The 470,204-nt window shown below is 42.7% G+C and overlaps 13 protein-coding genes across 22 annotated transcripts in view; 6 read left to right on the top strand and 7 right to left on the bottom strand.

Moving 5' to 3' along the window:
* Positions 1-7,478, bottom strand: part of PDE6B (phosphodiesterase 6B) — a gene marked incomplete at both ends in the record, with an annotated part of 18,462 nt that extends 10,984 nt beyond the window's left edge. The window contains 7 exons of the mRNA XM_084305579.1: positions 199-220; positions 393-457; positions 547-621; positions 1,635-1,775; positions 4,045-4,134; positions 4,471-4,623; positions 7,068-7,478. Coding sequence (XP_084161705.1) covers positions 199-220; positions 393-457; positions 547-621; positions 1,635-1,775; positions 4,045-4,134; positions 4,471-4,623; positions 7,068-7,478 — 957 coding nt within the window. The remainder of the gene's footprint in view (positions 1-198; positions 221-392; positions 458-546; positions 622-1,634; positions 1,776-4,044; positions 4,135-4,470; positions 4,624-7,067) is intronic.
* Positions 7,479-23,577: 16,099 nt separating this feature from the next.
* On the top strand, positions 23,578-27,288 carry LOC311221513 (purpurin; the record flags this gene model as incomplete). Its single annotated transcript, XM_084305577.1, has 4 exons — positions 23,578-23,694; positions 24,991-25,127; positions 26,586-26,698; positions 26,963-27,288. The coding sequence occupies 4 exons, from the start codon at positions 23,578-23,580 to the stop codon at positions 27,286-27,288; spliced, it is 693 nt and encodes a 230-aa protein (XP_084161703.1).
* A 6,113-nt stretch (positions 27,289-33,401) lies between these two features.
* IDUA (alpha-L-iduronidase) lies at positions 33,402-80,869 on the bottom strand. The gene is made up of 14 exons (XM_084304726.1): positions 80,746-80,869; positions 77,788-77,928; positions 45,007-45,089; positions 44,256-44,363; positions 43,482-43,577; positions 42,701-42,903; positions 42,110-42,289; positions 40,320-40,536; positions 39,516-39,731; positions 38,793-38,914; positions 37,433-37,558; positions 36,745-36,821; positions 35,885-35,985; positions 33,402-33,683 (listed from the first exon to the last, which is right to left on the bottom strand). The coding sequence occupies exons 1-14, from the start codon at positions 80,865-80,867 to the stop codon at positions 33,583-33,585; spliced, it is 1,893 nt and encodes a 630-aa protein (XP_084160852.1). The 5' UTR covers positions 80,868-80,869; the 3' UTR covers positions 33,402-33,582.
* SLC26A1 (solute carrier family 26 member 1) lies at positions 59,601-70,381 on the top strand (the record flags this gene model as incomplete). The annotated part of the gene is given in 4 exon segments (XM_084304725.1): positions 59,601-59,661; positions 59,664-59,689; positions 67,446-68,093; positions 68,861-70,381. Coding segments are annotated over 4 exon segments (2,256 nt in total).
* Positions 80,870-97,913: 17,044 nt separating the features above from the next.
* On the top strand, positions 97,914-106,955 carry CHRNA6 (cholinergic receptor nicotinic alpha 6 subunit; the record flags this gene model as incomplete). The annotated part of the gene is made up of 6 exons (XM_084305700.1): positions 97,914-97,992; positions 99,593-99,732; positions 101,483-101,527; positions 102,603-102,712; positions 102,834-103,821; positions 106,833-106,955. 6 exons carry the CDS (start codon positions 97,914-97,916, stop codon positions 106,953-106,955), a joined length of 1,485 nt encoding a protein of 494 aa, XP_084161826.1.
* A 4,665-nt stretch (positions 106,956-111,620) lies between these two features.
* CHRNB3 (cholinergic receptor nicotinic beta 3 subunit) lies at positions 111,621-119,865 on the bottom strand (the record flags this gene model as incomplete). Its single annotated transcript, XM_084304842.1, has 6 exons — positions 111,621-111,755; positions 112,803-113,685; positions 113,885-113,994; positions 117,248-117,292; positions 117,850-118,001; positions 119,823-119,865. 6 exons carry the CDS (start codon positions 119,863-119,865, stop codon positions 111,621-111,623), a joined length of 1,368 nt encoding a protein of 455 aa, XP_084160968.1.
* Positions 119,866-130,336: 10,471 nt separating this feature from the next.
* THAP1 (THAP domain containing 1) lies at positions 130,337-138,723 on the bottom strand. Of its 3 annotated transcripts, XR_014619286.1 has the most exons (5): positions 138,574-138,723; positions 138,183-138,378; positions 133,815-134,777; positions 132,111-132,260; positions 130,337-130,540 (listed from the first exon to the last, which is right to left on the bottom strand). XR_014619286.1 is itself a non-coding variant. In XM_084304678.1 (3 exons), the coding sequence occupies exons 1-3, from the start codon at positions 138,642-138,644 to the stop codon at positions 134,310-134,312; spliced, it is 735 nt and encodes a 244-aa protein (XP_084160804.1). In that variant the 5' UTR covers positions 138,645-138,723; the 3' UTR covers positions 132,699-134,309. The 3 variants fall into 3 exon arrangements, 1 of the variants encoding a protein (XP_084160804.1); XR_014619287.1 differs by lacking the exon at positions 132,111-132,260; XM_084304678.1 differs by lacking the exons at positions 130,337-130,540; positions 132,111-132,260 and having other exon boundaries at positions 132,699-134,777.
* Positions 138,724-141,814: 3,091 nt separating this feature from the next.
* LOC311221512 (transcription factor Jun-like) lies at positions 141,815-143,720 on the top strand. The gene is made up of 2 exons (XM_084305576.1): positions 141,815-142,161; positions 142,264-143,720. The coding sequence occupies exons 1-2, from the start codon at positions 141,860-141,862 to the stop codon at positions 143,243-143,245; spliced, it is 1,284 nt and encodes a 427-aa protein (XP_084161702.1). The 5' UTR covers positions 141,815-141,859; the 3' UTR covers positions 143,246-143,720.
* A 23,515-nt stretch (positions 143,721-167,235) lies between these two features.
* Positions 167,236-192,117, bottom strand: RNF170 (ring finger protein 170). 6 transcript variants are annotated; one of them, XM_084304681.1, is made up of 9 exons: positions 192,021-192,075; positions 191,057-191,113; positions 183,338-183,407; positions 181,769-181,912; positions 177,184-177,259; positions 175,970-176,081; positions 174,902-174,975; positions 172,509-172,613; positions 167,236-170,862 (listed from the first exon to the last, which is right to left on the bottom strand). In XM_084304681.1, exons 4-9 carry the CDS (start codon positions 181,903-181,905, stop codon positions 170,593-170,595), a joined length of 774 nt encoding a protein of 257 aa, XP_084160807.1. In that variant the 5' UTR covers positions 181,906-181,912; positions 183,338-183,407; positions 191,057-191,113; positions 192,021-192,075; the 3' UTR covers positions 167,236-170,592. The 6 variants fall into 6 exon arrangements, with proteins under 6 accessions (XP_084160807.1, XP_084160811.1, XP_084160809.1 ...); XM_084304685.1 differs by having other exon boundaries at positions 181,831-181,912; XM_084304683.1 differs by having other exon boundaries at positions 175,970-176,078; positions 181,831-181,912.
* A 161-nt stretch (positions 192,118-192,278) lies between these two features.
* Positions 192,279-286,618, top strand: HOOK3 (hook microtubule tethering protein 3). 2 transcript variants are annotated; one of them, XM_084305373.1, is made up of 23 exons: positions 192,279-192,411; positions 207,140-207,225; positions 215,616-215,688; positions 224,312-224,362; positions 227,977-228,109; positions 230,243-230,310; positions 237,512-237,574; positions 238,633-238,716; positions 239,968-240,131; positions 240,730-240,870; positions 244,057-244,258; positions 247,674-247,784; positions 250,645-250,732; positions 251,336-251,405; positions 253,032-253,172; positions 255,193-255,280; positions 260,474-260,508; positions 261,327-261,409; positions 263,439-263,539; positions 273,616-273,720; positions 273,832-273,903; positions 275,439-275,575; positions 284,107-286,618. In XM_084305373.1, exons 1-23 carry the CDS (start codon positions 192,355-192,357, stop codon positions 284,120-284,122), a joined length of 2,169 nt encoding a protein of 722 aa, XP_084161499.1. In that variant the 5' UTR covers positions 192,279-192,354; the 3' UTR covers positions 284,123-286,618. The 2 variants fall into 2 exon arrangements, with proteins under 2 accessions (XP_084161499.1, XP_084161500.1); XM_084305374.1 differs by lacking the exon at positions 284,107-286,618 and having other exon boundaries at positions 275,439-279,903.
* A 2,898-nt stretch (positions 286,619-289,516) lies between these two features.
* Positions 289,517-338,050, bottom strand: KCMF1 (potassium channel modulatory factor 1). 2 transcript variants are annotated; one of them, XM_084305428.1, is made up of 8 exons: positions 337,620-338,024; positions 329,548-329,649; positions 313,337-313,504; positions 304,320-304,459; positions 299,767-299,868; positions 296,340-296,514; positions 293,201-293,483; positions 289,517-291,705 (listed from the first exon to the last, which is right to left on the bottom strand). In XM_084305428.1, exons 3-8 carry the CDS (start codon positions 313,365-313,367, stop codon positions 291,444-291,446), a joined length of 993 nt encoding a protein of 330 aa, XP_084161554.1. In that variant the 5' UTR covers positions 313,368-313,504; positions 329,548-329,649; positions 337,620-338,024; the 3' UTR covers positions 289,517-291,443. The 2 variants fall into 2 exon arrangements, with proteins under 2 accessions (XP_084161554.1, XP_084161553.1); XM_084305427.1 differs by lacking the exon at positions 329,548-329,649 and having other exon boundaries at positions 337,620-338,050.
* A 17,986-nt stretch (positions 338,051-356,036) lies between these two features.
* On the bottom strand, positions 356,037-367,383 carry FNTA (farnesyltransferase, CAAX box, subunit alpha). Its single transcript, XM_084304643.1, has 9 exons — positions 367,244-367,383; positions 366,858-366,943; positions 366,127-366,241; positions 365,165-365,269; positions 362,425-362,551; positions 361,849-361,997; positions 359,049-359,111; positions 358,358-358,529; positions 356,037-356,901 (listed from the first exon to the last, which is right to left on the bottom strand). Exons 1-9 carry the CDS (start codon positions 367,369-367,371, stop codon positions 356,800-356,802), a joined length of 1,047 nt encoding a protein of 348 aa, XP_084160769.1. The 5' UTR covers positions 367,372-367,383; the 3' UTR covers positions 356,037-356,799.
* Positions 367,384-374,874: 7,491 nt separating this feature from the next.
* Positions 374,875-384,383, top strand: FUT10 (fucosyltransferase 10; the record flags this gene model as incomplete). The annotated part of the gene is made up of 4 exons (XM_084305751.1): positions 374,875-374,955; positions 377,451-377,733; positions 381,524-382,359; positions 384,159-384,383. The coding sequence occupies 4 exons, from the start codon at positions 374,875-374,877 to the stop codon at positions 384,381-384,383; spliced, it is 1,425 nt and encodes a 474-aa protein (XP_084161877.1).
* Between the last annotated feature and the right edge of the window lie 85,821 nt (positions 384,384-470,204).

Below are 470,204 nucleotides of genomic sequence, written 5' to 3'. Positions count from 1 at the left end.
TGCCTCAACACCAGGGCAAGCTGCATGGACTCAGCCACTGACACAGGGAAGGCACCATGGAGTAGTTATGATTTGACTTGGCATGGAGAATAGCAAAACTGCAGGTAGTCAAATCAGTTAATTCCTGGGTATAAAGAGTTCTTTTTTTTTTTTTTTCTCAGTGATTCTTGGAGACTAACTTACAAGTCAGGATCCCACTGCCCTAGAAGAAATCTCTGTCCTACAAAATGTAAGACAAAGCACCAGCTTACGATCTGGCTTCTTATTCAGTCTTCAGTTGGTTCTTTGCATACCTCCTTATGAACGTCTTTAAACAAGGGACAACCCTCGATTTAGCTGCACCCTGTCAGTACCAAGCACACACAAACAGTAGCAGTAGGCCAGACACTTACGGGATGACTTTAATGTCTTCTTTTCCATGTAATATATAATCAATGACTTTGTAAAAGACTATTTCCTAGAAGTAAAAAGAAGATCACTGTTAAAATAAGAGGTGAGACAATCAGCCAGACAAGAGAGACTTCAAGAAAGCTGGTCATCACTTACTCTGCCATCTGGAGTGCGAGGTCCTGAGTAGGGAGGAACTTCGCCCAGCAGCACTGGCCACAGATCAAAAAATTCCTGTGTTTCAGATGAAAGAAGTATATTTAGAGTGGAAAAATGCATTCTGCATCAAACCTCAAAGTAACTGCTGCTCTACCATGCTGGTTTTGGTGCTCCATAAACAAGGCATGAAACAACATGGCTAGATCAATATTGGTTGCAGCATAATGGTGCATCCAAATCAGGAAGTGTCAGGTGCATTATAAGGCTGTATGTAGCTATATACTGCTTATACACATAACTCCACTTCATTCAGTGAACAGCAAGAGCTGTACTCAGAGCAAGCAGCTATTTCAGTATTTCCCATGTTCTTATTTTTCCAGAGCGTGGCTATAGGGGTGACTTGCTACCTTGCTAAAGTGAAAGAGCATTTTTTTTTCTTAGGCTGCATTATAAAGCTTACAAAAGAGTCTTTACTACACTAACAATCTTTTAATATGTCTCTTCATAAGACCAAGTGCTATAATGGCTCTGTCAATGTGGTGGAGATCAAAGTCAATGGTAGCCTTAACTAGCCTGACCATAGTGTAAAGCAGGGCTCCTATGAAAAAATTCTGTGTAACCCCCACATAAAGCTTGTCAATCAGTTTGCAAGCAATCAGACCAAATCAGAGTGGCAGAATTAACTCAGCTTTTTGTAAGTGTGCATTGTCATGAAGCCAAATTTCTGCTAAAAGCCTGGATTATATGTGTATGGATAAATCCTCGAAGAGGATGGCTTCAGTGCTCCACAGGCTTCTCACTATATTTCTGGCATCCACAGACTTGGTAAGACTGTGTGTGTGCTTAAGGCTTTGACCAGGATTGTTGTTCAATGGTCATACATCTTTGCCCCTCCTCTGTCTTCCCAGTCTCTAACTCCTTAGGCAGTCCAGTGATAAGCTCTTTCCTCTCCCTCTCTTTTCTTTATCCCAGTCTTTCCCAGTCTTATCCCAGACTTTGGCTGCCCCAATAAACCTTATCCTTACAAATCACCCATCAGTGGATAGCAGCAAGGCAGAAAGACAAACAATTCATAGGTGAGCACTTACCTTCTGCTTGGTCATGTCCAGGAGGCCTACAGAGTACCTGTCACAGTTCAGGTACGCTCTCACTGTGTAGAAAGCCTTGTGGAACTGCCTCTCAATATCTGTCAGTTCCTCAAAAACCTTATTAGCTGACCACAACAGCACCTGCAGGACAAAAACCAAATGTAAGCATAGCCTCCCCTTGAAACCTGGACTTCCCAAATGTGTCTGTAATAACAAGGAAACTTTGGGGTTTTTTTTTAGACTACTTTTCCTGAAAAGTGCAATAGCAATATGTATGGCAAAATGTAAAAGTGTTGCTTATTCTCACTGGGAATTACTAAGGAAGCATGCAGTCTGAGGAATGGTCATGCCATCATGGAGCACTATGTTAAAGTCCAATCTTGCACTGGTAGTGGTACCAAAAGAAAATTGGACTGCCTCACCTATTTTTATTTTTTTAATCAATAAGTAAAATCTTGCATCCAAACATAGCTAACACTAAGGTTGCAAAGGCTGGAGTTGGAAATACCTGAATGAGCACTTTCCTTGAAGCCTTGGCAGAGCTGTCCTGTGTGTGCATCAGCCTATGACCCACTTTCCCGTGCTCTGCTGCGTGGTCTTAAAAAAGCTGTTGCTAAGACTACTATTTAATTTGTAAAAATGGAGGTTATGCAGTGAATTCGGCAGATATTTCTGGTAGAAAAAGGAGGATCTTCGTGGGCCTAAGGGAGAACTTCATCATCACTGAAATGGTAATGCCTAGCTTAACTGGTGCCTGCATGCCTGCTGAGACTGGACTAGATGAGAGCCCAGGAGACAGCAGTGGCAGCACTTCAAAATGCTTGGGACATGAGGCACTATCACATGGCCATAGGCAGGAAAAGTGTGCATCACTGAGTCACTGGGGGCTAGTGGATATTTTTCTCAATTCTGACCTGCATTGGTCTCTGTTTCTAATCCATGAGATAGGAAAAATCTACCATCCTTTTAGAGTCTGACATGCTGCTAAATGCCACCAGCCTTTCAGCATCCCATAGATAGGATAGTGTTGTTGTTATGCAAATCATTAGTGGAAAATTATTTTTTAATGGCTTATTTTTGCTGTTTTACAGTGTGCAACAAAAAAGGATCAAACCCACCAACACAGTGAGAAGGACTGTAAGAAACACCTGAAGAAAGGCCAGATCATGGAACAATGTAAAGAAGTCTAGCAAAAATGTTATGTGGTTTTCTAATAAGATTCTTATTGCGCCTGCACCATCAGCCTGAATTGTCTTTGCACAAGCCATTTTACTTACAGTATGTCTGAGGTTTTGTGGTTGAGACCTTGCAATGTTGTAATCCTAGACTATTTTCAAAAATGTCATTTTTGTTGAAACTTTTCAACATTTTGTCTGTACTTAGTCTGTATTTAGATACTCCTGGGTTCAAGTCCAGAGCAGAACACCCTGCAGGAGGTATTAGATCTTTGGGTATCTACTCTGCCTTCTAGCACCTTCCTTGCCTCCTCCAGTCCTTCTCAACTTCTACTGCATTACTGCTAAGCCCACAGAAGGAATAAACCTTAGCTAATTCTACCTTATTCTGATTACTCAGCATTGCTAGATGGCTCTAGCACCTGATCATTATTCATAGTTTTAGGAATGCTGAAAGAATTAGACAGAGAACAAGAGATGATGAATTGTTAAATGTAGGTGCTGAAAAAAGCTTCAGAAATAAACTCTCATTCTGCATCCATTTGCTGAAATAGACATTCATCCCCCATAGGAGGCCTCACTGGTGAAAAAATGACTGCCATGAAGTGTAATCTCAATTGCACGTCCTCTTCAATGACAACCTTTTGTCTGCTGCAGAAAGTGATTGCATGGATTCACATCCATCCCAACAAAATTCAAGAGTTCTTTCACAAAGCAAATCATGGAAATGAATCATGGCTGAACTGGTTCCTTTCAAAATACCATAAGTCCATAATTTATATTAATTTCTACCAAAGGAGACAAAGAGAACAGTCATGTGAGAATCGTTTTACTGCCACTAAGAAGGAATTCTAAAGTGTGTGGTTTTTTGTTTTTTAATAAACAGAGAAGGAAAAAATACTGCATTCTTAATTGTTTTTGAGGTTCTTTCAGTGTTGATGTCTGAAGTGGCTAAATGCATCAGGAGTATTTCATAGACTGAACTCAACAAAACCTCTGTAGCTCAGTCCTGCTGAAGGTGGTGCCACTGCTTCAACTCCTGAAGTTTTGCCAAGAGCAGCAGGCAGAGAAATTAATGAGGGACTCTAAGGAAGGGGCAGTATCTGAAAGCCTTTGTGGACAACTTCTTTCTGCTCTTCAGGCACAGATCTCTGAAGCAGATCAGCTTCATTTTTGAAACCAGAAAAACTGGGTTTGACTTTGAGATACAGCCCAATCTGCTTTTTCAGTCTTACCTGGCCTCTTCGAGTCTCACAATTGTGAAGGTAACTCAAGTGATAAATTTTCAAGTTTAAGGATGCAAAATTCAGGTACTTCAGGAAAAGCTGTAAAGGCAAACAATGAGATTGAGTCAAATGCAGTAGCAGCCTCGTGTATACTGGATTTCATAACACCACTATAGCTACGTCACGGTAATTCCCCTGGATAAATGCTTTGCTTTGCACCACTGTGAGATAAGGCTTATCCCACAGTAATTTCCCTGAAAGATTTCTGAGATAAGCATCCTCATAATAAGCCTCATCTGTTACAGGGTTCCTGTAGGGAAATTTGCACCCATGGTGCTTCAGTAAAGCGGACATCCCTAGTGTTAAGAGGAGCAATCCATGTTATATAGCAAAAGCAACAACTGCTTGATAGAAACTGAGCTACTGACCACTTACTGTTTCATCAGAGCTGGTGAAGTGTGGGCCGTTCAGCTTATTAAGAGCCAAAATGACAGCAACTAGATCTTTGCCGTTCAAGATCGGTGTTGCAAGGATGCTTTTTGTAGTGTAGTCGGTGAGCTCATCAACAAATGGACTGAACTGGGCACACTGTTCAAAGGAGAATTTACAAATTAAGCACTTAACACAACGTCTGTAGTCTTAAAGCCAAACCAAAGCACAGCCTAGAGAAGCTGCCTAGAGAAAGCTTTGTTCAAACAGTTACTGAAGAAGATAAATGAATTAGAAAATTGGACAACATACAGGTGATAAAGCTAGTACAAAGACAAACTGGCTGTAGCTTTTGATTACACATGCACTTTTTCACTTTTTGCAAAGATCTTGCTGATCAAGAGCTTTAATGTGTTGGACTTTGCCATGAGGAGTCTTTGCTAACCATCCTCAGATGACTGATATCCTGTACTGAACCTCCTGCCTCCTTTCCTCCAACACTGAATTGACACTGCGAGGTGCATATAACCAGTTTCTATGCTGTGCTGCATAGCCAGTTTTTAAACCAGTGCTTTCTAGTACAGGCATGATGAACACATACCCCTTCTCAATTTTCTTCTGCTTCACCCTGGCCCCTGAAACTGCTGCTGGTTTGCAGGCTCCGTGGAGCTATCTAGCCATTGGTTCTGTTGAAAAATATTTTCCAGAGAATTCCCTCCCCTGTTGGTGTGAGCACCGTTAGCCTTAGTCTTACATGTACAGCACCTAGCTGTTACTTCACCTCTTCTTCATGCAGCAGCAGACGTGAGAAACCGACCTATCAACACTGTATGTGATGGTGGTTTATGGCTGATATTGGAAAGCAGAGAAAAAAAAATGTGGTAGTGACCGTAGCATGAACCATGATGGTGCTGGGCCTTTGTTCATGGGATGGAAGGCAGGTTATCCCAGGGATACACAACTGGCACAAGCGACACATGGTTTCTGGCACTCTCTTCTTGCCCCAGGTCGGGGCTGCAAGGTGCATGGTTTGGATGCCCAGAGAGGGCTGCCCTTGAGGGAATCACCATTCAAACCACAAGGAGAGTGCTAGATCATGCTGTAGGAGCAGCATAAAGGGAACTCAACCACTAGTTGCTTAAAATGTCGTTTTCCCCCTCATGCCAAAAGAAAATGAAGCTCAGAAAGGGTAATGTGGGGAAGGCAGATAGCCCAATGTCCCACACAGTGCCTTATTGACATCCTCTTCCTCACCTGCTGACAGGGAGTGCAGAGATGGCCTTGCTGACCCAAGATCATCTCCCTGTTCTGCTGAACATCTTGTCGGCTACATTTCCTTTTATTTGAAGAAGAAAAAGCCCAGAAATTTGACTCCTTAGACCACATTAGGGAGGCTGCACCTGAGAGAATAATCACTCCCTAGTGCCCCTTCTCCCCATATATCCCCCACTGTTGGCCTTCACTGCCAAGTAGGGCAGACCAAGCATTTAATTATCTGTGTTTCCTTAAGAAGAATTGATGTTAAGAATAGCGGCACCTGAAAGAACTAGAGTTGGAGTGCAGCACTTGGCTGGCAGCTCTGAAATCCTTCCTTATTCTCAGAGAAATGCCTGAAGAGAGAGACTTAAACCTTCCAAGTTATACACTGATGCAAATTTTGCAAAAGAATGTTTACAAAACCAAAATCAATATCTTAGCATGTTCCATGGAGGGCAACAAAGATATTGCTGAAGCTTTTGGATATGCTCATCCTGAGCAACAAACGGATGGATAAACAGATGGTCTCTTTGTAACTAGCAAACAATAGATTGAGTAATCCCAAATGCCATATTTGGGTCACATGGATTTTAGTTTTATACCTATGATTAGAACAAGCGGATTGTAATTGCTGCCATTCAGATTTACATGATTCAAAGTATAAGTATGAGGGGTAAATACTGTCATGAAAGCATAAGAATAAAACATAAAACTTCTGTGGATCCCTCCTGGTATTGCAGTGTGCAGCATCTACTGAAAGAGTGTTTTTTAGTCTAAGTATACCTCTTGAAGACCAGCCATACTCAGGTTGCAGTTAACTCACCTGCTCCAAGGTCCACACCCTTTGCTTCATAAAAATGCTTCTAAAGGTCCTTGGCCCAAACGGCACCAGACAACAAGCACTTACAAATGTCATGAGTGTTGGAAACCCCTTTATGGACCCATTGTAAAGGGTTTCTCTCTGACTGTTACTCATGGAAGGAAGATAAATGTGTGTGGAAAATTCTAGGTGTGTTCGGTACAGATCTGACTACCTCACTCTCTCTTCTCCGCTGCACTCGAAGTGATTTATTTATTTTAATGAGATAGGTAAGGTGTGACAGAGCACATGTTTGCAGGCATTAATGTCCAATGTAGTTGAATGTGCTTAGCTTCACCTTGCTCCATAAGTGAGATTGGAAGCAACTTACACACTGTCTACTGGTGCTTCGGTTTCCACTATAGAGCAATTACAATGCAAGAGTTTTGACCAAGCACCAAGGTTCCCTGCTATCTCTTGACCCCTTAGAACAAGTAATCGTGCAAGCATTTTGTCTACAGAGTGAATGAATAAATGCCAGACCTACCTCGCTGACATCCTTGATATTCATGGTTTTCTTGGTTTGTGCAACATAGCCCACAATGCCTAAGTCCAACGGATAGACTATCTCGCAGTCTGGGGAGACCAGGCATTCCTCCAGCGTGCTTCCCTCTTGGATGTTGAAAAGCCTCGTTGCCAATTCTGGTGTGCCGTTTCTCTGCCTGTACATGAAGAGACTACAGCGGTCAGCATGAATAAGGGACCTGATTCTTCTCAGGGTCTTGAAAACAACTTTCTCCATGTTGATGCTTTCTTGCATGTCTTGGATCAACTCAAAAAGTATATCACTTTCATTGTCATCCCAGGACTCTGTTTTCACTTTCTTCTCAAAGTACTGCTTGGCAAAAGCAGGGTTTCCATCAAGAAACTTTTCCACGTCGTCTTCACTAATGCTCATTGTGAATGTCCTGGATCTTGTAACACGTAGTAGTCCAAGGATGTGATCTATGTGAGGAGCACTCTTATCTCTGATCTAGTTCCTAAATTTTCATAATAGAAGATGATGCTTCTCGAACGACCAGGGATAAGGTAGCACTGCAAAGAGAGACTGTCATCAGGAAGGTATTCCTTTATACTGCCGGAGGTGAGTCTGTGGGAGGACAGATCTTCTCAACCAAACAGATTAGATGACCTCTACAAAAGCTTTGGGTCAACTTTCTTCTTCTTAATCTAAATGCAAACAAAAACTGAGTATTCACAATATCTTAAAGCACTATCCCTTCTCTTGATAAGCAGAAAACTTACAGAAACAATTATATTGAGGTTGCAGCAACAGAGAAGAGCTGCATCTCCTAACATTGAAATAAGCTCTTTAAAGTCTAATTAAATATATACTGCTTGGACCTAATCCTAGGCTAACAAGGTGAGCATCTTATTATTTCTGCTCTCCCAGCTTCTCTAAGAAACATCTCTCATTGAATGTTAAACACGTCAATCTTTAAAGCTTAATGAAGTTATTGGTAGAGTACGGCAACTATAAATTATGTTTACTAGTCATTAATGAGACTAAAAAGAATGGGTATTTCCATGCAGATAAGATAAGGATACATGCACACTCCAGTTGTTCATGTAGACTTGATGTCAGATCTGTGGAGCTTTTTTGATGGGAAATGAACAGCATTTCTGTTCATGAGGGAAGTGGATAACATCTTCTCATTGGTTAAAATGGGAGAAGCTCTCTGAATGGCCTTCCGTGCACGGTTTTGGAAGGGGCACTTAAATTTTCCACTATGAATAATTTACCTGCCTTGGAAAATACAAAACCCAGTTCTGGCTTAACATAATCTCAGTGCTGATGTTGACAGGGTTAATTCTACCCAGGCCATCTTGTTTGTCTTCCTGATTTTCCTACCCTACCACTGCCTTAAGACCTGTACCATGCATTCTGCCCATTCCTGCACTCAGCTGTATCTCCCTGCCATCTTTTGGGGGAAGAAATACAGAAATACTCCAAGATTAGAGGCAGTGTCTTAGAGGGAATAGATGCAGCCCATTACCAAGGTGGACAGAAATGTGTATAATAGCTGTCTTGTGGGTAAACAGGACACCTCTTTACTGCTTTGGTAGACAGAACATGGACAAAGCACTTAGGATGCCCTTAAGAAAGTTTTGGGCCAGCTTTTCTCCTGGAACTGAGGCTTTGAAGTGACTGATAGCACGCAAAGACTTCACAGGTATAATCTACAGACACTCTTGGTCAAGATTAGCAAAGGAGGCAGTCCAGGATCTTGAGTGTCTGCTAGTAGGATATTGTGCTGAATGATGTGACTAACAAGCAATATCAAAACTGAAAAGCTGTCTAATGCCAGAGAAGAGTTGGCTGCACTTTGTGCCCCTAGATGTGGTAGAGATTTGCCTGTCCCACTATGCATTTCTTTCTTCTTCAGCTCTCCATGCAAGCTGTGCTTCCTGTGTGCAACAAAAAGTACATGCTGGCCTTTCGAGATTTCGGCTTCCTGCATTCTGACCACAGGCAGTTGTGTTCCACCACCAGATAGGAGGCACACAAGCTGACCTCTTCATTTAACTGCATTGAAAACACAAGATACCTTCAAGAGTGTAGGTTTGGGCAGATAGTTCCCTGAATCCCTTAAATTGCAGGCTAGAATTTTCACCTTTATTGAGCAGGCCATGCCATAACTCTTGCTTGTGTGAGAGGTTTTCCTATGCACAATGCAGTCAGATGTTCTTGTTGAGCCAGGCCACAATCAGCCACAGATCTCCCTGAGCTGATCTCGTCCCAGCAGTAGCAGTGGGCCTTAAAAACCTCTACAGATGCAGGGTGGTGGACCAGCATCCCTGGGGTTCATCTAGCTGTGGGAACTTCTCCAGTCATGCAAGGTCTGGATGCAGTAGTATGAAGCACATCCTGCACAAAAAAGCACGATGGTCAGAACAAAAACAGTGAGATAATTCTGCTCTTTTAAGGCTTTCTCTTTTGCATGTTTATCCACTGCTGTAAAGGTTATTCTGTATTTTTACAGGTGCTGTAAGGCACCAGTCCTGAATGCTTCAGCCAAGGCTTTTGAGGCAAATATCACAGAAGCCACTACTCTACAGGGAAATTGAAAAAATGCGCCAGGGTCTTCATCTGTGGGGAACAGGGAGAATCATCATCCTAAATTCTCCATTTTACTGGAAGATAGCCAAAGCTCACCTGCACAAGGAGAAAAGGTCCAGGCTGCCTGCCCAGATGAATATTGGCACTACTGCCAAGAGTGCACAGCAGCCCAGATGTGACTGTGGGTGCCTAGAAAGAGGGTGACAGGAGAAGGAGCAGAGGCAGCAATACTAGAAATGCATATGCATGTGGGCCTGGAGCTTGGGAAGAGGACAGATGTGGAGGACCTTATCTCCCATCAGCAGCAAGGACAGATTAGCTAGGTGATGATCAGTATCTCTCCACCTCTGAAAGGGGAAGTTATCACCTTCCCACAGAGGTGTGCAAACAGAAGTGTAGGAGAAGGTGGTTAACAGAAAAATCCTTTCAGAAGATTACAGGCAAAAGAGTGGATACTGGAATCAAGATCTAAAAATATTTATAATCTAATATTTTTTTTGCATTTCCTCTTTCAGTTCCTGGATTACTGGAAAGGCAGTAAATTGTTGCATCAGCTGGTTGAACATCTTAGACACCTTTATGCTAGCATGGCAGAGATTTGCTGCAGTAGTTCACACAGCCAGGGCATTAAAATAGAATTGTTTCTCCAGAAGACTGTTGAATTAGGTAGTGTATCCCAGGGGCACACGTTGCCTTCAATGACCACATTCTACAGAGGGACAAGGACCACCTCAGCACTAGCATGGTGGGGGTCTGCTCCAGATCTCCAAAATGGAAGAGGATGGAGTCTTGTTGCAAGCAACAAGCACAGGACCCTGTAGCAATGGGAAATTTTAATTGCATTACATCTGCAGGGAATGCAAGAGGTTGTAGTCTGTCCAATAAGATCTTCCATGTTACAGCAGTTCTCTGGTTACAGAGGGTGGCAGAAGGAGCAGAAGGGTGTTTTCTTTTAACTGGAGTCAAGGGGAAAAACTATCAAAGAACTTGAAGGTGGGGGGTAGTTAAAGAGAGCAAGACCATGAAGTGAGAGTTTGAAATTGGAGAAATAGGCCATTTTGCTAATCTTGTTAGAAAGAGCATATTACCACATGGTAAGAGTTAATCTTAAGAGATGTGTATAAAAATACCATGAATCAGTAAAAAAATGGAAAGCCAGAAAGGCCAGGATGCAAAATTAGATGAAATAAGGAACATGAAGGACAAAATGAGCATTTTCAGTTACCATACTGGAAAGAGTAGGAATATCAAGGACAGTATTGAAGGACTGAAGTGTTTAGAGGGCTACATGAAATAACCTCTGAGCTGTCAATGTTGTTCTGTTAATTTATGTAGTCTTAATAAAACTGAAAAAAAAAATAAAAAAAGAGTTTGAGAGTCTTCCATTAGCATGCTTTAATATAACTCTCAGAAAATACAGGGAAAAAAAAATGTTGTTGTAAATAACTAGATGAGATAAGTAGTATTCAGTGTGGTTTTGTTAAGAGCAAACTGTTCAACCAGCATAAATTTCTGTACACCACAGTAAGAAGTCTAAAAGTAACAAGTTTCATAGCTCTTGGCTTCAGGAAATGAAACACGAAATAGTCTGTCTTAAGGTGAAGGCTTTGATGAAATACTTAAAAGGTAGTGACAAATCTCTTTGGAAGAAGAGAAGTAATTGCTAGCAGCTCACTAGCAATGAAATGTAAAAACTCGTTCAGGAGGATTCTCTGCAAAGGTTGTCCTACTGTAGAGAATCTCAGTATTTCCACTGATGGGTGGAAAAATGCATATTAAATTAGCATATATGCCATGGTCAATGTGATTGAGTACCATCTTTTAAATAAATTACAAACAGGTGTGGACTACAACCCACAGAGGATGCATGTAAAGCCTTGCTTATGTGGAACAGTCACCTGTTGAATTCAGGGTGGGCAGTGAGCCACTATCTGAGCTTATCACAGGCTGAATACCTGTGAACACTGATGTGCAGAAGGGGATATGCATCTATTAGAAGGAAACTTCTGTTGTGTAACACAGTTTACCAGCTTGTACAAAATAGGTAAGTCACCTGGAAGACTGGGAAAATGTGACCTCTAAGTAAAGACTGAGGTTTGTCATGTCTCTTTTGAGTCATCTCTTTTTTTTTTTTTTTTTTTTTAAACAAAACAGTGTATGTATAAATGTATAAAAGACTACTGCCAAGAAAGAAGAAAAAGCCTGTTCTTCATGGTCATGAAGGACAGGAGAAGCTATCAGATCTGCACGGGAATGGCTTCCACAACAGTGGGAATAGGGAAACACTGAAAGAGATGACTCCCATCTTCTCTTAGATACCTCCAGAAATAGAGATGCCATTCTTTTCCTAATAAACGTGCCACAAGTGATGCACACAAAATGACGCCAGCTTGCTGGAAGAGGTATGGACAAACAACTTCTTATAGGTGGAGGGAATCCCATTTTCCTGAGGGCCCAACCTTCCTTCTCCACAGCCTTTTAGGACAGTTAGGAGTGAGGAAACAATTCTCCGTGCATGAGGAAAAACTTCCTTGCAGCAGTGAAAGTCTGCCATATGGGAGTAATTTTTGTGATTATTCATGATGAAAGCCAGAATCATCCTTCTGCCTTTCAAGGCCTCCACCCAAATATCAACCTGAGCCCTCCCAGCATTCTGTAAAACACCAGCTTTGTTTCATCCCATACCAACAGGGAAGGGAAAGGACAGTGTAAAATCGCACACAGTCCATTTGGGATGCTGGTGTTCCAGAGGAATGAAGCTTCCTATCACCTGGATTTTGAGGATGGTCTGAAGTTAAGTGTAGCTCTGTGGCCTGACAATTTTCCTAACCCAGTGGGCCTTCCTTTTCCCAGCAGGTCCTTTGTGGAAGGAATGTTTTTTTGGGAGCTAACAGCCACTTTCCTGAATTGTTTCAATGCCCAAGAAACAGGCTGTACATCAGGTATCTCAGCACAGATCTATGCAACTGGGGTGTGTGTTCAGGATGCCCTGTGTTTGAACAGAAGGCCTTTTGAGATTGGTACCATATGGTGTTTTCCATGCTTCATTTTTTATGCATAGGCTGACATAACCAGGTTTAGTGGCTGTTTTAAGGGGTATACAAATCATTGTATGCACTTTTGGGTTTTGATTTGGGAGCTGAAAAATTGCAAATGGGGAAACTGCTTGTATTGAATCAAAGTTGACACTCTTTTGGATCTCAACCTGGCAAACTCCTGCACTTTTCTCAGTACAAAACGTTCTGTTCAGTGCAAGATAAATGTTTTTGTTTTGAAACATTTATAAGAAAACCAAACAGTATCCAACAGTGACACTCCAGGCTCCAAACACAGAATATTCAAGTTCTTTCCTCCAACTGCAGGTCTGGAAACTACACAAAGCGATAAGATTTTTAGTGGGAACACACAAAGGTCCCGAAGTACTTAAGTTTATAGCCACAGAAGAGGAGAAACTGAGGTAGCATTGATTAAGCCAAGCCAGAGCTGCCATGTAAAAGAAACCAGGTAGGGTTGGCAGGTGGGAATCTAAATCATCAGTGCAAAGGGGTGCCAAAGCAACCTCCTTGGAGGAGCATGGATGGATGGACCCAGAATTCAAAGCATGGTTCAAAGGCTGCATGCGTTCTTGAGGCCTTCAGGGAAACCTATGTGGCACCGTGGCTGGCATAACAATGATAATTGAGGTGGATGCAGCCTAAGCTTGCATCTGGGTAATGCTGTTTGATTGGGCTTAGGCAGACAATGGAGGATTTTGGAGGAGGATGAGGCTGCTATTTTAGGAAACTTGCACTAGGCTCTCACAGCATAATAATATCTGAGCACGTGTGGTTGCACACATTTGTTTTTAATAGCTTTAAAACTGAATTGCAGCGTCGGCATAACACCTCCGCCTTGTTGGGTGTTGGTGGATGTCCTTTGCTAGAAACCCCAAACATTTAAGCTGCCTTGAGGGCTTGGCCAGTAGCTGGGAAAATGAAGTGGAGTAAAATTTTATTCCCTTGGAATAAAATCCCTCCCTGTTGAACAACTTGTATCTCGGACTCTTGATGGGAAGCTCCAGTTGTGAAGGAAAGCAATCCAGCAGGCATGATGCGAAGCATACTGCTGTTAGGGACATTTGTGGGACTGTGTCCAAAGCAGATGGAGCTGATAGTACCCATAAAGCAAGAAAGGGTGATGGCAGAAGCTGGGGATGATGGATCTGAAGACGCTTGTGCCCCTCCTTCATGGGAACAGTGTTTTTCTCCTAACCAAGAGCCTGCGGGGCGGGGAGCTGCGGGTGGCTAATTTGATTAGCCATTATCCTTTCAGGATGCTGTATTGACAGCTACACTCAAACCTTTCAGGCTCACTCATCCGTCGGCATAACGAGATTGCAGCTTATCTGATTTACCAAGTAATATTCTCATGCCACCTGCTTGTGTCCAAGAATAAGCCTTCCTGCCTCGGGCTCGGCCAGCCCGCTGAGGGTGACGGCTACGTCCCTCGTCCCTCGTCCCTCGTCCCTCGCCCCTCGCCCCTCGCCCCTCTGGCACCAGGACCTGCTCCTCGGCCCACAGCCCCCCAGTCCCCCAGCCCCACGAGGGGATGGCGACCAAAACCTCCTGCCCAGAAGCCTCCCCCTGGCTCCTCCCGGTCCCCCCCGGCACCTTTAGATGGCAGTGCAGCACAGCCCTGCGAGGCCTGCTGGGCCCCGGGGACGCCCAGCCCAAAACAAGGTAAAACACGGCAAAATACAAAACTAAAAAAGCAACAATAAGCCAGAGTCAGACAAAGAAACCTCTCTAAGTGCAGAATCTTGCAAAGTTTTAAAATGAATGGCAGTATTTATTCATTTTTTTTTCCATGGTAATTGCCTAGTGTTACGAGGGATGTTATGTCGGAGACACTTCACTCAGAGGGAAAAACCCCGTGCAAGAGGCTGGCCCTTGCACTGACCAGCACTCCAGGTCATGTTCTGGGATTTCAAAACTTTTCCTTACACTCCAGCACATAAGTCACTTTGGGATTTAGCAGCTCTGGATGATATTTTTTTTTGAGAGAGACCTTTGAGTAAAGGCATCTTTGCTACGCCAGAATACTGGTGTCCAAGCCTTGAGTAAGTCAGTCCACCAAATATCTCATGGAGACGTGACTTCTTGTCTTTGTCCTCCTTGTATCCATCACAAACATGCAGAGATTCCCTTCCTCTTAATTTTAAGGTAAGATGGCTCAGTTAAAAAATAAAGTAAAAAATAATTAAAAAAAAAATAAATATTATTGCAGTATAGCAAAGGTGGTAATTTTCTTCAATGAGACTACATGGGTCTATTATTTTTCAATTGACTAATTTTATCCAAAGCTCTTGGAACAAATCACTGAAACTTAGATAAGACTATTACTTACTTGGTCAAATGTCCTGTGAAGCTGAAGAACAAGAGAGATCATTAAACTCTTTGCAAGTTCTATCATGTGCCTTTTTTTTTTTTTTTTTTTTTGTGCAGCCACTTTCTCCAAATCCTCCTTGTATGAAATTAGGGAAAATGCAATGTTAGAACACACAAAACATTAAGAAGGAACACCAATGTCATGACGAAGGGCACAGAGAGTCTAAGAAAAACTCAGTTTTTGCAGATGTCTGGAGAAGAAGAGGGTAGCATCTCAGATGAGTGAAATGATTGGTGAAAGCATGGCCACAGTAGAAAGAAAAGGCAGAAGATAGGACTGCCTAGCAGAGAAGATGTGGAGAAGTGATTCTAAATTCAAGGGTGAAGAAAGAACAAAGAAGATGACAAAGTAACAAGGAAGAAAAAATGGGCTAGTGAACCCATAAAAATGGGGGAAACGACCAGGGACTGAAACTTAAGAAGCTATATGTATAGCACAGAGAACATGGTGATTAAAAAGAGTGTTAAAAAGCCCGGAGGGCCACGGGTAAAAGCTATCAGAAAATGGCCCACCATGCTTCTGGCATCACCTGTTCAGAGAAATCCCTGGGCCTGTCACCGGCAGAGATCTGGGGGATGAAGGTGATTGCTGCATGCCGATAAGGCTGTCAGGAAGAGGAAAATCAAGGCTGCAGGGGTCCCCCAGGGAATGTTTCAGAGTTTGCTTTTGGCTGCTCAGATGGCAGCAGGTGATGCCATGTAACTCTCACCACAACAGTCCCAGGACAACTATACCAGGCTGGGGAGATGCTCAGGGAATTATATGTTCCAGTGAATTTAGAAAGAGGCTGATGGCATACTGAGATAATGAAGATGGCAGCAGCTCAGGGACAGGCCTTTCCAGGATAATATGATGTGTTGGGCACTGGCCTGCACTCACAGAAAGTGGCTTCACTTTCACTTCACCCCCTACTCCTTCTCTCCTTGCAGCCAAGGAATGTTTAATGTTTGCTTCTCTGCAGGCTGAGGAATGCTTTACATTTGCTTCCTGCAGCAGAGGTTGATGCAGTGATAATAACAGTATTTTGAGCGGGCACTTGTAACCATTTCTTTGAAGCTATTCATGCGATTTCCACAGTTTCCTTCTTGTTGCTCAGTCTGAAGTGGACATAAACATGGTCTTCAGGTCAAATGCATTCAAGCTGCAAGTTTACAGAGTTGGTAACATGTTGGGACCCTGAGAGTTGGCTGGAACCTTCAGACCTCTCTGTAAAATAAATCAACCTGTTACTTTAGTGCCCCCAGCTGACAAGAAGCATGCCAAGGTGAGAATGTTGAAGTTTCCTACCCATGAAAGATTTACTCTAACTCAGTTCTCGCAGATTCAAAGAAAATCATCTGCTTACATTATAAAACAAAACAAACAAACAAAAAAGAACCCCCTCCATAAAAACAGTGTTAGTTTAATCATCTTTGATAGCTTAGGAAAACAAAAAGAGAACAAAAAACCCCACCACAATTATTTTCCTTTTTCCAAAGCAATATAATGTAGGCCACCCTTTCCTCCCACAGAGAAAGCAGAGAGAGGAAGCTGAAATGCAGGTGTATGTGAAAGCCTTTGACTTATTCTCCAGCTCTGTGACTCACTAAGCCTCATGTTCATGTGCTGCCCTTTCCTTGTAGCACAGAGAAGTCCTCTGACCTAAACCTTTCCTCCTTAGTCTGCTTCTACCTTCTGTTGCAGATGGAAACTGTGTCCTTTAATACTTACTAAGGCCAGGTGCCTGACTAATGGTCTTTGGCCGCATGCACATAGAGATTCCCGTGGCTTTGGTAATTTGTGCTTCTGGTTTTAGCTTTTAAATCCATCTTCAGGGCTGGCATGGACATCCTGTCTTATCCAGAACTGCTCAAGCTCTGTGCCAGCAGTATGTCTTTTGTAAAGCACCTTCAGATGCATGCCATGTAAGGAGCTGTAAATACCCTGTTGGAATAATCTGGAGGCAGCACTTGCTGTCTGCAGCATTTTAATGTTCTACCCTTAGACTGTGCTTTACAGTAGCTTAGAGCCCATAGATTTATTCCTGATTTTTTGGTGTTAAGCTTCTTCCATTCAGAAACTAAACCTAAAATGCTACACGCACATTTTGTACCTTCAAGGACGTTCGCATGCTTTCTATGCCTCTTATCTTCAGCAAGCATCCTGGGAATAACTCCAGGGATTAAACAAGCTCCAGTCTGTCACCCAACAGTGCATTGATGTGGCATGCACTATCTGCATCAAGGAGACAACCTATTTCCTCCTGCCTCCCCCCAGGAAAAGAAAAACATCAGGCCATTAACATACCCTAAGACTGTCTTCAAGTGCAAAGACTTTAGGCCCAGACAGCTTAATTCCCCTTCTGTTTGCAGATGCCATCCTCCTCATCCACCCTGAAAGTGCAGTGCTGTAGTGGGTGCCCTCCGTGATCCAGGAGCTGGGGCAGTGACATAAAAATACAAATGTTGTGGCTTTAAACAGGTGCTACAACTGAAATGGATAAATCTGCCAACATATGCAAATAGCCCAGTTCAGTAGCAGTAAATGTAGACATACTATGGTGAAAAGAAAGCGTAGTAGCAAATGGTAGATATAATATAAAATAAAATAAAAGTAATAAAATACGTATCAACTTTATCTGATGGTCAAAAAGTGTCTTTTTCATCGAGTTTTTGCTCTGGGCTTGGATGGTCTCTTGGTTCCGAGCAGCAAGAGGCCATGAGGGGAACTGTCATGACTTGGAATGGAATCCAGCAGCTTTATTGATCAAGCTGCTACCATCTTCCACACAGCTGTGAAGAAAACAGGTGATGGCACGAAAACTGATCTGCTCCTTTGGTCAGCAGATCCCTGCATATTCACATCCCAGTTCAGGAGAGATTTAGCCACCTCTGTATTCACTCTGTGCTGCCAAGGCTGAGGGGCTTGGGACAGAGGCAGTAACCTTTTTGACAGAGGCCAAGCCCTCCACATTGTCCCTGATGAAACCACCAGTGAGACTGTGCTCTTAAAGCTTGAGAAAATGTAAAGTGAGAAAAGTCCAACCAGGCCTGTTGCAGCAAGGCAGTGCAATTAGAGGGACGAACTCTAATGATTATGTTGAATACAACACCAACTGCAATGCAGCCTTGGAAAGTGAGCAGACAAGCATTTGGGTCTCATCTGCCTGCTGGCTGCAGGTCTAAGAGAAATGGCCCCTCTAAGGTCACAAGAAGTTTGCACTAGCTGCAAGGAAAAAGCAAATGTCCCTGCGTGGCTTTGAAATTCAAGTTACACCTTTTTGGTTAGTGGTGTGCAAGGAATGGTGGTGGGGCATAATGCCTTCCCTTCATCCCTTGCAGCCCAGGGATGCAGAGCAAGGGGGACAGGCAGGACGGAGGAGGACAGCCCCAGGGCCAAGCACCCATCGCAGCAGGGGAGCTGAGACTCCTTGGCTCCTCTGTGCCCTCTGTTCTTGCTTGCCAGCTGGGGGGATGTGTGATTCTGTCTCTGCCTGGGCTGTGTCATGTGCAGAGCAGCAAACAAGCCCCTGGTCTATAAACTACCAGTCAACATGTTTAGCAAGAATTCCATTATCATACTTCAGAAGGGGAAAAGGTACCTTTCAGTTTATGTCATTTAAAGCAGCGAGGTATTTAAATGGCGCCTTAAGAGTCATAAGGCAGTGATTTATGCTGCCTTTTTTATCTAACAATGCAACACACCCAAGAACCTTACCCTTGAATCACAGAGGAACAAACTTCAAGTGATTTTCCCGTCATTGATATTGCACCGCTGTCTTTGTAGGAAAAGATCAGCATTTCTGAGCAGAAGTCACGGAAACCGAGAAGTCCCCAGCCAATGGCCTCTGCGTGTTCTGCTGCCACAGGGAAGCCTCGTTTCTCCTGCCTGGGTGAGGCAGCAGGGCAGGCTATCGCTGCCCTCTCAGGGCTTGGCAGACCTGGGGTGGGGATATGGGTGCAGACAAGAGGTGTGTGACACCCCAGCAGGAAGCCCCGAATCTGTATCAACACGAACGGGAGCTGAAGCTACAGCAGGAAATCCTCACGCCTTGCAGGACAATGGCCACTACTGACTCTGTCAAAGGCAACTCAAAATGCACCTGCATAAAGCTGTTCTCCAGCATGTTGGTAAACAAGCCCACAACTCGATTGCCTGCTGGACAGCAGGAAACTTAAGGCCTGATGCAGGAGGCTATTTAGAGATCTCAGGCTGTGCCATCGGCTGCTGAGCTAGCACATGTTGCTAAATCTGAGCCAGCAGTGCAATTGCAGTAATTCGCAGAGCAGTTTACCCAATGCTTATTCCAATAATAAGGTATAAGAAGGGGGGCTGCTAGGGATAGGAAAACCCAAACTGCTGCTTCTGTATTTCATAGGATAGGGCAGAAGATGACAGTAATCATCTCACCTGCACTCCAGTTTTACTGCAGGCATTTCAATCTACTGTCAACTCTTGGGCTGAGTCCAGTAGACTGGACATGTGTTTTCTTTTGCCTAAGCACCTCTTACATGAAAAATCAGTCAAACAAACAAACAGATAGTTTTGGTGAGCAGGTCTGGAATAGTCTCTTGGATATTTTTACTGGTAACCAGACCCTCCAGAGTACCTCTGTCTTTATAAGATCCTTCTCATGTTATATCAGATTTAACAGTCCTGGGAGTATACTTAGATGTCTTTCCCCTCTTTTATTTTATTTTTTTTTTCCTATGCCCAGCATGAACTACCATAATACTGTAAAAATGAAGTTTAGTTTGATTTTGTTTCCTTCTTTCTCCAAACAGCAAATAATGGAGTGACAGATGTTATAGTCACCAACCAAAATCTTGTGCTGTGATTAGCTATTATTAGCATGTCTATAATCTCCAGGGGATTAAGTGGTCACCTAAGCATGGCTTCAAGTGTCACCTATGTCTCACAGGGACATAAACTAATCTGTTTTGTTGGAAACAGATGAAGTGATAAGTGTTTTAAAGCCCTTCTAATTTACAGAAAACGCTGTAGTTCATTCCCTCTCAACTCACCACTTCGGGGTGGACAAGAACAGTTCTGCGCTCAGATGTTTCAGGGTAAATTCCTCAGAAAAGCTGGTGGGCACCCAACTTAAAGCAGTCAGGAACCTACTCCTCCTGTCACTCTGTAAGTGGCCAAGCATTTCAAGCACTCTCTCGATTTTCCTTCCACTCCTAAATGCAGCAAGCGCTGCTGGTGAACAAGATGCGAAGACAAGGAGCGTGTCCCAGGGAAACTGAGGCTGGGCAGCATGGCGTGTGCACGAGGCCGCAGGTAACAAGCTGTGCCTGAATTAAGAGAGCTGGTTACCTTCACACTTGGTGCTGGAGGCTGCCAGCCCTGCGCAATCCCTCCAGGGACCCTGCTGATCCCCGGGGCACAGTGCATATGGCGAGCGGACAGCTGCAGCTGAAGGATTAGCCCGGCAAATGGCCATTTGGCATCTCTCTAGAAAAACAGGCCAAGGGTCCAGGCAGGACAAGGTGGATCCACATTGCCCAGGTCATGCTGCAGCAGCTGGGCATGTGTCATCTCCCCACATCTCCAGGTCCCGGTGGCCCTGGATAAGCCCAGACACAAACAACCGAAGGGAGAAAAAGGGACCATCGCTCATAAAGCTGACCACCCCCAAGTGCTCCATCAGCTCTCCCCTTCCCACCAGTGCTGAGGAGCAAAGCCCTGTCCTGCTCCTCACCCAGGATCAGGTTTTGGGTACCCACCAGCCTCCAGAGGGTCACTCCCCTGTCAACTTGCCCAGGATGCCTTTGAGGCAATTTCAGCACCACTGTGTTCTGCTTCACAGCTCACCACACGGCCTCCCGATCTCATTTTCAGGAGACAATACCTTTGTCACTATTCTGTGGGAAGGGCAATTGCCTGTAATGACAGGAAATTCTGCAGACAGTATTTTGGTAGCTCCTGCAGACATTTTATTGGCAGCTGCCAATACCCTGCATGTGCATATCTGGTGCAGGGATCAAATACAGACCTGGTTGGTGGTGTTTGGAGATGTGAAGGCGATGTCCCACCAACTGCTTCTGCACAAGGTCTTCACCACCCAAGGGTGTACTCCTAGCCATGGAGTACTCCTCTGCTTTCTTTCCCTACCATATCACTGGCTATGATTGGCTCCAAAGCCAGTTTTTGTTTAATCCAGTCTCTTTTTTTTAACAAAAACAAAAAGCAAGCTTCTGCTTTTTTATGTACGATGTGCTTGTGAAGGGTCCACATGCAAAGCAGCCTCTGAAAGATAATTTCATTCTGCGCATTTGGAGAAACAAGGCACACACCCACCAGACGGCAGATGCAAAATATCATTGTCTCCATCTAAGGTGGAAGTGGAAGCTGCACAAAGGCCAGAACAAAGTTTCCCCTGGCAGCAAGCTGGCACTGCCTTTCCCACATAATGGGCAACCCTTAACAAGTTGTCTGAACTACAGTCATCCCCAGTGAGGATATCCAAGGCTTCGTGGCACCCATCAGCCCAGTGGGAGAAGTAGCCACCAGTGATGGCAACTCCTAAGTGAGTGTCTGAAGTTTTCAATCTCTGTCCAGGTGACCCTGGGTAGGAAGAGTACGTGGAGAGCCTGTGCAGTTGGGGAAATTTTCTGATGGTTTTGGGAAATTGAAAGAATGGCAGGCAGTGTTTACTAACATTTTTTTTTCCTAGCCTAGCCATTTCTGCATTCTTTATTTTATTTTATTTTATTTTATTTTATTTTATTTTATTTTATTTTATTTTATTTTATTTTATTTTATTTTATTTTATTTTATTTTATTTTATTTTATTTTATTTTATTATTCTACTTCTATTCTATTCTATTCATTTTTTATTATTTTTCCTTTTGTTCCTTATTGCATCCCCATGGAAATCAACTTGAAAGAGCATCATGGGAAGGAGAGGGCTGTAACATTTATGTCATTTATGTAACTGGAAATGTTGGCAAGTTGGAAAGAATGTGTATAAAGATGTTTCACTGCACAGATGTACTGGGCATTCCAAGGCTTTGGTAAGAATATGAAGGCAAAAATCTTTATTTTTGCACTCCTTATGTTTGTTTGTTTGTTTTTGTCTTTTTTTTTTTTTTTTTTTTTTTTTTTTTCAGCAGATAATGCATAGTATCTGTCTAGCAGGGATCACCTTCATTTGATGATGCAGATATTGGAAGTGCTAATGATCTATCTGCCCTGTGGAAGCAGTTAAACATGAACACATGCCTCTGCAGATGGGCATGTATGGTCCATGAGTTTCCAATTAGTGCTCTGTGCTTATTCTCCCGACACGTGTAAGAAGCAGAAAGACTTCAATGAGACAAAGGTGCGGTACAATCACATCAGCAAAGTTATTAGCTTTCTGGGCAGCTTTTTTCCATTATGTAAAAGCTGTGTTTGTATTAGTATAGCAGTCAGACCCACCAGTGTGAGGATTACAGCTGGTTTTTACATAATGGATTATCCAGATTAAGCGTTTTATTCAGGCACACGAGCAAAAATAACCAATTAGTGACTTTGCAGATTAATTATTTAAAGGCAGCTGGAGGGCAATTGACACAAAACTCTCCTGCTGACTGCAGCCCAAAGACTGGTGCAGAGTAGTCTCGGGGATCTCCAGCATCTCTACCTGACAGGTATGTCTCTCTTCAGCAGAGGTGGGCCAGATTAGCATCTCTTGTGGTAGCAAGGTGTAGCTCGTGTGGCAGCAGCTGGGAACAGAGTAGCTGCTTGGGTGGTTGGAAGTCTTGAGTTGGTAGCTCAGCTTGGATGTTGAAGACAAGATTCAGGTAACTGTGTTTTATTTTTTGCATCAGAAAAGGTACTCAGGGTCAAGTACTCTGCAAGAGTGTATATGCTCTTTCTTCCCAAAGGCTGGGAGAAAAAAATATGCTGGGGTAAGAATGAAAATAGAATACCCTGGGATGTGAATACAACCATAGCCATCTGGTGGCTGTCCTGCAATGGCAGATCAAGCATCCAGAAACTGAGTATTATTTGTTATGTTTGTAGAGAAAATTGGGTAAGGTTAAATAATACTAAGATGTATTTTGCTACGAGAAGCTTGATGTAGTGACAAGAGCCGATCATAAACACAGCTTTGCTAGTTTCTCAGTGACATGGGCACTCACTATGAAACAGCATCCTTCCAACCTATCCTATGCTATGCCAGCACATCAAAACATTATTATTGTTCTCAATATAAAAAATCAACAAATTTCAAATTTCTTTCAATTCCTAACAACCTTACCCAGTGTCTGGCTTGATTCATAATATAAAAATGTCATAATCTGCTGTGCTACTACTGTCAAGCAAAATTTTATTGCAAAGTAATTGCTGCAAAAGCTCAGATTTGTCTGGAGTCAGGCTCCACAATGACCAAGCTCCTCAGGCAGAAGGTAGTACTCTACTCAGTGTGGAAGGAAACTAGTTGTAAAACGTGGAGAATGTATCTGTAGGCACAGCATTAACTATCCACATTTACTGCATGAAATAAAACTCTGGATGTTTGCTTTTGTCTTGCAGAATGAAATACGCGCAGTATGTTTTCCTGGCATCGATCCTCTCCACCATCGAATATAGCCTAGCTCAGACCTGCGCAGTGGAGTCTTTCGCTGTGAAGGACAATTTTGATCCAAAAAGGGTAATTTTGGTTACTTCATCTAGTACATAGAGTATATGTGAAGAAATTTCACTATATAAACTGGTTTTACAAGTCATGGGTTATGTTAATCTAAAGGGGTTCCTCACCAAGAAGTTAACTTCTTTTGCATGCTGTGTCTCAAGCATTGCTTTTACAGTTTGCTCATCTTGCTACTGATTTACCTTCTGAGCACTGTGGTAAAACTGGCCTCACAGGTCAGGGATGTCACACTATTAGACATAATCTTCTGCTAGCTGAAATTCAGGAGAGATCTTGGTTTTGAGCAGTCACAGGGATGAAACAGTTTAGATCCCTATCAGAGACAAAGCCCAGACGGGTACCATGGGGGAGTTGCGTCCACTGCAGGCCATTCTTGGGAGTCGCAGCAAGCTGAAAATTTGGCTGGCTGGGTATCCTGTGCACAGGACTTTTGTTTTAAACACAACCACATCTGGAGAGGGTTTTTAAAAAATTCAGTTCTTCTGAGGGCTTTGTATTTAGGAATTGCGCATGCTATTCCAGACCTCAGCATGTAACTTGCCAAATTTTGGTACTTTTACTGAAGAGTCAAACTTAACACAGCTAATTTCTGCTTTCCCCAGTATTTCTACTCATAATATTAGCTCTTGAGGGCATTCATGCCTGTCACTGACCTATTTATATATTCTTTTCATTTTACTAGGTATTGCTTTTATATTTTCAGGGAACCTTTTTTTTTTTTTTTTTTTTTTCCCCTGGGAATTTTCTTCTTAATCTCATTTCATTCCCTCCCAGCTGCTAGTGTCCCCAGTACATCCTTTCCTCTTCATAGTGCATGTATTTTCTGCTTCACTGGGTAGACCCTTTGAACTGTCAGAGATCAGCTTTGGCCCCTGGCAGCCACCAGAGTGGCTCAAGTAGGATGTAGCTAATGTCCATGGCTGCATTTTAGTGTCATCGTTGGCATCTTCCATGGAAAAGCCAGGGTTTGAATGGGAACAGAGAACTGGCCCGGCTCACAGCAGGCGTTTCAGGGTGGGAGAAGCTTTCAGAGTTGGGTTGCTGTGACAGGCTTGTCTCAAGTGATAGAAGAAGTGGATACTGAAATGCAGAGCTGCTAGATCCATTCCTTAGGGCACAGAGGCAAGGGTTTACCACACCACAGAGCAGGACCTGTATGGGACATACCTACCCAAACTCAGACTTTCTCCATAGGCCAGGCAATGGGTAGTTAGAAGGGCACAGTGTTTACAGAAATGCTTTTTTGCTAATCTTGCTGTGGTGGCTAAGCCAGATAGTAATAACCTTCCACTTTAGTATGCAGGGAAATGGTATGCCCTGGCCAAGAAGGATCCAGAAGGCCTTTTCCTCCAGGACAACATCTCTGCTGAATACACCGTTGAGGAAGATGGCACAATGACAGCTTCTTCCAAGGGCCGAGTGAAGCTTTTTGGGTGAGCTTTCTTTACTTTCAGCTCTAGCAGCTGTCATGAGGTACGAGAGGTGGGGATAAGTGCACAACATGACTGGGTTATCTTTGTCAAAAAGGAACGCTCAGTCAACTTTTGAGGTTATACTTTTGAGTCTGGGCTGGTTCTCACCCTGCTTCTGGTCTGGGTCCATCACAAAACTACTGCGTAACTGCCAGTTGAATTATAAAGTAAAATCTTGAATACGGAGCAGTTAGGTAAGTAAATTGCATCTGAGCAAAGAGCTAGCAAATACTGCAGGTGGATAAGTGCACCACAGCTTTGATTTCACTGAGAGGTTCAGGGGATGGAAATGAGCAAGATTAAGCATTGCTCTTGCAGAGTTTTCAACACAGTTTTGTATGGACTTCTGAGGAAAACACTCAGTTGACTCTTGAATACCTCTGCAATTCCTGAACAGACAGATGGAAGGAAGCTTAAGAGTTTCATTTGTCAGTTATAGTTTCTATAAGGGATTACAGCATGCAACGGGATTAAATAGCTTTCTGGGTATGGAAAAGACAATCTGGAGTCTCCAACAGGCTAGCGCTACTTCTGTTCTGCATTAACAACCAAAAACTGCCTAGCTGCATGAATAATAGGGGTATGAATAATATGTGGCTGCAAACCTTAGTTTTATTTTATGAGCACAGCACTCCAGGATATTTGAGGCAGGGAAACATATATTTGATATTGGGGTGGGACAATTCCTGAAAGGACTCTTCAGGGACCAGGTGGGATCTCAAGGCTGCCAGATATTTATTTTAAAGGCAGGGCAAAAAGGAAGTATGTCGCTTGTTAGACAGCAAATGAAGATCCTCCCATTGCTTCACAAACCCAGGTAACACTTGCCATACCATGCAGGGGTGATATTCCGAGCAAGTGCAAACAAGATTCATTAGAGGAAACAAAAAGACCGGCTCTTCAGGAAGGTACAGGGTCCTCATAGCCTGTGTGAAGGCTTTTGACTGGTTTGGACAGCAGAGAGGCTGCACTTGTTTCTGTGTATATACCAGGCACCCCTGTGCTGATAGAAGGAGGATTGGGTAAGGAGGGATCCTCCACCATGTTCCCTAAGGAGCCCCGAAGCAGATCAGCTCATTCTGCAAGCTGCTGCCAACAGGGAGTCAAAAGACATCCATCATCCTACTCGGTGGCTGTCTGCTTGTGCAAAAACGGGTGGTTGGAAGCCTGCTGGGCTGCAGCAGGGTCCCAGTCTGGCCCCAGACACATCGTGGTGGCACTGCAGAGGGGAGGGGAGGCGGGAGCAAGACACTGGCACTGGTGGGATCAAACCCACTCTGCACTTCATGACAAGCAGTGACTTTGCATTAACAACATGCCTAGGCTGTTGTGCTGAGCCTGTCCTGCTGCTTGCCCAGTCCCTGGTGGGGTGCACCCCGCTGGTGGGTTTTGCCTTCATTCTCCCCGGTCTCGTTGCAGGTTCTGGGTGATCTGTGCTGACATGGCCGCTCAGTACACCGTGCCGGACCCAACCACTCCAGCAAAAATGTACATGACATACCAGGGCCTGGCGAGCTACCTGTCCAGCGGCGGTGAGTGACCTCCTCCTGCCTCCTCCCTGGGCTGGCTTGAAGCTAATTGCTGCCTGCACCTGTGTGTTTCAGCACACGAGCAGGAAAAATATTTGAGCTCAGAGTGCACCCGGGCAAGAAACTTAAAGGGATTTAAAGGGGGTGGCTCTGGATATGTGGGGAGGCTGCCCCTGCCCTGTGACAAACTGAGGCCCCTCTGCTGGATGGCCCACACCACCTTTGGTCTGTTTTGCCCACGGTGACACACATTCTCTGGTGTTTCAGGGGACAACTACTGGGTGATTGACACCGACTATGACAACTACGCCATCACCTATGCCTGCCGCAGCCTGAAGGAGGATGGCTCCTGTGACGATGGCTACTCCCTGATCTTCTCCCGCAACCCCCGTGGCCTGCCCCCTGCCATCCAGCGCATTGTGCGCCAGAAGCAGGAGGAGATCTGCATGTCTGGCCAGTTCCAGCCTGTGCTTCAGTCAGGTACCTCGAGCTGCTCCGCACACGCACTGAAATGCCCTCACGGGCAGCTTGTAGGGGAGGTGACTGCATCTGCTGTAAATGCAGCAGAACCGCAGCAGGCCAAGTTATGTTAATTTGACTTTTAACCTTGTATCTACATCTAATAAGAAAATAGCTGCAAAAAGCCAAGCCTGTGGCAAGGAGAGAGCCTGTTCTGCAGCCTTAATTTCCCCCCCTGTAGGAATCCTGTGTGCTGATGCTGGCACATTACCAAAGGAAGATCAGCTCTTTGTTTTACTAACAGATAGGTTGGGGTGCAACAGCTGGACTTGGACATGTTTGGCTTGGCCACCCAAATAACAGCATCTTACTTCAGGTGTGCTGTCCAAATAGCAGAGATCAGGGGCTGTGAGCAGCAGTTCTGGTTCTGTCTGCTGGCGGTAGAAGTCAGCACTTGCTGCACATACATGCAAACAAAGCATGCCTAGAGCCTATTTTGAGGACACTTTTTTTTTTTCTGGAGCTGTGGAAGCTCATCTTCTAGCTCATCTGCTGTTCCTGATGTAGCAGATAAGTTTCCAGAGCTATGCTGGAGGCAGGAATGTCTCTACTCGTTGGCAGCTTAGCACCCACACCATTTGCACTCACAAGGCCTTGCCTGGATAAACCCAAGCCACGCCAAAAATTCATGGCCATCTTGGATTGGCAAAGGCTGGGATGACAGGCACAGAATAACACAATTTATCCTAATCTTTTACTATAAATCAGCAGTACCCTAGGAATGTGGTAGCTAGTTTCACCTAAGACAAAAAGGACTTTACAGCACTTTGCGAATTTACGTACATGGACTGAAGTTTCCTTTTCTTTCTTTGCAGGGGCCTGCTAAAAGCACTCTTCTGATTCTATCCTTAAGCACAGAAACCAGACCCCTTGGTCTTGAAGTTGCCACTCAGCTAATTAAATAAATTCTAGTGTGTTTTTCCGAAAAACACATGAAAATATTGGGGATTTCGTAAACTCTGTGCAATAACAGTATTGGTGTCTGAATTTTCAAGTGGCATTTGTCAATAAATGTTTTTTAAAAACCTGCCTGTGTAGCTGCTTTCTGTTGCATGCTGGTGGGGAGCAGGAGGAGCAGGGCTGGCCCCCTGGAAGGAGAGCCAGAAGCCAAGGGTGGCCCCAGTGCAGCCCGGGCAGCGTCCCTGCCCTGCACCATGCACACAGCAACACAGCAGCTGTGGGGTTCACCTCAGAAGCCCACCCAGTGCGTGAGGGCAGTGAGGCTCAGGGTAGGGCTTGGGGCAGCGCTGAGGCATGCCCACAATGTGGCTCCAGCCAGAAGCAGGACTGGAGGATGGTTAGAGGCAGAGCTATCGGCAATGAGGCTCCCCAGGGGCCTGGGCCTGGGCTCAGCTGAGCTGAAGTGGGCTTGTGGCCCTTGGGCACAGGGTACCTGGGTGGAGGTCCCAAATGAGGGACCTTGTGGGTGCCCACAGGGCCATCACATACATCATACCTCTTCCAACAACATTTCCATCCAGATTGTGAAGAAATTCTCTTATCATCACCTCTGCAGTGAGACTGACAAGTGATCCTTGCTGCCTGGTAATGTCTTAGGGTTACTTGTGGTACACCTGAATACTCTTTGAGCACTTCTTATTAGACCCTGACTCTAGAACGCAATAAAACAAAATGTTCCTTTCAGCAGCGCCGGGTCATTGCTTTAAATGAGCAGCTACTAAATGGCAGAAACTGTAATTTCCTAATCTAGTCTCCAGTACCTGAGAGGTACAGAACTGAAGTATGTAGCACTGGCAGGCTTTGTGGTAAGAATTTAATAGGTAGAGGGAACCAAAAGAATAACATCTAGAGAGCTCCTTGTGGAAAAAGGGTAACCTGAGTCAGCATTTTTGACAAAGAGTTTCCACAACTTGTAGTACAATCAAATTTACTCTGAATATTTCCTATGAATAAAACTGACAGACCAGAACACACCTAACACCATGCTGAACCCTGCAGCTTGCCAGCGACACGAGGACAGAGGGAATACAAAACTGGGCAGCCCCAGCTCTTGAAGCCTTCTTAAGGTACAAGTTAAAATGTTTATATTGAATGAAGAGCTGCAGAACAGCTTCTGCAACACGTAAGATCTTATCTGCAGCAACCAAGGACTATCCACTGTATCCGTTGGAAGCATATAAAACACTAACTAAAGACTTCCCCAAGGACAGATATGTTATCCTCAGGTTGCTGGGAGGTCTCTCAAGCTTGCTTTTCCCAGGCAGTACTCCTAAGCTTGTCAGCTAGCAGAAAAACTATGGGATAGAAGTGTTCCTCACTCTTCGGGTATAGAATAGCTATCTTGAAGGGAAGCAAGATGTTGAACTACCACATAAAGCTAAGGACAGAAGCAGAGGAGCAGCACACAATGCAAAAGGAAAACCACACAGATTGAGACTATCAAGTGTCGAAAGAGTATTAGCCTGTTGTGCTGAACTAAGTGCAAGGTTGGTGAATCGATTGAGTGTTCACCACTTGCCCACCTCATCCTGTGAGGAAGTATTGGGGTTGAGTTCTGTGAACTTTGGACTTGTATCACAGCTGATTAGACAACACCAGCCCCTAGATGAAAGAGCCTGACCTTTGGCCAAGACATTCAGACCAAAACTACCAGTCCTAGGGGAGTGGGATTTTAATTGTCTGCAGTTATAGCAGCTGTTTGACCGAGGCAGATGGGAGTTACAGTAAGCCCAACCCAGATGCAGGACCAAGCACATCCTCAGTGTGCTAGGTATAGTCAGTCCATAAATTAGGCAGTGAAATCCCTCCTCTGTCACACGAGATTGTGCCTCCACAGATGCAGAAAGATAGTGGTGATTCTAGAAGTTGTAAGCATGCATATAGGTCCCAAGTCATACTTCCCATTCTGCACAGACTTTCTACTAACAAGAGAAAAGAAAAAGCTGTTTACGAATGAAAAGAGCTGTTGTTTTGTCCTCAGAAAGTCCTTTGGTGCTGGCAGAAAGGCTATGACTGTGCAACAGCAGGAGGAACACTGCAAGGATCTTGTCCTTCACATGCCAGTGCACCTCCTCCCAGCAAGGACACTGCAAGTCCTGAGATCTGATGCTAGGGTATCACGCTGTGTTAGACCAGTTTTCCTTTGGGCTTAAATAAGTGTCCCAAGCTGTGATAACTGAGGCACTCTGTGCATTTAACGTCCTACTTCAGCCTTGAAACTTTTTATGGCCACACTCCCTTCATGCTTCATTTCTACATAGGGCTGGAACTTGCACCAGTCAGGCTCTTATACCTTGAGAACCGAGGCTTTAATTCACATGATTAAGTGGTCGACATAAGAGTTCTGAGCAGTTTCCAGAACACAATGATCACATCCTGTTTTTACAGGATTCATGTCAAAGATTAAAAACTGGTCTTACTGTGTAGCACAAAACATGGTAACATGTCCAATATATACACAACAAAATATCCCTCTAAAAGTGTTTTCCCTTTGTATTCATTTTAACAAATACTTGCAAAACAATCTCAAAAGCTTTTGTTTGTTGAAAAGCAGACAAACAATCTAATTTTGCAGTTGCAGTTTGTGTTTCTTGTATTGGTTGGTCAGCAAGAGACATACCTAAGCGCTCTGCAGTCTTGCCTTTGTTCTGGTTGTACAGAACCACCAAACACGTGTTACTTCCACTTACTGCTAGGCACATCCAACACTTCTAAAAGCTGAATGTGTGAGGGGGAGCTGATTGCTGCCCCAGTAAAGGAGAAGATGGCAGAGTTGAAGGATTAAGCAAACAATGTTGAAAGCTCCCTGAGACAGAATCAGTTGACGGATGGTTATAGAAAACTCAAGTTTCAAGTACTAGGTAGGATATTTTGTAGACCTTATATTACAAAAAAGACCAGAGAGGCCCAAATCTTCTATACGTTATTGGCTGGAAACAATCACCAGCTTAGAAATACCAAATTCTCTCTTCTGATGCAGATTTTTAGACTTGCTCATTGCTTAAAGTAGTAAATTCATATCAAAGCAGCAAAGAAGAAAATGTAAATAAATCATGCTGAATATTAAAATCATGTTTCTGAACAGTCAGTGCACTATTTTTGGTCAGCTCTGTTTTCCATGCACGTTTGCCATTGCCAGCAAAATACTTGAAAAAGCACTGTGGCATCCACCTTTTGGCTGATGCTTAACGTAGAAACCCTAGAAGCAGGAGCTATTGACAGATTTTCAAAGCGGCTGGACTGCATCCTAAGAGACTAGTTTTTATTTGCATCTAGAATATGCTTAGGTACGCCCTTGCAGATAAAATTTCTTCAAGTAGTGCATGGTCCTTGGTTTGAAAACTATTGCTATATTCTGCTAACCAGTGTGGGAAGATTGTGAAGCAGAAGACTACACAAATATGACATCCTAACAGGGTTAACTGTCCTCGCAAGCTTCTGTATCCTCCCCGACTTCAGATGCACTTAAATCTCTTACAGACCAATACTTGATTATTTCTAAGGGTTGTTTTCTGTGTAGTTCCTCTTCATACTGGAAAAACAGTATGTCTTAACTGCTGCATTTATTTTGCTGTATTTCCTGATTTATCACTTAGATGTAGTTATAACAACTTTAAAATAAATGTTTACTATCTTCATCTAGGTGGAATTTCTCACTAACTCTTTGAAACTGGGAAAGTTATCAGTTACGCTCTGATGTCCTCTTTCTGTGCTATACAAACCTTTACAGGTAAGGAGTTTGCAGATTAGTATGTGACAATCACGCCTTAGTAAAACTTCAATGAGGCAAGAAATATTTCATCTGATTTCTGAAACCAGGTGCATCTTTATGGCTAACTTTCAATATAAGCACATGATCAAGTAACTAGGAAGTAAGGAGATATGAAGCTTCATCTGACACACACCAACTTTTTCTATATGTTTCTTTTCTGTGCTGTGTGAAGCCATTCAAAATAGTTTAGCTCTCTCCTACTGTGCAAACCTATTTTTTTGTCTGTGACCTGAATGTTTCATCAAATATGCAGGCTTTGTTGTTATGCTGGTTAGGTGGCTGATGTCAGCAAAGAGAGCAGTAGGGGAGTTGTTTGTGTGACAAAGTTGCTCCTCTTATGGAAAACACTCCAGCTGTTTTCACTGGCATTATCCTTCCTTCTACAAGCATTTTAAAGGCACGGTTCAAACTGCGCCAGTTGTGAAGCAGGATGAATAAAAAAACATCCCTGCAACTTCAGGGAACTTTGCTGTTACATAAAGTGTTTGGCATTTGCAAGGACAGCCAGAGGTGTTCTGTAGCTCATCTGAGGCAGTGACACACTTGTGCACATGCTTCAAGAAACATAGAAACTCAAACTGTTCTTGATTAGTTTCCCAGCTGGTAGTAGTTAAATGCAAGCATGTGCTGGGGTGTAATATGAAAACACAAAGGGCACTAACTAGAATTTTAACTTTCCTGGCCATCCAAAGCCAAGCCTCAGCTCCCTTACAGTCTAAGCATGAAACTCCAGGAAAGAAGCATGTTGGGGAGAAATGTTGCCTGAAGGGCTATAGAAAGCTCGGCTAGGTGATAGCAAGAGAGATTTTGAGGGCTAGAGCCTTCACCATTAAAAGGCAGTGGCTGACAGGCTTGTACAACCACACAGGCCTCCACAGTGTGACTGAGTGACTTGGACAAAAGCACAGAGTGTAAGAGGCAATCTGGTTTGGAGACTAGAGCTTCTTGTGTCTCCTTCTGCTGGTGTGATGGGAATAGCTCTGGAATTCAAGTAACCACCACAAATGCAAAAACAGCTGCATGGAAATCCCTCTGTGAGAGGGTGAAGAACCTCATACACCTGAAGACAGGGGAAGTGCTCTGAAATAATACACCGGACTATCTATGATTAACTGGTGGGGAAAAAGCGACCCTCCACTTCATGATTGGGATGTGGCTGTCTGGTTGCTTTGTGCCCTTCCATCAGTCTGTTATATCAAGGCAGCAAGGCAGCTGAAACAGGCAGTTCACTCTCAGACAAGTCCTCCTTGTGCCTTTGCTGCCATCCTCTCTCATACAGCACAGTGATGATACAGCTCCTGCAGCAGTTTAAGGCTTAACAAATCTTAGATTGTCCTGGGCATTAGCTCAGTGAAAAATAGAGAATAACAAAAATTTATTTCCATAATTCCTAGTTAGAAAACCAAATCCCCATCCTATAATTGTTCAAGCTGGGTTGTCAGTTGTGACTGTCTGATAATGCTGACTTTGAAGAGTTAACGGGGGCAGTTGCTTCCAACTTGCATTCCCAACTTGCTTCATCAGGTCCTTTCAATACTCCCTCCTAAGCTTGGGAGGAGTTTACTTTTTCTGGGGAGTTGTCATCTGCAGGGAGCATACACCACTCGGTCAACAAACCAGGCACCACTCTTCAGAGTCACTTGAGAGCTTCAACATACTCCACAGGAACGGAGGACAGGCCAGCCTTCCCCCAGTAGTCAATGGCACGCACTCTGTAAAAGCCGGAGACTGAGCTTCCTGCAAATGAAAAGGTTAGAAATGGTCACTGTGAAAGGCTGACACCAGTGGTGCTTGGAGGGTGTCTGTAAAATGTAGGTGTGTGGAATGGCGCGGAGAAGCAGTGAATTCAGTCCTGCACCCTACGTAAGTGTGTCTGTACCTGCCTAACTAAAAATGATTATAAATTCCTCAGGGCCAAACACTAGCCCCCTTTTTTTTTTTTTCCTTTTCATTTGCACCATGTACCTCCTTGTCTTCTTATTTGGATTTGTGAGTAGTGGATTGCTTTCCCAGCATTTCCTTTGGAAGGAGGCTAGGACATATCTACTAATTTCCTTTTTTCCGACTCACTTGAATTCTGCCTATTATTCTGCCTTTGTGACAGGTTATATGCAGACAGGATCAACAAAGAAGCAGAACAAGAAGTATGCAGGCTGACTGAAAACCCTCTGCTCCGGTGGCAGGACGACTTACTCCAAAGGTATGTGAGTTGCTGTTCTGCAGCTCTCCTGGTTTTCATCCATGATCCAGTTCGAAGAACACAGCCTTCACTAGCAGACACTTTAACTTCACAAACGATATAAATGTTTGTTGTTGGTTTTGTTTTTCTTTTTTTCCTAATCTATTTACTTGACTTTTAGGTGTGATTTAGTATTTTATGTTTTCTTTTTTTAAAGGAAAAAAAGAAGGCTAGGAATAATGAGTAAGAAATATGTACGTAGCAATAATGGTTGCAGAGATGGGGGACTTTTTCAAGAACTCCTTCTTTTTGATGTTTGAAACAAGCAAGTAAATCTGGTAGGTTTCCCAGATGGGCAGCACTAGATGATAATGAATTCTAATCTCGGAGATTTTCCTTGGCCATGATTTACAGTTCCTGGCTACTTGTGCAGCCTTTATGTTGCAATAATAGCTCTGAATTTTATTCTGTGCCCACTGCTAAAGCCTTTCTCAGGCTAAGATGCGCTTGTGTTTCTGGAAGAAGCTTCTCTGAATTGCAACTTATTAGTATCACTTTGAGGTAAGGTCTGTCAGTGTTTCACACAGCTCTGATCAGTGCTTATTAGTATTTCTTGTTTGGCAGAATCACATTAAAAATTAGACCACTTACGGTTAAAAAACCCAAACAAACAAATGAGATAACAACAAAGAAAACATTACAGCCTTCTTTCAGCCTTCTTCATCTGGGTACGTCTGCATTACATGTAGGCTGTACTTGAGGAGATACGACCACAGTCATGAGGAGTAGCTTTGCCTGCTGACAAAGATGAACCTTACTTCCCCTTAATGTGAAACCTCTAAAACTTAGGCAGCTAGTCAGGTCTAAAAAGAAAGCTCTAGGAAACAGCAAAGAGAGGATTCTCTCCTTGGTTAGGTGTTCAGACAGCTAAAACAAACTGTCCTACAGAAGGACCTCTTCTGTTTTTACAAACTGGGGGCTTCAGTGGCTTAAGCCTGTCAAACCGTAAACAGGTATAAGAACAGGAACAGATGACCAGGAGGAGTGCAGATGTGCAAGCTTCTGCTGCTGCAGCTCAGAGCATGATAAATGTATGACAGTCAACCCCTGCAAGAAAGGTGGATGTGACCTCATACTTGCTTGTGTGTTGCCAAGGCTGGTAGTTAAACACCTCAAGCCTCAAGTGGTACTAAGCAAATGTTACCAAGGCTGCTTGCTCCTACCACCCTACACGAAGAGCACTGTACAAACTGTATTTGCCACACTCTCAGGCTAACTCATGACCAATATCCATGGGACTGAGCCCAAACCTCAGCATTGTCTTGCTTTGAGTGAACTACCAAAAGTACAATGCCAGGATCAGCACAATGCCAAGCTCTGATCATGTGGAGCAATTTTTTTTGTTCTCATTTTTGCATGCCTCTGCACCAGTAACAGCAGAGACAAAGGAGCTGCTTTGCCTCCCAGGGAGCTTGCAAAGGCCCTTGTCTGGGTGACTTTGGTTTCTGTGACAAGAATTTACTTGTAGCAATGTTTATAATAATGTCCTCATGACTATTTTTCAATAAATGCTTGTCCTTGAGAATACGGATTTCACAAAGAATGTGGTCCTAAAAGAAGGGACATGCTCTTATTTGTGATGGGAATGTATGTCACTAGCAAGTTATGTGTTTTCAGTAGTTACTAAGTGGAGTTTCACACATTTATCAATGGAGTAATTAACATGAGAAATTATGTGGTATGTGTGTTTTGGCCTTACCTGGACTGTAGACCCAGAGAGTGAATATTGTGTCTTTGGCATTAATCCGCCGGTAGGCTTTTCCATCTGGTGAGAACTGCACTTCAAATGTCTTTATACATCTAGAAAAGAAAACCAGATGAGCTGGTAAACACAACTGATAGTGCAGCGAATTATCAAATCTTAATCTCAGAGACATAATAACAAATGCCAAAAATAGGAAATATTCAGTTGACTCACTGCTATAAAATGCAGGATGGCATGAATTGTGTATTTTAGGAGGAATCACAGCTCCAACAGGCCACAGAAGAAAATCCAGCCTGACTTGCAATATGGGGTACTTGTGGCATCATAAACTGGTAAGCATTTTTCACTCCCAGACCAGAGGTTATCAAAGATGAAGTCTGACTTGAAAAGAAGCTCTATCAGTGCTTCATGAGGAACTCTGGGTGTATATTGGACCGCTTTGGATAGTTCAGCTACGGAAAGTTTCTATTCCAGTATAGCTTGCTGGAGCAAGGAACTGGAGGTTTTCTCTTCCAACCTATAGACTTATGGATAATTCTACCTAAGCACCTGTTAGTAAAACAGTTTTTGTCATGAATCTTCCTGTGTGCTATGCTGAAGGAAAGTCCCTCAAAAATGTCATTGGATGCTGGTGAGCAGCATGCAGATCCTCTTGCTCAGACAATAAATTTGTCAGAATTACTTCCTGTAAATACATGGGGGTTATACAGTTCATTTTGCCATGCAAATGTACTGTAGCATCTCTCAAGGAGCAAGTAGTCATTAATGAGTAAACTTGTTTCACTCTGAAGGACTGGTGGCAACTTAGCGAGTCATGTGTTGGTTATACCCATTGTATTTTAAAAGGCACTTACTTTGAATTTACACAACCATCGTCCCACAACACAACAACCTGTCCTTTTGTGAGAGGGATGAAACGAACACCAGTCACCTGTCCAAAGACAAATGCCCATATCAGAAAGCTGTACAAACCAATCAGTAAGGCTAGATGTTCTGCCCTCATCCCACCTTACTGAGATTTTCCTTTGATTCTTTCCATTGAGACTTGGATTAAAAAACAAAATTTCTACCTCTGCAGCTTTGTAGACTACAAGTCTCCAACCTCTAGACCTTGCAGAAGACCTTCAGAGGCTCTGTGCACCACTATGAGCATAGTTATCTTGGGACTGAACACGCAGATACAGATACCTAACCTAGGACAGGCATGAATTCACTTCATTTTTAGCTATGAATTATTAACTGGAGAGCTGTCGTCAAGCCTGGTAGCACATGACATAATTTTAAAGCAGAGACTGTATTGCCGCATTATTATTTTCCTACCATTGGTAAACGTGCTTTTATCTCAGTGATGGCTCCTATCACTTGCTGTGGAATGCTTTATCTTGAATTATGCCTCGGATAGCCTTCTTATCAAAGGAAATAACTGTTTATTTACTACGTGTACTGTGGTACTTTTAATAAATAATAGGCCCAAATGCTTAATGAGATTTGAAGAAGGAAGCAGTTTCTAATTTGGCACGTCTGTTGGTAGAACTCACATACTTGATCAGGTACAGAACTGGGTCTTGCACAGATGTGGATGAGAAAGACTGAGGGAACGGGGAAGTCTTGCTTCAGCGTCAGGATGCCACCTTCAGGAAAAGCGAAGGGGCCTGTTGCCACTGGGTCCTGTGGATTCAAAGACAGGACTTGTGAATAATCTTCCATCATTACATTACAGAATGCAATATCTAACTGTTACATCAGTGTAAAATGACTGTGCATTTACTTAGGGGCTATAAAAAAATTCTGGTAGAGTTGTAAATATTTGCTGATACATGGTTTATAACCATCAAAGTTCTTCAACCTAGCAGACTTTTCTATTTTGGCTGTATTCCAACCCTTCACAAAACACACAGCTTACGTCCATCCCACAAAATACTAGGCCACAGTGCCCTTTAGCTGCAGTCTGCTGGTTTAAGTAACCTCTCAGGCATGCCTTTCAGGCTCTCAGGTCTTTACAAACTGCCCCACCTCTTTGCTGTAGATCTCCAGTGTGCACTGAAAGTTATTGCTAGCTGCAACAGCCACTCAGATGAGGTTTCACAAGACGGCCAAAAGGATCTAAAGCCTTTTTGCTGTCTTGCCAAAGGAAGACCTGATGGCTCCTATAGGATCCCATAGGCCTAAGCAATAGAGGTTTATAGTGATTGGGAAGAGAAGACACAGTACTACTGTACACCAAAGTCAGAAGGCAATTACTGTCTGTGAGCACTGAGTTGGTAAAGGTGTTCGCCTTTATTTTAACCCATGGGTCCGAATGCTATGAGAGAACGAGCTAAAATTACCTGCCACTCACATATTCTCATACACAGTGAGTAATCTGGGCATGGCTTTTCTCAGTGAGGGGGGACACCTAAGAACTTATTCCTCAGTCCCCTCTGGGGTGAAATCGCAATTGGTGAGGACAAGGGGAAACTGCAGGCCTCCCCAGGAGCCCCTGAGAGGCACAACGAGGAGAGGCCAAGCGTCTCCTGAACTAGCACTGGGTAGTTTCCACCTCAAGGGGCTGTTTGTTTTCTGTTATTATTGAGGGGTTTTCCTTTCAACTATCTGCTGAGGCAGTGTGATCCTCCTGTAATGCATGCAGGTCCATGGGACTTATTTGGGGCCACTAGCAGAGAAGACAGTGATCTACATTTGGTCGCTTGCATTAACATGAATGCAAAGCTACCAATTGTCTGTGAGATACACTTCTCTGCATGGCTGCAAGTCCATTTCCAAATGCATAGGAGAAACACATGACAGTGGACTAAGGAAAAACATTTGACTACCTGACCTGATGCCTTGTCTCTTTATCTGTAATTAACCAATTAACAACCACTTTGGCCATACAACACTTCAAGCAAATACACAGTCATACCTCAGCATCCCTGATTTGCTGGAACTGCTCTGGGGAGGGAAAGTCAGGGCTTCCTAGTTCCTTCCACTTCAGGTAGGGATTGGTTTGGTTGTTATCCAGGTAATACGTCATATACACTGGCTCTTCAGGAACACAAATGAAAGAAAGTAAACCCTCCATTTGGATTTAAATACCAACAAGGATAAATGTAGCAGAAGGTGTTGACATTGACATTCGCAAAAGTGATTTCAGCACTCTGGATCCTGGCTTCCAGTGGAAAGTCATGAGGTCAGGGCTAGCACTCTTACAAGGCTCTACAACCCAACCTATAGTTTCCAAGTTCAAATTTTAAGTTATTATTTCCACATCCAGAATTGAAGCCCATTTAATTTTGCAGAGGTGCTACATGCATTTGTTGGACAACTGCATCAATTGTGTACTAGTGTGGTCATGTTGGCTACCTTGGAGTGATCTTGGTAAGGGAATTTTTTGCCTGGCATTACCCAGCTAAGACGAATAGCTTTCTGAAAAGGCAGCATTTGCAGCTGTTGTTAAAGACAGGGGCAAAGTAGAAAGAGCTTTTCCTACAAGAACACCATAGAAAAAAATGGGAGTGCCCAAAAGATGAGTGAGAAAGTTAGCAAATGAAACTCTTGCCAGGAAAATAAACTCATCAGAAGTTTTTCAGCACATGTTCTGCCTTCATAATCAATTATGTGAACTGCCTACATGGTGTTTGCTTACCTCTAAGTTTGGGGAAGTGGGTGGCATTCACTGTGACAGTGCTGATATTGGATGAAGTCCTGTTATCTTCACTTGAATAAATCAGTAGGGTAGCTTGCCAACTGTCTGAGGGCTGCAGCTCACTTGGGGTGTGCACAGATGCCAGGACACCAACCGTGTCATTTTCAGTGCTTTTGCCTTCACTGCTCTTTACTTCTGCAAAGATTTGCTTTTCTCCTTTGAAAAAATGTGACAACTCTGTAAGCATAACTGCTAGTCTGTCCAACTTCTGATATAAAAAGGGTCAAAATATAAGGATATATAAGCTGAGTGCCTATAGCTTTTTTATCAGGTGTAGCATCAGTCAGGATTATGGGTGGATTTTATTACTGCAGAGCATGCACATACTACAGCAGGTCTTATGCTTAGCAGTTCAGCTAACAAAGTCTACATATGTAACAGTGAGTTAGGATCTTCCTTTAGTAGGCTGCATGTGTCTTACAGCTGTAGGGATTTATTAAAGTCATTTACAGCCTGAAATGATGGCACATGAGGAAGTACCAGTCAACTAAAAAGAGTGGTTGGCATGCAGAATTTGTAAACAAAGCAGTAGATTAAATCAAAGAGATGACAGGCTGTCAGGAAGATTCTCCTGAGCTATTAATTTCTCGGAGGAAACGAGAGTTCATTTTTCTAACAACCACAGCTGGGTAGGAGAAATCTGGCATTTGTCAGGAGTGAGGTGGCTGACCTAATCTCTGTCATGCGAGAAGCTCCTAGGTAGATGAAGTTACTGATGTGCTCTCTCCTCGGTGATTACCATACCTAGCAGTGCCAGCAAGCCCATGACAGTCAGCACTGGTTTCCGCACCATCTGGACATGAGGTGGCTTCGTATTGTTCATCTGGAAACGTGCTGTCAGAGTCCGCTGTGTGAAGTAGTGCGGGTAGTAGCTCAGGAAGGCATTGTCATTACTCAGCAGTGTGTAGTTGATGGTGTTGTTGGCTTTGGCAATAAGCAGGTTTTGATGCTGGATGATTACCTAAAAAATCGTGGAGAAAATGGAACTTCATCATGGAAAAAAATCCAAAGAAAACACGGTACCTTTATTTATTTTTTATTTTTAATCTTTATGGCATATTAGAAAGAGCTGTCACTCTGTCATTTAGGAAAGTATGAAGAACAAAACTGTTCTTCACACCTCTTGAAGAAACTATTTTTAGATAATATATTAATCACTGGAAAATTTGAAGTATCCACACAGTTTAGGCAATAAAAATTCTCTGAAATGACTACCACTGGTAGTTTGCAAAAATTATTAATATGTTTCCTTGGTGACTGAACTACAAATGATATTCCTCTGTTTTGAATATTGGATTAGCAAACTGTATTTATTAGCTGAAATAAATGTAAATACTCCATATGTGGAGTTACTTTGTACCCATTAGACTGCCTATAAATTGGTCCCGGATTCCATTCCTCAACGAGGAGTGTTATCCTTTTAGTGCTAACAAGGAATACATTCTCTCTCAGTATTGCACTGGTTACTGAGCTGTTCTTCAAAAAGCCAGAGTTTACTGGATTGTGCCTAGATATCAGAATCAAACACTACTTCAGAAAGCTGACAACAGAGAAGGTCTCATAATTGTGACCCTGAAGAACGTACATTTAACAACACTGGGCTCCAGCTCCTATCTACCGAAGTGTTAATTTTTTGTTGGATTGGTCTTTTTTATCCCCTCATAACACCATGTCACTATAAACACTGCTGTTTCTCTCACAAACTCCCTGCAATGCAGCCAGTGACTTGCTGCTCTGGAGAAGAATCCTTCTGAATTGCAGCCTAAAGGAGCTAGAAGCCTTTGTCCACAGGCACAGCTGACAACATGCATCCCATTCCTGGGTGACATACATGCTCCCACGTTTGGGAATTACTGCTTTGCACAGGAGTGTTTGGACTCTGGATGCTGTATAAAGTAGTGACTCACAAAACAGGCATGCAGTGGGAACTGTTGCTTTGTAGGGGAAAGACCTGAGCTTGCTCAGGGACCACACTACTGTTCCTGCAAGGGCAGGAAAGCTGAGCATTCTCTTCGCCTTCTGCTTTTCTGATCAGGAGCAGTATTGGCAGTAATTAATATGACCATATGTAGAGAATCATTATCCAAAGACAAAGAATGGGCTTATGCTTAGAGCTCAATGGACTTCATAATTATACCTGATGTCCCTTGACAAGATAAACTTGTGAAGAGGCTGGGAAGTAATCCCACAGAAGTGAGGTGACAGCTTGGAGAGAGAATGTGTGGGTATAGTCTTATCAGGGGGATTTAACTGGGAAATTGTATACACTATCCAACACATTCTCCAACACATGGATGGCTAGTTATCAGGTTTTTTTTTAGGGCAGATGAAGAAAATTAATACAAAGTAAGTAAAGCTACTGTTAAACTGTTCAGGGAAACACCGTCTGTATTTATTAGGCTCTCTATTTTATTTCTGTTATTCTGAGTAGTCAGAATAAGAAAAAATAAAAATTGACTGTAAGTTTACTTTTGCAACTGCATTAACACTTTAGGAGACCCAAATGTGACAAGACTGTCAATGAACAAAGTTACCTTTACAACCATAGCTGCATATGTCACATCAGCTCGCCACGGCTGTGGGATGGACCATCCGACCAGAGGATCTGCTTCATCATTGTATATGGGAACAGAAGCAAATTTTGGAAACAACTTCTGAATCTGTTCAACTGTTTCCACTTCTTGGTCCAAGATGTAGAGAGAACGCCCACCTCCCTGCAAAAATATTTCATGTCTGCTTAATAAAAGCGAGCAAATGGTAGTAGAGACACGACACAGAGTCCTAAATACATTATGAGAACATGTTAATAGAGCTCCTGAGGAGCTTGAGGACTAGACAGTATTAGAATCTTACACCTCATCCACTACAGTATGTACTGATTGTATGAGCTCCTCCTAAAACATAAGATGTAGAGGAGCTGAATCCCTGTGGGCATTAGGCATGGGCCTTAGAGTTGAAGTCTTGCAACTGACCATATTCTTCAAAGTTTCTTTAGAATAGGCAGCTAGTTATGATTCCTGATATAGGTTGCACACTCACCTAGGAATCAATGTCGTAAATCAGAATAAAATGTAAGTTGGACTACACTGATTAAAAATAGCTTTAAATTGAAGTCATGGACCAACCTTCTTATGAAGAGAGATGTAGTCCAGTCTTACACCAGTCTCCCCTGTGAAGAAGTTGGTTCCATTGTAGCAATGACACAGAAGATTCCAGCATATGGGTGACTTGGGAAAGGGGTGGAAGGAATCTCCAGGCCCTCCAAATTTTAGTAGAGGACTGGCTGCTCTTAATCCTTCTGAGCAGGCATCATAATAGTTGAGGAACCCTGAAGTCCAAGCAGATACATGTATCAACAATAATAACTCAAAATAGAATCTTGGTCAAAAACTGGGGGGGAGATATTATATCTTTCTATTATTGCATTTATTGGCAGGACCTCACAAGCTGAGTCTACTCTTTCCAAGGCACTGGCAACATGAGAAGACACGAAAACCTCTGCTGCATTCACAAGGTTCTTTCAAAGGTCTTGTGAGGACAGGTTCCCAAATCATGCATCTATCAGTGAATGGTTTTCCTCTTACTCCACCCTCCATCCTGCTACCTCTAGTAAACTACTTTATAGTGTTTTATAACCAATGAACAGGACTTAACAGTGTAACTCCTCTTCTGTTTTCCCTGTTCTGCTAGCTCTGTGTTGCACTGATGCTCAAGCAGGGAACAGAGTAATTATTGTAGTAAGTAATATGACCTGAGCAAAAAAGATTAGATACACCTTTCACACTCCTTAGCTCTCCTATCTACCTTATTTCTTTTCCAGCATCTCTCCTTTCTTACTGTTTCCCACCCAACACACACACACACTTCTCCCTTACTACACTAGTAAGTACTCCAAAATATGCTTACCTTCCACTGTCATAGTCACATTGTCAAAGTCATGGTGGTCTGGTTCATTCCAAGTTTCAAAATTCCATTTAGCAACATGCACCAATCCGTATCTGTCTGTGTGAGAGGCCTCATTTATCAGTGAGTTGAGTGCATGTACAGACAATCCTATCAGTTAGACATGTGCTACACATGAGGTTACACCACCTTGTTATACTGCACTGGAGTGTAAATTAACTGTTTTTAATAATCCGGAAAATGCAATTTTGGTGATTTCAAAACGATACTTCATTTTGGATGGAGCAATGTTTGAAAAAGATGACAGGACCACCAACACAGAACTGCAGTGAGGTGATGTGAATAATAGCTTTGTGGGGAGGGCACCCGGCCTAAATGAGACTCAGGCTAAGGCTTCTGCTTTGTTGGAAATATTTGGAGCTGTCATGTGGGATGCATTCAGGTTATCATGCCCTAATGCCAGCTGGTGGTTTACAACCACAATAACATAAAGAAGTTAAAACTCAGTCCCGAGAGGAAGGCTAAATGTGCTGCCCAGAACACACTGCACATTCAGGCTGTTGGACATGGAATAGCAAAATGGGGCAATTGTCCCATTGGCTATTCTGGCATGGGTCTTTTCCTGTTTTGTGCTGAAATCCAGTGTCATGACATTGAACACAACCCATAAAATTTTCTGAGGTAGTTAGAAAGGATCACAACAGAATAAGTAATAGGACTTGCTTGTTTGTTTTTGTTTTGTTCTGGTTTGGTTTGGTTTGTTTTTTTGAAACTTACCTATGTATCTCCTGGCCAGAAGTGTAATTAAATTTCTCCATCTTACTGCCTGCTCTTTATCTTCAAAATTTAAAAAATATCCTGATGGATTTCCCATCAATTCAAATCCTAAAATAGACACAAAAAAATAGATTTATTTATTTATTTATTTATTGTGAACGATAATCCCTTTTGATTACCTAAGGGGTTTTTGCATTATCTGAAGCAAACGTGTTAGTGAAGAAACACAGATAACAAGCAGCATTGTTTAGTGGACTTTCTTTCCTGTTTCTACATGTCCCCACTGGGAATATTTCAGATTTGAGGTTGCTCACTCTTGTTACTTGTTGATGACAATAGTAATCAATAATAATAGTTACAATCACAACCTGAAGGCACAGGGTGAACACCAAACACTGCAGAAATACAGGGCAGGCTATACTTTGAGGACCTGCTTCTCTGGCCCCTTTGAGGCACAAAGCTAATGGGTACAAAACTCTCTCCTCTTCAAGAAATCTAATTTTCCAGTTGACACATCTCAGATTATTGTTGCAAGCAATGTAAAAGAATTTGTGTTGTCTTAAGTGCCCTAATAATACTTTTCTTACACTGTTTACATTTACGTGGACATGAGGTAAATGCAAGCAGTAAAAAAAATGAATTCGGATCAAAATCAGCTTTGGCAAAGTTCACTAAGAGTGGTTCTATCTGATGATTGCACAATATGGTCAAACAGATGTGGCTAGCAGTGAGGAGACGGAGCTGCTCTTACCTGGAATTAACTTATTTTCCCACAGGAGATCCATAAGGTTATCCAAGGCAGTAAAATTGTAGTGAAGTTTCTCATTCATCACTCTGAAGAATACAGGTGATAAAATGGTCCAATGTAAATATTGCAGCATTTGTTTGCAGACAAGCCAGATGTGTGCCTTATTTTGGCTCTCAAAATTTACATATAACTAGGTTTCTTGCAACTGCACCCACATGTTCTTGCTCTAAAGGTTGTTCACCATAAGCAAGCCATTTTTCTTGTCCAACACACGCTCTTTTCCTATTCCAGCAGCAGCAATAGAAGTCATAGAATGAGGTTGCTTGTTGGGTTTTGAGTGTTTTACAGTGTCTTAGGCTCTCTGTACTCCTCCCAAAGCAAAACTTACTGAGACTGTTATTACCGACTGATAGGCCAGCTGGTTTCCATCTCGTCTCATATGCAGTCTTTCTTAATGCTCTTTTATTTGTAATATACAATAGACTTTCCTTAAAAGTGCTCATGGGTTGAAAAACCGCTGAGAAAATGCCTTTCACAGAACGGTGAATTTATACACACAATTGTAATTTGCTTGTAATTTTTACTTTATTGTTGGCATTCACTTAATATTTCTTCTGTACTTCTGGGATCTCTGGCTGCAATGATTTGTATTTCCAACTTGCATCTGTATTTAGAAGTGTCAGTATTCTGTCAGCCACATTTAAATATCTGAATTTTCCATATCTGAATAACCCAACGCAAGATACTCTATGATTCTATGAATTCAAAGACTTAGTAAAAGCCCCACGATGCATTCCTTTGTTTCAGAAATTCTTGCAGGATTGCAAAATTCATCAGTGCAAAATTTGGGCATGCAACTGCATGGGAACACCGGAGGTCTTTTACCCAGGGGCTGAGAAATGCAATTTGCAATGATCTATGATACGTTTGAAGATACACTTTAAATTCCTGAAAGATTTTTCTATCATGGCACCCACTGAAAACAAATATAATGTGACATGTAGGTTGTGTACGGTTTGCCCAAACTTCTGAGCGTGTAGCCTGATTTAACTGAAATCTGACAGGGCAGAAGAGGTCTTGCAGTATGAAGTACCAACAAGGAATTCAGAATTAACTGATGTTGACAGTATTCTGTTAAGGTAACTTACTGCCATTTGGCACAAGCCACAGCTTTGGGCTGGTGTCCAAATTCTGCTTCTGAATGCCCTGAGCAAAAGGTTTTGTAAGCACCCTTGGAGACTAAGCGCAGCCCTAGTATGACCCTTAGCCAAGATGTTTAGGGTCTTGCCATTATCTGTCAGAGCTGATTTCTCCATCCTTGCCGGAGAAACCTAATTTCCCTGGTCCACTGCAGCCTGAGCTCTGCCTCTGCTGCCTTAACCACTCTGTCCTAGGCACCCTGCCTCTGCTTGGGTTGTACAAATGAACTGCAGGCACAATGCCCTGGGTATGATAGAAGGGGGAGAGACAATCAGACACAGGGATTTTACCTGATCAGAGCTAGCAAGGCATGCTGGCCACAAAGAGTAGGAAGCGGGAGCAGTACAGTCAAGAGAAGATCTCTTAATCACTGCTGGATGCTGTGTAGAGATTCACAAACTCGTTTCTTTCCATGCCCTTAACAGGGAAGAAGGGATGTGAGCCACTTTGACAGAGGGTTCTTCCTCTGTCCTCTCTTGACAAGAGAAAGTTTCAGTTAAGAAACTGTAGGAGTAATCTTGAAGTTCTCAGAGAAGGGCTGACAGAATTGCCTAGCCAATAAAGAAGGGAACTGTGCGATGTAAAGATGAAAACGTGCCATCAGCATCTCTGACTGTGATTTAGAGAGCAAAACAGAACAGGCAGAACAAGTGTAATCCAAGCCATATTAGTGAGTACCAACCCCATCTGTGGCATAACCATGCACACACTTCTAGTCCCAGCATGGCCACACGCTCACCAAAGACCTGAAGCTGGCTTATCTCTTTCAAAGCATGTTCTTCCACCATGACAGACATCGTCATGCCTGCGGCCACTGACAGGCTTGCAGCTCCTGCCAAAGTCAAACAATGCAGATGTGAAAGAAGAAAATGTCAGATTTACTGTCGTACCCATATGAGCATTTCAGAAGTTACTGTTGAACTAAAGAATGGCTGTTTGGAACAAGCCTTTTTTCTTTTTTGGCTTAGACAGACATTTAAAAAACAACAACAAAAAAAAGTCTGTCAGTCCTATTCCAAAGTTCAAAGACAAATATTTTGTTGCAAAATGTAGTTCTGCTCCCTCAGATCCATTAACTATTTCCAGTTATACCCTGTGTTCTATTGAAATATTTGCTTACTTGCACACTTACAGTCAGTGAGCACACGAATGATTAACTCTACTGTCTTGTAAAAAACTTAATAAAGCCATTCAAATAATAGCAAAGGAACAAACGTCGTTCTGACTCCAGTCTAAGGGCTACACAGTACTACGTGAAAATACACGTGTAAACAAGGCCTTCTGTCCTATGCAAGTACACTCAAGGTCCCAGCAAATCTACATTTTTTCTGTTGTGTCCACTAAGTAAAATATTTAAAACAGAATGCCATTGCCAGCCATGACAGAGGTGGCAGTACGTTATTTGCTGTGCTACGTGTGTAGGTGTGTAGATCGTACTTCCTTTGGCTGATCTGCCACTTTATGAGAATATTTTATTGCTTGCAGATGGATTAGTAAGTATCCTGCTATTAAAAAGATATGCAAGTTACAACCTTTTTCTATTTCAATACCTGAAATAATTTTTGTCAGAAAAAAATACATTAGAGGCGCTGCTTTGACATAGCACCAGTCATCAGACCAGGTGTTTGAATAGCTGCATGAAATAATGTTTTCTGGGCTTTTTATGGGTTTGTATAACCAATTTATCTCCAACTTCAAGAACATAAAATGACTACTTGACTGATATGATTGCCACTTTCACAGACCTTGTTCTTACCCTTTATAATGTTACTTTTCCAATGTGAAGTGGATGTTTTTTTAATGACCTATACGTGATCACTAGAATTCGGGTTGCAGGGCTGCATGTCATGAGGTGTCTGTAGGCAGTGCTGACTGCCACTTGTGAGGCACAGCAGGGAGCTTGTAAGCTGGTATTAAATCCGGACTTTCTGCATGGTGAATACCGGCTCAAGTGTCAGGCTGTTACCACACAAGACAGCAAATATAATTTCAAGACACTGATGACAAGATCAAAACTGATCAACACAGCTGTAAGAAACAACTGCAAGAAGGCATTTGATTTGACTTGCAAACCTTCACCAATGTGCAACCTCTTGTCTTGCTTCCTTCCTTCCTGATCTCTCTGCTCCTAAGTCATGGTTTCTAGACAGCCCTTGCTCTATTTATGAACAGGCAGAAGTATGTGTGCTCATCATTTCAGCTGAACGCTTGCCAGACTGGGATTGCTCACGGTTTGCTGTTGGCTACTTCTGATGTGGAGCAGCAATCTCTGCCCTGTCTGTGCCTGGCTTTCAGAAGTTCCTCTCCTGTGCTTTTCAGGGAGACTTGCCAGGTAAGCCCTTCCTTTTCTTCAGCCACAAGCAGGAACTGCAGTTAAGCATTTGTACTGACATCCTGGCAGCAATGTTGCTGTAAGTCCCAGGCCTGAGGCTGCTGTACTCCAGAGCCTGCTCCTGCTGGTGAAGCTTCTTTCCAGCCTTTGCCATGGTCATGGTTCCAGGTCCATTTGTATGTGTTTCTCTTGAGTGTCTCATGTCACAGCTGTGCTGTGCACATGAAGAGCAGTGATGAGTAAGGAGGGGGGCCTGCTTACTGCCACAAAGTCTCACGATTTTCTTTTTCGGAAAGATGGCTTGCTTCGTGGGCCATCCTTTGCTGAGTCAAAGGTTACCAGCGGCCACTGTTAACAGCTTTCTGCAGCCTTTCCACATACTGGAGGAAGGGGGGGAATTATTAAGGGGTCAGCACCTTAGTTCACATGAAGATCTGCTTCAGCTAGCACAGCTGTGAATTCTGCTCCTTAGCCTGTGGCTGTGGTGCCCCTCCTGTGCTCAGCAGGTTGCATCTGCCTCTCGTCTGACCTGGGCTGATCCCATCCAGGGATATAGTAGCACACTCTAAAAAAATAGCGCACACACAGACATTGGACCAAATATCTTATCTACAGAGAAGAAAGCAAGAAAAACATAGGCAGGGAGTGTTTCTGTTCCAGGTAATCTTCAGTCAAGTATTGAATCTCTGATAACACGTCAAGGTAACTTTATCAAACTTTGATGTAGTGAACAAAATTCCCTGGAAAAGGAAACACTGGCTGACCCCCATCAGTAGACCACAGCCCTGTTTAGGAATTCAAAGGTAGCGTGTGGGGTGACCATCAGCAGAGGTCTTCTGCTGAGGAGAGCCTTGTCTAGCCTAGAATCGATGTGACCAGGGAGTATCAATACATCAGAGCGGGGCCTTTCTCATCCAGATATCCTCACTCAGCTCGTGTAGCCTCCCTTAGCACTCCTCATGGACACAGTTACCACACAAGTCAGAAGCTAACGTAGCTCAACTTCTTTTCACCAGTGTCTGAGAACAGCCACAGGGCCGGGTATGCCTGCTGCTTCCATGCAACCTCTCTCCCAGCAGATCAGCCGTGGTGGCTGGCTGCTTACACCCTCACTGGGTGCTCCTCAGGGGAAAGACTGCTGGCCAAGTGGTGAATGCAGATGAAAAACAGGGACAGAAAACTGGCACAAGGTGTTGGCAGAGGTGTGGCACAAATGACAGCTTAACAGTAAACATAATTTTTCCACAAGGTTCTGTTTGACCTCAGAAAAGAAAGGTGCATGCCATGAGGGAGCCACCTAGAAAAGCTCCTAATCCATGGGAGGCTTTCTGCATCTTGTTTAGAGATAACTGAGGGTGAAGCCTGGGCATACTAGGCACCATGGTGTGGTGTCACCTGAGATCATGCTACATACCCGTATTCATCTGATGATGAATGATTTAGCTGGGTGCCAGACCATCATGTGGCCTGGTACGCTGGTTCATGCAGGCATACACTTTGGCCACGGTGCCAGGATGTGGCCTTTGGCTAGGTGACACAGCATGGTAATTAATTGCCACCTCTCAAGTATAACCAACTGCTTTTTTTTAGGTGGCTAGCATAAGGAGTACCCTTAGATACAGTGTGCCAAGGAATTGCTTTCTGCCTTTCCAATGTTCCTGATGCCATTTTAAGAGACCGTGTATTTTCAGAACAGAATTAATGTGCATGACAAGCAAAGTGTCCCTATAACCTTGAGTCTTGCTTTCTGCAGATGAAAGGAGAACTGATCCTAAGGAATATTCACTGGAAAGGTGTAGGCACAGTCACTGATAAACTCTGTCAGTTCAACCTTTTGCTGCTACCAGCTTCTCCAGCAGGAACAGTCTTACTCCTTCAGCCAGGAAAGCAGTCTGTGAAGTGACAGTGAGTCACATAAGCTGAGGGCACAGCATCTTCAAGATGAAGGTCAAGAGTTCTGGACAGACTATGTCAGCGAGTTTATCTTTTTCCAGGAAGGCAGCTTGCTCCCCTCCAAGTCCTTCTTAGAGCACAAAATAATCCTGCTTCCTTGTTTTTCACTTGACTTTTGGCAGCTATGAGGAGTGAAATGGAGACGGTTTAAAGTTCAGGCTGTTACAAAGACCTTGTTTGCTCCAAAACCACCAACTGTCTACTTGAGATCCTTGTTCTGCTGAGTACTTTAAAACCTTCTGACCTTAGAAGCAGGTCCTACGGGGCTGTGAGTAGTATGGAAATGATACCCCAGAGTATATGAAGGGCAGGGTATTTCATTAGCATTCACCTTTCCAGAGGCTGCCTTCTCAGCAGTTATTGCTCCAGGTTTCATCAACATCAACCAAAAAAACTACTAAATTGATACCTCAGGTTTAAGCACAAGATTATTAATGAATAACTACGAAATCAGTAGGCTCCTGGGTTATTAATAAACAACACTCCCCTTCTGAACCCAGTGAGAAGCTGACAGTATGGTACTCATTCACATCAGAGCTGCTTCTACCATGCTCTTGCTCCACTTGCTCTAGCTTTTTACGGCCACCACAGGTATGGTAGTTGGCCGTCTTCTGTGAAGTGTGTATCCTAAAATGACCCTTTGCAGATTCACAAATGCTGTTTTTTCATCCCTAGTAGTCCCTATGCAAAACAACCTGTGCTTTTCACAGGCTTTACAGACCAAAAAGCCTCGTTTAGGCAATTTTTCAGAGCTGCAAGACCAAATATTACTAAATAATAATAATATTACCAGCTAAAGAACTGGCATGTTTTACCCCTTCCAGCTTTATTTGTTAGCATTAATACCTCTTTTCGTTTGCTTCTCAGCGATATCGTTTCTGCAAACAGGGACTGAAAATCTGCCTGCTTTGGTTAAGGCACAGCTTCTGCAGAGAGGCAGAACGCCAGAGACTTCAGCACACGCCGTGCCTCTCTCTGAGGGCAGAACTGGGCCTGTGCTGAGCGTAATTCACTCACCCTGTGGAGTGAATGAGTCAGCCCAGCAGTAAGGGGAGGGAGGATGCGCTGCCAAACTACACAGCCAGGCAGCATCCAGCCCTTGCTGATGTCACAGCCTGTCACAGTTAATCCATCCACACAACCAACCAGCACGATACATGCACAAAATGAAGGACGGGTATGAATCTTTGTATTTTAGGAACAAACTGGCTTCATACATGCAAAACACAACATTTGCTAATTACTGGAAATCACGATCTCTTCTACAATCCAGCCAGGAGCTGTGCATTCAGCTGCGTCTTTTTACTTTTAAATGACATCAAAATTGAAATTCATTTTTGATTGAATTCATTCAAATTGAATTTCATTTACAGAGCATCCTAATTAATTTCTTTCCTCTTTGAAATCAGCATCATTCGATGTTTACCTTGCAAAGCAACTCACAGAATTATTGCTGTGATCTGGCTAAATCTCACTTGCACAGAAGTGCAAGCAAACAATGAATGCTCTCAAGCTGCTGTTAATTGTGGCCTATGATTTTCCATTTCTTACTCAGCCTGCTTTTGTGAGCACAGTCTCAGTCCTTCCTTCAGCAATGTGCGTGTTGGTTAGGGGGGAAGAGAGAGAGGCAGACAAAGCATCAGCAGCTTCCTGTGCCAAGGTGAGTTAGCTTGCTAGGAAAATATTGTTAGTCTGTTGTGTCTGTACCCCCCCACCTCCCTCCTTTTAAAACAAATGTAAGATATAAAAAGAAAAACAGGCTACGAAAGTGTAGAAATTTAGGCAACAGTGAAAGATTTTTTGGTATCTGGCCTCTCCAGACATGTGAACATACCCTATCGGACTACCTAGGCATGGGTAATTTGGGATGTCGTGAGATCTTATTGTGATCTCTTGTTGAGATTTGCTGAGCATACTTTCATTTGTGAAGGGAATTAATCAAATAACGATACGCAGAATCCAGTAGCAGGAATTGATTTTTGGCTGATGCTTGACTACTAATTTAAAGGCACTTTGATCAGTAGGCTCAGCCACTTTGTAAACTGGGCTGCGAGAGCAGACCCTCCCTTCTGACCGGTTTTGATGTGTGGAAGTGATTTGCTCCTGCATAACACATGACTACAAGTGAAATGTTTGCTGCAGTTTTATACTGTCATTGCTGATGCCACTATAAATAAGCAAAATTTTGGAGAGCTGGGTAGGGAGACTAAATCCATAATGAATGTTAAAGGACGACTTTGCAAATGCACAAAACAAGAAAAAAAAAAAAAAAAAAAAAGAGGAATGATGACCAAGTGCTAAAACTAGTTTGAGCCAAGCATGTAACTCCTTTTGGCATTGCCTGGGAAAGCTGTCACTGAACTTTTCATTCCAAGTGGCAGCTGACTGTTCTCTGTACGTATCCAGCACTCTAACTCAAGCACTCGGTGTGATAATGCATCTTCATTGTAGGGAGTCTCCATGGCACATATCTGACTTACTGGTTTAATTACACGGTACTGTTCTTGTTAATTCCTCATTTTCACATCTTTATTTTCTGTTTGAGCTCCTTCTATTATTCTGCCTGTTAGCTTTATGTGCAAACATAGTCCAAAAGTGCGCGAATCCAACTGCACAGGACCTGGCTTATTTACTGTTGTGTGGTAGCACAACAAGGTGTCAGAATGATTGCACTCCCTGCTGCCAAATACGCAGTGAGAACTAAACTCAACAATGCTCTACACAGTCTGCTCTGTAAATCTGACAAGCACTCAGGCTGCTCAGAGGCTGGACTCATATGCTGCAGCTGGATCTGAAGTTTTGGACTAACACAGCGTGCTGCATTTACCAGGTCTTCGGCTCTGGCCACCCTATGGTTCTCAAAACTTGTTTTCACTTGGTGATATTTGCAGGGAGGAACCTGTAATGGGAGAGCTAGCAAACAGCCAAAGAAAAGCAAAAACATGCATGTCACACTGAAGGTGTGAAGATACTCCGCTAGCCTTCTCAGCTGATGGACTTTTCTAGTGTCCAGCTGAAGTACAGATGGAAAGTGGTGTTTGACTAAGCCCAGATGGATCTTTTTGCAGGACAGGTGTGCTTTCAGGTGTGTCTTTCTATGTCAATCCTTTTCTGCCCTTGTCTGTATGTCTGACTTAAATATATCACTTACATGCAAAATACAAAATGGAAGGAATCTTCACTAAATGATTCTGAGTTCATTTCCGTATTAAATGATGATGGTGAAAAGGCACAGTAAGTATGTCATCCACTGTCTTGCTCTTATTTTTTCAGAGTTTTTGTGATGAGAGTTTTCTGAATACTTCAGAACTGTCAAATAAGCACTATAACCCAAACTGGAAAGAGCGGCTCTTTAAATGGCAGGTGTGTCACCTCCTGGCTCTTGAATGCAAAAATGTCTTACAGTTAAGCAGATAAAACCAATCAATTGAATTTATAGGCAGTTTTCAATGAAATACAAACCTATAGCTCTCTGCAAACTTGAGCTGATAATTCTATTCTGAACCTGGTTTTGGCACTACAATTTAGGTTCATGATATATGATTGAATATGGCAGCAAAAGTTCTTCCACTCCATAGTCTTCTTTAGTTCATGTATATCCCTTCCTTCTTCTTTCTTTCCCCACCCCAAACAACTTCCACTACTACGGAAAATCTCTCCCTTTTCAATTTAAAAGTAAATTATCTCGTGCACTTATGAAACATTAAAATTTAGCTTGCATTGCACTAAGAAGTACTGTATTCCCTTTGCACATAGAAAAAAAGGTTTTGAATATCCAGTTAAGATTGCACATGAATGCAAGGAACAGTCGAAGAAGCTTCAGTGTTCCTCATAGACTATCTTTGCTATAGTAAATTTCCCCCAAAGATTTGCAAGTAACACTACTAAAGTTCATTTTGAACTGATGAATAAGCAGGCTTCAGGTCCACAGTTCTGTCTGCTTAGGGATGAAAATGTCAAAAGAACGGGACACCATAGGACAAAGCTACTAACTCTGACTACTGTGAGCCCTCTGATTACTGAAATTCAGTAATGACAGCGTCCAGTCTGGGGTACATCTTTTTTATAGGAGAGATTTCATTGCTTTAGAGAAGCTGAATCCTTGGAAAGGCTGCAATTTTTTTTGTTGTTCTCAATGGAACTAACAAAATCTTTGAAAGTAATTTTCAGACATTAAGGCAGACTCTTGACAATCATTACTAAGGATAGCAATTCTGGGAACCTGCTGAACAAAAAACAACACTTTTTTTTTTTTTTTTACTAGACAGACAAGCTCAGGCATTTTATGCTTAAGGGTACCTGAAGGTATGTAAATTCCTCTTAGACATAAGATTTATTAGTCAAGCCCCCTCCATGATGACGTATATTAATGAAAATCTTTTTTCAGTGGACACATCTATGTTAATTACCATGGACAGCTCACCACTGTGCATGTATAAGGGACACTACCTTACCTTAATTCCATTTAACACATCACTGTCTTTTTTTTTTTTAATTATTTTTTACATCAAGTAAGTATAGAGAACACCTGAAAATGTTAAAGTCATGACTGTACTTCCGTTCAGTCTCCATGCAGTGCAACTGGCTCTATTAAAACAGAATAGCAGAGATGAGTAAGAAGGTAGAGATTAACGGCCCCTGTACTTTAATGATTTTAAGCTTATCTTCTTCTACCTGTAATTACACTCATGGGACAAAGATTTTTTCCAGTGCTACTATTTATTTATGTTATCTCACTGTAAACACCACTGGAGTAATATAATTGGACAGACTCAATCTATATTATGACAGAATTTCTATTCTACTCCTTTAGAAAGCTGTGCTCCTGAGGAACTGTGCTACTGTGTGCTGATAAGAAATCTGTTGTGGAGCTACCACAGCTACTTCGTGCCTTCGGTAAGTGCTATGCAATTGGTTCTATGCTTGTAGTATGAAGAATGCATATTAAAGGGTGGTCTTACTCATTTTTATATAGATACAAGTTTGCAATGATTTTTTCCTGATCTCAGAATTTCTCCTGCCAGCAGGGACTACAGAAAATTAAAAAACAAAATCAAGAAAACTAACTAATAACATCTTTCCACTCGCATATACATGGAATTTTCAGCGGTATTGGAGACTTGCCACAGCTAGAGAAGGAGTGTTAGGAGTAGCATGTAAGGGCTTTTAAAAGAGCTGAAAAAAACATACTTGTGCTTTTCCCAGGTGATGCTGGCAGGAATATGAAGGAAGGGTTAGTGATTTTCTTTTAACAAACTCTATGCTGTTGGAAGGGTTTAGGCAGTGGTCCTTGTATTTTTCCTCTGGTGGACACGTTGTAGGCTTGGTGGCTTTCCCAACACTGGTGCAAGACCTGAAACTCATCCTGGTATACTGGCAATTACGGGTGTTGCATGTGAGTAGAGGAAGAGGGTGGAAGCTAATAGAGAGATGTAGAAGGGTTTTCTACACGTTGTTCTGAACTTAACTCCTGTTATGTGTTCGTCAAAGACTCCACCTGTTTTTGACATTATTGTTCCATTCACCTGTTTCTCCCTAATTCTGCTTTTTTAGAGCACTGGAATATCAAAATTATAACTTTGGAAGTGTTGGAAGGCACTGATGAGGACTTTGCAGCAAATGCTTGTTTTTAGTGCTCTCATCTTTCATATAAAATTGCTACCAAATGCCTACAGCTACTTTGACTGATTTCCAGGCCTAATTTTGAATGTTATACTACATTCTTTAACCCTGAACTGTGAGGAGAACATTCTTGGCATTTTATTGTATTTACCATTGATCATAGTCTGAAGACAAAACTTGATGCTGTTATTCTTGAATGCTCAGGGGATCTGTAGTCTATCCTTCACCGAGATGTTTCAGTGCTACATTTAAATGTTCTTTGCTTTGATTGCTGTTGGGCCACCAGGGGAGCTCACAGACAGTATCTGCAGATCCAGGCACTTTGCAAATGTTTGTAGTTCCATCAGTAAATCCTGGCCCCTGCTACTGTTTCTCTTCAGACATTAAAACCAACATAACTCATGATACTTCATATTACATCCATGGACCTACAAACAAATTACTTTGTTTTTTTAGCTAACTACATTTGTATGTGTATTCAAAATGCACTCAGTACTAGATTATCATTTGAATGTGGCATGATTTTCTGAAAAACTAAAATAGTTATTATATGCTATGACTTAAAAAGCTCAAGGAAGTGTTCAAATTAAAGCTCTTTAGAGAAATGCTTCCTATTTCGAAGCAGTGAAATATAATTTCAACCTCACACCAGTCCAAACACGTCACTTCCTTCCAAAATTACAAGTTTAAAACACTGGTTTGGAAAAAAATGCAGGAAAAAAAAAAAAACAAAACAAAAACACACCACCACAACAGACATTAATTCATCACAGTGCAGTGGGAAGTCTTCCTTTCTGCTTTTCTGATTTAAGCAGTTTCCTTCACTCAGCTGAGCCATTCCTGTGACGGTACTGTTAATGTATAGTTTCTGAACACAACTGTTCAGTTTCCTTGTGCATTCTGGATGACACGACTGACCATGGAGTACACCAAGTCTCTTTTTCTTAGCAGCTGTCCTTGCAGTATTCAGCGAGTTTAAGTGCTGTTTTAAATTATATCTGGAGAAAAAAGGGCTATGTCTGGAACATATAACCATTCTGAAGGTCAGCAAACAGACACGACTTTAGCCAGGTTCGTTTCAGTGCCAGGACAAGAGGCAGTGGGCACACACTGGAGCACAGGAGGTTCCCTCTGAACACCAGGAAGCACTTCTGTGCTGTGCAGGTGCTGAGCACTGGCACAGGTTGCCCAAAGAGATTGTGGACTCTACTTGGAGATCTTCAAAAGCTGCCTGGACGTGGTCCTGGGCAGAAGGCTCTAGGTGGCCAGGCTTACACAGGGAAGTTGGAGCACGTGACCTCCAGAGGTCCCTTCCAACTTCAGCTGTTCTGTGAAAACTAAAAAGTGTTTGGCTAAGCAGCACAAGACATCCAAATGAGGAAAACAGTTCCAATATAAGGGAGCTGAATGAGTTCTGCAGTCCTAACACCATCCTGATAACAATCAGTAGACTAAATGGCAAACTAGACAACTTCAAAAAACACTAAGAACCCAACTTAGCCCCAAAAGGTGCATTTGGTCTCGTGTTTCTATCTCAGCTTTTAGAAAAACTAACCTAAAGTAAATTGAAGCAGCACTGAGTTGCTTTGTGGATTGCAACAACCCTAATGAAGGAAAATAAATAATTCTCCATCATATTAAAATCGGAATCACAAATTGGAATACTTAGTAATATGTTTCCATAAATTGTTCTTTTCAAAACACGATTGAAAGAACTGTTTAGGCACATCGCCTGACCAGGTGAGCACCATGGTATAAAGGTAAATTGTATACTAATTAGGGTCCCAAGGGCATTTTAATTCATACAGATATTAATTAGGCTTAAGGGTTTTGTTTGTTTGTTTGTTTTTTCTTAATTCACTGAATTTATCAACTTCAAGCACGCAAAAAGAAGAACAAGGTTATTTCATTTGCACTATGTACTTCTGAGAATTTTATGTTATTGATTTTAGCCCAATAAACAAGCACTTGTAAGATTCCCTATATGAGTAATTTAACAGTTAATTATGCTTTTACATATACAATTAGGTAACCAGATATGAATTGTATGTAACAGTGCTGTGAATTTTCCGAAACATTCTTCTTTCCTCACGTAAATGTGCCAAAAAAGCCAAATGTATTTTATCTCTGTATAACTTTTTTTTTTCCTGAGTGCCATCAGGTAGATTTTGCTTTTAGCCTTTCACTGTTCTTAATCCAGTTAATATTAGACACCTGTACATAAGCAAAAAAAAGTAAGTCAGGCCTACAGGATAGCTGGGGAGGGACTCTTCATCATGGTGTGCAGTGATAAGAAAAGGGATAAAGACTTTAACTTAAAAGTGGGTAGATTTAGATTACATTTTAGGTGGAAATTCTTTACTCAGAGAGTGGTGAGGCACTGGAACAGGTTGCTCAGAGAAGCTTTGTTCCCTTCTCTTGTTGGAGTTGTGACTTCCCATTTCCTTCATTTTAGTATTTCCTTTTCACTCTTAAAGAACAGCAAACAACTTCTTGTGCTGGGATAAAATACTTTTTTTTGGAATCTGGCCTTCTGTAGACATATTTGTGCATTGCACCTCTGCAACCACTTCCTCTTCTGGCAGGGAAAGAAAAAGTATTTTTGCCTGTATGGCAACACAACCTTTTCCAGGTCTTGCACCTCCCGTCTCAGATTCTTACTGCATGCAAACGTTCCTGTTCTGTCTTGGCTGTGAAACGTACACATCTCCTTGTCCTTTAGCTTTTAGCCCAAGACAATTTGCCTGATAAGAATTCTGGGAATTCAGTGGCCCAGAACAAGATCAGAAACTGAATGCAAGTTCCTGTGAGTCATGGCCTTTTGCCCAGCCTGTTAAGCTACACTGCCTAGTAACCATTAAATATTAATTATCACCTTTGTTGGGAGATGCATAATTATTGGTCATTTGGATAGGTCTCCACCAACATAGAGCTAAGGTAGGAGGGGGGACTTGGTCATTTATATACCTTACAAAGAATGAGCAGGAAGACAGTCTATGTCCCACTGACCCGGCTACATTTTACAGTCTTTACACAGAAATAACAGAGATCTTGTGATCTGAAAGCGCTGACATGTAGGAATGGAACTCTGACCTCCAGCAGTCCTGTCCCCTGCAAAGAACAGAAGAGCACTTACTCCAGCCCGTGAAATGCACAAATCTTAGGCAAGACTGCAGTTCAATTCTTGCACCACAAATACGTAAAATTAAAGGTAATGCTATATAGGGAGATATAAAACAGAGCAAATCTCATATAAAAAACAGTTTCAAAGGTCAAAGATGTGCTGTCCTGAACTAAGCATAATTTTTGGATCAGCATTAGTTAATTAATAATCTTATGTATTATTTAAACTCACATAGTCAGTGAGTGCTGCATATATATCCAAGTTTTCAGAGAAGTACAAGTGACAACACACTACCAAGCAGAGAGCTTAAGATTCTCTAACTACCAATTCTTCCCTTGAAGAATACCTAGTTAATTATTATCATTTATGCAAATAGAGCAAAGCCAGACTGACGACTTTCATTCATTCGAACATGCAAAAACAGAGGTGAACATTCCTGTCACAAAGCTATCCAGGTAAGAGATTTGCCTCCCCTCCCACACCTCTGAACTCAGGATTTGTTTGTTCTTTGCCTGTTTGCCTGTGGCACCTTTGAAAGGTGCCAAACTGCCTCTTTCCAGTTATTTTCCAACAACTGGTGTTGTTTTGCAAGTTTCGCCTTTATTTTGTGCTTCAAAAATTTTGCTTAGAAGGTTGCTACTGGGCCGAAGTTTTTAAAACATGTAGTCTGCAACTGCAGCAAAAGTAATCTTTCCTACTAACCTGGTCTTAGAGTTTAAGATAAGGCATTTGGCTTGTTTTTATCTGTACTTATGAAGTACTACATGAGGTTTATCTGTTTCTCAGTGTTATTATTAAAACTGAACATTTTCAAAGTGATTAAATATGAGAGAGAGAGACAAAAAGTATTGTCCTTATTGCTTGTACTAAACCTGAGATATCAGGGAAAGTATCAGGGGAAAAAACAAAACAAAACAAAACAAAAAACAAGAATGATATACCTATTTATTTTTTCTAGAACAGTTTTAAGTGGCATCACAGCCATGGAACAGGCATCCAGCAAAAGCACAGGGCAGCAAAACACAGTTTACTGTTTAGCATTGAGACTGATGACTAAGGTCTTGGAGAGCTGTCTTGAAAGACATTTTAAAAAAGCAGACTTTCACCTTGTACCAGCAACCTTTCCAAGGCAAGAAGCCTGATTTTTAGGAATGTTCTTTGGTCCTGCAGAAAATGTGTCTTTGGCGGTCATGCCCTAAGACCCTCCAGAGAAAATAACATAGTCTTGCCTTCAAGTGCCTGCCTGTGTGTTGACCAGCATGTTCTGGAACCTCTGAGCAAAAATAGTCCCCAGAGAACTACCTGATCATTTATTTACATGGTCTGATCATTCCCACAGTGATCTGATGGGCCTTCCTTAACAACAGCTGCTGGCTGAATGTATGATTTCTCTTTCAGCCTGCCTATATCACCTCTGGGACTGTTACCTGCCAGTGGCAGTCTTCTTATTCACTGGGACACTGGACTGAGAATCCTCTGGGGAAACACAAATTGAATCAAAGACAATCATGAATGTATTTGAAAATGAGCTTAACTTGCCTTGGAAATATTAGTTTTACAGCTAGAAGTAAAAGTTGTGGTTGAGATTTTGGTTAGAAATACATGACTCTAAAAGACTGATTGACTCTCAGAATAACTCCTTAGCATGAGCAGCATTAGTCTGTTAGACTAACACTATTAGACAAATACTCTGACTTCCCTGACTTACACAGCTCAGTAAACTGTAATAAATTTTCCTCTTCAATTTCAGATGAGCATAAAGTTGAAAAAAAAAAAAAAAAAGGAAAATGCTTTTAAGCTACATTATTTTGCCCAGATAATCAAAATAAACTGAGCTCATCTAGTTTCACCTGATTTTCCTCAAAAGCACTCCAACATTCTGTCTACAGCCTGAAAGCTTGCTAGGTCAGTGCTTAAATAAATGGATTTGGTTGCTGGAACCTTGCTTAAGTTTGCTTCCAGGTACATTTGGCTCCTGGCGATCTAAAGCTGAAAGCATAATTGCTTATGCAAGACAGAGAAACATTCATTTCACCTTTTCTATTTTGTTGCTTGATCCTTTCTAAAACTCACTGCATTGACATTTCCAAGTAATTCTGCACAGTAAGATTGATAAATCAAAGCAAAGTAGTATTATACTATAAGCAACTCAGGTTTTTTTTCTTCAGACTACTCAAGTCCTGCAGACTAATCGTCTTCACCACATCAATTCAAATCTATCTGAAGAACCAATTTCTGGCTTAGGCTTTTGTGTCACCATAAAGAGTCAGAATGCACTGAGGAAGAGCTTCTGGGTATTTTCCTTTGAAAAAAGTCTGGTTTGCATGCATAGCACTCCTCTCTATTTTGAATCTATGCACAGTAAATGAGCCTATTAGATTTTTTTTTTCAAAAATGTGTTAATGCTTAAAAGCAGAACAGTAATGTAGTCAGAGCCATTAGAGATCAAGAGAGGCTTCTTACAGGCAGAAAAGGTTGCTGATATGAAAGGCAAGTAAGTAACATGAACAGTTTAGCTCAACACCCACAGGTGTTTTAAATCAAATGCTCAGCTTAACTGAGGTGTCTCATTTTTTTTGTGATTTGTGCAACAAAAATTTAATGAAATTTTAGATCATAAACGCAAACCTTGCTCCACCCACATTACTTTTTAGCTGACTTTTCGTAATTCAAACACTGAAAAAACTTCAAGCACTTGGCTCAAACTGTATAAAGGGTTCCATCCCACCTTACACTTGCAATCACTATTACGGCAAGACAAGAGTGATGCTAGCACAGAGCTGTGATACACAGTCTGATTTCTGTCCCCAAAATAGCATTTCTGAGATCTCCTTAGCATAAAAAGGCAGGCTTATCCTACTTTTCCCTCTTATGCTTTTCAGATACAAAGCTTCAGATTTTTTGACGGAGGCAAAAGGATGCATCAGGACACATTTTTTTTTTTTTTTTTTTGTTTTGTGCTGTTCTGCAGAAAACAACTCAGCCAGGAAGAATAGTTACATGTGTCCCAGCAGGGACTGCCTGTTGGGGAATCTGCCAAGAGAATTCCCATTGAACATGTTGTGATGAATGTTTTCTCCCATGGAGAGAGCTTTTGTCAGTTCTATGGTATGGTGAAAAGACAGGAAGAAAGGTGGGACTAAGGCCAGCTGGAAAATTGGTAGTTTGTCTGGCTTGAATAGTTCCTTGCTTTCTGTCACTATTTCTGCAGATGAAACAAGTCATTGAAATTAACCTGATCAAATAAATGGTTAAGGGCTCAAACTGAGAAAAATATGCTTTCTACTCATATGCTCATGGACAATGTGAAAAAACTTAGCCTTTAATGTTCCAAACATCAAAATGCAATTAAAAATAACCCAGACTACTTCTCATTGTAATGATATGGATGGCACATTTGTGTGTACATGTAGCTTTCACCATGATTAAACAGTTGAGGATGTCCCAGTATCAAAGTCAAATACTGTATGGTAGACATGTTCTGTGCTATATGTTGCTTCATCTGTGTGTTCCTACTAAGAACAGATCTTTTAGCAAGTGATGGGAAACCTTCATTTGAATAAATGGCAAATACTGTGCTCTGTAAAGTTCTGAGGTATGAGGGGAAGCTGGAAATGTGTTATCCCTGTTCCTACATGCCAATGAGCATGGGCAGAGGTGAAAATGGGTCAGCTTGGCAAAACAGTAGAGAAATCTGTTCAATGACAGCCTGAGGGTTCCTGAATACTGCCTGTGTGCTACCACTGTGGCAGGACAGCATGGTATATCAGCACCAGAATCACCAGGACAGAGTCTACTCATGTGCACGAGAAAAGGCAGATTTGCTCTTCACTCTCCTGTCTTTGGAGGTGGCAAGAGCATTGGAAGCTCCAAGCTCCCTGCCAGGCTGCACAAAGGTATGGGTGATAGCACAGAGCCACAGTGGAATTTTCCTTCATTTCCTTCTGGTGAAACAACTAAATTATTACTGAGCTACAGGCAACACAGTATAAAAATTCTTGGTTTACTCAGCTGAAAAATGTTTTGCTGGGAACAACGTCCCCTCTATTATTTACCGTGGATTTATTATGTTGTTCTAAAACGTCAATTAAGCTGTAAACATTGACAGTACCTGCCAAAAATGGAAACCAATAATATCTCATTGTAGAGCTGAGTACTTTACAGCTAGCATGCTCATTTGTCATAGAATTTGGAAAATGTATCTAGAAGAAGAAATTGTTATTTACAAGAAGGAAGCCCTTATTTTTCGGAGGAAAAAAAAAATGAAGAAAAGGACCTCCTGTCAGCATTTGTCTGTGTTTTACCTTGAGCACATTCTTCCATCAGAAAGGGTTTTTGACCTTTGGCTAAAATGCATCAAAACTGCTGAAAATATACATATGTTATCAAATTAGCTTTTTTCTTAGCTTTTACGACAACTACCATTCTGATTATGCAGCAGCCCAGATACCATACGCATTATGCTGTACAGCCCAGACATATTACAAAATTATCACTCATACACAAGATCTCTTAACAGATTTCCTAGAGAAATTATATTATTATATATTAAAAATTACTATCAACCCTCAGGATCAAGCTGCACAGATTATGCATATGCATTATTATTATTTTAATACAAATTTATTTGTAAGTAAATTGCTTGAATTTAGAGAAAGGCAGGCAGCATCTGTACAATTAAATATCTAAGCCTATAGTAGAGAAGCCAATTAAATCTTTTTTTTGTGTAGCCTATCAAAAGCAACCATTGGATATTGAACCGCCCACTAGCTTGTAACTATGTAAAACAAGGCCACTACATTTATTTCTTGGCTGTCTGAATTCATTTGGCTGTAAAGAAGTAGGTGGCATTTGAATAGGACTTGCTGTCCTCAAGTACAAGCCTCTCATTCTCTGAGCTAATTTAGGTAAGACAGGAAATGTTTGTTTTTTGCATCTTAAAAAAATGAGCATCTTTATTACAGTTTCTAGCATATAGTATTTGGTAAGCTTTAATCATATGCTCTGAAGGTTTTTTTTTGGTTCTGTAACTTCTTTCTTTTCTCTCACCTTTGCATTCCAACAGAGGCTAGATCCAACCTATTTGTGGTCCAGGCACGTCTTGCCTAGCATAACTCTCAGTACATTAGAGTCCAAAGTAAGTTTGACAATACAAGTAAAAATAGCCATCAATCTTTCTAAATAATTACATTAAAATTATAATTAGCTTTCCTTTATGAGTGAAAGAAACTGTAACAAAGAAATGTACACAGTGGGAGTTAAAAAACATTTAATGTAATTGGGATGGATAGGAATCTACTAATATTTTAAAATATATTTACACTACTAGGCAGGTCATTAAAAGTTTGGACAATCAGTCCACACATCTCCAACAAGAATCTCTTCTCTGCCTTTTACTGTATTATGATTTACATACCTGAAACATTTAAGCACTCTGTTTCAAGCTGAAGTTAAACTCTGGATGGCCTCAGAAATTACATTATGTCATTTGAAATAATACTTGAGACATTTTTGAAGATTTTTGCAGTAGCTACATATACATAGTTAATAATTGCTTTCAATTTGCTGACAGAAGGGATCTGTTAACATCTAGAAAAAAAGTTCATAAGCAGGATAGACAACCTAAGGAGACAGAAAATACTTTATAATGAGCTTCTTCCTTTAGGGGTGCCCATCACATTACACACTTACAGACTGTTGGCAATGTATTCCTTTGTTTATCAATCATATTCCTAGTTGGGCTCATAAGCTTACTGAGCTTTCTCACTACACTTTAGCTGAATGTTACCAACCACAAATACATTTAAATATTCTTCCTAAGAACAACAACAAAAAAGTATGAAGTTTACCCAGGGAAAGATGACTCACATCACTGTAGTCTAAACTTAATTGTTAACATCATTAAAATATATCAAAAGAATACTGTGCCAGTGAGTGACTTCAAGTTTGAGGAAACTGAAGAGTATGGCTTCTGTCTCTAGATGCTGAAGGAGTTAAAAAACAGCTTCAGCTTTTGGGCTAACACAAGCTTTGACATCTTATTGTAATGTCATACCTGGCATCAAAAAGCTTTGTCATCATAGCTATTCAGTAAGTTTTTCCACCAGCTCTCTTAACTGAGACACAACTTGCACCACAGAAGAACTTGTCAAACCTCAAACTTATGCTTTTGCTGGTAGCAGCTTTACAGGTTATTGTCTATATTGGTGGTTTTGTTTCATGATTTTTTTCACACTCTCTTCACAACCATGCCAGCAAAGATTCTGAACGGGGGTCAAGTCTGAAAATACGTTAATTAGAGTCGTCAAAAAGATAAGATTTATATTATCAAAAATAAAAGCATTTCCATTTTCACTTCTGCAGAACTTAGAGGACTTCCACTTCACTGTGATGTGCAGGTGAATTCTGTTACCTGGACATGTTAATCGAGAGCTTTTAATAGCAGTGATGGTGTATCTGGAATTCCAAAGACACAAGAAAAGCAAAATTTTTAGGGGGATGAAATATTTTGCAAAAAGCAGAAGTGCTTTTCAGCAGGAACCCTTCTTTGTTAAAATGAGACAAAACATCTAATACTTGCACAACTTAGGTACTGGAATAAGGTGCTTTTGAAAAACCTAAACAGCGCTAATTCACACTTTGATTTGCTTAGTTAACTCTGACAATCAGGCTCGAAAAGTTATTCATTTCACTAAGTAACTGCAGTCGATTCTTTGCTTCTTTTATTATTAAGTCAAAATACTGAAAATATTTTGGAATACCAGACTGGCCAAGGGCTCTAGCAATGGTGTTAGAATAGTGTTGCAGAGACCCTGGCTGTTTATTGTAATGTGAGAGGCTGGGCCTGGGAAGTTCTTCCTTCCTAGATTCTGCGTATTGTTCACAGCATCGCAAACTCTCTTCTTCCAGGTCAATACGAGGCATTCCTTATCTACCTGTACTAATATATATGCATCCACTTTTGACAATCTTCTCTCTTTCCACTGTGAACCAGATGATAAGACTTGCCACTTGGCATAGTATTTTTGACATTTTCCACCTTCCTGCTCCTTTCTGTATTTTTAAAGTGTTTAAGGTGGGGCATTTTTATGTGACATTGTTTGGCCTCTCAGTCACATCCCTCCCTACCCCCAAATGACATATGAAAGCACTAAGCTAACTTCAACTTAATGTGACAATCAAGCAAAAATGCAGCAATCTGAGTTAGCTGAAAACAGTTGTGTTCAGAAGGACAACAGATACCCAAAAGCACCTCCATCTGGAGAAGACAAATTTTCCCATCCTTTATGTATCAGCAAATGAAATGCAGGAGACCCATAGGAAAAAAAAAAAAAAAAAAAACAAAACAAAAAACAGTTCTGCAGCTCACAGAGTGAAGTACTTGGTATATGTTATTTCCTGGAGAGCAAAGCCAGGAAAACTATGATCTTAAAACCTGAAAATAGTAACGTGTAGCGCTCTTCTGAGATGGTGACAGACTTCATCATGCAGCATGGTCCACAGGTTGCCAAAGCAGTATTTCTAAGGAGCTGTTTGTTAATTAATGAGGCTGCATATCAAAGCTGCCTACAATTCAACATGTTTATGTTACATAGCAATTAATAACATAAGGCACAACTTCTAACCATCAGTGGTTTGTGCATATGTTTTTTGCCTAAGACTAAGGATTAATGCTGCCTAGGAAACTGCTTTACGAGTTCTACTACCAAAATCCATCTCCTGTGCACTGAGGACATCTGCAGTGGCATACCACTATATCACACATGAATTCCACATCAGTGCCTACAGAAATGCTATTAAAAAGACCATAGCCTACCTCATTACAGTATGTTTTACTATATGCTTGTTTCACTCCATCAAGTGCTGCCTCTGATGACAGAAACCTCTATAATGCAGCATCTGGAAGAGCTGTTGTACAACAAGATAACTATTTTAACTCCTCTTTCCCTTGGTAAAACAAAATTGGATTCGATCTAAGGCAAACTTAAGGGTTTACAGGAAAGGACTCAATTTGCAGATTTCTTATGTGTTATGTGCCTGGTCACTGTAGTCCTGTGTTGGGATGATGCCTCCTTAAATGCTTCCTGAAAACGTGACAAACTCATCATTACGCATCTGTGCTAAAAACAAACAAACAAACAAAAAATAAGCAAACAACAAAAAAAACACTTCACAAGTTGCAACCTAATGGGTATTGTTTTCACACTGCAGGAACAGATACGTGAAGTAAACACTGGGACAATGGAAAGACCACTTGAGGCTACCAGGATGGAAAAAAACACTTCCTGCTTTCTCATGGAAAGAAAGACTCGTGTGAAGACCAGTAGGAAAGAGATTGTGCTAGCCAAGCTGAGGAAGAGCTGCTCCTGCTCTCCAAGGAAACTGAAGAACTTCGTCATGGACTTCCTTCCAGTTTTACGATGGCTCCCCAAGTACCAGTGCAAAGAGTACATCTGGGGGGACGTTATGTCTGGGTTAGTGATTGGGATCATCCTGGTGCCCCAAGCAATTGCGTACTCACTCCTGGCCGGTCTGAAGCCCATTTACAGCCTTTACACATCATTCTTTGCCAACATCATCTATTTCTTGATGGGCACATCCCGTCATGTCTCCGTGGGCATTTTCAGCCTGATAAGCCTAATGGTAGGACAAGTTGTGGACCGAGAACTTATCCTGGCTGGGTTCGACTTGAATGATGATGCCCCACCAGTCTTGGGTGACGGCTCCCTGCAGAGTGACGGCCAGCCCAACACAACTGCCTTCAACCTGACCGCGGTGGGGATGAGTGCCGCATGCGGCAAGGAGTGCTACGCCATCGGCATTGCCACAGCCCTGACGTTTGTGGCTGGAGTCTACCAGGTAAGTGGGTGCTGACATCCAGAGGCAAGGTACGGAAGTCCTAAAGCTCTCTTGCATGACCTAGGCTTTGGTTTGACTCTCCTTCGATGAGAGATACAGCATCATGTCCTTCAAATGATCTTGAACTGTCTTCTCCAGGAAGCCTAACTGAGTAACCAGCTCACAGAAAACATGACACAGGCAGTTTAGTAGCTAAAAGCAAGTACAAGTGAAACAACAGTCTTCTGCAAGTCTGATAACACTGTCTCAACACTCTACTGGCTCTTGGCCATGAATCCAAAACAGATCTCATCATGAGGGAAGTTCTGAGGTAACTGTGTACTTCAGCAATGAAGAAATAAAGGAACTAGAATAGAGGTCTTAGCTGTTGTCATTCAAGTCCTGTTCATAAAGCAATGGCTGTAAATTGTAATTGTAATTGCTGCTAGCCAGGAGAAAAAGAAAATTCATATTAACAGAGGCACTTCTGGATCCACTGCTCTTTTGCATGGGAAATAAAATTGAGACAAGTCACTTTAGCAGAGTTCTTTCAGACCAACAATGAAGTTAGGGAACTCCTCATTCATCTCCTGGGTTTGCACACAGAACAGCAAAAGGAATCATATTTTATAAGTAGACTGGAAACATCGAAGGGTAGTTCCTGTTTTAAGATTCAAGCAGCCAAGTGCTATCTCCCTCCAGCTACTTAACTCCCATCTGTAAATAATTGTTTGCAGTACCACTTACAGTTTACCTCTTTTTTTTTTTTTTTCCCCATGTTTCTCCAGGTTCTAATGGGAGTCTTTCGTCTGGGCTTTGTATCTATGTACCTGTCTGAGTCTGTGCTAGATGGCTTTGCAACTGGTGCCTCCCTGACCATTTTAACAGCTCAAGTGAAATATTTGATCGGAATAAAAATCCCACGTAGCCAGGGGCATGGCATGCTTGTAATTACTTGGATTAATATTTTCCGGAACATTTCTCAGGCTAACATTTGCGATGTCATCACAAGTGCCATTTGCATTGTAGTGCTGGTCGCTGCTAAAGAACTGGGAGATCGGTACAAGCATAAGCTGAAGTTCCCTCTGCCCACAGAGCTTGTGGTTATTGTTGTGGCAACGCTGGTGTCACACTACGGAAACTTAAATGAAGTTTATGGATCCAGTGTTTCTGGAGCTATTCCAACGGGATTTATCGCCCCCGAGGTCCCACGTTTCAACTTAATGCTCCGTGTTGCTGTAGATGCTTTACCTCTCGCTGTGGTCAGCTTTGTCTTCACCGTCTCCCTTTCTGAAATGTGTGCAAAGAAATACGCTTACACCATCCGGGCCAACCAGGAGATGTTCGCCGTGGGGTTCTGCAACATCATCCCTTCTTTCTTCCACTCTTTCGCAACTAGCGCGGCTCTGGCGAAAACACTTGTCAAGACATCTACCGGCTGCCAGACTCAGGTCTCCGGGGTGATCAGTGCCATGGTGGTTTTGCTGGTGCTGCTCTTCTTGGCACCTCTCTTCTACTCCTTGCAGAAGTGTGTCCTGGCTTGCATCATCATTGTCAGCCTCCGAGGAGCCCTGAGGAAATTCCGCGATGTGCCGGCACGGTACCACGCGAACAAGGTGGACACGGTGGTTTGGGTGGTGACTATGGCTGCCTCTGCCTTGATCAGCACAGAAGTTGGGCTGCTGGTTGGTATTGTCTTCTCCATGATTTGCATCATTGTTCGGACACAGCGGCCACGGACAGCCCTGCTCGGTCAAATCCAAGACACCAGCTTCTACGAGGATGACTTGGAGTATGAAAACCTCTCCTCCATTCCAAAGGTCAAAATATTCAGATTTGAGGCACCACTTTACTACGCAAACAGGAACTATTTCCTAAAGTCTCTGTACAGACTGACTGGCTTAGACCCTAACCTAGAAGTGGCTAGAAGGAAGAAATATGAGAAGAAGGAAAAGCAGCATGTGAAAAAGGAAGATCACACAACTGCTAATGGACTGGGCGGCGGAGACACCACTCTGCAGCTAGTTCCTAAGCAAATCGATTTCCATACTCTTATTGTAGATTGCTCTTGCATCTCATTTTTGGACACCACTGGAGTTAATACTCTAAAGGAAATTCTGAAAGACTACAAGGAGTTAAACATTTCTGTTCTTCTGGCTTGCTGCAATCCCGCAGTGATAGACTCTCTGAAAAGAGGAGGCTACTTTGGGAAAGATTGTGGAAGCATGCAGGAAATGCTCTTCTACAGCATACACAACGCCGTGCAGTTTGCACAAGACCAAAAGCTTGCAGAAGATTGTTCTGTTTAATCCCGTGTTTCCCCTGATGATACACTTCAAAAGTGACAGATGGGGAGGGGCAGTTTGCAATAGTTAAATTATCAGACATGCTGTGGTCCGTGTACAGCAACGGGCCTACAAATCATTTTTTCCTGAAGAGTTCTGTGGTTTGCTAGACGCTACATAGAACAGTCATTGGGGATATTGTCCAGGACCAGGCTGGAACAGATTGGATTACTATCTGCATCTTCACTTCAGCATGCAGGTGATGTGAAGGTGCTGTGAAGTCAATCTTCAGGGCACCTTGGGACTGATTTCCTCCCTTTGTCCTCACCGTGTGTGACCAAATGTATGTACCATGAGACCGTTGTGCTGGGAAGTCTGGACAGTGCCAGCTGCCTCTCCCAGTGGCTAATGGCTGGGTTTATTAAGAGGGATGAGCCATCTTCAAAAAAATGCAATGAATCTATCATCTTGGACACATAACAATGTACGTGGCTTGCAAGGCCCTGCCTCTTCACTCATTCCAGACATGCTCTGATGCAACTCCTACTGTTTGCATACAAATAACATCTATAAAATATTGTGGGATGTGTTATGTCTCTTCTCGTCGCTTTGCTTGCACGGGCTTAATGACACAACCTGCCACACGAGAAGAAACCATGATTCACCACAAATTCCTCTCAAAACCATCTCCTCCAAAACAAACTCCTGGAGTCATCTGTATTATTAATTTCAGTGTGGGGTAATTAGTTACTAAAAGTTTTGATACCTTTAATAATGCAGAAAAAAAAAAACACATGACCCTGATGAACAATTTTGTTGTTACTAGTAAAACAGGATAAATGTGATTAATAAAACAGAATGGCTTTGACTGACAATCATAGGGTTGCTGTAGTAGTAGCACCATCCTGTCAAAATGTGTTGCCTCTGTTGGGTAGACTTAACTCTAATACAAGGATGCATTAAGAATCACTGAATATAAACCCCAGTACTGTGCCACAGCATGACGTTCCCACTACAACTGCCTGTATGGGTACAAGAGAAGGAGAACAAAACAGAAGAGGGTAGGGTGGGAAGGTAAGTCTGATCTGCCAAGGAGGGGAGCGATGCATCGCACAAAAATGATCACACACAAAAAAATGATCACACAAAAAAAGCTTGTCTTCTCTGATGCAATGCTAATGAAGTTTTACAGTAGCACACCTGGGCCAAGTGAAGTGAACAATGCTTTGCAAGCTGTGTATCCCCATACGCTAGAAAAACCTTGCCACTGTTTGTACATAATACACTTTTCTTTTCTCCCTACCATGTTAGTCTTTGATTAGAGGTCCAATAACCCATGTTTTACTGAAATGGGTTACTTTTTAATAATAATTTGCATTAACAGCTGTTCGTTCTGCATTGTGTCAAATGATACCCTTGGAGTCAGTTTTCTTGTTTTATATACATGCTCTCTCCACAAATATGCACACACCTAGATTTTGACTGCATCACTGTTGGTACTTAGTATTCTAGCATATGGCATTGGCAGAACACCCTCTCTTACATCTAAGCTCATAATTACCTGCATAAAAGTTAGGTCAGGTGCCCTAACGCATGGAAGGAAACTGTCACAGCTGTGCCTTGTACACTTAGCAGACTCTAGGAATGAGTTCTATATATGCTGAAGCCATTTCTCTGCTGTGTCATTTAAAAAAAATTGCTGAGCCAACGCATCATGTGACTTGCTTATTTCAACTTTTCGGGTCACTGAGTGAAAGAACGCTCAAACTGAGATTCTCCAGGTGCCCCAGAGCCTTTCTGGCTCTCAGGAACAAATATTTCATTAAAGGAAAAGCAATGCATTCCCAAAAGACAAAATAAAAAATGTCTTCACAGGGATTGAGAACAGCACAGAATTTGGTAGGTGACTCAACGCTGACATTCTTATGTGCTCATAACAAAACTGCGTATCAGCTGCACAGTTAGCACTGCCAGACCAGTAAAACCTGACAGAAATGCCTATCGAGAGATTACAGGATTGACCACTGGCAGTGTTTTGATGCCATAAAACAATTTAATTACCTAATTCTTTAAAGTGCTGACTTGGTATGACAAGCTTATTTCTGTCATAAAAGCAAATGAGCAGAGCCCAAGGACAAAGTGCTGCTTTTTGTCTGTTTTTCTTTGTAACAATTCTTTGATCAGGGAGTATCCCTTCTAAAGTCTTGCCAGGACCTCACATGGGGAAGTGGGTTCACAGGAATTACTGTAAACAATTAGTATCAATACAGACACTCTTAGGCTGCTGTGACAAAGCATCCAGTGCTGGAAGTCAACTTAAATTGTTTCAGTCCAAAACCCTTTTATCTTTATGGGTCAAACTACCAACTAGGAACAAAAGGAAAAAATACCTTTAACTCTAGATTAATCTTAAAAAAATATATATTAATAATAAAAAAAGAGCAACTCCTAAGGAAGGTGTATCCTTGCAACAGTCTTTGGAGAAAAATGAACAGAAGTTTTCCTTGCAGTCTTTCTTACCCATCAGACTGAGAAATTTAGTCAAGAGTCTCTTTTTTATCCTACTTATTGTAGGAAAAAAAACACTAAAGCAGAGAAACTATTCAATGTGTAACAGAGGGGATGAGCTTTCAGTCTTTTGCTAGGAGGAACCTACCAACCATGAGAAACCAAAAGAACCACTGTCTGTTTCAGTTTCGTTGACAGATCTGGCTCACAATCAAGTTGTGTTGGACAACATCAAACACAGCAGGGAAACAGCTTTCAGCCTTCTGATGTAGGGACACTGGGAGGTTGTGAACTATTTCTGAGTATGCAGAAGGTAAGTAAAAACGTATACCTTTTTTTCTGGCAGGTTAATGTTTGCTATACTACGTTACACCAAGATTATGTGTATGATGACTGAAAATGTTATGAACTGCTGATTCTCTTCTCTCCTGTTGTACCAGGAATTATGTACTGGGACTTGGAGAGGAGCTGGGGATAGTCTTGTAATTCCAAATAGGTTAATGTTAATTTTGAAATAAAATTGTTATATGTCTATTAGAAAACATTATATCCATTGTGTACATTAACTATATTTTTTGTCCACTGTGGTGCCTTGCATACATAATGTATCCAAAAAATTTTAGTACTGCTACACAACAATAAAAAAGGGACCTTAACTTGGGGACAGTCTGGGTCCCATGGAGCTGGGCATAGAGTTGGGAGCGTTTACCTTAAGCTCTCCTGTTGATGAGTGCAGGATGGCCAGACTATGTGGCCACCAAAATAGCTACATTTATTGACACTGGTAAATAACAACATTGGAATTGTCCAGTCCATGGAAGAAACCCTGGGTTCCCCATTACCCTGAATCCTGTGTGGCATGACCTGGAGACAAATGTGTGCTTTTGGTTGGAAAATAAAACTAGCAGTTCTTTGAAAACAGCCTGGCTCGTGGTATCCTTTCACGGGTGGTAAAGTAACAGGATAACGTGCAATAAAGTGGAAGATAAGAGGCAGGCCTGGTGTCCTAGAAAAGGGTTAAAATACAGGGATGCATTCAGTATCGAGTCATTTATTATTAGAAGGCATAATGAGGAAGATGATTACAGAAGTGAAAAAGGAAAAAGTAGAAGTCTTCTAAGTGGACACATCTACTTTTGGGGAGGAACATTTTAGGCACCTTTTTGCAGTACCACTGGGAAGAAAAGCAACGCCTGTTACTGGCAGCCTTCCACAGTGGTGACACCTCCCAGCCCACTGTTTTCCATACGGAAGGTACTTCAGTCAGGTCCCTACCATCATCTTTCAGTAAGTCCTCTCTATTCACCAACCTCACAACATAATACAGCTTTGCTGTCAGTGGGTTCTTACTCAAAACCTCTCTACATCCTTCTGGAAGTCAATGGTTCAGAAAAAGAACTGCACATGCACTGAATCGAGCATCAACACAGAACTCGTCCCGACCAAACCTATGTACACCCTAATACCTAGGAAGAAAACCTCTCCTGTTCCTAATGCACACTCTGAAACCCACTACTGCTCTGCTCACATCCCTTTTTTCAGAGTCTGAGCTTTCCTTCATCTTGTTGCTTTTCCACGCTTATGACTGGTAAATTCTCATTTTCCCGTGCGAGGTACAGGAGATGTAATAGTGACATGGGTTGTCATGATAAATATGGCCAGCTTAGCAACAGCCTAAGGCTGAAATTTAAGAACTATCATTGCTTTGAATGTCGTTGTTTTTTTGTTGGTGGTTTTTGTTTTGCTTTGTTTTGTTTTTCCCCACAGTTTGTATTTCCTCCTAGACCAATCAATCCTGTTCTAGGCGCCTTCCCCTACCACCCCACCTGCCTCATTCCCCCCAGGGACATAAAATCATAGAAAAATATTATGGCTTGGGCTGGAATGAACCTTAAAGAACGTTTAACACAACCCAGCCATGGCCCGGGACATCTTTCACTACACCAAGCTGCTCAGAGCCATGTACTCCAACCTGACTTTGAACACTTCCAATGCAAGTGAACTACAGTTCCATTACTCCTTGTCCCATCACTACAATCCCCAACAAGGAGTCCCTTCTGTAAGCCCCTGTTAGGTACTGGAAGGCTGCTGTAAGGTCTGCCCAGAGCCTTCTCTTCTCCAGGCTGAATGACCCCAGCTCTCTCAGCCTTTCTTCACAGGAGAGGTGCTCCAGTCCTCAGGTCAGCCTTGTAGCCCTCCTCTGGACATAATCTAACGGAGCTACATCCTTCTTGCGCTGGAGGCCCCAGGGCCTGGCTGCACCCCCAGAGGTGGGGTCTCACAAGAGCAGAACAGAGAAGGACAATCCCCTCCCTCGACCTGCTGGCCGTGCTTCTTTTGATGCAGCCCAGAATAAAGTTGGAATTCTGGGCTGCAAGTGCACGCTGACAGCTCATGTTGAGCTCATTGTACACCAGTGCCCCCCGGTCCTCCTCAGGGCTGCTCTCAATCCATTCATCACCCAGTCTGTACTGTTCCTGGTGATTGCCCCAGCCCAGGTGCAGCACCTAGTGCTTGGCCTTGCTGAACTTCATGAGGCTCCCACATAAGCCCACTTCTCAAACCTGTCGAGATCCATCTGGATGGCATCCTTTCCCTCTAGTGTATCAACTGCACAACTCCACTTGATGTCCTTCTCACACCTGATGAAGGTGCACTCGGTCTGTGCCATTAAGAAAGGTATTAAATAGTATCAGTCCTCGCCTGAAAGGTATTAAATAGTATCAGTCCTCGCCTGGACCCCTGACAGACACTGCTTACTACAGGTTTCCACTCGGTCATTGAGCCATTGACTGTAACTCTTTGGATAGAGTCATCCATCAGTTCCTTACCATCTGGCTGTCCACTCATCAAAACCACCTCTATCCAATTTAAAGATCAGAATGTTGTGGGAGACCATAGAGACCATACTGAAGGCCTTACAGAAATCCAGGCAGTTGACATCAGTAGGTCTTCCCTTGTCCACTCAAACTGCCATTCCACCATTGAAGACCACTAGATTAGTCAGGCATGAATTGTCCTTAATGAAGCCATGTTGGCTGTCCCTGTTCACCTCTGTTTCTTTCATGAATTTCAATGTAACATCCAGGAGGATCTATGTTCCATGATCTTACTTGGTCAATAAGTTCCAGCATCCTCATTACCCTTTTCAAAAATGTGTGTGATACTCCCTTCTCTACAGCCAATGGGGACTTTTCCAGACTGCCACGACTTTTCAAATACGATGGGGCAACTTAGCAACTACATCAGCCAGTTCCCTCCGGGCCCTGAAAAGCATCAGGTGCCGCAAACTTGTCTCTGTTCAGGTTTATCAGGTGGCCTCAAACCTGATCTTCGCTTACAAAGGGAGGGACTTCATTCCCCCAGTCCCTGGCTTGGGGTTCCAGGACTTGAGAGATTTGGGAAGAGTGACTGTCAGTGAAAAGTAATGCAAAAAATTGTCAAGGACCTCAGCCTTCTCCACCTTGGTTGTCACTACTTCTCCTGCCTTATTTATCATGGTGGGTGACACATTTTCATTAGTGTTCCCTTTCTGAGCAATGTATTGATATGAGTTAAACGGGACTTGAAAAACAAGGAATTCCAATATTGTCCTCTTAATGGTACTACATATTTGTCTGCCCTTGAATTAGAAATTCTATTTTGTATATGAATCCTTTAGAAGGTGGGTAGTGAACTGGTATGAAAAGCCACAATGTTTTAGCTGTCTTTACCTGCCACTAGATGCAGTGCATAGGTAGGTTGAGGAGATACATGTAAAAAGAAATTCCCAAGGGGAAGGACACTAGAAGTAGTAATAACATAGTGGCAGCTTTTATTTGGAACTCTCAAAAAATCAGGTTTGTTTTAATCTTTGTGGGACTTTTTTGCTGTCTCCCAAACTAAAGGACAGAAATGTAAGCTACTTTCCTAGCACTGTTGATAGAATGGCTAATTGCTAGCCAATAACACACTTCTCAACAAAAGCCTTGCTCAGGACAGCATTGCCACTTGAAGTGCTTTGGTAAGGAATGCACTGAATTTACGTTTATCATCATATTCTGCTCTGTTCCCAGCTTTCCCCAAAAGATATAGCCACCTGTAAAGGGAGTGTTAACACTGTGACCTGAATATTAAAACCAGAGTTACAGCCAGAGGGAGCTCTAGGTACATATGCAGAGCCAGGCTGTAGACTGAAACTGTGCTCTGAAAGTCTGGCTTCTCCCAGTTCCTCCTCTCAGTACTGAGTAGCTGAAGGTGTTACTGTGCTAACACCAGACTCTGAAGGAACGGCAGTGATAAACCTAGTGTGTCCTGAAGACAGCAGGAGTAACCGTTGACTGAAATCTGGCTGAGTTCCCTCCATAATACTAGGCATAAATGTCCTGGCTGCAAAGCAGAAAACTTCCTTGCTTAAAGAAGCACTGGGGGCTCCTCTAGAGTCCTGTTTTCAAGTCTGTGCCAAGCAGGATTTTAGAAAGGATGAATGCAGATAAGAAATACTGTCCTATAACCTTAAAGTGTGTAATGGTCGATGACACACACTTCTGCTGGCCTGAGGCCTCCCTGGAGGTCATGTCACAGCTGAGAATCAAGCCCCTGTGGGCTTGGAATGGCTGCAGTGGAGATGTGGAATGATTGCAGCGTGTCACCTGAGGTGGTCTTGGTAAAGCCTGAAGAGTGCACCCACAGGGCTCTTAGATAAAAAGAAGCCTCAATCTGCTCCTTAACCAGTTGTTAGGATGCAAAGCATGAAAGCTAGCCTTCCTTCATCTCATACACTCCCAAATTGATTCCCCTCGACTGGCCGTTACCTGGCTTCCAGGAAAGCAAAAACTTACCCAGCGTGCAGTTACCCTATGATATCTACCAGTGTGAGCACGCCTTGGGCACTTAATGAGACAAGTGTTTTTCTTGAATTTTGACATTAATTGTTTGCTTACCCGACAGCAACCAATTCCAGTAACCAGTGAATTCGAACTTGTTCAATGCCGCCATGAGGAACAGAAGAAATGTATGCCAGGTTCAGCTCTTGATCTTTGCTCAGGTCAAAGAGATCAGCACGGCTGTGAGGTAAAGGAGGGCTTTGGGAAAAGAAGGACAGAGAAGAGGAAACGTATTACAAAATCAGCTAGCAGTTCCATTGCATATCCAGAGGTTAGAAGCAGAATTATACTTTCCAAGCCTCTACATTCTTCAGCAATGCTCAGTCCACCTCTAAGAGTAAGGGAGCACTGGAGCATGTGGCTTGTTTCTATACTTAATGCTGCAAGCTGTTTAACTTGCTCAGGGATGGTCAGCAATGACGATGTTAACAAGACTTCACTGTCTACCTACTCCACCAAAAGTCTCCTGGGAACATGGAAATTCTGAGTGTTAAAGTGTTTGTATTAAAAGAAAGATAAAATAATTATCCCCAAAGTCTGGTAAAATACTTGTATACATCTTCACATAGCAAGGAGAGATGGCTTGTGCTCTAATATATCGTTCACAGGTAGTTACTCACTTATACAGTTATGCACTAATATAGTTTATGCTTTGCATACTGTGGTATCTCCTCTGATGGGCAGGTCACACAAGAGGTCCAAACTTACTACTGCTTCCACGCTAACACACAGGTCTTCTAAGTTCAAGTTTCTGCTCTTCAGCAATAAGCTTTACTCTTTTCTGCTGGAACAAAACATATAGTCTGCAAGGGATTCTGAAATGTAATTACTCAGCTGCTGTCACTGGCAGTAGATACTGGTAGATCTTTGCAGCTCTGTGATGACTTTAACCATGCTAGGAAGTTATACTGCCATCTCCTCCTCTATCCCTCTCTACATGTTCATCCCTGCTCCAGCAAGGACCCCAATGAAACAGTTTGCTACTGTACACCCGTCTGTGCCCCAAAGGGGGAAAAGCCTGACCCCACCTGGAAACGGATTTGTCACATCTTTTTTCCTAGCTAAGACAGTATCCATCAATCACCCCATTCCTGCATCCTCATTTGAAAGTGTAAGTCCTAACATGCACTACATCCTTGTAGTGCTTCATACAAATCAGCCAGCACAAGTGAGCCCCACTGGGCAACCTCCCTAGCATACAAGGCACTTAAAAATTATTTCCTTGGGATTGCTGCAAGTCACACAAGACTGAGAAATTACTGATTTCACTCTTACTAAAAATGCTCCAGCCATTTTGGTAGTTTCGATTGTTCCAGTGGATAAGGACAATGTTAACCACTGGATTTTGAAGCAGTGCCTTATGAGTCCACTATGATTCAAACTTGGACCAATGCACTGTTTCAGTGGCAAACTAGACAGAAATCAAGGCATAAAGCACTCACATGCTGTGTCCATGCTGAATAAGCATGCTGAAATTCATGCCCTGCTGGAGAGAAACCCCAGAACCACGACAAGATAGCACAGAATGCTGGAAAAAAGTGGGTTTTTATTACTGCTGGTAGCAGTATCTGTCCTTTCCTCTTCTGAGTTCGGGAATCTCAAGCCTTGCAGTCTCTCAGGTTTTAGTGTCTGCTGCTCCCCAAGCTGCACATGTGACCAGCTCTCTGAAACTGTGATGCAGAAAGAAGCTTTAACAGTTGGGCCCCAGTTCTGTCACGGTGGGATCTTTCAAGGGAGCTGGGATCCTACAGCCAGAGAACTACCATGTTTGGACCACGTGTTACGCTATAATTGAATAGCTGCTGACCAGCGGGCCTCTGCTTCTGCTGCTCAGCATCCTCTGTGACATCTTTCTCCCTCTTGTAGTCCGATGAAATTTCATTAATGCAATGAAAAGCATGGATGTTTCTTGGACTGAAGTTTAAATGAGAAAAACATACTATTTAAGGCAGTATTTCATGAATGTTTCTTAACCTTGCAAGAAGAAATTAAAGACACAAGTGAAAGAGCAAAAGAAAAAAAGTGCAGAAAGCCCTAATATTTGTCTTCACCAGAATGTATTTCAATTAATGCAATCTATGTGCTTTTAGGGCATGCTGTGTTTCTTCTCTAATATTTTTTTTCAAATTTTTCTAATATTTTTTTTCAAATTTTCTCAGAGTTCCTTCATGGGCTGTATTAAAAAAAATTCTGTCCTAAGCACATGCTGCTGATTTCACCCCTGCTGTGACTTTTTATCCTTCACCTATTAATTAATCCACTGTATGGCTGAGTGAAGGGGGTCATAATTAGCTTAAAATAAGATAACAACACAGCAGAGGAACATTCTGTCTCTTGACTTGCAGCCTGCTAGAAACCTTCATGCTTCCGGAGGGCAGCTCAGGCTCGCTTGGTTGAGCCAGACAGGACTTTCTGAGAGGCAAAGCAGTGTCGGGAGGAGTGGTGGGGCTGGGATTTGTCCACAGCTCCTGCCCAGTCCCCCAACCGCGGTGACCTGGCCTCGCTGAGCACATTGGGGTGATGGTCCACACTGAAAATGCCTTGCAGGGAGAGTAAAATCCTAGAGCTGTCAGGCGATGAAGCTTTGTCGGGTCCTGTTTAGGGGCTGTGACAGTGTAAGGGCTGAAAAGGAGGGGTGTAAGCTCAGGGTATCACTGCGTGTGCCTTTTCGGGGGCAGGAGGAAGGACTTTAAGTGTTGGAGGGGCCCTGAAACACAGGCGCAGGACAGAGAGGGGCTGTCGAGTGGCCCCATTTGGCAACATCCCGCTTACTTTAACTGGCCCCACGTCCAGCTCTGCCCATGTTAACACACTCCAGGCTAAACCACAACCCCCAGCACACCGCCGGGCCCTTCACCCCACAGCAGCAAGCCCGGAGAAGCCCGGACCCCTCCATCACACCCCGGGGCACGCCGCCCTTCAGGCGGGCTGCTGGACAGCGGCTCCCACCCTTGCTGCTTGGTTGCCCGCCGCCGTGCACAGCCCCCTGCCCTGAGAGGACCATGGCAGGCTTACCAAAAACCCGTGCTCCGCCAAAAGTGCTGCAGGGGCCGCCCGGCTCGCCCGACATCCACCGACACCATGTAGGCGGCGGAGCCCGCGCCGAGGTGCACGATGAGCCAGGGCAGCAGCCGCATGGCGGCACGGGGGGCCGGGGCGAGCCAAATCGAGCCGAAACGAGTCAAATCGAGCCGAAACGAGCCAAATCGAGCCGAAATGAGCCAAATCGAGTCAAGCTCAGGGCACAACACCAGCAGCCACACCGCCACCGGCGCCCTTTATAAACGCAGCACGGACGCGACGCCGGGCGCCCGCCCCCGGCGGCCGTGTGAGGCGCCGGCTGTGGTGTCACCGCTTCGGCGGGCGGGGCCGGGGTCTTTTGGGTCGAAACGGCGGTGTTTGAGACCTCACAACTTGTGTTTTTTGTTTGTGTTGTCGTTGTTGTTGTAGTTCTGCCGGCTGTGAGGCGCTTCCCTCAAGTGGTGGCGCGTCCCGCTGCGCTTACCCCTGTGTGCCCCAGGAGGGGAGCGCACCCCCACGCCGCCACCACATGCGATAGACCTTCAGAAAAACGAACAAACTAGCATGATTGAAACCGTGTCACTTTTTATTTTCAACCGAAGCTTATTCAGTGATCTCAGTGTGGCGAGGAGCTTTTGAAGCGCTTAGTAGGCAGCCTAGGTCAAAGTTATAAATGCTTATTTCTCGTGACGTGCGTCAGGACGGGGTCTGCCATGGAGGTGGGGCTCTCTTCCCTAAGGATCTCTGTCACAAATTGTTCAGGAATCTCATCAGATTTTGTGAACTGGAAGAAAAATGAGGGGAGTTGGGCCTCCTTTTCACATCCCAAAATACTGAGGGAGTTTCCCATGCTGTGTTTATTACTTCTGTTGAATTGGATGGGTGGGGTGCTCCAGTCACATTGCCAACAGAGGCGTTGGATTTTGTCAGGTTGCCAACAGGGGTGTTGGATTTGGGATTCCTATGTTTACAGCTTCATTTGTTTCCTGGGACCTTCAATCACCTTGGGACTCACTGTGAGCTTGCAAGGTGCACGAGGGCTGCCAGCGCTTCTGGCAACAGCACTACATCCCCGAGGGATCTGCATGGGAACACTTGTCTCTTCCAAACTCTGCCTCCCGAGGGGACCCAAGGAAGGTGGAAGGTGTTAAATGAGCAGTGGTAGGAGGAACTGACGAGCTGGGGGCCAGTGGAAATCAGCACCCAGAGCTGGGGCAGTAGCTGTCCTTTGGATGCATGCTGCTGCCTGGGCTTGAGTGAGGACTGCAAGCAGTTTGCCACCTGGAAAGGGCGGTCCATCCTGGCTTCCCTTCCAGTGGGACAGGCAGGAGGAGATGAATAGCTGACTACCAAATGTCATCCTGTGGTTTGTGGGTGAGTTAATGGTGACCCTGCACCTTGGTGCCTCAGAGCATGGAGAACACATTGCAGTGCAGGCACGCATACCAGCACCATCAGCACCTAGCTGCTGCTGCTGCAATGGGATGGAAGTTACCCCTTGCAGAGGAGTCAAAAGCTTGTCAGTTTAGCTCTCAACCAGAGACCTGCCAGCAAATTTCATTGAAAATTTACAAGGGAGAATCCCTGTGAACCACATGGTTTCCTACTATAGTCTGACGAGTCTGGCACGAGGAAGGTTTGAGCCCTGCAGACCATCTTGACTTTCCCCGATTCACTTTCAAAGCAAAGCTGTTTTATTTCAGTTTGGCTGAAAAGTCAAAATCTACTCTGGAAGACTAGGTGCCAAACATAAACTATGATTTGTCCAGGAAACCTTGGCCCTCTTCAGACACAACGACAGGTATGGTGTAAAACATACCAAAACACCACAGAGCCAGGGATGCAGAGAGCAGCATGAGGCTAGCATGGAATGGATAGCTGAGGACATTGTCAGAGAAGTTGCAAGGGTAAACAGTCTGGAGGGCTGTGTTGACATTTTAAAAAAGTATCTGTCAGAGCTCAGGGAAGGGAAAGACTCTTCACTGGGAGTCTGTCTCCCTTGTTCTGAACCACTTCCCCAAGGGATGCTCCCTGCTCAATGCACATCAGACCAAAAGCTGGGGCATAGAAGTTAAGAAAAAATTATTGTCAAAGGAGAGACAGTCAGTGAAGTGGAGGTTTCTCAGCATTGGCCCTGTGTTTATTTTCTTTTGCCTGAGAAACCAATCAACAAGATTTTCCAAGGTTCGTATCCTGAAGAGCTGCAACTCCCAGCAGAAAATCTTTCCTGCTACCAACAGCTGCCCTTGTAAATCGTTGTACTTTTTCTTTGCAGGAAGAAACTGCAGCAAAAAGATTCACCTCTTCCCTGTGATGGAACCTGATATACCTCTGTTCTCAGAACATCTGCAGAGATGCTGCAGAGGGAACAGCTGGGGCCAAATGGTTTGCTTTCTCAAAACCAGGGTAGCCAACATGTCCATGGAGGCATTTGCAGGCTGAATGTCAGGCTACGCTGGTCACATCCAGTGGCCTTGTCTACAACACTCCCAGGTATCTTCTGCCAGGGGCAGAGCAAATGCTAGGGTTATAAGAGGTAACCTCCAGGAAAACGTTTCCCAGGCATATTTTATTCAAGGCTGACCACCTACGCCCAGCTTGCTATGGGCATGATTCTGGAGATGGTCAGTCAGAGCCCTGATAATGACCTTAGCCAAAGAGAAACTCCTCTACTGCTTTTGGCTTTCTGCTCATCCAAGGGCCAGGAGAGTGGGAGGTCCCCAGCAGGAGGTTTTCTGTGGGGAGTTTTACCTGGGAGATTTCCCATTTCTGACACTCCCAGCAAAAGGGTGCTGGATGCTTTGCAGCAGCCTCCTCCTGTGTTCATGCACAGACTGGGAGCTTCCTGTCCTGAGGCAATTCCCGAGGAGGCACACAAGTATAGGAAATGGTGGGAGAATGGAAGGAAGTAGCAAGAGAACAACCAGTAAGTGGAAGCTGGCCGTTCCCAGCCAGAGTGCCAGCTGCCTGGAAAGCAGAAATTCATCCATCCAGTGTCTCAGGCAGATGAGAGATGTGAGAGCCTGTTACTCCAGACCTGAGTCACTCCCTACTGTGAAAACCATTTGGTCCCAGCTGCTCTCCCTGCAGCATCCCTGCAGATGTTTTGAGAACAGAGGCACATCAGACTCCTTCACGGGGAGCAGTTGATTCTTCCTGCTGCATTAGCTTTCTCTGTCAGGAGGCATCTGGGCACCACAGGGGAAAGCTGTCAGTGCACGGAAAATTTGTTTATGAGGCTTTTCAGTTCAGATGTCTCCTGTACCTTCAGTACTTGTTAAAATTCTAAACTTGGCCTAAAAGAAAATCCCTAGAAAAGCCCATATTGCTTTCTGACACAGCCACCTAATCATGGCACAAGGCAGGAACAAGAATGTTTTGCTACAAAATATGGAACCTATATCCTAAAAAATCATCCAGAGCATTAGTTCTGCTTTTGGCTCACAGAGAAAGTGATGGACAGATATCTGTGGATATTTTCCATAATAACAAAGCACTAGTAAGGGTGAGGCATTCACCTTAAGACAGCCTTTGCTTTTTGGATCACTTCTTATTCCCACACGGTGGCAGCTGGTTTTTGGGCAGATGGACTCAGCTGACTCAAGGATTTGCACGGGTTGATCAGTCACAGAGGAGAGAACATGCTGCTTTACCCCTCTGGGTGTGCTGGGATGTACCATGACCTCCCTGAGGTTTCCAGTTTTTCAGTGTCTACTTCTTTCCTCATGCCAAACCATCATTATTTTTTCCCAACTTCCAATTTTTTCCCAGCTTGGTCTAAAAATACCATTCTGACAAGTTTGGGAAGTGTTTAATGACTTTTGCAATTGACTTTCTGAACTTTATAGGTAAGCTACAGACCCTTTGCAACATGAGGAATTTAATAGCCGGTACGTGGTTACACAGCACAGTCTTGAGAAGATGCAAACTGCCAGACTCTGAAGAAAATACTTCTTAGCCCTGCACAAGTGCTTTCCTTCTCATTGCTTAGTTCACCTAAGATGTGATTGGGAATCTTGCTCTGCATGATTCAACAAATTTAACAAGTTTTGTGTGTTTGCTTGCAATTCTAGAGGCATCCATGTGCATAGCTCTATAATCCCAAAGCTGCATACATTGAAGTGCAACAGCCTGACCAGTCCTGTCCACCACCTCAGAATCGAGGAGCAGGGCAGACCATAAAGCAGGAGATGTGGTCAGCCCAGAATCCCAGTCCTCAGGCAAATTCACGGTGATAGGGCAGGTCTGAGGCCAAGGTGGGAAATCAGTCCACAGATCAGGGCTCAGATCAACAAGGTCCATGTCTAGATGTTGGTACAGCTGTGGTTGAGACCAGCACTTCTGCAAGATCACTGGGGTGAGGATTGAAGGACCCGAGCTCCTGGCCCTGCAGTGGTGCTCAAGGCCCATGGTGTGGTGGTTTAACACCACAGGCAGCTAGCACCACACGGCCAGTCCCTCGATCCACCCCAGCAGGATGGGAGAGAGAACTGGAAAGGTAAAAGTGCAAGAACTTGTGGGCTGAGATAAGCTGAAAAGTCCCTGGCTCTGTGCAAGCACTGCTCTGCAACAACTGAAACACCGGAGTGTTATCAACACTGCTTTCATGACAAACCCAGAACATAGCCCCAAAACAGCTGCTCTGAAGGGAATTAACTCTGTCCCAGACAACACCAGGACACATGGGCAGGATTTGTAGGATCTGAGGAGGCTGCTCAGGGCCATTAAGGTGTATTTTTCTCCATCCACCACGCTATTGGATGTGCAAAAATTTGTCTGTCCAAAGCAGATAGAGGCCACGTGTCTTCAGCTCTGGTGGGCTTCCAGTTCCTCCCAATTGTACAAGATTCATGTCAGCTTCTGCTTTGCCGCTGGCCCAGGAGTTAATACTTATTATTCTTCATATATCTGTTCTTAGTGGGTCACAGTGATTGTAAAACAGATTTCAACAGACGGGAATTTTTTTTTTTTTGCAAGTTATAATGAGTACTGTCTGCGTTTGGTCTGACAGGAACTTATGGAAATCTGTGATGCTGATTGCATTAATCCTAATGATGGTTCATGGCTTGAACTTCAGGTTGCAATTAGATGCCAGTCAAAGTATCAATTAAAATTGGAGACAAACATCAAAAATGGAAAGACACGGGATTTCCACATTCCCACTTGCTCGCTCCATGGGACATGTGTTGTAACTGATATTTGGCTAGGTTGCAGAGAGGCAAAGGCAATAACAAATCATGAAGTCCTCCAGAAAAAAAAAAAAAAAAAAAAAAAATCACAACGGCTGCTCTCTGAGTCCTTTGAAAAGCTATCGTTGGCTCATTTTCTCAGAACAAGTCAACCCAACTGCACTCGATTAAAACCACACCTCCATTAGGAAGCCATCTGCCACTTTGACACCGAGTATAGCCTTAATTTCCATACTAGACATGGTGTGGCTATCACATGAGCTCATGAAACAACCCTTCAGGATCTCTTCCAGTCAGGAACCATTTCAATAACTGGGAGCGTACGTACTCCCCCAGCACTGTGCTCCTGAAGTAGGGGCATTGTGCCACTGCCCCTCCCAAAAATTGGAGTAAAGAAGCTTTTTACCAATGTGTGAGCTTCTCAGCTGCACGTACATGTATGTATTGCTTGTCATCAGCCAAGAAACCAAAGTTAAGAAATAGATGCTCTGGCTTTCGTCCAGCTTTTGCCACAGCAAACCTATAGTTTACCTCTAATCTCTTTTATCTCCTCTAATCTTTTTTATATGCATCTTGTATAAGCCCTAATTAATACTTAATTCCTTAGCAAAGTCTTCCATTAAGGATCCACTTTATTTCTGGGAGGCATAGGGCCGTCACAACTAACATGTATCATTTTTTTGACAGTTTTATGGTTCAGCTGGAACAATTTGCAGAGCTGTCCATCAGCATCTTCCCTGCAGCTTCACAGCCCTTCTATTTTAATCGTGAACCGCAGAACAAAGCAGAGTAACAGGCCCTTAAGTCATACTTAAAAGCTAAAGGAATAAAGTTCAGAAGAGACACTGGAAATACTTTACTTAATGATTTATTAATTTGTTTTGCTTTGTTTTGCAAGGCTTAGTGCTAGTGTGTTAGAGGAAGACCTGTGCTTTAGAGACATCTCAGCAGCATTTTCGTGTCCTGAGCTCCTAGTTCTCCTCTGCAAGTACTAGCACTGACCATTTCTCCTCTGGAATGGAGTAGGGGGTGACAAAAGCCAGAAGGCTTTTAGAGAGACTGCCTTTTTGCAGTCTCTGAGTGTCTGGGCATCATCTGGTGGAGCAAGAACTGGGGAGGATGGAAGATGTCACCAGTCTGAACAATTATGTAGCCCTGCGAGCCTTCAAACTAGCAACAAGTCAGTGCTCTCACCCTTCCACAGCGGGTGTGCAGAACAACCCCTAGCTATCTGTGAAACTGCCGTGCCTCTTCTCCGTGTTCTCCGAAGGTCTCCCTACTGCTTGCAAATTGTTCTCAAGCATGTCCTGGCTGAGGTTCAGAACTGACCTTGAATCTTGACAGATTTACCTGTGGTCAGAGTTGTACACCGGCCATCGCTAAATCAGGCAGTAAGTTAACGGTGACAATTTGCAGTAACTTTTCCATCCCATTGCCATTCCAAGTGGTTGTGTGGGATACTCATGCTCTGGCCAGCATTTCATACAGCCTCCCAAGGAAGCCCATCCTTCTTCTAAAGAACAATGACCAGTCCCAGGGCACCAGCCCCTTGCCAGCTGCCCCACCACTTTATACAGGGCTCCCTAGAGTCTTTTTTTTATTGTCAGGAGGAACCTGTCAAATCACAGGGTGAACTATGGACAGAAAAGCTTGTGATTTGCACCTCAGACTTCACCCTTAGCCTGCTCCTGAATGAGAGAAACAAGTCCTGGAAAGAGTATGTCTATACTGGTATCCAGACTAAAGCAGGATGGACTTGTGGACTGTGCTGTTCTGTTGCTTGAGATATTGTTGCTGCCCTTGCCCATGGGTTATCAGTCCAGTGGAGAAGGTGTAGGTTACATTTGTGATTCATGGGCAAACTTCTCAGGCAAAGTTTTCCCATTTATACGGTGCTGGAATGGATGTGCTCAAGTTAACCAGATGCTTATTTTCAGGGAACTGAACTCTCAAAGCAATACATGTTAAAACAGGCAAAAACTGAAATTCAGAGAATATATTAAAACGGAATGCAAGGTCATCCAACTTCAGGGATTTGCAGATGTATCGCCTTGATTAATAAAAATGGATACGCACGCACACAAACAGACAGATACACCAGGCAAGTCAGTTCTCAAATTCTTGTCATTCAGAGGTTGCTGTCTGCAAAGAGATCTCCTTGGAGTGGCGACGTCCTGTATCACCATTTTTTGGCATGGTATCTTCACGTGTGACATTTTTGCTGCTCCCAGATTTCTGTGTTTGTTTATAAGGTTCCCCTGAGCATCCTCTTCTCCAGGCTGAGCAGTCCCAGCTCTCTCAGGGCTCCTCCCAGGAGACAAGTTGCAATCCCTTCGTCATCCTGGCCCTTCACTGGACTCCCTCTGTAACTCCTTGTCTCTGGTGTAGCCTCACCAGTGCTGAAGGGGGAGGAAGGATCGTGTGCCTTAACCTGCAGGCAATACTTTGCCTAATGCAGCCCAGGATGCCTTCTCTGTGGCAAGGGCACACTGCTGGCTCAAGTTCAACTCGGTGTCCACCAGGAGCCCTGTGTCCTTTTCTGTGAAGCTGCAGTACACTCCCAAATTAACAAATTTGTTTTCAAGAGAAATTACTTTGAAAAACCACAAATTTGGATACTTGAAAAATGTCTTCTTGCCGTACAGGTGGCCGAGAAAAATGAGGTGTCTTTGCAGAAAAAGTGTCTTGTCTTTCCATTGCTGCCCTCCTCCAAACTTTGACCTTTCAAGGCTTCCAGCCAGCTGCAGACTCGGGGGTGCTGTTGGCAGAGCGAGCAGCGTTTCACTTCCAGCAGATGCTCGCTGTCACTGCTGCTGGCGTCCCGTAGGCCTGCTCAGGGAATTTCACCCCTTGCTCTTCCCTGTCACACTGCAGCTCAGTGACGGTGTAAATGTGTTGGGCAGGCACCGACACTTGTCCTGCCGCTGCAGACTTTGGCCATGGCACCAACCTGCTGTGATACCCGTTGGATCACTTCTAGCTCTTCATTATGCTTTCCCTGAACCTTTGCGTTTGTGGCCCTAAAGATTCACTGCTGAATTTTCACCCCTGAAGCCAAAGGGGGTGGTGACCTGACGATTTATATTTGCCTTCTCCACCGCTTTTGTTTCAAAACTGCTGCAACCTCGGTAGCACGTGTGAATGACAGCTGAACTCTGCCTGCCCTGCTCTGCATATCCTGGCTCAACACCCGCGTCAGCCTCGAGTGTGACTGCGTGTTTATATTCTTCCCTGTGCAGTTAATGTGGGGTGATTTAAGGTGCTCTTAATAATGTGCTAGCGGATCCTCTGCCAGAAAGCAAATACAGAATTTGCAGCACTTCAGAACCCACCTGTATTTAACAGCTGCCAATTTTTAGTTATTCATACGGATGAGCCATGAGCTCAAACACAATGTATGAACAATATTATAATTACAGTGCCTTAAGGCATGTGGCACAGAAAGCTAGCATATGACCTTCTGCACATCCTCTAGAGACCTGCAGAGTAATTGCCATGTTTTTCCTCATTTCTGTCACCTACTGTTTTCTCCTTGAAGAGAACAAAATTGATCCCATCATTTCTGTAATTCCGCCTCAATCATTATCAGTCTGAGCATCATACTTGTTACTGCATCCCATCTTCCTCCACTGATGACAGAGCAAGCTTTGAGCTAGATACCTTATTTCTGGACAGCTAGAGTTGGATGGAATTAATCTCCCACTAAGAAATTTTCCTACTTTTGCATGAAACAAACGTAGTAATCTCCTAGTTCTTCTTAAACCTAAGACCATGTTGCAAAGGCTGTGACATGGCAACTGATCACCAAACACTCCTGTCAAATCCCAAATTTATGCACAGAACTCAGAGCCTGTCCCCTCCAGATACTGCCTTGCTCGGTTAATAGTCAATGGCAACATTCATGTGACTAAAACAGGTGTTTTGTAATTATTTTTTTTACTTCTTCACAATGTTCATTATAAGGTTGCTGTTATTCTCCTTCTTCCGTTCCAAATGCTCCTTCAAAATACAACAAAGAAGATGTTTTTTGTTTTGTTTTGTTTTGAGTTGTGTTGTTTTTCTCACCATAATGACATTAGGCTTTCTCCTTACACTTTTTGGCCAGAGGCACCAGAGGTATTGATGGCTCTGCCTGTCCTAGAAATGTCTGAACTCATAAGGTTCACAAAGCCATGCAATAAATGAAGTGTACAAATCTCTGCATCTGTCGGACAGTCATTTAACAAAAATAAAGCATTACTAAGAAAAGAAGAAAGTAAGTCAACTTTACTGACGGCCTTCATTCTTCTGTTACAAACACAAAGGTATCCATAAGGGAGATGGACAAGCCCACCAACCCACCAAAAGCAAGATCCTGGCACATGGCTCTTTTTCACCAATTTGTGCTCTCGGTTACAGAGTTACTGTTTTCTTAGTTAGGATTGCTTTTCACGTAACAGAAGATAGATTTTTGTTTTGTTTTCTGCATTACCCAAATATTCAGATCTCAATTTGTCATCCACTAATACGGGAATGGGCAGCTCATCTCCCTTGGCAGATCTGAAGTGCTCTCCCTCCAGATGCAAACTTAAGATAGCCTTGGAAGTTTAAAAAAATAACACAACTCAGACATCCCAAAGTCACCATGTGTTTCAGGATCACTGAAGCTCTGATCACTTACATTGCAGTGTCTTTGTTCTTTGCCCCGCCGCAGATGGTGATTGATTTAAATTCTGTCAGTCCCACAGCTGTCTTTCTCAGTACACTTTGTTCGAGAGCCAGCAATTAAGTAATGACTGAAGTGGATTAAAAATAATTTCAGCTGAAGTCTGGGTTTTTGGCCAAGTGGCCTTGTGTGCAGAAGGGTGGTACCATTTCCTAGGGGTAAACAAAGTCCTCTCCCTGCCCTCCATATAAATCAACCTAAAATTGAAATATTTCACCAAGTAGATGCATCATGATGAGATTTCATGGGAGATGTCACCAGGCTGCTTGCTCTCCTGATGTATGTCACCACGGCCTCTCCACTAGACTACTAGACTACTCCACCTCACCTAGAGGCTTGTTAGGTTTGGCTCAATATTTCTTTTCCTCATTTTGAGCAGTTGGTTGCTTTTTGTTTGGTTGGTTGGTTGTTGTTATTTGTTTGTTTATTTTGTTTTTCTAAACCAAAAAGGAAATAATTACATCTCATAAAAAATATGCATGATTTCTTCTGACAAACTGTAGAAATGACTCAGGAAAATAGCTCTGGGCTATTCGAAACAACACTGCTAAATCATGTTGACACAATCTGACTACCAGCTCCATGGTGCTAACTCAGTGCAGGCTCAGTTTCAGTGAAATTATGATTGTGAATATGCCTTATCATGAAGAAAGTATCCCTTTATGGTTTACTGTTTGATATTTATTGACTTCCTTGATTGTTCAGTGCCTTGACTGTTCCAGGTTTTACTGTCACCAAGGAGATCTTTGTCCTCCCATGCCTTACCTCTCCTATGCCAGTCTTCATATTGCCTCCTCTGAAGCTGGGCTGTCTCTCAGAGCGTTTGTGCAAACCTCATGCAAAGTGGGCCATTTTGACACTGAAATCTTTGGCTGCCTTTGCAATTACAGGACCATGCCTTTACTGCCCACTCACTTTAAGAAACTGTGGAAGCTTTTGGTGATAAGTTGGGAAAATGGATAAAAAGAGAAATATCAGATTTTCTCAGACCAGAACCTTTTTATTATCACATTTGGTATTCCAGAATGAGGGTATGGTCTTTAGGAAAAGAAAGGGGAAAAAAAAAAAAAAAAAGTTAAAAAAATACCATTAATACTTACTAAGTAGAAAGAATCGAATCTACTCCAAAAAAGCAGCATGGATAGTCCTAAACAAGATACTTTCTGGAAGAGCCACAGAGCTCAGACACTGAAAAGTGGCATAGACACTGAAGTTTACTTAACCTTCCCAGCTACTTGACTTCTTTTAACAAAGATGAAAGACTGGAGTTTAACAGTTTTTTACATTTTTCCTTGGCTACTTTCAATTCCTTTGCACTGAATATGGTAAATTCCCACCAACATTTTTGAAGGCGTCTTAAATATATTAAGTCCATACAAAATACTGCAACACCAATCCTGTTTCCAGAAGGACATCCTTCTCTGTCTTCAGGAGACCCATTTCACAAGTGCAAAGACCTCAATGCAGTGTCCATAAAAACAACCCTGGGGGATGCTATGAACTTCAACATTTTCAGCACCTGTGAGAGTGTTTCAGATACCAGGTGGAGGTGCTATAGGTATTTTTAAAGGGGGGTTGGCTAGGTTTTGTTACCAGTGAAATCAGATAGGTGAATGGCAGAGTTTCTGCTGATGTAGATTTTAATAAAATCATAGAATTACAGAATAACCTGAGTTGGAAGGGGCCCACAAGGATCATCAAGTCCTGGCTCAACATAGGACCACCCAAAAATCAGACCTGAGAGTCTGAGAGTGTTGCCCAAAATACTGCTTAACTCCAGCAGGCTCAGTGCTGTGCCCACTGCCCTGGGGAGCCTGTCCCAGTGCCTGACCACCCTCTGGGTGCAGACCCTTTCCCTAACCCCCAGCCTGACCCTCCCCTGTCCCAGCTCCATGCCATTCCCTCGGGTCCTGTCGCTGTCCCCAGAGAGCAGAGCTCAGTGCCTGCCCCTCCGCTCCCCTCGTGAGGAATTTTCACCCTATGTATTTACAGGTTATCATCATCATTAAGGCTTTCCTCCAACATCAGGAAGATACAAGGCATTATTCAAGCATCAGACATGGCAAAAAAAAAAAAAAATCCCTCACTTAGCTTCTTTTCAGGTTCTGTCTTCTGACAAAAAAAATAGTTGCTGAGGAATGTCAAGATGCCTGGTCTAGATGTGGCACCTTTCTGAGGTTTCTATCCCACGTGTCATCTGTTGATGAGACATGACTGGATACAGAGCTTATTGTCATGTAGTCAAGCATTTGTTCTTGCTACTATATGTGGTAGGCAGAAGGTGTCCAGGAGATACATGTGTGTTGAGAAGATTTGTCCTGCATCTCCCTCTCTCTTCTGCTTGTCCAAGTGTTTGGCTTTTTTTCTGCTGCAGATGTTGAGAAAAAAAAAAAAAAAAAAAAAAAGAGAGAGAGAGAGAGAGGAGAGAGAGAGAGAGAGAGAGAAAATTCATTACTCCTCCAGTTCACTGGCCAGACCATTTGGACCATTTCCTTTGTGATATCTGTGAACATTTTTCAATTATTAGTATTTTTTCATCCTAACCCATTTAATGGTTCTTCCCCCACCTCCCCACCCCAAGTTTCCAGCCATGAAGTTCCCCATAGATTTTAGCATTTCCTTTGGAACACACCCATGAATTTCCAAAAACACCTGCCAAATTTGAATTTTCAGTCCACTAGAACATGGCCACAGAGGAATTATTCAGCCAGCATACGAGTGTATTCGTGACTTGTCCCTCTGTCGTGTGAATGGGGGATACCCCTACATTCACTGAATCCAGCATCGTTTCAAGATGTGATTCCACAGCGTCCCTTTCAGTGATTCCATTTACACTTCTGCTTGTTTTCCCCCTTTACTTGTGAGATGTTAATGTCTTAGCAGTTAGATGTTGGCTGTTCTAGCACCCCTGGAGACACTATAAATGTCAATACAGAATTATGTGGCTTCTAAGAGATCCTACTCAAGCTTGTGTAGTCTTTACATTATTGATGTTATCACAACAAAGCACATAAATAAATTATTGTCTACTGGTTTACCTCCATTATATCCCTTCAGAGTTGCTTCAAAATATGTCTTGATTTCTATTTTGGGATTAGGAAGCTATGACAAAGAGGTCAAAAGAAGGTACAGAAACATCCAAGCCACCAGTCGCCCTAATGTAAAAGGCACAAAAGAAAGGTATTTATATTAGTGAAGTGTAGAGTTAGGTATTTTGCATGTTGAAACACATTCCCAGGATGTTTTCTTATTGTAGGAATGCTGGAAAAGCCAAACAGAGATGATTAGTTTGGGTTTTAGTTTCCTTGAATTGGATCGGGTTTTATCAGCCTATTATAACTCTCCATTAAATTACAAGAAGGATTGGTCCAAGTTCAAGGTCACTGAAGCTAAAAGAAGTAACTCTGTTTGACTCCCTATGTACAAGGGAAGGCACTTTGAGGAAGTTGCCAGCAGTGATGCTTTAATTTTAAAAAGATGCATCTTTGTGTTACACTCTGGTGCTGCATCGCTTCAGCAGGCAGCGTCATGGGAGCAGGCATCTCCATTAACGTCCTCTCCTGTTCAGTGTGCAATAGCTGCCTGGCTATCGGATTTTACAGATGGGGAAGATGCTGACAGATATTACAGCTCAGCCTCTTTAACCCAGAAGAAGAAGGAAGAGAGGAACATATCACAGAGCAAACTGCTGACGTGAAGGAATTCTACACTCAACGTTTGTAGAAGGCCTGGTCAATGCGAGCTGCATGGCCTCTTCCCACCCATCATTTAAATCACTCAAAATAAATGATCTTAAGGCTTGGAACACCTCACGTGCACACAGTAGCCCCCAGATTTCCACCCTCTTTAATGCCCCACACCTCCTGCACAGTGCAAGCCACTAGCCAGTGCCTGATGGATCAGAGAGCAGACGCTGCTGGCTCAAGAGGTCCCAGGGGAGGACAGAGGCCACAGCCCTGGGCTCACACAAGGCTTTGCTGCATGGAGTTTAGGAGGGGGAGGATCCAGCTGTGTGAATGCACTGCTGAGAGTGGCACTTGGCAAGCTGGGCTGTGCTAACGCTTAGACAAAGGGTAGTGACCTGGAAGTGCTTCTCGGACAGCCAGATGTCCGGCAGTGAGGCAATGAAAACTGGATTCTCCTGAAAAAATGCATTATAAGCTTGGTTTATTGCAGTGATATGCAGGAGTCAAACAAAACAGGGAACCCTGACTGCACTCAGCACTGTACGAGCACAGGTTAACAGCGATCCTCTGCTCTGATGAGGCTGTACTCTGTACAGAGAAGGCAGGTACAGCATGGGAAATGTCAGATATCAGGGGTACAGAGGAAAAGAAGGGATGACTAGAAAGACAGAGGTTGTAGCAGACATAAAAGGAGGAAAAAGAGAATAAGAACAAGTAACAGGAACAAAAAGAACAAGAGAAGAGGGGGGAGACTTACTATGCTCCTCTCTCTCCCCTATTTTTCACATCACCTCTTGCTCCCCTGGTGGTTTCTTCATGAGGAAAAGAGGCATGAAGATGGACAGGTAGAGAAGGGAGGAGAAAAAAATTGAACAGAGGAAAGCAAATGCCTAAAAAACATTAAAAAAAAAAAAGTTTAAGAAAAGTAAAAAAAAAAAAAAAAAAAAAAGGCATTTGGCAAGCAGTCAGCAGGGCTGGGAGGTGAATTCCCACACTCAGGAGACAGTCAGTGCATGGCTGACCCACTCTGGAAAAATGTGTTTGTCACAGGCCACGTGCAGGTGAGCCTGTTGCATTTTCAAAGCCTACAAAAAATTCAGATATGGATCTCCAGCAGTGAATTACTTGGTAACAGAGAGGGGGAAAAATCAGTTTTTCAAACCCTGGGCTGGCTCAAAAAGCCAGTATCTGTCACTGAAGTTGCCAATAGCACCAGGGGATGAGCCTTCAGCCAGAACTACAGGGCACAGAGACAAACCTCCAAGTGGGTCCTGATGTTTTTTTCACAGCCAATTCTGTTGGATTCAGTGAGGTACCTTCCTTCACAGCAATGATTCACCCAGCTGCCTTCCCTGCCCGTGACTGAGGCCGTACCTCAGCAGGTCCCTCTGGCCTCTTCATCTGGGTGCTTCATCAGTGGATCGTCACAGCCCAGTCTGATCTCCTTTCCGTTCAGCCTCCCCTGAGGGGCAGGCATGGTGCTCCTGTCTGCTCACTGGATGATCAGTGTCACCCAGTTCTCTGGCTTGCCAGTTACTTGGAAGAACAGCAAGTTTTGGAAACGCCAAAATATATGAATTTGGGGTCAGTTTGTTTTCACCATGCACTGGACTCAGCTGGAGTGCACGTGCCGTGATGCAGTACAGCCACTAGCAGGTGTCGATGGGCAGCACAAATTCAGGAGGAAATACGAGATTCCTTGGATAATGGGAATGGCAAGGTTATGGACCTGGGCTGTTGATACCTTTCTAACAAACTTTGCAACTCGGGAGAACCAGACACAAAATAAAACACTTTTCACAGTTCTCACATTTTATTTTCTCGGAGAGCGTCGGAAAGATGGAAATTTTCAGGAAAAAATCTTTATGCTGAAACACATACTTGCATCTTTAAACCACTTTTAAGAATAATTCACATCTACCTTCAGCTTGCAAATGCTTCATAGCCATGCCTTGTTTCCTATCCTTACTTACAACCACGTTTATTTTGCTGTTGGTTTCGAGGGGGCAGGATGGCTCACAGCCACCAAAACACTGCCGTGGTGTGATTCTTTTCTTCCCTCGGCTCCCTGCCAAGGAGTGGCTCAGCTCGGGGTTCCCTCGGTCACCAACAGGATCCACAGACTCCAGTAAGCTCTGGGGTGAGGGATGTCAGCAGCCCTCCAAGGCTGACTTTTCATCTTTCAAAATTTGCCATGGGCAACTTTGTCCACTTCAAATATCATCTCTTTTCAGACAGCTCATTCCTAAGTCTCTTTCATCCATGCAGATGTCTTATTTTCTAACCATGTTTTAGAAACTTCAGTAGCAAGGAAGGAGATTTCTCACCCTGGGCTTCAGCATTGCCTCTGTGTTCTGCTTTTTGCTTTTATGGCTTTCCTTTCCTCTCCCCTCCACACTTCAACAACGTAACTGCCTGGAGATCAGCAGCATTTCTGCTTCGATCAAAGCTTTCATCCAGCCACTCAGACATGTTCATGCTGTACGGAGCTCACATAAAGGAGAATCCCTGTCCCAGCTGCTTTCTGTGAGGCTGGATGGCACCAGGAAACCTGCGGTGCCCTTCACCCCTCCACAGATAAGCAGGACACTCAGTTTCTCAGGCTTTTTTTCCTACTCACCAGACATTCCTGCTGCTACGACATACATACTGAGAGTCTGAGCAGTGAACATGCATTGATCTTTACAGGATCAGGATCTGCATTTTTGTTTTTAAACTCCTATTAATAAGAGTAACTTATTAGCTCTGCCCCAGTGACCCTAGTCTGTCTGATACACCTGTGGCAGCACCTGGTGTTTGCCCTTGATTCGACTGCTCTGCCTCCACACTAGCAAGATGCTGGCTCAGGAATCACTGCACGCACACACATCCCAAAATCATAGGAAAATAGGTGCTGTGAGCTGGCCTGTCTGTCAGGAAAGAACTTTGCATGCCTAGTTGTTCCTGTCAGAAGGCAATAATAAATCTGTTTTTCTTAGATTTATTCACCCAGAATAGTCTCAGGTAATTCTCTCACATGATGCTCTTCTGATTTCAAGGCTCAGGTGTTTTCTGGTAGAGGTGTGCATCCACTTCTCCTGCTGCAGAATTGCAATAAAGCGAAATTGTTTCATCTCTTTGTATTCCAGCAGACTCACTCAGGTGAGCACCACACAGCAGTCCAAGCAGCTGCTTTTGGATGGGGGTTTTTTGAAGCAGCACGTGGAGGGATGGATGGGTTCCCCCACACACACTCCACAAGACACGGCTGCCCTGCATCTCCCCTTCCCTCCCTCGCCTGCACTCTCACACATTCCCCCAGAGGCAAGGGTGCGGGTGACTGGAGATGTGAAAGTCACCTGATAGGATGCTCCGGCTCCCCTCTCTGCACAGCAAAAGCTCTCCTGCCTGCTGATAGTAGAAGCAACTCTGCCAGGCTTTGCTCTGCTTACCAGACTGCAGAGTCTGCTGCAAATGCAAAACTGAAATCCATCATTGCACCACGTACTTACCATCCAAGGGGCTCCTGTGTCTTCTCGCTGTCTGTTTCTGGGTTTCTCCAGACCTTTCTTCTCAAAAGCAAGGTCTGCTCTGCTTCCAGCAATGCATCCCGAGAGGTGGCTGTCTCGGTGGTATCCTGCTTTTGGTGTGTGGGCATTCATGGTCACATCCTTGATTAAAGGTAGGTTGTCTCTGATGCTAGTCTCTAAAATATTTTCTAGTCACTGTCTCTTGTTTCTGTTTCCCTGGAATCAATTCAATTTAAAGCTTCTGCCAGCTATTCCTGTCTTGAAACCTGTAACATTTTATTTTATATTTTAACAGAGCTAAAGCAACCTTAGTCTTCATGTGTAAAACTCTTCATTTTAGTCTGATAACTAACAGAGAAACTGTTTCTAACAAAGAAAAAAAAATGAGTTCTTGTATTTTTGCTTGATGCTTGAATTTTGCCATTGTTTAAATAAGGCAAGTTAAATGTTTGCATGTTCTGTATGCACACATTCAATAGCAAAAACTCAATATATTTTGTTCTCTGTTGTTTGTGATCTGTTGCTGAATGTGCTGGGGTGATTTCTATGCACAGATCTCACGGACTTTCAGCAGGATTTCTGCTTTTAAGTCACGACACCTTTTCAGAAAGTTTCACCAAGAGAGAGACCAAGACCTTTGTGAATTAACAGTGTTTGCACTAGCAGGGCACAAGGCATTGTCTTAAAGCAACATCAACAGAATGGGGATCTGCTACCAAACTATAAAAGTGAAAGGCCTAAATACTTGTCTGTTTCTGGTGTTTTATTTTAAAGCTTGTGTCTGCTAAGAAGCCAGTTGGAAAATTTCAAAGGAAACATGATTTTGGGCTTGGTGGCTTTAGTCGTGATATTATGTTCGAAAACTCACTTTCCCACGGTAGGGTACTTCTCGTCACATTGCACTGCATGGAGATGAGGTCTGAAAAGGAAATTGAAATTCCCTTTTTGAAAGACACAATGCACAACATAAAAACAAACAAATTCTGCAGACATTCATATATCTTCTCTAGAAGTTGCAAAAAGGATGGAACAAAACATCAAGTCATAGAAGTTTTAGTACAATTTTCTTTCATAAATGAAAGTCATCAATAACAGGCATTTCAGCTTTTAACTGTGATAAACCCCTGAATCTGAGCTTGCTTTGTATTACCTTAGAGGCAGAAATGTCCTCTTCCAAAACAAAGGAAATAGTGGCCTGAGCATGAAAACAGTGCTGTATGTTTAGTCTAAGCACCTTCCCGCAGGACATCCGTTGAGTTACAGGCCCCTGTGTCCTATTTTGGATTGCAGGTGCTAAGTTATAGCAGTGTGTTGAAACAGCAAAATCACTGAAGAAAAGTCATTTTCTGAGCTGGTGTTGGCAGAGCTCACACTATTTAATCTTTCCATTTACAATTAAACCTTTTGTCTTGAGCATTAGGAAAATAGCTATATCAGATTTGGGGTGTAGCAGATTTCATACACCTCCTTCCTGCTAAGCCATCCAGCCTGTCCTGTACTGATTGACATTACAGTTTTAATCTGCTTCTTCCCAAAGAACAGTTCTGTATTACAAAATTCCTGTTTTGTTTTGTTTTGTTTTCTCACAGAACTAAAGAGCTGGACTTCCTTCAGAGCAGAAGGAAGCTTCTGTGTCTTGATACACAGGGGTGTGCACAGGAACCAGAAATAAAGCATGGAGTAGCATGTTATTTAACATCCTTTCCTCATCCTTACCTCTGAAGTACCTGTTCTTTGTCTTTATGAACCCAGATACCGCAGCCTGCGAATCAGAGGAACGCCTATTTCATAAACTCTTCACCCACTACAACCAGTTCATCAGGCCGGTGGAAAACGTGTCTGATCCTGTCACAGTGCATTTCGAGCTGGCCATTACCCAGCTTACAAATGTGGTAAGTCTGACTGCAGCGTGCTGCTGAGATTTGGACACGAATGCCAAACACACAAAGTGCTAAACAGCAGACATCGTTGTAGTAGTTGCACCTCCAGCTCTGTTAGCTGACGTTATCAGCTGTGCATATGCGTGCATGATGAGACATTTGCCATTCTGTCAGCCGAGTCACTTCAATTCCTCAAACAAGCTGTTCAAACTGTACAGATTGGCTCCTTCTCTCTGCCATGTCAAATCCCTCTGCTCGAGGCAGCAGCCGCTGGCATCTGCAGCAGCCGTGCCAAATGTTCAGGACCACTGCACAGAGCCAGCCCACTCCAGAGACACCCGGTTGTGTCCGTGCTGTGTAACGAGCAGCCCAGTTCTCCCGTGGGTCTGTGTCTTTTCCTAGTCATCCTGAGAGACAAAATCTTATTTTTTGCATGCTTTTTTTTTAAAAATTTTTATTCAGTTTGGTTGGTTCAAAATAACATAAGGGATGTGCAAGCTACTGGTTTGGAGCATGGAGCTGGGTATGTGTTGTGTGATCTGGGGTGCACCATATAGCAAGCAAGTCCTGGCCCTGTTTCATCCATGCCCCCCCTCTGTGGGGTAAATCATCCAAATGATGAACTCAGAGGCTGAGTTTGAATTCTGGGGGTTCTTGAGTCCATAATGATGTGACAGACAAGCAGTGAGGAGCAGCCAGGGTGACAGAGCTAAGGTATCTTGAGAGTATAAATGCAGGCATTGAAAGTTGGTGGAGGCAGCTCTCACCTGTGGAAATTCCTTGGTGCAATTACTTTGTTTCAGTGTTGTAGGTCACTTGACGGGTTTCAATAAATAAATAAATAAATGGAAGATCATAAGTAAACTATTTTTATTTTTTTTCAAGAGTCATGATTTTTTGGTCCTTAATCTTCTGTATTCAGGGCTGAAAATTCTCAGCATTTTCTTCACCCTTTGTTTTGTAAATGTCTTAGAAGTTTTAATGCTGCATGTTTAATTATTAAGAACTACTCAAAGCAGTATTCTCACAGATACTTTCTTTACAAATGCCACCCTCCATTCATATATTTATGTAATCTGAGTTTTTCAAACTACCTTTAGGCTGAAGACTTCTTAGAACTGGATCCATTTTTTTTTTATATATATTTGTGCCTCTTGCAGCTCTTTCATTATTCATTGCTGATTGGTGATAGCAGAGAGTGACCGTAATCACAAGTTTTCAGTGCAAAAATGGCTGAACTGCAGGTTTGGTTCATCTGCTCTAGCAGCTTGCATAGAAATGCAAGAACTGCACCACAGATGTCATTTTCCTTGAATTTTGACCAGTACTGTGCTATGTAAACAGAGCATTTTGAAAACTGAATCCAACAAAACACATGGACACCAGCACACCCTTTCTCCCCTGACACTAACAGGGTTAATTGAAAGATTTCTGTCTTCCATGTACTCAGGCCCCAGGCACACTGGTGTAGGTCTTTGTATGCCACACAGATGTGTGGCATAATTTTTCAGTAAGGCCTTAAAAATTATTCAGTAGAGCTGCAGATGTCTGTGTACAATAGGTAATTCCCCTGAAATCAGCCTAGCTCTGCATATTTATCTTTCACAAACCCCCTAGAAGTAGCCTATGATCCTCCTGAGAGTCACAGGTATCAGTTAATGTGGAATTCTTGTTTCCATTTTCATCAGAATAAGTTGTGGCCATCTCAGCATACGGTAAGTGATTTGTGAGTGAAGATGTGCATGTCTGTATTTCTTTCTAGGATGAAGTCAATCAGATTATGGAAACCAATTTGTGGCTTAGACACGTAAGTGATTGCATTTTATTTCTTATGTACTTTGCATTAATGTGATGAAACGTGTGTTACCTTGTCAGATCTACAGAACAAGAGCTTGTTTTGTAGTAAGTATTTAAAGGTAGAAACAAGAAGTTACATTAACTAAACTCACATTTGAAAAAGTGATTTCTTTGTTCTTATTCCCAAGAAGTTGCATCTCCAGCTTTCATGTCTGCTGTGTTCCTCCAACTTCATTATTATTGGTTCATCCAAGAAATTTAGCTGAATTTGAGCTGGATTTAATAACTTTAAGGAGTGATTAAATATGAGCCTCTGCAATCCTAGGTCATATCCATATTCAAGGCTCCAACCAAAACATTTTTTGAGCAAAAGCTACATGCCTCCTTTTCTCCCGTTGTTTTTAGTACTCATACATAAACAAAGATCCTTAAAGAAATTAAATTGCTGAGAGAAATGAGCCATCTTCCACCAAAAGCAGCTTCCTTCAGCACCTGGTTGTGGTCCACACAAAGTTTTCTGGAAAAGCTCCTGTAATTACAACCAAGACCTTCAGGGCAGACTGGGAGAACATGGAGCGTGGCCCAGTGATACGGCGCTAGGTAGCAATGAAAGCGAGCTGTTGGGCGTCCCTATGGTAATTCACTGCCCCTCTAGAGCCAGTGACATCCCCTGGCCATGGCTACCTGTCCGTGTGTGTATGCAGCTCCCTTCTCACCCAGATGCTGGTCTCCTTTAGTCTTCAGGCTCCACTCTAGTAAGAGCAGCAGCAAGGCCTGAGTTTCCTGTTTGTGCTTGGGAGGTAACAACATTGCTGCATGTGGATGTGGAAAGCCAGAGGAGAGATCTCAGCTTGTCAGCAGCTGATAGCTACTGATTTCCCAGCTCCTCACAGAGAAGGAGATAGCAGACAGCACTCACCGATGTCCAGTGTTTCTCCAATTCATGGACTTGCTGTCTTTTCAGATCTTCTGCACATGCTTTTCTTTCAGTCCTTATCATGTCCTGTCACTTATGAGGAAGATCTGTGAGGCAGATATTTGCTGATAGCAGAAGGTTTTAAAATCCTTTTCCTTTCTTCTTTTAGATTTGGAATGACTACAAATTGCGATGGGATCCCAAAGAATACGATGGAATTGAATTTGTTCGGGTACCCGCAGATAAAATTTGGAAACCAGATATTGTCTTGTACAATAAGTATGATGAACAATTTTCCATTTTACCCTTTCACTAAAAAGTAGTATTTTGCAGTATCCGTGAAAGACATTATTTTTCTTTCATGGTTCTTTTCTTTTCTTTTCCTCATTTGTCTTTCTAGTGCTGTGGGGGATTTTCAAGTTGAAGGCAAGACCAAGGCCCTCCTTCGCTATGATGGAATGATCACCTGGACCCCACCAGCTATTTTTAAAAGCTCCTGTCCTATGGATATTACCTTTTTCCCATTTGATCATCAGAACTGTTCACTGAAATTTGGCTCGTGGACCTATGACAAAGCCAAAATTGATCTTCTGATCATTGGTTCCAAAGTAGATATGAATGACTTCTGGGAAAATAGTGAATGGGAAATAGTTGATGCTTCTGGCTACAAACATGACATCAAATACAACTGTTGTGAAGAGATCTACACAGACATAACATATTCTTTTTATATTCGAAGGCTGCCAATGTTTTACACCATAAACCTGATCATTCCCTGTCTCTTCATCTCATTCCTTACAGTGCTGGTTTTTTACCTGCCATCTGACTGTGGTGAGAAGGTGACTCTTTGTATCTCTGTGCTGCTTTCCTTGACTGTCTTTTTACTGGTGATCACAGAAACTATCCCATCCACCTCTTTAGTAATACCCCTCGTAGGTGAATATTTGCTCTTCACTATGATATTTGTGACCCTATCAATTGTCATCACCGTGTTTGTCCTGAATATACATTACAGAACTCCAACCACACACACAATGCCCAGATGGGTAAAAAACATCTTTCTTAGCCTGCTCCCCAAAGTGTTGTTGATGCAGCGGCCTCTGGAACAGCAGAAAAAAAGCATCTCCAGAAAGACCAAGAAAGGATCAGCCAGTACCTCGGGCAAATCAAAGCACAGCAAACACAAAGATAGCAAACTACACAAGGAGCAGCAGTGCTGTCACTGTGATAAAGCGGCTGAACTCACTACCACCAAAAGAAGACGACTGAGCCACCAGTCGTTGAAGTGGATGGCAGAGTACACGGAGTACTCCCCAGAAGTGAAGGACGTCATTAGCAGCGTTCAGTTCATCGCAGAGAACATGAGGTCCCAAAATGAAACCAAAGAGGTAAGGGAGGTTGTCACCGAGGCGGGTGCGAGGCCACACTTGCAGCATCCCACAATAAAACAGCAAGTGAGGGCAGAAAATTGTGATGCAGGGAGACCAGCTCAAGGGTAGCAGAGTTGTTGTGTCTAGAGAAGAAAATCTGGGGACCTGTGAATTGGTCAAAGTTTGCTACAGAAAGGGGAGGAGCCAAATAACCCACTGTGGATGGAACAAGAAAAAATACTTCAGCTGTTCCTCCTCTGTCTATGGTGGATAATTCAAGCAGCAAGGCAGTTTTAGGTTAGACGCGTGGACAACTTTCTGGGTAAGAAGAGTCACTGCTGTGGGGGTCATGAGGAACGAGTTTTGATCCGCAGGGGTTCAGGCAGAGTTGATTTTGCCATGGGGCAGGAGACAGATCAGGTGAGGTTTTTCAAAGTGCCTTCCAGCCCTACTTCTGTAATTCCTCAGAAGGAACTGCCCTTCTGGGGCTCGTGAACTCTGCAGCCCTGGTGAGCAGTGACACCTCTTTTCTGTGTTAGCAAGGGAACAAATACATTTGGGAACTGCTTTTTGAACACCAGGGCTTGTCTAGCTGCACAGAGTTTTGTTTTGTTTTGTTTTTCTGGAAAAGGACTGTTCACAGCTAGCGGTATATTTGGTAGATATTGCTTTCAGAATGCTGTTGCCAACACTTAGTTTCAGTCTTCTCTTCTCTTCTCTTCTCTTCTCTTCTCTTCTCTTCTCTTCTCTTCTCTTCTCTTCTCTTCTCTTCTCTTCTCTTCTCTTCTCTTCTCTTCTCTTCTCTTCTCTTCTCTTCTCTTCTCTTCTCTTCTCTTCTCTTCTCTTCTCTTCTCTTCTCTTCTCTTCTCTTCTCTTTTTCTTCCTTATGATTTGACTAATTGTGGCTTCAGCGATGTGGTATTTCCAGCCATGGCATGGCAGCCACATTGTGAAATAAAAGTTTGGCTTGGGGGGAAGACAGATGAATAAAAGAAGGCATCAGATGAATAAGGCCAGACCTTATAAATAAATAAATAAATAAATAAAAAGGAGAGGGGATTTAAAAAGAAAAAATAGATTTGGCATTTGAACTAATGCATTAGCTTGTGTGAGGTTATAAATCTTTCATCCTGCCTGGGATTACTGTCATAGAAAGTGATGCACATTGGAATCTTAAAAATCCAGGGCCAATTCCTCAGGTGTAAACACGCAACTAAAAGCAGCTCCAAGAAAGACTGTCATGCACACACCCACCAAGGCCTCACGAGGAATAAAAATTCCCCAACACTTCAAGATGTTTTTTTGAAGAGTTTTGAACCGAATGAAACATTTACCTTTGATCTGTCATTAAATTCTTGCATTTGCTTTTGAAGCTTTTGGATGCTATGTGAAGGCAAAATCCATTTCAAAATGAAATACTGCTGTTATTTCTGTCCTATAGAACAACACTGATATTTTGTGAAAAAAATTATTCACACACATTCTTTCTATAAAAGTCTTTGTTGGAAATCAGTACAAATTTATGCAACTTCAATGCAACCCAAAAAAATCATTTTTTCCCCCTTGAAAAATGTCCAGAAAAGGTTTCATCTGAAAACGAATAACTTTGAATAATGTGTTAATGTTAAGGCCTGATGACTGAACTCATGGGTGAGCCCAAAGCAAAAGACAGGAGTTGGTCAGCACAGAGGAAGGCAGTGACTGAACTGAGCTTTGCTTAGTGCCTGTACCCTATACCCCAAATATTTTGCTAGACCCCAACATTTCAGCCCTGTTTTCAGTGCCACAGCAGCATAAAATATACCCACGCACTGCATTCAGCTGCTTTCTTTGAGGCATTCCGAATAAGAGGAGACTTTGTGTGAAGGAGTCCAACTAACATGCCACTTCGATTGTACAGCTCCCGATAAGTCTTTCACTGCCAGTTATGCTGATTTGCGTTTTGCAAACCTCTTCTGCCACATGCAATTGTACTCTTAGTCTGGCGTGTGCGTCAGCAGCTCTGTAGCTTACCTTTCAAAGCATGCTAAGGATCAGAAGAAGGATTATTAATATGGGAAAAATCCTCTTTTTATTAAAAAAAAAAAAATGGAGAGGGGGTGGTTGTTGTCAGGTAAGCACTGAGGAAGTGATTCTGCAGGCTGCTTCTGCTTCATCCAGAAACACGAAGCCATATGGGTGCTATTGTGCACGTCCTGTATAAATAAAAGCCCTTTAAAAATTGTGACAACCTTTACAGCATCAGGAGTTCTTGCCGTGTTTTCTTTCACAAAAAGTAAAGCAGCAGCCTTTTGGAGGAAAACACCAAGAAGTTGGGAAAGTGGAAGACCCCTCAGCAGAGAACCCTTAGCCACTCGCTAGTTTTGTATGAGTGAAGGCTCTTCTGAAGTGGTCCTCACACACAGGTACAGATCACAGGGCAGCAACTTCACTGAGTGTGGCTGTAGGGTGTCTCTCTCAGAGAGATACAAAAATCACTCTGGCTTGCATAGCAGGTGACACTGCTGTGCTCAGTCAGGGCGCTTGCTTTGCTGAAGTCCATTTGTCCCCTTTGACAAGTCATTTGAGACTAACTGGAGTGAGAGGGGGGCAAATCAGGCCAGAACAGCAAATTGTCTCTCATGTGGGCCATCAGGCCACAGAGGATCCTCTGGCAAGATGCAGCTGTGGTGATTCAGCCTGCTGTGATATCAGCTCACTCTGAACCCACCAAGTGACCAGGTCCTATTTGCCATCTCAGTCACAGCCACGGCTTGCCAACAGACCTGAAGACTTAGAAATAATCAGTAGGCTAGGACAGTGTTTGATGTTCTCAGCCAAAATTGGTAAATATGGATAGCAAATCAGCCCCTCTAAAGACACTGCAACAACCATAAACACCACAAGCAATGTTCTTGCCTGTATGTATGTCCTTCCCCATGTACAAAAGCACAAGGGGCATTTCTACCAAATAACGTCAATTCAAAATTTTATATTACATGTAGTTTATCTTTTTTCCTTTTTTTTTTTTTTTTTTTTTTCTATTACAGGTGGAAGATGATTGGAAATACGTGGCTATGGTGATAGACAGAGTATTTCTCTGGGTGTTTATAATCCTTTGTGTGTTTGGGACTGCCGGGCTCTTTATCCAGCCACTAATAGCAGATACATAACTTGATCCAGTGCATTTTATCCACTTTTGTTCTTACTTCATTTTCAGTCCAGAACTGTCCCAAAATTTCCCTCCACTCACATCACTCCTGTGCTCAGCCCCTTCTCAGCACCCAGCCCCAGCGGGGAGGAGAGCAGCAAAGAGACCTTTGTGCAAGCACCAACCCGAAGCAGAATGAGAAAAGGGCTGGAAACGGGAGATGACCATGTGGTCTTGCTAAGGCAGAAAGGCTGGGGTTTTTGGAGTTTCTGCCTGTATTTCTCAGCAAGACCAGCAGTGGGAATTGCACTGAGGACCACAGAAGCAGAGTGAAGTTATTGAGTTTCTCCCTTGGCCTTGGTGCAGGGGGGCATCAGGACAGCTCAGGCACTTCTGAGCGCATCACCCAAAGAGTAATGGCTCTGCCTGGCTTTGCTGCTCTCTCACAATTCTTCCTCAGCACTGACTTAATTTGTGTTTCCTCTGTATTTCTTCCCTTGTACAACACCCAGTGTCCAGCATGGCGCTTAGATGAGATACCACAGCTGTACTGACGGCACAGATGCTCTTCATTGTGTCACTGTGACAGGGCAGACAAAAGTCCAAATAAAAGTACAATCAAATATATGTTGTTTACAGAGTAATGCATCCACATTTGAAACCTACGTGTCGCTAAGATTATTGAAAACTAGTTCATCTGCTGCTTACCTTCATAAGTGACCAAGGTCCCCTTTATTTCCTGGTACTGAATACCAAATCCCGTGGTGAGCACCAGCAGGATTCACAAGCCACATTTCTTACAGCAGCCCAGCAGTAGTCCCAGTCCACAGGGTCTGCTGTGAAAACTCGTGCTTGCTCAGGTTCAGACATAAGCCCTCTAGGGAAGCATTTGTCCCCTGGTAGCTACTCGTCGCAGACAGAAATGGCTTAACAGCATTGGTTTGATCTGGATTTCTAAAACCCAGGACCAACTTGGATTACACACACCGTATCAGGAGGTTAGCTGTCATGAGACCTGTGCAAAAATAGGCAATTTGGTCCAAGTGGCTCTGCAGCAGATTTCCCTTTGCCAGCTCCTCACGGGTCAGTCTCGTGTGGGTGATCCTGTTTTGCAGCTCCAGGGACACTTCTCTGGGGCTGGGGTTTCTCCTGTGTAACCAGGTACCAGTCCCAGTGCGCTTCATCCTGAAGCACTGTGTAGCTGTGCACTTGATGTGGTTCCTAAATTACGTGGATAATTTACCCTTGGGTCCCTTCTCTGTTTTGATCCCTGCTGGTTGTGCACAGGAGGATTCTTCTCTAAGAGGCACCATTCCCATCCAAGTCAATGGGACTGAAATGCACGGTGGAGGTAATGGTGCAATGACAGGAATATAACTGTCTCAGTCCAATATTTGAAATATGCCAGGTCACTTTTTTCTAGAAGAAAAACATTTTATTTTTTTTCTGTGAACCCACTGCATGTTGCACAATTATGTAGTGGCTGACAGGTGTATGAACAACCACACTTTATTTTATTGGCCAGTCATTTACATATCACTCCTGGAACACGCTCTCATGAAAAATTTGTTTGTTTTTTTTTAAAGCCCACTTCTGTACAATGTGTTTAGATGTGCTACCAAATGCTTTGCTGTACTGATCCCTAATCAGCAAGGGGAGAAGGGGAAAGAAAGGGACTTTGAAGAGGAAAGCTGCATTCTGAGCATGAAAGCTTCTTTCCTGCAGGAAAGACATCTGCCTTCCAGCATTCGCTGCTGCAACCTATGACCATACAGGCAATTAAAATAAGATGTGTGAAGGTGAACTGCATTGATGTCTCAGGCATGGCAGCTTGCACTCCATAGCCAGCAAGCTGACCTTAGTGAAATCCCTGCCTTTCGGTCAAGGCATAATCGCTCAGCTCCCCAACCCCTGTTAGGAGTCCCCCTAACACACCTGACTCCTCCTGTTGCCTCATCAGCTGAGTACTACACATTCACAAACTACTCAATGCTTATTACTACACCATCTATGTACAATTTTATTTGACCAATCTTTAATTTCTCCTTTTCCTTTTTTTTTTTTTTTTCCTTTCTTCTCTCATGACCAGAAGGCCTGTGATTTTTTTTTTTGTTTGTTTGTTTTTTACTGATTTTGCACTGCTTGTCTTGTTTTTCTTAGCTGTCTTCCTTATTCTGGGGCAGTGGGACCTTCTCCTTATCTGCTTAACATACTCCCCACTGGCATGCCACTGCTATACCCACACAACCACTTCTGAATATGCAAGATTAGTGGAATTTTCCACTGCAAAAACACAACTTCATTTCTCGCACCTGACAGTGCTCACATCTGGGAATTTGCCTTTGAAAGCACTGTGAAAAGCACTTTGAAAGCAGTGCTGAGTCCCCACAAATCACCTTCTGTGTATCCAGATGTCACACTTTGAGGCAGCGATAAGGCAGAGGGTTGGTTTTGCTTTTAAGGTTTTAAATTTGGAATGTTGTCATGCACAGGCAGGAGCACAGGGAGCAGAAGGAGGGAACCCGTCAGAGGTTCCTGCCTGCCCAAATGTCCTCCCCGGTTGTATTTTTAGTGGGACACACTGAATGCATTTGTGGGCCAGAGAGAAAAAGATTCAGGGAAGCTCAGAAACAATCAGCACGAGGAATAATGAACAGTGGAGCTACAAACGTAGCAGTCCCAGGGGCATGCTAGGAGGACCAGAGGACAAGCTCCTGTCCAGGAAAGGATGCCATGGCCAACAGGCAACCCCTTGGTGGCAATAATCAGAGGGAAACCCGTCATTAACTGACGGCAGGAATCTATAAATACAGGAAAGAAGAGTTTCCTGGCAGTTTTCCAAGGGGTATTTCCCAGTACTGGCCAGGGGAACAAAGCAACCTGAACAATGCAAAGAGAGAAGAGCACCTGCTAATAAACCCAATGTGTAAGATTTTTATGCCAGTGTCCACATTAAGACATCTCTCTGCATATGCTAAACCAAATGGGTTTGTCCTAGGTTCTTGCAATGTAATAATCAACTCTGAACGCTTCCCCCTCAAACACACACACAAGTAAAATTCACAACTACTTTTCAAGAACATGCAAAATCCCGTATTGGAATAGATTTGAGACAAGGCTTTTCTGAAGTGGGCTGAAAACTAGAACTAGCAACAAAAACAACAACAACAAGGAATAAGAAAGATCAGCATCAATATATAAGCATTCTCACCCCAGGAATCATTTACTGAACACAGCTTTATTAATGATGTTTGCACATGTAATCAAGGCTTTCTGCAGTGACAAAACAAGCTGGGATGATTTGAGCTCACAGAGGTCTGGTGAGCACATGTAATCCAAGCACGAGAATATCCTTGTATATTTTTAGCACCTTCTAACCTCCACCCTTAGAGAGAAAGTTTCAGGGCCAGCTAAAGCTTTAGCAAGACTCACATTCATATTCTTGAGAAACAAATCTCCAAACCCCTTGTTAGCCTTGAAAACACCTGCAAGTTCTGAGAGGGATTTTCTAAAGGACTCTACGATGGCACAGCTCTACCCCAGGGAAAGTGGTGAGAGCCTCACATGTGCGTTTTCTGTCATGTGTTATTTACACTTTAGAGAGCTGTTTCTAATAAAGCAGAAGAATCCCTTTTAAATGCTTCAGAGGAATGAAATTCTGAAGCGGCTGAGAAACATGGACAAGCCAACACCCAAAGATGTACCTTTCTGGTACCCTCCCCACCCCACAGCTCTCAGGAGAAACTCCGCTTCTGCACCAGCCACAAGCTTCATTTGCCACAAATGATCATGCAGTGACAAAGATCCTCTCCAACAAAATTATTTAGGAAGATCACTGTTGCCATGTGGAGTAGCACGGTCACTTTTCTCTATGTGATATGCTTCTGATGATCTGCCACTTCCAGTCCTGTGAACCTGCAGGTGCAGGAATCATAGTTTCCAAATGTGAAGCATGGGGAAAATCATTACTTGTTCAGCCCTTTGGAATATTAGAGAGCATCGGAAAAAATGTGAATACTTAAACTTAATGCTTAAATTCCTTACGGCCAAGAGGAGAGAAAAAGTGTGCATGGCTGGTGGCAAGTGGGCAGAGCTGTAAGTTTTCCCAGGGTTGAGCTGATCCTGAAGCAAGGTAGGGCCACAGTGTCAAGGTCTTGAATATCCCATCTAAAAGGTACTTATAGTTTTTATAATACACATGCTTTGTGATTGCCACTTCCAACATGTACAGGAGGCAATCCGTAGGGACTTTGTGGTTTTAACTTGGAAATGTAGATAGACTGAGTACTGACTAGTGTTCCTACAATAATTTTATGAAGTCATATTTTAACTGGAACAACTGCCTGTGAAGCATAGTTGTGCCAGAAGCGCTATTTTCAATTCTAACTAATATTCTTGGCTCATGATTATAACATAACCAAGCTACTACTAAAATGCTTATAACCCAGTTCTGCAACACCGATTCACTTTAGTACCCAGCTGCTCACCAAGCCCTTCTCTGATCTCAGCCAAGACTGTAGCCATTACAGCTGCATGAAGATAGAAAGCATCAGTCAGTGCCTGTTACCATCACCTTCTCTCTCTCTTGCCTTTGCTTCCCAGAGACCAATCCTCTACACCAGAGACCAAGCCCAAAGGCACCACCATCCCGTGGCATTGTGCCGGTATGCTAGCATGGGAGCATTTTCTACAGAGTGTTGTTCAGCCACATCTGTAACGCAGGGGTAAAGATGAGAACTGAACCTGTCACTGACGCCACCAGAAACAACCACAGGAAGATCCGATCTAGGACTTGAGCTACAAATTTCCAGTCCTGGACAACCTGTGGAGGAGAGAGGGAGAAGAAACAGAAACAGCAATGAGCCTGGTACTTTGTTGTTACTGCTACATGTATTTCAGTTCCAAAAATCTGGCTTTTAAAACCAGAATTTTGTGGTGCTCCATAGCCTGAAGGCAACATGGATCTCCTTTTCATTACCCATACCTGCCAGCCACTCAAACACCAAAGCATTTCTGTAGTATTAGCACACAATAATCAGACTTCTTTCAGGCTGTGCAAAAGCTTTTAGCTAAGTGCACAGATAAAAGCTTACAGGCTCAAGCTTGAAGATGGCTTTATAATGAATTAGGTTTCTTTTAACAGAACTGCATTTCCCTTGGCGAGCAAGGACTTGGCTGTAGCAAAGCACTTTGATTCGGATGTTGCTTCCAGGACAAGTGGTCCCGTTGGCTTGTGTTTGCTTAAGTGCTCTGCTGGCTCAGGCTGCGTGCATTCAGGAGGGAGATTCTGCATTGTGAGTACTGGCACAACCCCACATAAATGGAAGAGCTATTTATAAAAGCAATTCAGGGGAGGGCTGTTTTGGTTTGTTTTTTTTAATGATTTAAGCCTCAAAGAGAAGACGTCGGTCATGGACAAGATACACTCACATATTGCATGTTTGATTAACTGTTAATCTCCCTGCTGAAGTCATCAATACTGTTTGAACAAAGCCCAGGCTTTTGCTAGGAGGGTGCTAACAGGAGTTGTTCTCTGTTCATATGCCGCTGGGTGCATTGCTTGTATGTCCTACACTTGCATGAGGTGCAATGTTCATTCACGCATTTTTCAGAAAAAAAACAGACAGGAATCCTTCCAGGACAGGTTGCTGTGGCCTCGTGTCTGGGAAAAGCAAGGATTCCCACAGCAAAAAACAGGTCTCCTCAAAGCAATGTATTTCCCCAGAAACGATGTGGGAAAGCTCCCAGGACGTGCCTCAGATGAATGCAGGAGAAAGAGGCAAGCAGAAAGGCATGCAGAAAAGAAAAGGCCTTGGAAGTCACTGCTGTCAAGGGAGCTGTGACCCCTCATTGCCCTCCCTTCACCTACCTGCCTGATGAAGTGCTCCTTTTTAACGTGCCTGGAAATGTACCGAATGGAATCGGCTGCCTTCTCCAGAAAGGCAATAACCATCTTCTCTCCATCTTTTGCTTGCCTGTGTTTCTGCTTCCCCGGCAGCTTTGATTTCAAGGTGGCTTCCTTCTCCTCGGTGTCCGAGAAGGAGTAACGATCCACGTGGCCCTTCATGCAGAGCAGCCGAGGCAGCTTCTGGAGGAAGAGCCTTTTAACCCAGGGAGCCATGGGGTGGTAGGTCGCCGAGGAGCGGTGGTGGACGTTGATAACAAAGACGGTGACAATGATGGAGAGAGTGACAAAAATCATGATGAAGAGCAGATACTCACCAATCAGAGGGATGACTTTGGAGGAAGAAGGGATTATTTCCTCAATCACTAAAAGGAAAACAGTGAGGGAGACCAGAACTGAAGTAGACAAGGAAAGCTTTTCTCCTTCATCTGAAGGCAGGTAAAACACCAGGACAGTTAGAAAAGACAGCCCCAGGCAAGGGATTATTAAGAAAAGAGTGTAAAAGAGTGGAAGGCGTCTCAGCACAAAGGAGTAAGTGACAAACGGGTAGGAGTACAGCCCATCCTTCCTGTTGCCTTTCATACCTTTGGCATTTAAGATCTCCCACTCCCCATTATCAAAGAAGTCTTTCCTGTCTACATTTTCGTCCACTAGAATCAAGTCCACCATGCTGCCATCGTACGTCCAGGACCCAAACTTCATGGAGCAGTTCTGCCTGTCGAAGGGGAAGAAGGTCACATCCATTGTGCAGGAGCTCTTGTAACTGGCTGGGGGTGTCCAGGTCACCACTCCGTTGTACTTCACTATGGCTTTGGTCATCAGGGAGCCTTCAAAACGCCCGTCAGCACTGGGGAGGTGGACAGGAAGAAACAGCACCAAGTTCAGGACTGTGTTTGCCCCAGTCCTACCTCCTCACAGCTCCACGCAAGGAAAGCCAACATGCATATAAAGAACCATCTTTATAACAGCACATGCAAGCTCCATGGTAGCTGACAAGCCTTGCCCATGCTCTAGCCTAAGCCTGGAGCAAGCAGCACGCTACTCACTTTTCAAACAAAACAATGTCAGGAAGCCACAGAGACTCAGAGGGGACACGGATGGCAGTGATCCCGCCGTACTCCTCTGGATTCCAGGAGAGCTTGTGGTCAATCCATTCCTGCAAGGAGACAGAAGACTCCTCTGCCCACCCAGACCCAACTCCCCCATTCCTCCTCCCACCACCTCTCTTGGGGGTCTGTATTGTCCAGCACTATGGGCAGAGCTTGGCATAACACTGATCAGATGCAGGAAGGATGCTGTGCAGGCATGGCAGGGAGACATTAATCCTCATGAGCCACAGGTGGGCTCTGTCAACACGTGCCTCTCCACACAGCCTCCAGGTGAGCACTCCTGGAGAGCACTGATGGTTTTCCCATTGATATTTCATGGTATTGGCCAGGGGAACAAAGCAACTTGAGCCATTCTGTACTGCAAGGGGAGAAAAGCAGCTGGTAATAAGGTCAAGTGTAAGATTTTTATACTGGTGTCTGTGTTAAGACATTTATCTGTATCAGCTAGATTACATGGTCCCTTCCAACCATTTCATCAAAACAAGTCAAAACAAAAAACTGCATGCTGTTGCAGGAAAAAAAAAAAAAAATGCAATAATCTTTTAAAGCATTTGGTTACAATCTTGAAGAGATTTGTTTTATTTTGCTAAAAAAAAAAAAAAAAAAAAAAAAAAAAAAAAAGTAAAAGCAAGGAGAACTTGTGTTTTGTTTTGTTTTGTTTCTCAGCTGGGAAGAGCCCAGCAAAGTGGCTCCAGCAACCTGGAGATTTCCACTGAAAATCAGCTCTCTGATTCCTGTCCATGATGGGGTTTTTCAGTTGCTCACTAGAACAGCAGCAAGGGGGAGTGAGAGCTGTAGGCTGTGGTCAATACCATGAAGCAGGGGATAAAACACTTTCGATTAAGCTCCAGCACTAAGTGCTTCCCAGGGATTTGGGGGCCTTCTCAGGGCAATTTCCTCTGTGAGTTAAGGACAAGCCAAAAAGCAGTATTCTCTCCTTCTCCTCCTTCCATACTTCTCCCCTCCCACTTCCTCAGCTCCACATGCCTTTCGCAGCCATACCCAGGCACACGTGTTATTGCAGCCCTTCGCAGCAACCCAGAGCCTCAGCGGAGACCCAGGTGTAGCAAGAGCAAGTTTTTATCTCCTCCAGGAGCAAGGAGGGAGCAGGGACCAAGGTCATGGGCATATGGTTGGTAGATCCTTCCTAAAATTTGGCACAAAGCACAGGCCAACGAGGCTGTTGCCCAGGGTGGCACCCTGGCAGGACAAATGGCCCTGCTACCTGCACCAGAAGAGATGAACCCACCACTCTCTGAGCTGCCCAAAAGGCTGGGGTCAGCCGTCAGGCTCAGCCCTCCATCCCAATTCCTCCTGCTGCTGAAGGAGGGGTGGGAGCTGGTCAGGTGTGGAAATAGAGGAGAGGGCCTTCAGTGCTCTTACCCTCAGCAGCAGGGACCACTTTTAGCATTAATTTTCCCCTTTTAATGAGGATTTGCAGATGTTACCAGCAGCCTGGGCTGTCAGATGGGCACAGATTCACGTGTACACTGGCCACCTCCTGCAATACGTGCAAGGGGGCTTGGGCTGGAAATGTGCCTGCTGTGCAAGGGGATAGCCAGGGCTGGCAGCAGTAGCCACGGCAGCTAGCTTACAGCAGAGGCGAACACCCTGTGAGCCACCTGGAAACAATCATCCCTCTGGAATCAAAGAGGAGCTGCCCCTTGGCCTGGGTTATCTGTGCATCTGCAGCCCTCCTCCCTCCCCCCCTGCCCTGCATTGATTTGTCTCCAAGCTAAAGTGCTCTTTCATGTCTGCAAGGCAGATGGTTGCGTGTCTCCTTACTAGAGCAGAAAATAGACTGCGTGCAGACTTTGAAGCTGAACAGTTTAAAATGGGTATCTCCCCACGGGCTATGCTGACATGAACTGTAGCACCAGATGCAAAAGGGCTTTTTCCTCTCCTCCCCCTGCCTTCCAAACTGCTCCAGATCCTCTACTGCTCTCTGCTCCCACCAGCTTTGCCTAACTCCAGCTCCTGGGCTGTCACACAGGCACTTAGCCACAGCAAACAGATCAAGAAACACTGGACCCATACTCTTGATTCTTGCTATTACTTTCTACAATCTCAGATACATCCCAGCAACTACTAAAAGCTCCTTTGCACTCTTTATGTCTGCCTGGATGCACAGCATCAGGTTCCACCATCTTCAGAAGCTGTTTTTTGGGGGGGGGGGGAAAGAAAAAAAAAAAAAAAAAAAAAAAAGGAAAAATACAAGCAGAAAAAAAAAAAGCCAAACTCATGCAGAGAAATGATGACTGGGATTCCCTCTCCACCTCACACCCAAAGTGAGGAGCAGACTTCCCTGAGCTCCCCACCGCTGCAGAACCAGAAGCTCTGAGTCATTAGAAAATTCCAGTTTGTTTGAGTGTTCTTTCACTTTTCCCAACCCAAAAGAGAAAAATACTTTAATTCTGCTTAGCTTAAGGCATCTCTTCCCAGCTGCTATTTTTGCACTTTCTAATAATCCCCGGAGCACTGGATTGCATGTGGAAACAGTTCACACCAAGTCTGCAGGAAGGCACAGCTCCCAGAAGAGGACACCCGGGTCAGGCCACAGGTATGTAGGGCTCAGCCTGTTATACGGGGGGCACCTGCACGTGTGAAAGCCAGTGTCCATGTCTCACTTATTTTCTGCTCCCTTTGCCTTTCATTTGGGCCTCGATGGGGTACTGCTTCTCCATCGCTGAGGGAGATTGCCATTTTTGTGTGTACAGCACCTGGGCTCCTGCGCTGCCCCAAAACTTGCACTCACTGCAGGGCTACGGGTACCAGGCTGAGGACACAAACTCTGCTGCACTTCTCCACCAGCCCAGCAGCCTGGGAACTGTTCCCCCGGCATCATTTTGAGCGAGGCTTGGGTTTTATGTCCTCTCCCTAGGATCAGTTGACACATTTATAGGGCTTACATGTCTGAGAGACTTAAAATAATTGTCACAAGGTCAATAAACTGGTGCCCTGTAATCCAAACCAAACTCATGTCTGAGACAAGATAGTCCCTCAGGGCACGGGCAGCATCCCAGGGACAGTGACTGCTGTACCAGGAGATGTTTCTTCCCTGAAATACAGCTGGCTTGAGCCCGCAGCTGGGGTGCAGGCCACTGAAAGAAGGTACCCCATTTCCTGAAGGCTCACTGCCTGCCTCCATGCCCCTTTAAGCACTTGATGAAGGGAGAGGAGAACTCAAGGCAGGGTTATGGGGCTCTGTACTTGTCATGGACAGCGTGGTAGGCTGGGGTGGCCCTCATCCTTGTGCAGCCCTGCAGCCAAGGGTGGGAGGCCTGCCGTGGTCCGATTTACCTGCTTCAGCCACACGTTGGTTGTCATCAGCTGATTCTTCTCATCCTAGGGCGACAGAAGGTAGAGAGGACAGCAATACCAAAGCAGCCAGGGGAAATGTCCCATATCCATGATGTCTCAGCCCCCTATGGAGGAGGGTGCCGAGGAGCTGAGAGGCAGCAGGGCTTGGACAGTGAGAGAGGCCAGGCTGGCGTCCCAGCAGCATTTGGGCAGGCAGGAGCCAAAATGTGATCCTGCACGGGCAAATAAAGCCCGAAAGGAGAGGGCAGGGGATGTGGACAGCAGCCTGGGTGATAGGATTTGTCCTGGATAGGCCTTGCCTGGAGCGAGCAGTGCCCAGCCAACCCCACAGTTCCTCACCCCCGTCCTACACCTCATTAGCTTGAGAGTGTAGGCACCAGGGACAGACTTTGAGGAACATCTGATGCAAGGAGGCCTTAGTCTTGGGGAGCAGTGGGCAGGAAAGGAAGGGCCTTCAGCTTCACTGCAAATAAAACAAGTCCTGGGGTTCCCATCCCTACCCCCTCCATGACACGAGGCAACCAGCCAGCTGGGCCTCCCCAGAAGAAGCAAGGCTTTACCAAGCCCGCCACAACACTTACCACATCCACGAGCTGCGATATCTTTAGCCCAAAGAGGACTTTGATGGTGTCGTTGGAGTTTTGCACGGGGCGGACCCATTTCTGATAGCCTTGAAATAAGTGCCTGAGGAGCGCATCCTCATTCTCAGCCACCGAACTGAAGGCAGACACACCTGGAAGAAAGAGGGGACATCTTGGGGCCTGGACACGGGCCCTTGGCAGAGCCAGGGGGCAAGGGCAAAATAGAGCTGTGATGAGTTTGCACCAGGTTTATGTTTTCTGTGGTGTTTTGCCATGAGTTGGCATACCTTCCCAGTCCTGTTTGCTATTCCTTAGGAGATCCGCAGGCTAAGAGCATCAGGTGCCCTCATTCACTCTTCAGTAGTAAAAACAGCGTCTGATTAATGCCACCCCTATTTTTTTTTTTTCTGATACCTGCAGTATAGCAGAGCCAGGGAGCCACAGGGGAAAGCTGGTCACTGTGGGGACATTCCTGGCTTGTAGCTAGGAACAGCAGCAATAACCTGTGGGCATTTCAGAGCTATGGGGCTTCGTTTGCACTTGCTTGGGAGCCCAGCTGTTTTCAGCAGAACCCAGTGCAAAGGTAAGAGGCAATGAGCATAAACCCCTCCTGAGGCTAGCCAAGGGACAGCAGAAAATTACTGAAAGAGACGAGTTTGCCCAGCTGTGGCGTGGAAGGCAGCAGCACTAGGGGAGAGCAACAAAAGGAGCTGGCTTGGAGGCAGAAGGAGCTGGGTGACACATGCAGGGCCAGGCCTGCCCACCTCACCTCACAGTCCCCATGGCAAAAAAAGGAGCTGCTGCCAGAGCCCTGTGCCAGCACTGCTGTGCCACCAGCTACAGGGGACCTTGCACATCCCTGCCCTGCTCCCACCTCACTCCCCACCACCAGTGCCCTGCCAGTCCCACCAGGAGCAAGGACCCTGTGCTCCCATCACCATCCTGCAGGCACTGGGATTTCGGCTCCTTCCCAGTTGAGGGGGAGCATGGAAGAGCCCTGCAGGGGGTGCAGCTGAAGGGCCAAAACACAGCGAGCAGCAAGCACCAGAGGTGGAGCAGCCCTAAGGGGAACAAGCCCTGTGGCCCCTCCAGAGGGACAGACAGAGGCAAGTGTTCCTGAGAAGCACCAAGGAGAAGGAAGGCAGAAGGAACAAGATCAGTGCTCTTATAAGACAGCCTCAGTACTTGCAGGGTGATGGTTTAAAAGCAGAAGTTTTTAATGGGAAGGAAGATTTATCAGGGTAAAAAATAGCCTAGCATCTCCTTTGATCATACTTCGTCTGGTGATTAAGTTAAATAAAGATGCAGAGCAAACACTGAACCGAGTAATTTTGCCTTTGGAAAAACAGACACAGACTGTAGGCCAGATGTATCCCTGAATTTATCACATTAAGTATAGAGAGGGTAAAAGTTTTGGAGCTCCCTGGCAGGTTGCCATGAGCACTAAAAAAAAAAAAAAAAGGAAAAAAAAAAAAAGCACCATTGCCACAAGTCCCCTTTCTCACTGCCACGCATGCCAGGAGCAGCTCCCCTCAAGTGCAGGAGCAGGGAGGGATGGATAGGGATGCTGCCAATAAAAACATGCAAGCCCCCTGAGAAATGTTGTCAGGACACTTAGGACTCCGTGCTCTCACCTGGGGCATTTAAGCGTTTCTCCCGATGAAGGAGATCTGCCCCTGAACCTGCTCCAGCAGTGAGAGCTGAGCTTTGGTTCTTTGGTTAACTTCCCAGTGACCACCCTGTCACACCATAAATCTTAAAACCCCATTGCCAAACTGGCTGAGGCTGCAGTGCAAAGTCAGCAGCTGGTACAACCCTCTCTTGCTAGCCTGGCAGCACTGAGAAGGGGATCAGGAGAAACCAGCGTCTGCCTCATCACAGCAAGCAGCAGCTAACTGGCTGGAAGAAAAAAAAAAATCTTAAAAATCTGCATTTTGTCTTGGAAGAATAATTAAAAAAAAAATCACACTTACCTGAGTGGGTCAAACACAGCACACAGAGCATCAGGCAAAGCATGGGCACCACCGTGGCTTTTCCTTTAAGTATGGTCCTTTGTTTTCATAGGCAAATCAGTCTCATCCTAGTCAGTGGCTAAAACAATCTGGTTAAAACCCACAGCGGACAATTGAGCCCGCAAGGCAAGCGGGCACCTTTTGAGCTTCATCTTGCATCATTATGACGCTCCGTAAAGCACACTTCATTGATTTTCGGTCAGCTGTCACGTCCCGTAAGCCCGAAACGGGTCCCTGGGTCCTAAGCTCTGACTTGATGTGTTCGGGGAAGTATTTGGGTGGCTACAGCCCCTGGCGTCTAGGAGTAAAAGCTAGGCAATGTTTTCAAGGAGGAGAAAAGCATTTTGTTACACTGCCAGTTACAGCTGGGGGAAAAATACAACCAAAACCAGGCTACGGATCAGCCCCAAAGATAGATCACATGCCTGCAAGATTGTCTGTTTGCTCCAGCTGTATCTGCTGATCTGATAAAACAGGCAAAATCCCTAAAGACCTATCCTAGCTTATTCATTTTTCGAATTATAATTTTAATACAGTTTTACAGCTTAAAAAGTAGATTTTAGGGGGAAGGGGACAGCACAGAAACACTTTCAGCTGAAGGGCACGTGAGTGTGTGTCCACACGTGATGTGTGCGGCAAAGGCAGCGACACCTTGGGCTGAGCTTCCTCCAGGAGCCACAAATCTCCAATATCAGATGGGATGCAGGCTCTTCTCCTCCTGCCCCCAATCACTTCTCCACCAAGGGCATCAGGATCTTCAGCCGCACAAAAGCTCTGGTTTTCTTCCCAAAGTAAAGTCACCGCACCATCTCTGCCTACAGAGGAGCCTTTTCCCTGACATTTTCAAGTTCAAGGGAGAATGTTGCAAACTTCAGTCTGCACCCAGACATAAATCTCTGCTTTGATTCTCCCTCTCTCTGTGCTGGCACAGTTTCCCTACGTGCCTGCCACAAACAAAACCGAGGCTGTTTTTATATCCTTAGAGATTATTCTCATGCTCTAATGCATATTTGCAACCTAGAGGAACTTTTGCTTGCTGCTTTTTATATGGGAAGCCTCCTGTTTCAGCAGCACCCGGCCCCAGATTTTGGTACTGTCATAAGTTATTCGATTCAGATTTGCCTCAGCTGAGATCCTCACAAAGGACTGATAATGGGCAGCTGTAGCCTTATCAGATTATTCAGCTTTCTCTGATGAAAAAGATGTCATGTCAGTGTGGTTCAAAGTCACGTTGCTGCCAGCAGCAACTTCTCGTGTCTCGCCACCTGACTCGTGATGCCAGGGGCTTGCCTCTGACCCTGTGGCAGCTTGGTGGCTTTGCCCTTTCCACCTTCACAGTCCTCAGGGGAAACCTGCAAGCACTGTGTTAGCACCATGGCTTTGCTAGTTTTGCCTTGTGGGGCTGGGGGAGCAGCTGCTATCCTGGCTGCCTTTCCTCACCCTGAATGCAGAAAGCGTCCCAAAAACAGCAGCACTATTGAGGGACTCTGTCCCTGCTGCTGTTGCCAGCAGACTGCTCAGCCTAGCAGTGAGACCCAGACCTGCTGCAAGTCCTCAGCTGAGGTGTGTTCATCTAGCCACAGCGCACTGCAAGGAGGCATCTTCTCACGCTGACTTCAAGGGAACAGAGGGTGTTCGGCTGGAAGGGGGCAGGCAGACAACACCAAAACCCACCCTAAAGTTGAGAATGTGCAAAATGTTTTTATCCTGCCCAGTGCAACTCTTTCTGTGACACAACTCTCCCTTAGGAACTTACTGTGCAGGCTGCCCAGTGCCAGAGGGTCCATCTCACCAAGGGGGCAGCGAAGCGTGGGAGGCAGCCCCCCGCAGGCGACGCACCAATTTCGGGGTGAAACTCGCACCGTCTGCCTTCAGCACCTGCCTTTGCTCTTCCACGGGCGTCGGGGGATCGCTGTGTGACAGCAGGCTCCCCCCCGAGGATTCACGATGCCCTCCCCTGCTGCTCACCCTTCTCCTCCTCCTCCTCCTCCCTTTCCCCTCAGGGCACCGCTCCGCAGCGTCCCCGCTTCTCCCCCGCGGCGCCCCCTCACCGCCGCCGCTTTCCTCCGTATTTTGGGGAAAATAATTTCCTTTCCCCTCTCCCTGCCCGTTCCCCTCCGGTTCAGGCGTTTTCCTGCCTCCCTCCCGTGCGGCCGCAGCTCCGCTCCCCGGCAGGAGGAGGCAGCGCAGCCGTCGGGCGCAGGTCCCGGGGGGTCCTGGGGGGTCCCCAGGGGTCCCGAGGGGTTTTGGGGATCCCAGAGGGGTCGTGGCTCGGCTGCCCGGCCCCACTGCGTGCTGTGGGATTCGCTGTGCAAATCCCCGTGTGCTGTGAGCCCGTGCCGGGGGCCACCAGCACGGCACCCCCCCTCCCCTCTCCAGCTCCATCAGGCTGTGCGGGTGCAGGATGAGGTTTTATGGAAGGTATTTCAGTCCCGGGTCTCCTCAGCGCTTCCCTGTCGTGGCCAGCTGCCTCCTGCCTCCGCTCCCACCACGTGCAGGTGGATGTGGATGTGCGAAGGCTGTGATGCCCCGTGCCTGTGCACGGTGTACAGCCCGCACAGCCGGCCTCTGCCCGCGTCCCGCGCAGAGCCTTCCACCGTCCCGCTGGGGCTGGACACGCGGAGGGACATCGAGGAGCTCCAGGAGGCTGGTGGGCTCCTCACCACTGCACGCACATCAACGTTTCTTATAGATGGCCCTTTGCCTCCTGCCTTAGTCGCTTTGCTTTCCTTTTTCATCTCCAGGCGTACAGTGAAGCCTCGTTCGGGGCAGGGCGCCGTATCTTGGGGCTTTGGGGACGATTCCTGCGTGGCGGTGATGCTGCGTATCTCTGACACGTGGTGCTCTTCACAGCTGTTTGTTCTGAGCTGGTAGCTGTAAACCAAGACCTGGCCCTGCTCTGCTGTTTTCGCAGCTTGTCTCTCCGTTTTATCCAGCTCTTCTGGGCTTTGATGCTCTCTCCTTGCAGCCCAAGTGCTATCTGCAGCATCCTGGACTTGCTGTTCAGCTGTCAAGGCTGGGAAGACTTCACAGGCAGGTAAACTGTTACCTAGGACCAGAACACTGCTTGGCATGGGAGAAAATGCTGGCTTACAGACAGCTGCTCTGGGAATAACAACAGTGCCAGGGTCGTGTGTGTCCCTGCACGGAGCTGTTGGCCCCTCGTGTCCCGTGGACGTTCCCGATGCCTGGGAGCCCTCACCAAGGAACATGTAGCACTCCAAGGCTCCAGACGCCCCAGGGAGAGACACCACCCTCTCTTCTTCTGTCCTTGTCTGATCTAACGCCAGCTTTTCATCCCCAAAGCAATCATAAAACCCAAGGGGCAACTCCTGCCGCGTCCGGTAGCCTCGGTAAGCTGCCTGAATCTTGACAGCAGCTTTGTGCATTTCATCCAGCTCTCTCCGGACTCGATAGCCTCGCCATGCAGCCTGAATGATGGTAGCCTGCTGAGCCTGTTTTCGGAGCTGCTGCCATGCTGTGCTTTGCTGTGTCTGGTGGGGCAGGCTGGGAGGTTCTCCTGAAGATACCACACTGAAATAAGATATTTGGTCAGAAATTACGAAGTTCTGCCTGAGATGAAGGTGGCTAGGTCCACGGGCTCTGCTCCCGCCTGCATTTGAGGGCCCTTGCTTGTCATGATCTTCTCCTGGGCTAACAGAGATGGTTGCTTTGAAGATCCACATATGCACACAAGATTCACACGAGGATTCCTCTTTTTAGCTTTAGAGGTGTTATTTTGATACAGTCAGATGGTAATTCCCTGGTTGCCTAAAATATGAAACTGCAACATATCATCTAGAAATGCTGGAATTGCTAGGAGGCTCGTTTTCCTCGGTCTCTTGCTTTATTACACTACTGGATGTTGTTTTTCTGGTGCTTGTGGCTTTTTTCTTGATGTTTCATTAAAAAGACATACAACTGCTGTTGTGCATTTTCCTCTCTTGCTCCATGCTTCTTGCTACCTGCTTGGATTACAAAAAGATCCTTATTTCCATGGTTCACAAGGTCTCCATCACACGCATTTTCAGCACGTGTATTAGAATTTGCATCTACGTCCAAAAAAAAAAAAAAAAAAGATACATATTCTATCTCATTTGCAAGCACACAATAGCCTTATCAAATTGTGTTTCATGAACATAGTCCTCAGAGTCAAATTTTTGTACGATGGGTTGCTCTACCATCCAGAGTTTCAATAAAACATTTTGTTCTCTCTCTCTCTCTTTTTTTTTTTTTTTATATATATATATATATTTAAAGCTAATATTTTCACAGAAAATGCAACAAAACACCTCAGCATCGAACATTTCAGCCACATTCAGTGGCTGAAACTCAGGGACTGAGAAACGCAGTTCCTTAACATGTGCCAGGGAGCTGCCAGACAGATGTCTGTGTCTTCACCATTAGCCTTCGGGAAGGGGAGGGGAGGGGAGGGGAGGGGAGGGGAGGGGAGGGGAGGGGAGGGGAGGGGAGGGGAGGGGAGGGGAGGGGAGGGGAGGGGAGGGGAGGGGAGGGGAGGGGAGGGGAGGGGAGGGGAGGGGAGGGGAGGGGAGGGGAGGGGAGGGGAGGGGAGGGGAGGGGAGGGGAGGGGAGGGGAGGGGAGGGGAGGGGAGGGGAGGGGAGGGGAGGGGAGGGAAGGGAAGGGAAGGGAAGGGAAGGGAAGGGAAGGGAAGGGAAGGGAAGGGAAGGGAAGGGAAGGGAAGGGAAGGGAAGGGAAGGGAAGGGAAGGGAAGGGAAGGGAAGGGAAGGGAAGGGAAGGGAAGGGAAGGGAAGGGAAGGGAAGGGAGGAACCTATTTCTCATGACCCCTGACATGAGAAGAGCTTCAAAGAAACTCTTCTGAAGAGCTGCAAAGGGAAAGCAAGCCTGCCCTACTTAGAAACACTCCATCTCCAAACAGTGGCCAGGCCCACTTAAGTTAGGATCCAGGCCATTTAGTCCTCCTGTGAGCAAGACACGTCATGTTTGAGATATGGTATCTTTTGCATGGTATTTGATGGCTTCAGCTCTCATCCAGGAAGAAAAAGGTCTGGACTCTAGGTTGGACTCTAGCCTGGACTCACACTTTGTAGGCCACGGCACACCAAGAGCAAAGTTCTCCTACTTGTTGAAGCTCAGCTACTTTACAGTCAAAAATCTTAGAAAGTGGGAATTTCCTCATAGCAGTCAGGAGTCCCACGTGAAAGGGGACAGGTCCTATAAAGTGCATGCATTTCTGATTGAATCACCCCTGGTTAAAGAGGAGAAACTCTTCTGGTAGCATCCAAACAGCAGACAAGGCCTCATCTCTGTCACAGCGGTTACCCCAAACCAGGACCACAGAGTCAGAGTGTCCCTGGGAAACAGTACTGGGGGAGTTTGTGAGCGGTTCTGCTTTTAATACATCCCTCTGACTTCCTTCTGTCATCCCCAGGTCCCGTCACAGCAGGGCTCACTTCAGCCCAATGCAATTCTGAAGTCTACCCGATGGTTTGAAAGGGGCTGTGAGACTTTTTCCCTGCTGTGTTGAGTCCATATGAGATGGATTAATGTCAAACAATTCATAAGGAATAATATTTATTCTTTCCAGTGATTTCTTAAGGTTAAATGGAAACGCTTACAGGTAAGAACCAAAGAGAGAAGATAGACAGGACCATCATTTTGAACAGCTGCATCATATTTGGGGCTTGCATTTTATCTGGTTCAGGCACAGGCACTGTCAGGTTTCTAACTGAGAATGTTAAATGCAGATCCTGAAGCCAGTTTTCTTACAGAGTAATGTCTAGGGTTTCCTACCTGTGCTAATTCACCACTCAAAGCTGTTAATCCCAGTTCAAAAGGAGACGTCCCCATGTGCCTGAAATTCAGCACTGTCTACAGCAAGGCGTTTGCTCTTTACGTTAGAGTTTTTCCCAGTCATACTCATGAATATTTACAAACAAAAGCCAGTTAGACCCCTGAGTGGCACAGATGAAAAGCCAAATTTTCAACGACTTTTATATTTTTTCTATAATTTTCACAACAGAATTCTAATAGTATTGAGTACAGAAGAAATAAAGGCCTTGGCCACATAGGCATAATAGACTGCTATCTACAGCAGGACTGCTCCAAGTCACACAATTGACCTGGGAGCATGTTAATGCTTTGTGTGAAACATGATTGTAAGCAGAGCATTGGGTTACAGACACCTTCACAATTCCTGGATGAAGCCAGAGTACGTTTTTCACGTAATTTGCAGAATTTAATTTTGAAGTAATGTATAATCCTGACAGAAGAGGCGTGAAGGTAATGCTAGCTCGTAGCGCGATGTTCTGTAATTATTTAGTGCCATATGTAACCAATGGATATATCTGAAAACTGCATCAGTTAATTGAATAGTGTGAGGAATTAAAATAGAAAAATTAGAAGTTCAGAGACCCCAAAAGCTTTCACTACTGGATAACATATCTGGTACCTGTCGTTTACTTTGCTTCTGACAAGCCAAACGGGCTGCATACAAACACCAAATGTTTACAGTTGCACCTCACTTGAAAGCGTAATCTTACCTTCTTGCAAAGGATGTAAAAGCTGTATTTGCCCCTGCTGCCACAGCAGAATAACTTTTTTTTTTTCTTTTTTTTTTTTTTTTTTCCCAGAGCAGTTTTAATGGCAAGCCTGTGACCATGCAGAGGAGTTAACCTCATTAAAGACGTGGTTTTCAATGCCTAGCTCCACCCGACAGCAAGCCAGGCTGCTTGGAGCGGTGGCTGCCCGAGCTGGGAGCACAGACCACCAGCTCGTGTGCATTTTCAGGAGGGGACATGGCCAAAGTGCTCTGCAGGCTGCCCCTGCTGTGCAGGAAGAGGGCCAGCTCTCTGAAGGAAGGCTGGTAAGTGCGGGGCCAGGCCCCCGGGTGACAGGAGCAGGTGCCAGCAGACAACTTACCATGGCTCTTGGAGGGCTTGCAGAGCACAAGCCACTGACCTGAACTCTGCAAAGGCCACTAATCGCCTTTCAACCACCTCAGGGCCTAACCACACAAACCAGGCTGCTGTCACCAGGGTCCTACAGCACGTTATCACCCACATTTGCCCTCAGTGGGGTGTCTCCTCACACTTGCTTTCAGTGCAGCGTGCCTGACTTTTCAGTCAGCCAGCAGAGAGGCTCCAGGAGGCCTCCTCAGCGAGCCCACAGACCACGACACGCTAGCTCCGGAGGCTTCAGACCACCGACAGAACAGAAAGGAGCTAACCTAAGGTTGCATCAGCCCGCCACCGGTGGCACTTCAGGGTTTTGTTCCTCTGTGGGTAGCGGGGATGACCATCGGGCTGTGAATGTTGTCAGACACCTTACTTGCTGAGGGTGACCATCTTCTCCCCAGCCGGGCGGGTGTTGGTTTGTTGTGGCCTCGCCGCAGCGCTGTCCCCTTGTGACATCATGGGCAAACGCCTGCTTTTCAGGGGACAGCTGGGGCCACGCGTGGCTTTGTGACTCTGGAGGTGGAGAAAGGCGCTGCTGCTTCTCGCTGCAGACAGAGGTGCTGCCCCGCTGCTCCCTCGTCGACACGGGGCCAATGAGAAGAGGCACGGTGGGTTTTCCAGTGACGCTGATGAGAAAAGCCAAGGTGGACTTTCCAGTGATACTGACGGGAAAAACCATGGTGGACTTTCCAGTGATACTGATACGAAAAACCATGCTGGGCTTTCCAATGACACAATTTTCAACGATACAGAGAAGAAATCCTGGCCCCACGGGATTCAGCAAGGTTTTCCCCAAACTCTTTGGTCAGGCTTTCAGCACTGCTGCATAGGCAGGGCTTTCTCTGTAGGTTTCTGCGTGAGGAAAGTTATGCCAGTGGTGAACACGTTGCCCAGAAAGCTCTCGGCTCCTCTGAGAATCAGGGGGTGTACCTGAGCTCACTGCTCCACCTATCCTAAATGAGCATTTCTCTTTGCAAACCCAGCAGTCACATACAGGAATCAAAAGCCAAAGCAGAGTAGAAGTAAACAGGTATGTTAGCTCAGCTTGAAAGGCAGGAGAGTGAAATCTATCACAACAAATAAGCCTCCTCATCCCTAAACCCAAAGCAGTCTTCATCTGAGACATGCTTTTTCTACCAGTGCTGTTTGCAACAGTGCTTTGCATTTTCATCTCTCTGGCACATTTTGTAGTATGCAACAGTAAGAGTTACCAGCACGTAGTAAGAGGTTACTGTCTCACGTCCTGAATATCTTAGTGCTGAGCTGCTGAGGGCTGCTTAACTTCTGACAGTATTAATTGAACAACCCAGATGGACCTTAACTTAGGAATACAAGGAGAGCAATACCACGGGGGTGCAAGCCAAGGCAGACAAGAAAAAGATGGTGAAAATAACATCCACAACAAGAAAAATGGTTCTGACCTGTTAATAGAGAGATCTTTTAGTGGGGAGAGAGCTCTTACTTCTACAGTCGTATCACACAGATGGTGTTTTCTGCAGACAGCGTGATCACAAGGCTTTGTAGTGACTGTGCTGTGAGACAGGAGCAAGGCCACTGCCACCTACTGCTTGTGTAAGCCAGTGATTTCTCCCGTGGCCCAGAGCAAAAGGTGTTGACAGAGGCTGGTTTTGATTTGGTGTCACCAGGAAATTTAATTTTGTCAACAGATGGCAGTATCAAAGGAAGATAACTCCAGTGATACTACACTTGTGGTTTGTGTGTGTGTGTTTTTAAGAGGTTACTTACAAATATCTGAAGTTCCTCAAGGTGAAATGTCCACATGTGCTTTTGCTTTGGGGGATAAACGTGTCCTATTATCCACAACCATTAGATTTCCCTGGGGTAGTACCTGTAGAGTAGGATCTGCCCATTTTCCCAACATGCTGAACACATAAATAAACTCTGAGCAATTTCAGTCCCTTGTCAGTCAAAGAAAACTAATAGATTTTCTCCTCTGGACTCAAAAAGTAAGAACTGAATGTATAGATGGCAGAATTTCAGGTTCTTGAAAAATAAATTGATTTTCAGACCTCTGACATGACACCACAGATAGATCTCTCTTTATTTGGAAATGACTCCTGGAGGGAGGGAGAGAAAAAGGGAGAGAAAGAAGGCTGTCAAATCGAGTATCTTGAAGCTTCCCTTTCTGATTGGCAGGTGTTATTGTAGTTATTAGCAGAAACCTGAAATGCAGGCAGAAATCTTGGGATTTTTCAAGCCCAGTAAAAGGTCACTTCCTCTTTAACCAAAAAAAAAAAAAAAAAAAAAAAAAAAAAAAAAAGTCACCTCTGAAAATTCTTTCCTTTCCGAGCAGGTCCAGACTGTAAAGCACCTAAAGCCTGCAAATTCTTTCTGCAGAAGACGTGTGAGGACAGTCCTGAGAAGAGATGGGGGTGGGAGGTGAGGGGTGACTGAATAGCAAACTGCTGCAGATAAGGTTCAGAGGAGATGAGTAAGAACAATGAACACAGGGAAGAATGTAAAGAAGAACCACCAACTTTCATAAGAAAAGCTGAAAATATCTCAACACAAAGGGAACCGGATGGTAACCTTTGCTTTAGATATACAGCTGTACTACTGGGTTGTCAAACTGCATAAGCAGCCTTCATGTAAGAACTAAAGAACTCATGATACGCACTTTGAAGAGAGCAGCTGGTCTAAGCTACCTTTCACACATGTACTTCGTCCTGGAGATTAGGGACACCTGGCATTGTGATGGCGAGCATATAGAAAGCAGTAATGGAAATCACATTTATGTTGTGATTCCACCATATACAGCCGCTATACTGTGCTAGTGTCTTGATGTCAGCATATTGCCATAGCATTCTAAGTCCTAAAGACTAAGTCTAAGTCCTGTGTAATGTCAAGTATCTTCAAATAAATAAGCATGGTATGAAACTTTATACCCTTCTTGTTTGGAACATCTGGAAGAACCTGGCCAGAGAGTATTGGTCTCTGACAGGAGGGCCAGAAGTGAGTCCAAGGTGAAAGAGGAAACCACTGCTGGAGGCAAGACCTCCTTTTTCTGGATTACCCGTCACCGGTCACTGGACTGAAGCTTTCCCAACAGGAAATCACATATCTTTCACAGGCTCAAACACTGAAGATTTGATTCATCTGTAGGTCGCTAGTACAGTCATAGACCTTGAAATTTTAATAGCCACATCCACTGAAGCCTGAAAGGAATTTAGAAGCTTGCCTACTCCATTCAAGCCCCTCTCTGAATTAAAACTGTAGAGACTAGCCTAACTGCAAGACTTTTTCATAGGTCCAATTTAACTAGACCCAATTTAAGATGCAGATGACTATCACTTTTTCAGAGGTCCAAACGTGAGCCCAGGCTTTACAGGTCTTTCCTCCCTGTACAGTGTGAGGAGGCAGCTACAGGAGAAATAATAGATCATTTTGAGCTACAGACAATAAAAGCCTTGATACTCAATGTTAAATGAATCAACAGGGGCAGGAGTGTGGAGAGATTTAATTATGACAATATAATATGTCTATTCACAGGAGAAGTCCTTGAAAATTACCTTCTGAATATCCGCTTTAAATGTTTCCTTTGACTTCTTCAGAAGATTGAAGATGACTTTCTTTCGTAAGCTGCTCCTAGAATTACATGGTGTATCAAACAATTTTGCTACACATTTTTTCCCACACACACTTTTAAACTCCTTTGATCTGTGTCAAGGCTTTCTGTCCGATTTGAGCAATAAAATGCTGTGGTTAGTTCAAAAGGAGATCCCTGTAAGAAGAGACAATTTCTGTTGAAAATATCAGACAGGCACAAAAGGAAAACTGTAATAGTGATTACTATCAGGATCTCTCTTGAATCATGTATCTATTCTGTTTTGCTGTCTCTCATTTACCAATCAGATCTTATCGTGGCTAAGGTATGGCAAATAAACTGCTGTGTTTAACACAGCAGGGGGTAACATTCCTAAACTTGCGGTTGTGACACAGCACGAGCATCAGTGTTCTTGGGCAGATTGTATTTTAGTTGTTAAAATCAGGCAGCAGCTCAAAAGACCCCTTTCCATCCTGCCAGAGACAGACAAAGGTGTGAGCCGCCAGGAGACAGAATAGCCTATAGACTAAAAACCTACAACAGATCTCAGGAAAGGAACCAAAAAGGCTGACTACGAGTAACTGCCTTGCTCCAAAGACGCATGGGATAGGAGCAGTCCTTTGAAATGGATTTAGAAACTGGAGTTGCAGTTTTAGTTTTACCCAAGGAGCTACTTGGCTTTCCTTCTTCCTACATTCAGACTGGGATTTCTTTTGTATTTTATTCAGCTGTACAACTTCAAAATTCGTATCAGGCACTCTGCCTAGGTTTACCCTACATAGTGCTGAAAGCAAATGAAATCTCAGCACGACAGAAGTTTTTAAGACCATTCTAATGACAACAGAGACAAAGCAGTGATGGGAAGTAGAGGAGAAAGAAACTCAGCAATGAAGGATTCCCTCAGTGTGAGGAGCAATAACCCAACCATTCTCTTACTCCCCCCCCTACCTCCCTTAAAACACAGGGTCCACACAGCATTCTACAATAGGCTGCCGAATAACCCAATTACACAGGGAAATATCATACTTTAAAAAGGAGAAAAATTTAAGTGCTACATACAGCTCAGACAGACTCTACTAGAATAAATTGGGGCACATGGAGGGAAGCACGTAAGCAGGCACTTCTCTTTTCAGAAGCAGCGCTGATGTTCTGCCTGTCGTAACATCAGTCCATGTCAAGAGATCTCTCTGTCCAGATTTTAAGGATGGGACAATTCCGACAACTGCCAGCAAACCTCCTCAGGTTGTTTCCTTTACAGAACAGTCTTCAGCAGAATGCAGCCACAGGCATTTAAACAATTATTAGCTATTTCACCTGCAGTTGGACAGACACCACTCACAAAAGCCTTTGACATCTTACATTCTCACTTCTTCTTTTTAACTCCAAATTGTATTTTTCGGAGATGCTAACGAAACTGCTGCTATATGCAGATAGCAGTTGTGGCCAATACATACAGGAAGTGACACAGTACCTTTGCACAGCTGATTGTGTGAACACAGTAAATCACACTAAAAAAAGAAGGAAAAAAAAAAAAAAAAAAAAAAGAAGGAACTTTGCTAACAATTAGAGATTGCAGCAGAATGACAGGTGGAGAAAGATCAGCTGCTGAAAGTCAATTGGTTGTTTTAGTGCCAGCTGTTTTTACACTTCATAGCTCTGTGGTATTGACAGCCCGCAACACACCTAGCCCTAGCAGCACTGCACCTTGTAGAGGAAACAAGAATCTCTCAGTATGCCTCACTCTTACCTTACTAGCTACTTCTTTTGCTGTGTTGCTTTTCTGAAGGGTTATAAAAGAAAACACTTGCAGAAAGTGTTTTCTGCCACAATGACACGGTTCCCAGAGTGTGAATTTGTTGGAGATGGGAATCCTTGGCTGGGGTGGAAGGAAGCAAAGCTGAAAGTTAAGAGCAAGATGTCACTTTTACATTTGCAAAAGTAGTTGCCACAAGGTAAGGGCTCATTGCAGCCAGAGGAGAGGACTTCTCCCCGTCCCCTGCTTCTGGCCCTGCCCTTGTGTCAGAAGCGGCATTTTGCAGACAAAATGGAAACAATTCACTACGTGGCCACAACTGCCAACTGTATAGCAACACTTCTTTAAGCTTCTTTTCCTTGTCAATTTTTGAATTTGTGCTTTTTCAGTTTTAAATATAAGAAGTAACAGCAAAGACTCAGAAACACCACCAAAAAAAAAATTAAAATTAAAAAATTAAAATAAGCATCTAAACAAGGAAACTGCTCTATAAAAAGACAGAAAATGTAAAGATAGATTTGGCAAAGTCCTGGGAACAGAGGAGAGAGAGCAGTTAAAAATCTAACACACCATTTGCTTTTTTATTTTTAATCAGGAATAATAAATGTACACAAAAGGATGCATCAGCAATTTTTGTTCATTTTAAGTATATGAAATGGCAGGGAAAGTAGATACACAGCGTGAGTGAGGTCAGAAGTATCAAGACTGGTTCTAAACATTTCAGAATGTCATGCTAACAGAATATTAAGGGAAGTTTTTTAAGCCATCATGAACAAGGCTTGATTAACACCGGAGCTAGATTTCACACTACACACAGGTTTGAGATGGATGGAGAAGAGTCATTCCCCTCATGTCTATTATGTCAGGGAATTTCAGCTGTGAAGGCTACAATAACGTTAGCATGATGTCATTCTCTGATTTTGAATGAGTTTGTTGACTAAACAAATTATTGGACAGTAAGTGCAAACTGCTGCACTGAATGTTAAATTCATTTTTAGAAAGGCTCTTAATAAGGCTGAAGGAGAGGCAGCAGCATTTGAGATATTAAAAACCAGTCTAGCACCAAGCAATTCTTGAAGTCTAATTCCATATCTGCCCAGTGGTGGATGCCTTCTGGGGAAGGAGAAAAAAAAAAAAAAAGAAAGAAAGAAAAAGAAGGGGAAAAAGAAAACTAGAGTATGCTGTAATTAAAGCAGAAAGAGTCCAGCACCCCAGACAAGGAAAAACAAATTTCTTCATTTCATGAAGCTACAAACGTATTTGAGATGCAAGCTAAGACCAAAACTTTCGAAGTCGAGGACAACATTCCACCCGTGACAGTGCTTATGGGAGTGGCATACTCCAGCATGCTGGGGACGACTGAGTATTGTTAGGGCACTTTTGGAAAGCAGTCACCCTAAACAGGATACCGCCTTCTTGATCCTGCCAGCAATCTGGTAATATGCACATTCAGTGCAGTACTGTGTTTCAGCAGGGCTTGTAAGTACCCTCAGAACAAAATCCTCTACAGCTCCAGTTAGCTACGCTAAGGAAATATCCCCTTCTCTCTCACACACGCATTGGTATATGCTACTCCAAAAGAAAAGGCTCATTTACAAACCTCACCAAAAGGGATCCAGGAATTAAGACTTTTTGCAGTGCTTTGAAGGCATAACAAGCTGAGGTTGGAAGTTTCCCAGGCTGAAATATGTAACTTACCTTTTTCTACACAAGGCAGCGCTTGCACGTATTCTGAGCTGGCCTAATTCCGCTCCTCCTGAAACCAAAGAAAACTACTTCCTGGGGATCACCTAAGCCAATATTAAATGCCTTGACAAAGTTTTGCGCCAAGTGTACGACAACCTCAATTTCACTCTCAGTTCCCATCCCGTGTAAGCATAAGACAGCCATTGTTAAAAATAAAAAATAAAAATTGTACAGATTTTAAGTGCATTTTAACCCTGCATCCTTTCCTTTTGTAAAGCAGTTCAGATTTCATAAACTAAATGCATATTCTAATCCTGAGATGCTTGCATTTTCCGTATATTAAAAACATATCGAACTGAAGTGAAAATGAAGAAAAAAAAATGTGGTGTCCTCCCTATAACATTTACTGGGTTAGAATTCTGGAGAGTCTCACACAGAATTAGAGAGCATTTAGTTTTTAAACTAAACGTCCTGGCCTAGCAGAGTGAAAGCTGACGTTCATGACTGTTAGGCAGGTACTTCTACAACTTCAAAATAGTCATTGGGCAGAATCACATAGCCTTTTCCTGACAGTATGTCTTTTTCCTTCTGAAACTGAACAATCTCCCTCAGTTTTTCAATTTGTCTTTCCTGACGCCGGCATCGCTGTTGCGCAGTCTTGAGCTTCTTTCGCAGTTTTTCAACTTGCTCCTCCAGCTGCTGAATTCTTTTTCGCTGATGAACTGTATCCTCTACGGTATAATTGTGATCACAAAAAACTGCAAGATTGCTAGGGGTCTGCAGAGGAGGCATCAATAATCCAATACTTGGATCTACAAATCTGGCATCTATTTGAGCTAAATGGAAGGAAGGAGTTGATGGAGAGGGCAGTAACACAGAAGCTGCTGGTGGTGGTGGCGGTGGTGGTGGCGGCGGAGGTGGTGGTGGTGGTGGAGGCGGTAGTGGATCTTCTGGCTGTTCTGGAAATTCTTCAGGCTAAAAAAAAAAAAAAAGAAAAGAAAAGTACATTTGCATGCTTAACACTGTTTACAACGCAATTCCATTACTCCTGCTCCAGTATAATACCAACAACCATGACTGAAGTTAACTATAAGAACTCCAAGGCCTACATTTTCAAAACTGGCCAACAGTTCCAGGCCCGTTTTTGTATGGCTTCTGAACTGGAGGTGTTTTAAGCAGCACAGTTTCCAACACTCTTTTAAGCTCAAGTCCTTGATGTCTCAAACAAGTCAGAAACTGGAGAACCTATAAACCACCATCACTTTTGAAGGCTTAGCTCAAATACGTATCTAGGATTAGCTGAGAATGCAGGATGTAGTTCCATGAAATGGAGCTCAGCTGACCTGGTAACTCATCACGGCCATCCCACTCCCCTTCGCCCCCCTTCTTTCTACTGTACCTTACCATAACGTACTTTGAACTTGCCCGCTAATTTAGACAGGAGCAGAGCAGAAGTGGATAACCTTCTGTTGAAGTAAAATAAGAATTATCTCACTGAGGGAGGTTGATAAGCTGGCAGAGCAGAGAAGGTTGACACAGCAAGACCTGCCTCTTAACAGCTGGAGAAGGCTGTATCGCTGTTTTGGTACTGCAGCACATGGGCTTGGTTTCAAGAGATATAACGAGCCAAAACAAACAGCTCTTCAAGCAAAGCAGCTCTCCCAGCTCTGCTACTTACCCTTAGCTAAAACAGCCATTTGCTAAGATGACAGGAAGCTACTCACTCTCCCACCATGGCTACAGGAAAGCTCTGTCCTTTACTGAAGTCAGAGCCATGCAATGAGAGGTATGGGCTACACCTGAGCTGGTATACAGGCAGAGGGAGAGTAGGAGCATGGCTGGCAGACTGGACAGAGAAGGGAGAAGCACAGCTCTCCCTCCTGGCAGCAGCAGAACAGCAGATGAGCTCAACCCCACAGGAAACTGCAGTCTTTATCGTGCTGCTCTTGATAGGCACACTTGCATGGTTCACAACAGCACAGACCTCTCACTGCTTGAACAGAGGACAGAGCAGAGAAATCAGATTCTTTCTGCCCCAAAGGAACATATTTTAATTCACAAATGCTTCTGTGCACACAATGATTAAAAAAGAACTGTTCAAACAGAACAGCCAGAATATTACTGGTTTAAAAAAAAAAAAAAAAAGTTCTCAGTGAAAGAGGCACCGAAACCAATTTTGTAACTACCTATCTCCAACATTATTACTACAAATAAAAGCACAAAGACCAAAGGCATTCACAATGTTCAGTATTAGAGCCACTGTCCATCCCCCTCATCAGACTGTGAGATCCACGTCATTAAGTTCCTTGACTTAACATAAAAAACAGCACTCGAAAGGGGGGCTAGGGAGAGCTAATATACATGTTATTCTGGTACAAACCACATACAGTACATGGCAGAAAGGAACTGAGAAGGCAGTCTTGCATTTGGTATTGAAGGGAAGTTTCATTAGTGCTCAGGTACTACCGATCACTTTAAAGTACAAAACCAGCCTACTGTCAGTTTAATTTCTCAATTAAAAGAAACTGCTGCTACCGGTGTGCCTATCTAATTCACATACCTGCATTCTAAAAAGCTTGACCCTGTCAACAATCACTTTCAAACTTCTCTGCTAAGAAACTTACAGGTCAAACACAGAATCACAGAGTCATCTAGGTTGGAAGAGACCTCCAAGATCACCCAGTCCAGCCTCTGACCTAACACTAACAGTCCTCCACTAAACCATATCACTGAGCTCTACATCTAAACGTCTTTTGAAGACTTCCAGGGATGGTGACTCCACCACTTCCCAGGGCAGCCCATTCCAATGCCTCACAACCCTTTCGGTAAAGAAGTTCTTCCTAACATCCAACCTAAACCTCCCCTGGTGCAACTTCAGCCCATTCCCCCTCGTCCTGTTGCCAGGCACCTCGATGTCCTTCTTATAGCAAGGGGCCCAGAACTGAACACAGTACTCGAGGTGCGGCCTCACCAGAGCCGAGTACAGGGGGACGGTCACCTCCCTAGCCCTGCTGGTCACACTGTTCCTGATACAAGCCAGGATGCCGTTGGCCTTCTTGGCCACCTGAGCACACTGCTGGCTCATATTCAGCCGACTATCCACCATCACTCCCAGGTCCTTCTCTGCCTGGCAGCTCTCCAACCATTCCTCTCCCAGCCTGTAGCTCTGCTTGGGGTTATTGCGCCCCAGGTGCAGGACCTGGCACTTGGCCTTGTTGAACACATAACATGCAGAGAGAAATTCACCCCTGTTGGAAGCACAAACAAAAGAAATCGCATTGTTGCCAGACAGCTGAATCCACAGAGGCATCTACCTGCAGTTCATACAGCACGTGCTATCTTTATAAATATGTCATTATTGTCACAACATGCAGCAGAGAACTGATCGTTCATATCGCTGGCATGTCACAAGTGAATTATAATCAATTCTCATAGCCAATAAATGGTTCTCCAAAGGAAAAAAAAAATACATAAACTATTTCAAACTTCATAATGAAGCAGATAAAAAGCTGTATTTCAAAAACAGTGTGAATTCAATTCCAAAGAACAGCAAACACTAGTAGTATCCTTCTCTGATACTATGTAATGTCCTGAAGGGAAGTGACAGGTCACTGAAAGTTGCTGTGAGACAAACAGAAATCCCACTACACCCTTCTCTGCAATTAAAAGGCATCCCTTTGTGCTTTCGTAGAGCCAGACACCATAATGAAATGGAGAATGTGGCTCACCATTAACCCTGGTGCACAGATGGTATTTTCGTAGGTTACCCTGTATACCCATTCGGCTTTCAGACTGCAGGAAGCTTTGCAAACAAGTGACGGCGAGAACATGTTATTCAGATTACAGGGAAGAGGAGCACAACAGAACTTAGTACAGCTGTGTGTACCTGGAACTTGTCTGTCTTTCTATATACCTTGCGCTTACGTTCTCTCACCTATTTTCCACTTGTCACTTTCCAGATACGTTCCCTTTTCATTTCTGCAATAAATCCAGCGTTACACACAAACACATCAACAACAAAAAAAATCAAACAAGCACAACCCCGGTTTTTATTTAAGCAGCTCATCCCTTGGCGGTCTTTCAGCCCTAGACCTATCATGTCCATTCTCTCCTTCCTCTGCCGCAGAGCGGGAAGAAACCTGCTACGTGGTGTCCTTTATGGAAACCAACCTCGTGGCTTTCAGCTTGCATTTATTACGCCTGCAAGGGAGAAAGGATAATTGATTTGCAGCTATGGCCAACTGCAGCTGAAGTTTGGGGACAGAAGTTGAGGCTTGCATCGGAGAGCAAAGCACGGCTTACAGGTGTCACCGAGGGCTCTGTGAGACCCCCTGAGCACCACGAGCACCTCGTGGCACCCCGCGGCAGCCCCGGCGTTACCTTCTCGTTGGGCTCGGTGTAGCAGAATATGGTGGGCACGGCGTTCTCCTTCAGCAGCTTGTTGTTGCACTCCCTCTTGAAGCAGTCGGGCGTGAAGTGCTCGGAGCAGATGCTGCTGTACTTGGTGGGCTTGAAGTTCTTCCTCTTCACGGCCGCCTCCCACTTCTTGCACAGGTCCGGCCTCGTCAGGGGGAACCTGCGGGCGGCGAAGGGGCGCCATCAGACCGGCCTCCCTCAGGGGCTCCCAGCCCCCCCCTCCATTTTCTGTCAGGACCCCCCCCCCCCTCCCCCCCCCACCAACGGCCGCCGGCGACCGTTGCGCCCCGCCCCGCCCCGCCCCTCGCGTCGCGTCAGGAGGCCCCGCCCCGCCCCGCCCCGCCCCGCTCCTCACTTGTGGAAGGAGATGGGCTTCTCTTTGTCGTATCGGTTCCGGCAGCGGTAGGCGGAACACGACTGCACCATCCTGCCGCCCCCGCCGCCCCGCCGCGGGGCGAGGAGGGGCCCGCGGCCGCCGGCAGCTCAGCTCAGCGCCGCGCCGCCATCCTGCCCACCCCCCCCCCCTCCCCTACCCCCTCCGAGAGGGACGGCGACGGGACGCGGCCTCTCCCGACTCCAAGATGGCGGCGCCAGCTTCAGCGCAACTCTCGCGGTGGCTCCGCGCGCCGCCCTCGCCCATTGGGCGCGCGGCGCGGCGGGGCGGGGCTTGGCCGGCGGGGCCTCCAATCGGAAGGCTGCGTCCGAGCGAGGCCCCGCCCCCCTTCCCCTCCCTTAGCGCCACCCCCGCTGTCCCCTCAGACGGCGCCCGGCCGCCACAGCTGGGCAGCGCCGGGCGGGGCGCGATAGCGACCGCGATACGAGAGGGAGCGCGATAGGGAGCGGGGCCGCGATAGCGACCCGGGCCGGGATAGGGACGGGGCCGTGGGACTCCCCCTGCGGGTCCGGGGTCCGGCGGTGGCTCCCAGCGGCTGCCCGGCGGCGCGAAGGCGCTCAGAGCACCATCAGGCGGCCGGCCTCGGTGCGAAAATACACGGGTATCTGCGTGTAAACACACAATAATGTGTATATAACGTGCAAAGCACACGTATAAAACACACACAAATACAAAATGCACACAAAAAACGAAAATAAACATTGTTACATCCATAGCAGCTCTGTTGCCTTCACTGAAGCTTGTCCCGCAGGTCCCCAACACCAGCCAGTGTCAGGCACCAACCTGAATAAATCACTGTGTTAAAAAAAAAAAAAAAAAAGAAAAGTGATTTTAAGTTTTTCTGAAGCAGCTGCTGTGCCTGTGTGGGCTCCCTGCTGACCCTGACAAACCCGACGCCCCGTTGCTGTGGCAGTGGGTGCTGCCTGTGTCACCTCACCTGTGTGCCCAGAGCAGGGCTGTGAGGGGCCTGGGGCACATGCCCTGTGAGGGGCGGCTGAGGGAGCTGGGGCTGTTTGGGCTGGGGAAGGGGAGGCTCAGGGGAGGCCTCAGGGGAGGTTCAGGTTGGCAGTGAGGAGACATTTCTGCTCAGACAGAGCAGTCAGGCACTGGGACGGGTTGCCCAGGGAGGTGGTGGAGTCACTGTCCCTGGGGGTGTTCAAGGCAAGGTTGGACGTGGTGCTTGGGGACAGGGTTTAGTGGTGACACTGGTGGTAGGGGATGGTTGGGCCAGGTGATCTGAAGGTCTTTCCCAACTGTATCTATTCTATGATAACTCTGGTGGTGGCCTCAAGCCCACGTGGACCTCTCCAGCCTCTTCTCTGCCCTCCAGCCTCTGGGAGGTCATTTTCTCCCTGTCGGCCTCCCCTCAGCACCGTCCCCACACGGGGAGGCAGGAAGGCTGCGTGAGCTGGGGCAGGAGGCTGAGGCCCCTGTGCCACGAGGCAGGGGAGCACACAGACACGTGCACCATCCTCCTCCTCTCCAGGTGAGAGGTTCTTGCCTGGTGGTTTTCCTCCTCACCGTGGTCCTTCCATCTCCCTTTTCTGGAGACAAAACACAGTCTGGGTGAGCAGCAACGACCAGCGAGGTGCTGATCTGCAGCAGGGGGCCCAGCATCACTGTCACGGTCCTGTGGCGTCTGCGCCAGGCGGGCGCTTGAGAGCAGGAGCCAGCCGGCACGCCCAGGCAAGGCAAGGTGACAGGATGGGTGCAAGGTCCACCCTGCGAGTCCTGCAGGAGATGGTTCCAGAAACTGGAAGGGAAACCGAGCCCCAGCGCAGGTCCAAGGCCTCCCCGGAGGTGTGGCTGGAGCAGGGAGCAGCTGCAGCACAGCCGGGCCCGGAGCGACGGCCTCAGTGCAGGCTCGGTGCCCCAAGGTAGGTGAGCCAAGGCCACGAAGGCGTTGGTGCACTTGGACTCCTGCCCCTTACGGCCCCGAAGTGGTGTGTCTGGGGCAAAGTCCTTCCTCGCCTGCTATCAGCGTCTTTGCCCCACGTCTGCGTCAGCACGAGCTCGGCCGGGATCATGCTAGCATCCCGAGCAGCAGGGATTTCCAAAGGACTGGGTGGGAAACGCTTCCCTCATCCCGTAAGAATCTCAGAGGCTTGGAGAGGGGCAGCGGGGAACTGGCTCAGATGGAGGCAGCAAACAGCCCCCAAACCGGAAAGCGGAACCTGCGCATTTCAGTCGTGTTAACAAGACGCTTAACACCTTTCAAAACCCATCTCTAAAGGTTTTTCTCCTTCTTTCCTCTTTTCCTTTTTACTCTTTCCTTTTTTTTTTCTCCTTTCCTTTCCTTTCCTTTCCTTTCCTTTCCTTTCCTTTCCTTTCCTTTCCTTTCCTTTCCTTTCCTTTCCTTTCCTTTCCTTTCCTTTCCTTTCCTTTCCTTTCTCTCTTCTCTTCTCTCTCATTTTTCCCTTTTCTTTCCTTTTCTTTTCTTCTCTTTTCATTTTTCTCTTTTCTTTTCCTTTCTTTTCTTCTCTTCTCCATTTTTTTTCTTCTTTTTCATTTTTCTTCTTTTTCATTTTCTTTTATTTTCTTCTCTTCTCTTTTCATTTTCTTTTATTTTCTTCTCTTTTCATTTTTCTTCTATTTTTCATTTTCTTTTCTTCTCTTTTCATTGTTTTATTTTCTTCGCTTTTTCATTTTTCTTTTTTCTTTTCTTCTCTTTTCTTTTCTTTTCTTTTCTTTTCTTTTCTTTTCTTTTCTTTTCTTTTCTTTTCTTTTCTTTTCTTTTCTTTTCTTTTCTTTTCCTTTTTCTTTTCTCTTTCTTCTTTCTTTTTTCTTTTCCTTTATTTTCCTTTTTTTCTTTTTTTTTTTTTTAATTTTCTCTTTTTCCTCTCCTCTCCTCTCCTCTCCTCTCCTCTCCTCTCCTCTCCTCTCCTCTCCTCTCCTCTCCTCTCCTCTCCTCTCCTCTCCTCTCCTCTCCTCTCCTCTCCTCTCCTCTCCTCTCCTCTCCTCTCCTCTCCTCTCCTCTCCTCTCCTCTCCCCTCCTCTCCCCTCCCTCTTTTCCTTTTCCATTTCTCCCCTCCCCTCCGGGCGGGGGCCGAGCCGCAGCAGTGCGGGTTCCGTCCCCCCGAGGCGGGGCGTGCGGCCGGCGGCGCCGTGCGGCGGCTCAGTCCCCGCCGCCAGCCGAGGCCGCAGGGCGGGCAGGGCAGGGGCAGGGACCGGGACCGGGACCGGGGCAGGGCGGGGAGGAGGCACGGAGCGGAGCCCGGCCCGGCCCGGCCCGGCGGCGCCCGGCAGCATGAGCGGCGGTCGGAGCGGGCGCGCCGCCGTGAAGATGGAGGCGCCCTTCTACCCCGAGGAGGGGCTGGAGCTGCTGCCCGACTTCGTGCCGCTGCCGGGCTTCGCCTCCGCCGCCGCCGCCGGACCCGAAGCCGCCGCCGCCGCCGCAGCAGCGGCAGCCGCAGCAGCGGCAGCAGCCGCCGCCGGGGGCCCGAAGCTGCTGCTGGGCAGCGCCAAGAAGCCGCCCGCCGCCCCCTCGCCGCTGCCGGGGCCCTTCGCGCTGCGCCCGCCCGGCAGCGCCCGAGGCAGCGCCGCGGCCCTGCGCCTGCTGCCGCCCGCCGCCGCCCCGCCGCCGCCGCCTCCTCCTCCTCCTCCTCCTCCTGCTGCTCCGGGCTCCGCGGCCGGCCCCGGGGCTGCGGGGAGCCGCGGGGGCCCGGAGGCCGCGCTGGGCTCTGCGGCGGAGCTGCCGCTGCTGAAGCTGCCGCCGGCCGCCGACCTGGAGCAGCTGCTGATCCAGGGCGGCGCGGGGATGGCGCCCGGCAGCCCGGGGCCGGCGGCGGCGGGGGGAGCGGCGGCCGGGGCAGGCTCCTCAGCGTCAGCGGGGACGTTCCTCTACCGCCAGCCCGTCACCCAGGAGCAGGAGGGCTTCGCCGACGGCTTCGTCAAGGCGCTGGCCGACCTGCACAAGCAGAACCAGCTGCTGGCCGCCCCGCCGCTCTCCCCGCCGGGGCCCTGCTGCCCGGGGGCTCGCCCGGGGGCTGCTGCTGCTGCGGGCACCGCCGCCGAGCCGCCGGCTGTCTACACCAACCTCAGCAGCTTCAACCCTGCCGGGCCGCTCAGCCCCTCCGGCAGCGCCTACCCCGCTGCCTCGGCAGCCCCTCCGCCTCCTCCTCCTCCTCCGCCTCCTCCTCCGCTGCCCTTCGGGGCGGCGGGGCTGGGCGGCGGGCGGCTGCCGCCGTCGCGGGCGCTGGAGGAACCGCAGACTGTGCCCGAGGTGCCCGCGGGCGAGGGAGGAGGTGCTGCGGGTGCTGCGGGTGCCGCCGGTGGTGCCGGTGCTGGTGGCAGCGCCCCGACGCCGCCGTCGCTGTCGCCGCTGGACGCCGAGAGCCAGGAGCGGCTGAAGGCGGAGCGCAAGCGGCTGCGGAACCGCATCGCCGCCTCCAAGTGCCGCCGCCGCAAGCTGGAGCGCATCGCCCGGCTGGAGGAGAAGGTGAAGGCGCTGAAAGGGCAGAACGCCGAGCTGGCCGCCACCGCCAACCTGCTGCGGGCACAGGTCACCCAGCTGCAGGGACGGGTCCGCAGCCACCTCTCCTCCGGCTGCCACATCAACGCCGCCGCCGCTGCGCCGCCCCGGGAGCCGCCCGCGGAGCCGCCCGCAGCCCCGGAGAGCAGCGGAGCCTGCTGAGCGACCCTTGAAACCCCCCTACACCCGCTGCACGGGGTGCTCCGGGAGCCCCCCTGCATCCTTTCGGAGCCCCCCCCCCCCCGGGCCTGGGGGGCTGGGGGTGTGTGTGTGTGTGGGAGCAGGGTCAGGTGTTTGTTGAGTGAAGTGCTTGAGGTCTGTGGAGATTTCGGAAGATTAAGGTAATTCCTGTTTACAGAAAGACTGAGCTTTTATTTTTCACGTGGGGATAAAAAAAATATATATATATATATATAAATATATATATGTTTCCTAATACACCATACCTTAGGAAGTGTATAGCGATGGATAAGCTTTTCACAGTTTGGAGAAAACAAAACAACCGAAAACAACAACAACAACAACAACAAAAAAGAACCCAGAATCGTACCCTTTGGAAAAGATGTGCGTGTGTATATATATATATTTAAAACACAACAACATGGCTATGTATATTTTCCTGGTATCGATAAATAATTATTTTTTTTTTAAATACCGTCTTTCTCTAGAGCTTTAATTTGCCACTGAGAGCTAAGGCAGCCGGGTGGGCGCTCTCACCCTTGAACGGCTGCGGGTCTAAAGTCGAACCCTGGAGGGAGGAGAATGGTTTTGTTGTAAATCTTAGGCGGGACGAGATGTATTGCCGACTGAGTCGTGTGGAAATACTTTTCTAAACTGTTAGCTCCATATTTCTCGTGCCAGTGCAAATCTGGGGCATTGATAGTTATTTATTGAAACTTGAACACTTTTGGACGTTGCCTAGACCTTATTTTTATAGATAACACGTTAGTGGTGAAAACAGTTACCTTGGCAAGAAGAGCTTTACTTACTCTTTTTCTTTCACTGTGTACATTCCAGTAGTGTTTGCTCTTTGCGTAGTATAGTAACGATCCCGTGCTATACAGAAAAGGGCTCAGATTTGGGGCGGATTCGCTACGAGAACGGTAATTCCATTGTATTCTGTTTGAATAAATCACAGAAATACTACGGAGAAGGAGATTTATTTTTTGGTAGAAACCTGTATGCATTTCTTCTCGGTCTGCTTTGTTCTAAAGAAACTTTTTTTCCTGCAATACGCTGGAGGCTGAAAGAGCCAGTGCTAGAATATGAAGTGAATTTCTGGCTGGGAAGAACTGACGTGCTTTATTTCTTTGTCAAGATTTTACTAGCCGAAGAGAGCAGCACAGGAACTTTTTGGTTTTTGTGTGTGTGTTGTTTTTTTGTTTTTTTTTTTTTTTGTGTTTTTTTCCCTCCCTCTGGTCAATTAGACATAATCCTCAATAAGTTCTCTGAAAGCTGTAGATCCCTCGCTCGGTCCTGCTGCCTGCCTTGCTTCTGTGGCTCCCTCCCGCGTGGCTTTGAGCATCCCTCCCCGCCCGTGCAGCGCTGCTGAGCCCTGTGGATGGTGCAGAGGGAACGGTCTGTCGGAGCGTGAAGGTCACCCGCCGAGAGCACAGCTCCTCCTGAGCAGATCCGGCTGCAGCTGGGACAAGACGTGAGGCTGGTGAAAGCAGGGGGCTGCGTGGGGAAGCACAGGGGCTCGGGCATCCTCAGGTGTGTCCCGGCCATGGCTCGGCTCTGTTGCACCTTTCTGCAGCCGCTGGACGTCCGCCTCGCTTCTCCTGGAAGGCTGTGCTCCGTGCTTGGAAATCCAAGAAGAGAGCCTGGGATGGACTCGTCATTATTTTATTTTATTTTATTTTTTCTATCTTTATTTTTGTGCTCTCGTTAGTGACAGGCGAGCGCTGCTGTCTGTTGGAAAGGTTCAGCCGTGGTGGTCCTGCCCCTCCAGCTCGCTGCCACCCCTGCACACCTGGAGGCCGGGGCGCTGGAGCCGAGATGCGCCGAGGAGGTTTCTTTTCTTAATGCATATGCAAATCAGGTAGAAGCCATATTAATCATTCTGTAACTGTTTTAATCACGTCACCGGAGCCTGTTTTGGGGGGTTTTAAATGGTCGAGTGTCACGGTACCTTCTGCTGGCTGGTAGAGCTGCTTTAGAAATGCTTGGTGAACAGGGACAAAATAATTCTGATCTTAGCGTGGGTTTGAAGAGTTCTTGAAGGCATCCTGATAGCAGTGCCTGCTGCATAACGACCGGGTACAAAGCAGTTTTTACTATGTGGCAGACATCACCTGTCTGCAAAGTTGCTGCAAGACTGGAGAAACTGATAAAGACTTTTTTTTTTTTTTTTTTTTGGCCACCCTTGATGTGCTTTCCCTGGTGGGAGAGGCAATGCCACCTGGGGAAATCCGCTGATGCGAGGTGCTTGTCTTTACTGCACGTGTAGCGAGTATAACTTTTTTTTTAAAGAATCTCGGAAAATACATGAAAATTACAAGTATGGGCAGCGCAGTTTCAGTTCTTGTGCTTGAGGATGAGTCTGGGGCTAGGTAAAGACCCTGTGGCAGGACAGGGGGCAGGCTGTGCTTGTTCTTTGCTCTTTGGTCAGAGCAGGTTAGCGATGCCCAGGGAGGCGTGGGTGAACCCTAAAACACAGCAGCCCCTGCTGTCTCCCTTCCTGACCCCGGGCAGCGTGTCGCTGTCAAAGCCAGCGAGTGCCACGCGTTGCCTCTCAGCTTTCAGCATGAGCAGCCCTCTCAAAGATCCCGCCTGCAAACTTTTTTTTAATAGCCTGCTTTACGCCCCGGCTGGCACGTGTTGGGCGATGGAAGTGCTGACAGTCCGGCCCTGTTAAACTGGTGGCTGACAGGAGGCTGCTGCTGGGGCTGCCTGCTCCACCCGGCCCTCTGCCAGGCTGGGGATGTGACCAAAAACTGAGAATAGTGTTTTCTTAATTCTTTTTTTTTTTTTTTTTCCCTACTGATTTTGCAAGAGGTTGGTGATCCCCAGCAGGTGGACAAATGGACAGCCTGAACACCTAGCGGTTTAAAGCAATAGAGCAAGGCTCAGGAGTGCTTGCTTTCTGCAGCTGCCAGGCGTCGTTGCTTCAGGTTTTCACTTCTTCAATTACTGTCCTCTAAAATGTATCAGTACTCTGACTGTCACCTTGTAGTGTCCCTATCTTTAATTATGTCTTCTTTAGGTTGTACTTTTTTATTTTCTTTAATTCAGTTCATTGCAGCGTTTTTCTTTTCCGTATCCTTGAACTTCTGTTTTGATATTCAGCCTGAAATTTTCATCACTGTGAAATGCTAAAAGTGTGATGCCGGGTAAAATTTTTCCAGTCTGCTTGTTTGGTTTGGATCAATATAGCTCATCTTCAGTAAGTGCAGGTGTGTAGGGTGTGTAAGAGTCACTGTAAAAAATCAGTTCAAGTTCAGTTGGACCCTCAGAGCTCTTCTTTTTAGTATTGTTCTCCATCCTTCAAATCTAGACCATGTTTTGCTATGCTTGTGTGTGTCCCTACAAAGACTCTCATAGTGCAGGCTACTCTCATGCCCTTCTGATCTGGTTTTGTGTTTCAGGTATGAACCTGTGACAAATGAGCATTCCTCTTTGTTTCCTTGCCCCAGGTGTAGCCTCTGCTCTGGGGACTGTGCGGTCCCCTCCTTTATCTGTCCTGGTTGTTGGGATGTTGCTGCTGTGTGCATTTGGCACGCTGCTCGTCAGCAGACTTTGAAGATGCTTGATGTGTTGGTCTGGATTTGAGTTGCCTTTCTGTTGAGGTGCTACGGCAAAATGGCTTGATCCATAAATGACTTTTGTTTCCTTGAATCGTTAGCAGATCCCTTCTGTCTTGGTGAATAGGAGTATCTGTGGTTAGGGGAGTGTTCACCCTTCCTGGGGCAGAGGCTTGGGGCAGCTGCCACCGGCACTGCGCCTGATTTATGTCCATGTGGGGGACGTGCCCTGCTGCCGCCACATCAAGCAACGCCATCACTAGGAGTTGATGGATTTGCTCCCTCCCTGGCGTCCGTCGGTGTCTCGAGCTGCCCAGGCAGGTCTGTGTGGTTGGTGAGTGGTTCTGACAGCTCCCACCACGGCTCGGGGGAATCAACCCGGCAGGCCTGGGGAGCAAAATCCCCAAAGACGAGTGCTTCACATGCCCCGAGAGGTGTGGGCCTGTGGTAGTGCCGCATCCCCGTTACTGACTGGGCTGAGTCTCGTGGTAGTGGCAATTTTCTCATGAGCCTCTGGTCTCAAATACCTCTAGGAATTTGGGCTCCTCGCCGCACATCATAAATCACTGTTGAATTTCATGCACTCTCGAAGAACAAAGAGTGGCCATACAGCAGTCCTCTGTCATCTGGGTTTGCGTTCGTGTCATGACTGAGACAAGTCATGAGATGCCTGCCCTGTTGTTTTATTCCTGTAGTTGTCCAGCTCGGCATGTCCATCTGACTTCTGAGAAAGGAGCAGTCGCCCAAAGTTAAGCCTCAAGGCGATCTGCAGGAGTTTGAAGTGGAATTATAAATACCTGTTGTTGCATAGCGCTCTTCTGTGGCGTTTGAAGTGTGGAGGCACAGCAACCCGAATTGCTCGTAGCGCTGAAAATAGTGGCTTGCCTGCTGCAGTGTGAGTCTGAACAGCCTGAGTCCTGCAACGTCGTAGGGAACCTTTCTCTGTATCCAAAATTAATATACGAGAAGAAATTCATCTGCTTGTAACATAAGTCAATCTTCAATGTGCTTTTGTCGTCCTTCTGGATTTTAAGCAGAAAAAGCAATGATTTACTTTTTTGTTGTTGTTGTTTATTCTTGTGCAGCTGTAACTGCTGCTGACCAGCTTTTGTTCCTTCCCTACTTGATTCTCTAACTTTCTATGTTTAGCAAGGACAGAAAGTGGAATGTGACATCTCTGCGTACGCGCTTGACTTGTACAAAACCACTTCCATTTCCCAAGTAATTTATTTGCTATTTTACTGTAACTGGGAGAGCGCTGGGAGATTCCTCGGCTGTTCTGCCCCTCTCTGCTCACTTCCTCTGGTCAGCGTTTTGTGCAGTGACTGCGTGCATTCCAGCACAGGTGGATGGTAACATCTGTCACGGCCCTGCTTTTTAAAACACTTCTCTGCATCAGCAGAAAAAGCCTTGAACAGGGAGGCTTCACTGCGCATAACAGTCCTGCATGTGGCTACTGATCTTTTGAAAGCCATAATTGCTTGCTGTGGTGCTGCATCAGGATTTACTCTACCTGGTTCCATAGGAGAGATGTAAGATTCTGGATTTTGTCAAAGGAACATTTCTTATAAACCTTATAAAATCTTGGCACGCGTGGCGAAACTGTACTGAGAAGGTGCTGATTAATTAAGTCTGAATTTAGGAAGATTTAGGCCACTGTGGTGTGTTATGGTAGATGAGAGGTCTTGTTAGTTCTCAGTTACTCCTGCCCGCTTATTTCCAAGGTCTCTCTTTCCCCGGGCTGCTGATGAAAAGGCTTGCAGCTGTTTATGCGGTGACACCTCTCTCTTCACGGTGCCTGTTAGTAACTCAGAGGTGACTTCTGCATGGAGTGGCCGCGTGTGACAACCTAAATGTGGGCTTCATTAAAATTCGGTGCGCTGTGGAGAGCCTGCTGTGGCCTGCATGCTGCTAAAGGTATAAAATCCTCTACATCTAAAATTTACAGCGAGGGCATCTCTCCAAGACGCCACCCCGTTGACTGGCAGCGTGCATTGATCCCCACTGCTTGCTTCAGGCTGGCAGCACCGTTCCTCAGCTCTGGCATGCCAGAAGGCTTGCTCTCCTTATCAGCGCCGTTGCAGACTGGATCTGGGATTGGAAGTTCACACAGTCCACTGCACGTGTGGCCATCTTCTGGCTGTTTCCAAATGCAGATTTCTTTTGAGTAGTCTTGTAAAAGTGTGTCACCAATGTGAGAGTGCTGCATGAAAGCGTCTTGTGTCTCCAGTAGATGTGAGCCCTTACGCTGGGGTCCTGCTCTCTGTGGTGTCCTCCCAGCTCCAATAGCAGCACTCATCGTGGTATGCCATGAGGCACCATCATTTTCATTGCAGGGGCCGAGTTCTCCCAGAAGAAAACTAAGTCACAGCAACGCGTGTGATCGCAAGGGGATTTTTTAGATTGCCAGTCAAACTGGAGGGACTGTCAAATCCTGCCATGTTAAATTAATGCCAAAAGATCACCTACTTTTAAAGTCACATTTAGTCGTACTGCGATCTGAAGTGCTGCAGCTCGTGTGTAGTGATTTACTGCAAAGTGAAGGGAAGGTTGCTATACATAATGATTTAAGGGGTTTGGCCATGAATAATTACCTGCCTGCCGTTTGCTTTTGTGCCTGTCGAAAGGTCTGTGTCTGTGTTGTGGCTAGCTGTACACTGAACTTTTCTGTGGATTCTCTACTGGCAAGAAAGATGGTCCAAAATACTGCCAAGAATCCTATGTGCTGGCTAAGTACCTTTTCTGGAGAAATTATGATTTCTGGAGGAAGGCTTTGGAGTGATGGTGGACTATGGATGTGACCAGTTCTCTGTGCTCCAGTGCGCTGCTAGGTTCTGATATTTCGTGAACTACTGAGAAGACTTAACTTCTACTGCCACTTATTGGTTTAAAAACGAGTTCAGAGTGGAATAGGTCCAATAGGTCTTTACAAAGATCAACACTGATCTTTGTAAAAATCATAACCAGGAGCTTGCATGTTGTAGAAGTGTTTGGTAACATTTTTCTGTCCTCTCCAGAAAGCTTCCTGCCACCTCAAGGGGTGCACAGCCCTTCAGCCTGACACAGGGGGTTGGCTTTTAAGGATGAACAGTCTATTTAAAAAAAAACAAAACAACAAAAAAAAAACTTATACAGATAGCCTTGTGGCTCATGCTGAGCCTTTCAAAGGATAGCGTGTTGCGCTTCACAGCCTTTTTCCTCTCCTCTGTTTCATAAACCACCAGGTTTTCTTGCAGTGCTGGACACGAGCAGCATGGTGGCACAGAGTAAAGTTAATGGGCTGCTCAGGAGAGCGTGTTTAGGATATCCTCCCTTTCTTCCCTGGAAACTTGAAATGACACTGATAGAAAACTTGCCTCTCTGAATGAACGGAGTCGACAGCTGAACTCTTGTTCTTTTTCCAGTTTTTACCATTCTGTGTATTAATATCCATCAAAGAAAGGTGCATTGTAGAGAAACGGTGGGAAGACACTGACTTCCAGAGAGTTAAACTCATCTTGTTATATATAGCATGTCACATAGGCCTTAGGGACCTAGGACACCTACTCTACTTACAGTCTGCAAGGTGACACCTTCAGCAGGGCAGGGCTTCCTAGCATGCTGCCCAAGTGTCAGAACGTCACCAGTTCAGACCATTTTGTGCCAGTTACTGACGTGGTATTGTAACTCCCTGTGGTGTTTTAAAGCCCTGCGCACACTGTGGCTGAAATCACAGCGCAGGCTGGTGTATCTGTGGTGTATTTGTGGTGTGCAGTGCGATGTCACGCTCCCAGCAGGCCAATAGTATGTAATACCAAGTACATTTTTTATCCTGTTCCCCATGGTAATAATTAGAGATGTTAGCTGTAGAAAGCAAGGAATCCAGGGAAGGAATAAAAGTTAAGTACGAGAGATTATTTAATGTTGATATTCATTGTATGTTGAAGTGGGGGAGAATTAATATTGCTCTTCAGGATGCTTTTCATCTTGTTTTGTTTTAATATTACTGCTTAAGTGTCTTCTAAACTCGTCTTCTCTGGAAACCGTGCCCCTCCCTGTTTTGCCCAATGAGTGGTAATTTCACACTTACCCTTATTTATTTAAAGCCATGGTAACCACCATACTGAAATGTCATCAAGTAAAGTCCAGGTCTGAATGCTGGCTGATGATGCAAAGGTCTGCTCTCTAATAAAATGAGGCTCACGAAGGACAAGTTCCAAAAGGCAGCTACGCCCTGGCTTCAAGCATTTGCTCTAATTTCAAGGCTTTCCCATGTGGTGTTGCTCAATATGTAGCAAAACAAGTTCTTGCGAGTCCCTTGAGCATTCCTCTCTATGTAACAGATTAGATATTCACGCTTCATTAATTTCTGTCCTCTGTCGTACCCCCCCCCCAAAAAAAAAAAAAAAAAGTAGAACAAAAAAGCCAACACGAGCAAGCCTTAGCGAGTTGTTTTGCTTTGTGACGATGTACAGTTTATTGAGACACCTGGCACAGTGCTGGCACTGTGCTCTCTGTAAACACTGATTTACACGTGCAGTTTTGCTTTGGTTGCAGTAGGGGACAAAGAGAAGGGAATAAGTGTTGCAATGTAAGTGTTGTGCAATTCCTGGCTTTCAAACTGAAAATGATGAGCAAGCCTGCATAGGCCTCTCGCCCACCGAAATCTGGCTGCTGCTGCTTACCACACCCACTCGTCTTAATTAGGAATGGGTCTACGGGCTTTTTAAGGTCAAAAGGAGTGATGTGTAGAGACATTAAGAGAAGGCAGTATCAGGGCTTTTCTGCTGCGAAAGCAAGGAGCAGGCCTGCTGGTCCTTGAAACAAGCTCATCTGCTAGATTACCTCCAGTTTATGCTGTCTGAAGGTAACCCTTAAGATCCCCGTGCAGGTTCTTACCAGCTGGATCTCTCTTTCTGAACAAGTCTTGCTGGTGGAGTAGCTCTGCAGCTTCCTTGTTTTTCAGTATGGGGACTTGGAGGTCATTCCTTCCAGGGCAGTTTCTCTTTTTTTTTTCTGGAGCCACTTGTCTGAGGCTTGTTTCTTCTTTCTGCAATTTCTGCCTAGGCTGAAAACGTGTTTGAGGTGTCGGAGACCACAAATGTGCCCTTGCAGTTGTGGTGCTCATGGTGGCCCATCCTGTATCACTCCAAACAGATCCCTGTAAGAAAGGAGCAGCTCTGGACAGGTGCAGGCTAGGAAAGCAGAAATACATCCTTCTTTGAGCAATGTGCTTTCAAGACCACTTGGCTTCACCAGTTGTCTAGAGACCTTCCATCAGCTTGGGTGGTGGAACCCAGCTTTGAGAGCTCCCGGTGTTTTCTGACGTCTGGTCCCTGCTGAATGCCTGTGGTGTAGAAAATGCTTAATGCTGCACAGTGCCCTGAGCCTTGCAATATTGCCAGCTGGGGTGGCTGCTGGGGTCACTCGTCCCCCGTGGCCATCCCTTGCATGATCAGCAGACCCCGGGGATCTCTTGAAAAGGAGAAGCAGCCCCTCCCTGCCGGTTAGCCACCAGCACCCCCAAGCTCCGTTTCTGTCCGAAAGGAGAAGTGTGAGCAAACTGCCACTTCCTACAGCGCTGAAATCCAAACTGGTCCTTCCGAGGCCCTGGGGCAGGGCACTGCAGCTCCCTCACTTGTCCAGGAGAGCTATTCAAAAACGAAAGGTGGAGACAGAGCAGCTCAGATTTTGCCTCCGCTCTTGCAGCACCTTATGTGCAGATAGTCGGTGGGTGGCTGCCTGCCCACGTGCTTCGCCAGGTTTTTATGAGTTGGTTTTATGTGCACCTTCGTATTCTGCCTTATTAAATTAACTGGCACAGAGGAACCCTCTGAGGAGCCCTTCCAAAAATCTCTGCTTCAGGAAGAACTTCTGATAATTAACAGTATTTGAATAGGTGAAAAATAAATGCAAAAACCTGCTTTGTATGGATTCAGAAATACTTCTGCTTTTTTCTTTCTTTTTTTTTTTTTTTTTTTAACTGATTATTTTGGGGAACTCTTCAAACGGGTGTGCTGGCCAGCATATTGCGTGCAGACTAGGCAATAGCAGTGAAACAAAATTCAGTAGCTACTGACTGGCTGGATTTGGTCAGGAGAGGTTTATCAAGGACACCTCTGACAGCTTTTTTTCTTGGTGTGGTGATTACTTTTTTTACATAAACGGAAGCTACAGGGCTTAATAATATACTACAACTGAGGATTATGTCCATTGTATTTTTTTACGTTACTTAAACAAACTATGTAGAACTATAGTCAAAATGCTTATTTCTGAGACAAAGTGGACAATATTTGGTTGGCAACTTGCACTTGATTAAATGTAAAACATTTTCTTAATTTAGTGATGTGTTTAGGAGAATACTGTAACTTGCTGAATATACAACGGTGATAACTGTGTTTACAATAACTTTCCAATTCCTACTGTTCCGCAGTGGCCAACTTGTTTAAGAATTAAAAGTTAAGGCGTACTGCAACTGGTAATCTTGGAAAAATTAATGCAATCCTGCTACCACTAAATACTGTGGGGTGGATACCATGGATATAAACGGCAGCAGAATTGTATTCCAAGTCTCTGTCTTAAGTGCTTATGACTAAAAGGCGACTTGCCTTGTGCTCATTTGTGTATTCCTGTGTGTAGTACATCAGTTATGAATCTGTTAATGGTTGATTTGTAACACTAGAACCTTTATGGGGATCACAATGGGATTTTTGTTTGTTTGTTTTTGTTTGTTTCTGATCAGAGACTTAGACATTTTGGAATGTATAACATTTATCCTTGTGCTGGAATTGTTTACATGCAAAAAGGTATTTATGATTTTTTGCAAACTGCAATGTGCAATTTTGTACACGTGTTTTAAACTAAAGAGTTTATAAGGAAGATATTGTATGTACAATACTTGGACATGAGTATTATTTCTTTGATATAAATATCTAGAGGAAAATTAAAGTTGCTTTATATTCATATTTTTGGCTGTTTATTTTTTTTTCATTATTTCAGCAGGAACTTTGAAAGCCGTCTTAAGGCATAATTCTCGCTTTGATGGAAAATCAAAGAGCTGGTCCATCTAGGCTTTTTCTGCAGTGCCTTTTTATCATGCTTAATGTGCTGCTCCTTTCAACTCTATCAGCGTTTTGAAGTACAAGGAAGGAAGGATTTCTTGTGGTAAAAAAAATAAAATGCTGCTCTTTAGGACAACTTCCCTTTTCAATAGTGCAGACGCAGCTCAGAAAGTGAGCTTTTAAAAAGAGAGGCAGAGAAGAGAAAGCCCCACTGCTGTGACGTCAGATCCCAGGCCACTCTCTGGAGAAAAGAGCAGTGTCACAGCAGAATGAGGGGTGGTAGGAGCTTGCTCTGAAACCACATCTGCAACAAATCTGTTGAACAAGGCAGCACTTTTTTTTTTTTTTCTTCTTTTTTTTCCTCTCTCGTGACCATTCTTATGCCTGTAACTACATTTTGACATATTCCCACGGGAGGGCTGCTCGGCAAACACTGCTGCATGATAGAAACACCCCAGAGGTTCCGCTTGAGAACTCGGCTGCTCCGGGAGGGCAGCCCTGCCTCCCGGATCTGTCTTCCCAGCTGAGTTACTCGGGGAACCACGCAGTGCCAAGCCTGAGCAGGAATGCTCGGAGGATGCCAAGCTCAAGCAAAAGCTGAGAAGCTCAGCAGTGGCCGCGGAGGTCAGGACACCAGCCCATGATATAGCTGGATCCCGGCTACCTCTGCAGAGGGGCAGGGGACAGAAGCTGGTGTGCAAAAAGTTAGAGGGGGGGGGAGGGAAAAGAAAAAAAAAAAAAGAAGCTGCAAGCATTGTCATTCAAGCTGTTGTACATAGCCACTTAGGTTTTATGGCCACATAATCTGTCTGGTGGGGGATTACTGTGACTTCTAAATGGGAACCATGCCTCCTTCAGCACACCAGGAGTTATTTAATGCATTTTAATCTTTGTGTTGTGCATGGCTGCAGACTGTATTTCACACGTGCTAGCCAGACCACTCTGTACAGATTTCCACTCCACTTCAATACAGATTTCTTCCTGAGAGAGTCCATAGTACTCTTGCAACATCCTTGATGCTTTCTGAATAAGATACAGAGGGGGAGAGCAACAAGCAGGTGAGAGTCCTGAGTGCTTTGAAAGATGTTTGAGGGTACTGTTTATAATTTTGGATGACAGTTTGAGCTATAGAGCCCACTTACACAGAGGTATGTCTTTAAGTATAGTATAGGAACCAAGCTACTTGTTTGCACTAAGCGCTCAGTTTGGGCCTGGAGTGTCTCACAGAGGTGCGCTCAGAATCAGAAGAGCTCAGCGAGGAAAGAGCTTCATCTGGTTGCACTCTGTTATCTGATGGGCATGGAGTAAAAGCTGGGTGCTTCGCATTACTTGCATGCTAACCTGCAGCATCATGTTAAATTTTATTTTGCCTCTGACGGCCCTTTTCCCTTCACCTTCTGTCACCAGAGACCTTGCAAGACTTCCAAAAGCAGTATCCTGTGGTGGTAACTCAACCCACCACCAGACTTAGTGGTGCTGCCTGTGTCCTAGACCAAATTTCTTCCTCAGTCAGAGCAACTCAGGTTGTGATGTACGCCCTTCAGGTGGATCTGGCAATTGCATCAGTTGCCAGAAATCAAACGGCAAATAATAATGAAATAATGAAAAAAAAAAGCGGGGGACCTCTCTCAGTGCTCCTGGTGTGGGCTGATTGCTCCCTGCTTCACCTTCAGATGCATGAGACAACCGCCCCTCGGCTGAATTACGATCATTTTCCAAAGTTTCCCCTTCTTTGGTGTGACATAGCGAAGTGCAAGATATGACACAGAAGTTGCGTTGGGTTTCCCCCCACCAACAGTAAATGAGATCAAGAAGTGCAAATGGCAAACCCTCAGCACATTTGGACAGATGTCTCACCATCCGAGCCACCCTGACACGTCTGAAATTCCTGCTTCCCTCACTTTTGCTCTCAGATGCCAGCTCGGTCTGGCCCTGGGAGGGTTTTGGCTCAGGGAGGTGGTCAGGGGGTGGCTGCTCCCCCACAGCGACCTGCAAGTCAGGCAGGCATGAGGGCCAGATTCCTGAGGGTACAGGTTACAGGGGCCAGCTGCAGCTCTTGGGGTGCCTCTCATGTCCTGTGGTTTGGCTGTGGGAGCTAACACACACACACCCTTCCAATGGTTCTGTTTTGGAAGGTATCCAAAACCTGGGGTCAGCTTCCCCCAGACCTGCTCTGTGGTGACAAGTGACTCCTCCTCCGCTCCAGCCTGGTGTCTCCTCAGAGAAACCACCACCACTCTCGCTCTGAAGGAGCTGCCCTGCACTGCCTGAGCTATGCCAGCCTGGGAGCAAGCCTCCAGCTTTTGCTTGGCTTATTGGTTGTTCTTTTGTACCAAGCAAGGCATTTCCCTTTGGGGCCCAGCAGAGCAGTCTGTCTGCTAGTAAATTTCCAGTACCCGCAGTAAACACCTGACACAAGTCCACCTGATGCTCTGCAAGCCTTGAGGCTTTACACACAAACAGAAACTCTTCGCCTCCCTCTCCACCCCTTTTCCCACCCTTTCTCCTTGCTGCATCTCCCCTTGAGGCCCTGTGTTTTACTAACCCCAGCGCTTTTTACTAACCCCAGCGCTTTTTTTTACCCCTCAGCCCTGCAGCACTCTGAGCCCAGCCGCAAGGATGGGAGCGCTCAGCTCCACATTTTTCATATAGTCATAGAATGGTTTGTGTTGGAAGGGACCTTAAAGACTATTTAATTCTGCCTCCCTGCCAGGGGCAGAGACACCTCCCATTAGATCAGGTTGCTCAAAACTCCATCCAGCCTGGCCTTGAACACTTCTGACTTTCACCTGTCGATTCGCAACAAAAAGTGGAAATTTTCCATTCAGTGGATTAGCAAAGGGGCTGACAGCTGTGTTTGCAGAGGAGAGACACAGCGCATCATGCCAGCACTGTGAGCATGCAGGTTCAGTGCTTCCTTGCTGCCCCGTGCTGGGTAAGACCTGGGTACAGCCGCAGCAAGAATGTTGCCCTAAAAGCTAGGAGGGCTTTGCAGGTTTGGCTCTCGGCTCCAAGTTGCTCCTAGACAGCACTTCTGGCAAGGTTCATGCTCAGCATGATTCAAAGGGGGAGAAAATAAAGGAAGATCCTGGAGAGAGAATTACACAAAAAAAGAGAGCAATATAAATGCTTAAGCATAAAATAAGTAAATAAATAAATAGCATTAGGAGTCTTGTAACACGAAACTTGTCACTATTCCCCAAAACACACATTAGAAAATTGGCAACCTCCAGACAAATAACAATACATAACAAAGGTGCCAGATTACCTCTACTGCCTTTCCCTGCTCTCCAGAGTTCGCAACTGGGGATTAAACACAAGTTGCTGGAGGGGAGGTCTCCCAGTTTGCCTCCTCACTGAAGGTTTTTGGGGAGAGTCGGGTCTCTCCGTGTGCTGGCCATCAGGGCTGATCTCATGACATCAAGAGCTCTCCCTCTTCACCTTCACCTTCTCTCTGTCACAGTGCAGATGTTCGTAGTGGTGGGTTGGCAAAATAGTTCCTCACTGACTACTCCAAAATCTGTTTCCAGACAGTTTGATAGCGTGCCCTGTGGGTTAGGTCACTTGAACACCTTTAACCCCAGCATACCCTTAGGATCACCTCATGCTGTCAAATGTCACTGAGGCCCCACTGATCACTCTTTCTGGGGGTGTCAAGGGACACTCTCACCTGTGGGTCATGGGCTGGGAGCAGCCAGGTGGGCTCCCCGGCGCAGGCTCCTGGGGATGCCTTGTGGGGAGAACTTCCCCAGCACTTGCCCTTTGCTCCTTTCAGTTTCTTCGGATGAGGCACAGGGTGGGTGTGACTCATTGCTGCTTTCGGGAAGTGGCAGGGGCTCACGGCTGTGCTGCTCGTCATCAGCATCCTCCCCGATAAGGCTGCGCTGGCTGCAAGACTCCAGGTGGGCTTGGCAAGCCGGGCATCTCTGGGCTGTCTCTTCCTCCTTGCCTGCCAGCAAGGCACATGCACGGGAGGGTGGGATGAGGAAGCCTGTGCCCCTGCAATATCATGTATGTTCGAGCACCTCGGCGTATACGGATGGGGAGAGTGCGATGTTGACGGCGCTGAAGTAAGAACCTGGGCAAACAGCAGTGAGGTAGCGTCTGGGACCGCAGAGCAAATATTTGCCTGCAAAGCACTTCGGCAGATAACTGAGAGGCAGCCAGCATGGGGCGGAGGTGTCCGGAGGAGACAAGGCGCTGCTTGTTTGCTCAGCAGTGCAGAGGACGGGAATGCAAAGCCCGGGTGACCCTGGCCTCTCAGGCAGTGGCAGAAGGTGAAAGACAGGAGTTGGGAGGGCACGTGTGCCCAAACGCCCTCCCCGCACTGTTCAGGGATGAGAAGCTACAGCCAGGCAGCAGCAGGAGTCCCCAGGAAGGGTGGCTTCCCCCTGCAGACCTCCACCAGACTGCAAGTGGTGCCTGCTGCCACTGGGACGTGGTGGGCCTGGTCTCCAGCCATAGCCTGCCCTTGGTTGCAGGCCCTGTGTATAAATATCGCTGGCAGACAGCAGCAGTCACGTCAGGAGAGAATGAGGTGGGATAGAAGATCTTCCACTTGCACCCTGCACTGCTCTCAATGACCATTAGGAACTTGTGGAGGGAGAGGTCGCTCTGGGACCTTACCTCCTCGCTCAATATTTCTCACAGAAATGCCACAGATTTTTTTAGAAGCTTTTGGAGACGGAACAAACTCCTGACTTCTTCAAGAAGAAGTTAACCGTGCACCATGTGGAACAGCCTGTCCTTGGGCTGACTTTCAGGCCTATCCTCTGCCAACATCATGAGGTGCCCTCAGGCCTTGTGCTGCGGGGGGCTGGGAGAGGTGCTTCCCTGTGCACATCTCCCATTCTAGTCCTGGTTTCACAGAATCACAGAAGCATTAAGGCTGGAAAAGCCCTCTAAGATCACCTGGTCCAACCATGCCCCTACCACCACTGTCACCCACTAACCCATGTCCCCAAGCACCACGTCCAACCTTTCCTTAAACACCCCCAGGGACGGTGACTCCACCACCTCCCTGGGCAACCCGTCCCAATGCCTGACTAAATGATGATGTTCCTTAGACCTCTGCCATTTCTCCTCTGCTCTGGGTGTTAAGAACCTTACTGTCTTTGCTGTGTCCTCATACGCAGCTGTTCCAGTCATCCTGCTCCTCAGCCTCCTTCCTGGTTCCCTGCAGCCATTTGCAGGTGTGGAGACCAGAGCTACACGGAGGGCTTGTGGTGCAGACACACCAGGGGCTTATGTTAACAGCAATATTTTTGGTTCTTTATTTCATTCCTTGTACTTCTTGACCTTTGATTTCCAGTCCTGACCCCTCCTGAGCACACCAAGCCATTCTTGGCACCTCCTGGGTCTCTTTGTGAGTGGGATCTGTCACTATGCCACCACAGCAAGGGTTGCTTGAGCCCTATGCACACTACATGTATACTGCATTCACCAAAGCTGGGTTTCATCTCCCACTTGATTGCCCAGCTACTTTGACATTGAGGGAGCCTTGTGCTGTCATCAAGTAAAAAGATAGCTTGCTAGGCACCTGGCTGCCAAGTAAACCTTGGAAGTGTAAGTAAGGGAGCAAGGCCTGTGAGTTTTCAGACTCTGAAACAAGTGTGTAAAGGGTATGCCTTACCTCATCCCCAACTTAGCCACCACTGCAACTTGTCAAAAAAGCAGAGAGGAAGGACTGATATGCAGAAATCTACCCTGTCCAATCTTGCCTGAGTTGTTTTCATTTTGAGGCAGCCTTTGGAGCAGGTTATGCCTTCGGAAAGTCAAAGGCTGCTCCAAAGCCTGGCTTGCAGTTCAGCACCCGATGCTTTTTCTGGGGAATGCTGACTTTCCCCATGGCAGATGGAGCACTCATGTGACACTCTGTACACTATGTATCATCTATTTACATCTTTTTTTACATTAGCAACAGATGGCTTGGCATAATTATTTTTTTTTTTGAATTAAGGGTAAAATACATCTAAAACTTCACACATTTTCTGGAGCCTATGTTTTTTACTTTTACAGCACCGGTGCTAAGGTCTTCATCAAAAGGACGTCCCTTACCCGTCCATTAAATTCCTTGAAGAGGTGTCACACTAAAGATGCAGGGAGAGGGTACAACAGTAAGTAAGCAGAAACTCTCTCCATTGTGCAAGGGAGACAGGAAAAGGCAGCACCAAAGCAAGAAAGACGAAAGTGAGAAGAAACAGACTTAAGGGCAGTAATAAGAGAGCAGGGGAAGAAGAGAAGCAATAGTGCTGACGAACACTATCCTCAAAAGCTGATCTGACTCAGGTCCTTCAAAAGCTTGAGACTACTTTATAAATACAAAACTTACCAAAGCATGAGTTCAACAGTTGGTTTTTGTCTTGTTCCTCTTTTGGTATACAGGGCTGTAGGAACTGGTTCCTTGCTATCAAATTTTCTCTGGAAAAATGAGGTTTGAAGAGGGGGAGGAGGGTTAATGTAAACCAGGACTTCTACATGCTCACATGACTCCCAAAGTTGGGGGTGTAAGTGAGCTGCCAGCTTGGTTTGACCATCAGCAGTGCTGATGCTGTCAGAAGAAAAGAAGAGGAGCTATACATGATAGACCAAGAGCAGCCAAGGTACTGAAATATCCTTATCAGACTACATTTGCCTTGAAAGCAAAAGGGCTTTGAACAATTAGGGAGGAAAAAAAATCACCATAGTTGCCATGTGGAAACATGATACTTTTGCACACAGTCCAGCCTTGCACGTGGACAATATGAAAAGCTGCTGCCATCTGTTGGGAGGTGGCTGGGGCATGGTGGGAGAGGGCTGCCAGAGCAGGACTTGAGAATCCAGTTGGGACACAAAGGATTTAACCTCCATCCTCACTGCAAAGGACCATATCCAAGGGAAAGGAGCTCTCCATGGGGTATCATACCTGCTCACAATCTCAGCAGGGCTGTAGTACTATGACTAGGCAAGGTCCTAGCATGCCTTGTGTCGATGGGCTAATAGGAATGAGTACAGAGCAGTTTGGGATGGAAGATCATTTTGATTATATGAAACATCTCACAAGGGAAGGGCCATGCAGGGAACACCAAGATCTGCAGACAGAGTTCAGGGCAAAGGCTGCGGGACCTCTCGGTGGCCAATAGGCCAATGGTGCACTGCATTTATGAATAGGTCTGTCCCAGCTTGGGCACGTACATCTTTTGGCTGAGATACCACTCTTTGGCTAGATTTTGCTAGATTATTTTGACCCATGGACCTTCAATGCAGAAAATCAGATGATGCGCCTACTGTTTCTTGCTTGATGTTTCTTAGCAAGCAAACATGGTATGGTGGGTGGATGCAAAGCTAGTTTACATTTTTACGCTAGTTTTACTCCTCTGTAAATCCTACTCAGTAATGACTAATCCCCAAGTTGATTCCCCTTTCCCATTCGGATTATTTTATTTTCACTAGGTTTTGATACTTAATACAGTTTAACCATTTAGAGTCTACCTGTTACGATTTTTCAAGTGCTATAAGGCTGGCTCTAGGGTAGTACCCTAATATTGCTTACTTGTACTAGTGAATACCAGGATTGTGATAAAAACAAAGACAATGGAAATAATAAGACACCAACCCTCTAGAAAAAAAAAAGCAGAAATACTTGAAGGAAAATGCACAGAAAAAGCAGATTGTGAAAGAAAATATGGCAAATGCCTACGAGCATTTGAGCAAGTAACCAAGGACAGAGGAGCCCACCTATTCTGGGTTTATTCATGAATCTTCCCATAACAGCAGGGGCAGCTTGGGCCCTGCAGCCTCTGCTTAACAGCTCTCATTTTTTCCAGGAACAGTGCTACGCAGGACTCATCGTGCTGCACTGAAGCCAGGAGGATGCCAGCAAGGCAAAAAGCTACGCTACTTTGTGGAGAGTTGTGCAACTAATTCCTGCTGGGCTTAGGTCAGTCTGCAGAAGCTCAAAAATGGCTGTCAGTCCCCTGGGTACTGTGGGGTACACTCACCAACACTGGGACAAGTTGCCCCGGCTGCATCTGCACCCTGCCTTTGCTTTTGGCTGCCTCACAGTCCTCATGGGATCACCACAGGCCCCTGCTAGGACCTGATCTCACCGCCCTTTGCAAGGAAGCGTGCCTCAGTCAGGGCTGTTCTTTCGGGCATTTTCTGGTGGGTTGGTGCTACCCTGCCTCCCTTTCTCCTCCAAAGGGTAAGGATCTACCCACTTCCTTCTCACTTTCCTTGGCAATGAAGCCCCTGTAGTGCAATCTCCTGGCTTATGGGGAAGTGTTTCAGCTACTCCCTATGTCCTTCTGCCCCCAAATCTACCACGGCATCTGCAATGCCCCCAGCAAGTCAGTGAGGGGCTCAGCAGGGTACAGCAGCCCAAAACAGAGCACGAGGTAGTGCAGATCTACTCTTTGGGGCCCATGTGGCTACTTCTGCTGGTGAGCTAACATCTACGCTTACTGCAATCACTTCATTCTTCTGAGCAAGATGAAATAAATCAATAGCAAAGACCCGAAGCCAAGAAAGGGTTTGCCTAGCAGGACAGAAGGGGAAGTTCATGGGATTTCCAGAGAAACAGCTTCGGTGACACCATGTTGGCAGTCCTTGTGGTTTTAATCATGTGACTTATATGCCAATTTTATATATATATTTTTTATCTATTCTGGAGCTCTTGTAGTTGTATTACTGAGTTCTCCTTCTTTCATTTTCTTATACAGAAATTTATTTATTTAGTTAGTTAGTTAGTTAGTTGTTGGAGGGAGCTGTGAACAAAATGATGAGAACAAAAACCCCAGGGGCTCAAACTACCTGTATGCAAATAAAGGGTGACACCACAGAGCTTATTTTCAAAGCAATGCCTTGCTTTTCTTCAATAAAAGAAAGTTGCACCCAACAGCCTCAGTGACAGAGGAAACCAATCTTTCCAGACATGACTGAAACTTTTTGCAATAGCTCCTCGGTGCGTGGGCTCTACTGCAGCCTCCCAGGTGTGAATACAGCCCTGGCTGACAGCAGGTCCACTTCAGTGCCATGCCTCTGTTTTTTTCTTTGGTTTCAGTCATCAGACAAAGGGTATTGCTGAGAAACCTAAACCAAAAGTCTGCTGGGCTTCAGGTCCTTCATCCTTCACAGGGAAAGGCAGGAGATGAAGGGTGCCCAGCCCTGTGAGCAGGGAGGAGACAGAAGAACGGGGCTGCCCGTAGCTGTCTTCTTCCCGTTGCTGCAGCTGACCTTTTAACGAGACACGTTTCTCACCTTCCTTGCCGATGCATGACATGTTGAGGGGTAGGCAGGAAGGTACGTCTGGGGATAAGGCGCTGAGTATTGTGAGATAGGAGCGAGTGATTCATCAAAATTTGCTTTGTGATATTTACTGTGCACCACAGTAAGAAAGTGGGAGGGGAGAGATACAAAAATGTGCAAAAGAAGAGAAAAATGACCCTAAAACAACTTCCGTTTGTTTTGTTGGATTCTGAAGACTCTAGAGAGGATGAAAACATCAGCTTGACTTAAACCAGCTCACTCATGAGGCATAGTTTAATAGCTGGTTGGAGTCAGCTTGCATTAAACAGAATCCCATGAATTTCTGTGATGATCCCAGGCACGAAGGCAACAGCAGCAGCAGGTAACAGAGCCCCTGGCACCTAGGGGCTGAGACGGTGGGGAAGGCAAGAAAGATCTGAGTGTGACCTCGTGCTTTAGAGAGCAGCAACACATCCCAGGGGAGGATGGGAAGCGTCTCTCTCACAAAGGTGGTTTACTCATAGGTGCTTGCTCCGCATAAAATGTGTTTTATAAAAGGTTGTTTTCATGTTCTGCTGCCTCCCTGTTTTGATATTAGAAGAAGTAAGTTTCCAAAATGAAGGCAGAAATAAGGGGTACAGGGAAAAATATTCTTGACTGTGAAGCACAACATATGCTAGTGTGGAGCTGAACAGCTTTCCATGTAACATATTCTAGCCAACTCATTCGCAACACCTGATATACCCATGGCTCCTCATTAGTTACCTGCCAACAATGAGCAATTGACTTAATATTATCAATTGTGTTCCTTTCCCCTCTCCTTCCCTCCCACCAATTAAGCATCTGTTAGTCATGAGAACTAATCCTCTTCTTGGAAAATAATGGGACAAACAATGAGTTTTTTGTAATAAAATTGAATATTATTGTAAGTAGTCATTAAGGTGTCCTGAAATAAGGTGGAGCCACATTGTTACCTCAGGGCTTTTAAGCACTGCAGTTTAGCAAAGCTCCTAGGTAAAGGCATGCTGGTCAGGCCTGCTGGCTGTTGTGTACAGATGAGGCTTGTTAGAAACACAAGATAGACTTGGTCAGATCAGGACTTCTCTTGTCCCATGTCTATTAAGGCCCAGAGCCAGCTACCTTGAAAACAAACAAACTTTTTTTATTCATCTACCTCTTCCTAAGGCAGGGCTAGCAGTACAGATGCCAGTCTCAACCAACATGAATCTGAATTTGCCTTTAGAAGCCTCCCAGCAGAGTTCCCACCATTGTCCCAGACAATATCCTCTGCTGGTTCACCTAAGCAAGTTTGTTTTTCTAATCTAAGCCTAATTTGGTACAATTCAAGCTCAATGCCACTTTCTCTAGTCATACCAGATGTATAGAATAGCATTTCTTTTTAACATACTTAAAGACAGTTCTCTTGTCATCCTCAGTCTACTTTATAGACAAAACACCAGTCTCTTCAATCTGTCTTCACTGTTGCGTTTTCTAGACTTTTTGTAATTAATGTGCTTTTTACCTAGTATTACATAATGAAAGAACTACAAGATATCTACTTGTCCTCATAGAGGGCTATAAAGTAAAAATAACAGTAGATCACAAAATTATATTTATTTATTTTTTAGGCCCTTTTCCTCTTCACCCCAACCTTTGTCATCTCGCTGTCCTTTGATTTAGTCCACCCAACAGCGAGGCCCTAACTCTTGTCGTACGAGTTGCAGTGGAAGTTCCCAAGGCAAAATCTGAGATTACCGAGACACGAAGAAAACCGAGCTATGACTGACAGACTCTGTGTGTGGATGCTGACGAGACAGACATCCTATGTAGCGCATTAGCTCCCTAGATCTCAAAGGAACAGGGATGGGAGTGTGACTTTGTGCTCTGTCCCCTCAGAGCAAATGCCCATGTGGCTTCTGGGGTTGGTGACTAGCAGGCTGGTGGTTGGTAGCAGAAAACCTGCCTACAACTGCAGCTGAATTATAGCTTCAGCTCTCCTAAAAGAGCCATCTACTGTGACAGCCTTGTCCGGGGAACACTCATCTTCAGCCGAGCCTCCCACAAGCAAATGTAAATGCAACAGACAAAAGGACAAGTGTGTACCATCAAATTTTCAAGTTTATTTAATGGCTTTTTACCAGATACATAATTAAATGTGTTTCCATAAACACCATGTTTCCATAAACATGGAACCGTGTACCAAAACAAGCTAAAAAGTTTATCACAGAGTTTACCTTCGGCAAGTTTGCAGATGACACGAAACCGGGGGCAGTGCCAGATACACCAGGGGGCTGTGCTTCCATCAGGAGGAACCTCGAGGGGCTTCAAAAGTGGGCTGGCAGGAACCTCGTGCAGTTCAGCAAGAAGTGCGAAGTCTTGCCCTTGGGGAGGAACAGCTCCAGGCACCATGTATGAGGTGAGCCGTTCCCTTCTGTGCTACGTGGGTGACTGAGCACTGGCACAGGTTGCCCAGAGAGGTGGTGGAGTTTCCCTCCTTGGAGATGGTTCTGGGTAACCTGCTCTGGGTGTCCCTGCTTGGGCAGGGGGTTGGACCAGATGGCCTCCTGTAGTGGGTTTAGGTGGCAAGGTTTTGGTAGCAGAGGGCTAAAGGGGGTGGTTTCTGTGAAAAGAATCCAGGAGAAAGGAGTGAGGTAGTGTAAGGGAAGCAGCCCTGCAGCCCCCAGGGGAGTGCTGCAGGAGGGCAGGAGGTGCTGCAGGCAGGCAGCAGCAGTTCCCCTGTGGGCTGTGCAGGGAGAGGCCCCTGGTGGAGCAGGCTGTCCCCCTGCAGCCCATGGGTCCCACATGGAGCAGATCTCCACGCTGCAGCCCCCCCATGGGTGGAGGAGCCCCTGGTGGAGCAGGTGGATGTGGCCTGGAGGAGGCTGCGGCCCATGGAGAGCCCCCGCAGGAGCAGGCCCCGGGCCGGAGCTGCAGCCCGTGGAGAGGAGCCCACGCAGGAGCAGGGGGTCTGGGGGGAGCTGCTGCCCACCCGTGGGGGACCCGTGCTGGAGCAGTTTGCTCCTGGGGGATGGACCCCGTGGTATGGAGCCGTGTGGGAGCAGTGCTGAGGAGCTGCTGCCTGGGGGCAGCCCCCGCAGGCTCAGTTGGGGAAGGACGGCATCCATGGGAGGGACCCCACGGGGAGCAGGGGCAGAGAGGGACTGGACTGTGAGGGAGCCACAAAGATGAAGCGCCAGGGACTGACCACAGCCACAATTCTCCATTCCCCTGCACTGCTTGGGGGGAGGAGGTGGAAGAAAGATGCGGGAGGGGTGTTTTTGTTTTCTTTCCTTTGTTTCTCACTTCACTAGCTTGTTATTAGTAGGCAATAAATTTTACCATCCCCCTACTCTGTTTTGCCTGTCACAGGAACTGGTGACTTTATCTCAGCCCTTGAGCCCTTTGCATCATGTTTTCTCTGCCTTTCTGTTTGAGGAGCAGGAGTGAGTGGTTGTGGTGGAGCTCAGCTGCCCTCCTGAGTAAAACCACCACACCTCCAGAAGTCCCTTCCGCCCTCAACCGTTCTTTGATTCTGCAAGCCCAGAAGACCTTGGCCCAACTTGACCTTGGGCTTCCCAGCTAAGACTTGCAGGTAAGTTCTTAGCAGAACAATAGCCAGGGGCCATTCATGACATGAATCATGAAAAGCATGGGATTGCAGCACATGCTGTTCACATCCAGTTTTTCTTTGTCCCACAATGGCTGTCATCTTTCCCTTAAACCTACAGAGATCATTTTCTATTTGCTTTGATTTAGCTTACCACCTAGATTCTGTCTGCCTGCTTTATGCTTGTGTTTGCCTGGAGCACTGACATACGAATGTGCTAAATAATTGTCTGTACTGGTTTGGCATCCTGAAAGCTCAGTGCCTACGGATCTGAAGGCACTACTTGGACTGTTCAGGGAAAAGATATTTACTGTACCAATATAATTTTGGGACTAAAATCTCAGATTGTAATTCTCATAATGGAAATAATAAAGATGAAAAGCATTGAGTTACTGCCTGTGGACAGGATGCCCAGACGTAAGAATCACTCAAGACTGGAGCAGAACTATTTTAGACTTGTGGAGGGGGAAAAGGAGGAATAAAAAAGTTCCCATCCAGAAAGCCAACAAAGTAAATCACAAGAATCTCTCACTTTAATAGCAATTTATTATCGTTAAAAGTAACAACAAGTAGGTTTAAATCCTTTTGTTTTAAAAATCTACACAGGTCACTGTTACAGTTCTATGAAATCCATGGCAAAATTGCATCCCCAAATTACACCATTTTGCCTCATCTTCATAGGCGTCCATGGTGTGTGTCACAAACAACATAGAAACAGACTGCTTTGTACAGCGCTTGTGATAAGGGTTATCATTAGGCCTCGAGATGCTACAAGTTATTCTGTAAAAACTATAAAGTATAACTTTACTTTTCCTCTTTGTTAATATTGCTGAAACAATCAAATATTTCACAGGTTTTGGTGAAGCCATAAGAATCTAAGAACTGTCTTTCCCCCTTCCCCCCCCCGTATTGCTTCTCTTCTGCTGAAGGCTTCCTCTTCCCCCCCTTTAGTGATATGGCTGCCCCATTCCACGTGGCGAAACTGCAGCAATGTTTGCAGTTGCTCCCCAGACAGCATTTCTTTCACATTCTGAAGCTAGTGCTCAGGTCTAGCACTTACCTTGAACGTTGCTAACAGAATAACTTGGCAGTAGGTAGTTAAGGAATACTAAATGCTCATGTATTTATCTCCAGCTTCGTGGGAGCTCTGCAGCTTCAGATAAGCTCAAGATATTAGCATTACTCAAGACAGCTAACTTAGAGCTAATTCAGATTTGCCTGAAGGAGCAGCAGCCAGACACTGCCGGACAGCTGCACCTGCACATTGCAGCTGCTCAAAAGAAAGCCTGAACAACTCATAATACTGTTCATCAGTGCTTTGAAGGAGCAAAAAGAAACCCAAAAAAGTCTCCACATGCAAGCACACATGGTGGTGAAAAGGCAGGATGGTCTTAATTCTGTCAAGCATTTACTGTGCTGAATTAAAGCTTACAGTCTTACTCAATATTCAAAAGTAAGCTGAGGCCTCCGAGTGAAATCCTGCTGGCTAGCAGAAACGTGGTGAACAGAACACAGGTAAACTTTACATAGTTACTCACATGTGGCTTGTACATGATTTCAGATACAACAGAAGATCTGTTCTTTGGGAACAGACTCCTTAGAAGGGCTTTTCTGCATTAACTTCTTCACAGTATCATGTGGAATTTGGGAGCTCAATGAAAAATCACTAAGCAGTTTCTACACCAACTCTACATCTAGAGAGTCATGGGGAAAAGTATACCCACAATCACAGGATAAACGCATGTAGGAGGTACTAGATCACCAGATTTTATGAACAGAGTCCAGTTATCCTACAATAGCAGAACACACAGTTCTCTAAGCAGACCCACAAGCTACACTCTAGGCGAAAAAGGAGGTGTTACATTTACTCGATTATAAATACTTTTTTGGAGTTTGCTCTCGGCTGGATCTCTTGGAAAAACAAACAAACAAACCATGCTTAAAGCAAAACTGCAAAATTCTGTTTATTCTAAATCACTACCTTGCTTCATAAATGTCTAACAGCTTATGAATATCCCACACTTACTCAATAATACCTTAAAGACTTAACTGAGGTAGCCACTACACCATCACCATACGTTAACAATACCAAAAAAGAGTTAAGCTCAACTAATGTGCTCAAGAATGGCTGGTTTGCCAGAAACAACAGTATTTGCTAATGAAAACATCGTTTCTGCCCTGCTCTTCTCCTCCTCACCCTTCTTTCACTTCCTGTTTCTCTTCTTGCCCATCTTTAACACACATAGCAACAAGGAAAAATTTAGCCTTCCAGTTCATTTGGAAAACATTGCTGGACTTTCAATAGCAAATTTCCTAATGAGGAATCAGTGGATTTACTTGCAAATTAATGTAATTTCAAACGCAGAGGGACAATCTCCAGCACCAACCATAGAACGACACATCAGGTGCCAGGTACATCATCTTCCTGAACATGCCTAGGTACTAGAAGCTGTGGAAAGATGCCGACATGGGCAAAACACACAAGTGGTGGAAAGGTCCCTTTCATTTTAAGTCTCATCCAATACAATGTAAACATGCAAAGAATGTTTAATTCTTTAATTCTGTCTAATCGATGTCTTTCAAGTACTCAGGAAGTTAAAGTAAAATGGCAATTACCTTTCCTCAAACTAAAAGTACATAGATATGGAATATTCTTGAGCTTTCTAGTGGCATTCCCTTACATAAGTACTTTCAGATGAATTCTGTAGCTATGATAGTCTATATTGAAATCCAACAGAAAAAGAATCAACTTGTAGGATAATTAATACTCTGGTAGGTTTGAAAACATTTCCAGATGTTAAATTTTTTTTGGTGGTCCCTATTCACAGATCTTTTTCAAGTTAATTCAGAATACCCTCTGCCCACATACAAGTCAACCAGCCAATTAAACAAGAAATCCTCAAGTGAAAATCAAACACCCCCACATCTAAGTTCTTTAATATTAGTGTTGCAAATATACAATCAGGTAAAGTTCTGTAAACATCCAGTTCTGACTTCTTTTCTTTGATCACTTTCTAAAATTCGAGGGTTCTTTCTATTGGCTAGATTCTTGAATGCAGTTATAGGGATGCAAATGTCCAATACAGATATACTGCGTTGACCTGAAGTGGCACAAAAATGCCACTTCCAAGATATGTAACCCACCAAATAAACAAGCTGAAGAGCAAAACCATGCTCCCATTGAAACACAGAGCACTAGCCAGTTTGGTGTGCATAATATTGGTTTCTCCATGTAGATCATCTGGTGTGTGCCTATTACGAAATATAAAAATAAAATTGTACGAATTGCATGCAACCGTACATAGTGCAGCTTAAGCAATACTGAGGTGTTCTCCTTGTTTTTGTGAAGCAAGTGGACAGCAGCAACCTGCAGGTTGATACCTGTAATGCGGTCCTTGGGTTTCTTCTTTCACAGAGATATAACAAGCTACTTTGATTTTAAAAAATTCTAGCCCACAACGGTGAGACATTAAACAATTTAGTCATGGTAACTGTCCTCTGAAGAATTTCTGGAATTTCTTTATACATGTCTAAAGTACCCAAATGTATTTTTTCTTAGAAGTTCTTTGCCAGAGCTCCCTTTTCACAAATCACACCCCAAAAGAGGTGTTTTCTGCTTTGACTACATACAATTGTTCATTAGATATAAGCGGATGAAGGTAGTTTATTACATTATAAAACTAACCTCATCGTTATGAAGCTTTTGTAATACACAAAGATTCCAGTTAAGCATCACCACATACTAATTGTTCATATTTGTATAAGATGATCAACTAGAAGCCATGACATTGCAGTTACTGAAGCTGTGCACAGGCACCTCACTATTCTGTACTTATAGTCCTCTTTTTAAAACATTCCACAAACACCTGTGCATCTGGGAGGTTTTCATCCATTTCATCTATTCAGCCGCTGTGTTACCACTTCTCGGTACATGATGGAGATGTATATCAGCAGGAGAAAAATGACAAAGAAATCATCCAAGAACCCCAGGATTCCAAAGAGGGCTTCAGGAAGAAAATCCAGAGGTGACGCCAGGTAGAGCAAAGCTCCAAGCAAGCAGAGAAATATTCTGATGCGAAACATCCAGAAGAGGCCCCCAACAGAAAACATCTCCCTGAATGCATGCCGCAGTAAAGTGGGCAGATCCATAATTCTTTCCATAATCTATGAGGAAACAAAACAAAGGTTAATATTTTGCTTTAGCTACAGGTCCATGCTAAATATGTCTTTTTTTCGGTATGAAGTTTCTATTACTACATTACAGCTTTGGTATCTCTTCATTTATAATAATGAAAATAAAATAACAGTAAGATAACACTCTCCGGATTTAATTTTGCTAGGTAAGAAGTTAGTTTTAGAATATATATGTTTTCAGGCAACAGTCAAACTGTATAACTCTATACAGTAAAATGTACACTTGCCTTACCACAAAGTACTTTATTATCTATTAAGAAAGGAAAGCAGTGACTATTAGAGGAAAACAAAATATGGAGAAATTATGAAACAGCAAACAGGGTAATTGGAATGATACATTGATCAGAAGGGAAGAGAACTAGGCATTCCTCAAAATAAAAGAAATAATAGCTAAATTAGAATACATAGAATTTATTCAGAAACACATTGTATGCCTTTCCTATGGCATAGGAGGTATGCCTCTCCTATGGCATAAAACCAGTGATTCTCATACATCACCAAGGACCAAACTTTAAAGTAAAATAAAGAACCTTTAAATGAATCCATCCCTGACTTCTTCATTTTTTTTCTTTTCATTTTTTTGACTATGATTCTGTCATCTTGAGGGACTGATCAGCAGAAAATATTCAAGTGTTCGTTGTGAGGCTTGGGGAGGGATGACCTTTGAATTTTACTTTATATTTTTAGGTACTGATTCCATTTCCACTGTACACAGAGCCATGACATTAAAAGGACTTATAATCAAGGCTGAAAAAATCCTCTAGAAAGGAATGCTGTATGTGGTTAAAGCACAACACTGTGTATAAGTCAAAAACAAATTATCTAATTCAGGTTAGGGCTTTAGTGCAGACGTCCGGGATGACCCTGGACAGTTACTGAGGAACAGACGCAGAGCCCAGAGAGGTCCACTGGAGCCTAAAATGTAGTTTCAATCTATTCTGGATAAAAAGCATTACTGCTTTGTGCTTTTGAACATTAAAAAAAAAAAAAAAAAATGTTTTGCTACTACATACAAATCCAATGAACAGCTGAAAACAAACTGTATCAGAGTTACTGGTATTCATGTACATGCATTTCACTTTCCAAATCAGGCCGTGCACACAGAATAAAGGTGTACGAGGTTCATTTTTTAAAGTTCATAGAACTTCAACCATTTTAGCTATTCATCAAAAAAATCCTGTTTTCTTCACTGAGAGGGCAGAATAAAGACTGTAATATAGTCTAGCAGGAAAAAATTCCAAAACATCATACAGCTTGAAATCTGAAGAAGAAAGGCAGAGTAGAACTTCAGCTTCTTCAAATCAATTTAAAGAAATTAATCAAGTGAGTATTCTTTCCTGCAACTCACTTATTTCATTAAGTATTAAGAAAAGGGAACTCAAGATTATTAGCAGTTCTCACTCACAACAGAAATAGTAGTTTCCATATAGCAATTACAAATATATTTCAAGCTTGTGGGCTTGTATTATCCATAAAAGCACAAGTTTCCTAAAAAAAATCCTGCAGTCCTATACATCACAAATAAAAAATTCACATTCCATGCAAAAAAGTCACCAAAAATGCTGTTCATCTCCCCTGAAATCACTGACGTCCACCCAAATTTACCCCAAACTTACAGATCTAGGTTGTCCTGAGAATCTCCGATTGTAATCATTAACATCTTGCAATACTTGGGTTGCATCCTGCTGATCTTCACCGAAGAGTGGTAAAAACAATGTTACCTAGGCACAGCAGGGATTTTAGAACATGTGCAATTAAACACAGATATTGTCAATTATAAATGAGTCAACAGTGATGTTCAGTTAACTATATAGAACAAACTTTGTTTTAGTTGAATATCTAGTAGCAAAATAAAATGAAAAATATTAATATTTAATATGTGGATACTGCTTCTAAGTTTCAACAAATGTATTGCTTAAAACTATTTGAAGAATATCAATCCATTTTTTTTTAAGTTTGCAAAAAATGAGCAACAACAAACAACCCACCTTATAAGAGTAGCTTACAGCAAATTTTTCTCAACACCTAAATCTTTTATGTTTTATAAGTGATTTGGAGAATAAAGTTAATTTCACAAATTAACCTAGTTTTGTTTCTTAAACTCAGAATCAAGTAGAGCATTCTCTGCCAGCTTTAGAAGGATGTTGCATTTCAGCAAACAAACAACAAAATTCATGCTTCTTGTTACGGGCAGTTGTAAGAAGACCAAAGAGAGTAATAGAAGATAGTGGAAAAAGATAATAGCCTTCAGCTCTCTGGTAAGTACTGAGAATTCCCTTATGTTCTTGGGTTAATTATCATGCAAACAGAAACATATGTGAAGTCATATTCAAATATATTTTATCTTTCTGCATAGGACTTTCTGGAAACCTAAGTCTTGCATTTGGAAATATGTTTAGTTATAAAATGCATATTATCAGAGCAAGCAGAAAAAGTCTTTATTTAAATTGTAACTATTTTTGGAAGTTCCTTCTGTACCTGCCCAATAAATATACATCTTCTAAGCTTCCAAAACCAGTGTATAGCTCCAATGGCTGTTACTTCCTAACCCCATTTTAAATTAAATAGAAAAAAAATAGAAAAATCAACATTCAGAAAGAAGTTCCCCTCCTTTCTCCCAAGCACAAAACCAATACTCTGTAAGTTGTATGTTGAGCAATATTTATTTCTGAGCTAATACTAGATTTAAAATGAAGCATTTATTACATTTCATGTCTAGATGTAGAAGCTTACAAAACAGAGCTTCTTTAAGCTTTCTCATATTAACTTGTCTTTACCTGTGGAATGCTTCAAGAGACTGGACTTTGAAAAGCTTTTCAGAGCATAAGGCAAGGGAGGATCCTGTAGGAGTTTTTACAGCAGTCACACTTGGCAAATAACAGCACAAGCAGATCTATATTCAACTTCTAGCCCTGCCACAAACCTTCTGCGTGACTCATGTCGTTCATGTATATACACTTCCATTCCCTGTTCAAGTGAGACCTCACTTTTCTTACCTCACAGGGGGTGAGAATGAATGCATAATCATGCAAGCAGTTCTACCCAATGTACTTATTACTCAGAGGAAGATAGAAGACCATCCATCTCCAGAGAAACATTAAAAAGCACTTAAAAACATCTTATTTTCCTTTTTTCCATCTTTCTCACCCTTATTGTCTGCCCCTCTCTCTCCTCACTGGCTGTTGTCTAAACCAATTCATTCTCCCTCTAGCCATACATATTTTTCTTTCCTTCATCTCTCCTATGGTCACTTGACGAGCTGATACACAGAATCAAAACAGGATTATAATGTATGGGCAAGGGGGTGAAGTATGTTAGTAACTTCCAATGAATTATATAACTCTGTAATTTTACTACTGTTAAAACACAGATGTACTTTTGTTAAAACAGACTGTGAGGCTCAGATTGAATGTTAATGAATTGCAAGGACATATTTCAAACTAACAATGTAAGTAAATTGTGTAGGAAGGAAGTAATATGCTTGCTCTATAAAGCTCAAATTAATAAAAACTAAAAATAGGAACAGAATAAGAAATTGACATGGATAGTTTTTGTTTTGGTTTGTTTTTCTGGCAGGGAGAACAGATGTACTTCTTAGAAACCAGTCATATTTTGACTACTGGCAGTCTTCCAGAACAGCCAGGTCTTTCAGATTCAAGTTCTAGTTAAGAAGTTGTATAACATCACAACTAGGAAGCAGGGAAGAACTATAGTTAAGGTCTCATGATTTTCTCTTTTCATATACTCCTTTACAGAAAAACGGCTGAGTTATCAGTGCTGTTCACTTAAATTTGAGTTGCAGGAACAGTCTTTATTTTTTTGATTTATCTGGCAAAGCAAAACACTTAAGAAACAATGTCCACCATCTACGTCTCACATATCCATATTCTTTCAGCTTCTCAGATTCCCTCTTCTGTCACTCTTACTACCGCAGTTCACACGTAACACTTTTTTGGTAAACTGTACCAGATGGCCAAACCATCGGGTCCACAATTACTTGAGTTATTACCGTTTGTCTGCAGATTGGACAACGGATTGCACCAAGCCACGATCCATACCTCCAGTATGCAATAATGCAGGAACCTGACAAAAATAAGTTACGGATGTTGACACTTCTGATCTGAAACAATTATTGTATGAAACAATAAGCTAAACACCAAGCAAAACAACAAAGATGTGTATTTTTGTATATGGCACTCATCAAAGATACCAAGAACCATATTCAGCATGATTAATGAGAAAAATCCTGAACAGGTTCACATGCATTATTAATTTTAAGAAATTATTTCCTAAAATGACAGAAAACTTCTTAATCATTAACGGAAGAAACAAATAATTACTATTTTTTCCCAATTTAAAATTCGTAAGTGACAAAATATCAAGACGTAAAATTTATCCTGAAAACCTGGCTTTATCATCAGAGTTTCAGTGTATGAAAATCTCGCTCTCCTTACTGTTTTCCACATTTATAACTTTTGTCTTTTAAATGACCGGGCATGGTAAGCATGATATATTCTGTAACAGTAGACAACTGCAGTGAAAGAAGCCTACTGGGAAAGTGAAGGAGGGGAAGCAAAATGATCACAGTGATCATAGAACACTGATAATATATATTTACAAATTTGATCAGCCGGGCCTCAAAGAAAAGAAAATATTGTAAGCTAGTAGCAACTCTAGGACTTCTAAGAAAAACAAAATACCTCTGTAATAATGAAAACACCAAGCAGATTTTTTTTGTTCTTTCTAAACCAGCTTTTTATATGGTACATTTCCAAGTGTATTTCAGCCTTTTCTGTTTTTCACTAACAGGAAGTAAATGATACTCTCTGTCCATAATATATTTAAATTAAATGCATTTCAAGCCTGATACCACAGAAGAAAATCCAGCATATTCTGAGAGTGACTATTTATTAACATTCATTTTTTCAACAAATTATATAGAAAATTATTTCTAATGAACTTATAGATAAGCAGTTAAAATCTAGCAAAGCTTTGCACTAGGGTAACAGTACTATTGCCAGAAGTTTGTATTTCTGTTCTGGTTTTATCTATGGGGTTTGGGGTTTCTCTTTCTTACCACAGAAAAGATGTCCACAGTTTGTTTCTATAGGAAATGTAGCTTGTTGCAAACAGACTGGACAAGACATATCTGTATAGAAGCGATGTCTATCACCAGCAGAGGCATCCTGCTGGGACAGAAGAGAAATGGAAAACATTAAAGATCCTATTTCTTATGAGAGAAGTCTGCTGAACTTAAGTACATAAATAAATATATATGTTACCAGAAGTCAAATACTCGAATTCAAAACTATGTGAAATAAAACAAATTAAAAAAAAAAATAAATGCAAAAGTTATTTCACCAAGCAACTTTATTTTTATTTTTTTTTAGTGACAAGCACATTATTTTCCCCTAATCTAAGTATGTGCTTCAATCCAATTAAAGACCACAAAAGAAGAGCCTCCCCAATCCTTCACATTAAGTAGGATCCCTTATATCAGACACACTGAAGCATGAGTAACACCTTAGATCTAGACTTTTACTTTATTATTCTAAATAGCTCTGTCTCAAACCAGGTGCCTGAACTGTATTGCTTACCAACTGCACTATCTAGGGTTCCCAAGCCCAAACAGCGACATCAGTTTGTTTATTTCACTGTGGTGAAATGTGTTTTCCTCCCCATTTCACCACGTTTTTCCTCCACATAAATAAGCATTCTGGTCACAAATCTGTCATTATTTCAAGCACTACTATGATTAAAGACTCTTCTGAACAATCTCCAAAAAGCATGGGTTCTCTCATTCAAGGGCTGGGACTCAAAAATTATTGCTAACATGGCCTAAACATTAGATTCTCTCCTACATGTCAGAATTGGGTGCAATTCCTGTTGCCCAGCTCCAGCTGTTGTGCCATTGTTCTGCTACACAGTTTATCAGTTTAAACATCTAACCCCTGTCCTGTGGCAGCAAGCTGTTCTCCAGATTCCTTTTCCTTTACCACTAAGTTCCCAGGAACATTGCAGGAAGCACACAACACAATCTAACATACTCCACCTTGTGGCAAAAGCTGGTTTGAAAAAAGAACCAGTCAAATCTTCAATTGTAATGACTTGATTTATCCATTAAAAAACAAAACCCTACATCACTTCATTCTTAGATAAATTTTAAGGATGCCTCTGAACATGAAGTAAGGTCCTGAAACTTTCAACACTAGCTTCTTCCAGACCTTCAAAAGAGAAGTCTACACTACCCCAAACCAGATAGGTGAACGATTTCAACACTTAGCAAAGTACCTGTTCAGTTTGAAGCTGCTGTCGAAGAGCTCTTACTAGCTCTTGATTTTCTGGGTGTATGTTCTGATGTTCGTTTCTGTGAGAGGAAATATAAGCAGTAAGAAAAAACTGAACACTGTGAAGCAACACTGAAAAATAATTGAATGGAAAACAATGAAACTTGAAAAAAGGAGGAAAAAACCACTCTTTCCTGCTATAAAGAATTTTAAAGGAAGTACACAAAAAATTAAGGAAACGGTACATTTAGTGTAGATCCTAAAATTACTCTGGCCACTTAAAGCTCCACAGCAACAAAATTTTTCAAATAAAGGCTCCATAAACAATCACTAAACCATATGAAAACTCAATTTTGACATGAAAAAAAAATCAAGCCATTAACCTGCAAAAAAGTCAAGCTGCTTTAAAGATATATTCATCATGTAGAAAAAGTTTTATTTTTTCTCTCCATTCCAGTTTTTATGTTGTTGTTTCACTTACAATTTCTTTTTCCCCCACTCACTACATGAGCTATCATCGAATTGAAAAATCCTTGCAATTTCAGATTTATCTGCTATATGAAAGATTAATCCACAAGATTTACATAAGAAGGGGTAGGCAAACTCTTAGCTTTAGAATGTTGACTTTATGTAACTATCAGCAGCTTGGATATAAAAAGAAATCACTGCAGACTCTACTGGCAAGAAAACTACAGGTTAGAAACACCAAGATAAAAAGGAATCAGAGGGAAGGGACTCACTGAAGAAAGGAGGCTGGATATATTAAGAATTCAAAAACACAATGGGAACAGGATTGGAATTAGAAATTATGCTGACAACATTACGAGATGTTGAATTACAATAAATATGAGTCAACAACACGTTCAGAACTGCAAATTCCTGTGTTTTATTTATTCATATGGATTTAACTGGTGATAAATTCTGCTCAGCACTGTTGAAATCTCAGCTGGATTCTGTCTTCCATTTTGAGCTAAATGCATAAAAACATGTAGAGAAATTGGAGGAATTCAGAAGAGAATTATAAGAACTACTGCCCACATAGTTCAAGCATTAGAAAAAGATTGAAGAACTGGGAGTCTGTATAGAAGACTGCTTATGGAGAGAAGTGGGGACAGGATAAGTCTTTCGATCTATAAATACGAGCAATTATTTTCCACAGTTATCCAAGGTTGGTGAAAAAACATTTCTAACTACTACACGTACAAGGCCAGAAAGCTTTACCTCAGGGCACTGTGACCTATCTTTGACTAAAAGTTAAATTGCAGAACAGGTTACTCTGATTTAGGGATGATCTAGGCAGGCTGAACCTGTGTCAGAATTAAATGGATGACTTTTTAAGACATTTTCTGGCTGCGGATCTATTTATGTAACTTCCTCAGTGGCTCCAGGCACATCTGCAATATTTTCCTTCGTTTGATGTGAGCAATCACAATACTGCATGCTGCTGTCTTTAATGTTTTGTCTTCTTCATTCTTTTTTCAAAGAGGAACAGAGAAAACCCATATTTTCATGCTACTAACAACCTGATTATCTGCAAAAAGTATGTTTATTTAGCAGTTAAGTGGCTGACATATGAAACTTATATGATGAGAAGCTTACATTAAAAACTTTATTGTTCTCCCCTGGTTCTCCACAAATCACATCTTGTGGAAGTTGTCTGTGGTGCAAGTTATATGTTTAACAGTATTTTCCTGTTTAGACTCTATAAATTAGCGTGCTTTGCACCTTCACTTTGCCAGAACTTTGATATATATTGAAATTCAATGCAAATCACACACAAGTGGAAGGTGTGAATTATAAGCCAGTTTATCCCGAGTCCTTTATAAACAACTAATTGCAAATTTCTTACCAGATTGTTATCTAAAAAAAGTAGACAAAGTTACCAGGGCAATACTGGCATATCATCCTTATGCAAATATTACACATACGTGACTTTAGTCTGGTACCACACATTATGCTCAACATATGAGAGTGTTTGTAGAGGTACAGTGTCTGCTACCTATGCATAAGATGGTTCAGAAGCAGAATGCTACACAATGTCCAGGAAGAGGCAGGCATAGTTCAAGACCTATCCCATTCACAGCTTCTGTTGTGCAGTTAGTGTGAGTAAGTAAGTTAGAATAAATGAGAAACAGTATAGTGCTTTGTAATTAAAGGCTTTTTTAATATTTTTTTCTGGCCAAACACAAGCCAAGCCAAAAAAAAAAAGTTTAGTAAGCACTTTTCCTCATTTCTGAGTGTTAGCACTCTGTAACTTGAGGAAAGAAATCCCATGAGGTGGCAAGATTTTACTATGCCTCATAAAGGACCACACCAACCTATCACTACCAGGAGAGGTAATGGTACCTACTCAATCAGTATGTGCTCTCATGTAGGCAAAGTGAAGGCCAGCACCTATGCAGACTGGAGTATCACTGCACAGTGATTGACATTGTTCTTTTTCCAAGGACTAAGATCTGACTTCTGCTGACAATACTTATTTAGGTTTATAAACAAACCTCAAGTTGGAACAGGAAAAAAGAGACAAAAAAAAAAATCTAAAACTACAGATTCATAAACATGGGTTTGATAATTCACGTAGGACATGCAGGGAGTCTCTGATACAAAACATTGGAGGGTCAGACTCTTTTTAACATGTTTCATAAACTAAAGTTTCACAATCTCATTTGTAATGTGGTAATCTACTTATTTTTTGAAAGATGATGAAAAAAACTGACTGCATTTTATCAAAATGTACAACCCAGAGACATTAAACAAAATGTCCTAAAGAAATACTGAATTGGTATCTCACTGAACTAAACACCTGCAACTTGATATATATGTTAGTTACCATTAATAGATTTCAACACCAAAAGCTCAGAGACCTTCAGCTCATGCCCTGATGTGATGCCTCACTGCATTTTCCCTGCTACAAAAAAGTAGAGCAACCATATCCCTCAGCAGTTCTTTTCATATTCCATTTTTCTCCCCTCCATGTTTATCTGCTTTTTCTCCCCTGCCTCTTGTTCAATGCTAAGTATTACCGTTCTTTTGTACTGTACAGATTTTCCATTGTACTGTACAGATTTTGATGGCAACAATACAAAAGAGGTATGGGGAAAATGCTGCTTAATACAGACAATTTTCAAAGGTTCCAGAAGGCACAGTGGGTATCTAAGAAGATGCTGGTAAGACCTTCAGGAGTCAGTCATACTGTGTGAAAATAAGCTGTTTCTAGACTTCTGAACTATGAAAACTTTGTGTTCAAGTTTGTTTGCCATTCCAGAAAATAAACTGTCAAGGCATGTAACAAGATCCACAGATCTTGTTACAGCTCATTCCACTGCACTGGTAAGATCCAGCTAGCCATTTTCTCCTCCCTCAAGTAACTCTTCATCATCAATGTATCATCTCCCTGAATGCCCGTCCTGAGTAAGCCCCCACCGATCTTGCTCACCGCTGACCCTCCTTGCTCTACTCACTTTTTTTTTTTTTAATGTTAACTTACTTGCCATTATGAAGTTCAAAAACAAAATGTTTAGTATTTAACTAAATGCTTCAAATTCAAGTCACATGTGCTATAAAAAGTAAACATAAGGGATAATGACAGCACAAGGGGGCAGAGAAAAGGCAGCTGAGGGAAGAGAGGAGTCCTGAAGTCATCTGAATAACTGAAACAGGCTTGGCAAGAAAATCACTTTGATGTGCATTCAATCCTCTGAGGTTCCCGTGCTATCTCTTTGGTGGTGAACAGTAGCACTGCCTTGCACTTCAACCAGGCTTTTCCAGTCCCGGTGTCTTTCATGGCCTGCTCTCAAACACACCCTGCCCCACTAATACTTCTTACAAGGACACATTCTCCTCGGTAAGCTTCATAATGCTGATGCATCATTAAAATTTAGTTCTCTCAGATATTAAAACTGCTTCTGTATTCAGAAGTCCACAGAAGTGTTAAAAACAAACAAACAAAGAAACAAAAAAACAACAAACATACAACAAAACAACAAAAAAGCCATGGTGAAGCTCAGATTTATTCTCCCAAAAACACATAGGCTAAAATATTTGTTAGCTTGCAAGAAAAAACATTGGAACTACAAATAAGCTTTTATTAATTGACCTTTAAAATTCTTTAATTTTGAACTTAGCATTTTCCTTTATGGATAGCATATTAAAGTCCATTGTTTTTCAAATATACTCATTTATAAATTTTATAAATAAATCAGTCTGCTCTTTTTTTTTTTTTTTCTTTGCTTCAGCTAGCAAGCACATTGGAGGATTCCATTTAATCTTATTTGTGGAGTCATTATTGATAAATCTTCACTCAGCAACCAAATATGACACAACAGCCATACACACTGTGAATTCAGTCATTTTCAGTCTTCGGAAAGGATGAATGTATGGAAATTTTACTTTACTTTTGAGAAACGCATCATTTAACTCTAACTGTGAATTAAATTATGAACTCAGGCAGTTAGTTAAATAGAGGAAGTGATCAAACAATCATTTCCTTAACATCACAAAACAAGCTTTGTATATGCAACAATCAGTTGAGAAAGTTAGAATTTGACAAACTCAAGTACGTTGATTAATTCCCATCAACATATTCTCACCTTAAAAGCGTATATACCAGAGCAGCAATGAAAGTGAAACTGAGCACAACTGCCACCAGTACCTGGTCACTTATTCCTTCTATGACTGAATCATTATCTAGCTTCAAACTCTGAACTTCTGCCTGGTGACTGGCCATCACAGCTCTAAAATGTAAAAAGAAATATATATGTATACATGTATATAGAGAGACATACACACACATACATTTTAAACAGTTACAAATAATATGTATATGTATCTATTCATATGAACAATCAATTCTTGAAGCAAAAGATTACTCATTGCTGGGAGAAAAACGGTGAAAAAGAGGAAACAGATGCATTTTACCAAACAGCTTGCTGCAGAGGACTACAAAACATTTGTCTTGCACAGTAGCAATGACTGCATTGTGCTACAAGGTTTTCTTTTTTAAAACAACAACAACAACAAATCAGTCAGATCCTTTACCTGAAAATCTTTACCAGACATCTTGCTTAGGGACAGGACACCCTGATGCGTTTGACATATTCTAAGGATAGTCCATTTATAAAAGTATGACTCAACATTATCAAGGCTTTTTGTTATTATGTAACACATCATTGCTGCTAGGCTAAAACAATGTACATTTTAGAAACCTAATTTACTGCCCTTACCTACATGAATAAAGAAACAAGAATATTTGCATCACAGCTTGTTTTAGAGTGTTAAATGGCCATTTGGAAGCACATAAACTATCTGACGTATTTCGTATTTTATCTGCCTCTCCTATGGTTTCAGCTGGAAATATGGGCAAAGCTTGAAAGAAAAATAGTACTTTCAAGCTTCCCTAGTTAGACTTATTTGGTTTATATTCATTTCACATATACAAAACTCAGAATGACTTGCCAACACTAATGTTCATTAACCTACAGCTGAAGACACGGAAAATAAAATAGTCTGCAACATGCTGCTAAATCACTCCTGTTGCAATCAGGAAGTGAAATGAACTACAGCTGTGAATATTATGAAACCAGGGAAGTGAAACTAAGTCTAGGAAAAGGTAAAAAACCAAAAAAGTCATATTGAAGATGTGTCCATACACACTGGAACTATTTTTCATACAGATTTGACATAAAAGCTCAGCAGCATTTTACAAAGTCAGGGAAGACTGGTATCATTTACTTTACTTCCTACTCCAGTGTGGGTGCTTTAAGCTTGCAAACTTTCATCAGTGTCTTTTCCTAGTTCATAGCTTGTATGTGATTTTTGAATTTGAACCCTGCTGTCTAGCAAGCATCACTACAAAAGACATTGTCTGGTCCTGAATTAATTGCAAAAATGAAAGGGAACACAAGTCATGGGGATTTTAGAACCTAACTGTAATGCACTACCCTGGCAAGATTTCAACACACTGGTCTACTGATAACAGAAAAATGTCATCTTTTCCATAAGATGACTACTCTCACTCTCCAGATCTGTTCTTGTAGGAGTTGTAGAGCTTTTTCCAAGCTTTGTTACATTTGTGGCAGCCACCTCTGCAGCAGCAAGGCAAGAGAAGCTAGTATATTCTAACATTACTATAAAAGGGGTAAGTGGGTATAATTAAGTACCATAATAGCAGAGAAACATGGAGCATGAAGGGTAGACTCCTTTCATTGTTCTTATATTTTTGGACTTCCACTGCGAAAAAACAAAATGAAATAATGAAGCATATATGAAGTGGAACATAAACCAAGTTACCTAACCTGCGTCTCAACCTGAACTGAGACTATTATTCCTGTAACTATAGTCATAATTTTTGCTAATGACAGCTTTTCACCCGCAGCAGTGTCATAATCTAACTACTGAAATGTTGATTAATATTTAGAAAGAATAAGTTTTCCTAAAGGTAGAACAACTATGACTCATCAAGAGCCATGTTTGAAATAGGTCAATATTGACCCAGATTTCATACATACTAATGAATAAATGGCTGTATCTTTGTGGAAAGGTCTTATGCAGGATCGTGACTCCTACGCACAAGGAGCTACAGCATTTCTCTGTGTGGCTACTTACACAATTAGATTGCTATAGATAAAGCTGTGAGGCTAACGTGTTGTGAATGTCTTCTGATCGCCCATTCCTTGCTGTTGAGGGTCTGGACTTCTAGGCATACTGTCATGCCTCAGCTCAGCATTCCCAAACTGTACACTTTATTTCTTTTAAATATTCACTCTTGAAGAAGCATCTCTCTCTTACTATACACCATTCTGGGATACCCATTTTCCACAACTGTGTCTCAGGCAGAGTGCTGTTATTTTAATGTTTTCTCTCCTTAAGTACCATCATCACTGCAGTAACCTTCACTGTTACACTGTCATTTCTGGGTTGACCACTCCATATACTTCCAGACGTAAATGGCAAGGAACTGGTATGCCATAATTTCGCCCTACAAAAGCTCTGTCAGAATAGACCAACACACTAACAACACCACATTTTGTTAAGCACTACTCATTTTTTCAGAAATACATGCTGTGTTTGAGAGACATACAGATGCTCTGATTGCCCAGCACCTTTGGAAGGTAAGTGTTTCTCTCTCTGACACCTGAAAGGCTTCCTGTATCAGTGCTTGCTTCATGTACTCTGAATCTGACAAATATGAATTGTCAGTATCACACAAAATGAAAGGAATTTTCCTGAACAGCCTCCAAGGCTTCCACTCTAGAGCTCCCTCTCCTTCTCTTCATGCTCCTTGCAACAACATCTTTAATCCTTATCTGTTTATCATCACACTGGCTACATCTTCATTTCTGCTCGTGCACTTTTACTGAAATACCTAACTGTGGTGCCAGGGTTAGCAGGGGGAAATGAATATGGAACAGAGATTCTCACTTTCTCTTCCTGACCACACACAATCCAATTATTATCTACTTCGGATGCTCACTTATCACATATGACTTTCCCAATGACCATTTTAACACCAACTTACTGCCCAACAGGAATTCCTGCACAATTTTGCTTTGCTACATAAAAGGCCGCTCCTCAAAACACATTGTCTTCACTAATGTATCACTACTGTCAAGATATATAGGGGGAAGTGGAACCTCTGCCTCCTAAGTCTCTCCCCCTGCTGCTTCTATTACTAAATTACAGGAGTGCTGCAATGTCTGGCTACAGGCTCTTCAGAAGGGACAGACAGCATGAAGGGGTGGTGGTGTGGCTCTCTGTATCAGAGAGAGTTTTGATGTCGTGGAACTTGAGGCTGGGAATGATAGGGTTGAGTCCCTATGGGTTAGGATCAGCAGGAAGGCCAACAAGACAAGCATCCTGGTGGGGGTCTGTTATAGACCGCCGAGCCAGGATGAGGAGACGGATGAGGAGTTCTGCAGGCAGCTGACAGAAGTTGCAAAATCACCGGTGCTTGTTCTCATGGGGGACTTCAACTTCCCTGACATATCCTGGAAGCACAACACAGCCCAGAGAAAGCAGTCTAGGAGGTTTCTGGAGAGCGTGGAAGGTGCTTCCTGACGCAGCTGGTTAGTGAGCCTACCAGGGGTGGTGCCCCGCTAGACCTTCTCTTCACAAACAGAGAAGGACGGGTGGGAGATGTGATTGTCGGGAGCTGTCTTGGGCAGAGTCACCACGAAATGGTGGAGTTCTCTGTTCTTGGTGAAGTCAGGAGGGGGATCAGTAAAACCACAATCTTGGACTACAGCAGGGCTGCCTTTGAGCTGCTGAGGACACTGGTTGGCAGAGTCCCTTGGGAGGCGGTTCTGAAGGGCAGAGGGGTCCAGGAAGGCTGGGCGCTCCTCGAGAAGGAAATCTTAATGGCTCAGGAGCGGTCTGTCCCCACGTGCCCAAAGACGAGCCGGCAGGGAAGAAGACCCCTGGCTGAGCAGAGTTGTGGCTTGAGCTTAGGAGAAAAAAGAGGGTTTGTAATCTTTGGAAAAGAGGGCGGGCCATGCAGGAGGACTATAAGGATGTTGCAAGGCTCTGCAGGGACAAAATTAGAAAGGCCAAAGCTCATCTGGAGCTCAAACTGGCTACTGCCGTTAAAGACAACAAATGTTTTTATGAATACATCAGCACAAAAAGGAGGACTAAGGAGAATCTCCAGCCTTTACTGGATGCAGGGGGAAACTTAGTTACAAGAGATGAGGAAAAGGCTGAGGTGCTTAATGCCTTCACTGCCTCAGTCTTTAGTGGCAACAGCAGTCGTTCTCTGGATACCCAGCACCCTGAGTTGGTGGAATCACAGAATCACAGAATTGTCTAGGTTGGAAGAGACCTCAAGATCATCGAGTCCAACTTTTGACCTAACACTAACCAGTCCTCCACGAAACCATATCACTAAGCTCTACATCTCAACGTCTTTTAAAGACCTCCAGAGATGGTGACTCCACCTGCCTTTCATAAACCCACGCTGACTGGGCCTGATCGCCTGCTTGCCCTGCAAGTGCTGCGTGGTGACTCTCAGGAGGATCTGCTCCATGAGCTTCCCTGGCACTGAGGTCAAACTGACAGGCCTGTAGTTCCCCAGGTCTGCCCTCCGGCCCTTCTTGTAGCTGGGCATCATGTTTGCTACCCGCCAGTCAACTGGGACCTCCCCCGATCGCCAGGACTGCTGATAAATGATGGATAGTGGCTTGGCCAGCTCCTCTGCCAGTTCTCTCAGTACCCTTGGGTGGATCCCATCCGGCCCCATCGACTTGTGCACATCCAAGTGCCGTAGCAGGTGGCCAAACACCTCCTGATGGATTATGAGGGCCACATCCTGCTCTACATCCCCTTCCTATAGCTCTCTACAGGTACCTTAAAGGAGGCTGTAGCAAGGTGGGGGTTGGTCTGTTCTCCCTTGTACCTGGCAACAGGACAAGGGGGAACAGGCTAAAGTTGTGCCAGGGGAGGTTTAGGTTGGATATTAGGAAGAACTTCTTTACCGAAAGGGTAGTTAGGCATTGGAACGGGCTGCCCAGGGAAGTGGTGGAGTCACCATCCCTGCAGGTCTTTAAAAGACGTTGAGATGTAGAGCTTAGGGATATGGTTTAGTGGAGGACTGGTTAGTGTTAGGTCAGAGGTTGGATTGGGTGATCTTGGAGCTCTCTTCCAACCTAGACGATTCTGTGATTCTGTGTGATTCTGTAAATTCTAGAGATGGGCTATTAATGTTTAGGGGTCATGTTCATGTTTTAAGTTACTTTCTGCCTCTGGACAGCAAATGAGTGCTGTGCACATTCCCCTCATTACCTCTAGCACTTGTTCTGAATCAGACCACTGCACAAGAGGGCTGACACAAATCGTGTAGACTAAGAAATATAAAGAGAAGCTTTTCAGTTCAAAAGATCAATACATGCTTTCTCTGATGAGTCATTTAAGCCTCAGTAGACACAGCAACGATCTCCTCCTACTTTATCTCTGTGTGAGCATGTAATAAAACAAACAACAATGACTCCAAGGAGAACACTGCTGAAATACACAATGTGAAAACTGTCTGACTGAAGGAGGAAGGAATTTTCTGATCTCAAGCCTGTTTACAACATTTTCCAACAAAATGCACAGAACTGCAAGCTTGCAGTTCACGTTTCTTTGAGTGCAACCACAACAGCCCACCACTACATCTGTAGTGGTTTGTATGCATGATAGACTAGCCAAGGCCTAATATAGCTGCTAAAGAGTCTTGCATTCCAGAGAGTAGGTCTAGAAGCAGTGGTCTTTCAGTCAGCACAATTAATAAGCAAGCTATAGGAGACTTATTCTGAAACGACATAATGAAGTTATCTTTTGTGACAACCAGTGCTGATGAGGACTAGCGACTAAAGTTCACAAGGAAGACTTCTATAAGAAAAAACTCTACCTATCTCTCCCAAAATAATATACACTAGTAAGTTGATGCCATATAATAGCAACTTGATGTAATTTGCATTTAATTATTTTCTTCAACCTGTTTACTTTGATCCATTACATTTGTCTGGTTGTGCAAAAATAACTGTATTTCCTCAGCCTGTTCAGATCAGTCTTCGAGACCACAGGCTCTTCAGGCATTAAATAAAGTTGTTCATTCTTCTCTATAGATTTATGCTACTTTTTTTTTCCTTTCAATAATTACAAAGGTTTGAAAATTTCCATGCTGTGTCTCTGTTCTTTTATACAATAAGTTAGTTCTTGTCTATTCTAGCTTTCTATGAAAACTGTCACGTTAATAGAATGACTTCAGTTAAAACAGGCAGTAATAAGAAATAAATTCAATTTTAAGAATTGACCTTTGCTTACACGTGGAATTATTTTCCTCTTTTTAACCATTTAGCAGTGAGGTAGCTTTCTTACAAGAGAGCATAACCCCACCTTGTCTTCCAATTAAAGGAAGAAAAACAAACATTAAATTAAACAATTGAAGAAAAACAAACATCTAACATCTAGTATCATCTAACATTTCTAACAATTCCAATCCCATTAAAATTGGATGGTATATAATCAATTTCAAAATGACAAAAGTACAGGTTGCAAAGTTTAAAAATCCAACAAAAACGCTTGGCCTGGACATCAGGAAGAGGTTCTTCTCTGAGAGGGTGGTCGCACACTGGAACAGGCTCCTCAGTGAAGCAGTCATTGCACCAAGCCTGCCTGAATTTAAGAAGCGATTGGACTGTGCACTTAGTCACATGGTCTAAACTTCTGGGTAGACCTGTGCGGTTCCAGGAGTTGGACTTGATGATCCTTATGGGTCCCTTCCAACTCGGGATATTCTATGATTTTCCTACATTCAATGCTACAACAGTAACAAAACAAACAACAAAATTTTCAGCTCAACTTTAAACTAGTGGCACTTACTTGAAGTAAAATACTGGGACTGCCTAGTAAGGAAAGAAAGATGAGTAGTTATTCCTCTCTTCCACTTGGCTTAGCTAAATTACAGCTGGACTTTGCAGCACAGTGCTTAGATGGGGATCAGATTTATCTGCATCAGGATTCTTTATGGTTACAGGATGTAAACAACCTGAAATAGACTCATCTGGCCACAGAATGCTACAAAGTAGAAAGGAATGAAACTTTGTAAAATCATGCCATTTTGTTTGTAAAAAAACATTTCAGACTACCCACCTGCACATAAAATCACCTTGCTTGTCCTGTGTTTTGATGAGACTGATTACAGACAGAAAGCAACGCTAATTTACAAACATTTCAAATAAGAACCTGCAGGCCTTGAAAGGTACATTTCCTCCCACCTGATGGTTAAGTATGAACAATACATGCAATTTTATGCAAAAGAAGCAAAATCATGAAGAACAACATTGCAATTATGGTGGTAACTTTTATTCTTGGAAACACATACAGATAATACTGAAATGTGGGGGCACAAAGACCCATAATAGTGTGGATGTATTACCTCTTTTTTTTTTTTTTTTAAAGATTTGAAAAGTATTTTGAAGGCTTTTTTGTACTATATACAGCACAGTTAGAGCAATACCTACACTACGGTTTGCAAACAAATGAGAAACAGTCCTATGTCTGCCACAGTATATTGCATACTTTTTGTGAGCTAACCAAAATCAGAATATCCCCATAGATTTTCTGTAGGAATTGTATTTTCCAAGTTCAACATGGAAGTACCTAATATACTCCCCAAAAGACACAGGACCCACTACCAAAGGAATATGCTAACGTAGAGAACCGAGAGGCTCTCTTCATCTCTGAGAAGTAAACAATGAGATAACACACAGGCAATACTGCTGTGAAATACTGATTAGTAACCACGAGCAACGTTGACTTTGAGAGCAGGGTACAATTTGCTCAGCATCTGAAAAATATGTTGGGTAACAACATGCCCCTTCAGGGATGGGCTGGGAGTGAACTGAGTAAGAACAACTGTTCTACTTCATTTCTATTTCTGCTATTTTCTTCTTGTTGCAGTACTGACAACCACCCTTGTCAGTTCATTTATAAAATGAAGACACTGGTAGTGCCCACCACCGTCAGAACCTGCAATATCGATTGGCTGTTTTCTTTTAGTAGTAGAACCATTATTCCCTTTTTCCTTGCAAATGCTTCTTGCTTTAGAGAGAATGTGTATTCTGCAGGATATGCTAATTCCTAACTAGTAAAATACTACCATGAAACACAGGCTTATAAAATGGAATTCTTGTAAAGTACAGGTTATTCCTGTGATTCTAATTTCTGTTAAGTCTCCAGAATTTTCCTCCACTGTAAGAGGAACTAAAACCAAATAAATTGACTTCATTTGTATCACCAGATTTCCAATAAGTGACCTGCTTTAATAACAAAATCAATGTTTAATAGTTTAGAAGTAGTAAAATGGAGCATATTTATTCTGAAACCTCCCCCCCATGCATATTAGCTTGTATTGAAATCTTTAAAGCATGACTTTAGCTCTTTTGGTTTCACTGAAGAGAAAAACAGACACAAGGTCCCCAAAATAAAGACAAATTAATAATTGCTAAGTAACAATTGAGAACTTCATGGTAGTAGTAGTTCCTGGACATTGTCTGTAGTCGAGAACAGGACTTTTCTAATGGATTTGATCCACCAAGCTGGATCCTATAGTTATTTTCACTCTCTTTCATGCCGGATCGAAGGGTATGGCTACATTGCATTCAGGAAGTGTAATGACAGCATGTATTACACATGTCCAATGAATGTCAGCGAACATACAAATAGTATTGAAAGTACTTTAAAGTTAGTATACTGAAGCTGGACTTTTTCAAAGTCCAGCAGTGGACGTATAAAGTGTTTGAAAACAGAAATTACGTAATGATGGTGGGTGTACTCAGAAAAAGCTGTTTTGATGACACCGGATTTATCACCTTTCCACTTTTGTGAACGCACTCCTATTTGCAAAAAGCAAAGAATAATCTCTAGTACTAAGTATCTCCGTAAGCTTCAAAAATCAGGAGGAGACAAACCAAAAGGCACAAATACTAAGGCAAATAAAAAATAAAAGAAAAGCGACATACAAATTGACAAGATATATTGTGAGAAGGTTAAAACAAACTCAGGAATATTTTAGTAGGACTTCATGCAGCCTGTTAATACTGCATTATTATGGGTTAGCAGCTACTTTGGAGTCATGACTCTGCTTAGCTGGTACAGCAAAATTATAGCCCAACTCAACTGTATTGTGTTTAGTTATGCTTTCATTGTCGACCACCAGTACTTAAAGAACTACGCTGAATACATTTACATGCGTACATAGTCATTGCAAAAGAGAAAGAGAAAACTTAAACTGTCTTGATAAATTTAGTTTAACGCCAAAATAGCAGACAGGGCAATTTCAGGAGGGGAATAACATGCATTTCTTCATTATACATTAAGAATTGCCCAACCAGGGCACTTGCCTGATGAAGCAGGTCTCTGCAAGGCTGGTGGTCAGCAGCGCCTGTGGCACATCTTCCCTAATAAAAAAAAAAAAAATAGGTATTTTGCTTTTCCTGCTGGAAGCCCACCTTGCAAGTTAAAGATGCAAATTCCGTACAGGAATATACTCCCAACAGAGCCTCCAAACATTTTCGTCTGAGCCTGAAACTGTGCAGCACTCCTACTTGGAGTATCTGTCTGGATGACGCACGACCTGTGTCAAACAGTCCCAAACCACGTCTGGAACTTGTGCACCAGGCTAAAACAGACAGAAAGGTATGGAGCTCTGAGAAACACAGGGGGTTCAGTTGGGTTGACGTGCGGATGGGAACTCAAGGAAGAGCCTGTGGGTGCCTTCAGTTGGACAACTAAGTTTCCTGGACGAGAAAGGAAGGAATGGTGCTTAATTATAACGTGTTACTGAAATATGGTATTTCAAATAAGGCTGGAATGTTTTTTTTTCTTCTTCTTTTTTTTTTTTTTTAAACTTTAAATTGTTTGAAAGTGCCCAGGCATACTTCATGGTTGAAAGCAGTGCTTCTGCAGGCAACCTCACACCCCCAGCAGCACGACAGAGAGCGTCAGCCTGCCTGCTTGCGTCAGCGACACACAAAACCGAAGTCGCATGTCGCGACAGCTGACAAACCGGGGCGGCACATCGTGGGGGGGGGAGGGTCACAGCCGTGCAACACCGCTCGCCCCCACCTCCCAGAGCCCAAACCCCAAGGGGCAGACGCGGAGGATGCCAAAATCCCGTCACGCGGAGCCCGCTGCGGGCCGTGCCGAGCCGCGGGCCCGCCGCCGAGGGCTGGGCCGTGCCCCCCAGCCCGGCCTGCCGCCGCCGAGCCCCTCTCCGCGCTGCTCTCCCCCCCTTTTCTCCCCCCTCAGGGACCGGCACCCTCCGCCCCCACCGCCCCGTCCCGCCCCGTCCCCTCACGGCGCTACCTCAGCTCCCGCCGCTCGCCAACGGCCGCCAACGGCCGCCAACGGCTGCCCCGCCCCGCCCCGCCCCCTCGCGGCGCGCCGCGGCCCGGGCCCGTCTGGGCTCGGAGGGGGGGGGGGGGGGGGGTGCGCGGTGCGCATGCGCAGAGGGCGCCTCTCCCTCCCTCCTCCCCCTGCCCTCCCCGTCAGGCGGCTCTGACGTGTCTGCGCCGCGGCGCGGCCCGGCCCGGCCCGGGACAGGAGCGCACAGGGCGGGGCGGGAGGGCTGAAGGAGGGAGGGGGTCGCCGCCGCTGCCGCCGCCGCCGCCGTTGGAACCGACCCCTGCCGCGCCCCGCCATGTTCAACGTGGAGAGCCTGGAGCGGGCGGAGCTGGGCGAGAGCCTCCTCACCTGGGTGAGTGCCCCCGCGGCGCGGCGCCGAGCCCCGGCGGAGCCGCCCGTCCGCTGCTCTGCTCTGCTCTGCTCTTCCCCTCGGCTCCCCCCCACCCCTCCGCCATCTCCTCCGCCCCCGTCCCCAGCCGGGCGCTGCGGGGAACAAAGGGCCCGGCGCGGCCTCCGGGCAGCCCTGCCTCGCCCACACCGCCCCCGGGGCTCGGGGTGCCCGGCGGTGGGGATGGGCGGGGGGGGGGGGCGAGCAGGTGGCCCAGGAAGTACGGCAGCAGCATGAATAGGTGTGTATAGGGCGTAAATGTATGTGTGTGTATATATAAAACAGCATAAAGGTGCATATATACAGCATAAAGGTACATATATACAGCATAAAGGCATATAAAGCAGCATAAAGGTGTATAAAAGAGGATAAAGATACATATATACAGCATAAAGGTGTATAAAAGAGGATAAAGGTACATATATACAGCATAAAGGTGTATAAAAGAGGATAAAGGTACATATAAAGCAGCATAAAGGTGTATAAAAGAGGATAAAGGTACATATAAAGCAGCATAAAGGTGTATAAAAGAGGATAAAGGTACATATATACAGCATAAATATATGTGTGTATATATATAAAACAGCATAAAGATATATAAAATAGCATAAATATATATATACACACCTTTATGCTGTATAGATATATATATGGTTTAGTGGAGGGCTGGTTAGTGTTAGGCCAGAGGTTGGACTCGATGATCTTGAGGTCTCTTCCAACCTAGACGATTCTGTGATTCTGTGATATATACAGCATAAAGACACATAAAACAGCATAAAGGTTTATGTGTTTATATATATATATATGTATACATAAAACAGCATAAAGGTGTATATATACAGCATAAAGATACATACACACACACAGAGCATAAATATATATATGTATGTATACACACACACACAGAGCCCTGGCCGCGCTGCAGCGTTACGCAGGTCAGAAGGAACAGCTAAACTCCTCTTCTGTTTCCTTCCTTCGCGTCCCTGCCAGCCTTTGTGCTTGCACCGTGGCTGGCCCCTCGTCCTGCTGCAGGCTTCCCGTGCTTCGCTCTCGCAGGCGCTGGAGGTGGAAAGACCTGGAAGTGGTGGTCTTTACGGGAGGTGGCTGTGGCTGCGAGTCCCAGCCAGGGAAGGGCTCAGAGCAAGGGGAAGGAGGTTGGCTTGCTGGGGGTGATGAAGGAAGATCCGCCGATGCGTGTTGCTAGTTTATCTGTGTGTTTTGAGCTGTTCTAGATGTGCTCCGCTGGTGCTCCCTGTCAGTAAAGCAGCCATGCTCCTGGGAGAAGCGTAAGCGTAAATGCGTGCCTAGCAAACGGTCACATTCCCAACACCTCCTGAACTCCCCAGGTTCCCGAGTCGCCAGCAAACCAGGTCTTTCCTTTGAGCATGAGGCTGCTGTGCAGAAACACGTGAGCTGCTGCAGAATTTTCAGTCAAAGAGGTTGAATTTTCTCTTGTATGGTATTGGTCTATGGTGATTTGGACTGTTGATCCTACCCCTTATCTAGACAAAATAATTAGACTTCAGAGTGTTTTGGAAGGCGTAGCATCTCTAGAAATCTGTGTCAAGTCTGAAAAGACTTTAAAACAAAAAACATTCAAATTTGAAGTTATGTAAATACGCCGTTCAAATTTCGTCTTTAGGTGCAATTACTTCTAAAATCTTGTAATGCTAAGCTATTGGCTAGCTAGCAAGGGAAAGCACAAAATGCAGAGAGACAAGGCAGCGGCTGCTTCCCTCCTCCCCAAAAGAATTCTTTGTGCAACCAAATATGGTACCAAGCAGTGGTTCGTGTGTGTTTTGAAAGCTTGTCTTGTCAACTTCTGCACATGTTCAGACCTAGTGGGAGCTGGATTATTTACTTTGGTAGAAAGTAAAGCAAGAGTCACCAGCCCTTGTCTGTGGAGACCAGGAGGACAAGTATACTGATGCAAAGTCTGTGCCACATTAGTAAAAACTAATACTGATTTTTCTTGTGTTATGGTAAAAGCCTGTGAAAACTCCTAGCAATTTCTTTTTCTGTGCTACGTTTGATATTGCCACTTAACAAATCAATTGCCTCAATTGCAAAACTTCATTGTTACCCTTGAAGATAATTTGCACTTCCTTTAAAATCTAAGCCATTGAAAACAAAATTACCTTGGGGCAGAAAACTGCCCTGAAAATGTAGATATTTCTCTCTCTAACCTTTCCATTTGTATTAGTACAGTGGGGAAAAAAAAGGTCTTGTGGAGTTGACCATCTATAGGGGTTATTACTCAGCCTTATGGCCATATGACGTATTTGCGCAGTAGTTAGCATTTATTGTCTTTGGCCCTGAAATTGCATCTATCCAGTGAAGTCTATGGTAATGGTCCATGCAGATCCCTTTATATTTCCACCCTTTCTGCCCCATTAAATACTGGGATATTCAAGAAACTTAACTGCTGACTTTTTGGTGAACAGAAACATCAGTAAATACTTCTGAAAAAGCACTGGAATTAGTCAGCACATTTCTTAAAGGAGCGTATGGGGTTGTGGTATTTTTTGGTAATTTCAGTATTTTTGTATGAATGCGACATTTTAATTGGTTCTGTTTAAAAAAAAAAAAAAAAAAAAAAAAGAAGAAATAGTTTCACTTTCTTCCAAGACAGGCAAAGCTTGCAGAAAGGAAGAAAAAGCGATGAAATGTTTAGCCCTCAGTGAAACTAGCTGTATAAACAAGGACTTTTTTTTTGCCTGGCCTTTCTCTCAAGTCCCACAATGATTCTTGGGAAACCGCTCATTTAGATGGGAAAATAGATCTGTCTTAATTACCATTTACGCGCTGGGTCTTTTCCATTGTGCCAGGGAAGTTGTCTGTTCTTAAGAACTGGTTTAACCTCCCAGATTGCTTGCTTCACATTCACATAGAAGTACTTGAACTGGTTTGTCTATGTTTTAAGTAGAGCAGATAAGGCTTTCCACAGGTCTGAGAACCTGTTCAGCCTAAACTGGATGTTTGCTGGCACGGACACAGGTGAGGTGAAACTGCTCCTCCTGCTGCCAACCTGTGATTTTAAAGATTGGGGATGTCCTTCGCGTCTTTCACCTTGTGTGTCTGAGATTCCTGTTGTGGTTTCTCTAAGCTAGACCAAACTGCTTACCTGTAAATATGTTTAGGTTTATTCTTTAATATTTCACTCCCAACCCCTTTTTGAGTTGCAGCCTAGCTGGGCATGTAATTCTCAGACTTCTAGCTCTTTGAGAGCTTTGCCAGGTGTGTGCATGAATATTTTTGTTCAGAATTTTAAGGCAGGAGAGGTTTTGCTTCCTTCCATTTCAGCAGGTGACTGTGATGATCCTTTGATGCAGCCAGGGCAGTAGCAACTAGGGTGAAGCCGAGCGAAGGACTGGGTCCCAACTGCTGGTATCTCAAAGTTGGTATTTATACTTCAGCAGTTTTTGCAGCCTGCTGTAATTGCAGAACTGTTACCCTACCAAAAATCTCCCAGAAGCCTCTTCTGAGACTATTCTAGGCACTGTGGTGTAGTTATCCAGGCAGTGCTGCAGCCAAAGCAGTCTAGAAAAATGTGGCTGTGAGGTAAAGCTGCAATGATTTTAAAATTGCTTCAGCATATCTAATACAGATTCACACCATCTTTTCTAGTCAAAACTTGTGACAGGTCCTCATGAGAACACCTGGATTGTTTTGCTTTCTGTGTAGTCCTGGGAGTGCTGTTCACTCCGATGCATCACTGAGTCATGTCTTAAAATACAAGGAGCTGTCAAACATGCATGTGGCAGTTGCACTGTAATATGCCTGTAGCTGAGATCAGTGATGGGTACAGGTTTTTTGCTGCAGAATCTGGTAAGTTTTCTTAAACACAGAGCTACGGTCCGATACTGCAAAGATTGCTTAGCATCGGTACGTAAACAGCACGACTCCCCAAAGAGGTCATTGCTGGGCAGCTACAAGTAGCAGGTTGCTGTAAAAGTATCATGAACTTTCTTTCCTTCAGGATGGTAAGTAACTCTTATTTGGCCATACGCTGCTTCCACCAAGTTGCCAGCTTGCCTGCTTTCCTTCTCTTCTCAAGGCCAAATATATATGCTAGCAAATATATATATGCTATCTATATGCTGGTAGACATGTTAAAACCTTATAATAAGTATGAATTTTGTATATACTGTACAAGGCCACTGTTTTTGTTTCCTATATTTTAAAAACACGTCTGCCCAGTTACGTGGCATCACTTCTTTGACCTTTCTCCTTTTTGGCTGAACAATCCTCCCAGTACAGCGTATCTCTGTCTTCTGCGTGTTGCCTTTTCCCCAGCTGGAAGAGTTTGCCTGTGCTGGTTGGAAATTTAGACACCATGTAAACAAGTGCAGAAACAGATTTTGCTTCTTCAGGAAGGCTGCTGGTAAACGCTGTTGAGGCCTCCTTTTCAGAGAGGATCAAAGCTGCCAGAATTTGCTAGTGAAACTCTGTTTTCCCTTCCTGTTCAATTATCCCCTTTTTTTATACTATGCTCTCCTTGATCCTTGTGCATCTATGCTTTTAAGTACTCATCTGATTTCTTATGGATGCAAAGATCGCTGGAAACAAGTTGGGCCTGTTTAAACTCTCTTTCAACCCTTGATGATTGACCACGAAGCTGTAGGGTTTAATTTTCTTCTGATGATATCATCGCATCAGCATCACTTACCTGTTGAAGAAAAACCGTCATAGTACATGAGTGGTTGATTATTCTGGTGGTGACAGCAGATCAGGAAAATAGTGAGGTTTGGAGATGTGACTGTTTGGGCAGAGGATGGAAACACTGAGCTTGCCTGGCCAGCGTTTGTGGAGCACAGGCCGAGGCATCTGGCAGATCACAGCCCCTCTATCTGCTGCAGCAGACCAGTAGGTCGGGCTGCCTTTCTTTCTTCTGATGACCTCTCACGAAGATGTCAAAGAGTGTGTTGTTGCACTCTTTTAGGTGTGGTTGTCTGAGAGGCTGATGTTCTGAGCGTATGGTTTACAGTGTTTGAAGGCTCTGGGGTATCTGGCACTGCTGCTGGGTGATAGGGATTTCTTGGCCTGTTGTTAAGAGATCAAGGAGGGGCAGAACAACTTCCCTTAGAGACTGCTGACAACTGATACACAGCTGATAATGTGTGAATATCATAATTAAAGATGATAAAATACATTTTGCATGTGTTACTTTTTTCCTCTTCAGTCTCAAATGTGTCAACAACAGGAAGACAGGGTAAACACAGAATCTGGTAACTGCAGACATTCTTCATGCGTGCATTTTAACCGTGTTAGGTTCTGGTTCTTCATGGCCTTGTCACAAATTCTGCTTTTTTTTCAATTCGTTCCTTTCTGAAGAGCTATTGTATAGTGGTGGCACATTCATAACAATCAGTGGTTCTCTGGAAGGAAAAAAAAACAAACACAAAACACAGCGTTTTGGTGTGATTCAGTATGTGCTCAGTTTCAGTTCTGCCCCCTCACTTTTCCAGGGGGATTGCGAGATGCTGCTAGGAGAAGAAGCAGGTTTTTCTGCAGAGAACCGTGAACCTTGAGCAGTACAAAGGAAACAACTGTTAGCTTGTTAATCCTGAAGTGGGAGGTGAGGAGAGGAGCTAGTTTCCATCTTTTTGAAATAGTTAAACGGTTAATTGGTGAATATTCAAACTGGGAGTTTGGCACAATTGTCATTGTCTTTATTCCGAGACTGTTTTAAGGCTCTTGAACTGGATGATGAATATTCTGAGGCTGTGTTCTTCCTGAACCATCAAAAGTCTTTTCTGTGATGTGTTTGATGTTGGTAGAGCAACTGCAGATAGAAATTGTGGAGCAGGGGAGAGGGAAAAAAGGGGGCCCAAGACTCAACTGCACTTATTGCTGCCTGTGTTTTTGGGTGAGCTGAGGCACTGTGACAGTTCAGAGAGCCTTAACCAGCTTTGGTTTTCTTCCAACTTCAAAGTTCAGGTTTGCTTAAGCAATTTAATTCACAAGTCCAGTTCATGAATTAAAAACAGCGAAAAAAGTTTGGCCATACAACAGCTTACACGAGCACAAGGTTAAGGCAAGAATGCGTGGCTGGAAGCACGGGGAAGAGGGTAGCAGTGTCCTTTTTGTGGCTTCTGTTGCCAGCAGCCTGGCGGGTCCTGCCACACAGGGAAGGGGATTAACTCCTTCCCCAACCTGCTGGTGATGGCTTTCTGCCATGCAGAGCGTGCACGTGCTGTTCTCTTGGCTGCCTTGCTTTGCCATATGTGACATGCATTCCCGTGAGTTCCCTAGTGCTTCTTGCTCATAACAATGAACACAAGATAACATGGAAAGGAAGAGGAGGGCTTTGATGGAGAGAAAAGCTCTCTAAGGTTGGGGGATCTAGCATTACACTCCTGCAAGTGGCAGGCAACAGCTTCTGAATGGATACAGAGCTGGAGTTTGAATGAGCTAGCTCAGGCGTGCAGGAAATGGTTTTGGGGTGCTGAGTGTAGTGGAGCAGGTATTGCACAAGTGGATGCATTATAAAGCTGATGATAATATGCTTCAGCCCTGAAATTGGTAGGACTTTTTCACATCATTTAGCTGCAAGATTATTTCCAGTGCTTGGTGTCCTCTGTAGAAGTCCTGTTGGCTGTTCAGAGCTACATTTCTCAGGGTGGCTAAGTTTAGGCACCTCAGCTAGATACCAACTGTGCATCCATACCGTGCGTGAGAGGCATTAGAAGATCTGGGAAATTAATTTCATTGATTCCAGAGCTGCAAAGTATTAAATAGGCCTTTCTTCTGTTCTGGGGTTGCATAAGACAATCCTTTGTCTTATTACTTTGTTTGCCATGGTATCAAGGTATCCACAGTTTCATTTCAGGGTAGAAATGAGCACCAATATGTTTATGTTTAGCTGCAACAGATTATGGTTGTTTTATCAATTTTAGTGCCCCTTTGGTGCTCAAAAGAAAATAAACAAGCAACAGGACTTCCACACTGAGAAGTGTTTTAGCTGATTTTATTGTGTGGACAACACTGAAGGATGGCAGCTTGTTCCACAGTGACTGTGGTCTTTCTTGAGGGATCATGGAACTGGCGCAACCTCTGACAATACTCGTTACGCATACCTAAACAATCTCCGTGAAGTCCAGGGGACAGTTTGCTGAAATAAAGATCCTAAAAATGGAAGAGACTTGAACTGTGAGATATGCCAATTTTAGTGGTGTGCTATACATCTGTGTTACCAGCTGTAGAATCTGTTAAGTCTGAAATTTTATCGTGATGAAAACTTACAGCAATCTCTTTCTGAATCCCATCTTTTAGGTGCTAAGTCACTCTTGTGATCCTGTGAAGACTGTGTGTTTCCACACTGATCAGAAAGCCTGTGCAGATGATATTTCAGTCCAGCTTGGTACTGTTGAATTCATCCTCTGTGCCTTTGGAGGAGAGCTTTTTATTCCACTTGTCAACAGAGACAGCACTTTTCATTTAAATTATAGCTGCAAGAAGGTGGAGTTGCGGGCTTTAAATAGGTATTCTTCTTTCCTTGTATTTTGCAAAGGGAAAGCTGTCATCTATGTTCATCTATTTTTTTAAATAATACTAGAAATGTGTATAAATCTGGACTCCTAGTATGCTAAGTTCTTTTGTCTACCATTGTCCAGGAAGCTAAAGGACTTTGCCTTGCTGCCTGTGCTTTATCTTAGGGATCAATTCGAGCATTTTTGCCTGGTGCTATTCAGGTCTCTAGTAGTCTATCAGTCTTCATATAAGACAAAAGGAATTTTGTCTTTTGCTCACGGAACATTCTGCTTTTAGAGAACAGTTTCATTTTCCTTCTTTCATTAATCTTAAGATACCACCATTCTATGGCATGCATCATCACACAGGCTTCTTCTATAAGTTAGAGTGCTAAATACAGAAGGTATCCTGTGCTTCCTGTGCTTGGTTGTTAATGCTGTATCACTGTTACCAACTCAAGGTAGTACAGATGTGAGCCTTTACCCTGTTTGTCAGAAGAAACTGGTGGCTGGACTCCTATAAGCCTTGCCATTTATATTTTTCCATGAGAAGGTGTTTCTAGTTTTGAGGCACTTTTTTTTTTTTTTTTTTGAGTTGATAAGGTTCATTGGTGCTCGGTGGAGTGTGAATGTGTGTATCCTATAAATTTGAGTGTGTCATGGTCATGTTCTGGCAGTTCAGCACTTACTAACCTAATAGGTTGTATTTTGTGAAAATAATAAAAAGCATAAATGGTGAAGTACTTCTTTACTACTTTTAAGGAAAATATGATTAAGTTGGTGGAAGCTCAGGAAAAATGTTGATTTAGTGTACAATGCTAGACCTTCATGCTAGGTCTTGTATTTTAGTTTTATCATCACAAATGCTCTCTAGTATTCTTTTTTTTATTTTTTTTTTATTTTTTTTATTATTTTTTTTATCAGCTAGCATGTTTGGCTTTGAGCTGAAAGCAGGGATAGGTTCCTTTTCTCCCTGGGAGTTCATAGATCAGTTTTTCTTCTTGTGCATGTTTCTGAAATGGTTAAACCAAACATCATTCAGACCTGAGTTTCTGTTCATTGTGTCTTAATAATGTGTCAGACTTGAATGTTTGAGTTCACAGTATTTTAATGTCAGTGGCAATATAGCGCAGTAAGAACTGTTTCTTGATATTATGGCTCACCCATCTCACAGTGCTTTAGTAAGTTAGCTTTAGTCAGGGTATCTCACCTACTTTTTGCACTGTCCCCTTCCCCCCCGCCTCCCCCCCCAAAAAAAAATAGTTTCTGTGGAAAATGTAAGCTGCGTAGGGAGCATTTTTGGTGAGTTCTTTCAAAGCTTTGACATCTGACTTGTTCAAGTATTAGGCATCCAAAACTGTACATATGAGAAGTGATATAATAAAAATAATATTCATCTCCCTGGAAGAATCTTAATTCTGGCCAGTGTACGGGGTTTACATGGCAAGGTTTTGCTAGCAGGGGGCTGCTGAGCCCAGCAGCTGCCCCATGTCAGCTACAAAAGGGCCCTGCTGCTGGCCAGAGCTGAGCCAGTAAGTGATGTTGTTTGCACCTCTGTGAGAGCAGATTTAAGAAAGGGGGGAAAAAAATGCTAGGCAACAGCAGCTGGGAGAGAAGAGTGAGAAATGAGAGAGCTATATCCCTGCAGCCCCCAGGTGAGTGCCGCAGGAGGTGCTGCAGGCAGGCAGCAGCAGTTCCCCTGCGGGCTGTGCAGGGAGAGGCCCCTGGTGGAGCAGGCTGTCCCCCTGCAGCCCATGGGTCCCACATGGAGCAGATCTCCACGCTGCAGCCCCCCCATGGGTGGAGGAGCCCCCGGTGGAGCAGGTGGATGTGGCCTGGAGGAGGCTGCGGCCCATGGAGAGCCCCCGCAGGAGCAGGCCCCGGGCCGGAGCTGCAGCCCGTGGAGAGGAGCCCACGTAGGAGCAGGGGCAGAGAGGGACCGAGAAGGAGTGGTGGAGACGAAGTGTCAGGGGCTGGTTTCAGCCCCCATTCTGAAGGGATAAGGTAGAGGAGGGTGGATGGAGGGAAGGTGTTTTTTGCTTTTAGTTCTTACTGTTCTAGTCTGCTAGTGATAGGCAATAAATTATATTAACCTCCCCATGCTGAGTCTCATTTTGCTCTGGTAGTGATTGTTGAAGAATCTTCCTGTCTTTATCTCAAGCCATGAGCTTTTCATCATGGTTTCTCCCCCTGTTCATCTGAGGTGGGGAGGTGGGAGAGCTGTGTGGTGGAGCTTGCCATCAGTGTGAAATTATAACAGCCAGGACTGTAAAGACCTCATCATTTTATTGTTTAGCTATTTGATTGCCTAACGTAAAGTTGGTCTGCAATTAACTCTTTGAGATTTTAGTAAGTAGAGTTCAACAACGTAATAATCACTAAAAACATACCAAAATCTAAATCTGTGAATAAAACTGCTGCTTGTCTGAGCAGTCTGCATAAAGCAGACAAGGCTCTTCTATCTTGGAAAGCAAGAAAAGTTAGTAGTGTATGGCAGAAGATAGCAGTGCTGCCAACTGGCTGGAGAAAAAAGGGTGAATGAAGAAACCTTGCTGAGGTGCTCCTGAAGCACTGTACCAAGTTACAGGATAGGAATCCCGTTCCCCTTCTGACAGGTATGGCTCAGTACAAAAATTTGGAATTTGAGGAACAGCTTCCTGTATCAGGTAATTAGCTTACCGTCCTGAGAAATATTGATGGTCTGTTTTTCTCCAAGCATCGAGGCTGAGTGAAATGTGTTTTAGTGGGGTACTTGCAGAACTCACTGATAGCACTGGGTGAATGTGTGGGGAAAGAAATACGCAGCCCTCCTCCAATTACTCTTGGTACTGGCTTGTGGAGATCTGTATCCCTGCCACTGAGATGGGTTCTTGTCTTCCTCTTGCTCATTTTAGTCACTTTTTCCATCTTAGTTGTGTGCTTTGTTTCATTTGTGGTGATAGAGCACTGATGTAGGCTGTATAGTGCAGCTAGTTGTAATCTTGCATAGGCAGTTCCAAAAACATAGTTGTTAATGGATAAATAGTTCTCAAGCAGTATTGGAGGGTACTGTGCTCTGAAAAATAACTATATGGAAACTGGGGATTACCTTTTGTTGCCTTTATGTGTAAGGTAACCAGTGTTTTTGTGAGCTAAGAACCTCTGATACAGATTTCAGGTATTATTACAGAAGAATACATGACAGATTTATTGTGCAGATGTACCAGCAATAAAAAACAAGCTATGGATAGACTGTGCAAAGAACAGGTCTTTCATTAACTCTAGCCTTGAGAAGTGAAGGGTCCTAGAGAGCTTTTTTTGTCTTTTTGTTTGATTTGGTTTGTTTGTCCTGTGTTCATCTTCTTCCTGCTTCATGAGGTGCTGGATATCCCATCACAAAGTTTATCCTGGTCTTCAGCTAGTGTATTTGAGAATAGAGTGTTTGTTCAGTTCTCTGACTTTCATGTAAGATTATTTTTTCATGAAACACGTTTCTCCCTCCTATCCCTGGTAGCTAACAAATCCTGACTAGCTATGTGTGTAATGTGGAACTGCAACTCAGATCATACAGTGTCCTGAGTTCCTGCAGCAATTATTTACTCCCCAGTTACAGACCCCTTTGCACTGAAACATTCACCTGCTACTCTTTTTCAGTTTTGTATAAAAATTGACAGCACATGCTCATGGCCTAGTGAATTGGTGCCCTGGTTTAATATTTTTACCAAGGAAATAAAACAACTACCATGTAACAAGAGAAAAGGCTTATGGAAAATGTGAAGGCCTTGCTGGGGCAGCAGCTGTGATACAAGTGGTGTTTTTCTGTTTGGTTGGTTTTGTTCATTTGTATTTATTTTTTTTGTTTGTTTGTTTGTTTTCCCCTTATCTGTCTTGGCAGTTAGTTCACCTAGTTTGTCAAGGTTCCTTAATAGTGGTACAAGATGTGCGAGGGGAAAAAAAAAAGGATCGTAATAGGGAGTGGGAATGAATTTACAGCTTTGGGGAGTAAGAAATGAGGGCAGTATTGCAAACACTCGAGAAGAAGGAACAGTTCCAGCAGGCTGAGAGAGAAGTCTTCCAGGGGAAACACATTACAATGCACAGGAAGGGCAGTGCGTCAACATCCATTGCTGAATAGCTCTTTAGAGGCACACAAAAAATTACTTGGTTCTCTCTCTCTCTGCAGTTGGACCCCGCTTCAGCATTGCCGCATTCTTGTCATTCTTCTCCCTTCTGGAAAATGGATTCTGCTGCTTCTTAAGAGTGCCTCAGCTTTTTGCAGAACGATCTGAGAAAGGACTAGGAGTTTAAATTTGACACAAGTGTTTAAATTTTGTGTAGTTTTGGAGGGAAGAAAATACGTTCCTTTCATGTATCTGAAGGATATGAAAAAGATATAGGGCTTTTTAGAGCCAAATACAGGCTTTGTAGTATAAATTTGACACCTGAGTTGAAATATTATGCAGTGTATTCCTTTCCTATGCAAGCAAAATACAAAATTAAAATGTATGTGAAGAACTAAGTTTGGAAATTATTTTCAAATTTGCTTTCTCTTCTGTGTCATCTAATAAAAAAGCATTATTGTCCTCAGTTCCAGTCATGCATGTGTGAGCGTGGAATAAAGAGTTCGGACTGGAAATCTGAGCCGTTCTGCTCCTCACTGACAGTTTTGACCTTTTCTTACTTATAAAGTATGATGATAAAATTAGTTACAAAACTGCAGAGATTATGCACCTTGTTGTTCTGTCTCTTAGAAATAGGCTTGGCAACCTCCCTTCTTGGCTCAGTGTGGTACCATCTCTTACCTACACTCCTTATTTAGTCAAGGAGGTATTTCATGTCAAGATGCAAAATTAATTTCAAGAAACTAAATTCATTTGCAGTACTTGTAAAGTACTGACCACCTTAATGTCAGTATTTCTTATTTGAAAATAGTGTTTTACTTTGTCTAGTTTCAAAAAAAAAAAAAAAAAAAGCAGTAAACTTCTTAGGTTAATTTTTCATTTGGCAATTGTGCAGCAGACTAAGGATTGAAATTTTGGTAATTTAAAGGAATAGTATAGAAAACTTGGAACAAGTTTACATATTTATGCTTGAAATTTTTACCCTTATAGCATCTTGAACTTCGTCAAGTATAATCATCCACACAGTCATTACAACCTCCTTCACTGGAGCAAAAGTGTCATTTCCTATTTTAAATTATATGTGGATTTGGGCACAGAATTGGCTCTGTGTTGCTTTGATAGTGTTGACATAATTCAGAGACTATAGGTAAGCTGAAGTTTTTGGCAAAATAGCAGTTTGATTTTATATCCTATTGTGTGGTGTTTTTCATGTTGCCTTTTTTTTTTTTTCCAACCCACCCACCATGATTTTTGCCTCATGTCTAGTTCATCTATTAGGGCTTCTGGATTCTCTGGAGGAGAAGTGACAAAATGTGTACCTCAAACCAAGCTACATAAAAATTGACTTAGTCTGTTTTGGATGCCATACTGTAGATTTTGTTCTTGTCCTTTTGGACCATGTGCATCATTCATGACTTTTCACAGGTAGCTGCTTAGCCTGGTCACTGAACATGTTCCAAAAGTTCACTGGTTTTGGCCCTTGATGGACATGATTGCTGCTTTTTTCCTAATGAAATGTTGGTTTTTTTTTCCTTCCTGAGCAAAGGGAAGAAAGGAACACACACTGAGGGGCTCCTTCTCCAAATTAATTTTAAATGGCAATGTTGCTAAAGTGCTTATTTTATGTTATGAGAATCTGGATATTGTGCTTTTGATTTTTGAGAGCTTTCTCCACAAAAAAAAAAAAAAAGGTCATACATTATTTCTTGTAATGTGAATTGCAGTGTATTGTAAGATATGTATTCAGAGGGCATTTATTGGGAAATGGCTTGTACCAACATTAGCATTTCAAGTACCACTGAAGTGGGAAGGTTGTACAACGTGTTCAGGAAAAAATGGTTGGTATACCTAATGCTTATGTAGCCTGAAGTTGCAAGCTGTCTTGTAGGCTTTCTTATCTCTGACACATGCAAGTAGTGCTTCCTACAAAGAAGCCCAGGCTTCCCTGGAAGGAGAATAAAAGCAGAGAGCACTAAGCAGATATTCTCGAAATGTCATGTCACCAAAACCATTTCCAGAAAATCCATCTGCATCCCCAAAAATTAATGTTCATGTAAAGTAAACGATCAGGTAACTTAGACCAGTTGAAAAGACTGTGCTGAAGCGATGTCTTTTCCACATCAATGGAGAAAGGGAGAAAAGAGCTTTCCCTGGCATTTTTGTACACTTTTTGCTGCTGTGGTGGGGGGAGGGTTTGCAGATAGCCTGTAGGCTGTATGCATGTAAATGGAGCAGAAGAATAGAAACCATACAGAAATTAAGTGTATCTATGAGTGGGTTTTTTTGTTAAGAGATTGCTCTTGCTTCTGCATAATTCCTCACTTCTAGAATAATACACAGCATCCTTACAAAATTAGATTTGTCTCAGTAAGTGTGTTCAGTGCACAGTCTGTAGGGGCAATTTGTTATGAACTAGCTCATCTTTAGGCGTAAGTAATTCTGTCATCAAACAGCTCGGTCATAATGGCCTTGCCATTCCCCTTTTATGCTTCTGAATAACAGCACTTCTGTATCATTGCTTCCATCTGAAGATCAGAGGCTTCTCATGATATGGACTATAATGCCTGTCACTGTGTTAATTAAGTGCACTGAAATAATTAGAACGCTAGTACTCTATGGACCTGCCAGGGCTTGGCAGCATTGTGCTTTGCTCCTTTATCTGATATTAGGAGCAGTTAAGTTTGGAGTATGTGTGTCTGTCTGAATTTGGTCTTGTGGTTGTGGAGAACCTGGGAGAATTTCGTGTAATTAGGGTTACTTTTAAAATATGAGATTCTTATGTATGTTCATTGGGAGGAAGTACTTGAATATATGCTCCAGAAGGACTTAAAGGGGGGACAGTCCAAGTAAAATGCTGTGGGAAAAATGCCTTTTGGGGACTGTCCTGTTGTCAAGCAATATTTACAGCATTTGTGCTTACAAAAACAAAGATGCTAAGCCATGTCAGTAGTTCATTTCTTTAATTGTGATTAAACCTAAAGTTTCACACTTTAATATATACACCAAATGTCTTGAGTTTACTCTGCCTGTTTGCTCTTCGGTAGCTTTTTTTTTTTTATTAGTTTTAAAAATTCCTTGACATTGAAGTGAAAGAACATAACTTTTTTTGTTCTCCCTCAGATCCAGACGTTCAATGTTGAGGCACCATGCCAGACTGTGGAAGATTTAACGAATGGGGTTGTGATGGCGCAGGTTCTTCAGAAAATGTAAGAAATAATTTATCTAATTATTTAAATACACACGGTTTTATTTTCTACATAAATTTAACTGGTATGAATGTATTTTAGTTCAGACATGGCTGGTATTTCATAAGGACCTGTCTATTCCTATTTTTAGATAGTAGTTTAACCTGGAACATGTCTAATACGCTTTTTTTGTTAATTTTCAAATAACTATCTTAAGGGCAAAGGAAAATATATTAAGTTTTCTTTGAGGAAGGTATTTATTCAATTCTAATCTTACTGGAAAGTAAATTGGGTTAAAGGTAAGCTTGCAAGTTCAAAACACTTGTTTTTGTAAAAGTTGGAAGCAGTGCAAGGTAATGTATTGACTCTAATCCTTGCTTGAAAAGCAGCGTACTGGTAATGTTAGAGTCAGTGTCAAGCAGTAAAACTTCAGTGATAAACTGAATAAAACTGTCAATTTGGTTGTTTGCAGAGATTCTGTATTCTCAGGAGTAAGTGGAAAAAATAATAGTCGTTGCACTAGATAATGGTTTTGTTTTCTTGAACTGTAAGGTCACAGAGGATAAAACGTGTTAGTTCAGCATCTTGGTGTAATGTAGGATGTGTTGGGGGACTACAGGTAAGAATCTAAAGCGTAGCAATCTATATCCAGATTTACTTATTTTCACAGAAACACAACTTTTTATTGCTGATCAGAAGCTTTAGCAGCACTTACCAAAGACAATAGTCCAAATTGAGTATGTCAGTCCTACAGACTTTTTTTTGTCATTCAAAAATATACGTTTTATTTCCTTCAAATGTTAAGATGCTGTGGTGGTTTCAGTCAAATGGACAACTAAACTCCACCACAACCATTCTCTCACTCCCCCCCCCCCCCTCAAAGAGGGAGGGTAGGAGAAAATATGATGGAGAAAAAAAAGGTTTATGAGTTAAGGATAATTTAATTATGGGGAAAAGAAAAAAAAGCGAAGGCTTTGTGGGAGCAAACAGAGGAAACAATTATTCTCTGCTTCCAATCAGCAAGTGAGGTTTGTCTATGTCTTGGGAAGCAGAGCCTCAATCTGCGTCGTGGTTGTTCAGGAGGACAGATGAGAGCCCCCCTTGGGTTACATCAAAGAGTCTGGAACAGGCAAAGTTGGAAGGCATCTCTGCAGTGCCTGGACCAGCCCTGCTTCTTGAAGCAGCATCTGCCAGAGGAGGCTGCCCAGGACTGTGTCTAGTTAGGGATTTGAGTGTGCTGAAGGATGGAGTCTCCACAGGTTCCCTGTGCAACCTGTGTAAGTGTCCAGTTGTCCTCACAGTGAGAACAGTAACAATAGCAACAAAATAAAAAAAAAACTCCTTTTAAATAGGAATTACTGTCTTTCACTGCCTCTTGTCTGTTTGCTGGATGCCACTGAGAAGGTTCAGGTTCCTTCTTTATACCCTCACATCAAGTATTTATATACAGGATTGATGAGATTCCATTGACCGTTCTTTTCTTGAGGCTAAACAGATCCAGCTCACTCAGCTTCACCTCCCATGACGGATGCTTCAGTCCTTTAATCATCTTAATGGCTCTTTGCTGAGCTTTCCTCTGTGTCCCTGTCTCTTACTGGTGAGCCCAGAAACAAGGTTTCGGATGTGGCCTCACACTGTGGTTTAGCCTGGCAGGCAGCTGAACGCCACAGAGCTGTTTGCTCACCCCTCCACCCTCACCCAGTGTGAATAGGGGAGAGGACTGAAACGTGCAAGAACTTGTGGGTTGAGATAAGGACAGTTTATTAAGAAAGAGAACAAAAAAGGAGAGAAGGAAAAGGTGGGAAAGAAAAAGCAATAACAACAAAGAGAAGAAACAAATGCACAATGCAGTTGCTCACCACTGCTGACCAATGTCATAGCTAGTCCCCATGCAAAGGCAGATCATTGGGCTAAATCCCCCCACTCCTTCCAAACACTCCTTCCAGTCTTGTGTTGTCTGAAAACTTGCACGCTGTTCCATCATCTAGGTCCCTATTAAAGATGTTAGACAGGGCTGACCCTTGCGTGTGCTGCTAGTGGAGTGGCCTCCAACAGGGATTCATGCTTATAACCATTAAAGGCTGGCTGTTCAGCCACTTTGCAGCCCACCTGACTTGCCACTTACCTATCACATGCTTTGTTAGCTTGTCTATGATCAAAGTGTCCTGATCAGATGGTCTGTAGCAGGCACGTATAGCAACATCACCTATGGTTGTCTGCCTGGTCATGCTAACCCATAAGCTTTCAGCTGGCTCATCATCCATCCCAAAGCAGAGCACATGCATTCCTGCTGCTCTGTCACATTAAAGGCATCCCCCCCTCGTTGCCTTCCAAACCTGTTCTTCCTAACGAGCCTGTTTCTATCCATGGCAGCAGTCTAGTAGTGTGAGCTACCCTACTGTGTCCCCATGATCCCAATGAGACTGTGGCCTTGTAATTTTCCTGTTTCCTCCTATTTGTTTTCAATGCTGCATGTATTAGGCACTTCACATTGGCAGACAGTCAAGCTGATTCCCAAGAACAAGTTTGAGTGCTTTCACTGTAATTATTCTCTGTAGACACTTTATTATTCGTGTGATTGGAGTGACCTGCATTAGATGACAGGTCAGTCAGGAGGTGGGGAGGGCCTCCATCCATTGCAGCAGGGGGTTGCACCTGCTAATTAGTGCTTCTCACATCCCTCTGGTGCTGCTTTGTGGGCAACGTGTACAGGACTAGTTAATGGTCAAAAGACAAATTTACTGCCTAGACTGGAGAGAAAAAATGTCTTAAACTACATTATCCTTATTCCATTGAGAAGAATAAGCTGGTGCTTCTGTGCAGCATGATCCATGAAATTCAGGTGTTTTTCAGCATAGCTGCTCCCCACCTTCCACCACCTTTAGGGTTCTCCAGTAATGTGTACACATAAAGGGGAGAGAATTTTGGCAAGTTTTATAGGAAATGTGCTGATGTATCCAAAAATTAATGTTTGAAAAGTGATTGAAATAGCAGATTAACGCACCCAGTGAGAATTCCTCCCCAGAGTTCTCAGGGAATGAAGATGATGCAGGTGGTGAAGAACACAAACTGAATGAGGCAGAGCATTGACAAAAATTGAGGGGTGTTGTTCTTGTCCAGTCCTGTGGTTATATTTCCATAGGAGAGTAAGGATAGCTTTTCTTTTTAAAAAAAAGTTCTAAAGTTTGAGGGTCTAAACTCACTATTCTTTCTATTTTTCAAACTCTACCTTCATGGGAAGTTTCCATTGGAACTTGTCATGGCAGGCAGTAGTGAAAACATGACAAAATAAAGTCACTAGTTTATGATAAGGAAGAGTTTCAGGGAATAATATTAATAATAATAATAAACTACCCATACCTTGGGTCATTTCTTTAGAAGAAGCCAGCAGTTCCTTCCATTCTGAAGTAAGTTTTTTCTTAATATTTTTATGCTGAAAGTGGTATCCCATGTTTGGAAGTAAGGACCATTGAGCAGAAATGCCAACATACATAGCAGATTTTTTTTTTTTTTTGTAATAAAACTGCTGGAAGACGCTGTGAGAAGAAAAGGATACAGAGAGGCAATTATACCTTCAGAAGCTTTTCAGAAATGTAGCGTGTGATAACATATGGCAGAAATTTGAATTATGTGAGCACGAGCAAGCATTTTACTTACAGATTTGGGTTTTAATAAACAGGTTGTGGTTTAAAAAGCACAACAAAACAGTGAAAGACATAATTCTTTTTATCATAAAGCCTTTATTGTTGAATTTCAGGTTAAAGTGTAATTGAATGGAGTTCTCCAGTGCTAATAACTTTCTTCTAAGAAATACATTCAGCCTATGGTTTAGCCTATATTTATTGTATTATTCCTTAATATTTACTGTTTATTTGAGTTCAGATAGGAAAGTTACTGTTCCCTCTGATTCAAATTGTACAGTAAGATAAGGTAAGTAAAGATTAGAAGCAGAAGTGGGTGTTCAAGTTGTCTGAGTAGGCTGTCTGGCTAAAACCATGTTGCTTATGCTGTTCCAAGCAGATAGAAGTGCCATAGCTGGCTTCCAGATTGCATCATCTTTTTTGGGTGGATTTTTGCATTTACCACTAATATTGCTCATCTGTTTCTTACTGTCCACTGGTATCCCCAGAAAAGCAAAAGCATATTTCTCTGTTTTATACTACAGTTTAAAATTTTCCTTTCATCTCTCTCTGGAGACTGTTCAGTACCAGGTGTTCCTCTTCTTTTAGTTCTTTCTTTTTCAGTCATTTGGGCCTTGGTAGATATGGAAGATGGTATTTGTTTTCATTTGCCATCTGAGCATTGTGCCCCCCTTAATGAATTATTCATTTATAATATTATACATTGCAGCATGCTGTGTATGTTTTGACACATGCAGAAAGCAAGAGCCATGCTTTTATGTCTCCCTAGTGGAGAGATCTCTTTGTAAACAGACATCTCCTAAAGCAGCTTACTGTACCACTGTTAAAATGAGTAATAATCATGTGTTATACTACATGTTCAGTGGGTTGGTTTTCTTTTCTTCAGAAGAATATTTCTGTCTCTTGGCATCTATGATTTGGAGAGATGATTGCTTAAATAAAGGAAAATTTGCATACAAAATAAGATGGATGTGGTATAAATGAGAGCTGCTGAAAGCAACATCACATGAAGTGATACACCATTGACAACAGGATAAGTATCTTGTGCTCCGAAGAAAAGTCCCAATTACCTGCAGTGCTATTCAGAGACTAGGCAGCAATCAACTGATACGCAGATGCTTTTATAACCTTGAAAGTTATCAAGTGCAAGAGATTCCCCAACTTTGAATATAGGCTGAGGAACTTCATCACTTCAGAATGCTGAGTTCAAGCAAGTCATCTCAAAGTATTGATTATGCTCCAGTCAGTTTTCTGCTGACCTTGTTTAGTGCAGTACTTCTTCAAAATGAAGTGGAAGGTTTTGTAACCACAGCTGTTCCGCTCTCAACCACACATTTTTCATATTTGCTTGGGTGATGCTTTTTCAAACATTACTCCAAGAGATGACAGCATCTTTCCTAGTGACATGGACAAAGGGAGTTCGAGAGCTCTGAGAATGTGGTTGAGTCGTGATTCCCAAAAATGTAGTAGAGGGAAACTTGTCTGCAGCAAGGGCTGTGAATGAACTAGTACAGCTTTTGGAGGAGGGTCTGGAAGCTCTTTTCAAATGTATTTCTAGAAATTCTGGTGGAAAGCTTTTGATTTGAGATGATTCATCCCATTGGCTCAACATGGAGAGAAACCATTACTGTTAATGTAAATTCTGAACCTTAGTAAGGATTTTGAGAACAGAAATTAAATTAACCCAGTGCATTAGTAATGATTCTGAGGTGACTTTTAAATGAGGAAAAGGGTGATCATTCTGGATTTGCTTGGTGTTGATGCCCACCTTGGTGCTTTTCTGCTTATATTACTGGCAAAATGCTTTTTGCAACATTCTACTAGTTATTGTATAAACACATTGAGATGCCCTAAAGAGAGCTGTTGCTACTGTTCTAACCACTGCTGTGTGTTAATGATGTACATGTGGAGTGGCTGGCTTACTGGGTGCTGGACCCTGGATACTTCGGTGAGACTTGTATACTTAAAAGAAAAAAAACAGTGAAGTCTGTGGAAAATGAGTGCCATACTTAGTTTAGGTTTAACTTTCAGCAATTTTCTTTAAGTTTGTCTGATGATCTGTATAAAGGTGCACGTAGCCCAGGACTTCTATCAAGAAAGTGAGGGGGCATTTTCTGTTCCATGTGTTACAGTGAATGCAGTAGTACCTGGGAAAAGTTTCTTATGTGCTATCGGAGTACAAGCATCCAGAGTGGAATTACTTGGAGCTAAACCTGAAATCTTCTATTTCTTCCTCAGTTGATGCCCTTATTGTTGAAATGGGATATGCAGCATTAGCCTGCCAGTCGGTCCAGACTTCTGCTTGTGGACAGTTCCTTATGCTTAGTTATTTACAATCAAAATGGTAAATCAAGAGTTGTTACATTGATGGCACTGCAGCCTTGAAGTAGCTGAAGATGTTCATGACCAACTGCAATCTTTAAATTAAGATACGGTCCTTAAGAAAGTCCTGATGGTCTTTTTGTTTTTTTGTTTTTTTTTTTTTTTTGCTGGGGAGGCACAGATAACTAGTTCTACCTGCTTTCTCACAGAGCTGGGTAAACACTTGGTGAGCAAGTCTGTGAGACACCAGTCTTGGTGACACAAGCCTGTGAGCAAGGCTCACTTGTGTTTGGCAGAGTGCCCCATCCAGAAGATAGATACCAGGCTGCTTTCTCAACTCCAGACTTCAAACAGAAGCAGTTCAAGTGGGTCTCCTTGTTTCCAACTAACAGGTGGGGTTTTTTTCACTGTTCTCCAGATGATTTTGTTCAGATTGGTTGGAAGTTAGGCATACCAAGACCTTCTGCAAGGAGAGACAGTTATTGAATATAAAAACTGAATGTGAACTTTTCATCTGTAGTTGATCTTGTATGTTCTGGAATCAATTTCTGGCTCAGATTTACCTGCCTCTGAGAGCAGAAGCCATTTGACAGCTATTTAGAAAAAGTCCATTTCAAAACCAGTTAAAACTCTGGATAAGATGTTGCTTTTTCTGTTTCACGCTTCAAGATTTTGTCATCTGTGCTAGAACTGCGCTGTTTTTGAATGGGAGCAATTTGGAGTCATCAGCTTAACTAGTAATTAAAGCTGTTCTTCCAGCTATATGTTTGCGGATGCCATGTCAGAGGAAAAGAAATATGCCATAATCTTCGCCAGTGTCTGTAACAGAATGTGTAAAAATAACAGTTAAAATGTTTCACCAGAGAAATGTTGCTGTTTATGATCTCTCTCCCCTCCTGTGTGTTACATCATGGGCTGCTTGCAGGCATTGGAACATTGTGGGGAAGATATCGTGGGGGAAATGGAATACAGGAGGGATAATGCATCAGGAAAACATGTGGGTACAAAGAATATGCCCTACTATAAGTACTGATACAGTTGCCAGCTTGCAACATATATGACTGCAGAGATACCATGTTAATCTCCAGAAATATTCATGATTTCTTTTAGCTTTTCCCAAAAGATTTCATGCAATCTTACCTCCTTTTTTTTTTCTTTTTTTTTCTTTTTTTTTCTTTTTTTTTCTTTTTTTTTTCTTTTTTTTTCTTTTTTTTTTCTTTTTTTTTTCTTTTTTTTTTCTTTTTTTTTTCTTTTTTTTTTCCGAAAAGGAAGGGTTCAGTTCACAACTCTACAATCTTCAAAGGATACAGCAGTAAATCTAATAGTACGTGATAGCAAATGCAGCAGTATACTTCTAGAAATTAGAGTACTTCCTGTGAAACTCTAACGGGGCCTACCACGCTGACTCAAGAGCCTTATGTTTATAAAAAGTTTTTCTTCCCTGACTATATTAACTTTTGTTTCATCTGAAATATGGGCCTTTCCTTATATTGTGTTGTCATTTTCCTTTAAAACTGACTAGTTACAGTGCATTCCCTCTCTACTTCTGAGGATACCATTGAAGTTCTGTATGGTAGAGGAGAGATTTTACTTAAGTATATAGTAGAAAACATTAGCTTTTAGGTGATCAAAGAACTGATGGCAGGAGAGTCTTATGAGTTGTGTTTAACAAACAACCAAAGGAAGGCGCCTGTGAGGAAAAAAAGGAGATAAGAATTTTAGGGAAATAAAGGCATACTGTACAAAAAGTTGGTGTTTTTATTCTGTCCTTACCTTGATTGCCTTGTCAATAGTGCAGAAGATAGGAAAAAACGTTAAGGAAGGGTGTTCACAAAAAGATGTGTCAAAGATTACTGTGAAAAGAGATTTGCAGAACCTGATAGTGTTATAATATTTAGTTATCACTAACCTGATAGTGTTATAATATTGTGTTCTCAGTAGAAAACACTTAGCTGCACTTAGGCTTTTTGATCGTTCTCATTATATAGAGATAATATATGTTTTTCAGTCTCAAGCTTCCCATTTAGTAGGGGAATATTTGCAATCAGTGTATAGCAGTATGAGTCCACAACATGTGAAAAAGTAATAAGCTTTTGTAACACTTTCAAGTAATGCAAACATACTGCTCCAGCAACAACTGATAACTTACAAGAATTTATAGAGGAAGGAAAACTGACAAAATACGTTCCAAGTACAGCAGCTTCTTCAAAAGTATTAGCTACTCATGGCACACAAATGAAGCTGTGCTGTGAACAGGGTGCAAGGGCTTAAAGAAGTGGGTAGTAATGGGATTCTGAACTACTGTGTACTGGCCAAATATAGAACAAAGATGTAGTCATTTAAGCAGCCTCAGCTAGAGATAGGGGCTTAATCACACTAACATATCTTAGTTTCTGGAATCAGTTTTTAACGAATGCTCTTTTTTTTTTTTTTTCTTTTCTATTTCAGAGATCCAGCTTACTTTGATGAAAACTGGCTAAACAGGATCAAAACAGAAGTAGGAGATAATTGGAGGCTAAAGGTATTGGACTTATTTGCTTCTCTGCAGACCTGTGTTTCTGTTCTTAATACAATGTCGCATTTAAATATTAGCATATTTCTAGATTAAGACGTTGCTTTATAGTGCACTAAGTTGAATTCAAGACAGTTTTTAATTACACTTGCTTGTTTTTTGTTGTTATAGTCCTGCATTGTTTAGCGAAGAAAACCCATTTTGAGTTTTAAATGGGTTTCAACAATTTAAAAGAAAAATATTAAAATAAACATCATGCTTAAACTACCATTTGAAAAACAAAGAAATGTGAATAAAACATCTTTTGTTTTTAATGCAAAGTGTGAAATTATGCTTTCATACAGAGAAAAAAAAAGCTTCAACAAACAACTGTGTAATAATAGCAGACTAATAGCCAGTTTATTTAAATAAAAATGGTAAAATGTTGTTTCATTTTACTTTGCCAGCTCTGCACAGCTAGTGAGTTTTAGGAGAGGAAGTGATGTTTTTTCTGTGTTGTTTGTACTCAGCATGTTTTTAACCACAGCCTATTTGCTGGGTCATTTATGTCACTTGGTATTCTAGTACTTTCTCTGCAGATCTTAAAGGCAATAGAATTTATGCTGGTGCAGCCACGGAGCATTTTGGTTTGTAAAACCTGAAGAACACAATTTCATATGCAGATACTAGGGTAGTTTCTGACCAGAGAATGATACATGTACCTTTCTGAATTGCTGTTTCCAGCCTGGTTTCTTTCTGATGATTTTCATTAGATAATATTCCATAAACACATTCTGTTCTGGCTCCCCAAAACTTTTCTAAACATCTGTGGAAGGGCTACAACTATGGAAAAACTCTAGTGTATACCATCGTATCAATGTTGCTGACTCAAGAGGGGGTAGGCACAGTCAAGGGCTACCTGAGGCAAGGACAGAGCGTGTTGATGTTACATATGTTGTCAGCAGATCTGTCAGCACGGTATGTACAAGTCTGAACTGTCTAGAACAGCTTGTCTAATAGTCTTACCAGCAAAATGTGGGAACATTGTTGAGGATATATCAATCGGCTGCTAAAGAAAAGATACGGTTCCTAAAAAATAAAAAAAACCTGCTGGTAGTAGAGCAGTTAATTTAATTTTTTTTTTTTTCAAAGAAGCTTATGAAATTGCAAATGAACAGCCAGATGCAAGGTTTCTTTTTTCCCTAAAATAATATTGTGGCTTTTTTCCTAAGGAATATTGAAGTCTTGGTTGTTAAATTATAAGAACAACAGTCTGACAACTGCTTATTATAAAAGCATTTTAATTAATTAAAAATGGAGCAGCAACTTCTGTAAGTCGTATGGAGCTTGAGGAATATTTTTTTTTCCTGTCTCTCCTGCCAGTGTGGCAAATTCTAAGGCTTAACAGGTGTGAATAAAACAGAAAGACTGAGCAATCTAGTAACTTCATTATGTGATTGAAGTCTGGAAAAACATCAACTCAAATTTCAATTTCTCGCTGATGTCATTCCTTTTTATTTTTCACATTTTCATGTAAATAAGAACTAAAGACTGGTGTTTTGTTCTTGTTTAAAAACAAGTGCATATTACAGCTTTTGGTGTATGTTTTTGTATGCCCCTTCCTTTAAAAGTCACAAATGTGGTATTTTTACTCCTATTCTTTAACCATGAAAGTAGCCTTCTACTATGCCAGCTCCAGCTGTTCTTCTTGTGTACATAAACGCCATTAGTAGTTTAGTTGTTCAACTGTTCATCCATCAATCAGTTATTCATAGTCTTGCTCATAGGAGCGTTTTCAATCTGTGCACTTATTTTGGTTTGTCACTGGATTATAAATGTAGGCAACATAGTCATGTGTGTCTCCTTAATATGATTTCCCTTAATATTTTAAGAAGCACCATGAGAAACTATAATTAGGTTAGTTTGGTACCTCACAAGTCATAATAATGAGCTGAAGAAAATTCTTGTTGCTAAACATGGTTGCTCTTTACCTCCAATATCGTGTAGTACAATAGTCACTACTTGTGCAAGCTCTCTGTATTATGAAGCACATAAAGAAACAAGTCTAATAGGGGAAGTAGGTTTAAAACAAAGAAAACATAATGTGCCTGTAATTCTTTGTGAAGCAGTGGTTCAGAGAGATGTATCAGGCCCTCCTAACCACTATTGAGAGAGTTATTCAGAAAATGATGCACTGCATCATTGGATACTGTCCTCTGTGGTATATAAACAAGAATATATGGCTGAGCTTTCATTAATTTTCTTGTGTAGCAGTTCATGAAACTTAGTTTACTTTTGATACCTGCAGAAATACTATCTTATTAAAAGTATTTTTCCCATTGCTGTACCAGTTTAAAACGAAAGTAAAAATTCACACGGGTGTTGTTATACTCTTGGTTTTGGGGCAGGTTGTCTGACATTAGAGATTGAGCAATGAACAGGATAGAAAAAGGGAAATGTTAGAGCTCTGGGGACTTGCAGAGTAGGAAGTGGTCAGCTAGCATTCTGTTTATTAAAACAGACCAGATCTGTTTGCCTACTGCGTTTAATACAGAAACATTTTGTTACTTACTTGGAGTTAAAATTTCTGGGGCACAGCATATATCAGCATGCTTCACAGTCAGTTTTTTCTGTTGTGCAACAAAACCCACCATTTCTCTCTCCTGGCCTAACAGCAATTATATGTTATGGTTTGAGAAAAAATATAAAAGCACAGACATCTATTTCCTGGTATAAAAATGAACACTTAAAAATTGTTGGGGTTTAAACTGTGTACACACTAGTGTTTCATGCTGAAGATGACATTCTGAAGGCAAAAGAGCCTTCACTGAAACTGGAAAATGGTGTGGAAAATAAGATTATTGCCAAAATATTGCAGGAATGAAATTCCCTAATCAAGAAACAAGAATAGTTCCATATTGAGTAGTCCAGGAATATCAGTACCAAAAGCTTAAGCAGTTAATCACTTGCTACACACATCATTTATTTTATCCGTGTGTGTAGCAGCAAGCTGTGTTTGTTCCATTCCTGAATAGCACATTTAAACAGCATGTGCCACTAGATTTTCCCCAACAAGTACTGTTTGAATGCTTTCTGTTTGATGGAATATTGCAGGGTGGACTAATTAATGAAATTAGAGTACAGACTATTTAGTGTTGTAATCCAAGTGAACAAACGTTCTTCGTGAGGATTAATTTTGACTCTAGCAGTAGTACAGTTATGCTCACACTGATTTATTCCAGTACAGTCTGGGTTGACTTAGGAACCTAGTTTTCTGTGTATGGCATCATCCTTCTGCTACTTTCATATTCTTTGCAGAGAAGGGAACACTTATTCATGAAAAGCCTTTTAGAGTTTGAGGGTTGTTTTTTTTTTTTTTTTTTTTTTTTTTTCCTGATAAAGATAGAAGCCTATCCTGTGAATGTTCTTCTACAAGCAAAAAGTGGAGATCAGGCATTTTTATTAGCCAGCATGTATTTCTGTCAAAAAAGATACTTAGCAGCTGATACATTTAATTCTTTTCTTTTGTATATCCTTAGTTCCTAAGTCAGCAATGTCTCTGAATATAAGTTTAATGTGGGAATACTGTTTGTTCGGAGCCACCTTTTAATGATTTTTTTTTTTTCCATTTAACTCGAGGATGTGTCTGTATGTGTTCTTCCTGGTATTTCTTTTTGCAGAAGACAGGTTGGAGGGGGATAACTCCAAAGCTAGTAGTACAGCCTCTCTCTAGGCCCCATTTATAATAGTGAAGAGACAGAATGCAGTTCAGAGCAGAAACCTAATGTAATGGGAACTACGCATACACAGTCTTTTTTTTTTTTTTTTTAATTTGTGTACTCTTCTTGACTGCACTTAAATTAGTCATATACCTGAAGCTGAATGAGTAAGAGTTTTCTCATCACTGCAAGCCTGTCCTAGCAACACTTCCAGAGGTTATAAGGTTGTTAATTATAACCTGTAGGAAGGAAAATAGGTCTATGCATAATTACCCAGGAAAGATACTGTAGAATAACATTTCAACATTGGGGTTCCCGTTTAGACAGCTGAGTACCTGAAATGTACAAGGATAAGTTAATTTACACAGGGTATTCAGTACAAGCAGGATTTCAATCATGCATATGATAAAAGGGTAAATGGAAAAATGAGAAGTGTCTGTTTGACAGCCATTTGACTGGCTGTCAAAATGTTAGAGTGAACAAGTGGTTACATAACCCCTGGTCCCTTTTTGTCAGTCACCACAAGCTGAAGAGCATTTCTGCTGTCCATTACATTAGGCTTTCCTTTTGTTGCTCTGGTATATTCATAAAGAGAGCAATCTAGACAAACTATTCTTACAGACCCTCAATATGGAATTGGTGTTTGAGCTGCAATTAAATAAAAATAGAGATTTCATATGACGGGTGAGAAAAAAATTCAGAGCAGCCCCAACCCCCCCCCCCCCTGCATTAAGGTTTACTGTGCCAGATCATGTGTTGTCTTCAATAACCCAAGCCAAATCATATCTGCTTTCATTCTAGTCCGTTTATCAGGTTAATGCTCTAGAGTAAGGGTCAGTCTAATTACATAGTGTGTGCTAACTATGTAGAATCTTAGAATCAGTATAGAAATATAGAATCATTATATCAATATCGAAAAGACCTTTAATAATATCGTTACAGAAAAGACCTTTAATATCATCTAGACAAACATTTAACCTTGTACTGCCAAGTCCACTACTAAACCATGCTACTAAGATCTACATCTACATGTTTCCTGAAGACCTCCAGGGATGCTGCCTCAACCACCTCCCTGGGCAGCCTATCCCAATGCCACACAGCCCTTTCAGTAAAGAAATTTCTTTCAGTGAAGAAATTTCTCCTAATATCCAACCTAAATCTCCTCTGGTGCAATTTGAGGCCATTTACCCTTGTCACTTGGTGCTTGGGAGAAGAGCCAGATCCCAATGTTGATACAACATCCTTTAAGGTGATTGTAGAGAGCAATAAGGTTTCCCCTGAGCCTTTTCTCCACGTGAAACACCCCCAGCTCCCTCAGCCGCTCCTCGTAGGACTTGTTCTCCAGGCCCCTCACCAGCTTCGTCGCCCTTCTCTGCACCCGCTCAAGCACCTCCATGTCCTTCTTGTAGTGAGGGACCCAAAACTGAACAGAGTACTCGAGGTGCGGCCTCACCAGAGCCGAGTACAGGGGGACGATCACCTCCCTAGCCCTGCTGGTCACACTGTTTCTTATGCAAGCCAGGATGCTGTTGGCCTTCTTGGCCACCTGGGCACGCTGCTGGCTCATATTCAGCTGACTATCCACCATCACTCCCAGGTCCTTCTCTGCCTGGCAGCTCTCCAACCACTCATCTCCCAGCCTGTAGCTCTGCTTGGGGTTATTGCGCCCCAGCTGCAGGACCCAGCACTTGGCCTTGTTGAACTTCATGCAGTTGGCCTCAGCCCATCGGTCCAGCCTATCCAGATCCTCCTGCAGAGCCTTCCTGCCCTCGAGCAGATCAAAACTCATGTCTAACTTGGTGCAAACTTATTGAGGGTGCACTTGATCCCCTCATCCACATCATTGATAAAGATATTGAAAAGAAATGACCCCAGTACTGAGCCCTGGGGGATGCCACTAGTGACTGGCCTCCAACTGGATTTAACTCCGTTCACCGCAACTCTGAAGAAGGGGAGAATGATGGATGGAAAAGATACTGAAAATGAATTGAGATGATGTTGAAAATGAATAGAGATTCATCTAGAAACAATCAATTGTGAGTTGTAAGTGCTTTAGCAGTGTAATAAAGTGTAGTTGTTACTATTTTTTTAGTAGGTTTCATGTCTTTTCCAAGTGGTTATGGATGTGCAGAAAGGATTATGAAAGGGGTTAGGAGGGTAGTATATGTGCTATGTATAGAAAAGGAAGAGGTCAGGTTGCTGGTACAACCAAATAGGGATCCCATGTGCTCATGGGCTTATCTCCAAAGGATTATAGAGCACTTTCTAGTCATGATCCACATTGGAAATTGTATCTGTTTTGTTCTGCCATTGCATGACTTAATGGTCTTTGTTAACTGGTTGTAGTGTTGTTTTTTTTTTCCATGTGCTTAAGAAAAAGACAAAAACATCTGATAAACCATCACCTGCTGTGGTTTAGAATTAACAATTTCCTGTGCTTTTCTCTGTTACATCTGTTGTTCATTTTCATTCATCTCTATTTGAAGTCTTCCTTGTAAGAGTTCATGCTATGACCTGGAAAATGGTAATGGGTCCTCTGAGCTGAATCGCAAAACAGACAACATTTGTGGTAATTTCCCATGATGATTCTCTGCCACTGGCAGTAGAACCATCTAAGTGTATTCACTGCACACTAGTGAAAGAGAACTCCCCTAGTAATAGTGAAGGTCGTTGTTAAGTTTAAGGCAGTCTATAAATATGCTGCTTTAGCTTTATAATTGTCTGATTGTGCTCTGAATACAAAGATGGTGCAGTTAACTCCTGAAGGCAAGTTATCCCAGTACTGCTGATTGACAATGGTTGACAAAAAAAAAAAAAAAGTAGGACCTCAAAGACAAGATTATTTCAGTTTATTTGCTGTTTTCTTTTTCTGAAGATGCTGTCCTATATGGTATTTTTCTTGACAGATTTTGATCAATACTGATTATGTTCAAGCATCTCAGCTCTAAGTTCTATGAAAGTTACGTGGAGGAAGATAACTCTTTGTTTTTAAGGGATTTTAATTCAAACAATGCTCACAAGGAAAGGGGAAAAAACAGGTATTTTCTAGGCTAGTACATTCTATTTTGTTTCTCATTTCTGGGATTATGTTCAAGTTCAAGGTTCCTCACAATGTTCTCATCGGTAAACTGGACTTAAATTCTACAGCATGGCCCTTGGGTTTCTGCAGCAGATGCAGGTAAATTACAAGCTGGAAGATTTTAATGAATCAATTATGAAAATTACATTCCAATCAGTGCAGTATTTGTTATGGTGATTTGATATAAAAATCAAATGATTTATATTCCTTTAAAATCTTAAATCTGTTGCAGACTTCGGTTATGATCATTCATAGCCCTTGAAAGATGGTGGTGATTGCTTTTGGGCGGACAGCTAGGATGTTATTGTAGATTTTAGAGATGCATTAAGTGTTAACATCTGTAGCCTGTTCCTTTGTTGAGTTTCCTCCAGAAAAAGAACTGCATTTTTCTTTCATCACTTCATTTTGTCTGCTGACTGTTGGAGTGTTGAGTCTGTCATTGGGCTTCAATCATGCCTCCAAACTGCTTTCTGCAATGTTTTCTTAGGCCTTTTGGAAGGTAGGTGGATTCTGTCCACTGCCAGAAGTTCCTTATTGGATATTTTCACAATAATAAAAAATACATGTACATACGTAACTGGCAGTTTTAAGGCGGCTGGGATTTGAGAGTTTTGTTTTGATTTTTTTTTTCCCCTCCCTCCATTATAGTGTCATGATTTGCCACTTTGGCTACTATTGTCAGCAACATCAGTTTACAAATCCTAGTTTGAATCCTAATTCTTACCCTACTTGTGTCTAAGATAAGACGAATAGAACTGGGAAGTGATTACTCAGTTCTCTAACCATCCTCTCATTTCTGCTTAGTCTTTATAGAACCCGTTTATGGACTTCCTGTCATAGGAGACAAACACACTGCTTCTGTTATCTAAATTTCTTGCTTATGTAGATTGTTGGGATTCTATATCAGTTGGTGGGAATCCGTCACAGTTATTTTCAAAAAAGATGTCTTTTCTAAGCGTCACCTATGAGATCCATTGGCCATTTTATTTATTTTTTGCACAGTTTCTATCTTAGAGACTTGTTCTAAGTTGTGGGTAGTATGGTTTGTGTTTTTTGTTGTTGTTTTGTTTTGCCAGAAAGGGAGCTGAAGAGCTGTGGTACAGATCCTGTACAGCAGGAGACACGTAGCTGATGTCATTGATTATAAAAGTGGAACAAAAACTATCTTTGTTTGGCACGGAAGGCATTGCTAAGAAATGCAAATTTTGCCTTGGCACTGTAAGACAGACATTTGATTATGAAGAACTGGGTTAGGGGGGATCAAACAAAAATGGAAAAACAGGAGGATTAATTAGTGAGAATGCTAGTAAGTTAGCCTTAAATAGGTTTGGTATAAAGGATGATATCAAGCAGTAGCTGGTTTTGGTTTGGAAGAAAAGGTTTACTTCTACAAACTGTAAATCACTAGCATACTTTATGACAAGAAGGAAGAAAAAGAATGTTTCGACTTACAGATAAAAACACATATATATACATATATATAATATATATACACTAAAATTCCTAAATATATATATATATATAATGTATATATACACACACACTAAGATAAACTTGATGCTTTAGAGTCTGATCTAGAGGCCTTCTGAGAACATGTGCTGATCTTCATAAACTTAAATGGGTTATGTGAATTCATAAAGACATGAGATCAGGTCTAGCAGTCTGATCACAAGGGACTGTTATATACTTTCCATAATTCTAATTTAAACTATTTAAACAGAAATTCTCATCATGCAAATTGATGCAACTGTATGATTCTTTAATGTGATTCTTCTGTGATTGCCTGCTTTATGATCATGTTTTTGAAATTTATTCTTTGCATTTATTGTATTTCCTTCCTCTTCTTGTCAAATAGGTAAGCAACCTGAAGAAAATCTTAAAAGGGATACTGGATTACAACCATGAGGTATGAATATTTTAAAGTAATCTACATTTATGTTCTTTTTGTAAATATCTTAGTTAACCTATTTAATGGAAGTTATATTGTACTGATTCATTGACTTCTGAATTTTCTTCAAAAATGTTTGACTCAGGGTGTTTCATGACCTGTTTTCAGGTGTTAGCCTGCTCTAAAACTTCTTACCTGCATTATCAAACACTCTAAGAGCTTTTAGAGGAATATGACATGCAAATCCTGTCATACAAGCAGATGTCTTTGCTGACTATGTTCTGATGATGGCCTTAAACAGTACCTCTGTTCAGCATTTCTCTTCTGTTCCAACTAAAAACTGCATCTTTTTTTTCCCCCCTTTTCTTTGAAGAGAGTAAGGAAAGAGAATTTCTGTCATCTCCTTACATTACGTGTTTTTAATCAATCGCTTTAATCCTGAGATGCTAGTCTGCACATGGTGTTCTCTGTTATGAAACTTAGAAAGTAACCACTCTGGAGAAGAAACAAAATAGTATTTTTCAGTGGTGAATTTTCTGTTGAAATTTGCTTTTAGCTTCAGTGATGTTTTGAAGCAAATTGACTAGTACAGACTGCAGCACAAAATCCATAACTTGTACATTCTGGACATTGCTTGTCCCTCAAAAAACAAACGAAGTATTAGCTTCTTGGAAATACTTCTTTGAGAAAGGTATTTGTTAATAAATGTAAGTTTTTTAAAAAGAAACATTTTCTGAATAAAAGTGTTATGCTCAGAAGTTCAGATTCAGTAAGTGGCCAGATGTCCAAGCTGAAATTAATTTTGAAAATTGATGGTGACCTTGGTTGGCCATCAGGCTGCTCGCTCACTCTTTCTCTTCAGCAGGACGGCAGAGAAAATACAATGAAAAAATATAGATTGAGATAAGGAGAGATCATTCACCAATTATAATCACAATCAAAACAGGCTCTATTTAGCTAAAATTAATCTAATTTATTACCAGTAATAACAGAGCAGAGCAGTGAGAATTAAAAAGAAACTAAAACCAACTTCCTTACACCCTCCCGTCTTCCTGGGCTCAACTTCAGATTCGGCTTGTCCGTCATCTTCCCCAAGTGGCACAGGGGCACAGGGAGGGGATGGAGGTTGTGGTCAGTGCATGAGGATTTGTTTCTGCTACTCCTTCCTCCTCCTTCCTCTGCATCATCTTGGGTCTGGCATGCACAGTCTCACAAACTGCTCCAGCACATGCTTCCCATGAGCTGCAATTCTTCAAGAAGTGCTACAGCACAGGTCCATACAGTCCTTCAGAAAGAAAGCTGGTTCATATCAGACCATTTTTGGAAATAAATAAATTTGTTACAGAAAATTAATATCACTATGACAAAAGCAATGCCAGCTTCTTTTTGGATAGTTGGAATTTATGATGATTAAGTTTCTAGTGTGAAAACTTCACTGCTTCGATAAGCCTGCAGGTTTTGACCTGATTAAGTACGCAAATTTATACGTTTAACTTTATTTGGTTTGGTTTCTTTTCTTTTTCTGCTGATGCGATGCTTGTAATGATATTGGGGATTATCTGGATTCTACTATGAATCCTGGTTATGTTTCTCTTGAGCCTGATTTCCCCCTCCTAGCAGTCGTCTTCTATATTCACATCTATATTGCAAAGAATTTTACCGAATTAGCATAATGATACTTCAAAGATTTTCAGCTAATTTTTCTGATTTAAAAAAAATTAAATATTCATACCATATCCAGTAGGACAGTCTTTCAATAGCTATCATAAATTGCTGTCTTTGTCAGTTATAGAAAGGAAGAACAAGAAGTTAAAAGTACTTATTTATAGCTTGCATGCTTTCTGATGCCCCAGTAATTTTGCTGCAGAACTCTGCTGCTCTAGAATTTAAGCTTCTATTCCTTTTGTAAAACAATTTTTACAGTATTTTTACAGTATTTTTATATTTATTTGGGAAAAAAAGGAAAAATGCCCATTTTCATCTCATGATATTTATTCCAGAATTCATTTTTATGTTTATTTCATTGTTTTTCTTATTGCATTATAATTGTATCTCATGTTTATTGCAGAATTCTCTATTTTCATCTTTACTTGCTTGGTTCCTTTATAATGTCTGCTGATACACCTCTTCAGCTTTTTCTCAACAGAAATTATACTGTCCTTAAGTATAAAGCAGTTATACTATTATTAATATTAATCTGGCACTGAATTTGAAAGAAATTGCAGAAATACAGGCCAATATGTAAACACATTATCAGACTTATATCATTCAAAGAATATTGTGTTTTACTGTGTTATCACAGTCCATATACAATGGTAATATTTTCTGTTGTGCTTAATGCATTCATAGAATTGTTTTCTCACCAGAAGGACCTAAAGGAAGTCTTTTCATACAAGATTATATCAGAGTTCTTTACAGTATACAAAGATTTCAGTTGCATTGGTTCTCACTCTTTGAGGAGGTTGTTAATAAATAATAAAACAACCACACACACAAAGAAACCCAGAAAAAAACGACCCCCAAAAATACAAAATAAGAACAAACCCAACCACAACTCCCTAGCCCTGGGAAACTTTTTAATGGCTTGATTTCTGTGTGGTCTTCATATATATCTGTTGCATGTTTTTTGTAAATACCTTTACTTGCTTTTCTGTTTTTCTCGGGTATTAAATCAAAAGGAGCATTCGGCAAACAAATGACTGATCCCCTTGGTAGTCATTGTTTCTTTATTGCACTCTGCTTAAGAGATGACAGTTTCTTTTTATCTGCAATTAATGTGTCAGAGATGTGTTTAATTCCACATTTCATATTCATATTTTCAACCCCCTGAAAGTTCTTGGAGAACAATCTAAGAGAATTGTTTAATTTCTTCTACTGACAATCATTAATGTAAATCCTTCTTAATTATAAATCAGATTACATTAATTATAAGTCACATGTTTTCTTTTTTCTGTTTTTCAGTATTTTTTTTATTTCTGTGTGTGGGCTGCTTAATTATATATTGTACTACTACCTTAAATTCTTTTCCATTAAACTATTTTTTTTTTAGCTCTGGGAATTGCTAAATATGCTTGAATTTTCTGGAAGTGTGAGGTCAAGTGATCAAGTGTTTTACAGTCTTACATTTGTCATCCATCAGTGCTAGACACATGTTTTGTAAAAGTGAAATATCTTAATTTCTGCGTTTCCAGTGGTATGAAATATAAGACCTGTACATAATATTTTATGCTAGCTAAAATGTTTTTAGGTATTAGACTTTTTTAATGGAAAGCTTTGTTGAAAAAAAAAGTTACCCGCATGCTGTTGATCATGTTTGAGCCTGCCTTTGTTACCTTTCTTATCTGGAAAAAAATCTTACTAAACTAAGTTTGAAATGACTAGCTTCTTACTTACTGGGACGGGTTTGTGTTTCACCAAATACAAGTTGTACCAAAGAATATGGATGACTTACCTCTTGGAGGTCTGTATATAAAATGGTGTTAGACATTTTTGTTTGCTTTAAAGTTGGATTGAAAACCGTACTAAAGTGAAAAGTGAGCACTTGTTGACTTCAGATCATGTTTGTCTGTCGAAATTTGTGGACCTGTGTATACATAGTGATACAGACATGTATGTACTGGGTCTTTATGCAGATTCTGGGACAACAGATTAATGACTTCACGCTTCCTGATGTTAACCTGATTGGAGAGCACGCTGATGCTGCAGAACTTGGAAGAATGCTTCAGCTTATTTTGGGATGCGCTGTGAATTGTGAACAGAAGCAAGGTATTTCATTTTGAAAGCACGTATGCTTCAAGACAGTGAATGAAAATCCAGCTTACTGTGTAATCACTTAGGGGAAAATGATATTTCTCAGGTTGCCATTAGAGACAAGTAAGTATCGTTTTTATAAGTGATAACGTTATTTTGTCCTACAGATAAGAACTACTGTTTCCCTAGTTTTGCACTCTTGAATTGTGGAACTGGTTTTGCTATCAACATACGTAGTTTCAATTTTTGTTTGCTGAGCTAAAAGGGAATTCCAAAAAGGAAAATTCTGGGGCCCATGCTTTCACCATTTATGAGGTAGCTCTGGGTAGTTAGGGATCAAAAAATACGAATGGTTTTAGGAATGCATTCCGGTCACCTTCTTATTGCATGACAGAGAGCAATCACTATGACTGGAAGCTGTTTTGAGATATGTTTCATGTGATCTGGGATGCTGTAGTTTCTAAGAGTTTTTGATGAGATTGGCAAATAGGAGTAATGACTGCTGGTGACCATGGCCTTCTCAGCAGGTGCTGAAGACTAAGCATCAAGGACATCCAAAATGGCACTTAGGGCCCTTGTTAGGCAATCGAATCCCATATCAGCAGTCACTGAAAGACAATTCTGATTCTCTTGACTCCTGTGGTATCAACTGTCTATCTGACATGCACGGTTAAAATAGGGACCCTTACATTTTTCCTGCAGATGCTGCAGAGGATGTAGTGGACAGTGGAGACACTAGTTAGTGTCCCAGATCTCTTGCTCTAAACCACCTATATCCTTGGGTGTTGCTGTGTGTCTTATTGTTAGCCAATTACCTTAAATTACACTTATTTCAAGCCATGTTATGATAACAAAGCAACCACAATTTATTCTTAATACATAAAGCAGGGAACATAGAAACATAGTTACACAGGTGGATAAATAAAATGATGTTTATTTATTTACGTTGAAGTTGCATTGAAGATCTGTCTCTTTGTGATCTCACTTGTTGCAGTTTCCTTTCTGGCAAAATGGCAGCTAATCTTTCAGACCTTTTGTCTTCCTCTTGCATATTGCATCTTAGCTTTTTAAACTAATTGACCTGTTCTAGTTTTCTCAGGTGTCTAAATTACTTTTATCTCTTACTATGAAATTGCTTTTATACTTTCCTTGATCAGGAGACAGTCTGGCTAACCTATTAATTAAAGTAGAGGTGATTTTCTTCCACAAGTGCATAAATAACTCCTTTATTAGACCATCTGTCTTTTCTGTCTTATGTAAGATTCTTTCTTCCTTTTGGTGATAATTTGGCATCTTCAAGTGAGAAGTATATCTTATTCCAGTATTTCTTTTAATGTTCAGACTGATAGAGTAAGAGCATAAATAATCAAAATATCTGAGCAGTCTAGTTATGTGTTTTGAATGAAATTTGGCATTACATGATTAATCAGTTTGAGGTGACTGATCCCCAACATCTTCCTCTTTGGCAAAGGATGTAGGTGGCATGTAAAGGTGATCATCTCTGACTGGACACCATACGATACTGGGCAAATTACAAATCCCTCGCTTTGTCTAAACATCAGAGTTTGTCATTCTAACCATTGTCTCTTTTTGCAAAAATACTTACAGAGTAGCTCACGTGGACTTACAGGTGAGCGAGGGTAAAGTGGAGGGAATTTAGTTGTGATATAGCGTAAAAATTAAAACGGAAACTAAGAACAGGTATGGAAATGACTTGAAATGAGGATGTTGTAGAAAGGACATGAATCTTAAATTCACAGAAAAGAACAGTCTCTCCTTGGACTGTGTACTTGTGTAGCCTGAATAGTTTGGTAACAAAGTTTTAAAAAAAAAAAAGAAAAAAAAAAAAAGAGGATAGGTAGAATTTATACGTAAATTTCAGAATTTACATCTTTAAAGAGTTGCAAGAAGGAAAAAAAAAGATGATAATCATTTACTTTTTTTCAGTGTTGCAGTGTTCCAGTGCACCTGGATTTACATCTGATCAGATTTTGTGATAAAGTCTTGTGTATTTTTTTGAGGTGGGACTTAATTGGCAGTTATGCATTTCTATGTCATCTGTGATACCTAGTCAGTTTGTGGGAAGGATACAGCTTCTGACCTCATGTTTTGTGTGTAACATTCCAGAATGCTCTTTTTTTTTTCCAGAGTACATTCAGACCATAATGATGATGGAAGAGTCGGTTCAACATGTTGTCATGACAGCTATTCAGGAGGTATGCTGGAGTACCCACAGTGTGCAGAAGTTCAGCTTTTCACTGAATATGTTTTCACAAACATATTCAAAGTTGGAAAAATCAGTTAAAAGTAAATAAAATAAGGGTAGAATAGGTTTTGCCATTTTGCATTGGAAAATATCATCTAATTTTTCCTCAGAGACACAAAGCAGTAAAGTTTGCTTTATGTCATGGAACTCCACTTGAATGTCCCACTTTTCTTTAAATCTAGAAGATTGAAACTTCTAGATGTTTTTGATACTGGGTTCCCTTTCCTATACCTTTCCTACCCTGTGTGTCCTGAAGTACACTAGACTGCTTCTGTATGGGTTACAAATATGATAGAATTTCATCAAAATTTGTACCTTGTAATCATAGAACTGCATGAACTAAAGGAGTTAATGTTTTCTTTACTGGACAAGAAAGAGAAATTTATAGCAGAGTATTCTTTTGTCAGTTGTAGTGTTATGAATAAGGTAGTGAAGGTATTTGTGATAAATACTTTTTTACGTGTTGGCAAGTATACCACTGTGTATTTTGTAAGTGCTGTTCAGTAGTAGGAAACTTGATTTGCTTCTGAGACTGCAGTGGTTATGGTGGTTAGCCTAAAGAGTTTCTTTATGTAGTGAAGGATGTCATGGTCATCTATCAGTGCTGAATTGCATCAAAAATACAGATAGGCACATCAGAGAAGTAAAGTAAACCGGTGTGTTGATTACTACTGCTAAGATGCTGCTCAATGACTTCTAATGTGGCCAAAGTGCCCAGAAGAGATGTGCCGATTAGTCTTTACAGATGCAGTCTTTACTGCCTGGAAGGCAAGTAAGGAAAGCAGGAAATCATTGGTAATAACCTTTCATCTGAGCCTTAATGAGAGAAACTACATTCCACGTTGAAAACTAGGGTAATTTCACTTTAATGCCTAAATACACTAAGAGCTATCATTGAGCTTATCGGAACTCCAACCTCAGTTATTACTTTGATGCTGCATCCATGCAATTCTAGATCTTGCTGGCTCTGTATGGACTCATACATGTAATTTTGCAGACAGAGTGTTTGAAATGGGTGTTAAAAGAATCCTTATGCTAAATCGTCTTTCAGTCACTGCTGCCAAGAGCAGGCAAGAACCAATTTGACTGAAATTTGAGATATTTTACTTTAACTTTTTTTTTTTTTTAAGCTATGAGATAACGTTTTGGTGGATTTTCTTACCTCATTAAACTTAGCTTTTAGCATCACTTTATCCCTTAGTGTCTTTAGAAAAGCCTCTCTTTAGAAAAGCCTGCTGTTAAAAATCTCCTGGATGTTAATTTGATAAAATAGCTGGATCTGAAATAGCCTATAAGTCTTGGCATTTGATGAGTAGGCATCGAACTTGTTCGGTGTTTGTGCCCTGTCTCAGAGAATAAGAGTAGAACTGGGTTAAAATGAGTATCTGTTCTGGAACACATTTTGAAACTCAGTGAATCAGAAGGCTTACTATTCATGGACTGGTGCAATTCTGAATGATTTTAATGCTGCCTTCCAAACTGTGACTAAAAATGTAAGATATTTGGACCCAAATGAGGAGAACCTGAGGTGCTTAAACCAAGAGGAAAGAAAGTATCCTCAAAAACAAGATTAGGTTTGAGGAGACCTTTCAGAGCTGCACCTGCAGTCTTTGACTTTGGAGGGGTGAAACGTCATTGTATTTAAGGATTTTCTCTATTTCTTGGACTTGGAGCAGGTCTCAGAATCCAAGTGACTAGGACTAAGCAGTGTGTAGGAGATACCAAAATAAAGTGCTTAGGAAAGTAGCTATATATGCATATTTGAAAAGTTGATATGTCACCTAATCCAAACATTTCAAAGCACTTGACACGCAGTTACACTTTCTGCAAAATTAGGTATTTAAAAAAACCTCTCTAGGCTTTACTGATGTATTATATAATTCATTTTTTTTGTTTTAGCAAAGCACATATAAGTGTCTTGATACTTTATGGGTTTTCGTAGATCATCTTAGTCATGAAAATAGTTTTGAAAAGAAGCATCTGCCTTTTTTCTCTTTTTTTTTTTTTTCCATGAAAAGCTGTTTTTAGATGGAAAAATGGGCATTTTGTTTTAAATTTTATTTGGTAAATTTATTTCAATTTTTAATGCTAGTGATTTTTCAGCACTTTGCTTTCTTACGTTTAAAATAAAAACATTTATAATAAAACATGGCTAGCACCTTATAAAGGTTTTATGAATTTAAGAATGCTTTGCTGGCACTTCTATCAGTGAGGTCAAATTGATTTGGTTTATTACCACCACCTAGTTTCTTAGATTCCAATCTGCAGATGTGCATTTCTAAATGCAGGCAGTGTACAAGGTAGAGGAAGAGCAAGAATTATATATCTATCAAAAATATTGGCAAAAAAGTATTATGTATGATTATTTATTATGTGCTATGTGTTATGCAACGTATTCACTATATTCCATTTGTAGTGTATTTTAATTTATTGTTACTTGCAATTAGTATGTTATATTGTATATAATATGAAATGCATTTTTAATTTCATAATTGGCAGATTTTTTCTGAAGGCAAAGAATCTTTCCATACAGAAATTATTTCAGCTATTCTGTATTTTACTTTTCTTCACATCCTTGCAGAAAATAACAGGAGAATTTCCAAAGCCTTCTCTTTGGACTAGAGCAAGTCTGTTTTCCCTTTTTTGTGCAGGTCAAGTTGAAAGTCAGAGTAGGCTCTTTACAGCAATGTACTAGAGATAGTCAAAAACTTGTATGGGTGCATAGCAAAAAGCCCTGCCTATCTGGATTAATAATGACTGTGTTGCTTCCAAAAAACAGAAACTTTTGTCCTTTAAATGTGCAAAGGTAACAGGGGATTTTGAATAGATAGAAAAATGTTATTGGGTCTGTCAGCAGGAAGGGGAAAGTCATGCTCCATTAAAGAATACACACTATATCTTTATAGTATTATTATCTTTAAAAAGTAAATAAACAGGAAAAGGAAACAATCTCCTGAATATAGAAGCTGGAATATGACATTGTTTCATGGGCTTTTGACTGAGTTAGTACAATATTAGCAATTGCAGAAGAAGCGTTACAGATAAGGCAAGTATTTTCAACTTCTAATATTATCAACTAAGTGGTATAGCTGCACTTGCTGCACAGTCATGTAAATTGGGTGTTGGGGAAAAAAAGCATTCATAATTCAAGTTATTCATGCCTGTGGATTTTGTGATAGTTAAACTCTAATTTTCCCTAATATTTGTGTGTCTATGACAGCATGAATTGTGCAGATTTCACGAGCAATGAACTCTCAGTTCTACAAGTATTTTTTAAGACATTTAGTCAAAGCTATGAGCTTGGAATTGTATAGATACAAAGGATTAACATGAACAGAATAGGAAATAACAATTGCTTCTCATAAAAAACAGACTAAGAGTTGTAAAAATTGTCACAGTGCCCAGGTTAGTGTGCCATATAAAATCCAGAATTACCTCTTTACCACAGAATAAGCTCTTCTGAATCTAAGTAACATTTTGATTGTTTGAGCTTATGCTACTTTGTCTTTATTCTAACATGTAAAAATAAACCAGAAAAAAAAGCAGGGAAATAAATGTTTGATGCTTGCTTTTTTACCATGCACAGTGCTTAAGAAGACTGTTCTTTTACTGTAGAGGCCTAATGCTTATTGCAGGATTTTGCAGGCACTTCTTTCATTTGCCCTTTTATAACCTTTAAAATCTCTGCATATCATTGTTCAGTAAAGGTAAATATTAAAACAGATGAAAATAGTGTATTTAAGCTAAATTATGAGGTGAGAGCTGAAAGCCAGTTCTGGAGCTGCAAAATTGACCTTTGTTCCTACCTGTAGTTTGCTTGTCAAGAAAACAAGGCTTGCAGCCGTGGAGGGAGTATGAGAAGGCCACTTTCCACTGCATTTTGTTCTCTTGGGTCAGCCAGTTCAAATACTTGAAACAAATAAAATATTAATGGTTTCCACACTAAACTCAAAGTATTGGCACTGACGCATACGTAATAAGACTGTGTGTTCTGATACCACACTTAAGGCTGGATGTGAAGCTGTAAAACAGCAACAGTATTTCAGGAGTTAGGCTGAATGTGAGGATGAAAGTAAAGGAGATACAGCAGAACACAGTAAGGATGTTTGCTTTTAAAATTAGAACAGTGTATTAGTAATAAAGAATCCAGAAATGGTTAATATGCCATCAAGCAGTTAACTGTTAAAATGAATGTTTAGGAGCACTAACCTTCTGTACCATCAGAGATTGGTGATTGGCTAGAAACAATGTGGATAACAGGGAAAATTAGGCAAACCTGTTATCTTGTATTTCTTTAGATGGACAAAGTGTAATATGTATTCTGAGTTGACATACGTGTATGCAACTGCATGAAGTTATAAAAATACAGCATTCAATAAAACACATCTTGACTTTTTCAAGAAATCTTGTAGAAGTTAGTTTTGGTAGTTAGAATGGTGCTGTACAAGATGTGCTGCTTATAGTAAGATGTTTGCTTTTAAGAGGGGAGAAAATAGGAAGAGGCAGTCCAGAAGTAGAACGTAGCCAGGACATCTGCTTATATATACTGTTGTCCTCTCCTATGTGTGGGAAAACGTGTTGGGAAAAGGTAGAAAAGCTCCTTCCTCATCCCTGTTTACTTTCCCTTTTCATTCCACATTTCCACCCACTTCTTAATATGAGTGTATTGTTAACTAACGACGAGAAGTCAGATTTGTATATTATTTGTGAGTAATCTGTTGTCTCATTCCCATTCCTTGTCTGGACACAATCCAGCTGCATAATTCCTTAATTTCATCTCTAGAATACCCACCATGTAATATTGTAAGAATGCTTCCTGTCTTTCTGTTGTTGTGTTTGCTCAGTCTCCTGTTGTGTTTGCATGTCTCCTATGGCTCTTGACTTCGGGGCTTCATGTGCACTTCCCATGACATTTTTGTGCCCCAGATTCCTGATGCACTCCATGGAGGAATTCACTTCACAAATTTAGTTTAACATTCATGCTACGCCCATACCGTGTATCTCCAGTACCTAATTCTTCTCTAATCTGTCAGCTAATGTAGTTAGTGTCATCCCTAATTCTCCCTAATTTTCCCCCTGATTCTCCCTCCTTGGAAAGACATCTGTATGTGGCTGTGAGCAGCCTGCTTGAGCAGAGGGTTTGGACCAGATGACCTCCAGAGGTCCCTCCCAACCTCAGCCATTCTTTGATTCTGTCCTTTTTTTCTTCTGGATGTTTATGCAAGGGCTTCTCAAGTATAGGAAGTTCTTGGAGAAGTGGCAAAACATGCTGAAGAATTAAGGCATTATATTTATTGGCCTCAGCTTGTTTCCTTTACAGTAATCTACAGAAGGGAGCAACATCACAGTGGCCACTAGTAGGTTGTACAGCCTCTGGTATTGCTCCCACATAACTCTGGAGCAGGGCTGGGTTTCTGAAGTGGTAGTTGTATTGTGTCCAGAAGGGGTATGTTGAATGTCATGGGTATGTTACTGTCCCTTACAGGCTGCGTGCAGCCTGGGACTTGCCAGCTGGAAAGTACTAAAAAGGCTTAAAGGGTAGTACTGACACAGTGTCTGGAGCACGGAGGGAGCGTGGTTGTGAGCTGTGTTGTTGGGTATGGAGCAGGGTGAATAGTTCAGCACATGGTTAGCCTTCACATCTCTATTAGTCATCTGGAAAAGCATTTAAACAATAGATAGTGAAATGAAGCAATTAAAACAGGCATAACAACACTAAGAAGAGAGGGATTGGAAATTCTTGTTTTGGATGGCAAAACAGCTTCAAAAATGTGGCCTTGAATTCAACACAAATTTGTAAAGCCACTATATATGGTAATGAAAAAGGCATGTGATTTCATTTTTCAGGGCAGCTCTGAGGCCAGAGACTTTCTAATTACTATTGCAGGGAATGTGGGCTTCATGGAAAGCTTCATTTCAGGGTAGTTTGTCACCGTAAAGATACGGATAAAATGGAAAGAATTCAGCAGTTAACAACAAACATGGTCAAGGTCTGAGGAGGACTTCTGATGACAGATAGATGAGTTTAAACGTATAGTATACAGCTAGATCCCAACTAAGGAGATGGGGAAAGGGAGAGAAATGTAAGTGTATAAATATTTGAGTAGTGTAAATGTCAAACAGAGATTTGCTCTCGTGTATGGTGGTATAAACAGAAAGGATGTGGAGGAAACGCAAGCCCTATGCTATACACCAGAAGAACTTCGCCAGTGGAACCAGTTCCAAAGGCACTGGGTTCTGTAATGAATAAAGGAAGCCCTCTCTCTGGCAAAAGCAGCCATGCTGGACAGGAGGCCTTGAGAAAATGGGGGGAAGGGAGGGGATGAAGGGGATGGGGGAGAACGAAGAAATCTTGTGATTTTGGTTAGGTTCAGCTCCTTTTGTTTGTAACTTCTGTGAGTTGTGCCATAGGAGAAACGATAAAAACATTTCATGTTTGGGTAGAATCACAGAAATGACAGTTATGTTTCTGTAATGCCTCCTTTTGAGTTAGCTATGTAGTATTTCTTATTTTTTTTAACCTTATTTCTTATGTTACAGCTAAAAACAATGTTTTCCAGACTAAAATTGCTATCAACCATTGATCACTCAGTATACCAAGAATTTTATTATTTATTCTTAAGAATAACATTTGTAGATTTATTTACTTATTTATTTTGCAAATTGCATGTGACTCCAGAAAATGAAGCTTTATTGTTTTGCACAATTAACTGAAATAGGTATATCCCCAACTTTTGTCAAATAAATAAATAAATTGGTACGAACTTCCAAATGATCAGAAAATGAAAACTATTGGCAGAGAACAATTTATGGCGAGTCTTTCAAATGCTGATAGCTTCCATCACTCAACGCCATTTTGGTAAAATGTTCTGCACGATATACTGCAGGTTTCATTGTAGATAAGGATGTGCTTTTGCAGAAGAAAATGAGATGATGTAAGATTTCATTTATATTGCTTTAAATGTAATAAATTTTGAAGGTTACTTTCAGTAATTTTTTTCTGAATGTCATATTAAAATGAAGTGGAAAACTTCATTGTTGTCAGAATGAAGCTTGCAGAAGTTCAGATCAATTTGGTATTTCATTGAAGCTTAGGTTTTAATATAAAAGTAAATCTTTGCTTTTTCTAATCCACTGTAATCTAATTGCAGTTGATGAGTAAAGAGTCTCCCGTCTCTGTTGGAAATGATGCTTACATTGACCTTGATCGGCAGGTATCTAAGACTAGATGTTTCTCTTCCTTCAATTATAGTATATCAGTGCCCAATCATTTTGCTTTATTAAGAAGCCTGTCTTTTTGTAGAGTCATGAAAGGATTTTGTGGGAAATTCACGTAAGGAACAGAAAAATAAATTTCAGTATTTTAAGTCATTTTGCTTTATAAGTTGAGTTTCCCATTTTGGGTATTTAACAGAAAAAAAGTCATTTTGGAAAAAAAATAGCTATGTGACTTAGTATAGCAAAACTGCAGACTGGTGTAAATTTCTGGGTAATGAGAAAGAAGAATAAGAATGTTTGTAATATTTATCAAAACTTTTTTTTTTGCCATCTCCCACTTCTAAAATTGGCTAAAACAATGTATAGATTTGGTTCAAAATTCTTAAAACAGTCCTGAGTGCTATTACAACTTGTAAGAGAGTTAACTTTACAGCATTCATATAAAAATGCGGAAGGTATGCATTTTTGAACATAAAACCCTTTATGGGGATTACCTGAATATTTCCCACTACTTAAAAGATTCAATGTCTTTTTTTTCCAGAAGGGGGTAGGGCTCTCCATCACCATGTTAATTGTAATCCTGTCATGCAGTTTCAAGTGACTAGGGAGATTTTACCCTAATTGTCCATTCCCTGTATTCCACCTTCCAATCCTTTGTGTATTTAAAAAGTAGATTGAAAACCGAAATTACCCACTCTTCGCATCCGTAAAGAAAAGTGGTATTGACAATTTTTTCCAGTGTGTGCAGAATTGACAAGGTCTTCAGACCCAAGTTCTTCAGGAATTTTAAAGTCTGTTCGTAGAATAAATGTGGTAATTCTAATGCTTTTTTGTAAGACCAAATACTCTTAAATATGTTTACTTCTGTCACACAAATTAAACACTGCTCATATCTGCTTCTTTGTTTCTTTTTAAGAGCAGAATTGCCTCACTTTCAAAAAAAACTTAGTATATATCCTAAATGTAGTAATAATTGTGCAGTCATGTAGTTCAGAATTTTTCTACCTGCTTTACAGAGAGTGATTAAACTAAAAATATTTGTTGTTTATGGTAGCTGAAGAAAACTACGGAAGAATTAAACGAAGCACTGGCAACAAAAGAAGAAATCGCCCAAAGATGTCACGAGTTAGATATGCAGGTAGGTTTTCTATATTGTATCTGTTAGTAATTACTGAGGAAGAGACTTAGGAATTTTTAGGTAGCTGAAGACAAGACATATAGCATGGAAATCTAATTTGTACATTGGAGAAGAAAATTGCACAGTAATTCTTTTGCTTTACTTGCGCTAGCAGAGTGAAGTTTGTTCTGTCATTTTGATGCAATGTTACCGTTACTAAGATGATTCATTCTAACAAAACTTTTATTCAGATAGGAAGGAACTGAGCTGTGTGGCTCAATGCTTGAGTTAGAGAACTCCTAGGAGTAGTGCAGCTGTAACAATTAGTTTCAACCCAGTCAGAAGCTACTGTTTTCTACCAGCTCTTTATGGGTTTAAACTGAGCCTTACTGTAAAATTGATCATATGTGATCTGGAAGACGTGAAGAGGGTAATGAGGGAGCCTAAGAAGGCATTGTCAGTGAAAATTCTTGGTGCTATAATTCAGCTTTTTGCCAAGCTGTTCACTAACTTAGAATTAATGAAGTTGTTTGCCTTGATTTGTGGTTCATGGTGGATTTTATTTGATAATACAAGCTCTTAATGAAGTATTGCCTTCTGTTGAGATCTTCATATTTCTTCTCTTGCTCTCCTCCTCCTCTTGCATATTTAATAATAGCTCCTATGCAGCTTACTAATATATGAACTCACGCTTCAGCTGCTGTTTGCAGCACTTCTGGTTCTCTCTGCACCAGTGCTTGTTTTCACAAAACTGTTGGAAACTGAGCCATCTTGGGATTTTGTTCCTGTTTCAGATCTGCTTACAGTTGGCTTCTGGATGAAAAAAAAAGTAAAATCAGAAGGGCACAGCCATCGCTTGGATATCCAGACTTGGATATTCTATGGAAATGATAGGCATTGTTTCATTTGGAAGTCAATTTTAAAAGCTTTAATATGAAGTGCTAATTTTACTTGTTTGGAAAGTATGCAGACATCAATATACTGAACTCATTTTCTGTGATAGCTAAGACTTTTTGCCTAGATGCTTCTGAGAAGTACAGTTAAAATTACATTTTATGAGTGGTAAATTCTACCCCTAATGTTGCCATATGTTGTTACATCACATAGCAATTGAATACCTATTAAAGTTACAGTTTGTCCTTTGTGAAATGGGATTATTGAAAACTGTGCATTTCCATCTATGAGTTGTTTCTACTGTATTATGCACACAGGAAAATTGCTGTATAGAGCTGGATAGCTCTGTTATTCTAGTTCCTGTATTTCTTAAAACAGGTTGCAGCCCTTCAGGAGGAGAAGAGCAGCTTGCTTGCTGAGAACCAGATTTTGATGGAACGTTTGAATCAATCTGATTCTATCGAAGATCCCAACAGCCCTGCAGGTCGTAGGCACTTGCAGCTGCAGACACAGCTAGAACAACTCCAAGAGGAAACATTCAGGTAGAAGAATTGCATGTGGGTAGATGGTTTGTTTGTAGCTGGTAGCAGACATGACTATGTGTTTGCTAGTTGAATTCCAGGTAACTAAAGGAATGACTTGGTAACTAAATGAATGTGCTGGACAGGCTTTAAAGATAAATAAATAAAAACCACCTCATTGAGAGCTCCACGATGTTTCATCTGATAATCAGGTTAATACTATTGAATGTAAACAACTGAAAAAAATCCTAGGATAAAGACATCATGTTCAGACTCCGTACTCCCTGAAAAAAAGAAAAAGGTGGAAATTTCTGCATGAACATTGACTTTTTTGGATTATTATAACAGAAGAGAGTTAGGTTATCTTTCCATTAAAACATCACAACATTGGGACATTCCATGTAGAAACACTGACATCAAATAGAAGGCATCAAAAAACTTGATCTCCTTCTATATTTTTCAATAATCAAAGCATTTGGGAGTGTCTGCAGTGTTGCACACTGGGCTGCTGTTTTCCTTTCTTGCATAAGAAGTCTGTTTCCAGCATTCTTAGAGAGGATGATGGTGAAGAAAGGTAACTGTTGCTCAAGGTGAGAAATCTTCTGTTTCATTTCTACAGATTAGAAGCTGCCAAAGATGACTACAGAATACGCTGTGAAGAACTAGAAAAGGAGATTGCTGAATTGAGACAACAGACAGAAGAGCTTACTACATTAGCAGAAGAGGCTCAGTCTCTGAAGGATGAGATAGATGTACTCAGGTACACACCGCAAAATTCTGCTTAAATAAATTAATTACTTATTATATGTCTAATCAGTAAATATTAGCAAATTTAGCAAATTTATACCATCTTATGGCCATAACAAGTTATGTACTGGTCTCTGAGTGTAGACTATTCTATGCTCTTCATCATCTTCATGATGTGAGTGTCCATTCCTGTTGGGAAACCAGACCTTTTCCTTTCATGGGATTGTTTGGACTTGTGCTTTGGTTCATCGTATAATATGGACAACGTCTGTTACAGCTGTCTTTGCCACTGAATTTTTAGCACCCATAGTTGTAATGACTGACAATGGTAGGGGTTTGTAAGATGGGACAGCCTCTTTTACAACAACAACAACATAATCCTTCAATGGTGGTATCTTGCTGCCATGAATTATTCAGAACTGTTTATCTGCCACTCAGCTGTATCTTTTTTTCTACCAATTCTAACATGACTTCCTTTAATACTGACTTTTCTAATTCACTAGCTTTCTACTAAAGACATTCATCTTTACCTTCTCTGTCATTAACATAAGGAATGAACCCAACATACTGCCCAATTCTGTAAATGATCTGTGTGGGAAGTTTGGGTTCGAAGAGTAATTCCTTGCATCAGAGAGAGTCTCTGTGCATTGCTGGAGGTTATGGAGATTTGGGTTGCCCCAGGATCTCATAAACTGACCACCAGCAGGGGTTTTTCCAGATTTCATAGGAAATTGAGTATGTAAATGAGTTCCAAAATGAAGCTGAGGAAACTGTAATAGTTGGGAATAGGGAGGAGAGCGGGCAGGGACAGTGCCATCCAGACAGTGTTCCAGGTTGTTCATTATGGGTGCTACTATGTGAACTTTGTCATTCTTTGAATCAGAGGGGTTTGTTATATGGTGTTCATTTGATAGGGGTTCAGGACTCTGGATCGTGCCATGTATCTCTGTCCCCATCATCATCATACATAGCAGTCATAACTTTGGGTCTGCTCTGTCAATTTGTAGCAGTTGTTGCCATTGCTGCTAAGCTTCAGTGGTGAATTGGGGCTGTACTTTATTTTGTAGGTATTTACTCTGTGCTTACTGTTTTTTATTGCTGGCTTTGTGTCATACTGCTTTTGGAAAGATTTTATTTCTCAGCTTCTAACAAATAAATTTTAGCTTGTTTGTCTCTTACCATGTCTACCATAGCCATCAAGCAAATTCAAAGGAACCGTCATAATCCTGACTTGCTCTTTCCTTTATATGACTTTTATTTTTCTTTCTCTCAAACCCTGATCAAATTGCCATATGTTCAGTACAGTTTTTCCCTCACCTGTTGAGTAATTCAATGCAGGTTATTATATCCTAATTTCATAAGCTTTTGCCTTCCATCTTTCTATCCAGCACATACTCCTGATTTAAACCCCATGTTAGTGGTCCCAGTAGTACTTGTCTTACGGCTCCCCAGTGTTACTTAGTGTGACTCACAAGGTGAAGTAACACTAAGCATTTTTTTTTTTTTTTGCTGATGTTGGTCTGCCAGAAGGAGCATATTGTGAATGCCACTTCAGTGTCACAGTCCTTTTCAGATCCTCCAAATGAGTGCACAGACCACTACTCAATTCTGCTTAAGTAAATTAGTTACTAATTACATGCCTAACATTTACTGATTAGATAGCTTAGCAGTATTATGCTATCTGATGACTGTAATAAATCACTCAGTGGTATATTGAGTACTTTCCACTCACCTGTGCCACAACATGAGTGTCTATAATCATCAGGGAGTTTGTATACTTGTAGTCTGGTTACACGTAATACAGATTCTCCAAATGCCTGCTAGTGGCTTTGTTTATATTTTCTAGTTAAGTGAGGGTGGCTTGGACCATAAATTTCTCAGATCCCTTGCTGTTCACGTGAACAGTGTGCAGTATGTGCAATGCTGTGCTTCAGCTGGTATCCTGGAGTGTCCGTCCTCTGTGTTCTGGAACACCAGGATTTCTGTATTTATCTGTACCAGTTAGTGGAGGGACTGAGACTCCATTATTTCTACTAATCACAGAATCATAGAATGGTTTGGGTTGGAAGGGACCTTAAAGGTCATGTAATTCCACCTCCCACACCATGGGCAGGGACACCTCTCCCCAGACCAGGCTGCCCAAAGCCCCATCCAGCCTGGCCTTGAACACCTCCAGGGATGGGGCATCCACAGCTTCTCTGGGCAGCCTGTGCCAGGGCCTCACCTCTCTCACAGTAAAGAATTTCCTGCTTATCAGTGTAGAATCATTACTCCTTGTCATGTCACTACATGCCCTTGTAATGAGGCCATGGAGCAAATATTGCAGTAAATACAGAGGGAACAAAAGGTGGAATATGAAAAGGACTTCTGAGGGATACGGTTGCTGTACTTTTTTATAGCTGGGAGAATGCAATGAGGCATCACATCAGGGCATGAGCTGAAGGTCTCTGAGCTTTTGTTGATGAAACTTAATAATGATAACTAACATATATACCAAGTTGCAGGTGTTTAGTTCAGTGAGATACCAGTTCTATATTTCTTTAAGATACTTTTGTTTAATGTCTCTGAGTTGCACATTTTGATAAAAATGCAAGTCAGATTTTTTTCATCATCTTTAAAAAATAAGTAGATTACCACATGGAAATTAAAATTTAAACTTTAGTTTATGAAACATGTTAGAGAGTCTGACCCTCCAGTATTTTGTATCAAAGACACTCCGCATGTCCTACAGGAATTAGCAAACCCATGTTTATGAGTCTGTAGTTCTTGATTTTTTTTCTTTTTTTTTTTCTATTCTGACTTAAGGTTTGTTTATAAGACTAAGTCAGTATTGTCAGCAGAAGTCAGATCTTGAATCCAGCAATTGGTATAGTTTGCACATTTGACCTTGATGGGGAAGAGTTGACCACACTGAACAAATGTGAAGTGGGTACTGTGGCCTTCAAAATAATACAGACCTGTGTTCAAACAGTACTCTTTAAAGGTGCTTCAACAGCTTTTTGAGGTAACAAATGGTGGAAGGGAAGCAGACAACTTAGAAGTGAAAACATCTCGTAATGTAAGAATATGGTCACTTTCTCATGTTCCTCATGATGTCTCATAATGTGTTCTGCATGAATTCATACTACAGAGGAAGCTTCAGGACATACAATTTTGTTAGCTTTCAGAATATAAACCTGATACAAATCTGTCCCTCCAGGCATTCTTCTGATAAAGTAGCCAAGTTAGAAAGCCAAGTTGAGTCGTACAAAAAGAAATTAGAAGACTTGGGTGATTTGCGGCGGCAAGTGAAACTCTTAGAAGAGAAGAATACGATGTACATGCAAAATACTGTGAGCCTGGAAGAAGAACTAAGGAAGGCCAATGCAGCACGCAGTCAGCTAGAGACGTACAAGAGACAGGTGAGAAAAAACATCGTCAGTGCAGCAGTTCTCTGCATTGTTTAACAGTTCTTGTCATCACACAGCTAATACCTCAAAGTAAAAAAGAAAAGATGAACAGACAGCTCCATGTGTTTAGGAGAGTTGCTTGTTTTGTGGGCGCTGCCTTTTTTCTTCTTTTCTGCAAGTCTTATCATTGTTTGAATTTTACCTTTGTTTGCTAGTATACAGTATTTTTCTCTTTTCAAAAAATCCACAAATGTTAACATTTTTTTCTCAAACTATTCCTAAATCATACTCAGTATTGAGGTTTGAGTTACAGCCTCTTCTTTAAGAAAAAGTATCCACTTTTCACTTAGAAATTTCCAGCAGTAAGGAGCATAACATAGATCAGGTAAGTTATTCCATTGATTCATCAACCTTTTTATTTGAGGTTCTAGTTGTGCGTAGTTGTAAAGAGAAAAGGATGTATACCACCCTTGTTGTTTATATGCACTCAACAGAGTACAAAATTAATCACCGCCACTCTCTCTGAAGTGAAAGGCATTTATCTTGCTTAACAAGGCACTATGTGATCATATTTCTGTAATGGTGGAAGATGTGCTCAGTCTTCTCTCTGCTTCTGTGCTACGCTGATATGACATCATACTTGGATTCTTGTTACAGATCAGACAGAGCCGCGTTTGTTAAAGCAGTAGTGCCCACTCAGTATTCCTATCTGATTGTGAACTCCAAGTGGTAGTCATGGTACAAAGGTCTCTATACATCAGCTTACAGCAGAGTAAGAATGCAAAAGCTGCCACCAACTATAGTGCATGCCCTCATGCCAAGTGTGGCCTGAGAGTTGAGAACTTTTTTTTGTGTGTATGGCCATCTTGGTTATTAGGACAGTGAGCTTCAGCCCTTATGGGCTAATCGTAAATACAGTCCAAGTGATTCCACTAGAAAAAAACTTGGGCAAGAAAAACACTGAAATAACAGATAATCAAAGGGAAAAGTAAAACCAATGGCCTTTCATACACAAGCAGTATTATGTTAACTAGCAAGAAATATTCCTTGCCTGTGAACAGTTCAGTATGTGATATAATTACGTAACTTTGGCAATCTGCATTGATCTCATTTTACCAATTATAAAGATTTTAGAAGTCCTGTCCTGATTTTAGACAGTCCTGTCATTTGTTCTGCAAGAAGTACTCCTTTTTGCTATCATTCCCCATGCTTTATAGCAGGGATTTCACATCTAAGGAGCTGTTGATTTGTACAAAAGTGGTCTGCTTTGTGAGACTGAAATAAGCCTCAAGTTTCTCATGTGACAGGTGTGCGTTCCTTTCACCTAACCACAGTGCCTCAGAATGAACACAGTGTATGTACCTTAAGTGTCTGTTTGTTTGGGCTCCTTTTGAGATCTGCCTCTGAGTCATGAACTGTCATTAAATTAATTCCTATGCATCCCAAGTTCTGCTATAAAAATTAAGCCAGATATAAAAATTCAGATGTTATACCCTTGTTGAGCAGTCAGTAGCATGCCACCGTAGTGCCATATGTCTGGTCTGGTGTGTGAAGGGATCCAATCGGATTTAAAAGGATGTAATCAGAAGAGTTACTTTGATTTAGAAGCTCTGTGCTGTGCAGGTGTTGTGCAGAAATACGGTGGTGTATAGCAATCTCAAGGAAATTCCATCTTCATCTTACCTACTGGTTTCTGTGAGATGACGTTGGTGATGGTATATTGTGCTGGGAGATGCAATAGCATTTACTTAGGAATTTATCTTCACTTTTCTGATAGTAAGCCTTTTATTGCAGCATGAAGAATTAAAATGTGCAGATTCCAGGATTGCTTTCTGTAATTTTAATTCAGTCCCTTTGTGCATGTGCATTCTGATATATTTTTAACAGTATGTCCTTCTTTTCTTTGCTGCAAGATGCCTGCTTTACTCATTCCATGTGTCAAATAATGCTCAGTAAATGTGATGGCAGTTTTTTTTTATTTTAGTTTAGTTTTCTGCATTACCATGTAGCTGTGTATCTGTCTATACAATCCCAAAATCCGATTCAAAATAATTTATTTCCTGCTGTATTTTTCTACATAATTATGGCACGAGTGATTACAGACATTAATGCATTTATTCCATGTGAGGTGGGAATATACCTTCTTTACAAGAGGGGACAATCACAGGTGAAGGCCTTCATTTTTTAATATCCGGAGTGATGGAAGTCAAATCTGAGAAATTCAGTATTTTCAACTCTAGCATTTTGATTTATTTTTCTGATAATCTCAGAAATAGCAGGCCTGTGTTTTTTTCCTAGCCTTTATTTTAAGAACAACAGCAACAATGTCCTTCATTCTGAAATTTAAGCCTATGCAGCTTTTCTGGCCCAGTAGTTATTTTGTTATAGCTATACACATTGAAAATAAAAGGCAATTGGAACCACTAGATAGTCTTATGTAGGTATGGCTGCTGTTTTGCTTCAACAATTCGTTAGTCACTCTCCCTGTAATCTGAAAGTCATGAAAAAGCCTTCTTATGAGTTGCTTCAGAAGAAGCTGTATGTCTTTAGCTGAGTAATCATTCAGCTTACGTATTTTCAGGTCAGTCTTTTTTTCACCATCTTAAATCTTTTTGTATTAGTTGCTTCCTTGCTTTCTGCATTAGGAGTGTTATTAATGTCTGGGGATGAGGTTTTGCTAGTAAAGGCTGAGACCTTTGGAATGGCAGAACTTCACTGATTTGCCTTCTGCTCACTGATTGTTTCTGCTCAGCTTTCAGATTTCTACTCATTTCATTAATTCCTTAGTAATTTGTAATTGAAAGTGTATATGTGACACTTAGCAATGTATTTCCTTCTGAAGTAAAGAAAACTACTTATGAGCCTATGGGTGAATCTTTATATTAGTGTATTTTAAAAAAAGATGAGGAAAATCTCAGGTCAAGAGACATTGCCTGACTACACAAACTGGTGGTTGAGTTCTGAGCAAGACTTGTGAAACAGAGTTAACGAAAGGTTGAAGTTAAAGTGGATTTCTTCAGAGATTTTTCTTTTTCCTACACTTCTGAGATAGCAGGAGGATTTTTCTACTTTTCCTAAGCTCCTTGATCCATAGAAATATATAGCTTTTTTTTAAAATAAAAAAATAAAAAAATAAAAAATTCCCTGTAAATCATGCTTGGACGTAAATTCCTGTTTTTAAATATACAGAACATACTTTACAATTTTTTGCTCCTTTTGTTTATGGTGAAACCTAATATTTGAATGCTTTTAGTTTTTGCTGAAGCTCAGAACAACTGATGAAATAAGGTTTTAGTATGTCCTATAGGTAAATATTTCATTTGCTTTACAAAATGACTTGTGGTGCATGGTAATTGGCTACTTTGTCTTGTGTATTTTGTTTTAATATTAATATTTGCGGACAAATTATTAATTCTTGTTCTCACAGGCAGTTGAACTACAAAACAGGTTATCTGAAGAATCCAAGAAAGCTGATAAATTAGATTATGAATGCAAACGGCTGAAAGAAAAAGTAGACAGCCTCCAAAAAGAAAAAGATGTAAGTGCCAAGGTGTTACTTTTTTGGTAGTAGTAAAAACAACTTTGTGACTTTTATAACACAGGCATATGATAATGAAAACTAGATGTTTACAGCAAGCTTTTTAAATTAGGAACTCTTTTTTCATATAACATTTCCTCATGTGTGTTTACAATATTCTTTTTAAATCTTAGAACTGTACAGCATAGAATAAAGTGTCTGTACAAAAACATCATCAACACATTTCTAAGAGGAAGAACCTTCACAGTTGTGTTCTGAAGTTGTTTCTTGCCCATTCACCATGGGAAGGTTAATAAACACCCAAAGTAATTGTCATGTTTTCTGAATAACTATTTAAAATAGGAATTTTTGCAGTATTTTATCCTAGTACTGAACTCCTGTTACTTTTTTTTCCAAGAGCTTTCTTTGAGGTACTGTCTGCATGCTTCTCTTTGTGCAGTCACAAGCACTGCAGCAAGTCTTTTAGGAATCTTACAAGACCTGTCCTTTTTCTTGCAGTCGTACCTTTTACAACAGTTCCTCATTGATCTGTCTTGTAGTGTCAACATGAGGTACAGAGGATGGATACCAGGCTATTCTGTTCCTCTCAGTCATTTGCTACTAGTGATTCTGAGATCAGTTGCTCTGCCTTCTTTTTACTAAGACCCATCCTTCAGATTTTTCTTTCTCTTACACACCCTTGTTTATCAGCAGTTTGTTTCTTAGGAATTCATTTGCAGGTGCTTCAAAGTACCTGAAAGCATGGCTGGCGCTTTTGAGTTACAGATTTCTCAGGCTTCTTCAACGTATAAATCCACCTGTCCATCAGCCAGAATCTTTGTAGGCATTTCCTTCAATCTGTCATATTTTCTATTAAATCCTGTCCAAATTTTCCAGCCCCTCCACTTGAATAGCACTTGAACTGAAAAATCTCAGTTATTTTCTGTTCACAGATCCTTTTTTTTCTCCATATTTTGTTAAATTCTCTAACTACTGTGAACATTTGACCTTGATATCACTTCCGTGTGCTCTTCAGCTGAGATTGGAATGCTCATAGTAATCATTTTCATATTGTGCTTTGGCTTTCATCCCTGCTCCTTATTTAAAATTTGCTTTTCTAGTTTTGTTATGTTTTACAATGGTAAGATTGTGTTTGTGGCTTACCTGTTGCTTGATGGACCATTTTTTCTTGCACAAAGGATCTGAATTGCAGGTCATTGTCATATGGTTTTCTGTTTTACTGCCTGGCAAATAGCTTATTTTTTGGTGGATGTTGGTTTCCAGGACATTCTTCTGAATTAACATACACCTGTGAGAACTAGTTTACAGTTGAAGAAGATTCTCAAGGTTTGGATTAGTGATTTGCTGCCTGTGTTATGTATTCTTTCTTTTCCTTGTTGTCGCATACATTATCACTAGCATTGCCCATCACAGGTTACAAGCAAAGTAATGAATGGTATTTTGTCAGTAATATTTTGGAGGTAGCTATAGAAATCAGTTTTGTCCTTGTCTTTATGTTCTGGCAAAGTGTGGTAGTACATTTGGTATCTTCTGTAGCTTTGAATTTCACTTCTGTGGTCTGTTTCATAAGTGCTAATACAATTTGTTGAGTTGGCTTTGTCTTCAGTGTACAAATGCAGACCTAGAGCTTCTTCTATTCATTAAAATATTCTGGCATTTAATTAATCAACTTGATGTTTTCTGACTGACAGTAACAGACTGCTGAATCCTTGCTTTCAGCATCGTGAGTTTGAGCACTCCTCTGTATGGCTATTTTTCTGTGGCATTTGTAGTAAAAACGGTTTATAGCCTGTGGGGTTTGTGAAATGGCTTTCTGTGCTAATAGAAATATTACCCAAATTGTAATAGTTGCACCAGAGTTCACCATGCAGGATTCAGAAATACAGCAGAAGCCTCTGTCACACCTCAACAAAATGTTCTTTGTCAAAGCTATTCCAAGTTATGAATCTATTTAGGCTGAAATATAAGATACATTTGAATCAAACTGTAAATGGAATCAAATTCAAGGACCTTGATAGCTGATGCCAATACGACTGTACCTAGCTGAGGTCTGTCTCAGACCTTTTAGTGGCACTGGACATTTCTAATATTGGAGCAATTTACAATTTGGATCTTTACATAATTGCTGTTCTCTACTTTCATATTTGACTCTTGGGAACCTTCTGGACTAAGACTTGATGTTACCTGTAGATTCATGTTTTTTGCCAAAAGGAGATTTGTGCAAAATGGGAGAGTATTTACCTCATGGTACTGAGGAGCCCATCTGTATAGATCCCCCGGGATGGGCCTGTCCTGTTCTTCAGTTCTCTTTGGACTAAGCCTCAAGCAACTAGTTTTCTTAAATATCTGAGATGCTGGTGACTGGCAGGGCCGGTTAACACATGTCAGGAAGAGGTGGTAGAACTGCTGCTCACCCTTGCACTGTTGAAAGAGAAACAAAACTAAGTTAATGCAGTTTGTCTGTTGTGTTTACTGTGTATCAACATGCCTTTTATTTCACTCTTGGCTAAATTTCTGAGAGAAACATCTGCACTCTCATCTCACTTCACTTGCCCTTGGAACCAACCCATGGTGAGGGGGGAAGGAGGATGACTTAGTGGTCCCAGTACATGCAGTTTACTACCTCATACCAGAATTTTATTGATAGTATTGTTGACACAAAATTGACTGTGTAAGTTTATACCCTGGTATTTTTGTCTCTGTAAGTATATTAACAGAGCAGCAACCATTCATAAAAATAACACTGTTGGTGTGGGATACTTGAAAATTATTCTATTATAAAATAGACTGAAGATGCCTTAATTTGAAAAATAATAAAGTAGTGCCAAGATTCATATTTATTCTCTTTCCAATTATTCAGAGATTAAGAACAGAAAGAGATTCTTTGAAAGAAACTATTGAAGAGCTCAGGTGTGTACAAGCACAGGAGGGCCAACTCACCACTACAGGTAAAGGACAAATGAGGAGGTTAAATGCATCTTTTCTAAAGTTCACAGGACTTCTCTGAAGAGTGCTGAATATGCTTTTGTGTAGCAGGGAATAAATTTAAGCTCCTCTGAGAATAGCAATGAAAAGCTGCTTCTGCTACTCATAACTTTGCAAGTATTCAAGAACTTTAAACATGGTTTCAGTCGATCAGAAATTTTAGTCTCCTCCCCTGTGTGTTAGTTTTTCTGTAATTCTGTATGTATATCTGTATGTATTTCTGATTTCTATGTAGTTGATCTCTGAAGAAAAATATGTAAGTTTTCTCACATATATATGATATTTCATGTGTTGCAATTTATTTTTGTTGCATTGCACAGCTTTTCAGATAAGCTAATGAGTAGAAAATACATCATAAAATCACTTCCACCAGAAAGAAGACAGAAATAACGATTATTAACCAAATGAAACTGCTGTTGCCTGTCTTGCTGTAGTCTGACTTTGTCTAATTTTCCATTTACTAGCATTACTCTAAAATTACAAGCTTGTAGAACAAAGTTTGTGTCTGATCTTTTAAAAGAAAGTAACTGGTCTACTTCTTAATTTTTTTATTTTTTCTGACCCAGGATTGATGCCCCTAGGAACAGAAGAACCTTCAGACAGTTTAGCAGCAGAAATTGTTACTCCTGAAATAAAGTAAGCTAATGTGTGCCTTTTTTTTTTTTTTTTACTAATCCTTACAGTGTACCCTTAAATAATCACTTCATTTCTTAATCAGTGCTATAAAGTTTCAACAATTTTATATATATATATATATGTATATATATGTGTGTGTATATGTATGTGTATATATATATATATATATATATATATATATATATATGTTCTCTTGTTTTGGATTTCTGCACAGCAGGAGCTTAGAACAAAATTCACTTGACCTCTTTTGTTTTTGTACTGTACTCCAGGAGAATGATAACAAACTCTTTTCCTGCACAGAGTTCATGTAACTGCGGTTTATATGAGAATTAACAGACAAAATGCCAGTGGAACTTGCAGTTGTACAAGGAGGAAATGAATAAAATTGTTATAGAAACAGTTGATTTTATAATCTACTCAGTATCATTGCAAATGATTACAGTCTATGAAAGGACAGAACAGCCACCACAGAACTGAAAATCATAGTTTAAAAGGTTGCAGATGGTGCTTATCCTTGCCTGTATGCTCATTATCACTGCAACCTGAAATTTAAGTTACTTAAAGACAGTCACATCTCAGAAATCTATTGACCCTTTAGGAATTTTATTCTTTCATTTCTACAAAAACTGACATTTTAACAATTGGAAAGATAGTTTTGGGGTCAAAACATAATTTGAGTGGAGAAAGCTAACAGTAGAAAAGAATTCTTCCAGCTCTGTTGCTGCGCCTTACTCCAAGAGCGATTCTTCTAGATTTGTTCAGGAACAACAAAAGAATGCTTTGATGCAGTATTAGTGAATTATGGAGTTATTACATAAACCTTTCTCATGACTGCATGAGAAAGGACAGGAAGCATAAATTCTGTAGATACTCAAGGTTAGACATGTGGTTTCATTATCTCTTCATCTTCAGCTCTTGAAGATGAAATCTGGATTTTATGCAAGCATGCATCTATGCAGTCTGTTTGCTAAATTTGGCCTTCTTGCCTGCCTCGGAGAGGGACTGTAGCAGTGGCTGCTGTAGGAGTACAGCTGCTTCCCCTGATGACAGGGGAAGACTGTAAGAGGCAGCTTACCCGCTGGAGTAGCTGCTGCTGCTCTCTTGTTCCCTGTGAGGTGACAGAACATGGATCTGTACTCGAGCACCATTCTCCATCTCATGGATGTGACTAGATGGGGGATTTTCAGCAGGCAGGTCTGGTCTGCGACCTGTCATTTGCACCTGAGTAAATCAACAAGTTAAGTGACATGAGGGAAAACAGACCAACAGAGTAGAAGTGACTTCCCTAGGTTCATACAGGAATTCAATGACAGCTGAGACTACAGCCTCCCTTGACACTTGTCACCAAGCTTTGTGTTCTCCACATTCAACCTATAAACCTGTCCTTCTGTACTCTGAGATCTAGTAGGGGCATTCAGGCATTTTTTTCCTGTTATGCTTTCTACAATTACAGTTCCTTTAATTGGGTTTGAATTTGCGGGTTTGAAGACTTAGTTGTTTCATCTGGCTCTCTTAAATAGGTAAAGATGATCTTAATGTTATCTTTACACCTTCTGTTGTAAACTGTTTTCTTCTTTAAAGAGATTAGTATACTGTTTTCTATAAAACTGTATTTCCTGTGTTTAGGGAGAAACTCATTCGCCTTCAGCATGAGAACAAGATTTTAAAGTTGAACCAAGAAGGTTCTGACAATGAAAAGATTGCCTTGTTGCAGAGCCTTCTGGATGATGCAAACTTACGGAAGAATGAATTGGAGACAGAGAACAGGTAAGAAGTCTTGTCTTTTGACTCCTCCGTCCTCTGTTTCATTGGCTTTTCTGACAATTTCTGACACTTTTGACAGTACTGTGCCAATATCAGGTTCCCTGGCACAAAACAGGCATAGACTTAACTATAGTGAGCTGAGTGAAGGGCCACAAGGATGTGATTACAGAACAACAGCATCTTTCAGAGATTCTATGTAGGCAGGAAAAGAGGAGACTTAGGGGGGATGCTATTAATGTTTGTAAATATCTGATGGGAGTATCTAAGGGAGATGGACTCTTCTCAGTGGTGACAGGGGAAAAGGCAACAGGCACAAACTGAAGTACGTGAAATTCTATCTAAATGCACAAGAAAATACTGTGAGGATTTCTAAACACTGTAATAGGTTGCCTAGAGAGGTTGTGTCCATCCTTGGAGATACTCAAAACCCAACAGCACATGTTCCTGAATGTAGACATTCATGGCACCAGACAAGGATGCATCTGAGGGTGCTAAGGTAGTTGGCTGATACTGCTGTGTGGCTGCTTTCTATCTGAATCTTTGACAGCTGATGTTGATTGGCGAAAGTTTCTGAAGCCTGGGAAAATGTAAATGCCACAGTCACTTCAAAAAGGGCAAGAAAGAGGATCCAGGCCTCTATGGATTGGTCAGCCACAGCTCATTTCCTAGGAAGCTCATGAAGGAAATCCATCTGGAATGAATATCCAGTTGCAAGAGGGACAAGAAAGTAGTTGAGAAAGGCTGATATTAATTTTTTCAGAGCAAAGCGTGCCTGACTAAACTGATTGTCTTCAATGAGATGGCTGCCTATGTGGAAGAGGGTGAAATACTTTAGATTACCTCAGATTTGGCAAAGCCTTTGGCACAGTCTCCTGTGATATCCTTATGTTCAGAATGGCTACCTACAGGCAGAATAAGTGGACAATAAAGTGGGTGGAAATTGCAGTCACAGTGAATAGTAATGCTGTCAACAGTGTAGAGAAATGAGCTGATGGGGGCCTGTCCATGTCTGGGAGGAGACTGGCAATGCAGGCTGGTGTTGGTAGACCAGGGAACAGCTCTGATGCAAAAGCACTGGGTATCCTGGTAGGCAGTAAAGAGAGTGTCTCAGCTGGGAACCCTGCAGCCCAGGAGGCTGGCTGTGACCTGGGCTGTCCTCATGAGGCTGTGAAGCAGCTATTTGAGGAATCCCATAATACCACATCTGGATGTAGCATTCAGTTTTGGACTCCTCAGTACAGGGAAGACATGGACATACAGGAGAGCTGAGATGAGCGACAGTGGAGCACATGGTATGTGGGATAATACTGAGGACTGGGTTTGCTCAGCATGCAGAAAAGATGTCATATGGGAGATGGTTCTGTGTCTACATCTGCATAACAGGAATCTGTCAAGACAGAGCTGGACTCTTCTCAGAGATTGACAGTAGAAGGAAAAGAAGCAGTGGAAACTGTTTGGAGTATGGGAGATTCTGATTCAATACAAAACAAATAAATAAATAAAAAAATCTAAGAAATTTTCAACCTCCAGAAGAGAGGCTCAGAAAAATTGTCAGACTTCATCCTTGGGGGTATCCAAACCTCAACTGAACATGGTTCTGTGTTACACAACTGCTCTAAGTGGATCTGCTTCATGGGTCTGCTTCACGAAGGAAGTTGGATTTAGATGATCTCTGAAGATCCCTTCCAACCCGTGGATTTTTAGGGTTCTGTGACTGTGTAAAGACAGTAAGCTAGTAGCTGTCTCACAGTGAGTCAGAACAAGTTAGAAACTCTTGTTGCATGTATATGGAAATAGTTCCTTGTGACTTGCATCTATGCTGTATCGGACTGTTCTGGGAGACTACAGACTTTGATTTCTGGAACTGTTGTTCCCTCTCAGTTCTGTTGTAAATTTTTAGTGAATAAAATACAGCATTGCATCTCTTGTGTAGATGATCTGAAAATACTAGACACTTAAAAGTCTCAGGCATTGTCTTGCAGTTTTTTGCTGTTTTCTGAAAAACAAAATATCTATTTCCTAGATTGGTAAATCAAAGACTCCTAGTAGTGCAATCCCAGGTTGAAGAACTACAAAAATCTTTGCAGGATCAAGGTTCAAAAGCTGAAGATGTAAGTAGAAATGTGTATTAAGTTTACATTCAAGTAGTTATATTTCTTGGACTGTCCATTTTTGATAAACGTTTCTGCTTGTTATGTAGTGAAGTAATATGCAAATGAAGATTTCTGGTTGTTTTGCATATTCACTGTTATGCTCTAAATACTAAGTTGTGCTTCTCTAAATAGAGTAAAAGACATAAGACATTTGTGTAGAAAAATACAAAAATACTATGCAGAGAAAGTGTCAAATTTTGCTTAATTAAATGTGTCAATTCTAATAGTAAAGTCAGCATTGTTTAAAGTTATTTAATTAGAATGGAGACTTCTGAAAGGCATTAAGGACATGTTAATTCTCCACATCTTAGTAAAATATCTGAAGTTATTTTTGTTTTGCTTAGTGGAAAGTAAACCCTTTCCTGACAGTGGAAACCCTGTAATTGCTAGAGTAAGTGTATCTTGTAATACCAGGCAGGCCAAAACTAAAAAAGGCAAATGATTAGTTGATTAACATTTGCAGCAGTTTCTGTTTCCATTCAAAGAGTTAGCTTTATTTTTAATAGAACACCCATCATGGCAGTTAGTGTGGAGAACAACTTTCAGTCTTCCACTCAAAAAATTACTTTGCCATCTCTTGTGTTTGAGACAAGAAGATCTATAACTTTATTGAAAGCAGTGATTTGCAGGAGGGTACGTGCACAGTGTACACTCACAATACCAGTGTATTTCCCTGCTAACTGGCAACAAGTTGCAATGTGTTGCTTTCTATTTTTGTGTTTTTGTTTTAACTAATTCATATAAAAATGAAAATTATTACTAGCTGCTTGTTTTCATTTAAAAGTGTATTTAATTTAGCTTGTCCACTTAATTTCCAGAATAAGCTGTATGAACCTAAAACAACATAGTTGCGTTCAGTTAAGGTTATTTTTCTAAGTAACATAGAATGTGTTTTAGAATGCATTGTAAAATCATTTCATACTATTATGTGATTCTGAGGTGTTTCTTGGTTATTGACCAAAATCAGATCTTCAAGGTGAACGAGAATATGAAAAAATATATATTCTCAGGCATTAAGTATTGTAAATGGTCCCTATCTAACTGCATTCAGGTTTATTCACTGAAATTGTAATTCTGTCCCTTTTTATGGCTCTGGCTTGGACTGTAATCTAGGATATGCCTGTAGCTCACTTACAGGAGTAGTTGCAGCCTGTGTAGGCATCCTCTGAGGTGATTCTGCTAACAGCAAAATACCACCATCAGAACACCATGGTATAGCCTTGTGTGTACCAGGCAGGCATTGTCAAGCAGAGCTGAAATTCGTGATGAAGTAGCTGCTTTCTGGGCTTCTGTGTAAGTCTGACACTGCCAGCAGTGATTTATATGCACAAACCCCATTACCTATTTTGCTGAGCTTAGAGTGTAGGCCTTGACTTGCTTAATTAAGAGAGTAAGTTGAGTGTAGAATCAGAGATTAATTGAGGTTTCAAGAACCTCTGAATGGATGGGACACCTCATCCAAAATCTCACACAAAGCAGAGCAAAACTCAAACCCAGCTTCAGAGGTAGATCAAGTTGTTCAGGCACATCCTGAGGTTATCTTTGATCTATCCTTAAAAAGGGTGATTCGTCAGAGGCACGAGAGAAAGGATAAGGAGGCACTTGCCATACAGTTCATTGTTTCATCATTTTGACTATTTTTTTCCACTACTTTTCTGTAACAATGCACTTTCTTTTTCATATTTGCAATGTCAAAGTGAACTAGTCTGAAAACTGAAAGTCCAAATTAGGAATGGGTCTGTTTCATTTTGCACTGAAGTTGCAGTGGAAGGAGGATGTTAGGAAGATGTCAGTGCTATTAGGCCTGTAACAGGCACTGACACATCATGTTGGGATGCGTGATTGATTAGTCAGTCCATCTGCGTGTTGCGTTGCTGGACAGGGAATGGCCTCCCACCGTTATCTTCCAGACTACAGTATCAGGTCAGATGTGAATGGTGTGGTCAGAATAGCAGGTTTGATTTGTTGTCCTTCAGAATGTGTTCATGTGTAGGGCTGCTCAACAGGTACCCCAAACAGCTGTGATTCTTTTGCATGCCTTATTATCACTTCCTTTATTCATGCTTGTTCTCCTTTTCTCTGCCCTACTGTACATATATTCCTAAATAAAAAACCTGCCTTTGGTTACTTCTGCCCCACTGGACATAGTCCTGATAAATCTGTAGAAAATCTGGAGTTTCTCCTAACGTTACATAGGCCGTCTTGGCCTTATATGCTATTCTTGGTACAGCTAGTATGTCCTCCTGACTTGGCATCTCCCTAAAAGTCCCCAGAACTCTTACCTGTTCTGTTTCTTGTGAAGTTCAGCTGCTTTGCTCATTACTCTTAACATGTCTGTGAAATCTGGCCATCTCTCATGGTCATCTGGCCATCTCTCAAAAGTTTATAACCTTTGTCAGGTTCTCACATCAAGAAATTTTCTCAAGACACGTGCTTAGTTGCCCTCATCCTGTTAAATTAGCTTAACCTCAAGCCAGAGTATAGCCATCTGCCTGCAGCTTTAACATGTAGAACAAAACCAAGCTTTGATCCACAAAGGGGAAAAAAATATTCCTTTTATCTCCTTTAAGTATATGAGTAATTTTCAATAAAAAGACTATTTTTGTAAGTTGTTTTTTTTTTTTTTGATGCAAAGGAAAAATAGCAAATACTGAAAAGGATTTCTGTTTTCTAAAGCCACCTTATTATAGGAAATACTTGTCTATTATGAACACATGAAAGATTTGAATGAATCTCAGTGTGAAGCTATCTCAAAATTAGATAAAGCTTCATTTTTTCCTGAGATTTTTTTTAAGGTCCTATACTTCCTATCTGAGAACAACAATTTTATTAATTACTTGTTAGGAGCATAGGATGTGGGATGTGGATATATGACTTTGAAGCTGACTTAAACTTAATTAAAAAAAAAAAAAGTAACATCTACCCATTTTTAGAATAATTTATTTGAATTTTTTATCTATCTTGCTTTGAGTATATACAACATCTTTGGGTTGGCAAAATCACGTGTTTTACATTTTATCCTTTTTCCTAATCATGTGTCTTGGGTAAATTACTCTGTCTGGGTAGACTCAGTCCAGCTTCTCTTAATGGTGGTGTTGTGAATCATTGTTAGCTTCTTGCTTGTGAGAACTTATGTTCTATCTAGATGGGAGGGAGATTACTGCCACAACAATGCTAGTACTGTGCGAGTAACATAAGCGAACATATACCAGTTGAATCCCCATTGACAAGTGGTCATTGGTGTCTTTACCAGTCTACACCCAAGTGTAATGCAAGCATTCCAAAAGGAAAGCTGAGTTCAGTTTCAATTTTCTTAAAAGCCTTCGAAAACAAATAGTCACTGTTGCCGGCTTTCCCATTTCTAATCTAAATCAATCAGTAGTCGTTCAGACAGATGTAAGCAACCTTGCCAATTTAAATACTTTGTTACTTTGTGACCAAGAAAGATGAGTGCAAACATTTATTGTTACAGAAGAGTTGGTGAAGCAGCAGGGTTTTTTTTTTGTTTGTTTGTTTTTGTTTTTTAGGGGATTGGGAACAGAAAAATACAAATGGTCAAAACCCACAGCTCTAAGTTTAGCTGCTCTAAATTTCTGACTTTGAAATCAGTGGAGTCATGTTGGATTATTTTACATACTTCCCCCATTTATTCTACTGCAATAAGGAAATCCAATTTTGAAGTTGGCTTTCAGACTTGAATTTGGAAATCAAAAATGTGACCCAGGAATGTGGTTGAAGACAGTATCTTGAAGTCTTTACACTATGACAAAGCTGAAAAAAAAAAATAAATTTGGGGTGCACAGTGAAATTGTCCCTATTGGCTAGGTGTCTAAACCTGTGTTGAAAGACCACAGGATGAAAGGCAATGAAGTAGTTTTGTTACTGATAGTGTCTCATACTTCGATGGTGTTCTGGAACATTAGTCACATGCTAGAGCTCCACCGTGATTTATATTGGATAAATACAAAACAAAAAGGCAGGTTCTGTTCTAAGTACTTTACATTTGTTGTGTATTTGATCTATGTGAAAATAACACAATTCAGAATCACTCCACAAAAACACATGCATCTCTTTGTTATGGTTGTAGCCCAATAGACTGCACACTTTCTCCTGTTTGTTACTTGTATCATTTTTGTCTTAAATGGCTTTCCAAAACAGCAGTTGTTCTCCTTTGAAATTCTGGTTTAGATATGATGACTTACAAATGTGCTTCTTCACCATTTATGTATTTTTTTAGTGATATGTTTTAGAGAATGCTACAGGATGAAACTGCTGATGAGAACAGAGGAGAAAAATACGCATGTCTGAAAATACTCATAGCTTTAACTTTGTTTGTGACTTTCTAAATAGTTTATTCTGTTGGCTGCTGTTTTGCTTTATACTAATGTCATCTCTGTTTCTTGGCATGGGCTTCTGCTCAAGGCTATTGTGAGTATGGCTTTCTATTTACCTAACACTACTTTCAGTTTAAAGACATTTATTGGTTTTGGTTTTTGAAAGATACTCACTGTGTATAAAGTGAGTTTAAGATTAAAATAAAATTTACTTTGAAGCTTTTATTTAAAGAGCTTATCTAAATGTGATTTAACCAGAAAGTGGAACACTGTAAGTTGTATATTTTTTACATGTCTGTAGTCAGTAAAGAACAGAAACAGAAAAGTGTTAAATGTTCTGCTATACTCCAGTCTAAAACACTCTATTCCCTCCAGTTTCTATGGGGACAGGAATTTGCTTCAGCTAATTTATTACACATCTTGATACAAATTGCTTTGCAATATTTGTAAAACAGCTCTTTTAGCAAATTTTGCTGCGCTTTCTAATTTCATATTAATTTATTAAGACTAATTGCAAAAGTACTGAATCATGAAGAAATTAAAACTACCATAGAGCATTATCATTTATGGATCTTGCCTATATTGGTCCAGTTCCTGGGGAAGTATTTGTGAAGTTACAAAGCATTCTAATTTCAGGATAGTCACATGGCTATGAAGGAAAGGATTGCTGCCACAGAGGATGGATTTATGATCTAAAACTGAGTGAAGTAAAAACGTGGATTTGGGTTTAAATGTCAAAATTGTCTTAAAAATAATTTTGAAATTACATTAAAGCACCCCCATATATTAAAATAACACATTTAACTTTTTGTTTTAGTCAATTCTTCTGAAAAAGAAACTTGAAGAACATCTGTAAGTATTTTTTCCTGTATTGCTTGCAGCTTGAAATTATATGTTTTCCATACTATAGGGAAGGCAGACGCTCATTAATAATGTATCTAGATGATATACTTCTAAGAGAAATGATTTAGCACAGAAATGTTAGGGAGTCTGCTATTTGGATATTATCATTTCATAGAAAAACTTTGCCAAGTAATAAGAGCTGTGAATAAACCATAATTTTGTGTTAGTTAGAATACCTTGCCTAGTGTTGTATAAGTCTTTTGTCAAGAGGAGTAAGTCATTTTGTTCTGGGGAAAACACTTGAATTTAAATAAAAATAATCGGTTTACTTTTTAGTATACCTTAGGGCATAATACATGACATTTTAGAACAAAATGGTAACACTTCATATTATTCCCTTCTACTTCCTAAAATGCAAAAGACTTCACTTTTCAACTCTCTTACAATAAGGGTAGTTTTTGTTGCTTGTGGTTTTAGCCATTCTTGCATAATGTAATCTCAGTTAAAAGTATTCATTTTAGGCATGCATTGTGTAATTTACTGTAAGTTCTAAAGCAAATTTGTCATTTTGGACTGAGAATGAGTCTGTTTGCTGTTACAGTTCTCCATATACTGTAATTCTTTGCTGTCATGTGTTACAAATATTTCCACAGTGACATTAATAACACCTGTCTTTTGTCCTCATCCCACATAGGAAAAATCAGTAATGCTATTAGAAATATATTGCTGTTTGAGTTTTGTTTTTTTTTTTTTAATATTGGTTAATGTTCATTCAAACTCGGTAAGAATATTTGGACAACAATATGTGCCTTTATGATTTGCAACAGTGAGAAACTCCATGAAGCTAATAACGAGTTACAGAAGAAACGAGCTATTATTGAGGATTTGGAACCAAGATGCAATAACAGTTGTGAGTTTACTGATGTGCACTCCATTTCTTTTCTTTGTAAAGTATTTCATATGTGAAGTCTTTAATTATAATAGCTATAGAAGGTGCAAGATAAACAAAATGCACATTTTAAATGTCAGTGATAGGTGTTAATTTTTCTGAAACTATGGTGACCAAAAAGATTATTGTAATGCTTGAAAAGCAGGAGATTGCGTTTTAGAGACCACCATAGTAAGAAATGACACTGCCTATAGAAATACCTAGTCATTATCATACCTATCATTGAACCTCAACTTTTCAGAACCGTCATGTCTCCTACCACCTTAGTTTAGAAGATCCTTGCTGCCATCACCAGCTCATCTTTTACTAACAATATATATTCCTTTGGTATGTTTTCAGGTAACAGAGTAGAACTGTGTTGTAATTTGCGAATATTTTTGGGCTGTGGTCAACACAAATGCAGGAATTATGTTGTATAGCTATAGGTCAGATGGTTTCTAGAGACCAGAATCTAGCTGTTAATGTTTGCTTTTTAGCATGGTAATACTATTTATTTTGTGAGAAGTACCACAGAAGCCTGATTGTTGGTTTTGAAGCTTACTCATAATAGAACAAGGCAAAAGCTTGCAACCAATGTCAGCTTCTCTGGTTTGTGCCAGAACAATTTCAACCATAAGAGATCCAGGAAGACTGAAATGTAGTTTTACTGTTCATTATGTAAATTCTGTATCCAAAAGGGATTTTTAGTTAAGTTGAGCTAAAACTGCAGAGCATGCAATAAAATTATATGTTTTAGCAAATGTTAGTACACTTGGAAATGAAGGTTAGGGACTTCAGAAGCAGCTAATAAACACATGATCCTGACATTTTTATAAGCCTCAGTGTGAGTGTAAGAACGTTTTTCTGGCTCTCAGACTTAGTAAAATAAATAGATAAATAGTAATGTTAAAGCTTCTGTAGTTGTTTTACTGAAATTACAACTTGCTTCTTAAAAGTCTAGGTATGAGTTTTGTCTTGATAAAATAAAAATGCTTGTACTTCTTTTATTCTCACAGTCAGCATAAAAGGTGTGCAAATTATTTCTTCAGATTCTTTTAGCTGTCCTGAGAATGGCCAAAAGGATTTTGTATTTTGCAAGAATCAGAGAACATTCTGAAAAAATGATTCTTACATTCTTAGAGACAAGCTGCTATTGATTCCCTCACTGATCAGTGAAGACTTTTGGCAGGACTTTGTTGCATTGAGCAATGATCAAGATGACTTGATCCTGTTTACTTAGTGTTTTTGAAGAGCTTAGAGAGAAAAGTGTAAGATAAACATGAAAGAACATTTTAAAACGAAGTTGCAAAATAAATGGACTGAGGGTTGCCAACTATATAACCTTGTGTGAGAACTAAACACCACTGTTCTGTGTTTTTATCCAGAATGATGGAATTGACCTTCTTTGAAGATGTATAGTTTGTGCTTTAAGTGATAGTGGTTCAGCATGTTTTTGTATTGACACAGGAAAAGCCTGTGTGAAACTGTCCTGCTGATGGGCATTGCTGCTTGAGAAAATGTGGAAAAAAATGAAATTGACTATATTCAAGTTACAATTCTGATAAATTATGTTCAGTGTTAAAAATTGAGCAGGTCTAAGTAAGAATCATATACCTCTTATGAATCATTCCTCTAACACAGAATAAGTAAATTCATTTTTATCTGAGTTGCAATTTGAATGTAATTTGAAATTTGTGATTACGAATTTATTTAATAATTAATTAGTTTTCTGAGTCTGTTCCATAACGGCAATGATTTATGATTCCTTTTTTCTTTATTTTTTCATAATTTTAAAAACAAAATTTGTGCATGAAAGACAATCTCTTGATATCATGAGTACATTTTTTATGTTTCGGAGCTCTTGAGTAATTAAAACTATGGTATCTGCTGTATCACATTCCTTATGTGATAAGAAGTGCAGTATGTTCTACCTGTGCCTTAAGTGTCTGTTTAAACACACAAAAATAAACATAATTGTTATTTCCCAATGTGTGCACCTCCTGACATAAAGCACTCAAAATTGAAGAGTTACAAGAAGCCTTACGGAAAAAAGAGGAGGAAATGAAGCAAATGGAAGAGCGTTACAAAAAGTATTTGGAAAAGGCCAAAAGCGTAAGTATGTGTGTTCCATGTTAATTATCACAGAATCAACGAATGGTTTGAGTTGGAAGAGACCTTAAAGATCACCTGGTTCCAACCCCCCTGCAGGGACACCTCCCACCAGACCAGGTTGCTCAAAGCCCCATCCAGCCTGGCCTTGAGATCACCTCCAGGGATGGGGCATCCACAGCTTCTCTGGGCAGCCTGTGCCAATGCCTCACCACCCTCTGAGGGAAGAATTTCTTCTTAACATTTAATCCAAATCTTCCATTTTTTTGTTTAAAGCCATTTCCCCTTTGTTGTGGTTTAACCCGGCTGGCAGCTAAACACCATGCAGCCGTTCGCTCACCCTCCCCCCTCCCTCTCTGGGACGGGGGAGAGAAATGGAAAGTGAAGCCCGTGAGTTGAGATAAATACAGTTTAATAAGACAGGAAAATAATAATAATAATAGTAATAATAATACAATGATGATAATACTACTACTACTAATAATGTGTACAAACAAGTGATGCACAATGCAATTGCTCACCACCCGCTGACCGATGCCCAGCTTAACCCCGAGCAGTCCGGCCCCCTCCCCCGGCTAGCCACCCCTATATATTGTTTAGCATGACGTCAGATGGTATGGAATACCCCTTTGGCTAGTTCGGGTCAGCTGTCCTGGGTCTGTCCCCTCCCAGCTCTTACTGCACCCCCAGCCTGCCTGTTGGCAGGACAGAGCAAAAGTCTGAGGTGTCCTTGGCTTGGTATAAGCACTGCTCTGCAACAATTAAAACATCGGGGTGTTATCAGCACTCTTCTCATCCTAAGCCAAAACACAGCATTCCACCAGCTACTAGGAAGAAAATTAATTCTGTTCTAACTGAAGCCAGGACATCTATCCACCCCTTATTCCATACCATTTATGTCATGCTCAGGTTACACTCTTTTCCATACATTCTAATTAGTCACCTACAGTAGTCATAGTAGTGGTAACATACAGTATGATATAGTAATTAACATGGTACAATTCAGTTCATGGGCTATTCTCACCCAGTATTAAATCTCCTTGAGGTACACACCGGACCTCTCCGTTCTTTTGCATCACCCACCAAGTGTATCCAGGTCCCTGAGCGAAAACAATTCCACGAATAGGTTTGCCTTTTCCTGAGGCAGGAGTAACCCAGACTGTTTTACCCAGCATATTTTTTACATGCACTACAGGAACTTTATCCCCATCTACAGTACGTAACAGGTTTGATTGGGCAGGTCCAGCTCGGTTGGCAGATCCCCTAGTATTGACTAGCCAGGTGGCCTTTGCCAAATGCGTATCCCAGTTTTTGAATGTCCCAGCGCCCATTGCTTTCAATGTAGTCTTTAACAGTCCATTGTATCGTTCAACTTTCCCGGAGGCTGGTGCATGATAGGGGATGTGATACACCCACTCAATACCATGTTCTTTGGCCCAAGTGTCTATAAGGTTGTTTCGGAAGTGAGTCCCATTATCTGATTCTATTCTTTCTGGGGTGCCATGTCGCCATAGGACTTGCTTTTCAAGGCCCAGGATAGTGTTCCGGGCGGTGGCATGAGGCACAGGATATGTTTCCAGCCATCCGGTGGTTGCTTCCACCATTGTAAGTACGTGGCGCTTGCCATTGCGAGTTTGAGGGAGTGTGATGTAATCAATCTGCCAGGCCTCTCCATATTTATATTTCAGCCATCGTCCTCCATACCAAAGAGGCTTTGACCGTTTGGCTTGCTTGATTGCAGCACATGTTTCACAGTCATGAATAACCTGTGCTACAGCGTCCATGGTCAGGTCCACCCCTCGATCACGAGCCCATCTGTATGTTGCATCTCTACCTTGATGGCCTGAGGTGTCATGGGCCCATCGGGCTATAAATAATTCACCTTTATGCTGCCAATCCAGGTCCTCCTGAGCTACTTCAATCTTAGCAGCCTGATCCACCTGCTGGTTGTTCTGATGTTCTTCAGTAGCCCGATTCTTGGGCACATGAGCATCTACGTGGCGTACTTTCACAGCCAGGTTCTCTACCCGAGCAGCAATATCTTGCCACAATGCAGCAGCCCAGATGGGTTTGCCCCTACGCTGCCAGTTGTTCTGCTTACATTGCTGTAACCATCCCCACAGGGCATTTGCTACCATCCATGAATCGGTGTAGAGATAGAGAACTGGCCATTTTTCTCGTTCAGCAATGTCTAAAGCCAGCTGAATGGCTTTCACTTCTGCAAACTGACTCGATTCACCTTCTCCCTCAGCAGCTTCTGCAACTCGTCGTGTAGGACTCCATACAGCAGCCTTCCATCTTCGATGCTTCCCCACAATACGACAGGACCCATCAGTGAACAGGGCATATTTCTTTTCATTTTCTGGTAACTGGTTGTACAGTGGGGCTTCTTCAGCACGACCCACCTCCTCCTCTGATGATATCCCAAAGTATTTGCCTTCTGGCTGGTCCATAATCACTTCCAATATTCCTGGGCGACTGGGGTTTCCTATTCGAGCCCGCTGAGTAATCAGTGTAACCCACTTGCTCCACGTAGCATCAGTTGCATGATGCGTAGAAGAGACCCTTCCCTTGAACATCCAGCCTAGTACCGGCAATCGGGGTGCTAGGAGGAGCTGCGCTTCAGTACCGACCACCTCTGAAGCAGATCGAACTCCTTCATATGCTGCCAATATCTCCTTTTCAGTTGGAGTATAGCGGGCCTCAGATCCTCTGTATCCCCGGCTCCAAAACCCCAGGGGCCGACCTCGAGTTTCCCCAGGTTCTTTCTGCCAGAGGCTCCAGGTGGGGCCGTTCTCCCCGGCTGCAGTGTAGAGCACATTCTTTACATCTGGTCCTGTTCGAACTGGCCCAAGGGCTACTGCATGGACTATTTCCTGCTTGATTTGTTCAAAGGCTTGTCGTTGTTCAGGGCCCCATTCAAACTCATTCTTCTTACGGGTTACTTGGTAGAGCGGGTTTACAATCAGACTGTAATTTGGGATGTGCATTCTCCAAAACCCCACAACACCTAGGAAAGTCTGTGTTTCTTTTTTGTTAGTTGGTGGAGACATAGCTTTTATTTTGCTGATCACATCCATTGGGATTTGACGACGTCCATCTTGCCATTTTATTCCTAAAAACTGGATCTCTCGTGCAGGTCCTTTGACTTTATTTTGTTTTATGGCAAAACCGGCTTTCAGAAGGATTTGGACTATTTTCTTCGCTTTCTCGAAAACTTCCTCTGCTGTGTCACCCCACACAATAATGTCATCGATGTACTGCAGGTGTTCAGGAGCTTCCCCCTGCTCCAGTGCAGACTGGATCAGCCCATGGCAAATGGTAGGGCTGTGTTTCCACCCCTGGGGCAGCCGATTCCAAGTATATTGGACTCCCCTCCAAGTGAAGGCAAATTGTGGCCTGCACTCTGCTGCTAGAGGGATGGAGAAAAATGCATTAGCGATATCAATTGTGGCGTACCACTTGGCTGCCTTCGATTCAAGTTCATACTGAAGTTCCAGCATGTCCGGCACTGCAGCACTCAGTGGTGGCGTCACTTCGTTCAGGCCACGATAGTCCACTGTTAGTCTCCACTCGCCATTAGACTTTCGCACTGGCCATATGGGACTATTGAAAGGTGAATGAGTCTTGCTGATCACTCCTTGGCTCTCCAGTTGACGAATTAGCTTATGGATGGGAGTCAGGGAGTCTTGGTTTCTAGTTTCTAGTCAGGGAGTCTCGGGAATCTAGTGCGATATTGCCGCCGGTGCACAGTTGTGGTAGCAATTGGCACTTGCTGTTCTTTGACCCTCAGCAACCCCACAACAGAGGGGTCCTCTGAGAGACCAGGCAAGGTAGATAATTGTTTAATGCCCTCTGTCTCTAAGGCAGCTATACCAAAAGCCCACCGGAACCCTTTTGGGTCCTTGCAATATCCTCTTCTAAGATAGTCTATGCCAAGGATACATGGAGCATCCGGGCCAGTCACAATACGGTGCTTTTCCCACTCATTCCCAGTCAGACTCACTTCAGCCTCCAATACAGTCAACTGCTGAGATCCCCCTGTCACTCCACAAATACAGATGGGCTCTGGCCCTTTATAGCTTGATGGCATTACAGTACATTGTGCACCGGTGTCTACTAAAGCCTTATACTTCTGTGCGTCTGATGTGCCAGGCCATCGAATCCACACAGTCCAATAAACTCGATTGTCCCTTTCCTCCCCCTGGCTGGAGGCAGGGCCTCCCTAATCCTGGTCAGAATCTTCTTCGTTTCTGTGTTTGAAGGACTGTCTGCTGGAAGTTGGAGCAGCAAACTTTTCAGAGAATCCCTTTTTCCTGATTGTTTTCTTTTGCAACTTGCGTACCCGTGCCTCTAGGGTCGTGGTAGATTTTCCATCCCATTTTCTCATGTCCTCTCCATGGTCTCATAGGTAAAACCACAGGGTGGCATGGGGTGAGTACCCACCATATCGTCTTCCTTGTGTGGATGAACGACTACCCCTGATAGCTGAGACACTGCTCTGTACAGGTACGGAGGAGAATAATCTCTCTTCAAGTTGGTGAACCTTTTCAGAAAGTTTCTCCACAGTGTTCTCTTTTGGTCGGTGGACACTGGTTGGTTCAGGTGGGGATGAAGATAGATTCTCTTTAAGTTGGTGGAACTCTTCAGAAAGTTTCTCCACAGCTGAGATGCAGGCCTGTAAGGAAGAGGAGAGACTTTCTTCGTACTGCCGGAGTTGTTTAGCCACTTCATCCACTGTGGGTTCCTCATCCTCTTTCCAGGCCATTATTGCCAATGAGCTGGCATATGATGATGGTGCACTCCGTACAAACTTCCGCCACATGGGTCGCGTACACCTGACTTCATCTGGATCTTTGGATGTTTGTCTGAGGTCTGGATCCTCATAAATCACTTCCCATACAGCTAATTCCCTCAGGTACTGGATTCCCTTCTCCATAGTGGTCCACTTGCCTGGTAGACATAAGAGTTCTTCCTTGAAGGGATACCTTTCCCTCACAGCTGAGAGGAGACGCCTCCAGAGGCTGTGAGATTGTGCTCCATCTGCAATTGCTTTGTCAATGCCTGCGTCTCTAGCAAGGGATCCCAGTCGCTTGGCTTCCCTGCCGTCTAATTCCACACAATTGGCTCCAGTGTCCCAGCATCGGAGCAGCCAGGTGACAAGCTGCTCACCTATACAGCGACCAAAATCTTTTCGCACATCTCGTAACTCACGCTCGTTTAGGCTTCGGGTAGTTACTGTTGATTTTTCGGCATCCTCATCTTCCTCCTCCTGAACCCTTGATGGCCCAGCGTCGTCGTCGTCTCCGTCGTCTCTATACCTAGATTTGGCAGAAGACTCTCTGCGTTCTAAACGACCTGAATCTCTATACCATTTTTTCACCTTCTCTACAGCGGCAGCTTGCACTGCTACTGCTCGTTTCTCTGACCTTGTTACAGGGTCTGCCACAGAGGTTGGAATACCCTCTGCAGGGTCAACTTGCACTGCTACAGCTCGTTTCTCTGACCCAGCCACAGGAGCTGGAGCGGCTGCAGGAGCTGGAGCAGCTGCAGGAACCGGAGCTGGAGCAGCTGCAGGAGCTGGAACTGGTGCGGCTGCAGGAGCTTGAACTGGAGCGGCTGCAGGAGCTGGAACTGGAGCGGCTGCAGGAGCTGGAACTGGAGCGGCTGCAGGAGCTGGAACTGGAGCGGCTGCAGGAGCTGGAACTGGAGCGGCTGCAGGAGCTGGAACTGGAGCGGCTGCAGGAACCGGAGCTGGAGCAGCTGCAGGAACCGGAGCTGGAGCAGCTGCAGGAGCTGGAACTGGAGCGGCTGCAGGAGCTGGAACTGGAGCGGCTGCAGGAGCTGGAGCTGGAGTGGCTGCAGGAGCTGGAACTGGAGCGGCTGCAGGAGCTGGAACTGGAGCGGCTGCAGGAACCAGAGCTGGAGCGGCTGCAGGAGCTGGGACTGGAGCGGCTGCAGGAGCTGGGATTGGAGCATCTGCAGAAGCTGGGACTGGAGCGGCTGCAGAGTCCACCGTAGGGGTCACAGTGGCCGTTGGATCTGTCACGGGACTTGGAGTGGCCGCAGGGTCTGTCACTAAGTTGATAGCAGTATCCGTGGCAGCTCGATAGGCATGAGCCAGGCCCCAGCATGTTACAATGATTTGTGTTACTTTGGAACTTCCCGAATCGCGACACCTTTTTTTCAAGCATTCTGCCAGTTTTTGAGGATTTTGCACTTGTTCAGGGGTGAATTTCCAAAACACTGGGGGTGCCAACTGGTCTAGATGCCTGCCCATATCCTCCCATACTCCCTGCCACCCACAACTATACTGCCTCCGGGCAGATCTCCGGATGAGCTTCCTAAGTAGTTGTTTAACTTTAAGCAGAATCTGAAGTGCATTCAGGAGGCAGAACAACAGGACTATGCTGGTCTGAGTATCCCAAGGATATTCAATATCTTGGAGAGCTATTGTAATAAACTCGGAGGATAAGAGGGTGGTGAAGGAGGAAGGCAGAGTGATCAAGGAGGATACAGGGGTGGTGAAGGAGAAAGGGAGAGTGATCAAGTAAGAAAAATTATCTTCCCCTTTCCCCTCCACAGATTGACTCCCTAATGAAAAAAGGCAACAGATATAATTGCTAATAGTTTCCAAAATACAGTTTCCAAAGTATAGAATCGAAGATGTTACTGAGTACAAATACCAGGTTAGAGTCAGGGCCAGATATTTCATCATCTCATAAGCCACTGATACAACACACAGTACCATAATGATCTGAAACCAGGGCCCAGAGAGGATAAACAACATGACAGAGAGCACATACGGAAAATAACGTGCTATAATACTCAATTTGGAAAACAGGCGCAGCACAGTTGAGATTAAAGCAATCAGCATTATGACAAGTGACTATTAAGCAGGTCTAATACTTATACCAATTTTAGTTTAACACACTCTGGTCAGATCTGCCGTTATCTCAACCTTTCGAGCCCCACGTTGGGCACCAAAAAGACTGTCGTGGTTTAACCCGGCTGGCAGCTAAACACCACGCAGCCGTTCGCTCACCCTCCCCCCTCCCTCTCTGGGACAGGGGAGAGAAATGGAAAGTGAAGCCCGTGAGTTGAGATAAATACAGTTTAATAAGACAGGAAAATAATAATAACAATAATAATAATAATAATACAATGGTGATAATAGTACTACTAATAATAATGTGTACAAACAAGTGATGCACAATGCAATTGCTCACCACCCGCTGACCGATGCCCAGCCTAACCCCGAGCAGTCCGGCCCCCTCCCCCGGCTAGTCACCCCTATATATTGTTCAGCATGACCCCATACGGTATGGAATACCCCTTTGGCTAGTTTGGGTCACCTGTCCTGAGTCTGTCCCCTCCCAGCTCTTACTGCACCCCCAGCCTGCCTGTTGGCAGGACAGAGCAAGAAGCTGAGATGTCCTTGGCTTGGTATAAGCACTGCTCTGCAACAATTAAAACATCGGGGTGTTATCAGCACTCTTCTCATCCTAAGCCAAAACACAGCATTCCACCAGCTACTAGGAAGAAAATTAACTCTGTTCTAACTGAAACCAGGACACCCTTGTCCTACTACTACACCCCCAGACAAAGAGTCCCTCCCCAGCTTTCCTGTAGGCCCCCTTTAGGCACAGGAAGGCTGCTGTGAGGTCTGCCCGGAGCCTTCTCTTCTCCAGGCTGAACAACCCCAGCTCCCTCAGCCTGACTTCATAGGAGAGGTGCTCCAGCACTCTGATCATCCATACTAGGATTGGTAATGGAGAAATTACTGGAACATCTGTGCTGTGCTGTTTCAGAATCAGAGAACCACTTACGTAAAACAATTCAAGGGAGGGAAGCTCGATACGCAGAAGTACTCCTTAATTGGCATTTGTGCTGGGGCTTCTGGGGACTTCCAGCACATCTTTCCTCTTTGTACACGCAAATGTGGCTTAGTCCCACCAAGTACAGGCACAATTGGACCAACAAACTCTGCTTTTATCAGCTTTTCTTCTTTTGGTTGAAGAATAAGAGGCAGAGAGGGGAGAGGAAGTTTGGGGTTCTCTGCTTCTCAGGTGGCTGAATCTATTTGTGTGTGCTTCCAGATGGTGTAGGCTTCTCACAGTGCTCAGTCAGTAATGTCTCCCTTACCTGGAGCAGATAATTTTGATGCACCTTTTTGTCAATACAGCTTTTAGCTGCTTCAGATTTCACTGAATTCTTATTGCTCACATAAATTGGTCATCTTTTTTTTTTTTTTTTTTTTTAATGGAGCTTCTGACAAGTTCACTCAGTCGTAGTCTTTAGAGTTTACAGTCAGAGGTAATTACACATGTGGCAGAGTCATTCGCACCAATTTAAATTGTATTTTGCTTTCTTTGTTCATCTTTTGCCCTGGTTTATTTTTGTTCATGTCTTGGTTTAGCCAGCTGGTTTAGAAACCATTTTAATGTGAACTCTTTTTACAGATGCTTTTTCTACATAAAGTAATATGAACTACTTACACAAGCTGTTAGATTCTCCTATTGACGTTTAGTATGGCTTTTCACCTTTACTATTGAATGTATGCTTTGGGCTAGAAGGTGGCTAATATTTAAATATGGTAATGAGGATGTGGATATACTACCAGCTTTAAAATGGCAACATTGTGGTCTCAACCACGGACCCATGTCTTCTATACTTTCTATATTTTGAGTTTCTTGAAAGTATACTAGTGTTTTCATTCATCTCTTTCATCTATTCATGGTAACATCAAGATCTTTTTGCTATGTCTGGATTGAGTTAAATGGAAATCCGTAATAGGGTTCCTAATCTGTCAGAACGCTAGGCTTCCTTCCTTTATTTCTATGTAGTTTTCTCAGTGACTACTTCTAAGATGTTTCAAAGGCCTTCTGTAAAACTAAATTAATCTTTTTTTTCTTTTTTTCTGTTTTCTCTTTTACATCTTATATTCTTAGAGTATTCTGGTGAAAGACAGAATCCTGATTTCCCCCTTCAATAAGATTTGTTTCTATGATCTGTGTTACTTTATAGGGTGCTTTGTATAACAGTAGCATTAATTATTTTTCTTAGGTTAGCTTTTTGTGATCTCATCAACTTTGACTTCTTTTTGGTGAAGACGCTTACAATCATTATAGCCCTCCACTATAGAAATTATGTTTAAGTCTAGTGTATGTTTTATTAGAAACTTAATATACTTTTGAGTCTTCTTCCATGAATACTATTCTGTAAAAATGACTTAGTAACATTTAAAGCATTTATATATCATTCTGAAGTGGTTAGGAAGACAAATCAGAGGTCTCTTCCTATATATCCCCAGCATGTTAAAAACTTGTCTGCCCTTTTCTATTATAGAGAGCTTAGGTATCTAAGCATTTTGCTGGATTTGTTCTTAGTTGAGCTCTGTGGTTGATAGCACTCAAATGCTGCCTGTGGTGGATGCCACACATGAACACAACTCGGTGTCTGTTCATCGTATTAGTAACATAGTGATCGTGCATGTGCCACAGGATGCTTTTTCGCATAAGTTTTCTAGAAATAGCAGCACCTGATACCTCAATGGTACCCCATGGCATCAGGTGTAATCTTTCCAAATTGAAGGGAAGGAAGTAACAGGGAACATGTAAGTAAACCTGAGCTTTTTGAGCCTTGTAAAAAGTCTTTGAGAAAATGTTTCCACCACTGTGGCCCCAAGGTAGTGTAACCAGAGGAAGGACCTGCATTTGTGAGTCTGGTGTAGTGAATTTCTTCAGTTCTGCTTTTCAAAACTACTATTAGTAGTTTTGTTTCATGGTCACATGGAAGAGAACCCCGTTCAGATTCTCCAACATACCGTGACTGATGTTCAGAGGCAGAGCCTCTGTCATGCTGTTTAGCAAGATTGTGTCACGGGAGTCAGCCTCTTAAGACTGCACATCCCTCTGCTGCACATCTTGGAATGTCTTTTCTTACCATTGATATGTTTTAAGTCACTATTTTGTTTTTGTAATCAGCCTTGCATGGTTATAATTCTTTGATTATTTTTTTTTTTCACTTAAATTGTTTTTGCAGTGTTTAATTTAAAACAATCTGTTTTTCTCTTACAGGTCATCCGCACCTTAGATCCTAAGCAAAACCAGGGTGCAGCTCCTGAGATTCAGGCTCTGAAAAATCAGTTGCAGGAACGGGATAGAATGTTTCATTCATTGGAGGTAGTAATCTTCACATTTCCTGGTAGATGTGTGTTATTCTTGTGTTTTTTTTAGGTGTAGACTAATACTTACTGTACTTTGTTTTTAAATGTATGCTTTTTTTTTTTATAGAAAGAATATGAAAAAACAAAAAGTCAAAGAGAAATGGAGGAGAAATTTATTGTTAGTGCCTGGTATAATATGGTAAGAAAATCCCAAACTTTCAAACAAACAAAAAAAAAACAAAAAACAAAACAAAGAAGGGATTAATATTAGTTATTTCTGGGTTGTTCATGGAATTTTTCATTTATTTACATTATTTTTTTTGTTTGAAAATCATTTTCCAACACATAAGACAGAAACAAATGCTTTTTAATCATTTTAAGTTATCGTTATATAAGACTATATTCCTCTGTTAACCTTGGGGTAAGTGAGAACACTTCTGTTATTTTTCAAATTTTAAGACCGGAATTGGCATTTTATAGAGGGAAGGAAACTTCAGATTGCTGTCTTGAAATCTTCCTTAATTGAAATATCTTCAATTAAGCTGACTTACAGTGCTCAGATGTACTTTCTTTGATTCTGCAGCCTTCTCATTGTTTCAAACGAAGAGGCTTAAAGAAAGCTTACTGCTGCAGTAAGCACTCTGAGAAGCAACCTCTTTAACCTAGGTACAGGTTTAGCCCCAAGTGAAGGGTGAACACAGGAGTGTGACCCTCCCATAAAATATTCAGAGTATAAAAAAGCAGCCACACAGCTTTTGCTGGGCATGTGTGCAAGGAGATTTTTCACCTTCAGCAAATATGTTCAAGACTTCTCTTTGGTAGAGTGTGGCTGCATTGAATCTGCTGTCCTGACAGAAGGAATCCATGACCCATGTAACATTCATGGTTCATTCTCCTTCACCATTGAGTTCAAATTCCTCCTCACTGTCTTTTCTGGGCAGAGTTTTCTTCCTGATGTTCTGTGTTCTTGTTATGTCCATGAATATTAAGGCAAAAATAGTACTTGGAGAGTGTTTGAATCCTTTAAATACTGAAAACATTTTCAAGTGACTCGTGCCCTTGACCAATTCTGTTGCATTAGTACCACTTATGAACAGAAGACAGGGCTGAACCAAGAGCTATGGTTCAATAGCTCATCATGAAATAAATCTTGATAGCTTTCTGTATGTCTTTCTGTAATTAGCCTCTGCTTTTGTACACAACTATACGACCCATCACAGCTTTTTTATTTTTTTTTTTTTTTATTTCTTCAAACTCTCATTTCCTCCTTGCATTCATTCCTGCTGAAAACATATTTCCTCTCAAGGTGTGATCCTGCCATATGAGCTAGAGCAGAGATGGAAAGAATTTGTGTTCAGAAGAGAAGTACTCTTCTGGCTCAACATGCTAAAGGGGTCTGGGGTGACAAGGGGAGGAGGCAATTTTGAAAAGGTTTGTCCAGTCACTGTGTTTATGTGGAGAAGCATTTTGTCAGATGTGGGAAACTGGGGGACATGCTGCTCAACAATGTATTCCAAACTGGACAGTGACTGGGGAGGGTGGGGGGTGGAAGAGAACATGGTAAAAGATCTGGAAGGATGTCTGCCTTGGCCTTGAAAAGGTGATGCTTTGTGTTTGAAATTCAAAACAACCTAGTAAGTGTGGGTGAAGAAGAGGAAATAAAATGTAAATGAATGAAGTTGTTGAATGCTACATGTTCTATTTTTTTTCTAAGAAGTTTCTCTTTGTCCATAGGGAATGACTCTGCATAAAAAAGCAGCAGAAGACAGACTAGCTAGCACAGGCTCAGGACAGTCCTTCCTGGCTAGACAAAGGCAAGCCACGAGCACAAGGAGATCTTACCCTGGTCATGTCCAGCCAGCAACTGCAAGGTAGAGAAGCCTTGCTCTTAGAAAGAAAATTGCCCTATGATCAAGGCCACTTCTGTTGCAAGTGACAGCGTTCAACAAAAAGCAACCAGCATCCTTTCTCTTTCTCCCTTGTTACCATCATTATTTTACAGTTCAGGAAAGGGTTTTATTATGGTTTCCTTGTTGTTTTGTAATGCCCTTTGTTTATGGTTTTTGAAGCCCATCTGTCCCTTTTTCTCTCTCTTCCTTTTTCTGAATGTGCCAAAGTTTTGAAAACATCTAGAGGAGTGTTGTACAATAATGGAATCTTTTAAACTCGTATGAAGCCTGGTCCCTTACAAAAAGCCTCATATGGGCTGTGTAACAATGTGAATCTCCTGTCACAGTTGATACATTTGTGCCTATAAGGGTTGTGATGCTTTACAAGACTGCGTTTGTTAAAAGGAATTAGGCTTTTTATTTTTGTGCTATCCAGTTGCTTCAAAAAAAAGCTGAAAACTCATCACAAAAATTCAAAATTAATATATGTTATTGTAAATTATATTTGCAGCTAAAACACTTATCAGTAACAAGAAATAACAAAAAAAAAATCTCCTTTGTATAAAGTTTGCTCTTACTCTTGGCATTTAGTAGGGAAGCAGGATGATTTTTAAGGCTTTTGTTGGTCTGCTGGTTTTACGTGTTGCTGACGGAACGGAATATTTTTAAATGATTTGTCCCACTCTTCTAGATCAAGTGTGTGGTTAACATATAGTATAAAAAGATTGAGGAATATTTGAAATGCTTTAATACGCTACTGCATCGTCCGTTTAAAAAAAAAAAAAAAAGCATTTGTATTAATTTTTTTATAATTATGGACTAACAAGTAGATAATGGATCAAGGCCTAAATTACTGTTGATGTTAATATGCTTCAGTTGTCATCCCCTACTAAGCAACTTGCTTTTAATATATTGATTCAGGGTATATTTGTATCAGTTGCCTTACTAATGGTACCAGTGCCTTCAGGTGAGCATGTTGCTGACTTTGTTGAAAACTGGCTGTAATTTGTTGTACTACCTTCCTAGCATGTATCTAGTTGATCATATGTCACTCTCTATAGCGCCTTCATGTTGATCAGTGGGGTGGCAGATGTTCCCTAGTATTAATTTAGGCCCTGGTCCTACAAAATTCTGCTTTTCCCCTGAGCGATTCTATGTTCTGGCTATCATTTTCGTCAAAGAATTGATGGACACAGAGGACCTGAGTATAGGTTGAAGGCTTCAATCTATTTTGTGGTGATTCTGTTTTAAACATTTTTCATTTTGAAACTGTTTGGCCCCCTAAATGCATGTTCAGTCTGGTTCCTACATTTATTCTTTTACCTTATTTTGATGCCCTTCCCAGTGAAGATGTTTCTTCATAAATACCTTCATAGAAAAGGCCTATTAGCATTTAATAAGCATCTGAAGACCTATATTAATTCACAACTTCAGTGGATTGAACAAAGGATAGTTAAAATGAGTACACCTAGATTAAAGGGTAAGGAATAGGTGGATGGCGCTCATAGGTATTCCTTTATCCTCAAGTACATCATCTGTTTTAATCTAGGCTAAGAATACTTTCAATATGTGTCTGAAAAATGTAGTGTTTTTTTTTTTCCAGTAATACAAAAGCATATGAAGTTCATTAACTTCAAGTTAACTTCAGAATTTCATAAGTTTGTCTTTTATTTGGAAGAAAAATGATTTTTCTAAAAGTTCTTCTCGTTAATTCATGATGTGAGAAGTCTGAGCTATACTTGCAAGATAAAATTGAGACAGCAGAAGTATCTCTTTGTGTGGAGGAAAGTTAACAATGGCGGTTAGGCAACAAAGACAGTTTAGGACAATTTCTGTAGTTCAGCCAGCTGATCCTCGTTTTGCTGTCTCTTACTGAGATACCAAATGCTAACAGATCAAAGAAGTCATATATTAGGTAGCAAGATGACCACAGTTTCTGTGAGAAATCTTTTACCGACCTTTTTGTGCAATCCATTCTAGTCCTTTGAAGAACTCTTTACTGCATGTCGTGTGTGAACAGGAGCAAATAAGCGAATTTGATGTTCTTGCTCGAGAGTAGAATGTTTTGTGTCACCCAGAGAAAGAATGTAAGAACACTGAAAGCTCCATTTTTTATTCTAATCACACTGCCTTTGTCTGTTATCAAACTGCCAAAGCCTACTTGTGAAAGAAAGGAACACCAGGACCTTAAAGGGGGGGGGGTGTCTCTCGTAAATTTATTTAATAATTTAATTTACTGTTGCTATTAGTTGCATATCTAAAATCACTTGAATATAATCTGCACACTAGAATAAAACTACTTGCTTTAATTATTGTAACATTTATTTTACTATTTTATTTCCAAAGTTCTGATGACAGACAAATGCCCCTGATGGTTGGGAGATGTGCAAACGCTGATTAGAAGCTTTGTCTTTAGGTTTTCTCTCATGGCTTCTCTTCCCTCCCCTCTTTCTGGTTGTTGATTTTTGTTTTCTGTTCTGTAGGTTCTCCTCTTTCTGTTTGGACTTTCCGTTTTCCCATAAGATAAGACATTGAGGCATGTATTCAACAGAAGCTCAGAGCTTGTGTTGAAGACAAAAATCTAAAAATGTACTGCAGTCTTATACCTATGCATCTAAAGAGCATCTCCCTCTATCCAGTTCCAATAAGTCTTTTTTTGACTTCTAATAGTAGTCAACGAAATTTAATTCTGCGTTATTTAGCATTTTCCTTTGATTATCTGTTGCATACAGCAATTATTAATTGTGTAGCATGGATGGCTCTGAAGAAATCCTTGTTTTGTAGTTTTGGAAGCAGCATGCTATTAAAAAACAAGGACTGAGAGTGTGACATGAGGTAATAAGCACCTGTGCGGAGCTAGCCAGCTGTGAATGCTGTCTATTCTTTGTATCTCAGTAAAAGAATAGCAAAAAAGCCCCATAAAACAGAATTCTCTTAGTACAATACGTACTTCAAAGAAACTTCTAGGAAGACTTTTGGAGGCAACAAAGACTATTGACATCAAAACTGTAGTGACAATGTTAAATTATAGGCTGTCTCGATACACTACAGAAAAAAAAAAGCCTGCAGACTGGTCTTAAAGGGAAAAAAAAAAAAAAAAAGCTCTTCAGGGCAGTGATAAACAACTAAAAAGTTCATGAGATTGCATTCCTAAGTGCTGTGCTGAGGATATTCCCAGAACAGTCCTTCTGGGAGATGTAAATTAAATGCCAACAACACGCAGCAGTTAAATGCACACACATGTTCGTTGTTTAGAGCTGAAGCCTAGTTTCTGGTCTTACAGAATGTGTGTGCAGTCCAGTTTAAGTATTTCTATGTTAAGTTGTTAGCATGTGTGATCAGATGTTGCAGAAAAGAGTATTCGTGTTCCCCAATTTCCTTAAAGCAACACTTAACCATTTGGATCCTAACATCCATTTTCCAAGTGTTCTGATCTAATTTAAGGGCTGTGTGTCCCATCCACAGTGCAGAGGAAAACAAACTGTAGCACACAGCTGTATATATTGTAAAATGAAGCACATACACATTGTCTACGAGGTGTTTTTCATCATCTCTTTGGAAATGACCAAATGGTAATCCTGTGCTGTTCTGATGATGTCCCTTGAGGTGGCAGCATTAACTCTGCAAGTTCTTTGTGGCCTTCTGTTCACGTAGACAGCACTGTCGGTTTTATATTCAATGTGTATGAAAGAATTAATATTGACAAATCCTATTGCTGCTTTATGATCATCTTGATAGTAAGTGGTATGTGCAAGCTGTCAAGAAAATTTAAGGGGATTTGTAGATTTTAAAGCCCTTGGTATTTTGACTTATGCACATAGCTTTTGCTTTTTCAGTTCTCTAGTGCGTGAGGCTGTCCACGGCTTCCTGGATGAGCTGTAGTGGGTTTGATTATCTTGATATGTTGCCATTTTCTGTAGATATGATAATTGGAAAATATTTTAACTTCAGAGCTTGTTTTTCCTCTAGTTAGCAATTGCAGGAAGACCATCTTGAATGTGGCTAGTTTTTCTTTCTCTTACCAAACAAAACAGTTCCTGAATTTTATTCATTTTATAGATTTCCCTCCCCCCCCGGACAGTTTGACATTTTGCAAGGATTGATGAGGGAGCTATTTTTGCACTCAAAGTCAGAGATGTAATACTGACTTCTTGTGTTTTTTGCACGTGTTTTAGGTAGAATGTGGACTCTTTTTTTTTTTTTTTGCAGTAATACTATGTTGATAAGCTTTGACATCTCCAAACCAAGTTTAGCGAATTTTGGAGGCGTTTTCTCACCAGTATTGTGCAAATAAATAGCTAGAAGAGGTTTCCTTGACAAGAAATACTTTCCAGTGATGTTTTTTCCACTTGAAAAAAAGTAGTTGTGCTTCAGGTGTCACCTGCAGAATAGTTTGAAAGCTGGATTATGACTGAAATGTGACCTCAGGAGGTGATATGCTTAGAAGGAAACCTCATCAGAAGCCCTTCCTTAGAACAGCTGTGTTAGCTGACGCTGGCAGTGTGATACATGTAGTGTTCTGTTAAAATGAGAAGGTAAATCATAAACGTAAGAGATTAAACGTGAAAATTGGGTGAGCATGGAATCTGATGAATGAGCTCTTGAGCCACACACGCTGCCCACAGCCCAGGCAGTCCAGCTCTATTCTGCACTGGCAAGGCTTCCCTGCTTTGTGCCTTTCATCAGGAGAAAGAAGTGGAGTCGTACATTATTGGATATGCTGGTACAGGAGCCAGGAGTGACAAGGAGTGAGTCTCACTTGTGCTCAGAGCATCTTCACGAACCAGATACTGTTTCTGGGGTCAGGCAAAGGCAGATGTCAAATTGTTTGTCGAATCCTAGCCACATCTCAAGTTAGTCACTTCCAAGGAATCCAGAAAACTTCCTGGCATCACTGCTTTGCTCCTGTGATGTTCCTTCCCTCTGGAAGAGCAGAAAAGGACCAGAAGCCTGTCAGTACTTCTGCAGAATATAATAAAAAATAAGGTTTGATTTCTTCAGTTCGAAGGTGGAGGAGACAGATAAATTCAACCATTAAGTACAAAAATCTGAAGAGCAGTGTGTCTTTCACAGTTCTGCCTTTTGGTGGTAGTTTAAAAGCAGTGAAGTGAAATCTGAGCCTTTGGAGCTTTTTCTAATTTTTCTAATTTTTTCTAATTAATTTTGAATTGCAGTTGATGAAGCATTGGAGACTTTTCCAATGTCAGTAAAACAGAAACTGTCACTATCAGCATCCTCAGACTTCTTTAATCTTCTATAGCAAATCCCTGGAGATTTTGTCTCTGCTGACAATCTCACTGCAGTATTTGGAGATGCTGAGGATTTCTCTAGTCCTGGTCTCTGTTTTTGCATTTTATTTTGTTTTAGTGGATTCACTGAAATACTGGGATACAAAGGTCATTTTTTAAGTACATCATCAGCTTATTTTATTGATACATAGACCAGCTAATGAATGTAGATCAAAAATGAATGAATGTAGATAGAGAAGTCCTACAAAACTTGACAAATCATACAGTCCCACAGGACATTGTACCAACACTTGGCACTGTCGCCATGGCGGCTTCCTAAACAAATCATTCTGGTATCATAAAATACTTGCAATATTATAAGACAGTTGCAATAAAACCATTAGGTTATTTTTTTTATTATCATTATTTGAATAAAACATTCCTTATGCAGTACAGATTTTATAAAGTAGAGACTTCTAGTTCTCAGCCACCAAAAGTTGGTAACCAGGAGAATAAACCTGTTTCTTGGGGGTGTCAGTGGTTTTGAGGGGTTTTTAAGTTCATATTTAGCAATATCAGTAAAATCTTGAAACAGTAATAAAGGGGACATTCTAAGGCCACAATTCTTAGAATTTATAATCCACTTTGTATTTGGTGATTGTAAGAACTACAAAAACTTGAAGTGGTGTTAACACAGTTCTGAAAAGATGGGTTAATGGGTTCTTTGAGGCCTAAAATCTAAAGGAAATGCTATGGGGAAAGAAAGAATAGATGCAGGAAAGAAAAACTTTAGCAGTAGAAGCCATTAAGTGATTTTAGAAATATTTGGGAAGAGTGTAGTGTTAGACTTGAAAGTAAGGACAGTACTAAGTAAGTACTGCCCATGCTTTAAGGTAAGTGCTGTCCTTAATTGCAAGTAAAGATGCATTGCCCTGATGACTTCGGTGATTCTGTTACAAATACTAGTTATAGACAGCAGATAGCTACAGAAAGCCTCCTCTCTCTTAGGACTGAACATACACTGAATATAAAAGTAGTTCCTTAGTAAGAACATGGGGTTGGGTTGGGTTGTTTGGCTGTTTTTGTTTGTTTGTTTGTTTGTTTGTTTGTTTGTTTTGCATCAGGTTTGGCTTGTGTGAGCACTGTTCTGAAGTCAGTGTGTTGGTAGGTGGCTCCAGAGCAGGCCAGGTGAGTGAGAAGGAGAGGTTCCCATCCCTCCTGAGGCTGTGATGTGCAGGAGTTGTCTGTCATGTCTGCGTGTGGAAAAAACACAGGATGACAGAGAGAGGTTAAGGAGGTTTTAAGTCACTAATTAACCACTTACAATGAAGTGGAGCTAATGAGATCTGGTGCTGAATATTGAAGGGAAATGTCTCACCAATAAATAATCCCCCAGGCTAACATCAAGCCATCAGTTACGTATAGCTGAAGTATTTTGTACTGGTAAGACAAAGGAAAGTCCCTCCTCTATAGGCAAGTCCTATGCTGAATAAACTGTCCCATTCCGAAGGTGTCATAGGAATAGTGACAGGTCATGCTGAGTGAATTTACGCTCACGTTTCTGTCATCTTCCGGAGTGCTGCTGCAACAGGTAGCTTCTGAAAGTATTGATTCATTTTGAGAAGTTCCTCAAGAGAAAGAAATTAACAGATTCTAGAGCAAGGTAAGAATTTTAGGTTTGAAAAGGGCACTCTCAGGTGAACCGAGGTATCTGTACATCCTCAAAAGAGAAGAGAATACGCTGTCCAGAATTTACAGGTCCTCTTTAAAAGTACTAATGTCCCAGGGAGAAACCTGCAATGTCATTTCTGTTTATGTGCATCAGGTCACTCGGAGCATTACAAAACAGTAAGTCTGAACTGTGTAATAGCCAGGTGAGATTAAAGGAGTAGCCTGTATTCATTTATGCATAATAGAATAGATAAATCCTTATATAGCTTGAACTTTTATTTTTTGACTAACTGCAGTAATCTTCATATAATTAATCCTGAGCTCTGTAACTTTCTGCATCCAGGCAGTGCAAAGCAAGTGTAACAGCGCATCTCAGACAGACAGTAGTTACTCCACATACACTCCCAAGGTCTGCTTTGAATGTGTTCTTTTTAAGCATTTTCTGGGTTTATTCCATTTGATTTATGTGTGTATCTTCCTCTTTTTCAACTGTTAGCTGATCAGTATTCTGAGCAGGAAAAAAGACGGACATACAAGCTGCAGGACTTGCAGCAGAAAGACCTTTTATCACTCTAAGACCTTGAGTTTAGTTATGAATATTTTTCCTTCTGTATGTAACCTGGGTTTTTCCTGTCACAGGAACTGTCCTTAGAACTGTGCTTGACTAGTGCAATATTAGGGAGTCAGAAATGGGGAGAGAAACGGTTTGCACAGTGTGATTTCAGCGGGGTGAAGCTAGTGAGGGACAAATGAAAGTGAGAATGAGCAGTTAGTGCTCTGCTGTGCTGTGCAAGGGTGTTTGTGCTGCTTGGGGAACCTGAAAGCACCGTAGCTGTGTTAGTAAAGCATTCCACCTGTCAGTCCACTGGCCACAAGGGAGAGTGTATCAGCCTATACAGCTGTCCTCCAGACTTAGGTTCACTTCTGCAGTGTTGTGGTGTGGTCTTAGGGCTCCTACTTGGTGTGTTTTAACAAGAATACGTGTAATTTCCTTGTGATTAAAACCTGCATGCAATGAATGAGTAGCGCTTCCCAGCGTAATACAGCAGTGATGTCGTTTTGGTGTCCTGCACAGAATGATCTTTGATGAAATATAAATGCTTGAAGTTTATTTGCGGTGCTCAGAGCTTGAAGTCCCAGGCAGAGTCATTTTGACCCTGATGATTGTCTTTTAGTTTATAACCATGCACAGTATTGGACAGGCACCTTTCACTTTGTATTGAGCTTGATTTTTTTTTTTTTTCCACTAGTTGTACTCACAGACAGCAGGAATGCCAGAGATTTTCATAGCTGTGTAAACTTAGTTTCCATAGCTATGTTAGCAGAGAATGGTGCCCTGCAGAACGTCACTCAGAAGTGTTTAAATTTGTCTGAACTGTGTCTAAATTTTGATATTTGTTCGAGGCTGTTTTGTTGCTGTTCCCAATTCTTGGCCTATAATCCTCCTGTTAATTCGAAGCGCTGCTCTGGCAAAGATGTTTTCCCCGTGAATTTGCACAATTCGAAGTAGAGACGGCCTTACTGAACTGCTTTGAAAATACTTGTTCTGTTCTCTGTTTTTTAAATGGTGATGTGATCTGCTTTTTAACTTTCTCTTTATTCTTTTATTTGCAGTGATGTGGTTGCATGACCTGCAGCATTGTTATAACAGGGACTGTTCAGTGCATGACTTGCTTTTCTGTCCAGACTGCATAACCAAAACTTAACCAGTTCTACACTTAAGACTCATGGGCATCTGATTTCAAAGGGAGATCTACTTGCAGAGAAGCCTATCATCTTGGGAACTGGCTTTCCCATTTCCCGCTTCCATTTACTATTTATCTTCACAAAAAGTCTCCTATGAGGCTAAAACAGAGGAAATCCAGTATTCAGAGCTCTACAGGAGGCGTTCTGCAAACTGACAGAGCACTGTCAGCTCTCCATTTTACTTCTGTCTGTCCACTCCATTTAATTCTGATTAACAGCATTAACACACAGACCTCCTGCAACATTTTCATATACTGAACTATAAAAACCTAGTCTTAATGAGTTCCTAAAAATGCCTTTTGGTTACTGTTAAAATTTTAAAGCACCTGCACCCTTAAAGGATATACTTTGAATTTTAAATAATTAAAAGTAAAGCCAAGGAGGTGTTTTACCAGGAGAAATGACTAATGAATTGCTGCTTGGCCAGCCCATCTTCCTTAGAAAACCAGGCAAGGTTCGTCAGATAATCTCCGAGACAGGCAAACTACTGTGCAGTCCTTTGCTCGCAGACACTGCCTGCTTCCTTACTATGTATATATGCAGTAGTTTGTGGCTGTTGTATTTTTCTCTCTATGTTTTAGCTGTGTTGTCTGTTTCTTTCAGAAACGTTTTTTTTTTCCAATCTGTGTACAATTGTTAAACAATCTGAGGGAAGAACGTGAATGGAGATAAGTATGAAAGCTGTCGACACTTCCAGTATTATGCAGATTGTCCTTGCCAGTTTATAATTTGGGTTGTTTATATTTTACCTGTACTGTTTCTTTTCTCATTATTGCAGTCTTAGCTATTTCATTTCCAATTGCACTAGCTTGGCTGTTTCTTTGTATTATGAAGTTTAGCTATGAAATTTGCAATATTTAGACAGTATAACTCGAAATGCTTTTGCCTATATTAATTTAAAGAGCTGCTTATTTAATATTCTTAAAAAAAAAAAATCTGCACATTTGTACTACTGTATCTTTGTTTTGTATTGGACATCCAGTACTGGCAAGATCCAGAAGGCAAGGGGGTACTGTAGTGGTCTAAGTGAAGACGTTTGTTGTACGGGGGCTGGCAGGGGAGAGGTGGGGAGGAGGCTGCCCAGCCACAGGCCGTGCCGCAGAAACCCAACAGGGCCTGGAAGCAGAGCACACCCCGAGCCCTGCGGTTTAAGCCCAGTTCTAGGGAAAACCCTGCTCTCGCTCGCCTGGATCCTAACCCCTCGGGGTGCACGGTGCCCTCGGTGCCCCTGCCCCAGTGCCTGGTGCCAAACAGAGTTGCTTGGAGAAAGGCAGAGCGAGGCCCACCGCTGCCTGCAGCGGGCGGGTGTCCCCGCACAGGGGAGGCAGGATCCCGGGGCTGGGCTGCCCGTGCTGGTGGTGCTGCTCTGCCTGACAGTGCCGGGAGGGTGAGGACTTCTCCTCCCGGCCCGGCAGCGCCTGTGGCAGCACAGCCCAGGCTGGGCTGCAGGAGGCTCCGTGCTGCTGCCGGGCCCAGTCCAGCATCGCCGAGAGGTCTGCGTCTTCCCAGGTGCCAGCCATCGATCCCTTTGTTCTGTGTCAGGGCAAGCTTTATTAGACAAACCCCTTCCTTTGCGTTGTGTGTCCCAGGCATAGTTCGTCTCCCATTTGCTAGTGCCGCTTCTGCCGGGAGCGCGCCCTTCTCCAGGCCACGCTGGGAGCGGGACCGCCCAGCCCAGGGCCGCGGTTCCGCGCGGGGTGTGAGGGGATAGCTGCTTTTGTCACACCTGCCTGCAAGGGTGCCCCGAGCCGAAGCTTTGCTGTACCTCATTTATCCCAGTGGTCTGTGCAGTTTAGGAAACTATGTATCGGTTGTTCTTGAGCCTAAGACATTTATATGTAACTGTGTTTAGCTTGACGAAACTTGAGTTCACTAATGCAACAGAGAACCTGCAGGTAGCTTCCAGCAAACGGGCTGGCTACTTTGACTCGGTAGCGTAGCGCCTCTGCCAAGAGGTGACGGCGGGCTGCCGATGCAGAGGTGATCTCCAGCATGTCTCTGATATACTAACTTCATTTATGCTGCATAGAAAACTCTCTTACTTTCTTAATAGCAGCTTGTTTGACAGTCCAAAATTAAGTGTTGACCAATTATCAAAGTAACTGTTTGTGAAGTTGACAGTGATATATTTTCTGTAAGAGAATGGGTTCCTAGAGTGTCAAAACATTAATTTCCCATTTCGGTTCATCTATGAAATGTGTAACTACCAGATTGTCATGGTAGCAGTATTAATATACATATCTGTATATAGACAAAAAATACCCGGTGATGACCATTAGAATCAAAAGGTTTAATATTTTTTCCCAGTCAAATACACTAATGCTTCCAAGGTTACAGAAGAGTGTACAGTTGTTAAACAAGTTGTAAATAAAGGCTTATATAAAACACAAGTGCTTGCTTTGCCTTTCTTTGGTGCTTGGTTTTAAACTGAAGCCAATGAAGCCAAGGCACAGTTGGCATTGCAGCTTCTGGGCTGTGTACATGTGAACACGTTCGGTGTCAGCTGGTCTGCCCCATGCTCAGACACACCAGAGGCATCGCGCCTCATTTCCCAAGGGCTTTGTGCAGTAGAACGAAGGGAAGGGGGGCAGCACCAGCAATTCAGCGGAAAATGTGAACCTCCTGAATTGTCTTGGAAGGCATCCACTGCAGCTGGCCAGCCCATCACTGCAAGAATTACCTCCCTGCTGTGCCTCCGGAAAGACCAAGGCTGCTGAAGTAACACGACTTGGTCTCACTGGTGGAAGTGTAGCTGTAGAGGTAGCTGTATGGGTATGGAGAGGAACAAACCAGCCCTTCTGCAGTGCTGAACAGCATTGCTGTTTGGGGTGGGGAGGCAGGGGGAAGGAGCAGACAGGCACAGTTAGCATGGGTAAATTTTGTTGGTTGTGAACGAGCGGGCAGCAACCAGCGAGAGATACTGAACCTGCAAGTATTGAACGTGATGCTGGCGGAAAGGGGATGTGCAAAGGTCCTGCAGCAGCCTTTCAGGGCTGCTTTGTACAAAGAGTTTTGTACAAGGAGGGAGTGCAGTAAGAAGAGGGCAGCATCCCTTGTCTGCATCCTCTGAGGTGCAGCCCCCCTGGGGTGGTAATGAGTTGTCCTTGCACTGCAGGCACTGAGAAAACACCCCTGGACAAGGGGAGGGGGCACAGACGGGAAGGGGAGGAAAGGAGCAGAAGAAACCAGGTGAGTATTCAGGGATCACCTCCTCCAGGAGCACTGCATCGCACACAGTGAATAGGAAGTCGGGCAAAAATGCCAGGCCTGCAGGGTTGCCCAAAGGGAGGGAAGTGGGGCCTGTCCCACGGGAGGAGCATCTATAAAGCCAAGACCAGCCCGATGGATGAGGGAAGAGCAATGGATGTTGTCTTCCTGGGCTTGTGTAAGGCTTTTGACATTGCTCCCCTTGAGAGCTCCTCAAAGACAAGCTGAAGCATGGGCTGGATGAGCAGTGGAGTGGATTGAAAACTGCCTGAATGACTGGAGCCAGAGAGGGGACCATCCCCAGGCACCAGGACACACTGGGGCTGCCCAGCTGGGAAGCAGCTCTGCAGAAAGGCCCTGGAGGCCCCAGTGGAAACCAAGTTGAAGAGGAGCCAGCAACGTGTCCTAGCTGCAGAGATTGCTAATGGTGTCTTGGGCTGCACTAGGCAAAGTATTGCCTGCAGGTGGGAGGTGATCCTGCCTTCCTCCTCAGCACACCTGGAGTGTGGTGTCCAGCTGTGGGCTCCCCCATACAGGAGGGGCATGGACGTAACAGAGAAAAAGCGCCCATTGCTCTCAGTCCCACCCCAGTCCCTCCCATTCCCCCCAGTTCCTACTACCACCTCTCTCCTGCCTCTGGCTGTTGTGCTCCCTGATATCCCCTTGTTTCCCCTGTTGCCCACCTTTCCCCCCCAACCCCCACCCTGTGACCCACCCTTCTCCCCACCTTCCCCCTTCCTTCACTGCCTCTGCAACTTTGATTCCCTGGGACCCTGCCTGGCCTGCGGCACCCCCAGGAGGGCACTGGTCCTGTTCTCCCGCCCCGGACACATCCTTAGGGGCCAAGAGCCTGAAGTGACCTCAGAACAGCAGCGTGTCCCATTGAGCTGGCCAGCAGGGCACATCAAGACGTTAAACTCAAGGGTGCCAAGGTAAAGGAGAGGAAGAGCAAGTGATGGATCTGGAGGAGGCACCCATGGATCCACTGCTTCCAGTTCAGGTCTTCTGAGGGCCAGGAGGCAGCAGAGCATTTCTGCCTGCCACAATTTCTGGGTGGTGGCAGGGAATTACCTTATGTTCTTCCCAAACAGGCAAACAACTCAAACCCGTACACACAAACATCTGAACGCCCAGTTTCTGGACCACACGAGTGCCCACAAGTTACCTGAGCCCACACCTCCATGCCTACGATAAAGGCCTTACAAACCACACCTGTGGTAAAGGAGGGTGGAAGAAAAACAAAACGAACCTCCCACCCCCAAAACAGCAGCCCACACAAACACCCCCACACCCCAAACATCCCAGACCACCAGTAAACAATGACAAGAGGTGGATGGAAGCTAAAATGCACTTTCGTTCTGTTTGCCACATTGAACTCACAGTATTTTGTGAGCACAGAGCACTCAGGCTCACTTCTATGAAATGGTAGATCCCCCCACTTCTACTCCCCTGGGGGAAAAAAAATATCCAATGCTTCTGGGAAGTTTCTGAATACTCTTTTCACTGTAGCATGCATTTTCAGGATTTTTTGGAAAAGTGTTTACGAAACACCCAAGAATGCAATGCTGTGAAAGCCCCCCCAAAGAAAAAATGCTGCCCTGCAAGTACAAATTGGTGGACTACTAGAATAAACACTTACCTAGTAGTCATTTTATATTATTTCTAAAACAAAAAACAAAAACAAACAAAAAAAAAACCACCCCTAAGAGGCCTGACTGGTACATGCAAGTCAGCACATACTCAAGTCTAAACGCAGATAGCATCGGTTTACATCCTTCTCCCAGTAAGCAGAGTGTGGGAATGATGTGATGCAAATGTCCTCGAGCCCAGCCACAGACCCCAAGTCACAACATGCACAGAGAAGAGCCAGTTCACCTACCTGCAAAGAGGCTTGGATTCCTTACTTCAGCCCCTGCCAGTGCGCACAAGTCATCAAACACATTTACATCACTCACCCAGGATTTTCACATGAACTGACTTTCTATAGAGCTGGAATTAAGGACAGCTACAGAAAGCTCTGGAACAAAACTGTCTGTGTAAATACATCAACAACAAAGAAAATCAACTGAACAACAGTCTTGAAAATGCTTTATTGAACCGTGTGTCTTATTGTAATGTGCAGAAGATGTGTTTGAAAAGACTACAACTTGAAAAACTTTTGAAAATCCTCAACAATCAATAAAATAAAAAAAAAGTCCCTACTCGGGGTAACTCTAAGGATAACCAGAGGCCTCATGTAAATTTTCCCTTAGAACATTTTCTGTTGCAGAGACTGAAAGAAAACAAAGCTAGTGCTGCTCTATGTGGAAACAATCAGGATTTGAGGATTTTATTATTATATATAAAAAAAAAAAAGGATGGAACTTTAAACCTCAGTCTATAGGGTTGCTTCTTTTGCTGCTGTTATTTTGGATTAGCATACATGTCACAGTTCTGCTGAGAACACCACCTGGTGTTCAAGTCTGTAAATTTACTCTACAATGCTAGCAATGCTGCAGAGATGGAAGGATACAGAGAAAGAGAGAGGGGGTGAGGTGAGAAAGATCTGGAAAGACACCATTATGTTATAAGCCTAGTTTAATTATTATTATTATTATTATTTTTAAATCAGAAGCTGTGTGCACTTTTGTTTTTATAATCTAACTTTACATTCAAAAAAAACAAAACAAAACAAAACAAAACAAAACAAAAAAACAACCACAGAACAGAAAAGGAAAGAAAGCCAAAACCAAACACACCTCTTCTGTCCTTGTCCTTGGGCTATTATGAACACATATGCACAAGAACAGTGCACTTTTTTTTTTACACCACTAGGGCTAGCAATATAGGCATGTAGGTGTCACGATTCAACTAAAAGACTTTTAGAACTTTTTTTATACCAGCAAAAATAACCAAAAAAGAACAATAAATAGAAGGTGCTAAAGTTAGCATTAAGAATTCAGTTGTAATATAATGACAATCTGGGGATCCAAATCCTCAAGCTCTCCTGATACTAACATGTCTCTGCAAACTATTAAGCAAATACATAAATAACTCAAAATATGATTGAGGCTGTGAAAGGCTTTTTAAACTAAGACAACATGATCCAGGTTAACTTTTTTTTTTTTTTTAAACACAGCAAATATATGAATCATCTACACCTGAATAAAACATGTTTAACAATTAAAAAAAAAAAATTAACAACCACAAAAAAGAAAAACTTTAAACAAAAGTGAACATCATTTGATTTCAGGGCACACAAAAGCCCCTTGCAGTAGCTTCCAGCAGTGGTCTTATTGTTGTGTCTCCTACAGATGCATAAAATGAAGTTCAACTCCACATTGACGTGATGAATAACAGGGCAACATAATGATCACATATAGCAAAATGCCACACCCCGGTCACGACAATATAAACCCACTGCAGTTTCCATCGTGTGCAGGAACAGCACATACAGGTGTCATTCTGTCACATATTATTCAAAAGCTACTTTGTGGCCACAAACTGCACTAACCTTTTCGTTATGTAACCTTTGAATAATGGGAAAGCTTTGGGTTTTATAGTTCTGCTCCTTGTATTTAAATTTTTAAATGACAAGGTCACTAAAACTCATGCACGCTGCAAAAAACATCATGCAGTAGTTAAGGTAAACCATCCAAGCAGTTTTTATTCATTAATATTCATAAATACACACAGCAGCTTCATTAGAGATTTTTCTTTTTTTTTTTTTTTCTCTTCAGTTTGAATGTGGAGTATTAGGAGAGCCTTTTGCATGTCAAGGTACAGGGCACAGAGCTTTTTGCTCTGCACTGCAACCTACATTTACCTGCTAGAAGTAAAAATTAGTTAAGTGGAAATGATTATCATATATATCTTTTCTCTCTTTCTTTTGAATGTACACAATGTAACAAGAGTGACAGACCTGAAATTACAATCACCAAAACAAACCCAAGATAGTTGTTGTCCACTTTCATTGGCAAATACAGCACAGAGGACATTGTCTGCAAAGTGGGATGTCATCAAAGAGGAGGTGGAGGAGGCTCGTTTCCTTTATTACTCTCTTTTAAATTTAGGTTTTCTAAAGCAACATCTAGAGGCATAATATCTACACAGCCCATAGCACCAAAATCGGCAATTTCCCCCCGCTCATCCTCGTCTGAGGAGGAACTTTCTTCCTGCATCAAAGTGGACAGTAGAAGCTCTTGAACAAACAGGCTGCAGTCTGCCCGTTCTCTTTCCATTGACTGACGCTCTGCTTCTGACATCTTCGGATCGTTCAACCTGTACAGCAGCAGGGAAACAGAAGGGACAGGCAGTCGGTGAAAGCGCATTTCGCTGGTGACACTTCTGGCGCACGCTGGAAGGCACACAAAGACCCCTGCCTCGGGACACTCCTGCCTGCTTTTACTGCACACATAATGCCTACAAATCACCAAGGCACGATAAAGCATTTTCTACCACTTCTCTTAGTTGACAGCACATGCCCTGGTAGAAAAGGGAACTGCTCACTCGCACTCTGGAAATAACTCGGGGACATTTGCATGTACTTTGATTAAGTTTCTCAAATAATAATGAGCTGCTGATTGAAAGACATCACACAGTATTATTTTGGACTTCGATAAAAATCAGCAAGGCATGACAACTGAAATCCAGGTTTCTTTGCACAGGAAATGCGAAGAAATATTAATATTAATCATCTTTTAATACCGATTAATTTCCTGTTAAACAATACTATCTTCTGACTTCCTCTCTCTCTCCCTCTCTCCCCATTATGGCTTTACTCTACATGCTTGAATCACTGGAAATGCTCCTTTCACTGGACATAGTCAGAAAAACAATCACAATCTAGTTATGTAATGCTTTTGTTCCTCCTGAAGTTGAGGTGCAGCAATTAATGTTTACCCATTGCTCAGGAGCAGACAGAAGGTTTGAAAAGATGCTACCAAGTACAAACAAAAGCACGGTATGTTAACTACAGACTCAGTGAGGGATCTGGCAGAAGTCTCTTGCCTGGAGTCACAAGTAGCTCATAAAGCCAAAACTCAAAAGTATTTTCCTTTCGAGATTTGCTGAAAGCCATCTTCAAGCCTAATCCTTTAAGACATTTGTAGTTGGGGGGAAAAAGAAAACAACACCTCAGTGCACTTGTGAGATTGTCTCTCTGTTTTGCAAGCACTAGACCACCACAGAATACTTCCAAAAGCAGAGTAAGTCCCTACAGGCCACCTATGAACTTCTACTCTTGGATATTTCTGTCGAAAATGTGGATCAAGCAAGTAAGTTTTTGATGAACATTTTATACCTTTAAATACAAACACCTAATTGTAGATAAAAACAAATGGAAATGGAAAATTCATAAGCACCATATTTCTTGTGATTGCAATATACAAAGAGATGTGACATTTAATGCTCCTCTGGTATTTTGAGTGTTTGTGGTAGTCTACAACCACACTTTTAAGTACATTTGACAAAGCAGATGATTCAGTGGACAAAAATCTTTCTTTCAAGGGTGGCACATTAATTCAGAGAGGGAAGCAGTCTCCTTTCAGGGTTCAGTTCATTGCGACCACTGTTGAGATCTAATCGTGCAGGATATGTTGATGATAATTCTGCTAATTCTGGGATAAATTTGATGACACTAAAAGACTCTGCTTTACTAGGGCATGCGTCTAATTCCAAACACATAACAGTTTAATTGAACTTTGTCTCTGGAAGGACCAAGGAAAACTGAAGTGGTAAGAGGTAAGTATTGTAGAAAACACACAGAACAAGTTACCTTGTAAGAAGAAACTGGGAATTCTGGATAGTCTGCTGACTGTTTTCTGTGTTAGATGTGTTGGTGGTTGCTGTAGGTTGTGTAATAGTGGTGTTGACATTGATCGTGTTGGTACGCCTAGTTGCATTGCGTGCAGTCTCCAGTTGTTGTCTCGCTGCCTGTGCATGTTGTCGTTCCAACTGCAGTTGCATCTGCAGCTGCTGTAACTGAGAAGCGGAAGGGCCAGAGGAATTGAGCTGTCCTCCTGCAGAACGCCTCACGCCTGACAACTGAGATAAAAGCTCTGCCAGAGAAGAGAAAGATAATTACGATGAAATACGTTACGTGACTACGACACAACAGAAGGAATACACCCTGAATTCCAGTGCATCCATTATTTTTTTTTTCAATCAACAAAAATACAATATAAATAATGTTGGAGAGCCCATGAATTTTTTTTTCAAAAAATTCCCAACACTCAGTATCTCAAAGGGTAAGGAAGATCAAGATATGCAGATTTATTTCAAATAAAAAAGTCAAAAGTTTAAAGCCTGCTAAATAACAAAAGAGCCCATCTATAGAGAATACCCAGTGAAGGACAGTATCCTCTGGAGCAGTTCTCTGAAACTTCAAGACAAAATACCGAATGATTAGGAAAATACTTCATTTTGGCTTTGGTTAGTGATTTTATTTTTGTCTCAACAAACATGCCCCCAAAACACAGGTTTCGCCATCCTAGTATCATAGAAAGAAGCTGTATTGTGTAAGAGAGAAATACGTGCTGTCATTTCAAACATTTAATAACATGAATTTAGCTATAGAAACTTGTTCAAGAATTGCCTCACAAAAATGTTGACAAGCATGTTTGCTGTTGAAGTTTTTACTTCTGCAATCTTCTAGAAATTAAGAAGTCCATCCTTAAGTCCTCCTTTCTGAATGATGCAACGCTTATAGCAAATTTTGTCTGAAGATTATTTTTTGAATCAAATACTAGCAGTAAATTACTGTTTGATGCATTACTGCAGAATCTCTTGTACACCCCGAAGTTGTGTACTCCTTAGCTGTAGTTAGTGCAAGGGCAGAGGAAGTAGGGTGTGATACCGTGGCATGGAGAAGAGGGCAAAGTTATCATAGGTCAGGATAATTTTCCTTCCATCGCACTAATAAAATACAACCCTTTTAAATAAGTCTAATAAAGCAAAATGAAATTCTTTTCTGTGTCAGGAATTCAGAATGGTCAAGTGTTTTTTTTTTTTTTGGTTTGTTTTACCAGCACTGATAATCCCAACACTAACTTCTAATTCCATTTTAATTACTAGAAAAGGCCAGAGAGAAAAATATAGGAATGTAACAGATACTACAAACTCCATCATTCTTAAAACAGAAAACTTTGAGACATCTTTCCTATTCATTGTTTTACTAAAAGGGAAGAAAAATCAAACTGTCAGACAAGATTTGGATTCATTTATCCTCACTGTAAATTAAGCCTAAGTTAAGGCTTATTGAATAGCTGAACAGTACTTTGAAGCAGACGTGAGCTTGAGATAGAGGCTTGATATGAGGAGGAGACCCAGGCAAACAGCACTGAACTGTAAGTGCTTTTGCAAAAATGGCTTACATAAAAAAAAACACAAAACAAAACAAAAAAATGAAGTTGCGAAGAGTGCTGCTTTATCCAGTATTTAACTCCCATAAGAGGGAAGGCCTTCTGAGGCTGAAAAAAAGCCTCAGCACCTTGAAAACCTCCAGTGCTGGGGGATTCCACCATGTACTTGGGAATGTTTTTCCAGGGATTGACTGTTCTCACTCTAACAGATTTCTTTCCTGTATCAGGACAGGACCTCTCCTGCTGCAGCCTGTTCCCTTTGCCCCTTGCTCTTTCCATGTGACTCCTTGTGAAGAGAGAGCCTTCACCCCCTCTGAAGCCACCCTTTAAGTACTGGAACACTGTGATGATGTCTGCGCTTAGCCTCCACTTCTCCAGGGACAAAAAAAAACAAACTTCTGCAGTCTGGGAGCCCCTGCTTGGGACAGGACATGGCCTAAGGAAAAACCATTGATCACCACCCTTTGAGTGTGACCTCATTTAAGCTATTTTCTTCTTTTACTGGGTTACGCTAAATCAGCTGGGGAAAAAGTGTTAAAGCAGGGCACAGAGGGTCAGCAGAGCACCAGAGCCAGCAGAAGGAAGGAAAGGGGACTCATTTAAGGAAGGCAGCTTCCCTTTCAAGGGCAATGGTTAATTAAGCTGGCTGGCTACCTCTGTGGAATTAATAACCTAGAAGAAGGAAGTTCCAGTTTAAGCATTTATGCCTACTCAGCATCTGAAACAAAGGTGGATTACAGCAGGAAGTTCTCATGTTTCCCTAACACACTGGCATGGTCAAAAAACACTGCATAAAAACGTATTTCTGACCAGGAAAAAGTTACATTTTAGAATTGTCTTCATTCCTTCTCTTCTTCCTTGTAAAGACGTTATTTTCAAATCAAAGCTAACCATACACTAAACAAATTGTTCTGGAAATCCTAGAAACATCTTCACATTTTTCTCGTGTTAAAAATGAGACAACCTTCCTTCATTCACAGGTTTTCTAAACTTGACCAAAATATGCTACAAATGCTTGCGTGCACCAGCAAGCACATTTATGTAAGAACTTACAAGTACACCTAAAAAAAACCCTCCAATATTAGCAAGTCTGCCATTCACACAGCCCGAACACAAGCTGAACGTATTTTCAATGTCTGTTAATAACACTCATGTTAATCTCATTTCATTGTCATCAGCTCTGGAGTGTACGGTTTGTGCTAAATCAAACTGAGATGCTAAGTCTCCCCCATAAATACTCATAACAAATTAAAACGAGAGGTACTGAAGTAGGCGATGAAAGCAGGACGCAATGGCTCGTAAAAATAAGCAGCACCTGTGAATAACAGGCTTTGGGAACCAGCCTTGCACTCTCTGGGATGAAAGGCACAGGCTACAGGGGCAGTGGTTTCAGCTTCAGGAGACCCAGGCACAGGCCCTGGGATAACCCAGCGCAGCACAGCTTTCATCAACAAGCAGCCACCAGTCAAAAGCAGTGCAGCCACGGTCACCTTGAACTTTTCTCCGTCTCTATAAGGAGGACACGGGGGTGAAATCAGTGGTTACAGCTCTTACCAGCTATAGGATCCATGGCTTCTCTATTGCTTGGAGAATATGAACTCTGAGAAGATGAAAGCCCACCAGTGGAACTGCTAGTAAAGTGCATGTTTGATCTACGCGCACGGGGTCCTCCCAAACCCCGGCCTGGGTGAAACATTCGACGTACATGCCGAACACCACTGGATTCATCGTAAGAAGCGAGTTAAGGAAACAGAGCTGTTTTGTATCGACTACTAAACAACAAGAACATTTGCTGGGTGAAGCACCCAGGTACACACATGCCTAAAATAATCACACAGCTTCTAAAGCAAAGCTAAGGTGCAGTGTAGCTGTGGTGCAAGTCGGACATACAGATCTGAACCTCACTCTGCACACCAGACTCCTCGTATTTCTTTAGCTTTTTACTGTGTCTTAGAAATACCAAGATGGATTTTTTTCCTAAGATCAAAGACTTCTGCTAAGTAGTCTCAATTGACATCACATGTTCAACCCAAGTTATCAGAGACATGGACTTATTCCCCTTCCCCAATTCCTACATTAAATACTGAAAATAAAAAGCTTATTGCCTAATAAAAGTACACAGCAATTACTGTATTCCTTTTGACTTTTGTACTTCGTGCCAGAAACTTCATCCAAGAAATTTCAGTACTTCAGTCCTTAAAACTTTGCATGAATTTAGCACCTTCACCACACTCCTTTGTTTTACCTTCCCTTTTTTAACCAAACAAATACCACGAATTCCAATTATGAGAATGATTTCTTTCATTTTCCTTATTTCCCTTCACTTCCCATCTGATGCTTAAATTTCAACTCATGTATTTTTACAGGCTCTCAAATTAAGACACCACTTGTACATTATCTACTACAGTGTGGTATTAGTGTCCAATGTACTTTTTACAAAACATACAGGTACAGTGCAGAACCTCAGGACATTGCAGAGGTCAATAACTTAAGATTGAAAAAAATGGCCAGACTTCTTATGGTAAGAAAGAACAAATGATTATTAAAAGAAAGTTTACAGAACACTTGCCTTTCAAACCTGTTCTGCTACAGCGTTAAAATACAACATCTAGGGTGCAGGTGGAAAATCTTCCTCGGAACAGAATACAGTTTGCCCAGCACACAGAGTGCCTTCCACCTCTAAGTGTGCTAACACTGGGTGCTTCTGGATGCATTTCCCTAGCTTTCTCCATAACCAGACCTGATAGAAAAGACCAGTTTCTGTAGATTTTTCAAGATACTGTGGGGTAGGTTTGCTAACTGCAGCTTTTAAAGTGCTTTAAGATCAAAAGTGAAGTCTCTGCAACTATGCTAGGGTAAGAAAAACCTTTGTAAACCCTAACTTGTGACAAACAGATAAGCTGAACAGCCATGCAAGAGCTACATGGATTACTAAGGCTGAGAAGATATATTTAATAAATTTTCAAACATCTTCCTGCTGAAGTAAGAATCTATTTGTCCAAGAAAGATCCCTTCTGGAATGAGTGACATTGAAGCATTACTCTGTACATGAAAATACTAGTTTTTATGTTTCTTTCTTTTTTTTTTTTTTTTTAATCTATATAGCTAGCAATAAACAAACACTCAAACTGTACATTATCTGGCAGCCATCACCGATATGGAAGGGGGGGACAAAAGGTGAAGAAACATGAATACCAGTCAAACACCTCATCATGCATGTCTGCACGAAATTGTTTTCACTGCATAACTAGTAAAGTTTAGGTTTCCTGGCCTACAGTACCACTACATTAATGTTGGAGGCCCATAATTTACCCTTTGGTATATCGCTATGCAGTTGTTAGGGATGTACGTTTTGTTAGATAAAGCACAATTGGGCAGGTGTTACATAAAACACAAAATTGACAGAAACCACAGAACTAACCTGGTGTGAGAATATGTGCTCAATGACTCATTACACCAGTCAACAAGGCCAGGAAAGACCCAGTGGTCTGGAAGTTGGAGCGTATGTATGTATATATATATTTATATGTATATATATTATATTACATATACGTATTATATTACATATGTATATAATATATTACATATATGTAATATATTATAATATATTATAATATATATGATATATATAATATATATAATATATTTTATATATTTTATATATATATATATATATATATATATATATATATATATATTTAAATATCCAAGAAATACCCATTTTGTGAAGACTGACATTGAAGCCTTACTCTGCATTTGAAAAGGATGATTGACAATACCTTCCTCATCAGTCTCATCCCACCTCTACCCAAAAGGGAGGATGGCACAACTGCCTTGGAAGACCCCAGGCTGGGACCTCCAGGGACAGCAGGGACCAAGCTCACATTCCCAGAGCCACCACACTCAGCACCAGCTCCTCCCTAATGCTTAAGGGTCCTGCTTCCACCCACAAGGAAAGGGGAAGCAGGGATGACTGCTTTCCTGTAAATTTGTAGTGATCTTTGCATTACACATTACTCCTTCAGAGAGGCCATGAACACCCGAATTCCTTTACACTGATCCAATTAATGTGTAGTAATTAACATGTGTGTTTAGTCTGTCCTGACCCTTAAACTATGGTAAACACTAACAAGCTTAAGTGCAAACACAATCACAACTGAAATGAAGACATCTCCTTAAGCGATGTCTTCCTTCTGTTAGCATAATGAACTTCAGTTGCAAAGTGTTTTTTTTCCTTTCTAAATCTTTGAACCAAAAAAGGTATTACCAAAGTAGTAATGTAGTCTTTTTGTCCATTTGTTTATATGAGATGCACAAAGAAATAATTCAGACTACTTACTTTAAGTACTCTACATAACTTGCAGGTACGCTATATAACCTCATCTAATAATAAAAAATTTAAAGCATCAATTAACCCTAACAATTCTTTCAGCTTTCCAGCCATCAAATGTACTTAAATATGCATAATTTGCTGCTAAGGTAACTGAAAGACAGCCACTTGTTTTCCAGGAATTCTGGGAAATTCATACTACAAAAATATCAGTAGTTGACACTAGGAAACTACCTTGTTAAAGAATGGTCATAGAACATTTGTCAAAACCAGCTAAGCTCAAATCATCCTCAGATCACTGTCTTCACATCACAAATAATTAAAACCCACTGTTGATTCTGGATACATAAAATCAAGACTAATGACCAGGCAGGATAAACCACAATGTAAGTAGGATTTTTTTTTTAAATCAAAACACAGTGTGAAACATACCTATAGGCTATTCACCGTCTAATATTTATGGTTTTGTTTTGTTTTTACTAGAAAGGAAGTTTCGACATACAAATCTCCAGCAACTTTTAAGTTCCAGGAAAACCAGAGGTATAACCCCTTGATTAAAAAAGAAAAAAAAACAGTATCAATACAAGTAGTCATGTCTACTAAATGAAAGAGACTTCTTCAACTTCTGTCTGTCATCTTAGGAAAGGATATTAAATCTCTAGGAGCTCTGTGTTCCAGTGTAAGATGAGCTGCAAAGTCATCTGTGACATGATTGGGATCCCCTCCAGGTAATGCTGCACAGATTGGACAAATCTGAAATGACAAAGAGAAAAAACAAATTTGTAAGTTTACACAAAGTAGAACTCCTATCACTTAGTCAGTCACTAGACAGGGCTCATCGAGAGGGCTTTAAACTAGCTAAAAAGGGAGACAGGGCTGAAATAAGGCTTGTGTTGGAGGTGTGCCAGGGGGAATAATGGCTAAGCCAGAGGAGAAGGCAATGGCCCAGCTGAAGTGCATCTACACCAATGCACACAGCATGGGTAAGAAACAGGAGGAGCTGGAAGCGATCATGTGGCAGGCAGGCTACGACTTGGTTGCCATCACGGAAATGTGGTGGGACCACTCTCATGACTGGAGTGCTGCAATGTCTGGCTACAGGCTCTTCAGAAGGGACAGGCAGCACGAAGGGGTGGTGGTGTGGCTCTCTGTATCAGGGAGAGTTTTGATGTTGTGGAACTTGAGGCTGGGAATGATAGGGTTGAGTCCCTATGGGTTAGGATCAGCAGGAAGGCCAACAAGGGAAGCATCCTGGTGGGGGTCTGTTATAGACCGCCGAGCCAGGATGAGGAGACGGATGAGGAGTTCTGCAGGCAGCTGGCAGAAGTTGTGAAATCATCGGCGCTTGTTCTCATGGGGGACTTCAACTTCCCAGACATATCCTGGAAGCACAACACAGCCCTGAGAAAGCAGTCTAGGAGGTTTCTGGAGAGCGTGGAAGATGCTTCCTGACGCAGCTGGTTAGTGAGCCTACCAGGGGTGGTGCCCCGCTAGACCTTCTCTTCACAAACAGAGAAGGACTGGTGGGAGATGTGATTGTCGGGAGCTGTCTTGGGCAGAGTGACCACGAGATGGTGGAGTTCTCCATTCTTGAGAGGAGATCAAGGAGGGGGATCAGTAAAACCACAGTCTCGGACTACAGCAGGGCTGCCTTTGAGCTGCTGAGGACACTGGTTGGCAGAGTCCCTTGGGAGGCGGTTCTGAAGGGCAGAGGGGTCCAGGAAGGCTGGGCGCTCCTCAAGAAGGAAATCTTAATGGCTCAGGAGCGGTCTGTCCCCACGTGCCCAAAGACGAGCCGGCAGGGAAGAAGAGCCCTGGCTGAGCAGAGTTGTGGCTTGAGCTTAGGAGAACAAAGAGGGTCTGTAATCTTTGGAAAAGAGGGCGGGCCATGCAGGAGGACTATAAGGATGTTGCGAGGCTCTGCAGCGACAAAATTAGGAAGGCCAAAGCTCATTTGGAGCTCAATCTGGCTACTGCTGTTAAAGACAACAAAAAATGTTTTTATAAATACATCAGCACAAAAAGGAGGACTAAGGAGAATCTCCATCCTTCACTGGATGTGGGGGGAAACCTTGTTACAAAATATGAGGAAAAGGCGGAGGTGCTTAATGCCTTCTTTGCCTCAGCCTTTAGCGGCAATACCGGTTGTTCTCTGGATACCCACCACCCTGAGCTGGCGGAAGGGGATGGGGAGCAGGATGTGGCCCTCACTATCCAACAGGAAATGTTTGGCGACCTGGTACGGCACTTGGATGTGCACAAGTCGATGGGGCCGGATGGGATCCACCCAAGGGTACTGAGAGAACAGGTGGAGGAGCTGGCCAAGCCACTATCCATCATTTATCAACAGTCCTGGCTATCGGGGGAGGTCCCAGTTGACTGGCGGCTAGCAAATGTGACGCCCAGCTACAAAGTAGACCCGGGAAACTATAGGCCTGTCAGTTTGACCTCAGTCAGAGAAAGACCTGGGAGTGATGGTGGATAGTCAGCTGAATATGAGCCAGCAGTGTGCTCAGGTGGCCAAGAAGACCAACAGCATCCTGGCTTGCATAAGAAGCAGTGTGGCCAGCAGGGCTAGGGAAGTGATCGTCCCCCTGTACTTGGCTCTGGTGAGGCCGCACCTCGAGTGCTGTGTTCAGTTTTGGGCCCCTCGCTACAAGAAGGACATCGAGGTGCTTGAGTGGGTGCAGAGAAGGGCGACGAAGCTGGTGAGGGGCCTGGAGAACAAGTCCTACGAGGAGCGGCTGAGGGAGCTGGGCTTGTTCAGCCTGGAGAAGAGGAGGCTCAGGGGCGACCTTATCGCTCTTTTTAGGTACCTCAAGGGAGGCTGTAGAGAGGTGGGGGTTGGTTTGTTCTCCCACGTGCCTGGTGACAGGACGAGGGGGAATGGGCTTAAGTTGAGCTAGGGGAGTTTTAGGTTAGATGTTTGGAAGAACTTCTTTACCGAAAGGGTTGTGAGGCACTGGAACAGGCTGCCCAGGGAAGTGGGTGAGTCACCATCCCTGGAGGTCTTTAAAGGAGGTTTAGATGTAGAGCTTAGGGATATGGTTTAGTGGAGGACTTGTTAGTGTTAGGTCTGAGGTTGGACTGGGTGATCTTGGAGGTCTCTTCCAGCCTAGACGATTCTGTGATTGTGTGGTTCTTAAACTTTAAAAATCACATTCCAGGCATCCACAAAACAAACAGTCACATATTAAAGAAAAAACACACAAAATAACTTCTCTGCTTTGCTCTTGTGAGACCCCACCTGGAGCACTGCATTCAGCTCTGGGGTCCCCAGCACAAGAAGGACATGGACATGTTAGAATGAGTCCCGAGGAAGGCCCTATTTCCTTCCAGGGCATAAAGCTACACTGATCTTCCAGAAATCCTGTCACTTAATGGAAGAGATAATTTTCTCCATTTTATTCTTGAAGAATACAATCTGAATAGCTCCTGTTTTGTTATTGTGAGAAAGCTCTCATCAACTTTATCAACAACATATCAAGCACCCTGACCTTACGGCTCATTCACAATTTATTCTCTTTACATTGTGTAAGCTTACAAACCTTAATCTATCACAAAATTTCCAATCTCTACCATAGATGCCAGTGCAATTTTTTGATTAAAAGTATCCAGCATTAAATTATCTTTTAAGAAAATATTGTCAAACTCTTCCTGTCCACAAGTACCTAATATCGTTACATGCACCAATGCCAAATACACGAGAAAATAAACAGAAAATCATTTTCTTATCTGTACCACTCTGAATACAAAAGTGGCAAAATTCAGTCTTCACTTGTCAAAATTATTAACAGTAAAATGTTTTATTTTTATTTTGTTACATTTCTTCCCTCTGGTGGGCCAGAATTCTTTGGGCTTATTTATTTAAAAAGATGAGTGGGAAGTAAAGAGTGACCATAAACAAAATAAAAGTTGCTCCATCCCTGGAAACTTTCCTAAAGATGTCAGTTAAAAAATAGCTTTTATACTCAGATCTACTATTAGGACTAAAAGGTCACTACCTAAACAAGAATAGTTGCTTGGAAATCCAAGATCACATAAGTTTAGAACCAACAAGATTTCCTTCTCAGTTAGGTGATGGCTTTACACCATCTGCAGTAAGTCTCCAGTACCCAAGCAGTCTCACCTCTTTTGCACACTAAACATTTATCAGAAAAGCTGGAGTCAATACTTAGCACAAACATATGCAACCATATTCAAGGATTAAAATACGGTCCTTTATCATTATTTGAAACAGAGATGATAATTTTGCAGGCTGACTCCAGAAGAGGAAAGACTAATTTAACACACACAACTCCTTCAGAAACCAGTTGGGTAGCAGGTGTTTACGAACACAAATTTGGGCTTTATATATGGAATTCTAGAAGCTTCAGCCACAAACAAGGACATGCCACATTTATAAACCTAGAATCTTGATACTCTGTGTCACGAACATACCACTGACATCAAGTGGTGCAAATCTGAACTACAACACCAAACCACAAAAGAAAAGTCATCCAAATGTGGAATTTTCAATTATTGACACTACGTCTGAAAGGTGCAAAGTTAAAGAGAAAAATGAAGGAGATTATAAAGCTTCAGTGTGTCACTAAGATAACTCATGATCCTACAGTGTCACTGCTAAAAGTAAACTGTTTCAGTTCCTTATGTTTTCAGGAAAGATCAGAGCCTCACAACAGTCGACAAGTTACCTTCCCCTCAGTATTCCTTAACACATGAATAGGCTTCAGTAGGCTTGAAGAAAACAGGTTTATTTTCTTCCATAGAATTCCTTGAAAGTTAAGCAGACATCTGCTGCTGCTGCACACCCTCCTCTGTCTTAAGAGTTACAACAGACTGGCATAGCTATGGTCTCACAGGACACTGTAAACTCATCTGGCAATTACATACAGGCTGTAAAAAGGGAGACACTGCTATAAAGAATAACCAGGAGAACACTTTAAATATTGTCTTACAGCATAATAAGCCCCCAAGCATTTACATTATGGCAAACAAACAGCTATCATGAAAGAAAAGCAAGCTTATTATCCAAGGATACCCTTAAAACACGGAAGAATTTGGATGTCACTGCCAAACGTAGGTACATCTGAAAAAGCATTTAAATGAATTCATGCTTCAAGAAAGATGTTGTACCAATTTCCCAGAAGATTCTTTTTCATATTTTTCCACCACAATTAAAAACCAATTCTGAAGCTTCTTACCACTTCTGTTGATGTTTCTGCATGCTCAGAAGTAACATGTTCTTGAAGAGATGTTTCCGTATAACCCATTTTTCCGCAATAAGGACAAGTAAATGACTGTGGCTGCTCTACAGAAAAAGCTTCTCCACCATAGTACAAATCTGGAACAAAAATTATTTAAGTAGAAATTACTTCACACAATAGAGTCAATTACCTTTTTCATGTAAACCTCTGTTTATGAATGTACTTGAATGCAATCACTGCCAAATTAATCTGGTATTTAACTAAAATGGCCATTTTAATACTCTATAAAGGCCATATGCTGATAGTCAAAGTGTTCAATTACTGATGACAAAACACAGACAGACTGCATTTCATTTTCATTAGCGAACATAATAATATCTTCTAATATGCAGTAGAAGCAAAGGCTCCTCTGTTGCGGCCAGATCTTCGCTTTTCTATCACCCTTGTTATCCCTAGTACAAGGTGACCTGTGGTATTTTTCAATCATGAGATTAGTTCTCAAAAGCTTAACTCTGAACACTACTCTCTACAAGTTTAGATTAAAATTTAGAAGTCCTCTGTGACTCCATCCATCAATATTTATGTCATAGCCGAACCACTGTTTAGTAATAAGAACTTTCAGAAATGTCTTAATCAGATTTCTCTTTCTTGTATAACTTTTATTTATGTTACACGCTAGTTTCAAAACTGTGTTGAATTCAAGCACTGTTACACTGCCTATGAAATGCATGCACTTTTGAGTTCAAACTTAACACTTATCCATACTTATCATGAAAATTTAATTAACAATGAAAAAAATGTTTTTGTTTTTGTTTTTTTTTCTTAGTCTTCCTCTGCAGGGGTTACGTATTCTACAAGAAACATGAATAAACTTCAAATTCACATCAATAAAGAAGTAACTTTTGAGGAACTGATTTAAAATCTTTTCACTGATTTTTTTTTTCTATGAGTCATTCAAAACTAAAATTTTTCAGAGAATCATGAGTAGTCTGCTGTAAATTAAGAATTGGATTAACCTGAATAGATACAAGAACTTATGTTCCGCACCCTAAGGCAATATCCATCTAATGTATTAGGAACGTGTACTTCTGCCAGAATAAGTCAGCACTTCCCAAGGTTTCTTGTATCTTCCACTATTGACCCGACTTTCTGACACAGCTAGGAAAAGCATTTTTGTTTCTGTAGCCACAGAAAAGACAATGCTGAAGTTAAAAATGTACATATCCATAGTCTATTATATTAACAGGTCAGTAACTAAGTTTTGATGGCTAACACTGCAAGCCCACTTTTATGGAGAAAATCACTTTTAATAACACACTAATGCACACAGTTAAAGATATGTGCAGCTCTACAAATGGAATATGCTGCAGACCAGAGTTTATGTTCAGTAGATCCCCGTTCCAATATTGGATGACGAGAGAAAGATGCCCCTTTAACACACATGGTATGAAACGCCCAAGTAGACCACAAGTGTTGCCCAAAAAGAAACAGAACCTGACAAGCTGATCATTTAACTGGTTCATCCAATTAATTATCGTGCTCAGCATGAGAACTATCCTGAATCTATGTTCATTTATTTAACGCATACACACGCACTAGAAACTTATGTCCACCAATCCAAGGCAGAAAATCTCCATCTTACAGGATAAATCAAATGAATTTACATGTATTTACGTGCATAACTATCTTTTGGCTTGAATAGGTTCTCTTAAAATCATAGTATACATATTTTCCATGTGGAGACCAGTCTTGTTTTGCTAGTCTTTCATACTCCTCTTAAACACGATATGCAATATAAAGTTATATGACAATCAACCTGTTCCAAGACTGTCTTGAGGCAGTACAAAGGCTGTTTCAGATATAACACACAGATGATGCACATAATTCACAAAACTTTGAGATACTGGAGTTTCCAGACAGTGCCACTTCATTGCACACTCTTCTGAAAGTTTTCTCAAAATTCACATTCGGATTCCTACTCTGATGTTGATAAAAACATGAGTGAGGGTATAAAAATTGCCAATATGCTGCAGCATACCCAAATATGAAGAATCTAAGTATGTCATTGTTTCAAATGAGGAAAGCAGGAACAAGGTTTACACAGGATGAAGTTTTAAGGATTCACTAAAACAGTCTCTGAACGGGTCAATTGTACACAAAGTGGAACAAATACTCTTTCAGAAAAATATTTTGAAAGGCAAAGGTTGAATAAAACAGATAAATGCAAAGTGCTCTAGTGAAGGTTGATGAAAGAATCCTCCTTAGCATTGTATGAAGACGAATTGTTAACAAAAGCTCATTACACAAGTCACTACAGCATGTATCAAAAAGGAGAAGCATGTATATCAAAAGGAGAAACATTTTTTTCCACTGTTTCATTGCACAGAGGAGATGTGAACTTCAGTTCTCATGTTATTTCACGTTCAGAAGATACAAAAACGTTGGGACATATATAAGTATTCTGGGAACAAAATCAGTGAGATGGCCAAGCTTTTGAACTGAATAGTAATAAAGAATTCCAAATTAACTCTATTTAATCTGCCCAAAATAACACAAGTAAACACTATCCTGTTTGGTTAAAGTAATGCACCAAGAACTTCTGCAAAGAAGGCTGCATACCTATAGAAAAAACAAAAATGCCAGTCAAACACACAAAACAGAAGCTAGTGATAGCTCGTTTAGTTAATCACCCAATTTCCCTCATGCATTGGTATGATTTTTAGCACGATGATTAAATACCTATTTAATGATTGGAAAAATGGGATTTTCCACTGCTGCAGACATACATGCACTAGAGCTTCAAGTCAATTTTTCTCAAGATACTCTTAGCTGAGCAGTCTCATTTTTGTAAATTTTTAAGTTCTGACACCTTATATGCTATTTGGGTGAAACAAGATGATGACACAAAGTGGCAAGCTAACACAAAAAGGGGCAAAACATCTAATTCTTTAGCGGGTTTGCCTATAAAAGTAACATCTACTACCTAAAAAAAAAAAAAAAAAAGGCTCTTAAAATTATTAGGTCATCTAAAAGCCTCTACCTATGAACCTCACCATTTCATGAATGGAAGTATTTTGAAGTAAGGGACCAAAGGGCACCGGGCCATTACCAATCTGAAGAGAGTGGTAAATAGGGTAACATGCAGGTAAAAATCTCTCTCCCATGGATATGCTGTTAGCTCAGTCCAGATGTCAACAATTCCAGTAGTACTGTTCTGTCACAGAAGAGAGAGGTTCGACAAGTGCTGTAAAATCCTGTGTTTCTGGTCCTTGCTTTTACAGAATCTGAAACAAGCCATTTATTAATTAAAAAAAAAAATCCGAGTTCCTTCCAACCTCTTGATTATGCTCCCACATGTTCTCCCACTTATACTTCCTTTCTCATCTTTCCTGTAACAGCAAACATACATGCATATGGCAACTAAGTATGCCTTCATCTGAAAGAAAAGATATATTTTAAAAAGCACCTTTAAGAAGTGAAATCAGTTACTGGCAAATACGAGTATCTTTTTCCTTTGGAAGATTGTATCTTCCTTCTTTTTCCTCAAATCTCCCTCCACCTCTTACAATCAAGCTTCTGAGCTTTTATAGCCAGAAATGTTTTAATTTAAACAGCCTAAGTTCTTAAAAAAAAAAAAAAAAAAAAAAAAAAAAAAAAAAAGTTTTTTAGTTGGTTGGTAATTGTGGTATCATCCATCTTTTTTTCTCTCTGGATTTAGAGTTCAGTTATTGAATAGATATCTCTCTACCTGTTTTGTTTCTAATACATGAACAGTCCTAAAAATTATTACCATAGTCATATTATTGATGACCAAAGGCTCATTTGGTAAGGAAAGCCTTAATGATTGGAAGCAGTGTGGGGAAAATGAAAAGGCCATGGCTCCATGTATTACTGCTCTGATGCAACTGGCTCATGGTTAAAGAATAATCCCTTGTAGCAACAAAGAAATCTTTCAGATAATGAATTTTGATTCTTTCCAAATGCCCTCCTACACAAAATTTTGAGGCCATAACTCTTCAAGCTCCTCTGGACCTCTGCAGCCCTCTTCTCAGAAGAGCTAGGAAGGCAGATAAGGTTGCTCAGTAAAAAGAAAACAACAAAACCACCAGACTAAATTACATTCCTCCAGGAGGAGATTAATTACCTACATGGCTGATCAGTTGCAGGAAGAACACAGCGGAATAGAAGAATCAGAACACTGTCTAAAAAGGAGTCAACAATAGCTTAGGAATTTAGATTTCAAACTGGGTGTTTATAGATTATAGCTATTCTTGAAGGAAATCAATTTAATGTGAAAACTCAAGCAAAAATATGAGCAGTTTTGCTTTATCATCCATCCAGACTACTTGTATTTAACATTTAAATCCTCAGCGAACACATTCTGAAACTTGGCAGAAGGTTAGAAATGAGGCAGAAGTACAGTAAGATTCCTTAGATAAAAATCAGTCTTTGAAAGAGATGATTCAGGACTACATTTTACAACAGCTTGTACTTGTTTGCTGTTTAGACATATTTCTTTTACAAGGGTACATGAAAGTCAGGAATTTTAGGTTTGTTTTTCTTCCATGAGTAATTTAATTTCAATTAGATACTCGCAAATAAAAATGCTGGTATTAAACAAGTTGTAGTGTAATTATTTGAAATATTTTTTTATCGGTGTTTGAAGAAAACAAATGGTGGCTACACAGCACATCAAAAAAGGGTCTGCCTGGAGCTTTCTGGGGCTGGAGCACTGCTGTAAGGGGAGGCTGCAGGCTGGGGATGGTTCGGCCTGGAGCAGAGGTGGCTTTGGAGCACCCCCACACCTACAAGATGTGAGGAAGGAGACTAAACTGGGCTCTTCACAGTGGTGCATTATGGGGTGTAAGGAAAAATGTTTTCCACCACGTAGATCAGCAGTGGACCAGGATACCCAAAATACAGGATGAACAGATTCAGTTGTCTACCTACCTTCTCCAAAAAAGTTTTTCCTCATGTCTAGTTTGAATCTCCCCTGACACAGCTTTAAGCCACCTCCATCCCTGGAGGTTTTCAAGACTGAGCAAAGCCCTGATTAATGCTGGCCCTGCTTAGGGACGGTCCAGAGACCCCCCAGAGGTCCCTTCCAACCAGAACTACCTTACGACTGATCCTATGACATAATGATACACAGCCATACAGCTATGTTAGTCATCTGGACATCAGTGTTCTGCCTATCATAAATACTGCCCTGCTCTACAGACCAGAGGGACATATTCCCAAGTGGCAGGATCTCCTCTCCTCACCTACTTGGAACCCTCTTTTCACCACCAATGCAGTGCGATAGCCATGTTTGCTACAATAAAATGCCAAAGCAGATCTCCCCACACACTCTCTGCCTGCCTGCATCCTATATCTAAGATCTAGCCATCTGGCCATAAACCCTGTTGTAGCTGTGCCCGGCCCTCCTGCTGCCTTAGATGGATTTTCCCCATGAACCCCCGACCTGAAATGTTACACTTCCTTTCTCTGGGACAGTCAGCAGGGCCTGATCCTCTCACCAACCCTGCCCTGCACATCTTGTTTGATTACAGGAGGACTGCTCCCTCCAAGCGAGGAGGCTGACCCCTCTTGTGCTGCGGTCACTCAGCTCTCGACTTGCTCTTCCCTGTGGAGCAGCCCTGGTTTTGCTGCTTCCTAACAGCAAGCACCACATTCTGAAGCCATGAGCAAGCACTGACACTAAGGAAGGTTAGAGATGATTTGAGGTCCATCTGCCAATACTGAGTAGTGCCAAAAGAGCAGCTGCTGCTTAGAGACAGTATGCTGGGGAGCAGCTCTGCTAACAGCTCTGGAGAGTCTCAGTGGACAGCAAACCAGCTGTTTGCCCCCGCATCGATGTCGGGAAACCATGACCTGGGCTGCATCACTGAAAGAAAATAACAACCAAATCAAGGGTTGTGATTATCCCATGTTACCTAGCACTTGTTAGGCCACAACAGGAATAGAGGCTCCGGTGTTGGCCTCTCCAGTTTAAGACAAACGCACACAAAAACGGAGCAGTTTGGGGCAGGGGGTGGGGAAGACATGCACGTGCGGATGTGTCCACCAAGATGGTTAGAGTGTTGGCAAACTTGACATAAGATGACAGGTTGAGGAAACAGCAGCAAATTTTGCCAAAGTGTTAGGCCACAAAAGGTTTCAAGACCTTAAGTCACATAAACGTCAGAGCTGGAAACTAAAGGTACACTTTTACAGTCCCTCTACTAAAGTAATACAACAGGATTCTGGCAGAGAATTCTATTAAAAACTTGCATTACTTTGCCAGTACTACCCTTTGCTACAGTGGAGTTTATGTAGGATCAAAATCATAAAGCATCCTAGTAGTTTAAAATTCTTCTTCAGAAAAAAGAAAACAATGAAAACTGCTCTGAACTTCTACATTGTCCTGACCAGTACCAGCAGACTACCTGGTAAGTATATCCCTTTTTTTGCATAGACCTATTACAGTTCTGCTCTTTGACTCCTCAGAAATAAACCAATTGGTTTTATGCTCTGGAGTCACCTATCTTCACATACCAAACTTCATACTGTATTTTAATCTATGTCACTGTTATGGCAGTCTATCACCCTTTGTGTGTAAAAGCATTTTCTTCCAGTGTGTCTGTGGGGACTAAAGCACAATACCACACCATGGCTGTTTTGAATCCCATCTACTTTCCAAAGTAATACTAGCTCACACAATGACTTCTGAAAGACAGATAAGCCAACAAGATGGTTCAAGACTAAACACTGGTGTCGCAAGTAATCACCGGGGCTTTTCATTCGTATTCAGTGTTCTTATAAGGGCTCCTATACTAGTCCAAGTCTCTGGGAAAAAAGCGCCTTCAAGGCACCTAAGGAGCCCACCTTCTGCCATATGCTTTGCAACCTTATTACTGTGCCTAGGAACCCTAAAAATTATATATAAATAATATAATAAGTAAATACTAGAATTTTAATGGAAGAAAAGAAATGCTGAAACTATCCCAGATACATGGGATCGGTCCATGTGATTAGCTATCGACAGCAAACCTGAGCTTGGTCACAGCTTTAAGAACAGAGTACTGAGGTGAATCCAGCTGCCTGCACACAGACAGTGCTGGTCAGACGGGAACTATGGATACCAGGGTCCTCATCATCACCTGCAGCTGGATCTCCAGCAAGTGACTCACTGATCCCTTTTCTCATTTTTAAAGTCAGCAAAGCAACGCTGACTTCAGCTGAAGTGCTTGTTTCAGTTTTGCAACAGAAGGATCCCCCATGCTGCTTCCTTCTCCTTGGCACAATGCTCATCTTTAACCACCTCTCCTCTCCCCAGCCCAACATATCCAACACCTTTAAGATCACTCATAAAAACAGAACAGTTTTCATACCTTTGAGTCAAACCTGATCACAGACAACAGTACTGAAGTTTGTCACTGACCACCTAATCTAGAATTCACGTAGCTACCTACATGTATACTAAGAGACTTTCAGTACATGTTTCTACTGAAGTTTTCCTTTCTCATACATTCCCTACCCATCATACATTAGAAGACACTTTCTTTTCTTTCTTTTAAGTTCAACCTACCATGTCACCAAGAAGAAACTGAAGAATTGATTACCTCTGTGCTGTTTAGTTTAAGATTTCCAATCTTCTCCAAGAGATTATTTTCTTTTAACCTGTTAATATATTTCCTTTATGATTTTTAAATTCACTGGCATAACTACCCTGGTAACCTTGGAAGAGGCCATTTTAGACTAGCTCTACCGTTCATTACAGACTTTTAATTTAAAACTTAGAATTTCTTGGCTCCTAAATTTTTGGATGTTCTTCAGAGTCATATGATCGTGCCTATAGAGGTCTCTTTGAAAAGTTACCACAGTTTCTCTTAATAACTGTAACATACTGTAAAGCCATGCTCCTTTATGACTGACATCCTACAAGGAATTGTAGAATAAGAACGTGTTAAGCAAGATGTTACAGACCTTCCTGAGTCCTAAGAAAATGTTATCTATAAACATTCCCTAGTCCATGCAACAGTGTATGCATTTTTGATAATGAACTAAATGCTTTCCTTCCAAATCCTAGATTCCCAGGGCTTGCATTTTAGAAGTCATGACCAGGCATTCTCAGGGCAAGCAGAGGTCTGAGAACTGAGAGGAAGTCAGACACCCAACAGCCATTTTGAAAGAGAAACAGTACTTTTCTATACCCAGCTGTTCTCTGGTGTTTAAATCAGTAAGGAAGCAGACTATTTCTGTTTTCATCAAGAACAAAGAAATTATCACCTCTAAAGCACTCAAAATGTGAAGAACAGTACAGCTGGAATCGCTAAAAAATATTAAAATGTGAGCCCTGTGGGCTTGGAGCATATATTTGTTTAATGCCCAGTGACAGCAGCATATTACTGTAGAGGTTTGATGCAGAAGTATTTCCTCAGTTACAACCCCACTGTTACACTGATGCAACAGAAATAGCGAATGGGATAGGAGAAACAAGAACTTATTTTTAAATATTTATGTGGTTTTACAGTAAGAAATAATTTTGAAATTAGTGAAACTTCACAGGAGTCCAAGAAGACTACATGCTAGTCCTTGCCACATTCAGTACAGCCAGCCTATCATTACCCTGCTGTACCAACATTCCCACATAAACCACCAGAGAACAACTCTCCTCCAGAATCTCGTCGTTTTTCTGCTTCTTCACTTTCACTTACAGGTACAACATATTGAAGCTTACCCCATTTTTTGAATCGGAAGTTAGTTAGAATTATAATTGTTATCAAATAAACTTAGTAGTCTGATAACCTGCTGTGCACCAAATTAAGAAATATGTAAGAGTTTTTATGTACCAGAATCAGGAAAACATGCTTTTTTTTTTTTTTTTTTTTTTAAGAAGATGGGAATGTGCCCTTATTTTCAGTGTGCTAATGGAAGAAAAAGCGCTTAGTAAGTAGAAACATGAAAAATCCATATTCTGTTTACTAACACAACACAGCACCAAAGGACTAGAGTCTCAAATTACCACTTACCAAAATCTACTCTTGTTAGTATGCACTGCATTGGATGGTCAGTTGTATGCCTTGTTGTTGTTGCACCACTTTCATAACAAGTTGCACACAGATCGTAATCGTAGCAAATTAAACACTTGTATCGTCGACCTCGGAAATTTCCTTTTAAACATGCATCACAGCTGACACCTGTAAACAAAAAAAAATGTTTTAAAACAACAATAAAAGCTTTTTTTTTTTTTTTTGATGAAACAGATTTGTTCCTGCTCCCTCTCAACAACCAAAAGAAATCAGCCATCTCTGACACCTACACCTTACATACACGACTCAATTTCTAAAGGCATTTGCATCTCTAATTAAATACTGTTCTGAAAATCAAGCTCTTGAACTCTAGAAGTAAAGTAAGGGCACACTCGAGCATCTGAAATGATAACAAATTGTTATAGAATACCTTTAGACACACCTTCCTACAGACATCTTTATTTGGTAGTAGCACTACTAGTATTTGACTATTCAGCTAAGAGTTTTGGGTCAAGTACTCTTCACAGCTCAACAGCATACTGGTTGATCAAGGAAGAAAAAAAAATGACAACAACCACCACTTACAAACATCTATGAGCTCTTCTGCCTTTACTTTCACATTTTTCTTAACATCCTAATTTTCAAGAACACCACCACAATCATTCCTGATATTACTATATACTACAAAGTAGGACTTTTTTTCTATTTTAAAGAATGGGGAAAAAGTAAAGCTTTTTTTTTTTTTTTTGGGGGGGGGGGGGGGAGGGGGGGGGGGGAGAGTTAGGCTGTATCGGTGCTCTCTATTTCTTTCTAGAGCTCAGTATTTGCACTTGCGAGTAGTCGTACTATGTGTGTCAGGAAAAGCCTTAACAGATTCCAGAGACTTTCATTTTTTTGTGTGGTTTCAGAACTCTCTTGGTTACTTGGTTAATTGCAGAAGTATCACCGTTTTGTAATCTGTCACGCCTAACAAACTTCCTTCAATTGCAGTGGTAAATTAAGGGCCTCCAGGAAAGAAACCACTGTATACACTGCAGGCAAAATTTTCATCAACATCCTCTTTCACCATCAGCTAAGGCTTGCTCTTCACAGCTCCCTTCAAGCACAGACTTTAGAGAAACATTACCAGAACAAAATACTGACACCATAACCCATGGCCTATTTACTTTTCTTTTTTTTTTAAGCCTACTTGCCAGAGAGAGGAGGACTGGTGTTAATTACAAAAAAATGCTTGCATTTCTTTTTGTTGTGTTACCCCACTCTGTAGCATCTGAACAGAAGCCTTAACACGGGAATACAGGAATGCAACAATCAGTTATTGCTTTTAAATCTCTGCTACTTGTTCAAACAATTGGATGACTAGTGGACAAAATTTTCTCTTTTTCTTCTAAAAAAAAATAAAAATAAAAATTTCTCCACCTACAGGACTACCTTAAGGCATTCTCTCATCATTTCTCAGGTCAAAGCACTGTGCACTGGTATGAATACTGAAGCTAATTCTTCAGTTGCCTTGCTCAGTATGTAGCTTGGGTGTAACCGTACATGGAAGTTTATTCAGAAGAAACTGCTTCAAGAATATCCTTGTTTATAGCCTAACAGAACTAAATTTTTTAGGACTCCAAACTTTTTAATCTTACCCCCTTAGCATGCTTTTCTTTGATTTTTCTTCTTTTAACTCTGAAGGATCTGGAACGATGTTTGATAATTTGCATACTGTGAGCAACCTGATTTCTGAGGACATCTGCTCATTAACCGTGTAAAATTTTAATGTTTCAGTCCATTTGTTTGCTGTTTTCATACTGAGATGTACGAAGCTTTATACATGCAGCATCCAAATTTCCCCCAACAATGCATGTTATACAGAAAACACTTATCAGCTATTGGCAGCACTGCAAGCCTTTTTGTTGCCTGCTAAACCTTCCAGAAAGCACTCGATCAGCAAGTTAGGCATCGTACTGAAATAAGCAGACTAGTTTAACACAGAGCCTGTGTCAGACACCAACAACTTTCCAAACCAAGTATTAAGCCATGGTTCCCCAAAAAGTGGGGAAGGTACGGCTTATTTCTTTAAACTCAAAGCAGTTGATTTACTGCAGATGTACGCTTCCTTGCCACTGCCAAACTCCTCCCGTCACATGCTTTCTCAAACATCTACACAGATCCTATTTGAGGAAAGACATGTTTTTAAAGTTTTCCTTTACACATTTTCCTCCTGCCAATGGATTCTGAAGTGCAATGCCCCTCCTCCCATGTATTTTGTGATTATTAATTTTTCTCTGGAAAAATCCAACCATGAACACAAATCACAATGTAATGTTTGTAGTTAAAAATAAATGCAACAAGGTTTTCAGACAGCAGATGTATTTTTGCTTCCTACAATCAATTCTCTACTGGAAAGTACACAATCTGAGCTTAACAACAACAGAATTCAGGTTAAAAGAATAATAAAATTATGCTTTCTACATCTCTCACGGTCAGTATTTTGCCATGGCTCCAAACTACCACTTCTTTCCCCTGCAGAAAGGAGCTGACAGCACTGGATGTACCAAGCTACTTTTGTATGGTGGTTTATTTTTTTCCATGTAGCAGAGAAAGAAAGCCCCTAAAGGAAATTGGTTAAAAAAGTAATAATTAAATTAAAGGCCTTAGATTGGGAATTAAACCCATTTTTAAATCTGAAATATCCCACTGAATCCCTTTATTCTCGTCACTTATTCTTAGTCTTCCCTTTGAAAAGCAGTCCCAACAAAACTGAGGCCTGTTGCAGTTTTTCTTGTTCTTCTCCAAGCTGATTACCTGGCTGCCAAAACCTCACCCACCTATCTAAACTGAGATCTGGAAACTGAAATACCCAGCCCAGTAATCTCCTCTGACCCTACCACTTCTATTATAGTAAACATTCTCACTTCCTTATGAAAGCTTTGGTTTTCGTTTTTCTCTACTTTAATCTTTATGTCAACTGAAATTCCCCACAAAACCCCCAAGCATTCAGCAATAACATATTCCTGTTAGCATGGTATCTTTCACTAGATGCCAATCTTCCAGCATTTCCCTGCATTTACCTTATGTTGCAAATACAGCAGGCGTATTACAGATTCAATAATGTCAGATTATACTGGATGCATCCATATTAATCACAGGTTTAGAGAAAAAAACAGGCTCTGGAGGGATTCGTTTTGAAGCGAGGAACAAAAGCAAACAACCGACCAAAAGAAAAGACTGAACAACGTGTGACAAAGATTTAGATAGTCAGCATACAATTCTGACTGGCACAAAATGCTAATTAATGACTTTTAAGAAAATGCTTGAGTGAAATCCTCTTAGCCCAGAAGGAATTGCTATTCATCGAGAACGTTTGAACACAGAGTAAGAAATAAACATTTTAGTTACAGTTTAGGTTTTCAATTCATTACCATAAATTATCCCATTTCTTCCTCAAATTTTCTTCTACGTTGCTGCTGCTGCGCCAAGTACTCACATACACTGTCTAACATGCTAAGTAAAAATTTCCTGCTCTCTGACAAAGGTTGTTTTTTTTGTTCTGCCTTTTAGATGTAACTCTGTTCCACTAGAGGGTAGCATTGTGCTAACAGCTAAAGGGGTTCGGTTCATCCTACCTTTCACTACCCAACTCCAATTTCTGAAGGCTTCTTCAGCAGCATCCCTTTGCAATGCCCACAGCCACAACTTTGCATTTCAAGTGAAATCAATCAGGAGGTACTTGACAGTCCCATTAATAAACTGTTCTTCTTTCATACAAAATTCTTCCTTGTATATAAAATCATTCCACATCTGCACCTAATCAAGGCCAATGACCTCAGGAAGATATTGTCACACCAGCATTTTATGTAAAGGATATTGAATAGTAATTTGTTTTTTTAAAAAAAAACAAAACAAAACAATCCTCTCCCACCCCCAAACACCTTTGTCACTTTGATCCTGACAATCAAAAACCCTTTGCTCTTATGACAAATAAAAAAAAAAATTAGTTTTGCTAAGAATTAATTACCATCAAATCAACCTCTACTGGGTTTAACAGAGCGACCAAAGAAAGCATAAAATCTGATTTCGTAACAGGGAAAAAATGCTGGACAGACGTGGTTCAAATGCTAAGTATGTTGGGACTAATTTGTTTTTACAATTGCAAACAAACCTGAGGTGTAAAATCAAGTAAGATGTTCTGCAAGTCAAAAAAAACACAAAATTACTGCCTTGAATAGACACATTTATAACAGAGCAGTGGGGTTATTCCACCACACACACACACTCTTGGCTGCCCAAAATACTACGGACTTTTAATATTATTCTGATTGCTCAACAATCTGTTCCAGATAAAAATTATCTGAGAAAATGTTTATACAGCACACACAAGACTGTTCAGACCTACCAAGAGACCATAGAAGTAACATTACACGAAAATTACAGCCTAAATTCAACAAAATCTTGAATACGTTTGTAAGACTGACAAACGAAGCAAGACAGGTATTACTTTTTTCAATATTTCACATGGGAAAGCACAGAGGCTGAACCCTACTTACTACAACAACTTACCACAACTTTGATGTTTTTCTCAATGAAAAGCAACAGCATTTGCCAGCAAAATTCAAGAGGTAATTTAAAACCTAGTTTAGATCCTTGAACCTGGAAACATATGATCTGGGAACAAACATAACATGTGTACCTCAGAGAAGCGGTTCCCTTATGACTGGCTTCCTGCTCAGGATGGACAAGATTTTAATGAGGAGAAGGTAATGGTTGTCAAGTGGAGTATAAAAGTCATCCCTTAAAAAAGCAAGCTAAGAGAGTTTCAATAGATATATGTTGCAAAGCAACAGGATGAAGGGCATACCCACACAATGCAACAGATTTCTGAAGTATTAATTCTCCTCAGGAGTGGAAAGCATACGAGCTACGCTGCCAGGTGCAACATGTCACCAGGAATTTGTCTTTGAGAAGGAAAATCTGAAGTCATTTATAAAACTTCTCAGAACCTCAGCAGAGCAAATAGCTACATGCAGTATTAAAAAAGCCCAAAGGAGAACTTGGCAGGGCTTTTTGTTTGTTTGTTTTTGCTTATAAAGAACATGTAACCACATGTGTGCCATACAGAGGTACTGGTAAATCTTCCTGTCTCAAACAACAAACTTCTAAAGTTTTAGCAATACTCTGGACCTATCACATCATTTAACTTTTAGAAATTCAGGGGACAAAGTTCAAGGCTTCTGCCTTTCACAAGTACCTTTCAGAAATCCCAACTTCAGCACACAAATGAAAAATAAAACATAGTTGAGCCATCTTCTACGGTATAAAAGTCTTCAATCTGTACAGTGCATTTCATTTTTATATTCTGAAGATCATAATTAACGCTCTTTAAAATATGCACCTGCCAATTTTCAATGTAAGAAGTTCTTTCAGTGGGTTTGTTTTTTAATACATTCACTTGACACTAACCATCTCATCTGTAGTCTACACGTCAACCTCTGACCTTAAAGCAGTAAATTCTGCCCAATTTTTCAGTTCCTTCTGGGACTGAAGCTAGGAAAATATATGCCACTTGACACCATTAAAAGAATATTAAGCCAAACATTTCTTACTGTAGTATCCCCACCTCTCAATGAGTCAACAAATTTGGCAACTACTGCCAAATTTGAGGTTAACTTACAGAAACAGCAATTTTTGTTGTTCGCGTGAAAAATTCACCAGAAGTTCAGCAAAGCCAGCAAAGTCTGATTTTAAGCATCTTAAATGTTACCTAAATCAGAATACAAACACAAGCATCACGGAGACAGATGTACTGCACTGCGCATACTCCATCACTCCCGCAGCTCCAAGTGCTGAACAGAAAACCCACACGTCGTGTCCTTTAGCTACTCGAGGTAACTAAAAATGCTCTGTCTCCTCACGCATCCCGTGAGTAACAGGGCTGAACACGCAGCATCTTCCTACAGCAGCGTGGAAGAGGAAGCAGCCAGACTGGCACACCTCCTAAAAGAACTGACAGGGCTGAAGCTGCAGGCAGGGATGGTGTAGACTTGCATTTGGGAAGAGATGGGGGAGAAAAGGAAGGAGCGGTGGCTGCATCAGTCCAGAAGGGCAGAAAGGCTTTTGATGGCTCCCCACAGCAGCAATCCCCTATCTGCCCCTACCATGAAAGTAACCTTTTGCCCTCTGTAATTTCCTGGTTCTTTGATCATGCCTTTCAACTCCTACACCACAGACCTTGAACAGCTGACTGCCTGCACGCCAGGGAGGACTGTCCCAGACACAAACTTGTACCTGGCGAGGTAATTAATTAAGCAAATTACCTTAAGGCCTGCGTGTAAGGCATGGCACAGTTGTACTACTTGGCTTCATTCTGCTTTTTCTTAACTTGAATTTGCGAATGTTTTAAGTCTGTTTTCTGTTTGATTACACAAATGGTTTTAATCATGCCATACTAAAACCAGCCAACGAACAAAATAACCATTACAATAATGCACAATCCCCTTAAACACCACAAAAAATGCACTGAATACCAAAAGAAAGTCACTCAGTGCTTCACTCCCCCAGATCCAACTTTGAGAGGGAGGCCGCAGTATCTAAATGCAACAACCAAGGCTGTTTCTATTCCTCCCAGAAACGCCCTTGAGATATACCCAATTATTTGTACGTCAAGATCTTAACTAAAAAAAAAAAAAAAAAAAAAAATCAGAAGCAGTTTTACTTCAAGGCTCTAGTTCTCTCCCAGGCCAGTTCAAGGCCTCTCTCCTGTACCAATCCTGCTGCCCAGCAGATGGCATCGCATCACAGCAGCGACATTCACGCAGCAGGTCCAAGAACAGTTTTGCCACCATTAAAGCAAAAATAAATGCGAAGTGCAACATTTTTTTTAAAAATAGATCCCAGAAACACCAGCGGTTTCACTACTACAGCAGTAGCTGAAACCGACCAAAAGAGGGAAGTTATTTGCTTACAACCCCAGGCAGATGACATAACAGCTATCTCATAAACCCTGACCGTGAAACTTTTTAAATTATCACCTTTTCCAAAAGGAACAGCAGAGAACAGCAAAATCAGTATGAATTTACTGAACACTGTCCAAAAAAAAAAAAAAGTGATCAATTACTCAGCTCGTAATGTACATTTGCCCAACTACCAATTCACCAAAAAAGGTGATACGATACAAATACTTCTGTCAGATGAGCTTTAACTATTATTCATTCTGTCTTGGAGCAGACAAAAATAGGTTCTGCACACACACACATAACCTTGATCAGTTCCCGACAACCCCAATCATACATTTTCTCTGCACAACAAGAGCAATCACATCCTTCCTAAACATTTCTCATACAATCCTGATATTTTTCCATCTCTTCAAACACACCTACGAGACATCATGAAAAACATAAAAGAAAAAAACAGGAATTGCTCTAGAAGCTGCTGGAGACATTGGACTTGCAATGTAGACATCATTTTACTGAGAGTCACTGTACAGTCTACGCTCCAAAACAACAACTTCCATGGCAAGCAAAGAGGAATACTTTTGCATCCTCCCTAACCAGAGAAGGACAAACTTACCTATATTGTGGAGAAAGCAGACAAAATACCGCATATCCTTGTGCCAAAATGCAGGAAATAAGCTTGGATTAAAAGAGGATTTTAACAGGCTCGTAGGAGTCCTGGGCAGCCCTCCCAGGTAGGAGGAGAACGCAGCTGCAGGAGACCAATTCTAAAATTTATTTATGTATATATTTTTAACTATCCTACCCTGTTTCTGTCTAAGGATTTATTTCTATTCTTTAGCAAAAAACTACCTTGGAATCCACCTTGAAACCTCCTACAATAATATTTCCTATGCCTCCTGTTTTATTACTTTTACAAGTTACTGCAAATACCACAAAACAAAAGGCAAACCATTTCCTCACAGACACATTAAAAAATAAAAACAAAACACCTTAAACAACAACAAGGGTGTATTAAATAGTCACTACCATCCTAAACAGTGAGTTGTGTGCTTCCTACCCTGATCAGGCTCTTCACCAGTTATTCCTTGAAATCACGGAGAAAACTAGGTTATAGCTTTAAGCCTCCTAAAGCATGCAGATGTCATCACTGAGAGTACCATGGACTTCTGTATTTTTAACAAAAAACGTTAAATGTCTCCTCAGATGGAAGTATTACTATTAACATATCCAAATATTTAAAATGCAGCAAAATTCTTAGCACGTCATGAGAACTGATTCACAAAGGCGTGCTAGACATACTTAACAGACCTTTGAAGTAGAACCAAAAACAGCCTACATTGCAATGACTTATGATTGACCAAATTTGGGTTTCTAATTGAATATTTGACTTTTAAAAATTATAGAAATAATTTGATTTGTGATTTGATAGATTTTTTGGTAACGTTTTATACAAATCTTATCCTTCATTAATATAATTTAATTTGACCTTCAAAACCATCACAACGTGAAAGCCTGCTAAAATATCGTAAACACATTAAACAAATTTCAGCACATTTATTAGGGCACAGAAAGTTTGTAATGTGGCAGCAAAGGAACTGGCACCAGACACAATCTTATTTAACAATACTGTTAATCTGGAAAATGGCAAACAGCATGTGAATTCTATTAACAGAAAAATACTTAAACTGAGGAAAGCTGTAAATAGTGCCAGGGCTGGAAAATAATAGCAACAGCACTGGGCTGTTACTACTTACCCCGTACCTAGTAAAATCAATAGCAAAGTTTCTTATTTGAGAGACAAAGACAAGTTCCTGAGTTTATTTTAGGCCAAAAAAAAAAAAACAGAAAAAGGTGAACACCAACTGAAAGGGAATTGGGATGGGAGGAAGAGCATCACACAAGAATTAGTTTTATCAGTGTTAAAAATGTGAATAAACACGAAGCAAATTCTGAATAGAAGTTAAACAGAAGAACTGGTACTTCTCTGTTGAGCCCTGCAAGAATTAGAGGCAGTCTTCTCAGAAAATAGCCTGCGTATTTTGATTAATGGTGTTATTTAAGAACAAAAAAAAAAATACACTACAGGTAGAACAAGACATGTCCAATCAGGCACTGGAGGGCACCAATTAGTATGGCTCAACTCAACTGAGCAGAAAAGTAGAAATGCTTGACAGCCTCAACTCCTTTTTCTATGAGCCACTGTTATAGGCAGGCAAGAGAAAAACATCAATATTCAGAACACCTGGAAGAGTCAAAATTCATCAGCTTTCCCTGCAAAATTTTGCAAAAGGCTTAGCAGAAATTAAATACTTCATCAAGGTACACCCTGTACGTAGCTGTTGTGTCCAAATGAGATACTCAGCTTGATTTATTTTTGATCTGTCAGACTCACTCCTAACCCTCTTATACCTAAAACATTTACAAAATAAGAAAAGCGTGGCAACCTTTTCTCCCATCCAGCACAGAGGAGAGGTAAGATTTTGCACAAGCAGGAGTGCAGCAAGCATGCAGCACTGTCTGGGCAACCACAGGGCTAGAAGGACGAGACAGAGGGTTTCAAAACCTCTCCCAGTCAATGCCTTGTGAGAACACGACCCATGATAGCGGAGACTTACAGGACAGATTTGCACAAAGTGATTTGGAAATACACAGGCTTTTCACGTCAGGAAAACAAAACCGGAAAGCAGCTGGAAGAGGGATGTGGAAAGAAGAGCAAGTGGTTCTCCTCACTGAAGTATATCAGCAACATCCAATACAAGGCAGGCAGCTGTAGCTGGATTCCTCCCTGTTACCCCACCAGGTTTACAGAGATGAACACAGTAACACTTCCAAACCTACAGCCTACTTTCAACATTTCCATTTTGTACGGTGCCACGGATGGCACAGAATAAATTTATCTTCCTTTAATACCACGAGAGGTCTCAGAGCTTATAAAAATAACCCATTTTTTCCAAACACAAACGAGAATGCTAACATGAACGTACTTTAAAAATGGCAATAGGAGGTTAAAATCCTACAGTGCATTCGTTTCAGTAGTGGCAGTGTTTTATTCTGGGCTCTTTCTCATGCATTTCTCTTACTACGAACATAAACCAACTGCCTTGCCAACCACTTCTACTCCCTGTCACAGGGAACAGCTTCTCAGGCAGATAACATGCCCACAGAAGCTACACGTGTTCGTGATGAAAAAGCTGAAAAGTGCTGTGGGAAATGTAGTCTCCCAAAGCAAAAAAGGTTTCATGCCTACTTCAGTGAAGCTTTGAATTTGTTCCATTACTCTCTCCCCCTCTTTCTGAATTTTCTGCTTCTTTGCTGGTTGTTCATGAATTCCCTGGATTGACAACCCAGACATACCAAGTGCCTACCTTGCTCTTTCTTCCTCTCAGCAGCCAAAGCTCCTTTTGCTTTATTACGTGATTTTTTTTTTCTTCTCCTGTTACATCACATACACCTAAACAACCAAAGGTTATCAGACTACCATCTTCTAAACACTTCCCTTACAGACCCATCCATTTTTTTATACATACAATCAACTTATTTTTCAGAATAATTTACTAACAAACCTAACAGGGTTGTTTCAGAATATGAGGAATCAGACCATTTTCCTAAATAGCTACCGATCACTAAACACTCTAAAAGCCATTACTGATCTACAAATCACAGTCCGTGAAATCTTCAGTAATTATTGCTTTTACTGTAATAAGCTCAATTTAAAAATAAAAAATGTTTTTTTTTTCATACTTTCATTCAAACCCATCCTTACATGTGATTCTCAGGAAAAACACCACGCAATTGGATTTTTAATCTAACACACTAAAAAAAAAATAAATCACTTGGTACATATAAAAAAAATTCCCATGTCTGCCACACCAGATACAAAGGGATCAATTTACTGTGGAAGGTACAAAATAAGCTCATCAACTTCACTATGATTGTGCCATAAAAGTCCCAATCATATGAAGAAATTTAAGGATAGGAAAGGAGAGTTCATTACTACTCCTAGAACAGAAAATAACCACCTACCATTTCAAAGGAAAAAAAAAAAAAAAAACCACAATCTGTCTAGAAACTGAAGATACACTTAGATCAGTACTTAAGGAACCTATTTTCAGTTGAGGTAGGAAGGGACAACAGCTGTGAAGGAGGACCCTTGAAACAATTACTGTGGTTTCAATATAGCTGTTCTATTTAGAAATACATGCTATGTATAGAAACACTAAAAGATCCACTAAAATCAAGACAAAAACAAACAAAAAACAAAAAATAAAAAGCCACAAATCTATTGTTCTGTCCTGCCATAACCCAATCTCTCAAATCCTCGTGATAAATTTCAATGAAGAAATTTCCTAAGCTCTCTGTTCGACTTATACCACAAAGACAGGTACCACAGCTTCACCACCTTCCTTCAGGAAAAAAAAAAAAAGAAAAAAAAAAGAAAAAACCTTTCTGCAGCCTCATGTCCTTTCTCTGAACAGGAGAGAATCAGTCATTCAGCCTTGCGACAGAACATGGCATTCAGGATTCAACGTCAAAAACATTTGCAAAATTGCATTCCCACAAAGCATCAATAACCAGATGAAAGAAGTCTGAAATTTGCAGCTGCAGAGCAATGCTTACTACAGGAACCTAGTGTAATGACTGTACAACAATTATAAAAAACCACCAAACTTATTTCCCACAGAGATCTAAAAATGTGGAAACTATTTTATTTTTTTTAAACAAAAAAGACAATTTTTAAAAATTAGAATAGACAGTAATTTATAGACGTTTCCCTTTACTTGCTGATCTGAATACAAGAATAAAGCACGTACTTAGTGATACAGCATTTTATCAAAACAGACAAATATGCTGCTTCCTAATTTGAAGAAAAAAGGAGAGGTAGTATTATAACCAACTACGTGTTACTGCAGGCTCATGTGCCACACTGCAGTTACAAAATGCATAAAATAGTATGTTAATGATTAGGAAAAATCAACTGTACAAACAAGTCTGACAGATCTTCATTGAGAGAGTTTTATAAATGATCTACTATAAAAAAAGAATTGAGCACTATAAGATAAATATGGTACTGAAGAAAAACCTGGATATACAGCTGGGGAAGGCAGAGACAAGAGATTTTCACCGTGTTACCTCACTGCTTCTTCTGCACCTCAGAAAGAGATATAGTTCAGTAACAACACACACACAGCTTTTTTTTCTTTTTTTTTTCTTTTCTTTTTTTTTTTTTTAACATTTTCTAACTAACTTAAAGTTCTGTTCTCCATTTCCTACCAGACTCTGCTTGACCACTAATCTGCTGAACTATCTTGAGTTCTCAGATGCTCGTGAGAAAAACACTCACCCTCACATGCACTTCTTAAAAATATTTGTGTTTGAAGACTGCCTCGCTACACAATGTGTTGGATTCTTCAGTCTGGTTTATGAATGAATGTCATAAACATGCAGCTGGTTTTACCATGAAGACAGCACAGCCTCCTCGCCTGCAGATACCAGGACAGAGGTTGGGTGTGAACTTGAAACTCTATCAGTTTACCTTGGCAGTTCTCAAGGTGGTGTCACAGGGGAGCAAGGATGAAGAGAGACCTTCATTCAGCCCGTCCAGTCACAGCCATCTGTAGTACGGCATGTCCATGCCCCTAGGACAACTTTAAGCCAACTGTTATTTTAACAAGTTTTCTGAGCTTGCTGTAGATGGTTACACCACAGCAACTCCTACAGGAAACAGTAAGCATTAGCTGCTTTCTTTCCATTTTTTTTTTTCTTTTTTTTTGCTTTCCTTTCTGCAAGCACTAAAGCTGGCACCTACCTTACTCTTCTGACATAACTCTCAGCTGACCAAGTCAGCACTTTGTACCTTCCTACAGTTTATAACCCTATATGAACTTTGTATGACACTGTCATACATATGTTATACGTACATATATTATACATACATACATTTTATGTGGACCTTAATGTCCACATAAAATATATTTTACAGGCAGAAGCTTGAACCCTTTTTGTTTGTTTGCAGGCATCTTTCAGTACCCACATAAATCAGCTTAGAGTCGATGGTCCAGACAACAGAGTCAATCTTCCGTGGGTACAACTGGAAGACACCTTAGGATTGGTACAGGAGGAAAACAAAAGGATTGACAATCCTATTAATGTACATGCACATTGTTTAGCCTTCTTGTGCCCTAAGGTCTGTTCTGTCTCAAATATAGCTTGTTGGATCATTCAAAACACTTCCTCTGTACTTTCTCACAAGACATTCCTCAGGTTCCCAGCAGCTTCTCTAGAGTTCCTGGATCAACAGAAAGAAACTACAGTATGGATCTTCACAACTGCTATATACAACTGCTATATACTGTCAAGACCTCCGAATGCTCAGCAGTATGAAAAAGCATGCAGGCAGCACCTTCCTCCATATGAGTGATGTTTAATGCAATGACATATCCTGTGCCTGCCTCTTCAAAAGCCATGATTTATGATTTGTAGGGGTATTAAAGAGAAGGAAAGATATGTTTGGAAGAAGCTTGACACCAAACAATGCAAGGACTACAAACAGTATTCATCATCTGCTGACCTGAAATATTAGCGCTGGAACAATAAATACATCATGGCATTCCTCAAAGCCAGAGTCAGGCGTCTTCGACCAACTAACAGCCTGGAGTACTTTATTCTTGACTAGACAACTGCACTCTGGCACGTAATTCTCAACAACACACTTCTTCAGCTCTGTGGTCACTCTCCTTGCATTCCTAATGCTTCCAGGAACAAAATATTAACTGAGCTCCGAGTTACAGTAACTAGCTCCAACACTTTAAAGCTGGATAGTACCAGAATAGACTACAAACTCCACCCCCTCCAAAAAAATATTAAAATCCTCCACTTGTATGTGTATTTTTTTCATGTGACATCATCAGTTAAACCTGAAAATTTGCTTCCTGCAGATCCTCTGCTTCTAAGTAAATGTCAGGCAGCAGTTCGGGATGCAAACCACTCCAAGTTGGGCCAGTAAGCGTCAATTAATCCAAGGACATCCTTCACTTACAAAGCCACTCTTCTACAGCAAAATCTCAGGCTTTGTTCTCAGCCCCTCCCTTCCCCCCCCAAGAAAATCTTCCAGAATAGGGAAAACTTGCTGTTCTCTCTGATCCTCGCTGGCAATTTGCAGGCCTTATGCCAAAACAACTGGGGAGAAGATCACAGCATCCCTTCTTTCTGCAGCCAAGAGGGCAAATTAACTGCTCACCTTTACATGTAAATCGAAGATAACCAAGGCAGAAAAGTGTTAGAAAATGTATTTGACATACTCGTGTACCAAGACACTCCGCATAGTTTTCACTCTGTCTTCTTACATCTGCAAGGTATCTAATTAATGTAATTAACAAACGCAAGTCTATACAAAACAACAAATAATCCTGGTAGCTGTTTACAGCAGGAGTAACATACTCTTCCACCTGCATAGTCCGAGAACAAACCACACTTGCTGGCATTCTCATCTTATGGGGGACAGGTATGAAATCAATTTCATGTGAGCCGTCTTATGTACATCTAGGTTGGAAAAACAAGCATCTTACGTGCACAACATCAGAAGCTGTGCAATCTCTACGGTTCACTTTTGCAAAGTTCAGTCATCTTTCTCGGAGGGCATCTTGAATGCTCCTTCTCCATCTTAGCTCATTTCCACAGCCAGGTTTAGGGAGAAGGACGACTCTGGACACATGAAAAAATAATACTAAAAATAATTCAGGTGCTAATGGACTCACATTTAGTCTTGGAAAGTAGGGTGATAAAGTCCAAAGGAACTCTGCAGATCGCAGTGGTAAAGCCATGCTTGTGTAGTCGTGACCTACGCTCCACCATCATTACTGCCGGCGAAGCTGCTCTTGTTGACCCAATTTCACCAGTGAACTACAAGCTGCCTCTCACTATGTTCATTTTGCACTTGCAGTGACAATCCACAACTCCGCTTGCAATTTTGCATACACGTAATAAAGCACACTTAACACCATTTGTGTTAAGCACATCTCCTCATTACCACCTATTTTAAAAGCACATGCAAATAGCTGGAATAACGCTTTGTTTAAGTGAAAGTGACAAGACCCTAAACACAAACAAGCCCTTGTGTCTAAACCACAGATTTCTTCAGAGCTAATTTCATTCTAACTATCATAAAAGAAAGTCCAACCAAGAAACAGTTATTTAGTCAGACTCCGGCAATTTCAAATTCATTAAGGTGAACATGAATTTCTGAGCATGCTGCTGATACACAAAAAACCCTGTTAAGTTATGCAAAAAATACACTGCCATAGATTTGAACACTATCCCTTGTCAGAATTACTTGTCTGGAAGCAAAGACAAGCTGACAATCACAGAAGTCATTATACGTTTATAACCTAGTACATTCCTGACCTTGAAAATTTGCTGCTGGGGCAAGGACACTTGAGGTAGGTATCCAGAGAATATCACAGCTTCAAGAGCTCACAGCACTGCTATCCAAACAGCCACATGCAGGATGCCTCCAAATAATCCTACCACCGTTCCAGGCACGTACCTAGTTATGTGCTTCCAGGAGCTGACGTTGGGTTCCTGCTATATTATTAAGCACCTGAAGAACAACTCAGTTGGTATGTGGAGGTGCAGAACTTTAGAAATTGGTTTAAAATCACAATTCTGATATGTATATTGATATTCTCAAAGAACTGATCAAGAGAGCAACAGCAACACCCCTCAGACAAGAACGCTGGCTGCTTTAGTATCAGTAAGTTAACACAAGTGAGTCCATACATACCACCCACACTTGCAATCCTCTGTTACTGAAAAGTAGAAGTAAATCCTTTACAAATACTGTAAGAATGGTTTGGCATTACCTGACAAGGAAATATTTTTTATTTTTTTTTTAACTCCTGAAGCTGCCTGGTCTCATCTGAAAACAACTAAACACGTTCATATCTACAATAGCCAGAGAACCCACTGCCTAGAAACATTTTCGAAATAGTTATTTTCTTAAATAGACCAGGGTTATTTGTGTTACCAAGAAATATTAGAGCTCTGTTTTTCAAAGAGGCTCACAGAGGCAGGCATTAAACTTCTGTTGCATTCACCTCTGACACGGGCCTACAGCATCCACAGATCTTTGTGAAAATCGCCCTCTCTAGGAACAAAAGTAGGAGAGAGACAGCACAGCAAAGGGAAAAAAGAACAATGACTAAGAAATAAGGTGACAGATAAAAGTTCAAAGCCAAAAGGAAGGAAAACAAAGAAGAGAATTCATCCTACCAGAGACAGCACCTCTTGTCAGTCAAGACAAGAAACATTGCCTCCCAAAAAGAATCTGGCACCAGGACATGGCAGAAGTGATGGGGGAAGACCAAATCTGACCTGAGGTAAGAAAAAAAATGGAGTTATGATCCTGATTTATATATTTTTTTAAAACTTCAGCTGTTACTTCATCCGTATCTTGCAGGATGTTTTAAAAAAATCTACGCTTTTTTTTTTCCCTAACTGATGTCTTTCATCAGCTGCATTTTGTCAGTGATTACACTGGGATGCCTCAAATCAAATCTGGAGCAATACTTTGATAAAAATGTGAGATTCTACATGAATACTGAAATTAAAAACAAATCAGAGGGAAACTGTAGGAAGTAATAGCTGGAAACAGTGTAAATGTATGCCACTTAAATGTTCCAGTGAGCCGAAAGCTCTTAAGAATGGATTTGGACCTATAAATCTCACTGAAGTGGAGTACAGAACCACTAATCCTCATTTTAGTAGGACTTCCTTGGTGCCTTCAGGAAAGTCAAACTCTCTAACTTATAATGCATGTGCAAACAGAAGAAAACATCAATCTTTCCTGTGTTCAGGTTTCCTTTTTAATCATAATAAAGATTAAGAAGATTTACCCAGGTCTCCAGCTGCAAATGGGGGCAACTTTAAAAGCAAGTCTCCTAGAAGCTCCAAATGAAGCAATCAGGATGAAAAGAGTTAATACATTCAGGAAACTCATTGCAGGGTTGACATACAGGTGGTAAAAATGAGAATTCTGGTACTTAGCCAGATCATATATCAAGACTAAAAAAATATTTAAATGTTTTAAAATTAAAAAAATAATAAAATTTTATGAAACAAATCCAACCTCCCCCTAACACCCAAACTACACTCTGAGAACATGTAACATGTATTTTTCTCCAAATACTTCGGAGGCTCCAGTATGAGTAAAGTATGAGCCCATACTTTAAAATGAATTCCAAATGAGAACGCATGACTTCCAGTGATAGAAACCAAGTGATCACCTGGACGCAACTTTGAAATATTATTCAGAGACATACGGATTAAGAGGAATCGCGAGTGATCAGAAAATTGTACTGAAGCTGAAGACATTTATATGATAATTCCCCACAACTTTAACTTGGGACAGACCTCATTCCTCAACTTAGTAAGTGTCAGTAACCTAAGACAAATAAAACTTTTTAAACAACTCTAACCTGAAGCCTTGATTTACGCACTATCAGCCAGTAAAGCTACCGAGCTTTTCCCTGTGCTCTGCACTGAATTCAAAAAAGATCTACTTCATTGTGTCAAAGTTTATAATAATGTTGTGCAGGGATGAAGACGTGAATAACCATAAAGACCATAAAAACAACGATGATAGGAGTAAGTTCAAACCAGATGCTCAGGTGTTGCTTCAGGGAAAGGTACAGGAACCAAATGGGACATCAGACTTGAGATATTCCACAGCCACATTTAAGTCTGAAATAGTCACAAGGCCTGATGTGTGAAGTTTAAGATAAAAAAACAAGACTTTAGTTGCATATTCTGGATACTTGTTATCCAGACTCAAGAACCTTCACTAAAAAAAGTTCCACGATCTCTTTACGTACTATATGAAAAAGCACTTCTATTCAGTTTTCATCACCTTCTAGAACATATTAAATATCTCCTTCTCATGTTAGGAAACAGGGATTACAGGCTCTTACACAGAAAGGAGACGAGTCATCTGAGGTAAACACCGTTGCAATTTCTCTCCACGCAGTAATTCTTCCTCACACATGTCCCGAGTTGCTAACATTACTCCGAGTTCTCTGAACTGGGTATACCCAAGCCACGCAGTGCCTTACAATGCCATTTCTGTACGGGGCACTGACATTTCTGCCTCTAGTTAAGCTTGTAAATCTCTTCTCCATTACAACTTCACTTTCAGAACGCAGCACTACCGAATCTGCCCATCTAGGCTAAATCTGGCAGAGGCAAGAGCGCATCCTGCGTGGAGGATTTAGCCCGCTAAGTGATTCCAAGAACAAAAAACATGGAAACCCAAGCCCTTGCTGGTATTAAAATATCGGCATCTTAGTATCAATCTGTGATCCAAACCCACAGGAAATGCAGTCTTACACAATTACACATGTTCCAAGAAAAACAGCACCTTGCTCAGTGCACCAGGGCCCATGGTGTTCAGTGAACGACCAGATACCCGTTTTATCATCACTGGTCAGTCTGAGCCTTCACTGACCGTACACTTTTAACAATTTGGATTTTCTGATACAGAAGTGCTCACAGGGAAAAGGCAGCAAGATTTCCATGCAGCATAAATATCAGCAGATTTAGTTTCACAGCACTTCTAAGCCACTTTTTCTCCTCATCTTGGAACTGATGGAAGACAAGACACAGATTAAAACCACAAACCTACCAAATCTACTTGCTGGATCTGAGATGCCAAAGGATCATTTTTCTAGAGCATGTGATTTTCTGAAGTCAGGCACATTTTCAAAGCCGATCACTTAGCTACTACAACCGCAGCTGTAAAAGCTCAGATCCCTTGAAGCCCACGTCGAGCCTTCCTAAAATAAGGAACAAACATCAAGCAGCCACCTGTGTATTCTCTCTTCAGCGATTTGCCTAGCCCTCCACGTGAGCTCTGCAGCAGAGGAAGGAGGTGGGGTTGATCCAACTTTCCGCAACAAAACTCTGCTGTCACCACCTCGACCACCCTTCCTTTCGGCAACACCCCTACCTGCCTGCTCCCTGTATGGTCCCAAACCCAAACGGGGCTGTGCTCTGACACACGGCAGCCCTCCCGGCATCCCAACAGGGGCTGGGGTAGCACGGAGCAGATTATACACAGCTGCGTAATTGCACAAGGCAGATACTCACAGGAGCCTGAATTAGAGACATCTGCAGCCAAATTCTGACATATCCCAGCTCCTGGGTGGCTCAACGGAGTGCTTCAAAGGTGCTGCTGTGTCCAGCAGCTTCTCAAATGTATTAACACTTTCTGTATTAGTCACTGCGCTTAACAAACATAAAAACAGAGTAACTGAAGTAACAACAACGACGACGTATCTGTGAATAGCAACACAAACAACTCTCTAAAATGGTATCAGCAGTGCAAATAGGCAAAATCCCTAAAAAAATATTTAAATAAAGTCTTTTCTTTTAAGATGTGTGAATTTCATTTGCCCAGCGCTGCTCACAGGACTTGCGTGTCTCTCTGTGCACTTGCCCGGAGCCCCTGCTAGTCACCATTACCTCCAATGTGCCTTTGTAACCAGGAGTTATTTAAACATTCTCCTCTCCCCACACGCACACCCAGTGATGTCAGGTGTATCACAGTTCTACACCCATCTTTCTGCTTAAGGTATTGACCATCAACCTTCCAACAGCAACCATTTAAATCTTTTTTTTTTTTTTTTTTTTTTTTTTGCTGTCTCCCAAAGAACGATCCATGACACTACTTCTTGCCACAAGAAGAGATGAAGTGGTCTCTCTCTACACCCATTTTTGGAGGACCTTGTTCACATGCACAGCAGGGATATCATCATGCAGGTCCACATGCAATGTGCTTCATAAACCATCATCCATAAACCTTTTTCCTTCTTAAATGAAAGCGTAGCTTCCTCAAAACCCGAAAGTACTGTGGCTGTTAAATATCACTGATGTACCCAGCTCTTTTTTATTATTATTAAATGATGACTCAGTTTCTTGCTGAAAACAAACAATAGTTCAATAATAAAGCAAATTACCATGATCCAATATTTTGAATCACATTTGCAGCTGTTCAGGTTTAGCATTAACATATTGTGTGTCCTAGGCATACTCTTACTGGATAAATTATCACGCCAGTGCACATTCAGGTATTGTACCAGGTTATAACTGGTCTCACAGATACATTTCTTCATTATTAAATGCAACACTCCATCAACGCAGTGCCTAGAGAACTTTATATGAAAATTGTGCAGTTCCATTACCTGGATTAAGAGTTTTGCATGCAAAAGTACATTAATTTTGCATTTGGTGGCAACTGTATAACTGACACTACATGAAATATTAAAAGTTATATATCAGCTGCTACAGGGTATTTTGGCTTGACAGAAATTTGTAGTTTCACTCTACAGCTCGAGTACGATACGCATATTGTATGATTTGGAGGATCAGTGTTACTCTAGTTTTCAAAACCTTTATATTATGGATAACATTTTACATATGTTTTTTATCCTGACCATACAGAAAATGTCATTGGCCCAGACTCCCAATCTTTCCACTAACGCTGCCCTGACATTAACCATTCTCAAATGGTTGGCACACGTAGTTCTGGAGACTTCTAGGATGCATTTATTTACCCTCCCATTACAAATAAAGAATTGACAATTATTTATTACAAATAAAGAACCCATATGCAAGACATTTATGCATACATCAAAAGAAAAAAAAAAAAAAAAAAAGGAAAACAAAAAGGAAAAAGAGCAGCACTTGCAACTTCAGCTCCCTTGAGCAAGAGGAGCATGAAGCCAGCAGGAAACATTTTCAGAATTCCACATGGTCCTGAGAGTCACTGCCCTCCCTTCCTACCTTATTACCATCCACTTGTAACTTTTCTTCACTTGGAACTGAGATTACTTGCCTTGCAAAGCTCCGCTGATTCATAAGAAATGCTGACAAATGGGCACCAGGAAGAAAAAAAACAAAAAAACACACACAAAAAAAACCACACCACAAGCCATTTGTACTGCTCCTAGCTTTTTGAAGCTTAAAGAATACATCCCTAAACGCAAATAGGAAACAAACTATGGAAGATGTCAGGGAGGAGGGGTACAGAGTGTGCAGGAGGGAGGATCAAGTGTTGCCGGGAGCCCTCTGGAACATGAAAACAGAATCCAGCCCCTTGTACGACCAGGAGCGCTGCGGCATCCTAGTTTTACAAGATATGTGCATAGGAGGTCTTCTAATGATATTTATGGAAGTTATAATTCTGTTTTATGCTGTCCTGTGTGCGGTGCACTGTTGTACGGAAGAGTCATTACTCAACGCACACCCATCAAAAGAAGATTTACAATATGCAAAATATCTTCTGCTATACCTTCCAGAATATAAAAATTCACCTGTCTGTTCCTTGTAGGCTGCCAAGGATTGCACCACAACTCACTCCTAGACACAGGGACTAACCCAGAGAAACACAGTGGATCACTCCTGTAAAGGGAATGACAAGAAGTCCAAGAGCAGAGGGTGACCTCACGTTGCGTTCAACAAAACCAGGAGAGGGAATAACCAGTTGCCTAACACCAAGTCATAGAACAGGGATGGTTTAAAAAAAAAAAAATAGAAATAAGTAGCATTAGCAAAAGGTGGATAAACGCTAACAGCTACTCTTGACAGTATTGCCACAAAGCCTCTGGAACACAGAATGAACGTTTCAAGAAAGAGGAACAATAAATCATGTCATACTTGGGCCTACTTTCCTGAAGTAGGGAGAAACATGAGCCCAGAGCTCACCTGTGAAAAGCAAACACAGTGGAAAGGGGAGACTGTGGTCTGATTTTTTTTTTTTTTCTGAAGGCTAAGAAAATAGTTAATAAAGAAACAACAACAACAAAAAATGTAAGTAAAAGTGCAGTTTTTGTAAAAACTGCATTTTTATAGACGATTACACCAAAGAAGACAGTCGAGAAATCATAACAAAGTGTAAGCTTAAATCTCCATCTGATGTTTTTATGCCCTCTTTAGGATCCCAAGACTTCGGGATATCAACTTCTCTAGCATTTACCCTACCAGAGACATCCCCTCCCATCATACAACTGGTACAGTGCTCCAGATTCTGTCAGGAGCAATCAATAAACCCTGTTTGTAACTTTGAGGGTGGGTCATTTTAAAGGGAACACACGGAGAAGGTGTCACTTATGAAAACTTGCTTTTCTCCCTTGCACCATATTGTTCCAAGACGCGTCCTCCCAACTAAGTCGCACTGGATCAAAATTGTCAGCTACCAATGACACTACATAGACCTGCAGCAAGAAGTACTTTTTTGTGAGTATTTCACTTCTAAGGATTTCTGTATATGTAACAAAATCAAGTTTCTAAGCCTCTTTTCCAGAAAGTTGGACAAGCATGCCTGCTACCTTAAGAGGAATTATTCTAACCCCATAAGTAAAGTTGACTAAAACAAAAGATCTAAAATATGAAGGAAAAGGAGAAGCAGTGAGAAATTACGCTAGATTTTTATAAAAATCTGTCACAAAGGTGCAGCGATACATGCCCTTTTCAATTTCATGGTACTCTCCTGGTTTCAGTCATGCACGTGCACACACACGAACACACTCAAAGAGTCTACATCCACAACATGAAATGACCAGAACTCACGCTCGCCAACCACTTCACTTACAAGGAAAGAAAGAAAATTATTTCAGGTTTTCAAAGTAAGCACAGCTAGAGAGGAGACCAAACACTGAAGAATCTGCTTCAGAAAGAAAATACTAAGCTTGGTTTTGTTAAAAAATCACTCCTAAATACCAACAAGCCAATACCCAAGCACAGGGATGTAACTATCACTGCTACAAACAGAAACTGCCGCCCACTAGGGAAATTGACGAGATAGCCTCCATCAGAAAAGTACTTGGAAGGAAACCCCTTACTTTCAGATTTTCCCTGTCTTAACAGTAAGGCTGGTCAGGACTTTCTGACTTTCTAAATTTCTAACTTTTTTTTTTTCCAGGACTTTTTAAAAAAGACACTGAAGTACCACAGCAAATACCACAAGCTTAAAAAAAAAAAAAAAAAAAAAAAAAGCAAACAAAAAAAACACAATGTCTATGCACTTATCTCTGAAAAGCATGAGAACAACACACGGTATCACTTCATTAATTTTTACCTGTTCAGTCTAGAAAAGTTTGCATCTTACTACAGTACTTCAGAAAGAGTATCACGGATACGAGCATTACAGACAGACTTACAGAGCTCATCATCACACAAAGTCACTAACGAAAACTCTTGAGATCAACCCCTCGTTACAACCACTATTTTTCAGCAACTGCATCTTCAGTCACGCACAAACCCAGCATCTCCATCTCTGCCCCCTTGGGAAAAGAGGTGGCAGGGAGGAGGGTGGGAGGAAAGGGGGCACGAGCTTGGCACCCACACTAAATTTTAACTCCAGCCAATACGAGCGGGCTCGTGGATTCTTCGCAAGGCAAGTGCTGGGTAAACAACCCTGCCTAACTCGTGTGAACAAGGGGCCTGCGAGCCCCGTGCGGGCCCTGCACCCAGAGCCTCCCCCGCGCTGCTGCCCAGCAGCGTGCCTCCAGCTGGAGGCCAGGCCCCGCTGCCCACCGCCACCGCCAGCCTGCCAAAACACATTCCCAGGAGCGGGGAATAAGGATAAGGCCGCCGCAGGAGATAAGAGAGAAAATGGAGACAGGTGCCGGGCTTAAGTTCCTAACATGGCAGAAAGTTGCAGATTTTTTTTTTTTTAATTATTATTATTTTTATTTTTTTGTGTGTGTGTCCAGGTGACCCCGGCTTTCGCGGCGCGCTTCCACGCTACGCCCGTACCTGCTGCGAGAAAGGCTGGGGATAAAAATTTAAAAAAATAATAATAATAATAATAATAATAATGGGGAAATGGGGAGAGGACGGGGGGGTGTTCTCCTGCCACCACACAACCACCCTCCTTCAGCTCCAGTCCCCCCGATGGCTTTTTCACCCCCCCCCACACGCACCAAAAAAAAACCAAATTAATTAATTCCTAAACCAACCCGCGGTGCCCCCCTCTCTCCCCCAGCTCCCCCCCGGGACACGTCGGCACCGCGGGCCGGGGCCGTGCCGGTTCCCCCCCCCCCCCCCCTCCCCTTGCTCCCCGCCGCCCATGACACTGCAGAGCGCGGCCGGGCCGGGCCGGGCCGGGCCGCCGCCCTCCGCCACCGCCACCGCCACCACCGGGCCGGGGCCGGGGCCGGGGCCGGGGCCTCCCTTCCGCCGCCGAGCTCCGCGGGCCCCCTCGGGGCGGCGGCGGCGCCATGATGGGCGGCCAGGCCGTGCCGAGCCGAGCCGAGCCGAGCCGAGCCGGGCCCCGCCGCCCCCCTCACCTTCATGCCGGGACATCCTAGTCCGGAGGCGGCCAGCCCGGGCCCGTGGCGGGGCTGCTCGGAGCGCCGCTGCGGCCTGGCCACCCCCCGCCGCTGCCGCTGCTCCTGCTGCACGCACAGAGCCCCGGGGCGAGAGGAGAGGGGCCGAAAGGAGGCCAAAATACGAGAGGCGGCGAGCAGCCGGCCCCCTCCTCCCCCTCCTCTTCCTCCTCCTCCTCCTCTTCCTCTCTCCCTCCCTCGCTCGCCCTGCGGGGGGCGGATCCGGCGGCGGCGGCTTCCCGGGCGCCGTGACACGGTGACTCCGGGCCCCGCCGGCCCCTGGCGCCGCCTCCCTCCGTCCCTCCTTCCCTTCCTTCCCTTCCTTCCCTTCCTCCCCTTCCCTTTCCCTTCCTTCTCTTTCCCTTCCCTCCCTCTCCGCCCGCTGCCGCAGCAACGGCGGCGGCGGGGCTGAGGGGGCGCCGCCGGCCCCTTCCTCCCCTGCTCCGGGAGGAAGAGGAAATGCAGGGCTCCGGCGGGGCGCTCGGCGCCGCCCAGGCCCTCCCAGGGAAAGAATTTAAAAAAAAAAAAAAAAAAAAAAAGGGAAAAAAAAAAAAAAAGGGGGGGTCCTAACGGCACGGGGATGAGGGTGGAAAAAGGCTCCGCGCCCGGCGGTGCGGGGGTGTGGAGGGTGAGGGGCTCGGGGCAGCCCCGCGGGTGAAGCCACCAAACGCGGCCTGGCTCATGGGAAGAGCATCCGTCCGCCGGCTTTTTATGAAAAGAAACATTAAAAAAGGGAGAATTGAGACCGCTGTGCACTTCCCAAGTCGCTTGTTGTTGCTCGTTTTGGACGTTTTTGGGAACGGTTTGTTGTGGACTGCGGGGCAGGCACTGCATCCTTCACTTCCTATTATTATTATCATCATCACCATTATCATTATCATCATTATTATTACCATTATCATTATTATTTCACCTTCCCCTTTTCCCAGGCCAGCAGACTGTTCCAGTATTCCTGCCAGAAGCGCCCACCCATCACCCGCTCCAGCCCAGCGAAGGACAGGGAGGCCCCAGGTGCCATCCGAAGGCTGGGTTTCCTCCGCTCAGAGGGAGCTTTCTGTCCTGTCACGCTTGCTTTCTGTCCTGCCGTCAAAGTGGTCGGTCTTCAGACGAGTAAAAAAACTCGTGACGTGGCTGTGCTCCTTCCTGGTTCAAATGTACATCGGGTATATCAAGTGCCCTGCTGCCATGCTGCCTGGCTCACCAATTTCCTGTTCTTCCCCCAAATTTCTTGCTGAGCAGCACGGTCTCTCCTCAATCCATGCTACTTCCACCTACCTTCGTTTTACTTTGCATTTTCATCTCCTACCCTCCTCCTAACCCTCCCCTGTCTTTTAACTCTGCCACCACAACACCTCTGTATTTTTCACCATCTTCCTGCCTAGGGCTTCAAGTCCCGCTCCCTCCTTGCTCTCTCCTCCCCAGTCACTGTTCCATGAATAAATTTAAAATCGACTCCCAGTTTCCCAGCAGCACCCCATGTTATGCCACAGCCCCTGTGTGTCTGCCGTGGTCCCACAATCCCTGCACATTCATGGTGGTGAAGTACCTCTGTAGGCTTTTGAAGGCCAGGAGGGCCTACAATCCAGAAAGCCAAGCACCAAGCTGCAAAGAAAGGCTGGAGTGATCAGTAAGTGGTGAAAGGAGAAAATGCTAACCTCACTCCTTGCACTACCCCCATGCCAATTGTGTGATGCTTCCACTTCTCCCCCTGACGTGTTTTGTACACACTTTGCCCCCTGTACTCTGCTTGCCTGCTTCACTTCCATCACTCCCTTACCTGCGTGCAGTTCGATAACCGCAGTGCCTACTGAGCGTGTAACCCAGGTCTGTCCTGCCTGAAAAGATGTGGGCATCTTCATGAGAAGCAAATAATACCTTTTTATGGAGAAACTGAGCGATACTTTGACACTTTGGGAGACAGCCAATGGCTTCACAGCTTCTGCGAGCAGGGCAAGAGTCAGCGGCCTTGTGAAGTTCGCAAGAAACACCACAGATGATACAAAACTGGCAAGAAATTTGCAAAAGTCATTGAACTCACTACAAAGGAGTGAAAGGGACACCTCCAAGGCAGTGCTGGGGTGAAGCCATGCCTATCTGGCCACCTCTTCACAGCAGCAGTGCACAGAGTGGGGCAATGGGTTACGTTTGTTCCACTTCTTTATTTTAGCACCAGCATTTTTAAATGCAAGTGGCAATTGTCTCATCACGGTGCAAAATGCAGACCATCAGCTGCTTTTAGCTGATGCTACCCTTCAGTTTCTAGAAGAGCTCTGGAGCAAGCTGTCTTGCAAGCTAGCAATATCTTGACCCAGTGCCCCACCCTGAGCACTATGCTGCTGTTTTGACCCATGTTCAGTTTTAACCTTTTATTGGTAGACTCGCCTTCAAGAGGAGGAGCTCCTTTCCACGCATCTGGTAAAACACAAATTGCAGATGAGGCTTTTTGGGGCACCCAGAAGATTCAGACACAGTTCTTGGTCTTGCAAGACCTCGGGCTACTCACCTCATCTCTCCACGCTTCAGTTACAAATTGGCTTAACAGCCCTTCCTGCCCTTGCTAAGCATTATTCACAGGAAAGTCCCTTGAATGCACATGTTAGTCCTGCACATGCTGGGGAGATACCCAGCAAAAAACTTATTAAGCAGAATTATTCATTCTATATAACAGTAACTATATACTGCTTTCTTGCCTTAATGCCAGTATCTATATTAAATGAGGCAGGATGGCTAAAAACCTCAATGATCTTGGAATCACATTATAATATGCTAGCATGTGCAATGGTATGTAAAAAATGTACCTGCTTATATCATTTGGTGGAGATTTTGCTGATTATCTCCCCTGCAAAAGTAGCAAATATGGTAAATGTTAAGGCACCCACACTTCCACAGATGAGCATGTGACAACTCCAGCTGGGTAAGGACAGAGGCACCTATCAGACAATCTGAAGGTCCTTTACAAGGTCATGGCCACCAGTCAAAAATATTCTTATCACCTCAGCATTAACTTGGATAGTTAATAACCTATACTGCCCTTGTCTTGAACAGCATTTTTCTTCAAATCCGTGTGCTGTTACTCCACAGGTAGAGTAAGAAAGAGAGATTTAATTGAGGTTTACAAAGTTCTCATGGAGATGGATCCCTCTGTCCCTGAGGGAAGAGCATGCCATACTCAGGTTTCTCATTCTTTCTCTCCCATGTGGCAGAATAATCTATAGGTGAGGCTCAGTGTACGGCCGCAAGGAAAAAAATGTCGACATGAGCGTTTTCCTTGTGGGTAAACACAAGCTGAAAAATGAAAATTTACTTACCCAAGGTCACTCAAGGTCAGAGGCAGGCAAGGGATTAGAGACCCAGATCTCATAACTAATTAGGCCACTGTATAAGCCACAGTGAGAACAAGGAAGAAAAAACATGAATTTTCCCAACATGTGTGGTGGTTTTACTCAAGTGGGCTGCCGAGCTCCACCACAACCGCTCTCTCACTCCCCCTCTCCTCAAAGAGGAAGGAGCAGAAAATACAACACAGAGAGGTCGACGTTTGAGATGAGAATAGTTTAATTAAAGCTGCCCTGGCGATGTCCCCTCCCCATCACTCGCCCACCCCCAGCCTGCTGGCTCTGGGGGGCTTGGAAGGAGTCCTGATGCTGTGCCAGCACTATGCAGCAATAGACACAACACTGGAGTGATATCAGTGCTGTTCCAGCTATGAGTGCAGAGCACAGCACTGTGTGGGCTGCTGCAGGGAAAGCATCCCATCCCAGACAGACCCAACACAACCTCCACCCCTTATTCCATAACATTTGTGTCAGACTCAGGTCCCACACAGTTTAGTATATAGGTATTCTCATCACCATTGTTCTCTGTCCATTGAAGTATTTATATGTCTGTACTTCTTTTCATTCCATAGGTCTTTTCCCAAAATGTTCATAAAAACTGTTGATGGTTTCACCTTCATCTGTCAAAGTGGTCACTCAGGGCAGGTGAAGTTGGTTTTCTTGACACCAGCACCAGCTTAGCTCACATCACTGTTGCACTTGCCCGGTTCCTTGCGAAGTTGACCTGTCATTGGTTCTGCAGTGTCCTCCTACAACACATAACTTCGATGACAGATTAATTTTCTCTCAGTGTTAAATCTCCTTGAGGCACACACCTGATATCCCCATCTTTCTGCATGACCCACCAGCTATATACCCTGGTAGTTGGGCGAAGACAATCCCACGAGTGGGTTTGCCATTTCCCATGGCAGGAGCAACCCACACCGCCTTCCCCATCCACTTTCCCACATGCACTACAGGGACTTTAGCTTCTCCCACAGTGTGTAGGGGTTTTGTTTCAGCAGGACCAGCATGGCTGTCAGACCCCCTTATTGTTAACTAGCCAAGTGGCCTCTGGTAGATTTATATCCCAATGTTTCCATGTCCCAGCACCCAGTGCTTGTAGCATAGTTTTTAACAGTCCATTGTACCTCTCAGCCTTCCCAGAGGCTTGTGGGTGATAAGGGATGTGATACACTCACTCAATGTCATGTCTCTTGGCCCGGGAGGTGACCAAATTGCTTCGGAAGTGACTCCCATTGTCGGACTCAATTCTCTCTGGTGTACCATGTCACCACAGCACTTGTCTTTCCAGGACCAAGATAGTATTTCAGGCCATGGCATGGTCTACAAGGTATGTTTCCAGCCACCCAGTAGTTGCTTCTACCATGGTGAGTATGTACTGTTTGACTTGGCAGGTTTGTGGGAGTGGTCCAATGTAGTCAATCTGCCAGGCCTCACCATATCAAAATCCAAGCCATCTCCCCCTATTCCAGGGAGACTTTACCCTCATGGCTCATTTGATTGCAGCACAGGTCTCACACTGATGGGTAACCTGGGTGATGGCCTCAATGGTCAGGTCCACCCCTCGATCACGAGCCCATCTGTATGTGGCATCCCTCCCCATAATCTCTTCCAGGATTCCCGGGTGGTTGCGTTTCCCCATTCGAGCCCGCTGTGTAATTAACGCTACCCATTTACTCCATGTAGCGTCTGTTGCATAGTGTGTAGTGGGGATTTTCCCTTTGAACATCCACTGTAACACAGGTAGTTGTGGGGCCAAGATGAGTTGTGCTTCCATACCAACAACTTCTGAAGTGACTTGAATCCCCTCATATGCTGTTAATATTTCCTTTTCAGTTGGGGTGTAATTGGCTTCTGATCCGTGATAGCCCTGGCTCCAGAACCCCAGAGGTCAACCTCAAGTTTCTCCTGGGGTCTTCTGCCAGAGGCTCCAGGTGAGCCCATGGTCCCCAGCTGCAGTGTACAGTACGTTCTGCACAGCTGGTCCAGTACGGACAGGCCCAAGGGCTACTGCACGAGCTATTTCTTGTTTGAGTTGTTCAAAGACCTGTTGTTGCTCGGGGCCCCACTCGAAAGAGTTCCTCTCATTCAATATAGAGGACTCACAAGCTGACTATAGCCTGGCATGTGCATTCTCCAAAATCCCACAAGGCCTAGGAAAGCTTGTGTTTCTTTTTTTGCTAGTTGGTGGAGACATTGCTGTTATTTTGTTGATCACATCCGTCGAAATGTGGCGACGTCCATCCTGCCATTTCACCCCCAAGAACTGGATTTCCTGCACGGGTCCTTTGACCGTATTTTGTTTAATAGCAAAGCCAGCTTTCAGGAGAATTTGAATTATTTTCTTCCCTTTCTCAAAAACTTCTTCTGCTGTGTTACCCCATACGATGATATCATCGATGTACTGCAGATGGTCAGAAGCGTTCCCCTGTTCCAGTGTCATCTGGATCAGTCCATGGCAGATGGTAGGGCTGTGTTTCCACCCCTGGGGCAGCCGATTCCAAGTATACTGAATGCCCCTCCAGGTGAAAGCAAACTGTGGTCTGCATGCTGATGCCAGAGGGATGGAGAAAAATGCATTAGCGATATCGATTGCAGCATACCACTTGGCTGCCTTTGACTCTAGTTCGTACTGAAGTTCCAGCATGTCCGGCACTGCAGCACTCAATGGTGGCATGACTTCATTCAGGCCCCGATAGTCCACCGTTAACCTCTATTCGCCATTGGACTTTCACACTGGCCATATGGGACTATTAAGAGGTGAATGAGTCTTGCTGATCACTCCTTGGCTCTCCAGATGGTGAACTAACTCATGGATAGGGATCAGGGAGTCTCAGTTGGTGCAATGTTGCTGCTGGTGCAGAGTTGTAGTCGCAATTGACACTTGCTGTTCTTCAGTCCTCAGTAATCCTACAGCAGAAGGGTCCTCTGAGAGACCAGGCAGGGTAGACAGCTGCTTAATCTTTGCTGTGCTCAAGGCAGCTATGCCAAAAGCGCACCAGTACCCTTTTGGATCCTTGAAGTACATGTACCCTCTCTTGAGGTAGTCTATGCCAAGGATGCATGGAGCCTCTGGGGCAGTCATGATGCGGTGCTTTTGCCACTCATTCCCAGTTAGACTCACTTCAGTTTCCAATATGGTGTTGTGGTTTAACCCGGCCGGCAGCTAAACACCACGCAGCCGTTCGCTCACCCTCCCCCCTCCCTCTCTGGGACGGGGGAGAGAAATGGAAAGTGAAGCCCGTGAGTTGAGATAAAGACAGTTTAATAAGACAGGAAAATAATAATAACAATAATAATAATAACAAAAATAATAATAACAACAATAATAATAATAATACAATGGTGATAATAGGAAAGTAATAATAATATGTACAAACAAGTGATGCACAATGCAGTTGCTGACCGATGCCCAGCCTAACCCCGAGCAGTCCGGCCCCCTCCCCCGGCTAGTCACCCCTATATATTGTTCAGCATGACCCCATACGGTATGGAATACCCCTTTGGCTAGTTTGGGTCAGCTGTCCTGGGTCTGTCCCCTCCCAGCTCTTACTGCACCCCCAGCCTGCCTGTTGGCAGGACAGAGCAAGAAGCTGAGATGTCCTTGGCTTGGTATAAGCACTGCTCTGCAACAATTAAAACATCGGGGTGTTATCAGCACTCTTCTCATCCTAAGCCAAAACACAGCATTCCACCATCTACTAGGAAGAAAATTAATTCTGTTCTAACTGAAACCAGGACATATGGTTAGCTCTTGGGATCCCCCCGTCACTCCAGAGATAGAGATGGGTTCTGCCCCTTGGTGGCCTGACGGCATTAGGGTACACTGTGCGCCTGTGTCCACTAAAGCTTTATATTTCGGTGGTTCTGGTGTGCCAGGCCATCGAATCCACACAGTCCAGTAAATCCGGTTGTCCCTCTCCTCTACCTGGCCAGAGGCAGGGCCCCACTAGTCCTGGCTGGAGCATCTATCAACTAATTCTTCCAAATGTGAAGCAGAGGTCTCTTCATCAGGGTCAGGAGTAATACTAGCCCTTCTACTGCCTCTGGGGGACTGCCCAACAGAAACTGGGGCAGCAATCCTCCTAGGGGCACCTTTTCTTGCTTCTGTATCTTTCCGCAGCTCATGTACCTGAGCGGGTAGGGCCGAGGTTGGTTCACCATCCCACTTCCTCATATCTTCCCCGTGGTCACATAAATAAAACCACAAGGTACCCCATGGTGTGCGTCCTGGATTCTCCCTTGCTTGAGCCGGAGAATGCTGGCACTTGATGGCTGAAAGATTCTTCCATCTAGGTGAGGAGGAAGCTATGTGTTCATCTAACTGTTGGGACAGTCCCTCCACGGCTGAAACGCAGGCCCGTACTGGGGCAGAGTGATTTTCTTCATATTTATGAAGCTAGTTGGACACATTATCCACAGTTGGCCCCATCCCCTCCTCCCAATCCATTGTGGCCAGTGTGCTGGCAAGTGATGAGGGTGCAGCCCGTACAAACTTCTGCCACATGGATGCTGTGCACTGGACTTCATCAGGGTCTTTACGTGTCTGGGCATTGTTCAAATCACTATAAAGCATCTCCAGCACAGCTAATTCCCACAGGTGCTGGAGACCTTTATCCATAGCGATCCACTTGCCTACTTGATATACAATATCTTCCTTGTGGGGATGCCTCTCTTTCACAGCTGCTAGGAGTCGCCTCCAGAGGCTGAGAACTTGTGCCTCTCTCCCAATTACTCTATCAATGAGCCTTTCTCTACAGAGGGATCCCAGCTGCTTGGCTTGATTGCCTTCTAGCTGTTGGCTATTGGCCCCAGTGTCCCAGCATTGAAGCAGCCAGATGAGGATGTGCTTTGCACTTGTTCAGGGGTGAAGTTAAGAACCATTGGAGGAGAAAACTGTGACAGGTACCTGCCCATATCCCCCCCCCCACACCTTGCCAACCACAACTATTTTGTCTCGGGACAGGTCCTTGGACAATATTCTTAATAAATCATTTGACCTTAGATAGGAAGACAAACACTAGAACTAGTAATAGGAGGATAACATCTGACCAGGGGTATCCAAAATACTCAGAGGCTGCTGCAATTAGCCCACAGGGAGAGAAGAAGAAGGCACCATCCCCGATATTATTCACAGATTGACTGCTAGGGAAGAAAAAGAAGGCATTGTAATTCTTAATATTTCCAAAAAGATAATCTCCAGGAGACCAGAATGATAACAATGCAGGGCCTGAGTACCAGAAGAAACTGAAGGCCGGCATGTTACAGCACAGCATGATAAAGAAACCAAACGCAGATTACAACACATTCTCTGATCAGACGTAGAGGAAAAAAGAGAACAGTGAATGGACTACATACAACATAGTCACACAGAAAAATATTAACATAAAACTGAACATTGTGACTAGCAGTATGTTAGTTGTAAATACTTTAATCAATTCCACTGTTATCTCAACCCTCGAGCCCCACGTTGGGTGCCAAAAAGGACTGTGGTGGTTTTACTCGGGTGGGCTGCCGAGCTCCACCACAACCGCTCTCTCACTCCCCCTCTCCTCAAAGAGGAAGGAGCAGAAAATACAACACAGAGAGCTTGAGGTTTGAGATGAGAATAGTTTAATTAAAGGTGCCCTGGTGATGTCCCCTCCCCATCACTCGCCCATCCCCAGTCTGTTGGCTCTGGGGGGCTTAGAAGCAGTCCTGATGCTGTGCCAGCACTGTGCAGCAATAGACACAACACTGGAGTGATATCAGTGCTGTTCCAGCTACGAGTGCAGAGCACAGCACTGTGTGTGAAAGGTGACTCCATCCCAGACAGAACCAACACAACATGATACCTTAATATGACAAAATTTGTACCTGAAAGCGGCAGAATCCTGTGGAATTGGGAGGAGCTGCTTGTATAGCTTTGTGTGTTTCCCCTCCCTGCCACTGCAGGAGAGCTCAGTACCTGGAGAGGAGCAGGACGAGCGCAAATAATGAACTAAATTTGATCATCCTAGAGGTGACATAAGTGATAAAACTGTTAGGTTAGGAGCCACCTGGTCCTTTAATCTACGTGAAATCTTTCACCCCTTTGCAGGCTACTTGAGGCGATGGTTTTGCTCGTGTCAGTGCTATTCCCACCAGACTACAGTCATTTGAATAAGTGTTCTCAACACTTTGCTTGCGCTTGTTAGCGAGGCTGGGCATCCTACTGCACAAAACACTAAATCCTTGTTGTCTTCATTAATCTGCTTGATTATTCTGCTTCACATTCACGTCTGGAGGTAAGATACGCTGTCATCAGAGCAGTCTATAACTTACATAAATCTGTTGCTCGGATCAGTCCAGACATTGTAAAACAGATTGGGCACTGTGACTGCTCACACATTCAAATGAACCTTATACATGGGTGCATGTCAGGGTCTCCCGCTACACTTTCCCTTCTAACTGCTGCTGTTCTGCCTCCTCGTGCTCAGTCATTGCTCGATGTAGAGCTGCTTACTGGCTGTGTTCAGCAAGCTCCGTAAAGAAAGCTTTTAAACTGAAACAGAGGAAAGCAGCCTTGCTATTTTCTGATTTATAAGGAAAAACTTGAAAGCAGTTTGCATACTGACCTTACTCTGTTTTGTTTTGGGTCCTGTGCCAAGGACAGCTGTTCTGCCATGATAACGGACCAGAAGACACACCGAATCTGGGATTCCTGTGGATGGATGCTAGACAGGAAACGGTATTTCCACATAAATACTGCTTGTAAACGTAATCCTCTTTCCTTCCAAATACCCAGGCCTACTGATGGTGTCATGCAGTCTAGCCTGAAGCACCCAAAGCACTGAGGATCAGCACAAACAAACTCAGAGTCACCAGGAAAATCAGGTGGCTTTGCTTGTTGGTGTCCTTTGGAGTACAAGCATCCTGCTAAAAGAGATATCCCACTGGGCTTGATGTTTCACCAGGGACATCCCTCCTCCGGGGAGTTTTTTGGGTGTTGGAGCTAAACTGAACTGAGCACAACTACATGATGCTCATCACCAGTTCAAGCTTTTATTAAAAATCCTCTTTTTTGAATGTTGTACACTGCTGGGATGAGCAGTGTCAGCTGCTGGCACCCCTGTATTCGTGTACATGTACCCTGAAATCACTGCCTTCTCCCCAGGCCTTCTGTAACAGATGTTGCATGCTCCCAAAACCTCTTTGGAAGCCAGACAGATGTCGTGGGGAATTTAAGCTGATCAGCACTTGCACACAGTCAGGCATAAGCAAGCAGGCATTGCACAGAGTGCTAGAACTGTGTTGCTCTTTTCCTTACACCAGTAAATGTACCCAGGCTTCAGAGAAAAAAAAAAAAGAAAAAAGAAAAAAAAAAAAAAAAAAGGAACTCTTTTGCTGTTCTCCTCACTGTTCCAGAACGTTCTGCTTTGGAGTCACCTTTCAGAGGTTGTCCCAGATCTGTTCTTTACTACCGAGGGCTTTCTTCCTTCTTGCCAGTCAGTTTCTGGTGCTGGTTAAGACACCAGGTGTCCATACAAAGGTTACAGTGCCCCTGCTGCCTATTTTTCACCTGCTTTTCTGGCCAAGGCTTCATGAAATGCTTGAGCCAAAGCAAACACTGAAAATTCATCAAGTCATTCTGTCCTCTTACAGAAATATTTCTCACTGATTGCATACCAGCACCAATGCCTTGCCATGGCATGGTGCCAGCAGGCATACTGTTCTTACAGGACCTGAAGTCGTGCTCTGTGAAGAAATAGAAACAGCTCTTAAAAATTCTCCGAATTCCAGCTCTGCTCCCCGTCCGAAGAGGACAAAGAAAAAAATAATTTATCATTTATCAGAGTTACTGTGACCGTTCTTTTGCAGGTTACCATTGAACCGACCAGTATTAATCTACTTGATAACCAGATATGTTGCTGTTTTGACTCCATTCCATTGGAATGAATCAGAAGTGGAGAATCTCAAGCGCTGTTCCAGCGAGGAGGAGATACCCGGGTGTATCCTGTTTACTTACAAAGCCCTATTTCAATGAGCAGGAGGAAGCAAATAAAACAATATCTGCTCATCATTACAAACAGTTCTTCCTCTCATTCTCAGCTATATTGTATGCACATGTTTCTCAGGGCCTTGCTACAACACTGCTGCTGGCTGTGAGCTCGGCTTTTGTGGCTCTCTGATCTTCTTCTCACCGTTTCTTTCCTGCCGTCCCTCACCTCTTTCAAAATGACATCCACTCTTGGGCGGGTTCCCTGCGAGTTAAAAGCACCGAGTGGCCCTGTCTGGCCTTTTTGAGTCACGCTCTGTGCCTGTTCTTGTGGTTGGATGCCGTTTGATACCAGAGACAAGCTGCTCCCTGCAAAGAACAGCAGTTAATCTCAGATCTATGTTTCTTTTCAGTAAAATTTAAGCCCGCTGCTACCTTATGCAGTGCACTGCATTTGCTGGGGCAGGGGGTGCCTCTGAGTACACCAGGGGGTCTCAAACATGGAAACACATGTTCCTGCTGGAAAGAGCCCATACTATAAGGCAATATCAAAAAGCTGGCAGCATGGGGTATAAAACGCAGGGTAAGAGGGTCATGTCCTGGTCATGGATATGGTATAGCAATCCTGCAACACAAGGGCTATATCCCATCTTTCCCTTCCTCATCTCTCCCTGTAAATTTTAGCCTGAATACCTCAGTCATGTGCAGGGCCATCAATGTATTAGCAATTAGAAAAAGAAATGAGAAAGTCGATACAGCCTAACCTGGAGGGAAAGCACTGCTCTTACTGCAAATGCACAGAACTGCTGGGTGTGCTGGGCAGCTTTGTCTGGCTCTGCAGCAGAGGCCTTTGCTGAAACCATGTGCTGTAGTATTTTTAGCCATTATTAGTGATGCATGAGTAGTAATTTCAGATTGCCCCAGACCCAATCATCCCTCTTCTTCTTCCTTCTACAAGGATGCCAGAGAAAATTTCAGCAGAGGGACTTAGGAGACCTGCGCCTGAAAGACCACTAAAGACAATTAGAACTCACACACTTTGGGGGGTTTTGTCCAGACATCTCCTTCTAATAAAAATTGAGGTCGTACCTAAAACAGATCTCTCTCATTCATTTGCACTCAATATCAGAAGTCAATCAGTTTTCTGTTCTAAATTCACAAGTTTTTTGTTTTTCAGTTAAAGAATGATCAACATTACATTTGAAAATGTGCTTTCAAAAATGCATGTTTTGGGTTCTTCTTTGCCCATTTAAAATACTGAACACTCGATTTATTGAAACTTTCAGCAGAGCTCAGCCTTTGTGGCCCAGACCTCTAAAAAGACTGAGCAAGGTGGTTGGCACTGCCTCTATCAGGCAGCAGAGGGCTGGCAAGGTGCTGTAAAGGGTTACTGTGACTGAGAGCCCTTCGCACCTGCTGTGCGCAGGGACTGCAGGTTGGTGCCCAAAAGTGGTCATTTTGGCTCAATTTGCAGTAGAGAAACTGTCAATGCAAGAGGCAGTTAGCAGAGCCAGTGAACACCTCACATGATGATGTACAGAGACAGTGTATTTTCCTTATCCTTTAGTAAGGCCATGAGCAAACTCACATTCAAGGTGTAGCTGTAAGCTGGAGCAGGGACAGATGTATGTAATCTTGAATCTGATACGAGAAGAAGGTTATCTATCTGCCATCTTCTTGTTCTGTGATGGGCTTTGCCAGAAGGGATAGGAAAGGGCTTGTGCATCAACAGTATGAACGCAGCCCACTTTTCCTTTTCCACTCCTAAAGCTTCTTGGTAGCGTCCCAAGTATTTTTTAGAGCTTTATTTATTTATTTATTTTTTTTTTTGAGTCTGCTGGAGAGATGACTTACACAACAGACAGGACAGATTAGGAAAACAATAAAGTACTTGGAAAAAAAAAAAAAAAAAAAAAAGAGAGAGAGAATTCAAGAAGTCCAGACACTGCAAGACCTCTTCTCTAACAGCAAGATCCCTGCTCACAAGCAGTACAGATGTGGCAGCATTTCACTGGCAGAAGCACCAGAGCCAGCTTTACAGGTGGTGGCAGCTCACAAGACTGAGTTTTGACAAACATATGGGCCAGGAAGAGGGGTGTGTCTTTGCTCTCCTTCACTGAGGTCCTTGGTCATGCTTCCTGACAAGCAGTGAAAACACTTTGGGACCTGCAATAGCACCCTCTGTTTCTTCAGGAGCCCCAAAACGTCCCTTGACTTGCAAGAAGCAGAGGCAAATCCTCTGCCTTCAACCACTATTGACAAAAACAGCTGGCAATGCCCATCCCTCTGTCGCAGAGAGACTAAGGAAACTTGCCACATTAAGGCTGTTTTTAGTGAGACAAAACCTCCCAGCTTTTGAAGGTGCTTGAAGATGTGACTCGGACTGGAGGCATGTCTACAGAAGTTGCCAACTGACCACAAAACCCACCCTCCGAGCAGAGGGGCTTAGTCACCCGGTTATTTTGGAACACCGGGAGTCAACAGAGTCCAAATCCGGCATCAGCTGTCCGCGGTCAGGGGCAGCAAGGAAATCCTCTGCATCACTTCGGTTAATTAAAAAGTGGTCTCCAATTAACACCGCTGGTTTTTGCTGAAGATGACCACAGGGCCTTTGCCGGAATACTTGTGGTGCCTGAGCCCTCTGCGGTGCTGTGTATTCGCTTACCGAGCAGCTGCTCTCCCGTGCTTAACTAGCAGGTGTGAAATTAATTGCGTTGCACGGAGAAAATAAAGGGGGGGTCCCTGTTACACCTCCTTCTGCCTCCACACAGCCGGAGACCGTAAACCCAGGGGGAATTTCACACTGCCACCTAGCGACTAACGCCGGCTTTCCCCGCTGCACACTAGAGGAAAAGGAAAAGGCAAGGATTTTGATTTCCCAAAGCTAAAATCTTACAAGCACACACATCCCATGGCTTCCTGAGGAACAGTGATGGGTGACCTGTGGTGAAGCACAAAGCGTCTCAGCTGAATGGACTCCTCTCCTCTCCTCTCCTCTCCTCTCCTCTCCTCTCCTCTCCTCTCCTCTCCTCTCCTCTCCTCTCCTCTCCTCTCCTCTCCTCTCCTCTCCTCTCCTCTCCTCTCCTCTCCTCTCCTCTCCTCTCCTCTCCTCTCCTCTCCTCTCCTCCAGTCTCCTCTCCTCTCCCTTCCTTTTCCTCCTTTCGTTCTTTCATTCTTTATTCTTTTTTTTTTTTTTTTTTCTTCTCAAGAGCAGGCACAAGGAGGCACAGAATCTGTAGAACTGATCCTCTCCCAGCAGCGTCAACAGCATCATTTCTTGTCCAGAAATAGGCTCCTGATTTTCAAAGCGTCTTGTGTCTGAAGGACGTTATGTTGTTAAGCCAACTGATGCACTGAAATGAAAAGATACCAAGAGCAGAGAAGAAATGAATGGAGAATATGACCGTGTCACTTTTGCAGTGTGACTTCTGCTAGGTACAGACCATCCTTACTTGAACATTTCAGCATTAGATAACCTATTGTGGAAACAAACAGCTGGTTGTCTACAGATTTCCATTCTCTACTTCAGAGATTTCATCCGCTGTTTGTTTGCCTTGAATAGACACCTATACAGACTGTACTTATCTAAACATACACAGAGTCCTTTAAACTAGCTTTTAAACTTTAAATTCATGACCTGAATCACACAGACCAGTACAAACTGCCCAGGATTCTGGGAAAGACCAGTTATAGAACAGAAGTGATACAGATATTACGTTCGAATGTAATTTTGTACCCTTTGCTGTTGGAATGTGTTGTACCCAAAGCCTGCCAGTACAGCCTTGCAGGGAGATGAAGTATTTTCAAGTTGAGGTACTTAATAGATATGGTCATTTGCAAGAAAAACTAACCCCTGCAGGATATTTATTATGTCTGGAATGAAAGTAAAAAGCTGTACTGCCACATTTGCAGGATTGCTAAAACTCAGCCAAACATGGGCTTGCCCAGGTTTTCCAAAACAACTTGTGCTAAGCAGAAGATATACGAGGAAAACCTGCTGCCACCCAAGCAGACGCAGGGGAATCCACCAACAAAACCGGAGACTTAAATGGAAACTTCAAAGCCTTGCCCCAGAATGCCAACAATTGCACAAGACACAGATGTTCAGGAGAGGAGGAGGGCTCAGCTGAGGAACATTTTTCATCGAATTGCACCCACTAGGCTGTATCTGTGACAACATCTGCGACATGTGGCTCAAGGCGTTAATAAAGACATTCTCTCTTCATTCACATGCACGAGGCAGAAAAACTGCAGCTGCAGTGTCTCCACTGCCTATTTGAATCTGCACATAGCCAAGTCGCACCAGCATTTGCAAAGCCTTTGTGTGATCCCACACCATCACATCACATTGTTTCTTTACCCCTTTGTTCTAAAAGCCGCAGCAGCTTTAAACCTCTCTGCGCTCTTGTAGGGGCACAGCTCTCCACAAGCCCATTGTCACCACCGCACTCTATGAATTGCCTGATAGTGCTTGGGAAGTGTTTTGCATGGCCGGAGTGATTAGAAACCTTAATGCTTCCCTGCTGGAGAAGAATATTGCTCCTACTGAAGATCCAGCAGAACAGCGTGCTCCTAATCTGTCTCAGCACAGCTAGACAGCAACTGATAAAGCGTGTTGTGCTAGTTGAGGTGGTTTTGTGCTGAATAGATTAGGAAGGAATTGCACAGTTTTGTCAGCCAAATTGCGCAGACAATAAGATGCAAGTCTGTGAGGGCTTAGACAGATAGACACAGCTAGACCAAGGCAATAATAACATCAGACTCTGACGAAAGTAGGCATAGGAAACTATTTCACGTGCTTTAATAGTTCTCTGTATTTCACTTGAGGTTCCAGTAACACAGATTTACAAGGGACAGTTGTACCAATCACTTTTTCCATTGACACAGCTCTTCAGTAGGAAAATTCAGTACACAAGAGTCACACCACTACATACAATCAGTTACAACAGTAAGTTTTCTTGTACAGACAAACATCTACGATAAAGCAGTTTTGTTTTCCGTGATCACAGCAGTCAGTAGCAATGCTGATCGGTTAGTCCTCTAACACTTCCTACTGTAAGATCCTGCTCTCTATAGCTTATACGCTTTGTCAAGCTCTCGCTTCTATGAGAAAGATTCTGCCTCAGACATTTTTAAAATCGAAGTCTTGGTAGCTGCAGTTGCTAGCTGGCTGGGGAGCCTGTCATTTTCACAGTTTTGACAGCTCAGTATTTCTGGGTGTGGTTGGCTACAACAGAACCAAGGTGTCTTTTGAAAAGAATTTTAGAGTTGACACAGTCAGAATGGGAATAAACACAACCGTTAGAAAGAAAACAAAAACCAAAACAAACAAACAAACAACAACAACAAAACACTAACCATTTCTGGCAAATGTATTGCCTTGTTATTTTTATTTATATATATATATTTTTTAACTGGACTCTAGCCCCGTCTCTTAGCACTTGCAGGATTTGTTTGATCATGTGCTTTTTACTTGAGCCAAGATTTTTTTTTTCCTGTTACAGTACATTTTTTGAGTGTATTATTCCTATTTTGGTAAAATTAGCTATTGGAGAAAAGGATACTTGCTTGTATAACTAGTATAAAACCCTGATAATGTTGTCACCAGATAATGACAGCTCACTGATTACTTCCAGAAATCATTTCCATAAAATAGAAGGCCAGAAGTTGACCACACCATAAGATAACAATCTGTGAGACCTGCCAGAGCACCCCACTGACAGAGAAGCACAATAATGGCCGTATCTAAGCTATTTTGTCAGACACAAGAGGTCACGTGTGGAAATACTGTCCGAGCAGACACAGTTCATCATCTTACATTAGATTAATAATTTTGTCTGAAACTCATGCTGGTGTCTAGAAAGAATCCTCTGCCTTACTCATTATCAAACTGCGTTTATAAGAACTGTGGGAACTTAGTAACATCATATGGAGAGACAAAACCACTTCTCTGTTCCCTCTTGATTTATGATGTTTAATAGTTGCATTTGTGTTGCACCTCTGTGAGCTTTCTTGACTGTCAATGGCAAATACATTACTTTGCCCTAAAGTCCTTGAACATACTTCTGTCTGTGTAGAATTACAAACTTAGTGTCCTTTCTGTTAGGAACAATTTATCTGAGTAGAAACATACATTTTTTGCTTTATGCTGGAACTTCAACTGTCATAAAAAAATACATATACAGCAGATAAATCTCCAGAAGTCTGAAGCTCATGTTCACTTTTAACATTCATGTGTCATGACAAAAATGCTTTTTCTACTTCTGGAAAAGTGGCAAGACATTAAAGGTAGTACATGGATTGTATGTACTAACTCAATTCCCCGTGAGTAGTTTTAAATCTGAAGAATACACAGAATCAACATATTTCAAGTTCCTGAAATAATCTCCACTATTGTTTAATTATGGCAGCAGCTTTTAACAGTATCAGAAAGACTGTTCATATTATGAAATAAATACTATTACTTGTTCCTTGCATGATAATTTGCAAGAAAATACTGCTTATCAGACAAGCACACTATGCTAAGAACAAAGTTTACAACAGTCATTTACTGAAAACAAGCTTCTGTACAGGTATGCACCACCTTTGCAGTTCTGTATTTCAGCTATCTTGCATCTTTCACAACTGCAAGGAAAAATATTTTTTGGCTGAATATTTCCATGGAAAAAACATGAAAAGCCTACAGAAACAAGGTTGAGGCATTTAATGCAGAGGTCTGCAGTAAGTGTTCCCTCCTTTCCAGCCAAGTAAAGATACATAGCATAACCAGTTAGCTACAACCACTTCTGATGCATGACTTTAGACTTCTCTGATTACAAAGGATGAAGACAAAAACTACCCACCATAAACACACACACACAAGCACACACAAAAAAAAATGAAAGACAAAAAAAAAAAAGAACCCACCCACAACCAACCAAAAAAAAAAAAAAAAAAAAACAAACAACAAAATTTCAGATTTTCACTTGTCCGAACAGAATTTAAAGAAAAAAATAAGCAAATCTTTGGGTCCCCAAACCATTCTTTGTGACTGTGCAGACAAGAATTCAAGGATATTTAGAAGTACTGTGATAAGAATACACCAGTGCAAAAGACACATCGATGCAATAGAGTCCAGTGCACCTAAAGGGGATATTCTGCTTTTATCTCTGCTAGCACCTGAGAACAATGCACACCCAAATATGAAAAAAAAAATCACAAAAAATTTCAGACGAACACTTTAAGTTATCCGTTTTTATTCAAAATGACAGTCGGTGTTAGTTGCGTGCAATAGCACATGCTGCTAATGCTGCACAGCTGCGCCCACGACAGGCAACTAGAGCACCTACTTGCACTAATCTGAAGCAGGTTACTTTATACCATCCATGCCTAGTGTTACTTGCAGTCATTACTGCAGCACCTGATATGGCTGTTAGGAACAGCAAGTGGATAAGCCTACATGTAAGAAACTGGTTTAGTGCTTTATAAATAGCACATACAGCTTTATATATTTCCTATGATGAAGCACACAGATAGCTTTATGTATTTCCTATGATGAAATAGCACACACAGCTTTATATATGTCCTATGATGAAATAAATCCTGTATTTGGTACATTTAAATAATTAAGCCTTAATTACATTTCTCTGCAGCACCAGAGCTATCTATCACCAGTAGCAGCGGTGACCCAAGAGACTGTACTGTGCTCTGCACTTCTTCTTCGCAGCAAAACCTCTTTGGCCAGGGGAATACTACACTGGCTTTTACACTAGTTGATGTCCTCTACTTAGTACTCTTTTACAACAGGTCGAGAGCTTAACACAGCTTCTTCCACGTTCAGTTACTGCTGCTTGTCTGTCAGTGTGCTCTATTCAGCGTCGGCGCTGTGCTTGTTCTTAAGGGACCTTCCAATGTATCTCCAGTACTCCTTTCGGATGGTGTCTTTTTCTTTAGCCAGAATTTCACAGAGCTAAGAAAGAAAATTGAGAGATTGCAGTGTTATACCAGAAGTTTAATTATCTTTAAAAAATACAGTCAAAGGATGGGTCAGCTAGTCTTACAGATACTTTTTAGCAATACAGTTTTATTCACAAGTGTTGTTTTTTTTTTTTCCAGATGTACAAGGACTTCAAATCGATGCCAGCTCCAAATAGCAGCTAATCAGCCTGACAGTGCACAAAAATCTCCAGTCCTATTTCAGTTGCTGCTGCTTCCTCTGCCTATGGTTTGCATCTACCCCAGACTGTTCAGCCTATAGTATAATACAGCGTCCCTTGACAAAACAATAGGTTATAAACCACTCAGTTTAAAAAAGCGGAGGAAGAAAAGTGAATCCACTTTTGATTCTCCAGTACTCCAGATGAACTGACAGGTGATATTTTGTTGTTTTTGCTCTCAGCAGACTGTCCTGAAAGGGTTCTCAATGCAAGGCAGTGATCCCCTCCCACAACTTAGAGCTGGTGCTCAATACAGGTACATGTCCTGACTTTTGTTTTATTCTCAGCTGAGTGAACAGCTGGGTGTAATTCAACCCTACTCACAGGACACGATGTATAAAACATATATGGTGTGTACACTACCCACAAACATTCTGGTCAATTCCGTTACTGTGCAGATGACATTGCCTTTTTTAGTGAACCAAAGTGCAGAAATAGCAGCTTCAATGCCTGAATATATGAAGAAACCAAACTCAGTGAAATAGTATTAAGGGACGGAGGTACAGCTATGTATATTTAGACTCTGGTCTTGGAATACAACAATGGAAAATTGTTGAGAGAGAACGATGTCGGAACACAGAGACTCCAGGCAAGAACTGCAGCTCTAATCACACTGAGTTCCAATCTGTCCCAAAGAAAGTGAAAAAAGTGTTCTTATAAAAACTACACTGCAAGACACTGGATTTCCCAAATATGAAGCAAGGGAGATAAACAACACTGCTAGAAGTCATTTATTCTCTGTGAGGAATGGTGCCCAACACTCCCTACTGACATTCCTAGCATATGCTGTTTTAAGCCAATTCCATCATTTGTCTTAGACATAACGAAGAAGTGCAAAGGGAGCTTGAGCATCCAATCAAATACAGACAGGATGAGAACAAAACTCCCTAACCTACAGACTAAAAAGAAAGAGTTTATACTACAAAACTACCGCTGGAAACTTCTCTTATTCAAACATTTATCTTCTTCAGCAGGTGATATTAGAAACCTTCCTTTACTACCTGGTGAAGAAAAATTACAGTGACTTAGTAACTGGTGAGTTACTATTTACGGATAAATAAACAAGACTCTTGTGTCCAACTCTTCATAGTGCTGCTGTGATTAACAAGTGACCCGTTCTATTTACAAAAACGAATCCATTTTGACTGAATATAAAATGAGAGCAATAGACAGCATCCCTGAAAGCAAACCCAAGCTCTCCAAATGTACCTCTAATGCCTTGTTTAGTGTTTCTTCCTTGTTATCACACTGGTTTTCAAGCATATCTTCATAGATGTCCACAAGAAAGGCAATCAGATAGGGTGAACTGTGGCTGGGCTGTAAACTCAACAGTTGATCGAGCAGATATGGATATTTAGAAAGACCATGATCCTGTAGAATCCTGGAACAGAGGCCAAAAGACTTAAAACATAATGCTAGGATATCTGCTGTGAAGAATTACCGTTTAGTTATGACTCCTTTATTTGGAGATCAGTTTTGAAATAAAGGAACAAATACGAGCAAGACAGTAAGTAGGCAGTGTAATTATAATGCAGCAATAATATAGCTTAATGCTGTAGCAAGCTAGCAGAGTTAGGCCCAACTCAACAGAAAGTATACTGAAAGCATGTTTGTTACTTTCTACTCTATGCTCTGGAGCCAATAAAATTACAGGTCTCCTCTCCAGAAATCCTTGCAATCCTCCTGCATGAACTAGAGGGCCAGAAACTTAGCAGAAAGTTACGGAGAAATTATGTACCATACCATTGTGAAGGTTTTGCCTGTCAGTTTAAGCACACAACCCTAGAATGAATAGCAACAAGCTTTTTCCAGTGAAAAGCTAGGCACAAGGCATGAGGAGTCATATAGTTTAAGGCACCTTCCTTTCATAGAAACTCTTTTCACTACAAAGGATGCTCACCCTTTTAAATAGTTCCAAGCACTCTCATTATGTGGCACTGCTGTGATCATCTCAAGAGTGTATCTGTGAGAAAAAGAAAACAGTTCATGAATGCAGACACTAACAATTCTGTTAGAAACTGCCTGAATGTGCTCAGATACTCCCAGGCATATCCCTCCAGTCTGTGTTTTGGAATCTTTTCACAGATCACCTCAGCTAGTTTACAGATCAAAAACGTCTTGCAATATCATTACCACAGGCCTGAAAGAGGCAGATATTACTGTAATTGTTTTAAATTCTTAAGCATTTCTGTTTGTTGTAGTTTATACATTAACAAAATAGCTCTCAAAATGACGAGTGTTAACGCTAAGAAACAACATCATATACTCCCCTGGTATGCTAAATGACTAACTTGTGTCTCTATGTTCATGAAGTCTGAATTCAAATGACAAGGGGCTGAAAAGAGCTAGGGTCACAGAAGCCCACTGTGAACTATTTTGATATCACTAGATATAGTACGGTTCTGTACCTATTTGCGCAACTTCCTTTAAGAGGCTACCCCTCAGCAAGCCCCATAGAAAGGGGCAGCCTGAGCTCTCAGATCAGAGCCTTCTGGTGCAGGTTCTGTTAGAACAGCAGTTCGGTAACTCCACTAAGAACAAAGCAAGAATAGGCACCAGCCATACAGGTGCAAAGCCACGTTTCGTCTTCACAAAACAGCCTCTACCTACTGCCTTTTCCACAGCACTGCCAGGTGTTCAGCTGACTTTTAGAGACAGCAGATACTGAAAAACAGTTCTATAAGCACTACTGAAAAAAAAAACAAAAAAACAAACAACAAATATATATATATATATATACAATATATATATCTATATATACATTTTTTTTACACATCTGCAATCACTACCACAAGGACTGAGTTTATCAAGCAACAAGCAGCCCAGCTACTGTTCTATAATGACACTTGGGAAGTCTTAATCTTAGGTAGTCTGATTCTTAAGATGGTATCCAAGTAAGAGTATCTTGGTCATAGCATCACCTTGTTATACCATCATGTTATGTATCTGCTTATACACAGATCAAGGGAAGAGGGCAGTTTTACCCTTCACAGAAGAAAGGTTAGGTCTGGAAGCATCCAAACCTAAGTTATGAAAAGGGACTCATTCATTTGCAAGAATGTTATAAACTGGAAAATAAGTAAAACTTACGTTGGTTTTCTAAGACAACCATGAAAGGTGGTAGAAGGTGGGATCCTCTACCAATATCAATTGACCTATTCAAAGCTTCAGTGCTTCTTCTAAAGAATAACTCAAAAAAAAATTGAGTACTTGTTCTCATTGCCGCCTCACTTTAGACAAGCATCTCATAACTACCAACCCTGATCAGCAGCCTGAGATGTGCAAAGCGCACAAGAAGGCTTCCCTTATCATCTGTAATAACACAAATGGCTAGAAGCTTGGTTTGTTTTCAGTCACAAACACACCACTTTGGAAGAGTTTCCAAAGCTTGTTTCCTTAAAATTGGCCAGCTCATACAAGTGAACACATAACCCTGAAAGCTCCTTTCTGTTTCTAGCTGCATCAAAATCTTCATAAGCGTGATCTCTCTTCCTAGAGTCCATGTCCAGTTATCTTTATATCACTGTGGCTGCCATACTACTGGAACAGCAGTTTAGTACAACACTGAGTGTCTTTCCTTCCAAGCTTCCTAGCTGTGTTCTGGGTAGGATGTAAGTTGTGTTGTCCATTGTATCTTAAGTGCTGCCAGTGACACAGGTTTTCTGCAGCTTGATCTCCTGTAAGTAGTTCACTATAAAAAGCCAAAAGTTTTATGTTCACAGTGAAAAGCAGGGTAGAAAGACAGGTTCATGAGAATAGAACCACAGAATATCCCGAGTTGGAAGGGACCCTTAAGGATCATCAAGTCCAACTCCTGGCACTGCACAGGTCTACCCAAAAGTTCACACCACGTGACTAAGTGCACAGTCCAATCGCTTCTTAAATTCAGACAGGCTCAGTGCAGTGACCACTTCCCTGGGGAGCCTGCTCCAGTGTGTGACCACCCTCTGGGTGCAGAACCTCTTCCTGATGTCCAGCCTAAACTTCCCCTGCCTCAGCTTAACACCATTCCCGTGGGTCCCATCACTGGTGTTTACAGAGAATAGGTCACCTGCCTCTCCACTCCCCCTCGCGAGGAAGTTGTAGACAGCGATGAGGTCCCCCCTCAGCCTCCTCTTCTCCAGGCTGAACCCTCAGCCGCTCCTCATACGTCTTCCCCTTTAGGCCCTTCACCATCTTCATCGCCCTCCTCTGGACACTCTCCAATAGTTTCACATCCTTTTTGTTCGGTGGTGCCCAGAACTGCACACAGTACTCGAGGTGAGGCCGCACCAGCACAAAGCAGAGCGGGACAATCCCTTCCCTTGACCTACTAGCGATGCCGTGCTTGATGCACCCCAGGATATGGTTGGCCCTCCTGGCTGCCAGGGCACACTGCTGGCTCATATTCAGCCTGCTGTCAGCCACAACCCCCAGACCCTCTCTGCAGGGCTGCTCTCCAGCCTCTCGTCGCCCAGTTTGTACCTAAAGCCAGGGTAGCTTGTCAAGGTTAAGGACAGCCAGCCAGCTGACAAGTCAGTGGCACTGAACACGTCTTTATGTGCACTAACACTTGATCTACCATCTATCAGAGGGAGCCCAAATACTACTTTAAAACAAAAAAAAAAAACCAAGCCCACAACTGTCAAGGCCTGTAGAGGTGTTCATTTGCTTGCATATAATGGAGAACGCTTAATGTGGGAATGAACAGTATTACTAACTGGACTTCTCTGTCTAGGATTGGTGGATCATCATAGCCAGTGGTGTTGAAAATTACAAAGTATCTTTGGTTCCAAACAGAGTTGTTTCTGACATCCTCCCTCAGAAGCTGGTCTACATATTCCAGTTCATTTTCCCATAACTTGAACTCCTACAAAAAGGGAAGGAAGAGAGAAAAACACAATGAAAAGGTTTTATTTAAAAAAACACATTCTACTTCATACTAAGCTCTCTGAATGTTAGATACAAGGACTTTTCAAAAGAAATCAACACAAAATTCAAAGAAAAGTAAGGAAGGGTGTACAAAGAACTTGCTATGTTATTCAGCTACACACAATGGTATTAGCTCATCATTGAATTCACACAAGTAAAAGGAAGCAGCTGGTAGCAGATATTTTTGAGCTTGCTTGCTAAAAGGTGGTTGATATCTGAACTCTGCCACCCACTAAAATGCAATTGTTTTTTCCTTCAGCTTTAAGGAACAAAGTGCGGAATGCAATTCAGGGTGCATTTAAGATGTGAAACTGCACAAGGTGAGCAGGTTATTTAGAGAATAAGCGGTTCAATGCATACAATACCTGAATAACCCATTGTCTGTGTTGCCAAGCATGGTAATTTTTGGCATCCTGGTTAAGAATGTCAGCTATGAACTCAAGCTCTTGGGATGGATCCTGCAGCCACTCTACCAGCACTCGTCTGTGATGCCTGATGATAAGAATAGGAAACTATTTTTAGGATAGTCAAGAATTTGTGTGAATGTGTGGTCTACATTAAAGCAGGATTTAACACCTGTACTAAATACATCAAGAAGCGCTAGGTAAAAGAAATACACCAAAACATTCCATTTGTCTCTGAGAAATATACAATGCAAACTTGTGCTGTCACGAAGTCTAAACAATTAATACTATAGCTACACAAACACATTGGCCAATCGCCTCCTTTTACATAAGTTGTGATTACCTGAAGTAGCACGTTCACACTTTAACATTCATGGTCAGTATCTTCAGTAAAATTATTTTTTCTCATACCACTTATTTTTTCTAGTAATAGCAACACGATGAGATGGCTCCCACAACTAAGTGTTGAAATGGAAGGAGACTAGGAGGGGATGTCACTCTCTATGTCAACAACCAGCGGGAGTGCATGGAGCTCTTTTTGGGGACAGAAGAGGAACCAACAGAGTATATGGGTTAGGATTAAGGGGAGGACAGGGCTAGGTGATGTCGAGGTCTGCTACAACCCACCTGGCCAGAAAGAGCAAGAGGATGAGGCCCTCTACAGAGGGATAGGTGCAGCCTTATGTTCACAAGCCCTGGTTCTCACTGGGGCACTTTGACCAACCCAGTAGCTGTTGGAAGGACACCACAGCAGGACATAAACAGTTGAGGAGGTTCCTGGAATGCTTTGATGATAATTTCCACCTCTAAGTGGTAGAGGAGCCTATGAGAAGAGGTGCTGCTATGGACTTCTTTCTCATCAACAAGGAAGGGCTTGTTTGGAATGCAAAGGTCAAAGGCAGCCTTGGCTGCAGTGAGCAGGAAACGGTGGAATTCAAGATCCCGAGGGCAGCAAGGAGAATGCGCAGCAAGATTGCGAACATGGACCTCAGGAGAGCAGACTTTGGCCTCTTCACGAATCTACTTAGCAGAGTGCCAAGGGACAAGGCCCTGGAGGGAAGAGGGGCACAAGAAACCTGGTGAGTATTCAAGGATCACCTCCTCCAACCTCAGGAATGATGCATCCCAACAAAGGAGAAGTAGGGCAAAAACGCCAGGAGGCCTGCATGGACAAATAAGCAAGGAACTCCTGACCAACCTCAAACACACAAACAAAGCCTACAGAGGACAGAGGTACCATCCTGCTTGTAAGATTGTCAAAGACAAGCTGCTGAAGTATGGACTGGATGAGCAAACAGTGGGGTGGACTGAAAACTGCCTGAATGACTGGAGCCAGAGGGTGGTGAGCAGTGGTACAAGGTTGAAGGCCAGTGATGAGTGGAGAACCTCAGGGGGTCACTGCTGGGTCCAGCCCTGTTTAACATCTCCAGAAATGATCTGGATGATGGAAGTGTACCCACAGCAAGGCTGCAGATGACGCAGAACAAGGGCAGTGGCTGACTCACCAGAGGGCTTTGCAGCCCTCCAGACCTTGACGGGCTGGAGAGGTGGGATGCCAGAAACCCCATGAAATTCAGCAAGGGCAAGTGAAAAGTCCTGTACTTGTGGGGGAACACCCCCAGGCTCCAGGACACACTGGGGCTGCACAGCTGGGAAGCAGCTCTGTGGAAAGGCCCTGGGGGTCCCAGTGGAAACCGAGTTAAAGAGGAGCCAGCAACGTGTCCTAGCTGCAGAGATTGCTAATGGTGTCTTGGGCTGCATTAGACCAAGTATTGCCTGCAGGTGGGAGGTGATCCTGCCTTCCTCCTCAGCACTGGTGAGGCCACACCTGGAGTGTGGTGTCCAGCTGTGGGCTCCCCCGTACAAGAGGGACATGGACATAACAGAGAGAGGCCGGTGGAGGCCCACCAGGATGATCAAGGCACTGTAGCACCTCTCCTCTCCTATGAGGAAAGACTGGGAGAGATGGGGCTCTTCAGTCTAGAGAAGAAGCAGCTCAGGAGGTGTATTGCCAACACCTGAAGGGAGGGCAGAAAGAGGACGGAGCCAGTCTGCTTTCAGTGGTGCCCAGCGCCAGGACGAGGCAATGGGCACAAACTGGAGCACAAGAGGTTCCATCCAAAAATCAGGAAGCACTTCTGTGCTGTGCGGGTGACTGACGCAGGCTGCCCAGGGAGGTTGTCAAGTCTCCCTCTTTGGACGTGGCCCTAAGCAATGTGCTGTAGGTTTGGACCAGATGACCCCCAGAGGACCCTTCCAACCTTAACCATTCTGTGCTCCTGTAACACTGCTGCTTTATTTCCCCTCACTTGAAAAAACCCTATGATAGCTAAGTGAACTCCAGGAGCCACTAAAAGAAAAAAAAAAAACAAACTCAATTGTATTTATCTTTTCTTTTTTCCTTTTCACCAGTCACTATTTTTCTGTCACTTATTTTGTCAGCTTAAAATTTTAAGTTAAAAGAAAACAAGACATTTTTATCATATCACAACTGAGTTTAGAACAAAGTGCTAAAGAGGACTTTGGCTGTGACATTGATGCAACTCCATCTTACTCCTCTGATACTGGCACTGTATTACACGCAGGAAACAACTTACGAACCTTTAGTATCAATTAGCACAACTTATTCTACAGAATTAAAACAAACAAACAAAAAAGATCTGTAGAAACATTAAGAACTGAAAAGAAACTGTGGTTTTACCAGACTTGATAGTTCTTTGGTTGGTCTTCAATAATAGCTGTAATGTACTTAAGTTCCTCATAAAGATCCTTTCCTAAGGACTGCAGGAGGACCCTCCGGAAGTGCCTGTACAAAAATCAAGCATTCAGACACTTGAGCAGACTATCCCAGAATTCCTAGAATTTCCTAGAATTCGTAAAAGAGCCTTTCTTTGCAGTACTTCAGATAGATATTGAGTCTAAAAGAAGTGCAAAGAGCTAAGCCACATATCCAGTCCTATTAAAAGTCATTCAATTACTGAAAAGCTGGACAGCTTGATTATGACTGGTTATAACAATGTTATCTAAAATCACAGAAATCCTAGGTTTCACGTCAAACTCTGTCTACCCACACTAATTCCATCATCGCAGAATCCATGGCTTTGTGCTTGAAATAATGTAAGCTTTCTGATTCTACGCAAAATAGTGGGCGTAACAGGGGTATTTGCTGGCATTTGTGAGTTAAAGAGCCCTGCTCTGAGTATTAGAAATTCACTGCTTATTAATCATATATGTATTAACCAGAGAGATTTTTTAAAATGCACTATTTAGTATTATACAGCTATCTAGGACTGAAGCAGTAACTACCATACTTTTATGCCTCTTCTTGAAGTTACCCGAAAGAATCTTCACCCTTTTGCCAAGGTTACATTGTTGTTTAAAATTAAATAATTTACCTGCTGAAATTCTTGTTATAGCTAATCCTGACTTTGCTTGATAACATCCTCAAAACATAATGAATGAAAAGCAGTGAATCAAAACTAGACATGGAAAATAGTGAACACGGGCTTTCTTTAGAAGCTCAATGGGAGTCTACAGTATTCCCCCGCATAAACTCAGCTAGCTGTGCCCCAGTTATACCAACGAAATTGTCAGAGATGTAAGAGGTTGGCAATCAACTGACAACAGAAATAATTCTGGGTAATAATCTTAGCGATCACTTACCACACTGTGTAGTTTGCAGCATTTAACTCAATGGCATCTGCTGTTAGCTTGAAAGCTCTTTCACTTCTCTCATCCCGCTGCAGAACGGCCCGGAAGTAATCATAGACATCTCGAACTAGACAGAGAACAGCAACTTACCCAGCGCTGTGAGAAAACGGCCTGACTAAGGGGTAACGTTAGCGACCCCCATGAAGTATGTGAAGTAGGAAGTAACTTTAAGTACAACTCCTGAAAATGATAGCTACATACTGATACGATATGCCTGTTAATTGAAGCCTCTAACGGCACTGGTGTACTCAAAACACACTATCTGAAAAATATCCCAAACAATCTGCTTTATGCTGCTTAGTCACGCTATCCCCCCAGATGCAGTAATTTCATACAGGTCTCTTCCACATGTGGGCTAGCAATGCCTTACCGGGTGAACTGTACTGTCTGCTACAGTCCTTGGGCGGCATGATTTTAAAGTAAAACCTTGCCTATCAGCACTTGACGTAAATACTCAGCTTCGGAGATGCCTGGTGCAAAGACCACGTGCAGCTGCCGTAAGACACGAGATACAAATCACTTTCTTTTGACTGGGACAGGCGCTCTGGCAAACATATCACCCAAAACACGGAAATGTAACGTGTTATCCGGCGCTAGCGTTGCTTTAGCAGTGGTTAGGGCCAGACAAAAACTGAATCGCGCTGTATTTTCCCCGGATACACGCGTATAGATTTGCAACTCACACTTCTCGCTGTAGATGATCTGAACCACGGGGTTCGGCCCGTCGTCCTGAGGGACCGGCTCGATGTCCGCCCACTCCTTCCTGTCCCTGGAAACGCACGTCGAGGAGGGGCTCGGCTTAGCGCAGGGCTCTCAGCGTTACCTCAGGGGCTGGGCTGGGCGCCCCTGGGGGTCTGCGCTTAAATCACTTTCCCGGGGGTCTGTGAGAATTCGGGCCGGCAGCACCCACCTCCCTCCGGGCCTCGCCTTCCTCCCCCCTCTCCTCCTCATCCTCCTCATCCCCCCACAGGTGAGGCGCCCGTCACGGGGCGGAGAGGGGCACCTCACCTCACCTCACCCCATTCCGTCCCGTCCCATCCTATCCCGCCCCATCCCGTCCCTACCGCACCTGTAGAGCACGTAGCCGCTGTCCTCGCCCTCCTCGTCCTCCAGCAGCTGCCCGAAGCCGCCGAAGCCCTCAGCGCCGGGCTCCCCCTCGGCCTGCAGCGCGGCCGCCGCCGTCCCCTCGGCCGCCATGGCGCCGCCAACGGCAGCGGGGCGGCGGCACAGCGCCTCCTGGCGCCGCGGGGGGAGGGCGCGCATGCGCTGTGTGTGGTGGTGGTGGTGGTGGTTGGGGGGGTGGAATGGCGCCGCACCGCCCCGCACATCGCGGAAGGGGCATGGCGGGGGGTGGTCGTCAGGGAGCAGCTGTCCTGCTAGCTGCTGTGCTGCTCAGCGTGCGGTGTTTTGGCTGGTCTAAATAAAGATGTGAAAAACAAGAAGTGAAGGAAAAGGAGGCACGTCGCATGCCAGCAGTGGTTCTTGTTCTTATGGGGTCCTGCCCTCACACCACTATGAGTAGTGATAGGACCGGAGGGAATGGCCCCAAGTTGTGCCAGGGGAGGTTCAGGTTGGCAGTGAGGAGACATTTCTGCTCAGAAAGAGCAGTCAGGCACTGGGACGGGTTGCCCAGGGAGGTGGTGGAGTCACCGTCCCTGGAGGTGCTCGAGGAGAGGCTGGACGTGGTGCTTGGGGACAGGGTTCAGTGGGTGACATGGGTGGTAGGGGGATGGTTGTGCCAGGTGATCTTGGGGGTCTCTTCCAACCTTAATGATTCTGTGATTCTGCGGTTTTATGATTGGGGTTTGCAGGTGCAAGGCGTGAGACCAACTTGTCCAGAATAACCCCACAGGAGCACACGGGAAAACTGCCACAGGGGCTCTGGAAAACACAGCTACAGCAGCTGGTGTGAAAAGTTACAGAGCTGCAGGTAGCAGGTCCCTAGTTGACTTGCAGAAAACAGACTCCACAATCAGTAAGATTGTACAGTGGGTGTGTTTATTCCGTGCTTGGCGGCACAGGGAGGTAATCCCACCAAAGTTGTGCACACCTGACGTGTCAACTTGTTATATGCAGTAAAGAGTTACATATGCATGAAGTTTCACAATATGCCTATACATGTTCATAACCTGTCCCCGCTTTGTATTAAAATTAGTTCCAAGGAGTCATCTCCATAAACTCCTCCCATCTGCGCTTGCACAGTGTATTCTGGGGGTGGTCGTCGGGGGTCATGGGAATGAAGATTGATGACTCCTCCTTGTCACCACTAGTTGACATCTTGTCTGTGTGCAGACTCAGTTGCTCCTTGGCTCTTGTCCATCCGCAGGACCAGTTTCTACCAGTTTCATAAGACAGACTCACACTCTTATTAGGAGACTGACCTTGGTAAGGGGCCCAAGGCTTTTTGCTTTAGTTACTTTGCATAATGCACCGTAGTTAGCAAAGACACTAAGTAGGATCCTAGTTTAATGCCGTCAGCACTCTATCTCTACTTGATAAGATTCTCCTAACACCCTCTCTCATAGCATCGCTGATGCTAAGGCATTTAGATGCACCTCTAGCAGCAATGCTCGCCCCACTGTGGAAACTCACAAAAGGGAATCATTTTTGAGTTGGCCTTGTGACAGTTCAAGGTTGAGAAATCTGGTCTGTGTAAAAGGTGGTGTTGGAAGGAGGCCTTGAAACAGCCAGTCATAACCAGTGAGTGAAAATACGGAAGTCAGGAGATCCTCTGAAGTGAAGTTGGTCAGTGGGACAAAGCAGCTGGGGTGAGATAGTCCTTAGGAAAAGCAGCAGACCCGGTATTACAGGTTTACAATCCGTGCCATGCTCAGATGCTTCAAAGAGGGGAGGGTTAAAAACCAGCTGAGCACAACTGTAGCAAGGGCTGTGCATATCTGCACCTCAGCAGTGCTAACAGGACGGTAGGAAATGATTATGGTAGGAAATGAAAGGGTTATAGTCTCCAAGTCTGAGGTGCCCAAGTTAAAAAGAGCTGTAGGTGTGTCCATTCTTTTACAAAAATTTTACAGAAAGAATAATGGTGTCAGAGCAACAAGAAAGGAATATAAAGACAGAGCTGGAAATCAAAACACAGCATCCAGGACAATGAAGGATTGGGCCCTCAGGTTCTTTTTGTGGCGCTGAGCAGCTTTGTCTCCTTTAGGAAGTCACTTGACCTCTTTGCTTTGCTTTCCTTTCCTCTCTGCCTTTTTCCTGCCTTATCTATTTTAATGATACACGAAGGGGGACATGATCTGTTTCTGCTGTTCTGTTAATTCAGTGACTGGAGTGCAGACTTTGTTTGGTGCATTTGAGTAATACAGTAACGTAGAATGCAATAATAACATAGTGGAGGGAAAAAATAAAAACAAAACAAAACAAAACAAAACACAGCAATCTATTGAAAGGTTGCTTCAGATTACAGAGATATGAATCAAACAGAACAGGAATGGAGAAAGACATACACAGAAACAGAGAAGATATCCAGCAGTACCTAGGTGAAAGAAAAGAAGCTATACAATGCAGAACATTATTATTAAAAAAAAAAAAAAAAAGAGCCAAGACTACTTTTTCTAAAAAGAAATAAGGAATACTGAAAATATAAACAAATCAGAGAAAATGCTACAAGAGTGATCACACTGCAGCAAAGTTGCTGGGTGACCTATTGCATGGTGGAAGATCACAAGATGATAAAAATGGTTGAAATGAAGAAAATCCCAGATTGCCAGTGCAAACAAAGGGCAGAAAAACTACAAAGCAGTATGCCTGTTACGTAACCAGACTAATTAAAGAGTTATGAGACTTACAGGATAACCAGGCTCTATCATTGCTAGTCCTTTTTAAAAGACAGCCTTAGGCACAAAGGTTTTATTTGCTTACTGAGGAGAGCAGGAACTCATTCATCATATTACTGTTTTTTTTACATGGTACTGTAAGTAAATTGCCTTTTTCCCACGTTTGCTAAAGTTTTAAATATTGAAGTGCAGCATTCAGCCTAAATGTGCCATTGAAAACTGCTGCTATGAATGAGAGTTGGAGATTTGTTAGTCTTTGTGGTCTAATAAGACCATTCAGCTTGACCTATGTTTCTCCTCTAAAAACTTGCGAATATATGTCTGAATGAAAGAGAGAAACATCAAAGGCAGCAGATTTCCTTGTTAGCGTGCAGAAGGGAAAGACATGCTGACCTGTGGAGGGACAGGCTGCCTTGTGATTTCATCAGAGAGCAGTGACTCTCCATGGGCAGAAAACACTCAAGATACAGATCTTTAGGAAGTCTGGTTTATTAGCTCTGCTTTTTGGAGCAACAATTTTTTTTTTTTTTTTTTTTTTTTTTTTTTTTTTGTCGTGCTTCCTCCACGATGACCTGCCCCAACACCCATGCCTTCGCTTGTGCTGGCCCAGCTCGTTAATGTCGGTAACAGGCCAGATCCTGCAATAGGCGCTTCTTTCCTCAGAGTGGCATATCAGGACAAGAAACGAAATTGGATTTTTCTGATACCAGCCGCTGGATGGAGCTGGTCCAAGAATATCTTGCTGATAGCATGGGATCGACAGTGTCTGACAGCCATCCCACTGCCCTCAGGACTAGCTTCTCTATTTTCAGTTTGAATCTGTGAATTGTTGGGGTCTATGGACAGTGTCTGAGGACTGGATGGGTGGTAACTGGGAAAAGCAAGCCTGTTGCCAGGAGGCTAAAATGCATTACAAAGAAATTTTGCCCTCGTGAGAGCAATTTAGGAGTCTGCAGACTGGGGGAGCTTGAAAGCCTTGAGTATAACTAAATTTTAAAACGAGGGACAAAACCAAAACCTAATGGGATCAAAGCAAATCCTTCCATTAAGTGTAACAGGCTTCTGATCTATCTCCGTCTGCTCAGTTTGATTTATGGGCTGCTTGTGGCATGCTAGCTTCAGTCCTGTCCGCCTCATGGCACCCTGCAACCATTAGTCAGGCCTCCAAAAGCAAGAGTCTGCCTTAGCATGGATCCGCTTTACAAAATAATAGTTGGAGTTTCTTGCTACATGCCTCCCGGCCCAGATCAGTGGAGCAGATCTGTGCTGCAGTTCTAATATCTGTAGCCATGCTTTGCAAGGCATATTTAAGCCCCACCTGAAGCTTCTACTTACAAATGTTACCCCAGCAGCTAGGATTTTGGGGAAGAAACAAAAGAGGTGTGATGAAACTCTGAATGAGGAGCGGGGGATAAATGAATCTGTCATGTCCTAGCACCACAGTACACTTTTTTTTTTTTTTTTTTCCTTAAGAGGAGCCTAGTAGCTTAGGGGGATCAGAGCTCTGTGGAGCAGTAAGAGCAGCAAGAGGTGGGCCCTGCTGCAGCAGGCTGCAGTCAGCCACAGCTATAGGGAAAGGGTGGGAGAGGAAAGGGGGCAAAGACAGCATGGCAAAGATCACTTGCACTGTTGTTTGGGTTGCGGGTTTTCTGCTGGGTGCTCTGTGAACCTTTCAGGAAGTCTACAGGCCTGACCCACAGTGGAATAAGGAGATGAGCTGTGAGCTTGACATTTGGATAACCTATGTCACTCAGACATGTCAGCAGAGGTACATCAGGCTTTTCCTCTGCCACCTCTGGGATGCTTCCACCCTCTGCTCCCCTGGTGCTCCTCCTGCACCTCTGCTGCCCTTCACACCCAGGCTGTGCCCCTCTCCTCAGCCCCTGTTCCTGGGCTGGGCACTTTTACTCTTGTGGGAGAGGAGATGGAGGAAGAGTTGTTTTGCATTTGTTTTCCCTTAATGTTTGAAGCATCAAATAATGGTGTTTTGGCCTGTTTGTGTATGAGTAGTGTGTAAGTAGAATGGTTTGGGTTGGAAGTGTCCTTAAAGATCCATCTTGTTCACAAATACTTATGAACAAATACGTGCAGGTATCAGACACCTTGGTATTAAAACAAATGTGTTACCGTGTAGATCCATGTTATAAATATGGACATGTATGGTTATGTGTACCTATCAAACGGATAAACGTCATCTCTGCCCTGAGCCAGCACAACCAACATTTTAAGGGAAATACTTTTCCCTACAAACAGCAAATGCCAGAAAATGCACAAAGAGGGCCTCAGCTTCTGGAAACCCCGAGCTGATCTGGATCAGTACTCGCAGCCTGGCAGAAATGCCCTGCAAGGCTGGCAGCACGTCGCAGCCGTAGCCCTTCTTGTGCTCGGGGTGCCTGCCTCAGCTCTGAGCCTGAGGGACGAGGGATATGTTCCCTCTCTGTGAGACAGGGCCGGCCAGCAGGCACTTGAGTGCTTCCCAACTTCCATGACGCATTTTTTTTTTTTTTTTTTTTTTCTGACAACCCTCTGGCTTGGCGCAGTGGAGCTAAGCCCTCTCGAAGAGAGCACCGGATAAAATAATGGCACTGTTGTAAAGACGAAACAAAACAGAACAAGCAGAAAAAAAACCAAAAAAAAACAAAAAACAGCAAGAAGCACAGCTAGGCTAACAGTTAGAGAAATCAGTGTCGGGAATAGACTTTTTAATTATTTTTTATCATTTTATTTTATTTTTATTTCGGCGGGAGGAGCAGCCGGGAGCGGCAGCGCGCCCGGTGCCATCGGCCCGCCGCGTTTCCTCTGCAGAGCCCTCGGGACCCCGGGGGGAGCCGACCCCCCCAGGCCCTACCCGAGCCCCCCGGGTGGCCGCAGGGAGCTGGGGGAGCTTTAGAGGAGGAGGAGGAAGGAAGGAGGAAGGGGGAAGGCGCGGATCCGCGCCGCCCCTCCGCGGGGCCCCGCGCAGCGCCCGCCTCCCGCTCCCCTCCCCAAGTGGATGCTCGAACTGAAAGTGAAAAATAGCAAAACAAACAAACAAACAAACAAAAAAACCCAAACACACACAAAATAATCATCAAACAACAACAACAAAACAGACCCAAGAGCACGGGGCCGGTGGCACATCGGGCGGGATGGATTTTTGCGGGTAAGTAGGGAAGCAACCCGCCGGGCCGGAGGATGCTGGAGCCCGAGGGAGCTGGGGGGGAAGACACGGGGCTGCAGCCCCCCGGGAGGGGTACAGGACGGGCTGAGAGCCGGGCAGGGAAAGCGGGGTGCACAGGGAAAGCGGCTGGGTGCGGGGGGAAGGCAGCGAGGCAGGGCTGGGAGCAGAGGTGTCGGGGACACCCGGTGGGAAGTTTGGGAGGGTGTGCGGGGGGCTACTCCGCTGCACGGCACACCAGGATGTGGTGAGCTGTCCTGCTCTCTCCCCAGGCCCTTACTTATGCCCCTCTGCTCGGCAGGAGCGAGGTGGGAAGGCTCTGCGAGGTCTGCTCTGCTGGCCAGGCTGGGGCAGGACAGAGCCTGGCGTGGGCCACCACCAGCCCCCCGCTGGGTGTGAGCACCGGGTTTGGGCACTGCAGGTGAAAGAGAGAAGCTGTGACCCCCCTGCCTGACCCTGGGCACACCCGTGCTGTGCAGTTCCCCCTCTGGAAGAATACCGAAACCCAGGAGGATTCCTGCATTTTTACCCAGGCAGGGGGTGAGGGGGGCATTCAGTGTGCTATCAGAGCCTTCCTTGTCCATGCATAGGGTAAGATGTATGCTGTTAAATACACTGTTCTGCCCCCCCTGAGTGGCTGAGTACACTTTCAATAATACGCGTGCAATCAGAGTTCAGCCCCTTCCACTCCTGATGCCCTACTTTGGCTGTAATGCAGGAAGGTACAGTGGATAGAAGACTTTGAAACTTGGTTTCAAAGGCACTGAGCTGTCAGCATCAGGCCGTAGTACCCAGACAAAGCCTTCAGAAGCAGCTGTCCCACGCAGAGCAGAACTCAGCAGTGCTGTTTCATGTGAGGCTTTGGTGAAGAGGCTCCTCAGGTGGTTGATGCAAAGGGATTTACTCATGTTGCAGTGGAAGCAGGACCAGCCTTTGGACTCTATCTGCTACCTCCACAGAGGGAGGGGGCAGGCAGTAACTGTGGGACCCATCCCTCTGAAAGATTTTTGGAGCTCCATGACTGGGATGCGGGAGGTAGCTGATAGGAACACACACATGGAGGGAAAGCAATCACATACGCCTTTTTGTAGAAAACTAGACTAAAGTTCTGGTTTTCTCTCATCTTATTTATCTTATTTTTCCTCTTTTTTTTTCTTTTTTTTTTGAATCTGAAGCTGGAATTTGTGCCTATTCTGGTTGTCAGGTGCTGGGATTTTCACTCAGTAACATCCATCATGCAGCAAAATGGTCTGGGAAAAATAAAAAAAAGTGTGTCAGGGAAGGGGAGGAGTCATTCGAGGTTGGTTGAGAGGCAGACCAGCATGGATATAGATTGCCAGAGAAGGGGAATTTGTTAAACCTAAACTGTTCTAGGCCTGGAGAGAGATATGTGGAGAGGTGATGTGTGGCCCTGCTTTGAAAGGAGCCCAAGTCCAGGCTGGGCAGTGTGTGTGTGAGTGCTATTTTGTGCAGACCGCTTTCTGGTCTAGCTAAGGGTTAGCCTGTCTCAAAACATTGTTCTGGCACCTGCAGAAAGCTACAGGTAGACATCAAGTTAATCACCAAGCTCAAAGAGCGCTCTTTGTTGATGTTTTACCCTTTTTTTTTTGGCAGCAGTCACCATGAAGAGGAGTAAGGATGGAGTGGGACAGCACTGTGGCAAGGGCTGAAGACTTTCAACAAGCTGGCCTGCCTGATGCCTAGCTCTATCTGTCCGTGGGTGCTCTGCGGGCCTAACAGTGCAGCATGATCAGGACGAGGAGGAAGAAACTGTGGGCATCTTGTTTCTGCTTTGCAGCCGCCTTTTTCCTCATGGTGACATTCCAGGTACTGGGGAAAAAGGGCAGGGGATATGTGTGTTGTTGTACTCAGCATGTGACACAAAATTTGGCAAATTGAGAGAGAGATCATAAAAGGCAAAAGATGTGTTTGGTACAAGATTGCTGTGAGAGGAATATTTGAAGAAAGTCTGTCAACTCTGTTAGGGTAGTGGTAGCAGCTCCGTAAGTGACATTACACAGAGGATGGCTTTCGTGCACAGCTCCTCAGCTGCTGGAGGAGCTCCTCACAGGTCGTGTACCAGACCACCCCATGTTGCATTGCCTCTATCCTGTGCTGGTTTCCCAGTCCCCTCAAGGCCATGAGTTTGACCTGATGAGGCTGGGAGGCAAGGCTGGACCCATTCCAGGCAAATGTGGCAGCCTTACCTGGAAAACCTGAGCAGTCCTGACTCAAAGGCTGTGCTTAGCATTAGGAAGTCCAGTAGCTGGTCAATAATAAAAAAAAAGGAATGATAGGAAAATCAGCATGGAGGCCTATTAATTTACAGTAGGTGCAGTCCAGCCTAGCTTTTCGTCAGAAGAAAACAACTTTTACATAGATTGAATCAGCTGTGGCTGGCAGCTGTGGGACTTACAGAAACTTCAGACATGAGAAGTGCATGATCTGCCCCAGGGATGTCTCCATACCAGTTGTGTTCTGAACTGAGGCTCTTGTTCAGACTGGTACCTCAGGTAACGGCCAGTGGATCCAGCATATGGATTTCTGAAGCTCTCCCAGGCCAGCTGCTTGCTCTGAATGGGAATGACTTTGTGGGGGCAGGTGTTGTCACTTTTGGTTCTGTGCCCCTAAGCTGGGCATCCAAAGTTTGATATGGCTGCCCTAGTGTGGGAGCAATGCTAGCAAATCTTTAGGAGCTTTACTGGCAGGTTTTGTGACTGCACTGCACCTCCACAGCTAAGCAGGTTCAGATTTGGGATTTTCATCTGACAAGTTCACTGCACAGTGACACTCGGTGCCCGGCTGCTGGGACTGCTGCAGCATGGGAGCTGTGGGTATAGATGAGATGTATCAATTCCCAGGAGTTCAGAGAAAGCTGCTAGAAATTCTGAACAAGTACACAGATTCCTTGAATTCTGCTAGGGCCAATTTTGGAAGCAGAAAAAGAGTATGTTCCTGGAGAAACCTGGACATGAAGTAGCTATAGACTTATCAGAGTTATATTGCTGCATTTGCATCTCACCACACTGCTAGACAAATAATCCTTGTCCCCAGCTAGTATCTTGTCCACTTGCCAATGTGGGAGTGTTTTCTGTATTTTTCTGTGCAGCTGCACTTTGCACAGCCTCCTGTGTGTGCTGTCCCAGTGTCCTGTGTTGCACAGAGCCTATTTAGTTTACTTACAATCAGTGTATTTTACTAGACAGTAAGAGTGAATGACATAGCAAACAGTGAAATGAATGTGTGCGGTAATGCTATCAGGGAAGATAAATGTTTTCAACCAACTTAATGTAAACAACGCTCTCCTGCTTTCCAATATCCTCCTTCAGAGCCATCCAAAAAGTGGAAATGCTGTGAGCCAAAGCTGTCTGGTGGGTATGAGTTCCCCCATCGCTCTTGCAGCTGTTCTTAGGGTGGCACTAGGCTCTGCCTGTGGAGATGCACACAGAAAAAGCCGTTTGCGTGGCGGCAGGAAGGTCTTCGCCCCACAGAAGCTAAGGGTGGTTTCTGTGTATATCCCACAGCACCACCTACCAGCACCATTTCTGTCTCTTCACCAACTCTCCCTCAGCAGACTTCTCTGCCCCAGGACACTTTTATGAAAGGTACAACCTGTAGAAAAGGGTGGTGGTTTCACGGGCACCTGAACTAGTGAAGCCTGACTTTCTGAGGATTTCTGTCTCATGACTGATGGCAGGCCCTGTTAGAGGTTCTCCTATGGTTGGAAATCTTGTAAGATTCCTCTCAGGGTTTCTGATCTGTACACGATGGTTTGCACAGTCAGGTCTTTTACATCTCTGCATACAGGTGGGATTTTTCTCTTGTGCCTCGCCAACAAATTGTATTTAGGTTTTCTTTAAGACCTGTCTGACTGATATATCCAGTCATTGGTTTAAAAATCAATCAGGGTGGGCACAGATGACCACACAGAGACATGAAGACCTTATGGCTTTTTTTTTTTTTTTTTTTTTTAACAGCACATTTCCAAAATAAACCTTGCTACTGGAGGGCTGTCTTCTGTTTTATGCTTTTTCCAGAGAGAAAGCAGAATTTGTCATCTTAAATTTTGTCTGACATGGCCATATCTCAGTACAGAAATTTAGTTTTTGCCTCCACCTTACCTATTCATATTGAAGTACTCCCTATTCTGACATAAATCACCTGGACAATGGCTGCAATCAGTGAAGTGCATCCACTTCCTTGATTGACAGAAACTTCATGGAGGCTTACATAGTGCTTGATGTCTGAACTCTAAATTACCATGCAAAAGTCCCGGCTAATGGCAGTGATGTGCTGTGATATGTATGCTTTTTCCCCTGAAGGTTGTCACTGAACTGAGCGATTCAGAGAATAAGGCGGCAGTAGTCTCCAGTTTACACAGTGGTCCACTGAAGCCTGAGGAGAGACGTGATCTCCAGTTTAAGAACGAACTTGACAGCAACTTCAGGACAGAGTCTGATGCAAACCATTACCCCATCCTGCTCTGGTGGTCTCCCCTGACTGGAGATACAGGGAGACTGGGTCAATGTGGAGAGGATGTTTGCTTCTTTACTATCAACAAGACCTACCAGCACAATCAGATGACAAGAGCTTTTCTGTTCTATGGTAAGGAGCTGTTTCTTTCTAAAGGAGAAACTTTCCCTCCTGTCCAGCTCTTTTCCTTTAGAGATTAAATATTCTAGGTGGAAATCAGGAGCAGGAAGCTTACACAGCTCACTTTATTAAACTTTGCCTGATGCTGAATCTATCATCACAGGCCCAGAGACCTCTGCAAAAGGACTCTGAGGAGTGACCATGCACATCTGTGGGATGACTGTTGTCTTGCCTCATGCTGCTTTCCTGTCACGTGTGCTCCCTGTTTATGGGAGAAAAGATAATTTCCTGTAGCTGCCAAGTCATGAAAAGACAGTCTGAGATCAGGACATTTATTTTTCCCCAGTCTTTTGGCTTATCACCCCCAGCAGAGGTCCTGCAAGGCCTTTGTCACACTTGTGCAAGACTTTTGTCTTAAGATAATGCCCTCACTGGTAACTGTGCAACTGCCCTGCTGCATGTGCCAAGAGATTGCTAGCAGCCTGTAAATGGAAAGCACTGAAAGAAGTGCATTGATTCTGCTCAAGGAACAGCAGCTAGTGCAACATGCTGAGCTGCTCTGGCTCTGCTGCCTAAGAAACTTCTCACTACTTGTGCTGTAAAAACAAAACACAAAAGAGGCATCTTTATTTTGTTAATTTCTTCCCCCCACACCATAGCTTTGAAGATGAAAAGAGAACTTCAGCTGGAAAAATAAAGACAATAAATTTCTGTGATTGGTAGGTTCAGCCCCTTTGTCTGAAAACAAAACAAAACAAAACAGAGTCCTGAATTTTCATTCACTTGTTCAAGACACAGGTGAACTGGAAATAAGGGCTTTTAATGCGGTTGTTAACAGTAAACTAAAAACTTCTCATCAGTAATCTTTTCAGAGTGCCAAGTAGGTCAGCATTGTCTGTTGCTAATATAGTGGTCAAGCATGAAGGCAAAGGAATAACAGTGAGGGAATGAGAACTTGACCTAATTAAACACAAGGAAAGCTAGGTTTGCACCACGTGAGAGTTGTGAAGTCTGGTGCTTTTGGTCTCTGGCAACAATTCTCTTTGCCTGCTTCAGCATTAAAAGAACTACTACTGTTCATTTTTGGCAGGTTTGTGGACATGATTACTTATTTTCAAAGGGTTATTTATACTGGGCAAAAGATCTTCCCTGTAGTTTTTCTTTTTCTAGTGGTGCTGTCTTTGCACTGCATATAAAGGCAAGTGTCAACATATGCAAAAATGTTACTTGTTTTTAAACCATGATAAATGATCTCACAATGCTAAAGTCTGCAGAGACAAAGGACATAGGTAGGGGTTGACATAGGTCATCTCTCCTCTGGAAGTGAGCCATGGCACCCACTTGCTCGATTTTGTCTCTACCTTTGGAGTAGTCTCCAAATTAGTCTCCAAAATCTACCTTTTCAACATCACATACTCCACAGAGTTTTGCTTGTAGCATGAGCTGCCGATGCTGTTGCTTCTGAGGAAAACTGCATCAGCAAGAGCTGGATCTGATGTAGAGGGAGATGCTCTGCTTTTCTGCACCAGAGAGTTGAGTCCTTGGAGTATGAATCCCAAATGAAAGATGTCTCCTAAGATACATAACTTCTCCCGAGAGCATCTGTCATTTGTTCCTGCACTTTACCACACATCTGAGATTTTCTAATTAGTAGTTTGCAAGTTGAAATTGCTTGTAATTACAGTCTTGCTGTGCTTTCCTTATCCCTTCATAAGCTCATTAATTTCCTTCAGCTCACAGGGTGGGCAACATGTTGGTGGTATCTTCCCTTCAATGCTCAAAATCTTTTTGTCTACTTTCTGGATGGAGATTGATTAAGTGTTATATTAGAATCAGCCAATTTGGTGTGCTTTTATCTATTGTGCTGTTTTCTTTAATTTTCTCTGTGCCTAATTCTTTCTTTGTTTAATAAGTTTTACACATTATGCTTCAATCCCTCTCTCACCCCTTTTCTTGTGTCATTCTTTTCTGCGTTTACCTTCCCTCTCCCCTGCTGTGCTACCTCTTTGAGGTAACTCTTGCAAGAGGCAAAGCTGAACAGCTATGGTTTCAATCCACAGCCTTTCATTATTGTCTATGTACACTGCAGCTTCTCTTCTGGACATCTCTTAAAACAAGGTGTTTTCAAAACCAGATAGACTGCATAAGCTACTCTGTAAGAATTTGATTCATTCTCATTCTTCTTCACCTTATTTCATCGCTACCACACAACAAAAACAAAGAAAGCAAACAGCTTTTGTTTGTTTGTTTGTTTGTTTTCAGTGAGCGGCACAGCACCTCATCCTCTTAGTGTTTGGGGCTTGGGACCACACTTCAGAGGAAAACAGAATGTCAAATTCTTAGTGGTCTTAAAAAACTAACAAGCAAACAAACAAACAATACACCTGATGCTCTTTGAAGGATCATTCTTTATAAGAGGTTTTTATACAACTGGCAGATATCATCCATCTTCACTGCTGTAGTGAAATCTTCTATTGGTTTTACAAGGTCACCCTTGGAGTCATCTTGGCAGGCTTATGCAGCTACAGAGATCATTGGGCATTTCTTTTTTTTTTTTTTAATTTTATATATTAGTTTTTAGGTGAAAGCTCTTTGTTACTTTTACTAACTTTCTCTATTCCCCTTCCCCCCTCCCTCCCCTCTGTGGTTTGAGATCAAGGGTAGAACATAGAATGAAAGATCATGAGTAAAGTGGAGATGGTAGAATAACTTGTTCAAAGAAAAGGGGTTTGTGTTGTTTTCAAAACCAGTTGTTCCTTTTATTTATTTATTTTTGTTTGTTTATGAACCTCACATGCTTGACAGAACAGGTTAAAAGTTTCATATGTTCAGTGCTGGTACTCAAGTCAAGACCAAATATAGTTCTAAGAGAATGAGGAAGTGTCTTGGCACAGATTCGTCGGCTTTGCATTTAATCTGAAAAAAGGCTAGACATCTGAGTGTAGTACAGCACTACTGAAGGGGAAAAAAGGTTCTGATTCATGACTTGGTATTTTGAATTCAGGTTTGCACAGACCAGCCTTTGCTAAAAGGTTTCTAGGTTTCTCCACGGTTTTCCTAAATTGTGTGTGGGGCTCACTCTCCTTCCAGAAAAGTGCAAGCAGCTGCAGTGGTCTGCTTTCAGCATTTAGACATAGTTCTTTCTCTACTTTTGCCACTAGATTGAGGAGCCATCTTTTGCCAAAGGCTGTTTCCTTTATGTATCTGGTAGGCAGCTGTGATACATCATCTCTAAATTTTCACTTTGATAAACTAAATAGATTGGCTTCCAAAGTTTCTATAATAAAATGTCTTTCCAAGACTTCAAGTCATTCTTACAATTTTTCTCCTTAACTGATCCAATATTTTAGCAGCTTTTTTTGTTGTTTTGGTACTAGAATCAAATTCATCCCTGCAGTGACCATTTCCCTCTCATTATAGACAGAGGAAATGCCATCTGTTCCCTTATTTACATAGCCAGGGGATTATTAAGCATCTTATTAGTCTCCCTTCAGTGCAGTAAAATACAAAATAGGGAGGCTTTGAAATGAGAGGCCTTTAAACTAACATGACCTGAATGTAAAACATTTTTAACGTTAACTACTGATCCCCCGTCTCTAGATTCTTCTGCTGCCAAATTTGCTTCTATCTGTCATCACATTCCTTGGTCTTTGCATGAATTACTCTCTTTGTTGCACAGCCTTATAATGTCATAAATGCAGTGCTGGAGGGCTGATATTAAATTAAAATCGAATTTCTGTATATTGCACTTGGGCGACATGACAGGGGAAGGCCAGACTAAACACTATTTGCTTTTGTCTAGGCACTGACTTCAGTATAGACAGCCTACCACTCCCTCGAAAAGACCACCATGACTGGGCCCTTTTCCATGAAGAGTCACCAAAAAACAACTACAAACTCTTCCACGAACCAACTATCACCTTATTCAACCACACCGCGACCTTCAGCCGTCATTCTCACCTACCGCTGACCACTCAGTACCTTGAGGGTGTGGAGGTCCTCAAGTCCTTGAGGCACATGATCCCACTGCAAATGAAGAACAGCCTGAGGAAGCAGCTTGCACCACTTGTGTATGTGCAGTCTGACTGCAACCCTCCTTCTGACCGGGACAGCTACGTGCGTGAGCTGATGTGCCACATCGAAGTCGACTCTTATGGGGAATGTCTGCACAACAGAGACCTTCCCCAGCATCTCAGAAATCCAGCTGCCATGGATGACAGGAACTTCTTTAAAATACTGGCACAATACAAGTTCATTCTTGCGTTTGAAAATGCTATCTGTGAAGATTACATCACTGAAAAGCTCTGGCGGCCACTGAAGCTGGGAGTGGTACCAGTGTACTTTGGGTCTCCCAGCATTGTAGACTGGCTTCCCAGCAACAAGAGCGCAATCTTGGTATCTAGTTTTTCACACCCTAGGGAGCTGGCCCACTATATCAAAACACTAGACAAAAATGATCAAGAATATGAGGCCTTCCTGGAATGGAAACTGAAAGGTGACATTTCCAATCCAAGGCTGCTTACAGCGATGAAGGAGCGCAAATGGGGAGTGCAAGATATCACCCAGGACAATTACATTGACACATTTGAGTGCATGGTGTGTAACAGAGTGTGGGAAAACATCAGGAGGGAAGAAAAGGTACTTGTGACTTTCTGTCTCGTGGGGGCTTTAAAATGGCCATAGGTTCAGATTTGCCAGAGGAATTTTGATTATCAGATTTCTGGCCAGCCTACAATCACTGGTATCACAGTGTAATTGGGTTGTGCATCCTCATGCCAAAAGGTGTTGGCAGAAGGTGTGAGTACATGGCCAGGGCATGTGTTCTTTGTACTGCTACAGTACTGGCACTCATGCACAGTGACTGGTGAGCTGGTGGTCATCTCAAAAAAAAGCTTGAATTGTTCAGGGAGGAGGTTTTTATTCGGCTACAGTGAGGAGCCTGACTTCCTGACTTGCTTTAGAAGACCACCCTGAAGGCTACCAAACACTGGAACATATTGCCCAGAGAGGCTGTGGGATCTCTGCCCTCAGAGGCTTTTAAGATTCACTTGATTAGATCTGATCAGACCTGCTTGGAGCAGGGGACTGGACTAGATGATTCCTGAAGGTCCCTCCTGGTTTAAATACTCTATGATTTTCTGGGTCTGTGTATATGTGGATGCATGCAAGCCTTTAGCAAAAAAGTGTCATTTTCTTTGGCCATATTTAGTGACTAAACATTGAAATATTGATGTTTAAGACAGGTTGTGCATTAGCGAGAGGAACTGGACCTGTTTCTCCAGGTCTAAATCTTTTGGAAGTTACACTGATAGAGACCAGCTGGAAATGGCTGTGCTATCTGGAAGCCCAGCAATGAGGGCCCACCAGACTTGTAAGGTTGTCAGCTGTGGTACCAGGAGCCCATTTCAGAGCCACCATGATCTGTTCAGTCTCCTGAGGCTGATAGTTGTGGATTGGGCTGGTAGAAACAGAGCATTACTTGTAACAGTTGTTACAAAATGAAGTTAGAAACTCACACCACATGCACCTCTGAGTTAGTGAATACTCATTTTAATTACCATATTTCTTTAAGGTTTCTAGGTTTAGGTACCAAGAACCATTTTTTTTTCTCTTCATGGGCTCCATTATCAGCATAGATGGAAAAACAAACAAACAAACGAACAAACAAACAAACAAACAAACAACCTTTTTGTGCCCAGTAATGGAACTGACTAATGGCTATAATACCCTAGAGTTGTCCTATACCTATTAGGCCCTATTTTTACAGGTGACAATATGAGCAGTACATTAAGTAGTCAGCTAGTAGAAAGGATACAAAGAAAGCATTAGAATCTGTTAGGGTGAACTGAAGTGATGGGGAATGCAAACCATTAGGCATTTACATTACATTTAGCCAAGCTGTCCTAGATGAATCCAGTGCAAATCTAGACAGTTGTCCTCTCCTTAAATTTGGAATAAAACCATGGAAAGGTGTAAAAGGGATGAGATACAGAGATTCCTTTCGCATGCTTTTGTGACTCTCCAGTCAAGCAGACTATGAAGACCAGTCTGCTTTCCTTGTCAGATTCATAGCTTGTCTTTTTCTCATTAAAATTATCTCATGAAATGTGTGCATATTTAACATGAAAATGGGATATAATGATGAAAGTAGAACTTGTTTCCTTAGAATTTCAGATTGGCTTAGCTGATGCTGCCTGTTTGCAGCCAGATCTGATATGAGATTCTGGCTCTTGTCAGCATTATTGCCCTTCCTCCAAGCAACTCATGGAGAGCTTCCCCTCGGACATCCACAGGGACATGGCTAGAGCCTATAGTGGGAGGGCAAATTCACTGACATGTTTTAATAGTTTTTTTTTTTTTTTTTTTTTTTTTTTTATATATATATATCTGCATCGGTCCCTGAATAATCCTTTCCTTCTATTTCTCTCCATTGCCAGGGATGGCTACCTCAGAGGTGGAGTGCTCAGGTTAACCATCTGAGCTGCCCCAAACCCGAGGCTTTCTCATTCTTATCTTCAAACCCTGGCCGGAATTCCCTGCAGGAGATGTGGATAGCAAGTTTTGAGCAATCCAAGAAGGAAGCCTGGGCACTGAGACAGCTGGTGGAAAGGAACAGGAATTTTACATCTCAAGAATTTTGGATGCTTGTATTCAAAGAATAAATACACCAGCCTGTAAAACAAAGTGGCCTTCTTAGAGGAATCTACAGAATTTTCTTTTTGCAGGTGGCCTTATTGTATGTAGGATTGTAAACCACAGGAAGTAGACCTATAAGACTGAATTTAGTATGCTTAGTGCACAAGGAGTATAAGGAATGCTAAGAAGAAGAATCACCCTACTGGTTGATAGGAGTATGTGTGTGTACGCTAATTGTCATTAATTCATGTGTTTTAGCATTGCAGCACAAGTTTATCAAGGTTCTCCGGGCCCAGCGTCAAGCACAGATCTAGTCATTGTGAGGTGAGTGGATCTCCCTCCATCTTTAGGTATGTGCCTGAGTTCATAGCCTCAGGACCCCTTTCTTCCCCAGTCCAGGATCCTCTTTTGCTGCATTGGTATCCATGAGTTGGAGAGCAGATGATGCCATTACACTGCTACAGCTTCTGTGCTGCTTTGGATGTAGAGAAAAGATTGGGACGGTGTCCCTGGCTAGTTGTTTGTTATCAATTTCCCTGGCATCAGCAGATTTAGCAGGGACTTGGCGAGCTTTGTGTCCTGACACTGAATGCCAATGTAAAGTGCATTAGTACTTGGCACAGGAAAGCACCATCTGTTAGTGTCCAGGGACAGATTGAATGAAAAACGTGCTGGCTCAGATTTATCCACCATCTTCTGCTAAAAATAAGCAGAACACATGAATATCTCCACTCCACAGAAATAGGGCTGGCCTCAATATCACTTACCTTCTTGCCTTTCTGATGATAGACTAATTTTTTATCATATATAAACATGGAATTATGGCTTTTAAAAGTCAGGGATAAAACTGAAAACTGGTGCTGAAAAGTATTTAAAAAGCACAAGGAAAAGTAGGCAAACAACCTACATGTTTTAACATGGAGAACCCCAAATTACTTTACCTGACAAAAAATAATAAATAATTGGTGATATTGGTCATCACTTGCCAAAGGACATACCTTTACATGATGTACAAACTATTACATTTTTCATTCCCAGTTCTTCCAACTTCAGTCTGTGGAGGAGTGGAGGAGTCCAATTCCACAGGAGTTGCACAATGGCATTATCTGTGTGGAGCCATTCAGATGAGGGAGAAACATTCATATGATGATGTGGAAAATAAAACTACTAATGAAGTTCTTCACATCACTGGAAAGGCAGATTTTCACATCTCTGATCATTTCCATGCAATTGTTCCTTGTAGCAGGCTATGTTAAGACTGCTGCCAAGCCGCTTTGTGAATGGATAGCAATGAGAGAGGAAGTGAATAGCATTTACACCATGAAATTCAGGTGCAAAATTCACTTACCTTGGAAAAATTTCCTTGCCTGAAATTTCCTCACCAAATAACTGCTGAATTCTTAGTTACTTTTCAATCTAGCAGAAGGAAGCATTTTTGTGGCTACAAAGCATACAGCACTGGACTTTGTTTATATGAGCACATAGTTATTTTTGAATAGCAAAACAGTCTCACTGAAATCTCTTCTATTGTTTTGCCAGTGCGGCACACAGAACCTTAAGACACAGACATGTCTTAAACTCTTTCCCCATTGGTCTACAATACAAGTGATAGTAATCCCTAGAAATAAAGCAGGCCATCAAGAATGTGATGTTAACAATAGACATAGAGGCTTTCTTCAGTCAGGACCTAGAATTGAATATAAAGCCTACAGCGTTCTCAAAGGGAACTGATATATTCCATCCCATCACCAAGAATTTCTGCTTCTCCTCCCCAGATGGCACAGAACATCTGCAGAATGAGGGACTATCTTCTTGTGTCTTGTTCTGCTGTGCCAAAAATCTCAAGCCAGGTTGTTTAAAGACCTCAGACTTGTTTAAAAACAAATTAAATTAAGATCTTTTTTTTTTTTTTTTAATTATTATTTTATTTTATTTTATTTTATTTTATTTTATTTTATTTTATTTTATTTTATTTTATTTTATTTTATTTTATTTTATTTTATTTTATTTTATTTTATTTTATTTTATTTTATTTTATTTTATTTTATTTTATTTTTATTTCCCTGGTGGAATGTGAGACCCTGAGGTTCCTGAGCAATCTGCGAGGTGTGATATAAAATTGAGGCATATTTATCTCAAAGAGTCTAAGATACATTATCCCTGATTTTACCTTTGTGGAGTGGGAAGAAAATTAATACTGAATAACTGGTTTACAACTCAAATTCTCAAATTCTCAAATTCAAAGTGATTAGTAGCAGGTGTTTCAGAAGATGTAACATCTTCATCCACTACTATATGCAGAAGAAAGACAAGTCCCCTGATTGGCTCAGGGTGCACTGTGGTATAATTGCCACTCATCCTCTCAGGGTTCTCTCATGATGCAGCCTTTCTAAAGGGTAAGCATAAACTCTTGGCTTCCACAGGCTAGTTCAGAGCAACATAAATTTGGCCCTTGGTTTTAATCACCCTGTACAGCCTCTTCTCCTATGGTAGGTGGAAGGAAGTTTTAGTGATCACCCTAGAATATGTGAATATATCATGGCAATGATTTCTACAGGCTAATCAAGTGTAAGACAGACTTTCCATGAATTTTAAGTCAATCTCTTTTCTCCCCCTACTGCCCTGAGAAAGAATAATCAAAAGCAGCTGTCCAGTCTCTCTCTCTCTCTCTTTTATTTTTCTTCCAGCTGATTTGCTAGCCTTCCTGTCATGCGCAGATTTGTAATTGTAGCCAGGACAGGACAGCAGTCTACAGCAGTCCTGGCATGGTTAGGAGAGCCTGGGTAATGAGGCAGCTTTAGATACCAGCTTTGGACATGATCTTCCTTCTTCCTCTCCTGAAGGGAAATCAGAATTGGGGCACGGATGAATGGGAGCAGGGCTTGCTTTCACCCTTTCTGCTGCTCTCCCGTGGCCTCTCTGCTTGTAGCTTCCTCCTTTTACCAGCTCCTCTGGGTATACCTGCATCCTCCTATCATCCATGACATCTGGTTGTGCAGGGAGAGAATACACAGGGATTTTTACCTTTTACTGCAGACTTTTATTACATTTAATCATTTCTCTTCCACAGTGCCAGAGGTCTGAGCCTCCTCCCTTTTCCCTGCAGAGTTTGGCTGCCTGTGCTTAAGGCCCGGTCAGACCCAGTGTGGTGATAACATGGTGTCAGGCTGCAGGGAAGCAGCTACGATAAGCATGAGAAGGAGCTGGGAGAAGCCTCAGCTGGGACCTGTCCCACTAAAGAGCTGATTTTGATGTGGGGCCCTTGCCAAGGCACCTGCCTGGGCTGTGCTGCACCATGCCCATATCTGGCCACCTTGCTGACCCTGACCCATACACTCATTTTCAGTCTCAGTCTTGACCTGCCTTGTCTTTGTGGAGCTAGTGGACAATTACTGTGCTGTGGCCAACCCTCCCAGCATAACCACACCTGGCCTGCATGCCCTGCCATGATGCAGCATCCCCTCTGTCTCCATGGGGAAGATGCTCTATGTGTGGTATGGCTGCCCTCTGCTCCCAGTGGATATTTACTTCCGACAGCCAGGGACCTTTTCACCAACTACTGTGAGTGGGAAAAGTGCCCCTGGTCCTACCATCACAAGGCTTCCTTAAACTTCCTAAGAGTTGCTTCACATCCTTGGTGAGCTGGACCTCAGCAGATGCCCCTGCAGAAACACACGTGTTGGTCAGCCCCTTGACTTCTACCTGCAAAACCTTGGCAGCCCCATCCCCTGCCGCACAGCAGTGCCAAGCAGTCTGGCCCATCCTTTGCCTGTTGTGCTTTGCTTTCTCCTTGCCTTCCTCGGCTGTCCTCCAACCCCTGCAGCACCCCAGGGTGCACACACCACATCACTGTGATCCCAAGCATGAGCAGGCCTCAGACCCAGAATTTCCTCTCTCGTGTGAACTCTGACCACTCAATAAGTTTTTCTCAGATTTTTTTTTTTTTCCTGCCCTTCAAAAATGTCATTAGCACTGACACTAGCTAGCCTACTTGCTTTGTTTCATTTCCTTTACAAGGCTTGGTGGGGTGGGGGTGTTAATGCAGGTGGGAGCAGATCATATGAGATTGCTGCACTGAGCATACATTAGGGAAACAATGGAGTATTCACCTCGGAGAATGAGCAGCAAGCCAACAACTAGGAAAGCAATTGGAGAAATGAAACATAAGGAGCACTTTGACTGTGTTCATTTCAATGCAAGACAGGTCTTGATCCTATGCTGTGGGTGCACAACTATGCATTGTGATCTTCAGAGGTCAAACCCTAGCTTTCCTCCCTCATTCAGCATTTTGCTGAGAGACAAAGCCAAACGCTTGCTTGTGGCAGGCACTAATGAAAGCCAAAGAACTTGACGCCAGTAAAGCACATTTGCAAAGTGTGTGATAGTCTGTTTTGTCGGCGGCATGGTCCCAGCCTAACACAAAATACAATGTGGGTTGTGGTGTGCTTCTACAGAAGAGTGTGCAATCACTGCATGTGCAAGAGGTGAATGTGGGAAGCATAATACTGCCACATACAGCACAGTTCTGCAGACTGTCCAGAAAAACAGACTGGGGAAAAAGTAAGCTCTCTCTGTGCAATTAATGCAAAGGGAGAGCACATCTGAATTACTCCTCACATGAGCATTTTTTCCAGCAAGGAGTATGGAAGGCCAGGTAAGGTGGGGTGGTGTGAATGTATGCTGCTGTGTTGTGCTGGCTGGCAGTCCGAGTTAATTGTTTTTAAACAATTGTTTTATAGTATCATAGAATCATCCAGGTTGGAAAAGACATCTAAGGTCATCTAGTCCAAAGTCTGAGACCTTCTTTTTAGTTTCTCCTAGTTTCTCCTGAACTCAGGGTAATTAAATTAATTATTAAAAACCTACAGCCATTTGCTGAGCTCTTGGCTGCCAGGCGTTGGAAAATGATGGGGCATAGAGACAGCTGTTCTGCATGTAATCAATGAAAAATCTTGAAAGCAAGCTTATTTAATATAGGTACACCTATTCCACTGGGAAAACTCACCTGAAGATTATCAAGTGTGCAACTAGTATTTTTAAAAACTGCTTGCTTGCTCTAAAACATTATGGGAAGTTGGGGCACCACCAAGCCCAAGAGACCCCATCCCTTTTATATCCCCAGTCCCATCCCAAAACCACACACAGAGACAAATACACTGAATGGTTACCTTCTTCTCAACCTTACCTTCAGCTGCTGTCCATCCTGAACCTGGAGTGAAGTGAAAGTCCGTGGAACAGGACCACCAAAAGGGTCTGTGCCCTCCTGTCCAAGAGCAGTGGAAATATCTGTCACTTCTCACTCATGGGGTGTCTGACTTGCCAGTCTGGAAGTCCTTTATACACAAAAAGCCATGATAAATAACGAGAGGCAGCATGTTGCCTGCCAGTATTTCTCTGTGTGGAAATAGAGTGGAGAACAACCTGCTGGTCCCCTGGAGAAGTAGATCTGTGGTCCCAAGGCTCCCCAGGCTGGGAGGAGTAAGAAGGCTCAGGGGACTGACACAGACTACAAATACATGTATGTGTCGGGAAGCCTAAGCAGAGCCAGCTCTGTTTATGATAATACATACAATGAGACTTCCAGGTTCATGATATTTGGAAGATAACTGCATTTTTTAGACTTTGCTGGGGACATACCTGAGTGTTCTGCTGTGTACAATTTGCAGTTTAAGGTATTTCTTCAGTATTGGTAGGCCTCAGAATCCCTTTTTGTCTTTACGTGGGTAAAGACATTATCTCACACTGCACACCTGTTCCAGCCATTGGAGGTTTGAGAGAGACATTGCATAAACTGTACAGCAAGATCTGTGATAAAACCAAGAGGCTTGGCAGCCTGGGCTTGGCTCCCTGGGAGTCACAGCCTCTCTACGGATCCTTTATTCCCAGGATCATGCGTGCCTTTTGTAACTATGCTGCAGAACTCTCGCTTTAAATAAATTAAACTTTATGTGGAGTGTGAATTATTAATGTGCTAAAATGTGCTGCTAACAGTTGTTTGCATTTAAAGTGATTACTCACTGTTCCTGACTGATGCATTTGGTCATTTGCCATTTTCCCTGAGTCAGCAAAAACACATCCTTTTTCTCCATGCTGTGTATTTTGTGCAAAGACCACAGAAACCCAAGAAGATCCACTCCAGGATATGGGAGCAGTATAAAGAAAAAATATCTAATACTGAAAGTAATTTCAAACTCTGATTAGAAAAGACCCCTTCCTCACCTAATAAAATTTAACTATAAAACGTAAGCCCTTCTTCATCTGTCTGAGAGGTCTAATGGCTAGAGCTGAAGCCCACCACTCTGCTTTTAGGATGTCCCTGGGCAAGCAAAGTTAAGGCTTACTCTTGTTTCAGGATGGTTGGCCTGCCCCAGGAGGGGATGAGTGCCCTCAGACAGGCAGGGCAACTTTGTATACTGGTTCCTACTGGGCAAGCACACTCCCCAGGACTCCAAAGCTTTGGAAGGAAATCGTGATTCTTTTTTTAGGGTTTATATTCTAGATGCAGAGAATATATTGGCTAAGAAGTATAAGAGCAGATATCTTGCATTGATCTTTTTGTTGCTGTTTTGTACCTGTACCTGTACCTGTACCTGTACCTGTACCTGTACCTGTACCTGTACCTATACCATTTTTTTGCTTGACCCAAGTACACCCATGTATCACAAGGTCAAAGGTGTTATGTCAGGGAGTGCTGTTGTCAATGTGGTGACAAATCTCAGCCCTATGACATTGACTTCTCCTTTACCTATGTTGCTCCTGGCTTTGCACAGAATTGCCTAGGACTGTTACGGCACAGCACGGGATTTTGCAACATTTCCCCACAGGAAATTATGTGTTAGATCTTTTGAGGGAAGAGCAAGGGACTCAGGAGCAAGCTCCAGTCCCCTAATGGACAGAAAACCAGAAATACCTAAATATGAGATATGGAGTTTATCATTTGTTCTGCCACAAGTAGTGGGGGATACAGAGGGCCTGAAATACAGTGCAGTGCATCAGCCTCCCCTTGTCCCATACAGCAGCAGGGCTGCTGAAGTTGGCCCATATACTCATTAACAGACGGGACAACATAACCTTGAGAGATGACAGGACTGAGTCAGCCCTGCGGATGCATTTCATGGTCAATACATCCTGTGTCGATTAGCCTGAATTCACATCCATGATGCCTCAGCCAACCGCATCCTCAGAACCATCATCAATATTTAACCCCGAGCAGAAAAGAAAAAAAAATAAATTCAGCAAAAGCCCCTCCGGTGACTCCACACCTCCCATTTCTGCAGAGGGCAGGGAGCGGGTGCTCGACTCAGCGCCAGGCAGCAGGTGCAATTTCCAGCAGGGCCACGAGGTGCCAGTGCAATGCAGAGCACCGCTGCCACACCGCAGCTGTCCCAGACAAGGACTTCTTTCCCTTCGACCTTTTTTTTTTTTTTTTTTTTTTTTTTTTTTTTTTTTTTCTCGTGGTTTTGGTCCTTCTGGTAGCTTGCATGCTTCTTGAAAACGGTGCACATCTCCTAAAGCAGGGTGCGAACTCTTCATCTTGCTCATGGGTAAACATGGATGAGCTCTCCTTTGGGCAGTATCATGGCTGAGTACTTGGCAGAAAAAGTAAAATGTATTCATGTGAGAAACAGCTTATGACTTGGTCTCTTGTGGTTCCTGCTCTGTCAGCTCAGGGAATCCTTTAGCAAAGCCCTTCTGTTAAGCACAGGCACACTCAAGCGTGCTTTGAAGCATTTTCTTGAAGCTCTTTTTAATTTCCCATGATATACAATCCGTGGAACAATGAACCCAAATACTTGTGAGGATGAGGAATGCATCAAGTGTTCAGACTCCAGGACCAAATGGGTGAGATGTTAGGGACACCCCACTAGCAAGGAGTCCAGGCAAATGTGGGCAGGAGTGTTTGGCTTTTTGTGTCCTGCTCTCTCCTTGAGATCCTTTTTGTACAGCACAGGAGAAAGCTGTCATTATATCAGATTCAAAAAGTCCTCGAACTGTTATCAGTCAACCATTTCAAATGGTTGTTTGCAAATTCATACCAAACACTGTGATACCTTTATGTTACTACAGAAGAAGGATGTAAAGAATGTGACCGTTCCCCAACTCCTCTTCAGGAGCTGGCCATAGTCAAGACAGGGCTTGTATGGCACGAGCCTTACATTGCTGTGGATGCCTTTTTGGTGCCAGGTGTGTTGCCTGTGATAGATGCGTGCACTCTGCACTGCCTGCCTGACACAACACAGGACTGAGTCCAACGGTGCTGATGGCACCCAAGGGCCTACAGGTACGTCCCTCCCCTTATCATCCTAAAAAGCCCTAAGCTCCAAGAAAAAGCAGCTAAAAGTAATACATTCAGTCCACTGCAGTTTTGTCTGGATGCCTGCACAGTAAGCTAATTGAAAAACAACAGCATCTCTGACAGCAGAAAAGCATAAAAGGAGGAAAAGGAAATGGAAAACCCAGACAATGCTATTAACACAGATGATTTTGAGAGGCCGTGTTTACAAGTGTCTAGGTTTCCTTCAAAGAGGCAGTTATCTGCAGCTTATTAATCAGTTCAATAGTACTAAACCAGGAGTTTTACATCAGTAATATTGTAGTGTCAAATCAATATGATTCAGTATATTAATGCTAATTCTTTTTACATGAATAAAGAAAACAGGTAAGTGTTGTTCTGCAAGCATTTAACATTATAGAATTCTCTTTTTATAAAAAGAATCTGCAGGTCATAGGTGATGTTATGATATTCATATTGGCATCCCACCTAGGATCAGACTGACATGTGACTGATCCTTGTTCTTCTTTCTTGAAGTTTTATTTGTGGTTAAACTACTTTCTATGACAGCAGCCTGGATTGTGCCACCAAGTCAGTAACGTCTGGCCCATCTTCCCTGGCTTACGCAGGGAGGGACAGCCTTGTTTCTGCATGGTGTTGGTTATTGACAAATAACCAACTTTTGCCTTCCTATGCTCAATTCAATTTCTGGGTGCTGGTTTCTTGTCTGTCACTGTAATCTGCAGAGTTCCCTGGCACGTCCTTTTCCGTCTCCTCTATGTGTTGGCACTCCATGCATGTGACAAAGATGCATACTATGTAACAGGGTTTCTTCATTCTGTTTTTCTTATTTTCTATTTATGTATTTAAAAGCAGTAAAAACACAGTGTAGTAGACCCTCAGTGAAAAGGAATAACACCATAAGTTGCATCACAAAATGTGAGTTAGAAGTCAACAATTAAAGGTTACTAAATCACAGAGTCATAGAATTGAAGGGGTTGGAAGGAACCTCGAGAGATCATCGGGTCCAACCCCCCTGCTAAAGTAGGTTCCTTACAGCAGGCTGCCCAGGTAGGCATCCAGATGGGCCTTGAGTATCTCCAGAGAAGGAGACTCCACAACCTCCCTGGGCAGCCTGTTCCAGTGCTCCGTCACCCTCACCATGAAGAAGTTCTTTTGCACGTTGGTGCAGAACTTCCTGTGCTTCATCTTGTGGCCATTGCCCCTTGTCCTGTCCCCACAAACCACTGGAAAGAGGCTGGCCAAATCCCTCTGTCTCCCACACCTCAGGTATTTATACACATTGAGGAGATCCCCTCTCAGTCTTCTCTTCTCCAGGCTGAACAGACCCAGGTGTCTCAGCCTTTCCTCATAGGGAAGATGCTCCAGGCCCCGTATCATCTTTGTGGCCCTCCGCTGGACTCTTTCCAGGAGATCCCTGTCTTTTTTGTACCGGGGAGCCCAGAACTGGACGCAGTACTCCAGGTGAGGCCTGACCAGGACAGAGTAGAGGGGGAGGATCACCTCCCTTGACCTGCTGGCCACGCTCCTTTTAGTGCATGTCAGGATCCCATTGGCCCTCTTGGCCACCAGGGCACAGTGCTGGCTCATGGTCAACCTGTTGTCCACCAGGACCCCCAGGTCCTTCTCCTCAGACCTCCTCTCCAGCAGGTCATCCCCCAGCCTGTACTGATACTTTGGGTTGTTCCTTCCCAGGTGCAGGACTCTACACTTGCTCTTGTTAAACCTCATTTGGTTTCTTCCTACCTATCTCTCCAGCCTGTCCAGGTCTCGCTGAATGGCAGCACAGCCTTCTGGCATGTCAGCCGCTCCTCCCAGCTTTGTGTCATCGACATACTTGCTGGGGGCAGACACTATTCCCTCATCAAGGTTGTCAATGAAGAAGTTGAACAGGACCAGACCCAGCACCGACCCCTGGGGAACACCACTAGTCACAGGTCTCCAGCCGGACTCTGTGCCGAAAGGAGTAGGTGTTTAGTTAGGAAGTTACAGAGATCACCTCCTCTATCAGTTACTATCAGACATGCACTAAATTATTCAGAAGAAACAGAATTTCAGAGACAGATGAAGCTTGCTTAAAAGTATTTAAAAGCTCCTTAGAAGAACAATGTATTAGAAACTACTAGGGCTAGGGGTGGGGAAGAGTTTTTACAACGGCCCTCACAGACTGGGGCAATACTGCACAAGAGTAAAAGCTCCTGGAGATTTGGTACCCTGATGAGGGATGTTGAGGAAGGTAGGAGCAGGAGTGCCTTGACAACTGCCTCTCTTCCACCAAAAGGCATCTTTTTTTTTTTTTTTTTTTTTTTTTTTTCAATCCTGAAGAGTATCTGGAGCTGTGGCCCTGGGGCTGCCCCCTCTCCTCCCCTGCAAAAGGAACTGGCAGAGTATCTGCTAAAACAAAGATATGGGCATACAAATGACACAAGTAAACATGCTGTTGTCCTCTCCTACCATGCCATGGGCCTCCTGGTTAAGGCTGAAAAGGAGGCCTCATGGAGAACTTTAAGTCACAAGCCTCAGGAGAAGGTTGAGCAGGAATACTTGGTCTCTTTTGGTTTGAGAACCACAAAAAGGCAATGCTGAGTGGGAGGGAGGCTTCACACAGACATAGATCTTAAAAAAAAATATATGCAAAGTATGACCTTCCTCTGCTTTTTCTTAATATACATCTTTACTGGGTGCTCTGGGCCATCCCTGTTCTGCTCACTGTGATTTTAACTGTAGGTGACACATGCCTTACTACAAAGAAGGTGGGTGTCTGTGATAGAATCAATAGACGAAAATTAAATTAGATGAAAAAGAGGGGGATGGGGAGGCAGTATTAAACCTTTTTTTTTTCTTCTTCTTCCTTCAGGAGGCCTATGTTGACTAATAGCTGAGCCTTTCTGACTGAGAATCTGGATGTGTGAGTTTAATAAGGAGAGTCCTGACAAAGGGGAAAGTCATTTATTAGGATGATTTAAAACATCACATTTAATCATGATTTAAATAAAAAGCAAGGAACTTCCATTTAAATCATCAGTTATATTTTTGCTATGTGTGGGCTTTCAGGATTTTTTTTTGTCTCCTCTGAGAAAGTCTGATTCTCATTTGCTGATATGATCTAACACAGATTTTGGCTGTGCAGGGAATGCACTCAGAACCCGCAGCTATTCTTCACTCAGCTGCATAGTTTAAAATGTTTATTCAGATTAATAATTTTTACTTTCTTTATGATGCTGGAGGATGACAAAGACCTATTTGCTATTCTGAGTTAATGGCTCTTTCTTGTGATTTTGGTTAAACAGCTTCTGGAAGAGAACTGGGATTCGGTTAGTCCCCAGTTGTAATTACATAAAAGTACTATAGGCATACTGCAAAAGAGGAGGTTTATCAAAACATGTCCAGCATTTAAAACTAAGTGATTCATTAAACAAAAGTAATATGATCCTTATCCAGTGATTTGAATTTAGCTTCTGGTCATAACGACCTTCAAGATTTTAAAAGAAATAAATCTCATTTTACATCTTGTTTATACTTACAGATTAGAAGAGGAAAATTAAACTTTTCTGCCCTTCCTTTTACCTCCCACTTTCAGCTCTGAGCAAGCCAAGTTACTGCTCCAGAACATGGAGATGATCTCTTTGCACCTCTGGAAGTGGCCACTCTTGCAGGCTGATATTAGCTTTTCAAAACTCACCTTCTTCAGGGCATAGATAAGGATTTCTACTGGTTCAGAGTTTTTTTTTTTTTTTTTTTTTTTTTCCTTCAAATAACAGCCCGACTTTTTAAAACTAGACTCTCCTCATTTGCTTATAAATAATTTTCAAATATGTTTAGTTTTATAAAGAAAAAGTGCTCATATTTTACACATGCATAAGTGAAAAAAAAAGTAAGCAAACAATTTTTTTTGTTACCTTCTAGTAAGAGAGAGGAAAGGCTGGCATTCCCTCTGACTTCCCACTGAGGTGCTGAGGGAGGTTCCCAGCCAACCTTGTGGCAGCATGGAAGCAGCTGCGGTGGCAGTGGAGGAGCACTTCCTTGGGGCACCAAGCACTGTCCAGCCTCACAGACTCACAGAGTTATAGAGGTGAGAAGGGACCTCTGGAAGTCACCTCATCCAACCTCTCTGTTCAAACAGGAAGGTCTGGAGCAGGTTGCCTAAAATACCTAGACCAAGTACAGGTGGCTTTTTGAGTATCTCCAGGATGATGGCTCCATCTCTAGGCAACCTGTTCCATAATGCGTTTGGAGTTGCCTCAGGTGAACAAGCCTAATAAATGGCAAATTTATTTGGATCTGCTCCAAACCATCCAAAATTCCTTCCTCTCTTCCTCTCTTCCTCTCTTCCTCTCTTCCTCTCTTCCTCTCTTCCTCTCTTCCTCTCTTCCTCTCTCTCTTCCTCTCTTCCTCTCTTCCTTTCTTCCTCCCTTCCTTTCTCCCTTCCTTCCTTCCTCTCTTCCTTCCTCTCTTCCTCTCATCCTTGTCCTCTCATTCTCTCTTCCTCTCTTCCTTCCTTTCTCTCTTCCTTTCTTCCTTCCTTTCTTTCTCTCTTCCTTTCTCTCTTCCATTCCTTTCTTTCCAGCCCCTCAGCTCCACAATCATTGTTGTATCAGCTTGTATCAGCTTGTATCAGCTTCTACAAGAGCATGCACACAGAGCTCCAGCACACAAGGGACTCAGCTAGAAAACCTGCTCTCGGTTTAGCAAAAGAGTCAAGTAAATTTCCCTTAAATAAGCTGGAAACAAGATAGCAGACAAGAAATAAAGAACAGTTATAGGTTATGCTGGACTTGAAAGACTACTCCTTACTGGTGCCAGTGCCATAGCAAGGTGGAAGGGAAAGACTGACTAATTGGTTCTCCTGCTGCGGTTGCCCTGCTGTCCTGGTGGCAGTCATCTTCCATGTTTCTTCAGGATTGTCTCTTCTGCTGTCTATGCAAGCCATCCCACGTCTCCATGTTACTATCCTGCTAAACAGGATTTTTCTCTGTAATGCCGTTGGTGCCTCAGCCACACTTTGCAGCATGCACGGTCAGAGACAGCTTCCTACAGACAGTTTCCTGCTGTACCTTATTGTGAGAGTGTGAAAAATAACTTGGAGAAATAAATACAAGAGACAGACTTGGCATTTAGGTGTTCTCGTTTGTTTGTTTTGTTCTTTATTTTCATTAATCTTGAGCATCCTGACACCGCCCCTGGTGTTTCTTAAAAGAGACTGAACTGAGCCCCACTCCACTGCTTGAGTCCATTCGGACCACAGCTCTTCTCTTGAGGTTTTCTAGCAATCCCATAAAAGAGATCTGTGGTGCTATGGAGCTGAAGAGACCGGGAGCAGTCCTGGAAGCCTTCTGCACAGCATTGTTCTAGGCTGCTAAAAAGCTGAAGGTGCCCTTCCAGCTGCTGTCACAACAATTTCAGACAGCTTAGCTCACAGATATCCTTGAAGAAATCAAAGAACTCTACAAGGAGATGCAAACCTAACAATGGAGAGCATGTTTGTGTGGCCACACCTTCATCAATAGGGCCAGGCCAAGAATTACTAGGAACCTTCTGGGTATCTAGGCTGTTGCTACACCCGTTCATTTTGAGGAAGACTCCTTTGCAACATTGCAATGGGTCTTATTTTCAGGCCACTGTTTGTTTAAGCCACCCTATTTTGGGGGGAAATGAACATTGCTGTCTCAATGCCAAAACTTGAGACTTGATCTCCCCAGCAGCTCAAATCCAAATCTCTCAAATCCAGTGTTATGTGTGAGGCTGAGGAGTCAGGGAGAAATTAGAGCCAGAAATTGTGGGTGAGGTGATGGTGGGAAGAAGTAGGCTGTAAGGATCTGGGAAGCCTTTCAGGAAATGGGGAGGCTGTGCAGAAAGGACTGGCTGTCCACTTTTGTAAAAGAGCTTGCCTGCTGGCACAGGAAAAGAGGACGGTCATAGAAGAGTACATCAGCGTGAAGCTGGGGAAAAGCTGGAGGGCGTGAAAAAGCACCTTGCTCAGAATGAGCTGCAGGGTAGATTTGACTTGTATTTGTTGTGTCTGAGCAAGGATGAGCAGAGAAACAGAGAGAACAATCACATGGAAAAGACAAATTAGTTTACCTGAAATTCCAGCTCATGGGCATATGCCAAGAGACAGAGTGACAGCAAAATTTATGAGAGCCTCTACACTAATGCCGGAGGCTTGAAAACATGAAAAGTAAAATGTTTGACCTCCAATGTCATTCCCACATTGACAGGCATCCAGAGCTGGTGGGAGGGAGATAATTAGTGAAAAATGTTGTTGACAGGTTACCAGCTTCATGTGGTAACCAACTTCAGTGCAGCAGGGTGCACTGGAGGGGCACAGCACCACATGTAAAGGATTAAAAAAGTCTAGTGACATTGCAATAGTTTGGGCAAAGGCAAGCATTGTAGGAGCCTTGTGGCTGGAAATACCAAGGAACAGCATGACAGGTAGGTAATATGGGGTTTATTCTGCTGGCCTCTGATCAGAAAGAGAAAATGCTGAGAGGGGTTAGGGAGGCTGCAAATTTAGGAAAAGTTAATAATGGTGGCAGACTGAACTACCTGCTGTGATTGGGTCAGTGTCTTCTCAGAATAAGGTGTGGATATATTACTTCTGGACTCAGTAAATGCCTACTCCAGGGAGAAAAGATAGCTTGGGAGCCTGCAAGAGGAATGTGGTGGGGTGATTCTGACCAGCAGCTAAGCCCTCACCCAGCCAACTGCTTATTTTACTTTGAGTGGGATGAGGGAGAGAAGATGGGCTATAATGAGAAAAACTCCTGGACTGAGATAAAGACAGGCTAATATGTGGGAAACCAAAAACAAACAAACACACACACACAAAAAAAAAAAAAAAAGACAAAAAAGCAAGTGATGCAAAAGCAGTCACTTACCACCAGCAAACTGGTGCCCAGCCAGCAATGGATAATTTGGAAAAACTTCCTGAAGTTTTATTGCTGAGCATGGCATTACATGGCTTGGGAGGTTTCTGTGGCCTCTTTGGGCCAGCTGTCCTGGCTGTGTCCCCTCCCAGCCTCTTTCCTACTCTGTGGGGAGGGCTGGGGAAGAAATGGAGAAGCTATGTTCCTGTCCCCTTATTGTCCTATGTGGTTCAGTAAGGAAGCTAAGGAGGGAGATGGCTAGCATGTGAGAGATGGAAAACTGGCCCACAAGAACCAGGGATGCCTGGCTTATCAAATGTTATCAGGAAATCAGGACTGCCAAAAAGAATTTGAAAATTCCTGTATGGAAGGTTGCCAGACATGTACAAAAACGACAAACACTGTTGCAAGTCTGCATGATGAGGAAAGTGTCAAAAAGTACGTGGGGACAAAAGTATAACAAAGACAGTCCACCTATTCTTTGCATTTGCCTTTTTCTACTAAGTTACTGGGAGGCTTTCCACAGCTGACATATGTATTTGTAGTGGATGGACCAAAAGAACTAGATTAGCTTGAAGTAAATATACAGACAGTTTTAGACTAAAGAGATGATTTATAATCTGAGCATCCTAGAGTAATTCAGTTTAGAAGGAACTCCAGATGCCATCTACTCCAACATTTTCCTCATATCAGGGCCAAGTCCATCCAGTTGCTTGGAGACTTGTGCAGCTGAGCAGGGGAGACCACCAAGGATGGAGATCCCATGACATTGTAGGGTCCTTCTCACAATGGTGGAGCACCCGTCTGGGTTAAAAAAGGACTCTTCCAGTCTCCTGTCTATGTTCCAAACTATAACTTGCATCTTTTCCTTTTTTTTTTTTTTTTTTTTTTTCCTCTCTATATGCACCCTTGAGTAGTGTCTGTCCCTGTGGTTAGTAAAATGTTAACAAGTTTCTGTGTCAGGGTGGTATTCATCCACAGGACTGAGCAGGAATTTGGATGTGAACCTGCACATCTACTACTAAAGATACACAACCTGCCATTGCAAACAGAAAGGGCTGCTGGGCTGGCAACTTAACTCCCACCCACAGGAAGACCTGCGGAGAAAATTCTGGGAACTACCAACCAGTGAGTCACTTCCATTCCTGGGAAGATGACAAGAGTCTGCATTCAGGACTAAGGTCACAGAGCAGATGGGTAAACACAGGGTACTGCCACATAACCACTATGGCTTTTGTAAAGCTTGATACTGCTCCACTTGCCTGTTGGGTCTTTGTGGGAGATGCTCCAGAGATTAATCCATTAAAGAGCTGGAAAAGAGAGTGTGAATGGAGAAATCCTGAAGTTTATTAGTGGCATTAAACTCTCTGTAGCAACCAAATGCTGTGCTCATGGTGGCAGACTCCAGAGGGACCCATCAAAATTGTGCTATTGGGAAATAATTGAGAAATGCTTCTCAGAGTAGCTAAAAGCAAGGTCATACATTAAATGAAATACAATCTAATGCATACCTAAACAGCATTGAACTCAGAAATTGCAGTCATGACTAGGAAAGACATGGTGCTCCTAGTTCATTGACTTTTCTGGATGGTACTGTATGCTAAGAAGATGATTTCAGAGCTGCTGGCAACATCCTCTCTCTTCCTGCCCCTTTGGGAACCATGTAATGGATGGTGTGAGATGGGATGGAGAAAGATCACATGGGACATTTCTGTTGGAAGAGCATCCTGTCTGGTGCTTGGCTGGACAGCCTCTTTCCTGTCTGGCCCTGTAGCCCTTCTAGAACTTGTAGATTCATGTGGTAAGTGTGTCTCAGAGTACAGGCACCGCAAAGAGATACAGCAATGGAGCAAGGTTTGCAGGGCAGGGTGAATGAGCAGGAGCTCGCTGGCCCCACTGAGTCCATGAGGTAGGACAGGTCCACTTTACTCTACAACTTTTCCTGACCGAATTGTTTTGATTACAGGGCTAAAAGCTGACCCAACCAAGGGGTCAAGTTATTAAAAAAGAAAAAAGTAAGGGAAGATGAAAAAAAAAAAAGCAACAAAGGAAAAAAAGCACCAGTCTTAAATGCTTGAGATGTCTGCCTCATAAATTCAGCATCAGCTTCCTTTGGTCCCTAAACCAAGTCTGCCCTAATGCTATTTGCAGATATAGATTGCTGTCTTTTTCATTACTGTTATCAAATGATGCATTTGTGGTGCAGCTCCAGAGCCCTCTCTGCCCTGGTAAGTGGATTATGCATCCTGGTGCCAGCACAGCTTGAGTTATACTTTTAATACTAAAAAAAATTAAAAAAAAGAAAAAAGTATCTCCCAGGCTTCCAGATTTTTTTCTCTCTTTTTCTCAAAGATCTAATTAAGATATTTATATCCCAACAGGCAGAAGAGGCGTGACCCCTGCTTTGTTAGCAAAATGTGACAAAAGGCACTTTGCTAAGCATTTGCCATCACTGCTAATGCCAGCTAAACTTCTGGGAAATGCTGTCCCTCTTCTCGTTGCTCGAAGCCAAGCCAATCTTGACAAGATGAACATTTCCTCAGCAAGCCAGCTGGCTGCCTCATGTCACCGCAGCATTTTGCATCCCCCCATCAGCACCAGTGGAAGCACTTCTCAGCTTCGAGGCTGCCAGAGTGGAAACAGAGAGGGTCCTTTGTCCCTCTCCCTGGTAGGCGTCCAGCTGCACCAGGTGCCCACAGACAGCACTTCTGAGCAAGCCATTTCATATTTGGGTTTGGCAGGCCCACCTTGCTGGCTTTTTGCTGCTCTGGGATGCCTCAGGAAGTGAAGCATTGATTGCAACACCCAAGGGCTATGTGATCTGTTTTGCTTGGGAGGAGCTGGCTTTAGTAAACTTGATCAAGGACCTTTAAATAAACATTTATCTCACTGTAGGTTTAATGCCATTGCCTAGCACAGGGAAGATATGGGCAGAGGTCCTGGTGCTCCTGAGCCTGCTGAGGAACAGGGCTTTTTCACAACAGGATAAATACCAGAGGAACAGTAGATGTTGCTAAGAGCCTTTGTCACTGCAGTGTCTGTCACTGCAGGTGACCATGAAGTCATCACTTTATTTCCCTTCTTACTATTGGCCTGTTTAAACCTTAAGTATTTGGAGAAACCTGCTTTATTCTAAATTTATGTGGTATCAGCTGGAATGAAAGATCACCTTGGCCATAACATCAGAGGTAGCCAGAGTGCAAATAAAACAAAGGAAGCCATTTCAAGACCAGCAGGAAAAGAAGTTCTTAATATCCCCGCCTTTCAGCGGAAGTTCTGAAAACCTGATGGATTTGTACTCTAGTTTTACTTGTTTCTCATCACTTACTCATGATTCTGTCCACTTTCAAGACCATGCCATTACAGTTACAAACTCCACCTCAAGTTCTGAGCTCTGTCCTGAGCTGTGACCTCTCCACCCTCAATTTCTCCACTTTTTTCACATGGGCAGCATGTGCCTGAAGTTATCCTGGCATCACATGCACTGAAGCCTCAGTTAAAATATTACTAAACACCAGTGGAACAAGAGTGAAAAGGTTTCCTGAGATCAAGAGCATGATATAAAAATAACACCAAAAAAGAAAAGCAGGCTTTGCAGTGTGCTCTTCAAATAGCAGTGGTATTAACCTCAAGGAGTGACATGAGCTACAATTAATTGATTGCCTTTTTTTTTTTTTTTTCTTTCTTTTTTTTTTTTTTTCTTAAACCTCAGAAGGGGAAAAGGAAAAATAGGCTTGGTAGATGCTGAGCCAGGACTATAACACCCAGCATGCCAGATTCATATTCATATAAATGAGATAGTACGTGAGCTGCTGTTTGGGTCTGTGCCCTTCAACAAGCTTGAAAATCTTGGCCTTCTAGATCCTCAAAGAGATTCTCAGGCAAAGGCAGAAAGAGGGAGAGAAAAAGATACAGGACCAGATCACTAACAGGTGGAAACCTGTGCTGCTTAACTGAGGTCAGCGGAGCTACACCATTCAAGCTTTGGTCCTTAATGGCTGCAGAGACTTCAAAAGCAATGAACAGCCCGACTGACCTCCCAAACCTCACAGCCACTGCAAAGAGCCTCAGGGTCAGAAAATGCAGAGCACCAATAAGGTTGTGTCACTTCAGCAGACCTGACCTGCTGCTGGGCTGTGTCACCTTCAGTTTTCTACTATTTAACACATTGATCAGTTGGCCAGGATGAATGTGAAAACATAAAATCAAACGCAACACATTAAAAATCAATCAGAAACAACAACAAGCACAAATCTGCAGCCTTAAAAGACAGTGGGATCTAGCCCAGAGGGAACATGAAAAGAGTTTACCTTTGATTTTAAGAGCTGGGAACTCTGCTTATTTGAGGGGAAGAATGACATCATGGTCTAGCTATGTCAGTGAGGAAGGTTTTATGCAGAGAGAGATGATCACAGCACAAGCATGGAGTCAGACACCTACCCTACAACAGCTAGAAAGACACAGTGTTGGCTTGTCTTTGCTTAGACCAGGAGTTAAGCACAAGTGGGGAGAAGACAAGTTTGGTCTCCCAGGTGCAGGTTGACCAGTAGAGCTTAGTGTCCATCAGACTGCTGTCGTGGTTTAACCCGGCCGGCAGCTAAACACCACGCAGCCGTTCGCTCACCCTCCCCCCTCCCTCTCTGGGACGGGGGAGAGAAATGGAAAGTGAAGCCCGTGAGTTGAGATAAAGACAGTTTAATAAGACAGGAAAATAATAATAACAAAAATAATAATAACAATAATAATAATACAATGGTGATAATAGTACTACTACTAATAATGTGTACAAACAAGTGATGCACAATGCAATTGCTCACCACCCGCTGACCGATGCCCAGCCTAACCCCAAGCAGTCCGGCCCCCTCCCCCGGCTAGCCACCCCTATATATTGTTTAGCATGACGTCAGATGGTATGGAATACCCCTTTGGCTAGTTTGGGTCACCTGTCCTGGGTCTGTCCCCTCCCAGCTCTTACTGCACTCCCAGCCTGCCCGCTGGCAGGACAGAGCAAAAGGCTGAGATGTCCTTGGCTTGGTATAAGCACTGCTCTGCAACAATTAAAACATCGGGGTGTTATCAGCACTCTTCTCATCCTAAGCCAAAACACAGCATTCCACCAGCTACTAGGAAGAAAATTAATTCTGTTCTACCTGAAACCAGGACAGCTGCCCACATACTAAAACCAAATGCTCTTTACAGGGCCTGCAAGGATCACATCCAGCTCACCCCTTGGCTTACATCTTTCAAAGTCCAGTTAATGTTATGTGCTCTGGCTGCACATGCATCTCATGGCTGAGATGCAGAGCCATTTGTCTCTTTGGTTTGGGAAGAACCTTACCACAATTTCAACCTTCTCCAGAGGTTTCTGCTTATCTTTGGAAGGATGTGTGGTAGAAGGGGCTACTTCCACTTAAGAGACTGAGTTTTCATCAATTAATGTCAGGCAACAGTCAACTCTAAGGTAGGCTGAGGTATTTGCACAGCAGGACATGACAGCTTGTCTCTCCAGGTTTCTTCTTTGTCTAAAGACACTGGCTGTCCTTAATAGTAGTCACTCTTTGGTGGGGCTTGTTAGCATCACTGCCTCAGCTTGTTTCTTTCCCATACATTGACTGCATCTTTTTTCTTGAGTAACTGCCTCTTGGTTTTGCTTTAGTTCTTGATTCTAAAAACACAAGGAGGGGCCTCAGCTGCCTAAAATGACAGAAGATATATTTATTGCATGTTAGTGGCTACAAGTGACTTTTGAAAAAAATTTAGTGGAGTGTATGAAAAGAATAAAAAAGGAGGGGTAGGGGGGAATGTGTGATCATGAAGATGCACTAAAGCACAGACGTTTAATGTTGGAGCCTTGAGCTAGACAGCTAGATCACTGTGTCTTTGTAAAAAGGCTTTTTACTCCTTTTTGTCTTCCTTCCCCTCAATAATTCAAAATCTGCTGAGAACTGCTATGACAGTAGCTGATCTGTCAATGTTGTTAATTCTTATACAGGATATTCACTGGGTTGCCAAGGCAGAGCAGCACAGCTACACCAAAGTCATTCGAATGTCTCCGACTTACAACAGCTGAGAATCATTTTTACTAGTTGCAATAAATAACAAGCCTGACAACCTGGCCTGAATCCAAAGTGCAGTGCAAAATTTTATGCAAGTTGTTGGAAGGAAATTATTCTGCAGGCTCCAGGCACTCCTCTGGGATGAAAAAATTAATGAGCAGCACTTAACTTTATCAGAATTTAAAAGAAAAATGTCCTCCAACAGCCTCTGGTGGTGCTTCTTTGTTGTATTAATCTTCAGAGATTGGTGCAGATTTCAAAAATTGGGAGAGAAATATATAATCAAAGGTTTGCCAGAAAATAACCATTGACTGCTGGTGCAGAGGGAAGAGGATACTGAAAAAATACACATTTATCTATATAATTCTATATAAAAGAAATATACATATTTCTCTAGCTATAAATAAAGCAATTATGTATGATATATGTTATATGTATTATCTGCAATGTATCTTTCCATGCAAATATAAATATACTGGGGGAATGTTCTGAACGGACACATGGTAGTCCTTTCTCAAACACATGTGTTGAGCCTGGGAAATCCTCTATCCATGAGAGCTCCTTGGGGCTGATGACTGTGTGACTGAAACCTTGCCATTTCTAAGGCAGAGAACAGCTGTTTCAATAGCTAGTGCAAAGCAGGAGGAGGCAGAAGACAGTGGGGGGAACACTGCTTACCTTCTGGTGTCCTATTGACCAAACTGCCTCAGGTACCTAAGATTAATGCTCATGAAATCCAGCAGACTTGAGTAGGGCTGAAACCAATTGGTAAAGATGCCAGGAAATCTGCAAGGAAGGCACGGTGTTCCTGAGGAGTCATAAGTGTTGTCCTTACTCAACACCCTGCAACACTTGAGTCCTTTCCTTCAAAAGGGGAATGATGGCTGGGAAAAGAAGGACTCGGCATGGGAAGAAGGAGGGAGTCTGGGCATGGTATGCCCTTTTCAGTACGCTTTCCCAGAGGTTTGGACACTCCCCTCAACTACTCACAGCATCACTCACTAGTTATGTTTACTTTGTGAAACTGAGCAGCCAGCATGTGTAAGACTGTGAGACTGTTTTGAAACAGGTTAGGAAAATAAGCTCCTATGGACAAGGGGGGCACAAGTTCATGTGTCTCCAAGTAAATTGGAGATATGAATACAACTCAGCTCCTTGTGTGATGTTTGACAACTAAAGAGCACCCTCACTGGTATGGGTTTGGATGTATCCAGAGCTAAGACCTGCTGCAGATAAACCAGACTTGGGCATGTTCTGAGGCACTTAGACATACATGACTGCACTCCCCCAGGTTCAAAGGCTGCAAGAACCAGAAATTTGAGCACATACAGGAATTTAGCTGCTACTTTCCTGTTGTCTTGACTAGCTAGTAGCAGAAGCTGGAATGGTAGGAGAGGAGGAAAGAAACTGCTGAAAATATACCCTGAATCTTCACAGTTACCACCAGCAGGTCAACTCCTCACTACCATGGGACAACTTTGTAGGTAGCATAAACCTGGTAGAGGGTTAAGTTTTCAAAGTGTGCTTGCAGTTTTTCATGAGGCCTGAGGTCTGCCCTTGGAAAAACAATTGCTGAGCTGAGAAGAAACAATCTTGCTGCACTAGCAAAATGATGGAATAAAGACAAACCAGAGAAACCAGGCTTAATGCAACTTGAAGTTCAATGGAATTGACTTGGTAGAATACTGGGATGCTATGTGCTGTGAGAGGGATAATTCGTCCTGCAGGATTGTTGTTTTTTTGGAGATATATATCTAAAGCAATTACTGTTTTTGGGTTGATGCCTCTGCCTGTAAACCTGGCAGAAACTCACTTGAGATCAAATTTCTGAGCTGTCAGTTCAAACAAAGGGCACCTTTCCTCTTTGTTATTTATTGTCTCCTTCCTCTTCTCAGACAGTCCCAGTACTGCAGCTGGCAGTGCCTTTTAAGGTGGGAGGAAAACTCTTGCATGAGAATCAGAGGTGGTACAGAGGAAAGCAGATACCAGGCAGGTTTCTGGAGAAGCATCAGTGGTGAGGGAGATTATTGTCTTGAAAATGCAGAGCTTTATAGCAGGACAACTACACGTTACAAACAATCTCTGTAATGAATGAGCTGCTTCTCCCAGAGTGCTGCCTCAGACAATTATTGCCCATGGCCTAGGGAGGCTGAGGTTCAAAACATGTTACCAGGTCACTTCACATACGTAGATCATGGCTTTCCTTAGTCAGGGTATTTCACAGATATGTACACATCTGTCCTGCCTCTTCTCAGATACCTAGGGGAATCCACATTTTAGTCCTTATGTTTTTTAAGCTCCATGGCTACCAGGTCGATTCATACCCAGACAACTCCTGGTGTTATCTTTCATTGATCTCCTTCCACCCAACGTAGCTGCCTCCTGCCATCCATACCTGCAAATCTAAAAGCCAGACACGGTTGCTGAGTACATGCTGATCAGGCTGAAAAGCCATGTAAGGCCAAGATGATGGAGAAAGTTGATAGTGTAAAGATGCTAATGTAAGGTGCAGGGTTATGCTGGAAGAAGAGACCCTGAAGTCAGAGCCGGTTGTGCAAAACTCATTGTATTTGGTTAGAAAGTGCCTTGCTCAATCTGGATGCTGTCACAACTGTTTTATATCCATTAGGATATCCATTTTTGCCTTTGAATTAGCAAGCCTTGGAACTGGAATGAAAGCTAAATGAAGAGTGTTACCAGTCAATGCAGGACTGTGCCCTCTTTGGAGCTGTGCTCACCAGCATAGCTGCTGGTCTGGATAGTCTCTTTGACAGCCAGCAGGAAAACTACATTATTCTACATTTGCTCCATTGCATGTTGGGGCTCCCTGCTTGCAGAGGGCACTGTGACATGTTCCACCAGTCACTGCTCTCTTACACAGATCTGTGCCAACCCTCCTCCCACTTCCTTTCTGGAAAGAGGATACGGTATTTCCATTCTCTGTCTTTCATCTCAAGACAAAATTGCAGACATTTTGCTGTAAGGGTGTTGAATGTAGAATTGCAGGATGATTAATGAGAATTTTATGAGAAGCTCTTGACGTAATTAAGCATGATGCCTTTACTGGCTTTTATCTTCTCTTTTTTTCCTAGTCCTACTCAAGAGCTGCCAAGCTTCCACAAGGTGCAGGAAAAAAACACTTTACTGGGAACAGATAGGAAAGGAGTTATTTTAATTGTCCAGCCCTTATGTGGCTCAGCTCCTCTATGCAGACTGTGTGCTTTGTGTATCTCCACATCTGTGGGACTGGTCTTTGCAATGGGGTGTAGTACAGCTTTGGTGAGCATGAACCTTTCTGGACACCAAAAAGAAACCCAAAGGCAAAGTAAGGAAAGGCTGTAACACTATTCTCTGTTGAGTCCTTGCTTCCCAGGCATTTTGAAAAATGGAAACATATTCTGCAGAGAAGCCAACTTCTATTCTCTTGAACATTCCCAGGAGACAGAGACATTACCATATCCCACAGCAATGTCTTGTTAACCTCCCTTTTGTGAAGCTGCTTAACCCATTTTCATTCCTCAGAACCATGCCCACTCCTGGTCCCCACTGCTCTTATCTGTTGCATTGGTATGACCTGGTTTCATATATCTTTTCTCATATGGCTTGGGCTGAGATTGCCTCTTAAATTCTCTTTGACAGGTTAAATGCATTGAGCTTCTTTGGTGTCCTGTGCATCCCCCAGATTTCAGTGTAGTCTTGTGAGTTCTTTCTCCTCTGGCAAAGCTGTTCTTCAGTCATTTCCTCGAACCCAATTCCACTGAGGTGTCTGCAGGCACCGGAGAGCTGATAATTCATCATATTCAGTGATGAAACTATCACAAATTCAGACCTTTTAACTGTCAGCATCCAGAGATTGCACGTGCAATTGTACATCACTCAAGTCTTTTTTTTTTCTTTCTTTTTTTTTTTTTTTTTTTTTTTTGAATTAGGTCATAGCTCATTTCTTCATCACTTATGAGACAAAGTGATCCCAGACTTGCAGAGGCAATAACAGACAAGGAAAAAGAGAGTCTATTTATTCAGAAAATAAGAAGAAACGCCTGCTGGTTTTCCAAAACCCTTCTGCTCTGTGTTACAGCTAAGGACACCATGCTCAAGGAAAGAACATTTTTATCAAAAGCACTCTTCGAAATTGGAGCATCCTCTTACAGACCATGAAGAGGCTCTCTGAGTCAAGATTGTGCATCTGCCAGCCTGCCACATGTGGGAAGCATCTTCATGTTTCAGATGGCATAAATACTGCAACTTTCAGTGTAGTGTTTTTCAAGAAACACAGGTTTGCTAGTAAAAGTAAAGTGTGATTTACAGAGAAGGACGCATCAATAAATCACTAAGATCTTCTCTGTGCAAAGCACCAGATTAGCTGTTCAACAGCAGAAAAGACTGCCTGAGAAAAAAAGAAAAATTGTGCTGATAATATTATGCCATGTATCAAGGGTAAAGTCAACCCAACTGAGTTATTCTGACTAGTCCTGTGTGGCTGCAGGGTGGTAATGTCTGCACAAACAAAAGGTGCCACTGGCTCCATCCTGAGTGGTGTCCATAGCATTAGGCACTGTACTGGGGGAAAGGGAGGGATGGATAACTTGTAGTAGAGGTGGGAGCTATAAGTCTCATGTGAAATCCTTATGACGTTTGGGAGTCAATGGGACTTTGGTAGGCCACTAGAGAGGATGTCAGCATAAGACACTGAAGAAAAATGATTCAAATTAAAAAAAAGGTGTACATTTTCCTTTGTAGTAATTAAACTGTGTGTGGGCATTCTCTTTCAGAGCCGACAGGGTCATAATTCTTCTAAGTTTAATTGACTTAGGACAAGAATTGAGTTAAACGAATTAAGGCCCAATTAAACTAAACAGAGGTCACAGGGCTTTACTGCAATTTAACAAGTTCCTTTTCAAAGTTATCCTGAATTAATTTTCTCAAATGTTCCTGTACCAACAAAGACCAAATATTTGTCTGCAAAGGGGCATTAATTTTGTTAATGTTATGAGATTAATATAAAACAAAAGAAAGATTTGTTATCCACTCCATTTGTGAGATCCATTCTCATGCTGGCATAAATATGCTAATTTAATCTAATCTGCTCTGGAGATGTCACGGAGTGGGCAATCAGGAATACTTATTCCAGAACAAATCCTGGTGTACAAAAGTGCTGAATGCTGCAGAGAATCTGTTCCAAACTGCCAGTCCAAATTTAATTTCTTAATGTCTTGAATAGCAGTCCTTTGTTACCTTTGAAACTCAATAACACAGAAAAATGAAAAGTGCTTTTTTTTTTTTTTTTTTTTTTTTTTTTTTAATGTCCCAGATTTGGAACAGATAAGGAAAAAAAAAAAAAAGTAAGGCAGTGATTTAAATTCTAAAGCAGTATTAGGAAAGCTTTTCAGGCTAACTGTGATATATGTAATTGAAAATCTATAAATACATCAAGCTGATGCTGCCTAAATCAAAGCCAGGTTTATTTCTATTACTAGTAATCTTTAGAGTGGTCTTGTTCTTTCTCTTTGCTCCAAACCTCCTTCCCGTGTGAGAGAAAATTGCACATTCTTTTTAATGCAATTACAGCTGAAGATACCACTATGTGTATAATTTTAGTAACACTAATTCGTTAAATTTAATCCAGAGCAGTAAACTAAACAAACCGACTGAGAAACTGCACAGCCAGACATGCCCATGAAAGCAAGGAGAGAGGGAGATGGTGGCTTTCTACTTCTTCATGGCGGCCAACGCACAGACATTTTCAGACTGATTACCTCAGAAAATGAAGGCTATACAGTAACCGTGTGTGTGTCCCAGCAGTCTCAACATGTTTTGGATCTGTTGGCAGTTCCAACCCAGTCTGAAGGAGGAGGAGAGATCTTAGTGATAAGTACATTCCCCCACCCTAGAAGGGTGGTGGAGAAGTCTCCACGCTGTCTCTTGCTGTGGAGGGAGGTTGTGTTAGGTGTAACTGAACCCACACAGGAGACAGGCTGGAAAAAGTAGTTCATTATTTCCACTGCTTGAAGAATGGCTAGGTTTTCCATGACCAGACATCCTGACATCTCAAGGTTTGTCCAGGTGGCAGGGGAACACAGAAGCATTGTTGTCCCTGATGGTTTCCAGTCGGCCTCCACCTCCCTTTGACCAGTGAGAGCATTGGCTCGTCTCCTGGTAATGTTTGCTGCTTCTTCCATCTCGGTAGGAAAGGAGTTGGCCAGGTACAAGGAACCAAAGCACTGCAGCATCTGCAGAAAAAGCTGTATTTTACTGCCCTATGGGGGCAAATTCACCTGCTGCCCTCAGAGCCTCAAAATGCAGTGCTGTGGTAGCAACAGGCGTAGGATGGGACAGCAGGGTGGGAGATCTGCAGCAGCATGCTGAGGCAAAAGGTCCTTGCAGAGAGTTGGCAGGGGTGTGGATGGCACGCTAAATTTTAGCAACAAATATCCCATGGCAAGGAGGTCTGCATCCTGCCTCCCTCCAGGGCCAAGTCACTTATTTATTTGCAGAAACCAACCTTCCCCTGTGCCTCTCCGTGTATTCCCAAAGCAAGCCACTGAGCATGCTGCATGTTCTGCAGGCTCAGTGCAAAGCACGGGTGGCCTCCAGAAACTTGGGGGGGGGTGTGAGCAACACCATTTCTCATAGAAGTGCTGTTTCATCTTCGAGCTTTTCTGCCCCTTCTTGGCTTTTGTGCAACTGATGAATTATTTAGTAAACAACTGACTGTCTTAAGAAAACTGCTTTGACTGTGTGTGTCCACTGAGATGCTCTGGTGACATTCAAGAACAAAAGCAATTTAGAGAGGGAGAAATACCAGAATGGGCTCTTAGTAAGTCTAGGAATATTCACAGTGCAGGCTATGCATTGAAATCTGAACATTGCACAATGAATAAATTGTGGCTGACATTTGATCAGTGACTCATTGCCCAAGTATTTGGAGAGGAAGTATTGATCCCAGTCTGCTGGAAAACCCCAAAAGTTTTGATAAAAATGCCTATTTTATTGTAGCCTTTTGAAAAAAAAAAATAAAGAAAAAGAAAACACTTAAGATCTTTTTATTATGGCTGCTGGGGGTTTCTTGACATTCATTCTGGACTCTCATTCCAATCTTGCAAATGTTTTACCCTTTTTTCCTTTTTTCTCATTCCTTTTCTTTAGAAAAGCAAAATTGACAGATTACAGGGATATTCCCTTTTTTGGCTGACAGTGGCACTATTGCTTGAAAGTTACTTGTATTTAAACAGGTTTGGAGCAGATGACTGAAATTGCCCTTCAACTATCTTTTAAGCACATGAGAATAATAATGGGTTATGAAACCATAGAAATTATAATAAAAGAGTTTATTATAAGAAATATATTAAATTACTGGCTTTCTGAGAAACTGATGCCTGCAATAAAGGCAAGGTATCTTTGAAATTAAAAGGCAGCTTTGGAGCCTGCCAGATGCCTTTATTTGTAGTGTTCCCATGCAGATGGGTGCTTTTCTGGATGCACTGCAGTATTGATAAGTCAAGCATTGGAGAGACATTGTGAGTGATAAGCCATGCTCCTACTCATGAGTAAGGTCAGATTTCCTTCTCTGCCTCCCCTGCTTTGAGTCAAACCTGTCTGGTCCCTCAGAAAGATGTGTAGAGTAATGAGCTCTACTTTAGATTTTTTTGGGAGTCTGTTTTTTTCTCTTCTGAGCACCCTACCACTGTCCCTATGGAGGATAAAGTCCATCTTCCTGCTTTCTGCACTACAAGTGTTAATACAGGGAGTGTGTTTCTGCATTGGTCACAGGGGTTTATCTGGCCAACAAGTTTTTTCTCCTTGCCATTTTAATACTAGCAATTAATTTAAAACCACCTCTTAGCTGGCGATCCTTTTTGTCATCTGGCAAGCAAGGGGGAACTTAACATTTTGGAAAGTAAGCTGAGGAATGTGAATAGGTTGGAATTATACAACAGTGCTGTCTGCCAAAGAGAGGCATGGCATTCAATCAGCCTAGAAGTATTGTGAGCTTTATTGGAAAAAAATTAATACAAGAAATTAATGAAGAAATTAAAGATTTATTTATTATTATTATTTTTTAAATTCACAGGATTAAAGAAAATTCCATGAAGAATTTAGCAGGAAGGTGGTGGGGTGGTTTACACGCTTGGCATTGGGTCTGCTTACATGACTGGCAATTTTTGGTCTTCCTAGCTCAAGCATTGCCTGCTCTGTGCCTTTCTCTTTCAGTGCAGTACTTCAGCTAGACTGCTCTGCTCGTCGTTGGTTTCTGCCCTCAAAGTGGATTAAGGGACACCAGCACAGAGAAGTCAGAGGTTTATTGCCCCTGCTGGTTGTCCGTGTACCATTTATACACAAGTGGCTGCCACTGGGACACCACAGTAATGGGGGGTAGTGGGACAACAACTGGGAACACAAGATCCAGCCTTGCTCTTTCTGCCTGCTCCCAAGCTGGGCAGTGGAGGGGAGGTGGGATAACAGCCATTGTGTCAACTGTTTTGCCAGCTGCAGGGAGATTTCTGTAGGCCAGGCGGTGCCGAGGCAAGGGCAGAGCACAAAGGTGCCTCAGTGTGCAGGACGCATGGGCTGCGCGGGTGCAGGATCCCAAGGCCCCCTCTCCAGGCCGTGTAGGAAGACCATGCACGGATATCTCACTGTGTAGGGAGGTCTGGCTCTTTGCCTAGCAATCATCTCTCCTTTCAGGGAGACGGTCACACACCAGAGCAGAAATGCTGAGGCTTGAACTTGTATAGCCCCGAGGAAAGGAAGCGCTTTTGCGTGTGGGCAGTGAATTTTCACAGGCGACATCATTAGGATAAAGGCTTTGTGTGACGGTGCATTACCCAGCCCCCTTCCAGCAAGACAAAGGCTGGCATTTTAAAGCACAACCATTTTTCCTTGGCTCCTCTTCAATGCTTTTCAGACTGGGGAACACCATTCAGCAAGTTTAGAGTACTGCTGGGACAGTTAAAAAAAAAATCTTTATGTTTCTAGAGGTGAGAAATAAGAATGAAACAAGGAGTTAATCTAAAGTAAATCCAGCCCAAAACATCCAGCACAAAAACAACAAAAAAAAAAAGGGTGACCTACCCTAAGAACTCCTCTGTCTCATCCACAATTCTGAAGAAGAAATAAGTCACTTGTCCAGGACACCAGGACACCATCAGCATCGTTTCGTGTTAGATGTGCTCTTCCACCCCTAGTACACCCTTCACTGATGTTTCTTTCTCTCCTTTTGTTATAACTCAACCCCAAAAATATTTCTCATACAAACTGACCAGTCTTAACATCTATTTCTGAACTTGCCACGGGTTTGGCAAGAGTTTGGTTCATATAATTTTTTTTTTCCTCCCAAGAAACCAGACTTATGTTTTTCCTCCTGTTTTATTTTGTCAAGACTGACTATTTTACATGGTTGGCAATGCCACTGGAGGAAGCCAGAGTGAGCTTTCTGACCTAATGGACAGATAGACACAGGTAGCTTAAGGTGAAGTGGTGTGATTTGATATGGGTGATATTCATTCAAGAAAGATGATGCCTTGGCATTTCCTCCTGCTGCTGCTTAGCTACACAGGATCTCAGGGAACCACTTCACCTCTTTATGCTTTTCTGTCTTGCCCAGTTTGGCCACTTGTCTCTCCTGGACCTGTCCGTATCTAGCTGTCTGTAGGATGTGTGCCACAATGGGGCCCTGATGCCAGCTTGGGCTCCGTGGCAGTACTGCAGTGCCATGAGTTTTCGGGTCTTGCAGGACTCTAATCAACAAGGCAGGGAATTCTCCCACTTCACATAAGCAACCAAAATATAAATCAGCCAGTCTGAGTGCTGTTTCCACACAAGCTGCACAGGTGAGGACAGATAAGTACCTCCAGTAGGGTCTATTCCTCTGAGGCATCTATCTCTTAGATGAATTGCAGACTGGGGGTGATCTACCAAATAGACAGAAATTGGATGTCTTGGCTGTAGATACAAAGTTACAGGTGGTTAACATTATGTACAGCAACTCCTGTCCCAAGGAACAGATAGTTCTCAGTTCAGAGAGGGAGAGTGAACAGTAGACATGTGGAGATGCAATTGACAAAACACAGCTCTAAATGGATAGAAACTTTAATCCAGTAAATGAAAAAATTGTTGCCAGTTTTATATTGTTTACTGTTGGTGGTGCATATTTATGGAATACGAGAACGTTCTCCTTGTTGTTAATGAAATGTAAGCACATTTTAAAGTCTTAGCTTTGCTTAGGAGAAACCTGGGACATCGGAACACTCTCCTTTGTGCCTCGGCTACTTTGCTGGGAAACTTAATGTGGTAAAAGAGCTTGCGGGTGTTGTGGTTATTTGCTACCTGAAGAGTACCAAATATCACGTTGATGAAATCGTAGATCAGCAAATCTAGAAAAAGCACATTTTACCAGAAATGAATATTATATGACATTACTCTCCTCTGGCTTTCACTTTTACTTTTTGTTTTAGGAAAAGACTTTTTAGATATGAAAAAGATACAAGAGAATTCTTCAGTAGTTCACCAATCCATGACCCAGGACTTGTCAACACAAAAACAAATTTATCAAAATGGAGAAATCCTGCAATAATATCTTCATATACATGTCTCTGCAAACAGGCTCCAAGCTCTACTATCTTTACGGTTTCATCACAAGTTAATGCTTCTACATGTGGTTCTCTTCTTCCACATTGTTCCTTTATGATAGGGCATTTTGGAGGTATTTCCATGAAAGAAGTTTACTCCTGAAACTCCATTTCATTTTATTTCCATCATATGTGTGTTGTGTTCACCAGGCCTCATACTGATTTGCTGCAGCAAGCATGTTCAGATGAGTAGTGGCAATTGCAGATGCTCATGCCATATTTGCTGTTTGCTCAGAGTGTGGAGAGTAGTGAAAAAAAAAATAATCTTGCTGCAAATTCAGAAATTACATCCTATCTTGCTAAGATAGTACTTTAAGATACACAGCTCTGACAATCTAGGTGATTTGATAAACTTTGCTGGAGAAATGACTTGATAGCATTCCAAAAGAGATGTTTCTGAGCAGCTCCAGTTTCTCACAATCAAAAATAACATGCCTTTTTTCCCTTTTCTTTTTTTTTTTTTTTTTCCTTGAAAAGACTGCCGATGTGGTGCTGTTCAGTAAGTACATAGATATCGTGAGGCTGTGAAATATTCTTCTGAATCTGGCTTATGCAAGATGTAGAAGAGAGCTGTAAAACCCAAAGTTAGAGGCTACTCAGGAAAAAGGGGCAGCTGGTGCATTACACTCCCAGCCCTTGCTCTGGCTAGCTGCAGTAGGCAGGACTTCTCTGAGACATGCTCAGAGACCATGAACAAAATCACTGCTGTTATAAGCTCCTGCTTGTAAGTGCTTCCTAGCCTCAATGCCATCCAGTTAACCTCCTCAAAACACAGCTTGGTGTCAGAAAGGCAAAAACACGTACTAAAATCCAGCTAGCACAAGTGACAAAATGTATGCAGTTTCCCTCTCTTGCCGTCTGTTGAAGGATGTATTCCCTCCCTATAAAGGAGTGTGGCCCAACACTGTTCCAAGGTTTCTGTGTGCCCACCTCCTTTGGGATGCTGGTTTGTAGGCTCTTCACCTTGGACAACAGTGGGATCCAGCCAGAGTCTGATGTGGGCCCAGATGTGTGTTGAGCAGACAGGCACGGACTGGGAGAAAATTCTCCCAAGCAGCATCAAGCACAGACATACCAAGGCAACACTACATCATCCTCACAGCAGCAACAGGACCAGAACCTGCAGAACTTTCATCATTTGGACTTCTCTGCAACCCTGTTTTGTGCAACAGGGTGAGAGAAGCACAGAAATACCCTCTGCCTGCTACTTTTCGCTCTGTGTTAGCATGTCACAGAGCCAACTCAAAAATAATTCACTTCATTGCATCTGAGAAAAGGACCCACATGAATCACCAGCTAACTTATTTGCATTTCATTGGTTTTATTTCACAGATTGTATGCAGCATTATATTTTTTTCCCAGTGCTGCTATCAGATGCATTCAGAGGAGCTGAACTCTTGGTGTGTTCTCATCTCCCTTACTTCTGAAATGAAAAGTGCTTTCCATAGCATCAAATGGAGCCTTGTCTTTAAAATGTGTCAGGGTAGTTCAGGTGAGTTAGAGCCTCCTACAAATCTGTCTAGGAATGACTTGGACTCACAAGGTAGTGTGCTAGAGCTGAATTTAGCACAACCCAAGACCAAACAGCTTGATTTATCTAGCACTTTAAGATATGTTAATGAGCTTGAACAACTTCAAATCACATGTTTAAAACCTAGACTAGACGTGTCTGTAGCTTTATGTTGCTCATAAAAGGACTTGATCCCAGCTGGTGGCTGTGGGCAGAACAATACCAGCATCCAGCTTTATGGTAGCTGGGTTGAACATACAGCCCCTTTGTTCTGAGTACACGACTGAGCCACAGTGCTGGTCCATGGGCAGTTTAGCTGGAACAGTGTTGATGGCATGACACTGAAAGACAAAGTTGGTGGTATCCATGAGTTTAATAAGGGAAGTCTTGCAATATGTTCAAAAAAATGTGTATTCGTGCCACATGCTGTGGCCATGTTTCTGCACATATGTTCTCACTCTGACCTCCATAATCCAATCCAAAATGAGGCTGAAGGTAACTGGATCATCACATACTCCCAGGATCTGGGTCCTTGGATTCTGCTCATACCAGAACAAAAAAATGTAAAAGATAAATCAGGGTTACAACTGCTAAATACAGGGCTGTCTGGACTTTTATGCTTCCATCTTGTATGACTGCACATAATGGAATTGTGCAAGTCTTCCTGCCAATAGTACTGTGATGTTCAAAACTGCAGTCCCACAGGAGAAAGACTTGATCCCACTATAAAATGATGTTCCAAGAGCATGACTTAAAACAGAAGAAGAAAGACTAAGCTGGCTGCATAGTACAAGGTATCAAATCAGATAATACAATATGTGGGATCCTGTGGAAGTTTCTGTCTCCTGCATGTCTCTAATCTTTCTTCTTTTCAAAATTTTGTCTCTTCTCCCTGCTTGTTGGAAATCAGCATGTGCTAACTTATTTCTGCAGAAAATCTGAGTCTTGGCTTAGAAGACTGCTCACTATAAAACAGAAGAAAGATTTTTTTTTTTTCATTTTTCTTCTTAAAACCACATTCATGACTTCTAATTTGAAATACGATCATTGTAAATCAAAAAGCATGTGATAGGGCAAAGAAAACCCCAGAGATTTTGTGTGTCCCTGTTCCTGGCTCTCACATGTGAAAAGACCTCCCCTCAACCTTATGTCTTGGATCTTGCTGCAGAGGAAGGAATAAAAAGCTGCTCTGATCAGGTCTAGTTTGCTACATTTTTTTCACTCACAGGTGCAAAATTGATGTAAAGAAGAGAAGTGCCACATGACTGGTGTGACTGCAGTGTGCAAAAGAAGAGAGGAACCTGGCTGAGGGGCAGGAAGAAAACCTTGTGGCACCTTCCAAAATGGTAAAAGCCTTGTTCAGATATGAACAGACTGGCCTGAACCTGTTCCGCCTGATCAGTCTGCTAGTGCTTGAGTAATGGGCAGGCCATGGTAAGTGCAAACCAGCCACAGAGATGGTAATAGCATATCTTATCTGTTGGAATGTGTTGGCACTTTTTCCTCATCTGCTTCTTAGACATCCAGCCCAGACAGGTCCTTAATTACCTCAGTTATTTTGTCACTTTATGTTTGAATCAGAGACATTCAAAATGATGTGGTTTGCACTGAACCAGCTCCATCGAAGAAGTTTTTGGTTATTTCGTTATAGATCCTGTCCCTCACACAGTGTGAACAAATAGATATCCCAACTGGCCCAACTTGATATTTACATGCCTGAACATGCACTGAAATGCCAGCATGACTTGAAAAAGATATATACATATATATATATATATATGCGCATATTATCTGTATATGCGTGATGATTGCAGTCACAGATAAAATCCAGGAAGGAGGACACTGTAAGCAGCCTTTACTTTTGCACACTAAACTGACTCTTCATCCTTTCCAGTATACTCAAGAAGTTGGAAAGTGCTTCGCTTGGGATGCCTGACAGTGTCCTGCTTTTAGCAGCAGTGATATGCTCAGTGATCACGAGCAGGAATGCAGTAGGCAATGATAAAGAACAATGCAAATTAGAAGTGGAAGACCAGCTCCTTAGAAGGTCTCTTTACTATCTAGGTGTTGCCTCTGAGAATGTCAAAAGCTCAGTCATTTTGAAAATCTCTTCACCTGATTAGAAGTCCCAATGGGGACCAAAACCCTGTCCTCCTTCTTTCCTTAACTTCTTCCAAGCAAGTCCTTTCCTAAATCCCAAAATAAAATGAAAAAATGAAATCCAATGGTGAAAGACAATGGCATTTATTAAAGTGAGAGAGAAATATCTTGATAAACTGACAGTACAATTATGTTCCCAGCCCATAAGACACTGCTTTGTTGGTACAAATCATACTGAAAAACAAAACAAAACAAAACAACAACAACAAAAAAAAACACAAAACAACAAAAAAAACCACAAAACAAACAAAACAAACAAACAAACAAACAAACAAACAAAAAAACCAAAAAACTTAGCTGAGAGATGAGGTGAAGCACCACCCAGAGAGCTTATATAGCCATACATTTGCACAGTAAATTTTCAGGAAGTAGGGCAGCCACTCTAGCCCACACAATGTGGATATGAACAATAGTATGTGCACAGGAGAAAGTTGTCACTAGGAAAGCCCAGGGTGTTTTAAAAAGGACAATTATTTTCCTGGTTTTACAAGTGAGGAAACTGAGACAGAGAAAAGTGAACTAAATTGCTGAAGGTCAATAGTGGCAGAGACTGAATCAGATATTGGGCTGGTTGGGTCAGCACCAGGTTAATAAATTATAAAGCCATATTATTTCCTAATCTAACTGTGTCCTCGCTAGAGGGTGCTGCACAGCTTTTCCAAAGTTATTTCCTGCATTTCATTTCTTTAAACAAGTGCTGAACTCAAGTAAGGTTTGTCTGTGCTTGACAGAGTCACTGTAACGAGCAGGAGCTGTTCTTGGGTAACTGCATGTGAGCATGCACTTTTGTTTTGGTGAATTAAGCTCACCACCAGGAAAATAAACTCTTGTTTAGATCTATGCAATTGCATTTTCCCAGGGGAAACTGTACATGTACTTACCATACATACAGCTAAGCTTTTTTAAATATATTTTTTATTTATTTTTTTTCTAAGACCAATTAATAATACTAGAAAGAAAGATACAGAATATAAGTTTTTTTCCAGTCAAATATTTGGATGTGATTGTTTCATCAAACTGAAATTTACAAGAAAGACTAATCAATTTGTAAATATTGTTAAATATATATGTATGGATTTTTTAAAATAATTTTCCAGTAAATTTCAGAAAATTCAATTCACTTCAATTCACTTCAATTCAATTCAATTCAATTCAATTCAATTCAATTCAATTCAATTCAACTCAATTAACGATGTCTTAATCTAACAATGATGTGGGATGAATTTGTGTAGCACAGGGATTCTAAGCACAGACTAGCTACGGCATCAAGAAAAATGACATTTCTAAACAATCAAAGGATTATGTTAGATTTTGCTCACGTTTAGAAGGGAGTATAGAGAAATGTTGTTGAGTTTTATGGTGGCATTAATTCAAGACTATAGCAGCAGCATGGTGATACCAGTGGCGTGAGCATCTGTCCTTACCAAGAAGCACACATACACATACGTACACAGATGTGCACAGACACACATACAGAAAGCATGAGCATAAGCACATCTCAGCTACTTTCTTTGGAATGTTATTTTTTTTGGCCTGAGAATGGGAAATCAATTTTGCTGTTGGGAACGTATAAGCCCAGAATAGATATTATAGAAGGAGGTAAAGGATAGTTTTCTCAACGGACAACTCAACAAGTCCTAAATCAAAACCAGTGAGAGAATCCATACCATGTGGAATGGAAATGGACATAAAATATATCGCTCCTTTTCCTAGGCTCTCTTCTGTACTAGAATAACCTTATGTGAGCTTTAGTCAAATTAGCATACACTTATTATCTTTGTAGGCATCAGACTGCTGGTACTTGTGAGAATGTGGACATTTCTTGTACAAAGATCAAAGAAATGCATAATTTTGAGCTACTTCCATCAAAATGTCCTCTGATTAAGGGTCTTGGGTCCATTATCTGCTCAGGCATATTCCCTAAAAATCTATAGTCAGGAACGTGATTTGCATAACCCTTTTCATAAAGATTGTGGGAATACTGGATTACCCTGGTGAGAAGTTTGTGATCAAGATGACAAGAAAACTGTCAATAACTCAATTAAGCTGCAACTGGACACTTTTCAATGCATTCCCCTGTAGCTGCTGTCATGTGCCTTTTTAAAATGACTGCACAGCCATGGAACCAGGCCTTGCCCTGAGAGACAGCATGGCTTGAGAACTATGGCGCACAATGATTGATGTTGAAAGAAATAACAGTGTGTTATTTCCCTTAGAAAGGCAACTGCTATAACTGCCACAGAATGTCCTGTGAAACAAAAACCTCTCTGCACTGTAGCCATCCACCATGCACATGGCTATACCCATTTTGCTCTTTCCAACAGTTGCCCTCAGCTTTGCTATGGCAAAAACTCTCCTGTCTGCTTATGGTGTTTTATCTCTGACATAAAAAACAACCAGTTTTGTGCTGTAATGGAAGCAACAAGCAAATAAGTAATGGTAGAAGTGATGACTTCATCAAAAATTCTGGAGAGTTCCTCTGAAATTCAGAGCATAATGTTTGGATGGGATGGATAACTCCAGGTGTATGTACAAGGTATGACCTGCTTTTGTCCTCCAACCTTGCCTGTCTGATGTATTACTCCAGGTGGCTGTTTGACAGATCATGACAGCCCCCTACCTTGCTGAACTCACTTTCTGCAGCATTTGCGTCAGAAAACATATTGTGAATGCTTTCCTCTAGTGTACGCTGCACACTGTGCAGTTCAGAGCATGAGGCTGCAGCAAGAGCTACTCTACAATGTAGTTCATCCTACGTAGTACAGGTAAAGCCAGCTGTGGCCAAAATTCAGTGTATCCTTCTGTTCCAGCATTTATCACTGTACCCTGTTCTCTTTCCCCTCCAGCTCCTGAAAGGTACATTTGTTTGACTGATGTCAGAGGATATTGCAGTGCCTCTCTTCAAAAGCCAGATAAGCAAACTGTCATCTATGACCTATGTTCAAAGGATCAGTATTGGCCCAAAGGGGTGATACTGGCATTTCATTGCATTTGTACTGTCATCTGGACAACTCGGCCCTTTGTGAGCCCTATCAGATTGAGATGCTCAGGTCCTGGGAGAGAATTGCTCCATGCTGGCGGAATCTGGCAACACTCTTCTTGTTGCTTCACCTTCCACTGGCATTTGCAAGGTGGTACCTGAGGGGTAGCCTGAGATCCAGCCTACTAGCAGTCCAGCCAAGTGGTACCTGGCACTGAAGTGATGAGAAGATGGCTGCTTGTGTCCACTCTCCTTGAAATGTAGGGCAAAAGTCAGCACCAGAGCCTCACTGCCTCCTCCAGCCTTATTGTTAAAACACATTCGAACATGGGAAGGAGAGTCTGGAAGTGTAAAGTCCAAGGGAAATGCCTTCTGTCTCATTCTGAGGAACCTTTAATTATCATTCAACAACTTCAATTTCTTTGAAGGTCTCCAGTAACTGTTTTGGTTGAAGTTCAGCAGGAATTTCATCCTGGAGCCAAGGCAGCACTTATGTTCCTCTGCTGTGCGTTGGCTCTTCAACTCACCTGATTTTCATGCTACTATGATATTGCTTTATGTTTTTCTGTGGGACACAAGAAGAAAAGGGTTTTTTTTCTCTCTCTCTCTCTCTCTCTCTTTTTTTTTTTTTTTTTTTTTTTTTTTTTTTTATCATATATAACTTCTGTCTTCAGAGAAGGTGCTTTAACTGGCACTCACGTAACCCCACATTTACTGTTCCCATGGGAGGTGCTCTTCTGCATGCCTATCGTATTATTTGTAGGGAGAAAATGGTCAGCATCTTATTCAGAAGACGAGTCAGCTCTCATCTTTTATGAAAGAAGAGGATTAGGTTACAGGGGGAACAAGACACAAGGCAGGATCTCACCCATGTTTTCCCAGTCTAACTTTCAAGCCAAATCTCCTAAAACTACGTAGTCGGGCTAATGAGCATAAAACAGAGGTTTCCTCTTCCACGCTGTTTTAATTACAGTTTGTTGTGGTGACTCTAATGCTTGTCCACAGAGCATCACCACCCACCAGAGCAGCTAGCTGGTGACATTAGACCTTTAACCTGGGAAACAGCAGAGTCTGATGGTGTTTGTATTTCAAAACCTGATGGACCACATGGGTGGGCTGTTGCATTTGCACGTGGCACTATTTATATTTTCTTGTGTTAAAAACCTAGGAAACTGCATAGAAATATATATATATAAATTGCACCACATGTTGCCAAGAGAATATTAGAGCTAAAAGTTTAGTGCTTGGGAGTTAGGTAATGCCAAAAACACTTGAACTCCCTTGTGTGTGCACATTATGAGACAGTCTCGACTTACAAGATCACATTACTCCGGTTTCCACAGGACAGACAATACTAGGTGCTGTACACTGGAGGACAGCTTGATTCTGTGTCATTCCTGCTACTGGGACAGAAATGATGGGCCAAAATGCAAAATAGCAGACTGTGAGGAAAAGATTAGGGCTTGGGAACAGGTGTGAGGAAGAAGAGCAGCCTGTTCAGATGCAACACCTTCAAAGTTTTGTGAAAATGTCCTGACAGTGGGTTGTATCTGCCTATGTACTGTTTCTGATTGTTGTACTTTGCCCTGGGGTCTTTCCCATTTGTGCTGAAAAATGCAGCTATGACAGACAATGAGATTCACTAGCACAGAAGAAATAGAAAGAGAGTTGTAGATAAAAGACCCATTTTGCTTTCTGCTTCACATTCGTGTTCCAGAGGTGTGGGAAAGGGAAGGGATTTCATAATGCTAAGTTGTAGAGCTATGTAACAGGTCAGCAGTTCTGCTAGGTTGCTCCTCCACATTGGCTTGGAGTATCGAGCTCCATGCATCCAGGCACTTTGCAAGTTTTTATTGTGTATTCCAGGGAGCACAGTAAACTTACTGTCCCCAGACGTGTGTAGCGGGCTGCTACATAGTAACGCTTTGTTGTCATAGTGAAAGATGAAATCTTTATCCAAAAAAAAAAAAAAAAAAAAAAAAAAAGAGTGTAAACATAGCCTGAAAGTATTCTTGTTTTGCCAAAACTTCATTCATAAGAGTAAGAGCGTGTTCATTAATATCAAGTTAACTTCACACAAACAACAGGGATTGAGGTAAAATGGGTGTCAACTAGAAAAATGGCATAGGAACAGAATAGATGAAAAGTGTCCTCACGGTCAGCTTTAGGACATCTGTTGTTCATAACATGTGTCTATATATAAATATAAAATTACTTGGATGAGGGTGTTGAAAACCTAGGCAATATCCAGCTCTGGTTTCCGTTTGTTCACTCTGGAGTAATTCCACAGACTTTAGTGGAGAGGGTCCAGGTTTACACTGGTTAAAAAATGGAGAGCAGGATCTGGCTGGAAAGCTCCAAGTTTACAGATGATGCAGAAATTGGAGGATGAGCAAATAACAAGAAACAGTATAACCAGATTCCAAGGGATTTGGATTATATTGAGATTTGGAACCAGCAGATGGCAAATGCAGTTCATTGTCAAAATGATAAAATAATGAGGCTGAATTCAAGGAGACAATCTAGGGAATAACTGTCCATACAGCAAACGTCTCATCATGACTAGAAAAAAGATTATGGAAAAATGATTGAAGTGCTTAGCCTATCACACAGCTACAGAAAATAAAAAGATCTGCAAGATGTTGTGGTTAGGTGTTTCAGGAGGGGGAGAGAGTATTAAACAAGATGCACAATAGCTGTATTACCTAAGGCACTTGCTTGGCAGTTGTCTCTGATTCTTTTCATCTGTGTACCTGAAAACCATACTATCATTTCCCTTACCTCCAAGAAAGCTTAGCACAAATATATTACTGACCCGGGCAATGTAAGTTAGGTGAAAGAACACCTTGTGGTGGCTTTATCTCCTTCTTTTCTTAAAGTACAACTACTGGATCCCAGCAGATCATGGAGACAAGGAGAACATCTCAATGACCCTACAGGCACACTCATCGCAAATTCTGAGGGTAGGCAGGTATGTCAGCATTTCAGGATATCTGAACAAAAATGCAACAGGAAGAATACTGAAATCTATGTGTTCTCTTCAGACTTTTCCAACTTTCAATGGACATGGAAAAATCAGTGTGAATACAAAATGCCCTGCCAAGAGGAGACAGTCTACCTCTGTCCACACACTGACGTCCTTTGCCAGCACCGTCCTCAGCCCCAGACTGAGTGGGACCAAGAGAAAACTTGTTTGAAAGCCTGTGGGTGCAATTATGAAGAATATTTTTGAGCATTCATGTTACTTATAAAGGGCCAATGTGTCATCTTCCCTGTTCATAAAAAATAATCACATAAATTAACATATTTTACAGAATTCTATAAAAAATGGAGATAAAAGTAACCTATTATTAGCTGGCTAGAAGTCTCTTTCCCAGGGGAGTGATAGAATGTTATTTCCTATACTATACATTTCTAATCTTAGTGAAGTCTTAGTTCAACAATTTCCCCTTCTTAATTTCTTGATTCTGCTCTTTATAGCTACTAGTCCTGCCAGGATCACTTGGAAGTCAAAATGCTGATGTGTTGAAATAACAGCTTTTGTGGTGATGCTATCGATTTTGACAAACCTTTTGACAGAAAGCAGTTCAGGAGCTTAACTTCACCTGCATTTTGGTCTTCCTGGGCCCTTCACAATTTCACAGGCTGTGGGCCATCCTGGCAGTGCAGCCAGCAGGTTGTTGTAAGCTCAGAAGATGCAGACAAAGCAAGAGAGTGAGGCTGAAGGTCCCATTTTAATTGCAGCTTCGTTCTTCCAAAATTTGCCTCCCTGGTAAAATAACTCCTGAGATGTTTCAGATTTGTTCTCTCATCTCTGAAGTTCCCATGTGAGGGAAATTCCAGGTTGCAGTGCTAGCTACACCTTCTGCAGCCCTGTCCTGGCCACCAATTGCCCGTTCCCATGGGACACTCAGGCAAATGGCGCTGGGCACTGCACCACCTGCACAACCCTGTGACAAGGGCACAGTGGCTTTTAATCCAGGAAAAGAGTAAGTGGGAACTGTGCATGAGAGAAGAGTGCATGCTTCCCGGGGCTCAGCTGGTATGTACCAGCCACACATCTAAACCCTAGCATTTTATAGAGGTCTCTTTCCTCTTACAGCACTGACACTCTTGCTGGCAAAACTTTTCCTGCCAAGCCTTCACAAAAATCAGAGCAAGCATCCAAAATCCAGAAACGGCAAGAGGATCTTAAACACACATCCAAATGAAAAAATCCCACTGAAAGGAGTTTTCAACTGTAAAAAAAAGAGCAGGGTCAACAGGGGAGAAGATCAAAGATGTTCTATGACCTTATTTAAGGATGCCTCTATTGCGGCTACTCCTGTGTGACAATGCATGGGTCCTATGTTGTGGAGCAGTCTAAATCCAAACAGGAGAGATTTCTATCAGAGAAGTCCCGTATCAAGCAGTTTAACAGTCACTATTTCATAGATTTAAAGGTAGCCTGGGACCATTAGCTCATTTAGGCTGACATCCGGTAAAGCACAGGCTGTAGGACTTCATCCAATTACATCTGCATCAAGCCTATAGCTTTTATATGCCTGTAGCACGTCTTACTCTGAAGAAGGGAGTTCCTGTGGTCAGCCACTTTCACCACCAAACATATATGCTTTCCTAGTCATTTGGATGCACAGATCCTGGAAAAGCAGCAGTTCACAGCTGGTCACACAGTGATACTGAAGCATAAAAGAAGAACGTGCAAATCATGCAGTTCTAGCATGAGCTCTAGCTCTGCATAAGTGTCTGCAAGGGGCTGAGGGAACAGGGAAACTATGATAAGTGGAGGGAGGCGCCTGTGTTTTTTATGGGTGATGCTGGGATCGTGCTCACCTGTGTACATGGCTGTGTCCCAAGAAGACAAATAATTAAGGAACTTTCGGTGGGTCACTACTGGAATAGTTACTTTGATAACATGATATTTCTTTGGTCTCCCTACCCTGTCCTCAGGCAGTGACCTCAAAGGAGGAGCCTAACTTTTGGTGTCTGAGCTCAGTGGGAACACCGTCATTAGCAGAACCCACCAGCAAGCAGCATGTGACGAGAGTGGGTGTGACACGGGGGTCCAAGTTCATGGACCACTCAAAGATGCTAGCTTCATTGCATTTCTTCTGCAGAGAGTTGTTTAAAAAGAGCCACGGACTATGTGTGTCAACAGATGTGAAAGCAATTGTCACAGAGATTTACAACCGCCCTAACGCTTATACAGGAGAAGTACAAAAAATGGAGAGTCTTTTCTTGTGCTGACCTCTGGTAATGACAACATCTGAGTTATGAATTACAAGTGGTTATTTTGCCTTTATAGTGGTATTTTCAAATCTTTGACAAGTCTCATATATCTTTCTCTGTGTCAGACACAAGATGACTATTTGAGAGCAAATGGTTTTCTAAATGAAGGAAGCACTAACTAGTCTTTCAGTGATCTCTTTTTTTCTATCAAAGTTTAGGAAGAGGTATGGTTGTACTTTCCAATTTAAAGGGCTGTTGTCAATGTAGAAAATTAAATAGGAAATATGAACTTGTTTAAAATAATCTTTTGAAACAGAGAAAGGCAGAGTTTGTTCCAAAGTTTGTCTTTTCTCTCTTTATAAGGTAGCCAAGACCAAAATTATATTTCACACAAAAAAATCCATTTACTGACAAATCATTATTAATGGTTAGTTCTTTCTGAGTGGGGTGGTACTTTCATTTCTTACATGCATTTTTTTTATTATTTTTATTTTTTTTATTTTTAAAGACGAATGAGTAGAAGAATTTACAAACATTTTCATATATGCAAAAAACCAGTTTCTCTTCTACTGAAATACAACTCATTGTACATAGAAGTGGTGATTCCTCAGATTATGTTAACAATGAAAACTTCTCAGCATAAATTAAAAAATTATTAAAAATCAGGAATATGCTGAATGTCCCATCTGACTCACAAGAGTGAGACTGAGTGCATTACATAAGCGTTCATAACCAGCTCTAGAAAAAATGTGTTTGGTGCAGGGGTCACAGAAAACAAGAATCACAAAAAGTTCTGAGGACTATTTACATAGCAAAAGGCATTCTTCAAAGTCAAAAGGATGGGGGAAATTTCCCTGGTCTAAGTGCATGCCTCCACCCCTACCCACAAACTCCCTACAAACATACCTGAGCACCCTGCTCATCTCTGGTTGTACCTATGTGAAACCTGCCTGAGCACTCTCACAAGCAGCCACCTTGCTACCAAGGGCTTTCTGTTGCAGGAATTTGGGCCCTCCCAGAACGACAGTTTTCTGAACTGTTTTGTGGCTAAGAAATCACTGGCCATTGTATACTCAAGCTCCTCAGGAAAGCTGCCAGGTTCTGTACCAGCTTCAGCAGCAGGATCAGAAAAAATAGTGGAAAAGGAGGTGAAATGGGTGAGAACTCAGTAAGGGGTTTAGAGCAGGGTTTCAGCCTGCAGAAAGGAGTAGAGAAATGAGCAATGAAGGAAAGGGGTGGCAAATCGTGTTGAACAGACAGATTTGCAGCTGTGCCAAAACCAGCCCCTCCATGCCTGCTCTGCCCAGTGCACCGAGAGAACAGTCCTGAGACATCATCCTCAGTGCTCATATGGGCTGTGCTTCCAGAAAGGCCATGAGAATGGAAGGTGAGAGAGATGTAACCTCGTCTCCCAGCCCAGGCTGAGGCCAGTGCTTCATGGAAAACCTTGCAAACCACATCTTGTAGGCAACATAAGGGGCTGCTGCTTGCTGCAGCATTTGCATTGCCCAGCAATTGCAGTTTTGTGCCTCTCTCTTTGGAAGTGTACTGGAACAGCCATTTCCCGATGCATTCACGTTTTCCCACAACCCTTCTCCAGGAGCTGGAGGCCTTCTGTGGCCCTTGCTGACAGGATCTCCGAGTCGGATGAGCTTGCGCCGCTCATGCTTACAAAGCTCCCGCATCCAGCATCGCTCCTGCAGCCATTCAACACTTTCCTCTTGGAAGGCAAGCCTGGCTGTGCTACGGTCCCTTCTTCCAAGCCAGCCTTCTTGTTTACTTCAGAGCAGCAAGTCTACTGAGGAGGCCAATTAATTGAATTGTGCCTGTGGCCGGTTTGATACATTGAGCTAAAGTCTTAATAAAGAATAATAGGAGATGGTGCCGGCCACAGAGATTATTTGGTTTCCAGGAAACAGCCTGTGACTGGGAAACCAATATGTTCGGTGCCGGGTGCCAAATTGCCAACACAATCCTCCTGTTTTGTCCTGCAGGCAGCTAGCGATCGGCCTCTGGTGAGCTCGGCGGGCCTGAAAAGCAATGGGAGGAGCTGCCGTGAGCTCCCATACCTTGTCAGATTTCCATTAATATGTCAGAGCGGTTGACCCCTGGATGACTCAGCTGCATCTCAGAAGGGAAATGCCTGGCAAGAAGATCATGCTGGAGGAAAGGTTTTAACAGCTGGGAGAAGCAGCACTGTCATTGCAGCAGTGGAGAAAAGGAAGAAGGGGGAGGGCGAGTAAGGCAGCATAGTTTGGACTATTCAGAGACCAGCTTATTAAACACAGCAGATGATGGTGGACATCGTTTTTCATAGGGCAGAGCCATCACAACAGCTAGGGGGATCAAGCAGTGTATAAGCTCCTCAGTAAGCTGAGAAGTGCTGTATCCTTGCTCACACGTTTTCTTACAAGACACAGACTGTGATTTCAGAAATCATTGCCCGGGTCCACCAAGAAGCTCTGCTTACTTTGCTGCTACTCCACGGACCAAAATGACATCAAGGTGCTTTTTCTGATGAGATCTTGTGTGTACTGCTCTGCACAGAGTAGCAACAAAGGAGATGAAACATGCCATAAACCCTAATCCCTTAATGTCTTCTCCAGGGTGGGACAAGTGCTCTATCAGAGATAAACAGACAGCTCTGTGAGGAGAGTTACTGCCATTACAGACAGGCTGCTCAGGGACCAGTGTGGCTCTGGAGCCTGTTTTCCCATGTCTTCATGTCCCATGGCTAAATAATAAAAAATCCCACTGATGTGTTCTGCACCACTCATTTGACGTAGTATCCCCAACACTTTCCTATCTCTTACACAGATACCCTTTATCTTCAGCTGTCTCTGTAGCCCTTTTATGTACTGGAACATTTGGCTTGCGAAACCAACTTGAGAACTGAACAGACTGGAACAATGACTATCCCAGTCCTAAGCAGTGGGACACAGTCAGCAAAAACATGAGCTTTGCATTACACATATGTATCCCTTACCAACTAACTCATTCTTCTGGGCCATTCCCAGCACTCTTTGGGCACAGCATGACTTGCTGGAGTTCTTCTCACAGAGAGAACAAAGATCTTTGCCAAAGATGTCACTAGCTCCAGGTTCCCTAAGAGAGATAAAAAGTCCCAAACTCTTCTCTAAAATCACATATATCACAGTAATGTCAGTGGTAGTCATTTTAATTCAGCCATGGTGGTTTAAACATCTGTGTTATCTATTGCTTATGCATACTGTCTCTCTAATATCCCTTTTAAACTCCTCAGATGGGAGGAAATCCTGAAATTTAAACCTCTTAGATAAGAATACTGATACCAGGATGCTGCAAAGGCAACAAACATAACAAAAACTGTGTCTGAGTATTTGGGTGTCAGTAATCTGGGAAGATGTCCTATAATCTACTTTGTGTATCTGGAGTTGGTTGGTGGTTTTCTAATGACTCTGAGTACAAAAGCAGGAGCCTTGAAGCATGGTATAGGTGTGCTACAAGTCGGGGGCTTCCAAAAACCCAGCTGGTGCTGAGTGAGCATTCACAACGAGTCCATTTCTTGATTTCGTAAATCATCAGGTAATCCATGTCTGACTTTTGGGGTGGGTGTTTGGTCTGACTGGGGCTTGAACCAAAGAAAAAGTATTAGGAAAGCAAGAAAGAAAAAGGCATTTCCTAAATCATGGCCATTTACTTCTTTAGGTATTAGTGAGAGAGTTATTCCAAAAATATTTATACCTGTGTTTATTATTATAATCAGTAAAAACCACACCAGGATTAATTGGAATATTCACAAGATTCTGCTTATAAGTATATATAACTTCAAAGGATTAACTGCATAATCACCAGAGGTATAATACATCCTTGTTGTAAATCTGTGCATCTCTCTTCCTTATCTCAGTTTTACAAACCTGAGTTTCATTAAGCAAGAAGACCTTGCATTTTCTTGTGCAGAAGTAAGTTTTCAAGCAATATACAAGGCTGTCTTAATCTTCCTGATATTCTTCACAATAACCTTGTGACTGTCACTATAGACCCCATACTTCCAAAGAGTTTGCAATTCTGACCCTGGTATTATTTCTGTCCCTCTCCCTCTCCCTCTCCCTCTCCCTCTCCCTCTCCCTCTCCCTCTCCCTCTCCCTCTCCCTCTCCCTCTCCCTCTCCCTCTCCCTCTCCCTCTCCCTCTCCCTCTCCCTCTCCTTCTCTCTCTCCCTATTACTCTCCCTGTCCATCTCCCTCTCCATCTCCCTCTCCATCTCCTCTTCTCCTTCCCCAAATTTCCATTTCCTTTTCCCTTCAGTCATGTTTTACAGTATGGTTATTCCATAAATTATGTTTCTCTCTGTGCAAAGTTTGAAGAAATTATTTTCTGTTGGAAATTGCCATTTTCTCCCACAATTGAAAGAGAGAAACCACTATCACTTTGCAAGCATTTGAGTTTCCACTGCCACATCAGAAAGGTATGTTGTTCAGCACAAGCTGTGATAAACTGGCAGTCAGGAGGCTCATGTTCTCCAGATGTTCATCCACATGTCCCATACTTATTGCTCATGTGAATATACCATGTGCACGGTTCCCACTTCCTCAGTTTCTTCTGCTATGAGCAGATTTCCACCAGCAGAGCATTCAGCCCTGTGCATGCCTATTCTGCTTCATGATGAAGTTTTTAATTTGTATTTTAATCCATTGTTGCAGTCTCATGAACTTAGTTATATCTCTTTTTTTTTGACTTCCCAACAGCGGACTAGGTAACAGAAAGCTACATTTGTACTAAAGTGCTTCATCGTGCTCTGACATTGCTCTTTGCAGACCAGAACCACCTTTGTTAGCACAACAACGTAATAGAAAGTAGGAAAGTTAGAAATACTACAGAGATACAAACTGATGGTCAGGTTAGTCCAGGGATCGCCTACATCAGTGACTGGCAAACAAATGTTTTGGAGAAAGCAATAAAATGTCGATAATATTTCTTTCATTAAAACACTTCTCACCATAGGAACTCCTGCCCCAAACCTAGCTGCAGATTAATTTATTCCTGAAATGACAAGCCTAAGTACCCCACAGAAATATCCCAAGCAGTGTAATTACAAATGCAGATTGTCTCCATTTACGGCATCTAATCCCTTTTTGGAAATCTCACTGACAAGTCTGCTTCTCTGCATGGCAGCCCAAATTTAATTAGGCCTTGTGCTAGGGGAATTCCCCATCAACCTATGGTTGTTTGCCTTTTAATTTCATCAACTGCCCTCTTCTCTCAGGGCACACAGATTAGTACCCAGGACTGCTTGGCTTGCCTTCTCCCTTGCAGCATGAGCCTCAAGGGCTTCAACACGAAGCCTGTGCACTCAGGGCCTGTTCTCCAGGGACCTGCATCCTGGCTTGCTCTGCAACACCACCTTCAAGCTCTCTACTGTGCCTTTCAGCAGAAATGGGGTTGTTCAGGGATTGCACACCTTCTCACTTCTTCAGAGTGAAGTCTGTCATTGATGCCTCTCCCTGAATTCACCCTTGAGAAAGCAGGCCTAGAATGGGCTGTTGTTATCTGTCCTTCACTGCGGTGGGGCAGAGGGGGACAAATGCAACAGGATGTTGCGCATGAGTTTAACAGGGAAGTTTAAAAGGATGGCTATCTGAATCCCATCTCTCCTCACTTGTCTCTAGAAGTATCTATCTATTTAGGTGGGGAAGCCTCCTGAGTGATGCCACCAGCCTAGCATAACACTTCACTGGGTGTTGCAAGGAGATCCTGTTTAGATGGCTGTCTTCCCTACAGCCAGCTGAACTGGAAATGAAGCATCAGGTGCCCTTTTTCATGCCTAGAAAGAGTTGAGGAGAGAAATGCCACACGACCAGTCTCAAGGACAGACTTTGTGCTGGAAGGAAGGGATATTGCTATGGGATATTTGTGCTGGAAGGAAGGGGAATGGTGGGGAACATGGCTGAGCTGGGGTGTTGATGGGGGAAGGTGGGTGGGAGGCTGTGTATAATATAATCAAAATAATTTTCTCAAAATGCAACTTCTCAAATAAAAACTTTTTTTTTTTTTTTCTTTTTTCCCATTTAGTCTATCATAACGCCATTTAAGTGTGCAAAAATCATCAAACCAAAAGCTCTAGGTTGACAGAAATAAAACACTTCAATAATTTTGATCAAAACTGGCATGTTTCTGTGGAATGTTTCAATCTAATCAAAAGGGCATTTTCTGTCAGCCAGCTGTTCGGTCAGAACATTTTTGACCAGCTCTAATCAGAAATTAAGCCAGCAATTTCCAAATGCACCCAAGAGACCTAAGCACTCAAGGCCCAGTGCAAGGGCTGAGAAGTTTCTTTCTCCTAAAACACTTGGTGCTGTTTGTTCTGTCACTCTTCTTCCACTTAAGGTTCAGTAAGAACAAGATGTGACAACAGAGAAGCAGAAATAAACCCAGAAAGAGGAGACAGGGACTGAAATATTGACAAGGACAAAAGCTGTGGTGAAACTCCGTCTGGAACAGAGCTGGCTGCTGTAACAAATAGACTGGACTGCATGCACAGAAGGACACAAAAGAAGAAATGGCATGCAAGAGAGAACAGAACATCAGAGGGACCATGTATATTGGTGGTTATACTGCCTAGGAAAGTCTCACCACCCTGATCTATTTTACTAGCCAGGAAACTTTCCTAAATGGCTTTGGAAATAGAAAACCACACCCAGCTGCCTAAACTTTGCTGAAATGCTGTAATAATGAACAGTTTCCTCTAAACTGACATCTTTGGTGCAACGGACTCAGAAGACATTGAACAACATAAGCAAGGAACCAGCCACTCACTCCTGAGACCATGCAGACGTAGTGGTTTAATTTTTGTCTTCCCATTCCTTACTTCACATCTTCCCACTCCTGTACTATTTCTATTTTTTCCCCTACCTTGAAGATTGTGCCTTATAGAACAGAGAATTAAATGAATTAAAAAATGGGTATGTAATTGCTTATAAGACCTTTGACAGATTTAATCAACATATGGAATTTAAATACATACTGCTATTCCCCTGTGGATTAGTAACACTTTTAAATCTGCCTTGAAATCAATATTTTGCATCAGTGACTAAAGAAAATTAGCAGTGGGCTGGGACTGAAATTGAAACCTGCAGCTACTCTCATCACGTCCGCACAGCTCCATCCCTCTAGGAGACTGTGCCATCTGGTAGCTTGTGACTCGGACACTTGTCAGGCAATAAAATCGAGTGGAGGATCTTTGGGGTCCAAGAGTTCTTCATTTCAGACTCCTGCTGAGATTAGGAACAGACCTTGCACTTTAATAATCATGGCGAACTATAAGTACTAAAGCTCTCATGCATGCCCTCTCCCATATCAGGTCTGCTCAGAATCAAAAATGTTTTTGCGTGTTGTTTCTGAGCCCACTTCTCCAGAACGAAGATTTTCCAGTGAGTGCGTCACCTATGGCAGCAGCTAGAGTCAACTGAAAGTAGTGGCTGAAATATATTTCTTCAATGTGACCTTTCTGCAGGACACAGGCCCCTGAAGCAACTCAATTTTCAGTTGGCAGGATGCTACATGTACCCCTGGCATACCTACCTCCTCATTTGAACTGCAACAAATCATTGTGGCTTTTAAGTAACTTAAATTTGCAGGAAGATGTTTAGCTTTCAGTGAAAAGAGAATCCACCACTTCCCTTACAGCAGTTAATCTATACTTTTTTTTCTATACTTTTTTTTTTTTTTTTCTTCAGCTCCTGAATTTAGATATATATTATTTAATCCTGTATAGCATCTTCCTTATCCCCCCCTCCAGCATCCCCTCCATAAAAGTGACGTCAAGCTGGACAGAGGATGCTAGGGATGGTGTCACCACAGCTAGAGCCAGCAGTCTTTAAATCCCAGTCCCTGCTCCTTGTTTAGAGCTCCAGTAAAGAAGGGCAGCATTAACTCTTTCAGCCATAGCCTTTCACCCAAAATGCACATTAATTTATCCTACCAGAAACACTGCTTTATGGAACTGTCCCCACATCATCACATACTGGTGCTTACTCCTCTTTACTATTAGCCAAATACAAAGGCTGGGTAATACAGGTTAGCAATCCGGATTTCCCTGGGGAATCCTTCCTTTAACATTCATTATTCTATGCATTCCTCTTTTATCTACAAATTTTATCAGCAATGATTTTTATGTTTTCTTCCAGATTATTGATTAAAATATTGAACAGCCCTCAAACTGAAATCCATCCTCAGGGATACAACTAAAATCATCTGCATTCACAGATTGGTCCACTTGGACAATTACCTTTTGAGATCTATTTTTTGGTCCATTTTTAATCCATTTAACAGGCCCTATTGATTCCTAAAGCAGGCTTATTTTAAGGAAGGGGTACTTTAGAACATAGCAGAAAGCTTATTCATTTGGGAAAGTGCATTCGCTCAGGTCCTGGCAACTTAGGGAGTTATGTTGACTCTAGTCCTCACAACACACCACTTATTCGTGTTTTTCTACTATTTCCTACCAAGGCTGATTGCTGCCCAAGCATTAAGAAGAATAAAAAATGCCACGGTTATTTCAGGCATGCTGTGCTTTATGGTACTCCTCACCATCTTTCACGAAAGTACTTGCTTTCCTATTGGTAGTAGTTGTTCATTACCACTAGGGGCCAGCGTTTTATACCCGGTGTCCATAATTACTGACTGAAAGTTTCAGGACTACTCCCAAACACCACTTTGTTTTGAAAAGATGAAAAGAGGAAAAATTGTTAGCCTGCAGTTTAATTCCTGCGAGATTATTCAGGCTTCCTTTGCTGGAAGAATCATTATGAGTGTGAAGCACAAAAGAAAAAATCCCCCTAGCTTTGACAATATCGAATCAGGCAGGCAGGTGGACTCCATATGAACAAATTGTTTGTCTTTAGCAGCACCTAAGGTGCTGCTAAATGAGGTTCATGCAGGCAGAGATAGCTTTTATTTATTTATTTATTTATTTATTTATTTATTTATTTATTTTATACATGGCTATTAGAGCAGATACTTTCAAGTGTGCTGAGGACCCAGGGAAGACTTTTAGTCAAGAATTAAATGAAACAGTTTAAAAATAATATTATTTGAAGAGTCACTGCTTTTAAGGCTACAAGCACAATGAGCGGATGTGTGTAGGTTTTTGTAGCGTGCATAAATATAGCAAACCCCAGCACAGAAATGGCTGTGTAACAGGGAGTCTATCTTGACTTCCACAGAGAAACCAACCTGATATGGAAGCCAAGTAGCTTGTCTAAACTGAGGAATAAATTAATGCAGTCACCCCAAACAATAGTAGCAGAGGGAATTTCCTTCATTCTCCCATCCAGAAAAGCCTATGAGGCAAACCAGAGCTCAGGAGATGTTCCTGTTCACTGCACATATGTCATTGCTCACCAGGCAGGTTGATCACAGCCCAGCTCCCATGTACAGACCACTTACCCTAGAGACTGCTCTGGAAAAACTCAGTGAGAAAGATGGGTTCATCATGAGATTACTTGGAAATTGCAGAGAAGTCTCTCTCAGCCTAAGGAGTACGAAGCAGCTGAGAAAAAAGATAATGAGCCCCAGAGTGGGCACATATATTGGCTTGCTTGAAGATAATATAGGTATCCAAACAGAGAGGAAGATGTTGGCCATTACAGTGACTGAATATAAATATTCTGCATATGTGTAGCTGGGCTTAGGATACCAGAGAAGGTTATATGGAGACTTCCTTGGCAGATGATGCAAGGGTAATAAATCCCTCAATGTGTCTAGACAGACTCTTAGGGAGTGCTGGAAAGGAGGTGATGGTGATGGACAATCAGTTACAGCTGAAAAAGGGGTGAGTAAGAAGGAAGTTTCTGTATGGAGAATTTATGATTTTAGATAATATCATGTTTGGAAGTCCTTTGGAGCATTCAAGTCCAGTCAGATGTGCAGAAAATCAAAGTTTTAATATATAACCAAGTAAATGACACCAAGAGGTGTTAGGGGAAAATGTTCAGTTTCATCAAGAACTCCAAAGACCCGAAGAACTGTTTTCTGAAGATGAAGGGCTTCATCTAGTTCAGGATGGAAGCAGGCTGAAGCTAAAGTAGTTGAATGGCAAATTTGGAAAAACAAACAGATAAACAGGCAAGCTGCCCACCCCTCCTCCCCCCCCCCCACAAAAAAAAAAAAAAAAATAACAACAACAACTAAGAAAGGAGAAATGCAATGGAGTAGAACATGTATATTTGATTGATGCACATGTAGGGTTGAAGTCAGAGAAACTTCACCCTCAAAAACACAGAGTAGAAGCTCTCAGAAAAGGAAAAAAACATTTTGAAGAGATTAGTGTCGTTTAATCAGAACACAGAACAATAAGAAATCAAATCATAACACAGATGTACATATATGCATACATACATTCATATATATAAATATATATATACATTTCTCTGCAAATACTAAAAGTCTTAGAAATAAGATAGGGGACTGATATATCTCTAAAGGAAACTACCAATATACTGGCTGTAGCAGAAGCTTGGTGGAAGAGTGATAATTAATAGAGCATTATAATGTCACACCGGGTGACTACTTGGCCCTGAGCAATGTGCAAGGCCCAGTTCAAAAGAAAAAGGTTGACATGATTAAACAGCAGGATAAATACGCTACCAGGAGCAGGAAGACAAGCTCCAAATGAGACCACATGAGGACTATAGGAATCCTTCTGGTTAAGCAGAGTTAGGAACAGAAAGGTCAAAAACTGTGGAGGAAATACTTGCCAAAGACATATCTTTCTTTCCTGCTCACCAGGAGCAGGATGCTCTTCAGAGGTTGTGTAAAAGATGTGGGTGGTTGCAGAGGTCAATGTGTAATAGATAAGGCCATAGCAAAAAAATAAATAAATTCTTCACATCTGTGTTCACTTGAAAGGAACCCTTTAAGGCTCACAGTTCATTTTCTCTTGGGATGTGATGGAAGAACTGTGTCTACATGAGCCTACAGAACAACTTCATGAAACAAAGACTGAAAAAGATGCCATGAACAATGACATTTATGCAAAACTTTAAAAGGAGCCAGAGTATGATATCTCCACATCAGTTACCGTGTTGTGGGAGCTATCACTTAAAACAGCCCCAGTACAGGAACAGTGGTTGGCCAGTAACATATGAGTTTTAAAAGAGCTACGGGAGGGCCAATGCAGACCAGTAATTCTGATATCCATATTAACAACAGAAGACAGAATTTATAGATAAAACAAATATAATCAAGAAGAGTCCGCAGGCATTAGAGAGTGAAGGAATGTTTCACCAGTGTATAAAGGTCATTTTGAGGAGTCATTGAACATGCTTGTGAGCAAGATACAGTTGTTAGGCACTGCAGGAGTTCCTATAAAAAATCTGGCAAGATGCTTCCCTACAGTTTTTTGAAGAAGATAGTCTCCCACAGGCCAAAAGGGAAAGATATTGCATGTGTAAATTAAAGGTTGAAATACAGGAAGAATTAAGTGACTAAAAAGTGAGATTTTACAATGAAAACAGGTTTCCGATGAAATGGATCTGTACAGATGTGTTTGTTGCACAGTCTGTTTGCAAATAATTGTGATAAAGGGTATTTGGATAATGAGGCAACAAACTCTGACAAGCACACTAAATTGGGGTAGTAAAACAACAAGTACTGTTGTTGGAATTACAGAAGTGTTGCAGAAGACCCCAAAGATGCAAAGTAACATGAGAAAAGACTGTAGATGAAACTCTGTGTTAATATATACAAAGCAATCTCCATGTGGAAACAGCAGTGCCAGCACTGCACACAAAGTGGTGGATTCTAAAGTCCATTGTTTCGCTAAGAACAGATTTTTGAGTTACTGTGGATTCATGTGCAAAACCATTAGTTCAACTAACAGTACAAAAAACAACAACAACAACAACAACAAAAATTGAGTAACAGTAAAAATTAGTTCAATTGAAAGAAAACAGAACAGACTATATTGCTATGTTAATCCACACATGCCTAGGATATCCATGTCTTGAATACCAGTTCCAATTCATTCATTACAGAACAGTTTTGTGCAGCCAGGGGAGACCCATGCAGATGACTGGGGTATGGAGAGGCTGCAGGACGAAGGTTGGTCAAAGATAAACTGGATATTTCTTCTTGAGAAGAGGCTGCTAAAGTGAAATTGGCTGAAGTTCAGGTTAAAAATGAAGTTTGATGTCTAAATCCAGGGAACATGGGTTTGTACTGTGGTACAACAGTGGGATTGGATTCCATGAGAGGGAAATGCATTTGGGATTTCTGAGCTCCCTGAACTTTTTGTATTATTCTTATTGCAACCATTTAAGCTATTTGGTTCTATAAGGAAAATAGTGCTAAGGACAAAGACAGAGTGTAAAGTGAAACAGTGAAGGCTTCTGAGGGACCTGCCTTTGGCCATTTAGGGCATACCATTCCCTGAAAACCAACATGCACTGTTGTAGGGACACACTCATTTCAAAGGAGACACACTTGTCAGACTGACACATTCTTCAGCAGGGTTTTGTTGTACCTTTTTCCTTACTTCTAAGCAAGCACTTGGACTGGCATACAAAGGACTTGAACAAGGTATGCTGAAGAGGCAGATCTCACACTCATCATTACCCACGAAATGGGTATGACCCCTCACTGTGCTAGATGCTGTACAAACAAGGAAGAGAAAGACAATCTCCTATTGCTCTACAGCATCTTTTTCTTCTTGTGGATATTAAGCATGCCAACAAGAGACCAAAATACTGTACTTGACATTAAAGGAGGCGACATTGGACTGTGAAGGGGCCTTTCACTATATGAAAAGCACTATATGAAATTTTTAAGCCTAACAAATGTTAAATGAAGAAAGATACTAATGTTACACAAGGTCTATTATTTTTGGATAGTCCAAGACAACTGTATGACCTTTTCCCCTTTACAACAGGGTGATCCTCATCCAACATTATCCTACCTCTTCCACACTGCCTGCCTTCAATATCTCTTCGCTCTGTTTCATGATGATATATCTATGTTTCCAAGTTCCTGGGATTGCCTGGCATCCTAGCTGAAGGCTGCTCTATTTGGTGATTCCTGCAGTTCTTGACTTGAATATTATTACCTCTAGATCTTCCACCTTGGTGCTTCCTCAGTTTCACGACTCTTTAACCAGCAGTCTTCACCTCTGCACTCCTTTGCCATCATTGGAGTGCCACACTGATTATGAATCAATCTGGCTTTTGAAAATAGAAGCGGCATTTCCATCTGTGATAACACGGTGTGTGGAAAATCAATCACATGAAATAGCAAGGAGTTTCTCTCCTGTGGTGTGAGCAAAAAGCAAAAGTGCAAAGGTCAGCATGGAGATTTAGAGAATTCTTAAGAAACTTAAAACTCTAGAATAAAACCATCAAACATGAAGCCCCTCCGAAGTTGCTGAAAGCAGATTTATGCTAGCACTGGGTGTCACTAGTGATGTTTCTGCCTTTGGCTCCATTGTAGAACATTGAAAAGGCTGCTTTTCAATGGGCTTTCCTGAACCTTATTTAAAACTTCAGGGCTGTCGCTATGGCCAGAGCCAATCTAAATTTATAATGAATGTTAGTTTTCAGGAAATGGAGCATCATCACTTCAATAGCACCTTGGTTTGACTTTAAATAGCATCATACTTTGCTCTTTCAGCAAAACAGCATGAGGCAGTATACAAACTGTAGCAGGGAGGGTTTAGTGTTCCAGATTATCTCTGTCAATTCATAGAATCATAGATCATAGGATGGTTTGGGTTGGGAAGCACTTTAAAGGTCACCTAATTACAACCCCCCTGCCATGGGCAGAGATACTTCCCATCAGAACCAGGTTGCTCAAAGCCCCATCCAGCCTGGCCTTGAACACCTCCAGGGATGGGGCATCCACAGCTTCTCTGGGTAATCTGTTCCAGTATTTTGTCACCCTCTGAATAAAGAGTTTCTTCCCTATATGTAACCTAAACCTACCCTCTTTTAGTTTTATACTATTACTTCTTATCCTATCACTACACCCTCTGACAAAGAGTCCCTCCCCAGCTTTCCCATAGGCCCCCTTTAGGTACTGGAAGGCTGCTGTAAGGTCTGCCCGAAGCCTTCTCTTTTCCAGGCTGAACAACCCCAACTCCCTCAGCCTGTCTTCATACAAGAGCTGCTCCAGCTCTTTGATCATCCTCATGACCCTCCTCTGGACTCAGTCCAACAGCTCTACGTCCTTCTTGTGCTGTGGGCCCCAGAACTGAATGCAGCACTCCAGGCATGGATCTCGTGAGAGCAGAGTAGAGGAGGAGAATCGCTTTCTTTGACCAGCTAGATACACTTCTTTTGATGCAGCCAGGATACAGTTGGCTTTCTGGGCTGCAAGCACACATTGCTGGCTCATATTGAGCTTCTCATTAACCAAGACCCCAGGTCCTTCTCCTCTGGGCTGCTCTCAATCTGTTCTCTACCCAGTCTATATCTGTGCTTGGGATTGCCCTTGCCCATACAGAGGAACTTGCACTTGGTCTTGTTGAACCTCACGAGGTTCATGCAAGCCCCTCTCTCAAGCCTGTCCAGGTCCCTCTGGATGGCATGCCTTCTCTTCTGTGTGTTGACTACACCACACAGCTTGGTGTCATCGGCAAACTTGCTAAGGCTGCACTGAATGCCACTGTCCATGTCACCGACGAAGATATTACACCCCACTAGTCCCAGTGCTGACCCCTGGGTAACACCAGTCATTACTGATCTTCTCCTGGACATTGAGCCACCGTCTGCAACTCTTTGAGTGTGACCACCCAGCCAATTCCTTACCAATTGAGTGGTTTATTCATCATATCTATGCTTCTTCAATTTAGAGACAAAGATATCTTGTCAGGGTCAGAATTGGAGATGCTTCTCAGTCCAGACACATCCGAGGAAGCATGTAAAGAAGCAGTACTTGCCTGTATAAAGAGATGATGGACAACTCCCACCCTGTGATAGTTTTACTCAGGCAGGCAGCTGAACTCCACCACAACCGCTCTTTCACTTTCCCTCCTCAAAGGACAAGAGGGAGAAACTATGATGCAAAGGGCTCAAGGGTTGAGATAAGGGCAGGGATATCACTCAGCAATTATCATGATAGGCAAAACAGACTCAGAGTAGGGAGATGGTAAAATTTATTGCCTATTAATAACAAGCTAGAGAAGTGAGAAACAGAAGAAAGAAATTAAAAACACCTTCCCCCCATCCACTTTATCCCACCTCCTCCCCCCTAAACGGTGTAGGGGAATGGGGGAATGAGGGAATGGGAGAATGGGGGATGTGGTCAGTCTATAGCACTTCGACTCCGCCACCCCTTCATGGTTACTTTCTGTCCTAGCTCCAACGTGGGGTCCATCCCACGGGATGCCATCCTTCCCCAGCTGAGCCTGTGGGCGCTGCCCACAGGCAGCAACTCTTCAAGCACTGCTCCCACATGGCTCCGTCCCATGGGGTCCATCCATCCATCCCTTAGGAGCAAACTGCTCCAGCACGGGTCCCCCACGGGTGGGCGGCAGCTCCCCCCAGACCCCCTGCTCCTGCATGGGCTCCTCTCCACGGGCTGCAGCTCCGGCGCGGGGCCTGCTCCTGCGGGGGCTCTCCATGGGCCGCAGCCTCCTCCAGGCCACATCTACCTGCTCCACCGGGGGCTCCTCCACCCATGGGGGGGCTGCAGCATGGAGATCTGCTCCATGTGGGACCCATGGGCTGCAGGGGGACAGCCTGCTCCACCAGGGGCCTCTCCCTGCACAGCCCGCAGGGGAACTGCTGCTGCCTGCCTGCAGCACCTCCTGCCCTCCTGCGGCACTCACCCAGGGGCTGCAGGGCTGCTTCTCACTCCTCGCTCTCTCAGCTGCTGTTCCGCAGCACTATTTTTTCCCTCTTAATTATGCTCTCACAGAAGTGCACATAACATCGCTTATTGGCTTGGCTCTGGCCAGCAGCTGGGCCCTTATCTAACACAGGGCATCTTCTGGATTCTTCTTACATAAGCCACTCCTATGGCCCCCCACTAACAAAACCTTGCCTTGTAAACCCACTATACACCTCCGGACCAGCTCTGCAGAAGGGATCTGTAAATGAATGCAGCTTATGTGGAAAAGACTTATGCCCCAGTAAGCAGTAGTTCTCACCTTCTTTCTACCACTGAATTTTCACTAACCAGTCTTCACACAGTCTGTACTTTTCCTCCTCCCCTGGCTGCCTCCCCATCACATTTGCTCAGTGGAGCTGTCATTCCTATGAGCAGTTTGCATAGGTGCAGCATCAGCTGTAGTGTTGCACTGTTCCCGACATGGCACTTTGAGAAAGAAGTTTCCAAGATAACACATCTTGAAGAGCCACTTAACACTGACATCTACCAGCTTACACAGGTCCACAGCCGCCCTTGCACAGAGATACTGGGTGACCTTGCTAGGTAGATTTCATACAGTAGTATGACCATAGTCTCTGAGGGACCAGACTTACTGATAACACACATTCCTAGAGCATGAACATAACTGCTAAGGCTCAGGATAAAAATGCCTACAAAAATCCTCATCTGGAGCCTTGAGCTTGTATTATCTGAGTGTTTTTAGGAAGAAAATGGGATAATGACAAAATACTGAGCTGGAATTAATATTGTTTCCCAAATGCCTTTTCTCCATCCATAAACAGACTGAAATAAAGAAGGTATCAGAGGAAACCCGGAGAGATAAGAGCTATTTTCCCTGGATTCTAGTTGTTTTCATCAAGCTACATAAAACTAGCCATACAGTGTGGGTGTTTTCCTCTTAGGTTTGGTCCTCTTATGGGCTGTGACCCCTGCAAACAGAAGACCTCTCTCCCTTAGGTGCCAAACTCCTCTCCTGGGACCACAACTCCCTAAACATCCCTTCTCCCCACATTGCAATTTTTATGGGCAGCACCTCATCCAGCCTGTGATCTCCCTTGCTGTGTAGGGGGAAGGAGTCTAGGAGACAGAGATCTCCAAGAAAGAACAGTCAAAGCAAAATATGGGGTCAACTAGTCAATGTTCTGGAGAGGAGAAAAGGGAAGACAGAGAGACAGTTTCTTTGTTGTGCTTTTCTCAGTCATTTTGTGTATGGGATTAGCCATGTCCCTTGTAAACAAGATACACAAAGTGAGGTAAAGTTTCTTTGAAACCTCTGCTTTCATATATGACTTTTGGGTACTTTATATGGTAAGTCCCACCAAACTGAGGAAGTCTGAATCTTCATCCTTTCAGACAGGATGATAAGATGGGAAAGTCAAAACAAAAATATACTAGATGACTGACAAAAGCACAGTAAAATAAATCCATGAAACAAGAAAAGGAAGACTGATATATATAATCAGTGACACTCCAGTGATCTTGTGATGTAGTCTACATCACCAGAATGACAAAAACTAAATTCCCAACAGGTAATCTGGAAGTGCAAGTATATCACAAAAACCCATGGGTTGAAGTCTCTATAGTCTCTTCACACAAAATATCTCATTTCATTTACAGCAATGACCAGACACCGTAAATTAGATGAATGAGAGGCAGTTCACACCTACTAGTCTCGGAGAGAAGTTTGGGAAGGAAAAATAAGATTAGAAATCCACCATGTCTGGATTAAGTGGGGCAAACTGCCAACAAGTACTTGTCATGGGCATCCACTGTGCAGGCCATAGTTCTCCATCCAGACTGTTGAAGACATCTGGGGCTGCAGCATCATTTTTTTCAGTCTGATCTGAAAAGTACTGTGCCACTGCTGAGCAAACCCTAAGAAAGGAGTAGGGCAGCCTCAGCCTCTTCACATCAGAGAGGAGAGGCTTCAAGAGTATGTAAATTTTCCCTCACTCTTTCATCCAATACCTCCCTAAGATGTTGGCACAACCAGTGTAACAGCAAAGAGCTAGTCCAGATATGTCTTATCCCTTTTTGGCCCATGAAGTACTGCCCACAGAAGCTGAGACTTTCTGTAGAGGTGTTATGTATGGCCTAAAGTCATACAATCTCTTACAGACCTTTTGGCAGGCTGTCTGTTAAAACAAATGGTCAACATACACTTTAATCAAATCTGGATGGTGGATTGGCATTCTAGGACTTTAGCACCCTCAAAAAAGCCCTCTGGCACTTATACAAGCGAACCTGAAAACAAATTCAAACTGCTTCTCCACATGGCACAAAGCCTGCTGGCAGTTCCAAGCTGAATCATGTCACTAGAATGTTAAGTAAATCATATACAGAGGCCAGATTACTTTATTTCACACCAAAACAGTGATCAAACAGTGGACGTTCTTCCAGCTCTAGAGCACCTATTTAGCTGTTGCAGCCAGAGAAGTCTTTGCTCCCAAGGGATGTCATGGCACTCAAATAGGATTTCATACAACTGAAGACAGGATGCGGTATGTGACTAGTCCTACAAAATCCAGAGACCGTCTTGTCCAGCCTAGCCTTTCCAAAACAAGACTTAGTACACATGAAGACTTGATATGTGTAGGAGCTTTCATCTGCCTAGCTGGACCATATTCTCCTGACACTAGCACAAAACATTTTCTCCTACTCCAGCTGCCAGGAATAGCTGCCCTTGAAAAGAACCCTTAAGTAACAAGACAAACACAGAAGATTTTGTCTTTATATAGCATTTGCTACTGGATTTTGGCATTCAGGGCAATAATAAACATCTTTGTTTGCACAGAACCTAGCACATTAGATGTTACTGCTGCAGAAAGACTAGAACTGTAGGCACTATAGGATGCACTTGTGTAAATGCAGTTAACCATCCGCTGTGAAATTACAAGTGAAAGGCCTGGCTGTGCCAAGCCATAAAGTCACTTCAGATATCAAACCTAAAAGAAAAACTTTGGGCAAGGTGACTGATCGTGTTATTATGCAGAGTCCTGAAGTGCAGTAAGTCCCAGCCTATTAGCATGGAGGTGGCATGAGTTTCATTGAGGGAAGTGTCACCAGAGAACATCATCAGCAATTGAAAGTTTCCCTTACTGTTCCTCTGCAATCACCTCCCAAACAACGCATGCTTGCCTTATGTCACACCTTTGGGATAGGACAATGTCCTTTGCCTTTGACTATTGTCCGCCTTGGCAACATCTGAACCCTCATTTTGAGCTTTGACTTGGCCATATGAACTGACTGATCTCCCAGTACTCTGGGTGGAAGGCTTAAGAACTCTTCTTGTTGAACTGGCCACTGCCTTTGTGCTGCTCACTGCTCTTGGAGGACACAGCCCAGCCACAGATTGTGGAGGGAGTGATCTGCCTGGAGCTCAGCTGCTGCCTCTCACAAGGCATCTCACTGGCACAGTGAGCGGGGCTGGGAACCAGAGTGGTCACGGCTGCTATGACAGCAGGGGAAACCAGGATCAGGAAAGGTCTTATAAGTCCTCCAACTGCTGTTGCTGACTCACCATAATTCCTTTGTCAGAGCCCTAAAAATGTGCTTTAAAATTACATCAGGGAAGGTAGCTTGTCTTGGGTTAACTTTCATTGATATGTTTAGATGTACAAACCACAACAGTTAGTTAAATTACTGAACGTATTTCCACAGGAGGGCTTGCACAAGGACCCATTCTATTTAAATTGGTTCAAGTGTTGCATGCAGAAAAGATCAAAGAACCAAACAAGAAAAGTGTCAGAACTTATACACAGAGCAAAATATTCCTTTCAGTCTTTTACACACACAAGTAATTTCACCGGACAGCTCTTGTGTTGAGGAGTCAGGGAAGAACCTAATTGCATCCATGAAATGGATGTGTTCCATGAAAGATGAAGTCAACAATTAAAATAGCCTTCCAATATTTGTCATCAGAAATTCAGGTATCCATAAAAGATGTTTTAAAATGAGTCTCCAAGTGTTCTGATGACAGTTGCAGCATGGCATGATCTGTCTTTGTTTTCTAAAAACTCACAGCACTATTTTTGCAGATCACAGGATGGCTTAAAGAAACTCCTGAGAAGTGGTGGATCTTCAGACCACTGCTAGTGAGGGACAAAGTCCATCAGAGAGTGATGAGATGGCATCACAGCTGGATAGTCAAAAGATATGTCATACACTATGGGATCAACTGGGGTCCTATTTCAGATTTAATAGAGTGTTTTTTTTTTTTTTTTTTTTAAATATATTTCAGATAGATATTTTCTTTTATATTTCACGTAATTTGATCCTCATAGAGATCAGATGACTTAGTTACTCTTCCACCACATTCTGCCTATGGTCAGAGCAAAAAAAATTATCTGCCTTGAAGATTTGTGTCTTTAGCATGCTATCCCTCAGGTTCTCAAGAGGAAAATGATGCACACGTATTGGAAGATATTGGAAGGACCTTATAATCCCTCTCTGGGCTGAAACTAATTGTTCAGCTCTTGTCCCAGATGCCCACTCCAAAATACATCTCCACTGCTCCTCAAAGAAAGATGCAGAGGCTTCCTTGGCCTTGGGACCATGAAGGTAATAGGAACAGTTAGATTCCTACGCTTGTTCAATCTGAGCAGTAACGAGCTAGAGGAAAAAGCAATTTGTCCATATTTTGTTCTCATTCTGGAGCAGCGAATAAAGAGAGCTGTTTTTCTTCTTACTTTTGAGAAGGTTTATCAAACTAGCAGGAACACTATCAAGGCTGGTTTCCTCAAAAATTTGTACAAGATTTCACTCTCAGCAGCACAGCTAGTGTTCCCAAACACGTCCCATCCACAATTTCTCTGTTCCAGCTGATCCTTAATTGCTGGCTGAACAAGGGACATTGGTTAATGGGGGAACTCAAAGGCCTAGTGAACTTAAGTCAAAGTTCCTTTTACAATAGTTCTTCTACCCAAGTGTCAACTTCCATAAAACTTGTGGAAACTTAATCCTCTGAGATATTGGCCAATACCTTCACCTACTCCTACAGAACAGAATGACTGATGTCAAACAGACAGCATAATTATGTAACTGACTCATAACGAAAGTCAGACCTAACAAGAGTTTTCACTGAAAACGAAGTTCTTGAAAGATCAGTTTTCTTATATGACAGGATTTTGACAAGTGAAAATATTTAAGAAAAGGGAGGAAACAGACAAAAGTAAATAATGGACCCCCCAAAGAGCTCCTCTCCACATTCTAGCAAAAGCTGTAAGAATGGATAGTGAATGCAGATATATCTGACTAAGGGTTTCTATTTTTATTCTCACCCACACTACTTTACAGTTGGAACAAATCAATTTTCCAACCCATTCTACAAATAACCTCTCCTGCCTGCTGTCATCTTCTTCTGCCCTCCAAGCTACAGAGCTAGCTAGAAGACTGCAGAGCTCCCAGGGGCAAGAAGGCATTATTTCTTAGTACTTGATTATTGCAAAGGTAAGCTGAATAGAAACAGTTCTGCTCCAGGTGACATTTGTTGTTTATCACTGTCAGTTTATTTCAGGTGCAGAGCATTGGAAAGAGGACAATCACTCAGTTCCTGATAAGGACAGACCCCTGCATGTTCTGGAGGCCAGTCAAGGTGTCATTGTTTGTGAATGATGGCTCCCTTATCACATCTTCCCTAGCACTTTAGAAAAGCTGATACTGAATGGGCAGACAAGTAAATGAGAAAACCACTGGCAATTATAGACAATGGAGTTCCTTTCCACCAGCAACCTGCAAGACTCACATCAGACTTCTTTTTACTTTGCAGATGGATCCATTCTACACACCCTTGCAATACCAGTGCTCTTGGAGCAGGGCAGGGAAGCTCAAGGAACTGAGTTATTGCTAAGGACCTTTCCCTCTCCTCTTTTCTTCCTGAGAAAGTCAGAGGCCTGTGTCTATCCATGTGTTCAACTATAAATAATATCTCACCTAGGGACTGAAATCTACTCCTGAAAAGAGCATGTAGACTGCCATTTGTGATAGCAAATGTCAAACTACTCAGTGTTCCTTTTCTAATATCCTCTAGAGTGGAAGTGTTTAACACTTGATTTAACAGAGGTGGCAAACGCACCTTAATTTCAGGGCTGTCATTCAGAGAGACAAGCAATAGACAGGAAATGGGAAGAAAAATACCCTTTCATATTCCCCAGTGGGCATACTGGTCTGCACAACATGTTCGTGTATCAGCTGAAAGAGTGCCTCTAGCTAGTTTATGGTGCAGAGTTGACCTATTATAGTGGAGCAGCTTGGCTGTTTTAGGTCTCTTTGCATAGGCCCTTGCTTTGGCATAAGAAAATCAATCACTCCATGGCACAATGCAGTTAAGCATCACAATCTCAGACTAGAAAGCCATTAGAGGAGGACAGAACATGAGGAAGGTAATAGCTGGTCTTGTTTAATGGAGATGCAGCTAGACAATAGATATCTCTGTCCTGTTACTTGATCCCCACTTGATGTTCTGATCTTTTTTTTTTTTTCTTTTTTCTGGAACCTTGACAAGTCAGGGGCTAGAGAACCTCCATTAACTTGGCTTCACTTAGGGCACATTGTGCCTGACAAATATGGTGACATTCTAGGACAGGGTTACAGTAATGGTGGATAGTGGAAGAGCAACTGACATCATCTACTTGGACTTTTTGCAAAGCATTTGACATTGTCCCCCACGATATCCTTTTTGAAAGGAAGAGACATGGATTCAATGGATGGGCCACTTGGTGGATAAGGCTGGATGGTCACAATCAAAGAGTTGCAGTCAATGGCTCAACTTCCAGGTGAAGATCAGTAACAAGTGGTGTTCCTCAGGGGTTGGTATTGGGACCAGCACTGTTTAACATCTTTGTTGGTGTTATGAGCAATGGGATTGAGTGCACCCTCAGCAACTTTGCTGATGACACTTAGTTGTGTGGTGTAGTCAACATGCTGGAGGCAAGGCATGCCACCCAAAGGCACCTCAACAGGCTTGAGAAGTGGGTCTGTATGAACCTCATGAGGTTCAATGAGACCAAGTGCAAGTTCCTCTGTATGGGCAAGGGCAATCCCAAGCACAGATATAGACTGGGTAGAGAACGGATTGAGAGCAGCCCAGAGGAGAAGGACCTGGGGTCTTGGTTAATGAGAAGCTCAATATGAGCCAGCAATGTGTGCTTGCAGCCCAGAAAGCCAACTGTATCCTGGCTGCATCAAAAGAAGTGTATCTAGCTGGTCAAAGAAAGTGATTCTCCTCCTCTACTCTGCTCTCACGAGATCCATGCCTGGAGTGCTGCATTCAGTTCTGGGGCCCACAGCACAAGAAGGACATAGAGCTGTTGGACTGAGTCCAGAGGAGGGTCATGAGGATGATCAAAGAGCTGGAGCAGCTCTCGTATGAAGACAGGCTGAGGGAGTTGGGGTTGTTCAGCCTGGAAAAGAGAAGGCTTTGGGCAGACCTTACAGCAGCCTTCCAGTACCTAAAGGGGGCCTACAGGAAAGCTGGGGAGGGACTCTTTATCAGAGGGTGTAGTGATAGGACAAGGGGTAATAGTTTTAAAGTTAAAGAGTGAAACTCTTTACCCTGAGTGTGACAAAACACTGTGTCAGACTATGCAGAGATGCATAGTCTCTGGAGATGCATAATCTCCAGTGGATGCCCCATCCCTGGAAGTGTTTGAGGCCAGGTTGGATGGGGCTCTGGACAACCTCATCTAGTGCGAGGTGTCCCTGCTCATGGCAGGGGGGTTGTAATTAGGTGATCTTTAAAGTCTCTTCCAACCCAAACCATTCTATGTTGCTATGAAATTTGGTGCCTGACTGGTATGCCAGAGCAATAACTAATTGAGGCAGTTGCCCACCAGACAAATCCTTCATGTGCCAAGGTTATAAAACATATTCCAACTTCTTTCAGTTCTCTTCTTTCCCTGTTGCAACCTACAGAAAGCTTCCCCATGTCTGTCCTGGCAGACCATCAGGCACAGGAGACCAAGAGACCTGTGGATGCTGGTTCTGTTCCAGAGACATTTGAGGTATGTGGTAACATTCATTGCCACTCTCCTCATCAAGGCCAGGACTTTGTCACACTTTGCTGTCCGGAGGGCTTTGGGGCACCAGATATGAAAAGTGGTTTCCTCCAGCTGCTGAAATGGCAACACAACTCCTCTGAAGCTCCTGGTGCCAGTCCTCTAAAGCATGTCCGGCAACAAATGAGCTCATATGACTTGAAAATCAAGATGAAATACCTCATCAATTTGAAATCCATTCTTCTGGGGTGCTTGTCAGGATTTTATTTTTTTTTTAAAAACTTTGTTTTTTTAAATCATTGACCTCAGACAAACCAGTGGATAAATTATATTTTTTCCTATGTCAACTGTTTGTTATCAGAGGAAATGTCCTCAGAGTCAAGACTTGCTGTTTTTTGTGTTTTATCTGTGCAGCAAATTCCATTAAGTGAAATTTAATGCCAAAGCTCTAAGATCTGCATTCCTGGGGAATGACTGTTTTGGGGCATTGTCTTTGAATCGGGAGCAAACACAAGCTGATAAAACACTTGTTGGATTATTTAGTCATGCCATCTTTTGCTGGATAGCTAACATACACATACAAGTCACTGGAGGCAAAAATATTTCCTAAGTGGAACATTGATGATTCCTGAAAGATACAGCAATGGTCTTAGGCAAGTAAGCAACCCTACTAGTGATTAAGCTGTTCCTGCCATACATAACAGGCTGAGCAAGATCTCCCTCTGCTACTTCAGAGTGACAAATCTTGTTTGTATCTGGTGATGTTGTGCAGCAACGCACATGGTGAAAGAAAACATCATACTATTTCATTTTCTCACAAACATATCTGGGGTTGATTCTCCATTGCTTTACACTACGTAATTTAGTAGCAGCTAGAGAAAGCCTCAGTGTCTTCCTCTAATCCACATCTGTAGAAAGAAGGGCAGAGCAAATTGCAGCAGAACAGCTGCTTGGTCTGCTCCGGGACCAAGGCACCATGTCTGACAACGTTGTCAATTCTTATAAGAGACTGGTATTTCAGTAAGGAGGCACTCCTCTGCTTGTCCCCCTCAGCCACCATAACTTGCTGTACTTCACCTGGAAACTCAGCTAGGGCACATCCCCGACTGCAGATGAAGGATTTGTTTCTTTCTCCCCAGTTCTTCCTTCTGTGTCCCGTTGTTTTCAACATATATGAGAACACATAGACTTCAAAACTAATTCTTATGGCATCAAAACTATTACTAATCTAGTAGCAAGAGTCTGCCAAGATCCTCCTGCAGCACTGCTGATCAAAATAAACATGATTATTTTTTTGTTGTTGTTGTTGAAAACCCTTTAATTTAAGATTGATGTGCTTACATAAATTGGTATGTAATATGTTATGTTGCAGATTAGTATTTATGTGCTTTTATGTGACCTTCACATCAGAAGGTGAGGGCTTAATAATGCTCAAATAGCAACAATTGTTGGATTTATTCAGATCCATGTGTTTGGCCAGTATGGTTTTTAAAGAAATCTAGGTGAGCTCTGAGCAGACCCACAGTGCGGTGCTGTGGAAACACAAAACCATCACAGCTGCCCTGATGATCCTAGTTTTAATTGTGTTCAGATTACCTGATTGAAACCTACATTGTCTAGACCTGGTTTTGAGGCCATGAGCAGGCTGTCAGTTAACTTGAGCTAGCTGCTAATCAGTTAACTAAACCACATAGCTCCAGAATGGGAGAAATGTGGTGACAATCCACTTAAACTTCTCAGTTTGAGATCAGGCCAAGCCCAGTCTTCTTCAGCAGTCTGTCTTACTCAGGTACATGATGTCACAGTCAGGCAGAGCAAACTGCCCTTTGTTTTCTTGTACAAAGAAACCACACTTACACAGATGGTCTTCTCAGAGCTGCCAATGTTACATCTGATTTATATAAGTGAAGACAGAAAACCATGGGTTGCAATAACATTTTAGCCTGCAATACCCATTAATTGACTACTCTTGCCTGAAGGTGCCATTTTTTATTGAACAATGGTTTAAGTGTTATCTTCTAGCTGAAGACATATTTCCACAGCGGAGCTAGTGCTCAGCTCACAGAAACACCTGAGGACTATGCCTCTGATTCTCCTGTCTTCAGACTAGGCACAGAGAATTTTTGAAGCAAGGCATAGTGAGTTTTTAGAATCTGAGGAAAGAGGACAAGCTGACGTCTATCCAAATCTGACACAAGTGAGCTGCAGAGGAATATTGCAGAGCAGGAGGAGGTAACCTTTCTCAGGATGCCCAGCATAAACACTTCTCCAGCTCCTAAACTGAGTGCTCCAGCCCAGCACAGATCAACCATGAGCACATGGTAGAGATTGCCTGACTGGGATGGGCAAGAGATCTGCTGAGATCCTGTCCACGATGGGTCTTGGAGCAGGTATGGAGCAGGACTTCAGCCATTACTCTCTCAGATGGATAGCTAGCCATTTGCTCACTAGCATGTTGAATACCACAATGCAGAGCTCCTGCACTCTTTCCTCCTGAAGCTGCTTGCTACAAGGTGTCTCAGGCGCCCTAGCTTCTGTAATGCTAAAAGCCTTTGCAAGTAGACCTCCTGCAAGCAGAAATTTGCAGCCTTGCAGCCTGCCTTTTGCTTGGTGCTTTTTCACTCAGTCTTCTGTGGCTGTGTTTTCCAGCTGTGGGTTGGAGTGTTTTCCCTTTATTGTGGTGCCACTGTTCTCATGGCTTTACACCTGCAGCCTTTGTCAATGTTGTTATGATGGGTCCTCATGGGAAGCAACTACTACTGATGTGTGAATTTTACCTGCTTTCTCCTTTTTTTCCTTGCCTTCGGTTGTAACATTTGTTATGTTCAGAAGCCCAGTTACATGCACACACAGGGCATAACAGCCAGCCAGTGTGCAGCACCTACCTCTGAGAAAATTGCATCCCATCAACAGGGACAAATGGGAGGGAGTCTGTGGGACAAATGAAAAGCTTTATGGTTGGTATGGGGGGAACACCTGCTGCACTGGAGGCAAAACCAAGACAGGGACAGTTGCCTGGGAACCTCCATTACTTCTCTTCTCACTCACCACCAAAGAGTTTTTTCCCTGTCCTTTTGTCTTTCTCTCTCATTTCATTTTTATTTTCCCCTGAAAGTAAAGTTTTATCATTATAGTCTGTGAGTCTGTGCATGCCATCAGGTACAGACCCTGCAAACAAATCCTTGTACATCTGTCTAAGCATGCTTTGCACATGTTCTGTGCTGTAGACATAACAAAAACAGAGAAATGATAGCCTTTGGGCAACACCTTTTATACAGGAGCCTTTGTGCCCATTGACTAAAGTGTGCTTGGGTTTCAGTTTCAGCTCCAGACCTCCTCTGTGCTGCCTTCAGGGGAGCAGGAGCAGTCCAGGGGCAGTGGGGGACCCCCTGAGGGCTGTTGGGGCTCCCACTCTGCCAACTGTCAGTTGCACTAACACAGACCAGTTGTGGATGCATTCAACCAGGATGGCTAAATTTGCTAGAGAACCATTGATCGGTCTGTCAGAAATAGTTAAATACAAATGGTGCACTAAATGCTGCTGTTCCCTCTGCTGTGCAGGGGCATCTGTTGCCAATGGCAGGCAGGCTTGCCTTCAACGGTGTGTGTTTGGGAACGTGAGTGTCCAGCTGGAAAGAGTGAGGGCTGCTGGGCAACAGCTATTTCCCTGATTGAAAGAATACAACTGTTTTGCCAAGCTCTGTTCCCAGTGTTACTACGACTATAAATTCAGTTGTTCGTATTTTGTCATAGGCATTTTTCATGGATTAGGCATCTAGTTTCCACTGTGTCATTACAACTGTGTTCTGGCTCCAGAGCACTCTGTCCCCCTGCTAACCCACTGGCTTGCTGAGCATTCTGGGGTAAGGCACTCACAGGGACACGATTTTGGAAAGAACAGGCAGCTCATTCCACGGCGGGTAGGGACCATCTGATGCTTCATAGGTGTCAGATAAACATAGCAAACAGATGATGTCAGCTCTGTGGTAATGAGACAAAAAGGGCTCGCATCTGCTAAGAAATGCTCAGGGCCAGCTTCTGACACTCTCTGCCTCCTCTGGCTGTCTCGGTGCATGGCCCTGGACTGGCATTATTTGCATGGAGAGGTACTCCTGCAAGTGGGGAATGCAGTGATCTGGGCCCAGCTGCTATTAAAATGCTAATGCTCAGGAAATCCCAGGAGCCAGCATTGTTTTAAGGATTAGTACAGTAATTAACAGGCTTTCTAAACACCTCTGAGTTTCCAGAAGGATAGCTTTAATGATCTCACCACTGAGGCCTGGGTTTCCTGGCTAGAAAACAGCCAGAAAGTGTTATGTGAACCTTATGCAGTTCAGCTAGGTATTATAATGAATTTCAAAAATAGGAGTTTTCCCTGTCACAGCATCACAGTACAGGACATGTCCCTGCATATCCCATCTGCACCTTGCCACCGAGGCTAGGCTGAATTTCCAAGGACCCAGAAAGGCATGAAGTTACCAAGGTTAGCAATTAGTATTGCAGACAGCACCTCTAGGACATGCAGCTGGACTTCAGAAAGTGTCAGGGTTCAATGCAACGTGAGGGAGTGTGGCTTTTCCTGTGTGCACAAGTCTTGCGTCTCTCCTCCACAGCAAACAGCAAGCATGTGCTGCTCAGGCTGAGGACTGCAAGGAGCTCAAGGAGCTGGGCTTTCCTTTTTTTTTTTTTTTTTTTTTTTTTTTTTTTTTTTCACAAGGGGGCTCAGGGAGAAGGATTGCTCCCAGACAAAGAGTGATTTCCACATTATCCCATCCTGTCCTGCCCTGGGCCATTTCTCTGCCCCTATCCACTCTGCATCCCCTTTCTTCCCAGATCCCCCGAACTCCTCATATTTGTGCCACTGTTTTTCAGTTCCTCCTGGATTTCCCATCCATAGTTTGGGAGGCCAGCCTTCCTCTCCAGGATGTCCTGCTCTGCTGTCCCCACTTAAGTGGCTCTGGGGCACTCTGCCCACAACGGGAGGCACGGATCCTGCCAGCTCCTCCAGGTGCTGCCCTTCTGTCCCACTCCTGCAGGCTGCCAGGAGGACAGCTGGTACGATCAGCCACACAAAGCAGCCTGAGACACTTAGCACAGAGTCTGTCATCTTGTGCCTGGGGGTGAATGAGAGGAGAGTGAAGGGGAGGGAATACCTCTCCCTGCCATGCACCACTTAGGAAGAAACACAGTTTGTTATGATGCCAGAGCATCATGCATGTTATTGCTTAATTTGCCTTGGAGGCCTGTTGCACGGCTTACATCATAGCATTTCAGCTCAGAGCCATATGTTATCAGCTGCTAAAAGGACTAATCTGAAAAATATCTGACACTGTATGTAACTCTCTTAGCTGCCGAAATAATTTAAACAGATACTCTGTGGTTCTGTTAACACTCTCTTAGACACCCATAAAAAAAAAATAATTGCACAAGTAGATGCTCTTGTATCTCTGAGACCAAAGACCATGCCTAGTTTTAGTAGCAATTTCATGAAAGAGGGAAATGCGGCTCAATTAGAGATAGGTTTGTTGAATAATAATAAGAGAGAAAATATTCCTTTGCAGCTCTGGGTCAAACATGTCTCCCTTGCATATCTGATCACCTACTCTGTCTGATACACTGGGCTGCAAGAAGTAGCCAATGTTTGATTGATGTCTTGCATCCAAACACAGGTTCAGTATGCAAGGAGCTAATCCCAAAGGTGGGAGGATAAAACTGGCTGGATTTTGTGACCCAGTCAGGTTTCACACACTGAACTTGACTCCATGGTGTGCAAGACAACTGCAAAGAACTTTGCTGTTCTTTGCCCTTCTGTTTATCTTTGTCAGCAGGACAAAAAACTTTTGGTCTTTATTCATGCCTTTGTGTCTTCTGTTGGGCCAATGCACCTGCCTTTTTAATCCTCTACTCTATACAATCCTTTCCAGAGTCCCACTAGGGTGGTGTCACCGTATTTGCCAGTTGTATTTCTCTCAGGCACCATTTCAGGGTTGTAAATGTGGATGATGCTAAGGGTGAGCTTGAATTTAACCCTCTGAGATTAAAATGGCCCCCTCTACTGGAAGTCCTGCACAAAGAGACAGCAACCAGGGAACCAGATGATATTATACTATCATTTGTGAAATGGTGTCCCAGTTCTGTATGGGAAGAGCAGTGTGGCTGGCCATAGGCACTCTGCTTTGAATAGATCTGGGAAGGGAACATTCCCATCCACGAGTGCCTCAAGGGCCTCATAGGGAGAGGATATATTGGCAGGGGTAAAAGAGCAGAGCATGCCGCTGGATAAAGCAGATTCATCCCTCCTCATACTAGGGACAAGGGGAACGTCAAACAAGTAATGGGATTTTTTGAAGAAGATAACTGAATTCAGCCCTTCCAGCTAGGTCATGGGAGAGATGTCTTAGCCTAAGGAGAGTCTGCATCCTTAAAACAGTTTTTCCTGCCCACTACAGAATCTGAGAAAGCCAACATGACTAAAGACACTAGCAACTACTTTTACAATCTCTCTGCCTCCTTCTAGCATGTCCCTTTTTATAATGAGATCCTGCAGCAAGCAGACATTTGATAAGCTATGCCTAAGCATTGATAACTTATGCCTAAGCATAACTGGGTTGAGTACTGACTTAATTGTTCAGCTCATGTCTCAATAAGTGTGATGCCTGGAGTTACACAGCCAGGACCATGCCACTAGAAGAAAACATTATAGTATAGTACAGCAAAATATATCGTATAGCAAAAATAGTATGTACATGTACATTATAGGATAGTCTGGCAAAATGCTGGAGATGGTGCATCTTTTTTCCCCAGATACCTTTAATTCCAATCTGAATCATCTGCTGACACTGTTCAAAGCTGGCTTGACATGGTACATGCCTGCTTAAGACAAGGAGGTCAAGGGGCTATAAGGATTTATGGCAACTATGACTACTCTCTTGTCCTTTTATTTTGTCTATACCTTCTGGAAAGCCTTTCCTTTTGTGCTTCTTTAGCCTTCAGTGCTCTTAATCTGAAATTGACTTAGCCTGCCCCTGACAGGGTTTTTTTTTTAATGCGTGAATAGCACTGGATAGGATAAATCAGCATTAAAGCGAGACCAGAAATCTGATCATATTTCTGGCTCTCTCTCCTTGCCTACAGCTACACATTCTATGCATCCGGAAAATGATTTTCTGAGGGCCTGCACTTCAATGCACAAGTTGACTCAAAAAAAAAAAAAGATATTAATTAACCTTCTTGACTTTTACCTTGCTTAGGCTATTTCCCACTCCAGCAAGTGTCTTTTTGTTCCAATTGCATAGAAACCAGAATGTTTCTTAGTATCATCAACTAAAAGAGAAGGCTGACAATGCATTTCAACATGATTTAACCCTTTATACTATCTTTTCTAAGTGTAGTTTTAATTAACAAACTGTTAGAATTGCAGGTATGTCTTTAAGAAATGTTTTAATGCAAAAAAAGTTCTAACAGTTAATGAACAAAGGACCTTCAATTCTACTTGCTGCAGAGTAAGTAGGAAGGCAAATAGAGTGCCAAAGCTGTCGAGTACCCTCCCCCAGCTTCTGACCCGGCGTGGGTCAGGTTATATGGTCTGTGCATCAGTCCATGGGACCTAGTGAGATGTATTGGAGGGTCCTGAGGAAAATGGCAGATGAAGTTGCTAAGCGACTATCCATCATATTTGAAAAGTTGTGGCAGTTCAGTGAAGTTCCCAGTTACTGGAAGAGGGGAAACACTTTTAAAAAGGGAAAAAAGGAACACTTGGGGAACTACAAGACAGTCACACCTCTGTGCCTGACAAGATAGTGGAACAGATCCTCCTGTAAACTATGCTAAGGCTCGTGGAAATTAAGGAGGTGACTGGGGACAGCTAACATGGCTTCACTAAGGGCAGATTGTGCCTGACAGATCTGGTGGCCTTCTATGCCAGGGTTACAGTAATGGTAGATAAGGGAAGAGCAACTGAAGTCATCTACCCGAACTCTACTAGGCCTGAAGCACAAGAAGGACATGGACCTGTTGGACTGAGTCCAGAGGAGGGCCACGAGGATGGTCAAAGGGCTGGAGCACCTCTCCTACAAAGACAGTCTGAGGGAGTTGGGGTTGTTCAGCCTGGAGAAGAGAAGGCTGTGGGGAGACCTTATAGTGGCCTTCCAGTGCCTAAAGGGGCCTACAGGAAAGCTGGGGAGGGACTTTTTGCCAAGGGGTGTAGCTGTACTGTGACAATGGTCCACAAGAACCTACTTGAGCCTCCAGGCAGAGTCACAACAGTTCCTGTAGTCATGGCAAACTGAAATAGCAATGTAACGGACTGTGCCAAAATGCAGCCAGGATCCTCACTATTAGTGCAAATCATTGCAAGAAGCCCACAACACACCTCTGAAAACCCCAGTCCTCCCAGTCCTATGGAGCCACAGGAAAACAGTACATGCTCTGCCACTAGCCTCTCTACAGAAACAAATTTCTCAGTACCCTGAAAGTGAAAAGCTGTGTCAGCTGGATGAAGCGTGGCGAGACCGGAACAATGCTGTTATGGGAAGCTGCCCTGTCTGCAGCCACCCAGGAGTTAAGCTGTGATCTTTGAGGAGAAGAATTAAACAGGCAAAAGACCAAAACACAAAACTCTGTCCACATTTGGTTGTAGGAACCAGTATTTTCTTTTCTAGTGGTTTGTGTTTTTGTTGTCTGAGATCAGGGTAGAATTAGACACACGGTAACCAGGACAAACATCAGATTGAGGATTAGGCTAAGCATATATGTTCTGTTTCGGAAGACGGGGGTGTTTCTACTCAGAAAAGTGGAAAAGCTAGATCAGAAAGGACACAAGAATGTTCTAATGAGCATAATTCAGACATGACACAGGCCTGTTAATTGGCACAGGGCCTAGGATTTGTGAGTGGACAACCATACAAACATGTCCTCGGCAATTAGTGAGCTTGCTCTTCCTCTATCCTTAGAGTAAAAGAGGAAAAGCCTCAATTTCTGGAATCGTAATGCTGGTAATTGCAGAAATCCATTGTCAATTTGTTTCTGCTGTGGAGGATCTCTGCCTGCCAGGAAGCCATCAGGCCTCTCTCCTGGCACTGCAGCGGAGCAGAGAGTGGCAGACTCTCTCACTGAGCTAATGGTACTATTTGTCTCACGTTTATTTTCCTCTAGTCCAGCTCATGCTGGGGTAATTTCCAGTGGGGTCTTCATAGACTTTGTGCACAATTATTTGCTGTGGAAAAGGAAGTACTCTGTGCTTCTCCAGCCACAGTCTGTGACCTTGTGGAGATGGATAATTCAGCAGTCTAATTGATTTTCTTCCTCCTCTTATTACATGCTCTTGATGACTAGGCAGGTGTACCTGTTAACTTATGAGACACAAGAATGATGACTGCTGAGCACATGGCTCTCTAGAATAAGACTTCTGCGAAACAGTCAAAGCTCTTCTCCTGCCCCTGGCTATCACTATCCTCACAAATGCCATCTCTTCGACTGTTTCTCTACAGTCACCGTTAAAGTCTGAAAAAGAATGGGGAAAATCCCAGCAACTCTAGTAGGTCTGTAGATATGTTTGTGTAGATGGTCTAGGTCCCTCTCAGGAGGCCTAGGAGGTAGCGGCAAATGTCATCCTCCCTAGCACAGATTTCAGTCCTGGAGTAATGTCAGTCAACTCTAACCTAGGGAAAATGTTTGAATATAGGACACAAGAGCTTTCACATTTTTCTTGATAAGGTCTCAGCACTCAAGTCTCAGGCAAGCATTGCTACTGCCAGCTATCAAACAATGCCTTCCCAGAGGCAAAGAACGCTTTTTGTAAGGAGGAGGAAACTCCAAAGAACAAAAACAAGATTCTGATGTTGTGACAGGACTCTTGGGTAGGGAAGGTAGTTCCAGTGTTAAATAGAAAAGCAGACCTAATCTGCTTGATTAGGTCTTTTGCAATGTTTTGCACAAGAAAGTCAGTCTAGATATGCCCATACTGTAAAACACAATACCGGCCTGGGTGGGTGATGTTTGGGCCCGGGAAGAGAAGAGCCAAGTAAGACTATGGGTCACGTCAACACAAGCAAACATGTCCAAGTGGGAATGAAATGCCTGTGTCACACAGAGTCACAGAATGGCTGAGGTTGGAAGGGACCTCTGAAGATCACCTAGTCCAATCCCCCTGCTGAGCAGGATCACCTAGAGCATGTTGTACAGGATGGCATCCAGGTGGAGTTTGAATATCTCCAGAGAAGGAGACTCTACAGCCTCTCTGGGCAACCTGTCCCAGTGCTCTGTCACCCTCACAGTAAAGAAGTGCCCCTTCATATTCACCTGGAACCTCCTGTGCTTCAGTTTGTGCCCATTGCCTCTCATCCTGTCACTGGGCACAACTGAAAAAAGACCGGCTCCATCCTCTCGACACCCTCCCCTCAGATATTTATATACATTGATGAGCTTTCCCCTCAGTCTTCTCTTCTCTAGACCAAACAGGCCCAGCTCTTTCAGCCTGTCCACATACAACATGTGCTCCAGTCTTCTAACACCATCAGACTGGGGCTGTAGCGTGTAGGGTTCAGAAGTACAGTACCATGTATGGGCTCAAAGCAGATCTGCAAATCTTAGCTATTCATCCCAGAGGGTTGTAGTTCTGTCCCTAACAGTGTTTATATGTTTCCTCATACTATATCTACGTGGAATTCCTTGTCCCTTTCATTAGCAAGAAATTTATGGCATTCATTTCCAGTTATGATCTCTGAACTGTTCCCACCTTCCTTCCTTCCTTCCTTCCTTCCTTCCTTCCTTCCTTCCTTCCTTCCCCAAAGGCTCTAGGTACTGACTGCTGCTCAGATTCTTGCCCTACCCCACATGGAGACCTCTGAGCAGACTTACCAGGAAGTCCATAGGAAATGGGAGCACCACAGAGTTGCTCATTGCTTCACATCTTTGAAGCTGGTCATGGGCTATCACATACATCCTAAAAGTCATCTTATGAGCACCAATCATCATGGAACAGGACTAAACCATATTAACTGGCAATTTAAAGAGCTTTATCATGTTAGAGCTGCCAGCAGGGACCTTGAGGCATTTTCTTCTCGTTTTCTATGGGCTGCACCAGGCGCAGATGTATTTTTGTTCCAGGGTCCTACCAAAAACAGGGACGATGAATAGTATGAGTGTTTCATACTCAAAACATGCTGTATACAGCTGACAGTTTTGGCAAATTAGCTGAGAGAGACCCCAAAAGGATGTTAGTGGCAACAAACTTAAGGTAACAAGGTTATACATGTATGCTATACATCACTGTGACATTATCACTGTCACTTTTATTAACAGCATTAGCAATCCTATTTTTAATCCTACTCATTACATTAGTGATTGCTATTAGCAAAGCAGTTATTCATGCCATTGCCAAACCCTTACAGATTTGTGAATGAAGACAAGAACATTCATTATCTTTTGAGAAGCTGCAGAGTGCTCATCCTCACAATCAAACTATAGTGATATTGAGACTAATCAGCACATGCAAATGAGTCCTGCACTCATTGCAGAAGGTTTTCCTCCCCAGGGTAAGTCATTAGTCTTCAAAGACCAAGAAAAGCATCAAGGTTTCTCCTGGGATGACTGGGGTGAAGACTATGCATTTAACCTGGTTATGTTCATTTCTATGTTAAAGAGAGCATCTTCTGCTCTGGGCAGGCACTAATTAAGCATTAATGATTCATAAGCAGGGTTCTCTTTGTCCAACTTTTTAGAGCTTTTACACTTCTCCAAGCCCTTCCTACAGAATCTGACCTCAGGCATTTCTCCTGTTGAATGTAATAGTGGAAAAGAGAATCATGGATCCAGAGAAGCAGAATTCAGCATACATGACATAGAATGTTTGGTACTTAGACTGCACAAGTGAAATATCTCAGGGAGATGGATGGTGGATAATTTAATAGTCTGAGTATAAACAAGAAGTTAGGACCACCAGGTTTACCCCCTTTTTCCAGCAGTTCCTGGAAATGTCAGTTCTTGGGAACCTTCCCACCTCTCACATTGGCACACACAAGCTGGTAGATTGCTGATACCTATCATACTAGAGAGCTTGACCAGAACTTCAAAATCTTTTCAGAAGCCTAGTTCAGTAGCCCATGTTGTCAGTGCATCCTAAGCTCTGTGTTATCACCACTGCTTTGCTGTCAGCAACAAAGGGGATAGGATATCCTCTCCCCTTTGAGAGACTCCAGCTTGCCCAGTCTCTGGGACTCTCAAAGAGGTGATGTCATTACTAACTGAATAACTCTGGGAGCATTTACACTATTGATGAGAGCAGTTACATGCTTTAGGCACAATGGATGTCTTGCAGGGGGAGTGGATAACCTCCATCAAGTTCTTAACACATAGATACAACATTTATTTACAGCTAGATAGGACAGCTGACAGAACTACAATCACTGGACTATAGTCTCATGTCACTTCTTAGGTGTAAAAGGACAGTTGTGATCCTCTTGTCTCTATCACAGCCACCAAGCAATGTCACTGCTTAAACCAAGCCCTTTCCTATCCTGAAGACCATCTGGTGCATTTACTTTTGGGACTAAGCTGAGGCTACATGTTGGTAGTGGGTGAGATGAGAGCATCTATTTTGCTGCCTGTGTCCCTGTTCTTTTGTGGACTAACCCAGCATGCATGCAGAAGGAGGAGGAACTACAGTTCCTCATCTCAGCTCCCACCCACCACTCCTCCAAGAAATCAGGGAAAATATTTGCTCTCTGGTGCAAGAGATTGTTCAGCTTCTAAGTTGCTAGATGCCTCTGTTCTGAAGTAATTTTCATGACCATAGCTGTCATAGCAGAGTATTGACAGAGTGTCTGGTTTCAGGCCAACATGCAGAAAGTCAAGCTGTACATTTGTTTCCTCCTCCTCCAGGCTTCAAGGAGCACTGCTGAGATCCTGGGTCTCCTTGCTGGCTGCAGGAAGCAAGCCCTGGGTGGGCGTCTCCATGCCAAAGGGCTTCCCTGACAGTCACTTCACACCCCTGAAAGCAAGTTGCAGCCAAGAATGGCTGACCTTTGAAACCCCCACGCATGCCTTGGGCATGATGCACTGCATTGCACTCAAATGGCTGCAACAGAGCAATCCTCTGAATGCCTTTCAGGCTCTCAGCTCAGTAAGGTCTGTGGGTGCCAGTCCTTGCCTGAAAGGGGTTTTGAGCCTGTGCCCTGAAGGCCATCATGAAGCTATTCCTCAGGCAGTATGGCACATCTCCCATCACCTCAGTTTGTGATAAATGATGCCTTGCTTGGTAAGTGTACCAAAGCTAAATATGTGCTTGATGGCAGAGCTGTTCATCTTTTACTTCTAAGAGAGAATGTTATAGCATTGACTTTGTTCTGCTATGCCCCCCAGAATCTCATTTTCTTAAATCTTAAAGATGTGATGCATGCATGTGGGATGGTGGTGAGAAACATACAAACTTAGCCCTTTTAGATCTTCAACCAAGGAACATTTCCAAAGATCTTGGAATTATGCTGACATGATTTTGGTGAAATATCAAAGAAGGAGCAAGCAGCAAGCATGCTTCTACAACTGAGAACTGTTGCTGTCACCTAGGGACAAAGCTGAGAGTTGTTCTGCTCTTGAGCCAGTAGAGTGCTTGTCAGTCAAATGAAGTTGTAAGGCTGCAGGATGGAAAGCCTTGCTTTTTGAAACCCATGAGAATGACATTAATTTGCCAGAGTGAAGTTTACTAGAAATACTGTGATTGACATATCTGAAGTCCTAAAATGGCAATTGCAATTAATTAGGAGGGGCATGGAAATATTTGGATAGATTCTGGGCTATATATCAGGAAGCCAAACAAAGGAAAGATCTGAGCATAGAATTACCTTGTAGACAGTCCTGTTACTTTGACTTCAGCAATCACAATTTTCTCTTTGGATTTTATAAAGCTGTTTGTAATAGTCTATGCAAGTGTGCTTTGAAAGAAGTGGGCAATTGGAATGAAAGAAGTAAGAAGGACTAAAACATAAGAGTTGTTTTCTGTGATTTCATTTAGATGACCCAGGCTGCATGACTCAATACCATGATAATTAAACTGCTGATTACAATGGAGAAACAAGATACCTTGGTCTGCCAGCCTCTTTTTTTTTTTTTTTTTAAGTTTTATTTCTTTGGGATTCATAGTATGAGCTTCATATTTTGTAATCAATTAGCCTTCAGAGAAATTTTGCATGTTGGAATTCCAGTATATTTCAGTGGTTAAGGTGTTTCATGTAACACTAGGGTGGCATTCTTCTGTTTCCTAGAGCTTTTTCTAGGTGAAGTTTTTAAACCTGGATGATGAATTGCATATTACTGAATTTTTATTGTAACATTCATATAAATGGCCTTTACTGACTGTAGTTTTGGGTTACTGCTTTCACAGCACCAGTAAGTTCCCATTGCTCTTTCCAGGAATGACACTATAAGCACAAGTATCTCAGTCTCCTCATTCACATTCTCCTTATTGTCTACTTCTGTAGAGGATTTGACTCATCTCACCAATTTGGGGGCTTTCAGGGTGCAAAGGTGGAGTACAAGGCTGGAACCTATTGAGAGACAGAACTCAGAAGAGAGAATTGCTCTTTTGAGATTTTCTCTTTGCTGCACATAGAGGTTCCTGGGCCCATCACTTGGACATTTTCATCCTGCTTAGGATGAATCCTTGAAATAGCCTAGGGTTATTTCAATGAAATGAGTGGCGCACTGCCACCCTCAACCCCAGTCTGTCCTCTTACTCTTCCACCCCACCAGTCCCTTCTCAGTCCTGGCCCTGTCAAAGGATTCTCTCCAAGCTATGATTGAGTCTCTCCAACTAGGGAAGAAGGAGGCATTCCCTTTCAATCCCTTCACAGCTGTACAGCACAAAACCCACCCTCATTAAAAATATGTATATATATATATATATTATTTATTTATTTTTGGTAGTGCCAAAGGTGTTTCCTCCTGGATACAGGCAGTTTTACAGCTGTTCAATGGCCTTACTGAATCTTTTTTTTCTTTTTCCTTTCCTGTCACTGAGCTGCACTGAACATCAGGAAATCATTACAATAAATTGGGAGACTGTGTATGTGTGTGCACACATAGAGGACACATCACCCAATTGTCTGCAGCGATGTGCAGGGTAAGTTAAAATACCTCCCACACAATGTTTGGTTTCTGAAGATTGCTTCCAAATTGGCCATTAGTAGGGTAATGATTTAATCAGTTGTTAACAATGACTGTACTCCCTAACAGCTGAAGAGCATGTAACCTTGCAACAACTCTCTTGTCACCTCCTCTGTTGCTGTCATCAGAAAATCTGGCCTTATTTTGCGTGATTTCTATACTACACTGCTACACTGCTGCTAGGGTTCCTCTCTTCTGAGTTGCTAGGGTATCACATCCAGTGCAAGAAAGTCTCTTGTTATCCCCAGGGGGAAGAAATAAAATGGAGACTTGGGCAGCAGCTATCATTTATGTTAAAAGTCCAGCTTCCAATTAAAGTTGATGCTAGATTACCTCCTAGAACTAAGGGCTTAGAGAGTGAGGTCTAACTTGCAAGGGGAAATCTGTTCATGCTGATGTCTTTGTCTCAGTCTCTGTCAGTCCCTTCAGTGCTTAGAAAGTGCAGAAACTCTAAATATCCCCTGTTGGAGAGTGTCCTGGTTTCAGTTAGAACAGAGTTAATTTTCTTCCTAGTAGCTGGTGGAATGCTGTGTTTTGGCTTAGGATCAGAAGAGTGCTGATAACACCCCGATGTTTTAATTGTTGCAGAGCAGTGCTTATACCAAGCCAAGGACATCTCAGCTTCTTGCTCTGTCCTGCCAGCGGGCAGGCTGGGGGTGCAGTAAGAGCTGGGAGGGGACAGACCCAGGACAGGTGACCCAAACTGGCCAAAGGGGTATTCCATACCATCTGACGTCATGCTGAACAATATATAGGGGTGACTAGCTGGGGGGAGGGGGCCGGACTGCTTGGGGTTAGGCTGGGCATCGGTCAGCGGGTGGTGAGCAATTGCATTGTGCATCACTTGTTTGTACACATTATTAGTAGTAGTACTATTATCACCATTGTATTATTATTATTATTATTATTGTTATTATTATTTTCCTGTCTTATTAAACTGTCTTTATCTCAACTCACGGGCTTCACTTTCCATTTCTCTCCCCTGTCCCAGAGAGGGAGGGGGAAGGGTGAGTGAACGGCTGCGTGGTGTTTAGCTGCCGGCGGGGTTAAACCACGACAGAGAGAGATGTAGGATGCTCAACTCCACTGACATCACAGAACTAGGAGTGCTTTGCCAGCTCTTTATTGCTGGGAGATGTGGATCCTGCCTTAAGACCCATTTTTGATAGGTGGCAATGGAGGCATTGGGAACATACCAGTGATTCATGACATTTACTCTGCTAGAATTTCCTATGCCTGTCCCATATTCCCTATGTCTGGAGATGTAGGAAATAATTTTGCAATCAGTAGAACTTCTGTAATGTGGGCTAATCTGTAATGACTCCATCAAAAGATTGCAGCATTAAGCAGAAGAGGCGCTCTGGGATCAGAAATCCCCAGTGCCCTGTCTTGTTTCTGAATGGTGAAAGAAACATAGCCCTGAAGCGTTCCCAGGCCCATTGTGAAGGGTCTGTTGTCAAGAGATTTCAGACTTGTAACCTAAAAACAGCCTATGCTACCTTGCTTGGGCTACACACTTGGGCTGCAGGTTAATCACCAGTTACTAGCCACAACATCTCTAGGCATTTGGTACAGTTTTCCTCCCGTCAGCTGTTGCTAAGATGGACAGCACTAGCTTGGGAAATGTGTCATCCAAATCATTCATTCATAACTGGGTGGAATTGGCATGCTAATAGCATTCCCAGCTGTAGGCTGTAGAAATGAGAAGAGGGTATTGCTTGCTTTTGCTCTAGTATTCTCTGAGGCCATCTGCTCTCAGACCTTATGGAGAAGAGCAGAGGTAGGAGTCTGACAGAGGGAGGTGATAGGATAAAGACACCATGGAGTTATGAAAAATGGTTTTGCAAGGACATTTGGGACACAAAAGTATAGATTTCCTAAAGCACTCCAGATTTGGTCTGGGTCAATTATGACATAAAGTCCTTAGTCCCATTGACTGTGAGTGGTTATTATGGTACTTAAATTCTTCAGAATTGCTCTTCCTTCCTTTCCCACTCAAGAAAGGGCTGTTGCTTCTTGGAGCAACTCATTCCCACTTTAGCAGCCTACAATGGAAGATAAGAGGAGCTCCTTCCTCTCCTGACAATACTACTGTGCAAGGAGATGCTGTCTTGGGCTTGGTCTGAGGTGACAAAGCCAACTAACACGTTCAGGTGAAGCAAACAGCCTGAACACCCAGACTTCCAGCTACTGGATGCCTGTACAGACAATAGCAAGGCAGAGAAAATGTTGGAGGGGAACAGGAACTGAGCCTGTCCTTAGGCCAATTCATTGTGTTGAGAACAGGGGAGAGAGTGAAAGATTATGCCCCCCCCCAGTATCTTATTCAGTGCCTACAGGTAGGAGGCAGGAATCTGACCTATACATTTCCACTGGGCCTGGGAACAGATGGATGTTAAAGACATGAAGGATGTCTTTGTGCTTTCCTCTTTGTTTTACTCGCTCATACCTTTCCTTCTTTAATTTAATGTGCAGAAAGGTAACTGCAGGGCAAATATATTTGATATTTCCACCCTATGCAACCTCCACTTGGTTTCAGTTCAGGTATTTCCCAAATCTCATGTGGTTTCTGTTGATTTAGTAATCCTCATTGGATTACAGTCTGAAATCAGTACCTCCCTTAAGCCTATGGAAGCATTAAAGACACATAAACTTTAGCAGCAAGGAGTGCTCCAAGTTCCTTTTTCCTCCGTTGGAGAATCACATCTTTTTGAAGACGGTGCCTACTAGTTTTGTTTGATCCCTCAGTTTCTTGTAGTGGAAGACATACTGAACAACAGCCCATTTGTAGCCTCTGCTATGAATATGCTATGAAATATGTTTTCATAGACCCTTGTGATATCACCCCTCAGCAGTCCTTTCTTCCCAGCTAATGAGTCCTAGCCTTTTCCCTGTCCCGTGGACCATGCTGGCTCCAGATATGTATTCATCCTTTTCACCCTCCAAACCATTCCAAATGAATTCCAATAATTCTATTCTGAAACAAGAAGAACAGAAACACTCATTATATTTAACCATGGATTTATACTGCATTATGGTCATGTCCTCTAATAATTCCTAGCCATCTATTTTGCTTTTTTGACTGTTATAGAGCAGTGAGGTGGCATTTG

Source organism: Netta rufina (genome assembly GCF_964035555.1).
Source record: "Netta rufina genome assembly, chromosome: Z".
In the NCBI taxonomy this organism is placed as follows: domain Eukaryota; kingdom Metazoa; phylum Chordata; class Aves; order Anseriformes; family Anatidae; genus Netta; species Netta rufina.
This window is presented reverse-complemented; position numbering and strand designations above follow the sequence as displayed.

What these genes read in the sequence shown, in the direction of transcription:
- FNTA (XM_084304643.1), bottom strand. Translation starts at nt 367,371, where the DNA reads ATGGCGGCCGAGGGGACGGCGGCGGCCGCGCTGCAGGCCGAGGGGGAG. An exon ending in ATCCTAGACAGAGAAGTCCA is followed by an intron (nt 359,112 to 361,848) that starts GTTAGTAATACT and finishes TTTTTCTCACAG; the next exon opens with ATACACTCTTGAGATGATCA. An exon ending in GCTTGGAACTATTTAAAAGG is followed by an intron (nt 358,530 to 359,048) that starts GTGAGCATCCTT and finishes CCTCTGTTCCAG; the next exon opens with GATTCTACAGGATCATGGTC.
- LOC311221512 (XM_084305576.1), top strand. Translation starts at nt 141,860, where the DNA reads ATGAGCGGCGGTCGGAGCGGGCGCGCCGCCGTGAAGATGGAGGCGCCC. An exon ending in CGAGGCAGCGCCGCGGCCCT is followed by an intron (nt 142,162 to 142,263) that starts GCGCCTGCTGCC and finishes GGCTGCGGGGAG; the next exon opens with CCGCGGGGGCCCGGAGGCCG.
- IDUA (XM_084304726.1), bottom strand. Translation starts at nt 80,867, where the DNA reads ATGCGGCTGCTGCCCTGGCTCATCGTGCACCTCGGCGCGGGCTCCGCC. An exon ending in TGGCGGAGCACGGGTTTTTG is followed by an intron (nt 77,929 to 80,745) that starts GTAAGCCTGCCA and finishes CTTTTCCCAAAG; the next exon opens with CCCTCCTTTACCTCACAGCC. An exon ending in GGAAAATAAGTTAATTCCAG is followed by an intron (nt 44,364 to 45,006) that starts GTAAGAGCAGCT and finishes TGTCTATTTTAG; the next exon opens with GATTTGAATTGATGGGAAAT.
- HOOK3 (XM_084305373.1), top strand. Translation starts at nt 192,355, where the DNA reads ATGTTCAACGTGGAGAGCCTGGAGCGGGCGGAGCTGGGCGAGAGCCTC. An exon ending in AAGAAACTTGAAGAACATCT is followed by an intron (nt 260,509 to 261,326) that starts GTAAGTATTTTT and finishes GATTTGCAACAG; the next exon opens with TGAGAAACTCCATGAAGCTA. An exon ending in TTAGTGCCTGGTATAATATG is followed by an intron (nt 273,904 to 275,438) that starts GTAAGAAAATCC and finishes CTTTGTCCATAG; the next exon opens with GGAATGACTCTGCATAAAAA.
- KCMF1 (XM_084305427.1), bottom strand. An exon ending in ACTAACAAGAGTAGATTTTG is followed by an intron (nt 304,460 to 313,336) that starts GTAAGTGGTAAT and finishes TTTTTGTTCCAG; the next exon opens with ATTTGTACTATGGTGGAGAA. An exon ending in TCCCAGTTTCTTCTTACAAG is followed by an intron (nt 291,706 to 293,200) that starts GTAACTTGTTCT and finishes GCTGCTGTACAG; the next exon opens with GTTGAACGATCCGAAGATGT.
- RNF170 (XM_084304686.1), bottom strand. Translation starts at nt 181,905, where the DNA reads ATGGCCAGTCACCAGGCAGAAGTTCAGAGTTTGAAGCTAGATAATGAT. An exon ending in CTGTGGACATCTTTTCTGTG is followed by an intron (nt 174,976 to 175,969) that starts GTAAGAAAGAGA and finishes TATTTTTGTCAG; the next exon opens with GTTCCTGCATTATTGCATAC. An exon ending in GTCCAATCTGCAGACAAACG is followed by an intron (nt 172,614 to 174,901) that starts GTAATAACTCAA and finishes TGCTGTGCCTAG; the next exon opens with GTAACATTGTTTTTACCACT.
- THAP1 (XM_084304678.1), bottom strand. Translation starts at nt 138,644, where the DNA reads ATGGTGCAGTCGTGTTCCGCCTACCGCTGCCGGAACCGATACGACAAA. An exon ending in AAGCCCATCTCCTTCCACAA is followed by an intron (nt 138,379 to 138,573) that starts GTGAGGAGCGGG and finishes CGCCGCCCGCAG; the next exon opens with GTTCCCCCTGACGAGGCCGG. An exon ending in ACACCGAGCCCAACGAGAAG is followed by an intron (nt 134,778 to 138,182) that starts GTAACGCCGGGG and finishes TTTTTTTTTTAG; the next exon opens with CCTGAAGAATTTCCAGAACA.